Raw genomic sequence first — 576716 nt, 5'->3', positions numbered from 1 at the left:
TTTGATACAGTACGTAATACTTTGGTATAGGATAATAGGAATAATGTGGCTAGCACAGGTAAAGCTCTATTGGCTGTCAGCCTTAGTACTCTAATGGAGTGTCGGCTTGCTATAATAAAAAATATTGCTATGACAATGAGGTACAAAGGAAATGCTAATTGTAACCACATCTTAGCATAGTCGCCCATACCATCATAAAAACATGTTGTGATACCTAAATCGAGATTAGTAAGAGAAATAAAGGCATATTCAACTATCTTTTGATTTGGTAGAAAAATTGCAGTGTTAATGCTAATTATGTTGACGTAAAACAAGATGACATTGACATCTCCATCTGTAACCGTAAGGTTGAACAGAAATAGCATCCACACCAACAGGATACCAGCTATTCCAATTGGTATAACAATCAACAGGTATACATTAGAGCAGTGCTTACACTGAGATGAACCAAATACGGTACTGAGACCATGTTGACAATGTCCACATAGCACGCCAGCTCTGTTAAACTGACACTGTGAGTCAGGACTGAGGAGATTAAGGTGAGAAGCATATGGCAAGCAATAGTCAAATGGACATTGTTGGGATGCATAATAACTGTGTGAATTATTGATAGTGTATCCATTAATCCAGCTGTTTGGATGGCGTAATATAGTTTGATGATTAATATCACAAGCAGTGATCAATGCAATATTTGAAAGTAAGATGGGATCACATTGACACAAACCATCTGGCAGTAACAGTGTGAATCCCATTGGACATGGAGATAGCTTGACATAGTACAACTCTGTTAGTGCTATTTTGGGTGAAACAGAGTGGCCAAGTTTATGCAAAGGAACTGCCTTAAGGTACAGATCACATTCCTGGCCACTTTTGTGCTTAATTGTGTATTTAACTTCTGTGCACTTATTTCTGTGTAATTCAGTAAGAAGTGATTTGTTACTAGTGCTGCAGGCTGACTCTGGTCCATCTTCAATCTTGAATAATATGTGCTCAAATAAAGTGGGAATAAAACTAATTATAAAGTAAAATTCAACAGTTTGACCAGGATAAAATGGACCTAATTCCTCACGGTAGCAGTCATCGCGTACTTGTTCATCACAAAAACAAATGTCTTTTGATATTGTTTGGTTTTCTAGAGAATCATTAATGTAATGCATTATTCTTGGATTAACTAAACGAGGACTAGATCTTGAAAATGCTGTATATTTATTCCAACCACAATGGACAATACTGTATTTATAGTATGACAGTACTTCAATGTTGTTGTTTCTAAATAAAATTGTGTAATTGAGGTTTTTTCCAGGTTGGAACTCATCGTCTAAATTTCCTCGTTTGCTGATGTACTGGAATATACATGGCATAAGCATCATGGGTGTTAAAATTGAAGCAGGATCGTTAGAGGAAGATATTTCATTATACATCAATCCGTAAAAATTATTAGCAGTAAAATTAACTACTGAATTTTCATTTATATACACTTGGTCAACATAAAATGCTGTATCTGCTTTGCATTCTAAAAATTCTACATAATTATCTAATTGAACATAATTAGTTGCTTTGATTATAGCTGATGTTTTCTCTGCATACGAGCTCCCTACTTCTAATTCTGCATCAATGATGATATGATGCAGGACAACAGGTCCAGTGAAATACAGCTGAACATTGTCAACTACTATTGCATAAGAGTTAATCATAGTTTTCAAATAAGTAATTTTGGTATGCTTTATTACAACTTGTGGATTAGCTGCTCTCCCAACTTTAGTATCTGAGTATATTACTGAAATTAATTGAAGATTTTTATTATTATGAAATGTACAGTTAATGATGGAGATCCTCAAGTTATCATACAGTTTAAGCCATGAATTATTTGAATGTATGTTAATATAAATATTCAATAGTCTTCCTTCTTCTAAAAAGTTATTACATGAAAAGTTGCAGTTTTTGAAACTTAATTTGTTGGGTTGTGAGTTAAATTCATTAAAACAATTTCTGTAAGCAAAAAAATTCACCTCTTCGACTTCATCATGATAAATTCCAAATATTTCTGTGAAATTACAGTCAGCTATTTCAATAAAACTATGACCTTGAAAACCAGAGCAGTGCAAATTAAACGCATTTGCTTGCAAGTCAGTAAAACTTGTTTTCTGCAAAAATATTTTTAAGTCATAAAAGGCAGTAAACAGTAGAACTGTTATTGCATCAATCCGCATAGTTGCAATATCACTTTGGTAATTCTCAATGTACAGTTCATTTTTTGAATGAGTCGTATTGTTTTGTAGGTCATCATAATATAGTTCCAAGCAATTTGTTTTTGTATTGTTTATTACAGACTTTCCGAGAATATTTAAAGCTCGAATACCACATTCATCTGCTTCTTGGCCCTGCAATAAATGTATATCTACGATTGACACAAACCAGGAATTCATAACAAACAAGCCAGCATCCTGGAAATAACCAATATGCTGTACAGAATATCTATCAAATAAAATAGTAAAATTAGTTGCACAACTTGACATTACAAAATTTTCCAGAAACACCTGCTTACAATTAACTATGGCAATACCAGCTGATGAAGTGCAACTGATGGTAGAATTTATCACTCCATCAGTCTTAATCCCAGTAATCCACAAATTGTAAACATTTTGGATAATGATTTCACTACTCAAATGATGCTCTCCAGCCAACATGTAAAATTGTGTGTTAGAGGTGAAGTACTCATCAGCATGATCCACAAAATGTTGCAGAGTGTAAACACTGTTATTGCCCACGGCCGAGTAGTCATCATCGTTGTCATCATATGGAGTCACATAGTTTATGATGCTGGTTGTTGAGTGTAGTAACAACAGTTGTATTATGACTGTAGTTAAAGGAATCATTCTTCAAAATATTATTGATATTTGGCAAGTAAGTCTACATATTTGCATATAGAACCTCACAATAGTCCTAACTCCTTTGAATTTTATATTTCGATCACTGTATTTATATACTAAGAATGTATTCTAGTGTGTTATGTTTCAGTGTAATCACATGCATCATTGCTATTGTTCAGTAATACTTGGTTTTCTTATAATATCGCTTGGTGAAAGAATAACTAGATGCTCAATTTGCATTACAAGAAACAATCATTAGCAATAAGGCCTTTTCACTTTCTGTTTCATGAAATCTCCAGTACACCCTTTTGGTTGAACAATTAACTTTTTGACTCATAATTAACCTTCCCATACTGCATATTATACAGTACCTTGCCATATATTAAACTAATACTTATATAGCCTCCTTTTCACTATTGCTTGTCAATAAAATATGTGACCAGGCCTGCAAAAATAGGACATGTGGGTACAAACTGAGCAATCATTTGTCAGATGCTACTGGTGTTTACCATGATGCTTCACCTTATCTTATCCTGAGACATAAATCAATAATTTCATAATCTCATAGGTTATATGCACAGAAACATTAGGGTATATCTGGCACTCTTAAACAAACATTAATGCTCTATTATTATAAGCATGTTATTGAAGTCACTGGAGCTGTACTTGCAATAGAGTGCTTCTGTCCAGCAGATAGATGTATAATTTGATTATTTCATAGCAAAGGAATGTATTCAAATGATAATTAAACTACCAGCACTATTGACAGTGCATTTGTGCTACTGTATCAGCTACCATATTTACTTGGTTAAATGCTACGGCATTTATACCTTACTGTAGTTTTAAAAATCAATGCAGTGGCTATTTAAACTCAAACACTACTTGAAGCTCAAAATCATTGTTCAAGCCATTGTTTTCAAAATCAATTGTGGCACTAGTCACTATTTAAGGTGCAAAATTTAACTAAGGTAATAAAATTTATTACAACAACAGGGTTTAAACACCAAGCTACAGTGATTTAAGTGATCATAAAGTGCAACTTGACTAACCAGGCAACTTGTATATAGCTGCTCAGTTGACACCATCAATAGTTGGTGAATTTAGCGACTCCATGGTTGTTCTAATAGCGTACTGAATGTTCTATTGGAGTATTAGTTTGTGATATATAGCCATTTACAGTAACTTATGATTAGACTAATTTTTAAAATCTCATTCCCCTGATTTAAGTTCCTAGGAAGAAAGTTTGTAGCAGTATAAAGAAGACAACCAACCAAAATCTCTTGGAGGTCCTTACACTGATCTGCCAGCCAGCCAGATGATTAACATAGGTATATAGTGTAATGACATAAAAAGTTATGAGTCATGAAAGTTTGAAAAATAAGCAAAATTAATTTTGTGTGCCCACGTGTACTGTTTTCACAGGCCCAGTCACACAAATCTAAAGTCAAATTTTTATCATAGTATGTTACCTTTAGTGTTCTACTATCCTTGGATTGGAACTTCACTCCCTTGTTGGAGAAGCACGTGGATTTTAATATATTATTATTATAGTCATGAAATTTTCATGTTGCAGACCACATCTTATCGACTCAACTGTGCTAATTTCCTAACACAACTGCTAGGTCAGCCGATCTGATATTCATATCTAGTGAATGTAGTGATACATATCTAGTACGGATACAAGTTTTCTGATTAATATGGAAAAAAGCAAAATACCTAACCTAAAATTACCATTTCCATTCAACTGAAGGAATGAAATTTATATTATTAATTATAATGCCAGTGAGTGGATCTAACAGTAATTCAGACCGAGTTAAACAGTATATACTATGCATGCTTGAAGAGCTAAATTTAGCGTATAACTCATCCAATACAAAGCAGCATAATGTAGTACAACAATGTGCGTAAACACTCACAATAAGTAGGTGTGGTTCCACGTAGGTATACAGACAGCCTCAGCAACCCACAACTCCCATAACTGGGAATAGTACCCCTGCATAAAAATGTTAGACTAATTATAACTGAAGTCATACTCAACAGAAGAGCTACCCTCCAGTTTTCTTTAACTCCTCCAGGTCAAGATACTCTAATAGAGCAGTCAGCTACATCATGTGTTCAAATAAAATGTGACCCGATTTTGGAAAACCAGTCTTAATGTCACTTTTGACAGCTCAAATATTTATGACCAAAATTAAATATTCTAAGCAATTAATCAGCTTTACAATGATTACAATTGTTAGTCAGTACCTTGAATTATTACAAATGCAGAGAAATAATTTAACAGGTGCTAAATTGACGTAACAGTAACACACTGAATTGTAAATTTTTAATTATTTCATGCATGACATTAACACTGTTTGTCCAAAATCAGGTTACAAATAACTCTGTTTCCAAATTAGTTTCAGAAGGGTAATTCTTGTAAAAAGGTTCTGTGGAGCACACTCCTAGACCCCTAGATACTGATACTTCAAACACTTGCTGTCCTTCAGTCCTTCACAGACTGCTGTACTGCATTTCAAGTTTTATTGCTATGCCTGTGCACTAAAAGAAGAATCTAAATATTTGGATTTTTCCTTTGAAATAATTTTTTTTGCATTCATGGTTATTCATTTTTTCCACAATATGAATCATGTAGCTATAACATAATTATGAAAGTCACTGATTGTAGCACTCTATATAACCCGACTACTACATATTGTTTATATTTAAATAGCATCTGAGCATGCCAATTGATGAAGAAGTCAAGTATCAGTTTGCTACTATGACACAGAAACTTAATGGTAATAACTCCCATGCAGTTTGGATTGCCATCTACCACTATGTCTATTTCTTTCAAGTCCTTGCTACTTAGTGCTCCACCTGAAGCCCATATTTTAGATATACAGCTGTACAGTTATGTAAAAGTGTAATAATATTACTACAAGAGGCACAATTCAAGTTATCTGATGATACGCGTTCATGAGTGCCCATGGTATAACAAATACTGTATGTGTCACATGGGCTAATTGCCTACATGTGTGGAAGATTTCTAAAATGCTCCGCGAGAGCATTTATATTGGGCTGTGTGACTTTCAACAAAGATCACTTGAAACTACTAAAGATTAATTGCAAGGTGTTACTGAACTGAGGGTTGAAACATAATTTATGTGCACCGATGCAAGCATCCAAAAAAAAACATGGATTTTTACAGTGAATTATACATAGGCACAAACAAAGCATTGGAGCGAAAATTGATAATGATGTTTAATAATCATAAAGAAACTATAGCCATGAGTAAAGTATAGCCATGTATGAATATGCTTTCACTGCTGATGGCTCAATCTATTAAGCTTAATTACATCTAACAGAGCTGTCCTGTTAATGTTCTATACTGAAAGGCTCCATTTAGACAAAGGACTTCATCTAAATACTTTCGCATGTATATACAACACTGTCGAGAACTTAATCCTGCAATCCATCTCAAGTTGTGTGACTATATTATATCAGAGAGATATAGCAATAAGGACTTCAAGAAGATTTTCTTGGAATCAGTTAACATAATAATACACACACCTAACTGTGGAAACTGTATTATTATCACATCCACAAAGGATTTACCTGCTATATATGCCTAGCCCAAGGGCTGTAGGCCTGAGAGTGCAGGAATAAGTGTATATAAAGTACTTTAGCACTATATTATGTTAACGGAACAAGCTCTGTCAGACCACCCAGCTACTGTAAAATAAGTTGTTGATACAGCTAACATTATTCATGCTTTAAAATAATATCTTGTCACAACTCACTGGCAAATGACACCAGCTGCCATCGTGTGATTACTGTTATACAGAGCACGCCATGACTAGCAACATGGTCTCCTTTCTCACTGAAAATTATTATTATTTTTATTTATTTATTAAGGCTTTACAGCACAAGTGCTGAAGGTCTGTAGGACACCTGGTCCTACAGCCTGTTTAAAGTTGTTACAGAAAGTATGTTTGAAAAGGTGGAGAAAGGAGAAAAAAATCCATGACTGGACCTAGCCTTGAACCTGCAGCCATCCAATTAATGCTCAAATGCTTACAGGAGTCTACCAGGTGGTCAGGATGTTTTCCCTTGTCTATGCACCATGGACCATCTAAATTTGGTATAGGCATTGGGCAAGCATTACTCTACAATGGCATGCTTTGAATTTTTGCAATTCATCCTTGATGGAGTTGTAGGTCAATGTTGTTATCTCACAAAACTTCGCATGCTACACTAAAGCATCACAGGGTATTACAACAACTTTTAGATGTACATAAAGTTATACACTAGCGAAGTTTTGGGCCACCCTAAAATAGCTTATTAAGTGCATGGGTTGCTAACAAATTATTTTGTGTGGCTGGACTTAATCAGTTCAGCACCACCTTAGCTGAATGTTCTACTAACTAACTGATGAAAGCTATGGGCTTGGTTTTTTACTGTTTCATGTCACCTTGTCTTGAGACATGCTTTTTGCCAACCACAGCAGCTGCAATGCACACACAATAACTGTACCCTTATCAGGGGTGGATCCAGGAGCTTGCAAGGAGAGGGGCACAAGCAAGGCTAAGTTGTAGGTGATTGGGGAGAGCAGATACATGTTTATGCACTGATACACATTGAATTTTAAATCCACTAGTTCCTCTATGATCTTGACATTGATATCAGTAGTATGTATCCCCCCACAACACCTTTGCTGTAAAAAAGGCGCATCCAAGAAACTACAAGTAACTGAAAAAAACAGCTCAGCTATAGAAAAAGACTAACTGGCAACTGAAAGAGCTGATATCTGGAGCGGCCAAGAATCAATGTTACTACAACTACCAAAGTACCAAATTCATGCAAGAATACCTTGGCTGAAAAGCAGATAAATGAAAGTAACCGGCAACCAAAACAGCTGATATCTGAAGCGGCCAAGAATAAAATTTATGTTGATATAACTAACTACAGTTATTAATGAAGTTGTAACATTGAATCTTAATCATTCAGCTGTGTTCTATACATTCATCCCTGCTACGTCGTAAATTAATTCTTTGTAACTCTAATTGGCTGGTAATTTGGCCGCCTTTTTCAATAGTCAGTATAAAGAAAAAAAGGCGGCAAAATTACCAGCCAATTAGAGTTACAAAGAATTAATTTACGATGTAGCAGGGATGAATGTATAGAACACAGCTGAATGCTTAAGATTCAATGTTACAACTTCATTAATAACTGTAATTAGTTGTATCAACATAAATTTTATTCTTGGCCGCTTCAGATATCAGCTGTTTTGGTTGCAGGTTACTTTCATTTATCTGTTTTTCAGTCAAGGTATTCTTGCATGAATTTGGTACTTTGGTAGTTGTAGTAACATTGATTCTTGGCTGCTCCAGATATCAGCTCTTTCAGTTGCCAATTAGTCTTTTTCTATAGCTGAGCTGTTTTTTTTTCAGTTACTTGTAGTTTCTTGGACGCACCTTTTTTTACAGCAAAGGTGTTTTTGGGGATATCACTAATTTTTATCAGTTATATAATTTACAGACTCAACTTGATTGATCAAGCCATGGGGATGTATGATGAATTCTGCATTGTAGAGGTATAGTTTGAAATATCCACCTAATGTGCTAGCATTATACTGGCACAGCACTCCAGCCTATTATACTTTTTATTACTGTTACTGTATGCTGGCATATTTGATGCAGTCCTACACATGTGTACACTACACCAGCCAAATTATCCAGGATGATCTTTGACATGTTTCCCATGAAAGACTGGCGGCATAGTAGTTCAGTCACACAGTGATGTACATCAAGTACTAGCTATCTGATCTGGTTTGGCACACATAACATGAAAGCAATCACTGGCCGGGTACAGGTTTAGAGTACATGGTGTTCTTACACCAAACCATGCAGCATTGTTTGATACGCTTGAGATGAGATACTGTAATGTCCACTTTACACTATTCATACAAGGTGTAACTACTTGTTTCCTAGAAACCTGTTGATCAGTCAGTCAATAGAACATTTGAAAATCTCACATCACTATTCTTTGGAAGTTGATTTTGCAATGAGTTTCAGACCACATTGTACAGCTGTATGCCAGTGTCACTTTCATCTGACAAACATGATATGAAATATGATATGAAATCTCCACTGTCAAATTTCTATTATACTATCAGGTTTGGCACTGGTGTAAAATTGTTATAGCTTGAAAAATGATAGCTGTTCACAATGTCTAATTTGTTTTTACATTTATTTTTCCAAAAATAATGTGCACTCTCAGTGTGAATATTCTGTAACAGTAACACACTTAGGGTATGAATGTCATAAAGCTATTAGTAGTGGCTACTAGTTAATTACATACAGCTGCAGTGAAACAGGTCACAATTGGCCAAAGGATATTTACAATATTCGGCTGCATCAGACAATTCCACTGCACTATCATGAATCATCCTCAATATTAATTAATTTCTTAAAAAATCCAAATTACACAGTTGTGACTCAATTTGACAAAAGCAGGCTTCCACACACATCCAATCTTTTGACTTTAACCACATGTAACTTGACCACACAGTAAGCTATTGGCCTAAAATTTTTAAACAATCATTATGCAATAACAGGTCAAAACTTGAAAGTGATAGCATACTTCCACATTGAGTTTATTAAAGTCACAAAACTGGATAATATAATTATGTGTGGAAGCATGGTTTTGTCAAATCCAGTCACATTTACTGCTATGCTGTACAGTGTGTCCTCTATTGCAATATTATTTTCTGGTGCCCTGATTTTATGAAATAGACATACAGTATGCATGTTTGTAATTTACAATTGCTTTTGCTACCATAAGTATGTGCATAATATTATATAGGATGACTGAATTGGTCTTTCATTCTCCACTATAATAATTATAGATACTGTATAATACACATTAACAAGTTTGTGCTTGTACATGATATATAGTGGACAGGTTTGGAATGTCACATGTGTATCACTGTAATTAGATATCTAATCCAAAACAGCCAAGCTGTAAAAAAAGTGTGCGGCCCTCAGAAAGGCTATGGTGAAAAAAGATGTGAAATCCAAGGTGGCGGCCAAGAAATGGCTGTGATGGTAGGTTAATGGTAAAAATTTAATAATGACAATTCAAGTAAATTTTGTAAAGTGGCACAAAAATTCACCTGAATTGTCGTTATTAAAATTTTTACCATTAACCTACCATCACAGCCATTTCTTGGCTGCCACCTTGGATTTCACATCTTTTTTCACCATAGCCTTTCTGAGGGCCGCACACTTTTTTTACAGCTTGGCTGTTTTGGATTAGATTTCATTTCTTTTTGTATTTGTATACCCCAAAGCTGGCCTATGGCCAGCTTTGGGACTTTTTTAACCTATGTTTTTTTTCTTTACTACAGGAAGAAGAAAAGATGAAGTAGATGTACTTTAAATATTTTATCAGTAAATGTACAAATTATATATATGTGACCAGATTTGCGAAAAGGGGTCTTCCACACACATCCAATTTACAAACTTTGGCAGTTCATAATGTCAGATAGGAAAATAGTATTGCCTTGACATTTGGACAGTGATATAGGTTAATACATGAATAAAATTTCAGGTTAGTATCTTCTTTGAGCACAAAGGTATGGTCATTCAAGTTCATAGAATTGGATGTGTGTGGAAGACACTTTTTCGTAAATCCAGTCACATATAATACATACGTGACCGGATTTGCGAAAAGGGGCCTTCCACACATCCAATTTGCCAACTTTGACAATTGATAACTTCAGATTGGAAAGAGCTATTGCCTTGAAATTTGGGCAGTGGTTATTTCTTTGCAGCCTAACTCTCTACATGATGGTTTCTTTGTAGCTGAACTCTCTACAAGGTAATTTCTTCTAGCTGATCTCTCTACAGGGTGATTTGTTTGTAGCTGAATTCTGTGCAGGTGATTTGTTTGCAGCTGAGCTCTTTACGGTTTCTTTGTAGCTGAACTCTCTACAAAGTAACTTCTTCTAACTGATCTTTCTACAGGGTGATTTTTTTATAGCTGAACTATCTACAACGTAATTTCTTCTAGCTGATTTCTCTACAGGGTGATTTGTTTGTAGCTGAATTCTGTACAGGTGATGTGTTTACAGCTGAGCTCTTTACAGAATGGTTTCTTTGTAGCTGAACTCTCTACAAGGTAACTTTTCTAGCTGATGTCTCTACAAGGTGACTAGTTTGTAGCTGAACTCTCTACATGGTGGTTTCTTTTTGTAACTGAACTTTCTACAAGGTGACTTCTTCTAGCTGATCTTTCAATAGGGTGATTTGTTTGTAGATTCACTCTCTACAAGGTAACTTCTTCTAGCTGATCTCTCTACAGGGAGATTTGTTTGTAGCTGAACTCTCTACAGGTGATTTGTTTGTAGCTGAATTCTGTACAGGTGATTTGTTTGCAGCTGAGCTCTTTACAGAATGGTTTCTTTGTAGCTGAACTCTCTAAAAGGTAACTTCTTCTAACTGATCTTTCTACAGGGTGATTTGTTTGTAGCTGAACTATCTACAGGGTAATATCTTCTAGCTGATCTCTCTACAGGGTGATTTGTTTGAAGCTGAATTCTGTACAGGTGATTTGTTTGCAGCTGAGCTCTTTACAGAATGGTTTCTTTGTAGCTGAACTCTCTACAAGGTAATTTCTTCTAGCTGATCTCTCTACAGGGAGATTTGTTTGTAGCTGAACTCTCTACAAGGTAACTTTTCTAGCTGATGTCTCTACAAGGTGGCTAGTTTGTAGCTGAACTCTCTACATGGTGGTTTCTTTGTAATTGAACTTTCTACAAGGTGACTTCTTCTAGCTGGTCTTTCAATAGGATGATTTGTTTGTAGCTTCACTCTCTACAAGGTAACTTCTTCTAGCTGATCTCTCTACATGGTGATTTGTTTATAGCTGAATTCTGTATAGGTGATTTGTTTGCAGCTGAGCTCTTTAAATAATGGTTTCTTTGTAGCTGAACTCTCTCAAGGTAACTTCTTCTAGCTGATGTCTCTACAAGGTGGCTAGTTTGTAGCTGAACTCTCTACATGATGGTTTCTTTGTAACTGAACTTTCTACAAGTTGACTTCTTCTAGCTGGTCTTTCAATAGGATGATTTGTTTGTAGCTTCACTCTCTACAAGGTAACTTCTTCTAGCTGATCTCTCTACATGGTGATTTGTTTATAGCTGAATTCTGTATAGGTGATTTGTTTGCAGCTGAGCTCTTTAAATAATGGTTTCTTTGTAGCTGAACTCTCTCAAGGTAACATCTGCTAGCTGGTGTCTTTACAGGGTCACTAGTTTGTAGCTGAATTTTCTACATGGCAGTTTCTTTGTAACTGAACTCTCTACAAGGTAACTTTTTCTAGCTCATCTTTCTACAGGGTAATTTGTTTGTAGCTGAATTCTGTACAGGTGATTTGTTTGCAGCTGAGCTCTTTAAAGAATGGTTTCTTTGTAGCTGAACTCTCTACAAGGTAACTTCTTCTAGCTGCTGTCTCTACAAGGTCACTAGTTTGCAGCTGAGCTCTCTACATGGTGGTTTCTTTGTAACTGAACTCTCTATAAGGTGACTTCTTCTAGCTGATCTTTCTACAGGGTGATTTGTTTAAAGCTGAACTCATTACAAGGTAACTTCTTCTACCTGATCTCTCTACAGGGAGATTTGTTTGTAGCTGAACTCTCTACATGATGGTTTCTTTGTAGCTGAACTCTCTACAAGGTAACTTCTTCTAGCTAATCTCTCTACAGGGAGATTTGTTTGTAGCTGAACTCTCTACATGATGGTTTCTTTGTAGCTGAACTCTCTGCAAGATAACTTCTTCTATTGATCTCTCTACAGGGCGATTTGTTTGTAGCTGAACTCTCTACATGGTGGTTTCTTTGTAGCTGAACTCTACAAGGTGATTTCTTCTAGCTGAACTATCTCTTTCCATAGTTGCATGAACTCCCTACATGGTAACTTCTTCTAGCTGATCTCTCTACAGGGTGACTTGTGTGTAGCTCATCTCTATACAGGTTTCTTGTTTTAGCTGATCTCTTGAATTCTCTTCAGGGTGACTGCTCTATTAGGATGACTGCTCTATTAGAGTATCTCGATCTCGCACTTGCTGCACCAAGTTGGATTTCGTGTTATAACTCCTTGGCTTTAAGTCTGATTCTTCTACACCATTGATGATCCTTTCTAAGATGATTACTCCATCTGTACAACGATTTTCAAAGCATTACCCCAAGCGGTTTATCTGGTAGGCGTGGCAAGCAGTCGTTTTTTTTATTAGCTAATCTCGATTGCGTAATTGTTACACATTGTTGGTTTTTTCGTTGTATCTTCCTGGTTATTAGCTCGATTTCTTTCAAACCACAAAAGGTTTGAGGTTCAATAGTTAACCTATTCACCAACCGATTTTCAGCTTCTTCCCATACTCGGTTTACCATGTAGGCGTGACAACATATTGGTGTTATTTTTCGTGAATAATCGCGCATAACTCTTTGCCTGTTTATCGTATTCCAGCCAAAGTTGGTACCGTGATGCGCCTTTTTATCCCCCTTCTGTGTGCCAAATTTCAAGGCAATCGGATGTGGCGTTCGCGTTTTATAGCAGTTTTTGTAAGTGTGCGACAAGAAAAAGAAAAATAAGAAGAAAAAACGAAGAAACTGAGCCAATTTTTGAAGTCGCATATCTCGGGAACGCGTGAAGCGATTTCGCTCAAATTTGGAATGTGGAGTGCTGCAGTTGAGGGGCATGTCCACAGCAAAAATCGTCTTGTTTCATAAAGAAAGCACAGAGCTACGGAGGTGCGAAAATTGCGTTTTCTTTCTTCCTGTCAATATACTCACGGGTGTTACGCGCCGGCTTCTTGGGCCGCACGACACACTACCGTGTGTCTTGATGTTTATACACAACTAGTCTGAGTTTTTAACAAACATTCTACATCTATAGGTATTAAGTGGATGGAGGGCAATATCAAGACACACGGTAGTGTGTCGTGCGGCCCAAGTAGCCGGCGCGCCACACCGTGAGTATATTTACAGGAAAAAAGTAAACGCGATTGTCACACCTTTGTAGCTCCGTGAGTCCTTATCCGATTGAAACCAAAGTTGCTACAGAAGTGCCGGCTAGGTCAGGGAGTCCACATTCCAAATTTGAAGAAAATCGCTGCAGCCATTTCCAAGATACGAGCGGCCAAACGTTGGGTTTATTTTCTTCGTTTTTTCTTCTTTTCGCCCACTTCGCAAAATCCGCCATAAAACGCGAATTCGTGCTCCAATCGGGCTGAAATTTGGTACACTTAAAGGGCTCATTAAAGCGAATCACAGTACCAAGTTTGGTAGGAATCCGATGAACATTCAAGGAGTTATGACCAATTATTTTTGTAAAATAAGGTCGAATGTCTGTCACGCCCACAGGGTAAACCGCTTGAAGGAATGAGCTGAAAATTGCTATGTAGATGGAGTAACTATCGTAGGAGTGCCTTTTTGTAGTTTGAAAGGAATCCAGTTAAAGGCCATCGAGATATGACACAAAACCCAACCTGTGTCACAATTACGCGATCGATTTTTATGAAAAAAAAACTATTAGTTTTCACGCCTACCAGCTAGGCAAACCGCTTAGAGCAGTGAGCTGAAAAGCGGTGTGTAGCTGGAATAATTATCATAGAAATTCCTTGCAGTAGTACAGAAGAATCGGATTATGAACCACTGAGTTATGATTCCAAAGCCAACTACGTGTAGCATATGCGAGATAGAGATACTCTAATAGAACAGTCACTCTAATAGAGCATTCAGCTACGTATATAACTTACTCCATTACAGAATTATATGACATTGCAAGATATTCTGTAGGGAGTTCAGCTACAAACAGTTAATCTTATAGACAATTCAGCTACAAGCAAGTCACCCTGTAGAGAGTTCAGCTACAAATATGTTGCTGTAGAGATTCAGAACATTATAAGTCACACTGAAGAGAATTCAGCTATAAACAAGTCACCTTGTAGAGACAACAAGTCACTCTGTAGAAAATTCAGCTACAAACAAGTCACTTCGTAAAGGGTTCAGCTACAAAATAGCTACCCAGTAGAGAGTTCATCTAGATCAGCTACAAACAAGTTACTTTATGCAATGTTCAGTTACAAATAAGTCACTCTGTAGAGACTTCAGCTACAAACAAGTCACTCTTTAGTACAAACAAGTCACCGTGTAGCTGGAGAGTTCAACAACCAATCAAAAAAACCACTCTGTAAAGAGTTCAGCTATACAAACATGTTATAACTCTATAGAGAAAGTTATAACTCTATAGAGAGATCAGCTAGAAACAATTAGTCATCCAGTAGAGAGATCAGCTACAAGTTATCACCTTATAGAGAGTTTAGTTACAAAGGAACCACCATGTAGAGAGTTCAGCTGCAAATATATCACCCTGTAGAGAGTGCAGCTATGAACAGATCACCCTGTAGAGAGTTCAGCTAGAAAAAGTCATCCTGTAGAGAGATCAGCTAGAAGGATCACCTTGCAGAGAGTTCAACTACAAACAAATCACTCTGCAGATAGTTCAGCTACAAACAAGTCACCCTATATAGAGAGATCAGCTAGAAGAAGTTACCTTGTACAGAGCTCAGCTACAAAGAAACCATCATATTGGATATTATCACTAATGTTACATAAGCAACTGCACTTCCTTATTACTTCCTGTACACTATTACTTCCAAGTTAAACATGTATAAAGGAATTGTAGTATTTTGTAAATCATGTGTCTAACCTGATTGTCAATCGAATGCACGAAATAGTGCATGATGTCAGGTAATGTTAAAGCAGCAACACTATCTTTACAATAGTGCTGTATTTTGATTTTCTTTTGATTACATGAATCAGTATAATTACATGCAATTTCCTGTCTTTTCTAGCCACACAAATGTATTTTTAATTTGCATTATAATAACTGTACGCACTTGGTATACATGTGTATTTAAGCTTTAAAAAAAGCCACAAAAAGTTAATTATATGTTTCTGGTTCCCTTCCTGGTCATTGTTTCTGAATGAATTGCACAATCATCATGTAATATTTTACACCTGTTAAAAGGTTTTTATGCCTAGTAAACACTATTTTCTTATAAAGATGCAGTAACTTTGTACATTAACTTTGTTTTCTAAGTATTGTAATGTCAAAAGTATTGTATCACATCAAAGAGTTGCAAAAAAAAAGCCTGGTCACCTGGTCAATTGACCACAAACATATAATTAACTTTGCATGTCCTCAGCACTACTATAGTACAGTCCGACTGAATTACATAGAGAAAACCATGCATAAGTGCTGTATGTACATAGTTTGATCTGAAATGTATAATATTATTTGGTGCAAACTGCACATGATAATTCCTTTGTGCTATCATACGGTGGACAAGGTAATGTTCCACATCTTCCTTCTGTGAAATAGAACAAGAAATCATCTTGGTTAGCTGATGTTCCAGGCACATATTTAAATGCAGTATCCACACAAGTAAACTGAGTACGATGATGATTATAGTGTTCAGCCATAAGATATCCGTAATATTCTCTGGTCCATCCTGTTGGGCAGGTGTACTTAGCTGGGAGCATGTAGACTGTAGAACGTTGAGTGACATAGCAAACTGCACAAGGTACATCAAGACTGTGCACTCCATGTACATGACTGTTACTATCAGTTAGTGTTTCATACTCAGCTCCATACATCAGTGATCTATAATGCTGATATCCACTAATTGGAGTGAGAAAATTTGGATCCAGTGGAAGACATTGTGGATTACTACCACCACCACTTTGTGTATAATCAGATCCTCCTACTCTTCCACTATACACTAGTTCAGCAATTGATGGACACTGGTCATGTCCCCATCTTACATACACAGCTCCTCCATTCCTCTCTGGTTTGTCACCTTTTACGCTCTTTTGTCCTTTAACTCCTATTTCTCCTTTTAGTCCTCTTGGTCCAGAATCACCTATTCCTCCAGTTTGTCCTATGTATATAATACTCCTCATGGTGAATTAACATTGCGTAATACTTGTACTTGTATGTAACAGAATTAATTGTGTGAATGATTTTGTATACCAGCAACCAACAGTTGACTCCTTTTGTTGATCAATTTTTTAAATGTAACCAAACACAGTAGCTTTCCTTATGAAAAACTTGAGACAACTTGAAGCAATTGCAATACAAAATTGTGAAACTTAAACATGAGTAAAATGTGTGGATGAAAAAGATACCTCTCACAAATCTGGACACATTTAAATACAGTATCTAAGTATGCAGAATGTACACAATATGATTGCATCATAATAAATGTTTATTATGTTATTTTATAAAAATAGTCAGGGTATACTTAGTACACACTGTCAATGTGTGAAATTCATGCAATAGTGCTGATAGCTATATGCACATTGCAGACTCGGTGCAAACTGGGGAAACAAATCACCTGGCATAGCTTACTTGGCGACTGACAAATATTATACTAGTTACAATTAGCATAATACCTTGCTCTCCTTTAGCTCCTTTCTTACCAGATTCACCAATTTCTCCAGCAGGTCCTCATAATCCAGTGTCACCTTTATCATTGAAAATGTACATAGACTTAATAACTAAGTGATTATTGTCTTTGTTACACACACACACACGCACACACTACACTACAAAGTATGTGTGTGTGTGGTGTGTATGTGTGGTGTGTGTGTGAGGTGTGTGTGTGTGTGTGTGTGTGTGTGTGTGTGTGTGTGTGTGTGTGTGTGTGTGTGTGTGTGTGTGTGTGTGTGTGTGTGTGTGTGTGTGTGTGTGTGTGTGTGTGTGAGAGAGAGAGAGAGAGAGAGAGAGCATGCAAGACAAGACTTAGTGTGTGAATATGAACACTGCACTATACCATGCACTCACACTATACACACAAAGCCTCCAGCAGCCATGCAAATCACTACTATTACTGTCCAGTGAACCAGTACTGGGATGCCTGCACACCACTCAGCTGGCACTCAGCAAGTCTGTGCAGGCAAATTCTCACGGACAATAATAACTTGCAGGAAGACTGTCCAAGCCTCCTAGAGAGAGTGCATGTCACCTGAAGTACACCCACACCACTAAGTGAGAGAGGACAGTTGGGAATTTGCTTTCTGTGAACAGGCCGAGAGTATGAAGTCAGGTTGAAGTACGTATATTGCAGGTGTAGTGTGTAGATGGTATTCCAAGGTTTCTGGGGCCATGCCCTTAACAAATTAATTTTGAGACTTTAAAACCTCAGAGACTGAATTTTAGACAGTATGTTTTATGGGTATACGTTTACTTATTGTTCTGTTAGAGTAGTTGACTGCTTTATTAGAGTAAAAGTAGGGTCCATGTATATAATATGTGATCGGGCCTGCGATAATAGGTCATGTGGGCACATGATTTTTGCCTACTGTTTCACACTTTCATCACTCATAACTTTTTGTACCATTATGCTATGGTATTGCAATTTTCAGCTCCTAGTCAGTATTTACTTGGCAAGTTACAGAATGCAAAAAATACTATTTCAGCACTGCGATATGACCTGAAGAGTGATGGGGTGTAGTTTGTGCCCACATGCCCGGTTTTCACAGGCCCGGTCACATATGCTCCCCCTTTCCACTGATATAGGAAAGTATGAGAGGAGAAAGTACAGGAAAGATGTGTAGAAAATGTTAATAGTTAAAAACTGATATACGCAATAATTCATATGCACACACTGTACCTATTAATCCTCTCGGTCCCCTATCACCAGTGTCTCCTCTTGGTCCAGTATCTCCTTTTTGCCCACTATCACCTTTAGTACCTTTTGTCCCATCCATACCAGCTGCACCTTTATTTCCTTTTTCTCCAGTGTTCCCTTTGAGTCAGTTTTATAATGCTGCAATGCATGCGCAATTGTGTCAACAAACCTTGAATACCACTTTCCCCTCTTTCTCCTCTGTATCCTGGATCACCTGTCACACAATAAAGACTGAAATGAAATCTTGTATGTGCTATCACTACCTCATTATAACGCTAAGGAGATCACTGCTTGTTTATAATTTCAAGCAGTAGCTACATAGCTATTATAGTGAAGATTATTGGTCAAGTATATACTATCTAATCAAAAACAGCCAAGCTGTAAAAAAAGGTGTGGCCCCCATAAAGGCCATGGTGAAAAAAGATGTGAAATCCAAGGTGGCGGCCAAGAAATGGCTGTGATGGTAGGTTAATGGTTACATTTTAATAACAACAATTCAGGTGAATTTGGTGCCAAGACCAAGCGGCACAAAATTCACCTGAATTGCCGTTATTAAAATGTAACCATTAACCTACCATCACAGCCATTTCTTGGCCGCCACCTTGGATTTCACATCTTTTTTCACCATGGCCTTTATGGGGGCCGCACCTTTTTTTACAGCTTGGCTGTTTTTGATTAGATATCACTTCTTTTTGTATTTGCATACTGCAAAGCCGGCCTATGGCTGGCTTTGGGGCTTTTTTAACCCATGTGTTTTTTTCTTTACCACAGGAAGAAGAAAAGAACCTAAAGAAGAATTTTAGTACTTCAATTATTTTTGATTTTATTAATAATTATGCAAATTATATACATATATTTATTACATGCTCATTATTCCCCACAGGATTTTTTTTGCAGCTGATCTCTCTACTGGGTGACTTGAAATGTAGCTGAACTATATACAGGATGGTTTCTTTGTAGCTGAACTCTCTACAGGTGATTTGTTTGCAGCTAAACTCTCTACATGGTGGTGTCTTTATAGCCGAACTCTCTACATGATGGTTTCTTTGTAGCTGAACTCTCTATAAGGTGACTTCGTCTAGCTGAACTCTCTACAGGGTGATTTTTTTGTAGCTGAACTCTCTGCAGGGTGATTTGTTTGCAGCTGAACTCTCTACATGATGGTTTCTTTGTAGCTAAACTCTTTACAAGATGACTTCTTCTAGCTGAACTCTCTACGGGGTAATTTTTTTGTAGCTGAACTCTCTATATGATGGTTTCTTTGTAAATGAACTCTCTACAAGGTAACTTCTTCTAGCTGATCTTTCTACTGGGTGATTTGTTTGCAGCTGAACTCTCTACATGGTGGTTTCTTTGTTGCTGAACTCTCTACAAGGTGAATTCTTCTACCTGATCTCTCTACAGGGTGATTTGTTTGTAACTGAACTCTGTACAAGTGCGTTTTTGTGGGTGATCTCACTGCAGGTTGATTTGTTTGTAGCTGAACTCACTAAAGGGTGATTTTGCTTGTAGCTGAACTCCTTGCATTGTATCTAGTTTCTAGCTGATCTCTCTACAGGGTGATTTGTTTGTAGCTGATCTCTCTACAAGTTAATTTGTGTGTAGCTGATCTCTCTGCAGGTTAATTAATTTGCAGCCGATCTCTCTACAAGGTAATTTGTTTGTAGCTGAACTGTCTATAAAGTGATTTATTTGTAGCTGATCTCTCTGCAGGTTGATTTGTTTTAGCTGAACTCTCTACAGGGTGATTTACTTGTAGCTGAACTCCTTACATTGTGACTAGTTTCTAGCTGATCTCTCTACAGGGTGATTTGTTTGTAGCTGATCTCTCTACAAGTTGATTTGTGTGTAGCTGATCTTTCTACTGGTTGATTTGTTAGTAGTCGATCTCTCTACAGGGTAATTTGTTTGTAGCTGAACTCTGTACAAGGTGCTTTTTTGTAGGTGATCTCACTGCAGGTTGATTTGTTTGTAGCTGAACTCACTAAAGGGTGATTTGCTTGTAGCTGAACTCCTTACATTGTGTCCAGTTTCTAGCTGATCTCTCTACAGAGTGATTTGTTTGTAGCTGAACTCTCTATAAGGTGATTTATTTGTAGCTGAACTCCTTACATTGTGTGTAGTTTCTAGCTGATCTCTCTACAGGGTGATTTGTTTGTAATTGATCTCTCTACAAGTTGATTTGTGTGTAGCTGATCTCTCTGCAGGTTGATTTGTTTGTAGCCGATCTCTCTATAGAGTAATTTGTTTGTAGCTGAACTCTCCATAAGGTGATTTGTTTGTAGTTGATCTCTCTGCAGGTTGATTTGTTTTAGCTGATCTCTCTACAGGCTGATTTGTTTGTAGCCGATCTCTCTACAGGGTAATTTGTTTGTAGCTGAATTCTCTACAAGTCGATTTGTGTGTAGCTGATCTCTCTGCAGGTTGATTTGTTTGTAGCCGATCTCTCTACAGGGCAATTTGTTTGTAGCTGATCTCTCTACAGGGTGATTTTTTTGTAGCTGACCTCTCTTCAGGGTGATTTGTTTCTAGCTGATCTCTCTACAGGGTGATTTTTTGTAGCTGAACTCTCTTCAGGGTGATTTGTTTCTAGCTGATTGCTCTACAGGTTGATTTGTTTGTAGATGAACTCTCTACAGGGTAATTTGCTTGTAGCTGAACTCCTTACTTTGTGTCTAGTTTGTAGCTGAACTCTCTACAGGGTGATTTGTTTGTAGCTGAACTCCTTACATTGTGTGTAGTTTCTAGCTGATCTCTCTACAGGGTGATTTGTTTGTAGCTGATCTCTCTACAAGTTGATTTGTGTATATATAGCTGATCTCTCTGCAGGTTGATTTGTTTGTAGCCGATCTCTCTACAGGTAATCTGTTTGTAGCTGAACTCTCTATAAGGTGATTTGTTTGTAGCTGATCTCTCTGCAGGTTGATTTGTTTTAGCTGAACTCTCTACAGGGTGATTGCTTGTAGCTGAACTCCTTACATTGTGTCTAGTTTCTAGCTGATGTCTCTACAGGGTGATTGTTTGTAGCTGAACTCTCTTCAGGGTGATTTGTTTCTAGCTGATCTCTCTACAGGTAGATTTGTGGTGATTTGTTCATTGCTGATCGCTCTAAAGGTAATTGATTTGTTGCAGTTGAACACCCTGCAAAGTGTTTTGTTTGTAGCTGATCACTCTAAAGGGTAATTTGTTTGTAGCAGAACTCTCTCCACAGTGACTTGTGTGTAGCTGAATTCTGTGTAACTGAATTCTCTAGAGAGTGACTTAATTGTAGCTGAATTCTCTACACAGTGCATGACTTGTTTATAGCTGAACTTTCTTCAGTGTGACTTGTAATGTTCTGAATCTCTATAGTGGTATGTTTGCTTAACTCTCCACATGGTGACTGTCTTCTTGCTGAACTGTCTATAAGATTAACTGTTTGCAGCTGAACTCCCTACAGAATAACTTGTGATGTAATAAAATTCTATAATGGAGTAAATAAATTAGCCGAATGCTCTATTAGGGTGACTGTTCTATTAGAGTATCTCGATCTCGCATTTGCTACACGGAGTTGGCTTTCGAATCATAACTCAGTGGTTTGTAATCCGATTCTTCTGTACTACTGCAAGGACTTTCTATGAAGATTATTCCAGCTATACACCGATTTTCAGCTCATTGCTCTAAGCGGTTTGCCTAGTAGGCGTGAAAACTAATACTTTTTTATTCATAAAAATCGATCGCGTAATTGTGACACAGGTTGGATTTTGTGTCATATCTCCGTGGTCTTTATCTCGATTCCTTTCAAACCACCAAAAGGCACTCCTACGATGGTTAATCCATCTACATAGCAATTTTCAACTCATTCCATGAAGCGGTTTACCCTGTAGGCGTGACAACAAATCGATCTTGTTTTACGCGAATAATCGGTCATAACTCCTGAACCATTCATCGGATTTGTACCAAATTTGATGCTACGATTCGCCTTTGGACTCCCTTTCTGTGTGCCAAATTTCAAGGCGATCGGAGTACGCGTTTGCTTGTTATAGCAATTTTTGCAAGTGTGCGAAAAGACGAAGAAGAAGAAAAAAACGAAGAAAAAAAAACGAAACTTTGGCAGCTCGTATCTCGGAAATGGCTGGAGCGATTTCCTTCAAAGTTGGAATGTAGACTCCCTTGGCTGGCGGGCAACTGTGTAGCAAATTTGGTTTCAATCAGATAAGTGATCACCGAGATACAAAGGTGTGAAAATGACGTTTTCGTTCTTCCTGTCAATATACTCACGGTGTGGCGCGCCGGCTTCTTGGGCCGCACGACACACTACCGTGTGTCTTGATATTAAACAAAAATATTTCTATTAAGTCTAGATATCTATGGCAATATACTAAGTAACCTACCTAAAATAAAGCAATTAGTGTGCTGAGAAATTTGGTTAACTTTCCTATTGCCTATGCTGTGATTAAAAGGCACTATTTCCATCTCAAGATGCTATGTATTACAGCCATATGATTTTGCTCTAGATCTGTTCATAATTATGTATATGTTTAAGTATCGCCGTGAGTACCATATGATAAATACAGCATGAGGCGCATGGCCGAGATGCTAATAGTGCATAAAGTGAAGCCGAGTGCTTTATTAGCAAAGAGGCCATACTTTATGAAATTTAAAGTACACTTTTTCCTTTGATCTTGCCCACGCAAAGTTCTATAAATCCAAAAATGTTAGCTAATAACTAAAAATACACATATTAGTTTGTGCGAACATACAGTACATTGAAAATAATAATGTGACTATGTTGTATCATTATGACAGATACTCAATGAAGTTGCCTATTGGAACTCCTAATTCAAGCTATAACTTGAAACATACAGTGTACCTGTTTGGATATAGTTGACATTTTCATAATATAAATGAAATTTTAAAGAAAATGGAACAACTATATATGCCTGCATCAAATATTCCAGCATAATACTAAATGCATAATAGGCTACAGTGCTACGCCGATAATCTTATAGCATCATAATTCAAATCTAAATATGGAGCTTAATTTCTTGAAAATAGATTAATTTCCCTAATAGAGCTAAAATAGAAACTGCAGCAAAGCACTCAAATGTATTGTAAATAGTTCCTTGTATCAATACTCTCTAATAGCACAGTCACTTTGTAGTGAAACACTCTGATAGAGCATTCACTGATAAAAATATTCAAAAAATGTTGCTAATCTAGAGACATAATGCAAGCATAAAGGGATTAAGGGAACACTGAAGAACATAATACATGTAGGTGAAAAATTTGGGAAATTCCCGAAAGCATTTTGGACTCAGGCTAGGGACAATAATTATGTATCTACTATATATAACTAGGGTAGAAAGATCCTTTTAAGAACCGGATGATACACTTAAATTAATTGGGATACCACCAAATGACTAGAGATTGCTTAGGGTACTGGTATGGAAAAGGTGCTCTGCAACAAGCTATACAGTTTTCAAATCTTTGATTCTGAGTAATGTTTCTATACAGTGGAACGCCTGAATTTATGAGAATACTGAACTCTACACAGTGAAGTATATAATACTCAAAATAATTTAACAATGTACATGCGTATATCCAAATATTTTGTAACCGATCTGGATTTAAGAAAAGGGGTCTATCACAATCTTCAATTTGCCACATGTGATGACTCAATACATATAACTCCAGATTGGAAACGGTTATTGACTTGAAATATGGTCAGTAGTGAGCACCAACATAGCTTAATGGATGAAAATTTTTTCAGGATAATATATTTCTTGAGGTATGGTCTTCTGACTTCATACTGTAGAATTGGATGCATGTGGAAGACCAGTTTTTGCAAATCCAGTCACATATAAGACACAAGTGTTCAGCGAATGGAGGTTCCTGATTATGACAAGAAAAGTTAGGGGACTCAGTACAATGAACGCACAAACATATTTTGCTGAAGTGCATCAGTAAAGCAGTATAGTAGGGGACATGTGTCCTTAAGAAAATAATGTTTAAGATTCAATAATTCATAGCAGTTTCTAAAACATAATTATCTTTATAGATGCTTTATTAGAATGCGTGACTGCGTGCTTTATTGCAGTATGTATCTCAATCATTGTACATGTGAGAATACCAGTTGGTAGGGCTCAATACCTGCCACCTCTCAAAATTCTACCACTTGGCTGAAAGAATTTGTGTCCACAAAACTAAAAGCAGTTGGAGCTAGGAATAAACGTTAATACTATAAAATATCATTGGTATCAAATCTTTATCATTTAATTGATCTCTATATACATTCAGTATTGTTGCATTCCTAATTAGTGCCTTTTAACTCTAAAAAGCTAATAATATCACTTCATCCAAACTAACTGTTGAACAAGGTGGCCACATTACTTCACAATTGTGACTGAGTCTTCACAATTGTGATTGTGACCTTTTCCAAGCACAGTGGCGATCCGTACAAGCGGTCTGAGACCCCAATGGAGGGAGCTCTGGCCAGCTAAGGAATAGCTGTGTGTGAGTGTACAGCTCTCTTGAGTCGAATAAAGACATGTGCTATGTAAATTGCTTTTCATTGTAGCCAGTTTTGACACATTAATGACTCATAACTTGACCTAATTTATCCCCATATGCCTTCCTCTTCAGTTTTTAAGTCTACAGTGGAATATTTAGCTACATTACAGGTGTACCTATTATTCCCCTTGGTCCACGATAGCCAGTGTCACCTCTTGGTCCTGGAGGACCAACATCTCCTTTACGTCCTTGTTTCCCTTCATCTCCTATTGGACCAGGAGGACCCCTGGGACCTGGTGCACCATCTTTACATTTATGATCATCCCCTGATTGTCTCTTCGTGATGTCATGAGTGGAAACAGTGTTGTCAAAACTATTAGTTTTCAGGGACTAATAAAAGTGAGATTATGTTATGTATATAATTATATACACATACACATAATAATAATAATGCCATGTAGTTAGGAAGCAGTGCATCTGGCTGTGCATATTTAACCAATTCAGCTTTTAAATTAGATAGCCATTTTAAAACGACTACAGTAACTCAAATGTGACATCTACTACCTTATGTATAGCTATTCCTCTTCCAATATTATCTGAGCAGTCAATACATGAGTATATTTGTCCTAGTGGTGTACCACATTGATAAAGGCACACGACATATTATATGTAAGGACTGAACTATACATATATATATTTGTTTGAGATTATTGATGGGGATACAAGCACACACAATATTTACAGGGTAAACTATCCACTGTTGAGATTATCGATGTTCTATAAACTGGTGCTCTGTTATGGTAATTCATTAATATAGTTAGCACACTGTCAATTAGCAATGCTGAATTTAACCTCAACTAGCTGGATAGACTGTCATCATCATAAACTGCCGATAGCCTTCATGTGGTATGGTTGAGAGTGTGCATATCAGTATTTTAGTCAAAAATGCAGCAAGTTATACTTACTCTCACATAAAAAAATATAATATATATATTGGCCACCTGCTTACAACACATTGCACACGATTACATGGATTTCTTGTCTTCATCCCCCCCCCCCCCCCCCCCCCCCCCCACCCCTCCATCAAACTTATTTACCCACCCCCTCATATATGATGTAGTAGAGGATTCAAGAACCTGAGTCCCAGATAGTGAATACCCATTCCTCACTAGGCCACTGAGAGTAGGCAATGAAGTATCAAGGGGGCATGATGAACTAGCTAGGCCCAGGACAGAAAAAAAGCCACAAGCAGAAAACAGCAGACGAGAGTGTTGCAACTATTCATGTACTGTGTCATGTACAATACTTCATTCTTATAGGCTATGTCTCATCTCTGTTTAGTTATCAATGCAGGGATCAGTGTTCTGGTTATTGGGTACAGTGGTACAGTGTGGGGTTCCTATGTATGTGTGGTTTGGTGGGAAAGGCTGTAGCCTTCCTATGGCCTTAGAAGTTCGTGTGGCTTCAAAATTGGGAACCCCAAGTATTTCGCCCCCAAGCCTCATGCAATTGGGAGCCACAATTTGTGGCTTATCATATCAATGCAAAAATTGCATAGGAGAACCATGGAACCCTGCACAACTACCAAGACAAAACCACCATTATTGGACGGCGATGGACAAGTGAACAATATCAGCTTGAAATAAATGGCTGATTGTTCAGGGTTCTTTATTTAATGACCAACATTAATAAATTTTAACAAGGCTTTACCTTCGTGCGCAACATAATACATGAAAGTCTGTTCAGTTGACAATGCTACTTGGGTAACTTGCAGTGCTTGCTTCATGAAGCTATTTCCATGGAATACTTGTTTGCATCATATAACTATTAGTAACTAGGAAGCATAATAGACTAGTGTGCTCACTGTGCAGTATGTGTGGCTAGCTGAAGACCCATTTTCAGAGGTGCTTATAATCTCTAATTGGTAAATACTTCATAAGAGGTGTCATGATGATGAAAAGTGGATTGGCCATGCATGGCTTCAACCTGTGTTTGCAGAGGCCTTTAGTACAAGTATAGAATGTATAAACATTGAGAGAAGTGCATAAAATTTCAAAGTCCAGACAGGTTCCTTGAGTCCAAGGTCTACTGTTTATACACACAGTCTGCAGCATGATCATACACTATTTAGTTCAGTTATCCACGAAACCATACACTATGCCACCACAGCAACTCACACTATGAATTTACCAATATTAGATGAAAACTAGTCCATCACTACATTACTCAGCAATGAATAATCTATGCTCTGAATGGAAAGCAGTACAATGGCTGGGCTGAATCAGCATTGATACACCACACACTTCACCACCAGATTGTTCATGCAATACTGCTATGTATGACACAGCTTTCAGTTGCCAAATTTTTATATCCTTAACCTTAGTGTTTCTTTTCCAGTATTATACACAAAATGGACACCTTTTGATGAACCTCAAATCAGTTCATATCATACACATTTGGTTATATGTGACCTGATCTTGGAAAACCTACCTTTTTGGCACATTGGTCAATTTTTTGTTTTATAGCTTAAATGAGGTACTAGGTGCTCATCTATCTTGTGTTAAAATTTCAGCTAAATATTTTTAAGCATTCCTGAGATATGGCCGATTTTCTGTCCTGTACATTACAAACTAACTTTTATGGTAATGTATTGAGTTCTGTGGGTGATTAAGGGTGACAAATGGTGACAAATCACTTTGTTTACTAATAATTCCATTCTCACCATCTAAAATACTTTAAAAGACATTTCTGATAGATTAATGAAGTATTCTTAGTACTTTTCTACAATTAAAAGCCATGTATCATTGTCTAAGACTAAGTTTTAGCCATTCCAGCACCTGAACAAATCACCCAATTTGTAAGTTACTTGTTGTCCCATGCATGTGAAATTACTACATGGTCTGATATAATCATCCATATCTCCTAGGAAAAAGAAGCTATGGGTGTGAAACTTCACAGCAAGAAGGTTTAATAGTTGCTTTATCCAAATGTGAAAAAAATTAATCTTAAAAATATTGTTGAAATTTTCATGTGAGTTTTCCCAAAAAGTTAGCTTGTGCCCAAAAGGTAGGTTTTCAAAGATCCAGTCACATATTTGATTTGATTCCACCCTTGAGCCTTGGGAATTGCATTTGTGGAATCTAGAGATTTCCACTTGGGAATTGCATTTGCAAATCAAAATATACATGTATACAAACCTCATGATTGTGTTATTAATATTGTGTATTAACTAGGCATGTGTAAATATTGGATAGTTTGTTAAACTTTGCTATTTCAGCATGTTTACTAATACAGCATGTTTACTAATACAGCATGTTCAGGTTACTATTTCAGCATGTTCAGCTTTTTATATACACATATTAATATCCTCACATTAACTTGTTCCTGCAACTTCAACAACAACTCCCTGTCATACTCTACTTGTTGTTGTAATAGATCCAGTGATGACTGGAAGTACCAAGTCACACCAAACAGTAGAACTAGACTAACTAGTGATAGTACTAAACTAACTACCAGCACAACATCCTTGTTGGTAGCAACAGCCATTGTATATTAACTAACACTACATATGTAGTTGTGAGTAGTATTTTAAATACTGAGCTGTTCAGTAGTGGTATGTGTAGGAGTACAACAGTTATGTCTTCAAGTTGCTCTATCGTTTAATGACTTTCATACTGTGTTACTAAGGATTCTATCTGAAATGAAATAGAAAAGGCTGAACAAGTAAACATTATGATCACTGTACTACCTTAAGAAGAATCATGGACCTGTATTACTAGACTGGATCACATTCTATTCAACCAAAGGCAAGCAAGTAGTCTGATTACGCAAGAATATGAGAAGTTGTATTCTTATTTTAGCTGAAATATGTATAAATTCTTCAGTCAAACATTTAGACAATGGTATTTGTCTGGGACAACTTCATTTCATGCTGTTATACATGGGTATTTGTATAATGTAATAGGATGGATGGCTGTGGTATTCGAGATTAATAGTGCGAGCATTGTAAACAGGAAGGAGTAAAATAGTGTGAGGCGAAGCCAAGCACTATTTCCTTTCTGTTTACAATGCGAGAACTATTAATCCCGAATACCACAGCCATCCGTCCTATTGCAAATTAATCCGACAACCATAGTAACTGTTGCTAGGCAACAAAAATTCAAAAATAACAAATGCAAAAGACCAATCACACTTAGCAAATGTTACCTAGCAACCGTTGCTATGGTCTCAAAATGACTTTTACCTTAACAATGGCTACCTAGCAACCGTTGCTAAGCAACCATATTGTTGCTATGTCATGGACATCTATCACTATGGTAACAATGGTTGTCAAGTCGGACATTTACTTATAATATAAACACACCACACTATTTTAGCCAATCAAACTATACGTTGCGCTGAACCCTCAAAAACATTTAATAACTCATGGATGCAATTACACACTATCTTGAAATTTGGCTCATTTGTAGTACTGCTTGACCCGCTAAAAATATTTCAAAATCTTGTTGTTCAAATGTTAGACATAATATTTACGGTCAATCAAATTTTCACAATACATTTCCTATGGGGAAGCCATATAAGTACAGTGCCCAATACAGCCCTTTCCCAAACTTGTAATGGAACCAAACCGTACGTGTCTGTTGTTGACACCTTTGCTGTTACCAATAATCATCTGGTTGGCTGAAATGTTAACTCTGTTGAGAAAAAATCCACTTTAAATTTTTAGCCGTTTTTCAGGATTCAGCTCAATGTGAACATACTATAGTATTACAGATTTTTGTCAAGGGACCTTGGCAAACAAGTGTAATTCTAATTCTATTGGCTAATCGCTTGTTTCAAAGTAATATGTCAAGCTGCTATTGAGAGTATTATATTGTAACACATTCAGTTGTTGGATTAGAACCTGAAATCCAAAGCTATGTACACTGTACTTACTTAATTCAACACTGTGTTATGTAGTAGGTATGAAAATTCTGATGAGCTTTTAAATTTTAAACTTCTGTACTGTTTGTACTTATATTGTACTGTATGTGTGCAGGGCCGCCCAGAGAAATTAAGGGGCCCAGGGCAAAGAGATAAAGTGGGGCCGTTGACCCAAGTTGTAAGGTGAAGACCAAAAAAAAAAAAAAAAAAAGGTCACAACCTGCTGGCAATGACAATAACTACCCATCACCAACCATATCTCCTTATCTATAAGCTTGCTACACTGCTCCTCTGAAGAATACTGTGACTGCTCTATTAGAGTATTTAGATCTGACTGCTCTATTAGAGTATATCGATCTTTTAAACAGGTATTCAGGGGGCCCTTCATGGGGCCTCCTGGGGCCCCTTTCAGGCTGGGGCCCGGGGCAAAATGCCCCAGTTGCCCCCCCCCCCCCTGTGGGCGGCCCTGTATGTGTGTATAGTACACCTGTACAATTTCATGAAGAAGAAATCATCCCTGTATGTAATGTAACTGTTGTTTGTTGACGTACTTCACTCAATTGTAGCTACACAGCAGACAAATTGTCCTATCTTCTTGCTTCAGCACTATGAAGTGCCTGATTGTTTGATTGTGGTTGAGTTGGTGCAGTAGTTTTGCAAAAGCACTGTCTCTGTGATGGTGCATTTAATATATAACTTTCTGGGGAACAGTCAGCCATACCAGTGTAAAACATGTTATTTAAAGTGTAATGAGGATATATAGATCAGCAGCAAGCCTTCTTTCTGTCCCACAGGATAGACATAGAAATTAAATCAATACTTCTGGTTGACTCTTATCAGCAGGACACGTACTTCACACATTTTTCTACAACCAGAAGGAATGTGTGTGCAGACCACTGAAGACTTGGTGAAGCCTTCATTGCTTCTGCCACTTGTGATTTCTGATGAAAACATTGCCATCAACATTTCAATTGACATCATGATCTTATACATACACTATAGCTATCATATTAAGCTGTTGGTACCAACAATTTGTGGACTTTTTACTATTTGAAAAATCTGCTATACACCTTTACTGAACATGTTAAGTAAAGGTGTATAGCAGATTTGAAGGTTGTATTATATCTTATCTATGTATGTTCTTTTGCTATGTTATCCTTTCTGCAGAAAGAATAACATAGCAAAAGAACATGGATAAGATATACAACCTTCAGATTGACTACACACATCTATACACCTGGCCTACACTGTATCAGTGCTAAACCCACTAGCTATAATGTGGTCGGGCCTGTGAAAATGGGTCAGTATGTACGCTAAAATTATCAATTATGAACAAAAAGTTACAATATATACTGCAACTTTTTGTTCACAATTAGTAATTGTAGAATTGTAGTGTACATACTCTTATTGATTGCAACATACACACTAGCACACATACATATGTGCTACACAAAAAGCTAGCTACAATGTGTATCACTGCACAAAAAATTATGTTTCGTGGAGTTTCATGCATTACGAATTATGACAATTCCTTGAGTCAGAAATACCCGAATGTGCGTAATTCCTGAATTAAAGGAAATATATATATATGGAATTGTGTAAGGAATTGTCACAAATAATTTATCTTTTTATCTTTTGGTAATTATATACATGAATGTGCCTAATTCCTTTCAGGAAATGTGCATGAATTATGACAATTTTGTGATATACTTATACATTTCCTAAAATGTTTCTATAAGTTTCATTACAGGAACATTATGGAAACATATCTTTTTGCGCAGCGTATGTTACAATTACTAATTAGTTACAGTACACATATACAACTACTAATTACAAACAGTCATAAGTTACAGTGCGTACTTACTTTACTAGCTATAACTATAAATAGCTAAAGTTGATAGTGAATATGTCTACAGCGGTAGATCAATCAGGCACCATGCCATGTCTAAACTGATAATATAGCATCTCTTAGCATACTATTTCAGCTTACAAGCTAGCTATTCTCAAGACTGGTTCATTTTTGGATAGGTATTGTTTCTTCAAATAAATTAACTGTGTTTTGTACAGTAGCTAGCTACAGATATACTCTCGTGTAGCCAGACCAAGCTAACTTGGTCCTCACATATTTCAAAGATTTGTGGGAGCATGTCATATTATCTGATGTTAAACAACCCTCATGTTAAGTATTTACCTTCCACCATAGTGAAGATGTTGATAGAATCTAATCCAAAACAGCCAAGCTGTAAAAAAAAGAGTACAGCCCTCAGAAAGGCTATGGTGAAAAAAGATGTGAAATCCAAGGTGGCAGCCAAGAAATGGCTGTGATGGTAGGTTAATGGTAAAAATTTTAATAACAACAATTCAGGTGAATTTGGTGCCGCTTGGTCTATTCACCTGAATTGTCGTTATTAAAATTTTTACCATTAACCTACCATCACAGCCATTTCTTGGCCGCCAGCTTGGATTTCACATCTTTTTTCACCATAGCCTTTCTGAGGGCCGCATTCTTTTTTTACAGCTTGGCTGTTTTGGATTAGATTTCACTTCATTTTGTATTTGTATACCCCAAAATTGGCCTATGGCCGGATTTAGAGCTTTTTAACCTACCATTTTTTCCTTTACCACAGGAGGAAGAAAAGATGAAGCAGAGTGATTTCTTTGTAGCTGAACTCTCTACAAGATGATCCTTCTAGCTGATCTCTCTACCAGATGACTTGTTTGTAGCTGAACTCCCTACAGGGTGATTTGTTGTAGCTGAACTCTCTACAAGGTAACTTCTTCTAGCTGATCTTTCTACAGGGTAATTTGTTTGTAGCTGAATTCTCTACAGGGCGATTTGTTTGCAGCTGAACTCTCTACATGGTAGTTTCTTTGCATCTGAACTCCCTACAATGTAACTTCTTCTAGCTGAACTTTCTACAGGGTGACTTGTTTCTAGCTGATCTCTCTACAGGGTGACTTGTTTCTAGCTGAACTCTCTACAGGTGATTTATTTGCAGCTGAACTATCTTACATGGTAGTTTCTTTGTAGCTGAACTCTCTACAAGGTGACTTCTTCTAGCTGATCTCTCTACAGGAAGACTTGTTTCTAACTGAACTCTCTACAGGGTGATCTGTTCATAGCGGAACTTTCTACTGGGTGATTTGTTTGCAGCTGAACTCTCTACAAGCTTCTTCTAGCTGATCTGGCTTCAGGGTGACTTGTTTATAGCTGAATTCCCTATAGAATAACTTACAATGTAATATAATTGAGTAAATTATAAACGCAGCTGAATGCTTTATTAGGGAGACTGTTCTATTAGAGTATCTCGATCTCGCATTTGCTACACGTAGTTGCCTTTCGAATCATAACTCAGTGGTTTGTAATCCGATTCTTCTGTACTACTGCAAGGACTTTCTATGATGATTATTCCAGCTACATACTGATTTTAGCTCGTTGCTCTAAGCGGTTTGCCTGGTAGACACGAAAACTAATAGTTTTTTATTCCTAAAAATCGATCGCGTAATTTTGACACAGGTTGGGTTTTGTGTCATATCTCCATAGTCTTTATCCCGATTCCTTTCAAACCACAAAAAGGCATTCCTACGATGGTTGCTCCATCTACATATCAACTTTCAACTGATTCCTCCAAGGGGTTTATCCTGTGGGCGTGACAGGCCTACGAACTTATTTTACGCAAATAATCGCTCATACTTCCGTGAATTTTCATCGGATTCCTACCAATGTTGGTACGGAGATCCGCCTTAATGAGCACTTTAATTGTGCCAAATGTCAGCCCGATCCGAGTACGAATTCTTGTTTTATGGCGGATTTTTGCGAAGTGTGCGAAATGAAGATGAAGAAAAAAGCGAAGAAATTCAAACGATATGTTGTTCGCTCGTATCTTGGAAATGGCTGGAGCGAGTTACTTCAAATTTGGTATGTAGACTCCCCTAACTGGCCGGCACTTCTCTAGCAAATTTGGTTCCAATCGGATTAGGGATCACAGAGCTACATAGGTGTGCAAATTACGTTTTCTTTCTTGTTAATATATTCACGGTGTGGCGAGTCGGATTCTTGGGCCGCACGACACACTACCGCGTGTCTTGATCCTTAGTCTTTTCATAATACACTTATGCCTTACCTGTGTGGGGACCTGCTATTAACAAGGACTCTATGTCTCGGTTGCAACGTATGCAAAATAGAGCTGAGCGTATGACTTGTGGTTTGCGGAAGTATGACCATGTGTCACAGTATAGAGCAAACCTTGGATTACTTCCCATGTCTGAGTTTGTAAGTACCAAACTATTCTCACCAAGTTTGGTCAACACTATCTTGGTGAAGGTATCTTACTTCAGCCACCAATAAACTTTGGCTGTAAACATTCCTACAGAACTAGATGTTCACCTTGGTTTGCATACATTTTTCGATTCAAAAAGAACTTTAGTCAGCACTTCTTTTGGCATCAGGCTACAGTGTGGTGGAATTCACTGCCACCTAATTTATTTGATGACATTGCTAATTTTCATGATGGTCTGCTCAGAGTTCAGGCAATAAAAACCACCATGTAGAGAGTTCAGCTGCAAACAAATCACCCTGTAGAGAGCTCAGCTATGGATCGCCCTGTAGAGAGTTCGGTTAGAAACAATTCACCCTGTAGAGAGATCAGCTAGAAAAAGTCATCCAGTAGAGAGATCAGCTAGAAGAAATTACCTTGTAGAGAGTTCATCTGCAAAGAAACCACCATGTAAATAGTTCAATCACCCAGTGGAGAGTTCAGCTACGAAAAGATCACCCTACAGAGAGTTCAGCTACGAACAGATCACCCTGTAGAGAGTTCAACTACAAACAATTCACCCTTTAGAGGGATCAGCTAGAAGAAGTCACCTTGTTGAGAGTTGAGAAACAAAGAAACCATCATGTTTATTTATTCATTTAATTTTTTTACAATAACATCTACAATGACATTTCACACACATACTTCTGTAAAAGTTTCATTACAATTGACCACCCTTGATTAGCTCCCCTCAGTCTAAGCTCCATGGGAGAAGCAGCCCAAATATCAGGAATCGCACCAATAAAACTTCTCCTGAATAAATCCAAAGAGTTAAATTTTATTGATGAGGAAAATAGCAACAAGTCATTAGTCAGACTTCTCAGACTGTATGTATGAGTAGCAAGATTGACAAAAGCTGGACAAAAAAGTTGCAGCTGCCCACGACCATGATAATCTAATAATTTACAGAGGAGTCCGATAGCACTAGCGGCACAACAAGACTGAAGTGCAGGAAACACACAACCACTGAATCTTTCTGCCAACTTCTGCACCTTATCAAACTTTGACAAGTGGGTAGCCGAAGCACCCATAAAAGCAACACCACTGTACTCACACACGGGTCGTACAAAAGACCTAAAAGCAATAGCAAGGCCCTTTGGACCTAAGTAGTCTCTCACACGATATAAGGCTCCCATCCGCTGGCAGCAACAAGTAGATAATTGATGAATCATGGTGCCCAAGTTAACTTCCGATCAAAGTGGAAACCCAGTATTTTCAAACTCTCAATCTCCTCAATTGGAAGAGAAGCCATAAACAAAGGGGGATGACAATCAGTATCACACTTAAGTGATACACACAATGAGAAACATTTAGCAGGTTCAAAGTTTATGTTCCATGGTCTACCCAATAAATACACATAATTCAGATCAGCATTCATTTCTTCAGCAGCCTTAATCCGTTCCTCCTTTGTTGCAATCGCCTTCATTAGAAATGCATCGTCAGCATATCGAAATAAATCACAGTGCAAAACCTGATTGCCGAGGAAACGAATGAACAAGTTAAACAACATAGGGGACCAAACACCTCCTTGGGGAACACCACAAGTAAATTCTCAACAAGAAGATGTATTACAATTAGCCACCACAAATAAACTCCTATTAGATAGATAAGAACACAATAAACGGTAAGCCTTACTTCTCATTTCAATACTCTTAAAATGGCTCAACAAGCCACTCCACCACACACTATCAAATTCCCCGCATATATCTAAGGATACAATTCAACACTCCTCACGATCCTCCAATACCTGAGTGGCAGTAAGTGCAATTGTGGTGCCACAATCCTGAGTTTTAGTGCCCTTAATAAAGCCAAACTGAGAGGATGGAATAAAAGGAAGAATGTGATGATACAATTGTGAATGGATGACCCGCTAAAACACCATTACTATAGTAGGAAGTACAGCATTTGGGCGATAAGAGCGAGGATCAGCAGAACCTTTTTGCTTGTACACTGGGGTAATGTGTGACACTTTCCATGATGATAGAATCTCACCAGATCTGCATACACTTGTAAATAATATAGTCAATGGAAGACAAAGCTTTTACAACAACATCTCAACATATGAGGGCTAACGCCATCTGGTCCAACTGCTTTATTGACATCCAGACCAGTGAGCCCAGCAAAGAGAGAGTTGATCTATGAAAAGATCACCCTGTAGAAATTTCAGCTAGAAGACGTTACCTTGTAGAGAGTTCAGCTGCAAACAAATCGCCCTGTAGAGAATTCAGCTACAAACAAATCGCCCTGTAGAGAGATCAGCTAGAAACAAATCATCCTGTAGACAGATCAGCTAGAAAAAGTTACCTTGTAGAGGGTTTAGCTATAAAGAAACCATCGTGTAGAGAGTTCAGCTGCAAACAAAACACCCTGTAGAGAGTTCAGCTAGAAACAAGTCATCCTGTAGAGAGATCAGCTACAAGAAGTCACCTTGTAGAGTGTTCAACTATAAAGAAACCATCGCGCAGAGAGTTCAGCTGCAAACAAATCACCCTGTAGAGAGTTCAGCTACGAACATATCACCCTGTAGAGAGTTCATCTAGAAATATATCACCCTGTAGAGAGATCAGCTAGTAAAAGAGAAGTTACCTTGTAGAGAGTTCAGCTACAAAGAAATCACCCTGTGGGAAAGTTCAGCTGCAAACAAATTACCTTGTAGAGAGTTCAGCTATGGACAGATCACCCTGCAGAGAGATCAGCATCATCAGCTAGAAACAAGTCATCCTGTAGAGAGACCAGCTAGAAGAAGTCACTTTGTATGCAGAAAGTTCAGCTACAAAAAACCACCCTGTACAGAGTTCAGCTGCAAACAAATCACCCTGTAGAGAGATTAGCTTGAAGAAGTCACCTTGTAGGGAGTTCAGCTACAAAGAAACCAGAGTTAAGCTGCAAACAAACCACCTGCAGTTAGTTCAGTTAAATCAAGTGATCCTGTAGAGACAAAGAAACCATCCTGTAGAGAGTCAAGCTACACACGAGTTATCCTATAGAGAGATCGTACAGCTAGAAACAAATCTTCTTGTAGAGAGTTCAACTACAGGAATAGCCGTGCAGAGAGAACACCCTATAGAGAGTTCAGCTAGAAACAAGTCACCTTGTAGAGAATCAGCTAGAAACAAGTCATCAGAGATTAGCTAAAAACAAGTCACCCTGTAGAGAAATCAGCTAGAAGAAATTACCTTGTAAAGAGTTCAGCTCCAAAGAAACAATCATGTAGAAAGTTCAACTGCTAACAAATCACCCTGTAGAAAGTTCAGCCATGAACAGATCACCCTGTAGAGAGCTCAGCTAGAAACAAATCATCCAGTAGAGAGATCAGCTAGAAGGATCACCTTGTAGAGAGTTCAGCTACAAACAAATCATTCTGCAGAAAGTTCAGCTTGAAACAGGTCACCCTGTAGAGAGATCAGCTAGAAAAAGTTACATTGTATAGAGTTCAGCTACAAAGAAACCATCATGTAAAGAGTTCAGCTGCAAACAAATCACCTGTAGAGTGTTCAGCTATGAACAGATCACCCTGTAGAGAGTTCAGCTAGGAACAGATCACCCTGTAGAGAGTTCAACTAGGAACAGATCACCCTGTAGAGAGTTCAGCTACAAACAGATCACCCTGTAGAGAGTACAGCTACAAACAATTCATCCAATAGAGAGATCAGCTAGAAAACATCACCTTGTAGAGAGTTCAGATACAAACAAGTCACGCTGCAGATAGTTCAGCTACAAACAAATCGCCCTGTAGAGAGATCATTTAGAAGAAGTCACCTTGTAGAGAGTTCAGTTACAAAGAAACCACCATGTAGAGAGTTCAGCTAGAAACAATTCACCCTGTAGAGAGATCAGCTAGAAACAAGTCATCCTTTAGAGAGATCAGCTAGAAGAAGTTACCTTGTAGAGAGTTCAGCTACAAAGAAACCATCATGTAGATAGTTCATCTGCAAACAAATCACCGTGTAGAGAGTTCAGCTACGAACAAGTTACCCTATAGAGAGTTCAACTACAAATAGATAACCCTATAGAGAGTTCAACTACAAATAGATAACCCTATAGAGAGTTCAGCTAGAAACAAGTCACCGAGAATCCTGTATATGTGACCCGGTCTGCGAAAAGGGCTCTTATAGCCTTTCCAATTATCCATGTTTGGCTAATTATAACTCCTAATCTACTAAAGCTATCATCATGTAATTACACCCACAGCTACTGCCAGGTTAGGGTTGTTGAGTGACCAAATTGTAGGCCTGTACCATATTCACCAGTCAAGTTATGGGTTACCATATATATGCAATTGGAAAGGCTATAAGAGCCCTTTTCGCAGACCGGGTCACATATAGAGATTTCAGCTACATGCAAATTACCCTGTAGAGAGTTCAGCTACATTTCAAGTCATCTAGCAGAGAGATCAGCTGCAATCAAGTTATTCTGTAGGAAATAATTGGCATTTAATAAATAAAATATATGTATAATTTGTATAAATGTGACCAGGACTGTGAAAACAGGGCATGTGGGCACAAACTACATCCTGTCACACTAAAGGTCATATCTACAGTGTAGAACAGAATATTTGACTTTCACCATAAAGCCAACTAAATGCTTACTAAGTGTTTTCCATAGAATATTGGTATAAAAAGTTATGAGTCAAGGAAGTTTGAAAAAGTAGGCAAAAATCATCCGCCCACATGCCCTATTTTTGCAGGCCCAGTCACAAATACTGATGAAATCAAAAGTAGTTTAAGTATTAAAAATCTGTTTTAAATCTTGATTATGATTAAAGTTTCCTGTGGTAAAGAAAAAAAAGATAGGTTGAAAATCCTCAAAGCCGGCCATAGGCCGCTTTGGGGTATACAAATACATACAAAAAGAAGTGATATCTAAACCAAAACAGCCAAGCTCTATAAAAAGAGTGCGATCCCCAAAAAGGCTATGGTGAAAAAAGATGTGAAATCCAAGGTGGCGGTCAAGAAATGGCTGTGATGGTAGGTTAATGGTAAAAATTTTAATAACGACAATTCAGATGAATTTTGTGCCAAGACCAAACTCACTTGAATTGTCATTATTAAAATTTTTACCATTTATAACCTACCATCACAGCCATTTCTTGGCCGCCACCTTGGATTTTACATCTTTTTTCACCACACTCTTTATTTACAGCTTGGCTATTTTGGTTTAGATAGCCTTACTTTCAGCAACATGCTTCTCGTTACAATGACCACACTGCTCGCCACACTGTGACACATCAATTTTCTTACTTTGTTGGATAATAAATGATTCGGTGGGTGATTCATAACCTCTCAAGTTAGCCTCTTGGCATCAGATGACATGGGTATACCTTCTCAGTCCTGCGGTGTATCTCCCGTTTGGGTCTCCATCTTATGCAAAGAAGCAGCAAATGATTTGTCAGTGCCCGCTACGCTAAACAAGCAACAAAACGAGAAAAATAACCCAGTAAACTGTAAGTCTTGTCTTTTAGGGTACCATTTATAAGATGGTTTGCCACTGTACCACAGCTTCTTCAAGTAAACCCGATAGTGTAGGTTGTAAAGAAAAGTAGAAGTAGCGCAACCCACAATGCATGACTTCACTTAATGACTTATAGCAGATAAGGTGTAATAAAAAAGGGGCCAAAGTAACAAAACACCACTCACAAGAAGTCACTGTGATGCAATTTAGCTTTTAGAAAATTACTTATTTAACTAATCACTAGCTTTATATAGATTGGCTTGATGCAGAGAGTAATACTGTAGCTAGGTGTGCTGCAATGATGACCTGCGAAGAACGGGAAGCTGCACTTCAACTACAACAAAGAAGTGGCAGGCCTCTATTTGAGACTAGGTATGCACAAACAGACAGACAGATACAGGGGCGGATCTAGGATTTATAAAAGGGGGGGGCTAACTCAAGGTACTAATCTCTTGGGTAGAGATGTGTGAAACACACTTCCCAGCATGCGAAGCATGCTGGAACTAGGGGGGTCTGGGGGCATGCCCCCCAGGAAATTTTTGAAAAATGAATGCTAAAATACTGCAATTTGGAGACATTTCCACATAAAATTCATATTTTCTGCCTGTAGATATTTCATATACTACCTTTAGATTATAGGTATGGCTCTCTGAAGCATTTTGTTAATGGAAAAGTTTGGGTAGGTACAGACAACCAAGTACATGATGCACCCCTCTCACAATTGCACAACACTGAATAGGTGCATGTTAGAATAATAAAGTTGAAAGTGGAAAATTTTGAAATTTGAACAATACAAGATTGAATCTGAGAGCATTTTCAATGGAAATTGTGTGCCTGAATCAAGTATTGCCATACATATTAACTACAAATGTAGATGAATGAAGCACTTTAAACAGACCAATGCACTTCATTGTATGTATAGGTGCAGGCATATTTGGAAAAATTCCTTAACAGAACCAACTATATGTTCCAGTGAATGTTTTATTAGAGTAGTTAGGTGACTGCTCTATTAGAGTATCTCGATCTTGTACACTTTCAATGCTGATCCGGGTCCTTGTTGCATAAACTTTAGCATAAATCCACTGATAATACCTTGGAAAGATGTTTATAAGGTGGTTTTATGAGTATTTGTATGACTAGTGATCATATAATTATGCTAAGACAAAATTTCATTATAATACTCAGCATATTGATCAAGTAAAGCCTAAAAGTGAAGGGGGGGCTTCAGCCCCCAAAGCCCCCCCCCCCTGGATCCGCCCCTGAGATACACTACAAAAATATACACATTGTTGTTCCTGTACTTGCATGTTTATATGTACCATATACACTCTGATATACTCAATTCTGAGTCCTGTACATTACAAATAAATAAATAAATACATAAATAAATAGCTGAAGAGGGTTTTAGGTTTACCTCACACCTAACTCAGAACTCGTATAGCTGACGCTAACGGAACTGTTCAAACGGAACTGAAATCAACAGTAAGTTATTCATGTCCGTTGAAAAATCCTGTACTACGTAACGAAAATATTTACCTGGAATTTATTCCTTACGCAATACGCGATCGAAGTACGGAATTTCTCAACGGACATGAAATGCACAGTATTTGAAAGTCACGTGACGCGGACGCACACGTGAACGCGTGTCGGTGTTACAAAAATTCGGAAAGCTCGTGTCTTAGAAGCCATTCAAGTTTGCAATTGTACAATTACTTCTGCTAACAACAAGGATGTTGTGTTGGTAGCTAGTTTAGTACTATCACTAGTTAGTCTAGTTCTACTGTTTGGTGTGACTTGGTACTTCCAGTCATCACTGGATCTATTACAACAACAAGTAGAGTATGACAGGGAACTGTTGATGAAGTTACAGGAACAAGTTAATGTGAGTAGCTATATTATAGTATTAAGTACCAAGGTATCACATTGGTGTGTGAATGGGAGAAATAATTTAGGTCAATAGATGGCTTCAGTTGAAATTACTAATAAGCATGATTAGTCACTTGAATGGAAAGAAGACACATAGCCCCTGGGTAATATTTTAGGTTACATGTAGGTTAGAAGAGAATTCTGATAACCAGGCTACCATACTTTAAACTAAGACAAAAAAGTGCTAACTACAATGTATAGATACGTATGTGGAGTGCCAATCACTGTTAACTTCTGTGTATAGTAATTTGTAGAATTATGTAGGTGTCATTCAACTCTACGGTTTTAAAATTCAGATAGATAATGACTACTCTTAATGTGCTTATGAGCAAAATAACTCATATTCCAAATAGCTAAAATTTCCTTCAACTTCCATTCAATTGAATCATAGTTATGTCACAATTGCAGATTAAATGACTAGCCAAAACCATTTATCTGCCTGCATGAATTGAAGGAATGGCTGTATTATTTCAGAGTAGGTGTACCTGTGGTCTGTGGTTTTCAATATCATTAGATTTATAGGTTTCAATATAATATCGTGGTTTCTATACAAAACTGTGCGGGTTTCTATATGTGACTGGGCCTTCACAGCATAAAAGGTTATGAGTCAAGAAAGTTTGAAAAAGTAGGCAAATTTTGTGTGCCTAGTTTCACAGGCCTGCATGAATTGAGGGAATGGCTGTATTATTTCAGAGTAGGTGTACCTGTGGTCTGTGGTTTTCAGTATCATTAGATTTATAGGTTTCAATATAATATCGTGGTTTCTATATAAAACTGTGTGGGTTTCTATATGTGACTGGGCCTTCACAGCATAAAAGGTTATGAGTCAAGAAAGTTTGAAAAAGTAGGCAAATTTTGTGTGCCTGGTTTCACAGGCCTGCATGAATTGAGGGAATGGCTGTATTATTTCAGAATAGGTGTACCTGTGGTCTGTGGTTTTCAGTATCGTTAGATTTATAGGTTTCAATATAATATCGTGGTTTCTATATAAAACTGTGTGGGTTTCTATATGTGACTGGGCCTTCACAGCATAAAAGGTTATGAGTCAAGAAAGTTTGAAAAAGTAGGCAAATTTTGTATGCCTGGATTCACAGGCCTAGTCACATTATGGTCTTCTACAATTGTAAGTATACTATACTGGCTCTCTGTAACTGCATAATAATGCTTGCTCATCGAGGATTTCTAATTTACAAACAAATTATATACTGTAACATCCTTGCATCCATTATTTTTTATGATAATTATTTTGTTAAAACAGGAGGGTTGAAATGATAATGTATTATCACAAGTTTCACAACTAAATTGGCAGCATAATCCAGGGGTAGAAAATAAGGAGAAAGGGAGATAGAGGGGGAAATAATTTCCCCATCCTCACTCCCTTCCACTTCAGAGTGGAGATGTAGTGCCCCCCTCAATTCCCAGTAGTAGGTAACGTCTGTATTTTACCTCTTTTCTACCAACTTACTTTGCCTTGATATCTTGCAGATCAGTCACAGATTATAGGAATATCTTATTCAAGTAGCTATACACATGTGCCACTGACAATGCTTTCAGATTCAGCAGAAAAGAATTTAAATTAAAAAAATTTCCTGGGAAGTTATGCCCCCAGCCCACCTCTTTGCATGCTAGTGCTTGCATACTAGTTATAGGTAATGATTTTTTAAATGCTTCATAAATAAAGGCCATCCAACTCAATTTCACCCTCCCACTTTGGGGTACTGTTCTCCGACCCTGGAATAAACTAAAGTAATTTAGCTTTGTTGAAAGGTTGTGGGACTTGACAAGTAAAATAAAATCCCTCCAAACCCATCTAGAAGCCAAAGCGTTCAAAGTTACAGCACTACAAATCAAAAACAACAGAAAAATCAATTTGTACTACTCAGAAATAATTAGAGGTGCTTACTAAATGGTCATAACTTATGAATGCAGTTCTCTATTAAGATGCAATGTGCACCATCAAGTTCTCCACTAAGTAGTTAGAGATAATGTTCAGTCTTATCATCTTGACAACTTCAGACAGATATCACGGATGGTGTTATGGCAACACAGGGTGCTGAGTGTTTCTGCACAAAGTGTATAGAGCCAAGAGCAGCACCAAGGTAAGGGCAACCAGTTGAAGTAACCTATATGCCAGTGCAGCAAAAACACCTTCTTTTAATAACTAACCAAGTCCTTTGCATTTAATGATGACTAGTGGATTTGAGACAATTTTACCATTGTCATGGTTGCAAAATACTGCCAACCACTGCAGTATCATCAGCATACCATACCTGGTTAGAAAGGCCAAGCAACTGTCTTATAAGAGGGACAAGACTAATGGCATAGCCAAAGGATCTCCTTGAGTATATAGTATCCTCATGTAACCGAAGTGTATAGGATGGTAGCATTATGATTAGTGAGGGCAGTTGCAAGTTGTGGACACAAATGGAACATGATTAAAAGAGCAGCATGTCTATTGAGTGAGTTAAATGCACTGATTGCATAACCTGCATGAAAAGCATGCTATCTATTTCTGCTGAATGTTCTATTAGAGTAGTTTGGTGACAGCTCTATTAGAGCATCTCGATCTCCTACAATCCCAGTATCCATGCAGTGTATTCCATTCTCACATCCTTTGGCACAATCCCATATGTTAGTGCATTTTTCAAATTTTATTTTAATTATCTATATAGCCAAAGGAATGGTTGACTGAAGTTTTCACTGTATAGTAATGAGAGGAGGTATGCAACTACACCTTTACCATGAATGATCCACATGCACTAATCTAATGAATCTAATGGTGGTATCAGGACTAATAGTCCTTAGATATAACCCCCATCCTAGGATGATGGTTGCATGGTTTGGTAAATGTACAGGTTCCCACAGTCCCACTGCAGGGCTTCCAGTATTCTCTAAGGCCTTTCTACCTTTCTACTGGTGTAATACTGTAAACCTAATTACCACTCTGGTTTGATGTACCAACTAACCTAATGGACTGTGCCCATATTTACTAGCGCCCATACAATGCATGCAAAATTTGGTAACATGTACTCTATTTTGTTAAAATTACGCTTCATTCCAGCAAGACATACTCATCTACAAAAATGTATACATGGATTGCTGAAGTTAAGCTTAGTTTATTTTAAAGATTATTATATATTATTATATTGTTATTGTTATTTACTGTATAGAACTCAGAAAGAGTATAAAACAGGTTGGCTTTTTAATCAACTTAATTATTTCTAGCTAAGCTAATAATAAAAATATCTATTAGATTTGTGAGTAATATTGTTTTTATTACACATGTTTTTTTCTGTATAGGTAGGAGAACAGAATTATAGAAGCACCATTGACACTAATGATGCTGCAAAGAGACAGTTAGCAGATGTAACAGATGTGTGTAAATGTAGCCCAGGTCCCAGGGGTCCTCCTGGTGCAAAAGGTGACCCAGGCCCAAGAGGAGATACTGGAGATAGAGGACCAAGAGGAGATATAGGTAAATGATGATAGATCATTTCCTGTATATTTTTCTAGTACTTACACGTACACTACATGCGGGTTCACCTATAGTGTGTATTAGGATTGTAGCGATTATATCGACATAGTTTTTCAAGTAATAGGTATGTGTTGGAATGGAAAATTTTTAGATTTTTTAAAATGATTATAAAAAGCTTTAACAGAGTAATCTGTGCAATTCTGTTAACCAAGATCAATGTTCCCTAATAGAGCAGTCAGAAATCTAATAAAGCAGTCACACAAATAAAAAATCTGTCAAATATGTGAATATAGTAACCAGCTAAAAGAGTATAGAGGTACCATTTAAAGCTGAAACATCTAGGTAAATAATGTAATATATAAATTGTTCGTCAAATATCATGACATAATTTGGGTACATGTACTTCTCAAAAAACAGCATAATATCATGCCTAGTGTTCAGCATACTTGATACCTACTCATTTTCAAACATGTAAAATGCTGTCAGATAATGAAATTGCTGCTGATAATGAAATCGGCAAAAGTATAAAAGTGTGCAGACAAGATGTAAAGGAATGTAGACAGATAGACAGATAGTTGCCAACTTTGTAATTATTGTAATGTTTGTATCAGTAATTACACATTCTTGTTTCTGTGCTTTGTAGAATAATAAATAGAATTGCTGTTTTATTAGGTGATCCAGGTTATCCAGGACCTAAAGGACATGATGGACCAAAAGGAGACAAGGGAGATGCTGGGCAAAGAGGGGATACTGGTGATAGGGGACCAAGAGGACTGATTGGTGTGTTGTATGTATGTGCAACATAGTTATATAATATGTTCAACCTGGACGATTGCAAAAGTGAGGAATTGGTTATGCCCCAGGTGTCAAAGACAAATACTGAATTTATGCTAATGCCTGTAATAGAAGAGCTGACAATGGCTCATGGTCTGGCAGCAGTGTGATTGCATGGCCATAGTACTGAATATGCATGTAGCTTTGTGAAATGGTTGTGTAGATTCAGAGAGTCAGAAATATAATGTAATCTTGCAAATCAGATATTAGACCATAATTACTGTATTATAAAAGTAATTCTCCTTCAGTCAATTCCCTGGATATAATCATTCCAAAGACTGTGTTATAGGCATTCATTCTTTGAAACAGTAAAACTGAGACAATTTCAAATCAAACCAGCAATGTTTCTCATTTGAAGGTTGTGACTCGATCACATCAAATATCAATACACTAAAACCAGCAATGTTTCTCATTTGAAGGTTGTGACTCGATCACATCAAATATCAATACACTAGACTAGCAAAGTACGTACTTCCATGCCAAGAACTGCTGCCACCTAAATCAGCAGCATCTAATCTAAAAACTTCACTATTTAATTTAAATTTACTTGTTCTGGTCAGCATATCCATTAAGTTTTGCTTAATCGATATCAGTAGCATCAATACCTAAGATATAATCACACCTTGTATATAGCAAAACTCTCAATTAAAAAAACTTGCATAGAATGGATAGTAATGTGCATAGGTGCATCCCACTATATAGCTTTAGGAAACTAAACTGCTGCTATTAGAAGGAAATACATACAGTACATTTAATTTAGTATGTTATTAATATAATATGTGTATGACAATACACAAACAGCACAATTAGGGAAAACTGAGCAAAAAATAGTACTATTTACTGGTAAACAGATATATTGTGTAGAGTGTATACATATATATTTAGGTGATACCGGATTACATGGACCAATAGGAGAAGATGGAAAATCTGGAATGAAAGGTGCAAAAGGAGATAATGGTATGTGGACACATTTATGTAGTACACATAAGTATGAGTTTTAATTTAACAAAGGAGAGAAGGGTGACAAAGGAGATACAAGTGTGAATATTGGAGGAACTGTTTATGTAAGATGGGGACATGATGAGTGTCCATCAACTGCAGAACTAGTATATGCTGGAAGAGTTGGTGGAGAATGGCACGGTCATCATGGTGGTGGTAGTAATCCGCAGTGTCTACCACTGGATCCTAGTTTCCTAAAGTCCATTAGTGGGCCTCAGTACAGAGCATATATGTATGGTACTGAATACCAAACTCATACTGACAGTAGAAGTTATCTTCATGGTGTACATGATCATGATGTCCCATGTGCAGTGTGCTATGTTACTCAACGTTCTGCAGTCTACATGCTACCGGCCAAGTACACTTGCCCTAGTGGATGGACTAGAGAATACTATGGATATCTTATGGCCAGTTATCATGCTCATGCCAACAATAATGAGTATACATGTGTAGATATTGCAATGAAGCCAGCACTTGGTTCTGTGAGTAATAAAGACGGTATGCTGTTCTATTTTGTGGAGGGAAGGTGTGGCTCACTTCCTTGTCCTCCATATGACAACAACAGGGAATTGTCATGTGCTGTGTGCAGCAAGTAACTGAAGCTGAAACTAAACTGTGCTATTACTGTAGTATAAGTAAAGCCAACTGAAGTTATAATAGATAGATAAAATTGCTGTGCGGTAGAATATAATATTATTAATTGAAAATTGTGTTACTATACATGTATGTTCACTAAACATCATATTTTTCCCAAAATATATGTAGGCAAAATCAACTCAAAATATACAATAACACAAGTAGTGCTAATGTACATGCCAATATGTAGCTATGCATTAGTGGGGTGCATCATTTTAATTATTGATAATAGCTAGTATAACAATCATTATGTCCTACTAATTGGATGTTGCCAAAACTGCACTTATGCTTATAATATAATGTACAAAAAGTATTTTCTTAGCCTTGAAATAGAAAAATATGCTAAGGATGGGAAGTATGAAATGTTCATACAAAAAGTACTTTCAACATTAATTATTTAAGTTAACTATACAGTTTATAAATTCTCAGCATTACACAGTGGTGTGGGTGTTGATGTTAAGGATACTGCAGTACCATTGTCTTTGCATGTAGATTTATCACAATAAAAAGTACTTGTTTCAGTGTAATTATTGTTGCTATCTGTATTTTTTAGATTGACAAAACAGTTTTGAGATTTTATTCTTTCAATTTTCTTTTGCACTGTACACTAGCTATATGCTACATGAAAAATAGCAATAACTTTTACTTTCTGATTACAAATTCTAAGATGTACACACCCTAGACCTACCATACTGTAGTGTGTCTACAGTATATAATATGCTATCCATTGCATACATGTAGGTAATGTGCATAGCACTTTGTTCACAAAAGTACTCTATTATAAAGTTTATATATATACTCATACATACAAAAATCAATACTTTTATGACCTTGGAACTGGCTAAATGTGTCGACAATTAATTATCGTCATCAGGATGGAAGCTGTAAGTACATGTACAGTGCAAACTCATTAAGTGCTCTAAAGAAGACTGAATTACATAGCTTACCCTTGCACTACATTGCTCATACTAGCTATAAGCTAGTGATATAATTTTTATAAACTACTTTTGAGATGATTATTGAAATGTCATAAAATTCAGTGTAATTAATAATAATCATTTGCAACTACCAAAAGTTACTGATATTTTACTATCAGTATAGCTGGGTATAACTACAGTAAAACAGCTTAACAAATTGGTAAACTAAGAACCTTTAAGCAGTGAGTCCTACAGTACATTATTACCAGTTTTCTATAGTTAGATTGTGGAATAAACTATACAGTATATTGGACTATTATCTACTGCTAGATTGCAACAATCGGTGATTTGGAATACTTTATATAAAACTTTTACTTAGCTGGCATTTTAAATTTTTTTACCACCTCTGGTGCTCCTAGACAGTATTGTGACTCACTTTATTGATGCTCTTAGACAGTATTAATTGTTACTCGCCTTTTTATGCTTTTAGACAGTATTATTATTGAATCTGACAGATGCTCTTAGACAGTATTGTGACTCACTTTATTGATTGTATGTGTGTGTGTGTAGTCTTTTTGTTATTTTTATAATTGCATAGTCTTTTGTTTTGTATTTGTGTTGATATGTCTTGGTCATTTTTGTATTGTTTTGGTATTTACTTGTGTTGTGTTGCAAAGAAGAGTGGCTGTAGCTGATTGTCTGGAGGTTAAATATATAAATCAAATAAAATAAAATCAAACCAGTGATTATAGCAAAACTCTTAAGGTGAGCCACCCTCAACCAGGAAGTCAAATAGTAGCTACTTCATTGACTCCAATCAACAAGTTTGGTGATGGTTTACAGTATTTCAAAAAAAAAACAATCATATACATAAATACGTACCTTCAGATAAGACTTAATTGCTTAAATGGAAGACTATTACTCTGTATTAAAATTATCATAGTATAAATTTTCACACATTATATACATGCGCATGTGTTATCTATTTACACCTAATGGAATGTGTGTCTGTGCTTGTGCTAAGTAAATCGTATTCAGTTGTACAGCATCTAGCTACGTATAAGTGCTTTATGGCACAATTATTCATTAATTGTCTTGTACAACAAGAGGTTCTCGAAACTCTTTATAATTGTAAGTCACATCTGGAACTAACTGTATTGTACAACATGAACCATTATCATTAGTTCCAATATTTTGCTAAAAATTCCTGTACTTTTTCCATTACCACATTCTCCAAATGAGTGCACAACCTTTTGAAAGTGTATTTTCTGAAGTGCTTCAAAATAATAAAAACATTTGAAGTGATGATAGTGTGATGAGTACTGTTACAGCCATGCCATTTGAATCAGTGTATAATGATGTGACAAACGTTGTCAGTGTTCAAATTTAAAAGCAAGATAAGCTCTTGAACATTTTGCACCTTATATTTAATGGATAAATTGTTCCTTGGATGCATGCATAAGTTCCTATTAGCAAGCTGCCGATCATCAAGTTGGTGTTCCACTCCAAAGCTGTTAGGCCAAAGAAAACAGCCCTTAATACTAACTGCAAACCTGTCCAATAATAATACATGTCTTTGTAAGGGCCTTGATAGGCATCCAGCAGTGGTTTAAAACGGTTTACAAATTTGAAGTATGATAAAATCCTTGTAAACAACAATACACTATTGAATAGTGCAATGATCAAGAACAAAATTAGGTATAAGCAAAAAAAGACAGAAAATTTTACATCAAAAATTTGAACATTTGTACCAGACTAGTGAAGAGCGTCCAGATGGCAGATGAGTAACTTTTGAATACAAGAATAAAACAATTGATACAGTATGTAATACTTTGGTATAGGATAATAGGAACAATGTGGCTAGCACAGGTAAAGCTCTATTAGCTGTCAGCCTTAGTACTCTAATGGAGTGTCGGCTTGCTATTATAAACAATATTGCTATGACAATGAGGTACAAAGGAAATGCTAATTGTAACCACATCTTAGCATAGTCACCCATACCATCATAAAAACATGTTGTGATACCTAAATCGAGATTAGTAAGAGAAATAAAGGCATATTCGACTGTCTTTTGATTTGGTAGAGAAATTGGAGTGTTTATGTTGACATAAAATAAGATGACATTGACATCTCCATCTGTAACTGTAAGGTTGAATAGAAATAACATCCAAACCAACAGGATACCAGTTATTCCAATTGGTAAAACAATCAGCAGATATACATTAGAGCAGTGCTTATACTGAGATCAACCAAATACAGTACTGAGACCATGTTGACAATGTCCACATAGCACACCAGCTCTGTTAAACTGACACTGTGAGTCAGGACTGAGAGATTAACGTGAGAAGCATAAGGCAAGCAATAGTCAAATGGACATTGTTGGGATGAATAATAATTGTGTGAATTATTGACAATAAATCCATTTATCCAGCTGATTGGATGGTGTAATATAATTTGATCATTAATACCACAAGCAGTGATCAATGCAATATTTGAAAGTAAAATGAGATCACACTGACGCAAACCATCTGGCAATAAAAGTGTGAATCCCATTGGACATGGAGATAGCTTGACGTAGTACAACTCTGTTAGTGCTATTTCGGGTGAAACAGAGTGGCCAAGTTTATGCAAAGGAACTGCCTTAAGGTACAGATCACATTCCTGGTCACTTTTGTGCTTAATCGTGTATTTAACTTCTGTGCACTTATTTCTGCATAATTCAGGAAGAAGTGATTTGTTACTAGTGCTGCATGAAAGCTGACTCTGGTCCATCTTCAATCTTGAATAAATAAAGTGGGAATAAAACTAATTATAAAGTAAAATTCAACAGTTTGACCAGGATAAAATGGACCTAATTCCTCATGGTAGCAGTAATCACACACTTGTTCATCACAACAACAAGTGTCTTTTGATATTGTTTGGTTTTCTAGAGAATCGTTAATGTAATGCATCATTCTTGGATTAACTAAATGAGGACTATATAGATCTTTAAAATGCTGTATATTTATTCCAACCACAATGGGCAATGCTGTAGTTATAGTATGACAGAACTTCAATGTTATTGCTAAATAAAATTGTGTAATTGAGGTTTTTTCCAGCCTAGAACTCATGGTCTAAATTTCCTCGTTTGCTGATGTACTTGGATATACATGGCATAACTATCATGGGTGTTAAAATTGAAGCAGGATTATTTGAGGAAGATATTTCATTATACATCAATCCAAAAAAATATTAGCAGTAAATTAACTACTTGATTTTCATTTATATACACTTGGTCAACATAAAATGCTGTATCTGCTTTGCATTCTAAAGATTCTACATAATTATCTATTTGAACATGATTAGTTGCTTTGATTATAGCTGATGTTTTCTCTACATACGAGTTCCCTACTTCTAATTCTGCATCAATGATGATATGATGCAGGTCAACAGGTCCAGTGAAATACTATTGCATAAGAGATAATCATACTGTAGTTTTCAAATAAGTGATTTTGGTATGCTTTATTACAACTTGTGGATTAGCTGCTCTCCCAACTTTAGTATCTGAGTATATTACTGAAATTAATTGAAGATTTAGATTATTATGAAATGTACAGTTAATGATGGAGATCCTCAAGTTATCATACGGTTTAAGCCATGAATTATTTGAATGTACGCTAATATAAATATCAAATAGTCTTCTTTCTTCTAAAAAGTTATTACTTGAAAAGTTGCAGTTTTTGAAATTTAATTTGTTGGGTTGTGAGTTAAATTCATTAAAACAATTTCTGTAAGCAATAAAATTCACCTCTTCAACTTCATCATGGTAAATTCCAAATATCTCTGTGAAATTACAGTCGGCTATTTTAGTACAACTATGACCTTGAAAACCAGAGCAGCGCAAGTTAAATGCATTTGCTTGCAAGTCAAAACTTTTTTTCAGCAAAATTATTTTCAAGTCATAAAAAGCAGTAAATCACAGGACTGTTATTGCACCAATGCACATAATTGCAATATCACTTTGGTAATTTTCAATGTACAGTTCATTTTTTGAATGAGTCATGTTGCTTTGTAGGTCATCATAATATGTGACCGGATTTCACATAACAAGGCTTCCACACACGCAAAATCAAACTTACGATTTTACCAGAAATGGATTGCTGGTCTAATACACTATCATATTTCACACTGTACTTCCTTCAGCACTGACAAGTCTGGTTTCTGTAGCAGCTTTCTTCCGACCCTGTCAAAGCCACGAGTGTGAGATTGGCACCATTAAATGGCCATGGCTTTGTGATAATGGTGTGTAGTGAGCTGGGACTTCGCAGAGAGCTCGCCAATAGTGTTCTCAGTCAATTTGGAGTAATTTGAGGGCCATGGAGGGCCATGGATAGGGTCCGCAATCCGAAAAATCAACTTTTACAAATCGATCCCCCTACCATTGTGGGTTGTTCATTGTAGTATCCCATTGCTAGATCCACCATGAAACCGGAGGCACGATTGTTGTCTTCACAGAAATATCGATTTTAGTATTTCGTGAGATGCAAAAATTATTTTTAAAATTTCGTGCTCCACACAAAGAACACCATAGAACTTGCTACTTAGCTAGGCATTATCTAGAGTTAATGTAGTTAAAAAGTACGCACAGTAATAAGCAAATGGTTCACTGGGTTCTGTCATGCTACAACCGGTCCCCCCAAAATCGGTCCCCCCGGACCAGTTGCAGCAACCATACTTGGTCCCCCCGGACTACTTGCAGCACTGCAACTTGTCCCCCCCGGACAACTTACGCCGCCACAGTTGGTCCCCCTCTGCCATAAGTGGTCCCCCACTGGCTTTATCATAGACTCGATCATAGATCTTTGAGAAGGGGTATAGGGCTAGGCACAAAGTGCCCCACTGTGCCGACCTAGTTTCCCGTTCCACTGTGGCCTTCGAGGTGGCTTTATAGTTACTATAGTATGCGTACGTGTTATAAAAGATCGAGATACTCTAATAGAGCAGTCAGTCAATACTCTAATAGAACAGTCACCTAACATCTACAGTTTCATTGCCTGCTAAGGATATATTGCAAATGAAATGCATGCGATGCCATTCTTCAGATCTATCTGCTAACATGATTATCACTTTAATGTCCCTATACAACTCTTGATCTATGTGGTCCACAATAAAAGCCGTATGATCTAAACCATTCAAGATATTTTGTCCTGCAAAAAAGCTTTAGCTTCTGGGGGCACAGATCCCTACTCCATATACTGGTGCACCCCCTTTGATAAACCCTGCTGGGATCAGCTGCTGTAAACATTAGGGGTAAAAGCATTATAGGTAGCTAGCACATACAGTGGAACCTCTCTTAACAAACTCCCCGAATTAAGGACACAATAGAAAAACCTCCATAATAAGGACAAATTCTTTGGTCCCAACTGGTCTAGGAAATACATTTTTACACCTTTAAAAAGGAAAACCTCTATATTACAGCAAAAAGTGGCCAAAAATTCTGGGTCCCACAATATCCGTAATAGAGAGGTTGCACTGTACAATTAAACTTGCAACTTAATGCTGACAAGATAAATTACATATAAATGATATAATAACAAAACTTTAGCTGATACTATTATTACTATTATTAGTAGCTAACTATTATAGTGTTCACAGTATTGAAGACTGGCATAATCCACTGGCACAGTAATTGGCTACTAGAGGTTTATTGGCTGTGATGCCTGAGCATAATGTACCCACATCCATGCATTACAGCTGCAGTGCTATCTAAATGACGATGAACAGTATAATGGCTTATTACACATCACATAAACGCAATTATAAGAGGTTCTTGGAAGGTAATCTTATGTTGTTGACATGAAGCATGATTAAATAAGGAGCCGGATTTTCATGCAAGTACAGTAACACCACTGATCTCATGTACAACACTATTATGCAGTCCTCAATGAGCTGATATTGTAGTCATTAAGTCACTAGGAAGGTCAGTGCCATCTGAAGCAATAGCTATACTAGATGCAAATTTTGCCAATGCCGGTATGAATCTCAAGGATTCAAGAAATGGAAAGCGTGAAACTACACAGCACTGACTCATTATCACAATAGTTTGAAATAAAATAAAATTCCACCTTTTCATCCCAAAACATTCTTGTACAACTCATTCAGCTTGTCTTTATCAGTGACCTCTACTGACTCCACACACACACACACACACAAGTCTGCTGACAACTGCTAAGTAACATTACTGAGTATACAGTATTTGCTGTACTAATTGTTCCTGATTTTCTACATAAGTAAGTCCTAAAATGTTAATCCTTGCCGGTTGTCACAATCAGTTGCTCCAAGTGACTGAAAAGCACATCAAGTTAAATTAAAGTGAATAACATGCAGGTTTTAAAATGGAGAATCACATAACTGAACAAATGATCTCTTATTTTCAACTAGTCAAGTTGCATTTATACATGCATGCTGATTATATTAGGCTCATTGCCAGGAAGACAGCCTTTTTGCATTAGCTTTGGTATTCTCTGCTATAGGCTTGAGCTAATTATGCTTTGAAAAATTTAATAGCCTATTATGCTGTTGAGCTGTGCTCAAAAGTCCAGCCAATTATGCTCAAAATTCAAAATTTAAACATTGTTTGTGAACATCGAGAGGTGGTCAAGTTTGAATAGCCACCACATCGATTTTTGAAATTTAGGTAATAAATGCTGCAGTGTTTAGCCAAGTAAATAAGGTATAAGATATGGCTGGTATAGAACAATAAAACCCAATGGCGGATCCAGGATGGGGCATTTGGGGCAAATGCCTGCCTCCCCCCCTTCAAGAAATTGCATACAAGATCGAGATACTCTAATAGAGCAGTCAATTACTCTAATAAAGCAGTCACAATGTTCATGAGGCAGTGTAGCTTACCTATGAAGCTATAAATAGGATTTTATTTTATAACAGACGTGATATAGTTGGTAAGGATAACTAGCTATTATTATTGTGACCTTTTTTTTTTGGTCTTCAACTGGTTTTCAGCAAGTATTTTTGGTCTTCAACTGTTTTTCAGAAAGGTGCCCCCCCTCTTTCCAAACTCTGGATCCGCCCCTGAAACCATTGTGTGTGGTGATTCAATTAAACTATTACATGTCACACTTTAGTTTACTAACTTATTGGCCTGTAAGAACCACTTAATGTCACCATACTGCAGTAGTTCTAGTATCATTAATTGGGAGATTAAAGTTTACACGCTAAGACTAGAATAGAACCCTTCAGCTATAGCCTGCCTGTATAATATACCATTTTCGACGAAACTGACATTTTAGTGTGGAGGGAGATGGTAAATTGAGCATTGCAAGTTACACCAAAGTGATGGAGGTTCCCAGGAGCTTTATTTGTAGCCTCTTCTGGAGATGCATCTTAGTGTTATCCTGTCACATACTTCTGGAAACTGATTGTGGATGACTACATGACACTAAGACATGTCATAGTGGTGACTGTTCTATTTGACTGACTGCTCTATTAGAGTATGTTTTGTTAGTATTGATTTTTGAAAGGGAGAATCGAAAGGGACACCAGTGCCCACAACGCGTTACACGAATAAGAACCACGTGCAAATGCAAAACGATGCAATGTTCAGAATTATATGTTTAAGAATAGGTCATGCATTGCTCAAATTTCGCTTCACTGCTGCAGGACTCGTATTTCGTGAGGGCAGTGCGTTTTGATCAAGACGTTGAGCTAGTACTGACTGGGAAGCTGATAGTGGAGATTTCATTGGTGGGACCAGTTGCAGCAGGGCGGACCATCTGCAGCAACTTTACATGGTCCGGCCGGACTACTTGAGGCGCGGTAGTTGGTCCGGCCGGACTACTTGAGGCGCGGTAGTTGGTCCGGCCGGACCACTTGCGCCGGGGGACCACCTGCAGCGTGACAGTTCCCGGCACAGGGTTGCTTTCTCTCAAAAAGCAGAAAACGAAACACAAATTTTCGAATTCAAACTGTCCTACCAGCCAAGACAATTAAGAAAAGCCAACTCTTCCTCATAGTGATGTGATAAGGTTGGATGCATAGTCTGTCTATGCTGTTAGTCTGGAAAGGATCTGAGACTTCTCACCATCTGGGTGAAGAACGTCAAAAATTTCGTGCGTCATTTCAGGGATTCTCTCAATGGTACTAAAGTGCTTTCCAGTAGTTCTGAGGTGGGGTCTATTCTACGGAACGGAACGGAACAGAACGGAACGGAATGATGGACTAAACTGCGGAACGGAATGCTTTCTCAGATTGAAGCTTGCAGCTTACCATTGCTGTACAAGTTATCAGTGGCACTTCCAGCAGGTAATCAAACGTACCCCAAGAAAGATAAAACGAATTTAAGGATCGATTGTGGGTTCTTGTTGGTTGTCATTAGAAACGAAGTACTAATTGTGGGAATAGCTGACTCAGTGTGTTCATCTTCGGATATATCAAGTAGGGAACTTAATGCATGACTTGTTTTTACTAGTATGTGAGTTATTTTTACTTACTTGACTTTAGAATGTACAGTCTGAGGCCCAGCCTTTCTAATCGGCATAAATCAGTATGTGTATAGCTACACTACAAAGGAAACAAGTATGGTGACAAGCTGAATCAACTCAGTCTAAGTAGAATCTAAAGGAATTTTGTGCAGTGTGTGAGGAGCAAACATTCAGATACCTCAAGGAGGCTATATTGTGTGAACATCAATGATTCATTAACAGAGTAGTGGACTATTGTCAGATATCTCAGCCTGAGTACTGAGTTGAATTCTGGATGGGGTCTATTTTACAGAATGGAATGCTTTCTGAATCAACTTGCAGCTTGGCTAGCTGCTATCATTGCTGAAATTGCATTTTATCTGTGGAACCTCCAGGAAAATGGAATAGGATAATTATAAAACATTAATTAAGTGATTGTTTAGGTAATCATGACTTTATTCAGTCTAATAAACAGAATATATGGTTGATTGAGTGAGGTATCACTTTCAGAATGTTCAGACGACCAGTGATGAGATGCATGGATTCATCGAATTTTTGTTGTGGTTGGAGACATTAAATATCCAAAAGCAAACTGACTGTATAATATTAATTCACTTTCTTTATATTTTCTCAATTTTGAGCCTGTATAGCTACAAATAATTGAATTTTCCTTGTCAATAGAAATCCTAGAATAAGATGGGAGAGAAACTTATCTTTGTTTACCTATACTGTACAACCAAGAGTTCGTAATACTGATTTGTATGGGGGAGAGTGTCTAACTCTCAGTATGGCCTGTACAAACACCCTGCGTAAAGTTCACCTTTCATCAACACCTTTACTGGGGGATAGAAAACTGTTGATTAGTGTTGCTGAAGAAGGTAAAGCCTTTGTTCTGAAATAAGGCCAAGGTGTTACTTTAAGCAGGGTGTTTGGTGAATGCATTCAAGTTAGACACTCTCCACCTTATTATGAACTCTTGGTACAACTTCAAAGGAAAATGAAGAAAACATACAGATGAATCAATAAAATCACTACAGTAAGGTGAATTACAGACTAGTGAGATCTTGGTTAATTAATGACAGTGGTTGGAGATTAAGTGTGGTAGCTTCTTGTTCTTGAATATGTTGCAAAGTGGAAGTACAAATCAAAATGGAATATCAATTTCATTATGAAAAATTTGTATACATAAATAATCTAGCATTACTATTTCATTTGTCCTCCGCTTAAACATGCTACAACAGTACTAGTGTCAGTACATTGGCAGTGAGTCTACCTTGAAATCTCAACTCTAGAGTAGATCCAACACAGGACAGCCCGCACTGTAACAAATACATATGATCCCATTGTAATTTCATGGACCAGCTGGACTGGGAATCACTTGAAAATAGACGAACAAATTTAACCTGTTTTGTTTGAAGTGAAGCATGTGAAATGTTACACTTAAGAAATCCTAGGATTCTTAGGTGGCATGTAATTAATGTGAGTGTTCCATTTCAGGTCTGACTAGATACATTGAAATTACACACACATCCTGGTCCAAATCACGTTTGCCTGGTGGCTACGGGCATGCTTTCACATGCGGCTTATAATAGAGATTTGGCTTATCTTGGAGTTTTGGCATTTAGCCTGATTCAAGGCTAGCAGTCAGACACATCCTTGAATTGTGCAACAGATAAAATCAGCTCACTATTGAATACGGCATTAGTCCATTGCACCAGCTGTTAATATATAAATAACTCCATGCATACACTTCAGTGATGTTTGCAGAATATACCCTCCTTGCGGTCTGCCAAAATATTTGCTCCTCACACACTGCACAAAATTCTTCAAGTTTTAATTCAGCTGGCTCTTTCCTGTTACCAGTGTCTTCCTGCTTGCTTTATTTATACACTGACTTATGACTTGAAAGACCGGCCCAGACTGTTTTCTAAAGTATAAATAAGAAAAACAGCTCACATAAAGTTCCCTTCCGTATGGATGAACATCACTGATACAGCTCATCCCACAATAATACTTCGTTACTAATGACAACCAACAAAAACCCACAATCGATCCGTTAATTCTTTTTATCTTATGTTTAACCACCCACTGGAGATGCCACTGCTAACTTATAAGGGAAGTTTCAGCAATGGTAAGTTGCAAGCTTCAATTTGAGAAAGCGTTCCGTTCCGTGGTTTAGTCCATCATTCCGTTCCGTTCCGTTCCGTTCCGTAGAATAGTCCCCACCTACTTCTGATGACACACTGGCTTAATTTTGTATAGAATGATGATAAATGATGGATCAAAACGTTTGGTAGCAGTAGTAGTTGGTGTTTCTGTGATTTCATATGGTGCAGTATACCAGCAGCTCACCAGGAGCTCCACCAAGCTCGAATCAAAAATGAAAGATTTTGTGATTTTTTTCGGTTTGTTTTTGGATGTTTTGCAGCATAATGGTGATGTAGGGTGATCTAGTGAAAACCTGAAGCTGCTGTGGAGCGTGAGGGGCGAAGTCTGAATTTGGACGATTTTGCTGCCTCCCTGGATGCATAGCTTAGAGCGAGGCGTGGAAGCCGTGGATGAAATAATAATTGACAACCGCTGCTACCAAACGTTCAGGGACATCTTTTGCCATAGTTTTAGTTTATAATTGATGATTTTTGTGGCTGCACAAGCGCTGGAAATGGCTAGAAAGCGCGACACAATTCTTTGATGCTGCAGAAAAATTTGACGCTCGTCACCCAGATGGTGAGAAGTCTCAGATCTTTTCCAAACTAACAGCATAGACAGACTATGCACCCAACCGTATCGAAACACTATGAGGAAGAGTTGGCTTCTCTTACCCTGAGTGGTACGGCAGTTTGAATTCGAAACTTCGTATCTCTTTGTCTGTTTTTTCAAAGAAAACAACCCTGTGCCGGGCACCCAGCAGATCATTTACTTATTTCTGTGCGTACTTTTCAACTAAAACAACTCTGGATACGATTTGGCTAAGTAGCAAGTTTCATCCGGTCCTTTGTGTGGAGAACGAAATTTAAAAAATAAATTTTGCATCTTGCGAGATACTGAAAACGATATTTCTGTGAAGATAACAATCGTCCCTCCGGTTTCATGGTGGATCAAGCAATATATATATATATATATTTGTTAATGTACAAACTCAATCATGAGTATATTCGTACATATGTAGTTAGCTACTTATTTACAAATTTATATAATTGTTAAATAAATCAAGAGATGGAGCTTGGATAATATGATCATCTAGTTGGTTCCATAATTTTATTGTAGAAGGAAAGAAGGAGTTCATATAAGCATCTACCCTTGTTGGCAACTTCAGAAATCTTTGATGGTGACCTCTAGTTGTGGTGTTGCTTGGTCTAAACTGTTGGTGCACATTAATATCTACCATGTCATTAATTATTTTATACATTAGTGAGGCTCTCAAATTATTTCTTCGCTTCTCCAATGTGTGCCATTGTAAACTGTTCAACATTTCTGTCACACTAGCTGTTCTATTATAGTTATTCATCACAAACCTTGCTGCTCTTCTCTGTACCATTTCTAATTTATAGATGTTATGTTCATGGTATGGGGACCACACTGTACTGGAATATTCTAGAATGGGGCGAACAAATGTATTATAGCAGTAGCATTTAACTGTTGCAGGACACTTTGCTAGATTCCGTTGTAAAAGACTTCTTACTGAGTTTGCTTTTGCAGTGATCATGTTAACATGTTGTGTCCATTTAAGATTTTTGTCGATAATGACACCCAGATACTTTGTATGACTTACTGATGGTATTAAGGTATTAGATAGGTAATAGGATGATTGAACATAATTCATTTTATTGGTAATTCTCAAAAATTCAGTCTTTGAAGGATTAAATGACATCTGCCCAACATCAGCCCATTGTGATAAAGTATCCAAATCATTCTGAAGGGCTACCACATCTTGTTCAGAATGAATACTTCTGTAGAGTAAAGTATCATCTGCATACAACCGAATTTTTGATGAAATATTGAGTGCAATATCGTTAATGTAACATAGAAACAAGAGTGGTCCCAACACTGACCCCTGTGGCACTCCTGAAGTTACTTTACACAGTTGGCTATATTCACCATTCACAACAACTTGTTGGGATCTGTCTGTCAGGAAGCTTTTAATCCATCTTAATATATTTCCACAAATACCATAGTGACTAAGTTTGCTGCAGAGTCTGTTTATAGGTACGGTATCAAAGGCTTTGGACATATCTAAGAAAATTGCATCAATTTGTCCTGATAGGTTGAGAGTAGTGGCAAAGTCATCAATTGTTTCAATTAACTGGGTTTCACAAGATCTTCTGGATCTAAAGCCATGTTGTTGGTCAGCAAGAACATTGTGTTTATTTAAATAAGAGTAGATATTTGAAGATATTATATGTTCTAGGGTTTTGCACACAACACTGGTAAGAGCAATTGGCCTATAATTTGCTGGTAAACAGCGATCCCCTCTCTTAAAAACAGGTACCACAAAAGCTTTCCTCCAATCATCAGGGATAATTCCTTGTTCTAAGGATCCTTGGAATAACATTGTAAGGCAAGGTGCTAGTTCTGAAGAGAATTCAATGGCATACTACAATGAACATTCCACAATGGTAGGGGGATTGATTTGTAGAAGTTGATTTTTCGGATTGCGGACCCTACCATGGAGAGCCCAAACTTGGCCTCTGGATTCCAATCGTCTTCTTACTTCATTTTATACCCGTATATTAAGACCACCGTCCACCCCCACCCTCCCACCCTATTACTACCACCACCCTCCCACCCTATTACTACCCCACCCTCCCACCCTATTACTACCCCCACCCTCCCACCCTATTACTACCACCTGTGATATTATTACCCGCTCGAAAAAAGCTGCTCAAAACAGGGCAAATTTTGGGTATCAGAAATGTATACACCCACTCAGTGATAGCTAGTGAACAGATGAACAATTGGTGCAAATTTTGTTTGCACAGCTGTAGGCACTGGGAAGTTATTACACAATGATTCCTTAAAATCGCCATATCTCCTAACAAAGCTTTGTGCGTCGAAGCCTTGTTTTGTCAAATTCAGTCACATATAGTTCCAAGCAGTTTGTTTTTGTATTGTTTATTACAGACTTTCTGAGAATATTTAAAGCTTGAATACCACATTCAACTGCTTCTTGGCCCTGTGATAAGTGTATATCTATGATTGACACAAACCACAAATTCATGACAAACAAGCCAGCATCCTGGAAAAAACCAATATATGACCGAAGTTTGGAAAATCACCTATATGGGCACATTTGACACCTAAAATATTTAATGATAAAATCACAAACTTTTAAATGCAAATCTACTTGTTGATGGTATCAAGCCATTCTCCAAGCCTTAAATTACAAGAAAAAATCTTGAAATAGTTTTAAAACTGCTCCCTGGTTTTATTAGCAACCCACTAAACACGAAAATTCTAATTATTTCACACGCACCCATATGGGTGATTTTCCAAAATTCAGTCACATATGCTGTACAGAATATCTATCAAATAATATTGTAAAATTAGTTTCACAACTTGACTTTACAATATTTACCAGAAACACTTGCTTACAAATAACTATGACAATACCAAATGATGAAGATTTATCACTTCATCAGTTTTAATCCCAATAATCCACAAAAATAAGGCTTCCACACACATCCACTTCTATAACTTTGAAGCACCATAACTCATTGTAGGAGTATGCCATTAGTTTCACATTTTGACCTGATATTTTACCATGCTATGGACGAATTGTATGAAAAGTTTAGGTCAATAGCTTGCTAACTATTCAAGTTACAGTTGGTTAAAGTCAGAGAATTGGATGTTTGTGGAAGCCTTGTTTTGTCAAATTCGGTCACAAAATTTAATTGTAAACATCTTGGATAATGATGTTACTACTCAAATGATGCTCTCCAGCCAACATGTAAATTGTGTTCTAGAGGTGAAGTACTCACCAGCATGATCCACATAATGCTGCAGAGTGTAAACACTCAGCAATGAATAACCTATGCTCTGAATGGAAAGCTGTACAATGGCTGGGCTGAATCAGCATTGATATACCACAAACCTCACCACCAGATTGTTCATGCAATATTCCTATGTTTGACACAGCCTTCAGTTGCCAATGTTTAATGTGTATAATACTGGAGAAGGTTAAGGATATACGTAAAAGTTTTATATCCTTAACCTTAGTGTTTCGTCTCCAGTATTGTACACAAATAGACACCTTTTGATGCAAACACAACACATACCACAAGTCAGTTCATAACATACACATTCGATTTATATCTGATTTGTAAACATTCCACACTTGAGCTTGCAGTTCTCAGGAATTGCATTTGCAAATCAGATATACGTATACCTCATGATTGTGTTATAAATATTGTGTATAACTAGGCATGTGTAAAAATTGTATATTTCATTAAATTTAGCTGTTTAAGCATGTTAACTCATATTAATATCCTCACATTAACTTGTTCCTGTGACTTCAACAGCAACTCCCTGTCATACTCTACTTGTTGTTGTAATAGATCCAGTGATGACTGGAAGTACCAAGTCACACCAAACAGTAGAAGTAGACTAACTAGTGACAGTACTAAACTAACTACCTACACGGCATCCTTGTTTGTAGCAACAGCCATTGTATATTAACTAACACTACATAGTTGTGAGTAGTGTTTTATATACTCAGCTGTTCAGTAGTGGTATGAGTAGGAGTACAACAGTTAATATGTCTTCAAGTTGCTCTATTGGCTAAGGACTTTCATACTGTGTTACTAAAGATTCTATCTGAAATGAAACAGCAGAAGCTGAACAACTAAAACATATGATCACTATACTACCTTAAGAAGCTGAAATATGTATAAATTCTTCAGTCAAACACAAGTCCTCATTTAGACAATGGTATTTGTCTCAGACGTTTCTAATAATAGTACTTCATTTCGTGCTGTTATACATGAGTATTTGCATCTTGTAAACCTGAAATCCGAAGCTACACTGTACTTACTTAATTCAACACTGTGTTATGTAGTGGCTATGAAACTTCTGATGAGCTTTTAAATATTAAACTTTGCTGTACTGTTTCTACATATATTGTACTGTATTTGTGTTCAGTGTAATTTCATGAAGCAGAAATCACCCCTGTATGTAAATGTAACTGTTGTTTGTTGATGTAATTCATTCAATTGTATAGCTACACAGCAGACAAATTATCCATCTTCTTGCTTCATCACTATGAAGTGCGTAATTGTTTGATTGTGGTTGAGTTGGTGAAGTATAATAGTAGTTGTGCAACTGTCTCTGTTAGGGTGCATTTAATATATAACATTGTAGTGAACAGTCAGCCATTAAACATGTTATTTACAGTGTAATGAGTGTATGCAGGATATATAGTTCAAACGTTAATCAGTGGCAGAGCCCTCTTTCTGCAGTGCTCGAATTGTAAATTTATATGAGGGTATACTATCAAAGGCAGACCAGGATTTTGCTAAGAGAGGGGGGGGGGCACACAGGTAGAAGTAATTTTTGTGAAATGCAAAGTATTAGCTTTGTAGAGGGGTCTGGGGGCATGCTCCCCCAGGAAAATTTGAAAAATTAACATTCTGAGATTGAATTTGGTGGCAATATTGACTGAACTTTGCTGATAGTTCAACACTGGAAGTATGAATACTAACAGTATAGCTACTGAACTAGAAAGCAAAATTATAGCTATAGTGTAAAGGCCTAGGCTGCCCCCATAGAAATTTTGAAAAATTAGCTTTCTCCGACTATATTTCAGGAGTAGTTTTAGGGAGGTTTCTGGGGTTTCCAGAAACCCCTCTGAAATAGCACGTGTCACTATGATTCGTCTGGGTGATAAAAATTACAAAGAGCTTTGCATACTGTATTATATTATGGCTTTTTCTATTAGCAAACTGCTTATACTTTTACCTTTGAAATCACCTTCACAACATTCAAAACTACATAGTAACCTTTTTTTGGCCTTCAACTTACAGCCAGACTGAAGTTGCAATTCCAGAGAACCTGAAACCCCCTCTGAAAATTTCTAGATCTGTCCCGGTATTTGGTGGCAATCTTGGCAAATTTTCTGAGTTCAGCACTGGAAGAAGTATGAGTGCTAATAGTAGCTAGCTATATACTGAGCTACATAACAGAATTAGTTAGTATAGTATAAGATTTCCTCAATAAAATTTTGAATAATCAACTTTTTGAGGCTGAAATTGGTAGTGATTTTGAATAAATGTTTATGAAAATTCAATGCAGGAAGCATGAATATAGCTACTATAATAAAGTTTATAAAGAAATTTTGAAAAATTTACTTTTAGAGAATGATATTGATAGTAATTTTGACAGCCATTCACGAGAAACATGAATACTCTTTGCAGCATCTAGCTACACCTAAAGATAGTAATTACCTCTTTACAACCCAATTTATGATTTAGACAAATAAGTCAAGGTGGGAACATTTTTTTATCCAGCCACATTTCCAGTTCCAACTAGGTAGCTAAATGTGTCACTGTACATGTTAGTTGGTACTTGCTCTGTATATACACTACCATCAATATATGACTCTTCTTCTTCACTGCTTTAATTTGCTGCCTTTCATCATCATCAGCTGATTTATCACCAGCTGGTTCATCACCAATTACTTCCTTGGTAGACACATGCAGTCTACAGTAGGGGTAGATAATATAGTTTTACATATAAATCTGGCTAATGTAGATTGCATACTTGCAAAATTAACTATCACTTGCTTAATTCTAATTAATGCACACCTCACGAAAGGAATTTTGAGGATAGTGGGATTAGCTTCCTCTGGGGGATCAATTGGCTCGAGAATCACGTTTCACCAAGTAAGAATATGTATTACTATGTAGTAACTAATGTTTCATGGATGTTCTTTGCTGAGGAGTACTATAGCTACACTGTAGCTACAGTACCTTATACTTAGCTAGGCTATCAAGGTATGCTAATTTACAAAATTTGTTATCAAGGTATACTTCGTATACCCCCGTATACCCTCAATTCGAGCACTGTCTTTCTGTCCCACAGGATACACATAGAAATTAAGTCAATATTTCTGGTTGACTTTTATCAGCAGGATATGCACTTCACACATTTTTCTACAACCAGAAGGAATGTGTGTGCAGAGTACTGATGGCTTGGTGAAGCCTTCATTGCTTCTGCCACTTGTGATCTCTGATGAAAACATTACCATCAACATTTCAACTGACATCTTGTACATGCACTACAGCTATCATAAAGTAGGTACCAATAATTTGTGAACCTTTTACTCTTTGAAAAATCTCACTGCTATACACCTTTACTGAACAGAAAGAATAACATAGCAAAAGAACATGGATATTGATAACCTTCAGATTAACTGCACACATCTATACACCCATCCTACACTGTATCAGTGCTACACCATATATTTGGTTTGGCCTGTGAAAATGGGGAATGTGCATGGGCACATAAAATTGATTTAGCTACTTTTTCAAACTTAGTACAGTATTTTGCCTTTAGTATTTGTTGTATCATGCTATAACCTTAAGATTTTTGACATGCATGCATTTATCATTACTGTAATTGGCATTACAATATATTTAAAGAATACAAATGTTCTATTTCACTACTGAAATATGAACTGTCAAGTGACAGAGTGTAGTTGGTGCCCTTATACCCTATTTTCACAGGCCTGGACATCCATTTGTCTATTGTGTACAAATAATGCTTGTGTATACATTGAAAACAACTTTGTCACATGCTGCTGGAGATCAACAACATTATCCTGTTTAAAGTGAAATCTATCTTATGTTTGCATTGAATAGTATGCATGTTTAGTTTCAATGCCTTTTATGACTACGACCATTACCTCATCTCTACATATTAGCTAACCTAGTTTAAATTATATCAATGTAGGCTTATCTGATAGCATGAATGAATATCCCGTGTTTGGATGCTTGATGGTTGAATGCCACAAAGGTGTGGATTGACATTTCATCAAAAAGTTTGAATCTGAATACAAATCATTTAGAGAGATGAAACCACAAACACACACACAATAACAACAAATTTGAAAAATAACAATATGCAGATTGCAATGTTTGTTTACACTGAAAATATAAAACAACACAATTGTATCAAGGCAAACCAATAAACATTATTTATGAGATGATTCCATAGTAACCAACAGTATAATAATTATATCAGCATTCTATAGTAAATTGTACTGTATTTACCCTAATATTCTAACTAATGAACAGGTTCACATTCACTATGTATTTTTCTTTAAGCCACAGAACTGGTTCGTATATATCACACATGATATCAGTTGACAAACTGCTAATCAGTTATTGATACTCTGAATGTATGTGGCCTTTTTCATCATTCATGCTTAAGGCGCCTGCTTATAAATATTAAAATTACAAAAGGAAAATCGTTGCATACGCAGTAGGACTAACAAGAGACTCTACTGGGGTGCCCAGGTACCAACTGCAAAAACAAGTGGACTGTTTGCCTCTCTGTGGGTTGTTCTGTTAGCATGCAAAATCATGAAACAGCAAAATAATTATCTTGTACTGATAGAGACGTATTCTACACAGATTTGAACCCGAGTCACTGTCTAGTTCACTACATCATAATACACATGTAAAATACAGCAGTGAACACAGAATTAAAAACAATATTAATGATAGTTAATTGTAGTACGCAGTTGGTACACTATGTGTATAGTGTATAGCTGTTTTACAAATGAGCCTAATAATCTTTTGCGACCGAATTTTGGAAAATCGACCATATGGGCACATTTGACACTTAAAATATTTAATGACCAAATAACAAGCTTTATATAGTACAAATCTACTTGTTAATAAATGTAAGCAATGGCGGATCCAGGATGGGGCATTTGGGGCAAATGCCCCCCCCCCCCCCCCTTCAAGAATTGCATACAAGATTTCATAACATGCTGGACATGGATAGCTCATCTTTATTTACCCTTCGATCATCTTCTATAACAAGAGGTCATGATTTAAAGATCTACAAACCACACGCTACCTGCTTGCCACGCCGTCACTTTTATTCAGTAAGAATTATAAATGATTGGAATGGACTCCCATATGATTCAGTTAATGTTCATTCAACCAATTTGTTTAAGACACACCTCGATAGATTTTATTATGATTACCAGTATGATATTGTATAGTTATTTTTGTAGTAGTTTGATTGTTTAGATCAGGTTTTTACAGGCTTTGCCTCCTTACCTGTACCCCCAATAACAATAATAATAAGATCGAGATACTCTAATAAAGCAGTCACAATGTTCATGAGGCAGTGTAGCTTACTTATGAAGCTATGAATAGGATTTTATTTTACATAACATACGTGATATAATATATTTGGTAAAAGGATAACTAGCTATTATTGTTGTGACCTTTTTTTTTTTTTTTTTTTTGCTCTTCAACTTTTTTTTCAGCAAGGTGCCCCCCCTCTTTCCAGACCCTGGATCCGTCCCTGGTAAGTGGTAACCCATTCTCAATACCTTAAATTACTAGAAAATTCTAGAAAACTGTGCTCTGTTCCAAATAGTAACTCACTAAACATATAATTCTAATTATTTCACGCACTCCCGTATATGGACTTTTCAGTTATCTGAGCACTAGATGTTCCCCAGGAGTTCAGATAGCTGGGGCTCCACTGTAGTAACCTATAGTGCATGTGTTAAATAGGACATAAACATTCACAACACCAAAGGAACACAGGTGCTAACATCATCTCACACAGAAGCACATACTACCACCATCACTTCTACCACCATTAGTTTGCATAGCTGCTGCAGTATTTAATGTAAGTTATTGTAATTACTGTAAATGTGCATATGTACAGCAAGGGCATAGCCAGGATTTTTTGAAGGGGGGTTCCAGCACCAGCATTGAGTTACTAGAAACAGGGGTCTGGGGCCCAGCCGCTGAGAGACTTTCAATATTTTAATAAATCAAAACTCAGCAAATTGCTATATTTTATACAAAAAGTACATTAATTATGATGCATTAAGTACCCCTGGGATGAAGGTAGTATACTAGATAAAGCCACCTAGTAGAAACAGACAGCATAACACATAGAGACACATATAGTAATCTGTAAGTGATGGTTATATCTCACTGTGGTATAGGAGCCATGAATCCACTGATACAAATGACAATCAAAACAATATAACTATACAAATATGCATAGCATGAATTCATTTTGCATAACACAAATGATAAATTACTGGTCAGGAGCTCTATATCTTTAAACACTGTACGCCAAAGTTATAGCAGTATAAGGTCATGCTAAGTTTTGCATTTAATGTTGGAATGTCTGAAAAACTTCATATGGACATGGATATTTACATGCATGTTCTATTAGAGTATACCTGACTGCTCTATTAGAGTATATACCTGACTGCTCTATTAGAGTATATCGATCTTTTAACAAGTTTTGAAGAGGGCTCATGTTACCTCTGTAAATCCTTCCCTGAGAGATGAATGTAAGTTTTATCAATTGTTGTGCTGTGCCATTACACTATATTTCTCACTCAGTTTGTCCTGCCACACTAAATAGTGTGTTAGGATCCTGCTTGCAGAAGTATATATTTTACAGGGGGGTTCCTGAACCCCCCGGAACCCCCCTTCCTAAGCCCCTGGTACAGAGTAAGGAATGAGTTGTACTTCCTGCATTTGCTTCAGAAAATTAACATTATACTTATTACAATATAATATTATTCTCAGATAGGTATATATTTGAAACACGGTGCACTAAAAAGTTTCTTTTAGTGTCCTTTGCTACCAGTTCTATATACCGTACAGCTGGTAATTTTCGAAAGGTTTTTATTTTCGGATATTTCGAAGAGGCCCTTCTCTTCGAAAATAAATTCCCACTTCCGGTTCTTCTTCGAAAATAAATTCCTACAAGTGAAAGCAACGATCCAACTTTTGGTGATTCGCTTGTGTAGATAAGTCTTGTGTATTCCTAGAGTTTTAGCTCATGATAACGGGTAAACTGTATCATTACTATAGTAACCAGAAAACAGATGATCCAGAATGGGATTTGATACTGTCTGCTCTAGTATCTAGATAGCCAGCTAGCTGATGTACAATGTCTTTTACAAACTTTTATGATGCCACCAATACTTATTTTTTCTTTTGAATGATTTTTGTAATTGTTGTATATAATTTACGTAGCTACATGTGTGTTGTATTGTTTTTTGTATGTGTATTATTGTTCGGTTATTATGTATATGTTTGGATTTTACTGTGTGTATTTTGCTTGTATGTATATGTTTATGTATGTGCTTGTATGTATGTCCCTTCAATGAGGAAGAGCAGCTGTGCCGATCATTGAGAGGTTACACTTATCAATGGGAATATATATAACAAAACAAAATATTATAGCAAATAGTTTAGTTTAAAGGAGATTTGTAAGGGTGGAATCATTGCAAAAAACAAACGTTTTATTTAAGGCATACACATACAGTGGAATCATGGCGAAACAAAAACGTTTAATTGAAAGCCCTTACACATAATATAATCATACATACTTACCATTGCTTTAAACAAAACAAACGCTTTTTGCTATGACACTCACAACCGAAATTCTTTAAATGAAAGGTTGGTTACAACTGAGGAATCATGTGTAGCCCTAAGTTAAATGTATTCCAGAGTGATGATTATATATGCAAAGCTGAGAGCAGACTTGAATACTTTATTATATACAGTAACTATAGAAGTGGCTAATAGCATAACTACATGCTTTTTAGCTATATATATATATAATTTATAGTGCTATAGCTATAGGCTGAAAACATATAATCATGCATGGCATCATGAGAAATTCATATAGGTTGTGTCTGCATGCATCATGGTATGTGAATGATGGGATACAATCAGCTATAGCTATATAGCTAGCTATAAATGCAGGTCGCCATGATCTCAGCGAATGCTCTACCTTTTGGGTTAAAGAAATGCAGGTCGCCATGATCTCAGCAAATGCTCTATCTTTTGGGTTAAAGAAATGCAGGTCGCCATGATCTCAGCGATTCGCCTATCCGCATATTATAGTATATTAAAAGAAATGAAGGTCGCTATGATTTCAGCGAATAGCATTTCCTTTGAATAAAAGAAATGCAGGTCGCCATGATCTCAGCGAATAGCATTTCCTTTGAATAAAAGAAATGCAGGTCGCCAAGATCTCAGCGAATGACAGGCATTTAAGTAGCAAAATACTTAGTAGCTGCAGCAACTGCTGGGATCTCTGCAATTGAAATGCCTTTTGTTTAAACGTGTTGCGAATTCCTGTTATCTTAGCCAAATATATGGGTTTGAATGAAACGTTCTAACTCGACATGTATTCTCCGAGTAGCATTTTTGCTTTTTAAAAAAGGACTTTTAGGCGAATTGTAATCGTTTAACCGAAACGCCTTAACTATGAAAGTTTTGATATAGTCTAGAATCCGGCTAGAAGATACTGAGAAAAGGCATAATACGCATATGATACGTACCATACGCGTATGTCTATACCGTACGCGTATGGTACGGAAAATCGTACCATATGTACCATACGCGTACGGTACAAAATACGCATATGGTATAGAACATCTCGATCTTGCATTTGCTACACGGAGTTGGCTTTCAAAGCATAATTCAGTGGTTTGTATTCCGATTCCTCTGTACTACTGCAAGGACTTTCTGTGGTGAGTATTCCAGCTACATACCGATTTTCAGCTCACTGCTCTAAGCTGCTTGCCAGGTAGACGTGAAAATTGTCAGTATTTACAGTGTATATTCACAAATCTCGCGATTGCGCAATTGTTACACACCTTCGATTTCGTGTCATATCTCCATGATCTTTATTTCGATTGCTTTTAAACCACCAAAAGCCACTCCTACAATGGTTGAACTATCCACAAACCGATTTTCAACTCATTCCAGAATCGGTTTACCCTGTAGGCGTGACAACAAATCGATATTGTTTTACGCGAATGATTGGTTATCAATCCTGAACCATTCATCACATTTGCACCAAATCTGATGCTAGGATTCGCCTTTGGGCTCCCTTTATGTGTGAAAAATTTCAAGACGATCGAGTAACGCGTTTATAGCAATTTTAGACTCCCTAGCTTGCACATGCATGCAGTTGAGTATCATGATCACATGAAAGAGATAATCTCTGACTTAAAGATCATATCAGATCAATAAAAAGTATAGTGTGCATGACTATATGACCTCTGTTGCAGTCCATGGATGGCCTGACCAATCAAAATATCTCTGGAGTAAGTCAGTTTTTTTGTGTTGAGTACAATTAAACTAGTCTAATGATTGAAGCATGGTATACTGTAGCATTAACTAAGCTGGAACATTACTTATGACATGTAGAAACCGCTCAGAGTCTTTTTAAACAGTTTCTTCCATCCAACCAGAGAGTCAACCTAAACATTCTGTACCACCCATGCATGAAAGTGTTTGTGATTCAGTTGAGTCAGAAGCAGACCCTCTCAATTAGGTCAATGTATAAACTTTGCCTCGATAATTTTTTTTCCTGGCTATGCCGCTGCTGAGAATGCTTCTGTATAAATGTTTATCTGAGTCCAAATAGAGATCTCTGTGTGTTTAACATGCTGGCTTGTTTGACTCTTGTTTCTTTACTTTTTCAGTGATCTCTATTCCCATGTTTTAATTTTTTAAAATAATTTTTACACTAGTTTGCTTAGTTTTTATAAATATGGATACCTAACATGATATTATATTAGGGGTGCTGGTGGTACTTGATATTACTGTGCATTAGTAGTTAGCTAATACTATCAGTGTTATCAAACACCAGTGTATTGTTTCCTTACTATTGAATGTATACTTTGTACTACACAACTTTGATGTATCCAACATACAGTACTTAAAGTTACTGACATTTTACTATGAGTAAAACTGGGTGCAACTACAGTAAAGCAGCTTAACAAATTAGTAAACTAGCTGCAATAGCTTATACACATATACATCAAGGCACACGGTAGTGTGTCGTGCGGCCCAAGAAGCCGGCGCGTAACACCCGTGAGTATATTGGGTCTGCATTATTCCACGGAACGGCACGGAACGGAATGGCATATTCCGTGGCATTATTCTCCGGAACGGAACAGAGCAGACACACGTGTCCCCCAACGCATCAACTATAGTATTAGCTACTTAGTGGCCATGGGCGTCCTGGAACGGCTAGATCTATAAGGGAAGTTCTATAGACTACATTCAGCTCTAAATCTATATAGCTATCAGGTCTGCAAAGCTATAGCTAACATAAAAACTAGTAGCCGCAGTATTTGACAGCAATGTCTAGGTACTAATATTGTAATAAACTTAGTTGTCCCTCAGTCTCCACTATATATATATATATATATTTGTTAATGTACAAACTCAATCACTATGTACGTAGCTATACAGCAATCGATGTCTAAGTTAACCTTGCTACATAGATTGATGCCACAGTGAAAAAAAATTCTTAAGAATACACAGTTGAGCAAAAATTGGAATACAACTATGTTGATAACAACAACATTATCGAGTAAAATAAGTGACAAAGTAATAGTATATACAGTAAATTAACACAATTAAATTAAAAGCAGTACAGCAAATAAATGGTACAACAATAGACTACAAGGTAACAATTACTAAACACTAACTAGTTTCAACACAGCTTTGACAACTCCAGTGTACATTCTTGCCTAAGGTGCTTCAACCGAAACTGGAGAAATGTATACATCTCCATGGTACCATTCTGAACACTCCAAACAGCATGTCATTGGAGGTTGACGTGGCATTATATAAGCCTTCGCTTATTCAGTTTATATAACTTTCAGATTTTTCTTCTTTTGCCTCTGATTGGTAACAGAGAAAAACATTGTTGTTCAATATTATACAAGATGAGAGATGGCTACACATCTTAGGGTAGTCAAATACTAATGTGCCTGTGCCAGGGTTTTCACCTAAACACAGGAGCACTGCATATGCAATGCTGAACAAACCACAATCATTACTTCCAGTCTGTTTATGAACATCTACAAAGTTCAGGGTAAATTCTGATTTGCTGGTGCGCAGTAAACAGGCCATTTGCATTAGTTGTCACAAGAAAACATACTATCAAAAACCAACACATCTTTCTGGTTGAGTTACTAATTGTCACCCGGTGATTTCTGTTACTGTCATGTATAACTTGAGTGAAAGCACTTTCAACAATCAAATAACTCGTTAGCCAACATCTTGAAATTTTGGTTGAACTACTTGTTCATTATTATATTGGTTAGCATTGATAATTGCAACATTAATCTAATCACCCGACAATACCACAGCTTTATCCCTATCCATGAAGTGTAATTCATCAATCCAGGGATGGGTGTCTTCATCTTTGGACGATTCTCTGTATGTATCAGCAGTCTTTTATTTTGCAGGAGGATGCTGCTTCTTTTCACTGAGTCGTATACTTTTGAACAAGTTTTTAGAAGCTTCATTGACAGGTTGACTCGATGGAGAGCTGTCCAAAAGGAGTGATCCACTGTGTGATGAGCCTTCCTCACTGCACACTAGATGATCTGCATGTTGGAGCAAACATAACAACTGTTAACATAATGATATTAACTACAAAACAAGTAAGGAAATATTAATCTTTTTTTCCCGCTAAAACATAAAAATGTACAGTTAATTGTTAGTAGCAGAGCCCATATTAAAATGAGCTCTAAATAGAGTAGAAACCTGGTCAGCATGTTCTATATAATTTCATTGGTGTGAACCAAGTAGTCAAAGAAAAGTATTGAGAGAAAGTGGCAAAAAATGGGTACTACCATTAAATGTTTGTGTATCACCATCACAATGTGATACTGCAGTGCATCAAAAAGCTACTATCAATGCTATTCTTGTCCAGAAAGTAAGCAATGACATTTTTTATTGGCCTTGCCATTGTTTTCCTATCTAGTAAACAACTACAGGCTACCAACACTTCAGTAACTCCACCACAGGCTTAGCAAACCCATGCAGCACAAAAGAGATTTGATAAAATTTTAACTTAACTTTCAGCCACTAAAATTATCACCACTATAGTGTTCATTTTGCTCAATTGATGGTAAATCCATTCTAAAGTTAGTATTAGTATTAGGTTTACAAGTAAGGAGGCTCAAGGAGCCTGTAATGCCAGATCTTTACAAAGTTGTTGCATTTAAGAAGATTCAGTATAAAATTGTAGCTAGGTTTGGAGCAGTCAGGCTGTTCCGTTGAGAGACAACATGTCAAACAAACACACACTCACCACTTTTACTGATACCCAAAAGATTCTTGTCCACTCACTTAAGTTTTCAAATTCTGTGTTAGGGCCCATACTTATTGCAACATAGCTACAACAGTACTAAATTTCTCTTTCATAAATCAAGCCAAAAGTTCAGTTTTCAACTGAGTGGCCTTTGTTTATAAAACTCTGAATCTCTCATCAAAATCACGGAGATCTGCTATAGTACCTAAAATGTAATTCTCAGTCCTTCTTAGCTCTGGTCTACCACACTGGTTCTGCCGTCCAGGTTGTTTTCCACTCTGGTTCTGCCGTCGGAATTGCCTTCCATTCTGGTTCTTCCTGCTATAAGCACCGTTTCTATAACTACAGCAAAGACTGAATTCACCACAAAAGGACTTCTTTGCATTCGTCACCAACTCATCTGTTCCCTCGTGTTGTAACCTGATGACAGCTGCAGGTCACGTGATAAAATCCCACATTAGCATAATTCGAGGCATAATTATAGCCGAAAGGCTAGTTATCGGCTACAAGAAACAGCCGGCTCGTTTTTTTTTGTCACAAAAGTAACATAGTACAGTGTTTGAAAGTGATTTAGAGGATATATCTAGGCACTTTAGGCGTTCCGTTCCGGAGAATAATGCCACGGAATGTGCCATTCCGTTCCGTGCCGTTCCGTGGAATAATGGTAACCAGTATATTGACAGGAAGAAAGAAAACGCAATTTTCGCACCTCCGTAGCTCTGTGCTGCCTTCATGAAATAAGACGAGTTTTTCTGTGCACACTCCCTCCACCTACAGGACTCCACATTCCAACATTGAGCGAAATCGCTTCACGCGTTCCCGAGATATACGACTTCAAAAATTGGCTTAGTTTCTTCGTTTTTTTTTCTTCTTATTTTTCTTCCTCTTTTCGCACACTTACAAAAACTGCTATAAAACGCGAACGCCTTATCCGATTGCCTTGAAACTTGGCACACTGAAGGGGGTATAAAGGCGCATCTCGGTACCAACTTTGGCTGGAATACGATAAACAGGCAAAGAGTTATGAGCGATTATTCACGAAAAATAACACCAATATGTTGTCACGCCTACAGGGTAAACCACGCATGGGAAGAAGCTGAAAGTCGGTGGGTGCGTAGGTTAACTATTGAACCTCAAACATTTTGTGGTTTGAAAGAAATCGAGCTTAAAACCAGGAAGATACATCGAAAAAACCAACAGTGTGTAACAATTACGCAATCGAGATTAGCTAATAAAGAAACGACTGCTTGCCACGTCTACCAGATAAACCGCTTGGGGTAATCCTTTGAAAATCGTTGTACAGATGGAGTAATCATCTTAGAAAGGCTCATCAATGGTGTAGAAGAATCAGACTTAAAGTCACGGAGTTATAACACTAAATCCAACTTGGTGCAGCAAGTGCGAGATCGAGATACTCTAATAGAGCAGTCATCCTGAAGAGAATTCAAGAGATCAGCTAGAAACAAGAAACCTGTATAGAGATCAGCTACAAACAAGTCACCCTGTAGAGAAATCAGCTACAAACAATTCACCTTGTAGAGAGATCAGCTAGAAGAAGTTACCTTGTAGGGAGTTCATGCAACTATGGAAAGAGATAGTTCAGCTAGAAGAAATCACCTTGTAGAGTTCAGCTACAAAGAAACCACCGTGTAGAACTAGAGTTCAGCTACAAATAAATCGCCTTGTAGAGAGATCAATAGAAGAAGTTACCTTGTAGAGCGTTCAGCTACAAAGAAACCATCATGTAGAGATTTCAGCTACAAACAAATCTCCCTGTAGAGAGATCAGCTAGAAGAAGTTACCTTGTAGAGAGTTCAGCTACAAAGAAACCATCATGTAGAGAGTTCAGCTGCAAACAAATCACCTGTAGAGAGTTCAGTTACAAACAAATCTCCATGTAGAGAGATCAGCTAGAAGAAGTTTCCTTGTAGAGAGTTCAGTTACAAAGAAACCACCATGTAGAGAATTCAGCTACAAACTAGTGACCCTGTAGTGACATCAACTAGAAGAAGTTACCTTGTAGAGAGTTTAGCTACAAAGAAACCATTCTGTAAAGAATTTAGCTGCAAACAAATCACCTGTACAGAATTCAGCTACAAACAAATCTCCCTGTGGAGAGATCAGCTAGAAGAAGTTATCTTGTAGAGAGTTCAGCTACAAAGAAACCATCATTTAGAGAGTTCAGCTTCAAGCAAACCACCTTTAGATAGTTCAGCTACAAACAAATCACCCTGTAGAGAGATCAGCTAGAAAACGTTAACTTGTAGAGAGTTCAGCTACAAAGAAACCATCATTTAGAGAGTTCAGCTTCAAGCAAACCACCTTTAGATAGTTCAGCTACAAACAAATCACCCTGTAGAGAGATCAGCTAGAAAACGTTAACTTGTAGAGAGTTCAGCTACAAAGAAACCATCATTTAGAGAGTTCAGCTTCAAGCAAATCACCTTTAGATAGTTCAGCTACAAACAAATCTCCATGTAGAGAGATCAGCTAGAAGAAGTTACCTTGTAGAGAGTTCAGCTACAAACAAATCACCCTGTAGAAATATCAACTAGAAGAAGATACCTTATAGAGAGTTCAGCTACAAACAAATCTCCCTGTAGAGAGATCAGCTAGAAGAAGTTATCTTGTAGAGAGTTCAGCTATAAAGAAACTATCATGTAGAGAGTTCAGCTGCAAACAAATCAGCTGTAGAGAGTTCAGCTACAAACAAATCTTCCTGTAGAGAGATCAGCTAAAAGAAATTACCTTGTAGAGAGTACAGCTATGAAGAAACCACTATGTAGAGAGTTAGGCTGCAAAGAAATCACCATGTAGAAAATTCAGCCACAAACAAATTGCCCTGTAGAAAGGTCAGTTAGAAAAAGTTACCTTGTAGAGAGTTCAGCTACAAAGAAACCATTCTGTAAAGACCTCAGCTGTAAACAAATCACCTGTACAGAATTCAGCTACTAACAAATCACCCTGTAGAGAGATCAGCTAGAAGAAGTTACCTTGTAGATAGTTCAGCTACAAACAATTCACCCTGTAGAGAGAGCAGCAAGAAGAAGTTATCCTGTAGAGAGTTCAGCTACAAAGAAACCATCATGTAGAGAGTTCAGCTGCAAACAAATCACCTGTAGAGAGTTCAGCTACTAACAAATCTCACTGTAGAGAGATCAGCTAGAAGAAGTTACCTTGTAGATAGTTCAGCTACAAACAAATCACCCTGTAAAGAGATCAGCTAGAAGAAGTTACCTTGTAGATTGTTCAGCTACAAACAATTCACCCTGTAGAGAGAGCAGCAAGAAGAAGTTACCCTCTAGAGAGTTCAGCTACAAAGAAACCATCATGTAGAGAGTTCAGCTGCAAACAAATCACCTGTAGAGAGTTCAGCTACTAACAAATCTCACTGTAGAAAGATCAGCTAGAAGAAGTTTCCTTGTAGTGAGTTCAGCTACAAACAAATCACCCTGTAGAAAGATCAGCTAGAAGAAGTCACCTTGTAGAGAGTTCAGTTACAAAGAAACCATCTAATCCAAAACAGCCAAGTTGTAAAAAAAGAGTGCGGCCCTCAAAAAGGCTATGGTGAAAAAAGATGTGAAATCCAAGGTGGTGGCCAAGAAATGGCTGCGATGGTAGGTTAATGGTAAAAATTTTAATAACTACAATTCAGGTGAATTTTGGTGCCGCTTGGTCAATTGGCACAAAATTCACCTGAATTGTCGTTATTAAAATTTTTACCATTAACCTACCATCGCAGCCATTTCTTGGCCGCCACCTTGGATTTCACATCTTTTTTCATCATAGCCTTTTTGAGGGCCGCACTCTTTTTTTACAGCTTGGCTGTTTTGGATTAGATAATATTATATTATAAGATTTCCTAAAATATTCATGTATATACAGTACATATGTTTATTACATTCTCAAGCAAGTGCATGATGATGTTTACTAAAGAAGGAGTGTATCCTTATACTGTCACAAACACTTCATGTAGTATTACTTTTCACAAGCCACATGAGTTACAACAACACCTGTTAGCATTGGACATTTTTGCTGTATATCATGCATTGTGTTTTCTAGTGAAATGTGTGTACACACATGGGTACAGTAGAATATATTCTGTTCGGCCATTGTTTAGCTGAAACGGTATATGTGACTGGATCTACGAAAACCGTTCTTATCGCCCAAGACAGGAAGTTTGATTTTTTCACACAAACACAAAGCTTAATGAATGCACTATCAAGTTTCACTGCCACAGTCCACCAGAGTAAAGTGGTCTGCTTTTGCTGGCTGCTTTTCTAGAGCACAGTGGCGAGCCGTACGAGTGGTCTGGGGTCTTGATGGAGCCCTGGCCAACCAGGAGATGGCTGTGTGTGGCTGTACAGCTCTGTGGTGTTGGACAATGACCTGTGCTGTAAATTTCCTTTCATTTTAGCCAGTTCTGAGCCCTGAATGGCCTATAACTTGGCCTAATTCATCCCAGCACGGCTCTTTTCAATTTTTGAACACCATCTTGCCCGCCTTCCAGGGCCCTAAAATGGCGGGAAACTTAGCTGTTGACTACTTCTTCAGTGGATGATCAGGAAGGTAAGAAATTGTTGTGAAACGTGTGAAAATTTGGTATGCGTAGCTACCACCATTGGCCAGCTACAACACACAGAATATTTAAAACCGACGTTTCTCGATACTTTTAAATGGGCGATAAGACCGCGGTTTTCCCAGAGACAGTCACATATCATATTATCAGTTTGCTGCATGGGGCAACTGGGGGGGGGGGGGGGGGGGGGGGGACTATAGGAATCTTTAAGCAGGCTGAAAAAGGACCAGGTGTCCTACAGACATTCAACTTTTGTGCTATAAAGCCTTAATAAATTGATAAAGAGGGCCCTTTGCCTCAGAATAAAATGAAAGAAATTTATACCCTAATAGAGCAGTAAAAGCTAAATGTATTGCTAATGTAGTTTTAATATATATATGTACAGAAAAGAATTTGTTGTCCTTCAAAGCTGGGATTGAACCACTTATATTCCTTTCAATTGTAGCTAGAGTTGTGTATCTTCTCTTTGTGCTCCAAAAGTCTAATAATCCTTTCTACAGTTAACGAATTCAGTTGCTAGCCCTATAGAGATGAAGTAGCACAATTTTTTTTGTCAGAATAGCATTTTTTTGGACTGCAAATAGTCAAAAAGCTATCTTTTAAATATTTCTGGCTTATGTTATTGTTGAAATACTTCAAATTATACCTTGGAAATGATTTTGGTGAATGTTGAGAATCATGCATGAAAGCTAAAACTGCTAAGTACGGCTTATTTTGGGGCACAGTCCCAAAAAACCTTGCTATATATACCCGAGATTCTACACGTACTCTGGTCAATCTACCCACACATAATCACAACTTTCTATGATCATCATAAATGCATACAGATCTGAGAAGGCTATAAAGTTTGTCAGTACAGCTGCCTTATACAGGATCAGAATACTACTATACTCCAGCATTTGTGCAGTGTTTTAATGCCCATCCATCCAAAAATTATTTGCCATTCAGGAAAAAGTTAAACAAAGGCAAAATTGACGATATGTTTGCAATTTGTCAAACTTTCCCCCTTAAAATTACAGCAAGTACATGTATACTGTAATATAGTTACACCATAAACCATTTCATCAAAATTCTATTTGTCGAAATACTTGAACATCTGAATTATCCTGTGCTGCACTTTTTTGCTACATGAACTTGTAGCTTTCACATTGGAGCATTACAACTCTAACAAACATATGGACAATGTATAACATGAATATATACAAGAATCATAAATATGAGGAAATGAGAGGTTTTGTCGTTTCAAATATTTTGGAAAGGGATTTTAAATTATTGATATTATGTCAATGTATATGCATATGGTTACTATGGTACCGGTTTGTGTATTTTAAAAAACCCATACAAAATGTAATGAATCTCCATACAGGATGAGCAGCTTGTTATGTAAGGCATACTGTTGTCGTGTTCTTATTAAATACATACAAGACAAGCTACCTGTAATAATACTATCACAAAATAGAAATCATTGCAAACAACTGTATACAGTTCCATAGATTATTTAGTCCCCAAATTTAATATTACTTTGATACAACTACCTTATCATTTGTATTATTGCCACCATCTTTTTGGATACATGCATCAAATAATATAATATAAGTTAACAAGGCATGTGTTTCACAAAGATTCTTTATGGCCAAAACTATTAGTTGTTATGCGTACCTCTGCAAATACTATTATAACTTGAGGCAGCCACATGCACTGTGTAATGTTTATTATATAACTGTTTACAGTTTTCTTTAAGCATCATTAATCACTAAGGAGTGGCTTGTAATGCATAAATAAATATCTTAAAGATGATATCACAACAGCTTAAGAGTGGGTGGTTGCAAAGTTGTGATAGTCGGTACTACACAAAGTGTATATCACAGTTTGAGGAAACAATCATTATAGCTTACATGTGCTGCTAATAATTTATGCATGTGTACATATATAAGATTTTACATGTACAGTTGTATAGAGTTCAAACAATTGCATTACTGAAGAAGGAGTGTTTCCTCATTCTCGCAGTCACAAACACTTTTTGTGTGTTACTGGTATAATTATAATTATACAGACCGCATGATTAACTGCTATTGTTGAACGTAATTGTAATTTATAGCTAGTGTTGATGCCACAGCTTGTGGACATTTACATAGCTGATGTTTGACGCTGGTGGAAATCATCTTGTTTATACTGGCCCCAACTATGGTTATTTTCCTAAAACTTTCTTGATTGTGGGTCCTTCTCATGCACTATCTCAATTTTTCATGGTTCAGGTGTCTTAATCACTACAGAAGGAAAGTGCCACTTAGGAGCTGCTTTGGGCACAGCTTCTTTTGTTTCATCATTTGTTAATCAAAAATTTCTGTTTGGAAGCATGAATTAAGAGTTTTGGCTGATATATCTGTGATGCAACCACATGCAGCTTATGCTGCTTATACACATGGTATTATTAGTAGGTGGAACTATCTGGTCAGATGCATTCCTGATATATATATAGGTGATTTATCCTTTAGAGGAGGTGATTCGTACCAAGTTTGGGGGCATGCTTCCAGGCTCCCAGATTGGCAACCATTTCTGTTGAATGCTTCAAACATTACATAACTCCACCACCTCTTAAATCTTTAGTGTGCTCCTGATTCTGTGCCAGCAAAAGCAGCCCCTATATCAATCAATTCCAAACATATGCTTAAACTGTTTTTTGGTGAAATTATTTCAATTACATAATTTTTGGGGATCATTCCCCCAGCCCACCCTAGATTTACTCAATGTGCATGCAATGAAAATTTTGGAACCCTGTCACCAAAATTCTTCCCAGTTTGTTTAGCTACTAGTACACTATATTTTGCTCCATTCTTCTGCTTCTTGGATGAATTCAATTGTTTAAACCAATATGAGCTTTCAGAAATTTCTGCTGTGACAGTTACTCCTGCAAATAATCAACATTAATCTTGTACATCTGCCAGTAAACCATAGTAATCCACACATTGCATGGGATCATATCAGAAGGTATCTGGTACAGATTTTTACATTAGTAGATGTACAGTGGCTGAGTATGCTATAGCTACATTATCAGACTGTCGACTACCCAAATGCAAACTACAAGTTTTACTAGATGGCTGAATTGGTATATAAACTGTCATAAGTTGCTACTTCAACTAGGCTATCACCGCTCTAGTAAATTAAGCTAACTAATTAACATATTAAAACACCCTTATGAATAGTTGAAAATAGAGCTATAGCTATTAGGATCATAGCCATAGTGGAGAACATTGCTATTCAATAAAGTAAACAACTTTTGTAACTATGGAGATGCAACCAACAATCGAACTATTTCTTGAGGATTCTTGAGGAGAAAGGAGCAGCCCTCATCTGGAACAGTGTTAAGTGATAGGTACAGTGGCATAGCCAGGATAAAAAATTTACCGAGGCAAAGTTTATACATTAACCTAATTGAGAGGGTCTGCTTCTGACTCAACTGATTCACAAACACTTTCAAGCATGGGTGGTACAGCATTTGCAGGTTGACTCTCAGGTTGGATGGAAGAAACTGTTTCAGAAGACTACATGTTATAAGTAATGCTACAGCTTAGTTAATGCTACCATACTTCAATTATTAGACTAGTTTAATTGTACTCAACACAAAAAACTGACTAGATATTTCGAGTGGTTAGATACTTTTATTGAGCTGATGTGATATTTAAGTCAGAGATTACCTCTTTCACTGAACTGCATGTGCTAAGCATGTCAAGCTAAAGGAGTCTGGGCGCATGTTCCCTCAAGGAAAATTTTGAAATAATATGCTTTGACTTGCTATTTTTTTTAATTGTAACTGCTAATGCATGATATGCATGATCAATTAGCTCAATGTAATGACTGATTGGAACTTTTGAAAAGTAATTTAAGACATTTAACATAAATGTAGATGATATAGCCCAAGCAGTTAATGAGAACAGTGGCTATAATCTGTATTGAATGTTCTATACTGAATGCTCTATTAGAGTATATTACGATGACTGCTCTATTAGAGTATCTCGATCTTTTCATACAAATTCAAGTAGCTGAAAAGTGGTCCAACCAATGCCAGGCCTTGTCACTGTGGGCTCCGGCCCTGCTTAGTACTACAACCATAGATTCTATTATGTGTGGTACAATTGTGTTGTTTAGTAATGTTTGAGTAGAAAATTCAGGGTGCCAAAACTCAGGCCTGCTCAGCCCGGCTGAATTATTGAGCATTTTTAGCTGCCTCGGTTGCCTCAATGGTAGCTACGCCACTATAGGTATGGTATAGACATAATTTGCATTGCTAGTAATGTACAATTTAGGTAGATATGAGGCTATTATGCTCCAAAAATTGAGCATTATGCTTTTGAGCAGTGCTCAAAAAGCCACCTATTATGCTTTTGAGAATTGCACATTATTTTCAAACTTATGCCACCATAATCAGCTAGTAATGCCGCTGTATCAAACCATTTTCATCGATGTTTAAGCTTTAAATAGTCTTGAATTCTTTAGCTGGTTGCTGTATTAGAGTATTACATTTTAATGTGACTGCTTTATTAGAGTAAATAATATTCAGTGACTGCTCTATTAGAGTTTCTGACTTCTCTATTAGAGTATCTCGGCCTTTTAAAACAGAATTGTGCATTCTGCAGATTTCCTACTGTTAAAGCTTTATAATCACTTCAAAATGCTAGCATAATTCCTGATTCCCACACATACCTATATAAATTATTTTGCCCGAAATTATGCCGGCATAATCGCCGCATTCCTAAATTCAGGTACGCTTTTTGATATAGAAGATTTTGGGTTATTAAAGGAAGTGGGAGCAGGAATGGTGGCAGGCGTGGCAGCTGCAGTCTTCCCAGCCCCCTCCACAAACTCACCCCTGTATTATTTGGACTGATCGTTTATTGTAATTGTAATTTTAAACCCAATGATATTGATCAGTTCAAGCAAAAACTAGCAATTATTTAATTTGTATACTTGTATATATGTATGTTGTGACCTGTGCACTATACTCTAATAGAGGTCTGCACAGTATTACCAATAATAATAATAAACAGGGCGCTATTATCTGGGTTGTAACTATAGCAGTTGTGTTATTGTTTATATCTAATCAAAAACAGCCAAGCTGTAAAAAAAGGTGCGGCCCCCATAAAGGCCATGGTGAAAAAAGATGTGAAATCCAAGATGGCGGCCAAGAAATGGCTGTGATGGTAGGTTAATGGTTACATTTTAATAACAACAATTCAGGTGAATTTGGTGCCAAGACCAAGCGGCACAAAATTCACCTGAATTGCCGTTATTAAAATGTAACCATTAACCTACCATCACAGCCATTTCTTGGCCGCCACCTTGGATTTCACATCTTTTTTCACCATGGCCTTTATGGGGGCCACACCTTTTTTTACAGCTTGGCTATTTTTGATTAGATATCACTTCTTTTTGTATTTGTATACTGCAAAGCCGGCCTATGGCTGGCTTTGGGGCTTTTTTAACCCATGTGTTTTTTTCTTTACTACAGGAAGAAGAAAAGAACTTAAAGAAGAATTTTAGTACTTCAATTATTTTTGATTTTATTAGTAATTATACAAATTATATACATATATTTATTACATGCTCATTATTCCCCACAGGATTTTTTTTGCAGCTGATCTCTCTACTGGGTGACTTGAAATGTAGCTGAACTATATAGAGGATGGTTTCTTTGTAGCTGAACTCTCTACAAGGTAACCTCTTCTAGCTGGTCTCTCTACAGGATATTTTGTTTCTAGCTGAACTCTCTACAGGTGATTTGTTTTCAGCTAATCTCTCTACATGGTGGTGTCTTTATAGCCGAACTCTCTACATGATGGTTTCTTTGTAGCTGAACTCTCTATAAGGTGACTTCGTCTAGCTGAACTCTCTACAGGGTGATTTTTTTGTAGCTGAACTCTCTGCAGGGTGATTTGTTTGCAGCTGAACTCTCTACATGATGGTTTCTTTGTAGCTGAACTCTCTACAAGGTGACTTCGTCCAGCTGATCTCTCTACGGGGTGATTTGTTTCTAGCTGAACTCTCTACAGGTGAATTGTTTGCAGCTAAACTCTCTACATGGTGGTTTCTTTGTAGCCGAACTCTCTACAAGGTAACTTATTCTCTACAGGGTGATTTGTTGTAGTTGAATTCTCTACAAGGTGGTTTGTATGAGGCTGAACTCTCTACATGGCGGTTTCTTTGTAGCTGAACTCTCTACAGAGTGATTTGTTTGCAGCTGAACTCTCTACATGATGGTTTCTTTGTAACTGAACACTCTACAAGGTGACTTCTTCTAGCTGATCTTAAGCTTTCTACAGGGTGAATTGTTTTAGCTGAACTATCTACAAGGTAACTTCTTCTAGCTGATCTCTATACAGGGTGAATTGTTTGTAGTTGAATTCTGTACAGGTGGTTTCTTTGTAGCTGAACTCTGTACATGATGGTTTCTTTGTATAGTACAGTCATTATGTGAGTCAACCTCACACTAATTGCAACAAAAGCAAACTCAACAGATTTAGTTTCCTTATTATGTCCTCAATGACAGAAAAAAAGTCCTAAGGAATCCTCATGGGGGAACAGTGTGAAAATCATTGAAGTAAAAACCAACTTTTTTTTGTTCCTTAATGGTTTGATGTTTTTAAAGTGTTTATTGTCATATCTCAGCTAGGGTACTACTTATATCAAAACTTATTATACCATTAAAAAGCTCTCGCAAAGACAAATCTTTTGGTGCTGAAATTATCACCTTAGGACAATGTGTTAATGAGTTACAATCAAATACAATTAATAATATACAGTGCTGTCAAAGAGACTGTAACAAATTCCCTTGTATGACTACTCAAGTGTGTCAATACCATTGTCATGAGATATGTTTGTGCAGCCAGTTCCCTTGTAGTTACCACAAGCAGGACTGCACTCATTATTGTGCTTCTTGCACGAGCATCTTAGTGTACTGCAGTCAGGCTGGCAGTTGCATCTGATCACCCGTAGCAGATGTTCAGGACCAGGAGGTAGTGATGTTTGAAGTGGCACACTCTTGCTATCCCCAGTCTCTAGGGTGAAGTTCTACAGCTGATCCTTTTCATTCTTGAACTTGAAGGTACATGTGAAGGATGTTGTTCTTTGCTGCTGCTGAAGTTGGTGATAAGGATTGTGGGTTTATGTGGGATGTTTTTGAAGCCACCTTTTCACAGAACCATTTTTGTCAGAGGGAATCTAGTGTGTTAGTTAACATTCCGTTGTAGACTAGTGCTAGAGCTTTCTCTCCTGCATCTATCACATCATGTGTAGAGGCTGAATGAGAATGGAACACCTTTGCATGTTCACACAACATATTGCTTGCTTTGAACTTGCTAAGGGATGTCTTTTTTTCCAATCCCATAGAGACATGATGTTCCCAAGAATAGCATGGATGAAGAGGATGTTGTTACAGATGTCTTGACCAAGTTTTTCTTTTGCAGCTCTGATGTTTCAGACGTGAAGCTTTTTTGTGTTTTTCTTTGGCTCAGGATGAAAGAAGATGTCATGGTAGTCGAGACTTGTGTGGTAGCAGAGCAGAACAATGAGGTCAGTGTCTTTACCAACTAGCATAGTGGTACTGGTGGTAGCAGATTGAACACCCTTCTGAACAATCAAAAGATCAACATCTCCTGGTGCACCATCCAGGGTATACTGAATGCCATCATCTGGGATATCTGCTAGGACACTACTTTCACAAATCTTCTATATTGCATCAGCAAGTGCTGACTAACTACTACACAGCTCATGTTTGGAGGCTAACTCCAGATCACCTGATGATTAAATGACAGTAGTAAGTCTCTGATCTGAAAGAGGAACAGTGGATCAACCTTAATCCCTCTGAAGATGACCAAAGATGACCAAAAATCTCTCCTTAGATGAAAAAAGTACAAGCCTGCCATTGCTTGATGTGCTTGGCATTGGATCCTCTTGGTTGGTGTCTTTTGCTATTTGATGTGGGTTGCAGTATTTGCGGTAACATATATTGCTGACGTACTACTTCCCCGGGCATAGTACAAATGCTGTCATTCCTGGAAATACTGACCTGGTTGATGGTTGAACTACCCTTTGCTGTTAGAGTAGACAATGGAACACCTGTATCTGCAAAAGTCTTGTGGATGGTGCACAATACAGGTTGTATATCCATTGCTGGAAGAAGAATTGAGAATATTTGAGTGAGCTGGAATACTGAATGATCAACTTACCTTTATCTAAAGGTCCCTAGTTCATTCCCAGGTTTCAGCACCCAATGTCAAGATTGACGAAGTTTGCCCTGGCTTGTTCAGTTAGTTAATTACTCTTCTCATGCTATCACCAGTATTAAAAAACCACTACAACTACTTTGCCTTATATACCATACAAGGTTGGGCCTGATCATTCTCATTGGTAGATCCGATATTTTGCGCATCCACAACATATTAACCTTTCTCCTGCTGGTTGAAAACTCTCAAGCTCACTATAGTACTCTGTAGCATGCAAAAACATGCATAAAGGCATTACTACAGTAGTTACAGTTGCAAAACATGTAAGTGCAAAGAGTCGAGTAAGCAAATCCAGGATATATTTAATTATAACTCCCTAAGGTGATAATTTTAGTACCAAAAGATTCATCTTTGCGAGAACTTTTTAATGGTATAATAAGTTGTGATATAAGTAGCACCCTAGCTGAGATATGACACTAAACACTATAAAAACATCAAACTGTTAAAGGAGCAAAAAAGTGGGTTTTTATTTCAATGATTTTCACACTGTTCCCCCATGAGGATTCCTTAGGACTTTTTTCTGTCATTGAGGACATAATAAGGAAACTAAATCTGTTGAGTTTGCTTTTGTTGCAATTAGTGTGAGGTTGACCCAATATTCTTGGTAAAATTCCTGTACTATGTAGCTAAACTCTTTACAAGGTGACTTCTTCTAGCTGAACTCTCTACGGGGTAATTTCTTTGTAGCTGAACTCTCTATATGATGGTTTCTTTGTAACTGAACTCTGTACATGGTAACTTCTTCTAGCTGATCTTTCTACTGGGTGATTTGTTTGCAGCTGAACTCACTAAAGGGTGATTCTGCTTGTAGCTGAACTCCTTGCATTGTATCTAGTTTCTAGCTGATCTCTCTACAGGGTGATTTGTTTGTAGCTGATCTCTCTACAAGTTGATTTGTGTGTAGCTGATCTCTCTGCAGGTTGATTAATTTGCAGCCGATCTCTCTACAAGGTAATTTGTTTGTAGCTGAACTGTCTATAAAGTGATTTATTTGTAGCTGATCTCTCTGCAGGTTGATTTGTTATAGCTGAACTCTCTACAGGGTGATTTACTTGTAGCTGAACTCCTTACATTGTGACTAGTTTCTAGCTGATCTCTCTACAGGGTGATTTGTTTGTAGCTGATCTCTCTACAAGTTGATTTGTGTGTAGCTGATCTTTCTACTGGTTGATTTGTTTGTAGCCGATCTCTCTACAGGGTAATTTGTTTGTAGCTGAACTCTGTACAAGGTGCTTTTTTGTAGGTGATCTCACTGCAGGTTGATTTATTTGTAGCTGAACTCACTAAAGGGTGATTTGCTTGTAGCTGAACTCCTTACATTGTGTCCAGTTTCTAGCTGATCTCTCTACAGAGTGATTTGTTTGTAGCTGAACTCTCTATAAGGTGATTTATTTGTAGCTGAACTCCTTACATTGTGTGTAGTTTCTAGCTGATCTCTCTACAGGGTGATTTGTTTGTAAATGATCTCTCTACAAGTTGATTTGTGTGTAGTTGATCTCTCTGCAGGTTGATTTGTTTGTAGCCGATCTCTCCATAGGGTAATTTGTTTGTAGCTGAACTCTCTATAAGGTGATTTGTTTGTAGTTGATCTCTCTGCAGGTTGATTTGTTTGTAGCCGATCTCTCTATAGGGTAATTTGTTTGTAGTTGAACTCTCTATAAGGTGATTTGTTTGTAGTTGATCTCTCTGCAGGTTGATTTGTTTTAGCTGAACTCTCTACAAGTTGATTTGTGTGTAGCTGATCTCTCTGCAGGTTGATTTGTTTGTAGCCGATCTCTCTACAGGGCAATTTGTTTGTAGCTGATCTCTCTAGAGAGTGATTTTTTTGTAGCTGACATCTCTTCAGGGTGATTTGTTTCTAGCTGATCTCTCTACAGGGTGATTTGCTTGTAGCTGAACTCCTTACTTTGTGTCTAGTTTGTAGCTGATCTCTCTACAGGGTGATTTGTTTGTAGCTGAACTCCTTACATTGTGTGTAGTTTGTAGCTGATCTCTCTACATGGTGATTTGTTTGTAGCTGATCTCTCTACAAGTTGATTTGTGTGTATATAGCTGATCTCTCTGCAGGTTGATTTGTTTGTAGCCGATCTCTCTACAGGTAATCTGTTTGTAGCTGAACTCTCTATAAGGTGATTTGTTTGTAGCTGATCTCTCTGCAGGTTGATTTGTTTTAGCTGAACTCTCTACAGGGTGATTGCTTGTAGCTGAACTCCTTACATTGTGTCTAGTTTCTAGCTGATGTCTCTACAGGGTGATTTTTTGTAGCTGAACTCTCTTCAGGGTGATTTGTTTCTAGCTGATCTCTCTACAGGTAGATTTGTGTTGATTTGTTCATTGCTGATCGCTCTAAAGGTAATTGATTTGTTGCAGTTGAACACCCTGCAAAGTGTTTTGTTTGAAACTGATCACTCTAAAGGGTAATTTGTTTGTAGCTGAACTCTCTCCACAGTGACTTGTGTGCAGCTGAATTCTGTGTAACTGAATTCTCTAGAGAGTGACTTAATTGTAGCTGAATTCTCTACACAGTGCATGACTTGTTTATAGCTGAACTTTCTTCAGTGTGACTTGTAATGTTCTGAATCTCTATAGTGGTATATTTGCTTAACTCTCCACATGGTGACTGTCTTCTTGCTGAACTGTCTATAAGATTAACTGTTTGCAGCTGAACTCCCTACGGAATAACTTGTGATGTAATAAAATTCTATAATGGAGTAAATAAATTAGCCGAATGCTCTATTAGGGTGACTGTTCTATTAGAGTATCTCGATCTCGCATTTGCTACACGGAGTTGGCTTTCGAATCATAACTCTGTGGTTTGTAATCCTATTCTTCTGTACTACTGCAAGGACTTTCTATGAAGATTATTCCAGCTATACACCGATTTTCAGCTCATTGCTCTAAGCGGTTTGCCTAGTAGGCGTGAAAACTAATACTTTTTTATTCATAAAAATCGATCGCGTAATTGTGACACAGGTTGGGTTTTGTGTCATATCTCCGTGGTCTTTATCTCGATTCCTTTCAAACCACCAAAAGGCACTCCTACGATGGTTAATCCATCTACATAGCAATTTTCAACTCATTCTATGCAGCAGTTTACCCTGTAGGCGTGACAACAAATCGATCTTGTTTTACGCGAATAATCGGTCATAACTCCTGAACCATTCATCGGATTTGTACCAAATGTGATGCTAGGATTTGCCTTTGGACTCCCGTTCTGTGTGCCAAATTTCAAGGCGATCGGAGCACGCGTTTGCTTGTTATAGCAATTTTTGCAAGTGTGCGAAAAGACGAAGAAGAAGAAAAAAAAAACGAAGAAAAAAAAACGAAACTTTGGCAGCTCGTATCTCGGAAATGGCTGGAGCGATTTCCTTCAAATTTTGAATGTAGACTCCCGTGGCTGGCGGACAACTGTGTAGCAAATTTGGCTCCAATCAGATAAGTGATCACCGAGATACAAAGGTGTGAAAATGACGTTTTCGTTCTTCCTGTCAATATACTCACAGTGTGGCGCGCCGGCTTCTTGGGCCGCACGACACACTACCGTGTGTCTTGATCTAATCCAAAACAGCCAAGCTGTAAAAAAAGTGTGCGGCCCTCAGAAAGGTTATGGTGAAAAAAGATGTGAAATCCAAGGTGGCGGCCAAGAAATGGCTGTGATGGTAGGTTAATGGTAAAAATTTTAATAATGACAATTCAGGTAAATTTTGTGAAGCGGCACAAAAATTCACCTGAATTGTCGTTATTAAATTTTTTACCATTAACCTACCATCACAGCCATTTCTTGGCCGCCACCTTGGATTTCACATCTTTTTTCACCATAGCCTTTCTGAGGGCCGCACACTTTTTTTTACAGCTTGGCTGTTTTGGATTAGATTTCATTTCTTTTTGTATTTGTATACCCCAAAGCCAGCTTTGGGACTTTTTTAACCTATGTTTTTTTTCTTTACTACAGGAAGAAGAAAAGATGAAGTAGATGTACTTTAAATATTTTATCAGTAAATGTACAAATTATATATATTATGTGACCGGATTTGCGAAAAGGGGTCTTCCACACACATCCAATTTACGAACTTTGGCAGTTCATAATGTCAGATAGGAAAATAGTATTGCCTTGAAATTAGGACAGTGATGAGTAACAACATAGGTTAATAGATGAACAAAATTTCAGGTTAGTATCTTCTTTGAGCACAAAGGTATGATCATTCAAGTTCATAGAATTGGATGTGTGTGGACGACCCTTTTTCATAAATCCGGTCACATATAATACATATGTGACCGGATTTGCGAAAAGGGGCCTTCTACACATCCAATTTGCCAACTTTGACAATTGATAACTTCAGATTGGAAAGAGCTATTGCCTTGAAATTTGGGCAGTGGTGATTTCTTTGCAGCTGAACTCTCTACATGATGGTTTCTTTGTAGCTGAACTCTCTACAAGGTAATTTCTTCTAGCTGATCTCTCTACAGGGAGATTTGTTTGTAGCTGAACTATCTACAAGGTAACTTCTTCTAGCTGATCTCTCTACAGGGTGATTTGTTTGTAGCTGAATTCTGTACAGGTGATTTGTTTGCAGCTGAGCTCTTTACGGTTTCTTTGTAGCTGAACTCTCTACAAAGTAACTTCTTCTAACTGATCTTTCTACAGGGTGATTTGTTTGTAGCTGAACTATCTACAAGGTAATTTCTTCTAGCTGATCTCTCTACAGGGTGATTTGTTTGTAGTTGAATTCTGTACAGGTGATTTGTTTGCAGCTGAGCTCTTTACAGAATGGTTTCTTTGTAGCTGAACTCTCTACAAGGTAACTTTTCTAGCTGATGTCTCTACAAGGTGACTAGTTTGTAGCTGAACTCTCTACATGGTGGTTTCTTTTTGTAACTGAACTTTCTACAAGGTGACTTCTTTTAGCTGATCTTTCAATAGGGTGATTTGTTTGTAGCTTCACTCTCTACAAGGTAACTCCTTCTAGCTGATCTCTCTACAGGGAGATTTGTTTGTAGCTGAACTCTCTACAGGTGATTTGTTTGTAGCTGAATTCTGTACAGGTGATTTGTTTGCAGCTGAGCTCTTTACAGAATGGTTTCTTTGTAGCTGAACTCTCTAAATGGTAACTTCTTCTAACTGATCTTTCTACAGGGTGATTTGTTTGTAGCTGAACTATCTACAAGGTAACTTCTTCTAGCTGATCTCTCTACAGGGTGATTTGTTCGTAGCTGAATTCTGTACAGGTGATTTGTTTGCAGCTGAGCTCTTTACAAAATGGTTTCTTTGTAGCTGAACTCTCTACAAGATAACTTCTTCTAACTGATGTTTCTACAGGGCAATTTGTTTGTGGCAGAATTTTATGCAGGGTGATTTCTTTGAAGCTGAACTCTCTACAAGGTAACTTCTTCTAGCTGATCTCTCTACAGGGTGATTTGTTTGTAGGTGAATGATCTACAAGGTAACTTCTTCTAGCTGATCTCTCTACAGGGTGGTTTCTTTGTAGCTGAACTCTCTAAAAGGTAACTTCTTCTAACTGATCTTTCTACAGGGCAATTTGTTTGTGGCTGCATTTTCTACAGGGTGATTTCTTTGCAGCTGAACTCTCTACATGGTGGTTTCTTTATAGCTGAACTCTCTACAAGGTAACTTCTTCTAGCTGACCTCTCTACAGGGTGATTTGTTTGTAGCTGAATTCTGTACAGGTGATTTGTTTGCAACTGAGCTCTAAACAGAATGGTTTCTTTGTAGCTGAACTGTCTACAAGGTAACTTCTTCTAGCTGATGTCTCTACAAGGTGACTAGTTTGTAGCTGAGCTCTCTACATGGTGGTTTCTTTGTAACTGAACTTTCTACAAGGTGACTTCTTCTAGCTGATCTTTCTATAGGGTGATTTGTTTGTAGCTGAACTCTCTACAAGGTAACTTCTTCTAGCTGATCTCTCTACAGGGAGATTTGTTTGTCGCTGAACTCTCTACAGGTGATTTGTTTGAAGCTGAACTTTCTAAATGATGGTTTCTTTGTAGCTGAACTCTCTACAAGTAAACTTCTTCTAGCTGATCTCTCTACAAGATGATTTGCTTGTAGCTGAACTATCTACAAGATAACTTCTTCTAGCTGATCTCTCTACATGGTGATCTGAATTCTGTATAGGTGATTTGTTTGCAGCTGAGCTCTTTAAATAATGGTTTCTTTGTAGCTGAACTCTCTCAAGGTAACTTCTTCTAGCTGATGTCTTTACAGGGTCACTAGTTTGTAGCGGAATTTTCTATATGGTGGTTTCTTTGTAACTGAACTCTCTACAAGGTAATTTTTCTAGCTCATCTTTCTACAGGGTGATTTATTTGTAGCTGAATTCTGTACAGGTGATTTGTTTGCAGCTGAGCTCTTTAAAGAATGGTTTCTTTGTAGCTGAACTCTCTACAAGGTAACTTCTTCTAGCTGATGTCTCTACAAAGTCACTAGTTTGTAGCTGAACTCTCTACATGGTGGTTTCTTTGTAACTGAACTCTCTACAAGGTGACCTCTTCTAGCTGATCTTTCTACAGGGTGATTTGTTTGAAGCTGAACTCTCTACAAGGTAACTTCTTCTATTGATCTCTCCACAGAGCGATTTGTATGTAGCTGAACTCTCTACATGGTGGTTTCTTCGTAGCTGAACTCTCTGCAAGGTAACTTCTTCTATTGATCTCTCCACAGGGCGATTTGTTTGTAGCTGAACTCTCTACATGGTGGTTTCTTTGTAGCTGAACTCTACAAGGTGATTTTTTCTAGCTGAACTATCCCTTTCCATAGTTGCATGAACTCCCTACAAGGTAACTTCTTCTAGCTGATCTCTCTACAGGGTGACTTGTTTGTAGCTGATCTCTATACAGGTTTCTTGTTTCTAGCTGATCTCTTGAATTCTCTTCAGGGTGACTGCTCTATTAGAGTATCTCGATCTCGCACTTGCTGCACCAAGTTGGATTTCGTGTTATAACTCCGTGGCTTTAAGTCTGATTCTTCTACACTATTGATGAACCTTTCTAAGATGATTACTCCATCTGTACAACGATTTTCAAAGCATTACCCCAAGCGGTTTATCTGGTAGGCGTGGCAAGCAGTCGTTTTTTTTTATTAGCTAATCTCGATTGCGTAATTGTTACACACTGTTGGTTTTTTCGTTGTATCTTCCTGTTTTTTAGTTCGATTTCTTTCAAACCACAAAAGGTTTGAGGTTCAACAGTTAACCTATTCACCCACCGATTTTCAGCTTCTTCCCATACGCGGTTTACCCTGTAGGCGTGACAACATATTGGTGTTATTTTTCGTGAATAATCGCTCATAACTCTTTGCCTGTTTATCGTATTCCAGCCAAAGTTTGTACCGAGATGCGCCTTTATATCCCCCTTCTGTGTGCCAAATTTCAAGGCAATCGGATTTGGCGTTCGAGTTTTATAGCAGTTTTTGTAAGTGTGCGACAAGAAAAAGAAAAATAAGAAGAAAAAAAACGAAGAAACTGAGCCAATTGTTTGGAAGTCGCATATCTCGGGAACGCGTGAAGCGATTTCGCTCAAATTTGGAATGTGGAGTGCTGCAGTTGGAGGGAATGTCCACAGCAAAAAATCGTCTTGTTTCATCAAGGAAGCACAGAGCTACGGAGGTGCGAAAATTGCGTTTTCTTTCTTCCTGTCAATATACTCACGGGTGTTACGCGCCAGCTTCTTGGGTCGCACGACACACTACCGTGTGTTTTGATACTTTTATTGTACATGTATTGTGTTTATGCTTAGTTTATTGTGTAACATTGCTGTAGATGTGTATTTTGTATAATGTACGTATGTATCTCTGATCAGGTTATGATAACTGCGAGGAGCTTTATTTTATAGATTAAATCAATCAATCAACAGAATAGACTATTACTCTGTAATATTGTGTGAATGCAGCACAGTTGCTTTAATAGGAAAGCCGCTGAGCTGAAGGAAAAGCTTGGAATAGTCTTCTGGAGTAATTTCATGTCACTTGTAAATGACCTTCTATGTCAGCGCTACCATTCTTCCATGCCATTCAAATTCGTTTCCATAGCTTTGCTTCATTACTTACTGGTAACGTGACGTATTTGAGCATACATGTTGGTATAATGTCCTAATAAAGAATTTTACAAGTTGCTTATTACAGTACACGGCAGCCATGTTTGAATTTTACTGTTTTCCAAGTTACATGCTCCCTTGTCCATAGGATTCCATGCGATCCTGCTTACATATGGTCAGTAAGAATTACACATATGGATAAAGAAAAGAAATGAAACTCGCTACATAAAAGGGTTGTAGTTGATAACAGAGTGACAAACAAACTACTCCAATCCAGGGGTGTAGGAGACACCTTTATTTAGGGGGGTTGGGGTGTAGCTAGGCTTATCTAGGGAATGACATGTCCTAGTGTGCAAACTGATCCAAGGGGGCCTGGGGGCAAGCCCCACCCAGGAAATTTTGAAAATTAGGCCCTCTGAGATTGAATCTGGGAAGGATTTTATCAGAATACTAGTTTGACTGTTGTATTAGGGTGACTGCTCTATTAGAGTATATCGATTTTGAGGCATTTATCATGAGTTTTTGCCACTACACTATGGGAAATAGAATCTTTTTGTACATAAATGGTAACTACCATACCAAAATTCAGACAAATTGGAGCAGGGGCGGCGGAGAAGAGGGGGGGGGGGGGGGGAGAGGAGGCTGTAGCCCCTGTCACAAAGATTATGGAGGGTAGCCCCCCTAAAGTTATCTATGCTGTCATTGAATAGTTGTGCTGATTGTAATACACCAAACAGCTAACTAGACAAATTCTTAGCTACCTGCAATTCCAGCGAATCAATCAATATACTCTAATAGAGCAGTCACCCTAATACAACAGTTAACAAATAAAACATCAGTGGTGACTGCCGGCTAAAATCACTCTCAGATTCAATTTTTTGAGTCTAAATCTCAAAAATTTCCTGGAGTGAGGGCGGCATGCCCCCAGGCTCCTTTATAGGTCCACTGGATGCTAAGATTTTGAAGGATCCTTACTTCATCATAAGGAAAAGTAGGAATTTTAACAAGCTTGTAGGGATCAATTAAAGTGTTTAAACAAAGGTAACGATCACCTGAAAAGCAAATTTAATTCCCATGTAGTTGGCAATCAACCAGCATGGCTAAAGTAGTGGGCACTTCAGGTGATCTTCCTTGTTTAAGCACCTTTTATTGCAATGATTCCTACTATGTACAGTTGCTTCCTAATTTTTCCTTACTTTTTATTTTTATTTATATTATTTTTTTCCCCGGGGTATCCAGCACCCCTTGCCACCACCCATAGCATTAGATGTTGAAATGCTAGCCAAAAGAAAGACTAAATTTTATTGGATTAAGGGAAAGGCACCTGACTTTCTATCAGAGAAAGGTCAAGAGCCCTACGGCTGGCTGGGCAGCCACTGTGGGAAAATGCTCCCCTGAGACAAGCAATTGCTGAACGCAGCAGCGAAAAACTAAGGCGACAGTGTAGCCAGGCCATAACACTACTACAAGGAACACCAAGACAGCAAATAGGACAGACGTTTGTAAACAACATTAGTACACCCACTCATTCCACCAAATGTGGAAAACACTAAAAGAGCCCATCTCAACTTCTCTGATCCTTTGCTCATATTTTCTGCGTTTCTCCTTCTCAAATCGCCGATACAGTGAAGATACTGGAGTGGTGCGGTACGATGAAGCAGTTGGGTTGAAAACCTTGACATCAAAAAAGTCCTCTGGTGTTGGCCACCCCAGAACCCATCAGTTGAGACGTCCAAACGAGCCCCATCCTCAGCAATTGCCGTTGAGTATGTGAGTGTTTCACCTGAAAGAGTCTGTAATGAAGGTTCCACACACACACACCAGAACACACTTCTGATAGGGCATCAGCAGTAAAGTCCCTTAATTCATTATGCCTAAGGGTGGGATAACCACCAGTGGGACAATTCATAGCATGATCCACAGAGAATCCCTTGCCACAAATGTACTGTGTAGGCAAACCAGATGGAAGCCACCCATAGCGCAAGCAAAGTGCATCACGAAAAGCGCCCTTATGCAAAGCAAAGCCGTGCTCATGAACAGGCAAAGCTGAAAGCCAGGATGAAGCCCCCTTCTCACTAGACAGTGCCATGATTCTCTGTAGATCAGCAGACAATGATTGGTGCAAACAGGCAGCAAAATCTGCTTGTGCTTGATGTGTCGCACATACAACTTCGGATTTAGCCAAACATTTTGAGCCTCCAAAGTGTCGATGCTAAAATGAGATTCTTGTTGAACAATCAGAGCAACAAGCGCAGAGGCTATCTTCACAGATGAATCAAATTGGGAATCAGACAAATAGTTTTGGATTACCAATGCCAAGACCACCAAGCCTAATGGGTAACGAGAAAAGAGATCTCTCAGCATCACTAATTGATCTCCCTGTCAATGCAGGAAGGAACTTTTCTTTACTGCCATGTGGAATTTTGAAAGGTTATATAATTTTTGTGAAACTATTCCATCATGTAAATAACTTATAGTGGTCACTTTTTTATTGTTTTCGGCATGCACCTTGTGTTTTATTTCGGCTTTCTTGACTCATTACCAAATCTTGATTATTAATTGTTCCTTAGATTTTTTGATATATACATTAACAGTGGGGGGGGGGGGGGGGGGGGGTACATAAAATATGTGTAGCTAGCTACTGTAGTTACCTATGCACTATGCAGGAATACATGATACATAGTCCCAGTTTAATGTAGCTGTCAGTTTTTCCTTTCAAGAAAATGCTCTCCACACAAGCAATGCACCTTCTTCATAAACAGGAAGATAGTCATGATAATGCTTTGCTGTAGGAGGAAAAGGGCTAATATTGCTGGAGTAAATTCCCTGAACTCAAGCTTCATTATGTTCTGCACTGTATACAAGAAGTAATTTAAGTCTATCATTGTCCCAAACAAACAACGGTCCTGTGCAAAATATACTGAAGGTCACTCGACACTCTGGTATCGCTGATGTACTTGTTTAGCTTGTATGTGTAGTAGAGGTAAATGACAAACTGCACAAGTTGAATGATCTTAATAATGGTATTGAAAGTCACTGGTACTATTGAAGTGGCATAAACATCTATTTCAGTCATTGCACACTCAGCATTTGAAGGATAACTTTGTAATTTCCCGTAGCCACATTAAAGTAGATGGCAAGGAGAAAGACAAGCAACATTGTGCTGATCGTGTAAATCATGTAATGCATGAAGTAACGCCTTAAGGTCTTCTTTGACATCAGTGATCGCAGCTTGTAAGTACGATGCATAGTGAGGGCAATATGATGGAGAATGACAGGCACAGATCTAGGATTTATAAAGGGGGGGAGAGGCTAACTCAATTTACCAATCTCTTGGGTGGAGGTGTGTGAAGTACACCTCCCAGTATGTGAAGCATGCTAGAACTATGGGGTCTGGGACATGCCCCCACTCCAGGAAAATTTTGAAAAGTAGATGCTAAAATACTGCAATTCGGAGACATTTCCACATAAAATGCATAGTTTCTGCCTGTAGATATTTTATGTACCGCCTTTAGATTATAGGTATGGCACTCTGCAGCATTTGTTAATGGAAAGGTTTAGGTAGGTTCAGACAACCAAGCACATGATACACCCTCTCACAATTGCATAACAATAGGTGCATGTTAGAATAATAATGTTGAAAGTGAAATTTGAATGATACGAGATTGAATCTGAGAGCATTTTCAATGGAAATTGTGTAAGTATTGCCATAAATAATAACTACACAAGTAGATGAATTAAACCTTTTAATCTGATCAATGCACTTCATTGTATGTATAGGTGCAGACAGATATGCAAAATAGAACCAACTATTATGTATCTGCTGAATGCTCTATTAAAGTAGTTAGGTGACTGCTCTATTAGAGTATTTCAATCTTGTACACCTCCAATGCTGATCCAGGTCCTTATTGCATAACCTTTAGCATAAATCCAGTGACAATGTCTTGGAAAGATATTTATAAGGTGGGTTTATGAGTATTTGTATTATTAGTGATCATATAATTATGCTAAGACAAAATTTCATTATTATCTTCAGCATATTGATCAAGTAAAATCTAAAAGTGGAAGGGGGGACTTCAGCCCCCAAAGCCCCCCCTCCCCCCTTGATCCGCCCCTGAATGGATGCACTGAGTGCTTCAAGATCGACTACTGATAATGTTAAGCCAGACATGGAGATGTAACAGAATGGCAGTGAACCAGTTGCCAGATGGAGCAGTGTTAGAAGCATACCACCATAGCAACACTATATAGCACTACCAACTTTCCAAATACATTCCGGAGCTCTTTAAACATTACGTGTACAGCAATTATGTACCCACTTACCGTGTAATTGCCACTTCAATTGTAATTAACAATAGGTAGTCATCAAGCGTAACATGTGGTTCAAGACAAAGTAGCTCCTTTTCTTGTTTAGCGATCACCTCAGAAGTGTGGCCATCTATTGGGGTAGTAACAAAGAGACTATCGGTAGTGTAGGCAATGTCCAGTATCTCTCTGGTGTCAAACTTCATGATAGTGCAATCATCAACCAGACAATATTGTAGGGCTGTGACTTGTTGGAGGTCACCATCACCACTAGCTGGTAGTTGTTTGTCAGAGCAGTGAAGTGAATTTACCTTACTGACAGTAAGGACAGCACTGAAGAGTAGAAGCCATCACCGTTTGTCATGTGTTTGTGTAGAGAAATGTGTTTGTGTAGAGAAATCACAATCACACAGTGACCTTTCATGGAATGCGTTTGTAGTACTTTGTGTGTTCCAATGTACTAAAAGAATCTGTGAAGAAATTTTCACATTTGTCTGCTAAGAAATGATAGTGATACTTCCCACCTCCTGTTTCCATATTAAAACAGCCACCAATGGACCACCTGTAAACAACATACGATAGTCTAAATGCATAAAAGTGTGTTTGATGCAGAAGCAAAACAATCAGCAGCCATACCAGAAGCCCAGTTTCCATTCCTTCCTTCCTATTCAAAGTATAGTTTTCTGAAAAGAGTTTAAATACTTCTCTATAGGTGTAAAGTTTCTAAATACATAAGTGTAGTTTTGTGCACTGTACAAGTGATATCTGATTTTCAATATAATCATAGGGATGGTGTTACCTGACCATCCCTGCAACTAGAGAGAAGCTATTTGAAGCTGGCTCAGAAGTGATATTATTTGCATACTTTACAATACACTGAATCATCATACTCATATTACGTATGTGAATCCAGGATAGTGGTTCTCGGTTGTTACATCCTTTGTATCACACAGTCAACTGCATGATAACATGCCTACAGTGTGTTTACTTCCTGAGTCTCTTATAGATTTCTGAAATACAACTAACTGAATAAAAAATTGCTGTTAAAGAAAAATATTTAGTAGAAGCTTTTCCTTAACTGTCTACCAATCAATCATTGAGCAGATGACAAGACAACATCAGGGCAGTTAGTGGTATGAGGCTGTATCACTTGCCTTTTCATTTCATGATGGTTGAGAAGATCCTAGTACCTTCTAAAGAGATTGCTACAATCTTGAGACTCTTTGTCATGTTCCTGCCATAAAATGTAGAAGAAGACATTGCAAGTCAGGGTGTGCTGTGAAGGTGATTACCACACCATCAGGGCTTTGATTGCAGTTTCAGTGGATTGATAGTCTACTGTCATTATCCTCACTTGCCCTGTTGCATTGTGGTTAGGTGTGATTGTTGTGGCAAGGATATCATACGCTATTGTTACAGTAGTACTGTCATATGGTGTGGTAGTACTGTAAAGTAGGGACCACAAAGGTTTAGGCTTTCTTTCCAAAAAATACCACCCAAAAAGTTTCCTTCATGACAGCTTGGCAGTATTGGGTAAACATAGCCAAGCCCATAAAAGTCCTCAGACAACCCTTCCAACAAGTTTTTATGATTTGCAATACTGAATTTTCTACTAACTGACTGCTGACTGATGCATCCAGCCAGGTATAGTTCAACTGCTGTTAAGCTGCCGACTTGGTTTTCAACACTGCTTCAACCCAAGACATACCTTTTCACCAACCATAGCAGCTTCAATGCATGCATCATGGACTAACCTTTGTCCTTTTTGTGTCCCATGTCTTTCTCCACTGTACCAGTACTGTATTGGTAGTGTGTGATGGATTCAGTGCTTTGATTTTGTTGTGCTCCTGGGAGGTGCTTCTTGTACTGTTCTTCACTATAATGGGTGGAGCGTAGCTGAAAACAAAGCAGAATAGCCACTTCATATTTCAGTAATATGATACTTGTGGCATGCGTATAGTTGCACAATTAATTATTTATTATAAGGGATCTGGCACCATTCTTTCCTTTGATACAGCTTGCAAAGACCCATGCACAGATAACATTAATGAATTATGTTAAAAAGTAAATAAACAAAATAATTTGAAATTTGACACTTGAATAGGGATCAAAGAAATAAAAGGCAATGAAACCAGAGAAGTCATTTACACGTTCACTTGCAGTGGACATTTAATCCCTACTTTAGTCAGTCATGTAAACAGGCTGTATACGAAGTAGAAATTAAAAGTGCCCTATATACGTAATATACAGTAGCTGCTGGTATTGATGATTTTCCTTCATTGCTTTCTGTGTATATCTACAACTGTAGAAATTTCATATTTGAGTAGGGATCACAGAAAAAAGCAATGGGACAAGGGAGGTCATCAACACCTGCAGCTAACACTTTATCTTGTCAATAGAATACAGTAGTTACGTATGACTGAAGAACTAGTATATCTGCAGGTGTAGATGACCCCCCTTGTTTCATAACTTTTTTATCTGTGATCCAGGTTCTATAAATCCTTACAGTAGTGTTGAAGCCTGATACATGTCTGGATGATCAGCTGGACCCGTTGATACACGATGCTACCAAATCCGCCCTATCCATGCTCAATTGTTATTTTTGTTACACTTATTTATTTTAATGTGATTCATTATTATACCATCAATGAACAGAATTTTGCCAGTCACATTAATTGCACAACTGAACAAGTACTCCAATTGTCAATGACTGCAATGTGCAGTCACCATTCTGCTTCTTTTTCAGCTATGTTCCACCCATTATACAGCAATACAAATAGCAGGATAAGAAGTACCTCTGCAATCAATCTAATCACTACGGAAATTATAGTTAAATGTGTGCCCCAACTATGAATTTCGAAGTGGCCATTACACTTCAGTTCCACCCATTAAACAGCATTACAAATGAAGAACAGTATGAGAAGTTCCTCTGCAATTAATGCAGGTGCACTACAGAAAGTAAAGTACTGAAGCCATGCCACGAGTTACCACCAATAAACACTTGTGCGGTAGTGGTGGGACACAAAGGGGGACAAAGGTAGGTCCATGATGTGTGTTGTAGCTGCTATGGTTGATGAAAAGGTATAATATGTTTCAGGGCGAAGTGATGTCAAACAGTAGCTGACATGCATATTAAATGATGTGTAAATGTTGACAGCAAAGCAGAAAAATAGTTTTTTTGAAATAATACATGTACAAAATAATACTGAAAGTTAAGATGTACAAAACTGTGTGTGTAAAAAGTGAAATAATACATGTACAAAATAATACTAAGTTAAGATGTACAAAACTGTCTGTGTAAAAAGTGGCTGTATATACAGTGTGTGTGTATAGTCCATAATGAGGTCCAGCAAAAGAGGCCATAGGGAATGTTTACTGCACAAACATCTGTACCATCTCGACCATAATGTCCTCATCACCAACACCTTGGTCGTGACATATCCTGATCTCAATATCATCTTGCTGAACTTTAGGGAACTGTCAGACAAACCATGACAAATAAGGATCAACACAGCAATTGTTATTGTCAACGCATCCACTACCATCCCAAAGTGGATCGTTGGTAAAGTACAAGCTCTTGTGAATTCCAATATTCCCTGACTCGCAATAATAATGATTCTTCACAAAAGCAGGAGGAGGTGTACCTGGTAGATCAGAACAGGGGCAGTTGTGTGCTGGGTATGGGTGATCTCTTCCATTGCTGACACCTGCTGCATAAGTCCACACATGCTTACAATCTTCACCAAGTGTAATGGATAAACCATCAACGTAGACATCATTTATACTTTTGTCACCTCCTGCTGAAGGAGCAAATGCATCTGGGGTAAAACGTTGGTATCCTCGCACTTTTCCACAAATTTTGTGATAACTTGCACCATTAACCGTAAAACTGGTAGGAAAACAACCAGAATTTCCATTTAGTGACTGACAAGCAACCTTTGATGGATAGGTAGAGCTATCAGGAGTTGTAATCTTTCTCCATCCAGTAGGACAGTCATCTCCCCTGCTGGTATCAAGGTCAGCTATCCTCATCCAACCTCCCTTGTGTCCACCACACTCCAGTTCCATATCACAGTAGACTTGGTGTACACCAGTAGAAGTTTGGATCCAGTAGTGAGTAGACACTCTTCTGCTGGCCTTGTTGGTCTGGTAGATGTAATCACAAGATTTTCCAGGGTTAGATTCCAGCATTCCCAGACTGTTGCAGAAACTGGAGCACGCATTCTCCTGAGACACTGCAGTGTTGCAGTAGCAGAGACACCACACAATGAACAATGCAACACTACTCTGCTGGATAACTAGCGACATCGTTAACAACTTTTCAATGACCGAATTACAAACAATCAACATTTATATACACTGTACCCATAGGGAATGATGTAATAGAAATGAGCAGACATCATTGACGCTCCATATAAACACTTGTGTGGTATACAGTACTGTAGGTTTTGAGAAGGAATCACAGTGTAATGAAAATCTCAATGCATTATCCAGTGTTTGTATCTTCATATTCCTATCAGTTTGTATGACATGTAGCCATGTATTGTGTCCTTAACTTTATCATATAGCTATGCACTTGTATGTAGTGACAGTTTTACACACCTGTACAAGCTCAATGTCTTATAAACTTTGCAGTCTTCTTTTTGTACATATTTGGGTGCTCATTCTCACTAATTTGAGCTAAACCACCCTGGCCTAGAGACAAAGGATTTTGTGGTACATGTGACTTTTCTGCTGGTAGAATCAGTTTATTGCTGAAACATTCTTTTCCTTAAAATGAAGCACTGCTACCATTGAACCAATATTTCCCCATACACACTACATACTAGAAGTGAAATGAACTCAGCAGTAAAAACATTTAATAAACTTTATACTCAAGCCAAAATACTGCCATTCTGCATGCAAGTAGTAACACATAGATTACAAGTACCCACCCAAGAACAATCAACAAATCAGCCAGCTGCTGAACCAAGGTCAGAACAAGAAAGGCGACATCTAGATTTCTATGGAGTGACAGCAAACACTAGTATTCAAAATGAAAAGGACGTAAAGCTATTCAGGAAGCAATTGCCATTCCTAATAAGTCAAAGTGTATGACAGCTCCTGCAGCTATGGATGCTGAGATGAAGTCATTGCATCATGACAAAGTGTGGGACCTGGTTGAACTATCCAAATACAGAAAAACTGTGTTAAGCAAATGGGTATACAAAGTCAAAACTAGACCAGAAGGGTTGAATGAATGATACAGAGCAAGACTAGTTGCTCAAGATTTCTCAGAATTAAAATATGGTACTGATTATGATGAGACATTCTGCCTAGTTGTCAAACTAGAATCTGTCTTCTTGTGGCTTCTTGAAGGTGAAAAATTGCTGCACATATGACAGGTAGCCCCAGAGCAGTGTTGGGGCAATTACGTTTTAAAAGTAACTTGTTACATAATACATATTAGCTACTTGCAACTGAACTATTTATAGTTACAGTTACATATTACCCATATAATAAAGTAACTATATTATACTAGTGAATTTAAAAATTGTTAATTTAGAAATGGAAGTAGGGATCAAGCGATAAAAACTACTGAAACAAGTGATTTGAATGATGGCAACTATTACAACATAGCTTTGTGGGGAAACCCTTACATTGGCATCTCACCACGTCACCATATATGTTCAATGCCAAAGTAGGGATTTCCCCACAAAGCTATGTTGTAATAGTTGCCATCATTCAAATCACTTGTTTCAGTAGTTTTTATCGTTTGATCCCTACTTCCATTTCTAAATTAACAATTTTTTTTAAATTCACTAGTTTGTTAACTTTTTTTGGTATAGGTATATAGCTATTATTGATCTTTGGCACTGACTGCTCTATTAGAGTATCTCGATCTTGCTGCCTGCTTTATGCAAGCTGCTCAATTACTAAATTGAAAGGCATGCAGGGTTTCTATCTCCTGTTTTCTACAATTAGTTACAGCTGGACCATTAATAATGGGCGTGGTCCACTGATCGTTAAGTACGAGCGCGCGCTCTGATTGATAAGGGCGTGGCAGTGTGTTCTTACTTCCCTAGGCTGTTTGATCGCTTTGCAAGTGTTGCTATACAGGCATCTACTTGCCCTTACAGTACGGAATCCGTTATTAGTTTTGTGGCGTCCGAATACGGCTGCTCTAAGGAAAGTGTCGATACGAATTATTAACGCCTCCGTGACTGGAAAAGAAGAAGACAATCCGTAATTGAAGATAAAATGAAAGGCAAAGCGCAGAAGGCAGACACTCGTCGGAACCCGAAAAGGCACATCCCAGCAGCGAGTTAAATATTGTAGCAAAGAATGGTGATCCTTCGCTGCTTCGTTTGGCCTGTAGCCTTGCGAATGTGGTCAGGCAGGCAGGCAGGCTGGCAGGCAGACGAAAATTTCTGTTTTAGCGATTTTTTAGAAATAAAATTCCAGCACTTTTCTAGTCGTTTCCTGATATATAACGCTAGAAATAAAGTTAGAAACTTGAAGACTCTTTAGTAAAAGGTTTATTTGCTGTGTGAGATATTTCTAGGATGATTTTTGAGGGATCGAAATTTGAGGCGCGCGCCAAATCCACCCGGATCCCTACTTAAACAGTACTATCGTACTGTTTGATTACTTTGTGTCCACAACCTTAAGCTCACATGTGCAACTGCCACCTTATCATGTGACATGGTTGCGTTGTTGAACAATGTGCAAATCTTGGTTATTGTTAAGTAATAAGCTGGTGAATAAGCTTCATTCAGTTGGCTTCATTACTTTGTTGTGGCTAGGTGTTACTCAGTGGATTACCAACGAGGTTAGTAACTTTGTTACTTGTAGTAATAATATTATGTAATATTAGACTTGTTACAGTAACTTCATTACTTAGGTAACGTGTTACATTTGTAAGTAAAGTAACTTGAGTTATATCATTGGTTTTTACAGCATATTTCGTTATATATGCCACAAAAGTAATAATTATTTTGTAACATGTTACATACAACACTGCCCCAGAGTCAACGATCCAACTGCTCTTTACAATTGACTCTGAAGAAGCTAACCTTAATAGCATTGTTAGCACTACTTCCTTGTTCCAGAGTCACTTTGTTTACATTGTGTCTCTCTTGCTTCTTTGTCTTGACATCAAGTTTTTCATTCTCCTTTTGATCAAGAGCCAATTTGTGACAGTTGTGCTTACGGCTTTCCACAATAATGACACTTGAATGAACTCTGACTACTTCTAGCTTGAGATTCCAGTGCCCTGGTGTACCCACCTTCTTTCTCTTTTTGTCTTGCTTATCACTCTTCATTTAATAACCACTCTGTGACTGTTTCCAGTTTTGGTACCTTTTCATTTGTCCCTAGAACAGTAACCAACATGTCAAAAGAATCAGGTAGGTTAGCTAGTAAATGTACCACACGGTCTTCTTCAGACACAGGATCACCAACAATGGGAAGGGCATCAAACACTTCAGTCATTGCTTTCACGTGCCCTTGTACTGATTCCCATTCCTTTAATCAAAATGCATAAAGCTTATGTCAGAGTTCCAATTTATTAGCCCAAGTCTTTTTCTGAAATTGGTCAGACAATTTCTTCCACACTATAACTGCATCTTCTGGCTCCCCAATAAGGTACAAGAGAGAAGGCTCAACTGATAAAACAACAAGTACCAAAGCACAGTCACTTCTTGCCACAAGCTTTGCATACTTGTCAGCATCACCCTACTCAATGTTCTGCTCCATTTGCAATGCCCCATAGGTTGTCTTTCATGAGTGCATGCCATTCGACATTGTACTCTCCAAGTGGGAGTGTTAGTCCCATTCAATGGAACAATTGATACAGATTTTACCTCTGCCTATGATGCTTCAATCACAAAAACAATTTCAAGCAATTCACACAAGTTCAATAGATAAAGAGCCTGGGCATCCTGGGCCCATCACCTGTTAGAAATTCTACTATAGCAACAACTCTTAACTTTTATTATTAGTGGCTCTGAAAAGCAAAGCTTATAATTACTTATGGTAAATCTACGATTAGACCAATAAACATCTAGCAAAGTTTTAAATGAATTAGTGTCAGTGGCCATAACAATTAAATATCTGATGGTAAACCATTCCAGTCATTTATCACTCTTGCTGCAAAACTATACTTCTTCACATTTGTTTTATTTTTGTAAAAAGAACAACAATAAAAATAATTTTAAAAAATTAAAGCATGGGAATAGAGATTGTTGAAAAAGTAAAGAAACAAGAGACAAACATGCCAGCATGTTAAACACACAGAGATCTCTATTTGGACTCAATGGATATGGTAGAAACTAAGTAGTTTCTCCATAAATTAGGGGCAGTTAAGTACTGAGAATGCTTCTGTATAAATGATTATTTTAGTCCAAATAGAGATCTCTGTGTGTTTAACATGCTGGCTTGTTTGACCCTTGTTTCTTTACTTTTTTCAGCAATCTCTATTCCCATGTTTTAATTTTTTTTAAATTATTTTTACACTAGTTTACTTTTCATAAATGTGACCGGGCCTGCGAAAATAGGGCATGTGGGCACAAACTACACCCTGCCACTAAACATCTCATATCTATGAACTGTATTGTAATGCTACCTAAGTATTTAATAAATTTCATGGCCAAGCAATAATGGTATATAAAGTTATGATGCATCATTAGTAGTAACACTTCACAGTTTGAATAAATGGATTTCTTTACAATATTTAATATGAAAATTTTATTTAAAAAATAACAAGATTTTAAATAATATTTTAAAATAATAACAACAGGGAAAAACCTCTGGTGCATTGCAACTAAATAATGACCAAAGTAAAAAACCCCAAAAATAAATTGTACAACTTATAAACTTATGTGTGCACACCTATAGTATGTATGTGCTTGAACTCTAATCCAAAAACTACTAATACATATCTACATGTAAAATGTGCTACTAAATTACAGAAAATAACAGCAATCTTTTCTATGTTTCTTGCATGTGCTACGGAGAGCATTGGGTTGTTTCTTTTGAAGCCCCTGTAAAAATAAGGTTATATATACCCGCACAACACACAATACTACATGTATGTATGGCAAAACCAATTATAAGTGGTCACAGTGACATACTCATGTATGTATACATACTAGTGATGTGTCATTTTACAAAAAAATTTACATACAAGTCATTCCATTTCAAATCAATCAGAAATTTAGGGTCACCTCTTGGATTTTGACAAAACTTGGCTTGTATGTAGTACCTGTGATGCTTATCGCTTATGCAAATTTTTAGCTCCATACACCCCATAGTTTCTGATATATTTCATGAAAAATTGGTCCATCTCTAGTTACATTGACCGTAACTTTGCACTGTGTAAATATTAAAAAAAAATTTTTTTCACTGATGGAAGACTGTTGATTGACCCCTTTCCAGTGATCTCTAAATTATGGGATATCTACTTAATTATGGTTCAAAAGTACTGTAATGAAAACCTTAATCTTTTATATTTTGGAAAACGCTGCTTGAAATTCTTTGAATTTTTTTTGTTAATAATGAATGGGTCATGGTCTATGTTTGATAAATTTTTTGTGGTGGGATTCAAGAGATATAATGAATTATGTTGTAGTATGCAGTGGAATTTTGTAGCCTATTATTGCTGTATGGGAGTGTACACCTCCAATAACCACTCACAACAAGGTCATGCCAAGTTTGTCTTACAGAGTGAAGGTGTCTAGGTACAATGCAACCTGTATTAGTGACCACCTGTATTGAAAGACCAATTATGTGATACGGTAAATTTATACTTTTCTAATTGAATATTAATGGATATAGTACCAAAGCATAAACTCTTTCTAGCAAATCCAAAAAATGGTCCTTATTAGACAGGTGGAAACATGTGGATGTTGAACCATCATACTTTATTAAGTCATATCCCACCATAGTGCACTTACATACGTACATAGCCCCACTCCACACTATTCAAGTTACATACATGGCTACATAGGTACAACAGATCTCCTCAAAAAGGATACCCGGACACCTTGATAGCAGGATATCTTTTCTTGATCTCACTTTATAATTGTACATACATTTGGATCCAAGACAAGCCTGTGGTTTCTCACTTTATCGATGGTGCAGGGAATAGAAGAATTACACCGTATATGTACAGTAGATACATTACTTGTACCAAGAGTTTTTTATATTATGAACACTTGCTTGTATCTCAATGTTTGATTTATAGTACTGTAATTAATAAATGGTTTTCAAAGTATTTTGCTGCATTCATCCTTTGAAGATCAGTACAGGCAAATGCACATGAAAACGTGGTCAACATCCTGTAATTCGATACCTAGGCATTATAGTTGACACAAAGCTGAACTGGAATGAACACTGTAAATATGTTTCAGCTAAAGCTACTAAAGCACTCAATTTTCTTCGCCACTGCCTGTTCAATGCTCCTTCATCCATTAAATCTACTGCTTACAAATGCATTGTCCGCCCCGTTATGGAATATGCCAGTCCAGTTTGGCATCCTCATACTGCTAAAAACATCAATGCTCTGGAATCTGTTCAGCGTAGAGCTGCCCGTTGGGCTTTCAATAGTAGGTGGATTCCTTCATCTTACTGTTGGAGTAAGTCTTCTGACGAATGCATCCAAGCATTAAAGTGGCCTACCATTCAACAGCGTCACAACTACTTTACTATTTGTTGCATTCATGATAGTCTCTACCACAGGAATTCCTTACCATTTAGTGAACATTTTCAGTTGTCCCAAGCTCCCACAAGGTGTCACCCTCTATCTCTCCGGCCTGTGACATCGTCTATCAATTCGTTTCGTTACTCTTTCTTTGTGAACAGCCCATTTCTGTGGAATACCATACCCCATACCATCCTGCGAATTAAACAGCCACCCTTGTTCCGTTTAGCCCTCCGTCATTTTCTTTTTTGAATCTTCTGTGTACTTAATGTTCTTGTTTTGTTAGTATTTATTTTTGTTCTTGTAGTAGTTTTGTTTTACAGGTGTATTTGCTTATGTCATTGTTTTTGTAATTTCTGGTGTGTATGTGCTTTTTGTGGGAAGTACGCCTACAGGCTTGTCCTTTTGTACAACCCGGTCTTTTGACAAAATTGATAATAATAATCGAGACTCACGGTAGTGAGTCGCGCGGCCAAGAAACTACAAAGCGCACGCCCAATTAAAAGATGCGCGGCCACTACTGTGAGTTATTTACGTGTAGGGCCGGTTTCGCAATATTAGTCCTAGATTACGCAACATCTCTCAATAGATTTGTATTGCGTTACGTGATAAAAAAATCTTTAGGAGTCGTCATCATCATCATCATAGTTTTCTTGCGACCTCGCTAAAATAAAAAAGTAACCATCGCAAAATAAAAAATAGGCATATTTCACTTTATTTCTCTACCTTATGTTACAACTACTGTCACGTTATACCAGTCAACATAGTCGTGTTTGTATAGTCCATCTAACACTGACATTATCCAATCCTGGTTTGCCTATACGCGTATTTTCTTCAATCAAACCTCTAATCCCTACAATAACTTTTAAAGGCACGACGTGGACACAAACTCTAATGCCTGATAAACAAGTTGTGACAACGTGCTGAACCGTAAGTTCCCTAGCGATGGCGTTTTAAGCAGAAATCTTTTAAATTCCATTTAGTGCCACACCCCAATGCGAGCGTTTATAAATCACCAGTTGTCTTATGGTGTGAAGAACAAAATCACTAGCGAAGGTGCTTTAAGCATACTCTTCAATTCTCTATTTACATGTAATTTTTAATAGATTAACCACAAAGGCCGATAAGGTGAATACAAAAGGTAACAAGCCTTTAGGGGTTACCACCTCTATGTAGTGTTTACCATGTAGCTTGTGTTGTAGCTTTCATTAAGTATTATGCACACACAAATGGTGCAACAAAATTTTGTAATGGATTGCTCGAATGCGGTTGGTGGTGTTGTGGCTCGAATGTGGTTCACGGTTTGCCAGTGACCATGTATGAGTTGGGGTTGTTCCACACAACTTACACAATATTCAAATTTCATGATGGCCATGAAAATTTCTTGCCATATGGTAAACATACAACAATGTGTAACAACGCGAACGTTAATCAACATCACATCAAGACTTGACTAAAAATAGTTCCAACAATAGTGATGATTTCTTCTATGTCAGCATGACGATACTGAGACCTGTAAAAGAATAAGCAGGCACTGAAGTTAACCTTAAATTAAACACTCATGCAACTGACCTGGAACATTGGTCGCAACACCAAAAACACTTGTTTCGATATCTGATGACACAATCCAGCAGGCACTGAATTAAAAGAGAATGTACAAAAAATCAATATGCCGGGCTGTATCAATAATAGCATGGATAATAAAAATGAACAAAAATTATATCCCAGGCTAAGTGAATGAATAACATAACTGTTGGGTAAGTAAGGCAAACCTGAACATTAGGACATTAGTCAAACAAAAGTACGCTATCACAACTTGGTCATAATACAATGTTTGTACCACTGGACTTCACACTGGTTGCCCAAAAATTGTGCCATTCCAGTATGGGGTGCCGTTTGTATCAAAATTATAACAATATAATAAGTATAAAAAACTAGGTTATATATGCTTGCTGTACATGGTTTATACATATGTACATTTTCATAAATAAATATTGACTCTTTTTTAATAAATAATTTACATTATTTAATATATAATGCTCAAATGGCAAGACAATGACAAGTATCTTCTCTATTATGTGCCATTTGTTGTCCTGTTGCACATTTTGGCACAAAACCTGAACTTTGAAATGCCATTTGTATCAAAATTTAGGTTTTTGATTACATTGCCAAAAATAGAAATGGAAATAATTTTCCTTGATATTGTTTACCCAAAAATGTGCAAGATTTCTATAGTACTTTTCATTATTTATTAAATCATGAACATTAATTGTTAAACCATGAACATTATTTGTTAAACCATTAAATTCTTTACTTAATGTACCGTTAATCTTAACAAACCTTGCAATCAACATCTACAACAGGCTACACAAGATTACATGAGGCTACACAGAGTTACATAAGGCTACACTGGGTTACATTAAAGCTACAAAGAGTTACATGATGCTACACATGGTTACATGTGGCTACACTGGGTTACATGATACTGCACAAGGTTGCATGAGGCTACGATACATGAGGCTTTACAGGGTTACATGAAGCTACAATGGGTTACATGAGGATTACATGAGGCTACACAAGCTTACATGAAGCTACACAGAGTTACCTGAGGCTACTCAGAGTTACCTGAGGCTACATAAGGTTACATGAGGTTATACGCAGGGTTACATGACGATACATTGGGTTACATGGAGCTACACAAATTTATATTGGGATAATTATATGAGGCTACACAGTTTTGCATGATGCTACACTGGATTGTTATATAATGAGGGTACACAGGGTTACATGAGGCTACACAAGGTTACATGAGGCTGTATATAGGGATATTATTATTATTTATTATTAGCGCTTTACAGTGACCAGCACTGAAGGTCTGACAGCAACATGTGCTACAGCCTTAGGATTACCTAACCTACAAGGACTTAAACCTAATGACTTGACTTACTGACTGGATACATGAGGATACATTGGGTTACATGGGGTAACACTAGGTTACATGAGGCTAGACAAGGTTACATGAGGAGACATTGGGTTACACGAGGCTACACAGATTTACATGAGGCTACATTGGGTTACATGAGGAAACACTAGGTTACATGAGGCTAGACAAATTTTACATGAGGAGACATTGGGTTACATGAGGCTACACAGGGTTAAAAGAGGCTACAAAGGGTTACATGAGGCTGTACACAAGTACATGATGCTACATTCGGTTTACAAAAGGTTACATGAGGCTCCAATGTAGTATCATGCAACTCTGTGCAGCTCATGTAACTTGGTGTAGCCTTATGTAACCTAGTGTAGCCTCATGTAATCCATTTAACTTTGTGTAGCCTCATGTAATCTAGTGTAGCCTCATATAATTATCCCTTTGTAGCCTTATGTAACTGTACATGTCAGTCTCATGCAACCTTGTGTAGCCTCATGTTACCAATTGTAGACTCAAGTAACCCAATGTATAGCCTCATGTAACTCTGTGTAGCCTCATGTAACTCTTTGTAGCTCTATGTAACATCGTGTAAGCCTGTGTAGCTTCATGTAACCCTATGTATAACTTCTGTGTAGTCTCATGTAACCCTATGTAAATTTGTGCAGCCTCATGTAGTACAGTTTAGCCTCATGTGACCCATTGTAGCCTCATGTAACCCTGTGTAGCCTCATGTAATCCAGTGTAGTCTCATGTAACCCTGTGTAGCCTCATATATGTCATCCAGTGTAGCCTCATGTAACATTGTGTAGCCTCATATAATTATCTCAATGTAACTTTGTGTAGCTTCATGCAAACCAATGTATCTTTATGTAACACTGCGTATAACCTCATGTAATCCTGTGTAGCCTCAGGTAACTCTGTGTAGCTTCATTTAAGCTTGTGTATAGCCTCATGTAACCCAGTGTAGCCTCTGTAATGCCTCAGTGTAGCCTCATTCAACCTTGTGCAGTATCCTGTAACCCAGTGTAGCTTAATGTAACCCAGCGTAGTCGCATGTAACCATGTGTAGTATCATAAATCTTTGTAGCTTTAATGTAACCCAATGTAGCCTTATGTAACTCTGTGTAGCCTCATGTAACCCTGTATAGCCTGTTGTAGATGTTGATTGCAAGGTTTGTTAAGATTAACGGTACATTAAGTAAAGAATTTAATGGTTTAACAAATAATGTTCATGGTTTAATAAATAATGAAAAGTACTATAGAAATCTTGCCATTTTTGGGTAAACAATATCAAGGAAAATTATTTCCATTTCTTTTTTGGCAATGTAATCAAAAACCTAAATTTTGATACAAATGGCATTTCAAAGTTCAGGTTTTGTGCCAAAATGTGTAGCAGGACAACAAATGGCACATAACAGAGAAGATGCTAGTAATTATCTTGTCATTTGAGCATTATATATTAAATAATGTAAATTATTTATTAAAAAAGAATCATTATTTATTTATGAAAATGTACATATCAAGACACACGGTAGTGTGTCGTGCGGCCCAAGAAGCCGGCGCGCCACACCGTGAGTATATTGACAGGAAGAACGAAAACGTCATTTTCACACCTTTGTATCTCGGTGATCACTTATCTGATTGGAACCAAATTTGCTACACAGTTGCCCGCCAGCCAAGGGAGTCTACATTCCAAATTTGAAGGAAATCGCTCCAGCTATTTCCGAGATACGAGCTGCCAAAGTTTCGTTTTTTTTTCTTCGTTTTTTTCTTCTTCTTCTTCTTCGTCTTTTCGCACACTTGCAAAAATTGCTATAACAAGCAAACGCGTACTCCGATCGCCTTGAAATTTGGCACACAGAAAGGGAGTCCAAAGGCGAATCCTAGCATCAAATTTGGTACAAATCCGATGAATGGTTCAGGAGTTATGACCGATTATTCGCGTAAAACAAGATCGATTTGTTGTCACGCCTACAGGGTAAACCGCTTCATGGAATGAGTTGAAAATTGCTATGTAGATGGAGTAATCATCGTAGGAGTGCCTTTTGGTGGTTTGAAAGGAATCGAGATAAAGACCACGGAGATATGACACAAAACCCAACCTGTGTCACAATTACGCGATCGATTTTTATGAAAAAAAAAGTATTAGTTTTCACGCCTACTAGGCAAACCGCTTAGAGCAATGAGCTAAAAATCAGTGTATAGCTGGAATAATCTTCATAGAAAGTCCTTGCAGTAGTACAGAAGAATCGGATTACAAACCACTGAGTTATGATTCGAAAGCCAACTCCGTGTAGCAAATGCGAGATCGAGATACTCTAATAGAACAGTCACCTTAATAGAGCATTCGGCTAATTTATTTACTCCATTATAGAATTTTATTACATCACAAGTTATTCTGTAGGGAGTTCAGCTGCAAACAGTTAATCTTATAGACAGTTCAGCAAGAAGACAGTCACCATGTGGAGAGTTAAGCAAATATACCACTATAGAGATCCAGAACATTACAAGTCACACTGAAGAAAGTTCAGCTATAAACAAGTCATGCACTGTTAAGAGAATTCAGCTACAATTAAGTCACTCTCTAGAGAATTCAGTTACACAGAATTCTGCTACACACAAGTCACTGTGGAGAGAGTTCAGCTACAAACAAATTACCCTTTAGAGTGATCAGCTACAAACAAAACACTTTGCAGGGTGTTCAACTGCAACAAATCAATTACCTTTAGAGCGATCAGCAATGAACAAATGAATACAAATCTACCTGTAGAAGAGATCAGCTAGAAACAAATCACCCTGAAGAGAGTTCAGCTACAAAAAATCACCCTGTAGAGACATCAGCTAGAAACTAGACACAATGTAAGGAGTTCAGCTACAAGCAATCACCCTGTAGAGAGTTCAGCTAAAACAAATCAACCTGCAGAGAGATCAGCTACAAACAAATCACCTTATAGAGAGTTCAGCTACAAACAGATTACCTGTAGAGAGATCGGCTACAAACAAATCAACCTGCAGAGAGATCAGCTATATACACACAAATCAACTTGTAGAGAGATCAGCTACAAACAAATCACCCTGTAGAGAGATCAGCTAGAAACTACACACAATGTAAGGAGTTCAGCTACAAACAAATCACCCTGTAGAGAGATCAGCTACAAACTAGACACAAAGTAAGGAGTTCAGCTACAAGCAAATTACCCTGTAGAGAGTTCATCTACAAACAAATCAACCTGTAGAGCAATCAGCTAGAAACAAATCACCCTGAAGAGAGGTCAGCTACAAAAAATCACCCTGTAGAGAGATCAGCTAGAAACAAATCACCCTGAAGAGAGGTCAGCTACAAAAAAATCACACTGTAGATCGTTCAGCTACAAACAAATCACCCTGTAGAGAGATCAGCTAGAAGAAGTTACCTTGTAGAGAGTTCAGCAACAAAGAAACCACCATGTAGAGAGTTCAGCTGCAAAGAAATCACCCTGTATAAAATTATGCCACGAACAAATTGCCCTGTAGAAAGATCAGTTAGAAGAAGTTACCTTGTAGATAGTTCAACTACAAACAAATCACCATGTAGAGAGATCAGCTAGAAGAAGTTAACTTGTAGAGAGTTCAGCTACAAAGAAACCATCATTTAGAGAGTTCAGCTTCAAACAAATCACCTGTAGAGAGTTCAGCTACAAACAAATCTCCCTGTAGAGAGATCAGCTAGAAGAAGTTACCTGGTAGATCGTTCAGCTAAGAACAAATCACCCTGTAGGGAGATCAGCTACCTTGTAGAGAGTTCAGCTACAAAGAAAACACCATGTAGAGAGTTCAGCTGCAAAGAAATCACCCTGTAGAGAATTCTGCCAGAAACAAATTGCCCCATAGAAAGATTAGTTAGAAGAAGTTACCTTGTAGAGAGTTCAGCTACAAAGAACCATTCTGTAAAGAGCTCAGCTGCAAACAAATCACCTGTACAGAATTCAGCTACAAACAAATCATCCTGCAGAGAGATCAACTAGAAGAAGTTAACTTGTAGAGAGTTCAGCTACAAAGAAACCATCATTTAGAAAGTTCAGTTACAAACAAATCTCCCTGTAGAGAGATCAGCTAGAAGAAGTTACCTTGTAGAGAGTGAAGCTACAAACAAATCACCCTATTGAAAGATCAGCTAGAAGAAGTCACCTTGTAGAAAGTTCTGTTACAAAGAAACCACCATGTAGAGAGTTCAGCTACAAACTAGCTACCTTGTAGAGACATCAGCTAGAAAAGTTACCTTGTAGAGAGTTCAGCTACAAAGAAACCATTCTGTAAAGAGCTCAGCTGCAAACAAATCACCTGTACAGAATTCAGCTACGAACAAATCATCCTGTAGAGAGATCAGCTAGAAGAAGTTACCTTGTAGATAGTTCAGCTACAAACAAATCACCCTGTAGAGAGATCAGTTAGAAGAAATTACCTTGTAGAGTGTTCAGCTACAAAGAAACCATCATGTAAAGAGTTCAGCTGCAAAGAAATCACCCTGTAGAAAATTCTGCCAGAAACAAATTGCCCTGTAGAAAGATCAGTTAGAAGAAGTTACCTTTTAGAGAGTTCAGCTACAAAGAAACCATCTGTACAGAATTCAGCTACGAACAAATCACCTGTACAGAATTCAGCTACAAACAAATCACCTGTAGAGAGTTCAGCTACAAACAAATCTCCCTGTAGAGAGATCAGCTAGAAGAAGTTACTTTGTAGATAGTTCAGCTACAAACAAATCACCCTGTAGAAAGATCAGTTAGAAGAAGTTACTTTGTAGAGAGTTCAGCTACAAAGAAACCATTCTGTAAAGAGCTCAGCTGCAAACAAATCACCTGTAAAGAATTCAGCTACAAACAAATCACCCTGTAGAGAGATCAGCTAGAAGAAGTTACCTTGTAGATAGTTCAGCTACAAAAAATCTCCCTGTAAAGAGTTTAGCTAGAAGAAATTACCTTGTAGAGAGTTCAGCTACAAAGAAACTATCATGTAGAGAGTTCAGCTGCAAAGAAATCACTACTGTCCAAATTTCAAGGCAATAGCTCTTTCCAATCTGAAGTTATCAATTGTCAAAGTTGGCAAATTGGATGTGTGTGGAAGACCCCTTTTCGCAAATCCGATCACATATGTATTATATATATAATTTGTACATTTACTGATAAAATATTTAAAGTACATCTACTTCATCTTTTTGTCTTCCTGTAGTAAAGAAAAAAAACATAGGTTAAAAAAGTCCCAAAGCTGGCCATAGGCCGGCTTTGGGGTATACAAATACAAAAAGAAATGAAATCTAATCCAAAACAGCCAAGCTGTAAAAAAAGTGTGCGGCCCTCAGAAAGGCTATGGTGAAAAAAGATGTGAAATCCAAGGTGGCGGCTAAGAAATGGCTGTGATGGTAGGTTAATGGTAAAAATTTTAATAACGACAATTCAGGTGAATTTTTGTGCCGCTTCACAAAATTTACCTGAATTGTCATTATTAAAATTTTTACCATTAACCTACCATCACAGCCATTTCTTAGCCGCCACCTTGGATTTCACATCTTTTTTCACCATAGCCTTTCTGAGGGCCGCACACTTTTTTTACAGCTTGGCTGTTTTGGATTAGATGTATAAACCATGTACAGCAAGCATATATAACCTAGTTTTTTATACTTATTATATTGTTATAATTTTGATACAAACGGCACCCCATATTCCAGGACAACAGCATAATTATGAAACAAATAGTTACTACAACACAGAAGGCTTACTGTTGTACTGTCTACAGTGATATACCATAATTTAAAAACATAACAGGTAGGCATTAAATACAATACACTTAAGATCTGGGTACTAGGAAAAAATCACTAACATCACAACATGTAAACTGACCTAGAAATTAACACCCTTGATGCCACTACAGTCTACACTGGGTATTTGTTTGAACCCATCAACACTATACCCGATACATCTGAGTAGACTGACCTGCAAATTCACATCACTAGTATACAGTGATAATTGATAACTACAAAAACAACAATTGCAATAATACAATTCTTCTGTACGTCAACTGACCTGAAATTCATGACACTTGATACCAAGACCTGTAAAAGAATAAGCAGGCACTGAAGTCAACCTTAAATTAAACACACATGCAAACTGACCTGGAACATCGGTCGCAACACCAAAGACACCTGTTTCGATATCTGACGAAACAATCCAGCAGGCACTGAATTAAAAAGAGAATGTGCAAAAAATCAATATGCCAGGCTGTACCAATAAAGGATGGATAATCAAAATGAACTAAAAATATATATATATATCCCATATGCAGGTTAAGTGAGTAACATAACTGTTGGGTAAGCATGTAAACCAGAACATTAGGTCATTGGTCAAACAAAAGTACGCTGTAACAAACTGGTCACTGATAATTGATAACTACAAAAAGAACAATTGCAATAATACAAATCCTCTGAACGTTAACTGACCTGAAATTCATGACACCTGTATCTTTGTTCTTGCATGGTCTCAACTTACATATGTACCATGATCACATTCAACTGCTAGTGGATAAACCAGTATGACCAGATGGCCTGCAAAAACCAACAAGCAGGTGTTAAATACAATACACCTAAAGCCTGGAATATGAAAAATATTATATAAGCATTATTCCACACTGATATAGTAATAGATTATAGGACGTTGTGGAACTTGCCTAAACGTGTAAACTTGAACATGAGGACAACTGCATAATCTGGACACTTGGAATTGTCCAATACCTGATGAACAAGTTAGTACTAATGACATTCACTTCAACATTTTATCCCAGCTGGGTGAATCTCTTGTAACTGAGTAAAAAGGTGTTTATTTTCCACCTGCAACCAAAGTTTTACATTTCGATCTGTGGTTGAGTGTACATAAACTGACCAGGAAAATCAGTATGCCATAGCCGGGGTATGGAAATGGTTCCTTTCCTTCTGTTGTGACATTACTTACAGCTGACTGGTAAATGATCATCGATGTCCCCGTGGACCCCAACAATGAGTATATCAATAACTTCACAAGTTGGAATGAATTTCCTTTCAACATGTGGTGGAATGAATTTCCTTTCAGCATCTGGTGGACAGGTCCATAAACCCTACTGATCGCACAAACACGGTGAATCAGTGTGTGGCGATGTGACACGTTACACAAACTTCACTCCTCGTTTCGTTAGCATTCAAGACCGGAATATATCATAGAGTAGCTCGATCAGTATTCTTGACTCTTACTTCTTCAAACGTTGCTCAAGCGATGTAGTTTCTCACGAGGGGCTCGAGTTTCTCATTAAAGTCGAGCCGATTAAAGTACACCTCACCATCTAGTTACATTCTTAAACCATTCAATTTAAAACCACGTATCACGAGTGTCCGCTTAAGGTAATTAGGGACTTTCCACGAGATTTCCCCTAAATAGATCACGTGTTAGTTGTCAATCCAGTGGATTCTGGTGGTATACATGGTTCAACAATGCGGTAAGGGTACATAAGCTGTCAATAATTGTTTGTGCACTGCTAAACTAAGTTATTTTTGTGTGATAAGCATGCTTGAGGAAGGGTCTGGGGGATGACACTAATGTTTTGACAGCAGTTGATGATGGCCAGGCAAAGAACTGCGAGAAAAACTACTGTGATAGTAGGGAAAAATTCCCACCCCTATAGCTCTGCTTAGGGGCATTATCTACAGCTACTGTATTATGTTGCCGATATGTACATCCGGGCCAAGAATAAAGGTGAAAGTGGTAGTAAGGCTCAATCCTATTATTCTGCTGAACAGGCAAGGGAGTCTGGGCTCTGGGGGCATGCTCCCTCAGGAAAGTATAAGTACTACAACTTTTTTGTTTTAATTGCTTCATCAAGTATAAAAATTTCAGTCAAAAGGTGATGATCGAGGCTCTGGTCTTATGCACTGGTTGGAGTGGTTGTATCGATACTGCACTGTGGCAACCTTGAGGGGTTAGTGCTGGAATTATCCTTGGCAATACTATTCCATCTCCCCAAGTCTTGATGATTGAGTCCTCCATTCCTTTCTCTGCTGCTAAGTTGTGACCACAGTCAAAAGGTGACGATCGAGGCTCTGGTCTTGCATCTATACTGTACTGCAACACCCTTGAGGGGTTAGTACCGGCATTGTCCATTGCAATACTGTTCCATCTCCCATATACAAGTCTTGATGGTTGAGTCCTCTATTCCTTTCTCTGCTGCTATAATCCTGAAGTTGTGACCAAAATAATAAAAAAATGGTTATAACATGATAAATGATTATGGTGATAACAATTACAAATGTATTTATAGCTGTGTAGCAACTGTAAACTAATTAGTCACTTGCAAGTTTAATTAGGTGTCTGAAGCATTTAACATGCACAGATATGAGATATATTCGTCACATGCAGGCAGTAAAGATAGATTTACTCTAATAGAACAGTCATACTACACCGTAAATTCATACTTCCGAATTTACGGTGTTATGAAACAATCATTATTATGTATGGATTTTACTGACTCTCCAAGATAATATTATATTCTGCATTAATGTTAATTGCTCATTTCCAAAAAATTACCTTTTAAACCAAATGTAGAGTCTATCACTGACAAAAATGAGTGATATCCACCCCAAAAACACCTTCGCTGTAAAAAAGGTGCGCCCAAGAAACTGCAAGTACCTGGAACCCAATGTAAAAAAAAAAACAAAAAGAAAACAGCTCAGCTGAAGTGAAAAGTAACTGGTAACTTAAAGAGCTGATATCTGAAGCGGCCAAGAATACAATTACTAAAGTTTAATCCATACAAGAACACCTTGGCTATAAAACAGGTGTGTACATGAAAGTAACTGGCAACTGAAATGGCTGATATCTGAAGCGGCCAAGAATGAATGGTCATATACAACTAATTCAAAAATTTAACACTGAACCTTTATAATTCAGCTGTGTTCTATATTCACTCTTGCTGCATCGTAAAGTAATTTCTTTTAACTGTAATTGGCTGGTAATTTGGCCACCTTTTTTGCTCTATTATACTGACTATTAAAAAGGCGGCCAAATTACCAGCCAATTAGAGTTAAAAGAAATTACTTTACGATGCAGCAAGAGTGAATATAGAACACAGCTGAATTATAAAGGTCCAGTGTTAAATTTTTGAATTAGTTGTATATGACCATTCATTCTTGGCCGCTTCAGATATCAGCCATTTCAGTTGCCAGTTACTTTCATGTACACACCTGTTTTATAGCCAAGGTGTTCTTGCATGGATTAAACTTCAGTAATTGTATTCTTGGCCGCTTCAGATATCAGCTCTTTAAGTTACCAGTTACTTTTCACTTCAGCTGAGCTGTTTTCTTTTCTTTTTTTTTTTTACATTGGGTTCCAGGTACTTGTAGTTTCTTGGGCGCGCCTTTTTTACTGCGAAGGTGTTTTTGGGGTGGTAATAATAACATGTTTACATCCTGTGTGAGTATGTGCTTGAATTTATGATTTTGATCTTCAAAGTGGTCATGAGTGTAAAATAATTTAGTAATTAATTTCACACATTGAGGGGCAAGTAATGCTTGTATACCAGCGTTGAAACCGGGTCACTACTGCTGACCCGGATGACCCACTGACCCAGATAGCAATCCGGGTCAGACCCAGATTTGACCCGGATTAAAGTCGAGGCGTGCGATAAGAGCTATGTTTCGGCTAGTCTCGAGCGAGCGAGACTGTGTTTTGAGCGTTCGATTCGTGTTGAGTAAACAGGGGCGGATCCAGACTTTTAGAATTGCAACTTCAGCCTAGCTATAGGTTGAAGACCAAAAAAACAACAACAAAAAAAAGGTCGTCATCTACTGACAATAGCTACCCCCTCACCATAGATACCCTCAGTTTCGTGCTACATACTGCACTTACTAATAAATGGGCGTGGCTGAGCGTAAGCTTGTAACGAGATAAATGGGAGTGGCTCACGAATGAGCTACGCGATAGCGTTATAACTGAGTTTCCACGTCGTCAAATGAACAATTTCGTTTCTCACGTGATCCAACCCTGGTCAGACCCGGATAATTTGTAAACCGCCGGATGACCCGGAGAAAATGTGACCCAGTTGACCCGGATGACCCGACCCGGTTTCAACCCTGTTGTATACAGTAAAATCCCTCCATTCCTAGGACCATAATACAGTGCTCATACAGAAACCACAGGAGCATCTTGGTCCAAATGTATGTGCACCATTAGTAGGGACGGATCCAGGGTTTGGGAAGAGGGGTGCACCATGACCAGCACAGTAGGTAGTTATATAAAACAGAAGCACAGAACCCTGGAAGCTACAGGTATCTTATGACTGAAAATTTTGATGTAGGGTATAGTTTTAAGCATAAATATCTAATAAATCATGCTTTTTAAGTAGTCTGCATTGATCAAGAGCTGTAGGGATCATGCAGTGACATGCAGTCACTAGTTCAGTTACAAACCCAAAGTAAGTTGTCGTATAGAATGACATGCAAAGGACCAAATACATTCAAATTCCTAGCAGGCTATATAGCTAAGTCTTCATATGTCCATGGATTAGTGCTACAGATGCAAATTGCAATTACCATGGAGGTTAGAGTAATTGACTGACTGCTCTTATGGAGTACCTTAATCTTTTGTATGATTTTTTTTGGAGAGGAAGAGGGGCAGGTGCCCCCTGTGCCTCCCCTCTGGATCTGCCACTGACTAGAGTGGGAATATAAACAGGGATCCTGCTTATCATGGTGTCCAGGTATCCCTTTGAGGAGTTTTGTTGTGTGTATCTATGCAACCACATACACAACTTAAATAGGGCTAAGTCCAGTACAGTGAGATTCAATTTAATAAAGAAGGTATTTCTGGAGAGATGGTATAACATTCATGTTTATGGACACATGGTTGTCAGGTCAGATAATTTAAAGTCAACTTGAATGTCCAATAAGGACCATTTTTGGATTTACTAGAAAGGGTTGATGCTTTCTTTGGTGCTATACATAAATATCCAATTAAAGTAACTGCAGCACATAGATAGTCTTTCAATACAGGTGGTCACTAATACAGGTTGCACTGTACCTAGACACCTTCACTCTGTAAGACAAACTTGGCATGGCCTTGTTGCGTGTGGTTATTGGAGGTGTACACTCCCATACAGCAATAATAGACTACAAAATTCCATTGCATACCACACATAATTCATTATTTCTCTTGAGCCCATTGTGGTCCCACCACAAAAATGTTATCAAACATAGACCATGATCTAATCATTATTCACAAAAAATTCAAAGAATTTCAAACAGCAATTTTCAAAATATAAAGGATTAGAAGTTTTCAATACAGTACTTTTGAACTATAATTATGTAGATATCCCATAATTTAGGGATCACTGGAAAGGTCAATCAACAGTCTTCTATCAGTGAAAATGTTGTTTAAAAATATTTACACAGTGCAAAGTTACAGTTGATTTTGTAACTAGAGATGGAACAAATTTTCATGAAATATTCAAAATATTTGTGGTCATAAATCAGAAACTATGTGGCATATGGAGCTAAAAATTTGCATGAGTGATAAGCACCATAGGTACTACAAATACACCAAATTTCTTACAAATAATCTTTTCAGGTCCAGTAAAACTAAATCTGTCAGGATATCACTGCTGATATTTTCTATAGTTTGGCCATGCAATAAACCAACTTCTGATTATTTACTGATAAATCGTTGCACCATTGAGACATTACAATACCTCTTACTTCATTGCTTCAACAATTCAATATCATTTAGGGTAGCTTTGAGAGCCTTGCTCTATGGGAGTACTTTAGATATGCTGGCCATATGAGTAATACTGTAATTGAATAACCAGAATTTATTTTGCCAAAGGACATATTTAATCTAATGAATTTTGCAGCTAAATATGCTTTATCCATAATAGTAAGACTTAAAATACAAGGATCTGCATTACCATAACTGAAAAAAGCAAGATAACAGTACTATTACAGGGTTAACATAAGCAAACTAAATGAAGTGCAGGACAGTTTCAACTTGCCAAACACACAATAATGTAGCAAAAGGCATCAACTCATTGTCATCCTCTATTAATTGTGGTGTTATTTAGTTACAGGTACTGTGCATAATGGAGTTTTATAAGTTGTGCTGTCCACTCTTCTAGGCATAAGTGCTAATATAAGCCCTGTGAAGAGTGCATATCAATACTAGTGTTGGGCAATATATTTCAATAATATGATTGAGGTTATAATGCACATCGAATTGTTAAATTTCAACTTTTTAAATCGTTTTTTTTTTCCTTCTTAAGCTGTAGGGGGTCTACAGAGCTTTGATTTCTTTTCACGCACTTTTCAAAAACTGTTATGTAACGTAAAAGTGTGAGCTTGGTTACTGCAAACTTTAGCGCGAATGAAGAGTGTATATAGGTGAAATGACGTTCTAACTTTGCTACGAATCTGATAAATATCCATGGTGTTATGAACACTTATGAAAAGATCAAACTTTGCTCACGGCCACTGGATAAACCAAACATGGGAATAACTTGAAAATCAGTGTATACATAGGCTAATCATCGTAGGAGTGCCGTTTGGTGGTTTGAAAAACAATGAAGTTACAGAGTACTACAGTGTTATAAAGCAAAGTGTAAATTGTGGGATTGAGATAGTCTAATAATGGAGAACATACTGTGGGGTAAAAAAGGTTCACAAAAATGTCGAAAAAAAATTACCAGGGTTCAAACCAGATATCTCTATACCAACACCCACATCCTTAACCACTGAACCACTGCTATCTTGGCTGTTTATCTCATTTAATTTATAAATGAATATTCTAGCTTATTTGTAAACATTTATAATTTTATAGTGCAAAAACAAAAAGAGCTGGATGGGCAGCGGTGGTGCAGTGGTAGGGTGTGATACTCCAAACCTAGAGGTTGAGCTAAAGATTGGCAGTTTCACCACCTTTTTGCTCTTTGTTTTCTTATACCTTTTCATGCATAAAAAAATTTCAATTTTTTTAAAAAACTGCAATGACTGGCTAAATATCAACAGCCTTTGTACAAGACACACTTAGCATGTGTATATAGCTATTGTAGAAATAGAATAGACTAATACTACATTACCATAGTCTCACTGGCCAGACTGCCTTTTCTCTTTGTTATAGGGTCAGGAGAAAAAAAGGATCTGGTCTCACATTCGTCTTGACACTACCTGGATAATTAAGTAGTGTTAACTAAGCGTTCTCAAAAAGTAGTCACTTACGTCTATGAATCATAAGTGCACATTTAAAAATTAATCAATGTCTAAAGTTACTTTGGCATCTACCAATGATTGAATCAGTTATAAGTGTTTATTGATTCACAGGTAAGCAAAGTTTTTGGTTATTGTTGTACTACGGTAGTTTTATCACAGTGGAGTTTAAGTGCATGGGGCATTACGATGTGATTTGTCAAGATGATTGTGGGATTCAAACCAGACCAGACCCTTTTTTCTCCCTACCCAATGACAAAGAGAAAAAAAGTGGTTTGGCCATGTGAGATTATGGGTTTTGCTCCATTAAAGTAGTCACAAAAGACAGCACTGTTTATAAATTGCACTGTGTATATTGATTTGTGTAGCAATTTATAAATTGTAGCACAATTTGTCAACTACTGTAAAAGCCACACATTTTATGAACTCCTGGGTTCTGGTCCATTGTACTGGTGGAAAATTCTGGGTTCAGTTTGTATCATAGCAAAATCACAAATTGTGCCTAACACTAGTATATTAAATTTGTGTCTGAATGTACCCCAGTATTTAATTATTACTGAAAAGTGAAGTGCCACTATTATGCTTCATTTTCAGCTATGTTCAGCCTATTACACAGTATTTTAAACAATGGACGGATCTCTACAATTAATCCAGTCACAATGGAAAACTCGGATGATTCCCATTACAAATGTAGCTAGCTGTGATATATAGAGAAGCCATCACAAAGTGCTACTACAAATTGACACCTTGCGCTGTCAGCAAAGATAAATGAAACACAAAGGAGGACACAGGTAAGTCCTCTCTAAAAGCTAAAGTGTAGGAGATCCTCTGCTATACACTACTCTCAAATGCATCTGCATGACTTTTATTAGAGTTCATGAGCTGACTGCTGTATTAGACTTTGAAAAGTGGAGCCATAGTAACTCAAAGTGGCATTAACTAGTATGTAGTAGCAACATATACCACATCGGTTATACTATCACTCAGGCACTTTTCTACTAGCGGCACATAATATTGCCCACCTGTCCCATGGTCTCAGATGCATTGTATCCACCACTTAGATATCGTGACCATATATATGACATTCTTTGTAATATTCTCACACGATGACTACAAGCACTGTGAAAAAGGTGGGATATAAGATGGTATTTCTAGTGGCTTATTGAATACAAATAAGCCTTAATATAAACCCTGTATTATACTCATGTTATACTTTAGTATAATGCATACTATACTATTACAGATATGGTTTCAGTTTATTTACCACATTACCTAAAATAGCTTATATCAAATATAATGCTCACACTATACCATCACATATATGATTTCAGTATGTTTAACACATTAACTAAAGCCTTACATGTGATTGTTAGTATACTACAGGTTATATCAAGCTTTTTTGTATTCAATAAGCCACTGGAAATACCATCTTATATCCCTCTTTTTTCACAGTGAAGTGCATACATAATCAAACTCCAGTAGCATCATGTTGCGGCTGCAGTATATGGATGCCCTGTGATGAATTCCAAGCAGTAGTGTGTCATTTGAGCATGAAAGGCTATTGTCTAAGCAACGCTAAGATTTCACATGCACACAACTTTGGCAAAAACTCACTTTTCATGACTTAAATTTATCACAATATCACAACATGGTTAGATCCCAGCTGTATAAAGTTACATAGGTTTTTATAAAAACCCATTTTGTATAGGCGACAGCCCAGTAAATTTGATGGAAACCACACTTGCAAAATTGCAGCAGTACTGTCCCCTACCACTCGCTGTACATGACTATGGATGCATTGGTGAAGAAGTGGGGCTACTCTATGATTTGGCTGATCCAAGCTTGTGCCAGTAATACTCTAGCAACACATGGCTAGTTACATAAATATGCAACACTGAATGTTGTTGGTGCAATTTATCTGTTTGTACTATCATTAGAGTCTACATAATTTGTGAACCCACAGGTACTTTTGTATAGTGCCCTCAAATTTCTCTGCTACCACAACACAGGGATTTAAGTATGTGGCTTGAAGTCCAAATTTAATATACACATAGCCAATGGTGGATTGCTCACCTTGCTATGTTTCAACACTGCTTTCCATAGATTTAGCCAAATCTTGAGTAGGTTTTGTTCCATGCTCCTTCATGATCTTTAGCATATCATAAAATACTTCCTTATACCCAGCTTTCAGAGGTCCTGAAATATTAGTAAGAAGCACTCTAACTTTTTCTGAGTTTGTTGCACAGGTTTTAATCTTTTCTTCTTCGTTTGTGGTAATATAGTTCTCGGTCACAAAATACTTTACAAGGTTATCAACATCTATCATTGTGTCCTGCAATTTTCCATGATTATTTTCAAGTACTTTCATCTCAGCATTAATGTCACTGATGTAACCTACAGTATAAAATATCTTCATTATACACAATGCATAAGATCAATTAGGTGATTTTTTTTCAATGTGCTTAAGGATAAGCATTTACACAGCTGTCAAAAAGTTGCACATTACTTTAAGATTACTTGTGGCCTGATTTTAGAAAACTTACTATTTGGTCATGTAAACAAACACCAACATGAGACTAATTATTATATATCTGGTTAACAATTTTTACCTTGAATTTGTCTTAATCTTGTCAGGTTTGCTTTTAGTGATGGACTTTTATAGGCATGTTAAAGCCCACACATAACTCTAGTGACCTTGGGAAGGCACTGCAGTGACTGCAGACATTATTATTGGCTTGACTTGGTTGGCCAAAATATGCACAGATAAAATTAATATACTTATGCATTTTGTACCATCGCATGCAGTGTGGAGCATACAGTGTGAAACTTGCCATTGCAACACATCCACTTTTGACCCAATGTAGTGTCTACCCAACCATCCCCATTTTCCACCCCTTTGTGAGGACTTGCAACACAGCAATACTTGTGAAAATATATCTAAAATGACAGAAAATTTTAGAAGCTGCTTTTTGTAATGTATGTATATAGGTAATGATTTTAAATTCCATGAATATCTACTGATTTACTACTGTTTTATAATATAAAAACACAATATATCTACAAATGTGACCGGATTTGCGAAAAGGGGTCTTCCACACACATCCAATTCTATAAATTTGGAGGACCATAACGTAGCAAACAAGCAACACATTAACCTGAAATTTTCTCCATCCACTAAGCTATGTTGGTGCTCACTACTGACTAAATTTTAAGTCAAAAGCCTTTTCCCATTTGAAGTTATGAGTTGTTAAAGTTGGTAAATTGGATGTGTGTGGAAGACCCCTTTTCGTAAATCCGGTCACAAATGTACATGTACATTATAACATTATGCTAAAAGGTAGGCTTTCCATCCCAAAATCTGGTAACATTTGGAAGTGTGATTATTGAATATCATAGATTCTGGTTAATAGGAGCATGGACTTATAATTTTGGAGGAATTATTTGTGACATTTACTATTCTTGTGAAGTGCATGTATTTGTGACAGCATTCACATACTGTAATTCACTATATTATTGTGCAAAAAATTTCATGATAAAAATTTTCATATAAAAATATTATTGTATGATTTATGTGAATGACTGCTCTATTAGAGTAGTTCAATCTTATGTAAAAATGTTCGTGTAAGAAATTTTTGTACAAGTTTTGCATCTACACCTGCAGCTATACTAGCAGACATTTAATTCTCCTACAGTACTTCAGTCTAGAGCCATGACTACAGTAACAATTAAAATATTATGTCCATAAATATAGCTGCAGGTGCAGATGACCTCCTTTGTTTCATAACTTTATATTTCTATTCCTGTTCAAAAAAGTTTTTTTTACAACTGCTTGTTTACTTGTTATGTAACATAATTTGTGATCCGATCTGACAATACCAGTCTTATAGCCTGTCAGATTTTAACTACTATTTTAAAGTTTGGAAGTTTACTAACTTTCTTATTGAACATAATAACTAAGTAACATTTTCATCACATATGTAAAATCCCTCTGAATTTAAAGAATTGCTATAGCTTACTAGTATTTTTAAAAAGTGCTAATTTAAAAATGAAGTAGTGATCTATGCAATAAAAAGTAGTGAAGCAAGAGATGAATGATGATATTATAGCATAGCTCGTTGGGAAGTTCCTACTTTGGCATTGAACAAAATAATTTTACAGCTAATGTACAAAAGTAGGGACTTCCCACCAAACTATACTGTAACACCATTCACTCAATTTTATCGCATAGATCCCTACTTCATTTTTAAATTAACAATATGCTAGTTTGTTTAGTTTTTTTGTTTAATACCATACCTGTTTCATTGCCAATATAAAGTCCCAATACCAGCAGTAAAATTAATCCCATCCAAAAACAGCTTATAGCTGTAAAAAAGTGCGCGTCCAAGTAAAGCAGAGTTAACTGCGACAAAAAGTAATGATATCATAATGCGGCCCTGTGCGAGGTGTGCAAGTTGTAAAATTAATATTAGCTAATCAGATAATACAATGTTATTGTTAAAGTGTTAATGAGAACTATGTGATGCTGCTAGTTTTTAAGTGTGTGAGCATCTTCATAAATGCCACATAAATTTAATTCTCAATAAAGCAATGTGTATAGATTCTCTGATAGTAATAAATAGTTTGAGTTTGGCCACCTTTCCTTTGTTCGTAGCATTGCTGTATACAGGAAAGGCGGCCAAACTCAAACTATTTATTACTATCAGAGAATCTATACACATTGCTTTATTGAGAATTAAATTTATGTGGCATTTATGAAGATGCTCACACACTTAAAAACTAGCAGCATCACATAGTTCTCATTAACACTTTAACAATAACATTGTATTATCTGATTAGCTAATATTAATTTTACAACTTGCACACCTCGCACATGACCACATTATGATATCATTACTTTTTGTCGCAGTTAACTCTGCTTTACTTGGACACACACTTTTTTTACAGCTATAAGCTGTTTTTGGATGGGATTTCAATACTTTTTGTTAGAATAAGCAATGTACTGTTGATAACAGTAGGTGAGTTTCCATGGTTTTGACAGAAACCCCAGATTACAGTGACAGAATATTAAAATATAACTGTAATTTTAGTGGCCAGGGCCACCCACATTGGGGGTAACTGGGGTATTTTACCCCCTACCACAGCCCGAAAGGGGCCACTTGAATACCTGTTTAAAGAAAGATCGATATACTCTAATAGAGCAGTCAGGATCTAGACCCTTCCTTGCCCCTGGGCCCCTCTTTAACTCTTTTCCCTGAGCCCTCTAATTTCTCTGGACGGCCCTGTTAGTGGCATGCAACTGCAGTCAACTAACACCCATTTTAACTAGTAAACCCTTAACAACACTTTACCTTTCATCTTGTACTGCATTGAAACGATCAAAATACTCTATTAGAGCAGTCACAAAACAGTTGTAACACAGCAATCAATATTTAGCATAGTTACAACTTCTGCTTAGCATCGGATTGTATAGTTTAAATTACTAGCTACTTACAGACTTTACAATATAAAAATATGGCACTTGTAGAAATGTGAAGCATTGTTGACTGGTACGTGTATAATGTGGTGACTTGAAATGCTAAAACAGTACGTAGCATGTCTTGTATGTACATGTAATTGTGTCCACACATCCACACATCTTAGAAATAAATATAATTGTATTCTCTATAAATAGTCAATTCCATTGTGCCACTGGGTCATAAGTTGGTTGAGTATGGATCATCCAGGGCACTTGAGTCACATTTTGTCCTGGCCAAGTGGATCTCATCCACTGACAGAATATACAGGATCAGATCACATGTATAAATTACGGTGGAACTTGTTTATTGCCACCTTCACTCATTCAGCAGGTAACAGTGTATAAATTCACAATTAGAATTGGCTTTTCAAGAGTGGTTGTCTTTCTATACTAGTGGCCATTAAGACAGGTTGTACTGATAGAGTGTACATACTGGAGATGCAACAATATTCTCCACTTAGTGTCGTTTGATAGTGATGCAATGGAGACTATGTATTATTGCATTTAAATACTATACTATTATATTGCAACTCTAGCACGTATTTATAACAGGAATGTTTGTTAACTGTTTAGACATACTGGAGCCACACCCACTCATCTGGATTCTACAAATGAAGTCATACCAACTTGTTGTCATCATACTTAATCGTTATTCCCATTGTGTTTGGATGAATATACATGCCGTCATGTGAGACTTGCTACCATGGCGGGCCACTGGAAAACATTTGCATAGCAGTTATATTACAGTCATTATTGTACAATTCTTACATTATTGTTGTGAAAAGTGTTTGGTATTCATGTGTCTCCTCTGTATGTTGTAATTACATGTGTAATTTTGTGTGGGGGTGCTATAAAATGCAATAATGCATGGTGACAATTGTATTATGTGATTTTGCACACTTCCTTTTAAGCTAGCTACATATGCACAGCTTGTGTCAACAACTGGTAACCGCAGCTGTACTCTTGTGTCATTTTTTAAGCCGTGCCCTTAGAGGACAAATTACGTGGGGGCAACTAATTTCAAAACGAAGGATGGTATGCAGCACCATAGATTATATCTATGGACTATAATCTATGGCAGCACACTTCTTGGTGGCTATATGTACTGATTAACTACATAGAGCGCCAGTTCATCAATACCCAGTGACCGCAGTTGTGCTCTGCGTCATTCTTTAAATTCCGAGTAAAATTCTTAGAGAGCAAATGACGTGGGGGCGACTAAATTCAAATTTCAAACTAGCCATTCTCGAAAACAAATGTTTCAATCTGAACGAAACTTTCAGACCAGTTTAAAGACACATTGCCCTACATGCCAAGCGAGTATTGCGGAAAACAACAATCTGGGATTTGTATTTGGCCTGTAGGTCGACTGAGGATGACTGAAACTTTGTTTGGTGCTGAAATCATGACCGTAGGGTAATCATGTATGGTAGCCAATGAAACTGCAATTACAACTTTTCACTGCTACCATTGGGACTTTTGTATGGGCAGTGAAACAGGTATGGTATTATAACTTGGAATAGCATGGGCAGCAGTGAAATTAGGTATAAATACCACTCTTGTTGCATTGAAAGTTGACATTTCAATACAACACTTGTAGTATTTATCCCAAATTTCACTGTTACCCATGCTATTACTAGTATGTATAGCACACCTAACTACAGTGCAACTTGTGACTGTTCTATTAGAATCTCATACATGCATGACTGTTGTATTAGTGTGACTGTTGTATTAGAGTATCTCGAGTCAGCCAATGGGTGTGCAGCTAGCCAGACCAATAAGGGGTGAGGTCATCTTGTTTACTGTTAAGTAAATAGCTAGGTGTGGTCTCTGAACTCTATCGCTTAGTCCACCTAGATCTTTATTTGATGGGTGTGGTCACAAACCTATCACAAACGGGATCCCAATTGCGAAGTTGCAGATAGGTCTGTCTAGCTAGTATACCTCTTATAGTAACTCCAGGATTGAAACACTTCTGAAATCCAACTCTGAAATATTTCTGTTGCATCTAAATATGTGACTGGATCTTGGAAAACCTACCTTTGGGCACAAGCAAACTTTTGGGAAAACTTAAATGAAAATTCTAAAAATTATGTTTTTTGTGCATTTGGATAAAGCAACTATTAAACCTTCTTGCTGTAAAGCTTCACACCCATAGCGTCTTTTTCCTAGGAGATATGGATGATTATATCAGGCCATGCAGTAATTTCACATGCGTGGGATAACAATTAACTAACAAATTGGGTGATTTGTTATGCCACTGGAATGGCTGAAACTTAGTCTTAGACAATGATACTTGGCATTTAATTGCAGAAAAGTACCAAGAATACTTCATTAATCTATCAGAAATGTCTTTTAAAGTATTTTAGATGGTAAGAATAGAATTATTGGTAAACAAAGTGATTTGTCACCATTTGTCACCCTTAATCACTCACAGAACTCAATACATTACCATAAAAGTTAGTTTGTATGTACAGGACAGAAAATTGGCCATATCTCAGGAATGCTTAAAGATAATTTTAACACAAGGCAGATGAGCACCCAGTACCTTATTTAGTTATAAAGCAGAAAATTGACCAATGTGCCAAAAAGGTAGGTTTTCCAAGATCAGGTCACATAATTACACTGTTGAAAGAAAGTGCTGATACGGAAAATTAATGCCTTGATATGGTTTTGTTGGATGAAGAAGACAAGCAGCCTGATAGAAGATAAAAGAATAGACTAGGCGCAGAGGACCGGACTTTGTAAAATGTGGTATACGGAATAGCGGGATAACGGAATAAGCAAACTTATCTTATGCAGATTATGCAAATAGTTATATACCTACACTGTAGTAATTATTTACCTTGTAACAGCTTTACATGGCATGCCACAGCAACGGATAAACAGCAGCTGGGAAAGCATTAAATAGGATGACAACGAATCATCCTAGAGGAATTTACCTTCACTAAACTTACTTACTTACACTCTTTGGTTCAAACATGAAGCATCTTGAAATCCATTTTAAGGACAAACGCAGCCACTTACTTAATTGTGTGACTCTAATAAATTTGAATGTTAAAGCCAGTTAGTTCATCTTAAGAATAGAACTAGGTCTTAGTTTTGTAGCAATATCAATTTAGGAGTGTAGGTAAGTACGTTTAGTTAAGGTAGATCTTTTAAGGAGGATTGGTTGTGTGTTTGTCTTATTGTAATGCTTGTCCAGCTGCTGTTTATCCATAGATTAATGACCCCCAGGTACCTGGGGTTTATAAATCTATGGTTTATCCATCACCATGGCATGCCATGCAGAGCTGTTGCAAGGTAACAAAAGTATAATTACTTTTCATAGAAACTTGTTGGAAGGGTTTCAGATGAAGAAATTTTGAACTTCCATCAATTAATACTGCAAAGCTAGCATGGAGGAAAAGCAAAGCTGGTTTTTGGGTGATATTTTTTTTAGGCAGGAAGCTTAAACATCCACAATTCCTACACTATGCAGTACTTACCATGTAATTAGGGGAGAGACTATTATGCTTTTAAAATTTCCAATTATTCTCTCTGGAAATTCTTTTTTATTCACCTATTATTCCCAAAACTATTCCTGAAAGTTTGTTCTAAACATAAGCATATTAGTGAGGGTTTTATATATATGGCCGCACTGTATGCACTGTAGATTGCACTGTATGCAAACTGTTTAGAATAGTTCTTTTGAATGTGTAAGACACCTTTGTAAATAGTTAGTTGGAATTCTGTTGTTTTTTTCATGCTGGTTTTTACCTACAGTAAGTTTTGACTTTGTTGTTTGAGAAGTCTCAGATCTTTTCCAGACTTATTGTGTGTAAACAAAAATTCACCCCAAAAACACCTTTGTTGTAAAAAAGGCGCATCCAAGAAACTACAAGTACCCATATCCCATGATCCCTAATATACAGTACTACCATACTGTATGATTAAAGAATGAATGTTGGTATATATACGACTAAATGCAATTAACAAAAGTTTAACATTGAATCTTTATCTTTCAGCTGCGTTCTACATTCACTTTTGCTGCATCCTAAATTGATTTCTTTTAACTCTAAGTGGCTGATAATTTGGCCAAAAAGGACCTAGTTAAGGCAGCCAAAACTTGGATAATTATCTAGTTAGTTGTATTAAGATTGATTGGGGCCACTCCAGATATCACCTCTTTAAGTTGCCAGTTATTTTTACTTTCATGAGGTCTTTCTCTATAACTGAGCTGTTTTTATATTGGAGATTTGGGTTTTTCTGGCCAAAATACTCATCCAAAACCAGCTTCACAATACCATCCTGACACGTTGGCAGTATTGATTAGGTATAGCCAAGCCCAAAAGCGCCTTCAGTACGACCCTAAAGGCTCCCAATAAATTGTTATGAAATTAAATTAAAAAAAATATTCAATGGAATTTTCTACTAACTGTTGCCTGCCTGCCTGCCTGCCTGCCTGCCTGCCTGCCTGCCTGCCTGCCTGCCTGCCTGCCTGCCTGCCTGCCTGCCTGCCTGCCTGCCTGCCTGCCTGCCTGCCTGCCTGCCTGCCTGCCTGCCTGCCTGCCTGCCTGCCTGCCTGCCTGCCTGCCTGCCTGCCTGCCTGCCTGCCTGCCTGCCTGCCTGCCTGCCTGCCTGCCTGCCTGCCTGCCTGCCTGCCTGCCTGCCTGCCTGCCTGCCTGCCTGCCTGCCTGCCTGCCTGCCTGCCTGCCTGCCTGCCTGCCTGCCTGCCTGCCTGCCTGCCTGCCTGCCTGCCTGCCTGCCTGCCTGCCTGCCTGCCTGCCTGCCTGCCTGCCTGCCTGCCTGCCTGCCTGCCTGCCTGCCTGCCTGCCTGCCTGCCTGCCTGCCTGCCTGCCTGCCTGCCTGCCTGCCTGCCTGCCTGCCTGCCTGCCTGCCTGCCTGCCTGCCTGCCTGCCTGCCTGCCTGCCTGCCTGCCTGCCTGCCTGCCTGCCTGCCTGATGCCTTCAGGCAAGCGTAACTCGATAACGGCTAAGGCTATGGGCTTGATTTTTTCACTGTTCAACATTGCTTTGTCCTGAGACGTCCCTTTTGGCATACCACAGTACGTACAATGCATGCATCATGGACTTGCCTTTGTCCTCCTTTGTGTCCCATTCCTTTTTGCTGACAGCCCAAGGTGTCAATTCATGGTAGCGTGATCCATGGCATCTCTACAGTATGTTTATAAATGGGAATCGTCTGTATTATTTTTCCGTGGTGACTAGATTGATTGCAGCTTTGATTTTAGCACTGTTCTTTGTTTGTAACGCTGTGTAACAGGCTGAACATGGCTGAAAGCGAAGCATAGTGACCGCTGCACTTTTGAGGTTGGGGTGCGTGAATTGTCATATTTTCGTGGTGACTGGATTGGACTGGATTGATTACAGAGACACTTCTGCTGTTTTTTTTGGGTGTAACGGGCTGAACATAGTTGAAAGCGAAGCATAATGGCCACTGCACTTTCGAAGCAGCTGTGTTTAATTCCCCTGATGCTGAAGCAGTTATACAAGTTGATGCCACTAATGCTTTTAATTCCTTGGTCATCAGTGTCTTTCCAATCTCTTGATGATGTTCTTAATTAGTACTTGTTTTCTGCCTGCTGCTACTGGTAATCCAGCCTTTGGTCCCTTAGAAAGAGAGTTGTTATCTTTACTCGCTCGTTTGGGTGGTTTGGGTATCATAGTCCCTTCTACCCTTTTTTCCTCATCGTTTTCTACTTCCCAGAATATTACAACCCCTCTTGTTGACCAGCTGCTGAAGCAATGTTCATCTTGTTCCCTCGATATTTATGATCATATGTTTCAGTGCAAGCGTGATGCAAGGTCTTCTCGCCATGATGCCTTGAATGCTCTAGCTAAGTCTTCTCTTGATTGCCTCTCACCTTCTTTATGATGTGTTTTTGAGGCTGCTTCTGAATGCGGTACGTCGGGTTGCTTAACTACTCTCCCCATTGATGATCATGGATTCGCTATGTTCAAGGGTGAGTTTAGGGATGCTCTTTGTCTACGTTTTGGTTGACAGGTTCCCAACCTGCCTCAGACTTGTGTGTGTGACAAATCTTTTACTGTTCAACATGCATTCAGCTGCTCTTGTGGTGGTTTTCCATCTATTCGCCAAATGAATTACATAATCTAACAGCTGAACTTCTTAGTGAGGTATGCACTGATGATGGCATTGAGCCTGCTCTCCAGCCTTTGGACAGCAAGCCTCTATGGTATGCCACTGCTAATTGGGAGGATGGTGCACGACTTGATGTTGTAGCCCGGGACTTTTGGGGTCTGAATAGGTGGCATGCGTTTTTTGACATTAGGGTGTTTAACCCATTTGCAAGCTCCTATTCACATTCTCCATTGTCCCGGTGCTTTGTAACTAATGAGCAAGAGAAGAGATGTGCTTATGATGAGAGGGTGAGAGAGATTGAGAGGGCTTGCTTTTCTCCTCTGGTTTTTCTGCTTGTGGAGGTATGGGACCGACTGCAACCACAGTATAAGAAACTTGCTTCCATGTTGACTGACAAGTTTATAGTCGGTGTTTGTACTGGATGAGATGCAGACTTTGCTTCTCTTTATTAAGATCAACCATTATGTGTTTGAGGGGTCATCGCTCTACTGTATGTCATCCAACATCTGCCAGTATTGATCTGGCCTATTCTGAGGGCAGGCTTGATGCCGATGCCCTTGCATAGCTTTGTTTCTTAATAGTGGCTGGTGTTATCCAGCTGTACAGCACAGCACTTGACAGCCAGTGCTGGGGGTGGTGGTAAGGGAATTCCATCTAGCCCAGGAGAAAAAAACAAACAAAAAAACAAACTTACCGCCCACAAGGTGATCGAGTGTTAAATGTAACTTATGAAGTTTATTTTCTTGAGTCGATCACACTGAATCTTCATATGGCAGTACAGTGGCATGCCTGTCTATACTTTTTTCTTTGTCAGTCAAGTAGATCCGCTGTCACATGCTTAAAGTTTTGCTAGCAAGATAAGTTATGAAATGGAATTTCATGCAATACGTGGCATTTGAATTTTGTCGGCTGAAGTGAGTAACACGCCATACTATCAGTGTGCTAGGACCGCAGCATAGGCTGTGGCAAACGTGATTATCTGTGATAGTTTACACTAAAATATTCACAATATAGTTCTACCAGATTGTGGATAAATTTGTTGGAGTACAGTTGTGGCACGTACAATTATGCTCGATGAATATACCTCCATTGATAAGTCCTAACTGATAGCAATCAGTAATGAAATAGTTACACAGCTAGTTATGTAAGCTGTAATAATACAACACCGTATGTTGACTAGCCCATCATAGGATCATTAGCCTTTTTTGCAAGTATGAACGATTTTGAGTGTTTTGTCGGGGGCATGCCTGCCCCTCCATCACCTTCTGGATAGTTATGCCCAACTCTTGTTTCATTAATTTTTATTGCTTGAATCCCTACTTCATATACTAGTAATAACTAACATACACTTTACCTTAAATAAGACTTATCATACTTGCTTGAATCCTGTAAATTAAGTTACACTGATGATTATGTATTTCATACTTGTAATACTCTAACAACACATGGCCAGTAACATAATTATGTCAGCACTGGAGCAATTAATTTGTTTGTACCTACAGTATAATTGTACATCTGTTGTTGTTTCTTACAGCTACAATGGTATAAATACTGGGCCTTAATAAGTTAGGTTTCCAATCCCCAGGGTCTAGGTAATTTAATCCTCAGGTCCTTTAGTAGTGCCACTGTAGAACTACAACACTGGTCCTTGACATCGCAACTTTGATAGACCCAATTTAGAGTCCATCATAAAATTGTTTGTTTACCTTGTTTTGTTTCAATATTGCTAGCAATTGATGTAGTAGAAAATTCCATTTGTTTAGCTAATTCTCGAGTAGGTTTTGTTCCATGCTCCTTCATGATCTTCAGCATCACACAAAATCCATCTTTATTCCTGGCTTGCAAAGGACAAGAGATATAAGAGAGGAGCGTTCTAACTTTTTCTGATTTTGTATCACATTTTGTAATCTTTTCTTCCTCTTCAGTTGTAATAGTCTTCTCTGTCACAAAATACTTTAGAAGGACATCAATGTCTGTCATTGTGTTACACAAGTTTCCATAATTTTTTTCAAATACTGTCAATTCAGTGGCACTAATGTCACTGGTGTCAACTGCAATACAAAAAAGTCAGTATTACACACAATATCATAATGGTAGCCCAAAAATGCCTTCAAATTGACCCAAAATATTTCTGTCAAGTCGCTACAGAATTTTATTATTTTTATTCCACAGAATTTTCTACTACCTTCCTGGTGTGTTTAGCCAAGCACAGCAGAAACCTGGGTACAGTAACAGCCCTACTTTATTTGCAAAACATTTCAATTTTACTTAAGAAGAAATTTTTGGCATATTGATAAACATACAATGCATGTACTACTGTCTACACGTTACACAACATTATGCAATAATAGTATTGCATAACATGTATGCCCAGACACATGTTGAAGTGCTGAGTGAGCTGTCCATTATCATCAGAGACAAGTGTTTGTTTCAGCAAAGTTAACTTAACTACTTGTGTTTCTGAACGTTTGCTGTGACCAACACTGTTCACTACAGGTAAAGATATAGACTTAGAAGTTCCACTCTTAATGGTAGACTCCCCAGCAATGTTTCACTGTTAAATCTTACCGTTTCTTTAGAAATGCAATTGATTCAGAAGCCTTTAACAGCTGCTGTAATAGCTTTAGAAGACAAAGACAATAACTATTTTTATAGGCACCTATCACAGAAAAACCCTTTTCAGGGTGATTTGCTTTTAGCTGAACTCTCTACAGGATGACTTGAAATGTATTATAGTTGAACTCTCTATAGGGTGCCTTGTTTCTAGCTGATCTTTCTGTAGGGTGACTTTTTCTAGCTGAACTCTCTACTGAGTGATTTGTTTCTAGCTGAACTCTCTACTGGGTGACTACTTTCTAGCTGAACTCTCTACAGGGTGATTTGTTTCTAACTGATCTCTCTATAGGGTGACTTGTTTCTAACTGAACTCTCTACAGGGTGACTCATTTCTAGCTGGTCTCTCTATTGAGTGACCTGTTTTTAGCTGAGCTCTGCAGGGTGACTTGAAATGTAGTTGAACTCTCTACAGCCAGTTTTCGCTCAGCGGGTCACATACATATGACAATATTCACCCAATGCTAGAGCCTTTTCCAAAACATCACTTGATCAAAATTTTAGGTGGGTCCGAAGGAAATTATGAGAGAGGCATGCTTTAAGATCAATCAATTTCCACAGAATATTGAGCTGTGAGTAACAGCATGGATTATTTTGTTGGCAGCTGAATGGCCTAAAATGCTATATGAAACTTGGCACCAGTCAGGTTGATGAATTCAGTGAAAGATGAATTGGCAGCTGAATTCAGTGAAAGATGAATTGGCAGCTGAATTAAGTCTCAAGAGTCTGGCTGTATTATAAAGAGTTGTGTTCAAACACAGATGAGTTAAAACAAAACAAGACACATGGGAAATGTAATTATATAGTCAGCTGTCATGTAATGCTGTTTCTAGCTTCTATATCATTTATGCAGATTAAGAAGTAGTTGGCATAGTATCAACTTGTTAGATATACACAGGAGTAGATCTAGGATATTTTGAAATGTGGGGGGAGGCTAAGCTGTTCAGGGACATAGGCAACTAGCCAGACATTAGAAGATACCAAGCCTTCTCACAAGGCACTAGTGGAAAGATTCATGTAGTATTCATGGTCAAATTAGCTATTTGGAACAATGACCATACTACCATGCAAAACACGCCAACCTACCATCTAAAGGTGAATCTGAGAGTGTTTTTAGCAGTTTTTCAGTTGAAAATAATGGAATTTCAATTTATATCATTAAATTTTACTTTTCCATTAAATCAAGACTGATCGCAATATGTGTTGAGTAGCTATCTTGCATGCATGATAATCTTTTCATTTGTAGCTACCAAGCATTTAGGTATAGCTAGCTATATACCATAATGCATCAGCTCCTCTTAGCCATGCTCTAATCAGCTAAATCTGTGAGGCAGAAACATGTACTGTATAGCTAAGTAGTAGTGGTGTTGAATGTCAGAATTATTAGTATGCATGCTCCTTAGCTTAGTGATACTTTGTTAGCCTAACACCAATACAGTGCACTAAAAATCAGAATGCAGTGAAGGGTACTTGTAACTATTAGCTAGTACACTGGCAGTCCTTAGCAAAATGCAATTTATGGGCTTTCTGGATTTGCTGTCGTGATAGTTAACTTATTTCAGGTTATGAAGACTGATCTCTAGCTACAGTAGCTACAAATGTCAGCACCATAACCCACAGCATGTGGTCATATCAGAAGGTAACTGATACAGATTTTACATTCATAGACAAAACTGGATGAATATGATATAGCTGCCTTATGAGACTATAAATTACCAGTTTGCTAAATGGCTAAGTTGGTGGCTACATAATATCTAATCCAAAACAGCCAAGCTGTAAAAAAAGAGTGCGGCCCTCAAAAAGGCTATGGTGAAAAAAGATGTGAAATCCAAGGTGGCGGCCAAGAAATGGCTGTGATGGTAGGTTAATGGTAAAAATTTTAATAACAACAATTCAGGTGAATTTTGTGCCAAGACCAAGCGGCACCAAATTCATCTGAATTGTCGTTATTAAAATTTTTACCATTAACCTACCATCACAGCCATTTCTTGGCCGCCACCTTGGATTTCACATCTTTTTTCACCATAGCCTTTTTGAGGGCCGCACTCTTTTTTTACAGCTTGGCTGTTTTGGATTAGATATCACTTCTATTTGTATTTGTATCTTTGGGACTTTTTTAACCTATCTTTTTTTCTTTACCACAGGAAGAAGAAAAGATGAAGCAGATGTACTTTAAATATTTGTGATTTTATCAGTAAATGTACAAATTATGTATATAATACATATATTTATTACAGAACTCTCCATGGTGGTTTCTTTGTAACTGAACACTCTACAAGGTGACATCTTCTAGCTGCTCTCTCTACAGGGTGATTTGCTTGTAGCTAAATTCTGTACAGGTGATTTGTTTGCAGCTGAGCTCTTTACAGAATGGTTTCTTTGTAGCTGAACTCTCTACAAGGTAACTTCTTCTAGCTGAACTCAGTCTCTACATGGTGGTTTGTTTGTAGCTGAACTCTCTACAAGGTGACTTCTTCTAGCTGATCTTTCTACAGGGTGATTTGTTTGTAGCTGAACTATCTACAAGGTAACTTCTTCTAGCTGATCTCTCTACAGGGTGATTTATTTGTAGCTGAACTCTCTACAAGGTAATTTCTTCTAGCTAATCTCTCTACAGGGTGATTTGTTTGTAGCTGAATTCTGTACAGGTGATTTGTTTGCAGCTGAGCTCTTTACAGAATGGTTTCTTTGTAGCTGAACTCTCTACAAGGTAACTTCTTCTAGCTGAACTCTCTACATGGTGGTTTGTTTGTAGCTGAATTCTCTACAAGGTGACTTCTTCTAGCTGATCTTTCTACAGGGTGATTTGTTTGTAGCTAAACTATCTACATGATAACTTCTTCTAGCTGATCTCTCTACAGGGATATTTGTTTGTAGCTGAATTCTGTACAGGTGATTTGTTTGCAGCTGAACTCTTTACAGAATAGTTTCTTTGTAGCTGAACTCTCTACAAGGTAATTTCTTCTAGCTGATCTCTCTACAGGGTGATTTGTTTGTAGCTGAACTCTCTACAAGGTAACTTCTTCTAGCTGATCTCTCTACAGGGAGATTTGTTTGTAGCTGAATTCTGTACAGGTGATTTGTTTGCAGCTGAACTCTTTACAGAATGGTTTCTTTGTAGCTGAACTCTCTACAAGGTAACTTCTTCTAGCTGAATCTCTACATGGTGGTTTGTTTGTAGCTGAACTCTCTACAAGGTAACTTCTTCTAGCTGATCTCTCTACAGGGAGATTTGTTTGTAGCTGAATTCTGTACAGGTGATTTGTTTGCAGCTGAGCTCTTTACAGAATGGTTTCTTTGTAGCTGAACTCTCTACAAGGTAACTTCTTCTAGCTGAATTCTCTACATGGTGGTTTCTTTGTAACGGAACTCTCTACAAGGTAACTCCTTCTAGCTACAGGGAGATTTGCTTGTAGCTGAATTCTGTACAGGTGATTTGTTTGCAGCTGAACTCTTTACAGAATAGTTTCTTTGTAGCTGAACTCTCTACAAGGTAACTTCTTCTAACTGATCTTTCTACAGGGCAATCTGTTTGTGGCTGAATTTTCTACAGGGTGATTTCTTTGCAGCTGAACTCTCTACATGGTGGTTTCTTTGTAGCTGAACTCTCTACAAGGTAGTTTCCTCTAGCTCATCTCTCTACATGGTGATTTGTTTGTAGCTGAATTCTCTACATGGTGTTTTCTTTGTAACTGAACTCTCTACAAGGTAACTTCTTCTTTCTACAGGGTTATTTGTACAGGTGATTTGTTTGCAGCTGAGTTCTTTACAGAATGGTTTCTTTGTAGCTGAACTCCCTAATACAAGGTAACTTCTTCTAGCTGAACTCTCTACATGGTGGTTTGTGTGTAGCTGAACTCTCTACAAGGTGACTTCTTCTAGCTGATCTTTCTACAGGGTGATTTGTTTGTAGATGAACTATCTACAAGGTAACATCTTCTAGCTAATCTCTCTCAGGGCCGCCCAGAGAAATTAAGGGGTCCAGGGCAAAGAGTTAAAGTGGGGCCCTTCACCCAAGTTGTAAGGTGAAGACCAAAAAAAAAAAAAAAAAGATCACAACCTGCTGGCAATGACAATAACTACCCATCACCAACCATATCTCCTTATCTATAAGCTTGCTACACTGCTCCTCTGAAGAATACTTTGACTGCTCTATTAGAGTATTTAGATCTGACTGCTCTATTAGAGTATATGGATCTTTTAAACAGGTATTCAGGGGGCCCTTCATGGGGCCTCCTGGGGCCCCTTTCATGCTGGGGCCCGTGGAAAAATGTCCCAGTTGCCACCCCCCCCCCCCCCCCCCTGTGGTCGGCCCTGATCTCTCTACAGGGAGATTTATTTGTAGCTGAACTATCTACAAGATAACTTCTTCTAGCTGATCTCTCTACAGGGTGATTTGTTTGTAGCTGAATTCTGTATATAGGTGATTTGTTTGCAGCTGAGCTCTTTAAAGAATGGTTGTTTGGTAGCTGAACTCTCTACAAGGTAACTTCATCTGGTTGAACTCTGTACGTGGTGGTTTGTTTGTGGCTGAATTCTCTACATGGTGGTTTCTTTGTAACGGAACTCTCTACAAGGTAACTCCTTCTAGCTACAGGGTGATTTGATTGTAGCTGAATTCTGTACAGGTGATTTGTTTGCAGCTGAGCTCTTTACAGAATGGTTTCTTTGTAGCTGAACTCTCTACAAGGTAACTTCTTCTAGCTGAACTCTCTACGTGGCGGTTTGTTTGTAACTTAACTCTCTACAAGGTGACTTCTTCTAGCTGATCTTTCTACAGGGTGGTTTGTTGTTTGTAGCTGAACTATCTACAAGGTAACATCTTCTAGGAGCTCTCTCTACAGGATGAATTGTTTGTAGCTGAACTGGTTATCTGTGTGTAATAGAACTCTCTACAGGATGGTGTCTTTGTAGCTGCTCTCTCTATGGGGTGACTTGTTTCTAGCTGACCTCTCTGCAGGGTGATCTGTTCGTAGCTGAACTTTCTACAGGATGATTTGTTTGTAGCTGAACTCTTTATATATATATGATGGTTTCTTTGTAGCTGAGCTCTGTACAAGGTAACTTCTTCTAGCTGATCTCTCTATATAGGGTGACTTGTTTGTAGCTGAACTATCTGCAGAGTGATTTGTTTGTAGTTGAACTCTCTACAAGGTGATCCTTCTAGCTGATCTCTCTACAGGATGACTTTTTCTAGCTGAACTCTCTACAGGGTGATCTATTCATAGCTGCACTCTCTACAGGGTGATATGTTTGCAGCTGAACTCTCTACATGGTGGTTCCTTTGTAACTAAACTCTCTATAAGGTGATGACTTGTAGCTGATCTCTCTACTGCATGGATGACTAATTGTTTCTAGCTGATCTCTCTATAGAGTTATAACTTTCTCTATAGAGTTATAACATGTTTGTATAGCTAAACTCTTACAGAGTGGTTTTTTTGATTGGTTGCTGAACTCTCCAGCTACACGGTGACTTGTTTGTACTACAGAGTGACTTGTTTGTAGCTGAAGTCTCTACAGAGTGACTTACTTGTAACTGAACATTGCATAAAGTAACTTGTTTGTAGCTGATCTAGATGAACTCTCTGCTGGGTAGCTATTTTGTAGCTGAACCCTTTACACAGTGACTTGCTTGTAGCTGAATTCTCTACAGAGTGACTTGTTGTCTCTACAAGGTGACTTGTTTATAGCTGAATTCTCTCCAGTGTGACTTAAAATGTTCTGAATCTCTACAGCAACATATTTGTAGCTGAACTCTCTACAGGGTGACTTGCTTGTAGCTGAATTGTCTATAAGATTAACTGTTTGTAGCTGAACTCCCTACAGAATAACTTGCAATGTCATATAATTTTGTAATGGAGTAAGTTATATACGAAGCTGAATGCTCTATTAGAGTGACTGTTCTATTAGAGTATCTCGATCTCGCATATGCTACACGTAGTTGGCTTTGGAATCATAACTCAGTGGTTTATAATCCGATTCTTCTGTACTACTGAAAGAAATTTCTATGATAATTATTCCAGCTACACACCGATTTTCAGCTCACTGCTCTAAGCGGTTTGCCTGGTAGGCGTGAAAACTAATAGTTTTTTTTCTTCATAAAAATCTATCGCGTAATTGTGACACAGGATGGGTTTTGTGTCATATCTCGATGGCCTTTAACTGGATTCCTTTCAAACCACAAAAAGGCACTCCTACGATAGTTACTCCATCTACATAACAATTTTCAGCTCATTCCTTCAAGCGGTTTACCCTGTGGGCGTGACAGACTTTCGACCTTATTTTACGCAAATAATTGGTCATAACTCCATGAATGTTCATCGGATTCCTACCAAACTTGGTACTGAGATTCGCTTTAATGAGCCCTTTAAGTGTACCAAATATCACCCCGATTGGAGCACGAATTCACGTTTTATGGCGGATTTTGCAAAGTGTGCGAAAAGAAGAAGTAGAAGAAGAAAAAAACGAAGAAAAAAAACCCAAACTTTGGCCACTCGTATCTCGGAAACGGCTGGAGCGATTTTCTTCAAATTTGGAATGTAGACTCCCCGACCTAGCCGGCACTTCTGTAGCAACTTTGGTTTCAATCGGATAAGGAATCACGGAGCTACAAAGGTGTGAAAATCGCGTTTACTTTCTTCCTGTAAATATACTCACGGTGTGGCGCGCTGGCTACTTGGGCCGCACGATACACTACCGTGTGTCTTGATTACACTGAAGCTGATAACTCTAACCAATTAAACCAACTAACACTTTTTGAATCATGTAATTTATAAAAACCACACTAATCACCTCTTATGGCCATAGTGGAAAGTACTGCAAATTATCTGAATAAAACCCACAATTAAAACATTTGTAACTGGAGATGCAACCCACAATCAAAACCTGTTTTGAAAAACTCCTGAGGAAAAGGAAGCTATACTCTCCTGGAACAGGGTTGAACAATAGGTATAGTTACATAGACATTATTTGTGTTGTTCATGATGCATATTTCCTGAAATACAGTAAGTCTGCTTTTGATACACATAGAAGATTTATGATTTTATTGGCCAAGTACTAACTTAGAAAGGAAAGGGGTAGGGGGGCTACAGTCTCCTTAGCCCACCCACCTCCTAAATCTTCTGTGATACAGACACAAACTACGCATATACAAATGCATTTACAAAATTCAATACCTTAACAACATATAAAAACACTGTAAAGGAGAAAAGTTGGAGTGACTAAGGTTTGGTGAATTTGGCAAGTCAAAGAGATTTGCCAACCTTAATTATATTATTGGCTGCATGGTACAGTAAGTTTGCAAACTTTCATCCACCAAACTTTTTGTGTGCTGATTCGCCAAACTTAAGTCATGCCAAACATTTGTTAATGCTTTAGTAGCCATTGCAGTATAGGATGCATACAGTATATATGAATGAATCACTATGTACAGGCGTACCTTGTGGTTGTATATTATCATCTGGTTGAGACAGTTTCTACAATAAAGGTAGTGTTAACATGCTGATTGGTGTGGTAACACCCCGGGGCGGTGTGCACTCAGCATATTCAAGCTGTGCACACCCCCAGGGTGCAATCACCACTTATCATGTATTTAGTACTGTATGTATACATACAAAATAGACATGACTATATAATGTTTTCCTAGCTATACACACCACCCATCCACCGCACCTAACTCTATTGCCTACTTTTTCCTAGTTCTAACCACAATAACATTTTCCACAAAGCCATAAAATGTACGCAACAACACCAAACAAACAAACACTCATGCAAATATCTACCGCATAACATAATTATTGCACAATTGCCATAAAATATACATAACAGAACAAAACATAAATAACATTCATACAGATATCTATACATAAGTACTTTGGGGAAAGGGCAACTGAGGAAATTGTTGGAGTAGGGTGTAATATAACTTTTGCACAAGCCACGCAGACAAGCATTGTGGATATGGCACTATACATAACTGGATTTACAGTTGACCATGAAGCAAATATGTCTTCCAATTAGTACAAGATTGCAGCAATGCACCATATATGCATAGCAACACAACGTGATAGCAGCAACCAATGAATAATCATACTAGTTAAATTTAGCATAATTGATTTGGTTTGGCTGTGCACAGATAATTAGCATTCATCCACCCCAAATTCTCCCCAAACTTCCTCAGTTCCCTATCACCCCATTGTAGCAACACTATACCATATTAGTTGGTATTATGCACACATGAAGGGAAACAATTCATATATCCAATGGGCAAATACCGAGGGTACATGCATGGTGAAATTATGCGCATTAGGAATATGTAACAGCCATAAATGATGTCTGTCCGCGAACACACCATGCACTATGGCATGATCTCAAACCTGTCAAGCCAGTTTATTACAATGAATCATTATGATGTCATTACGTCTCATGTATCCTATAAGATTGGTTCAAGTTTCACCTGAAACAAATGCATTTATTTCAATTTGTGGTGCTAGCACTGGGCTACTTTGCTAATGTACAATGTTGGTCTAATGGACCTTACAGTCATTTTCTGGATTCAGTTTTGCTGAATTTAATTACTTTACCTGAAAAACTAGTTTATCACTAAAGGATGCTGGTTTCATTTACTATGGTATGGGTACGTAGGTTTACACTGTATCCATTCTACGCCCACACCAAGGCATGTTAACTTCAATTTATTGCATTGCAACAAATTACATTAAATACAAACATCTAGTAGTAATTAGTGAATAAAGTATATGCTTATGTGTATATACAATAATTTTACAGGTAATATTTTAATTAATAATCAATAAAATTGTAAAGTTGTATTGCATATAATGTGCATTATATATGCATGTATCATTAAGCGACCTAACTTTAAAGTTGAAAATTTGGGTTAATGAATACTCACTGACATGTGAGTGTGAAATTTTATCACAAAAAAAGCACACAGGTAGAAGTATTTTGTTGTCTATTATAGTGAGTTTAAGGTGAGAACTAGTGTCATTACTCCAGTTACAGATACGCTACAGGTACACTACACCCACACTACTACAGATAACTTGAGCTTAGCTACCCTCTTTATAGACCATACTAAACTCTTTAAATGATGCAAAAGCCTTAAAACACTTGTATATAAAGTAACTTTAATGAACTTTTCCCATGGAATCCCTATGTCTTATCAACTACACATTTGGTACCTGCTGACAACACATAACTTAAGTTTTCAGACATGTAGTTATATATATGAAATGAATCTGTGATTGCACTTGTGTTGGGTGATTGGTCACCTACAGTACCTGCAATAGGCATGGTATGTACATATCAGTGATATCATGTGTCCACTTAGTTTGCGTGATACACCCTCACCCATGGACCTGTAGCTCTTGGGCTGTACATATCAGCCAACTATTACACATGCATGTGTGAAGACTAAATAATAGGGATGGGCAATACTAGAATTTTGGTTCCATTCAATATTGATGTTTTCTTGAAGGTATAATATTATACCAATACAGGACAAAATCTTGTGCAATAAGAGTATCTTAGCATACAACACATGATTTTTACAAACAGTATTTTAATCAAGTGCCTGCTTATGATGTTCACAATAGCAGCGTTCATTTCAATGATCTGCCAAATATTCAGGCGGCTTAATGCCAAAGCTTAGCCAAATATGGACATTATGGACGAAAGCACCAATTTTTTCCATATAATTACCTACAACCTTAACTTCAAATTAAACTTTTGGTAGGAGCCGCCTCATATAACCTTAGCTCCCCCCTCAAAACCCTCTCTCTAAAATGGTCTAAGTTATTTTTTACAGAATCTGCACAATGTACATAATAATGTGTCACCAGAAAACATGTGTTTTAATGTACATAATTATGTGTTATAAGAAACATGTGTTATATCATGTTATGTGAAACTGAACAATACAATACAACTGGTATTTGGTACATAATTAAATAGTTGAAATTTTACAATCATGGGTTTGAGTTTCTTGAGCACATGGCAAGGTGAGTATCTGTTTTTACAGCTAATTTAGCATGTCAGTTTTATCAGTGAAGGTGAATTTATGAAAATGGACTTGAGGATGTGCTTGATCTGTCAGTAAGACACCACAGAACCTTCGAAATTCCCACTAAATAAAGAGGGAGCTTTGGCCAAGGCAGCACCTTATAGCTCCTTCTTGGATAGCATTAATTCTTCCAGAGCTCTAGGTATGTTGCCTGTAGCACTTAATCTGAAGTAGACATAACTGTAGATTAATTGGTTGAGAATCAGGCTGTGTAGCATACATCATGTTATTTGAAAATAAAGAAAAGCTGAAAAGAGCCAGTGAAAAGAGAAGCAAGTGTAATACAAAATATGGTAATGATGAAATGAAACGATATATACATTGTTCTATGGAAAAAATGTTTTTGTCAGAGAAAAGATGGACATCTTCATGAATTTAGAACATTTGACGTAGATGAAACCATGAGACATATGGCTATTGAGCTACAAGAAGCAGAATTGATAGCAAGAATGGAGGGTTGTGATTTAGTAGCAATTGATGCTAAATACCATCTGCAGTGTCTAATAGATATAAGAAATCGCTATTGATCGTTGGTACATCAACATGAATTGGAAACTGAAAGTTCATCTGAAGAAAAGAAAATAAAAGAAAGAGTTTCTGTGGAATTGTGTACATACATAGAGAACTGTGTTGAAGAAGGGATGCATGCATTATTTTAGTTTTCAGATTTTCACCAGTTGTATATGAAAAGCGGTTAAACTGTTTTAGTTTCACAAAGGAGGTCAAAGAAGTTAACTTAACGAAAAGCTTTTAGTGCGATTTCCACAAGCTCAAGAACAAAGCGATGGTAAGAATGATTCTGGTGTTTGAACAAGGCATGCAGCAGATGTTGAAGCAGGTGATGATGGAATTTAATTATGACAATGCAACATTGATATTGGCCAAGGCAGTTAAAATAGTACGTATAAAGATTATTGGCTACAAAAGCTCCACCTTTGATGGTAATTTTCTTATTGGTTGCCATCAAGCATCAGTACCATCATCTCTAAAAACATTTGTGTCTTTGCTCTTAAATGGTACTGACTTAAAAGATCAAGATACTACTGACTCACAAGCTAGTTTCACAATCTCACAAATGATTCTGTTCAACTTCCATTCATGTACATCCTCTACTGCTAAATCAAGGCATTATGACAGGGTACTACCATTGCCACTGTATGTTGGAATGAAGATACACACAGAAACCAGATCTAAAAAGATTGTCACACAGTTGTAACTTGGGTCTCTGTTTAAGTTGTGATAGAATTATTCAGCTTGAGAATCAGCTAGCAACTGCTGTCTTGTAAGGGCTTTTATGATAAAAAGGCAGTGGTTCCTGCTCAGTTGCAAAATGGGCTATTTACTGTTGGTGCACTTGGTAATCTGGATCATAATCCTTCAAGTACAACCTCCAAGGGTTCATTTTATGGCACAGGAATCAGTCTGTTTCAAGTTTCTATGTACTTCTGTAAAATTTGGAAATATGCAGAATAACCTAACTTTACAATTACCTGATGTTATAAAGAGTCACCAGTTGCCACAACTGTATACCAGCTGTTGCCTTGCAAACAACAAAATTGTCTATTCACACCAATTAACAGTACCAGAATATATCACAAGAAGATCAACTGGTGAATGCACGGTTAAAGGAAAACATCTAGTTGGCTCATGCGAGTAAGTTGTTGGAGAAAAATCATATTGAAAGTGGAGATGCTCTTTCCTGGTCAGCATTTCATGCTTCTTTGCAAGATGAATCAGAAAACCTGCCTGCCAGCCTTATACAGCTCTTACCATTGTTCTATGAAAAAGTAGCAGCTACAGCTGCAATGATTAAGCATTGGATTAATATGCTACAACATGCTACAGAATTTCTTAATCTAGGTCAAATTCATTCCAGTAATGGCCTTTGATGCACCACTTTTTGCTCTTGCTAAGTTCGTTCAGTGGAAATGGCCTGAAACACATGGAGAGAACAAGTTTATAGCTATGTTAGGAGGCCTGCACTAGTGTTGAAACCGGGTCACTACTGCTGACCCGGATGATCCACTGACCGGGATTAATTAAAGCCGAAGCGTGCGCTAAGTCTAAGAGCTATGTTTTGGCTAGTCTTGAGTGAGCGAGACTACACTGTACATTTTTAACGTTCGATTAATGTATTGAGTAAACAAGTAGTTTTGTGATAACTAAACCGGTTAGTCTATAATTTAAAATCAGTCAGTGGGTTTGGTTCCACGTAGCTACAGATAGCAATTGGGTATGGTTTCGTGTATATCTAGTATTACACTTTCCCGATATATTAAAGTGGGTGTGGTTCACAAAATACTTATCCCGTTGCAAGACTAGACTATATACAACTCGTACAACAGCAATCGATTAGTGGGCATGGCTCCATGTAAGCTTGCAGACAGCCATGGACACGGTTTCGTGCTACAGACTGCTGCTACTATCCGGACAAAATGTGACCCGTGTCGCGGACAGCGAGAGTTATGAGACAAGATGACATCACTGATGACATAAACTAACAGAACACATGGTAAAAACTAGTTAGACAAGTTTTTTGGGTTCTAATTAATGTTACATGAGTGTGTGCGTGGCTTTTTATTGTTGTATTAAAATAAGAAATTGGTGAAACAGTTCGAGTCTATCGATTGTTCGATACATGGTGCCGAAACCCGGGAAGGTGATTTCTTGAGATTTCAAACCGATCCGCCGCCTTCGTTTTGTTTACTTTGAACCCCAAACCTAGAAGTCGTGGTACCGTGGCATATTAGATAACGATACCACAGAAGGCGAGTAAAGTTTATTGTTTGAATACTTTGTTTGTTGGTTGAAACATAGGGCGAAGAATGCCGGTCATAAGTTCACTGAAGAGTTCATGAACACGGGAGAAGAAGGCATTACTTAAAGAAGAAACGGAAGCCCAAAAATTGTTACAAGAAAAGTACCGCCACAATGTGGAAGATGTTTCGCGCCTCCATATGGCAGTAGGGAGAGTGTTATTAAGCCTGGAGGTGAAATTAACAAGGCTAGAGTCAGCAAATAATAAACTGGTCAAAGCTTATGATCAGAGTAATGACAAAGATGGTGCAGAATAGTTTCAAGGGGTACTGGACGAAGATGCTGACCTAATTGAAAGTGTGGTTACGAAGACCTCAGAGTTGAAGGTACTGAAAGAGGAACTAGAGAGAGTACGAAGGGGATTAGAAGCACAAGGTAGAGTCACTAACACAACACAAGCAACTTCATTAAGCACGTCAACTAGTATTAACATTGCTAGTATTTGGTCACAACCAGCACATGGTCCTATTAGGCCACCTCAATTAGAGATTACTCCATTTGATGGAGACGTCCTGAAATGGCAGGAGTTTTGGGACCAATTTGAGGCTTCCATTCATAAAGCAAGCTATTCATCTGTCGACAAGTTTAATTACTTAAAATCAAAGTTGAGGGGGGATGCTTTGGGTGCTATTTCAGGATACCAATTGTCCAACAGCAATTATGAAGTTGTAGTGGATGTTTTGAAACGCAGATTTGAAGCCCCCAACAAATAATCGATGCTCACTACCATAGTCTTTCTCACCTTCCTGCTGCCATTAACCAGACAAGTAGTCTGAGACAATGTTTTGATACCACTGAACAGCATTTGAGGAGCTTAGAGGCTATTGGGGAAGATGTTAATCATAGACATTTGTCGCACTGATAACTGAGAAATTGCCACAGAAAGTTATATATATATATCGATTGTTTATGTTGAAGGAAGATGGGGAAGAGTGGACCGTGTCAAAGCTACGCAAATTACTTGGAAAGCATATTGAGGCACTAGAGATGGCAGGAGGTGAACCCCGTAGTACACAAAACCCAGTAAAGTTTCCAGGCAAAATTTCACAAAGAGAAGGGACTGGTCACTCTTATCTGAAATCAACCGCAGGAGGCTTACTAGCAGGCAGTGGCAGAAGTGTTACAGCAACCAGGCAGCATTCTATACCAATGAAGTGCATTTACTGTAGTGAGAATCATTGGTCAGACGAATGTTTTAAGTTCACCACCTTGCAGGCCAGAAGAGATAAATTGAAGGACATGTTCTAAAGGATTGCAAGAGAGACTGACCTTGTGCCCACTGTAACAAGCCAAGTCATCATCGGAGCCTTTGCCACAGGCTGTTTGATCAGCCCCATGCAGTTACTGAATCTCAAAATATTAGTGTCAGCGATGGTATTGATAGTACCCTGGTAGCTTCTAACAGTCAAGTCCAAATGCAAACAGCTACCTGTATGGTAAGAAACCTATCAGGTGATTCTTCAACCTCCACTCGTATGGTACTGGATTCCGGAAGTCAGAGGACTTATGTTACAGAGAAAGTAGCCAAAGATCTTAACTTACAATTGAGCACACCGGAAAGGCTTGCCATGGTTATATTTGGGACAGAGAGACCAAAGTATCTTCAGTACATGCCCAGTAAGCTGCAGCTTCTTCTAGAGGATGGTAGAGCAATGACTCTAGACTTTAGCGTCGTTCTGAACATAACTGGAAGGATAACTAGATCACAACTGTGACCAGAAGATACCACCTTCCTCAAGTCAGAAGGGTTGGAAAGCAAACTGGCTGATGTACTTCCAGTCAAGCCAGATTCCTGTCCTGTTGAGATGCTTGTGGGAAATGACTATTACTTTGACTTGTTGCTACCAAGAAAGATTGATTTATGACCAGGTTTGTGCTTGTTTCAGTCCAGATTGGGTTGGATCATAGGTGGACGTTGTCAAACAGAGAACAAATCTCCAGGAGACCCAGCTTTGTTAGTTAGTACCATAGGAATACCACCCACAGGTGTTAATTCGACTGCCCACATGCTAACCAGTGTTGACCCACCACTATTGAGCGAGCCAAACTTAGAACAGTTCTGGAACTTGGAATCTTTAGGAATAACAGAGTCACCCATAACGTCTGATGACGATCAAGCTTTAGAGCAATATAATAAAACCGTTGTGTTCACGGAAGGAAGATACATGGTAACCTGGCCTTGGAAAGATAAGGAACCAGATTTACCCCAGAACTACCAGCTAGCGGTTGGCCGTCTTAGATCAATGTCACAGAAGTTGTTGAAATCACCTGAACTTCTCAAGCAATATTTATGATGAAATCATCCAAGAACAACTCAGACGAGGAGTGATTGAAAGAGTATCCAGAAAATCAGATGAAGGTCCAATATACCACACCATCCAGTGATCACCCCAATCCAAGAGTACAACTAAGGTACGTATAGTATACGATGCATCTGCTAAGGTGAGAAAGGGTGACAAAAGTTTGAATGATTGTTTATACAGAGGTCCCGTGATGCTCCCAAATTTGTATGGTTTGTTGCTTAGATTTAGAATGTCCCCTATCAGCATAGTAGCAGATGTTGAGAAAGCTTTCCTGAATGTGGGACTGCAGGCTCATGATAGAGACTTCACACGCTTTCTCTGGCTGAAGGATATAACAAACACCAACTTGGACAACAACTTGCAGATCTACAGGTTTTGTTGAGTACCCTTTGGGGTGATATCAAGCCCCTTTCTGTTGGGAGCAACGATCACCTACCATTTACAGAGTAGCAGTGACCCCATCGCAAAGGGTTTACATAGAGATATATACGTCGACAATTTGATCACTGGGGTTGACCCTGTTGATGGAGCCAAGTCATTGTTTGTTGGAGCTAAAGGTTTATTTGAAGCTGCTTCAATGAACCTACGAGAGTGGGCATACAACTCGAAGGAATTTATAGAACACATTCCAGAATCAGACAAGGCAGTTAAGCCACACCAGAAAGTACTGGGAGTTAGTTGGAACGTGCTTCATGACACACTGTCTATTCCTGTGAGCTACAAGAGTGATTCCCATGAATCTAAGGTCGCAACAACCAAGAGGGAGATTCTCCAACAAGTTTCTTCGATTTTTGATCCGCTAGGTTTTTTTTCACCAATTACGCTGAAGGCCAAATTGTTTATGAAGAAATAGTGGATAAACAAGTGCAAGTGGGATGAGAAAGTGAACAATGAATGTTTGGAAGAATGGGAGGCTGTTAGCAAGCAACTTGAAGTTATTTCAACATATCACCTACCTAGACACGATGGGATCTGTGAGAAGTCTGACCTGATTGAATACCGTTTGGTATGTTTTTGTGATGCCTCAGGGATGGCATATGCTACTACTGTCTATCTACACCAGTCGTTTGGGGATGTCTACAAAGCAGATTGGTTTTCTCCAAGACTCATTTAGCCCCACAAGGAACAACTATCCTGTGACTAGAGCTGTTGGGTGTGCTCATTGGTGTAAGAGCCCTGAAGTTTGTGTTGAAGGAGCTACATCTGAAGGTAGCGTGCCATCTATTTACTGATTCTTTGTGTGTGTTGTATTAGTTGGAGACTACCAAACCCCTATCAATATTTGTTGCTAATAGAGTAAGAGAAATCAAGTAATTAGAAGCAGTAACCTTTTCTCACGTTTCATCTAAGGATAACCCAGCTGACATGGCTACCAGAGGAAATTCTCTAGAAGAATTATTTTCTTCCATTTGGTGGAATGGACCACTTTGGTTGACAAACCCAATTAAACAATGGCCACACCCAGAGTTGATGATTGATGAAACTGTCAAAAGAGAATCAGAGAGGGAAGTCAAAGGTACTAGAATTCTATATGAAGCTAAACTTTTTTCAGAGGAGGGTCCCTCAGATGATCGAGTGAAGAGACCAGACCTCTCAGATATTGATGAAAAAAGATTCCATTTGCAATGCCTGAGATGCCGCCTTTGCCTCGAGAACGGGTTGCCAAGTCGATTCCATTTGAGTTCATGGGAGTTGACTACTTCGGGCCACTTTACATCAAGCAGTTTGTACAGACATCAGAAACAAATACTGAGATCATTTCCAAGAAAGTATGGGTATGCTTGTTCACGTGTCTTGCTGTCCGAGCTATTCATCATCTTGAGCTTGTTGAAGGCATGACAGCAGAAGAATTTGTCTTATGTTTACGAAGATTTATGGCACGACGAGGAGTACTACGTCAGATTATATCTGACAATGCTCAACAGTTTAAGGTGGCTAAGGCAACCCTTAACAAAGCCTGGAGTACAATGGGAGGTTCGTGATTATTCTGTTAGACAAGGGATCCAGTGGAAATTTATAGTTGAATTAGCCCGATGGATGGGGGGATTTTATGAGAGGTTAGTGGGGATAACTAAGAGATCCCTCAGAAAGACACTGGGTAATGAACGTTTAACTGAGAAGCAACTATCAACAGTTTTAATTGAAGTTGAAGCCATAGTGAACTCGCGTCCTCTTGTGTATGTTGATGATGACATAAACTCTAGTACAGTACTCACACCATCAGATTTCCTGTCATTACATTCCCAGCATATTATCCCTAATATAGGTGGAGATGATGAGTCTGACCCAGATTATGAGGTGGAGAAACCGACCACTGCACAACAATTATTGGAAACTTGGAAACGAGGTCAGAAACGCTTAAGTCAATTTTGGAGTTTGTGGGATAATGAGTATATGCTAAGCTTAAGGGAAAGAGTACAAAGGAAGCTGGGTCACCCCGAGTTGGAGAAGTGGTACTTATAAAAGACAACTTACCTCGTGGTCGATGGAAAGTGGGCAAGATATCAGAATTAATTGTGGGAAGAGATCAAAGAGTAAGAGCAGCTAAAGTGTTTGTGTCACCACGTAGTTATCGACCTTTGAATAGTCTGTATCCTATAGAGTGCCTAGCAAGGAAGATGAAGGTCATTAGAGTCATGCTATAGGAACAGATCAATCACCTGTCCAGAATACATAGAGCAGTGATAGGACTGAGGAAGCTGTCACTACAGTACCCATTGAGGATAGCAGTTGTGAATCAGAAATGATTGGTGAAAATATTACCCGTGCTGATGATTCGACAATTTCACCAACTAGTACCCGTCCCAAGAGAAAGGCAACAATAGCTGCCAGAAAGAAGATCAAGGGTTGGCTCAACCCTGAAGATACTATGTTTGTTTGGGGAGCGTCGCGGACAGCGAGAGTTATGAGACAAGATGACATCACTGATGACATAAACTAACAGAACACATGGTAAAAACTAGTTAGACAAGTTTTTTGGGTTCTAATTAATGTTACATGAGTGTGTGCGTGGCTTTTTATTGTTGTATTAAAATAAGAAATTGGTGAACCAGTTCGAGTATATCGATTGTTCGATACAACCCGGTTGACCCGGATGACCTGACCTGGTTTCAACGCTGGCCTGCACATAAAAATGGCAATGTGGAAGACATAATTACGGTGACTACTTAGAAGGATCTGGATGAACTAATGCACTCACACTAGATGAAATTGCATAAACGGGTACTACAGACTCACTTCTTAAGGCCTCTCATCTGACTAAAACAAGGCTTGCTCACCAAGTAACTGCACTGGCTCTATAGCTAGCAAAGTTGCAAACAGAAGCTTTCCTACAAAGTGAAGGATTTACACAGTGATGAAGCCAAGAATGCATGCCGGATACAGAAAATGTCACTGATAAGCCCAACATTCCAGTATTGGAATACAATTCTCGACATTGAACTTTTGGGCCTTATTTTCAGTACAGCAAACTGTGAAAGAAACTTTTCACTTTATATTGAAAGTCTGAAAGCATTGGCTCCATGATTCACTGCTCTTGACCACCATAACCACACATGATGGATCCCGATACACATCCATGATATGGAAAGCCTACCAACATCCATCCTTAATGATTTTAAGGAGCTTGGGAATCGGGTTATCAACAAAACTATCAACAGATTCTCAGCCATCCCAATCTATCAAGCCCATGAACAGAACAATGCAGTAGCAAAAAGATCTGGGGTGAAATTGGATTAACTGAGAATCCTGTGGCTTTCAGAAAATGGATGGTATCAGGGTTTCAGGGTTTGAACAAGCAAGGTTATTGAAGGAGTCTTAAACTGATTGTTTTGAACCAAAAAAGCTGGAATGTGGCTGTCACCATAAAGAAGGGTTTTCCATGTAAAAAGTTTCAAAGAACAAGTTGTGAGCCTAACTGAAGTGATCAATGAAATGGGAAATCCCTTCCTTGAGGACACTAATGAATTACTTGCTCTGGACACTTGAAATGATTTAGATGAGTCTGTGGTTAACACAGTGCAAGAAATTTGTGATCTAGGAAAACTTCAGTATTCCAGGTACTACAAAAAGTGATAACTGATCTTGCAAGGTCTATTCATGATCCTATTAAGAAAAACTATTTTCCTCCTTTTAACTGTCCAAGGCCCAAGGCAAAGGCAAGAAAGATCTCATTGAAGAAGTATGTAGCCTTGCAATTGTTCTCTCACTTGTGTATTGTTATGCATAACAGATATAACTGCATTCTTCAGTCACAAAAATCACCCTTTTCCCCTTCACTTGCCAATGAAGGAAAATTGCATTTGTGACCCAGTCTGGGAAAACCGGTCTTATCGCCTATTTAAAAGTATCGAGAAACACTGGTTTATGTATTTAGTGTGTTGTAGCTCACCAATGGTTGAAGTTATGTGTACCAAATTTTCACACAGTTTACACCAATTCCTTACCTTCCAGAGCATCCACTGTGCAAGTAGCCAACAATTAAATTTCCCGCCATGTTTGATAGTTTTTACACCATGGTTGACTGTATCAGGCAAGCTCCAAAAGGGGAGGGAGGCAGGGGCTCAGAAGGAGGGAAAGAGGCTGTTCAAAAAATTGAAAAAGGAAGGCGTAGGGATGAATTAGGCCAAGTTATGGGCCATTTGGGTCTCAAAATTGGCTAAAATGAAAGGAAATACACAGCAGAGGTACTTATTCAACACCACGGAGCTGTACAGTCACATACAGCCATCCCCAGGCTGACCACAGCTCCACTAAGGCCCCACACTGCATGTATGGATTGCCACTGGGCTTGGGAAAAGCAGCCAGCAAAACCAGACCACTCAAATCTAGCTGATTTTGATAGTGAAATTAGATAGTTTATTCATGTAGCTTGTGTTCTGGGTGGAAAATTGAATCTGCTGACATGGGTGATAAGACCGGTATTCCAAGATTGGGTCACATGTAGGGAAGAAATCTGATTTACTGACCATTTTGATGCAGGATGCACATATTGATCCACCTGAGTCCATTGATGTGAAACTTCTTGATAAAGCTGCTTTTGTGCACTTCCTTCCTGTCACAAACATTGTAACTTTTGATGAGTATGCTGCCAATCAAATCTTTGTTCCTCACATCATAAAGTAGTTTGAAAATTGTAAACATGTTGATATTGTTTGGGACAAATATATTTCCAGCAGTATTAAAGAGTTGACTTTGAGAAAAGCGTAGTAAAGACATTAGGAGAAAGGTTGTTGGTAAGACCAAGCTACAGTACCAGGAAAGTGGACTGATTTCTTGCATGACTCAAACAAAAAACAAGAGTTATTTACATTTCTATCAGACAAGGTTGCTGCTATGAATAGAAGTCATTGTAACAACTGGAGTTACAGCTGTTGTTTGAGGAGCCAATAGACCCATGTTGCACTGTGATCATGAAGAGGTAGACACCAGGCTACTGAGGCTAGTAATACACCTACAAGATTCACTGAAAAAATGGTTGCACCAACTGTCTGGTGCGTACAATCGACACAGATATGGTGATAATCCTTGTTGGCATGTTTAATCATTTGTTGCTTTGTTGCTTTGTGTCAAGATGTAAGCATACGGGTAGCTTTGGTTCTGGGAAGAATTATGAGAGTCTAGGCATAGAGAAATCCTTGATCCTTCCATTGCTTTATGGGATGTGACACTACATCACCATTTTTGGACGAGGCAAAAAGGCATCATGGGAAGCATGGAAGTGTTATGGTGATGTAACAAGTAACATGTGCCTTCAGTTACATACATGGCACTGCATCCTTTTGCTGATATGGTCCTGTTATGCCAGAAGGAAAAAAAATTGAAAAATTGCCCCCAATGCAGGATGCCTTGATGCAACACAACAAGCGAGTAGCTTATCAAGCTGGAATATAGTGCAGCAGTATTCAAAGCATGGTTAATGCACCTCCTCCTAAAAGATGGGGATGGACAATGACTGAAGGAAAGACATGAACCCCTGTATGGAAAACTTTACCTGTGGCTTCTATATACATAATTATATAGCCATTGACCCTCATTGTAGTATAATATAGTTATACTTTACAGTAAATAATTATGTGTTACATATATATGGAACTGTTGTAAAGTTACAACAAACACTATACAAACTCTAGCTAGTTTTAAATATTGTTATGAGTTGAAAAACTAACAGGTAACAAGCCTCATATATACAATGGTTTATAAAGCATGTGTTGGTTCAGGGCCGGCTTGAATGGTGGTCAGGCCATCTGAGTAGACTATAATCAGCTGTTGCCAAAGTAAACACAGCTGTGGAGCAGCTAAATGTAGAGGAGTCTGGCGGCATTTCCCCCAGGAAATTTTTGAAAATTTAGTGCTCTCAAATGGATCTGGAGCACTTTCAGCATCAAATTTTATGTTTAAAATTACTAGTGATTTTGTGAGAATAATGTGAAAACAGTCAAACACAAAATCATATTTGTACACATTGTTGGCTACATTGTAGAAAATATGGTATGCCTTGCAGGCCAATCACCAGTAAACCTATTGATAACACTCTTTAAAATCTAATGAGCCTGTATACTCCTTGTGGACATGAAGTAGCATAAGGTTGTTTAACCTATTGAAACCATGACGGCTGCTGAAATAATCGATATACCACCTTGGTTTGGCCAAAGCATCTCTTTGTAAAAGCAAAATTAGTTGGTTGGTGTGGCTTCAAGGGAATATCTTGCAAATTAAAATGCAAGTCCACTGATGAAGCAGAATTTTGAACTGACATGAGGCTTGCCATAATCACACGTGCACATTTTGTTAATCATACATGCATGCTTTGTAAAATAGCTGTCCTAAGCTGGTATGGCCAAAACCATACCAGCCGTACTGCTAGATCTGGCCTTGTGGTTGCTAGGATATGCTGGCTCCTACCAAAAATTGGAAGTTAAGGTCATAAGTAAAATATTGGAGCTTTGTCCGGAATGTCCGCATAAACTTGTTTAGATGCCTGACTAAATTTTTTATTAAGTATATTGTGATCTCCCAGTATCAGTATTAACTCTTTTGACATCGAGTAATGATATACACTGTTAACTGTACAGTGGTATCAATACTTTGTATTTATACCACTTTGAAATGTATTATATCGGTACTTTTGATATCATATCACCCAACCCTTATACTTTCAACATTTGCATATAACACAAGTAGGTACCTTGGAAGCATCTTCAAACCAAATGGTATGTGACCTGGTGAGTTTAGTTCGTTTGCTATAATAACAACAACAGTATTCATCTTCATTAGGAGTAAACTTTGTTAAGTGTGTCTCTTTTTGATTACAATCCTTACACATGCACAGAAATCCATAGCTAAGGCTAAAGTTAAACAAACCGAGCTGCTTCCCAACTTGATTCAATGCATCTTTAATGTCACTATATATCTGATAGCAGGAAGAGTTAAGTATTTTTTCTTTTCTTCTGATGTGTACCTCCAAATAGAATATTTTGTCTACCAAGGTAATATAGCAGTTATCACTTTTGTAAAAAGTAATTAAATTTTGAAAAACTCCCAAATTGCTCATGTCTTTTCTCCACTGAACGTTCTCCTTAAATTTATCTTGAAGGAGTTCAACAGCTAAGCAACAAAACACTCCTCTTGGAAGCGTACCACTTTTGTCATCAATGTCATCTAATGTAAACTGGATCAGTAGAGGTTCTATGGTGAAACCATCATCTGTCATAGACATTCCATAACTCTCAAGTATATTTTGCTGCTTTGAATTTAAATCACAGCTAGGAAGGAGAGATGGCATGAAGTATTGAACAAAGCCTTTGTGACTTCTTATAGGAGTAAGTATTTTCAAGTGTTCTAAAAGGTTTAAAAATGATTTTTTGATATTAAGTGCTTCCATGTGATTATTAACAAATTCAGATGACAAATCAAGTTTATCGAGTAATTTTTCATCCAGTATTCCTCTGTACATAAAATTATTTTTCGTTGCTGTATCTTTGTTAGCTTCATAGGAGTGAGCAACTATTGCAGTCAACCTATCTAGTAACCATTGGTGATCAGTGATAATCACATTTTTCATCCCTTCTACATTTTCATAATATAACAGTACCCCAAACAAATGGTGAAATCTTAGTCCATTCTTGATGAACGTTTGATCAGTGCTTAAATCCTTTTGTTTACATATTTCCAATACTTCGTTGTATGATATAATACTACAATTTCTCTTCTGACAAAGTTTACGAATTTCAAGTTCAATTAGTATCCAAACAATTGGTACATCATAGATATCTTGTTCTTGAAGAATCTCATGAAGTCTTTCACGAATTTTTCCAGCATTTCTATCTTCATAGTCCTGTCCTGCAGTTGTGTTATCAATTGGAATTAAACATTCAGTATCTGGATTCACTTGTGCCCACACATGCTGTAGTTCAGCATCAGCAACCGTTGAATCCAAAACCCTGTCCATTTCTTTGATGGCTGATTTATCGGTTTTATCAGCATGGGTCCCAATAAGGGCCAAAGCAGATACACAGTTGCCTTTTTTAAAGCAAACTTTTTCTAAGAATTGCATTTTGCGTAAGAACATATTATTGGTAAATGCTATTAAGTTTTTTATTAGCTCAAGATTATTGTAACTGAGAGGGTATGGCTTAAATACATTTTGGCCATTTCTGTCTCTACAAGCCACAGTAACTGGATTATCAAGACTTTTAATGCCACCTTCCATGTTGTATACTATGAATGTGATCATTGCAGAGCTGTTAATTGTAGGTAACATGTTGATGTATGATGGCTGACCACCTGAGTCAATAAAAGTTAAAATTTCCCATACTTCTGATAAATCCTTTTGGTTATCTTCTTCTGAAGATACATTAGCAGCTAAATATGTTTCTACACCAGTGAGTATTTGGGTATCAATTGTTTGAGGACTGCTGGAATCCAGTTGAGGAGAAGACTGGTTGGATACTTTTTCCTGTAGACGTGATCTTAACTGAAGCATTTCTTTGTCTAAATCCAATTCTACAAATTCTATTTCCTTTCCAGTAGTCTTAGAAATTTCCCTAGCTGTAGTTTTCATTGCAACAGTAACATGATGTGAGTCAGCTAACCCTGTACTCATATTGTTTTGTTTATGTTTCTTCTTCATTAGTAAATGGAAAAAACTTGATTTTCCAGCTCCACAAGATCCAATTAATAAAGCTTTGCCATACCTTACTTTTATTGTAATGCCAGTCTTCCTGGCTTCTAGCATATACTTCACCATTTCATCATTTAGTTGACTCTCTATTAAGGTGCATAAAGTATGTGAAAATGGTTAAGCATTGTATATAGTACTACAGAGTATGTTGCAATACAATTTATGTAATAACAGGGATCACAAATACAAAAGTTCATGGTTTTTTGTTAAAAGTATCAACTGTTCAGAAAGTCACATAGATGATTTGGTGGTAGTATTAGTTGCAGGGCCGTAGCCAGACTTTTATCTGGGTAGGTTCTTTTAGAAGAAAAGTGGACCTTTTTATATGACATGTTTCAGATTAGGCCACTCCAAATAAATTCTCTGTTTCCCGTCCACCGCCCGCATCTAGTTACTGTCAGCTCTAACTATTCCATTATTCCGTATTCTTCCATTATTTTCCGGTTATTGTTGCATACCTCATGTCAGCTCATGCAGTGCTATCAAGTCAGCGCAAACTTCACATTTGTGCTATTTTTGCAACTTAAAAAGGAAGGAACAAGCGTAAGCATGCTTTTATGCAATTTTTTTATGGTTGTGCCAGGCAAATAATGGTTTGAAAAGCTGTCAATCTTATAATGAAATAATGGAAATGGACCGCTTGCCCGCATGCAAATATGCTTGAGTCCAGGACGGGAAGCAGAGAATTTATTTGGAGTGGCCTTATATTATGGTGTGCGCACCCAGCATGCTGAAACTATGGGGTCTAGGGGCATGCCCCCCCAAGAAATTTTTTGAAAATAGGTACTAAGAGGTTGAATTTAGTGGCATTTCAGTCAATAAATAACAATTTTTTAGGTAAGCTGAAGACCAGATGATATCTGGAAAAATATCTCTATACTGCTACTGTAATTATACCATCTGCACATGCATGTATCTAAATATAATATATTGGAATGTCACAGTGAATAAGAATGGGAAAGATTGAGCACTCTGCCATGATCAACAGGGGCAGTGGAGCAGAACAAAGGGTGTCTTAAACAATGAAATTTACACATTGCATGGAGTTGAAGTATGGGTGCTATTCGTGGGCTCTGTATGGAGAGGCTTGTCTTATATTTTAATGAAAGCTCGGTTTAGACAATCTACATGTAAATTAAGTAGCTTTTAAAAGAAAATGTAATCGTGATTGTTCTATTAGAGTGATTGTTCTATTAGAGTGGTTGACTGCTCTATTAGAGTATCTCGATCTTGCATTGCATTTAATACAAGCACTGAATAAGTTACTTGGAGCACTTAATTTAGCTTCTTATTAGTGCTATCTAGTAAACTGTAGCTAATGGACTTTTGCTCCTGAAAATTTGGACTTGTAGCTATACTAAAATTGTGGATCTTTTTGGTTAAATTATGGACCTTTATGCTAAAATTGTGGACCTTTTTACTGAAATTGTGGACCTTTTTTCCAAGAGGGCGGTTCTTCAGAACCCCCCGAACCCCCCCTGGCTACGGGCCTGTAGTTGTGAGCTTAAGCGGCCACTTGTCAAACAGCTGACACCACATGCTACTGCGCATACGCTAGTACTCTTATTAAAGCGCTGTTATTCCTATTATTGTCTCGTGTCTATGAATGATTATTTGGGGTCACTGTCATCTTCAACCTTAACTTTGTTTAAAAGTATTTTAAACTACATTTAAAATTTGATGCATAACTAGTGTCTTTATAACTGTAGTCATACAATGCTGTAAAGCTAAAGCTAGAATCTCTTCCCAGACAGATTTATCTGTACCTATATGTGCTTGCAAATAATGCTGTTAAGAGATTCATTTACACTGGAGTATGTGTACAACTCATTCATGATCACAGTCCACAATCAACTACATACTGTTGGTGTAATTGAAGATCAGTATTATTTTAAAACGATGTGTGCTTAAATAAAGCAAAGCTATTTTGCATACATGGGATAATTAAATTTTGCTAACTTATAGTGTAGTTTGATAATTAATTAATGAAATTAACTGTAAGAGTGTGACTGTTTCCTTCCAGTTTGAAATACCGGCTGTAAAATGGATGTGCCCATGTAATTGATCTTGAATTACAACTGAACATAGTATATTAATGACCCAAAAGTGATGCTTGACTGAGTTAAATACAAGTCTACAAGTAACTAATGTATAGTCACTTAGTAAATGACACAGTCCTACACATGTACAGTACAGTGGTCTAGCCCCAAAATTGGTCATGTAGTGCACTTGTTTATAAACGTTCCACATAAATAAGTAATTATAGTGCTGTTTAGAGGTGCACTGATATGGAATTTTACCAATATACCGATAACCGACATAATTAACTTCAAAACTACCGATTCCAATATTCTTTAGCGTTGGGTTGCATCTGTATATAAAAGGTTTTTAGTATGGACACATACATACTACAATAAATGTTAGAATATTATGACAAAATGCTATAAAGGTGGTTGCCAAAAAAAAGGAAAAAACGACACGTGAAAAAGGTGCTATGAAAAGGTCTGAGCAAAGACAAAAACAAAAACAACCTGACTTGGAATTGAACCTTGGTCAGTGTAAAACAGTTCACATCTTTAGCCTAATGTTTACCAACAGTGCTACAAGATCACGTATACAGAAATTTGAGCAACTATAGTACTTAACTGTATTATCTGCTTAAAAAGTCAACTTTTTACCGATACCAATATTTATATCGGTGTACTTCAAGTGCTGATGTATATTTGACCTTTGGTAACATTTTCATTTCTGCACAGGAAATCGACCCCTTCTATGTTTATTTCCCATTAGTTCATATTTTAACAAACAAACAATATGGTACTAAAAATGAAGATCTTGCTGAAAGAAACAATTTTATTCTTAATTTGAAGTCAATAGGTGACTTCCTTCCAAAGTGACAAACTTTTATATCAGCCGTGATATACCGTACCTACCCATAGGTAATGTTCTTAGGGCAGGTACATTTATAGAATTCTGCGGCTACTATAAAGTTTCATAGCTTTGGAATGAAGTCACTCATTGATTTCATATAAAAACTTAATTGGTACCATTTTTTGACAAGTTAATTAATGATTCAGGGAGTTATATTAAAAAGACAGAATTGATCAGTTTTCTGTGCAAAAACAATCAAAATAGGTCACCAGAAACAGTGCACAATTGTTTGTTGTGCTGCTATATTATGTACGAGATGCTTGTAGGCATGGCAAAAAAAATTATGGAAGATTTCTGTTCTAATTTATATGATAGGTAACACATAAAGTTATTGAAATGCTATCACACATTGAAGGCAGGCAGGCAGGCAGGCAGGCAGGCAGACAGGCAGGCAGGCAGGCAGGCAGGCAGGCAGGCAGGCAGGCGGGCAGGCGGGCAGGCAGGCACTTAGTTATTACAGGCACTCAGTTATTTTGCAAGTCACTGGAAAATTTTGCCATCATAATAGACACAGGCCTAATGCTACATTTATTTTTGATGAGAAAAGCATTGGTTTGCCTGCATGCATGCAAGCAGCACAACATAACTGCATGGAAAGAACTCACCGGGCACTGAGGTGATCAATCTGTTGACCATCGTATTATGCAGACTCATAATTCTTTCTAATTAATGCCTACTGTTTAGTCTGTTCTATACTCTGTGATGCAGGTGTCCTACATACATGGTACATAGCCTTTAATACCATGCATGTTGTAATTTCCGAGGGACTCAAATTTTCGTGGATTTCTTGGGCCCATGTACCCATGAAAATATTAATTTTACTTACATTTTTGTCACATACAGATACCATATATCCACTTTTATTTCTTTAGGACTGAATCTCCATCTATTTGTGAAAATAATGCCACTGCTACTCTTTTTACGTCCTGCTAAAGAAGGTACGAAGCCTGCTACAGCATCGCGAGGATCACCGTCCATCATTAATGAAGTTTACAAAGAAGTTAGTGGTGCTTTGTGTAACAGCAAAGCAACCAGCAAAGGGAAAAGACCAGATACTTTCGGATACTGAAAAGGCAGTCATTGGTGAATATGCTAGTGAGCACGGAGTAGCCAGTGTTGTAAGGATATTTGATGACAAGACTCAGTGAAACTCAAATACAGTACAGTGAGAGATTGACGCAATTACTATAACTGTGAAGTGTGCTTATATAAAAGGAGACCAAAGTAGGAGAAGCTGTAACAATTGATTCTTTGCCAAGTAAAAAGTGGGAAAAGCCTCCTCTTCTCGGTGCAGATCTAGATATGCACTTGCAGCAATTGTTTGGCAACATGAGGTCACGAGGGACAGCGATAGGCACAAGTGTTGTTATTGGTGTAGGGACTGGTCCAGGAGTGGTAATGAAGCATACCGGGAAGAAGCCAGCTATGAAACTAATAAAGGAGTGGGCCATGCGTATGTTGCATAGGATGGGGTATACTACAAGAAAGGCAAACAGCAAATGTAAGATTTTGCCAGATAATTTTGAGGAGATCAAAAGTAATTTCTTGGCTGATGTACGTGCAGTTGTGGAGATGGAGGGATGTCCCTCTGAGTTTTGTCATCAACTGGGATCACACTGCTACAAAGATTGTTCCCTCGAGTCAGTGGACAATGGAAAAAAGGAGGAAAGAGGATAGAGATCGCTGCGGTTGATGACAAACGACAGATAACTGCTATATTTACGTACACCTTATCTGGAAAGTTTCTACCAATACAGCTGATTTACAAAGGCACCGCATCTAAATGCCATCCAAAAGGTGTTCCATTCCCTGCTGACTGGCACATTACCCATACGGAGAACCACTCAGCCAATGAGACAACAGCAATTGCTCACATTGAAAATATTATAATTCCTTATGTTAAAAAGGAGAGAGAATCACTTGGTCTTAGAGATGACCACACTGCATTGGTCCTCTTTGGTGTATTCAAAGGACAATGTACAGCTCAGGTGCTAAAACTGCTAGAGGACAACCATATTCTCTATGTCACCATACCCAATAACTGTACAGATCATCTGCAGCCATTGGACTTGTCAGTAAACAAGCCAGCCAAGGATTTCTTGAGAACGAAATTTCAAGAACACAGATTTACCAACAATTGGAAAAGGGAATGACAGAAGAAGTGGACCTTCGTTTGAGTAGCATGAAGCCAATTTTTGCAAATTGGATGATCGATTTGCATGCGCACATTTCTTCTTGTCCAAGTATTATCATTAATGGATTTCAACATGCAGGTATCAAGGGTTGTATTGAACAGTTAACATTATAATATTGATTGTAATTATTTACTAAACCTGTACATGTGATTAATATTGATTTATAATCTGTCGTGGTCCACTGAAATTTACATTAATGAATTCACAATGTGGTCATAAGTCCTATAATATCAAGACACACGGTAGTGTGTTGTGCGGCCCAAGAATCCGGCACGCAACACTCGTGAGTATATTGACAGGAAGAACGAAAATGCAATTTTCGCATCTCTGTAGCTCTGTGCTGCCTTGATGAAACAAGACAATTTTTACTGTGGACAGGCCCTCCAACTTCAGTACTCCACATTCCAAATTTGAGCGAAATCGCTCTGGCGTTCCCGAGATATGCGACTTCAAAAATTGGCTTAGTTTCTTCATTTTTTTTCTTATTTTTCTTCCTCTTTTCGCACACTTACAAAAACTTCTATAAAACGCGAACGCCTTGTCCGATTGCCTTGAAATTTGGCACAGACAAGGGGGGTATAAAGGCGCATCTCGCTAACAACTTTGGCTGGAATACGATAAACAGGCAAAGAGTTATGAGCGATTATTCACGAAAAATAACACCAATATGTTGTCACGCCTACAGGGTAAACCGCGTATGGGAAGAAGCTGAAAATCGGTGGGTGAATAGGTTAACTATTGAACCTCAAACCTTTTGTAGTTTGAAAGAAATCGAGCTAAAAACCAGGAAGATACAACGAAAAAACCAATAGTGTGTAACAATTATGCAATCGAGATTAGCTATTAAAAAATGACAACTTGCCACGCCTACCAGATAAACCGCTTGGGGTAATGCTATGAAAATCACTGTACACATGGAGTAATCATCTTAGAAAGGCTTTTCAATGGTGTAGAAGAATCAGACGTAAAGCCACGGAGTTATAACACGAAATCCAACTTGGTGTAGCAAGTGCAAGATCGAGATACTCTAATAGAGCAGTCATCCTAATAGAGCAGTCACCCTGAAGAGAATTCAAGAGATCAGCTAGAAACAAGTAACCTGTATAGAGATCAGCTACAAACAATTCACCCTGTAGAGAGATCAGCTTGAAGACGTTACCTTGTAGGGAGTTCAACTACGGAAAGAGATAGTTCAGCTAGAAGAAATCACCTTGTAGAGTTCAGCTACAAAGAAACCACCATGTAGAGAGTTCAGCTATAACCAAATCGCCCTGTAGAGAGATCAGCTAGAAGAGGTTATCTTGTAGAGAGTTCAGCTACAAAGAAACCATCATGTAGAGAATTCAGCCACAAACAAATCACCTGTAGAGAGTTCAGTTACAAACAAATCTCCCTGTAGAGAGATCAGCTAGAAGAAGTTTCCTTGTAGAGAGTTCAGCTACAAAGAAACCATCATCTAGAGAATTCAGCCACAAACAAATCACCTGTAGAGAGTTCAGCTACAAACAAATCTCCCTGTAGAGAGATCAGCTACAAGAAGTTTCCTTGTAGAGAGTTCAACTACAAAGAGACCATCATGTGAGAGTTCAGCTACAAACAAATCGCCCTGTAGAGAGATCAGCTAGAAGAAGTTACCTTGTAGAGAGTTCAGTTTCAAAGAAACCATCATGTAGAGAATTCAGCTGCAAACAAATCACCTATAGAGAGTTCAGCTACAAACAAATCTCCCTGTAGAGAGATCAGCTAGAAGAAGTTTCCTTGTAGACAGTTCAACTACAAACAAATCACCCTGTAGAAAGATCAGCTAGAAGAAGCCACCTTGTAGAGAGTTCAGTTACAAAGAAACCACCATGTAGAGAGTTCAGCTACAAACTAGTGACCTTGTAGAGAGTTCAGCTACAAACAATTCACCCTGTTCAGAGATCAGTTTGAAGAAGTTTTCTTGTAGAGAGTTCAGCTACAAACAAATCACCCTGTAGAAAGATCAGCTAGAAGAAGCCACCTTGTAGATAGTTCAGCTACAAAGAAACCACCATGTAGAGAATTCAGCTACAAACTAGTGACACTGTAGATACATCAACTAGAAGAAGTTATCTTGTAGAGAGTTCAGCTACAAAGAAACCATTCTGTAAAGAGCTAAGCTGCAAACAAATCACCTATACAGAATTCAGCTACAAACAAATCACCCTGTAGAGAGATCAGCTAGATCAAGTTACCTTGTAGAGAGTTCAGCTACAAAGAAACCGTCATGTAGAGAGTTCAGCTACAAACAAATCACCCTGTAGAAAGATCAACTATAGAAGAAATCACCTTGTAGAGAGTTCAGCTACAAAGAAACCAATGTAGAGAGTTCAGCTACAAACAAATCGCCCTGTAGAGAGATCAGCTAGAAGAAGTTACCTTGTAGAGAGTTCAGCTACAAAGAAACCATCATGTAGAGAGTTCAGCTGCAAACAAATCACCTGTAGAGAGTTCAGCTACAAATAAATCTCCCTGTAGAGAGATCAGCTAGAAGAAGTCACCTCGTAGAGAGTTCAGTGTAGAGAATTCAGCTACAAACTAGTGACCTTGTAGAGATATCAGCTGGAAGAAGTTACCTAGTAGAGAGTTCAGCTACAAACAATTCACCCTGTTTGGAGATCAGTTAGAAGAAGATTTCTTGTAGAGAGTTCAACTACAAAGAAACCATTCTGTAAAGAGCTCAGCTGCAAACAAATCACCTATACAGAATTCAGCTACAAACAAATCACCCTGTAGAGAGATCAGCTAGAAGAAGTTACCTTGTAGATAGTTCAGCTACAAACAAATCACCTTTAGAGAGTTCAGTTACAAACAAATCTCCTTGTAGAGAGATCAGCTAGAAGAAGTTTCCCTGTAGAGAGTTCAGCTACAAAGAAACCATCATGTAGAGAATTCAGCCGCAAACAAATCACCTGTAGAGAGTTCAGCTACAAACAAATCTCCCTGTAGAGAAATCAGCTACAAGAAGTTTCCTTGTAGAGAGTTCAGCTACAAACAAATCACCCTGTAGAAAGATCAGCTAGAAGAAGTTACCTTGTAGAGAGTTCAGCTACAAAGAAACCATCATGAAGAGAATTCAGCTGTAAAAAAATCACCTATAGAGAGTTCAGCTACAAAAATCACCCTGTAGAGAGATCAGCTAGAAGAAGTTACCTTGTAGAGAGTTCAGCTACAAAGAAACCATCATGAAGAGAATTCAGCTGTAAAAAAATCACCTATAGAGAGTTCAGCTACAAAAATCACCCTGTAGTGTATTCAGCTACAAACAAATCACCTTGTAGAGTGTACAACTAGACACAAGTCACCCAGTAGAGAGATCAGCTAGAAGAAGTTACATTGTAGAGAGATCAGCCACAAACGAAACCACCACGTAGAGAGTTCAGCTGCAAAGAAATCACCCTGTAGAAAATTCAGCCACAAACAAATTGTCCTGTAGAAAGATCAGTTAGAAGAAGTTACCTTGTAGAGAGTTCAGCTACAAAGAAACCATTCTGTAAAGAGCTCAGCTGCAAACAAATCACTTGTACGGAATTCAGCTACAAACAAATCGCCCTGTAGAAAGATCAGCTAGAAGAAGTTACCTTGTAGATAGTTCAGCTACAAACAAATCACCCTGTAGACAGATCAGCTAGAAGAAGTTACCTTGTAGATCATTCAGCTACAAACAATTCACCCTGTAGAGAGAGCAGCTAGAAGAAGTCACCTTGTAGAGTGTTCAGTTACAAAGAAACCACCATGGAGAGTTCTGTAATAAATATATGCATTATATATATAATTTGTACATTTACTGATAAAATCAGAAATATTTAAAGTACATCTGCTTCATCTTTTCTTCTTCCTGTGGTAAAGAAAAAAAGATAGGTTAAAAAGTCCCAAAGCCAGCCATAGGCCGGCTTTGGGGTATACAAATAAATCTAATCCAAAACAGCCAAGCTGTAAAAATAGAGTGCGGCCCTCAAAAAGGCTATGGTGAAAAAAGATGTGAAATCCAAGGTGGCGGCCAAGAAATGGTTGTGATGGTAGGTTAATGGTAAAAATTTTAATAATGACAATTCAGGTGAATTTGGTGCACAATTCACCTGAATTGTCGTTACGAAAATTTTTACCATTAACCTACCATCACAGCCATTTCTTGGCCGCCACCTTGGATTTAACATCTTTTTTCACCATAGCCTTTTTGAGGGCCGCACTCTTTTTTTACAGCTTGGCTGTTTTGGATTAGACAACTGTTACTAAGGTAAACAGTAATTTCCATTGCTTCAAAACAAGCACAAAGGTGACAACACATCTGGCTTTGGTCAAACTTAAAATCATTTCTTCCATGAGCTAAATTAGTAGCAAAAGCTACTGCAAACAGACCACAATCTTTTACTCCTAGTTGCTTCTGTAATCTAGGTATGATGTAGTGGAGTTTGCAAGTAAAGGTCTTCTCTAGCTTATTATTGGTGGTGATATCAACATCATCATACAGTGAGTCATACACTTTTATCTCACCGGGCTGACAACCTATTGCGCTCACAGTTATCCAATGGTTTGAGCGACAATGAAATATTTGTACATAGTTGTTTACCCAAACTCCAATGTGGTCCTGAACTAGTGTAGACCGCAAGCCATTAAACGATGGAAACTTGCATAGGAGAAGCTTTTGGGCAGCACTGATAATTTTGTCATTGAGTTCACTGCTAAGTAACACTGCCTTGTTGGACATTCTCAGTATTACTTTGTGAATTGTTACTCACACATCATCAACTTCAGAGTCATCAACTTTTCTCCTCTTATATATTGTTGTGCTTTCATCCATATCTTCAGCCTCCTCAACTATAACAGTGATACCGCAGCTATCATCAGTATCTGCAGCTACTGGTATTGGTGTGGCCTCAGTCACAGCAATCAACTCACTTAGCTTATTTGTATCGAGATTAGTCAGCTTCATGAGCTTCTTGACCTTCTCAATGAACTTTTCGTCACCTTCAAACGTCAGAGTGCAAGGAATCTCTAGCCCGCTTTGAGGAAGATCTCTTGAGTATTGATGACTGCCTGTGACTTTGCACTTAATAGAGCTGCTGTGTCACAAAAACAGCGAACAAGCAACTGATATTAACTTTGGCACATGGCCGATTATTTCACCATCTCTTACAACAGCGACCGCAAATGGGTCAAAAATATTTCCCGTTTCCCCATACAGTTGAATGTTTCTTCATAGCTTGCCACCCAGATTGCTTGGTAAATATGGTATCCACGAATCACTGACTCACATTCAAAGACGCCATGCTTCATGCGCAACCACGAAAATATAAACCCTCGAAACTATCATGCCTTCTGGAACCACGAAAATTTAAACCCTTGAAATTAAATACACTTACTGTACTCTTATAGCTGCGATGTTATTTCACAAGCACATACAAATTATCTCCCTCCATTAACTTTGTTTAACAAGTTAAACTCCATTTTACACCTGCCATGTGCTGTGGTGACCAAAACTACAGAGATGTTCCATGAGGCTACACCTCTGCTCAAAATGAAGTTATTGACCACTACCAGAGCAATATTACTGCAGTATATACAGTAATACTACAGCTTATCTGAGATACAGGACAGTTACTACCGTATATGTACAAATTTTCAGGGTATGTAATTTTTGTGGATTGACAAATTTCAGGATTTTTGTAGTTGCATTTTTGAGGATCACTCATTTTTCTCAGATGATGCCTATTAGAAAGCATAGAGCTAACTCTATTAATCGTTAATTTTTGAGGATGAAAATTCCAAGCAACCACGAAATCCGTAAAAATTATGTCTCTTGAAAGTCTGTACATATACGTTAGATCCTTGAAAAAGGTGTCTAACATTCTAATAAAATGGTGTGAATGAAAGCTCGGCTTAGAGAATTTGGTTACACCTGTATGGCTTATGCTAATGTTTCTGATAACAAACAAAGCTGATATGATACAGCCTTCATACAAAGGGGTACAACTGATTGATGCGAGTTTTAACTGATATGCTCAATTTGTTTTGACAAAGAGTTTGTATCACTGGTATGTATATGTTAATTATCCTCTTTCTTAGTCCTTGAAAAGAGTGCGTACATAAGTGTATATACATAAACATGCATACATACCTTCATAGTTTTCCAATACATGGTGAATTTTATCTTGTAGTTCCTATAGAAGAATGAATAATAATAATCATACAGTATGATTAGAAATCATGAAGGTTTGGGCTTTCTTTCCAAAAATATCATCCTAAAACCAGCCTCACAACACCTTTGTGACACCTTAGTTAGGTATAACCAGGACCTTATGAGCTGCCAAAGGCAGCGAAGGAGCATGAAACTGAGTTCCATGACAATCCAAATTACGTCACTGTGTTTGCTTTATGTCACATGCAAATGGCACTCCAGCCGCACTAATTGAAGCCAAAGTAGAGACAAGTTTGCCACCATCGAAAAAGAGAAAGACCTCAAGGAAGACTCAATCAACTTCACCATCACCATGTGTCACTGGTCACGCACAATTTCGTATACGGCTTCAACTAATGAGGTTTTACTTTTATTATGGAAAGTAATCTGCAATTAATTTGGATTGTGATGGTACAGTACCTGGCAGGCAGTGTAAATTTCATGCTCCTTCACTGCCCTGAAGGCGGCTCATAAGCCCCTGGTATAACTAAGCCCAAAAATTCCTTCAGTGTGCTTCCAATAACTTGCTATGAAAATCAATTTTAAAAATATTCTGCTGACTGACAGCCCGACTGACTGCCTGACTGATGCTTTCAGTCAAGGGTAACTTGATGACAGCAAAAGCTCTGAGCTTGATTTTTCACTGTTTGATGTTGTTTCAGCCAAACAGGTGCTTTTTGCATACAACAGTACATGCAATGCATGCTTCATAGACTTACCTTTGTTCTCCTTTGTGTCCCAATACCTTTGCTGACAGAGCAAGGTGTTGATTTGCTGTAGTGCTGTGTGATGGCTTCCCTACGTTTGTGATGGGAATCATCCGAGTTTCTGGACTACTTCTCATGATATTCTTCATTTGTAATGCTGTGTAATGGGCTGATCATAACTGAAAATGAAGCTTAATGGCCACTTTGTTATTTCAGTAATTGATAGTTGGGGACTGTGTTCAGACAAAAACAATAGGCCTGGTGCCATTCTTTCTTCTAATGGGATATGCTTGGGTTCACCAGTCATAATCATGTTACAAAAAGTAAACAAACAAGTAGAAGGAAAAACATTAGGAATTTAAAGCTTGATTATATAGGAATCAAAGAAATAAAAAGTAGAAGGTGCCTACACCTGAACATATACTGTACTAGACATTAATTGTAATCCCTAATTCAGTCTTGAGTACAAACTGAAGTAGGAATTAAATACCCACTAGTATATCTTCAGGTGTCCCTTGTTTCATTACACTTTTCATTTCTTTGATCCCTAGTCGAACATAATTCCTAATTTTTTCTTCTATTTGTCTATATAACAGTATGTAACTGGAATAGACCCCACCACATGCATAATGTGGTGTTTATAATGATCCACACTGGGGTTGATATAAAGAGCAGTCAGCCAGTCACCTATGCTTTTATCATACGGTATGGTAATACTGTGTATTATGGATCGTAAAAAACTGGGCTTTTCCAGCCAAAATATATATCACCCAAATAACCAGCGTTAATTTTCCTTCATGACAGCGTGGCAGAAATGGTTAGGTACAGCCAACCTAAAAAATTCCCTCAGACCAACCCAAACCCTTCCAAAAAGTTTCTAAAATTTCTATTCAACAGACTTTTATGCTGACTGACTAACTAACTAACTAACTAACCAAATGACACTTCCAGCCAAGCACATCTTAACAATGGATAAGGCTTAGGCCTGAGCCGATTATGCTTTTAAAATTGCCTATTACGCTTGCATTGCTCCAAATTTTCCCCTATTATGCTGCAATTATGCCCAGTTGTGTCCCATTATGCTCCAAATATGCTCACATAAATTGTGCCTAGACTGCTCTATTAGAGTATTTAACACATCCGTGATTGTTCTATTAGGATATTTCAATATGCAATGACTGTCCTCTTAGAGTATATCAATCTTTAACTAATCTTTTCTTCACAACGTAGCTGTAAATCTGATTTTTACCATGTTTGCACACTATCTCGTTCTGAATCATGCAAAATAAGCAGAGTTTCAGCCTAATGATAACCAATTCAAAAAAATTGTGCCTATTATGCTGGCATTATGCCAATGCTTTTGGCTATCTATTATCCCCAAATTATGCTGGCATAATCGGCGCAGGCCTAATAAGGCTATAGGTTTCATTTCTAATGTTGCTTCATCCAAAGATGCTCCTCTTCACCAACTGAAGTATGTACAACACATGCATCATGGACTTGCCTTTGTCCTCCTTTGTGTTCTTGTTCTTTTCGCTGACAACACAAGGTGTCGATTTGCAATAGCATGATGCAGCTTCCCTGTGGTTGTGTTGGCTATAAGCTCCATATTTTCCTTAGCAACTAGATTTATTGCAGAGATGCTTCTCATACTGTTTCTTATTTGTAATACCATGTAATGGACTGAACAAAGGTGAAAGCTAAGTGTAGTGGCCACTTCACTATTGAGTATTTGGGCTCATGAATCATCCGTATTTTTCGTGGTGACTAGATTGATTGCAGAGACACTTCTCCTACATGATGGTTTCTTTGTAGCTGGAGAGCCACAAGGTAACTTCTTCTAGCTGATCTTTCTACAGGGTGATTTGTTGTAGCTGAACCCTCTACAAGGAAACTTCTTCTAGCTGATCTCTCTACAGGGAGATTTGTTTGTAGCTGAACTCTATACAGGTGATTTGTTTGCAGCTGAACTCTCTACATGATGGTTCTTTGTAGCTGAACTCTCTACAAGGTGACTTCTTCTAGCTGACCTTTCTACAGGGAGATTTGTTTGTAGCTGAACTCTCTACAGGTGATTTGTTTGCAGCTGAACTCTCTACATGATTATTTCTTTGTAGCTGAACTCTCTACAAGGCAACTGATGTCTCTACAAGGTCACTAGTTTGTAGCTGAACTCTCTACATGGTGGTTTCTTTGTAACTGAACTCTCTACAGGGTGACTTCTTTTAGCTGATCTTTCTAGAGGGTGATTTGTTTGTAGCTGAACTCTCTACAGGTGATTTGTTTGCAGCTGAACTCTCTACATGATGGTTTCTTTGTAGCTGAACTCTCTACAAGGTAACTTCTTCTAGCTGATCTCTATACAGGGAGATTTGTTTGTAGCTGAACTTTCTACATACAAAGTGACTTGTTCTAGCTGGTCTCTCTACAGGATGACTTGTTTCTAGCTGATCTCTCTGCAGGGGGATTTGTTTCTAGCTGAACTTTACCAGGTGATCTGTTCGTAGCTGAACTCTCTACAGGATGATTTGTTTACAGCTGAACTATCTACATGGTGGTTTCTTTGCAGCTGAATTCTCTACAAGGTGACTTCTTCTAGCTGAACTCTCTATAGGGTGATCTTCTCGTAGCTGAACTCTCTGCAGGGTGATTCGTTTGCAGCTGAACTTTGTACATGATGGTTTGTTCATAACTGAACACTCTACAAGGTAACCTCTTCTATAGCTTATCTCTTTACAGGATAACTTCTTTCTAGCTGAACTCTCTACATGGTGATTTGTTGGTAGCTAAACTCTCTACAATTCGATTTGTTTGCAGCTGAACTCTCTACAGGGTGATTTGAACTCTCTACAAGGTGATGTTTTCTAGTTGATCTCTCTACTTAGTCTGGATGACTTGTTTCTAGCTGAACTCTCTACAGTGTGATCTGTTAAGTTTCTACCTGATCTCTCTATAGAGTTATATCTTGTTTGTATAGCTGAACTCTTTTACATGGTGGTTTTTTGATTGGTTGCTGAACTCTCTCTCCACGGTGACTTGTTTGTACTATAGAGTGACTTGTTTGTAGCTGAACTCTCTACAGAGTGACTTACTTGTAGCTGAACATTGCATAAAGTAACTTGTTTGTAGCTGATCTAGATGAACTCTCTACTAGGTAGCTTTTTTTGTAGCTGAACCCTTTACGCAGTGACTTGTTTGTAGCTGAATTCTCTACAGAGTGACTTGTTGTAGCTGAACTCTCTACAAGGTGACTTGTTTATAGTTGAATTCTCTTCAGTGTGACTTATAATGTTCTGAATCTCTACAGCAACATATTTGTAGCTGAACTCTCTACAGGATGACTTGCTTGTAGCTGAATTGTCTATAAGATTAACTGTTTGTAGCTGAACTCCCTACAGAATAACTTGCAATGCCAAAGAAATTCTATAATGGAGTAAGTTATAAACGTAGCTGAATGCTTTATTAGGGTGACTGTTCTATTAGAGTATCTCGATCTCGCATATGCTACACGTAGTTGGCTTTGGAATCATAACTCAGTGGTTTGTAATCCGATTCTTCTGTACTACTGCAAGGACTTTCTATGATAATTATTCCAGCTACACACCAATTTTCAGCTCACTGTTCTGCCTGGTAGGCGTGAAAACTAATAGTTTTTTATTCATAAAAGTCGATCGCGTAATTGTGACATAGGTTGGGTTTTGTGTCATATCTCGATAGCCTTTAACTGGATTCCTTTCAAACCACAAAAAGGCACTCCTACGATAGTTATTCCATCTACATGCATTTTTTAGCTCATTCCTTCAAGCGGTTTACCCTGTGGGCGTGACAGACCTTCGACCTTATTTTACGCAGATAATCGGTCATAACTCCGTGAATGTTCATCGGATTCCTACCAAACTTGGTACTGAGATTCGCCTTAATGAGCCCTTTAAGTGTGCCAAATTTCAGCCCGATCCAAGCACGCATTCGTGTTTTATTGCGGATTTTGCAAAGTGTGCGAAAAGAAGAAGTAAAAGAAAAAAAACGAAGAAAAAAAAACCAAACTTTGGCCGCTCGTATCTCGGAAATGGCTTGAGCGATTTTCTTCAAATTTGGTATGTGGACTCCCCTACCTCGTCGGCATTTCTGTAGCAACTTTGGTTTTAATAGGATAAGGAATCACGGAGCTACAAAGGTGTGAAAATCGCGTTTACTTTCTTCCTGTAAATATACTCACGGTGTGGCGCGCCGGCTACTTGGGCCGCACGACACACTACCGTGTGTCTTGATTTTGATCCTAGCTTACCTAATCTTGGTAGTTCGGGCTCTCGTAGTATTGCAATATCTGTCTCCAGCAGCATTACTGCTTACAAAATACATTATTGAGAACCATTTCATGAACAATTGTGGCTCTCAATCCCTCTCATAGGAAATTACTCACTTACAGTGGGTTGCATTTATCGTAGCCCATCGTCTGATATGTCAACTAACTCCAGTCAACTAAATGAGCTACTTTAATCAGCTGCCTCTTCATGTACGCATTTTTTTGGTTGTGGTGATTTCAATTACCCAAGCATTGATTGGACTACTGGTTATGGGTGCACCTCTGAGTCTTGTGATCAGCAGTTTCTTGACATCCTCCAAGATCTGTTCTTGTATCAACACATCAATCAGATACAGACGTGGTCAAGTATCTAATACTCTCAATCCAGTCATAACTAATGAGGAACGTATGATTGACCATTCATCACTCTCACCTGGGCTTGCTCTTAGTGACCACACTTGAATCCAGTTCACCTACACTTGTTATACTAGTGTGTCCAACAACCATATCTCCACATATCTCTCCATATCTCCATATCTCTCCATATGAGCACCATAACTTTTAAATATTCATCACGTGAGTACCATTTCTGGTGTTGCGCGCCGGCTTCTTGGGCCGCACGACAGTGTCTTGATATGTATTATATATATATAATTTGTACATTTACTGATAAAGTCAGAAATATTTAAAATATTTAACATCTGCTTCATCTTTCTTCCTGTGGTAAAGAAAAAAAGATAGGTTAAAAAATCCCCAAAGCCGGCCTATGTTTGGGGTATACAAATACAAAAAGAAGTGAAATTTAATCAAAAACAGTTAAGCTGTAAAAAAAGGTGCGGCCCCCAAAAAGGCCATGGTGAAAAAAGATGTGAAATCCAAGGTGGCGGCCAAGAAATGGCTGTGATGGTAGGAGTTCAGCTGCAAACAAATCACCCTGTAGAGAGTTCAGCTAGAAACAAGTCATAATGTAGAGAGTTCAGCTATAAACAAATCACCCTGTAGAGAGTTCAGCTGCAAACAAATTACCCTAGAGTTCTGCTATATACAAGTCACCCTGTAGAGAGATCAGCTAGAAGAAGTTGCCTTGTAGAGAGTTCAGCTACAATGAAACCATCACGTAGAGAGTTCAACTGCAAACAAATCACCCTGTAGAGAGTTCAGCTACAAACAAATCACCCTGTAGAGAGTTCAAGTACAAATACGTAGATAACCCTATAGAGAATTCAGCTAGAAACGAGTCACCCTTTAGAGAGAATCCTGTAGAGAGTTCAGCTACACACAAATCACCCTGTAGAGCGTTCAGCTACATTTCAAGTCACCCAGCAGTGAGACCAACTGCAAACAAGTTATCCAGTAGGAAATAATTTGTATTTAATAAATATGACAGAACCGACCCAAATCGCACATCAGGAAAAATCAAACTAACACCACCAGTGGATAGCTACACTATCGTACTAGTAGTTTTGACACTCAGTACCACTCAAACTACTTGAGGCTGGTTTCAACAGACGTCTTTTCTAGGGGGGGGTGTAAAGCTCAAATGGCGGTTTTAGATCTTGTGAAGGACTAGGCTTGGCAAGAATCCGTGGTTTACTGGTGGAGAGCCTAATAATGTTGGCCAGATGTTTTTTTTGTGGATTTTGCTACATATCAACCACTAAGGAGCCAGCACAACCCTGTAATCTCGTCTCTGGACTCTAATTACGGTCTGCCTCCATTTTGAGGATTAACTTTTGCCCACCCTGCCACCTCCCACCCTCCATCCCTTTGTGAGCACTCGTGATACTACTTCACTCATCCAACAATTCAGATTTTCTATCTTATTTGGCAGGAAACTCTACGAGCAGCTACAAGTACTGTGAAATGGTCTGAAGGTAACAGATTGATGCATCTTTAGTGTAAAGTTCATACGCGTGCTTGCTATCCTTAGCTTGAATTCTTTAAAACTGTTTATCTCGAAACTTCTGTTGTGCGATTCGGATCATTTTTCCAAAATCCAGTCACAAATATATAAGTGTTTGTATAATTTCTGATAAAATCAAAAATAGTCTAAGTATTAAAAATCTGCTATACATCTTGATTATGATTAAATCTTTTTTTCTTCCTGTGGTAAAGAAAAAGGATGGGTTTAAAAAGCCCCAAAGCTGGCCTATTGCTTTGGGGTATACAAATACATACAAAAATAAGTGATATCTAATCAAAAAAAAACAGCCAAGCTGTAAAAATAAAGAGTGATGCCCCCAAAAAGGCTATGGTGAAAAAAGATGTACCATGTGGCACAAAATTCACCTGAATTGTCGTTATTAAAATTTTTACCATTAATCTACCATCACAGCCATTTCTTGGCCACCACCTTGGATTTCACATCTTTTTTCACCATGGCCTTTTTAGGGGCCGCACCTTTTTTACAGCTTGGCTGTTTTTGATTAGATATCAAATTGCAATAATGATAATCGAGATACACTGTAACAAGCAAAATGTATTGTAGTTGCTGTTAGGTAAACAATTAAAAATTCCTTGTTTCCCATCCTACTCAGACAAAAAATACCATGCAGACAGGCGGTTTATATTTTATTATTTAATATCAAGGATATTAAAAGGAACAGCCCATTAACTCCAAATAGTATTTTTCTCTCAGATTGAGGAGAGCTAGATTCCTGGTTAGCTGTGATTTACTAAGAGCTGTGATTCACCAAGATTCAAAACTCTAGAAGGTTAGATTTGAAATGTTGCAGCGTTTCCTGAGCAGTTAGAAAGGAATTTATGTATAGAGCTGCTGGGTTTGCCATGCTTATGGTGACACATGCAGTGTTGGGCAAGTTACTTTGTAAAAGTGACTAGTTAAATATTACATATTACTTGCAACTGAACTATTTAGTTACAGTTACATATTACCCATAAAATAAAGTAACTGTAATAATATTACATATTATATTACTTTGTGTCCACAGCCTTAAGCTGTCACGTGTGAAACTACCACTTATCACGTGACATGATTGCGTTGTTGGACAATGTGCAAATCTTGGTTATAAGTAAGAAGCTAGTGAATAAGCTTCATTCAGTAGGCCTCGTTACTTCGTTGTGGTTAGGCGTTACTCAGTGGATTACTAATGAGATTAGTAACTTCGTTACTTTTAGTAATAATATTACATAATATTAGATTCGTTACAGTAACTATATTACTTAGGTAACGCGTTACATTTGTAAGTAAAGTATCTTGCGTTATATTACCTATTTTCATAGTGTATTTCGTTATATTACTTTGTTACCACAAAAGTAATAATATTACGTAACGCGTTACATAAGTAACGCGTTACATAAGTAATGCGTTACTCCCAACACTGGACACATGCTTGCTAGTACTGTACTGTACTTTAAGTGCTATATGATGCTACATCTTACACAAAAAAAACCATGGGTAAATCTCAGGCATACAATACTAGATATTGACAACCAGCTACTATGCAATAAAATAACACTCTTGGAATTTGAAAACAAACTAAATTGGACAGGAAGGTCAGTTGGTATGGACTAGTTATGAGTTATTCAAGAGATATATTGTAATATTAGTAGGTATCAAGATAATGTGCCAAAAAATTATCGATATTTGTTTTGAAGATCACCCACACCTAGCTCAGGTGAATTTAAACAGATTATATAATACATTAGGCTAAAACTGGAATAAAAATACAGCAGGAGAAAATTCTGGAGTCTATATGGTTTGGGGCATTAATCCTTTCAGTAAATCAGTTTGAATGGTGGTATGTACTTATTATAATGCAACTTATCTGCTGAGTTACTAAACTAGCTCACCTCTGCATCCTTCAAGTTGGCATCTGCCCCATTATCTATTAGTAGGGCTACAATATCAGTATATCCATTGCGTGCAGCAATCTGTAGTGGTGTTACCTTGCTTATCTATGGTACAATATAACAATGCACATAATTATTATAAAGTATGGACAGACAAACATGCATGCTCTAACATGATACAGATACACACACAAACTAACAAGAGATTTCTAAATCTAGAAAGCAGTACATGAGTGCATTATAATTATGTTATTCTTTCCTGTGACTACTCTTTATGTCTTCTGATAAGCTACATGTAGTATGTTGTTGGTTATTCCACAATACCATTGCAGAGGATTAAGCAAACATTATGGAAACAGTCTGTGTCTATTTTCAGTCATTCCAGCCATCAGTTCCCGCAGTGTATATTGAAGAATTAACTTCTTTCAATAACCTCTGGCTCCATCGCTCTATCTTTGGGGTAATCATTGTCACCTTTTTAGCCCTATAGTGCATCACATGATGCCACTCCACCGACCCCAAACAATGACAAATCATAACTCTTGAAACTGCTGCTTTGTCAAAATGTCCATCCCCCACAATTTATAGCCTGTAAATTGTGTCTATCTAGAGCTACAAAGTTAAATTTGGACTAAACCATTATATACTAACAGGAATTAAATCTTACTACAGAGAAATTTAAACAGGAAATTCCTTTAATATCCTTAAACTGTTGTGTACTCTTGTGCAATATACAAATATACTTGGATGATATCATTGTTATTACATTTGTCTCTCATCTTTGCCTTGGGCTTGTATAATAGTAGTGATATCACCCTTGTAATGGAATATCACTATAACATGTGTGTTTATACCCTGTAGCTTTATTATCCTTAAAGCATAGTTTTATTATCTATAAGTATTTATAATAAATTTAATAAGTTAACTCACCCCTCCAGAAACATTCACCTTTGTCCCCCAGTTCAGGAGGACCGAGGCTACATCATAGTGACCACGTAGTGCTGCCCAGTGCAGACCAGTAAACTCATTCTATATAATAGGGACATAGTTAAAATGCAGCCATGGCTTACTCAAGAACTTTGGGCACTCATTCACTCTACAAAATAGTACTGTACTATATACTTTTACAGTACCTCAGTACTATACACATACAGAACATGTACATATGCACAACTGCAGTGGCAAATTTAGTGGAAATTAAGCACAGTACAACATGCATGTATATTTATTACAAATAGAAGTAAAATATACAAATTTTATGGGTGAAAGGAAAAAAGCAATGAAACAAGGAAATTGCTAAAATGTGGTGAAACAAGAAGGTTGCCAATACCTGCAAATATACTAGAGGACATTAAATCCCTAAACTTCATTCTATAATCATGACTAATAAATTAGGGATTAAATGTTCCAATAGTATTATAGCAGTATATCTGCAGCTGCAGGCATTTCCTCCTTTCACCACTTTTAGCCATTCCTTTATTTCGCTACTTTTTCTTTGATCCATAGTCCAACTTAAAATTCCTAATTTTTTCCTTCTACTTGTTTGTTACTTTTTTAAAACAGAACAAATAAACCCCCACATACCACATTAAAAAGAATGAATAGTGCCAGGCATGCCATAAAAGTAATATTTGCATTAGAATGGTTGCCTCAACAATCATTTATGTGATGGAAAGGGAGGTGGCCATTACACTTGTTTCCAGCTCTGCTCAACCAATTACAAAGCATTACAAATGAAGAACAGTACGAAAAGCATCTTGGCAATTAATCCAGTTGCTACGAATATGGGTGATAAGCATAATTGCCATCACAGCCACATAGAAGCCATATCGTGTTATTGTAAATCAACACCTTGCATTGCCAGTGAGAAGAACTCGAGGACAAAGGTGTACAAAGGCAAGTCCACAATGCGTGTATTGTAAGCACTGCAATTGGCAAAAAGGCACTTTTCAACATTAAGCAGTTAATTAATCAAGCCTGTAACTATATCCATTGTTAAAATTCCATAGAAGCCTTTTGGAATGGTTTACGTAGGTTGGTCTGAACACAATAAACTTTTCTTTGGACTTGGCTGTGCCTAACCAATGCTGCCAGTCTGTCATGAAGGGAAATTGAGGGTGGTTTTAGGCAGGGTCGTATCTGGCCTAAATGTGATGCCTGGGCAAGTAACTTACTGTGTGACCCAGTGAACAACCTGTGAGAGATCTATACGTGCATTTATGAAATAAAACTGCTTTTTAAAGTGCTTGACATGGCTAGCCTTAGAGGATGCAGTCATTCACACTATCTGTATGCATATAAGCATTAGTTTAACTGACTAGCAAATCGTCACTACATGAATGCCATATAATTGATTGTGGGATGTACTGTATATGCAGTAGCTATCACGTGCATTGCTACAACTCAGTGAACACACCCAGGGAAAGTTATCCTTGATCCTCCTATATATCGTTCAATGAAGACCTAGACTTGCACAATTAAAAATAATATTATAAACATCACAACAATCCAGCCAGCACAAACTCTGTGATATCATACAGGGTTGTAGAATGACTATGAGTAAATTCAAATAGCTTGCTAGCATAGGGTCTACAAGCCATCAAAATCATCAAATGTGCATCACAACTTCCAAGCGATACACTTCTAATCATTAACAAAATACAAACCAGAGAGTACCAAGATGCATAATATCTGGCTCGCCAATGCTTGTTTGAAATTTTAAAATATACAGTAGTAACATTGACCTTATAGATGCCTCTCAATTGTTTCAACAGCAGTCACTTCAACAGTCATAAATGTACTTGTAATAGAGACTAATACAATTATGCAAATAATATAGCTAGCACAAATCAACTTGAAAAGACTCACAGTTTACTAGTACTGTCTAAGTAGACAGCTAATTATGGTGTAGCTAAATTACCCTATCTAGCTACAGTTCACACCAATTCTATTCTACCATTATTATGTTCAAGGCAAATGTGTCAGTCACCTCATTCAGAGGAAGATTCTGTGGTAACTCCTTTTCAATGGACAGAACAGCTAAATTTGTCAATCTTCTTCTGACATAGTGGACTTCAAATACAGTTTGGTATGCTCAAGAGTAGAGATTATTCACATTCAGTTGTGTTCACTACTACGGTAAGGAGAATTCGAATCATTCTAACCAAGACTGGAAAAGTTGCTTTCAGTGGTAGAAATTCTACAAAATTAATAGATCATTAATGCTCTCCATTCTTTGCCATCTAAAGCATGCAATGCAAGTTTGCATTCCATCAATAGTGACTCCTTGTCCAACCCACACATTTCAACAATTGTGGTCAAGTAATTGGAATCTAAAAAGTGAGGAGACTCTGGGTTACAACACTGCAGTTATCGCATCATATCCACGTTTTTACCTACAAATCAGCTGTTCATCTCCAAAATTACAGCATCAAACAAATTTTGTAGTCATTACTGGCCATCATTGTTTCCCTAAAACCTGTTGTTTGTAAAACAATGACATTAGCTTCAGCTGAATGCCTGCTAGGTAAGCGTCTTCGGCGACGAGACCTTGATGGAGCTTCATTAATAGCATGTAACTTAGCTACATCAGTAACATACTTGTAAAGCTAGTCCCATTCTTTGTCACTGAAAAATTCCTGTAGTTTTTCGATACTAGTGGTACATAACTTAAATCAGCTACTTTTGCCATAACTTGTAGTTGGTCTGACAAGCTTTTCATATTAGACAGCTTAAGTCAAAATAGAAATAGTGTTGTCAGATATTTAAAGATTGCACTTGCAGTAAAATACCTGTTGCCTCAGTAGCCTTTCTGCTACCATCCCTATCTGCAATAACCTGTAAGGTTTCCAAAATTGACCATATGTGGTGTATACAGCATCTACAGCAAAAAATCTGCATTCCCACTGAGTCTCTCAGAGGCATTGCAGCTGACGTACTGGTTTATTGGGGTAGAGCATGGACTAATGTTCAACATAATAATTGTAGGTGCCTTGGTTGTGGAATAGTGAAAAACACTATGATGCCTCATGTACATTTCTTGTGGAGTCTAAGTTTAGGCAGTGCCCATAGTAGTGGTTGATAATACCTGAGCTCCTCTACAGGTTGGTGGTTGATATTGCTGTATATTTGTTAATACAATCTAATCAAAAACAGCCAAGCTGTAAAAAAAGGTGCGGCCCCCATAAAGGCCATGGTGAAAAAAGATGTGAAATCCAAGGTGGCGGCCAAGAAATGGCTGTGATGGTAGGTTAATGGTTACATTTTAATAACAACAATTCAGGTGAATTTGGTGCCAAGACCAAGCGGCACAAAATTCACCTGAATTGCCATTATTAAAATGTAACCATTAACCTACGTACCATCACAGCCATTTCTTGGCCGCCACCTTGGATTTCACATCTTTTTTCACCATGGCCTTTATGGGGGCCGCACCTTTTTTTACAGCTTGGCTGTTTTTGATTAGATATCACTTCTTTTTGTATTTGTATACTGCAAAGCCAGCCTATGGCTGGCTTTGGGGCTTTTTTAACCCATGTGTTTTTTTCTTTACTACAGGAAGAAGAAAAGAACTTAAAGAAGAATTTTAGTACTTCAATTATTTTTGATTTTATTAGTAATTATACAAATTATATACATATATTTATTACATGCTCATTATTCCCCACAGGATTTTTTTTGCAGCTGATCTCTCTACTGGGTGACTTGAAATGTAGCTGAACTCTCTACATGATGGTTTCTTTGTAGCTGAACTCTCTACAAGGTGACTTTGTCCAGCTGATCTCTCTACGGGGTGATTTGTTTCTAGCTGAACTCTCTACAGGTGAATTGTTTGCAGCTAAACTCTCTACATGGTGGTTTCTTTGTAGCCGAACTCTCTACAAGGTAACTTATTCTCTGCAGGGTGATTTGTTGTAGTTGAATTCTCTACAAGGTGGTTTGTATGAGGCTGAACTCTCCACATGGCGGTTTCTTTGTAGCTGAACACTCTACAGAGTGATTTATTTGCAGCTGAACTCTCTACATGATGGTTTCTTTGTAACTGAACACTCTACAAGGTGACTTCTTCTAGCTGATCTTTCTACAGGGTGAATTGTTGTAGCTGAACTATCTACAAGGTAACTTCTTCTAGCTGATCTCTATACAGGGTGATTTGTTTGTAGTTGAATTCTGTACAGGTGGTTTCTTTGTAGCTGAACTCTGTACATGATGGTTTCTTTGTAGCTAAACTCTTTACAAGGTGACTTCTTCTATATAGCTGAACTCTCTACGGGGTAATTTCTTTGTAGCTGAACTCTCTATTATGATGGTTTCTTTGTAACTGAACTCTGTACATGGTGACTTCTTCTAGCTGATCTTTCTACTGGGTGATTTGTTTGCAGCTGAACTCTCTACATGGTGGTTTCTTTGTTGCTGAACTCTCTACAAGGTGAATTCTTCTACCTGATCTCTCTACAGGGTGATTTGTTTGTAACTGAACTCTGTACAAGTGCGTTTTTGTGGGTGATCTCACTGCAGGTTGATTTGTTTGTAGCTGAACTCACTAAAGGGTGATTCTGCTTGTAGCTGAACTCCTTGCATTGTATCTAGTTTCTAGCTGATCTCTCTACAGGGTGATTTGTTTGTAGCTGATCTCTCTACAAGTTGATTTGTGTGTAGCTGATCTCTCTGCAGGTTGATTAATTTGCAGCCGATCTCTCTACAAGGTAATTTGTTTGTAGCTGAACTGTCTATAAAGTGATTTATTTGTAGCTGATCTCTCTGCAGGTTGATTTGTTTTAGCTGAACTCTCTACAGGGTGATTTACTTGTAGCTGAACTCCTTACATTGTGACTAGTTTCTAGCTGATCTCTCTACAGGGTGATTTGTTTGTAGCTGATCTCTCTACAAGTTGATTTGTGTGTAGCTGATCTTTCTACAGGGTAATGTTTTTGTAGCTGAACTATGTACAAGGTGAACTCACTAAAGGGTGATTTGCTTGTAGCTGAACTCCTTACATTGTGTCCAGTTTCTAGCTGATCTCTCTACAGAGTGATTTGTTTGTAGCTGAACTCTCTATAAGGTGATTTATTTGTAGCTGAACTCCTTACATTGTGTGTAGTTTCTAGCTGATCTCTCTACAGGGTGATTTGTTTGTAAATGATCTCTCTACAAGTTGATTTGTGTGTAGTTGATCTCTCTGCAGGTTGATTTGTTTGTAGCCGATCTCTCTATAGGGTAATTTGTTTGTAGCTGAACTCTCTATAAGGTGATTTGTTTGTAGTTGATCTCTCTGCAGGTTGATTTGTTTTAGCTGAACTCTCTACAGGCTGATTTGTTTGTAGCCGATCTCTCAACAGGGTAATTTGTTTGTAGCTGAACTCTCTACAAGTTGATTTGTGTGTAGCTGATCTCTCTGCAGGTTGATTTGTTTGTAGCCGATCTCTCTACAGGGCAATTTGTTTGTAGCTGATCTCTCTACAGGGTGATTTTTTTGTAGCTGACCTCTCTTCAGGGTGATTTGTTTCTAGCTGATCTCTCTACAGGGTGATTTGTTTCTAGCTGATCTCTCTTCAGGGTGATTTGTTTCTAGCTGATCTCTCTACAGGGTGATTTTTTTGTAGCTGACCTCTCTTCAGGGTGATTTGTTTCTAGCTGATTGCTCTACAGGTTGGTTTGTTTGTAGATGAACTCTCTACAGGGTAATTTGCTTGTAGCTGAACTCCTTACTTTGTGTCTAGTTTGTAGCTGATCTCTCTACAGGGTGATTTGTTTGTAGCTGAACTCCTTACATTGTGTGTAGTTTGTAGCTGATCTCTCTACAGGGTGATTTGTTTGTAGTTGATCTCTGTAAAAGTTGATTTGTGTGTATATAGCTGATCTCTCTGCAGGTTGATTTGTTTGTAGCCGATCTCTCTACAGGTAATCTGTTTGTAGCTGAACTCTCTATAAGGTGATTTGTTTGTAGCTGATCTCTCTGCAGGTTGGTTTGTTTTAGCTGAACTCTCTACAGGGTGATTGCTTGTAGCTGAACTCCTTACATTGTGTCTAGTTTCTAGCTGATGTCTCTACAGGGTGATTTTTTGTAGCTGAACTCTCTTCAGGGTGATTTGTTTCTAGCTTATCTCTCTACAGGTAGATTTGTGTTGATTTGTTCATTGCTGATCGCTCTAAAGGTAATTGATTTGTTGCAGTTGAACACCCTGCAAAGTGTTTTGTTTGTAACTGATCACTCTAAAGGGTAATTTGTTTGTAGCTGAACTCTCTCCACAGTGACTTGTGTGTAGCTGAATTCTGTGTAACTGAATTCTCTAGAGAGTGACTTAATTGTAGCTGAATTCTCTACACAGTGCATGACTTGTTTATAGCTGAACTTTCTTCAGTGTGACTTGTAATGTTCTGAATCTCTATAGTGGTATATTTGCTTAACTCTCCACATGGTGACTGTGTTCTTGCTGAACTGTCTATAAGATTAACTGTTTGCAGCTGAACTCCCTACAGAATAACTTGTGATGTAATAAAATTCTATAATGGAGTAAATAAATTAGCCGAATGCTCTATTAGGGTGACTGTTCTATTAGAGTATCTCGATCTCGCATTTGCTACACGGAGTTGGCTTTCGAATCATAACTCAGTGGTTTGTAATCCGATTCTACTGTACTACTGCAAGGACTTTCTATGAAGATTATTCCAGCTATACACCGATTTTCAGCTCATTGCTCTAAGCGGTTTGCCTAGTAGGCGTGAAAACTAATACTTTTTTATTCATAAAAATCGATCGCGTAATTGTGACACAGGTTGGGTTTTGTGTCATATCTCCGTGGTCTTTATCTCGATTCCTTTCAAACCACCAAAAGGCACTCCTACGATGGTTAATCCATCTACATAGCAATTTTCAACTCATTCCATGAAGCGGTTTACCCTGTAGGCGTGACAACAAATCGATCTTGTTTTACGCGAATAATCGGTCATAACTCCTGAACCATTCATCAGATTTGTACCAAATTTGATGCTAGGATTCGCCTTTGGACTCCCTTTCTGTGTGCCAAATTTCAAGGCGATCGGAGCACGCGTTTGCTTGTTATAGCAATTTTTTGCAAGTGTGCGAAAAGACGAAGAAGAAGAAAAAAACGAAGAAAAAAAAAAACGAAACTTCGGCAGCTCGTATCTCGGAAATGGCTGGAGCGATTTCCTTCAAATTTGGAATGTAGACTCCCTTGGCTGGCGGGCAACTGTGTAGCAAATTTGGTTCCAATCAGATAAGTGATCACCGAGATACAAAGGTGTGAAAATGACGTTTTCGTTCTTCCTGTCAATATACTCACGGTGTGGCGCGCCGGCTTCTTGGGCCGCACGACACACTACCGTGTGTCTTGATACTTTTATGCGTGGGTGAGTGACTGACATTTTCTGATGCCTAGGCAAAGTAAAATCCCCTTTTGAAGCTTGCCTGATACAATCAACCACCATTTAAAAACTATCTAAATAGGAGGAAATTTAGCTGTTGGCTACCTGCACAGTGGATGCTCTGGAAGGTATGGAATTTGTGTAAAATATGTGAAAATTTGGTACACATAGCGTCAACCATTGGCGAGCTACAACACACTAAATACTTAAAACCGGCATTTTTTTGATACTTTTAAATAGGTGATAAGACTGGTTTTTCCAGACTGGGTCACATATAGATTTTTGGCTTTGCAAAAATACTTCAATAAAGTTATTGTACACTATAATTTTTAGATTTAGTACCTCGTGAATTTTTTGTAATTCTTCAATTACATTGCCACATACTGCTAAGGAAGCACTAAATTGTTGCTTTTAACAACATAATAATGCACAGAAATATCTTCTAAACTTTAATATAGTTGGACTATATATCATGTATTTTTCCGCAAATCCTCTTGACAAAGCCTCAAAACTGTTTTTCATTTTTGTTCGTACAGCTACATAGGGAACATGCCCCTATCAATAGGCTATTCCTGGTAGTCAACAAGGTATGCACCATTGTTTCTCAGTTGTTAAAACATGGAAGGTAATTAACGAAGTCTGAGAAGAGTTGCCACACCTGTATTTCAAACTATTGGAAAGAACCACCTCTGAGCAAAGTTCACCAGTTCAAAAGTTTTTTTTACAGATTTCAGGGGCGGATCCAGAGTTTGGAAAGAGGGTGCTGAAAAAAGTTGAAGAGCAAAAAAAAAAAAAAAAAGGTCGCAACAATAATAGCTAGTTATCCTTTACCAAATATATTATACCACGTATGTTATGTAAAATAAAATCCTATTTATAACTTCATAAGTAAGCTGCACTGCCTCATAAACGTTGTGACTGCTTTATTAGAGTAATTGACTGCTCTATTAGAGTATCTCGATCTTGTATGCAATTTCTTGAGGGGGGGGGGGGGGGGGGGCATTTGCCCCAAATGCTCCATCCTGGATCCGCCATTGGATTTTATTTCACGTTATAGTTTTACATGAAAGATGATCGTACCATCAATGATTTTTCTCACATGGGTGCACACATACAAACCAGGTGTGCACCGACAACCGGACTTTGGCTACTCGCCTGGTTTTAAAATAAAGTAGGGATCCAAGCAATAAAAAATAGTGAAACAAGAGTTAAACGATGGTATTATAGCATAGCTCAGTGGGAAAATCCTACATTGGAATGTTATAACAATATAATTTTATTCAATGCCAAAGTAGGACTTTTCCACTGAGCTATGCTGTAATGCTATCATTCATCTCTTGTTTCACTACTTTTTATTGCATAGATTCCTACTTCAATTTTAATTTTAATTAATATATATATATATGTTTTTTTTTTGTTATAACATACAGCTATACACATGTGACTGCATGTTCTATTAGGGTGACTGCTGTATTAGCGTACCTCGAGTCAGCCTTTCACCTACCAGGGGGTGTATCACCTACCAGGGGGTATATCACTGTTTCACATTTTAAATGTGTTAGCATTATGAATACAGTAATAATGAGGTGTGCATTCCATTGGTGACTCTGCACCTCTTCATTTGGCCTCCAGCCTTGTGACCATGGCCAGGCAGGCAAGTAGGCTGGCAGCAGATGAAAATTTGAGTTTCGGTGATTTTTTTAAATTCTATATAATATTATACCTGGCTGCCTGTAGAGTTTTCTTGCTTTTAATGCTGTATTTGGTGTTAGATTGTCTATAATTATTTCCATATAGGTGATTTTCATCATGTAAGATGTCTTGAGGATGATTTTTGGAGGACTCCTACTTAAACAGTACTTTAGATAAATGTAACTACGTATATTGCATGGTAAATATATGTGTGAATATTACGATGTCACTAACTTGATCACTAACTACATCAGTCACATCAACACCATTGGAGTATAACTCTTGAAGTTTTGTCACATCACCAGTACGAGCTGCTGTCTCTATCTTCATCATATCCTCCTACAGTGGCACCACCATTATGTAGTGAGAGGTAAGTAGCCATGTGACTGCCCAAAATAAATAACTTACACATAATAACATGTATGCATTGATATTCTGCACTGGAACAAAAAGCCATATAGCCTATCATAGACATAGCCTTTTAGAATCTGAAGTTATGAGTCATCTAAGTTAGTAAATTGGATGTGTGTGGAAGACCCCTTTTCACCAATCCAGTAATATTTGGCCAAACATATCACCTTAAAAACAGCCTCACAATAATTTCATGGTGCCTTGGCATTATTGGTTAGATCTAACCAAGTTTAAAAGTGCCTTCAGATCAACTTGGAATGCTTCCAACAGATTGCTACAATTTTTTTTTTAATTATTCAGTGGAATTTTCTGCCTAACTGGGTGTCTGATGCCTTCAAACAAGCATAACTTGATAACAGCTAAAGCTACAGAATTGATTTATTCTCTGTTTAATGTCACTTCAGCCGAACAGGTATCTTTGGCAAATGGCAGTATGTAAAGATACATGTTTCATGGACTTACTGTACCTGTGTCATATTACTAACAGTGCAAGGTGCTGATTTGCAGTAGCACCACACGATGGCTTCCCTAGCATTTGTAATGCATTGGAATGAGTTTTGCACATTGAGAATGGATTAATTGCAGAGGTCTTTCTCATAGTGTGCTTCATTTGTATCAGTGATAACGGGATGAATATATGCATAATGGCCACTTAGCTATTTCAGTAGCTGATAGTTGGGGTGCACTCGGATGAAAACAATAAGCCTGGCCCACCATTCTTTCTTCTAATGCATTTGGAATGCACAGGTTTGCCAGTCATAATAGCATTGTAAGAAAAGTAAGCAAACAGGTTTAAAAATTAGAATTTTAGATTTGATCAGAGATCGAGGAAATAAAAGTAATGAAATAAGGGAGATCACCTACACCTGAAGATATACGGACATTTAATTTCTAGTTCAGTCATGGATTTAGACTTAAGTAGGGTTAATGTTCACTAGCGACTTCTGTTGTTTCACTACTTTGTATTTTCTCTGATCAAACTTAAAAATTTCTAATTTCCTTGTAGCTACTTGTACCATAATATATGACTTAATGGTCATAAACACGGAATATTATGCACGCCTATCTACATGCTGCCATTATAAATATAAGCATGTCTACTGAACCATGTGGACAGTACACCGGTATTATGTGTCAACAGCAAGGAAATATTATGTGGGTATATCAATAACAATACTAGGCAGCATACATGTCACTAGCAGCAAATACAGTATCTCTCTGAGAATAAGGTGTTGTGGCGGTGTTATTGTTATGGTGGAGTGCAAATATGATACTAGGAGATGGGAGAGGATTGTAACACATGATGGTAACTCATCAAACAGCTGCAGCTTTCACCTTGTGCTACTGTGGATACACTAGTATTCTTATTAATGCACTGCTATTTCTATTATTGTCTCAGTTCTATGGATAATTACAGTAACTTGAGGCCACTGTCATTTTTAGCCTTAACTTTGTTTAAAGGTATTTGACTGTTGCATAGCTGAACTCTCCGAAGAGTGACCTGTTATGAACTCACTGGCAAACTCTCTCCAAGAAGACTTGTAATGTGGTATATCTCTCTTACAAGGAGGGAGACTTGTACATACTGTAGCTGAGCTAACATTCTCATGGCTGAATGCACTACACTAACTCTTTGCAAATGAACTCTCTACAGGGTAATCTGAAATAATATACCTTAACTCACTAAAAATGTTATTTGTTTGTGGTTGAATACTCTCCAGGATGACTTGTTAGTACCTGAACTCTCTACCCAGTGACTTTACTTGTATGTACTAACTTAGCTGAAATCTCAACAGAGTGAGTGGCCTGTTTGTAGCTAAACCTTTAGCAGGTTGACAACTTGACATAATTATATATGTGGGTGAACTTTCTACTGGGTGACTTACATATGTGTAGTTGACCTCTCTATAGGATGATTTGTTGTCTCTACTGGGTGACTTAAATGTTGCTGAGTTCTATAGAGTTAATTGTTGTAGCTGAACGTTCTAAAGAGTGACTCAATACTTGCTTAACTCTTTACAGGATGACTGGTAATGTAGCTGAATTCTCACCAAGGTGCACATGACTTGTAATGTAGCTGAACACTCTACAAGGAGACTACATAGTAATGTGTGTAGCTAAACCCTTCAGACTACTGACTTATAGCAGCTGAATTCTTAACAAGGTGAATTGTTTGCATTTGAATGCTCGACACTACAGTATGTTATGGAATTAACCTGTAGAGAATTTTTTAGCTACAAACTAGTTACTCTATCACAGCGATAGCTAAACTCTCTACAGAGTGACTTGTTATGTAGCCCAAGTGACTTATTATGTAATCTAATAGAGTGACTTGATGATACATTGACTACATGTACTATAATATCCACCTACTGTATCAATGCATTGTCCCATTACCTCTCTTGGGAATATGGAGTTATGGTGGGGACTTGACTCACCTGAATATTAAATGCCTCACAGTATACTGTACATGTAGTATACTATAGCACAAACCTAGCCAACTATCAGCCCCCGTTGCAACACACGTTCAGAGATTTAATATTGTATAGAAAATATGCATAATAGTAACACAAAGCACTTGGATGCTTAACAAATAGTTGCCAATTGCCCCCACCTATGCCAAAGAAAATGGGGGTAGTGAGGCAACATATTGATTAACTCATTAGAGTACATATTTTAATTCTGCTCCTGCAACAACATTGTTGATTTTCACATTGTAAACTCAGTTGCTATTACTTCAATTCTTCTGTATCACACTACTATCACCAGTGGCCTTTCTATGATGATAAATCCATCAAGGTACGTACATACCCATTTTTAGCTTATTTCTCTATGTGGTTTGCCTGGTAGGTGCATGTGATAATTAAATGCCTTATTTTGCATGAAGGCTGACTGCTCAATTATTATGTACAATTTGTTTCACACCTCATGGTCTTTATCTTGATTCCTTTCAAACTATATACCAAAGGTACAAGTATTCCTACAATTTTTAATGTATCTACGAACCAATTTTCAACTGATTGGAAACAAATTGAATCTTTTCTTCCATGAATAATTGGTCATACCCCCTATAGTTTTAGTCAGATTTGCACCAAACTTGGCACTGCCTTTTGGCCCTTTAATTTCAGCTTGAGTGGATAATACATCTGTGTCTAATGAATTTATATATTTTAGGCTTTATGGTGTGAAAACACCAAGGTCTGTTGGCAGCAACCAACAAACATAATGTAGTATTATTTTCAAAACATGCAAAAGATGTTGATGAGCATATAAAATCAATGTATATAATTAGTTATTACTATTACTATGACCAAACCTTACAAACATACATTACTGTATCTACTCTTTAAACCTGATTTTCATAGCATAAAGAATGCATTCCATCTAATGGCAACATACACAAAATAGGGTTATTTATACTCCTTGCAGTTACTCAATCTCTAGAAAAGGTGTTAAAATTGGAGACCTATAATTTTGATATTAAGCCAGCATTTTAGGCACAGGCCTATGAGCTGTTCTAACATGTGGGAAAAACCATTGAAAATTTTGTGTTTCATTTGGATAGGAATCACTGGGCTATATACATATGTGTGAAATAGTATTTTCTTCATGTCAATACTGTACCCATGGTGTGGCATGACTGGCTTCTTGGGTCACACAACACACTTTCATGTGTCTTATATTACACTTATAGCTAGCTACTAGCCAAACTTTACAAGCATTGTCTTTGTGGCTTTCTATCTTTAGTACTGTAGCTATTGGTTTTAAAGTGCATGCAAGACACATCAGGCATCATTGAGGAATTAAATGTAACAGCATTACAACAGCATTACAGTGCAAAAGATTGAGCTAATCTAATAGAGCAGTCACCTAAAATAAATGTCATTAATCACATTATAGGGATGTTACAGTAGTTACAAAGCAAACCATTAAATGTATAACAGTTTTGGCTGTATACAGCTGTACCTTGCAAAGGCGACGTTTCTTAGGTGGCGGCAGCTCTTCATGCTCTTCTTCTTTACCCTGAAATTTATGCAATTAAATGTATTTATAATGATATAATTATTATATATATATGTAAATTACAGTGTATGAATAACCATAATAGTAAACCTGATCGAAGTCTCTTTGAAGTACCTTCGCATGCACATAATTCTAACATATTTGTAAAGAAGCTGCATTACATATCTCTGCACCTTAACCACTTTACTACTGCCATTTATAAACATTGCATTATAAAGGATCTATTTATCCCCCAATCTCAGGGATGTAATCTTTGTCACATATCCATAACACTATAAAGTCGGGAGTTATCGGCTTACATAAACATATGGTTAAGTGTTTATTGAAATAAATTATGCTGATTAATATTTCAGTGAAACATAATTGTGACTGTCTCTGGGAAAACCGGTCTTATCGCCCATTTAAAAGTATCGAGAAACGTCGGTTTTAAATATTCTGTGTGTTGTAGCCGGTTGTAGCTGGCCAATGGTGGTAGCTACGCATACCAAATTTTCACACGTTTCACAACAATTTCTTACCTTCCTGATCATCCACTGAAGAAGTAGTCAACAGCTAAGTTTCCCACCATTTTAGATAGTTTTTAAACCGAGGTTGTCTGTATCAGGCGAGCTCCAGAAGGGGTGAGAGGCGGGGGCCCTGGAAGGCGGGCAAGATGGTGTTCAAAAATTGAAACGAGACGTGCTAGGATGAATTAGGCCATGTTATAGGCCATTCAGGGCTCAGAACTGGCTAAAATGAAAGGAAATTTACAGCACAGGTCATTGTCCAACACCACAGAGCTGTACAGCCACACACAGCCATCTCCTGGTCGGCCAGGGCTCCATCAAGACCCCAGACCACTCGTACGGCTCGCCACTGTGCTCTAGAAAAGCAGCCAGCAAAAGCAGACCACTTTACTCTGGTCGACTGTGGCAGTGAAACTTGATAGTGCATTCATTAAGCTTTGTGTTTGTGTGAAAAAATCAAACTTCCTGTCTTGGGCGATAAGAACGGTTTTCGTAGATCCAGTCACAATTTAGCATGTATATACTTATTGAGTTGCATTTACAATCTTGCAATCTTTGTTAACTTTTCGTGGTAGTGTGATCTTGTACAGAGTTTAGACCCTTTGGCGAGTTTGCAGTATTCCTTTGGGAGAAAAAACACAAAGCAATGTATGCGTAATCACATCTTGTTTCTCCGTGTCAATTATTCCAATGGTGTGGTGTGCTGGTTTTCTTGGCTGCATAACATGCTATGTGTGTCTTGATGAATGGTTTGCATTGGATTAAATATATTATGTATATAGAATGTCTCCTTTCAGAATAACTGTGTGAACCTGAAACAAATAAAATGATTCTTCCTACATGTAAGTATTATTTTCAAAGCTCGTATATCTAAATTGGGGGTGGTAAGACAAGCAAAACGAAAAAGTTATCATTATTGGTTGTCTTTTGCAACTATACCTGCATGGAATTCACTTTCTGCTTCTTGTAATTTTCAGCCATTACCAGAGGAGTCTTCCCATTCTACATGTACAGTAATTTAATACATACTGTATCTATGTAAACAAATAAAATGATGATGTAATACACATTTTATCACATGATTCACGAAACGTTAGTATGATATATACACATTGGGAAATGATTTTGCATGTATGTATATAATATCACTTTAAAATCAAAGGATATATATGGACATATAGTACTATCAAATACAAGTTCAGTTTCAAATGCAAGTGCTCTGCGGTGATGCTCTACCTACGTACCTCTTTTGTCCACTTTGCTATGTGACTTATATTTTTACCAGTGACAGAGGAAGTATTTTAGGTGAGGGGCTAACTGAAGTATAGAATTTCTGGCAGAAGGGGGGATTAGGGGCTGTCCTGGGGGCACAGCCCCCAAAGGCTGTAGTCATTATTATTGGTTTTAGTGGTGTCTCAAATTTCACCAGAATCAATTTATGGAGATGCAACTTGAAACATTTTACAAACCCATTTAGTTGTAAGTGTTTGAAACAGGCTATTTGAACTGAATAAAAAGTAGTTCTGGAAAAGTTTATTAGCAGGAAAACGTTCTTGCTTTTAGATTACTTTTTAAGTAAATGTTCCTATTTATAAAGTGTCTGACTGCTCTATTAGGGTATTTAATGTTCTATTGCAATATATCAAACTTTTCTCACAGTTTTCAGCCACAATCAAACAAGGAGAATTTTGACAATCTTATTCTGAGGGGGCTTATGACTGATGGAGCCTTAGGATTGACTTCAGCACCCCTCCTTTCTGCTGCCTACGTTTGTGACAGTTCTTACTGTACTTGAACAGTAGTACAGTATCTGAATGTACAATGTTGCTTTATAAGCGCACACAAAACAATGAATTCATTCTGCCATTTAATGTGCTAACAGATATTTACTTGAATACAGACAGAGGTGTCAGGCTACAAAGACTTATACCATTCAAAAAATCTAAATGAAAATGATCTTGATTTGTGGAATAATGAGAACTTGTATATTGTCTTGGTAGTCATATTGTAACTGCACTGGCTCACCTTATCCTCCTTGTTAACATCTCCACCACTAGCTACCAGTAGATCAAAAATATCACTGTGTCCATATCTAGCAGCATAGTGCAGTGGGGTCCTCTTATTGTACTGTATAACATATTAACATTATGTATAATGAATGCTATAATTTATTATGGCATAACCATGCAGTATATAAAATAAATTATACAAAATGTCAATGGTGTTGTATGTATTAAGTCCAATTAACCAGCGCTCCTACTATTAGTGGGATTTACTGTACATGATCATTAAACTACCGTATAATGTTCAAAGTCACAAATATTTCCACCACAACAGAATGGTAACAAGCAATAGTGTCCCATAACAGTGCAGGTGATCATCAAAACACATGGTAGTGCATTATGCAGCCAAGAAAGTTGGCACAGCACACTGTGGTTATATTGACAGAAAAAAAATGTTGATTTTTACAGTTTCATGCATGCATAGCTTTTTGACCCCACCTTTAAAGTACACCATTTTTACAATATAGCTGTCCACCAAGTAAAATAGCTAGGCCAAACAGCAAATTAACTCCAGCCATTCACAAGATGAGTATGGTGAAAGTTATTTTTCTTCATTTTTTTAAAAAATTCTCAAGACTCTTTATGCAAAGGCCAAGATTTTTCTTATTCTTTCGGCACATTTCACATTATTGTTATAAAATATAAGTGTGTATCTTGAATTGATTGCCTTGAAATCTGGCACATAAAGATAGACAGTGCATAAAGATGATTATGCATGTATTATGAACTTAATAAATAAAGATTTACCAGGCTTCAAAGCAGGGGTCTGAGTCAAATATGCTCAAAATTTTGCCCAAAATACTTTCAGGAATTACCTAAATTTTCACTTATTATCCTCTTCAGTGTTCCCATTAAGTTGCATTATGCTCCTAGGTTAGCAACATTAATTTTCTTGCAATTATTTTGAAACATTCTAATCAGTGAATGAATGCTCTATTTCACTACAAAGTGACTGCTCTATTAGAGATATTCAGTCCTAGGAGCTATGTAAAATGTATTTTGAATGCTCTGTTGCACTTTTCAGTTTCCACTGATTGTCCTAGCCACCTATTTTCATGGAATTAAGCTCCATAATTTAAAATATCCAACTAATATTATGCTAGCATTATGCTGGGATAGTGGTCCAACCGATTATTATGCGGGCATATTTGATGCAGGCCTAGCAGGGACCTGTACTCTGAACATGCAAATCCTTAACCACTGGTCCACTGTTACCAGCTTATCGCAACTGTTCACTTCACTAATTTGCACTTAATTGATCACAAATCTAGCTTAAATCAACTTACAGATCATCCATTATTATTTTCAACATTTTATATGCACTGAGAGTGTTCTATTTACTTACCCCCTCCCTCCTATCCAAAGGTGTACCATAAAAATGTGATCCGATTTTGGAAAATCAGTTTTAATGTCACATTTGAAATACATAGAAATCTACACTTAGTCACCACTAAAGCACTTATGCACCTGATAAAATATTATTTCACATAATTTCTTGTAATTCAGGGTACTGACTACTGATTTATTCAAGTAGAAGTTTGTAATACCTTATTTTAATCATAATGAAATATTCCAGCTGTACAAAGTGACATTAAGGCTGATTTTTCAAAATCCAGTCACACATGTTGATGCTATACCATATACTGTAATCAGTGTTACTTTTTTTGCTTTCCTCCTTGCATCTGGTTGCTTCATCTACTGATTTATCAGAACATAGGTATTGACAGAATATTTATTTTATACTCCCGTGTGCACTGATTTGTTGTGTAGCCTGCTCCTGAAGTACTGTTACAGTAGTTTTTCAGAGTCCAAAATCCAGTAAAATGTTAGCTTGTACCACCTTTAAAATTTTCTAGCCAAATACTGGTGCCTAATTATTAAGAATTATTTTTTATGTGGTGCTACAAAGACCAACATTTTTAAAAATTATACATGTAAATTTCTCCTTCCCCTTAGCATCTATCTGCACTCTTGTAAAAAAATGCTGCCCTTTGTAGTGAAATTTCAGACCCACCAATGGCAAAAATTCTAGAACATTCTATCTATGCAAAAGCAAATAAGCTGTTAAAAAGACATAGCCTTCAAAAGCCTAGGAGAAAGAGCTGTAAAATCAAAGATGGCAGCCAAGAAACATTGCAATGATATACTAATGCCAATCAATTTTAATAACGCACACGCACTTGATTGGTAGGCCTGCGCCTATTATGCCAGCATAATCTTGAGAATAATAGGCCACCAATTTCGTGAGAATAATTCCGGAATAATAGGATGGTTACAGGCATAATTTTAGAATCTAATCAAAAACAGCCAAGCTGTAAAAAATGGTGCGGCCCCCAAAAAGGCCATGGTGAAAAAAGATGTGAAATCCAAGGTGGCGGCCAAGAAATGGCTGTGATGGTAGGTTAATGGTAAAACTTTTAATAATGACAATTCAGGTGAATTTGATGCCAAGACCAAGTGGCACAAAATTCACCTGAATTGTCGTTATTAAAATTTTTACCATTAACCTACCATCACAGCCATTTCTTGGCCGCCACCTTGGATTTCACATCTTTTTTCACCATGGCCTTTTTGGGGGCCGCACCATTTTTTACAGCTTGGCTGTTTTTGATTAGATATCACTTCTTTTTGTATTTGTATACTGCAAAGCCAGCCATATTGGGGCTTTTTTAACCCATGTGTTTTTTTATTTACCACAGGAAGAAGAAAAGAACTTATAGAAGATTTTTAATACTTCAATTATTTTTGATTTTATTAGTAAATATACAAATTATATACATATATTTATTACATGCCCATTATTCTCCACAGGATATTTTTTAGCAGCTGATCTCTCTACTGGGTGACTTAAAATATAGCTGAACTATATACAGGATGGTTTCTTTGTAGCTGAACTCTCTACAAGATAAATTCTTCTAGCTGATTTCTCTACAGGGTGATTTGTTTCTAGCTGAACTCTCTACAGGTTATTTGTTTGCAGCTAAACTCTCTACATCCATGGTGGTTTCTTTGTATCTGAACTCTCTACAAGGTGACTTCTTCTAGCTGAACTCTCTACAGGGTGATTTCTTTGTAGCTGAACTCTCCACATGATGGTTTCTTTGCAGCTGAACTCTCTACAAGGTGACCTCTTCTAGCTGATCTCTCTACAGGGTGATTTGTTTCTAGCTGAACTCTCTACAGGTGATTTGTTTGCAGCTAAACTCTCTACATGGTGCTTTCTTTGTAGCTGAACTATCTACATGATGGTTTCTTTGTAGCTGAACTCTCTACAAAGTGACTTCTTCTAGCTGAACTCTCTACAGGGTGATTTCTTTGTAGCTGAACTCTCCACATGATGATTTCTTTGTAGCTGAACTCTCTACAAGGTGACCTCTTCTAGCTGATCTCTCTACAGGGTGATTTGTTTCTAGCTGAACTATCTACAGGTGATTTATTTGCTGCTAGACTCTCTGCATGGTGCTTTCATTGTAGCTGAACTCTCTACATGACGGTTTCTTTGTAGCTGAACTCTCTACAAGGTGACTTCTTCTAGCTGAACTCTCTACAGGTGATTTGTTTGTAGCTAAACTCTCTACATGGTGCTTTCTTTGTAGCTGAACTCTCTACATAACGGTTTCTTTGTAGCTGAACTCTCTACAAGGTGACCTCTTCTAGCTGATCTCTCTACAGGGTGATTTGTTTCTAGCTGAACTCTCTACAGGTGATTTGTTTGCAGCTAAACTCTCTACATGGTGCTTTCTTTGTAGCTGAACTCTCTACATGATGGTTTCTTTGTAGCTGAACTCTCTACAAAGTGACTTCTTCTAGCTGAACTCTCTACAGGTGATTTGTTTGCAGCTAAACTCTCTACATCCATGGTGGTTTCTTTGTAGCTGAACTCTCTACATGATGGTTTCTTTGTAGCTGAACTCTCTACAAGGTGACTTCTTCTAGCTGAACTCTCTACAGGGTGATTTCTTTGTAGCTGAACTCTCCACATGATGATTTCTTTGTAGCTGAACTCTCTACAAGGTGACCTCTTCTAGCTGATCTCTCTACAGGGTGATTTGTTTCTAGCTGAACTATCTACAGGTGATTTGTTTTCTGCTAAACTCTCTGCATGGTGCTTTCATTGTAGCTGAACTCTCTACATGACGGTTTCTTTGTAGCTGAACTCTCTACAAGGTGACTTCTTCTAGCTGAACTCTCTACAGGTGATTTGTTTGTAGCTAAACTCTCTACATGGTGCTTTCTTTGTAGCTGAACTCTCTACATAACGGTTTCTTTGTAGCTGAACTCTCTACAAGGTGACCTCTTCTAGCTGATTTCTCTACAGGGTGATTTGTTTCTAGCTAAACTCTCTACAGGTTATTTGTTTGCAGCTAAACTCTCTACATCCATGGTGGATTCTTTGTAACTTAACTCTCTACATGATGGTTTCTTTGTAGCTGAACTCTCTACAACGTGACTTCTTTTAGCTGATCCCTCTACAGGGCGATTTGTTTGTTGTTGAATTCTCTACATGGTGGTTTCTTTGTAGCTGAACTCTCTACATGATGGTTTCTTTGTAGCTGAACTCTCTACAAGGTAACTTCTTCTGGCTGAGCTCTATACAGAGTGATTTGTTTGCAGCTGAATTCTCTACATGATGGTTTCTTTGTAGCTGAACTCTCTACAAGGTGACTTCTTCTAGCTGAACTCTCTACAGGGTGATTTCTTTGTAGCTGAACTATTTAGGTGGTGATTTCTTTGTAGCTGAACTCTCTCCGAGGTGACCTCTTCTAGCTGATCTCTCTACAGGGTGATTTGTTTCTAGCTGAACTCTCTACAGGTGATTTGTTTGCAGCTAAACTCTCTACATGGTGCTTTCTTTGTAGCTGAACTCTCTACATGACGGTTTCTTTGTAGCTGAACTCTCTACAAGGTAACTTCTTCTAGCTGATCCCTCTACAGGGCGATTTGTTTGTTGTTGAATTCTCTACACGGTAATTTGTTTGAGGCTGAACTCTCTACATGGCAGTTTCTTTGTAGCTGAACTCTCTACAAGGTGACTTTTTCTAGCTGAACTCTATACAGAGTGATTTTTTTGCAGCTGAAATCTCTACATGATGGTTTCTTTGTAGCTAAATTCTCTATAAGGTGACCTCTTCTATAGCTGAACTCTTTACATAGTGTCTAGTTTCTAGCTGATCTCTCTACAGGGTGATTTGTGTGCAGCTGAAATCTCTACAGGGTGATTTGCTTGTAGCTGAACTCCTTACATTGTGTCTAGTTTCTAGCTGATCTCCACAGTGTGATTTGTTTGTAGCTGATCTCTCTACAAGTTGATTTGTGTGTAGCTGATCTCTCTGCAGGTTGATTTGTTTGTAACTGATCTCTCTACAGGGCAATTTGTTTGTAGCTGAACTCTCTATAAGGTGATATGATCTCTCTGCAGGTTGATTTGTTTGTAGCTGAACTCTCTAAAGGGTGATTTGTTTGTAGCTGAACTCCTTACATTGTGTCTAGTCTCTAGCTGGTCTCTCTACAGGGTGATTTGTTTGTAGCTGATCTCTCTGCAGGTTGATTTATTTGTAGCTGAAGTCTCTACAGGGTGATTTGTTTCTAGCTGATCTCTCTACAGGGTGATTTTTTGTAGCTGATCTCTCTGCAAGTTGATTTGTTTGTAGTCAATCTCTCTACAGGGTAATCTGTTTGTAGCTGAACTGTCTATAAGGTGATTTGTTTGTAGCTGATCTCTCTGCAGGTTGATTTGTTTTAGCTGAACTCTCTACAGGGTGATTTGTTTGTAGCTGATCTCTCTGCAGGTTGATTTGTTTGTAGCTGAAGTCTCTACAGGGTGATTTGTTTCTAGCTGATCTCTCTACAGGGTGATGTTTTGTAGCAGACCTTTCTTCAGGGTGATTTGTTTCTAGCTGATCGATCTACAGGTTGATTTGTTTGTAGCTGAAATCTCAACAGGGTGTATTGCTAGTAGCTGAACTCCTTACATTGTGTCTAGTTCCTAGATGATCTCTCTACAGGGTGATTTGTTTGTAGTTGATCTCTCTGCACATTTCTTTGTTTGTAGCTGAACTCTCTACAGGGTGATTTGTTTCTAGCTGATCTCTCTACAAGTTGATTTGTGTGTAGCTGATCTCTCTGCAAGTTGATTTGTTTGTAGTCGATCTCGCTACAGGGTAATTTGTTTGTAGCTGAACTGTCTATAAGGTGATATGTTTGTAGCTGATCTCTCTGCAGGTTGATTTGTTTTAGCTGAACTCTCTACAGGGTGATTTGTTTCTAGCTTATCTCTCTACAGGTTGATTTGTGTGTAACTGATCTCTACAAGCTGATTTGTTTGTAGCTGATCTCTCTACAGGGTGATTTGTTTCTAGCTGATCTCTCTACAAGTTAATTTGTGTGTAGCTGATCTCTCTGTAAGTTGATTTGTTTGTAGTCGATCTCTCTACAGGTTAATTTGTTTGTAGCTGAACTGTCATAAGGTGATATGTTTGCAGCTGATCTCTCTGCAGGTTGATTTGTTTTAGCTGAACTCTCTACAGGGTGATTTGTTTCTAGCTTATCTCTCTACAGGTTGATTTGTGTGTAACTGATCTCTCTACAAGCTGATTTGTTTGTAGCTGATCTCTCTACAAGATAATTTGTTTGTAGCTGAACTCTCTGCACAGTGATTTGTGTGTAGCTGAATTCTCTAGAGAGTAATTTAATTGTAGGTGAACTCTCTACAGGGTGCATGACTTGTTTATAGCTGAACTTCAGTGCTGGTCACTGTAAAGTGTTAATAATAATAAAAAAATAAAATAAAAACTCTCTTCAGTGTGACTTGTAATGTTCTGAATCTCTACAGTGATATAATTGTAGCTTAATTCTCCACAGTGTGACTTGCTTCTTGCTGAACTGTCTATAAGATTAACTGTTTGCAGCTGAACTCCCTACAGAATAAGTTGTAATGTAATAGAATTCTATAATGGAGTAAATAAATTAGCTGAATGCTCTATTAGGGTGACTTTTTTTTTTTTTTATTTATTTATTTATTTTTTTTTTTTATTCATTTATTTTTTTTTAACCATCAGAATAATGATGAAATGACAAAATTACATACAGAGCCTCGGACACATGCGACTACAAAGATAAGATCCGCGTAGGCATGGCAAGGATACATACAAAAATAATTAACTACAAAACTTAACTTAAAGTGTCCAGGTTGGATTACTACGTGCATAAAAGATTCTCTGAGAGGAAGTTATAGCCACAGCAGCTGCTCTATCAAGCAATGCTTTCGTCTTGGAAAAACTCAGATTTGAAACTCTTTTCATAGATGTTACTGTCTCTGTAAGGTAATGGCCAAGGCAACCAATTTCAACTGTGTGGTAATGACTAACAAAACCCAAGCGGTCAAGCTCAGCAATAATTTGCAGATATTCTGGCTTCTCCTGCTTACGTTCTCGTGCAGCAGAAAGGTCAGCACGAGAATTAAATGGGCAGGTAAGTTCCAGAAGTACAACAGATTTCATTTCTGCATTATATATAACAATGTCAAGTCGGTGAGAACACACTAGTACAGCAGGGGGAATGGTGGCAGGAGGAGAGTCAGACGCACGTTTGCCATCCAAATCAGCAAATATTTCTACATTATCCAAACAAGCTTGCAACTCAGACATCAAACATAATAAAACAGCATCATGACGAAAAGTAAACCTGCCTTGCTGCAAAGCCACAGGACACCCATTTAGCACATGGTGACAAGTTGGACGAGGTGACAAACAAAGTGAACAAGTTGCACCAGTTTGTATATGCCAGCGACGTAAATTTAACGGAGTTGGTAATGTATCTGATGAAGCTCGCAGCACAAACGAAAGCTGGCCTGGATGAAAACCCAACAGGAGTTGATTCCACAGCTTAGAGTCAGCTTCCAGAACAGCACTTGATTCAAAATTAATTTACATTGAACAGAGAGAGTGTCCAGCTTCTCTTTGCATAGTGTCAGTTCTCTAGAAATGGCAAGGTGTTTGCTAGCTGTGTAGAGCTTGCGAGCCGTAGGAATAGAGTCCAGTTGAACTCTGGCTTCATTGAGTAACTCCTGATGAGAACTGTTAATCTGGAGGAAATTGGAGGAAAGATCCACTTGTAAGGCCAACTCCTTAATCATCGGATCTGATGAGGAGGAGATGTTGGCAAGTAAACTAAGTTTACACTGCTTTGAAATTGAACGCACACTAGGACAGTAAACACTTGGATAGTTCAAGATCACACGAGTGGCACTGCGAGGTAAACAGAGCCAACGTTTCAGGTATTTAGTAGCTAGATTTTCCATTTTATTGATAGTGGATGGTCCAACACTATCAACAGTGAGATGGAATCTGATGATTGAGAGAACATAATTCCTATAAATCCATACTTGGTACTCAGGTATTAATGGCAAACTATCAACTTTATGTATAAAGTCAGAGAACCTAGCAAACATAGCTTTGCCAGAAGCACTTTTGGTAGCATGAGCAGAAACTCCAATCAACTTCCCCAAAAATTTGGTCGGGCCATCTAAGATAGTTTTGGTAGTACCACCAGATAGAGTTATTCCACAAGAACAAAATTTTGTGCCATCAAACAATAAGGAAACACATTTAGATGGCTTCAGTTTTAAGCCAACATCACCAGCTTTCGAGTCTATTTCAGTTAGCACTTTAGTGTGAACTTCTTTAGATGTAGAGATTAAAGTTGCATCATCGGCATATGCCTTGGTAGAATGTTCTGAAGATGTAGCGATCTTAAGCTCTGATTTCCATCGAGGCTTCAACTGTTTAGGTCCTGTTGACAGTGAAACAAACCGAGCTGAACGCTTGTTACAGGGTAGCCATTCAACTTCTTCAAGCAAGACAATTTCAGAAACAATCACTGAAGAAGTATCATCATAGACTACTTTACATGAACCATCCAGGTTGTATTCACTAACTTTTCTATTAGAGTATCTCGATCTCGCATTTGCTACACAGAGTTGGCTTTCGAATCATAACTCAGTGGTTTGTAATCCAATTCTTCTATACTACAGCAAGGACTTTCTATGAAGATTACTCCAGCTATACACCGATTTTCAGCTCATTGCTCTTAGCGGTTTGCCTAGTAGGCGTAAAAACTAATACTTTTTTATTACTAAAAATCGATCGCGTAATTGTGACACAGGTTGGGTTTTGTGTCATATCTCCGTGGTCTTAATCTCGATTCCTTTCAAACCACCAAAAGGCACTCCTACGATGGTTATTCCATCTACATAGCAATTTTCAGCTCATTCCATGAAGCGGTTTACCCTGTAGGCGTGACAACAAATCGATCTTGTTTTACGCGAATAATCGGTAATAACGCCTGAACCATTCATCGGATTTACACCAAATTTGATGCTAGGATGCGCCTTTGGACTCCCTTTCTGTGTGCCAAATTTCAAGGCGATCGGAGCACGCGTTTGCGTTTTATAGCAATTTGTGCAAGTGTGCGAAAAGACGAAGAAGAAGAAGAAAAAAATAATAAAACGAAGAAAAAAAAACGAAACTTTGGCCGCTCATATCTCGGAAATGGCTTGAGTGATTTCCTTCAAATTTGGAATGTAGACTCCCCTAGCTGGCGGGCAACTCTGCAACAAATTTGGTTTCAATCGGATAAGCTATCACCGAGATACAAAAGTGTGAAAATGACGTTTTCTTTCTTCCTGTCAATATACTCACGGTGTGGCGCGCCGGCTTCTTGGGCCGCACGAAACAATATCGTGTGTCTTGATAATCGGATGACAACGGGAATAATCGGTGGGATTAGGGGGCGTCTCTTTTTGATTACCTAGAAGAAAGACTTAAGCTACTACAAATGATATAAAGCTGACAGGAGGGCTGGCTGAAAGGAGCTAAAAGATCGATATACTCTAATAGAATGCTCAAATACTCTAATAGAGCAGTCAGATCGTTTCATGTTACCAATCTGCAGCCAGCATCAGGGATTTAACTGCATGATTATCTGCAATTCTGAAACTTGTACATCTTATACCAGTGTATCTTCTTCAAGTCTTTGAGTATTATTATCTACCTAACTTAGTAGCTATACAGTAGTTACAGCATATTATTATAATACACTAATAATTAAATACACTTGAATTATTACTGTAGATATAGTTATTCTAAGTCTGCTGTAACTATTATGGATAGAAAAAATGATGTGTAAGGGGAATGCTCCATATATGGTTATTAATAATTCGGACAAAACTACTTATGAAAACTAAGCAACTAACCACAGATATAATTATACTGAATGAGAATAATTATGGAATAATAGGCTGGATACAAGAATAACAAAAAGAATAATAGGGGAATTTTTTGGGAAATTCTGGAAAGAATAATAGGTAAAATTTTGAGCATAATAGGCTCAGGCCTATTGATTGGCATTACATCATTGCAGCCATTCTTTGGCTGCCATTTTATTTCTTTCACCTAGGTTATTGAAGGGAACATCTTTTTACAGTTTAGCTATTTTTGCATGGATTCAGTTCATTTTGTATTTTACTCCAATTGAAAGATAGCCAATGACTTGCAATTTCTGCATATCTAATGATGATCGTGGAAGACAGAAGTACTACATTATAGTGCAGATTTTATTCCATTGGCTACTTGTTCCGCATTTGTGACCAAATTTTGGAAAATTACCCATTTGGGCACATTTGAGTCTGACACATAAAATATTTAACAATTAAGTAATAAGCTTCTTGGTGTAAATCCACTTACTAATGATTTTAATTAATTTTCAATTCCTTGAATGACAAGAAAGTTTTTGAAATATTTTAAAACTGGATCCTACACTAAACAGCATCACCTTTAACATTAAAACACGCATGACAATAAGGATGATTTTCCTAACTTTGGTCACATTTGATGATACTTTACTTCTTAGATACCCAAACCCAGCCATATGGCTTGAATATTTTATCTTAAACTAACATGTCTTGATGCATTTTACACTTCCATGCTTTGCTACAAGTGTTGTTTTGGCTTCTATGGCTTTGCAAGCCTATGACATCTCAAAACTGTACTTCTTGCTCTACAAATTATACTGTATTGTAAGCTCTTTAGAAAATAAAGATCTTAATACTGTACAATGCAGACCTAGGTATATAGAAATAGTTTAAAACATGCATTTAATTTTTATTGCATTCATTTCATACAAATTACATGCCTGCTCTCAAAAAACATTTAAAACTACTTTTCTGGTGTATAATATTATTGTTCTATATACCTTAATAACACTTCAGAAAGCTTTGGAAACATACTTGAAATCAATGAAGGCTGCTTTGGCATGCATTCATTTGGAGAGTTTAGATTTTCTGGCATATGAATTTAAATATTTTCAAATCAAATAATAAAACTCTGAACCAATTAAATCTTGCAAAATGGATCCTTTAAACTTAATCAATTCAATGAAATTTAATTGAACATCATAACTTTGCTCATAAGAAACATAATGCGATTCTAAAATCTCCTCAATAGAGATTGGTTATTTTGTAGGAATAACACGTGACAGTAGTTTTCACGCACCTCTTCAGCAGCATTCACATTAGCCCCCCACTTGATCAAAGCTGAGGCCACATTGTAATGGCCTTTTTCTGCTGCAGAATGTAAAGCCGTCCATTCACCCTGTAGGGAGACAACATGCTAATGTGGCTTTCAATATTACCTTTAGTAAAAGTACATCCTCAGCCCTCAAGCCTGTGGCCCAAGGGCTGTGAGGCATACATACTAGTTAAAGCCCTTATGCCCTTGTTACAACTATGACATGTACAGTATTACATTACAGGAAAGAATGCAATAGCTACTTTTACTTACAACATCAACAACACATGTCACATCTATTCCACTGGAGTGTAGGCTTTGAATTGTAGTAAGATCACCATGACTAACTGCCTTGAATACACTTTCCTGTTCCTCCTGTGGTGTAATAGTGTGATACAATAGGCATGATGCCTAACATTTACCTGCACACACTTGTAACACTTATGGTGTAAAGTAGGGATCAAAATGACGTATGCTTACATATGTAAGTAGAGTTTGTGCTGACTAAGTTAGTTCTTGTACTGCAAGCCTGTGTGTGTTGCATCTAAAAGAGGACTTGGTTGTATAACAATAATATCAGTAGCTATCAAGCATAAGGAAAATTAAGTTCGAATAGGTATCATAGAAAAAGTAGGGAAGCAAGGAAGGTAACAGCAGATATACTAGTGGACATTTTATCCCTACTTCAATTATGAACTAGGGATTAAATGTCTACTAGTATATCTGTTTCCCTACTTTTTCCATAATCCCTAATCAACTTAAAAAATTCCTAATATTATTTTCTTATACTTGTTTATTTACTTTTTTGGTAACATTATTATGAGTGATGAACCCACATATACCACATCAAAAAAAATTGAGCACCAGAGTTAATTTTTTTGTCTGAACATGTGCCCCAGCTATCAATTACTGACTACTGACTTGAAAGTGAATGGCCATTATACTTCATCGTCAGCTACGTATAGATTCGCATGTCCCAACTCTCAATTACTGACTCATAATTGGCCATCATGCTTCATTTCAGGCTATGTTTCACAGTGTAACAAATGAAGAATGGTAGAAGCGCCTCTGTAGTTACCATGGAAAATACGAATGATTGCCATAGGGAATCCATCATGCTAGCTATCACAAATCAACACCATGAGCTGTCAGCAAAAAGAAATGGGACACAAAGTAGAGGATAAATTTAGGTAAGCCCATGATGTGTGCATTGTATATACTGTGGTATGCCAAAAGGCACATCTCTGGATGAGTGATATTGAACAGTGAAAGAATCTGGCCTTAGCCATTATCAAGTTACACTTGTCTGAATGCATTAGTCAGTTAGTCAGTCAGTCAATCAGTCAGTCAGTCAGTCAGTCAGTCAGTCAATCAGTCAGTCAGTCAGTCGTCAGTCAGTCAGTCAGTCAGTCAGTAAGTCAGTCAGTCAGTCAGTCAGTCAGCCAGTAGAAAATTCCACTAAATAGTATTACTGTATTAATTCTTGTAGCAACTTTTTGGAAGCATTTCATGTTGTACTGAAGGTACTTTTGGGCTTGGTTATACTAACCAATACTGCCAAGGAACCACAAAGGTACGGTTTTTGGGTAATAATATTATTTTCTGCCAGAAAATCCCAAACCTTCATGATTCCTACTACTGATACACATGCATGTACATACACAAGCAGACATACATGCACACATGTATACATGTATGCGTGTATAATAATTTAGGCAGTTGCATTTATAATAGTACAAGTATAACACTCAGTTTGTATTGTCTGAAAATAATTACAGATAATAATAATACTCTAAAGCAACCTGGAGTATTTGAACTATATTGATTCTAATAGAGTAGTCATGCATGTTTTGCTTATGTACTAAGACATTTTTACAATTCAATAAGTACAGTATGCTTAGTGCTTTACTACTGTCTTTCTTGATGTTAATTTTGAAGGATTGGTCTTAAGAAACTCAAAATCAGGATGGCAGTCTTTGAAAAAGGTGTGGCCCTCAAAATACCAGGATAAAAAAAGTTGTGAAAGTAAAGGTGGTGGAAATGGAATGGCCGCAATGATGTTAATGCCAATCATTTATTATCATGGGGTGCAATCATCAAAATTATTGGCATGCTTACCCCCGTTAAAAAAACTTTTCACTCTAGTATTTTGGATATGTTGCAATCCGGGTTTTGGGCACTTAATTTGCTTTTTCTCTATGCTGCATAGAATGACTCTGAATGAGGAAGATTTCCTATTAATTTTGTAGTTTATACTGATGTTTGTATGACTTGTGTGTAGCTCACCTCTCTACAAGGTGACTCATTTACGGTATAGCTGAGCTTTCCACAGAGTGACTTACAACATAGCTAAACTTCCTACTGGGTGGCTAGATTGTAATCGAATGCTCTACAAAGAGACTTTGACTTTTAATATCGATGAAATCTCTACAGGATCTATTTGTAACTGATCACCATACAGGGTGGCTTGTCATGTACAGGTAGCTCTTTACAGAGAGACTAGTACTATATACAGGGTGACTAGCAATGAGTAATGCACTGAGCTCCCAACAGGGTAACTTGTATTGAAGCTGTCAGTGGATTCTTCACAGGGTGACTCTAAAGTAGCTAAGCTCTTCACAGGGTAACTTTCAATGAATTCTCTACAGGGATAATTGTTTGTAACTAAAGTTTCTACACGGCAATGTAGTAGAACTCTCTCTAGCCACATGGTGATTACCTGTTCATAGCTGAACTGTGTAGCTACAGGGTGGCATAACTGGCATTTGTTTGAGCTGGACTCTGTACAAGGTAACTGAAATTTCTGCATGTTGACTTGTGGTATCTTGATCGTGTACTTGCCAGTTAATATCTCGATTATGCATTTGCTAGCTACATGTATAGTAGTTAATTTTTCATTGTACATGTAACTCAATGGTTGTAAATCGTAGCAATAGCTAATCGATCACAGCAACTTTTCACAATACAAGGTGTGGGCTATTTTAGAAGTTTAGTGTTCTATTAGGTGCGTAGGTATACAGTGTAAGTGTCAATAAATGTACAGGTTAAATAATAGATTGCATAGTTACTAGTTCTATAAAGGCTTTTCTACAAGTATTAATCTACCTACTGTATTATTTGTTTTTCTCTCATTCCACTAAGCAGTTCACCTGGAAGGCATTGTAAGCAATCGTTAATTAGCAAAACCTAATCATGTGATTGTTAGCTACACAGTTGCTTTCTGTGACGTATATTTATGGTCCTTGGCTCAATTTCTTCCAAACTGATGGTTAACCTATCCACATACAGATTTTCAGAGCCTTCCCATATCAAAGTGATTTACCATTTAGGTGCGACAACATGTTAGCATTACAGTATGTTATTATTAGCACTGTAACTGGTTATCATATTCAAACTAATTAAAAAGTTGTTTTATAGCCATTTCAAGTCTATTGGACACTGCATTGTATTTTTGTGGCAGCTTTTCTAAGAGTGTATGAAAATAAAGAGAAACAAATGAAAAAGCAGGTTGATTTTTATAGGTATCTCTGGAATGCCAGCTGAACTAAATGGCTTAAATGACACAGAATGCAAACTTTGCAGTCTTTCTAGCTATACATGTAGTTATCAATTAATTAGACCACCAATGGCATACGGTATATAAATGCTTTGATATTTAAAAGTACACCATACACTCGAATAGCATTAGGCTATATTCTGGTACTACACCTGTACACACACCTACGTGTAGTCATACAGATCCTTACTTTAAAACTTGATCCTTAAGTTTTGCTGTAAGGAAGTGATGGTATCAGATAGCTGATGAATATTGGTGAGTATGATTCATGTGTTATGCCTTATGGGATGGTTTGGGTGTAGCTAATGAATCAGTATAATACTAGCTAATAGCTAGCTACAGTTGGCAGCCTAATGGCTGGACAGCTGTTCTGAAGTAAGCCAAACCCAAAGGGGTATCCGGAAACCTCAAAAAACCCACCTAAAACTGCCCCTGATAATTAAAAGTCTTTGTAATGGATTTACTCATTATTAACCCTGTACATGCATGCACATGCTGTGTTTTGTAGATATTGTATATAGCTGCTGTAGTGTGCTTACATTTGCATTTACAGTATGTACATAATAGTTAGGCTTCGAAACACAGGGTTCTATGGAATATTAGACATCAAAACACAGGGTTCTGCAGAATTTAGAAACCCTCAGGCCCTGTAGTAGCACCCTTGCTTCACTTATGTGCCACAACACAAGGCCTTTCGGTTTACTAAATTCCATAGAACCCTGTGTTTCGAAGTCTAACTATTATGTACATACTGCATGTAAATGCAAATGTAAGCACACTACAGCAGCTCTATACAGTATCTACAAAACACAGCATGTGCATGTAACTAATTTAGACCACAACTCGTTATTGTACCCTTCACTGCTAATTGTTGTACCTTCTCAGCTGCTTGAAATGTAGCGTTCATTGTAGAAACACCAAGTTACAGAAACTTGTAAATTCACATGCATTGCCAATGTTAAGGGCACGTGATTGCCATGTTTGTATTGCCCCAGAAACAGGGATCTATTGCGACATAAACAAGGGATCTACAAGATTTAGTACCTATAAGTAACCAATGAAATTTGAGTATTTAATCTTACTGTAGACTAAACCTGCATGATTATGATTTTTTGGCTTCAAATTAATTGTTACACGCTTATTTACAATAAGACAGATGAAACCACTATATATTATTATACTGTATCAACAAATGTGAAAAACAACACTCAATTGCAAGCTGAAACCACATTATATACATTACAATACTTGTTTATGTTGATTAAGTTTAACAACATACACTATCATTGCTGTAAACTACACTAAATCTTAAAAACAGCAGCTCTGTTATTTGATCAGATCATATATAATACTTACATGAGCGTGACCATTAACTGTTATTATGAAGCTTGCACCAAAATCACTTTTATGTTTGTTTGCATACAAGGCAATGGTTACTATAGTTAATAATGGCTCAATTGATAAAAATATAATTGATATTATGTGATTCAACCACTGTCACATCCTCAATTAACCTCTTACCACATTACTTCAGTAAATTAAGTTAAATTCTTTGGCAATACAATGGAATCTGTCAATTGGGACATTTGAAAACAAGAACACCTGCATAATCTGGACTTTTGGTAAAAATCTTAGCAACAAACTGTTTATAGACAAATTCCATGATGCATGTGCTATGTCAACTTTGACGCCTTTTATATATGTGACCAAATTTTGGAAAATCACCCATATGGGTGTGCCTGAAATAATTAGAATTTTTATGTTTAGTGGGTTGTTATTAACAGCAAAACACTATTTTAAAAATATTTCAACAATTTTCTGGTAATTCAAGGTATTGATAATGGCTTACAATCATTGAAAAGTAGATTGCACTATAAAGCGTGTTATTTGAGCATTAAATATTTTAGATGTCAAATGCGCCCATATGGTTGATTTTCCTAAATACGGTCACATATAATGTATCTATTAGGCTACAGTGTTCTCTCAAAGGAGGTAGCATTTTGTTATTCGGAATATTAATCTATCAGTATTGTAGGAAATAACTATGTAGCCATTTGACCCTCAACACTACACCTTACTTTTATACACAGCAATTTTGTAATAGTAACCCTCCCAACAACTCAACTTTCATCGCCTGTGTTAATTTCTGCTTTAGAGAATAATAGTATGACAGGTGACTTCTCTTATCATATTTCATTACTCTCATTTAAATAATAATGAAAATAATAATTACTTACTTGTAAGTATTATTAAAACAAGGATAATGAACTGTCAGTATTAATCTCTAATGCAGAAATTAAAACAAGCAGTGAAGGTTGAGTTTTATTTTGTAGAGGATACTTTTCTCTGTCAACACTCACAATGTTCACACCTTTCAGGCAGATGCAAGATGCGAAGCACCTTGCTATTGTGGAGAAGGCAGGAGGTAATTTCATTCCACTAGTTGGGAATATGGACACCTTTTGCTTTTAGGTTATTCATTCTATTGCTGATCATAGCACCACCCATAGTGGTATTAGCCAGAAGAAATTTACTTCTCAACAATTTTTTGTTTGTTTATGGGATGAATAATACTAGAACGATTTTAAAGTATTGGGCTCTACAAGGTGGTGATGATGACTTTCCCCTTTTCCTGTAGTCATTATTTCTTTGTTGTTCCGCTTTCCCTGTAGTTGTATTTTCTTCATTTTAGTTATACAATTTGATTGAAAACCATCACATTATTAAAATAAGAGAATATAATACATCAAGTATTTATTTAATTAATGGACAAGAAAAGAAAAATAACAACATTAATCAAGTTAATAGGCCATTGTCCTGTCATTATTTCCATATCAGATTTCTGTCCAAAACATTTCCAATTTGTTCTTAAAATCATTAACTGATTGGGCATTAATCACATTACAGGATAAAGAGTTCCATTGATTAATTATACGATCAGTAAAATACTTTGATCTTACTAGGAGCTTGGATCTGGGTTTAGAAAGTTTGAAATCATGTCCTCTTGTAAAATTGATTGGTGACAGGGTAAACAATTTTATAGAATCCATGAGTAGGTGTTGCTTTAGAATCTTAAAAGTCTCAATCAAGTCTCCATGCTCTTGTCTACAGTATAGTGAATAAAAAATTTAGATTCTGGATATGTTCTTGATAAGATAGATTTGCTAATTGGAGTATATATCAGTTTAGTAGCACGGTGCTGAAGTTTCTCCAACATATCTATATCCTTAACATATGGCCTCTAAGCCTGGACACAGTACTCAATATGTGATCGGATGTCTGTTTATAAAGGATGTTAAATGAATCTATTGCATACTTAATAAATGATTGTTTGATACTGTAGTAGCAAGACTTTGCATTGCTTTAGCATATGCCTTCTACTTTACTAGTGAAATTAAGTCAGCCTGTAGCTAGTCGTTTGGAATCTGCAATGTCTTGAACTGTAGTGCGCATCTTAGTGTCATCAGCAAACATGCTGATATTACACTACATTCTACTTGCTCGGGTAAGTCATTAACGTACAGTAGAAATAACACAGGTCTATAACTGAGCCCTAAGGAACCCCACTAGACATTGTCAAGGATTGAGAAGCTAAACCATTTAAAACTACCTGTTGTGAACATTCACTGAGGAAATCTTTAATCCACAATAACAGTTTTCTTTTAATAGCTACCATAAGCATCTAATCTTATATACATGATAATCCTTGGTCACATGCGACCACAAAGACTGGCTCAAAAAAAGAGAGAAAAAAAGAAACCAGTGTGGGGCATGGCAAGGGTGAAAGTACAAAAATATAATGCTACAGTTACTTCTAATTGTAAGTTACAAGATTCAGAGTTTAAATAGGGAACAGCCACTCCCTGCAGTCTTGTGCCATAAAATTAGTGTAAGAAAAAGTTACCAGAAATTTCTGTTTACCTACGTAGCTAGTCTCGTGACCTGACCCCGCAAGAGAAAAGAAGTCTGACTGGTAAAAAATAACCTGTGTATTTTTTACGATTTTGCCAGAGAGAGGAAGCATTGCCCAGTTGGTAATAATTACTTAATCTTGGTAAGATTTTACGTAATCTGTATAGCTATGTTTGATTGCACTTACCTCCAACTAGACTAGCTATATGATAACTTTTCATAGCTATTATTATACTGGCATGTGTAGGCATAGCTACCATGTCACTTTGCAATAGTGAGGTCCCTCTGCACTACACACTAGGCTCTGCAGCATTTGCAAGATGCAGTACAATAACCAGGGTGGAATCAGGTGAGAAGTACTAGCTACCTAGTCTCACAAGGCCATGCCACTATATTAGAGGCTTATCGCCAACTTGAGATTATAAGTTGGCTTCAGAGTCTACTGGTCTGACACGAGAGATTAAGGTATTTCGCTTCAAAGTAACTAGTACAGTCTCGCATTACTAGGCTACTATTTCTGCGCATGGGTATATCAATTGCGGACGATTGTAGTATTAGAATTATACTAATACTATAAGCGCCCGCAATTGATAAACCCACAGGAGGTCGGAAACGCTTCATAAGCACTACTTAAAACTATTTTGTTAATTGGATAGTTTGTCTAGAGTTTCATGTGAGCCTCAAAAGTTGCAATACAAAACTGCTAGGGTTGGCAATGAAAAAATCAGCTACTATAGTTTCTCCTCCAACTCTGGGTACTCGATCCTACTCAAGTCTACATCAAAACCGTAGGGTAACAATACGGTGATTCCCCTTGCTGTTTCCGTAGCGCGCATTTAATTTCTTCGCCAGGTTTTTTAATAGGCTGTTGATATTTAGCCGGTCATTGCTATTTAAAAAAAACAACTTAGAAAAACTCGTGACACAAAAAGGTATAAGAAACAAAGAAAAAAAGTGCGTGATCTGACCAAGGCCTGAACCCACACATCCAGGTTTGGAATGCCCATGCTCTACCACTGCACCAACTGTGCTTGCTGGCTAATCCTCTTATTTTTGTACTATATAAATGTCACAAATATAAAATACTATAATTATAGTCTAACCCATACTAGTGAAGAAGAAACCAAAGCTGAACTCGACCCTAACCATAAGCTAACCTGACATTTGCCTGTTAAACATAATGATGACTTGCACTGTCTGTATAAAGGTAAGTTTTTGGGTGAGTTCAATGGGCCAACCCTAGCTCGCCTCAAACTCACCCAAAAACTTACCTTCATACAACTAGTGTGTTTGAATCTTTGATACTTGAGTTATAGGTGACACTTCTAATGTTTATACAACAAAATGTTTCCATGAATGGTACATTACATGGTGGTCATTATACTATTGAAATCAGATGTGTCTTCTTGGGGAAATGAATGCTGTGAGTTTCTAAGTCATAGCGTGAGCGAGAACATCAGCTGGCGTTGGCACGTGAACACTATAAAGCTCCATTTAATAAGGTCCGAAGAGGTGCCTGGGAGTTTGTAAACCAACCTCGAACTTCATTACGTGAGTTCAGTAGGTTGGTTTTTTTTATTGCAGACCCGTCAAGCGCCGTTTTAGCAAAATTGTAGTACAGCGACTGAACGAATCACCTTTTCAGCAAGTGCCAGTATTCTGTAAGAGCACCTCACCCAATAATCCAAAAATCACTGGACAACATTCTAGATGTCCCTGCCCATTTTCATGAATATGAGCCGAAATCAGTCAAAATTTATGACACGGCTATATCCCAAAGGGAAGGCATATGGTGCCTACCGAACCCACCATTTAAAACTATACCATTGGTAGGCTCCATCTTCTGAGTTACAAGATAATCCACAGGGGATCGATTTTTTCATTGCCGACCCCACAAAACTAGCAAACTGTTGGGATGGGGAGGGTTGTTAGATATTCAAGTCAGATTGTGCTTCGTGTCAGCATATATTACGGTGATGCATTTTGTTTCATAAAAGCACTTGGTCTTCTAGGTGAAATCTATAAAACAAATTTTCACGCATAACTTACTAACATTTTCCTGGTACCTCTATTTTGAGGTCTTGCACAGTAATAAAATATATAATAATAATAACTATTCTTTAACCTAGTGATGATGCCATGCACACTTTATATCAGTAGTGAATGTTATGATAATGACAACATACTAGAATAGGTACAAGGTATGATATAAGGTAAGGGTGGCCTAGACTCAGGGGTACACAACTACCTGAACACAGATAGTGGGATCAGTGGCAAGACAAAATCATAAATTACAACACAAATATAATTACAACATTAGCTTAAAAGTTCCGTAATATCCCACAATTCTGACATTTTTTGTACATGGCAGGAAGTGACCTAGAAACCCAACTTCAATTGTGACTACTTCAACAAGTAAGCCAGTACGCTCAAGGTCTGAAAGTAAAGGGCCAAAAGCCTTCCTGGAGCTGGCAGCTGCAAAGTGTTGTTCTTTATGGTAACAACTGACAGTTCCAGTATGATAAAGTGATCGTTCGAAATCAAACTATATCAGGCCTACTTGATGATGATTAGAAGCTTGGTGGAACAGTGCTTGGCAGGCTATATAGTGCTAGCCAAGTAACCAGAGAGATCAGTATAAACTTTATAGCAAAGCGGTACATTCTTCTGTAGGCCATGAACAAAAACCTATAGGACTGAGTCATGGAGCCAGGTGTATCTTCCCTGATCATGAGTAGTAGAGCAACCAGTAAAATATGGTTGGTTGTAGGCTGGTTTGAGTAACAAAGAGGACATACTGGACTTACAATTATGTTCCATTGAGCCAAGTTCATAGGGGTAGGGAGAGTATCACACCCAGCACGCAAGAGAAAAGACAGTTGTTTTTCAGGCAAACCACACATCAACCTCCTCCATAGAGGACATCGTTGCTCCAAAGTAATTTTGTCCAAAGATTTATTTTGAACAGTTGGTGACTCAAGCTGGTTCTCCCAGTGGTTGGCATGACAGGTCCACAAGTGTTTGTGGGTGTTGTTCTTAAAGTGGCAGAGCCGATATTGGATACAGAAGCTTTGGCATCTGGCAAGGCATCAAAATCAGCTACTGGAACATCCTGACAATCAGGAGTCAAAAGAGGCTGCAGCAATCCAGTAATCACAGGGTCAACAAAATGTTCACTTGCTAGAATGAATGATAATTTAGCCGACTCCTTAAAATGTGGCAGAAAAGAAAGGTCCAAAAAATCTGGGTGAAAAACCGTTGCTGTTGTACAGTTATGAGGAATTAATGTTTAACCATCACTTCACAAGTTTTAACATTGATGACTGAGAGGCCTGAATAAATGTCATAGACAATCGTTCCATAGCAGTGTAAAAATGAAGGATAGATGTCACAAAATTCTTTAGGATCCACACTTTGTACTCCCCCCTGATAGAGCAATCATCGACACGCTGTAGATACATCAAATTGTGCTGCTTCATTTTATCAGAGGCCAGTTTACATGTAGCTGACAGAGAAACACCGATGATTTTGTCTAGTACAGTCTATGTTACAGATGTTAACAGTGTTTCCAGTATTCATTGAAAACAGTGTGGAGGGCACAACACGACGACCATTGAAATGAAGAGACTCACATTTAACAGGTTGAAATTCAAAACAGATATCTTCTGCTTTCAACACTAGAGATTTGAGAACTACTTGATGTGAGTCCACATTACTGGAGATAACCGTTAAATCTTCAGCAAAACCTTTCACTTTTTGTAATGAGGAAGACCAAGTCTTTGGTTCTGCAGCAGCAGCAGCAGCAGCCCTAATGAGAGCTGAAAGTTGAGCATCACTTGGTTTATCAGTTCAGTAAGGTTTCCGGAAACAGCCGGCATAGCATCATTCCACTGTATGCAGGTCTACTGACTGCTCCACATCACCATTATCATAGTGTAAACAACATGATCCATCACAGTAATAAGAATTACACTAGCTCTATACCAACCAGTTGGTGAGTCATCTGAAGGATCAGAACAAAACACATAGATTGGGACATCAGTTGGGGGCAAACTTGCTGGCTGAGCAGAGTATCCACAATCTCCAGACTTTAAGAGGTAAGCTAGCAATGGATTAATAGCTAAATTAAACAAAAGAGGAGATAAGGAGTCACCTTGAAATACTCCTCTGTGAATGTGAAGTAATGTAGCGTTCCAATCATTTGTAGAAACATGGGCAGAAAGTTCAGAGTAGCAGCTAACAATGTATGAAACTATGGCATTTGGTAAATTCAAGTACCATAAAACAATGAATAGATATTGATGACAAACTGAACCAAAAGCATTCTTCAGATTTATCAAAGACATAACAATAGTCTTCTTGGAGGATCTAGCGTTGGCTAATCGCTAAAGATGTGCTCCATCATACCATTAATCCCATAAAGAAATCCCTTCTGAACTAAAGAATCAATCAACTTCTTTGATAAAGCAAACTTCTCTAAACAGAGTGATAAGATTCGGTAAAAAAGTTTTCCAACAACAGATGTCAAAGCAATTAGACGAAAATTCTTAGGAAGACTAGCATCCCCTTTTTTGTAAAGTAATATGGTTTTGCTCTGGCACCAGGAGTGGGGAGCAGAGTGAGATTGTAACCAAATCTTGAAATTCAGGGTTGCCAAGAAGTTGTGACAACTTGGAAGTTTCTTTAAATGAAAATAGGTGATTCCATCATCACCACGGACAGAAGTTGACGAGCACCTCTTAAGAACTCACTTGACTTCACTTGGACGAATAGCAGACATATCAAACTCAGATGTAGATTCTGGTAAATGCCAAACCTCTGAGATCCAATCAGGAAACCCACTGTATGACGTTGATGGCGACACTACAGACTCAAAATATCGAAGGCATTGGTCATCTGAAAACTTGGGAGCAACTTTTTCAGATGGTCGATAGCTAGGCAGCCTGAGCAAACTTCCATGAGTATCTAGGGAATGACTGTTCCTGCCTGACAGAAGAACGGTGTGATATGTCTCTCTTTGCAGCATGCAATGCTTTATTGTGTAAGTGGAGGTTAAATATATAAATCGATCAATCAATCGTGAACCAAGGTAATAAAATCAGAGCCACTACGTTGCGAATCATACTTCATTCTTCGAAGACGTTTGGTCAAATGAATAATGGCCTTATCACGGTGTGGGCCACGACTGGTTTCCTATGGTATGACACCAGATTCTTGAAGGTGCACTCCAAATTAAATTCTCAAAAGTCAAAGCCTCTTCATCGGTAGAAATAACATCACAATTCAGAGCTTCACATACAGTGGACATTAAAGAAAACAGTTTTTCATCAATCACTGACCAGTTAAATGCAGGTCTTGCCACAAGTCACGAGAAGAGATTTCTACAAGCTACGGACATCATGTGTCAGTCAGCAAAAAACTTGTTTTATACTGTGTTTTTTCAGATTACTCGCAAAAAATTAAAGCATAAACATGATCTCAGGGTGTGAGCATGTGCATAATTGCGTGCTAGAGAATGGATCCCAAGTTGGAGAACGTCTTTAAATAAAAGTCTCTTTCTGGTGGAGAAGAAGTTATTTAGAAGCTTTGTATGGTGTTCCCTTCACTGAATTCCCTTCACAAAATTCAAATAATTGCACATGAATGTGTGCATGTGATGTTCTCCAATTTGAGTTTCAAAAGAAACCTGAAAAACATGGTATCTCATCCCACAAAAAACACGACAATTTGCTTAATGAAATAGTGGCCTGGTAATGAGAGACTATACTAGGTACTTTCACACCACTTGTTTTTTCTGTTGCTGGTGACATGGGGCCAATCACCACAACTTTCTATAAACATTTAACTTCTCTACTGTCAAATAAGTTGAACCAGTCATACGGTTAAACAATGTATTGGCTTTGTTGCAGTTTTTAAAGTTTTTCACTCCTACGATCCTTGATCATGTGCTTGAGAGTAAGGGGTGCACATTCTTCATCTGGCAAACCACAGCTGGCTGCTAGTGATATTTCCCTGGCAGTTAGCAAGGCCAGGCTTTAAATAACTGACTGACTGTATGTGTTTTTCAACTTTGTATTGCCAACATTGAATTAAAAGACCTATAAGAAAAGAATACACTAGTTACCCTGAAGCTTAATACCTTAATCTCTCATGTCACCTTAAAGGCAATTTCATCAAGAAACTCTTGAAGATCAATAATATTGTTTACGTAATTAGGCAACTTCATCAGGAAAGCCAAGATCAATTGCTTCCCCACAGTGTCCATTCTTTGCTAGCTAGAGTCTTGTCTACCAAGTTCAAAATGCAATTTCTTCAGTCTGGGGCTTTATGTGTCTTTTTCTGTTTGCTAAACTGGCACTACATATGCCACCACTTCATCAGTGCCACCAACGTTTTATTTTAGCTTTTGTCTTGCTAGGCCGCCTTCATCTCTGGTCTCAGCCCGATGGTTTGTATAATCTTCGGAAAGTTCTAAAAGATGATTTACAGAATGTACATGTCTCTTGTTCCAATCGGCATGGTATTCAGCCCAGGAAAACATCTTTCAAGACTTGCAAGATTTGCAGTGCAAGATCCTTGCACTGTTCTTGCAAGAAACGTGCACTAATCTTGCACGCTTTCAAGAATCTTACACTGAAAATGTCCCTTTTCTTACAAGAATCTTGGAAACCTTGCAAGATATATTTCCCTGGGAGTCTTCAAAGCAGAGTATTTCTCGAACTTTGTTCTAGGCACATGAAGGTAGGCACAGTAATGCTGTGCAGTCCCTTACTTAAACCAGTGTGGCTGATAAGAATGATGATTTGGCATTTCAAGAGCTACTTCAGCAACATCCTGTCTCTGATCCACCTTCTTGTTCGGCCCCCAAGACTGCTTCTTTAGTTGTAAATGAATCTGCTGTACTAAAATGTTTGTAGGGCTTTCCTTGCGGTACCAGCCCCGGTGCCTCTGGTTTACGGGCACAACACCTTCTTGATGTAGTCAGTGGCCACACTGCACCTTCTGCCGAGCTTTGCCTTAACACACTCACTCATCTGATGAACTTTTTGTTTTCTGGAAAAGCTTCTCCATTGCTTGCCCCTAAGTTGTGCGATGCCCCTTTAACAGCTCTTCTGAAAAAGAATGGGGGTGTTCCTGTTGATCCTATTGCAGTTGATGAAATTCTCTGTCACCTTGCCAGTGGTCTGTGTTGTCAATTTGCTCATCCCTTTCTCTCTGACTTCTCCTACCATATGCAAATGGGTGTTGGTATCCCAGGTGGTGTTGAGGCAGCTATCCATGCTGTCCATCATTCTCTTTCCCAATTTGATGAATCTCTGGCCCTACTCAAAATAGACATGAAGAATGCATTTAATGAACGTAATCGCTTAGCTTTTCTTGATGGTGTATGTAATAAGTTTCCAGAGATTCCCCCTGGGTGTATTGGTGCCACAATCATCCTGCTGAGCTGCAGTTTGGCAATGGGCGTATTCTTGCTTCGACCATAGATAATAATTATATACTACGTGTACGTAGTGTATTATCTATGCACTATGCTTCGACAGGTGTCCAACAGGGAGATCCTCTTGGTCCCATACTTTTTTCTTTGGTGTTGGTGCAATTTCTTCATTCCATCTCTTATAGTTAAACATGTCTCCTTAATCTGTGGTATTTAGATGATGGCACTTTTATAGGTACTAGATCTTGTCTTCACACATTACTGTACTTCAGATTTTACCGAGTCAGGTCCCAGTTTTGGTCTTTACATCAATCTATCCAAGTGTGAACTATACTGGCCTTCTGGTGACAGTCCTTTTACTAACTTTCATCCTGCAATCAAGCGTATTAACCCCAAAAACAGTGATTTGGAGCTCCTTGGATCCCGTATTTGAGGACCTCCACAGTTTTGATGCCTTTTTGAGTGTTCAATTTGATAAAATAGTTGCAATTCATGATCAAGATAAATTGGTTGATCTCGAGGACCCTCAAGTAGAGTTGCATCTGCTTAGGAGCTGTCCTAAGGTTTGCAAGGTCACTCACCTTTAACATTGTGTGCCATTTTCCTCTTTGGGCTCCTTTCCCTCACGTTTTGACCTTACTTTACGGGAATACCTTAGTAGAATTTTGTGTTGTCGCATTTCTGATAGTAGTTCGACAAAAGCCACTTTGCCATTTAGGTTAGGAGGCTTGGACCTACGTGAATCTGAGCATTCTGCTTGTGGGATCCTGTAATTCTGCCCATATTTTAGTGTCACGTTTAGTGGAAACTTTTGATGTTTTATGCCATTTCCTGGAGAGGAATGTTCCCTCGCGCTTTCTTTGAAGATACTGTATGTTTCTGTGTTGCATAACTCATCTCAAAATGACCTTCAAACTGATTTAGATGATTCACTTTTCAAACAGCTTGTAAGCAGTTCTACTATTTGTGATGAAGCATATCTGCATGCTTTATCACATTCTTCTGGCACCAGCAGTGGTTGGCTTAAAGCACTGCCACGGCCTGCTTTGGGTCTAGCTATTCCTCCTCATGATTTTACTATTAGCTTTACTGATGTGGCTTGGCATTCCTTTGTTCCCTTCTTTACCTCTCTGTACTTGTGATTGACCAGTTTGGTGATCATCTGCTGGGGTGCTCTCATGGCCCCTTGAGGATCCAGCATCATAATGCTTTAGTGTCTATTGTGCACCATGCCTTGCTCCAAGATTACCCTGGTGTTCTTAGGGAACAAGGCATTTCATCTGACCAATCTCGTCCTGGTGACATATACCACCCTGATTTCCATCTTGGTTGTCCTGCCTATTCATCTCTCCGTCAGGAATACCACTCAGTAAACTGTCATATATTCTGTTTCTTCTCAGGCTGGGGTGGCTGCTTCTGTTGGAGAGATAGTTAAAGACACTCAATTGTGACTGATAACGGAGGATATTTTATCCCTCTTGTATGTGAGACCTTTGGTGTTTGGTCACCATATGCCCTATCAACGGTTTGCCTCGAAAGTTTGCTAGGTGCCAACTTCTCCAGCAACTGTCTGTGGCTTTGTGGAGGTACAATGCGAAAATGATACTCTGCCAGTAATTGCTTACTGCTGAGGACGAATTTCCTGCTTTGACACTGGTTAAGTAAAGTATGTAGCTAGCTATTAATAAGTATATAGGTAGTAGTTAGGTAATAAATAGTAGTATATTACCAGTGCTTATACCGGTTCATTTTGTACATTGTATATAACTTTACTTTCATTAAAAAAAGAATAATCAATAATAATTATTGTTTACGCAATAAATTTTTTTTTCACGTGAGTGTTATATAAAGGGAAAAAGCACAAAATACAGCTACAATACAAACTACTCTACAACTAATTGATTGATGTGGCTTGATGATGAAATCATTACTAACCACATCCTATAAAGTAAGCATCTCTTTCGATTGCATCATGCTTTCACTGCGGCTACAGTGATTACGAAGTGCACTAAGCGGGTATAATCTGTGCTATAGTAGACTACTGGTGCACAACTTTATCGATATACTTTTACGTTTAACCAGGCATAGCTATTATTACGCAAATGAAGATATCGGCAAGTTTCATTAGTGGCTTACAATTTCAATCTTGAATGTCTCAGTTCCGATAAATTTATCGCTGTACTGAGTGAAACTCCTTTACGCGTCATAGTGCAAAACTATAATATAGTTATACAGACTTTCATTTTGCTTCCGTTTGAATTGAGTATTGAGTGAACCACGTGACACAATACGTTTAATATCGCAATACGCAAGTGTTCAAACAGAAGCAAAAAAGTCTGTATAGACTCTATATGCAATAATACAGCACGTGAAATTCTTAGCCTAAAGCTTAATTTAGCTACCTGTACATAGATCGCTGATTGGTCCAGCTGTTGCTTTGTACACTAAGTACAGTAGCTACGTTACCCATAGCTATACTGTATAAGTCAATTCCACTTCTTTGTGATATTCTCAAGCTGGAAGTTAGATGTCAGTGATGATTAGATAGTCATGAATAACCTGGGCCTACAGTTAAGTATAGCGATGTCTAATTCATCCTCTAGAGCATCCATTGCGCAGCAACAGGTACGGTTCCTCAGTAATGAGGATTACTAAGTAACAATAAAATTAATAGACAACTACATTGCTCACTTTATTAAGGTTTCTTTTAGGGAAAGATTCTGAGTGTGCTTCGGAGTCCATCATTTTAAATTATAAATCATATTATAGTATCTAAGTCTAAGATAGCATCTAAGATAGCTATCACATGATTGTAAACATTGAAACAGAAACCCTACCCACATGCATATTTTGTCAGAAATAATGGGTGTGACAGGAAATACTTTACCGCACCTCCTTTTACCAAAACGCTGACTCATACACAACATGTGGTTTTATTTTTATTGAGCAGTCAGTTAAGTCAGCAGGAAGAATAATGAAATCATAGGGTCTATATTATACTAAGAGACATTTCAATATCTGAGTGTTAAAAGAAAGAGTTTAATAGCTTAATAAAAGAGATTTGGAACAAGGGATCCACAACTCCGAAAAATCCTGTACAAGATTGCAAGATTTCAAGCATTTATAGAAAGATTTCAAGATTTCAGAGCATTTGAAATCTCTTAGATATCCTAATTAATAGCATCACGTGATACGAAGTATACGGAAATACGCGGAATTCCTTTTCAAGTTCTCTGTAAACTTGTAGGGATGCTGGACGGCATACGTGACGCTGCAAATACCGAAGTATACAAGAAATATACGGAACTTTACATCAATTTTCAGAGATTTCAAGTAACTGTCTATATAGTGTCCCAAGTTTATTTTGTCATAGATTCACAGCCTAGCTACTGCATAATATTATACCCTTGTCCTTATAGTTAATGGAGTATCACAGACAAGCAACTTGGGATTACTCAAGTGAAGTTTCACAATCACATGTGTAGTTGTATATTTTATATATCCATGCATTTTGCAGTCAAACTATTTTACCGATATCAAAAGTTCTAACTAAAACAGCATAATACAACCCCACTGACTACACAATACTTAGCTAAAAGCTACATTGAACTCTGAAGGTGTAAAGATCTGGTAAAGAGATTACCTATACCACAAGTTGAAGTTTACAAAATGGTAAAGTATGAGGAAATTGTTTCAGAAAAGGCAGTAAGAGTTTGCACAAATACCCGAATAGAGCAGTAACAAGATAATTCAGACTACTGACACTAGTAAGTATTATAGCATTATCTGCAGCTGTTCTATACCATATGCGTATTTTGTACCATACGCGTATGGTACATACCATATGCGTATACGCGTACGGTACAACCATACGCGTATGGTACGGAAAATCGTACCATCTGAGTATAGGCTATAGCTAACCTGCTTTGTATATATATCAAGCAGAAGGTTTTTACACTGTCGTACCTATTGACTATGCCGGATGGCACTCTGCTTTCATTTCTTTTTGGGGAAGAGGGAGTGGGAAGGGGTCCGGCTAGTCTCTTAGCAGTTTCTGTAATTCAGTCAAGATCGAGCTAGCTAGGTATATATACCTCTATAGAGCAATCATATTTTGGTCTGATTAGCTATTCTATTCTCTAGAACTGAGATGTATTTTGTAATTAAGATATAATTTGCTTTACTGCATGATGCAAACCCATACACTGTTAAAACTGAGGTGGTCATAGCACACTTAACCAGCAGTACACCCTTTGGGTGCAGGCACACTTTCAGGATATAGTGTGTGAAGCACACAAGACAAGCAGTGTGACTGTATATTAGTGTACATGGCATCCTTTATCATTTAGAGGTAGTAGGATGTATAGAAAAGCATCAATTTTTATGTGCTATAAATAAACTTATTTTGTGCTAAGCCATTACACAGACACACTACAATAAAATGTGTATTCGTGTATAATTATGTGGTATGCCCTAAATGTGCTGTACATAGCATGTACTCTTGTGGTGTATGTGATATGTAGGAGATGATTGTCCACATTTGTCCATTAGTTAGCAAATATGAACCCATTTGTCCATTAGTTAGCAAATGTGAACCATCATCTCCTACACATCACATACTTCAGTGAAGTATGTGATGTGTGTGTGTGCGTGATTTGCACAAAAACACATTTATTGTAGTGACAGTTCAAGTCGATGAACAAAGCCAGTATGTTTGTATCAATGAAGTAACCAATTTGCATCAACCAAGAGAAAAACTCTTGATTAACATTAACTCATAGAATTTCCATTAGATTAATCCAGTGAACAGTAGAGAGATGAAAAAGATAATCAGTGGGGGCCCATACATATCTTAAGGTAGCTTCAGCTGAGTGAAATTAAACCCACAATCAAACTCCAGGCTTGGTGATATAGGTTTATTATACATTTTGAAACAATGTTTCGGATTGGAAAGCAGTAAGTTGCTGACTGACTAATAGTGTTGTGTACTGTTTGTAGATTGTTGACATTCCAGGAATGTTACACCAATTGTGAAACTGCAGATGATGTAATATTTCACAATAATACTATGATGAGTGGTTGACTTTGATAATAAGCTGTCACATTCTACCCTTCTACTCCTGAATGCACAAGTGCTTTTTTTTCTCCACAGTAGAAATGCTATATATTAGTTTGAAAGTACACAAGCTGGTATACTATAGTAATGTATGTTCTTTAGAATAGTCAAGTTAATTATCTAGCTGTTGCATAGCAACCATATACACTGAAAACGCATTGTAAATTTTTATTTTTATTTCTTCTTCCACGCAGTACATTGTGGCTGCAATTGCTACACATATATTACTTCCTATTGGATTCATGATCCATTGTTTAATTGATATAATGAAAATTCAAAATCAGGCCATTATTACATAATGCTACTCCTCCTTCATACCTGTAATAGAGTTTATGATGTAATGTAATGATGTGACATGATGTAAATACTTGTAATATTAATATTGTGTGCTGTAGTTGTAAGAGTTATAGTTGTTATTGTGTGCTTTCAATTATTGATGAATAATATTATATACAGTGGTCTGTTCTGCTTATAAAAGATTTGCCCAAGAGCCTACACTTCCCTACAATTATAGAACAATACCCACAATATGTGATAGCAGCCATATTAATTAATTTGCATCCATTGGAAAATATAGCCAATTTTTTACGGTCACATTATAATATTATATGTATATTATTTCATTAAATATTTTATTCTATTGTTGTTACATAATCTATTGTTTAGCTTTAATTTGTTAGTACACTATAGCTTCCACTTAAAAATGGATATTTATGCCTGATGGCACGCACTAAAGGAGTGTTGAGCAGACAATTTTAATCAGATGAGCTTGAGAAGTACAATGTAATGATTGCTCAAACAGAGGAAGATCTGGAGAATTCTGATACAATAACATCGAGGGAGGTAGCAAAGAGATTTTACTGTAGAGAAAGCAATATTCCAGTTTGCAAATTAATGTAAATCTAGCTGTAGCGTAGCATTATTAGCATAATTAATTGCATGTGCAAAAAATTCTTTTTAAACTGAATCTTTGCTATTGAATGAGGCATGCACATTGCCTACTGCACTGTTAAAAATAAAGAGTAACCACCACTCTGAAGAGTTCCCAGTGTAGGGAGGATTTAACACCCCATGGAGAGTAACCAACACTCTGAAGAGAATAACCATTACTGTGAAGAGTAAGTGACACCACTATCAGAGCATGTGTTACTCCCCAGTTACTCCTTCAGAGTAATGGTTATTCTCCAGGGGTGTTAAATCCTCCCTACACTGGGAACTCCTTTAGAGTTGTGGTTACTCTTCATTTTAACAGTGTGAGGAAAACATAACATGGCAGAGATTTTATGGTGAGTTTATGAGTTCTAATGAATATTTCAGTAACGAATTTATGTATATATATATATTATCTGGCATTGTTTAATTGTTAAGTGTGTTGTAACCACTCACTACTTATTGTGGATGGGACAATGTGTTTAGCTACTCTAATTATCTGAATGTATAGCTATACTCTTTAAAGTTAACAATATCCACGTTAATTTGTGCTGTAGGTCCAGTGTGATGAATGTGAGTGGTGGTACTACTTACAGTATGTACAAACAAGAAAAGTACGCAAACATAAATTGGATCATCAAAAGAAGAAGAGTGTATATAATAGATAAAGATGCAAAGACAGTGAGGGGCCATGTTGCACAACTGATAACACTTACAAAGTTCATTTGTCAAGTTGTTAGCTTTGCACAAGCAGTGCAAAGCTAGAAATGCTTGTAAAGATAGCCCATTGTAGCTAGGTGATGGCAAGGCTAGAAGACACTGAGAAAAGGCATAATACGCATATGGTACGTACCATACGCGTATGCCTATACCGTACGCGTATGGTACGGAAAATCGTACCGTACTCGTATGGTACATACCATACGCGTACGGTACAAAATACGCATATTATGGTATTGAACATCTGCATTATAATTACACAATAATTGTGCAAATAGAAAGGCAGTAGATATGTAATACAGCCCAGATAAAAAACTTACAAAATCATGCAATATCTTGCAAGGTCGCATTAAATCTTGCAAGAATTGTGAAAGTAAAGGACCATTTTACTTGCACAAGTCAAATAATTAGTAATATTTATGCAATAATTTGATGCAAGATTAGCAAGATTCTTGCAATTTTTTTTACCTGGGAGTATTCGTGACTTAAAGATCATGGTACTTCATATACTAAACAATAATATGTGGTATAGACACATTCCTGCCTGCCATAGGAATAGAATCTGCAATCCATGAAGATTTATAACAGCGCTGTGATTATGACCAGTTGATCACTTTATTCACAAATTCTTGTGTGTAGCAGGACAGAGATTATACTATCAATCACCATCACTATGTTGGAATGATCAGAAGAGATTGTGATGTGTACATTATGACAAATATTTAATGTGGTAACATGTAATATCCTTCATAAGATTTGCATAGCATTATAAAGATGTCACTAGCAGTGACTAGTGAAGAAAGAATCTTATCACTACTTTTCGGACCTATGACAGGATGTGATATCAATTATATCATTCAGGTTAGCCTATTTTCACTGAACCTTCAATAATGATACGTAGAAGTATATACTACAAAATATTTTTTCATACTATGGACTACCGAGAATCATCACCTTTGTCAAGCAAATTAGGATACTTACATCCCTCTATGCAGGAGATTTTTAGGGTCATTTTATGACAAAGTATCAGACTTTCCTAGTAACCAAAATATTAACTATTAACCAAATTGCTAATAGCTTCATCTCCACATGTGCTGGTGTAAGTGGATGGTGAAAAACAATGATGTCAGTACAGGGGGAAGTTGTCCTAGTGGAAGGCAAGAAGAGATAAACTACAGTGATGCCAGTAACGCTTGCACTTCTGCCAATTTCTCCAATAATGAAATGAGCTACAAGAGGGTGTGTTGTAGAGCAACAGGATATCAGAAGGGATAAACAAATTCATTCTATGCATATTACAAGTTCAATCTAACGATTGATGGATACTATGCTGATAGACTACTGGTCACTTATGGTAGTTTGGACTTTCACTTTTGGAGGATTTGATAATCGTACAAGCTTCACTAATTGTCCATTATGTTGTTGGTGGAGGATCGGTTCCTCCCTCCTTTTGTGAGTACTAACTATTAAAGTGAATCAGGAGCTGCTGGAATTTTTACTTCAATGACCCATTGTGGGACGGATCTGGTTGCATCACTCGTAACTATTGTGATACCCCTACTCAACCACGGTTTTATTTGAAACAACTACAAGTGATATAGAAGCTAGACTTTTTAATCAAGGCACATTTGCTTTCAGATCTGTTGTGATTGACCAAATGGAATTATATATTCAGTAAACATGGTAGAGACAGTTGGTAGGTATTTACGTAGACATCCACATGTTCTTTTTGCTGTATGCTATGTACGTATGTGTTACAAATTTACATATACTAGAAAGTTGCTATGGATATACTTATGTACAAAGTTTTCTGTCTCTTACTCACCAGCTCCTTGCATGTAGACCAGGTACTTACTTGCTGTTTCTGGTGATTATTATAAATTAGCAAAACTGGTGCATTTTATTAGTCAATTTATGCTACGTATATTGTCAGCCCATTTCACAGCTAAATATAGCTATGTTACATACATAGCTAACTTATAGTGTTTATTGATTTGAATAAATCTGACAGGATGTTGAGAAGAAACCATGCACACCACCAATAACATGACAGTTTATATACCTAAACTTGCATTTTAAAGGAAGGTGGAAGATAGTGTGGGGATGTTCTACACTGTGAAGAAAGAGGAATATAAGATGGTATATCTAATAGCTTATACAAATAATCTCAGTATAGTCTTGCATTATACTAACTATCTTATACTTTAGTATCAACCCCATCTTATGTTATGGGAAACAGATTATACTTTAGTTTAATACACATTCTTTGTATGGCTTTGTTTACTTAACTATAAATGTGATAACTTTTTAGCTTCGCCATCTCATTATTCATGGACTTTTGTTTATACAGACAGTACGTGACTTAAGAATATCAAACAAAGTCATGATGATTTTATAATAAGTACACTTCTGTTAATCACTATAGCTAGCTTTGTTGTCATAATTTCATATGCACATATTTTCATACGCAAAGCATATAATACCAGAAAAATTAATTATTCAATCAATTCTTTCTAAGGGTCATACAAATCCAGATTTTCTTGCACAGTTAGCACACCTGCAAAAGTTCGTAGCAATGCTTGTTTAAAATTGAAGGGGTCAGTGGTGTGCGCATGCGTAGCATATACAATTAAGTCGCCATATTTGTTGCTATTGTTGTATCAAAGGTTGTAAATGTGAGTGGTCATCACGGTGTATCTCGCGGCCAGAGAGAGAGTATGCGCGATCGGCGCCATCGTCCAATGAGCCATGCTCCGCACGATGATAGTTATGGACCACAACTGTACATCCCTGCTGGCTGTAGTGGTGAAGTGCAGGGGCGGATCCAGGGGCGTTCAAAGGGTTCCATGGAACCCCCCTTTTGAAAGAGTCTCTCTCACTCGAGATACTCTAATAGAGCAGTCAAGATCAAAATACTCTAATAAAGCAGTCACAGTATTCTTTAAGAGGAGTAATGTAGCAAGCTATGAATGTAGTTATGAATCAGTAAGGAAATATAGTTGGTGAGGGCGTCTATGGTGAGGGGCAGCTATTGTCAGGAAATGGTGAACTTTTTTTTTGGTCTTTCACTTACAGCTAGGATGAAGTTGCAATTCTAGAGTGGAACCCCCCTTTTAAAAAGTCTGGATCCGCCCCTGAAGTGAAGGCATGGTGCACAATTCCTACGGTGGCAGTGATCAAAAACAGTTCTACTGAGATGAGTAAGTATTAGACAAAAATGATAGCTTGTACGATAGGATTAGTCGTATTAAATTGTTTATTGTGTATGTATGACAATGGCCTGTAAATGATTCAACTTTGGTGTTGCTGTGTACGTATTACATATTTTATACATGTTATCTCAGCTTATGGCGGATGACGAGAGGATACAGTTCATCAGCCATCAACAGTAAGAGTATGCATGATCTGGTCTTATGATTTTGTATTATCACCTAATCTTCAGAGGTGCAGTTTCTTGTCGGACCTCTTAGTTCTACAGGTTGTCAGTGTACAACATTTGCAGTGTTAGTTTCCTTCAATGGCAGCTGCTTCCTTTAAAGACTCTAACCACAACTAGAGGTCACCATCAAAGATTTCTGCAGTTGCCAACAAGGGTAGATGCTTATATGAACTCCTTCTTTCCTTTTACAATAAAATTATGGAACCAACTAGATGATCATATTATCCAAGCTCCATCTCTTGATTTATTTAACAATTATATAAATTTGTAAATAAGTAGCTAACTACATATATATGTACGAATATATACTCATGATTGAGTTTGTACATTAACAAATATATATATATATAACCATATAAGTGACCGGATCTGTGGAAACAGGACATAATCGCATATTCTTCGAACTGCTGGTTATTAAATATTTATAATCTACTTAGCCAAGTGTACCTACTGGCATAGTTTCAGCTTCATGTGCCAATAGCTTTGGGAGTTACAGCCCTCCAAAGCAGTGGCGGATCGGGATGCATGGGTTTCTGGGGTTTCGACAGAAACCCCCTTTTAAATTTAGCTCAGTGGCATGCAGTCTAAATACATATAAACATTGTTGCACTGACAATTTGTCATAGCAAACAATTATATCACTGTATTTCAGTAGCATGTATGCAGTTGCACTTCATTAACACCATTTATAGCTATTAAACCCTCAGCAACACTTCAGTTTTCATCTCCCACTGCATGCATTAAAAACGATCGAGATACTCCAATAGAGCAGTCAAGTAACTACTCTAATAGTAGTCTCGCGTGGCCAGACCGCTTTTTCTCCGTCTCGGCGCTTATCGATTAGAGATTATTAACGCCTACTCCGAAAAAGGGTCTGGTTCAGGAACTCATTTTCACACCCCAAGCAAGAGCTAGGGGTGTTTAATCAACTTTCGTCATAAAACGTATATTTCCTATTAAATGTCAAGCCACGTACGCACCAGAAATGCTGTGAACGATAGCCGGTAGAGTTGATGAGAGACACTGAGGCTGTTTTTCTATGGTTAAAAGGGTCACGGATCGATTCCTTGTGAAAACAAAAAGGCTAAAGGCGAACTGAGCAAGGAATCAACCCGTGTCCTTTTTAGCCTTAGAAAACCAGCTTCAGTGTCTCTCATCAACTCTACCGGCAATCGTTCATGGCATTTCCAGTGCGTACGTGGCTTGAACTGTAAAAGGAAGTATACGTTTTATGACGAAAGTTGATTAAACACCCCGAGCTCTTGCTTGGGGTGTGAAAACGAGTTTACGTATTGATTCTGGACCAGACCCTTTTTCGGAGTAGGCGCTTATAATCTCTAATCGATAAGCGCCGTGACGGAGAAAAAGCGGTCTGGCCACGCGAGACTACTCTAATAGAGCAATCAAAGCTACAGCTTGTGGTCACCATATTTGCTCTATAGTTAGCTATAGTGTTCACAGTTTAAAGCCTTTAAACTGTAAACACTATAGCTAATTATAGGGCATTGGATTTATTGCAATTGGTAGCTAACTGACTAAAAATAGTCTGAAATCCGATCTCAGAACTTCTAAAATCTCAAACTTTTCGGGAGAAATGTCATCAGATGCCTTAATTATTCAGCTACATCAACTTTCAGAAACCCCTTTGAAAAATCCTAGATCCGCCACTGCAAAGTAGCAACAACAGAAAAATCGATATGCACTGCAAAAAATAAATTACAGACGCTTACTGTAACTTTCCAACGGATTGAGGTACGGAGCTACACTTTTCACCATCGTGTTCGCCATGAACAGGGGAATCGATTATTGGGAACGTTTGTCGTTTACTCGCCCTTCTTCACTGCATACAAAGGCGAAATTCGTGAGGAAAATCGATCGCTTCGACACCAACGATGTACTTCTTTCACTGTAGAGCAGCTCATGTATTTTCGACCCCCATGAGTTTTCGGACGCGATATTTCCTAGAAGAGCAATGAGATCCGATCATTTATGGTACTATTATGAAGACCTATGACTATAACCTCCATGTATAAAATTTGAAAGGATTTGGTTATATCGTGTGGCTGCAGTGATCTTCGAAATCCACTGTCCAAAAAAATGGATGCTCGGACAAAGTAACGTTCGTTCGGACTCCTCCATCTCTACCCTTCCCATGCAACTTATATACTATTGTGTGGTAGTGATTGGTAGAGCTATCCTTGAGCTATCCCGTGATATAAGCAGATTAGATTTTTATCAGCTACAGTTGAAGCTATCGCCTTTTTCCCAGACGTGGTAACTTGACGAATCGTCGGACACAAAATTGCAATTATAATTCCGGACACAGCAAGTTATTTCGATTATTTAGGCATTTTTTGAGTTTAAGTATAGTACAAACTAAGAAACATTTGAAAACAGCTATTTAGGCACCTGTGTAGAGTGATTTTTTAATCAATTCGAGATGGAAATAGTAGCTACCTCATATAGCTACAATACATTAGGTCTAGGATAGCTACATAAAATTGCTCAAACTTAAAATAAGTTATACATTTGAACTTACTTGAGACAAAGGAGGTAAGAAATAAACCACAACAATGCACAGGAGGTCGCCACTGCTTTATCGCCTTAGTGACTGTTCTATTAGAGTATATTAATTTAACGCAGTTTTTAAACTGGTTTTCGCACTAATGCACCCTTAGATAGTCTGCATATGCATAAAATTATACTTTGGATGCAAATTATGAAGTTTAATTAATATAGCATTTAATATACTCTAATAGAACAGTCACTAAGGCTATAAAGCAGTGGCGACCTCCTGTGTATTGTTGTGGTTTATTTCTTACCTCCTTTGTCTCAAGTAAGTTCAAATATATAAAATTATTAAGTTTGAGCAATTTTATGTAGCTATTCTATATGGGGTGCCGTTTGTACCAAAATTGTGCAAAAATGCCTTATTTATAAACTATAACCATACTTTATAAATCAACGCACTACTTTATAAACCATGGACATATACTTTATAAATCATATGCATGATTTATAAACCATATACCTGATTTATAAATCATTGACTTACTTTATAAACTATAACATTGATTTATATAAATTATACATGTGATTTGTAAACTCTAACACTTATTTGTAAAGTATAAACACTGATTTATAAATTATAATATTAATTTATATATCAATGCACTACTTTATAAATCATGTGTATAGTTTATAAATCATGTGTATAGTTTATAAATCATACACATGATTTATAAATCAATAACATACTTTATGAAACGTACATGCATAATTTATAAATCATCATTATGATTTATAAATTGCACACGCCAGATTAATAAATCATAAGTATAGTTTACAAACCATCATCATGAGCGACTTAGTTTGGTTATTGTTGTATTTTATAAATCATTGTCGTACTTTATAAATTCAAAACATGCTTTACAAATCACATGTACAATATACTTTTGTAAACTAGCACTATGATATATAAATGAATAGTGTAATTTAGTAGCCAAACATTGTTGTCTAGTATCGATAGTCAGAATTCATATCAATATTACTTAGATATGCATCAAATGGAAAGCATTTGTGACATGTGATCCAGCTAGCACAGGATTTAGTACAAGCTTTGGCAGCTATTGTGAGCACTTGCACTAATGAGAGCAACCCGGCAAAGTGGAGTATCACCATTACCAATGCCTTTGCCAGTGGTTCCACCAATTATGCCACTATTGTCACTGGCTGGCTTGAGCCCAAATCCTATACCGTGTTAGAGTAGCCAGCAAGAGTGGCATAATTATTGGAATTACTGGCAGGGGAGTTACCCAAAATGATGACAGGGGCATTGGTAATGGTGATACTCCACTTTGCCGGGTTGCTCTCATTAGTGCAAGTGCTCACAATAGCTGCCAAAGCTTGTACTAAATCCTGTGCTAGCTGGATCACATGCCACAAATGCTTTCCATTTGATGCACATCTAAGTAATATTGATATGAATTCTGACTATCGATACTAAACAACAATGTATGGCTACTAAATTACACTATTCATTTATATATCACAGTGCAAGTTTGCAAAAGTAAATTGTACATGTGATTTGTAAAGTATGTTTTGAATTTATAAAGTACGACATTGATTTATAAAATACAACAATAACCAAACTAAGTCGCTCATGATGATGGTTTGTAAACTATACTTATGATTTATTAATCTGACGTGTGCAATTTATAAATCATAATGATGATTTATAAATTATGCATGTACGGTTCATAAAGTATGTTATTGATTTATAAATCATGTGTATGATTTATAAGCTATACACATGATTTATAAAGTAGTGCATTGATATATAAATTAATATTATAATTTATTAATCAGTGTTTATACTTTACAAATAAGTGTTAGAGTTTACAAATCACATGTATAATTTATATAAATCAATGTTATAGCTTATAAAGTACGTCAATGATTTACAAATCAGGTATATGGTTTATAAATCAGGTATATGGTTTATAAATCATGCATATGATTTATAAAGTATATGTCCATGATTTATAAAGTAGTGCATTGATTTATAAAGTATGGTTATAGTTTATAAATAAGGCATTTTTGCACAATTTCGGTACAAACGGCACCCCATAATTCTAGACCTGATGTATTGTAGCTATATGAGGTAGCTACTATTTCCATCTCGAATTGATAAAAAATCACTCTACACAGGTGCCTAAGTAGCTGTTTTCAAATGTTTCTTAGTTAGTACTATACTTAAACTCAAAAAATGCCAAAATAATCGAAATAACTTGCTGTGTCCGGAATTATAATTGCAATTTTGTGTCCGACGATTCGTCAAGTTACCACGTCTGGGAAAAAGGCGATAGCTGCAACTGTAGCTGATAAAAATCTAATCTGCTTATATCACGGGATAGCTCAAGGATAGCTCTACCAATCACTACCACACAATAGCATATAAGTTGCATGGAAAGGGTAGAGATGGAGGAGTCCGAACGAACGTTACTTTGTCCGAGCATCCATTTTTTTGGACAGTGGCTTTCGAAGGTCACTGCAGCCACACGATATAGCCAAATCCTTTCAAATTTTATACATAGAGGTTATAGTCATAGGTCTTCATAATAGTGCCATAAATGATCGGATCTCATTGCTCTTCTAGGAAATATCGCGTCCGAAGACTCATGGGGGTCGAAAATACATGAGCTGCTCTACGTGCCATCAATGACTGGAACAGTTTATCCAATCACATAGTTAATGCACCCACACTTGATGATTTTAAAAATTTTCTCGACAGTGGCTGGTCTACTTTTTTTCACAGGCAACAATGTATAAGTTGTTGCTTTTGATCACAAGCTAAAATTTTATAGTACTTACAGTTATTGAAGGTGTACTGACATAAGTGACATTACAGTTGTATTGCTATAAATCCAGGATAGGCATTATTGATTTTTTTTTATTCCTTATTACACTGTGAAAAAAAGAGGGATATAAGATGGTATTTCCAGTGGCTTATTGAATACAAAAAAGCTTGATATAACCTGTATTATACTAACAATCTCATGTAAGACTTTAGTTAATGTGTTAAACATACTGAAACCATATATGTGATGGTATAGTGTGGGCGTTATACTAGATATAAGCTATTTCAGGTAATGTGGTAAATAAACTGAAACCATATATGTAATAGTATAGTATGCATTATACTATCCTGAATGAGCTTAAATGGTGTAGCTTGGAGGTTAGAAGACAAGTAAGTAGACTGATGATGTTTTATAAGATATTGCAAGGTTCTGTCGCGCTAGAACTACCCTATGAGATATCTCTCATCGACACTGTTACTAGAGGGCACAATAGAAGATATCAAACACCTTTTTCAAGAATTGATATACACAAATTCAGTTTCTTCCCAGCTACTGTCAGATTGTGGAATAGTTCACCTGACTCAGTTGTTAATTTGGATTCCTTTGAGGCATTCCGTAGATCTGCTACTGATTTTTTAAACAAATTATAATTTATAATTCTTTTTATACTTAATAAGCCTTATCCGCAATTACGTCACAACGCGAAAATAACGCAAAAATGGCGAAAAGTGTGGGGGCCAAGTGGGATACTTTGTATGGAAGGGATAACGTTTCGAGATGTTCCACGTGAAGAAAGCATGAGAAAACTCTGGTGAGGCTTATTAACTATCTTACTATGTAGGGGCACGCATTTTCGTACTTCTCGAGTAGTCCTACGGTCTGCTTTTGGTTTCTTCCCAATGGCTCTCTGTATAAAAAGCCCCCACACTTTTCGCCATTTTTGCGTTGTGACGTAATTGCGGATAAGGCTCATTAACTACTTAACTTAACTACATACTATATTGCATGTATACTCTTTCAGAGTCCTGCAATTATTATAATAATAATAATAGGCATTCCAGCCCAATTTTTAAATTTTGGAAAAATGGACTTTTTATATGCTCAATAGATAGAGTAATGATTGCCGATCTCAGAAATATATAGTTTGTTGGGTTGGTATTAACTACTTTGGCATGCACAGTGCTTTAAAACTGAAAAAAGGTACATTTTTTCTCCGGGGCTCCCCATACATTTTAAAGGGAAAAATGGCACAATTGAATCAGGAAGCCATCTAGCAATCTGGACTGTCTTGAAACTGCAGTTGCTTCTAGCTGCAAGTTTGTACATGTAATGAGAGTAACTTCAGATGTTATCGGATCTCAACAATCTTTGTATGCTTTGTGGTGAGCAAACATGTTTCACCTACTGCACACTTCTCAATACAATGGTGTATACCCATAGGTAAGTGCCATATCTCAAGCAAGTAAAAACATCAAATTAACAACTTATAAAGGTAAACAACTAAAGTGGAGGTGCCACAATGATGCAACAATACCTAAGGTGGAGTTGTGGTTTCAATTACGGCGTTGTTATGCTGACTTTGAAGTGGTTTGTATTTTTGAGCTGATGACACAGCCACCAGAAAATTGCTCTGGAGCTGACAATCGCTAACCCGAGCGAAGTAACTACGCACTTTAAAGTAAGCACCAGTGACTACCCTCCACCCGACCCTATGTTTTTTAAAGTTTTAAAGTATTCTACATACATTACAAGGCTTGAAAAGATTACAAAACAACACAAAACTTACTTATATGTAACGCGCACGACAAAACTAAGATTTTCATGATGATCAGCGTGTTGACAAACCCCATAGCGATTTTCATCCTCATTGGAGCTCGGACTACGGAGCAATCCCAAGTTAAACGCGAGTTGTTGTTTTGTGCCAGGGTTCTATTGGGGAATATACGGAGAATTTTTTTATTTAAAAATCTCGGATACTGGAATGCCTAATAATAATACTAAAGTATAACATGAGTATAATACAGGGTTTATATTAAAGCTTATTTGTATTCAATAAGCCACTGGAAATACCATCGTATATCCTACCTTTCTCACAGTGTTGTTTTGTTCTGTTATGGATGTCTGTGACTGTTCAGTGTAACAGTTTTGATGACCTATTAGCATACAAATATACACAATGAAAAAGACAAAAACAATTGCAGTGCAGTCTAACCAACACAAACAACAAAATTGATTTCATTCAGTCCTAAGTAAGAAGAATAAGTGTATGCATGGAAGGAATCTAGAGATATTGCAATACTCTGATAGAGGTGTACCGATAATCGGATCGGCTATAATATCGGCCACCGATATGGCGTTAGTTTTTACCACCAATATCGGTATCGGTACAGAACAGCTGGAGGACCGATATCGCTACCGATATCGCTACCGATATTTATACAGTAACAATAGTTTGTATATAAACGGATTGTGCATTGGTTGTTCATGTGGCTCTTTAGTGCCAGTGGCTTTTGTTTACTGTGAAACAAGCGCTACGCTACGAGAAGCCATATAAATACACGTGATTCTAGTGTTTGTTGTTGCAAAGCTTATTACAGTCTTTACAAATGAAGCAGTTATAGAGTACCTTGTAATAAAAAGAAAGGTCACAGGATAACCAAGGAAACCTGCTATACCAGCTTTTTCACAAGCCATTAGAATGCGGAGTAATGCAGAAATATCCGTTTAAGGCTTCATGGGAGTATACATAAAAATGTTTGTGGGTGCCTAATTGTCTGGATTGCACAATAGAAACCCAAACTGTATACCACCACAGGCAGAGTATAGCAATGAATACATGCACATGTTGTTGTAGGGTAGGTAAATGTACACTTTTAACTATAATGCAAATATCGGATCGACTATCGGTTATCGGCTTCTTTTGGTGGCATCAATATCGGATATCGGTACATGCCAAAAACCGAGCCAAAAACCCATATCGGTACACCTCTATACTCTGATAGTGAGGCCAAAACTACTCTAATAGAACATTCATAGTGATCTATAACAATTATTTATTTGATGTAGGCATTAAAGAAAATGTAACACAGAACAAAGAAATTAAAGAATCATCAAGAACTCTTCAAATTTAATTTTTTTTTTAATCTTGAGATGAAAATGCATTTTTAATATGGTACAGATCAGATGCATGGCAGTGTCACCAAAATCAGAGGGACCCTGTTTAATATGATGTACATGTTTGTTCAATATTCTAAAATAATTATGGGCCAAAGATGTTGGATTATTGCAAGTATGTTTTTGTTTTACTTAATTACTCTTCTATTCTCTTGTTGCTGGCTGATCTGATATTTATATTAAAAAGGGTTTATTTCATAATTTATTTGTTATATTTGACTGCTTTATTTCACTGTAATTCATTTTATTATTGTGCAAAAAAAATTTCATGAGAAAAAGATCATGTAAAAATATATTCATATGATTTACATGAATGACTGCTCTATTAGAGTACTTTTGATCTTGTGTAATAATTTTCAAGAAAGAACTTTTTGTACAAGTTTTGGCATACGAAAATTATTTTACAATGAAAAAAAATTACGATAGATGATATTTAACACTACTCAAAAACATAGTGGTCATGCATATTAAGTCTTGACTTCAACTGTGTGTTTGAATACCCACAAAGAGGAGTGTAATGGTAACCTATGCCTCATCTTGTGACTTATAACTTACAATACAATACATTTAAGGTAAATACACATGTAGGGGGTACAATATTATAAATCAGTTACACAGAATTATCCTATAATGCACTAAATACACACACAGCTAAAAGAGAGTATCCACAGTATCATCGGCATTAGCTTTCTCCAGCATTTTTAGTATTTTATTAAAATCACCATCTCCACCTACAAAATGTAATTCATACATTCATGTCAGATAAACAATTATTTGTATACAAATACACTACACACTTGCACATTTACAATTTGTTATCAGAATGGTAATAAATATATGCTTATGTAAGAAGCAAAAAAGTGCAATAAATGATGACAAGAGTTAATATTATAAGTACACAGAAAAATTTAGAAATTTTCAACTAGAGTAGGGACCATAGCACATCGATAAAAAGTACTGAAACAAGTTGGAGTAGGCATGATATTAAATCACAGTAAAACAATAAGAAGTGTTATGTCCCTACTGTGCATTTCTATTATGGTATCTTGAGCATAGTAGGGATATTACACTTCTTATTGTTTTAATGTGACTTAATATCATGCCTACTCCAATTTGTTTCAGTACTTTTTATCGATGTGCTATGGTCCCTACTCTAATTGAAAATTCCAAATTTTTCTGTGTACTTGTTTGTTAACTTTTTTGTAAATAATCATTATGATTGGTGAACCCACGCATACCACATCTGAAATGGAGCCATGCGCCCCAGCAATATCAATTATAGTCCAAAAGGTGAAGTATCCATAACGCTTCGTTGTCTGCTATGCTCAACCCATTACACAGCATTCCCGTCCAAGAACTGTCCGAAAAGCACCTCTGCAATCCACGCATATACTAAAAAAAAGAAATGGTGCCGCGTGCCCCAGTTATATTAATAATAATTATTATCCTCTGAAAAGTGAAGTGTCCAGTACGTTTCGTTGTCTGCTATGTTCAACCCGTTACACAGCAGTACAAATCAAGAACTGTTCAAAAAGCACCTCTGCAATCAAAATAGCCACTACAAAAAATACGGACGGTTTTTGATACGAAGGGAAGCCATCACGTGCTACCACCAAATTGACACTTTTCGCTGTCAGCAAAGATGAATGGGACACAAAGGAGGACACTGGTAAGTCCAAAGAATGCATTGTATGTACTACAGTATGTCAAAAGGCACCAGTCGGGCCGAAGCGACGTCGAACAGTGAAAAAATTAAGCCTGTAGCCTTAGCCGTTATCAAGTTACGCTTGTCTGAAGAAATCAAGCAGTCAGCCAGTCAGTAGAAAATTCCGTTAAATAAATTATTTTTAAAATTCCATAGCAACTTATTGAAAGCATTTCGGGTCGATCTGAAGGCTGTTTTGGGCTTAGTTTTACCCAACCAATACTGCCTCATCATCATCAGGGAAAATTGAAGCTGTTTTGGGTGATATTTTTCTGTGGGCCATGCCTACTCCTTTGTGGTTCCTACTATACAGTTACTATCGTACTGTATGATACTATCGTACTGTATGATACTATCGTACTGTATGAATATGATACAGAAATCTGTCCTTCACAGTAATAATATATATAACCAAACTGGTGTTTTCAAACATACCGCATAGTAAAAAATTATACTGTATTATGTTGATATATTGTGTTCCAGTTTACTCATAGCAAAAATTGCAGTACATAATTATACATGCACAGCTTACATTGATGTTCATTGTATACATAATATTATAGTGTTTGTTAAACAGGAGCTGCATACAATTCAAAGTAAAAATAGTGCATAGCACAGGGTACATTAATAGGAGTCTACATTAGTGCTGGGCAGTATTGAAAAATAGCAAACGGTATACCTTCCATAAAAAGTATAATGCTATTACTAAATATCACGGTATTAATGTAAAAGCCATTGGTAATAAAGTAACTGCCATTTACAACAACAAAAGCACCGAATACCCACAGTAGCTCAGCAAACCTCAGGTACAAATTGCCACAAACAAACTTGTTTACATATAGTTTGGTTAGTTGACTACATCAGCACCTGCCTACAAACATTGCCACATGTCTGGTTACCTTTTAAATACGGGATGAAAGAAGCCCACAGGGAGACCATAGTTCACAGACAGTATGGCAGTATTAAAAAAAGGAAAACAGGCGGTATCAAAACCGGTATGACTTAAATATCACACATTACTAACAATACTGGTATATCTCCCAGCTCTAGTCTACATATGTGACTGGGCCTGCAAAAATAGGGTAGAGGGCACATGATTTTTTGTCTATTTTTTCAAACTTTCATCACTCATAACCTTTTTACCATTATGCTACTGTATGGCGATGCCATTTTCAGCTCTTAGTAAGCATTTAATTTACTTTATGATGCAAGTTACAGAATGCAAATAATTATTCTGTTCCAGTACTGAGATATGACCTGTAGAGTGACGGGGTGTAGTTTATACCCACATGCCCTATTTTCACAGGCCTGGTAACATATTTGTGTACAAAAAAGGTATACGGGATTCTACTTTTACTATCCATCACTTGTATTGACATAAGAAGTGCAAGTTTCCATTAATTTTATCTGCAGTATGTACAAGTCACATGTTCACACATACTGTACAGCAGCTAAACAATAGTGACGCACCGATACCGATACTAGTATCGGTATTGGCCCTATTTTGGCGGTATCGGACTTGTATCAGTAAAGCTATAAATGCCCGATACCAACCAATACTTTAAATGACATCATTTAATTACTTATCAAGATGGAATCTTACATAGCGCATTCACCCGAGTTGAACAAAAGCTGTATAAGCCATGAATTCCTTAAAAGAAACCAACTACTAGCATTATTAGTACAGTGGAAACTGAAGTAAGCCACGAAATAAGAATCACTGAAGCCATAAACTATTACCTTTGCATAATTGATAGCCACAAAACCAGCAAACTACAGTTGATGGGATTAGCAAATGAGTTTAGCAAGTTAAATCACTAGCCCTTTTTTTGTGAGAAATGCTTTCGGAGCAAAGTATCGGATCGGTATCGACCATTTCCAGCCTCAAATGTATCAGTATCGGATCGGTAGTGAAAAAGTGGTATCGGTGCATCACTATAAACAAACTCAGTAAGAGAAAATTGCATAGTATCTCACATGGGTGTGTAATATACTGTATGAAAAATTGTAAAAATCTAAACAAAATAATATTTTGATCTTCAAAAGTTAACTACGTGTATCTTTATGATAAAGATTAAGGCACATTTTGATGCTATAGGCTGTAGATAAGAAGCAATACACATGTATGTTGTACCTGTAAATTTACCTTCTGCAGTTGTAAATAATGGATTTTCAGTGGATTTTGCACCTTCAACATACATCCAATCAGCATGCTGCAATTCAGTATTCATCGGATCAGGGAAGTCCTTTTCCCACTCAGAATATGTCCAATCTAATCCAAAACACTCTCAGTAAATTCCTTTATACATAGCTAGTACTGTTTGTGCTAGTCTATTTTGCAATACTGTATCTCAGGGATATCATACAATAATATGATAGTGCTGTATAGTAGGAACCACAATGGTTTGGGTGTGGCCTATGAAAAACACCCAAAACTAGGCCTACACCTAATATGCCAGCATAATGCCAGCATAATTTTGAGAATAATAGGTCACCAATTTCATGAGAATAATTCCAGAATAATAGGATGGTTACAGGAATAATTTTAGAATTATCAGACATCCACGGGAATAATCAGTGGAATTAAGAGGCATACCTCTTCTTGATTAGCTAGATGAACAAACTAAGCTACTAAGAATGATAGATAGCTGGCGTTATTATACGAGATAGCTGGCATTATTATATGAGTGCTGGCTGAAAGGGGCTGCCTCTAAAAGATCGCTAAACTCTATATAATAAATGCTCAAATACTCTAATAGAGCAGTCAGATCGTTTCATGTTAACAATCTGCAGACAGCATCAGGGATTTAATTGCAGGATTATCTGCAATTCTGAAACTTGTACATCTTATACCAGTGAATTTCTTCAAGTCTTTCAAAAGACATATTGATATCATTATCCACTAAACTTAGCATGTAGTAATAGCTCTAGCTTTAATACACTGATAATTGAAAACTCTATAATTATTACTCCCAATAGCCATTTTAAGCCTGTCGTAATGGCTATAACAATTATGTGTAAAGTTGAATGCTTCGTTTATGGCTAGCTATTGATTAATTCTACTTCTTGTATCAGCATCTTGAGCACTAAGCGACTATAGCTACAGAAACTAAATGAGCATTATTATGGAATAATAGGTTAGATACAAGAATAAAAAAAGAATAATAGGAGAAATTTTTGGAAAGAATAATGGGTAAAATTTTGAGCATATTAGGCTCAGCCCTACCAAAAACCAGCCTCAATTTTGCCCTGACAACAATGAGGCAGTATTGGTTGGGTAAAACTAGGCCTAAAAAGCCTTCAGGTTTGACCCAAATTGCTTTCAACAAGTTGCTATGTAATTTTTAACAAAATAATGGTAAATGGAAGTTTCTAGTGATTGACTGATGGCTTCAGACAAGCATAACTCGATATTGGCTAAGGCTATGGGCTTGATTTTTTCACTGTTTGGTGTTACGTTGCTTCAGCTAGACACGCATGTGCCTTTTGGCATACCACAGTATGCACAATGCATTTTCCATGGACTTACCGTGTCCTCTTTGGTGTCCAATTCATCATTGTTGACAACGAAAGGTGGCAATTCTATGTTAGTGCTACTAGTGCATGATGGCTTCTCTTCGTAATGGTATTGTTCATATTATTCATAGTGGCTACTTTGATTGCAAAGATGCTTTTCAAACAGTTCTTGATTCGTAATGCTGTGCAACACGTTTAACATACCTGTAATTGACAACAAAGCACAATGAATACTTCTTTTTCAGACGATAATTGATAACTGGAGTGCACAGTGCCATTTCTCTCTTTTGATGCAGTATATGTGGGTTCACCAGTCATAATAACAGGGGTGTAGGAAGATGTTTAATTTATGGGTGCCCTACTACACCTAGTCGACTGAACAACCTGTGGGGGTTCTATTATTATTATTATTATTATTATCAAGTCTACCAGTTGGGCACTGGAGGGTTTGCACAGAAGCAGAGCCTGTACGAGGTGCTTCACCACTAGCCCAGGGAACCCAAACGAAAATCGTTGCACATTCATCAAATTGCTGTTTTCAAGTGCATGGTATGGGTAGATACAGTTGTTAACTCTATCTGTATACATAGAATATCGTATCAGTGATTTTAGCCTACAATCACTCCAATAGCTATGATGCATGTATTGATTGTGAGACTTCAGTATCACGTGCCATACAACCCACACATAAGGATGCTTCAACCATAGATTCTTCAACTTATAATGAACAACACTACTGAACCAATAGATTTCTTGTACTGACTGGTACTTGTGCTGAAATGTGCCTTGACCACTCTGTCATCACAAAATCGTCATGACACCAGTTCATCCACTCAGACTGTGACACAGTAGAGGCACCATTTCCTGTAACCAGTTAGTAACTCTACCACAACATGCTGAGTGGTGTTTACTTGATTCCTTCGTCATAGTTTTAGTGTAGACTATCCCAATAAATTCGAGCAATGATTATTCAGCCTTACCTACTGAAATCAAGTACTCAAACAGCTAGTCATATTGAGTATTGGCCACTTTGCGAAGGTCTGTATACAGGTCAACTCCAAACTATCATCACTTTGATATGAAAACAAATTGGCATTATTCATTTTGGGTGGGAACATCTCCATTTTCAGATTTAAATATGGTAACTCGTAATCTAAGGAACTATTTTAAGAAGTCATACGTAATTAAATGCTAGCACTAATTTTCCATGCAAGAATTCACTGCAAGCATTTGCTACAGTGAAGCTGTGGCACCATAGTGAAGCTGTGGCACCACAGTGCATAGAATCATAATGTTTTCAGCAGATTGAATCACTGACAAGTTAGAAAAGGAGTAAATAATTATACAACACCATTGCTTTGCTTAGATGCCAGAACTTAAATTTTATAATTCCTACCTTTTTACAAATAATTTACTAGGTTTATATTTGTACACAAATTTTCAGCTAGAGTAGGGACCATAGCACATTGATAAAAGTATTGAAGTAAGCTGGAGTAGATCACATAAAAACTATAAAACATGCTACATCCCTAAAAGTGGTGAAACAAGCTGGAGTAGTGCACAATACTAAATCAAAGTAAAACAATAAGAAGTGTTATATCCCTAGTGACCTCAAGACACCATAACAGAAATGTACAGTAGGGATATCATATAACACTTCTTATTGTTTTACAGTGATTTAATATCATGTACTACTCCAGCTTGTTTCACTACTTTTATTGATGTGCTATGATCCCTACTCTAGTTGAAAATTCCAATTTTTTGTGAGGATGTTTATTAACCTTTTTGTAAAACAAAAATTATTATTCAGGGGCGTAGGAAGTAGGGGTGCCATGGGTGCTTGAGCACCCATATAATATGTACAGACATGCTGTACACAGTACTTGGCAAGAAAAAGTTGGCTTGCATGCAGTATGCCAAGTATATCCACACAAAAACAAAACTGTGAAAAAGGATGTGGCCATCAAGGGCCTGTCTGAAAAAATTGTGAAATCAAAAATAGTGGTCAAGAAATGGCTGCAATGATGTTGATGCTAATATTATAAATACAAGGAATACTAGGGATCAAACAAATAAGAAGTAGTGAAACAAGGAAGGTTGCCTAATGTATGCCTAGCCTTCTTTCACTAAATTTTGTGTCTTTGATCCCTATTTGAATCAATTTTACCTTGTATTTATTTGTTTACTTTTCCATAACATTATGACTGGTGAACCCGTGTGTACCTTTCTGAACATGTGCCCCAACTATCATACAAAAGCAGCCATTATGATATTATATAATTTGTTTTCAGCAATGTTCAGCCCATTACAAAGTGTTACAAATGAACTACACTAGAAGAAGTACCTTTGCAATCAATATAGTCACAAATAAAAATTCTTATAAAAATGTAGGAAAGCCAACACATGTCACTACCATAAATTGACACCTTCCACTGTCAGCAAAGATAAATGGGACACAAAAGAGGACACATGCATGATACATGCATTGTATATACATGTATGTACTATGGTTAGGGCTGCACCAATTCCACTTCTTATATACCGATACTTCAAATGTCATGTACTCAGCTGGGAAGTATCTGCAAGTACAAGCACCGATACCAAGTACCTTAAAGTAGCTACTTCATAGTGCACACATTTATTATATAGTGTATTTCATGGTATTCTTGTACACGTTTTCAGTATGGTTCATGTTTATAATGAAGTAGCCAATCAAGATTCACAAGGAAGGAAGCCACTGAAATGTAAACCAGTGGATATTCCAGTATTCTTCTGGAGAAGTGTAGATAATATCATAATGTGCTTACTAACACACGACATATTCTAATACTGAAACAGTCACTCCTAACTGATTGCTCTATTAGAATCATTGACGGTTCTATTAGAGTATATCGATCTTTTTCTCAGTAAAGCATTTTCACATGTAGGTTTCAGCATAGATCAGTAATTTTGCTGGTAGTTATTAGTGTTATACTTAATGCTTTTAGGCATCCACTGTGCTAGTAAAATAAGTGAGTACAAACGAACGTCATTCTATTCTCGCACGCAATAAGAATCGGTATCTGCAACAATATAATGGCTGATTCCGATACTTCATGAAAACAGCAGTATCAGCCTGATACTGATATCGATACTAGAATCGGTGCAGCCCTAACTGTGGTATGCCAAAAATCACCTGTTGAGCTGAAGCAACATTAAAGATCAAGCCTGTAGCCTTAGCCGTTATCCTGATCGAAGGCATCATCAGGCAGCAGTAGAAAATTTAATTGAATTATTATTGAAAACAATTTTGTAGCAACCTATTGGAAATGTTTCAGTCATACTGAAGGCACTTTTGGACTTGGTTATACTGTACCTAACCAATACTGCAAGGCACCATAAGGTATTGCATTGTGATCCCTACTGTATAATTAATTTTTGTTAGCATTAACATCGTTGCAGCCATTTCTTGGCTGCCACCTTTTATTTTACAACTTTTTCACCCAAGTTTTAGAAGGCCACACCCTTATTACAGCCTGGCTGTTTCTGTGTAGAATTTAATTCTCTATGTGACAAATTTCAAGCTAATTAAATTGCACATTTGCATTTTAATGATTTTAAAACAAGGTGCAAAAAGAATAATTTAGGTCTTCATAGACCCCTTAATTGAAGAAAAAAATAATGAAGAAAGAAAAGAGATTGAAATATTAGCCGAACATATCCCACAAATGGCTAGAGTTAAATTTGTTATGTGGCCTACCCTATCTGGTGGATAGATATAATAATACAAATTGGTGTTCACCCTTACTTACCCATTTCATCAAGTTCTCTAGTTGAAAATGCCAAGTCAAGGATGTCATCTATACAAAATTAACAATAAAAATCTCTGTAAAGTATTGTCTGCATACACATACGTACTGTACATCATGTAAAGTATTATTCTTTACATGTCCTTACCTGATTTACCACCAGTTGATTGTGATTTTGATGTTGATTTCATAATAATATTACTTCTCAAGGTATCCTATAAAAATATTATATTGAAATTCATTAGCAATAATTTAAAAAGGTAATAAGTGTTCAAACACATGTATGTCAGTACAGTAGTTTATACAGTAGTAAAATATTATAAAACCACATAAACTTAATTATTAGTTTCTCATCTCCTCCCGTGCGGCCATTTGTCTTACCTCATCAAGGACTTTTTACAACACTGGTGGCTGAGTGCAGCTATCCAGCACCTTCTTAAGTTGGTACCTGCTAGAACAGTCTAAGATGAGTCATTTTAGCTAGCTAATTCAGCTAACTAATCAGTAAAAAAATAAAATACAAATCCACGCTTCTGCACTGCTATTTTGAGCACTGAAGTATGAGAAACTAATAATTAAGTTTATGTGGCCTAACTGTGCTTTAATTTGTTCCCAATGTAAGATAATATATTTCCTTACACACCTTATATGTCTTATCTGATTTCTTTGCTGTCATACGTTTCCAGATGTGCTGCAAATACTTCACCACCTGAAAATGTAGGAAAGCAGATAACAGAATTAATGTTGTAAGAACTGCAACTGCTTATGTATTTTGCTGGATAGGTGAACAAATGCAGTATATAAATCAAGACACTATATATCTATACAAAACAGCCAAGCTGAAGTGTGCTTCCTTCAAAAAAAAAGGTTACAATAAATAGTGCTACCAGGGATTTTGTTTAAATGTGTACTGATTGTCTGATTACTTAGCAACAATATTATTATACTAAAAGAATTTGGTGTGATTTGACAAACAAATTAAACGGTTACTATGTTTTGGCTAATCAGATTGCACCATTTTCTGTAATTAGTAGAGTATGTGCACATTTTTAAAAAGCTACTATCCTACAGTGTTCTCTCTATTATGCTATTATCCAAACTCTTTAGGACCTAAGTGTACTCAGATAATGGGAAGCCCATTCATTTATACAGCTCCTTTGAATTACTCTAATAGATCATACAAACTAGACATAATGCTCTAGTAAATTCCATGGTTCAGATAATACAAACACAACAAAGGGAGTACTGTACAAATATAGGACCACACCCACTTGTTATTTGTTTGTATTATGAATATGCACAAATTCTTGCTCTTTATTTTAGGTTTTTAGCGCAATTTTAGCCACAAATATTTAAAATATTTTAGTGCAGTTTTAGCCACAACTATTTTAAATAGGTTTCAATGGTAACGTTCAAAATGTGTGTTAAAACACAGTAAATTCAAATGGGTCAATTCAACCTCCACAGATAAATTTAAACTACAGAAATTTTGGTTAAAATGACCATCTAAAGGTGTTTGTTTTGTAACCAGGGTAGGCATTTGAACTAAATCAGTCAAAATAACCTGGAAAGGTCAATATAACTGTTCACTTATGATGTTGAATTGACACATTTTGATAATTTCAGCAAGTCCACTATGGTAAGGATGAGATGATCAGCTATTGTACATGGTTAAAATTACGTGTTTTACCCTGACACCAAATCCTTTCATCTATTTTACTAATTAAAATTCACCAAATGTGTTTTCCAGGTGAAATCCTAACCATCTACATTTCCCCATATCACACTTTTCACTATTATTCAGAAATTCTACAGTACATACATGCAGTCAGTAACTGAACAACATACAGTGCTATATAGCATACATACGAACCTCTCTGTTTCTTAAAATGTGAAAAAAGAATATTGTAACACCCTACAGGAAAAACAACACATAATTATGTATTGTATAACTAACTGATGATATTGCATGATGGAGACAGCTATACACCAAAACATACAGTACTTACAAACCATACAATACTGTATAGTTGGAATCATGTACTTTCCGAAAGTAAATGTTGACCAGAAACCAACTTCACTAAACCAACATGGCACCTTGGCAGGCATACAGTGCATATAATCAAACCTCAATATGTTTCAGTGTAACCTGAAATGCGTCTGATAGAAAATTTTAAGATTGAGTGATTGACTATACAAACTGTTTGATTGACTGACTGACTGACTGATTGACCGACCGACCGACCGACCGACCGACCGACCGACCGACCGACCGACCGACCGACCGACCGACCGACCGACCGACCGACCAACCGACTGACTGACTGATTTAAGTTAAGTGTCTGATGCATGCAGACAAGTGCACTCCAATATGCTACTGGATTGATACTATTTTGTATGCAAATAATTATTGATAAAAATAATAATATTATAATGATAGATCTTCTTGGTATTCAAAGGACAGCAACTGCTCAGTATAATATTATGCAACTTGTATTTGCACCACTATGCCAAGAACATATTAGCCTCCTGGGGTAAACACTTAATGGTTCTCATTCTCCGATGACTGTTCTATTAGAGTGTTTTACTGTTCTATTAGAGAATCTCGATCTTTTTGAAATATTTTCCTGGTTTGATATTAACCTCAGCCTCACTGCAGACCTGCAGATACTTCACTATTGTCAATTTCCAGACATCCACTAGCTATACTGATAACCTTATTATCATCAGAGCTTCTCTTGTAGCTATTGTTTTCCAATCAAACTTTCAATAATCATAATCATCATATCACATTTTATTCAAAATCAGATGATGAGACACATTAGATATAGCTATAAACTGCTTTTCCATGCCTTGGTACTAGTTGGCACATGACTGCATGTGTCCTATAAAACTCAAACCCACAATGAAAAGCACTACTGGTTCCATCGAATGTAAACTTGTAGGTGAGAAGACTGTAGTGCATTTTACTACTCGTTTTCAGGAATCATTTCACCATTCAAAACAGGTTAGCCCTTGACTTTGTGACTGTTAAGCAGAAGTTATACTTATGGTGGCAGAAATTTACCCATTATGCTCCTGATTATGCTCCATTATGCCAGCATTATGCTTTATGCTTTTCATCCCCTATTATGCCAAAAATTATGTCGGCATAATCGACGCAAGCCTAATCACTTCAACTTCTACTGATGAACTTTAGCTAGCCTAGCCTTTGGACTCCCTCTATGTGTGCCAAATTTCAAGGTGATCGCATAACGTGTTTGTGTTTTATAGCAATTTTTGTCAAGTGTGCAAAAAGACCAAGAAGAAATAAAGCAAAGACAAAAAAAATTGAAATTTTGGCTGCTCATATCTTGGAAATGGCTAGGTGATTTCCTTTGAATTTGGTATGTGGGCTCCCCTAACTTGTAAACAACTGTAGTGAAATTTTGATTCCAATCGGATAAGGGATCACCGACATAAAAGGGTGTGAAAATAAAGTTTTCTTTCCTCCTGTCAATATACCCATGGTGTGGCGTGCCAGCTTCTTAGGCAGCATGACACACTATCGTGTCTCCTGATTTTGTAGTTACTGAATTACATTGTAATTTGGTAATTACATTGCTAAGAAAGTGTGACCTTAACAAACCGCAAAATTTTAACAAAAGTACCTTTTTAACTGTCTGTGATGTTTCCTCATGCGAATTTTTTTTAGGAAAAACCTCGAGGCTGCCCTCATTTTTGTTTGCATAAGTATAGGACATCCCCCTTTCTCTATGAATGAATATGTGACTGGATCTACGAAAACCGTTCTTATCGCCCAAGACAGGAAGTTTGATTTTTTCACACAAACACAAAGCTTAATGAATGTACTATCAAGTTTCACTGCCACAGTCGACCAGAGTAAAGTGGTCTGCTTTTGCTGGCTGCTTTTCTAGAGCACAGTGGCGAGCCGTACGAGTGGTCTGGGGTCTTGATGGAGCCCTGGCCGACCAGGAGATGGCTGTGTGTGGCTGTACAGCTCTGTGGTGTTGGACAATGACCTGTGCTGTAAATTTCCTTTCATTTTAGCCAGTTCTGAGCCCTGAATGGCCTATAACTTGGCCTAATTCATCCTAGCACGTCTCTTTTCAATTTTTGAACACCATCTTGCCCGCCTTCCAGGGCCCCCGCCTTCCACCCCTTCTGGAGCTCGCCTGATACAGACAACCTCGGTTTAAAAACTATCTAAAATGGCGGGAAACTTAGCTGTTGACTACTTCTTCAGTGGATGATTAGGAAGGTAAGAAATTGTTGTGAAACGTGTGAAAATTTGGTATGCGTAGCTACCACCATTGGCCAGCTACAACACACAGAATATTTAAAACCGACGTTTCTCGATACTTTTAAATGGGCGATAAGACCGATTTTCCCAGAGACAGTCACATATGTTATTAATTTTCTTGTAGCCTACGAAGCCAGATATGCTGTTTTTTGGTTGTATTATGCACATATAGCTCATTGTGAAAGGCATTTATAATGACTTCAGGAGCTCACTTCACCTGTTTTCAAGCCGGTCCAAAAAAACTGCCTCAAAGCAAAAGCTTACCTACTGGGAAGGCTTATACTGGTTCTGTGTAGCCTTCATTTCTCACATATAGGCTGCTTTTAGCATAAACCACTTTACTCAGGTGAGAGAGGAAAGACAAAGAAATATATACATACTGTACAAACACAAACATTTTTCAGACAACAATTTCAGTAAACCAGGTGCATGCCCATGGCCGGCTGTGGATGTGTGCCTGGTTTAGGCATGAGGCTATTATGGTCCAAAAATTGAGCATTATGCTTTTGAGCAGAGCTCACCTATTATGCTTTTGATAATTGCCCATTATTCCCAAAATTATGCCACCATAGTTGGCTAATAATACCAGTTTATTGCTGTACCAGGCCATTTTCATTGATGCTTAAGCTTCAAACAGTCTTGAATTCTTTAGCTGGTTACTGTATTAGAGTATGTCATTTAAATGTGACTGCTTTATTAGAGTAAATAATATTCAGTGACTGCTCTATTAGAGTTTCTTACAGAGCATCTCGATCTTCTTTAATGTAATTGTGTAATTTGCAGATTTTCCTACTGTTAAAGTTTATAATCACCTCAAAATGCTAGCATAATTCCTGATTCCCACACATACCTATTATTCCCGAAAATATGCCAGCATAATTGCCGCATCCCTAGCCTGGCTTAATATGTATTATTAGCAAATCTGCTCACATACGTATACATATACATGTATACTCAATATAAATACATACTGTGATACGGTATGTAGAGTACCAATAGTAGAACTTACAATACCTGTAGTGTGTTCAACAAGGTGAATATCCATTGCAATACATCTGACTCACTGTCAATCACAAAGAACAACCCCAATATCCAGGTACCACCCAGTAGGGGCATCAATGTCAGAATGCTTATCAGAACAGTACTAAGGAAAAAATGTTACTTACCAATGCATGCATACAAGTGTAAAAGACACAGTGGACTATGTGTGATAGGCTGTTCTAGTATAAGTATATCATGATGAATTGTCAGTGCGTGTTTGTGTTTGTCAATGAGAGGGTAAGAAGACCAACTGAGTGAAAGTATGACTAGCTTGCCTTTTTCTTGAACTTCATTTTATGACTTCTTATTATCTAAAACTCAAGAGGGAAAAAACAATGGGCTATCAAAGTTCAGCCTTATCTGGTGAATACTTTTGGAGTTAAAACAATAGACAGCAGGAAGTGTAAAACAATTGATTTGTACAGTGACTATAGACCATGTGTGATCTAGGGCATGGCACTCACATGTGCACGCATGTGTGCACAATAAGATATAATACCATTTTTGATGGAAACATATGCAGTCTATGGTAAGAGGTCACAATAGAATTAATAACAACAGCGTACAGAATGTTGCCACTGCTTATCTGTCTCAGTGACTGCTCTATTTGAGTATATTAATTTTAAATGTAATTTTTTACTGGTTTTTGCACTGAGGCATTATTGGATAAACCGTAGGTGGAAAAATGTCAAAAATTATACTATGGCTACAATTTATAAAGTGAAATATTAAAACGTAATATACTCTAATAGAGATTATTGACCTTCTGTACATTGTTGTGTTTTACTGTTGACCTCATACATCTCAAATATTATTATCAATTTCAGTAACTATTTCAAGTCTGCTGTATTGTAGCTACCTGTATATGAAGTAACTACTATAAATAATGTTTTTATTTAACCATACCAGGGTGGATCTAGGATTTTTTGAAAGGGGGGGGGGGGCTAAGGTGGACAGGGACATAGGTAACTATCCAGACATTAGAAGATACCAAGCCTTCTCACAAGGCCTTATAGTAGTAAGATTCATGTAGTATTCATGGTCAAATTAGCCATTTGAAATAATGACTACATTAGTGTACACAGCACACTAGCATGTGAAGCATGCTAATGTACGGGGATCTGGGGGTATTCCCTCCCCCCAGGAAATTTTTGAAAATTAGGCCCTCTTAAGATGAATCTGAGAGTGTTTTAGCAGTTTTTCAGTGGAAAAAATTTCAGTTTATATCAATAAATTTTACTTTTCTATTAAATCAGTACTGATTGAAATATGTATTCAGTAGCTAGCTATCATGCATACATGATGATCTTTTCATTTGTAGCTACCAAGTATTTAAATATAGTATATATACCACAATGCATCAGCTCGCCGAGGATTGATTTTTTGGACAGTGGGTTTTGAAGGTCACTGCAGTCACACGATATTGTAGCCAAATTCTTCCACATTTTATACATGGAGTTCACTGCCAAAAAATGATCTGGTCTCTTTTCTCTTCTAAACAGCTTCTTCATAAACAATTGGCTTCTGTATATCAAGTTTATAGACAAAACAATCCATTGGATTCACTGCAGTTTAATTACAATCCTTGATCATGTGCTTGATGGTGCAAGTTCTTATTTAATCTGGCAAGTCACAGTAGGCTGTTTGTGATATTTCCCTGGCAGTTAGCAAGGCAAGGCTTTATTAATCAAAAACAGAAATTATGCAAACTTGTTGGGTTTTTGCTTAGCAGATCACATACTGTATTGTTGCTACTGTATGTGATGCTGACTTGAGATTAATGTGTACTGTGTAGCGTGGCATCAGTTGTTATCATATTCAATAAATTTATAGTGGAACCTCAGCTATCTGGACCCCAGTTATCTGGATTCTCGGTTGACTGAACTATGGAAATGAATGCTTTATTAGAGTAGTGACTGTTCTATTAGGGTACTGATATTTTTACCAATGTTTTTTATGGCTATTTACACACAGTTTCAGAGATCCAGACTATTCAGGTTTATGGACCATCTCTGGTGGGGTTTGGATTGAGGTTCCACTGTATACTCACAAGCACAGCAAGTTAATATTGCTTTTAAAGGATAAAATCAGGGAAAGATCCAGACATTTTTAAGGGTATAGTTTTAACCCCAGGATCCCAGGGCCGCCCACAGGGGGGGGCAACTGGGGCATTTTGCCCCGGGCCCCAGCCTGAAAGGGGCCCCAGGAGGCCCCATGAAGGGCCCCCTGAATACCTGTTTAAAAGATCGATATACTCTAATAGAGCAGTCAGATCTAAATACTCTAATAGAGCAGTCACAGTATTCTTCAGAGGAGCAGTGTAGCAAGATTATAGATAAGGAGATATGGTTGGTGATGGGTAGTTATTGTCATTGCCAGCAGGTTGTGACCTTTTTTTTTTTTTTTTTTTTTTTTTTTTTGGTCTTCACCTTACAACTTGGGTCAAGGGCCCTACTTTAACTCTTTGCCCTGGGCCCCATAATTTCTCTGGGCGGCCCTGCAGGATCCACCCCTGAAAATCAACACATTTACATTAAAAGCCATTATTTATGACATGGACATCAAGTTTGGACATTATTTATGCTGAACAATAATGTACAGTAGTTGACAAGTGTGCATAATAATTTATATTATGTAATACTACATACCGTGCTAGCTCAAAGTTAGACTGCTGTGCACCAGTCATTTGCTGTCCATATTTTTTGACTTTGTAGATGTTATACACTGACACAGCAAGAAAAAAACAGTTGACCTGAATTATACACATTCAATAATGGTTTCCATATTATGTTAATGTTGCCGGCTCACCAATATTATGAGAACCATAGGAGCAATAAATGCCCATAATGCACCATCCTTGTTTGATATCCAACACCTAAAACACATTATTAATGAAAATAACACCAATATGTTGCTGTGCCTACAGGGTAAACTGCTCGTTGAAAGAAGCTGAAATAAATACATGGATAGATTAACTATTAAACTTCAAACCTTTTGTGAAATCAAGTTAAAGACAATGAAGATACAGCATCAAGTTTTGACAAATAAAAATAATTGTTTGCTATGCCTACCAGGCAAACTGCTTAGAACCAGTGGATTAATCATCATAGAAAAGTCTTTCAGTGAGAATCAAGTTTAAAACCATTGAACTTCAAAACAAAAACCTAACTACATGAGGCAAATATGTGATCAAGATACGCTATACTCTAATAGTGCAGTTATCTTATTAGAGCAGTCAGCTACACAATAAGTCACTCTCTTAAAAACATTTAACTACATTACAGGTAATCAAATAGAGAGTTCAGCTACATTACAAGTCAAAATGTAGAGAGTCCAATTGCATTATAAGTCACCCTGTAAAGGATTCAGCCACATTACAAGTTTTCTTGCAGCTGTGTTACATGTCACCCTGTATACAAGTCACCTTTACAAATCACTCTGTAAAGAGTTCAGCATCACACTTTAGATAATTCAACCACAAACAAATCACTCTTTAGAAAGTTCTAGCTATAATACAAGTCACCCTGTAGATAGATCAACTACCTTACAATGAGGGTGCTTACTATCTTTAGTCAAATCTTTAGTTTACAAGTACTCCATCTAACCGATGTTAGAGTATGTAAAACATTGTCAAGTGTGGAGCCCCCGTATCAGTGGTGGGTGTGTGTAGGGGGGAGGGGGACAGGAGTATGAGCCCTCTCCCACTGCACCAAAAATAAAGATTCATACAAGATTAAGATGCTCTAATAGAACAGTCAGTCAAATACTCTTATAAAACAATCACCAGATACAACAATCTCCACAGTTGCTGAGTATGAAAAAACCTGCAACTGCAACATCATTACATGAAAGCTCATGAGATAAATGAGCCTTCATGGGTTTATTTACTGTAAGTCCAGCTCACCATCCCATGAGCTAAATGAGCCTTCCCATGAGCCTTCTAGGATTTACAAAAGATTGTACACATGGTCCTTTGTATGACAATTGACAATTTACAATGACAATTTATTTTAGGCTTACAACTGAACTACTAGTGACTGTCACTGATCCCTACAACTTTTGATCAATGCAGACCACTTAGCATAATTTTTTTACTATGATTATAGTACGTACAAGTTGAGCTGTATCCTGAAAAACAACTACAAAATTATAAGTGAATTTTGTTGTAATCAAGTGAGTTAACATTTCAGCCAAACAGGTGATTAGTAGTGACAGCTAGGGTGTCAACAACAGACATGTATGATTTGGCTCCATTACAAGTTTGGGAAAGAGCTGTAATGGGCACTGTACTTTTACGGCTTCCCTATAGGAAATGCATGGTGAAAATTGTGATCGGCCATAAATATTGTGTCATGTGTTTGAATGAAAAGATATTGAAACGTTTTTAGCAGATCAAGCAGTGCCGCAATTGAGCCACATTTCAAGGTCATGTGTAATTGCATCTGTGAGGTATTAAATGTTTTTGAGGATCCAGCTCAGTGTGTACATACTATATAGTGCATAAAGCTGCTCTACATCAAAACCTTTAGTGCAGCCACCCAGACCCCTACTCCACATATCTACTATTTACCTTTCCCCTATATACAACTAAAGATATCAATGTTATCAAGTCTGTTCAGCAAAGCGCTGCTTGCTGGACTGCAAGCAGCTGATGCTCACAATGCGAGGAGTCAATTCATGATATATAGCACGATATGAATTCTGTATAGCTATGCTGGCTAGCTGTATCATGCTGAATGCCAATATATTTTCCATAGCAACTGATCATGACTTAATTGCAGAAACAATAATTGTTATTGTACTGCTCTTCATTTGTAACACTGTGTAATGGGTGAACATACCAAATTCTTGAGGGACATAATTTTAATGGATTGAAAAATTTCAGGATTTTAGTGGTTTTATTTTTGAAGACCACTCGTTTTTCACTGTTAAAAAGCAAAGAGTTAACTCTGACAATAATTAATTTTTAAGGATAGAAATTTTGTGGACAGCCAAGCAACTGCAAAATCTGTGAAAATACTTCCCTTACAATTTTTTACTGATATGGTAGCTTAAAACGAGACGTAATGGTCATTTCACTTTTCAGTAATTAATCGATGGGGCACACTCCTAGATGCAAAATTAATTCTAATGTATGCCTGGTGCCATTCTTTATTTTGATGCAATGCGAGGGTTCACTATGTTATAAAATGTAAACAAACAAAATTTAAGTTGAGTTAGGGATCATAGAAAGAAAAAAGTAATGAAACAAAGGAATACTATATAAATCAGGAAATTTTCGGTCAAAATAATTTAGTTATAAAATAAATTCAACGTGTTATATTTCACAGACTGCCTAAGCCATGTAAATATTTTACCGGTGGATTTTTCTGTACAGCAAATAATTAAATCTGGAACAACTCACCTTGATGCTGTATTTGCAGTCAACACACTGTTGGGTTGAACAAGCACCATAGCAGTCGCTATGCATTTTGTGCCGCCAGAAATGAGCGTGCAAAATATGATAAAAGTTGATATACTGGTACCTGTTGTACGGTGAAATTGTGAGAGATGCCCAGCTGTGACAGACCAATAGGTCAGTCTTGACCACTAGACACTACAATTACGTATAATAAATATTAAATTAGTAGCTACAGTGGCATGCAAACTTATTCTGGTGGATATTGGAACCCTGACAGTAGGTCATCAGTCTTTCTTCTCCAACAGTGTACTCATTCCTCAAGTGTTTAGACGGTTCAAACTACAAGAAATATTTTGCAAGTAGAAAGTATTCAAGAGCAAAAATATTTCATGTAATTTATTTTCATTGATTGAGGCTACTGCAATATTTTTACTGTCAAAATTTCCCGATCTACAGTACATACTGTAGCTAAAAAGTAGTGAAACAAGGAAGGTTGCCATTACCTGCAGATATACTAATGGCCAGTAATTTTAATCCCTAATTCAGTCATGGTTTAAGAGAGATTAATGTCTATTAGTATATATGCAAGTATAGACACTTCTCATTTCACAACTCTTTAGCTATTCTGATCCCTTTAATTTTTACATAACTTTTATTTTTCTTTGATCTCAATCCAACTTAAAATATTTTTCCTTTTACAAATATAAATACGAGTCACCCTGTAGAAAGTTCAGCTAAAATCTAACTATCCTGTAGAAAGATCAACTACATTAAATGTCACCCTGTATGCAAATCACACTGTAGAGAGTTCATTTATTACATAGGAAATTTTGATGTAAGAAAAAGTTGATGAATTTGATGGATCAGTTTATTTGTCAAATTTCATTTCATCAATCGTACGTACATAAGTGCTTTTAAACATTGTGTTTAGATCTATGATTTTTTTTGTTTTCACCAACAGTTCAATTTTGATTTTCATCTCTTGAAAGCTGATGAGTGTGGTTATGTCAAACATTTCTTCTGTCGAAATTCTATCAAATGTTTCTGCTTTTAATTTTTTCTGTCAAAATATCCTGTCATAAACTTTTTCTTCTGTAAAAAATTTCCTGTCATACAGTAATTTAAAAGTCACTCTGGAAGGAGTTCAGCATGTCACACTGTATAGAGTTCAGCATTGCTATGTACAAACCACCATGAGGGCTTAGCTACAAACAAGTTTCTCTGTAGAAAGATCAGCTACAAACACGTCACCCTGAAGAGAGATCAGCTACAAACAAGTTATATACCTTTCTGCTACAAGCCAGCCAACCTGTAGGAGAGAGTTCATGTAATTTTCAAACAGTATTAAAATTGCACCATTATAAGCAAAAATGGAAATATGCACAGAATTGAGCTCTTGATTCCTTCCTCCTTTCTACAGTAAAAAAGGAAGCTCCACAGCTACCACAGGCTGGCTTTAGGGCATCGGCAATTATCAGGGGGGCCGTGACCCTGCTGAAAGCAAAGTTTTATCAAATGTTGGGGAAAAGTTGCATTATAGATTGGCATGTTATTCTTAGCATCTTTTATGCTTTTATATTTTAGGCTGTTTTCAAGTCTTCAAATTGCAAAAATCCTGCAGCGCCTGGAGAAAGCACCCCAAACCCCCTAAAATTCTACTTTGTGTATTACAGCCATAGAACAAAAGACATGCTGCACTCTACTTGCCCCCCCCCCCCCCCCGTAGGTCACTTCTAGAATTGCCACTAGTTTGGAATGTACAAAAGCAGTGATATCTACACCAAAACAGCCAAACTGTGAAAAAAGGATGCAGTCCCCAAAATCCAGGGTGAATTAATGCGTGAAATCCAAGTAGGCAGCCAACAATAGCTGTGATGATAGGTTAATGACAATTTTTTTAATGGTTTTTAACCCATTGCTAGCTGGCCAGGAAACAATACAAGTGCATTAAATCTGTTTTGGCTTAAAGAGTATTAATGTGTTTCACATTTACAAGGTGACCTCCCTTGTTTCATCACTTTTTACTTCTATGATTCCTAAACAAACATAAATTCTTTATTACCTGTTCCTTATATTTGTTATAATACGTTTTAATAATCACTGCATTATTAACACAAATTTTATTAGTATTAACATCATCGCAGCCATTTCTTGGCCACCATATTTAATTTTTTTTACTCAAGATCCTTTGGGCTACATCATTTTTTCACAGCTTGCCTGTTTTTGTGTGGATCAAGACATACAGTAGTGTGTTATGCGGCCAAGAATGACAGTGTGCCACACTGTGTGTGTATTTACAGGAAGAAACAAAATATAATTTTCCATACATAGCTCCATGCTCCCTTCTAAAATTGGAATTATTTTTATACAGCTACAACTGTATAGAGAAACAAGGCAAAATCAAAAACAACTGTAAATTACGGGTAGAAATACTCTAATAGAACAGTCTCTGTAGGGTAAAAAGTTGAAGGAAAAATTTACCTGCATTCAAACCAGGGACCTCCATACTGAACACCCAAATCCTTAACCACTGAGCCACTGCTATCATGGCTGATCACCTCACTTAATTTCTACTTTATAAATGAAAATTCTAGCTAAAATCTACTCACTAGTGAAAGTATAGATCTACCAATGGAAATATAAATTGTTCTAGAACATTCTATGTGACTGTGTTCTTTCAGAAATCCTTAAAGAAAAATCTTTGGTGCGCTCTACTAGAGCATTACAACAGTAATCAAATGAACTCTGTAATACAATACTATTACAACTTCTCTAGTATTGCATCAAATCAAAGTCTATATTATGACCATTTTGGTACAGATCGGTGGATAGTACACTACTATTAAGACCTACTTGTGCCAATCGCGGGATAATCATCATGAGTCACTATCATCATCATCATAATAAGTGCTACTTGTGACAACAGGCTGTAAAATTAATTGTATTCTAGCATAGAAGGTGCACGATTTGCTTTCTAAAAATTGAGCAGTTGCATCTTATCGCATGAAAGTTGAGATACTCTAATAGGACAGTCACCGCAAAATCTTAATAGACAAAATAACTTATATCTAACTTGGAAGCAATTTCTTTCCTTACTATAAAACACCATTGCAAATAAATACAGGCGCTCTAATGATTATTACAACTTAATACAAGTAAGCACAAAAGTATAATAAATTGGCTTTGGCAGATTTCATTTTGTATGGGTAGAGTACTAGTTTTTCTTATATCATCTTCATTGCATCTGTAGATAAGAAGAACTTAAAAATCCAGGAAGTTGTGAAATCAAAGGTGGCAGCCATGAAATGGATGTCGATGATGAAAATTTTTATTAATGTACAAAATTTAGCTGATCAGCCATTATCAAAATTTATTATCATCAACATCATTGCAGCCAATTTCATGGACACCACCTTTGAATTCAGCCATTAATACCATACCTGTTTCACTGCTCATACAAAAGTCCCAATAGTAGCAGTGAAATTTATCCCGTATTTCACTGGTAGCAGTGAAAAAGTTGTAATTGCAATTTCATTGGCTAGAGTTTATGTTAACAATGTAATGCCAATTAGTGTTGACATGTGTTTAGTACATAGTGACAAATTGTGTACATAGCAATGCCAATGCACAGCATGCGTATAGCGAGTATGGTATTAACTGGGAATAGCATGGGTATAGCAGTGAAATTTGGGATAAATACCACTCTTGTTGTATTGGAAATGGTAAATTTCACTCGGCTTCGCCTCGTGAAATTTATCCCCATTTCCAATACAACAAGAGTGGTATTTATCCCAACTTTCACTGCTACCCATGCTATTACTAGTACTAATAAAATTAACATCATTGTACCTTTGATATCACAAATATTTTTACCCAGAATGTTTGAAGGCCACAACCTTTATATGTGACTGAATTTGACAAAACAAGGCTTCAACGCACAAAGCTTTGTTAGGAGATATGGCGATTTTAAGGAATCATTGTGTAATAACTTCCCAGTGCCTACAGCTGTGCAAACAAAATTTGCACCAATTGTTCATCTGTTCACTAGCTATCACTGAGTGGGTGTATACATTTCTGATACCCAAAATTTGCCCTGTTTTGAGCAGCTTTTTTCGAGCGGGTAATAATATCAGAGGTGGAAGTAATAGGGTGGGAGGGTGGGGGTGGACGGTGGTCTTAATATACGGGTATAAAATGAAGTAAGAAGGCGATTGGAGTCCAGAGGCCAAGTTTGGGCTCTCCATGGCCCTCCATGGCCCTCAAATTACTCCACATTGACTGAGAACACTATTGGCGAGCTCTCTGTGAAGTCCCAGCTCACTACACACCATTATCACAAAGCCATGGCCATTAAATGGTGCCAATCTCACACTCGTGGCTTTGACAGGGTCGGAAGAAAGCTGCTACAGAAACCAGACTTGTCAGTGCTGAAGGAAGTACAGTGTGAAATATGATAGTGTATTAGACCAGCAATCCATTTCTGGTAAAATCGTAAGTTTGATTTTGTGTGTGTGGAAGCCTTGTTATGTGAAATCCGGTCACATATGTAGCTTGGTTGTTTTTGTGTGGTATACATTACATGTTAATTATTAACTATGCAACATACGCGATTGTTTCATCACATTGATTTTTTAATCCATAATGTTTATTAGACACTGCAGCTGATACTACTACTACTGGGGCTGGCAGTACTGTAGAAAAATAAAATATAACTTTGTACATATACACTGTGTGTACATAATAAACTTTACCCCAACCAACTAGTAGATAGAATGACATTCTCTGAAATATTCCCTTGTAGAATGGTGCTGCAAACATTGTATAGACCATTATTCCCTCACATAGTGCCCAAGAGAATACAGCAAGGAAAAAGTAATGAAGTAGTAGTGTAACAAATACGCAGCTAACCTATGAGAGCAAAAAATACAGGTATTGCTGTTATATTGATAGGATATTAATTTATGACCCAGTCTGGGAAAACCGGACTAATAAGTATCGAGAAATGCTGCTTTTAAGTATTTAGTGTGTTGTAGCTCACCAATGGTTGAAGCTATGTGTGCCAAATTTTCACACATTTTACACCAATTCCTTACCTTCCAGAGTATCCACTGTGCAAGTAGCAAACAGCCAACTTTCCTGCCATTTTAGATAGTTTTTAAAATGAGGTTGACTATATGATGTGAGCTCCAAAAGGGGAGGGAGGTGGGGGCCCAGAAGGAGGGTAAGGGGATGCTTAAATTTGAAATGGAAGGTGTCTGGATGAATTAAGCTAAGTATGGGCCATTCAAGCCTGAAAACTGAAAGGATATTCACAGCAAAATTCTTTATTCAACACCACGGAGCTGTACTGCCACATACAGCCATCTCCAGGCTGACCAGAGCTCCATTAACACCACACAACACAAGTACAGATCACCACTGGGCTTGAGAAAAGCAGCCAGCAAAAGCAAGTCTAGCTAATTGTGATTGTGAAATTAGAAGTTTATTCATGTAGCTTTGTGTTCTTGGTGGAAAATCGACTCTGCTGACATAGGCGATAAGACTGGTTTTCCCAGATCCAGTCACATTTATGTAGTGCATTTTTGATATAAATTCTTTGAAACTGTTTCCATACCCGAGTGAGGTGTGCATGCATGTACAACAACATGACATGTACAGCATTTATATATGTGACCCGGTCTGCGAAAAGGGCTCTTATAGCCTTTCCAATTGTCCAAGTTTGGCAAATCATAACTCCTGATCAGCTAAATCTATCATCTTGTAATTACACCCTCAGCTAGTGCTATGTTAGGAGTGTACAGTGACCAAATTGTAGGCTTGTATCTTATTCACAAGCTAAGTTATTGGTTACCATGTTTACATATTTGAAAAGGCTATAAGAGCCCTTTTCGCAGACCAGGTCACATATACAAAAATTAAGGGATTTGTGTTTTCCTAGCCAAAAAATGTTACCCAAAAACCAGCTTTACAACTCCATCCTGGCACTTTAACAGTATTGGTTAAGTATAACCAAGCCCAAAACTGCCTTCAGTATGATCCTAAAAGCTTCCAATAAATTGTTACGAAATTTAAAAAAAAATATTCAATGGAATTTTATACTGACTAACTGCCTGCTTGCCTACCTGCCCGCCTGCCTGCCTGCCTGCCTGCCTGCCTGCCCGCCTGCCTGCCTGATTCCTTCAGGCAAGCATAACTCGATAACAGCTAATGCTATGGGCTTGATTTTTTCACTGCTCAATGTTGCTTCGTCCCGAGATGTGCCTTTTGGCATACCGCAGTACGTACAGTGCACGCATCATTGACTTACCGTTGTTCTCCTTTGTGTTCCATTTCTTTTTGCTGACAACCCAAGGTGTTGATTCGCAGTAGTGCGATGCATGGCTTCCCTACCAGTACGTTTATAAATGGGAATCGTTAGTATTTTCTGTGGTGACTGGATTGATTGCAGAGATGATTTTAACACTGTTCTTCATTTGTAACACTGTGTAATGGGCTGAACATAGCTGAAAGTAAGGCGTAATGGCCGCCGCACTTTCGAGGCAGTAATTGATAGTCGGGGGTGCATGAATCATCATATTGTTGTGGTGACTGGATTGTTGCAGAGACACTTCTTCTACTGTTTTTTTTGTCTGTAGCGCTGTGTAACGGGCTGAACATAGCTGAAAGCGAAAAGCGTAATGGCCACTGCACTTGCAAGCAGTATTTGCAAAGGGTAGTTACCTCCATACCACCAATTGATGCACTTGCGACTGGGATCAAGATTTAATCAAGTGATCAAGGGATATTTTTGCAGTAAATCAAGTGATCAAGGCATCTGCAAAAGTGGCAATCAAGCACCTTTGAAGGCTAACTTTGGGAAACACGAGAATTTACTAAGCTTTTACAGTTGACGATCCAGAATCAAGGTGCTTGGAAAGATGAAATCAAGTGATCAAGGCAATATTTTGGCAATCAGACTACTTGATCCTGGTCACAAGTGCATCAATTGGCGGTATGGAAGTGACCACTCCTTTATTTAATAGCTGGGGCGCACGTTCAGGCGAAAACATTAATTCTGGTGCCATCCTTTCTTTTGATGCGGTATTCATGGGTTCACCAGTCATAATTGTGTTACAAAAATAAACAAATTTAAGGAAAAATTAATTAGAAATTTTTAAGTTCGATTAGGGATCATAGAAAAAAGTAGGGAAACAAGGAAGGTCGCCTACACCTACAGATATACTAGTGAACATTTTAATTCCTAATTCAGTCTTGGTCTTGGGTATAGGCTGGATTAGAGATTAAAATTTTCACTAGTATATCTGCAGGTGTAGGCGACCTCCCTTGTTTCCCTACTTTTTTTCTTCTATGATCCATAATCAAAGTTAAAATTCTTAATTTTTCCTTAAACTTGAGTGTATTGTATTGATCCCTACTTCTTTTTACATTTTTTTATATTTTATTATAGTTGGCTTATTTCCTTGTGTACCCAAAATTTGGTGGTATGCATGTAATATATGAACGCACTTACTGTGTTTGCTGTAGCAGTCTCAACTCCACCAACAAATAAAAGTAATGCCATGAGGAGGGCAATGCTGAGGTTTAAATGTACTTTGTACACTTTTCCTTTGAATATCTTTTTTCTAAAGGAACAAGAAACAGTGATGATAAATACAGTACTACATTGTAGAAAGTTGCTATACACCATTCTTACAGTAAGTGACCTGATACTGAGGTGACCTGCTTTCATGGAGCCTAGACCCAATTTTCATAGTATACAGGTGTTCTTTACAGTTTCCACTAAACATGATGGTCCAGGAGAAGGTCAAATTTTGGCAATAAAAGTTGCATGGTGGAGTTTAATGTCTACAAACACAAATACTGTAAATTCCAATTTGGAAGAACATGTCCTCTTCAATTTAAGACACTTTTCACTGTTGTAGATTAAGTGACTATTTATAGTTTAAAGGAAAAGGGCATGGTGTCCATGCTCCACCACTTATGTTGTGCACTTTTAAGGTTCTTCTGTGAATAAAATTACATAAACACGTGAGTGCTGTACAGAATATTATCTATTACCAGTGGTTGGAAAAAAGCTTGTGTGGTGCATACAAGATAAGTTGTAATTTAAAATTTAACATACATACATACAGTATATGTATGTATACACCATATTTTCTGTATTGCACACTATTTTTCACAGCAGTATTACCTTTGATATATGATAGTAGTGATGGTTATAAAAAGACAAACCATAGATATACAACAACCAACATTGCTGACAATACGAAGTGGGAGTGATGCCTAAAAGTGTGAAACAAATGAATATACTGCTGACATTTATGATTATCCAATAAGCTCACATGCAGTACATACAGTATAGAGCATGATACACATTAAGTTGGTACAATGACAATTTAGCAATTTTCAAAGTATGATATTTATGTATATTAGAACATGTAAAACAACAGCTCTAATTATGACAATCATTGTGATACAGCAAATGAAATATCATGATCACACCTCAAACTACTGGTACATTCAGGACTTTGTGATACAGATACTAATAATAAAGTAGACATCCTGATGGATTTTCCATAGAGCGTAACAGTTGCATCTTTTGATATTCTACACAAGCAGGCATTATAGAAGTAGTGATCATAGCAAAAATGTAGTAAAGTTAGGCTTTGTGAGAATTATGCTCAAAATTTTCATCATTATTCTATTTCAAGAAAACTTAATGTTATTCCATCAGTTTTGTACTTGAAATGTACAGCAAGACCTTGAAACAGTAGATGTAATATGTACATGTTGAGCTGAACTCTTGAGAAAACAGCTAAAAAAGGAAAAGCAGATTTTTTTTCTTGAGAAAATTAACATTTCTAACCAGATTATTAGTGGTTATAGTCAAGGTGCCAAGAGTGGGCATGTGTGGGTTTGGCTTCATTAAAGGTTAGAGAAAGGGTCGCAACAGAATACATACTTTTATGACTGTTGCTTGGTCATAAATAATGTGTCAGACATTTAAATATTAAGATATAAAAATATTCAGTGGGTCAAACATAACTACAATTAGGTAAATGCTTAAAGGACTCAACTCAACGTGTACATATCACAGTTGTACCAATTAAGCTAATTTTGCTGGCAAGATACTTAGTGATTAATTATTGCAATGGTGCAATAAACAATCTTTTGTTAATTATTCTATTACTGCTTTATTAGAGTATCTCAATCTCAAATTTAATGTACTTCAGCTAACTATGTCCTAAAAAATATACCATGCTGGAACAGGTTTCCTTTCTTTTACCCCACTTTAGATAATTCTAGGCCTGCACCTATTATTCCGGCATAATTTTGAGAATAATAGGTCACCAATGTTGTGAGAATTAATTCCGGAATTATATGATGGTTACAAGAATAATTATAGAATTATTGCAAGTCCACGGAAATAATTGGTGGAATTACGAAAGAGTTAAGCTACTAGGAATGACTTTATTATAAGAGTGCTGGAACTGAAAGATCGATATGCTCTAATAGAATGCTCAAATACTCTAATAGAGCAGTCAGATCGTTTCATGTTAACAATCTGCAGCCAGCATCAGGGATTTAATTGCATGATTATCTGAAACTTGTACATCTTGTACCAGTGTATCTTCTTCAAGTCTTTGAAATCATTATCTACCACCTAATAATTAAATTGAATTATTACTGCAGATGGCTGTTCTAAATCTGTTGTAACTACATATGGCTAGAAATATGGTGTGTAAAATGGAATGCTTCATGTATGGCTATTAATTAATTCTAGCAAAACTATTTATAGCAGCATCTTGAAAACTAAACGACTAGCTAGAATGAGAATTATCATGGAATAATAGGCTAGATACAAGAATTTAAAAAAATGAATAATGGGGGAAATTCTGGAAGGAAAAATGGGTAAAATTTTGAGCATAATAGGCTCAGGCCTAGATAATTCCCAGACCCTAAGTAGAGCATGCAAATGACACTACACTTTATTTCACCAAGGTTGACAAACCAATTGTTGAACACACTGAAAGGACCAAAAGTTTTAATGACAGTACTTGCATGTACATCCCTTTATATGCGCAATTACATCTATTACAAGTGAGTTACCGGTTCTTGAGCTCCAACAAGAACAGCAAAGCTGGTTAGATGAGTAGCATTACACTCTACAGGAAGCCCTGGTGTGGTGTCTTGCTTGATTCCATCAGATGCCCACCCTCCAATAGTTTTATTGCTATATTGCACAAACAATGTTCATATCTAGTAGAATATAACATCCTGCATTAATTAATGTCCTGTATTTATTTAAGCAAACTGCTGGCTATGTTTAGCTGCATCACCTGAAATTTTACCTTAATTATAATATAATGTGGGGCAATTGTGGTATACATACATAATAAATATTGTAACATACTGTACTGTATAATATACTGCATATAATACCACTTAATCAAGGACATTCAAAAGTGTTACTTGTGTTTTACTCACACAGGTACACAGAAAAAAGTGGAATTTTCATCTAGATTAGGGACCATAACACATCGATAAAAGTCCTTTTTATCAATATATTATGGTCCCTACTGTAGTTGAAAATTCCAAATTTTCTGTGTACTTGTTTGTTAACTTTTTTTGTAAATACTTATTATGACTGGTGAATCCATGCATACTGCATCTGAAATGGAACCGCACCCCCTAATTATCATCCGAAAAGTGAAGTATCCATTACGCTCCATTGTCAGCTATGTTCAACCTGTTACGCAGTATTTCGGATCTAGAGCTGTTTGAAAAGCACCTCTGCAATCCACACATACCGAAAAAAAGGAATGGTGCTGCATGCCCCAGTTACGTATATCAATTATCATCTGAAAAGTGAAGTATCCATTACACTTTGTTGTCGGCTATGTTCAACCTGTTACACAGCAGTACAAATCAAGAACTGTTTGAAACGTACCTCTGCTATCAAATAGCCACTATGAAAAAATAATATAGACGATTTCCATTATAAAGGGAAACCATCATGTGCTATTGCCTAATCAATACTTTTCGCTGTCAGCAAAGATGAATGGGACACAAAGGAGGACACTGGTAAATCCATGAAGAAGGCATTGTATGCACTGCAGTATGCCAAAAGGCACCTGTCTGGCCGAAATGACGTCGAACAGTGAAAAAATCAAGTCTGTAGCCTTAGTCGTTATCGAGTTACGCTTGTCTGAAGGCATCAGTCAGTCAGTCATTCAGGCAGTCAGCAGAAAAAATTCTGTTAAATAAATTATTTTAAAAATTCCATAGCAACTTGTTGAAAGCATTTCGGGTTGATCTGAAAGCTTTTTAGGGCTTAGTTTTACCTAACCAATACTGCTGCCTCATCATTGCCAGGGAAAATCGAGGCTGTTTTTTGGGTGATGTTATTTTGTGGGCCATGCCTACTCCTTTGTGATCCCTACTATACAGTACCACCGTACTGTATGATATTACCTGGGCAATATCATGTTTGCTCATTGCTTTAGTTCCCAACCAGTTCAAAATAAATGATACACTTTGACTGGTGACACAGAGTGTTTAATTGTGGGTTTGGGTCTACAGGTTCGGCTAGACTCAGTGTAGTTGTCCAGTTTTGACTATTTAATAAATATATACTTAATAATGATGAACGATCAGTACAATAATCATTTGGATGTTCATTTCTACCCACAACATGTCAGCAATTGAGCAGACCACGGAGCAACACAAAGAGAACAACTAGATTAAGTAGGTGAGCAACTTATACATAATCCTAAATGCTTAACATTATTTGTGACTTGGGCCTGCAAAATACGGCATGTGGCACAAACTACACCTAGTCATAAAACTGATCATATCTCAGTATTGGAATAGAATATTTGCATTCTGTAACTTGTATCATATAGCCACTTAAATGTTCAATAAGAGCTGAAAATTGTGTGACCATAACATAATTCTATAAAACGTTACGAGTATTGGTGATAAAGTAGTCAAATTTTATGTACCCACATGCCCTATTTTCGCAGGCCCAGTCACATTTACTTACTTACTGTCCCAAAAGCTAAGTTAGTAGGTTTAATCATACAGTACGGTAGTATCATACAGTATGGTAGTACTGTATACTAGGAATCATGGAGATTTTGGTTTTCCTAGCCAAAAAATTCACCCAAAAACCTGCTTCACAACTCCATCCTGGCACCTTGGCAGTATTGGTTAGGTATAACCAAGCCCAAAAGTTCTTTCAGTACAATCCTAAAGACTTCCAATAAATTGTTACAAAATTTTAAAAAGATATATTCAATGGAATTTTCTACTAACTGCCTGCCTGCCTGCCTGCCTGTCTGCCTGATGCTTTCAAGCAAGCATAACTCAATAACAGCTAAGGATATGGGCTTGATTTTCTCACTGTTTGATGTCGCTTCATCCCAAAACATGCCTTTTGGCATACCACAATACATACAATGCACACATCATGGATTTACCTTTGTCCTCATTTGTGTCCCATTTCTTTTTGCTGACAGCCCAAGGTGTCGATTTGCAGTAGCGCGATGCATGGCTTCCCTACAGTACATTTGTAACTGGAGATTTTCCATGGTAACTGGATTGATTGCAGGTACGATTCTAACACTGTTCTTCATTTTTGATGCTTTGTAATGGGCTGAACATAGCTGAAAGCAAAGTGTAATGGCCGCTGCACTCTTAAGGCAGTAATTGATAGTTGGGGGCATGCAAATCGTCATATTTCGTGGTCACTGGATTGTTGCAAAGGCTCTTCTTGAAGTCTTTTTCTACTGTTTTTCATCTGTAGCACTGTGCAATGGGCTGAACATAGCTGAGAGCGAAGCATAGTGACCACTGCACTTTTGAAGCAGTATTTGATAGCTGGGGTGTGCTCAGACAAAACATTATTCTGGCACCATGCTTTCTTTTGATGTGGTAGATGTGTGTCATAATAATGTTTCAAAAAAATAAACAAACAAGGTTAAGGAAAAATTAGGAATTTTAAGTTTGATTAGGGATCATAGCAAGACTGAATAAGGGATTAAATGTTCACTAGTATATCTGCAGGTGTAGGTGACCTCCTTTGTTTCCCTACTTTTTTTCTATGATCCTAATTTTTTCTTTAACTTGTGTAAGTAAAATTAAACATTTAGATCCACAATTATATTTTTCTGGCATCGTGTGTACAGCGATGTACGAATAATGTTCTTAAAGCTATTAGCCCACTCTATTAGAACCACTACCAATCATGATATTATTGATGCATAAAGAAACAAGGTGAGTGTTTTGTAATTCTCTCACCTACTGTATAAGGTGAGTGTGCCTAGATATACAGGGGTGTATGTTATAGTTAAACCCCACCATGAGTAGGATATTGTAGTTCAAGGCTGAAATGAAGCCGAAGCCAAGGTGTTGATAACTAGATATCCTACAAGTGCAGGTTGGATTTTAACTAACTTCTATCCCACACTTTGAAGCAGTTGAGTTCACAAACAACGTGTCAATAAGGCTAGATAAGCATGGTAGTTGTGTATGGCTTCAATTTTTGGTAAACTGTGAACTTGTAGTTTTATAGTGTGTATGGCCTCATTTTTTTGCTAAATATGTGACCTTCAATTTTTGGTGAATATGTGACCGGATCTGCAAAAAGGGTTCTTACAATCTTTTCAATTGCATATACTTGGCAATCCATAACTTGACTTGTGTGTATGGTACCAACCTGAAATTTGGTCAACTTACACCCTTAACATAGCACTATTCCTGAATGACAGTGGATTAAACACATGAAGAGTTATGACTCATCAAACCTGGAAATTCGGAAAGGCTATAAACCCCCTTTTTACAGAACTGGTCACGTATGTAGTTCATATTGTGTAAGGCTTTGAATTGCTTTGGTTGCACTTCTTTCAATTGGATGCGTAAATATATAATACTTATTGTCTTCCATATATGTGCTAGGGTTTAACTACCTTTCCCTACCATATACTCCCAGTTTTTTTACCTTAATGTAGGGCTTCAGTGGGATAGAAATATCACTTACTGTGTACCACAACTGTGTCATGTTTAGCTGATCCCTAGCCCTCATGCCTGTGGCCCTCACACTTCGGGAATATACATATATGTGCACCACTTCCACACATTTCAGATCAAAGGAAAGCCAGTGCATATTACATCACATATTGCACTGGTTCAGGAAAGTTAATGAGATATACGCACTGAAAATAGTGCAAATATAAATCTTTCTAAGGCAGTACGTATATTTCGTTAACTCTGTGCATATATCACTTCAACCCATTTCAAAAATCCTCATATTTCTTTGATGTCCTTTGTTATCTCTTTGTGCCATTATATAGTCATACATCTTGAGATTGATTGTGGGATTAAGTTTCTTAGTCCTATTCTCAACGCATGCTAAGGAGTTCCTTTAACTGAAATGGAGCTGAATACAGGTGAGTTCTATAGTATTGTTTTCATAAGTTCTAGACACCTATCTCCATGCTAGGTAATGCGTGAAAAGTATATTGAGCCATTAGATGTAAAGTGGTATTCATGCGTGACTGTAATTTTATTCATGGTGACAACTTGCTACTCATATTATAGTGAATATATACCTAGCAGTATAACAGCAGTAAACTATCATTATCAAGTTGCATTTCAATGTATCACTGTATCTCACTGTATCAACCCACAATCAAAATTTTCATATGCACGTGTTGCTGTGCCTATGTTTGAATTCATAGCACAGCAATGGCTTGTCATTATTCTTACGTTATTTCTAATGCTACTATCAATATAAATGAAGCATGCCAGCAGTTTCCCACATTTGTAGGTGATTAACACATGTGGCACATATTATGTGACCAGATATGCAAAAAGGGGTCTTATAGTCTTTCCAAAGTTTCAAGTTGGATTAGTCATAACTCATCATATGTTTAACACATGTCTTAAAATCATATCCAGCAATTGTGCTATGTTAGGAGTGTAAGGTGACCAAATTTCAGGATGGTACCATACACACAAGTCAAGTTATGGATTGCCAAGTACATGCAATTGGAAAGGCTATAAGACGCCTTTTCACAGATCCGGTCAATATTAGTTATACCACAGGCACCAGTCCTTTGGCAGATATATACACATGAGCAATCGGGCCACATTTGTGCCTGTAGTATATATAACTATTAAATATTAACATGATATACTACTGTACTTCAATAGTAACATTACTTAAATATACGTGCAGTATAATAATGATGTGAGTACAGGTGCATAGTTGTGGAGTAAAAATAATTGGTGAAATATAAGTACACCATCAATCATACTACTAATTCACGGGTTCTACCAGCTTTCTATACATTTATAGATCGAGTACCTGTCACAGAATATAGATGCTTTGTACAAGGGCAAGTGTAATTCATGTTTACTTGAAGTTGCTAGAATTACGGACTATCTGATTAGAGCGCATTCATCTAAATACAGTATACTGTATAATGTTAATATGTATGTTGTCCTAATTTAAGTCTTTAGAGGAGTGTATTCTCTTGTATCAAAACAATCTACGCCTAACAGTATGATAAACATTACAATTGCATGTAAACTTTTAACATTCAAAGACAAAACTTAATTTTTCTATATACAATAAATGTGACCTACTTTGGGAAAACCATCGATCTGTGCACACCAATAGATTGGGAGATACACAATTTTAAACCAGTATAGCTTGGGAAGGACAAAAGCTAAGAGTTTGAAACTTTCACCGTGAATGCAGCCAACCATGGTGTTTATTACAATTCAATCCATAGAAAGCAACTTGTTGATGTTACCACGTTTTTGAGCACCTTTTTCACGATGGTATCTGTAACACGAACACATCACCATGGGTGGTGGTGGATGGGTAATTGATATATGAACAGAAAATGGCCAAGTGGGTAATATGGTATCTCCAGCCTTAATATCAAGACACACGGTAGTGTGTCGTGCGGCCAAGAAAACTGGCGACCACACCGTGAGTATATTTACAGGAAGAAAGAAAACAGCTTTTTCATGCGTGCATAGCTCCATGGCCCCTTCTCCAAAGCACACCATTTTTTGCATTATAGCTGTCCCCCAAGTAGGGTACGCCACACAGCAAATTTGATAAAATTCGCAACAGCCATTTGCAAGATATGGGCGTTCAAAATTTCATTTTAATTTCTTTGTTTTTTCTTTTTCTTATGCCGTACGGGGCCTTCGATTTCTTTTCGCACACTTTGCAAAAATGCTATAAAACGCAAATGTGTAACTCGATTGCCTCAATCTTTGGCACAAATGAAGAGCGTGTAATGGTGGATTTACGTATCAAGTTTGTTGTGAATCTGAGTAATATTCAAGGAGTTATGGACGTTTATTCACGTAAAAAAAGATCACATTTCTGTCACGGCTACAGGGTAAACCAAGTACAGAAATAACTTGAAAATTGGTGTGTAGATAGGCTAATCATCGTAGCAGTGTCTTTTGATAGTTTGAATAACAATAGAGTTACAGCGACAAAGTTATAAAGCAAAAACTACGCAAGTGTAAAATCACAGAATCGAGATACTCTAATAGAGCAGTCACCACGGGGTAATAAAGGTGTGCAAAAATGTCGAAAGAAAACTTACCACAGTTTGAACCAGGGACCTCCATACCTATTAAATACCTGCATCCTTAACCACTGAACCACTGCTACCTTGACTGATCACTCACTTAATTTCTGCTTTATAAATGAAATTTCTAGTTGAAATCTGCTTATAATCAAACGTTTGTAATTTCATAGATCTACCAATAGAAGTACTAGATTGTATTAGAACATTCTATGTATGTTCTATTAGAAGTCCTCAAAAAAATGTGCACTCTATTAGAGTATTACAATAATATTATTAAATATTCAATTAAATCATGCATGAAATACATTTATAAGTCTGTCTTCAATAATTATCATTGTATCTACATAGAAACGAAGAAATGTGAGTAAAAAGACCTCAAAGTCAGCCATAGGCTGGTTTTGGGGCCTTATAAAGTACAAAAAGAAGTGAAATCCTCACAAAAACAGCCAAGCTGTGAAAAAATGGTGCGGCCTTAAAAAGCCTGGGTGAAAAAGTTGTGAAATCAAAGGTGGCGGCCAAGAAATGGTTGCAATGATTTGAATGCTAAAAAAGTTTAATAATGGCTGTGTACATTGTCAAAATTTATTAGCATTAACATCATTGCAGCCATTTCTTGGCCGCCACCTTTGATTTCACAACTTTTTTCACCTAGGCTTTTTAAGGCCGCACCATTTTTCACAGCTTGGCTGTTTTTGTGTGGATTGGGCTCTGAAGACCACCTGTGTCACTGAGAAACAAAGAAATGTATGTAGAAAATATCTGGACAACTGTCCAAGGCTGTTCATGTCTCTAGTCTCATGCTTCGGCTTGCCAGTGACACTACAAGGTGCCAGAGCATTCCCAGTGGCTTACACAGGTCTCTAGAGATCCACTAATGAAAAGTAGCCTGATCAAACCAAAGGCATGGCTGTGGTACAATTGTGTAGAGTATCGGTGTGGCTATCCACTCATGGTGAAAACTGAACTTCACTGGTGTGTGTGTAGATCGATGATGTCCCAAAATTTGGTTACAAATACCATATGTTTCATATACCGCTTTCCCAACAATTCATATCCTTCAAGTGGGCCATGGCACTACTGTCAACTTAATAAGGCTACATATCTCTATAATGTATACATGTATTAATGTACCATGTCCCTCATATGGTTCCAGTACCAATAAATATGTTAGTGCTAACTTACTACATGCCTCCATAATGTTGAGTATAACACACTTACTTTTTGTTAGTAAGACTGAAATTCCAGTATGCACATTTCAAATTTATACACTTGCTGCCACTGTTTACGAACTGTAATTAAAAGACTGATCATTAATATTCCACAGTACATTATTAGTATGTTTTCCATTTTGCCTCAAACAAACTAGGGATGCTAATAGATTATTATTATCTACTAGGACAACACACTAAATAGTGTGTGTATGTCTTGGGAGTTAAAAAATATTGTTATACATAGTAACAAATACATATTATTAGTAATCATGAATAACAAATCAATAGTTTGTTTACTTTGTCAAATTTTAGCTTCACAGTACCATTGTCTGGCAGTTCTATGTAACCATTTGAGATCTGACTAGAAATGATCAAACTTCTATTAGAGCTGCTGTCTCCACTATAGTGCAAAATAAAATTTTACAGTATGTATACAGGGTATCATACAGTACGATAGCACTGCATAGTAGGGACCACAAAGGAGTAGGCATGGGCCATGAAATAACATCACACAAAAACAAAGCCTCATTTTCTCAGACGACGATGGGGCAGTATTATTTAGGTAAAACTAAGCCCAAACAAGCTTTCAGATCAACCCGAAATACTTTCAACAAGTTGCTATTGAATTTATATATATATATTTAATGAAATTTTCTATTGACTGACTAACTGACTGACTGACTGCCCGACTGCCTGACTGATGCCTTCAGACAAGCGTAACTCGACAACAGCTTAGGTTACGGGCTTGATGTTTTCACTGTTTGATGTCGCTTTGGCCTGAGAGGTGCCTTTGGCATACCGCATTACATACAATGTATTCCTTATGGACTTACCAATGCCCTCCTCCTTTGTGTCCCATTCATCTTTGCTGACAGCAAAAAGTGTCAATTTAGTGGTAGCACATGATGGCTTCCCATCAAAACGGAAATCACCCAAATTTTTCATAGTGGCTATTTTGATTACAGAGGTGATTTTCGAACAGTCCTTCATTTGTACTACTGTGTAACAGGTTAAACATAGCCGACAATGAGGCATAATGGATACTTAACTTTTCAAAATGATAATTGATATAAAACATCAAGAAGTGTTATTAGGGACCCACTGATTGTGCTGGTATAATAATGAGCATTATAGGTACCTGAAAGCATTGAGCATAATGCATAATAGGAAGAACACTAGTGCATTGCCATAAATTTATGCTTATCTAAATACATATCATGAAAAGATTGATATACTGTAATAGAACAGTCAGAGAATAATCAGACAGCTGACTGTTCTATTAAAATACATTGATCTTTTTTGTGACTTGCATTTTGACAAGCAAGGATGTAGAGTCTGTGCTTCAGCAACTTACTGTTTCACCATAAAGTGCAAATTTACTAGAAAAACATGGGAGCTGAGGTATAAATATTGAGCATAATTTGAGCATAATACTGTAGGTAAATATTGGGCATTAATTTAAGCATAATAGGCAAAATTGTGAGCAGTGCTGCATAGCATAATAAGTAAAATAATGAGCAAAATTGGCGGGTCCTTAAGTGTTATATTCCTACCGTGCATTTTTATTATGGTACCTGGAGCACAGTAGGAATATAACACTTCTTATTGTTTTACTGTGATTTAATATTGTGCAATACTCCAGCTTGTTTCAGTACTTCTTATTGATGTGGTATTGTCCCTACTCTAGCTTAAAATTCCAAAAAAGTTTTGTGTACTTATAATTAGTTCATTTAAATATATAATTTCCATCACTACATTATATTATGGGTTTAGCTACATATAATATGGTATTTTAAATATTGTAAATTTAAAAATGAAGTAGGGATCTATGCAATAAAAGTAGTGAAACAAGACATGAATGATGGTATTACAGCATAGCTCAGTGGGAAAGTCCCAACTTTGGCATTGAACAAAATAATTGTCGTAGCTATTGTGCCAAAGTAGGGACTTTCCCACTGAGCTATGCTGTAATACCATCATTTATTTCTTGTTTCACTACTTTTATTGCATAGATCCCTACTTCTCTCCTTTTTAAATTAACAATTAACAAATTTTAAAACACTAGCTTGCTTAGTTTTTTTACTGTAGCTCAGCTAGCTGCAATGTAACTTGTGACTGTCCTAATAGAATATCATACATGACTGTTGTATTTGAGTGACCGTTGTATTAGAGTATATCTCAAATCAACTAAGAGGTGTGCAGCTAGCTAGACCAATAAGGGGTGAGGTCATCTTGCTTACTGTTAAGTAAACAGCTAGATTGTTAAGAGGTGTGGTTCCAGCACTCTATTGCTATTAGTCCACCTATATATTTAATTGATGGGTGTGGTCACAAACCTATAGTGAATGGGATCTCAATCGCAAACTTTATAGTATATCGCCGGGACTGAAGTGTTTCTGAAATCCAGGTCTGAAATAATTCTGTGGCATCTATTATGTTGCAGAAAGAAAGTGTTGATACGAAACCTTGATATGGTTTTGTTGGATGAAGAAGACAAGCAGTCTGAAAGAAAAGACAAGGAATGGAAGTTCTACACTTGTTGGAACCCCAAAAGGTACATCCCACTGGTGAATTTGTTGTTGCAGCATCAAATGGTGGTCATGCACTGCTTTGTTTGGCCTCTAGCATTGTGACTGTGGTCAGTGAGGCAGTGATTTAGTGAGGCAGTGATTTAGTGAGGCAGTGAGTTAGTGAGGCAGTGAGTTAGTGAGGCAGTAAAACTAAAACTTGAGTTTTGCCGATTTTTTAAAAATTCTATATCCGGGCACCTGTAAGTGTTTTGTTATTTTTAATGCTGTTGTATATATTACATGGACTAGTACTATTCCATAAAGATGATTTCTGTAGCATAAAATGTTTGCAGCCTAGGGACATTTTACACTACAAAAAAATCCCCTTTACAAAATAGTACTAGTCCATATAATATATAAAACAGCACATAATATATTAGGGTGATTTTTGAAGGCGGAATTTTGGGCGGTGTGTAAAATTTTCACTGCGATTCCTACTTAAACGGTACTACCATACCGTTTGATACCAGTCTATGTACATAAGTGCTCTTGCTATGACATGCCATAATTGGTGAAAACACTTATACCTACTCTAATACAACCTGTACTATATTCTGTATGGTTTATGAATTACATACTGTACATGTATGTAAAAATAATGTTACTGCACAGTAATGTATATGAAGTAAATATCCTTATGCTTAGAATCCATTCATTGCCATTAATACAATGTACACAACATAATACAAAAATATAATTATACAGCAATAAATTTACCTCTGAGGACCATCATCAAGATATCGTTGCAGATTATTGGCTATGAAATTTACAACTGGCACGTTGATGCCTATAACAGTCACCATTTAATGTACAGTAATTTTATAGTGTCTTATCCCATGTAAACACAGTATAATGCATAAAATCAATAGCTGCTATTTGTATGACTGTACAATTTAACATTTAAAAATTACGTTGAATGCTTCTCTGATAAATTATAGCAATGGCTGGTATTGTAACTTGAGTATCACCAACTTCTGGAAACACGATATCTCTTATAAGTTCTTCTTCATCTGGAGGAAACTGAGCACTGATATCTGGATAAAATACAATATATTGAAGGTTAGAACATGTTTATTGTTGCTAACTTATGTTTTCTCTCTCTATTGTTATTGTTCTGTTCTCAACAAACTGATTGGTTGAATTTGTTGATATGGATGTATTCAATAAATTACCAACAGCTATGGCAAAATTTTCTGTATTTTCCAGTAAGTCTTCTCCCACTGACAACTCCTCCTATAGTTTGTAACAAACGTTTCATACTGAAAAGTAGTATACATGTATAAAACATTTTAATACATATTGTAGTACTTTTGCACCAGGGAAAGAGATGCCATATGTGAACATATTCATTGCTTTCGTTTATACATGGCTAGTAAAGTACATTCTTTTGCACTTAAAACATTGTTATCAGCTTGAGTTAAAAAACATTTTCTGTGCTTATTCACAATCAAAGCTTACTGCAGGCTCACATTTATTCACTTACATTTGGCCTCATTAACGCCTTGCCATTATTCTTATGTAAGTTATCAATGATTGAATTCATGTGGTCTAATATAAACACAATCGCAAAGCAGATGTTTATACTACTATTGCAGGTGATTTATGCAAGTAGTTGTAACATGGGCACTTGTGATTTGCCTGATATATGAACACTTGCACTTGCGCCTGCAGCTCAAGTGCAGTAATATAATGTCAGACAATTCACTAATGCCCATGTTACTACTCTTGCATTTTAAAATGTGACCAGGTTTTACAAAAAACAGCTCCAAATTGCACATCAGACAAAATCAAACCAACTCCACCAGTGGATAGATACACTATAGTTTTGGTCCTCAGTACTACTCAATCTACTCGAGACTGGTTTTAACAGATGTTGTGGAGAGCTCAAATGGCAGTTTAAGGACTTGTGAAGGGCCTGGCTTCAGTGGTAGACTGATGGATGGCCTGATAATGTTGAGAAGTGATTTTTCTGTTGATTTTGCTGTATCAGCCCTGTAATGTCATGTCTGGACTTCAATCATGGTCTGCCTCCATTTTGAAGTCTATTTCTTGCTCACCTCACCACCCTTCTCCCCTTCCTGAGCACTTGTGATACCACTGTACTTCGCTCATCAAATTGCAACTGCTCAGATTTTCTGTCATATTTGGCAGGAAACTCTATAAACAGCTACAAGTACTGGAAGTGGTCTGAAAGGTAATAGATTGATGCATCGTTTGTGAAAAGTTCATACACGTACTTGCTATCCTTGGTGAGTTAGGCTGACTTAATTTTTTAAACCGTTTATCTCAAAACTTCCAGTGTGCAATTTGGAATGTTTTTCCAAAATCAGTCACAAAATTAACATGGTTAATGAGTAATTATAGTTACTACAAGATCCATGAGGTTTACAGAACACTCCAAGAGTTGGCTGAATTGCAGGCACAGTGTTGGGTAATTACAGTAGGCTTTTATTGAATAATCTATCAAATGCAGGCAGGCGTATATATTATAGTATTTATGCTGATTTGGGAACTCTACTGTAGTTTAATAAAATTAAGGCGACTATGTATTGTTATATTATGTGTCCAGATTCACAAAACAACAATACACAAAAGTTATGGCTTAATTGTAAAGTAAGTTGTCTTAGATATAGAACAACACATTGGTACACTGTAAATTCAACAGATTTTTGTGATGTCTGTGGTAATGCAACAGCCAGGAGGTAATCAAACATTTATTGGAATAATTTAATAATAGTTATGTTGGCCAAATCCACGATTCTTGATTTTCTATGCATTCGAGAAAGTTCTACAACATTAGACTCATGTTATTAATAGTATGTTTGCTCATGTGAATCCCATAGCAACACAATGATTATACAAGTAACTGTATTACAACTGCTGTTTATTTTGTAACTTGTCTTACTTACTTCTCTTGCAGCTTCAAAAGAGTGCTCATTAGAACTGCTCAGTAAATTATCAATAGTTGTAGTAATGTTCTAAAAGCAAAAAAATACAATAATTAGCAAACACTTTAGTAATAGTGTAGTCAGATTGTACTGATTGTTGTATACATGCAGTGAAGCTAAAAGAGTCCTAGGATATGTATATTAATGCCACTATTTTATCAAAGTGAAGATACTAATGCAAAGGGCTAGCCCTATAGCTGGTATACACAAAAAATTGTCACAAAATATGGTATAATACTCTTCATGCTATTAAAGAATTCCAGCAAAGTTTTAAAACATTAAAAATTTAATTCTTGAAGTTATGACCAACACAAACCAATACATTTCAATAACTATTAACTACCTGTATTACTGGCTCAAGATCTTCAACAGTATCATTTTCTGCATTCTCACTACTACTTGTAATAGATGTGATGCTGTATAAAATTGATATACTGTAATAAATCAAAGTGTTGAACCAAACTTTCCAGGAAACACACTGAGTTAATTAACACTACAGAATTTATCAACATTAACTTAATTTAAGTGATCTTGACATTCAGTGTGTTTGTATGTTGGTGGTAGTCCCTCGTAAACATCTCATTGATACCGACCTTATTAATGTACTAAGAGCTTCATTGGTTGTGTTAATGTCATTTGGTACAAGACGTCCCTCTGATGTGGAAGTCAACATTGTTAACTCTTCACTAACTTGCTGTACTTCATCAATTTCAAAAGATACAGTGAGGTCCATTGTGTCAGAACTGGTGGTGCTCCTTAAGATATCTTGCAGTTGACCAGCTCGATCATTCAACATTACTAGTTCCACATTGCTGCAGTTGCTAGTATTGATATATTCACTCCACACAGAACCTTCCAAGCATTGTCTCGATGCTAATCCTGCAGTATATACCATATGCAAGTTTCAAATTCACATTTACTAAAGATTGATGATTATAATGTGGAAGAATTTCACAGAAAGTGTTTAATTCACTAGGAGCTACTTACTACAATTATGATTTAGTAGTATCAAGATATTTGCCATGACTTTCACTCAGATTACACAATGCAAAATGTCACATGCATGTAGTACAACAATAATATAACAATAAAGAGCTACATATCCATAGGTAAAAATCACACAATGTTAAAAGAGTAGATGCCAGCTTGGGAGCAAATCAAAGGAGGGTAGAGATGGCAAGCTTCAGGGTGAAATACGTAAACGTCAATGGGTGCTCTAGAATGGAAGAAGAAGGTATTGCCACAAATATTAGACAGTATGAAGCTGCCCAAGCTAATTACATCATTTCCATTCACTTCAGTTCCCATGAAAGCAAATTACATCATTTCCATTCACTTCAGTTCCCTCAGAGGAACACAGATGGACAGTGGTGGCTTTTAAATGTATGCAATATTGTTGCAGCTTCAAACACTAATCTGATAAATTTGACAACTTTAAGACTTTTAAACTACAGTCCACCTTTATAGTGCTCGGTATATCAAACCAAAGCATACCAGATGTTATTTAGTAATGGCGTAATCCCACATAGGCCTTTGAAGGCTCACTTAAAGGGGGTATTGTATGCATTTACTTGATCAAATACTGTGCCATAAAATGTCTACCACATTAATGAATATTACCCAAATTGTGTTTTTAACAGAGCATAAACACCTTCTAAATGCTACAGCTATACATGGCAGCAGTTCCATATACTAAAGAAGTAGTATAACAATAAAGTTACAGGATAAAAAGTAGCAAGGCTTGCTGAATGGATCATTGTGCATGTCCATGGCCTATTTTTAATTTCATTTTTGGATGGAAACAGCCCAAACCTGGCCGTTTCTTCTTGCCGAAATGTATGCATGAGAAGCCATACAAGACCATGCTTAGAGGTTGGTTTTTTGGTGTGCGCTGCTTGTGGCTAATAGAATCTATCTTTATTAAACTCACTATAGGCCAGGAAGCATAATCTTTGCTGAAGACTTTGTTACAAGGTGGTTTTTTCGCTACGTGATTATTGTACATGGGTGGGTTATCAAGATTAAAGTAGAGCAGTCACGTAAAATAATGCAGTCAAGTGTATAACAACAATCCTTGCACTGAATTTGACAGCTATTAAAGGCTTCAGTGATGTAAATTGTAGCTCATATTAGGAGACTCTTGGTCTATATGCACATTGCGATATGATCAGTTTCATGTGTGTACTAAAATGTTGATGGCATTACTGTGCAGAATGCAAAATTATTGTATTCACCACAGTCTTCATTATCAATCAAAGAAATCCATAATCCATTACTGGATTAATAAAAAGTACATAAGCTAGATGAATTAAAAATTGAAAATTTTAAGAGGGAGAATGGGCCTAGGGATCACTGAAAAAAGCCACGAAATAAGAAGGGATCGCTGGGATGGTAATGTAAACCACAAATCCCTATTTTGATTCTGTCATAAATCTTTAATTACATGCTCTGTCATTTTGAAATGAGTCAAAATGAGTCAAAATAGGGATTTGACTCATTTCGACTCATTTACCATCCCAGCAATGCCTTCTTGTTTCGTGGCTTTTTTCAGTGATCCCTATTCTCCCTCTTAACATTTTCAATTTTTTATTCATCTATATATCAGGCAAATCCCTTGTGGCCATCATGGTATAACCAAGAGTCCCTACTATTGTTAACTCTTGATATAACTATTAAATAAAGCAGCAAACAGCAGTATTTTCTGACACAAAACCCTGTCTCAGAATAACTATTCTGTTTGTGGTCTTCTGGATTCAATGATTTGTAGTTGACAGCAATGCTGACTGCTGTATTAGAATAGATATTACCATGTCTAGATGTAAATCAAGTTGCTTCTTGACATTCACCCACATACCAGTATGTCTACCACATTGGCAACTATTACTGTACATGTAATTAAGATTTATTGAGTTAAATTGAAATATGTCTGCGACTCTGCGTTAAAGATTGAGACACTCTAAGAGCAGTCAGCCACTCTAACATTACCGTCAGTTTTTCTACTACAGCAATCATAATCATAACCATGTAACCAACAGTAAACATATAACCATTATTATGTTACTGGTAGACATTTTTATAAATTCAAACTTTCAAACTCTGCTAAAAAAGATTACATTATTTCAAAATTTTGTAGAAACTGCTTTGTTGTCATCTGCTATACTTATGAAAGATTTCAATCCTTTGAAAATTTCATTCTTTGAAACAAGTTAGCTGGTGGACAGTGCATTGTCAAATTGAAGGCTAACCAAAATAATGTTAATATTCAAAAATTATAACTGCCTGCAATACTATCCGATTGCTCTCAAGGTGATGGGAAAAAAATCTTATGTTGGTTGCCTAAATTTTGACAGTATTCCCCTCTGCAGTCCAGAAGCCACCAATTTCCACTTCAAATGCAGTTCAGTCAGACTGCTCTATTAGAACATCTCATCTAAAGGATTTAAAAAAGTTTCCAGCATACAGAAATATTCAGAATTTTTTATTGATATGATGAGGTTTTAACTCTCTAGAGGTCTGCTTAGCTACAGATTACCTTTGCACACTAGGGATGATTGACATCACAATATCTCTCAGTCCTATCCCAGTCCCACTTTTTTTTACTAGCTGATTATGCTATAAACACAGCTCTAAATAATGGCCAACCTGGATTCGTAACCTTACCAATTTTAATTTAACACAAAAATAATAGTAGCTGCAGCATTTAATAAATTATAATGTGCATGTATAACCACCACAACTACCTTTCATTACCTGTATTGATATATTGTGAGTCCCTGTGTAAAACTACATTGTCTATAGTTACATATACTGTAGTCTACTATTTTCAAGTACTTACCGGCTGATTCAGATAGTCCAGGACACTTTTGAAAAGCGGTATCACCAACAGGTGTAGATGGCCATTCTATATTCCACGTTGAATCATTGTTTGTACTACATTCGTTACCTGTATACCACATAAAGGTACATACATTTTAATCTCTACAGTACAGGTACACATATAAACTCCAGAATATGCATACAGTATAGCTATCACAGTGATATTAATAGTATAGATTTACCGATCTACCTATCTAGTATCGGATCAGTACCGATCTCGACAATTTGAGCAAAATTGGTAGAATCAATTTTCTGTTAAAGCCACCAATTCATGATACCGATCTTTCTCATCACCATTTTTTCAAACATACCAGACTTCTATCATTTCTCTGCTCCATTTACGAAATAAGCTAAAGTATAATGCCATTTCATTGCCTGATGCTCACTGAAACTACGAGAAGCCATATAAATACATGTGAGTTAGTTGTGTTTTAGTGTTGTGGTTTTCTGATGCCAGTTTAACTCCCTTGCCTGTGTACATATGCATATGTAGCATTTCCACCGGTACACATAGCTGTTTAAATTACTGAAACTTACTCTTGAACTTACCAGAGGTCCTTGGCAGAAAACAATGAATAGTGCTACACCATATCAAATAGACTAAACTATTAGAATCTCTACTACAACAGCGTACAAACCATTCCAGGCAGGCATGCATTAAAATATTTGTGGGTGCTGTCATTGTTGATCGTCTGGGTGGTGTGATTGAGACCACACCACCATTGGTATTGACTCTAGTAACAATAATGTGATCATCATTCAGCTAACAATGGACCAATCAGTTTAGTCTGAGATTACAAAATGCTATAAGAACTACCTGTACAAGATCAGTCATGATAACTGATGTCAGATCGGCACAATATCAGTAGAATCAGTAATAAATTTCCTAGATCTGATTGGTATTGGTAAAGTTCAGAAAAGTTGAATCGGTACATCTCTAATTAATAGTTATGTCTTTGCCATCTTCAGATCCATAAAAAAATGTTGGTATACAGTAGTAATGAATCATGGCACTTACTCACACAAAAAGTGACCAGAAACTAGCTTCAAATACCTTCGTGGCTCCTTGGCAACTAAGTACAAAAGTGCTTTCAGAGTATACACAAATGCTTCTGATAAGTTGCCTTGACTAACTGCCTGCCTGCCTGATGCATTCAGACAAGCAAAACTAAATATAATGGGCTTGGAATTTTTTACTGTTAGATGTTACTTCAGCCCAACAGGTGACAATTGGCATGTAAAATTATGCATCTCAGGCTAACATTTGGTCCTTCTTTATGTACTATATATTTCTTTTTGCTAACTGTGCAAGGTGTCCATTCATGATAATGCACTTTGGCTTTCCTCTACTAACTAATACATTTATAAATTCAAGTCATGGCTATAAACTAAAGTAGTGAATCAAGACACACAGTAGTGTGTCGTGCGGTCCAAGAAGCCGGCACGTAACACCTGTGAGTATATTGACAGGAAGAAAGAAAATGAAATTTTTGCACCCCCGTAGCTCTGTGCTGCCTTGATGAAACACGATGATTTTTGCTGTGGACACTCCCTCCACCTTCAGCACTCCACATTCCAAATTTGAAAGAAATCGCTTCAAGCGTTCCCGAGATATGCGACTTCAAAAATTGGCTTAGTTTCTTGGTTTTTTTTCTTCTTATTTTTCTTCCTCTTTTCGCACACTTACAAAAACTGCTATAAAACGTGAACGGAATATCTGATTGCCTTGCAATTTGTCAAACTGAAGAGGGGTATAAAGGCACATCTCTGTACCAACTTTAGCTAGAATACGATAAACAGGAAAAGAGTTATGAGCGATTATTAACGAAAAATAACACCAATATGTTGTCACGCCTACAGGGTAAACCGCGTATGGGAAGAAGCTGAAAATCAGTGGGTGAATAGGTTAACTATTGAACCTCAAACCTTTTGTGGTTTGAAAGAAATCGAGCTAAAAACCAGGAAGATACAACCAAAAAACCAACTATGTGTAAAAATTATGCAATCGAGATTAGCTAGTAAAAAACTACTACTTGCCATGCCTACCAGATAAACCGCTTGGGGTAATGCTTTGAAAATCGCTGTATAGATGGAGTAATCATCTTAGAAAGGCTCTTCAATGGTGTAGAAGAATCAGACTTAAAGCCACGGAGTTATAACACGAAATCCAACTTGGTGCAGCAAGTGCGAGATCGAGATACTCTAATAGAGCAGTCATCCTAATAGAGCAGTCACCCTGAAGAGAATTCAAGAGATCAGCTAGAAACAAGAAACCTGTATAGAGATCAGCTACACACAAGTCACCCTGTATAGAGATCAGCTAGAAGAAGTCACTTCATGTAACTATGGAAAGAGATAGTTCAGCTAGAAGAAATCACCTTGTAGAATTCAGCTACAAAGAAACCACCACGTAGAGAGTTCAGCTACAAACAAATCGCCCTGTAGAGAGATCAATAGAAGAAGTTACCTTGCAGAGAGTTCAGCTACAAAGAAACCATCATGTAGAGAGTTCAGCTACAAACAAATCTCCCTATAGAGAGATCAGCTAGAAGAAGTTTCCTTGTAGAGAGTTCAGCTTCAAACAAATCACCCTGTAGAAAGATCAGCTAGAAGAAGTCACCTTGTAGAGAGTTCAGTTACAAAGAAACCACCATGTAGAGAATTCAGCTACAAACTAGTGACCCTGTAGAGACATCAGCTAGAAGAAGTTACCTTGTAGAGAGTTCAGCTAAAAACAAATCTCCCTGTAGAGAGATCAGCTAGAAGAAGTTTCCTTGTAGAGAGTTCAGCTTCAAATAAATCACCCTGTAGAAAGATCAGCTAGAAGAAGTTACCTTGTAGAGAGTTCAGTTACAAAGAAACCACCATGTAGAGAATTCAGCTACAAACTAGTGACCCGGTAGAGACATCAGCTAGAATAAGTTACCTTGTAGAGAGTTCAGCTACAAAGAAACCATTCTGTAAAGAGCTCAGCTGCAAACAAATCACCTATACAGAATTCAGCTACAAACAAATCACCCTGTAGAGAGATCAGCTAGAAGAAGTTATCTTGTAGATAGTTCAGCTACAAACAAATTATCCTGTAGAGAGATCAGCTAGAAGAAGTTACTTTGTAGAGAGTTTAGTTACAAAGAAACCACCATGTAGAGAGTTCAGCTGCAAACTAGTGACCTTGTAGAGACATCAGCTAGAGAAGTTACCTTGTAGAGAGTTCAGCTACAAACAAATCTCCCTGTAGAGAGATCAGCTAGAAGAAGTTACCTTGTAGAGAGTTCAGCTACAAAAAAACCATCATGTAGAGAGTTCAGCTGCAAACAAATCTCCCTGTAGAGAGATCAGCTAGAAGAAGTTACCTTGTAGAGAGTTCAGCTACAAACAAATCTCCCTGTAGAGAGATCAGCTAGAAGAAGTTACCTTGTAGAGAGTTCAGCTACAAAAAAACCATCATGTAGAGAGTTCAGCTGCAAACAAATCTCCCTGTAGAGAGATCAGCTAGAAGAAGTTACCTTGTAGAGAGTTCAGCTACAAACAAATCTCCCTGTAGAGAGATCAGCTAGAAGAAGTTTCCTCATGGAGAGTTCAGCTTCAAACAAATCACCCTGTAGAAAGATCAGCTAGAAGAAGTCACCTTGTAGAAAGTTCAGTTACAAAGAAACCACCATGTAGAGAGCTCAGCTACAAACTAGTGACCTTGTAGAGACATCAGCTAGAAGAAGTTACCTTGTAGAGAATTCAGCTATAAAGAAACCATTCTTTAAAGAGCTCAGCTGCAAACAAATCACCTGTACAGAATTCAGCTACAGACAAATCACCCTGTAGAAAGATCAGCTAGAAGAAGTTACCTTGTAGAGAGTTCAGTTACAAAGAAACCACCATGTAGAGAATTCAGCTACAAACTAGTGACCCTGTAGAGACATCAGCTAGAAGAAGTTACCTTGTAGAGAGTTCAGCTACAAAGAAACCATTCTGTAAAGAGCTCAGCTGCAAACAAATCACCTATACAGAATTCAGCTACAAACAAATCACCCTGTAGAGAGATCAGCTAGAAGAAGTTACTTTGTAGAGAGTTCAGACCATGTAGAGAGTTCAGCTACAAACTAGTGACCTTGTAGAGACATCAGCTAGAAAAGTTACCTTGTAGAGAGTTCAGCTACAAACAAATCTCCCTGTAGAGAGATCAGCTAGAAGAAGTTATCTTGTAGAGAGTTCAGCTACAAAGAAACCATCATGTAGAGAGTTCAGCTGCAAACAAATCTCCCTGTAGAGAGATCAGCTAGAAGAAGTTACCTTGTAGAGAGTTCAGCTACAAAAAAATCACCCTGTAGAAAGATCAGCTAGAAGAAGTCACCTTGTAGAAAGTTCAGTTACAAAGAAACCACCATGTAGAGAGTTCAGCTACAAACTAGTGACCTTGTAGAGACATCAGCTAGAAAAGTTACTTTGTAGAGAATTCAGCTACAAAGAAACCATTCTATAAAGAGTTCAGCTGCAAACAATTCACCTGCACAGAATTCAGCTACAAACATATCACCCTGTAAAGAGATCAGCTAGAAGAAATTACCTTGTAGATAGTTCAGCTACAAACAAATCACCCTGTAGAAAGATCAGTTAGAATAAGTTACCTTGTAGAGAGTTCAGCTACAAAGAAACCATTTTGTAAAGAGCTCAGCAGCAAACAAATCACCTGTACAGAATTCAGCTACAAACAAATCACCCTGTAGAGAGATCAGCTAGAAGAAGTTACCTTGTAGATAGTTCATTTACAAACAAATCTCCCTGTAGAGAGATCAGCTAGAAGAAATTACCTTGTAGAGAGTTCAGTTACAAAGAAACAACCATGTACAGAGTTCAGCTGCAAAGAAATCACCCTGTAGAAAATTCAGCCACAAACAAATTGCCCTGTAGAAATATCGGTTAGAACAAGTTACCTTGTAGATCGTTCAGCTACAAACAATTCACCCAGTAGAGAGAGCATCTAAAAGAAGTCACCTTGTAGAGTGTTCAGTTACAAAGAAACTACCATGGAGATTTCTGTAATCATGTGACCAAATTTTGGAAAATCACCCATATGGCCATGGGTGCATTTGATACCTAAAATATTTAATGTTCAATTAACTAACATTATAGTGCAAATCTACTTGTTAATGGTTGTAACCCACTCTCAATACCTTAAATTACAGGAAAATTCTTGAAATAGTTTTAAAACCGTGCCCTGCTCTTATTAGTAACCCATTAAACATGAAAATTCTAATTATTTCGCACGCATCCATCAGGGTGATTTTCCAAAATTCAGTCACATATGTATTATATATATAATTTGTACATTTACTGATAAAATATTTAAAGTACATCTACTTCATCTTTTCTTCTTCCTGTGGTAAAGAAAAAAAGATAGGTTAAAAAAGTCCCAAAGCCGGCCATAGGCCGGCTTTGGGGTATACAAATACAAAAAGAAATGAAATCTAATCCAAAACAGCCAAGCTGTAAAAAAGTGTGCGGCCCTCAAAAAGGCTATGGTGAAAAAAGATGTGAAATCCAAGGTGGTGGCCAAGAAATGGCTGTGATGGTAGGTTAATGGTAAAAATTCTAATAACGACAATTCAGGTGAATTTTGTGCCAAGACCAAGCGGCACAAAAATTCACCTGAATTTTCGTTATTAAAATTTTTACCATTAACCTACCATCACAGCCATTTCTTGGCCGCCACCTTGGATTTCACATCTTTTTTCACCATAGCCTTTTTTAGGGCCGCACACTTTTTTTAAAGCTTGGCTGTTTTGGATTAGATAAACATTGACTAGTATATCTGTAAGTGTAGGTGACCCCCTTGTTTCACTACTTTTTATTTCTATGATCCCTTATAAAGCCAAAATTCATTTTTTCCATGTACGCGCACCATTTCCACCCAATCAAATCAAGAATAAAAAGTGAAACCAAAAGGCTTTTATTCTCATAATAATTATTATAAAAGGTGCTTCTCCACTATAGTATACATTAAATACTGTTATTATACAAAACAGAAGCTATGGAATAGACAAAAGAGTTACTGTAGGTAGAGAACAACTTTGGTAATAAAACATACACAGCCGGTTTGTGGCACACAAAGTTATTGTGGCTGGAACCCGCAAAAATGTCTAGATTGAGAGAATATTTTGACTACTTTCATGTGGTTGTTACAAGGACTACACACAGTTATTTAGAGATAAAAATACATTAAAACTGTTCTGTATTACAGAGATTCTTATTGACAAACAAAAGGAAGGTGAAGGCATGGCTTCCCAGGTACCACATATAATGAAACTACATAATAATTACATTGAATTATATGTAATAACTGCATTATGGGAACGAACAACACATTATGTATGTACAAACTGTATGTGGACACACCACAAAATCCATAATGGTATTATAACGTGCATATCAGGCACATAATGAACTTGCAAATTTTATGCTTACCTAACTCCTCATGTGCAGTACAAAGTTCATCAGTGTTATTATTCCCAGGACTGTAGATAAATGTGCAAGCATCCTGTAATATACATGTAAATGAATGCAACTAATTTTAGGAAATATATACCATATGCTTGATAACAGAACAAGTATGGTTTGAGATGCAAACACCAGCTGCTTATAGTACACTCAAATTAGTTGCCTCTTATATACGTATACATGGTTCTTTGCAGATTGTATATAATATAGACAACAAGGTGGATTATGGGATTCATATACCACTTTAGCGTAGATGTTCAAAGCCGCCGCTCAATATCTAGATATTACCTGGGCAATATCATGGGAATGCAGTTTACTCATGGCTTTACTGCCCAACCAGTTCAAATATGCAATACACTTTGACTCATTATAGTGGAGCATTTAATTATGGGTTTGGGTTTACAAGTTAGGCTAAGCTCAGTGTAGTTACTAGATTTAGATTATTAACAGTAATTAAACTAAGACGAATGATCTGTGAAACAAGCACTTAACAGTTCACTTAGGATGTGTCAAATTAACATATTAGGTGATTTCAATTTGCATTGTCAAGTCTACTATAGTGAAGTTTAGATGACCAGATACATGGTTAAATTTATAGTGGTTAATATGCAATCAAAAGTGAACATGGAGAACATAGGTTTTATAATTATGCAATTCGAAAACTGTATAAGGTTAGAAGATTATGTTTAAAGTATTAGGATGCAGTATGTATGTAACAATTATCATGAATATGTGTCAACCCATTGACACCCAAATTCTCCAAGACCACTGGCTGAATTGCCGAATTGCATCATACCAACCATCCAATACACATAACTACTTAGTAACCATATGTCTAACAACTAAGGAGGTCAACTGTGTCGTTTTTGTTTAGTACATAACAGTAACTGCAATGAAGTTATCAAACAACAAAGTCTAAATTTCAGTAAAAACCAGCCCGAACAAAAAACGGAACCCCAACTTACTATTCACCTATGTGTATTACACTCCAAAGAACTATTCTATATAGTTTACTTACAGTGTAATCTATTCCATGGCTGGTTTCTTCGTGTTTGTCCTATCTTTGCTGTTATGCATGCGCATCTGCACTCATGACCACCATATAGCGTCTGGGATAAAGCAGTTGACTGCCTGTCTCCATTGATGTATAACACTTTTTTGTTATTAGCTACTTGTTTTCAACTCAAGGAACAATTTAATATGGCAATGGTTACACTTTACGCTATTACATAACAAACGCGCACTAGTCTGGGAAGGATCCAATTATTCCAAAAACGGGACCTCTATGGGCATGTCCATTTCAGTACTAGCACATCTTGCTATGAAACGTTAACATGTTTTACAAGTTATTACAAGGCTAAAGTTTATTCTAAGAGTGAGTTATGATGCCAAGCCACTATATGGCGGCAGTGGCGGTTAATGGGTTAATATATGTTATTACTAGTGATGACTGACTCATTATTTAATGTAAACAAACAAACAAATAAACAAATATTTTGTGACGATAGTTAATTTTACCACAGATGGTTAAAATGACCATGATGGTAAGGGTATTTCAAACACTGAGCTAGAGATTGATGAGACCATGGGACATTTGGGTAATTATGGTGAAATATTCTAATAAATCATTCACTGACTAAAATGTTCCAAGATAATTGTAGTAAATGTTGCTAACTTAGGAGCATAATGCAAGCATAATAGGAATACTGCAAGAGCATAATGGGTGAAAAATTTGGGAAATCCCCGAAAGCATTTTGGGAAAAATTTTGAGTGTATTTGACTCAGGCCTATATACTCTTAGTGCAAGACTCGAGGATTCATGGCTAACCACACTTGTACCATGGTGTGTGGACAGTAGGGACCCGCCGATTATGCTGGCATAATAATGAGCATAATAGGTGCCTGAAAGCATTGAGCATAATGCTAGCATAATAGGCAGAAAACTTGTGCAATGCTATAAATTCTTGCTTATCAAAATACATAACCAACAAAAAGATCAATATACTCTAATAGAACAGTCAGTAACTCTAATAAAATTATCAGGTAGCTGACTGTTCTATTAGAGTATATCGATCTTTTCTGTGACATGCATTTTGACAAGCAAGGATTTAAAGTCTGTGCTTCAACCACTTACTGCTTTTCCATAAAATGCAAAGTTATTAGAAATACATGGGAACTGAGGTAAAAATATTGAGCATAATTTGAGCATAATAGGTAAATATTGAGCATTAATTTAGGTAAATTTTTGAGCAGTGCAGCATAGCATAATAGGTAAAATAATGAGCATAATCGGCGGGTCCCTAGTGGACAGATCAAAGTGTGCCGCCATGGTATAACTAAGATACACCACTGGTTGTTAGTTGGGCCATGCTTAGCTAGCAGTTTGAACATGAGTCAAAGTGAGGTGTCAATGACACAGCGCCAGGTAAGCAAAGATAGTTGGCTTCGTGCTAAGTACTGCAGGAGCAAGGAATGAATCTATGCTTCAACCATAGGTTTAACTAACTTCTATTGCTACAGCACATTACTAGTACCAGGTAGACTAGTACACATGGATACACATGTTTATGTAACTTTATTCTAATAAATTAGTGCATGCATGACTTGTGACTTGTAAGGAAGAGGAGTAGCAGCAGTAATACAAGAGATAATGGGTTTAAGAAGCTATTTCAGCACAACCCGTGAGTCCAGTCTGCCAGTGTGGTGAGTCATGGTACAAGCCAGTTATATCACGTTTACTCGTATGATATCCATAGTTATTAACACTCGTCATCGACTTCGCCTCAAACTCGTGTAATAACTATGATATCATACTCATACCATGATATAACTAGAACATACTGTACATACATAAGTTAACTAGTTATCACTATGCACATGGATCGAAATATGTGTACCACTATCTTGTTTACTTTTTAATACTTTATAATATCACACAGTATATTATCAGAATCCTTATCTCATATGAACTCCTGACCAGTGATTCCAATATCTTTGCTTTAAGAGATAGAGAATGAGATACATCTGTAATAGTTACACCATGCCTGTAAGGGATTTTGCTGATATATACACCCAAACTCTTAGGGCCACAGGCCTGAGAGGTAAGGGTGTATATCAGTAAAATTCCCGACATAGTCATTGTATCGGTGATATATGTGACTATATCTGGGAAAACCAGTCTTATCGCCCATGCAAGCTTTGATTTTTCACCAAGAACACAAACCTGCATGAATAAACTATCATATTTCACAATCAGAATCAGCTAGATTTGAGTGGCCTGCTTTTGCTGGCTGCTTTTCCCAAGCCCAGTGGTGATCCATACATCCATATGTGTGGTGTGGGGCCTCTATGGAGCTATGGTAAGACTGGGGATGGCTGTATGTGGCTGTACAGCTCTGCATGTGGTGTTAAAGAGCTGTGCTGTGAATTTCCTTTCATTTTTGAGACATGAATGGCCCATAACGTGGCCTAATTCATCCCTATGTGTTCCTCTTCAATTTTTAGATCGATCCCTTGCCCTCCTTCTGGGCCCCTGCCTCCCACTCCATTTGGAGCTTACCTGATACAGCCAACCTACAGTGTGTTCAAAAACTATGTAAAATGACATGAAACTTAGCTGCTGGCTACTTGTACAGTGGATGCTCTGGACGGTAAGGAATTGGTGTAAAACATGAGAAAATTTGGTATACATAGCTTCAACCATTGGCAAGCTAAAACACACTAAATACTTAACACTGGCATTTCTCAATACTTTAAAATAGGCAATAAGTCCGGTTTTCCCAGACCGGACCACATATATCACTCATGGCACACTCACCTGACAGGTGAAAGAATTACAGAGCACTCACCCCATTTGTTTTATACACTAAAATCTGATGATGATTGATTGCTGTTTCAATTGCGTGGGCAAATAGCTCTCAGAACGTTAGTCATTATGTTTCAATGTATGCCAGGAACTTTCAATTGTGGGATTGATTTTAAAGTATATAAGTTTTTAACACTACATTAAACCTTTGCTATTGTGGCAGTAAATAAGTTAATACATAAAGTTTAAGTACTTAGGACTATAAGCTACTCACCTAATTGTCATACTCTTCTTGTTTCGAGGTCTGCTCAAAGGCTGACACACAGTGGGTAGAAATACGCATCCACGCATCACCCAAGTGATCATTTTACAGATCATTTGTTTTAGAATGTAGTCTAGTTACTGTCAAATCATTTAAACTTAGAAACAACACTGAGCCTTGCCTAATGTGTGAACTAAAATCCACAATAAAATGCTCCAGGTCACTTACTCAATAAAACAACTGAAAACTTTTCGAATCTTTGAACTAGTTGGGCATCAACAAACTGCGTTCCCATGATATTGCCTGGTTGTATAATATCTAGATATTGCCCAGTGAATATGCGAGTTAAACTCTGAGCGGTGCCTTTGAACGCCCATGTTAAAGTGGTGTATGAACTTTTTAAATAAAATATGATTGCATTTTTGTGTATTAACTTAGAGTTGTATGTTACCCAATTTTCTTATTGCTTCAAACTGAATATTTCAAGCCCACTGAATGAAAGATAGTGGTTTCAGCTTCATAGCTTTCAGGATGAGGGCAGTATGGGTCTATTTCATTTTTGCCAGTTTGTATAAAGTATAGCTTTTGGGTAATAAGTGATACACAAATGATCTATACAGTAAGTGTATAACACACATGGTGTACTTTGCTATCTATGAGTACTGTGCTTACTCTTTCACAGCTTGTGTTTGGAATTGTATATGTACAGTCCAACTGAACATCAGGGTATCCATCACTGTCAGAATCTAATCCGCATCTTTCTCCATTACCAGCATATGTAGGTTCATTACACTACATTAATGTGAAATATGAAATGCTGTGTATGGTAGGTGAAATTCTGCATCTTGCCTTGCAAAGTGCATTTACAAAGTATGGTAGTACTGTATAATTAAGGAGGTTTACATTTTCTCATGGAAAACAGCCTTGCAATACCTTCATTGCACCTTGGCAGTATTGGTAAGCCCAAAAGTTCCTTCAGTATGACCCAAAACACTTACAATAGGTTGCTATGAAATTTTAAAAAAGCAACAACAATTCAGTGGAACTTTCTACTGACTAACTACCTGATGTCTTCAGATAAGTGTAATTCCATAATGGCTAAGGCTACAGGCTTAATTTTTTTTACTGATAGTTAAACATCATGTCATCTTGACAGGTACCTTTGATATACTGTAGTACGCACAATGCATGTAACCCATTGTCCTCCTTTGTACGTATATATCCCATTTCTTTTAGTTGGTATATCACAAGATGTCAATTTGTTGTAGCGCATGATGGCTTTCCCACATTTGTAATGGCAATTGTTCATATTTTCCGTAGTGACTGGATTGATTGTGTATATTATTCTGTTCTTTTGTACCACTGTGTAACTGAACATAACTGAAAATGAAGTACAATAGCCACTTCAGCAATGTACAGTTTAGGGCATGTGTCCAAATGAAAACGTTTAGTCTGGCACCATTTTTGGGTTCACCATCATAATTATGTACACCATCATAATTATGTACACCAGTAGCTATACTAGTGGACATTTAATCCCTAATACAGAAATGGGTGTAGGGATTAAATGTCCACTAGTATATCTACATACACATCTAGGTGACCTACCTACCTTGTTTCACTACTTTTACCCTGATCAAATTTGAAATTCCTTGTGCTTGTATTGAAGAAGCTATAAACTGTAAAAAAGTCAAAAGTCGGAGTTCAAATTGTTGTCCATGTAAACAAATTTACATTTCAATTTGTATCATAACGCATCATCTGTATTCAACAGCATTAATTATTTTTATTATCATGATTCAGACTTCCCACTTTAGCCTTCTCATGTGTATGTCCTTAGATTTTTTTGCTGCAGTAATCTGAACTGCAGTTCTCTGTTAACCAGTTACATACTGTATAAGCTGTATATACACACGTACCATATGATTCTATACATGTACCAGATATACAGTAACTATATAACACAACACAAATTCTACCTGGAAGCCTTCGCCATTTATGATACAAGGTCTAACACTTGGTCCAATACAGATGTGGTTCACTGAGTTGTTTACTGGAATTGACTCATTACAGCTACATTGATCTACAGTAATGATATAACACACAATGTATGATATTCGTGTGTATGTGTGACCAGATCTGCCAAAAACTGACAAAGAAGCGCAGGTTTTGACTTGTTTATTATAAAATCTTTAGTCAAAGGGACAATCTGGTGAAGTTTCAGGTTCTGAGAACTGTTGGAGTTACAGAATGCTACTAGTAGTAACATTGAAAACATTATCTGGTACACTGATTATAAGAATGTAATATCTTGCTAAATAAAAATAATGCTTATACGATTGCAATGATATCCTATATAAAGTTGACAGTTGTGCCACCACATTTGCTATGCACAAGCAAATTCATTGTTGGGTGAGGATTCCTTACCTCTCTACATATACGTAATATGAGTGAAAGCAGATCAAGGAGATGCTACATAATTGTCCTTCAAACAAAGCATAAATAAATAGTCTTATCTTATGTTTCTTTGATATACTACAAAGAACCGAAAATATTGACAATATCTCGAGTAGGCAGATATCCAGGTTTTATTTTAATAGCTTGTCTTCACCAGTTTATGGAATATTTTGATAATTTACATGCAGTGCACGCATTATGGTTTTTCCCCATCAAAGTTAAGCTTGCACTATCAAGTCACATATACATGTATGCTGGCTTGCTGCTGATCCAGTCACAAAGCTATGCTAGAGATGTATTTATAAATAAATCCATGAAGTGGTTATATGTATAGCTTTTAATACTTCCCTGTGTGTATGACAACTCAACTTACATGATGGTAGAAATACTGTAATATGTGACACTTGATAGGCGAGATTCTCCAGAATAACATCTCTGATGTTACCAGCAATTGTATTATCACTGATGGTCACCAAAACCTCCAAAATGTTGGATGGTTGGGGGATCCGAGGATCGGCAGTTACTATATTGTAGTTGTTATCTTCTAGTATGTTAGTGATCTAAAAGTAATCACATCCATTGATTATTACTTGGTTATAAGTAGCTTATTATAACTAGTACTTTAAAAATTGTGAATTTTAAAAATGAAGTAGGGATCTGTGCAATAAAAAGGAGTGAAACAAGAGATGAATGATGGTATTACAGCATAGCTCAGTGGGAAAGTCCTGCTTTGATATTGAACTAGTTAATGTACCAAAGTAGGGATTTTCCCACCCAGCTATGCTGTAATACTATCATTCATCTCTTGCTTCACTACTTTTATTACAAGATCTCTACATCATTTTCAAATTCACAATTTAAAAAAATATATACTAGTTTTTTTGTTGTTGTAGCACAGCTAGTTAAAGTTTAACTCGTGACTGTTCTATTAGAACATCATACATGACTGTTTTATTAGAGTGACTATTCTATTAAAGTATCTCGAATCAACTTAGGGGTGTGCAACTACAGTAGCTAGACCAATAAGGGGTGAGGTCATCTTGTTTACTGTTAAGTAAATAGCTAGATTTGTTAACAGGTGTGGTATTCACACTTTATCATTAGTCCACCTAAATGTTTTATCTATGGGTGTGGTCTCAAACTTATATCGAATGGGATTCCAATTACACAAAGTTGCAAATATCTTCAGTAGCTAGTATGCCACTTATAGTAGCACCGGGACTGAAGCGCTACTGAAGTCCAGCTCTGAAGTAATTCTATGGAGACTAAATATGCTCCCAAAAGAAAGTGTTGATATGAAAAATCAATGCCTCGATAATGGTTTTGATGGATAAAGAAGACAAGCAACCTGATTGAAGTTAAAAGAAACGACAAGGCACAGAGCACCTACACTCATTGGAACCCCAAAAGGTACATCCCACTGGTGTGTTTATTATTGTAGCACCTCTATGCTTGCGACTGTGGTCAGTGAGTGAGTGGGTGAAGCAGACCAAATTTCAAGTTTTGACGATTTTTTCTAAAATTTATATCCGGTTACCGGTAATTGTTTTCTTGTTTTAAACATTGCATTTCATGTTAGATGAATTGCTATTATTCTGTAAAGGTGATTTTCGTGGTGAAAGATGTCTCTAGGATGATTTTTGAAGACAGCATTTTACCCAATACTCATCATTTTTGGGGAATCCCTACTAAAACATTACTACCATACTGTTTGATATTAAAGTGTATGTTCTATTACAGTCTTAGTAACAGCCACCATGGCAGTGGAGAAAAGTACAGATCATTAAAAGTCAACCAATTGTTATTATTAAACATTTTCCCCTAAAATATTGTAAATTTAAAAATTCATTCTAGAAATACATGTATCAAACAGTACGGTAGTGCCAAACAGTACGGTAGTACTGTTTAAGTAGGGTTTGCATCAAAAGTGACGTGCGGCACCCAAAATACTGCCCTTAAAAACCAGCTTAGAAACTTCTTACACGATGAAATCACCTTTACGGAATAATATTAGTCCATCTAACATCAAATGTAGCGTTAAAAACAAGAAAACACTTACTGGCGGCCGGATATAGGATTCTAAAAAAATCGTCAAAACTCAAAATTTCGTCTCACTCACTCACTCACTCACTCACTCACTCACTCACTCACTCACTCACTCACTCACTCACCACAGCCGCAAGCCTAGAGCCCAAACGAAGCAGCGCAAAGTCACCATTTTACGCCACAACAACAAACTCACAGGTGGGATGTGCCTTTTGGGGTTCCGACAAGTGTACGCCCTGTGTGCCATGTCTTCTCTTTTATCTTCAATCAGACTGCTTGTCTTCTTCTTCATCCAACGAAACCATACCGAGGTGTTAATTTTCCATATCAACACTTTCTTTAAGCAGTGTAATAGACGCTACAAAATTATTTAAGGCGCTTAGACTATGCTACTGTATTTCCCCTGACTGTACGGAGGTACCAGTGCTCCACGATAGGTCACGCCCATTCTTTATTCTATGTATTATCGATCTATCGATCGAGACCTGGATGACCATGCCCCTTTTATGCTAGCTGTGTGACCACACACCTTCAAGTTGGCAGGCTGATTCGAGATACTCTAGTCTAATAATCGATCGAAACCACGATGACCACACTCCTTTTTGGGGCAAGCACACATCTTCGCAGGCCAACTAGAGATACTCTAATACAGCAGTCACCCTAATAAAACAGTCGCATGTTTATAGCTAGCTGTATGCTTCAACAAAAAAAACTAAACAAACTAGTATATTAAATTTAAAAATGAAGTAGGGTTTCAAGCTATAAAAAGTACTGAAACAAGATATGAACAATGGTAGCTATTACAGCATAGCTCAGTGTCAAATCCCTACTTTGGCATCGTATAACAATTATTTTGTGTTCAATGTCAAAGTAGGGATTTCCCACTGAGCTATGCTGTAATAGCTACCATTGTTCATATCTTGTTTTACTACTTTTTATAGCTTGAAACCCTACTTCATTTTTAAATTTATAATTTTTAATATACTAGTGATATACACTTCACAGAATATTCTTAGTCCATCTAACAACATTAAACAAGAAAACACTAATGGCCAGATGTGTCCATAATCTGATTTTTTGCCTGCCTGCCTGCCTGCCTGCCTGCCTGCCTGCCTGCCTGCCTGCCTGCCTGCCTGCCTGCCTGCCTGCCTGCCTGCCTGCCTGCCTGCCTGCCTGCCTGCCTGCCTGCCTGCCTGCCTGCCTGCCTGCCTGCCTGCCTGCCTGCCTGCCTGCCTGCCTGCCTGCCTGCCTGCCTGCCTGCCTGCCTGCCTGCCTGCCTGCCTGCCTGCCTCCCTGCCTGCCTGCCTGCCTGACTACACTTGCAAGGCTAGAGGCCCACACAGTAACCATTTCACACCACAATAACAAGCATGTACCTTTTCTGGTCTTTGCCTTCTGTGCTTAGCCTTTCCTTTTATCTTCAATTTCATGGTTGTCTTCTCCTTCATACAAGGAAACCATACCAAGCATTACTACCACACGTGTAGAGCATAGCTATGCTATAACAAAAAGTCTGCAAACTAGTATAATTATATTAATCTATAAAGTTGAAAATCCATCTGTCTGTCTACCTTCCTTTGACGTCAGACAATTATCTCGCTAACCGATGCATGTGTCGAAGCAGTTGCTGTGCCAAGCAAAATGCTCATCATTTGTGATGAAAGGTTAATGGCAAAAAATTTAATAACGACAATTAAGGTGAATTTGTTTGGCACTAATTCAGCTTACAAGAGATTAATATCCTTATTTCTATTTTCTGTACTTATGTGTTTTGTAATGACAATTTTCATTGCTTGCATATGTTATATTTACACTACTTATGTACCTGATTAGTTAACATTGTTGCATCTACTTCACTATTTGTCTCAACCAGTACAAGCGGATTTGCATCTAATCTCATAGTACAAGCTGACATATTCACACCACCCCATTCTCCATTGGAATAACACATGCGAGTAATGTAAACTCCTGATCTGAAACTTGAATGCAATGCTGAACACCTAATCCTGACCAAATTATTAGCTTGTCTTCTAGGCCACACTATTCCACCACTATATTCTGAATCACATGCTGTGGACAAATAGACAAAATTAGATAACAATGAACTTAAGTTACCCTCATGTACGTCACAACAAAATTTCTAGAAGGTGAGTGTGTGGAAATATATACTGTATGGGTTGTATAAAGCAACAACACTGACAGTTAAGACAAGTAAGTTTTTATAATGTTCTTGTTGCACTGATAGGTATCAAATTCATGATACAATTCACTTTAAATCTACTTTAATAGGAGGCTTGATGGTTATATGTAGTATTAACAAAACTTGAAACATGCACATGCATAAATGCCAAAATCCTAGGCAAAGTAAAAAACTGGGTGAGGTAGCCAATAATAATTGACTATATAATTAGGTATTATATTAATTTTGCAACTAATAATTATTGTCTCAGTAATGCATGGAGTTTGGGATATATGAAACTTTTTATTCATAGTGACTCTATATACACAGAAAAAAATGTTTCCAAGCTAGAATCTCAACACATACATGCAATAAGTGTTACATTTAATGCATGTACATGCACAGTATATCAGGTTGTAATATGCTGTATGGAACCTACTGTACCTTCATTAACAGTTAAATTTATTTCCCTACTGATGATAAGTTGGAACACAGTAGTAACAAACTGACACTTGTACACTCCATTATCAGAAACAGTAGAACTACTGATTGTCATCATGTGATTTAGGTTAGGTGGGGATAAACTGATCCTTCCATCTGAGATTATTACTCCATTAAATAACCAAGTTATTGATATATCAGGTGATGATGGAGTACATCTCAAGTTAACTTCATCTCCATCCAATACCAGAATTTGTCGAGCATTTGCTTCTATACTAGGAACTAAGAAAAGGTACAGTCAATTGCAAGTATAGCGTCTGTATTCTCAGTTACACATACATACGTATGTACGTACATGTAAAGTATGTGGCACAAAAGTATGTGTAATGTGATAATCTAATGATAAGCACTCAACAAACAATGTACTGTATTTACAACTGGTCTAACGTATAATCATAATGTATCCCTTGCAATGTTATAAATGACATGATAAAGTGAAGAATCATACAAAAAAAACAAAGCTTAAACCCGTTAGGTCTTTAGTACATGTTGTGATTAGTCTTTAAACAATGCAAAAGCATTAAAACACTTGTAAATTTCCCAAAATTTTTGATGAAGAGTAGTTTATGTAAATAAAAGTAATAAATTATGCTAAGTGATCTCCATTGATCAAGAGTGGTAGGTATTAGTGACAGTCATCAGTAGTTCAGTAATGAGCCAGTTGTCATACAGAATGACATACAAAGGAGCATGCATTTTATCTGCAAAATTCCTAGCAGACAATTAGTGGCAAAATGTTCCCAAGGATAAGCCTGTGCCAATTACATGTATGTCAGCATAATTTGGGGCATATTAGGTAGCTAAAAGCATTGAGCATAATGCCAGTAGAATAGATACAACTTTTGTGCATTGGTTATCAGAGAAGCTGAAACTCTGCATATTTTGCAAGATGCAGAATGGGATAGTATGCAAACACGGTAAAAATCAGATTGACAGCTATGTTGTAAGAAAAGATTAGTTAAAGATCAATAAACTCTAATAGAACAGTCTTCATAGATACCGTATAACGGGTTTTTCTTGTGGACAAATTTGCCTGCAAAAATAAATCATGCAACACTTAATCTCATGAGGTGACAAATTTGCAACATTAAATTCCTAACTCGTAATAAGTGTTCGCATAAGACATGGGAAGTAGTGAAATTTGTTTTCTTTGTTTCTATGCTTGTATCCACGATGAATTGATGCAGTTGCCTGAAGTTCGCCAGGAAACAGGTAGGGCAGTCGCATTCAGCGATGTTTGGTGAAGAACCACGTGTTGTGTAGGGGACCATTACAAAACAATCAGCAAGCTGTTGTGTACACAAACAAGCACCTGGTTTGCTGAACACGATAGTTCTACAGGCGCTAAAAACCTAGTGATAAACAAAACTCCACATGATAAAATATGTCGCAAATTTTAATGCACCCAAAGTGCGACATTAAAGTCCTCGCGATAAAAACCTGTACATTAGATACTCTAATAGAGCAGTCAAGCCAAAAACTTAATTATATATGAACATATTATTTGGATCATAATGGGACACAACTGGGCATAATTGGTGCATAATAGGGGGAGTGTATAAACAGTGGAATGGACTACTGGAATGGTGGAATGGAATTTTTTAAAGTTCAATGTCATTTTTTACATCTAAATAAGTACAACTCCTCCCCTTATGTAAGCAAATAAATAGTATTCCCCTTGTAGCATACTTTTCATCACCATAACACTTGTATGACTTATAACTCGATACTTTATTACTTCTAACTGTGGTTCAGTTCAGTGTGCAATGTGGCACTGCCACAATGAACTTTGGCTTAAATTTTGATTTCTGACATAATTGTGGAAAAGGCTCATTGTAAATGCTTACAAGATAGTCGCATTTCACTTTTCCAAAAGATTTTCGCTTAGGCTCCTAGGTTAGTTGAAAACACCTCGTACAGGCTCTGCCTTGAAGTTCTGTGTTTGCCCTTCAGTGCCTAACTGATAAAGTTGATAATAAATAAATGAATACTTCATTATACAGTAAATGTACTTTTACAGTGCATTTGTGCAATCAGCTAGCTAACTTTTATCATTTGGGAACAAGGGTTAAGTCAGGAGTCTTCTTGGTATTCTCAATAAACTGCTATTGTGCATGTTCATAACTGACTTTACACTGCTATATTGGTAAACTTTGGCTATGGTGAGGTGAATTATGCTAAAAGAGCTGACTTCAAGGGAAATCCTATTTATTTCCTTACATAAGGGGAGGATTTGTACTTATTTGGATGTAAAAAATGATATGGAACTTTAAAAAATTTCATTCCACCATTCCAGTATTCCATTCCACTGTTTATACACTCTCCATAATAGAGGAAACTTTGGAGCATTGCTCAAAAGCATAACAGGCAATTTGTAAAGCATAATAGGCTCAGGCCTACCCATGGAATAATGCCAGTTTTTGAAACTGTGGTGGTCCATACAATTCTTAAATATTATTGTGGTGATTGTTCTATTAGAGAATTTAACTGACTGCTCTATAGGAGTATCTTGATCTTGTATTTTTATTGGGGGGGCACGTGCCCCTATGCCTCTCCTTGGATCTGCCACTGAACCAATAGGACTCCTAATATTATTACACTATTGTCAATCCACAAAAATCAAAAGAAAGCAAAGCAATTAAGAGTTGGATATCACTTATAGTATTTTTACCTCCACATTGATGTCATGATCATTAAAATGAAAAAAAACAATCAAACATCATTTATTTGCAAATCCCACTTAATAAAGGTGATGTCATGTGCAGTTACGGTATACATGATATGTACTGGGTTTTGTGGAGCTGTGATACGCTTATACACAAGTGTTCTGTTTAATAGCAAGATTCTATTTTATTACTTCAATAAACTACATACTGTCATTATAAAATTCATGGGAAATTTGAGGTGTTAAGTATACTAACCCACTGTACAATACCTTGCAGAGGAGCTTGCAAAAAAGCTTAAGTATGGTAGCTGCATTTTGCAGCAACTAGAATTAATGTACACTTACATTAATTTTGTGCATACAGAGACAAGTATTACAGATTGCTGTAGTGTATTTAATTCACATTATAAATGAAATCTTACTTACAGACTACCTCTTTAATAAAACCATCTCATTATAGTGGCAACTTTTACTAGGTCCAAGACATACGATGTGACCTTGTCAATCAGGGAGCCAAATATTTTTGTCCATTATTGTAAGTGGCCCTATTAATGAGGTTTCACTGTACACACCATGTATATGCTTACTAGTAGTAGATGTCCAATTTCTTCCCTGTTGACAAGTCCGCAATTCACTATAGTTATAATGCCTAATAATACATTGATCTCCTTCACGGCCAAATCCCAATAAACCAGATGTGCAGTTTGATATTACAGAGTCTTCTGGTACAGTGATGTTATTGCACACCACACCTATAGGTATAAATATTTGAATAATCAAACTTAAACACTGCATAATTATAAAAATGCATACTACTGTGCATATACCATATTTACACAATTTGTTTGAAACAATGTAGATGAAGGGTTTCAGCATATTAATTACAAAAGTATGCCTAAAGGTTGTGCTCTTATTATCTAGATACAGTGCAGTTGTTAATAAATTATAGTGTATACGTTTTGCTAGAGGGAAGTTTGCATACAGTTTATATAATAATATATTAAATGCTGTAGGTGATTACTAATGTACTGCAACCTCAAGTACATTATGCTGCCTAATCGTATACAGTGTCATGGCTCAACCTAAATGTGCAAAACCTTGGCCTAATACACAGTAGCTGCATACATCTTAGCTTAGAAATGGCATCATATATTGTAAAGTTATATTTACCCTACAATGTAAACAAACACACACGACTTGTGTTTACTTCACGGTACAGATATTCATACTCTTTATGAAGAGATGAATCAGATGGCATATTAGTAATATCAATCCAAATCCTGTTTATTAAGCAATCATTAAAAATGTGCATAAATCTTATTCTTGCAGCATGCTTTCTTTAAAAGTCTACTAAGACAGCACCCTTGGCTTGAGGAGACAATAATGGCTTACTTAATATTTGTGAACCAAACACTACTGGGTGAAAAACAAAGGAGAGGGAAGTTTGAAAGTGACTTGGACATTAGTGACATGGCACTGGAAAGTACCTGGAAGTCAGGTACAAGCACTGGCTCTAGCTGGACACTTTTCTCAAGACTGTCCAAAACAGAAGCAGAAGTTCGCATAGAGAGCTGAGGAGCAACAGGATACTGCCTGTTTGCTATTACATTGCCACTCAACAGACTCACAAAGTGGTGACTGGGTTAATGACACTGGTGACATGGCATTCAAAATCAGTGTATATTGAGACTACAAGGGGGTAGAGACTCCAGAACTAGCTGGATGTGGAGATGACCATACACTATCAGTTGATGGGTCAAGATCATTATACAACTACTGTATGTACACAATGGTAAGAGAGTTGTTAGTTGGATGTGATGGATGTGTTGCAGATCTTTGTGTTCACCCACATGCACTTATCAACCATAATTAAGTACAAGAACCAAGTGAGTACTTTACAAATAATATGTGCTTAATATATATAATAATTATATATATATATATATATATGTATACATTGTGTGTGTGTGTGTGTGTGTGTGAGTGTGTGCGTGTGCGTGTGCGTGTGCGTGTGCGTGTGTGTGTGTGTGTACTTAACAACCAGACTTTATGGTAAACAAATTACTGCATGTGCTTCATGGTCATGACAATGAGTGTGTACTACTTTACTACTATAGGTATTGTCTAAGATACTGAAAGCTGGTGCACTAAGGGCAATAATAACAGGGGCGGATCTAGGATTTATAAAAGGGGGGGGGCTAACTCAAGGTACTAATCTCTTGGGTATAGGTGTGTAAAGCAGCATGCTGGAACTAGGGGGGTCTGGGGGCATGCCCCCCAGGAAAAATTTGAAAAATAGATGCTAAAATACTGCAATTTGGAGACATTTCCACATAAAATTCATACCTGTAGATATTTTATATACTGCCTTTAGATTATAGGTGTGGCTCTCTGAAGCATTTTGTTAATAGAAAAGTTTAGGTAGGTACAGACAACCAAGTACATGATGTACTCCTCTCACAATTGCACAACACTAAATAGGTGCATGTTAGAATAAGAATGTTGAAAGTGGAAAATTTTGAAATTTGAACAATACAAGATTGAATCTGAGAGCAAATTAAGTATTGCCATACATATTAACTACACAAGTAGATGAATGAAGCCCTTTAAACAGACCAATGCACTACATTGTATGCATAGGTGCAGGCAGATTTGGAAAAATTCCATAACAGAACCAACTACACGTTTCTAGTGAATGTTCTATTAGAGTAGTTAGCTGACTGCTCTATTAGAGTATCTCGATCTTGTACACCTCCAATGCTGATCCGGGTCCTTGTTGCATAAACTTTAGCATAAATCCACTGATAATACCTTGGAAAGATGTTTATAAGGTGGTTTTATGAGTATTTGTATTATTAGTGATCATATAATTATGCTAAGACAAAATTTCATTATAATACTCAGTATATTGATCAAGTAAAGCCTAAATATAAAGGGGGGGGGTGGGGGGGGGGGGGGGGGGGGGCTTCAGCCCCCAAAGCCCCCCCACCCCCCCCCCCCCCCCCTGGATCCGCCCCAGAATAATAATCAACTAGTATACAGATTATGTGCCTGAAATTGCAAAAATGATCATCACACATATGAAACTTGACTTGCTGTTAACTAAGATATCAATCTGAAAATTCTCTCTTCTTAAAAGCTATGTTACTGGACACTGATGACTAAATTTCAAGTTGATAATTTATTTCAACCTATGTAAAGTCAACAGTTGGTAAAATTGATGTGTGTGAAAATCCTCTGTGTGTTATTACAAAAGTAAATGTGGTCACATTATGCATCCACAATGTTTAGCTAACATACCATGTACAGAAAGTGTAAAGAATCTGGAAGTGCTGGCAACACTGTTATTAGCTGTACACTCATATTCTCCCATGTCATTTATATCAGCACGTGTTATTGTCAATGTTCTTCTGACACTAGTCACATTTCCATATCCAATCGGAACACTAACACTATCACTCATTGATACTCTATCACTTAAAGCTCCATCAGTCTTACTCCATTCTATTGTTGGTGGAGGATAACCTAATGCTTCACATGGAAAGGTTCTGGATTCTAATTCATCAATAATTGTTGAATAATCCTCAGACGGATCAGTGATGTTTGGTGAAACTAAATTAAAATAGCATGAAGCAAAATGCTGAAGTAATACTATAATATTATGTATTTTTATTATCACACCTATTACTTACTTGGACAATACTGGGGATGTATACAGAATCCACCATCCAGGACTCTGTCATCGGTACAGAAACACCCACTAACACAAGTTGAATTCCTACAACTCATGACACTTCTCAGAGTATCACAACTAGTGTGCCAACCACACAGCCGATATTCCATACCAGCCAAACAAACTGTGAAAAATAATTGACTTATTACATAATACTAGAAAATTTTATTGAGTGAGATCACCTCTTCAAAAATGTGTAGCTAAGACTTCTATATCTCAATACATTATTGTGGGAGCAACAGAATTTGTATAAGAAAGGTTTAAGAATATCAATTTTTAAAAATATCAATGGAGACGGTGAAACAAAATTACTAATAATGTATTCCTTAACACAGCTACATAATTGTATACAAATGCATGATGTTAGCACTTGGCAGCATATCTCTAGTATAAACCTCACTTACGTACTTACCATGACTGGTATCACTACCTAGTGTATTGGTAGCATTACAAGTGTAAGTTCCCACATCAGATGATGTTAGATTATACACTGTTAGTGTGTTATCAGTAGTAGTTGTGTTAATTGATGTTGGCATTATTATGTACTTGCTTGTATCTGACACATTTATTATAGCATCATTAAAGTACCAACTGATGGTTGGAACTGGTTCACTAGTGGCTTGACATGTGAAAGTTACTAAGTCTCTTCCCTCATCAGTTGAATCAATAATGGCTATCAAAATTTCTGGAGAAACTATAAAATAAAACAGCAAATCCTAAGCAAAATATTTTGAAATAAATACTGTATGCAACTTCAGGATCCTGTCAGTAGTTTGGAGACAGATGATAATATTATTGTGATTTTATATATTAAAAGTCTTCATAACTCATCAAGAGCACTAACTATTGCTGACTAGCTGTACAAACTAAAGAGGTAGATATGTACATGTAAATATCAGCAAAGGAAAGTGACGACTGTTATTTAACAGTTTCCTATTAAGCCAACTTCTATCCAAGGTCTGTTTCACATCCCAGAAAATAGGAACCTTACAATAATTTCAGGATGTAGTGTGAAGAATAATAGCTAATGTTTAAAACCAATAATATAGTTACACGGTGTGCTTACATACAGTGTACTCAATTACTTAGTTTTTTCACCAATATTATGCAATGCAGAAGAGTATGTAAATGTGATGAAATATATGCGTCTACTTTGCCAGTAAAGTACTTTGGCAATGGACAATATCCAGGGGCGGTTTCTGAGATTTCCGGAAACTGGTCATGTTTAGATCAAAATACTCTAATAGAGTAGTCAGTCATTCTAATATAACAGTCACAGTATTAAGAGAAGTAGTGTGGCAAGCTATGATGTTGTGAATAAAGATTTTTATGTGCTTTATCAGTGATACAAATTTTATTTAGTGAAGAATAGCCATTCTTAAGAGGTGTGTCAACCTTTTTTTTTGGTCTTCACCTAAAATTTAACTGTGCTTTTGAACAGAAACCAGTCACTATAAATCCAGGAGCCGCCTGTGATATCCGCAATGACTTTTTCTGACATCTCAAAACAAAATGGTCATGCTAGTGTGGGGACTTTGTACAGGGAGGTATTGGACAAGATAGTGTTTATAAATAAATTCAAAAGGATGAAGGTGATGCATATAGTACAATACAAATAAGTCCATTTGTGTTTGCATTCAAAATTTTTGGTCTTTTTCATGTTAGAGTAATCTTTGCATTGTCACAGTACATGTACTACTTGTTATCCTTTTTTATATGCTGGTTCATGTGTAAAAACTACTGACAACGTGTTAACATTCAGTTTGAATAGTGTGTGCCAAAGTTGCTGCAGCCCCTGCACTAACATGGCCATTTTGTCAATTATGATATCAGATTTTGTCATACGGATATCGTCCATAGCACATAAACATACGGGTGGATCATACTGTAATAGTTCTAGAGATAATTGTTGCAAATGTAATGTAAATTATCTAATGCAAAATCTTTTCAATACGGAATGCAAATGAAAAATCATCTGAAAAGATCGAGAGACTCTGACAGAACAGTCCCTAAATCTAATAAAGTATCACACAGTACAATAGTACTGTATAGTAGGGACCACAAAGGAGTAGGCATGGCCCATGAAAAAACATCATCCTCAAAAACTAGTGTTACTTTTCCCAGACAATGATGAGGCAGTATTGGTTAGGCAAAACTTAGACCAAACAAACCTTCAGATCAACCAGAAATGCTTTTAACAAGTTGTTACAGAATTAAATATATATATATATATTATATGTATTTAACGGAATTTTTTACTCATTGACTAAGTGACTGACTGACTGACTGACTGACTGACTGACTGACTGACTGACTGACTGACTGACTGACTGACTGACTGACTGGCTGACTGACTGACTGACTGACTGACTGACTGACTGACTGACTGACTGACTGACTGACTGACTGACTGACTGACTGGGTAACCAATTGATGCCTTCAGACCATCGTAACTGGACAATAGCTAAAGCTACAGATTGATTTTTTCACTGTTCAATATCACCTTGGCCCGAGAAGTGCCTTTTGGCATACCATAATACATACAATGCATTCTTCATGGACTTACCAGTTTCCTCCTTTATATCCCATTCATCTTTGCTGGCAGCGTAAAGTGTTAGTTTGGCGGTAGCACATTGTGACTTCCTTTTGTAACAAAAATCATCCGTATTTTTCAAGTGGCTACTTTGATTGCAGAGGTGCTTTTCAAACATGTACAGTTCTTGATCCATAATGCTGTGTAACTGGTTGAACATAAGTGACAAGGAAGAACAATGGATACTTCACTTTTCAAACGATAATTGATATAACTGGGATGTGTGATGCCATTTCTTTCTTTTGATGTGGTATATGTATTAAATAATAAATTTTAACAATACAATAAATAATAACCACCCTATCTTGTTTACGAATGGCTACCCATGCAATGCTTGCAATCCGGCCTGAGGTTGGAATAGATTCAAACTATGCAGTTATCCGTGCATGCTTTTTGGCACTAAACAACATCAGAAACTCACTACCTTTCCAATAATACATCAAGGATATTAAAGAAGCCCATTAACTCTAAATTGCCTTTTCTCTCAGATTTAGCAGAGATGTGATTTCACTGGGATTCATCATGATCCAAATTTCATGGTTAGATTCGAAGTGCTGTAGACCCCTCATTTTCTAATGAGCATGCATGCAGTCACCAAATCGTAAGGCTTTCAGTATAGAGTTTTGTGGCTGGGAGTAGTTATCACCATTGCTCACACTAGTACTCCGTACTTACAGTATAAACAAAAATAATTAGATCATGTGACTATCAAATGTAATAATAAAGGCTCTAAAATTACCATGTGGGCGGATGACAGGAAACAAGGAATCTACAGTTGGTGGCCTTATGGGTGCATTGTTGATTCAGTATTTAAATAATTTAAAGCATTGTTACTCACTCACCCACCTTTGCAGCTACACATATGGATGTTTCACCAAAGATGCCTGGAGCAACTTACAACCTTTAAGGTGCGCAATAATGCCCATTCTTGACAACAATCTGCTCTGTCTTATCATTCACTCAATTTTAAGGCCTATAGAAAGCTAGTACTTAATTTTGCATGCAAATAAACTACACATACAGGATTTTATCATTCGTAGAGAGTAAAAGTGTAGAACTGCTCTCAAAGCAAGAATTCGGTGGTACTTAGTCGACCACAGAAGACGCGTTATCTCTCAATAACCTCAAGTTTTAGCTCCAATACTTCACATGATGAAAGCATACTATTACAAGAATCACTCTTAGACTACTTATCAATAAGTGGAAGCAATTTACAAGTCGAAAATATGGCATTTACAAGCAGATGAGAGCCTTGTTCCATCATTCACACCAACCAAACAAGCCATAAAATGGATATATGATAGTACTGATACGTAGAATTATTCAGACACTATTGCTTACCATTCCTACAAAGTTTCGTTGCTGTTCAACCCATACCTACAAAGAAAAGACCATGTTTGTAACAGGCTCTGTAATGAGACAAAACAGTGGCACTTGTTTTCACATTGTCAAGGTTGTTATTAATTTGTTGTTAAGGTGAGTTACATTCCATCTGAACTGTGTAACACCAGCTGCTTGTTGTTTTCACTAACAACTCACCTGTTACCCATGGCTGCTTTTAAGTTTGGTAACTTTATTATGCTGTAGCGCCTAATTAGCCCCGCCTGATTTACAACAAATTGCGTAGTAAATGGTATGTTACGTCATTTGTATTTGCTATGACTTCTTGTGCGCATCATTGCTTTGCCATCTTAAGAGCACCCGGTGGTCAAGGCAATCCTTGTAGAGTTTCCCACCACTTTGGATAGGTTTTTGTCACCAGTGTTGCTGTATCACAAGTCCTCAATAAGGGGTGGAGGGTGGTGGAGTGGGCAAGAGATAGACTGAAAATGGATGATGAAGGCATCAGATCACAAAACAGCCCGTCAGAGGCAGGGAATAGACTGAAATCTCAAAAAACAGACATATATTACAAATTCAGCTCCCTACTCGTCTGTCCAGAGTGTATGAACCCCTAACCACTTCCCTGTTGTTCACAGACCTGTACAGACATTTGGCATGGTTAAACAGGTCACCAGAAAATAGTCTACCAAAAGAGGAACCAACAAGTTGAACGCAAGTTTGATGTCAAAATTGTTGGCCTGATAGAGCAGCAACTTCATGCTGGAGTTACCTTATTTTTTATTCTGGCAGTTGTTGTTTTGATAGTTGTTTTCGCTAAATCCGGTCACATTTAGTCAACTCTTTAAGTCACAAGTTATACATATAAAAACTTCTGCTTATTCTCCAATATTCAGTACAAACTTAGGAGGCTATTTGAGACTAATAGAAAAATAAATGATAGGAACATAACAGACTTGAAAATTCTGCTTACTATTTAACCCTTAAATGTGCATAAGCCTATATATAGCAGAGTACAATATAACGGTCAGCCATCAGCCATTTTCCGACCAAGTGATGCTGTTAACTGATCAATGTAGCCATTGGTCGGCCTTTTGTGCCAATCAAATTTTTCACAACTGTAATTCTTTATTATTAGTCTTTATAACATGTATTATTATAGTTATTATTATTATTGTCGTATCGTTACCTTTCCTTACCGAAGCTATATAATCGCTGCATGAAGTCTCAATCCCGTCGAAGCATCAACTCAATGCGCAAGCATAATCTAGAGCACTGCACCTCGTGTTTACCCCAATTATTGATTGTGGGTTACAGTCGATGTTGTGAAGAAGCTATCACTAAGCTGAGTATGCAAGTGGTGCTTTCCAGGAGAAGAAAGTAATGTTTGCCAAGTGAAGGTACAATATTAAGTATAAGATGGCCATTTCATGGTTAGAATGTGTAGAGAATGCACTGGCTGGAGAGAGTAGAATGAAAGTCAGGTGATAAAGCGTTCTGCACACAGCAAGCTTGAGAGTAACTTTTGATCTATTGCTATACACAAGATAAACTTTAACAATAGCTAGTTGGACAGTTATAATTCAATCTGTGCTGACTCAACACCACTTGTAACAAAGCATTTATGCACCTATTAATGTAATGCCCGACTACCACTAATATGGGCTGAGGGTGGGGAAAGGTCGGGGATGGTGGGGGGATTGATTGCTAAATTTCCCCGAAGTAGTGAGGATTTGTCTTCACTAAAGAAATTCACTCAGACAGCAAAGGTGTGTGCTTCCAGTTTAGGAAGGAGTGTCTCGGGTGCTAGCTATTACTAGAATCCACTCGAACTAACTCATCACTAGACCAATGCCACACGACCGTACAAATCCCCTCCTAGCCCCAGTATTCCCGGGGTTTGCAGGTCGAGACTTGGTCAGGGGTTTGTATCGCCAGTATTCCCCAGTAGGTGGGAAATTGTAATTTTGCAGTTTTGCAAATCCCCACCTTCCCCCACCTCAGCCCGTATTAGTGGTAGTCGGGGATTACATTGATAGGTACATTAAGTCTACAAACTGGCTGTACAATACATTGATTCATCATTTTTTTATAAAGTATTTATGCAGCAATACAAATTTTGTACATGTATTACTATAATTCTCTGTAAAATGTATTGTGTATAAAGTTTAGTGATAAGTAGCTGAAGGTGGTCTCAGATTCAATCTCAGAGTGATCCTTTTTCAAAAATTTCCTGGGGGGCATGTCCCCAGACCCCCCTAGAAGGCTTGTGCTTCACACTGCGGGGTGTGCTTCACACACCAGAATAATACACCTCTATTTTATGACCATGCAATTTCAGAAATGATCAGTCAAATTTACTTTTGATTGGCCATTTTGTCAAAGCAATAATTTTCCCTTATATTGTACACTGTATAGGCAAATATGCATGGCTGTAAACAAAGTGCTATAACTTTTGAAGCATACCTACTATGGCTAAGCAATTTACTTCATAATCCAACAACTGAATGTGTTACTGTATAATACTCTCAATAGCAGCTTGACGTATTATATTGAAATACATCAAGCAATTAGCCAATAGAATTAGTATTATACTTGTTTGTCAAGTTCCCTTGACAAAAATCTATATTACTAATTTGATTGGCTAAAATAGTGTGGTGTGTTTATATTAGAAGTAAATGTCTGACTTGACAACTATTGTTACCATAGTGATAGATGCCCCAAGATATAACACAATATGGTTGCTTAGCAATGGTTGCTAAGTAACCATTGCTAAGGTAAAAGTCATTTTGAGGCCATAGCAACGGTTGCTTGGCAATGTTTGCTAAGTGTGATTGGTCTTTTGCAATGGTTATTTTTCTGTTTCCGTTGCCTAGCAACCATTGCTATGGTTGTCGGATTAATTTTCAATAGGATGGATGGCCGTGGTATTCGTTCTCGCATTGTAAACAGGAAGGAAATAGTGCTCGGCTTCGCTTTGCACTATTTTACTCCTTCCTGTTCACAATGCTCGCACTATTAATCCTGAATACCACAGCCATCCATCCTATTACATATACTTATACTCATAATGTAATAAGCATTACAGTGATACCTAGGGCTTTCCCTTTTTCCATCTGCACTAAAGCATGATGCCAGAACTCACCATATAATCAAATTTTCATTAAATAAACAAGCATTATATTTAAATACCTTTATAAAACTACCCATATCTTGCAACTTACAATAATGTTTGTTCACTTCAGCATTAAATTTTGCATTACGCCATACAAAGCTCACATGATTAAACCTACAATCAAGGTTAAACATGTAACAAGAAGATCGGTCGATGGATAACACTGATTTCTGCTGTTCTATGCTTCATAACAAGTAAGTCTCCACTGTTACAGTGTTTATTTAACTTTAGGCCAATGAATAAAATTTATATCAATGTGTAGTTTTAGGCTAAAGGAGTTCAGCTACCCCACTATAATGTTGCCATCAATGCTTGGAATGTGCAAACACGCATTCCCCAAACATTTCATGCATGTTTAAGGGATAAATGTACCATAAGTACATACGGTGCATTTCCTGATCATAATCTTTCTTCTGATGCCATCATAATGAAGCACATGGTAGTCATAATTAATTTTATTTCATATGTACATACTCTAACAAACTACCTCTAAGGGCTTGAGAAACTACTTACAGTACATGGCCTGTAGGTAAAAAATATTTAATGGAGCAATATGTGACTGAATTTACACAATGTATCTTCCATTTCCACACACATCCACTTCTATGAACTTGGAATACTACAACTTAGTTGTCAAGGATATAAGCCTGAATTTTACTCCACCCATTACTTAAGCTATGTTGGTGCTCAATACTGACCCAATTTCAAGTCAATAGCTTCTTCAATCGATCGTCAAAGTATACATGTAGGTAAATTGCATGTGTATAGAAAACACCTTTCATAAATTTCGCTGCATAATTATAATGTATGTGTGATGTTTGCACTTACACTGAACTGTAATGCTGATATTCCGTGCATCAGTACCAATAAAATTATTAGTAATGCACTGATACAATCCTGTGTCTTTTCTGCGAGCATTTGTCAATGTCAAGGTTACACTCACAGTTGCATTTCCAAAAGAAATATCAGCACTATCATTCATTGATGCTCTGTAACTTAATAATCCATCAGTTCTGTTCCATTCAGTTGTTGGTGGAGGATAACCAACAGCTTCACAAGTAATAGTAATGGTGTTCCCTTCAACAGTCACTGCTGGAGTGTTCTCTGGTGGTGCTCTAATACTTGGTATATCTGCAATAAATAATCATATTAAAAGGAAGATTGACACTGAAACCATAGGAATGCAATATACATTTTCAGACCATCATGGACTTATCTTTGTCCTCCTTTGTGTTCCATTTCTTTCTGCTGATAGCCCAAGATGTCAATTCCACAATAAAATTTAATTTGGATGATTCATGCGCCCCACCTATCATTTACTGACTTAAAGGGAAGTGACCAATTACACTTTGCTTTCACCTATTTTCAGCTTGTTACACAGCATTACAAACAAAAAACAGTATCAGAAGTGCCTCTGCAATCAATCTAGTCACCACAAAAAATAAGAACAATTTCCATTTAAAAATGTAGGGAAGCCTGCATCACGCTACCGTGAATTGACACCTTGGGAAGTCTACAAAGAGAAATGGGACACAAAGGAGGACAAAATGATGGGTGCATTTTACATACTGCAGTATGCCAAAAGACACATCTCGGGATGATGTAACGTCAAACAGTGAAAAATCAAGCCTGTAGCCTTAACCATTATCAAGTTATGCATGCCTGAAGGCATCAGGAAGTTATTGAATAGAAAATTCCATTGAATAAATTATTTGAAATTTTGTAACAATCTATTAGAAGCATTTGTGGTCATACTGAAGGTACTTTTGGGCTTGGTTATACCTAACCAATATTGCCGAGGTGCCAAGATGGTATTGTGAAGCTGGTTTTTAGGGTGATGTTGTGGCCACCAAGACCCAAACGTCCATTATCCCTAATATACAGTACTACTGCATGGTATGATAAATGGTAGTTACAATACATGGTAACAAGCAGTATCCACATTCTAAACTTACACTGAACAATAATGCCCACATCCCTTTCATTGGTATCAACAATATTACTTGCAGTACACTTGTATGATCCTGTGTCTTCTCTATTAGCATTTGTCATTGTAAAGTTTGCACTGACACTTGTCACATTTCCATTTCCAGTAGGAACACTAACACTACCACTCATTGGAACTGGTTCATTTAAAGCTCCATTAGTCTTACTCCATACTATTGTTGGTGGAGGATAACCTAATGCTTCACATGTGATCGTGATAGTGTCTTCTTCAGTGGTGTTTATAATGGTGTTCTCCAATGGACCAGTAATAATTGGTGGCACTGATGAAACAATAAAAGAACAACCCATAATCACACAAGTGTAAGAAAATAAATACAAGCTAGATATTATTATTTTATTAGAATTTTACAGTGATCAGCACTGAAGGTCTGACAGCAACTTTTGCTGCAATCTTTGGGTTACCTAATCTGGAAGCTAGAACCTTAACCCCAGCTCCTGGATTAATCCAGCCCCTACAACCCAATGCAGGATTCGAACTACAGGCCACCCAATGTTTAGTCAAACACCACACTCAGTCTCCTCCAGTTGGGATCAGTACAAAGATTAATAAGTGCAAATTAAATTCCTCTAGTATAAGTAATTAGCAGTCAACCATCATGGGGGTTAAATTTAAACTTCAGGCAATGTCTAAGTACATTCTATTGTTACTGTTGATTCTTACTGGCCATGCAGCTTGACTGTACTGAAAACCAGTTGGCTTTTTTTCATTGGTTGCAGATCATAAAACAGTGGCTATTGGAGTGACGTGGTGTAGTTGGAAAAGGCAGACATGATCAAACACAGATACAGACATAAACATTTTCAAAATGCACTTTTACACTTATTTAATTCTTATTCCTAATGTTGTTCATACAGTGGCAAGTGCCTGCTACTTACAGTGCTTAAATTACATTAGTACTTACCTGGACATATGGCAGGATGTATGCAGTATCCACCATCAAGGACATTTCCATTAGCACAAAAGCACCCATTTGTACAGTTAATACTGGTACAATTGTCAACACTGGTGAGGTGATGACAAGTGACATGTACACCACATGAGTGATACTCCATACCAGTTATGCAACCTGAAATGCACAAGCACAACAAACAAAAGCAATGTTAACCAATTTACAATATTAGACCGTGCTCTCATTATAGTTTTGAGCAGTTCTCAAAAATCAAATCTGTTATGCTCAAGATTATGCTTACAAACTGGTGGTTTTGAAGTATCAGCATTTTCTGGCTGTTGTGTTAGAGTAAGTGACTGCTCTATTAGAGTATCTTGATGTTATTATTAAGTTATCAGCAAATAAACAGATGATTTAATAAACAACATGAAGTTCAGTAATAAAATATGTATTCTGTCATTGGTTGCTTTCTTTTCGGCATATGCATATTATTCTTTTTAAACATCCATATTATGCTGATAATGCTTTATGCTTTTGGTCACCTATTATTCTGGCATAACTGGACAGGGCCTGCAGTCATAAACATATAATTATTTGAGTACTTTATCTATAATCATACAGTATGGTAGCATTGGATATGTGACCCAGTCTGGGAAAAGGGATCTTATTTCCTATTTAAAAGTATTGAGAAATGCTGGTTTTAAGTATTTAGTGTGTTGTAGCTCACCAATGGTTGAAGCTATGTGTACCAAATTTTCACACATATTACACCAATGACTGGATTGAATGCAGAGGTGTCTTTGTTTGCAGCATAGTGTAATAGGCTGAAAATAGGTGAAAGTGAAGCTTAATAGCTAATTGACTAGCTTTCAAGTCAGTAATAGTTTGGGCACACTATTTTTCGTGGTTGCTGGATTGATTGCAGAAGCACTTCTCCTGCTGTTCTTCTTTTTTAGTACTGTGTAATGGGCTGAACATAGCTGAAAGCAAAGCGTAACAGCCATTTCACTTCATTTTCGAGTCAATAATAGATAGATGGGGCACACGTTCAGACGAAAACATTAACTCTGGCATCATCCTTTCTTTTGATGCAGTATGCATGGGTTCACCAGTCATAATTATGTTACAAAAAAACAAAAACAAGGGATTAAACGTTCACTACAATACCTGCAGGTGTAGGCAACTTCCTTTATTTCCCAACTTTTTTCCTATGGTCCCTAATAAAACTTCAAATTCCTAATGTTTCCTTATACTTGTAATTAGAAGTACAGTGGCTTTGGACAAAATACCAACCTACATCAAAGGAATTTTGAACCACATCAAAGGCTTTTAAGACATAATTACTACGTTCAATGATTTTAAAAGTCTCACATAATAGTTGTAACATGTGCACTTGTGGTCTACCTGATATATATGTCTACCCTCAGCCCTCCGTCCGCATGATATGTCTACCCTCAACCCTTGGGCCTGTGGCCCTCAAAAGCAGACCATCTATGCCCATGTTACCACTATTAAATGTAACACCCTCACACCTCAGAGCTGCCCGGGCTACATTTTGTATTCACATGATTAGTATGCAGGACTTGGATTTCATCATGATAACTACTCAGACAGAGAGCTTTTGTTTTTGTTATCCTTGTTATCCTATGAGAAAAACATTGGTCTAAGGTGAGATCTAGTGCAATAGCTTATTCACCAATTGTTTCTGCACATTTCTGAATAATTATGTACCACACCCCATCATTAAGTTACCACTCTGCACAAACTAACCACTCTAAAAGCAAGCTTACATATCTAGGCCTTTAGTAAACTCTAATTCTTCATGATAACTCTAGGATTTGTCTGTTCATCGTAACCAGACAAAGCCAGAATGTACTAGCTGTTGATCCATAATCAAAATTTTTTGGCATGCATATACAATAATTTTATATCAAGTGGTTGCACTTGTATTGCTTGGGTGATTAATAGGCAGAGATGGGGTTAGTTACTTTTCACAAGTAATTAATTACATATTCCTTATTACTTCATACAATGTAACTTATTTTAGTTACATATTACTTTTGTAATTCAATATAACTAGTAATATATTACATATTACTTTTAGATAATCATCAAATTTCATACAAAAATCAATAAAACTGCAGATCAAGTAATATAAATCCAGTTATAATCAGCATGTTAATCTCTAAATGTCCAGAAAGTCTTTATTATATCGCATTAGCAACAGCTTTTCAAATCTTGAATCAGTCAGCCTGTTTCGCTTTGGTGTAAGCACTGCACCTCCTAGACTGAAAAGTCTTTCAACCGGAGCACTTGAAGGTAACACAGTATTGTACATAAGAAACAGTTTCTTTATGGCTGGGTACTTGTGAAGGCATTCAATGCTTTTGGCACTCTTCAAATAGTCATTTGCCTCTTCTCCAATGCAATTGGCTTGTGAACTCCCTTCATCATCATTAAAATCATAAAACGAATCCTCTTTCTTGCTCCTTGATTTTTGCAATCTTTCTTGACTTTGTGGTGTAACCTCTACTTCATCATCAGTCTGCTCTTCCATTGCATGTAAAAGCATTTGCTTGTATTCATCTTTCATCTTTTGAGATTCTACCCACTTCAGTTTAAATTTGGGCTAAACTACTGCAGCTAAAATAGGATCTTCAGTTTCAAAAAATACTTGGAAGCGACGTTTAATTGCATTTTCTATGCAATCAACAAGCCCCATGGTCGTAGATGATAGGTTAGGTTTTACTGCTTTAATCTTCTTGATTATGGCTTTCAAAGTTGGTAGCAGTGTGCCAAAGTAACAGTTGTCCTCACCCTGTAATATATCTAGGCCCTTATAGCAAGTGGTTTGAGCACATCACAGTATTCCTTCAAAAAAGTTATTTCTTTGTCATTGAAGCAACGTAGTCCCATTCCAGTACATAATTCATTAAGCTCAGTAGTAGAATTTTTGGTGATCTGTACCACAGCATCATAACATGAATTCCATCTTGTAGGAGTGGGCACTATTAGCTTTCTTTTAGCTACCTCCTCTACTTTGTCAGCAGCAACTGTAGATCTACTTGCTTTGTTCCATAATGCCATACTTTTGCCAAAGGAACTTCGGTATACACTTCTTGATAATGAAGACGATGACAAATATTTATCGACATCTGTGCTAGCAACCAGGTTTAGTGTGTGGGCAGCACATCTCTGATGTGGTGGAAGCTCATAATGCACCTGTGTGAGGTCCTCTGTGCTTCCATCATCAACTTGCAAAATTCCAGTCACATCTTCAAAAACAAATTCATCCTCTTCTACATCTTCTGAATGTTCTGGTATGGCAACCTCAGTAGACTCTGGTGATGAGGTTGAATACAATGAGAAGGCTTTTACAAAATTAGAGCCATTGTCGGTAATTGTACCAACCACTTTTCCACTCAACCCATAGCTTGCATGAATGTTCTCTATTTTTGAAGCTATAACATCGTAGGTGTGGCGCCCGGTTATTCTAACACAAGCAATTGCAGCTTTGCATCGCTTCAAGGTATCTTTGTCAATCCAGTGAACAGTCATTCCCAAGTAACTGCGATGGTGGGCTGTCCACACATCAGCTGTTGTTGAAACTCCATCAACTGCTTCCAGTACCTCTTTCACCTTCTTGACCATCATATCATAAATCTTTTCCAAATGTTGGGTAAATGACTTTCGATCTGGCAACTGATAAGGGCAGATGCTGCCAATCAGTTTACGAAATGCAGGGGACTCAACTGTAGTCAGTGGCTGCATGTCTTCAATAACATATTCAGCAAGTGCATTACATAATTTTGTGGAAGAAATATCTTTCAACATTGATGGTAATGTGCACTGCCTCTTCAGTGGCTGATTATCACTGTCATCATCATTATCAGCCCTTGGTCGTTTATCTTTTCTCTTTGCTCCTTCAACTTGCCTAGACTCTAGCTTTACATTCTTATGAACATTCTCCAAATGCTTTTTTAAGTTGGAGGTAGTGTTCCGAGCAAATGAGAGGGTCTTGTTTCCAACACATAACTTACAACGAGCTCTGATATTCTTTTCACTTTCCTCCACTATCACGAAATAGTGTTTATACTTCCAACTATAAAAGGAGGCACTGGCTTGTGCTTCTTGCTCTATGTCACTACAAGAATCCATGGCTTCTCAATTGATCTTGCCTCCGGCACAGGCTGGCTTCTTTCACGTCACAGACTGGCTATTTTCACATCACAGACTGGCTTCTTTCACATCACAGAATGGCTTCTTTAGTACCACAAGTTGGTTCTTGAATGCAAATATGGACCGACTCTTTCACCATATAAGAAATTCACACATTACCATGAGGCAAACACACATGCACAAAGCGGTAAGTCTCACAATTTACATCCTGCAGTCTCACGTGCAGTATACGTTGTGGTTGAACGTCAGATACACCCTATAGTAAATCTTGATGGTTTATGAACTTGTTAGATAGCTACTTTTTGCAAGGTAACGCATTAGCTACCTATACTCCGTTACCACTTTTGCGAAGTAATGTGTCACTTTTGCAAAGTAGCTAAGTTTCGCATTACTTCGAAAGTAATATTATTACAGTAAGGCGTTTCTTACGTAACGCGTTACTTTAGCAAAGATAACTTGCGCTACATATTACTTCTTAATTGGCATGTAATAGATTATATTACTTTATTACGTGAAAAGTAATATTATTACGTAAAGCGTTACTTTTGTAACACGTTACCCTCATCTCTGTTAATAGGCTGTCAGCCTGATACAGATGGGAAGTAGTACAAAGTAGCTGTAACACAGGGCATTTGAGCTTTTGCCTAATAGCCAGAGGGCTACACTCATGCCCGTGTTACAACTATTACATAGCCAAGACTCTCATCACAGTTTCAATAAACTCACACATCATCAAATGTGACCATATTTTGGAAAAACATACATTTGGGCACATGCAAAATTTGTGGGAATGCTCAATTGAAAATTTCTGCAATTTTTTTTAAATTGATTTTTTTTGCATATTCTGATAAAGCAACTATTAAGCCTTTTTCCTGTGAAAGTTCACACCCATAGCTCTTTTATTCTAGGAGATATACTCAATTATATCAGACCATGTAGTAGTTTCACAGTGTGTGGGACTGCAATTAACTTACAAATTAGATGATTTGTTCATTCCCAAAACCAAACATTTTCTTGTCTTTAAACAATAATACAAGTGATTTAATGGAGGAAAAAGCACAAAGAACACATGATTAAACTCTCAAGGGTCTCCTTTCCTCCATTTAGATTGTAAGAATGTAGATCTTTGTCAACAAAGTAATTTGTCATCAATTTGTCACACCTAATCACTATACAGTTCTATAAACTGATAATGAAAAGTTAGTTTGTTATGTATTAGACAGTAAATTGGCCATATCTTTGGAATGCTTCACTGTATCATCACAAAATTTTCACACAAGGTAGATAATCACTCAGTGCTTCATTGTAGCTATAAAATAGAAATTTGGCCAATGTGCCCAAATGTATGGTTTTCCAAAATAGGGTCACAAATTCTACCTTTCAATGAATACTGTATAATCTGTCTGGTTGTGATTCTTTAAGCATTCAATGCAAGTTTACCCTGCTATTTCTGTACTAACAACAATAATATTGCTAACAAAGTGAAATATTATGTAATTACCCATTTATTATAGCAACGTAAATGCTGCTAACCACCTTATGCAGGTTTTCTGTATAACAGTCACCTGTATATAAAGGCCAAAACTTCTGGTGGAAAGGAGACCATTATAAACAGGTTCCACTGTAATCGGTAATTGGAAGTAACTTCACATAAGTGAATAGACAGCAAAAAACACATGAACATGAGTTTCTTGTGCATATCCACAAGCATTTCCATAAGATAAAATGAAGATGTGAGTGCAAGGAAACATGAGTTTTGTGTGCATGAAAATCACCACATCTAGGGTCCACTTAATTCCTGTAATTTGCTTTTTTTCGTTGTAAAATAATTTTTGTGTGCAACAACTTGTATGAAAAAAGAGCAGTCATTCACGTAAATCATATGAAAATATTTTTACATGAAAATGTTTATCACAATTTTTTTTTCACTAAAATAGAGCAAATTACCACACACACTATTCTGTTTAATTGGCTATATACTAGGACTGCATGACACGCGATCATGTTTGTGTTGATTTTACCATGGTTGATATCTCTGCCTCTATCTTGCTGCGACCATTTTAATTGCTATACTGCTTTGTTTCTTTTTTTCAATTGTAGCTATGAAGGCTATGTAAATATTGTTACTTATTGCTACATGCAGCTACATCACTAACAGTAGTACATACATATACACAACACTTTCTCAGGATGCTTGTTATATAGATTAGATTATACATGTATTTGAACCTTACCATGACTTAAGTCAATACCAATCATACTAGCAGCATCACAAGTATAAGCGTCCATATCAGCTATTGTTACATTGTACACTGTTAGTGTGCTCTCAGTAGTAGTTGTGTTTATTAATTGTGACATTATCATGTACTTGCTTGTATCCAATTCATCTATTATAGTTCCTTTAAAGTGCCAAGAGATTTCTGGAACTGGTTCACCAGTAGCTCGACAGGTGAAATTTGCTACGTCTCTTCTTTCACCACTCAAATCAACAATCTCTGACAAAATTTCTGGTACAACTGTAAAAACCAAATGACATTCGGCAAAGTAGCACTTTTAGTAGTAACAGCTAGCACATTGGCTCTAAGTAAGATTCACATTGATATTAATAAAAATTCATCCGTACAGACACAGTGTTAACTCATGATCACAGTTATATTTTTTAATTGTGAGTAGTATCAAGCAGTACTTTATAGTAGAGTCCTCCCTAAAATAAATGGTTTTCTGCCTAAATGCTGCCAATAAAAACCATAACGAAAACCACCATTATGGAATAGTCTTACATCAAGTCCAGTGTTAATAAAAGAAACACTTACAGAAGGTAGAGTATTCAATTTTTGATTTGACTGCCTGCCTGCCAGTTTGTCAGCCTGACCACAGTTGCAAGGGATGAGCAGTGCACAGCCGCCACAATAACAAATCACCTGTGACTTGTGCCTTTTCTAGTGCTGATGAGTATCTGACTTTTGTGCTTTGCCTTTCCTTTCATCTTCAATTACAGTCATCTTCTTTTTTTGTAAGGAAGACATTAATTTTCCATATCAACATTATTTAGATGCCGCAAACTATTTGAAGTATTTGTAGCATATATATGTTCTTGAAGACAAAGTGGACATCTAAAGCTGGCACTCATAAAGCATTATTACATAGTAACAGGAGCTTATGAGCCGCCAAAGGTGGCAAAGAAGCATGAAACTTACACTGCCTGCCAGGTGCCATCACAATCCAAATCAATTGCCAATTAGTTTCCATATAAGGAAAGTAAAATCTCATTATTTGAAGCCATGTACAAAATTGTGCGTGACCAGTGACACAATGTGATGGTAAAGCTGGCTAAGTCTTCCTCAGGGTCTTTCTCTTCTTCATTGATGTTGAACTCGTCTCTACTTTGTACAGCTGGAGCGCCATTTGTGTGTGACATAAAACAAGCACGGTGACATAATTTGGATTGTCATGGAACTCAGTTTCATGCTCCTTCACTGCCTTCGGTGACTCATAAGCTCCTGATAGTAACCATACACTTAAATGATAAGAGCATGACCAACAAGCCTCTTAACTATCTAGTCTCAATTAATTGCTAGAAAACAAGATATAGCAAAACCACACATTGTAATTTATTGTGTAGCTCATTCATGATGACAGCGGAATCAAGATACTCTAATAAAGTAGTCAGCCATGTACATGCACAGCTATGCTATAACAAGTGAACAAGCTAGTGCTGAGACTGTTGTATTAGAGTACGTATCTTGATCTCACTACTCAGCTATAAAGGTCCAGCAACAAAAAGTAGTGTAACATAATAACGATAGTTCTTCATAGCTATTACAACATAGTTATGTGGGAAATGGCATAGAACAGATGATGGTAACATGCCAATGTAGGGATTTTCCTACATAGCTCCAGATTAATGTTGTAATACAATAGCTATCATCATTATAATTATTACAGTCTTGTTTCACTAGGGATTCCAACATAACCGTTGTAATAGCTACCATCATTCATATATTATCTTGCTTCACTACAGTACTGTACTTTTTATTGCTGGAACCCTACTTCCAAAATGATTAGAAACCAATTGTACATGCACTTACACTGGACAGTAATGCTGATATTTCCAGTATCATTACCGACACTATTATTAGCAGTACACTGATATAATCCTGTATCTTCTCTGTAAGCATTTGTTAATGTCAAGTTTACACTGACACTCGACACATTGCCATATCCAGTAGGAACAATGACACTGTCATTCACTGTCATTCTATCACTTAAAACTCCATTAGCCTTGCTCCATATTATTGTTGGTGGAGGATATCCTATGGCACCACAGGTAAGTACAATATAGCCTCCTTCAATGGTCGCTATTGTGCTGGTAATATTGTCCAATGAGTTAGTAAATGTAGGTGGCACTACAGAACAAAATACATGCATTTACAAAATAAATATGCTACCTGCTGAGTAAAAATCTGACATATTTGCATTTTATTACATGGCACATATGGAAGTTATCAGTACATGTATGTGGCTTGTATTACAGTATATAATGTAATGTAAACTATACCTACACTTCTGTAAGTGCTATATATACTGTATACTGTGCATGTACAAGAAAAAATTATACATTAAAGTAGGAATTAAAAACCCATGAAACACCTACACCTATATCAATGGACATTAATTCTTACTTCGGTCATAAGCAGCCTGCCATGACTGAAGTGGGTTGCAAGTATAGATGATGTCACTTGTTTTTATACTATGATCCAACATTACTTAATCACAAAAATTCCTTATGTTGTATATGTACATGTATTATTTACTTTCTTACTAAAATATTACTGGTGAATTAGCACATACCACAACAAGGGAAGAATGGTACCAGATACAAAATAAGAATTAATTGTGACTGAATGTGCACCCTGATTATCATTGGACATTATGGACTATCTTCCACCCATATACAGTGTTACCAATGAAGAACAGTATGAGAAGCACCTCTGCAAACAATCCAGTCATACAAAGAAATACAGTACAACTGAACATATTCAAGTCCTGAAAATGAAGGGGCTATTCTGCTTTAGTTCCAGATATATTCCACTAGTTATATAGCATTTCAATTTTTCAAACAAAGAACAACATGAGAAGTGCCTCTGCAATCAATCTAGTTACTTAGGGAACTTATAGTCATGGCATCACACTATGAATCAACACCTACGCAGTAGTGCCGAAAGAATGAGACACAAAGGAGGACACAGGTAAATCCATGATGCATGTATTATAGCTGTAGCATTTGCCAGAAAATGGCATGTCTCTGGCTAAAGAAATGTCAAGCAGTAAAGAAATCAAGCCTGTAACTTTAACCCATAGCAAAGTATGAAGGCATCAGTCAGTCAGTCAGCCAATCAGTCAGTCAGTTAATTAATCAGTTACCCAGCAGAAATTCAGTCAAATGAATAATTCCATAGAAACTTGTTTGAAGGGTTTAGGATTGCTCTTCGGGCAGAGGCGGCGGAGACACCTATAATTAGGGGAGGCTAGAGGTCTAGCTTGGTGATGCCATGGCCTAGTTGTAAGTCGAAGACCACAAAAAAAGGTCAATACCTGCTGGAAATACAGTAGTTGCCCTCTACCAACTAGATTATATTATCTCCATATTTATAACTACATACGTAGCTTGCTACACTGTTCCTCAAATAATACTGTGACTGCTCTATTAGAGTATCTTGAATGATACTATTAAGCTAGGTTGTCCATCATAGCTGCAGATAATTTTTTTCACAGGGGCTGCAGCCCCCTTTTCCCCACCTTCTCCGCAGCCCCTGTCTTCAGGTATTTTTGGACTACACTGCCAAGCTTTCAAGAAATGAGGCTGATTTTAGGGTGGAATATTATACTTATGGTCATAAAATCCCAAAGATTCATGATCCCTACTATACAGTACTAGTGTACTATATAATGCTGACTATATAGGCTTAGATTAAACATGAACAAAGACATGCTACTGTGTGTCCTATTAGAAATGATTAGGAGTTGTGTTTGCACTAAATGGCTCTTTTTGCATGGAGGTAGTTATGACACAGTAAGTAATAATGAAGGCTATAGGTATAATAGCACAAACTTGCAATGTCACAGTGGCGGATGTAGAAGGATTTCGATAGTTTTTACAGAAACCCCCTTTCAGAATGTCTCTTTTAAAAGTGATGCTGGCTGAGTAAGCCATTCTTCTGTTGTAAATACAAGGGCGTAGACATGGGGAGTTCGGATGGTTCAGACGAACCCCCCTTTCAGAGGCTAAAATTAAAAATCACACCAGCCCTTGAGCTCACCGATAGCTACTTTCCCATTGGCGCTCCTCTGTACTACTCTTGAGGGTCACAATACATTAATGCTGAACCACTGCAAATTTTATGTATTGCATCATGTGATCAATTGCACACGTGATGCATGGTTGAAATGGTGCGAGTGAAATAGCAAAGGACTGTTCAATGGTTGGTTGAAACATGCTACAAGGAAGGAGCTGCTAAACTTGAGTGGTCGTGGTACACATGTGTCAGGTTAGCACAAACTGTAAATTGTTGATGGATATTTACCTGAAGAATGGTTTGTTTATTTGTTACACGTTGTGGGCACATGATGTCTCAAACATATTGGAGTACAAGCCAAGTCTGAAGTTATTGATCATCAACAGGAACGTGATTAATGTATACCTAGAAAGAAGTATTGCCAACTAGGGGACTTCCATGTGGAGGGCTTCCATGAAAATTGAAGCTGGCTGTCAGTATGCTGTCTGAAAGTGAAGATTAGTTAGTTTTACAATAGGGTTATAGTTTCTATAAGCTGCATAAACAGCAGTGTGTAGGTTTTAGCTAGTTAGATGCAATTTAACTTACAAATGTCTTCCTTATCATCTCTGAGACCAACTAGATTAAATGCACATTAGTTCATCTGATCACTCGATAATTACTTTATTAGGTGCTTGTTTCTAATTGATTATGAAATGAGAAAATGAAAGAGAAGAGACCATGATGAGAACAAATGGTAGCACAATATTGTAGCTACATAGCTACAGTACATATACTAATATTATACTAATGCAATGGCTTTATGGAGAAATATAATACATCTCCCAGAAATCCCCTTTCAAAAATCCTAGATCCACACATTGTGTAATCTAGTAAAAATAGTGATTTGCAATGGTGGCATCATTTCCGTAGGAACTTATAGTTTTATGTACGGGCAATCCTTGTTAAGGCAATCCTCATTACAGGTTTGACTTGGTCTTGGTTACAGGATCAGAATCAGCCTCACTTCACAAAATATAACCTTCATAAAAGTCCTCAGTCATTGGGGACTTAGCTGATGCTTAAAAATGCTTATACCTTGTCACAATCCTTAGTAATAGCACCACAAAAATTATTGGTGCCACGTCTGAGCAACTATAGTGAAGAAGTTCCGAGACAAACTGGCTGCAAACTGCCATGATTTTATAACACTCACTTATTCTAAATAATAGTTAGACGTCAAGAACCAGGGTTCTACGGGATTTAGAAAACTCGAAGGCCCTGGGCTGTAGCGCCCGAGCGCAGCGAGGGCGCTACTAAGGGCCTGAGGGTTTTCTAAATCCCGTAGAACCCAGTGGTTCTTGACGTCTAACTTATTTAGACTACAACTCGTTATTGTACCTTGAGTTGACAGTTGCTTGTAAATGGGAAATGTATGGCTAATTACTAGAAACAAGCCCTCTACACCTCCCTACATGGCGGGACCTCAGCGTGGCTGTTGCTACCCGTTTAAACGCCCATGCGTTGCCAATGTTACAGGCGCGTGCTATGTATCGAAGTACTGGACTCAGCGACTGGACTACAACTCATTGTTGCTGTTGTTGTGCCCCGACAGCTGCTTGTAAGCAAGTAATGTAGTGTTGATTAGTACAAACAAGCCCATTACACCTCCCTCTAATTCAGTACGGCTGTTACTAGCCATTTAAACGCCCATGCGTTGCCAATGTTACAGGCGCGTAATTATCGTGTTTCGTATCGCCTCAGAGCGTGGTCTCTATTGGACATGACCGTGGCTCTACGAGATTTAGAGACCACGTTTTCAGCCAATCAAATTTCAGTATCAAACTTGTTGTAGTCTAATAGTGAATAGGAAACTGTCAAGATAATTTCAAGAAGAAACAAAGTAGAGTAAGTGAGATATGGCCACTCAAAGTCCCTACCTGTAACGAGGATTGTCCAGTGATGTCACCATTGCGAATCCCTACTTGTACTATAATATGTGACTGGACTTTGAAAAATCACCCTTATGTGCACATTGTTGATTCAGAGAAAAATGTATTTTAATAATTTAAAGCTTTGTTACTCGCCAGCCTTGGCATCTACACATTTGGATTTTTCAGCAAAGATGGAGCAATTTACAACCTTTAAGAGCAGATAGTGGTCAAGGTAATCCCTGTAGAGTTTCCTGCCATTTTAGATAGGTTTATTTCACCAGTGTTGCTGTATCATGAGTCCTCAAAAAGGGGTGGAGGGTGGGGGGTGGCGGGGCAGGCAAGAGATAGACTACAAAATGGACGAGAATGGTAACTGAAAGCACCAGACCACAAAACAGCCCACCAGAGGCAGGAAATAGACTGAAATCTCACAAAACAGACATGCATCACACATTCAGCTCCCTGCTCGTTTGTCCAAAGTGTATAAACCTCCCAAAGCACTCCCTGCTATTCACAGACCTGTACAGACATCTGGGGTGGTTATACAGGCCGCCAGATAACAGTCCACCAAAAGCAGACCCAACAAGTTGAAGGCGAGTTTGATATGGAAATTGTTAGCCTGATAGCGCAGCAACTTCATGCTGGTGTTATCTCACTTTAGGCTTTTGCGCCCATATGGTTGATTTTGCTAAATCCAGTCACATATCATCTATGGCAAAATTCTACTACGTAACCAGACCTGCAAAACAGAACATGTGGGCGCATAAAATTTAAGCACTTTTCAAAGTTTCATGACTCATAATTTTTTTGTGCCATCAAGACATCACCACTGCAATTTTGAGCTCTTATAAATAATTAAGTGGCTATATACAATTATAAAATGCAAATATTCTATTCCAGTATAATTTTATGACTTATGCTGTGTGATGGGATGTAGTTTATATCTATTTTTGAAGGCTCAGTCACGTGTCATCAAAACACATTGATTTGTTTACTATAGTCTGTTTCACCCCATCACCATGCAGCCATGCCAAGTAACAAACATATCACTAGAAGCTCGTATACATATTCTAAAGGTGGAAAACTGAGTATATGGATGACAAGAAAACTGCAGAAGCACTGCATGAATTTATTTCCCATTTCTTACTGGTATTCCAGTTTAAATATATATAAACTACTGTATGTATTATCCAGTTACATGATAACAATAAACTACAATATATATGCAATTAATACATCACATTTGTTCCTTACTTGGGCATGTCCCAGGATGAATACAAACTGAATCCTCTAGTACATTTCCATTACTACAGAAACATCCACTCTCACAAGTTACATTGGTACAATTGTTAGCACTGCTGAGGTCATCACAACTTACTTGATAACCGCATGTACGATAATCCATACCAGCCAAGCAACCTGAATTGCACATAAAAATTAGTGAATTTAATATATTGAACAGACTTTCACCCTTACCATGACTGATATCACTACCTAGTGTATTGGTAGCATTACAAGTGTAAGTTCCCACATCAGATGATGTTACATTGTACACTGTTAGTGTGTTCTCAGTAGTAGTTGTGTTTATTGATGTTGACATTATCATGTACTTGCTTGTATCTGACACATTTATCATAATGTCATTAAAGTACCAACTGATGGTTGGGACTGGTTCACCAGTAGCTTGACATGCGAAAGTTGCTAGGTCTCTTCCCTCATCAGTTGAATCAACGATGTCTGATAAAATTTCTGGAACAACTGTAACAAAAACATATTGAATCAATAATGATGTTCTGTATGTATGTTGAGGCGTGAATCCAGATATATAGGTAATCCTCTAAAGCATGCTAATAATATTAAAGCTACACTGTAATGGATAGATATGTAGATAGTTGTAGAGAAGTCAGTTTTTAAAGATATGTACTGTAGAAAGAGTAACAACATTGGATAACAAGGATTATTATGGTACACTGTAATGTCTTGACTTTTGGTTGCAAGTACGTATTATGAAACTTGCAACAAGTGCTGTAGAAGTGTAAAAGTCATAACATTATATGTGTGAGGTGTTTACTAGCTAGTCATGTCTTAACAATGAGCAGCATAATTGGTTTATAAGAAAACATGTAGCTTTGTGTCTTGAGTGATACAGCCCAAATTTTGACTACAGTTACTGTACATCAGTATGGTCAAGTTTGTAATGTACAATATCAACAAGTGATCAATTATGTATACCTGTAGAAATTGGCAAAACCTATGGATTACTCTTACTACAATGGGTGAACAAATTTTGGAATGAAGCTAAATTTTGCGGTCTCTACTTCAATTCAGTATGTATTGTAACTAAGTATAATGATACACTAACATGTATGACCTGAAATTGAACAGGATTTAAGCAATGGCCATAACCATGTACAAGGGCAACTCTAGGATTTTTGGTGACTGTTTTCTCATCAAGATCTTGAGTATCTCGATCTGAATGTGACTAGTTTTCAGAAACCTCAGAAACCACCCCAGAGCCACCCCTATATGTACACAATAAATGCACTCTAGTCATACAACATACAGTAGAACCACCAGTATAATAGCACGGGTTATGGTAAACACTTTAGCAGTCTATATTTAACAATGTTCACTCCTACGTAATATGACATGGGTAACCGAATACTCTGTTTAAAAGGTATCTTTCTGAGTAAATATGAACTATACAGTACAACACATGAAGATATTAAGATAACAATCTACACTATGCATGTATATTATATGTTGCAACGTACACTGAACAGTGATAATGAAACTCCTTGTATCAATACCAGCACTGTTATTGGCTCTACACTGGTACGATCCTGCGTCTTCTCTATAAGAATTCGTGAATGTTAGGTTTCTTCTCACATATGGCAACCTACTACTCCCAACAAAAGTAGTGGTACTAATACTCATTGAAGCTCTGTTACTTATAGCTCCATTAGTTTTACTCCATATTATTGTTGGTGGAGGATAACCTAACACTCCACATGTGATTGTCATAGCGTCTCCTTCAGCAATAACTGTCGTAGAACTGTCCAATGGATCAGTGATGTTTGGTAAATATACTAAATAAAAGTAACATTGTGCTCAATTATCTATTGATGTACATGTACAGTACTAATATAATAACAGGTTAGGCTTTATATATTTATGTACGTATGTATGCCTGTAAATGGTCTGTAAAGTGATTTTGTTGTAATAATTATGTTGTTGTCACATGCTGTAATGTTATAAAGCTCGAAGGATGGTTTGTGTAGGACAGCACATTGTAATGTGTTGTAGTATGTTTGTATTTTCTTGAGTTAGTATGTAACATCATGCCACCTTTGATTTCACATCTTCTTCACTCTGGTTTATATAAAACTAATTGCATACAACAAAGTTGGCCAGAGTACCTTCTTTTTACTTGTCTTTTCCTTTATTAGATGAGAAGATAAAGAATTATTAATTTTGATATGTTCATTTGACTATGTGTAGATTTCTAAACAGTTTATTTTGTACGTATATATGTACATGTGATACCAGATTTTACAAAACCGATCCAAATTGCACATCAGGAAAAATCAAACTAACACCACCAGTGGATAGCTACATTCAAACTACTCAATGCTGGTTTAACAAAAGTCTTTTCTGGGAGGAGTGGAGAACTCGAATGGCAGTTTCCAGCCTTGTTAAGGACTTGGTTTGGCAATAATCAGTGGTTTACTCATGGATAGCCTGATAATGTTGGTCAAATGTTATTTCTGTTGATTTTGTTACATATCAGCCACTAATGAGGCAGCACAGCCCTGTAATCTCATGTCTGGACCCATAACTCATGTATCCTCGAAACAAAGAGTTTCGAACTCTTGAGTAGGCAAATATGTGACTGGATCTGCGAAAACCATTCTTATCACCCAAGACAGGAAGTTTGATTTTTTCACACAAACACAAAGCTTAATGAATGCACTATCAAGTTTCACTGCCACAGTCGACTAGAGTAAAGTGGTCTGCTTTTGCTGGCTGCTTTTTTAGAGCACAGTGGCGAGCCGTACGAGTGGTCTGGGGTCTTGATGGAGCCCTGGCCAACCAGGAGATGGCTGTGTGTGGCTGTACAGTTCCATGGTGTTGGACAATGACCTGTGCTGTAAATTTCCTTTCATTTTAGCCAGTTCTGAGCCCTGAATGGCCTATAACTTGGCCTAATTCATCCCAGCACGTTTCCTTTCAATTTTTGAACACCATCTTGCCCGCCTTCCAGGCCCCCCCGCCTCCCACCCTTCTGGAGCTCGCCTGATACAGACAACCTCGGTTTAAAAGCTATCTAAAATGGCGGGAAACTTAGCTGTTGACTACTTCTTCAGTGGATGATCAGGAAGGTAAGAAATTATTGTGAAACGTGTGAAAATTTGGTATGCGTAGCTACCACCATTGGCCAGCTCAACACATTGAATATTTAAAACCGACGTTTCTCGATACTTTTAAATGGGCGATAAGACCGGTTTTCCCAGAGACAGTCACATATGATGGTACCGAGGTTTTTATCATTGCTCTCTTTCTTCATAGAGAACAAAGCGTTTAAAAATTTAAAGATATTGTTTTTCATTACGCATGTATATATTTTACGCATTGCAATGAATAACATAATTGTACTGAAAATTTAGGCCTGCACCATTAGCTTCGCAGATCCGGTCAGATTAATTTTGTTAATTTGCTTGTTTGTTTACGTTATTATTAATGAGTCAGTCACAATTAATCTATGACATATATTTCACAATAATTGTTACATACTGCAACTTAATGCTTTAAACATGCCTGATCTTATAGTGTTTCAAATTGTATATAAACCTATGTTCTCCATGTTCACTTTTGATTGTGGGATGTAACACAAATGCTATAACAGCCAGTGTACTGTAAATTTAACCATGTAGCTGGTCATCCGAACTTTACTATAGTTTACTTGACTGTCACACGAAAATTACCATAATATCTTATTTCAACATCACAACTGAACAGTTACATTTACTTTCTCTGGTTATTTTGACTGATTTAGTTCAAATGTCTACTGTAGTTACTCCTGTACAATCACCTTTAGATTGTCATTTTAACCAAAATTTCTGTGGTTTAAAATTACCCATGGAGGTCAAATTGATCCATTTGAATTTACTGTGAAACATTATCATACTCGAGATATGTGCCTGGGCCTGTGGAATCAGGGCTTGTGGTCACAAAAATAAATTTTGTCTACTTTTTTCACATTTTCATTGCCCGTAACTCATTATGACACTGTGCTGTAGTCATGCAATTTTAGCCTATATTAAACATTGTATTGACACAGTATACTAAAAGTTATAAAATATTCTTTTCTAACCCTGAGATATGACCTGTGATGTGACAGGGTGTAGTGTATGCCCACATGCCCTGTTTTCGCAGGTCCGGTCACATATGTTGATCACACTAATGCATCTTTGTTCAGCGACATAGAGAGGTTTATAGTACATTGTGTATAGAATTTTAGTGCAACATGTTCATTATGCCACAAATTAAAAGCTGAATACACACATATGTTTTGTACCTGAACAGAGACTTGCATTTGAGCACACTCCATTTATCAACACAGTATGTCCACTGCAAAAGCAGCCACTTGAACACGCAGGCATTTGATCACACACCCCACGAACTGTTAAATTGCTACAAGTCAATTGCCAATTACATGTATGATATCGTAGTCCTGAAGGACAATCTAAAATGTAAGAGATAAGATTAGTGCTTCACCTTAAATACAATGTCAGACTACAGTACTTTTTAAATTTGTACATACCCTATACTGTACATATGGTATGTATGCACAAGCATTATAAGCAAGCACATACACAATTACTTCTATTACTGTATATATATGGTAACTGTGTGGAGGAATTATTTTGAATGCATGTGCATACATTATGTAATAATAGAACTTTTTATACAACAGTACCAGACTAGCAGGCCCATGTATGTGCATGTGTGTGTGTGTGTGTGTTTGTGTGTGTTCCAGGTGAAACTTCAGGTGCCTACACCTTCATCTGTGAGACATGGCACAGCCTCCTTTGGTTTTACTAGTCCTTCCCAGTAGGATTTTCCTGTGCTAATTATAACTTACAGCACCGGAGCAGTGCACAGGTGTCCCAGAGCTAGTTCGCTTAGTAGGCATCACCATGCCAGAACAGCAGTTGAAGGATTTGTTTTTGTGTGTGTATGTGCATGTGGTCAAGCATGCATGGGTGTGTGTGTGCAATGGATAAACACATTTGCTTATGTGAAAGTAATGCAATTATCAATATTGTATGATATTCTCCTACACCTGTACTTCTGCATACTATTATATACACAATGTATCTATTTCATAATCATGTTATTACCCACTACTATATAGAACTAAAGGAAACATGTAGCTTTGCATCTTGAGTGATACAGCCCAAATTTTCTTTACAGTTGCTGTACATCAGTATGATCAGTTTGTAGTGGGCATCTGTATTTAGTGGATCACGGATCACGGATCGGCGGATCACGTGATATGCATGCTCAACTCGATTTTGAGCACTGGGAAATATTTATACCCTAGTGTAACATACAGCATACTGTAGAATTTATATTTATCCACAGGTAGGAAGCCTGAAGAGATTTCAATCGATACTATATAGCTATAATAATTAGAGCGCACGCGTATTAAAAATTTAACACACGTACGGAGTAAGATTATTTTAATTCACCTTAAAACTGAATCACTGATGTATTCTTTACACCAACACAATATTCAATAGACTAGTTCTGTATTGCAAAAACAAACGACAAAGGATACACGCCAACATATTAGAAGCCTATTCACACGTGAGTGTGCTAGCGTATCCTTTGTCGTTTGTTTTTGCAATACAGAACTAGTCTATTGAATATTGTGTTGGTGTAAAGAATACATCAGTGATTCAGTTTTAAGGTGAATTAAAATAATCTTACTCTGTACGTGTGTTAAATTTTTAATACGCACGCGCTCTAATTATTATAGTTATATAGTATCGATTGAAATCTCTTCAGGCTTCCTACCTGTGGATAAATATAAATTCTATAGTATGCTGTATGTTACATTAGGGTATAAATATTTCCCAGTGCTCAAAATCAAGTTGAGCATGCATATCACGTGATCCGCCGATCCGTGATCTGTTGATCCGTGATCCGCTAAATACAGACACCCGTTTGTAGTGCACAATATCAACAAGTGATCAATTACGTATTCCTGTAGAATTTGGCAAAACCTATGGGTTACACTTATTACAATGGGTGGAAAATTTTGGAATGAAGCTAAATCTGGTAGTCTCTACTCTACTTCAATTCAGCATGTATTGTAACTAAGTATAAATGATACACTGACACGTATGACATGAAATTAAACAGGTTTTAAACACAATGGTCATAACCATATATACAAGGGTGGCTCTAAGATCTTTAGTGACTGGTTTCTGATCAAGAGTATCTCAATCTGGTTTCCAGAAACCTCAGAACCCCCCCTCCCCCCAGAGCCGCTCCTACATGTACTCCATAAATGCACTCTAGTCATGCAACACAATAATACAGCCACCAGTACATAGCACAGGTAATGGGCAACACTTTTGCAGTCTATATTTAACAACATCCATTCTATGTAATAATATGAATTTTGGTAACTTGAATACTCTGTTTATAAAGGTATCTTCCTGGGTAAATTTGAACTATAAAGTACAACACATGAAATATTAAGATAACAACTATACTATGCATGTATATATATATATATATATATTAATACAACATCAATATCGTGTCCTGTACAAAAGCTCCAATAGCAGCTTGTGGTATATTTTTGAAATACTACAGCAAACTAGCCAATAGAATCAGTATATCACTTGTACATTTGATATACGCATCTGATTAGCTAAAAAATTTTGATAGTGTTTAGTTGTTTTACCATTTAGGTATGTCCGACTTGACAACTACTGTTACCATAGTAACCAATACATGTCACATAGCAACAACATTGTTACCTAGCAACCGTTGCTAGGTGACCACTACTGATATTAGATATGATTTTGGCACCATAACAACGGTTGCTAAGCAACTAAGCAACCGTCAAAAAGCATGTAACTAGGTCAGGTTTACATTTTGTTGCCTAGCTACAGTTGCTATGGATTGTTGAACCGGTTTTCAAGAAGATTGCAGGCTGCAACACATGTGCATACTCCTTGAGCACGCTAATCACAAGGAATTACTTACCAGTACTAATAATGGTATAAAAACATTAGAAATTGCTGTTACTGCTTCCAAGTGGGAGACGAGATGTTGTATTAACATATTATACTACAGATATCATGGTATTTGAAATATATACCAAAAGATATACACAGGGTGCCATAGTGCGAGGCTTCGCCTCGCACTATAACATCTTTTCTAAGTTTATATATCTTTTGGTATATATTTCGAATACCATGATATCTGTAGTATAACATATACATATACATCTATGTTGCAACGTACATGGAACAGTGATATTGAAACTCCTGGTATCAATACCAGCACTGTTATTGGCTCTACACTGGTACATTCCTGTGTCTTCTCTATAAGAATTTGTGAATGTTAGGTTTCTTCTCACATATGGCAACCTACTACTCCCAACAAAAGTAGTGGTGCTAATACTCATTGAAGCTCTGTTGCTTAAAGTTCCATTAGTCTTACTCCATATTATTGTTGGTGGAGGATAACCTAATACTCCACATGTGATTGTCATAGTGTCTCCTTCAGCAATAACTGTTGTAGTATTCTCCAATGGATCAGTGATGTTTGGTAAATACACTATATAACAATAACATTGTGCTCATTGGTATACATGTACAGTACTAAAATAGTAACAGGTCAGGCTTTATGTATGTATGTATGTATGTATGTATGTATGTATGTATGTATGTATGTATGTATGTATGTATGTATGTATGTATGTATGTATGTATGTCTGTAAAGTGATGTTGTACTAATGTGCTGTGGTATGTTTGTATTTGCTTGAGATAGCATGTTAACATCATACCACCATTGATTTCACATCTTTTTTCACTCTGGTTTATATATCACTAACTGCATACAACAATGTTGGCCAGAGGACCACATTTTTACTTGTTTTATTCTTTATTACAGAAGAAGATAAAGAATTATTAATTTTTTTATGTACATTTGACTATGTGTAGAATCTTAAACAGTTTATTTTTATGTATATATGTACATATGCGACCAGATTTTACAAAACTGATCCAAATCGCACATCAGGCAAAATCAAACTAACACCACCAGTGGATAGCTACATTCAAACTATTCAAGGCAGGTTTTAACAGAAGTCTTTTCTGGGTGGTGTGGAGAGCTTGAGTGGTAGTTTCCAGCCTTGTGAAGGACTTGGTTGGCAATAGGCTTGAGTACATTATGCTTTTTAAATTACTTTTATTTTTTCTGGTAATTCTTTTTTATTCACCTACAATTCTCAAAATTATTCCTGGAGTAATTCCTGGAATTGTAAAAGTAAAATGGATATTTATCTGCAGCTGATAATATCACCACTTGCAAGCATAGAAATTGTACCCAAAGATCGAGATACTCTAATAGAGCAGTCACAACTAAACTTGTCTGACTGTTCTATTAGGGTAAGTGACTGCTCTATTAGAGTACCTCGATCTTTTTTCCCGATTTTGTGCTAGCCATGATTGTGGATGCTCCTTTCCGAATTTTTCTGCAATACTACACAAAAATATGTGAATTCTACTTGAAGATCACCTTATCATTCCGGAATTATTCCTGATTCTTTTTACCACGGATTATTCCAAAAGTTGTTTCGGTATAATGTACGCATGCCTATTTTGCAATAAACAGTGGTTTGCTCATGGATAGCCTGATAATGTTGGTCAAACGTTATTTCTGTTGATTTTGTTACTAATCACATAGTGATTTAATTTGCCATACATTAGTCTCAATAGTAGGAGTGCAATTAATCCCAAATCGCATGGCCTTGTTTCTGTAATTGCACTGTAAAGTAGCCAATAAAATAGCGGAATAACAGAAGCCTTTTAAGTGCAACAAGAAAGTGATATAATGAACAGCCAATCAAAGAAGCTGACAATTGAAGCCTTTTAAGTGCAACATATGTAGACATTTTGAGTAGCCAATCAGAATTGCTGACACGTGAAGCCTTTTAAGTGCAACAACAAATGATGCAATCACCTAGTAGAAGTTAATGGCCACATAGAACTGGATAGATGTGTACTACAAACCACGAAGGGTGGTCACTATGTGATTAGTAGGCAATCACACGCATTTTCGTGCAATTATGGAATAATTGTACTCGTACAATTATTCCCTAATTGCACTCAAATGTGTGTGATTACCTATACATATCAGCCACTAATGAGGCAGCATGGCCCTGTAATCTTGTGTCTGGACTCCAATCATGGTCTGCTTCCATTTTGAAGTCTACCTTTCACTCACCCCGCCACCCCCCACCCCACCACTCCACCACCCACTGCCTTTTTCTTTGTTCATAGCATTGCCCAAATTCAAAACTATTTGTTGCTATTAAAGAATCTATACACTTTGCTTAATTGAGAATCAAATTTGAGTGGCATTTATGAAGATGTTCACAGGGCTTAAAACTAGCATCATCACTTCATTCTGATTAATACCTTTAAAATTTTACTATCTGATTAGCATTCAAACTTTGCATACCTCACACATGGCCACACTATTTTGGTGTATATCACTACTTTTTGTTGCAGTTAACTCTGCTTTACTTGGACGTGCACCTTTTTCAACTATTAGCTGTTTCAAATGGGATATCAAACCTTTTGGTTAGAATAAGCATACTCTCAATATTGTAAACAGTAGCAGATCTAGCTGGGTTTCCATGGTTTTGACAGAAACTCTTTTTAAATTTAGATTACAGTGACAGAATATTGCTGTAGACAAAATTTATTATAGTGCAACACTTTTTAAAATATAACTGTACTTTTAGTGGCATGTAACTGCAATCAACTTACATCCATTTTTAGCTTTTAAACCCTTAGCAACACTTTACATCTTGTACTGCATTAAAACAATCAAGATACTCTAATAAAGCAGTCACAAAACAGCTATAACAAAGCAATCAAAGTTACAGCTTAGACACAACTTCTGCCTAGCATTGTTTTGTGTTGCTACAGGAAGTTAAGTTGCTAGCTACTTATGGACTTTAGAATATAAAAACACAGCATTGTTGTAGAAGAGTGACAGTTCTAGTATTAGGCCAGGCAAACTTGATTAATTGTTTCTCATCCCCACCCACATCCCTTTTTACCCCCACCATCATTATTACTGTTATCAATCATGTGCCTATGTATTTTGATGCTAAGAAGGCTGGTTATCACAGCAATTGTCACTTGCACCTCAGAAACAGTGGTAAAACATAAGTACTAGTTCTTATACCGTAGAGTCGGGTTGTCAAGCGCATATATCTGTTAAGCGCATATTATTTGTTAAGCGCATACACATTTCTTGTAATTAACCATGGATGATAAGCACACACGGCAAAATGCGACAATAGAGCTACACACAGCAAGAAATGGCAAGAAAAGCTGAAAGTACTGAAAAATTAATGTCTCCTCAAGTGCTTACGTCTCCCTTGAGGTCTCTCTTCGCTATGCATACATCAAATCAGCCATCTGTATAGTGATAATTTTATTCATTACAAAGGAATACACCCGAAAATGGAGTCAAATATCCTTACATACTGGTGTGGTGACCGGTACAAACTATTAACTACTCTATTACAATGTAGTGATTCCGTATTACACTCACCATACTTATTTATTAGGCATATGCGCCTAACAGATAGTATGATTTTTACAAAATGTTTTCTCTAAAAATTATAAGCGCATGCACTTAACAACCCGACTTTACGGTAGGTAAGGCTTTAGCTAATCTGTAATACTAACACACAGCTTGATTTTGAGTGTTTTCTTCTATAATGAAAAATGAAAAATCGTCTTCCGCCTGCATGGAAATCAAATTTTTGTGGATGAGAAACAAGTAATCAAGTTTTCCTGGCCTTAGAATGTGGATTGACTGCTCTATTAGAGTGTCATAATCTATTAGACTAATTGAAATGGAGGAGCCAAGCCATTGCCCATACTACAGTACAGGGGCGGTGGAGCAGGCCAAAGAGTGAGGGGGCCAGGCCAGCTGTGAGTTGAAGACCAAAAACAAAGAAAAAAAGGTCACAGCCTGCTAACAATAGCTGCTCTCCACCAATTATATCTCCTTATTTATAATTACACATACGTAGCTAAGTAATTTGCTAAACTGCTTCTCTGAATACTGTGACTGCTCTATTAGAGTATTCAGATCCTGACTGTTCTATTAGAGTATCTCGATCTTTTCTTGCAAACAGTGTCCCAAAAAAGTGGGGGGCAATTGGCCTCCCTGGCCCCCCTGTCTCCACCGCCTATACTACACTATGAACTCTTGTGAAGAATTGAAGGATAGAGAAAATAGCTAGTAAGTCCAGAGATAATAGAGGGACACGTAAATATCTGTCTTAAATACTAATGCTTTTAAAATTCATATTACTTATAAATAAGCTCACTTGAATATGCTATGGTTTTTCAGACATGTTTAGAGGATCTTTGGTTGTTGTAAAGTTTGTTGTTTCGTATTGCAGAGATTGAGATGCAACAGAGTATATGTACTGCTGAAAACATTCTAAAAACATGTTATATTTTGACAAGTTTTAATATGTCACGATGGTGAAAACTGCGATAAATCTACGTAGAAAATGGGGAAGTCAGAAAAAAGATAATTTTTTCAGTACTTCCTCCAGACTGATACATTCCTTTACCTGTATAGAATAGTACAGGAAAGAAGAGCCGAGTTCATAGTGTTAGTGGTAATTTATAACTCAAGCTGGATTAGCTACCTGTACTTTAGTATGAGGTTGATATAGTCATCACCATCAAAAATCTGTCACACCGCAAAATGATCACTTTTCGTTGAATAAATAGACCACGCATATAGTCTATTGGTGATTTGCTGTGCATGTATTTCTGTTGTAAAAAATAATTGTAAAATGTAGGCAAGGCTCATTTAATTAGTGCATACCATGACAGGCATTGTGTACAGTTGAGTCTCTATCATGATAGCATAGAATTATTGCACCAGGGTGAAAATTGTACTCCTATATTTGGAGGATGTCTGGAGATGACACTGTAGTATCCCAGTGTTGTCTTGATAATCCTTCACTAGTACAGTGAAAACATGTCATTGTAGGGACAAAACTTCTTCTGCCCTTATTAATCCTTAATACCACAAAGAACTTTTAGGGAAGGCGTGTTTACACAACATGTGCCGATTATGCTGGTTTGTGCCGATTATGCCGGCATAATTTCGAACATAATAAGCTAGCAAAAGCATCAAGGATTATGCCAGCATAATAGCAACATTTTCTAGATTTATAATTAAAATGTGCAATGCGAGCACCTAAATACTGCACAACATGAATACACCGCACATTATCATACCAAAAAACCATGTAGTTTACTATTTCTTGACTTATTATTCACACTTTATGGAAATAAAGCGAGATACTCTAATAGAGCAGTCAGGAAATGCAGATATACTGTAATAAAATCAGCTCTCAAGCATAATCTTGATTTTGAGAGCATAATTTTGAGCATAATAGGATGGATTTTTGAGCACTGCTCAAAAGCACAATAGGAATTTTCCAAAGCATAATTGGCTCAAGCCTAATGTGCATGCATGGCAACACTAGGTGGGGTAACTTACTTCTTATAGCCTACAACTACACATTGGTTGAAAGTCTGTTAACTGGGCTACTTGGAGAAGGTTAAATGAATACTGTAACTGCAGTGGCTTACTTTTTCTGAAACAATGAACAACAGTGTGGTGTGTTCCAAAATTCGTGCCCGTGTTTAATTTTCATTGTGGGTTTACTCATGTGAGTCATATATGGCCTGATAGAAAAGTTAATGGTGAATCAAATGGAAGTTTTTGCAAGGTGATAGGAGTAAATACCATTGAATTATGGACAATTTCATAAAGAGTTTGCATGTTTCCTTACCTAAAAGTTATTTATACTGCTGTTTTTGGCCTCACCTTTTAGTTTTAGGGTAAAACACTGAATATCATTTCAGTCCTAGTCCTTGTTACATCACGAGTAAAATGACATAAATTGCATAGCCATAGGACAGATACTACAAAAGTTACAGCACTTTGTGCAAAGCACACATATTTATTAAGCTTAAAATCCACTTTTCTTGCTTATGTGGGTTTAAGGGTTATGGAGGTGGCTGCATTATGCAGCCACTTTGTACAATAAGGGGATTTTTACAATGGCCAGTTTAAACAGGTGACCTCATTATACAGGTTTTTCACTGTGTTTAAAGCCGTACTTAAAGGATATACATGTATGAAGCCAGAAGCATATAAGCACAGAAGATTTAACTATGCAATATTTATAGAGTGCAACATCGCCTTACTTGGAACACCACAAATCCACAGACCAATCAGTAAGAAGCATCTACAATGTAGCTGTTCTTGTATTGGATTTAGTGATAGATTTTTAGTGTGTGGCAGTGTGTAAGATTGGCAGCAAGAGGGCAAGTGTTGCTAACCAACCTGTTAAAACATGTTGGTTAGCAACACTTGCCGTAAATACTAAAAATGTTGATTCACATAGGCTATGTCATCACAGATGGAACATTTCAAGTTGGATGCAATGGCTGGCAGCCCAAAGCGTAAGAATATAATTTTCACCTTAGCAGTGCTTATAAGCTCCTGACGAAGTAACTTATGATGGTGTTATCAATAGGGTATCTGGAAAGATATTTATAAGGATACAGTATCCGTTTCAGCCCTACTATATACAGTAGTAGCCAAGGCATAAAACAAAAAAGTAACACCATTCACTCCAGCATTCCATTGGTTTGGTGGTGACCACAAGTCAACATTGTCTGAGTATAATTTGGTGGGTTTTCAGACTACAGAAGTGCTGGAATGCATTCAACACATGAAATGTCACATATCTAATGTCCTAAATCTTACACAATGTAAACTTCTTGGTGGTTTCTTGTATAGAAGTCGCCTCTCCAACTTTTATTATTACTGTTAATATATTGTTCGCCATTGTTAACAGTACATACGTATGCACTTTTACTTCTGTGTGACTTTTCCTCTCAAGTTTACTGATAGACACTATGCAGTTTTGTGTTGACTGGTCCATGCATAATGTTGTGATTTGGAATACTAAAGAGATGCATCGCAATTCTTGTATACACATGTTGTAATATGTCCACACATCTTAGAAATTATTGTCTCCTATAAATACTCAGTTCCATTTTGCCACTGGGTTGTAAGTGTGTTGAGTCAGGATTGACATTTGGATCACATTTTGTCCTGGCAAAGTTAGTCTCATTCACTCACAGAATGTACAGGATCAGATCATGTGTAAAACTAAATTACAGTGGAACCTGTTAATCTCAGCTATTGATTATTGCTTATCAGTGTTTGGAGAAGTACATTGAATATGCCGTCATATGAAACCTGCTAATGTGGTAACGTCTGCTGAGCCAAACTGGAGAAGTGGAGACATCACAGACAGTCATATAATTCTTACATTGTTATTGTGTACCTTAAGTCTGTTGAGTATTCATGTGTTCTGTGTATGTTGTAACTGCATGTGCGTACGTACATGCTTGAACCAATATCATTTGTGTGGAATTGCCTTTACAAGCTACAAATGATTTGCATTGTACATACTTGGTGTACGATGGAATAGCTTTTTGCAAACTTGTTTTATGGCTACATGCACTGCATGATCAACTACACTTACTATTCACACGCACAGCACATTTCAATAACCAGTGACCACAGTTGTGCTCTGTGTCATTCTTTAAGCCGTACTCTTAGAAAGCAAATTATGTAGGGGCGACTAAATTCAAATTTCAAACTAGCCATTCTCAAATGATGGCATAGATTTTGTGCACTTTTTTAAGGCTACATGCACTGATTAACTACACTGATTATTTATGTAACTGGTAACCACAGTTGTGCTTTGCGTCATTCTTTAAATTCTTAAGCCACATCTTTAGAGAGCAAATTATGTGGGGGCGACTAGGCTCATATTTCAACTAGCCATTCTGGAAACATATCTAACAATCTCAATGAAACTTTTAGGACAGTTTAAAGGCACATTTCCCTCCATGCCAAGCAAGTAAAAAAAGGATGGCAGAAAACAACAATATAAGTTTTGCATTTGACCTCTAGGTTGACTGAGGATGACTGAAACTTTGTTTGGTGCTGAATTTATGACTGTAGGGTAATGATATATGGCAAAATTGATTATGTGAATCTTGAGGTGATTGAGAGAATATGGAAGCAATAAAAGGGTAATCAATAGTCGGAGTGCACAAAGGAATGCAAGGCTAACAGTAACTCACCAAATATCGGATGGGCTCTAAAATCGGCCTGGATTGCTCAAGCTACACCAGGGATTTTGAACAACTTAGTATGTCTTTAGATAGTTAAAGGCTGTGATACTTTGCACACTTAGTATCAGCTTTCTTGGCTTCTTTGTGTGATGGCAGCAGCCTTACAAAATCATTTTTGATTAATATATATAATCCAGAAAAAGTTCACTCACAGACACCCACAGTTTACAAATCACACTTACGTACGTCCAATCAATAGTTTTATATCTTCACTGTGTAGAACAACTCATCTACTTTCTTCTGTTGTGTAATTTTCTAACACCGTTTTGACGAAAAACAAACTTTCTAAATATCCCAGTTTATTTAATGAAATTCTTAGAATCATGAATTACAAATCAAATAAAATGAGATGTCACTGGATTATTAATCACACCATGAATTTAAGTTACAGAAGTATATGGTGTTTGTAAAGTCTGTGGTACACATTTCCCATAACCTTATCTCAAACAACATATAGTTAATCAAGTTTCCGTATACTTAAATTTATGGTGTGATTATTACTCTAGTGACATCTCATTTTATTTCATTTGTAATTTGTGATTTAAAAGATTGATTAAAGAAACTGGGGATATTTAGAAAGTAGATGAGTTGCTCTACAAAGTGAAGATATAAAACTGTAAATTGAATGTAGTGTGATTATAAACTGTGGGTGTCCGTGAATCGACTTTTCTGGATTATAATTATGTATTAATTGGAAATGACTTTGCCAGGCTGCTGCCACCAGACAAAGAAGCCGAGAAAGCTTATGCTTGCTGTTCAAAATCCCACAACCTTGAACTATCTCAAGACATATAAGTTTTTCAAAAAATTCCTGCTGTAGATTGAGTAATTGCATCCGATTTTGGAGCCTGCCTGATATTAGGTGACCTATTCTACACCTGCAGTTCCATCTAACCACATACAATAAAAAATAAGATAAAAATATAAATAAAACAAAACCTTCCATTTGATGATGACAATGTCAATCTTGAAACAGTCGACATGGATTTGCCTCACTGTTTGTGTGGTAGTTACTAATGACATGATGAGTTTAACTCTAGAGCTTCAGAGGGATGGTGCAAACGATGGGTGAATTACAGGCAGGCTGAATTTGACAACATTTGTTGCTGTAAAATCCTCACATATAGTGGTCACGTCATTTATTGTCTGTGATGCATATTTCTGCTTTGCTGGCCGCGCAAATCACTACTGTGAGTCTTGATGGAGCCAGACCTGTTAGGACTAGCACCTTTAATTGTTCTTACTATGGAGATATTTTCTGATGTTTTGTTAAAATAAACAATTTATACAAATTTGTGGATGTATGATGCTACAGATGCATGTAGCTATGCAGTGTAAATTCAAATGGGTACAAATGACCCAAACTTTTAGGTTGTTTTACCTGGAATTCAAACGACTGATTTTTTGGTAGTAATGACCCAAGAATGTACTTGTTTATTTTGAAATAAATGTCATTAGATTTTCCATGAGATTCTGCATAAAATGGTTCTTAGTTTTTGATTATGGGAGCTACCATCACCGAGATATGGACGCTTACTGAATTGATGTCAAAAATCGTGATGTAGCATCATGAAGAAAGGCTAAGGCGTGTTCCACTCCTATGATTCGCCTGATAATCGCTGTAGGGGTGAACCATTGTATATAGATCGACTTCCTAAAGTTTCCTCATGTCTGGGAAGAAGAGTTTAGATCATATAGCGAATAATCTATTAATACCACAAAACCGCAAATTATTTTAAACACACTTTTCAGGTCTCTTAATTTGTAAGATATAGTTATTTTATCCAGATGTCTCTTCAACCTCTAGCCAAGTGTTTAAAAAGCCTTGCAATCATGGTCATTTTAATTATGCATTGGTAAAATTAACTCATGTCACAAAATATTAATAATTTTGTTTATTTTTTTGTTTGCATTATTTAATGAGTCAGTCACCATTAGTAATAAGATACATTAATCTATCTTGAACATAATATATTTCACAATAATTGTTACATACTGCATCTTGATACTTCAAACATACCTGATATGTAAACCTATGTTCTCCATGTTCACTTTTGATTGTGGGATGTAACACAAATGTTATAATGGTCAGTGTACTGTAAATTTAACCACGTAGCTGGTCATCCGAACTGTACTATACCATACACACCGAAATTACCATATTATTATGTTGCTTCAACATCCTAAGTGAACAGTCATATTGACCTTCCCTAGCTACCCCTGTACAACCACCTTTAGATTATCATTTTAACTAAAATTTCTGTAATTTAAATTTACCCATGGAGGTCAAATTGATCTCACTGTTTAACATTACCATAAGAGATATGTTGATCAGGCTATTGCATCCTTAATTCAGGAACTTAGAGGGGTTTATAGCATAGCATGTATAGAATTGTAGTGCAATATGTTCATGATACCATAAATTAAAAGCTGAATACACACACACACATGTTTTGTACCTGAACAAAGACTTGCATTTGAGCACACTCCATTTATCAACACAGTATGTCCACTGCAAAAGCAGCCACTTGAACACGAAGGAATTTGATCACACACGTCAAGAACTGTTACATTGCTACAAGTCAATTGCCAACTACATGTATGATATTGTTGTCCTGAAGGACAATCTAAAAATGTAAGAAATATGATTAGTGCTTCACCTTAAATACTACAGTACTTTTTAATTTTGTACATACCCTATACTGTACATATGGTATGTATGCACAAGCATTATAAGCAAGCACATACACAATTACTTCTATTACTGTATATATATGGTAACTGTGTGGAGGAAGTATTTTGAATGCATGTGCATACATTATGTAATAATAGAACTTGTTATACAACAGTATCAGACTAGAAAGCCCATGTATGTGCATGTGTGTGTGTGTGTGTTTGTGTGTGTTCCAGGTGAAACTTCAGGTGCCTACACCTTCATCTGTGAGACATGGCACAGCCTCCTTTGGTTTTACTAGTCCTTCCCAGTAGGATTTTCCTGTGCTAATTATAACTTAAAGCACCGGAGCAGTGCACAGGTGTCCCAGAGCTAGTTCACTTAGTAGGCATCACCATGCCAGAACAGCAGTTGAAGGATTTGTTTTCAAGCATGCATGGGTGTGTGTGTGCAATGGATAAACACATTTGCTTATGTGAAAGCAATGCAATTATCAATTTTGTGTGATATTCTCCTACACCTGTACTTCTGCATACTATTATATGCACAATGTATCTATTTCATAATCATGTTATTACCCACTACTATATAGAACTAAAGGAAACATGTAGCTTTGCATCTTGAGTGATACAGCCCAAATTTTCTTTACAGTTGCTGTACATCAGTATGATCAGTTTGTAGTGCACAATATCACCAAGTGATCAATTATGTATTCCTGTAGAAATTGGCAAAACCTATGGGTTACACTTATTACAATGGGTGGAAAATTTTGGTAAATTTGGTAGTCTCTACTTCAATTCAGCATGTACTGTAACTAAGTATAAATGATACACTGACATGTATGACATGAAATTAAACAGGTTTTAAACACAATGGCCATAAACTTATATACAAGGGTGGCTCTAAGATCTTTAGTGACTGGTTTCTGATCAAGAGTATATATCTCAATCTGATTGTGACTGGTTTCCAGAAGCCTCAGAACCCCCCCAGAGCCTCTCCTACATGTACTCAATAAATGCACTCTAGTCATGCAACATAATAACACAGCCACCAGTACAATAGCACAGGTAATGGGCAACACTTTTGCAGTCTATATTTAACAACATCCATTCTATGTACTAATATGAATTTTGGTAATTTGAATATTCTATATCTTTCTGAGTAAATTTGAACTATAAAGTACAACACATGAAATATGAAGATAACAACTATACTATGTATGTATATATATAATATGTTGCAACGTACACGGAACAGTGATATTGAAACTCCTGGTATCAATACCAGCACTGTTATTGGCTCTACACTGGTACAATCCTGTGTCTTCTCTATAAGAATTTGTGAATGTTAGGTTTCTTCTCACATATGGCAACCTACTACTCCCAACAAAAGTAGTGGTGCTAATACTCATTGAAGCTCTGTTGCTTAAAGTTCCATTAGTCTTACTCCATATTATTGTTGGTGGAGGATAACCTAATACTCCACATGTGATTGTCATAGTGTCTCCTTCAGCAATAACTGTTGTAGTACTCTCCAATGGATCAGTGATGTTTGGTAAATTCACTAAACAACAATAACGTTGTGCTCAATTTATTGGTATACATGTACAGTACTAAAATAGTAACAGGTCAGGCTTTATGTATGTATGTATGTATGTATGTATGTATGTATGTATGTATGTATATATAGATGGTCTGTTGTGGTGTTGTAATATGTTGTTGTCACATCCTGTAATGTTATAAAGCTCAGTGCAGTAGAAGGATGGTTTGTGTAGGACAGCATACCATAATGTGTAATGGTATGTTTGTATTTGCTCAAGTTAGCAAGTGAACATCATGCCACTTTTGATTTCGCATCTTCTTCACTCTGGTTTAGATAACACTAATTGCATACAACAAAGTTGGAGAGAGGACCACCTTTTTACTTGTCTTTTTCTTTATTACAGGAGTAATATTGTTATGTGTATTTGACTATTTGTATATTTTTTAAGAATATATTTTTGTATGTATGATTATGTATATATGTGACCAGATTTTACAAAACCGATCCAAATCACATATCAAGAAAAATCAAACTAATACCACCAGTAGATAGTTATGCTATTGTACTACTAGTTTTGACCCTCAGTACTACTAAAACTAGCTACTCAAGGCTGGTTTTCACAGACGTATTTTCTGGGTCGTGTGGAGAGCTTAAATGGCAGTTTCCGGCCTTGTGAAGGACCTGGTTTGGCAAGAATCAGTGGTATACTGGTGGACAACCTGATAATTCTGGTCGGACATTTTTTCTGTTGATTTTGCTACATACCAGCCACTAAGGATCCATCACAGCCCTGTAATTTCTTGTCTGGACTACAATTGTGGTCTGCCACGATTTTGAAATCTATTTATTGCTCAAGTCCCACCCTGCCACCCCCTACCCTGCCACCTCACCATTCTTTTGTGAGCACTCATGATACTACTTCACTTGTCCAGCTGCTCAGATTTTCTATCTTACTTGGTTGGAAACCCTACAATCAGCTACAAGTACTGAAAGTGGTCTGAAAGACAATAGATTGATGCATCATTTGTAAATTTTGTACGCATGCTTGTATCCTTGGCAAGTTGTGCTGATTTAAATTGTTTAAACCATTTATCTCGATACTTCTAATGTGTGATTTGGATCATTTTTCCAAAATCCAGCCACGTATTGCTTTGCAACTCTCTACAGGGCAACTTGTAATGTAGTTGAAATTATTACAGGGTGATGACTTTTGTAGCTAGACTCAGGTGACTTGATCATAGGTGATCTCAATACAAACATAGATGAACTATATGTGGCAATTTTTTGTAGTTGAACTCTCTACAGGGGGACTTATTGCTAGAAGAGCTCTCTAAGTTGACTTGTTTGAAGCAAAACTCACTACAGGGTGCCTTGTTTTGTAGTTGAACACTTTTTACAGCGTTACTTATTAATTTTGTAACCAAACTCTCTACATGGTGACTTGCTTGAAGCTAAACTGTCTACACTACTGTACCTACTGAATGTTCTAATAGGGTGATTACACTATTAACTATCTTTATCAAGCATCTGCTACACATACACTGGTTGGTTTTTGTAGTATGCAAAGTTGTGGATATACGATGCTACAGATGCATGTAGTTATACACTATAAATTTAAAATGATCCAAATTTCTTGGTTTTTATACCTGCAATTCAAATGGCTGATTTTTTGGTAGAAATCAGCCAATGATGTACGTACTTTTTATTTTAACTTTCTAAGATATAGTCATATTACCCATGGCCAGATGTCCCATAGTCTCTTCAACCTCTAGCTTGCCATCATGGTCATTTTAACACTCTGTTGCTAAAATTAACTCATGTCACAAAAACCTGACATAACTATGATTGTGCATTTTTCAATTGAACATTTATAATCTACTTAGCTGAGTGCATGTTCTGGCCACGTTTCTGCCTTGTATGCCAACAACTTTTGGAGTTAGCTACAGCCCTACAATGTAGCAGCAACAGAAAGATCGATTTGCACAGCAAGTACTGGGAAAATAAATTACAGATGCTTACAAAAACGACTGTAACTTACAAACGCAATGCAGTACAGAGTTGCAACTTACACAATCATGTTCACCATGAATAGGGGAGTCAATTACATGGTGAGTGTTTTCTCCTACCACCTTTCTACACTACATACAGAGACAAAATCAGTGAAGAAAAATCGATCGCAACACTTTCACTGATGCAATGTTCCATGTAATTTTCTTTACTCTGGTCTGCCATCTTGGCTATCTGGGGCAGTAGGACTGTGAGACTTGTGGAGTGCCCCACTACCTCTGCTGAACTGGGCTTGGCAGAGGTTTAGCTTTTATCATCTGTTTAATGTGTGTTCGTTTTGTATTTTTTTAAGTAAAAAAATAAAATCTGTAAGAAAAAAACATGACATAAACAAATGCCCATAACTCACGTATCCTCGAAACAAAGATTTTGAACTCCTCTTGAGTAGGCGAATATGATGGTATCGATGTTTTTATCATTGCACTCTTTTTTCACAAGTACACGAAAAAAATTGGAACTTTCAACTAGAGTAGAGACCATGGCACATCGATAAAAGGTACTGAAACAAGTTGGAGTGGTCCATGATATTAAATCACTGTAAAACAATAAGAAGTGTTATATCCCTACTGTGCTCAAGATACCATAACGGAAATGCACAGTAGGGATATAACACTTCTTATTATTTTACAGTGATTTAATATCGTGGACTACTCCAACTTGTTTGAGTACTTTTTATCGATGTGCTATGGTCCCTACTCTAGTTGAAAATTCCAAATTTATTTTCTGAACTTGTTTGTTAACTTTTTTTTGTAAATAGACTGGTGAACCCACACATACTGCATCTGAAAAGGCACTGCGCACCCCAGCTATATCAATTATCATCTGAAAAGTGAAGTATCCATTATGCTTCGTTGTCAGCTATGTTCAACCCGTTACACAGCATTTCGAATCAAGAACTGTTCGAGAAGCATCTCTGCAATCCACGCATACTAAAAGAAAGAAATCGTGCTGCACGCCCCAACCACATTAATTATCGTCTGAAAAGTGAAGTATCCATCACGCTTCACTGTTGGCTATGTTCAACCTGTTACACAACAGTATGAATCAATAACTCTTTGAAAAGCACCTCTGCAATCAAAATAGCCACGATGAAAAATACGGACGATTTCCATTTTGAAGGGAAGCCATCACATGCTCATGCCAAATCGACAACTTTTCCTGTCAGCAAAGATGAATGGGACACAAAAGAGGACACTGGTAAGTCCATGAAGAATGCATTGTACATACTGCAGTATGCCAAAAGGCACATGTCGGGCCAAAGCAATGTCGAACAGTGAAAAAAATCAAGCCCGTAGCCTTAGCCGTTATCGAGTTATGCTTGAATAAAAAAAAAATTAAATTCCGTAGCAACTTGTTGAAAGCGTTTCAGGTCAATCTGAAAGCTTGCTTGGGCTTAATTTTACCTCACCAATACTGCCTCATCATCGTAAGGGAAAATTGAGGCTGGTTTTTGGGTGATATTATTTTGTAGGCCACGCCTACTCCTTTGTGGTCCCTACTATCGTACTGTATGATAGAGAACAAAGTGTTTAAAATTTTGAAGATTTTTTTCATTTACACATGTATATATTTTACGCATTGCAATCAATAGCATAATTATACTGAAAATTTAGGCCTGCGCCATTAGCTTCGCAGATCCAGTCGCATTAATTTTGTTAATTTGCTTGTTTGTTTATGTTAATTAATGAGTCAGTCACCACTAATGATGTGTAATCTATCTATGACATATATTTCACAATAATTGTTACATACTGCGTCTTCTTATTGCTTTAAACATACCTGATCTTATAGTGTTCCAAATTGTATATAAAACCTATGTTCTCCATGTTCACTTTTGATTGTGGGATGCAAGGCCGGAGGAAACGGTCCGGTTGGTCAGGCCTGAGCCGGACCAATAATCTTGAGTTGAACCAACTAGCTGACCAGCTCGAACTATATTACTCTCATGCAATCTTTGGACGATCACATCTACATGTAGCTACGTACATTTTACAGATGTTAGTGAAAATGCATGACACGAGTAGTTACCTAGTTTCTCAGCCTAACTAAAGCACAAACTACACGTATAGTACTTCCAATTACCTTACAGTACAGCATAGCATTCCTATCGTTTTGTACAGAAATGATTGTGGGTTCTACGTACAGTATCACGTGTGCTGACAGTTGGCATTTATCACGTGTAAAGCAGGTGCCTTCTTTGATTCTAAACCAGCACACTTATATCACAATTCAATCTTCATAAAATAATCATTAGAATTCCTTGGCTTGTCTCTCTTGGCTTCTTTTACTGGGCGAAGGGCTGGCAGTGACAAACCGCCAGATGACTCATTCCACGGCAAGAAGCTGTAGACCCATACATTACATGGCGGCCATCTGGATGAGATGTTGAGTAGAAATCACTCCTCTTCAACTACCCACTCGTCCTGTCGAAATACTGAGCAAACTCTCAGTCTTACCCACATCGCGCCATTTTCGAATACTGATTGGTCTCGTTACTGTCCACCAGTATATTTACGTGATGATCCGTTCACTTCATACAAACCAGTATAGTAGTATACTGTATTTTTGTAGCTGTGTAGCTTTTTATTGTAGCTGTGTAAATTCACTGTATAGCTACAGCTAACTGCCTAGTCGATTAATTATATCCTAGCTAAAGGGGGCCATGCAGCATGGGTTCCTTGTGAAATTTGGGAGGAAAGTTGCAAGTTGCTAGCTAATTTATTTTACTTTAAAATTTAGCATCAATTTTAAATTTTAGGCATTTTCAAGCCTTTAAATTGCAAAAAGTTCTGCAGCTCCTGGAGGTTGCACCCCCAGGTCCCCCTTGAACTTCTAATTGCTAGTTACAACTAAATGAACCATACAGCAAGTTTCATGCTGTGTCCCCTGTATGTCAGGTCTACAATTATACATAGTATAGAAAGTCTGAATAACAACAGATAGACTTGGGCATATTTATATAGCTAGCTACAGAGTAGCAGTGAAATATCCCTAAAATTGCATATCTGAGTGTCTAATTTTCAAAAATTTCCTGTGGGGGCATGCCTCCAGACCCCCCTAGAATGCTCGTGCTTCGCGCTTCGCAGAGTGTGCTTCGCACACTGTGCAACAGCTCCTCTCTCATTGGCATGTATATAATAGCAATTTTAACATTATAGTCAATGGCCTGACCAACTCAATTTTCCCTCCTCCGGCCCTGGGGATGTAACACAAATATTATAACAGCCAGTGTACTGTAAATTTAACCATGTAGCTGGTCATCCAAACTTTACTATAGTTTACTTGACCATACACACTGAAATTAGCATAATATGTTATTTCAACATTGCAACTGAACAGTTACATTGACTTTCCCTGGTTATTTTGACTGATTTAGTTCACATGCCTAATGTAGTTACTCCTGTACAACCACCTTTAGATCATCATTTTAGCCAAAATTTCTGTGGTTTAAATTTACCCATGGAGGTCAAATTGATTTGTTTGAATTTACTGTGCAACATATACCTGAGATATGTGCCTGGATCAGTAAAAACAGGGCCTGTGGCCACAAAAAAAAATGCCTACTATTTTCATCACCAGTAACTCATTATGCCACTGTGCTGTAGTCATGCAATTTTAGCCTATATTAAACATTTTATTGACTTTATAAAAGTTATAAAATTAAAATATTCTTTTCCAGCCCTGAGATATGACTTGATATGTGACAGGGTGTAGTTTATGCCTACATGCCCTGTTTTCGCAGGCCGGGTCATGTTGATCACACTAATGCACCTTCAATTCAGCGACATAGAGAGGTTTATAGCACACCGTGTATAGAATTTTAGTGCAATATGTTCATGATTCCACAAATTACAAGCTGAATACACACACATGTTTTGTACCTGAACAAAGACTTGCATTTGAGCACACTCCATTTATCAACACAGTAGGTCCACTACAAAAGCAGCCACTTGAACACGCAGGCATTTGATCACACACCCCATAAACTGTTAAATTGCTACAAGTCAATTGCCAACTACATGTATGATATTGTTCTCCTGAGGGACAACCTAAAAAATATAAGAAATAAGATTAGTTCTTCACCTTAAATACAGTGTCAGCCTACAGTACTTGTTAACTATCAGTATGTACATATCCTATGTTGTAGATTTGGTATGTATGCACAAGCATTAAAAGCACACAAATAATTGCATGGAGGAAGTGTTTTGAATGCATGTGTAAATAATGGAACTTGTTATACAACAGTACTAAACTATCAAGCCCCTATATGTGCATGTGCATGTGTGCGCGTTCCAGATGAGACTTCGGGTGCCCACACCTTCATCTGTAAGACATGGTACAGATTCCGGCCTTAATCTTTCCCCAGTAGAATTTTCCAGTGGTAACTCATAGCACCTGAGCAGTGCACAAGTGTCCCAGAGCTAGTTCGCTAGATGGGCATAACCATGCTAGAACAGCAGTTGAAGGCTTTGCTTTTGTGTGTGTGCGTGCATGCGTGCGTGCGAGCATGCATGCATTCGTGTGTGTGCATTGGATAAACACATTTGCTTATGTAATAGCAATTATCAATTTGGTATGATATTCTTCTGTAATTCTGCATACTATTACAATAATAGTACAATGTATCTATTTCACAATCATGTTATTACCCACTACTACAACTAAACGAAAAGTATGATACTGCTTATACGATTACACATGCAACAGCATGCACACTATTGTACAATATTACATCTATCAGTAACAAAAGCAGCTATTTTGTAATGGAACATTCATCCTGTACAAGAACAATAGCTTTTTCTGTTGTTTTCAAATCTGTGGTCATTTCCCTTGTCTGCCGGAATCAAATGTATTTATATGTGGTATGAACAAAAGAAATTCACACCTTGGTGATAGTGTTCATTGCAGTAAGCATAAAAGGCAGGAGGTTGCAGCCACAACAGTTTACATAGTATTCCACGTATTGTCATTCAGGGTGTTATTGTGTTTTATAATGTGGTATAATTAAAAGCTTACATCACCAAAATTAATGAAAATGTCACAAGCTGTGTGATAAATACTATTAATATGTTCCACCTTCCAACGGGTATAGTTCTGTCTTTGTTTCGTTACACATGTCTTTCCCTGTGTTACTAAAACAAGTGCTTGGATCATAATTGTTCAATATAAACATATAAGCACTACCTATCTACAGTTTAATAATATCAATGTGTCATAGTACACTATCTAATTACAAAAGGTAACTGAATATGTAACAACCCTGCAAAATGAACTTTGGTAGTACGTAGTAAGGAACAGGACACTACATATGCAATATTAAAGTATCCACCTGTACAATATAATTACTATTGTGAACAACTTAATTTTATGGTTTATTATGGTTATACAGTATACAATATCATTATGCACAACTAACTCTGGCCTTCAGCATAGTGTATTGTCACAAGTAAACTCCCACACAGTAGCAACTGCCACAGCTTCACCTACATGTAGAGCAGATAGAGAGTACACTGCTGCTGGGCTGCATATGAGACTTTTAACTCTATATACTACATGTAGCATTGTGCCAAAGCATGTTTTCATCCCAAAATACTGTACGTATGGATTTGCTACTCACCATTTCCCCATAACTGCACAGTAAAAAATAAGTAGTGAATACTGTGGCAAGTAGTGAATGTCACTGGAAATTTTTAGTGATGGTCACTAAAATGTACAGTGACACTCACTATTTGCCACAGTAGTTTTTACTGTGTGAGCTGTTTGTAGATAGCTATCAAGTGTAAACTTTCAATTCATCAAGACTAACCCATAAATGAAACATTAGAACCACTTGCCGGTCATCTGAAGAATACCACAATCTCTGGAGATCACAATGTTAAAACAGAATAGTGATTTAAAATTTAATACGTTTGCAACTTAGATCATTGTTCAATAATGGATAATGGTAATGACCTACTTGCCCACATCATATTTTAGAAAATCTAATAAACACTTTTTATTAAACAGCGGTCTTAGATTATAGAAATCCATACATCTGTGTAACTATAGAACAGTTGTGTCATGGTGAGTTGCAGCTAGCTAAGAATGTACTAGCTACAAGCTATAGCTACCGATCTTTTTGTCAGTGTAATTGTCAGTGTATTTTTACTAGTCTATAGAGTTAGATGGTAAGGATTATACGATACAAAGCTTAATTAGATCATTAAATTCACACAATTGTTTAGTCAGAATTTTAGTAGCAATAGCTAACTACTAAATCCTAGCATTATATTAGTTATAAAGATTATAATTAGTATTAGTAAATTTTTTCATCAACAAATTAAATAATATGTGACCTTGGTTACTAGTACATACAAATGAGAACAAGTTTACAATACATGCATTTCAAATAAAAAAATAAAAGCCTGAACGCTCAAACTATGGCAGACAGGAAAACTCTGTGTCGATGGAATTGTTGCCATTACAGATGCAGTATTGCCACGTAGAATATCTATAGCAACCTTCTATCAAAAATTGGATGGCCCTATTACCACCATTACCCAGGAATCTATCCGCCTCACTAATGAATGTGCACATGGTCCACAATCAACACATAGAGGGGAGATGTAAAAGATGGAATTAGAGAAGAATACTTCCTGATCTTAGCTGACTCTGCAAAGTTAACCAGCCGGCTGGCATCACTTGCGGAAGTAGACAAATTAGATGCGGCTAGGATGTCTGAACAGATAAAGTCCCAAAGCAAGGATTCCCACCTCATTATTTGAAATGAAGTCATTAAAATTAATAGCTTTAAACCAAGCTATATTTAATATTGCTATTGTTGTAATAATTGTATGCATGTACCTTTGTTAATGTATGTTTGTCCAGGGCACAGCTGAAAACAGCTTTTGTCGATGCAGTCCCCTTGTAAAATAACAAGAAAACAGAGAAACAAAAAAAAGGGTAAACCCTGCGACCAAGGAATCAATGCCATGCCATCCGGCCTCTTTATCATCACGACACACACCGACAGGCTCCAAAACAGCAGGTACATGCACCTCGATCCAGACAACAGAGCCTGGCGAATACAAGGGCGTAGGCAGGGGGGTTCAGATGGTTCGGATGAACCCCCCTTTCAGAGGAAGAATTTTTTAAAAATTAAAAATCACACCAAATCTTACAGCCCTCAGTAGCTACTTGCCCACTGGTGCTCCTCTGTACCACTCTTGAGGGTCACATCACATTAATGCTGAACCATTGCAAATCATATCTATTGCATCACGTGATCAATTGCACACGTGATCAATCTCGCAAATGATGTATGGTTGAAATGGCACGAGTGAAATGGTGAAGGACTGTTCAATGGTTGGTTGAGAGTTGAGACATGCTATAAGGGAGGAGCTGCTAAACTCGAGTGGTCGTGTTATACATGTGTCAGGTTAGCACAAACTGTGAATTGTTGATAGTTACCTGATGAATGGTTTGTTCATTTATTACATGTTGTGGGCACGTGATGTCTCGAACATATTGGAGTACAAGCCAAGCCTGACCATCAACAAGAGGACCGGCTGAGAATCATGTATGCCTGGAAAGAAGTATTGCCAACTAAGGGACTCGAGTGTGGAGGGCTTCTGTGTGCTAGAAAATTGAAGTTGGCTGTCAGTATGCTGTCTGAAAGTGAAGATTAGTAGGTTTTACAATATAGGTTTATAGTTTCTATAAGCTGTATAAACAGCAGTGTGTAGGTTTTAGTTAGTCAGATGCACAAACAGCACCTTTTTATATTACTGCCTAAGGGCACATTTTGTGTATGCATCATTTTAGTTCAAACTTGCATGGTTTAGGGAGGCACCCAGGCCTTCCCCTTAAGACATTCCACTTTAAATCCGAACCCCCTTCAAAAAAATCCTGGCTACGCCCCTGGAATATAGTTTCATTGACTGCAGCGTAGGAATACAGCCTCCGCTACGCCACTGAACCGTGACTGAGTAGCCACCAAGCGTCAACTTTACTGCCACAGACACACGTACATTCAACAACGATAGGGGTAGCTAGACCAAGAGCAATCCTCAAAGACTCATTCACTCATGATCCAGCTTAGTGCCCAAGGAATGTACAGAGAGTGCACCAAGCCACGCACCAGATCTGCCGGAGGAGGAAACTGACAACAGGCGAGCCTTTGTTTTAACAACAGAGGCAGAGTTCAAAAGAGATGAAAAATAGTGTTCGTAAAGCAGTTAATAAATTACCCATTCAATGCAAAAATGAAAAATTGGGCGAAATTTGAAAGTATGTAGGAGTAGCTAACTGTACTACAATGACATATATACGTAGCTAATACCTATTCAGATTTTACCGCACGAGGCAGGCTTAAAACGTCGGAGCCGCGGGGCTACTGATATGCAGTATTATGCACATACATTTAAAACTTACGAGCATGATTCCACTGGTTATTGCTCCGCCACCACTGCTGCAATGCGGAAATTTGTAGAAGCGGTTGCTATATTATGGGCTTGTGTGAATCCTCCCACCCTTTTTATTTGGGGCTTGCATGCATGCGTATATACGTAGTAGTTACTTGTTTATTACTGATTTGTGATAACACCAGATGCAAGATCAGTTACAGAACTATTAGTTATTATTAAAAAATTACACCATACAAATATGGGACAGTAATTATTGACTCTTGTTCAACCGGCAAACTTGGAAGTCCCCAATGTTTTCTTAAAATTGTAGCAGTCTTCACTAACTGGCGGATACTATGTCATTTAAACCAAGACACTGGAAACTTTTGATTGTATTTTCATGGTCAGTGCCCAATGACCCAAGTACTAATGGTACAACTTCAATCCTACTGTTCCACAAACTTAGCCAAATCCAAGTGTTATATATTTTTTAATGTTTTCTCTGTGCTTGTCAATCACATGTCTGTCCATTACACAAGCTACATGTTTTGTGCAACTTGAGTGCTTATCCATAAATACCAAATCAGGTCTAGCTATAATCCTACTATCATTAAGAAAATCATACAAAAGTTTGTATTGATCATTATCTAAAACTGGCTGTGGTTGGCCATGGTGTTGCCACCACTGACTATAGAACAAGGAAATCCACAAAGAGCACAAATACTCCAATAAACATCTGATATCACAGCATCGTGGCGATCCAAATAGACAGTTTGTGCTATGGAAGGGCAACCAGCAACAACATGCTTAATAGTTTCAGGGTACATCTGACATCTTCTACAGAGATCACTACTAACAGTATGATGGATGTGAAAACTTAACCAATGTGTATTTAGTGCTTGGTCTTGTGCTGCCACAAGTGAAAATTCTTTCACTGGTTTAAGGTGAGAATTATGTAACCAATGAGACAAATCAGCACCGAGACCTTCCATTATTATTATTTCATTATAATGTGGCAAAAACATTGTACAAAATAGCACAAGTCTCTAATGCACCTATCAATATTATGCCCCACCACCCCCCTCTCGGGCAAGGGTTGGGGAAAGGTGGGGATTAGACTTTTTCAAAAATCAAATTCCCCACCCATGGGGCATGACGAGTAGTCAAATTCCCACGTAGTGTACTTTGGGAAAGTAGGTTATTCTTGCAGGAGGTGCATAGCTTATAAAGTCAAGCAAGTGCTAAAATTTTTGAACTGTAAAATGCCCCACTAGTGGGGTGATTTTTAAGGTCAAGTTGGATCAAATCCCCCATGTATGCCCGGGAAGGGGATAGTGGGGTTTAATATTGATAGGTGCATAATGCATGCAAATAACAAACATTCTATAAGGTGCTGAACTATAACATTAATGTTTATCAATGTTTAAGATTTTTCTTAAAATGGCTATAGATCCAAGCAACACTGTCTTCTGAATTTCAAACAGAGAACAGTTACCAGGAAAACTCTCCACAATGTCAGCCTGGCCATGTTTCACTATTCCTAAAGCACCAACTATGACAGGCACAATAGTCACAGTAGTACCCCACATTATATGTACTTCGTCTTCGGACAGGAAACATCAATCAGCAATGTACATTTATTTCTCTTATCATTGAAAACAATATCAGGTCTATTAGCAGCAACAGTTTAATCTACCTTATCCCACATAATCATGTGTTGCTCAGAATCTATAGCTAGAACTGATGGTGGTTGATGGTTCCACCATACACTGGAAGACTCTAAATTAGAAGCACGCCAAACACACAAATGGATATACCTGGCAACATTATTACGTCTAGTAATGTATTTCAGGTTCCGCTAACACCTCACATAATGTCTGTATGAAGTTGAGTAGAAAGTTCATCTTCATCCCTTGCATAGCATTTCAAATCATCCATGTAAAAACTGTGGTTAAACTGTACACTTGCACTAGAGAGCTAGTAATAGTAATAGTAATAATAGCTTTACAGTGTAAAGAGTATGTACAATTTCAAGGATTATTACAATTAAGTTATTTATGTTGTACTGAGGGTCTGCTAGCAACCTGTTCTAGCAGCCGAAGTAAGGAAAAAATACAATTACAGTAACTATTAAAATTGGGGGTAGGAACAAAATTACAACAGTTATAGCAAAGGTAAACAAAATGACATGTACATGAATTATTGCAGTTGAAGTATTCCATAAATGATTCCAAAAAGTGTTTGTAAATCACTGACTTGATAGTGCTCAGGTGTAATTACAATGCAGATCGTTATAGCCTGTAAAGGCAACCCCACACAAATAATATGGGTACAAGCAAGTACATATACACATGCAGTTATAACATACACAGGACACATGAATACCCAACATATTAAGGTACACAATAATAATGTACGAATTGTATGACTCTCTGTGATATAACTGCTATGAAAACAATGTCTCCACTTCTTGAGTTTGGCCCAGCAGATTCTACCACGGTAGCAGATCACATATGAAGGCATATTCACGTTGTTTCTCCATAACACAGATAAGCAATAATCAATAGCTGGGAGTAAGTTTACTGACAACAATGTGTAACTCCATTTGCAGAATCCAAATGTAGGCATGAGGCTATTATGCTCCAAAAATTGAGCATTATGCTTTTGGGTAGTGCTCAAAAAATTACTCATTATGCATATGCTTTTGAGAATTGCCCATTACTCCCACAATTATGCCACCATAGTTGGCTAATAATTCCAGTGTATTGCTGTATCAGACTATTTTCATTGATGTTTAAGCTTCAAATAGTCTTGCATTCTTTAGCTGGTTGCTGTATTAGAGTATTTCATTTCAATGTGACTGTTTTAATAGAGTAAATAATATTCAGTGACTGTTCTATTAGAGTTTCTGACTGCTCTATTAGAGTATCTCAATCTTTTTAACGGAATTGTGCAATCTGCAGATTTTCCTACTATTAAAGCTTTGTAATCACCTCAAAATGCTAGCATAATTCCTGATTCCCACACAAATGCCTATTATGCCCAAAATTATACTGGCATAATCACTGCATCCCTATCCAGATGAGTGAATGTGGCTCCAGTATGTCTAGAAAGTTAACACACATTCTTGATAACTGAGAATGGTACACATAAGTATGCACTAGAGTCGCAACAGTATTGTCTCCATTCAGGCATTGCATCACGGTACAGCAATATATCAAACGACACAAAGAGCAACACATTATTGCATCTTTAGTATGTTCATTCCATCAGTACAACCAGCAGTGAAACCTGTCTTAATGGCCACCAGTATAGAAAGACAACCTCTCTAGAAAGGCCAATTCCAAATCCGTTTAGTGAGAATTTATACACTGCCACCTACATATATATTCACAGGCTTTAAGCCTCCTCACAGGTCCTTAGTGAGAGAGCATTCACAGAACAGAATGGAATATTAAGCAAAGGTGGCAATGGACACGTTCCACTGTAATTTATTTTTACACGTGATCTGATCCTGTAAATTCTGTGAGCAAATGAGATCCACTTGGCCAGGACAAAATGTGATCAAAAATAATGCACATCCTGACTCAACCTACTTACAACCTAGTGCCTGTGGCAAAATGGAACTTTATAAGAGACAATATGTCAAAGATGCGTGGACACATCACAACATGTGCATACAAGAAAATAATGCTGTGTACCTTTTTAGTATCCCAAATCACCACATTAATTATGCACGGACCAGTCAACACAAAACTACATAGTGTCTATCAGTAAACCTGAAGAAGAAAAGTCACGAAGAAGTAAAAGTGCATACGTACAGTTAACAATGGTGAACAATATTAATCGTAACAATATATGCACTGAAACATTACTCTGGTCTGAATTACTTAGACCCCTGTGGTCTGAAGTCTAATATTTTTAGACCCTGTATGTAGATGTTGTACCTTAGCACTGTTGAAATTTTTTTCCTGTATGTAGTTGTACCTTAACACTGCTGTACACTTTTTCTTGGTCTTCAACTTGCAGTTAGGCTGCAGTGAAAAGTGCAGTTGCAATTTCAGATTGAGAACCTGAAACCCCCTCTCAAAATTTCTAGATCCGCCCCTGACAACAGTTACTGGTTTAAAATTAATTGATGTATTACCAGCGTTACCAGTGCAGGTGTGTGTAATAAGCATTAAAAGGGTCTAAGTAAACATGAAAAGGGTATAAGTAACTTAGACATGTCCAAAATCCACCACAAAAAGGGTATAACTAGATGATAAATGTGAGAAAGTGTAGTGTAAATGGAAAGTAGTTATTTACTTTCACAATGTGCTGTTCCATTAGGAGAGGAGTATCAATGTGGACACTCATCAAAAAACCTATAAATGATGGCCTGTGTACATGTGTATAATGCACAGCAAGAACGGAGTCAGTGTGCAGATTGGAAACTGCTTTGTGCATGTACATGAACACAATGGTTTACACATTTGCACACTGCCAGTTTCAGTTTGCAAACTGGTTGAAAATGAACTCAATTTCCAAAAAAACGTTTCCTATTTTGCACACTGAGCATTTTCAATTTGTCCACTACTTTGGAACCCTTTTAGTCACAGCTACAAACCACACATGAAGTGAAGCCTTTTTATGCATCTACATGTGTTCACAGTCCCTCTAATGAAATTCCACTCTAGCTAATTAAATTCTTGCCATTATAGTTCAATGAATATTAATTTCTGAATCATAACACACATAAACATATTAAAAATATTATTATTATTATGGCCAAGAATTAATAGTAGTAGGATGTCACTTTAGCTTTCACTACACAGTTGAGAATTGTCTATAGTGATCACCTGCAAGAGAACGTAGTAACACACTAAATCAAACATCTAGCTTGAAAACACTAACCCCATATTCCTTGCAGATAACAGTGGTAGATGTTAGAAACTAAAAATCTGCTTGTCATAGTATCACAGACTAAACAAGCACACTGCACACACCATCATAATTTATGTGCATCATCTTGTTATAGGTTTCTACCAAAGGATGCTCCCTACATGTATAAACAACATTCCATACTTGAAAATACAATTATATGTCACATACCAGTTCAGAGGTGCTGCCATCCAATAACTTGAACATCCATCTACAATAAACAGCAAGCAATGACAGTCTTTAGAATTTGTATGCTCACTGTTTTTTATTAGCTATTGATTCTCAATCATCAACTTCACTCACGGACAGAATGTGACTTTACTACTGTTACTTTAATAATCATCTGTGGATATAATTGTTTTGTGATCACATGCATGTACAACCATTAACCTTACTATGAAATCTGAACGCCCATTTGATACTGCAATATCTTCAAATTTATCAACCAAGCAACCAATCCAAGTGCCTTGTCACTGATCACTACAAAAACAAACAAATGGTTACAAGGCCGTTACAGCACATTATCAAAGCACACACAAGCTAGCTAGCTATCTACCTACCTTAGTTGACGTGCGAAGGTAGTCAGAGCCTAGAACATTAAAATATGTCAGGGTTGGCAATGAAAAAATCAACCCACTTTGGATTAACGTGTTACCTACGGGATGGAGCCTACCAATGGTCTAGTTTTAAGTGGTGGGTGCGGTTGAGACCAAATGCCCTTGCGTTTGGGATATAACCATGTTGTAAATTTTGATGGGTTTCAGCTCACATTCATAAAAATGGGCAGGAACATCTAGAATGTTGTCCAGTACTCTTTTGGGTTATTGGGTGACATGCTCTACAAAATACACTTACTTAAAAGGTGATTTGCTGTATTTTAATTTTTGCTAAAATGCACTTTACGGGTCTGCAATGAAAAATCTGCTCACATAACGAAGTCCAAGATTGTTTTACTAACTCCCAGACACCTTTTTGGACCTTGTTAAGTGGAGTTTTACAATGTTTATGTGCCAAAGCAAGCTGATGCTCTCACTCACCCTATCGTATACAAACTCGTAGCTTCCATATTCCCAAGACTACGTGTCCATTTTCGATAGTATGATGACCACCACATAACGTACCATTCATGGAAAAATTGAAGCGTACTAAAAAGCATCGTTGATGCTGCTGCCCATTTTCATTTAAAAAACCTGAAAAATCACATAACATTAAAATGCGTGCTACAGAAACAGCAAGGGAAATCACCGTATTATTTGTACTACCATAGCATTGTGAGGTAAAATGGGAGTCATGAATGTATTTTAATAGTAGGCACATGTTACGTAGCTATGTCCTGTATTAGCAGGCCTGACTACATACATACCTGTATAGAATGCACATACTGTACCTTATCTAACTGATCAAACAGTTCCTCCTCAGATGAACTTTCTTCCATCTACTACTTTCTTCCATCTACAAAACAAAACAACAGTCACAAAAGAAAAATAGACACAATACAAAAAGAACTTGTACAATACTGTAGCTCAACTCCTATACAGAAATCGACACAAACCTCAAGGATAATCTTATACATGTCATGGCCACTCCTGTTGTACAGTATATCAAACTGTTATAACTGTCAATTCCAGTACATGTGCTGCATAAGATGTACAATGGTCAAGATAATTCAGTTACTATATCATTGGAATTAACCACATTTATAGAAAGTTTCATGCTCCAAATTAAAGTTTATAATATAGACTATAGAGCTGGGGAAAAATATTGAGTATCAAGGTATTAATTTTCAAATCATATCGTGATATTTAGCCTCTACACTACGTGATGGATGTAACACTTCTAAATAAATTACCACTAAGTAGTTCTATTAGTGAACCGTGTTCTTGTCTTTTCACAAAAAAGGAGCCATGATTAGGTGTAAACAATATATAAATTAGTAAAAAATTCTCTCAATTGTACAGCAGCTTACTACTGATCTGTCATTTAGATACTTTCATGATTCGTACCATTATCGTGATAATTTTCATTACTATTGATTGTCTTGTGAAAATTTTCCTATCGCCCAGTGCTAATAGACTGTCACCTTTGCTATATCATAACTATTACACCCTGTGGAAACTATAGAATGTACAGCTAGTTTAAATACAGTAATAAAGTTCAACCACACAATTTGATCTTACCAGTCCTTTAGATTTTTGTTTGGTTTGTGGCTCCTCTTCATCTGTTGAGTTTTCTTTATCTTCTTCCTCTGAAGATGATAAAAGACATCACATAAACTTTGTGTTGTTAAAAGAACATACCGACATTAAGGTGTAGTGTGTGTACATGCTACACTGTACCTGCATACCACACACATTACAATCCCCTGTATGTACATTACACACACCAAACCCAAACACACATGCACACATACAAACACACACGCACACGCGCACACACATACACACACATACACCTTCAGAGTCAGTGGGTAATTCCCCAATACCAACATCCTCTGCTGAGAAGAACTCCGAAGTACCAATTAAAAAAGGCATCGGCCTCAGGGCATAAGGATCCTTAGCCTCCAGCAATGGCTCATGATATCCAGACACAGCTTCATCATCATCTGAATCAGAACCTAAACAATGAGATGATGTAATATATACTGCAATGTGTACAATTACCAGGTGTATGCCTGGCTTTCTGAAATTATCATGTGTAAATATGTGATTGTAACTGTTATTGTAAGATGTTGATAGTCACTTTGGTACCACCCTAAACCTTCCAACAGGGTTGTTGAGTACTATTATGTCTGCCAACATCACTTTACTATACACACAACCAATTAACCAGTTATTGCCAATTATTGGTAGGCAATTAACCAGTGACAAATATTTTGTAGGTGTACTGCACTAAATTATACCTTTGAGGAAGGTAATTTAAGGCAGTTTAATCATACCAGTATACAAGTGCAAAGAATTATAAAGACTATCATGAATGTCTTTCCATAACAACGCGTTTTTTTGTAATTTATCAGAAATAGCTAGCTAGATACAATGATTAATATTACATCTTAGAATTGATAACCAAGGAAAGTATAAACAAAGTACACAAGGGATAGGCTAGCGGAAACTCCCAGTTTATTGGACCTTGTTTTTACGAATGAACAGGGTATGATTAATAATCTAGCATACTGTTATATAGTGTTTGTTTTATACTATGATATATCAGTTAGCTGTATAGCAGCCCCTGCTGGTGAAAGGCACACAACATGGTTCAATTTCACGAGTGACACCATGTGTCTTAAAGCCTAAGAGAAATATGTTGTCCTAATCTGAGTTAAAACAGCTGGAAGGGCAAAGAAAGCCAACTAGTTGTGACTCAATCTGCAGGCCGTTTGGATTAACAATCAAACAACATGATTTAAGCTATGAAGGATGGAGGAGTAACTAGACACAATTCTACCAAATCCAGATATCAGTAGGTGTTTATTTTATGTTTAACTGAACAACCAAAGCACCATATGTGATCAATGCAACCATTGTTAGCTTTCTCCAATTGTGACCGGATCTGTGAAAACCAGCTGGCATAACAGTTCGGTTTTGGAATTCTTGATTATTGAATATTTAGTCTACATAGCCAAATGTAAGCTCTGGTAAAATTTCAGCCTTGTATGCCAACAACTTATCCAAGATTTTACCGTTAGACCCTTTCTTCACAAACAAAAAAGGGTTTAAATTTTTAAAAAAGTATAAAATTTAGACCTACAACATTACGCCGGGTTTTCGCAGATCCAGTCACAATTAGCTACTGTAGTGTGCAGAGTTCACAAACCATTCTATGTAAGGTGCTGCGTGGTAAAGAGGATCCGTTTTGCAGCCAACTATTAATTACTAGGATAGCAAAACGGCCACTACGTTTCGTTTTCAGCTATGTTCAGCCCGTTACACAGCATACAAATGAAGAACACTAGAAGGACCTCTACAATCAACAACAGAAACTCAGATGGTTCCTGTCAAACGTAGGAACTGTAAACCTATACGAAGCGCTACCATGAATCTACACCTTGGCTGTCAGCAGAGATAAATGTGACACAAACTTAGGGAGGACACAGGTAAGTCCATGACGCATGCATTGTACATGCCAAAACACAAGTAGTGCTGAAGCAATGTCAAACAGTGAAAAAAGCAAGCCCGTAACCCTAGTTGTTATCAAGTTACGCTTGTCTGATGGTATCAGTCAGTCAGTCAGTAGAAATTCTACTAAATATATACATTTTTAATTTCATAAGAACTTTTAGGAAATATAATATTAATTTCTGGTCATACTGAAGGGACTTTGGGCTGGTTATACCTAATCAATATTTCCAGGGCACCATGATGGTATTGCAAGGCTACTTGTAAGGTGATAACTTTGGTCAGAAAAGCCCAAATCTTCATGATCCCTAATATACAGTACTATTGTACTGTATGATACAGTAAATACCTGTATAACTGCAGCCACAGCAGTTGGCTTTTTAGAGGTGTGCACCTTCATCGTCACCTTCAAATCCTCAAACTAAGCTACTCTCGCTACTGTTACTGCTAAAAGAACTCTCCTCTGCTAATCCTTTGGGCTTTGTCAGCTCTTCATCATCAGATTCCTGGAGAGATAGAAATCAGATATATTCTTTCTTTTAGCTGAAAAGTAAATTATACTGATTCTAACATTCTTTCATGCATGCAAGTGTGTATAGTGTCCGTGAATCTGTGTGATCACTTTTTATTATGCAAATATCCGAGGATGTGTGTGTGTGTATGTGTGTGTGTGTGTGTGTGTGTGTGTGTGTGTGTGTGTGTGTGTGTGTGTGTGTGTGTGTGTGTGTGTGTGTGTGTGTGTGTGTGTGTGTGTGTGTGTGTGTGTGTGTGTGTGTGTCCGAGGATGTGAGTGTGTGTGTGTGTGTGTGTTCAATGTTACAATTCACAATATGTATTTGAATTCTACAACTTTCATATTGTCTAGCTAGTACACACTTCCCATAAATATTATCTTATACGTAGTAACACTACATGATGGTCCACAATCAAAGTTAGATCAACAGTATACTTGACTAGTGTGTATGTAAAAGTATGCACATTCATAAACTATACTATGGTGGCTGATTGAACATACTATACTATACTATGTTCAATCACTGGGTGTGGATACAGCTAAATACTAGTACGTATATTTCTTGATGATAAATGCTTTAAAAGGATTAAGAACTAAATTAGCATTACCATATCATTGTGAGATAAAATGGGAGTCATGAAAGTTTGAAAAAGTAGGCGAATGATACGCTTGTGTACTGTTAACATCACCTACACCTGAAGATATACAGTACAGTACTAGCAGACATTTATTCCCTACTTCAGTCTATAGACAATACTGAATTAGGAATTAAATGTCCACTAGTATACAGTACCTTCAGGTGTAGGCAACCTCTTGTTTTCAGTGACTTTTCTATGATCCATTAATTTAACTTAAAATTTTCAGGAAAGTGTCCACAGCCAACATTCAGCTGTTTACGGGTGCACACCTGGTTTCCAGAAATTAAATTGGCAAAACTGTGTATTTGTGTGTTTGCCCCAATACCCACATACTTTGAGCTAGAGAAAATTCAATGAATACAGGCTAGTGATCCATCTGTTGATGGAACATTGCATTTACTTGATGGGTGTGTGGCTGATCTAATAATCTTTATCGTGGACAAAAGGCTTTCTGGAACTGGATTAACAAGTTTAGGTGTTGTCGATTTCCAATTCCTTCACTTCATCATGATGGTGAGGTTATTACGGATGACTACACTAAAGCTGATTTGTTCAATAAGTATTTTGTTTCAGTTTTTACTAAGGAGAATCTTTCAAATTTACCAAGTACTTCCTACTGTTCAGATTTTTACTTGGATAATATGCAGGTCACCGCATCTGAAGTGTTTTCTGAACTATCTGCTTTGAATACCAACAAGGCTTGTGGACCTGATGGGATCTGTCCTCGTCTCCTGAAGGAAGGTGCTGAACAACTGGCCAATCCTTTGGCTGCTCTTTTCAATTAATCGCTGGCAGATGGCTTACTTCCAAATGATTGGGTTAGTGCTAATATAACACCTGTTTTCAAGAAGGGTAACAAGCACCATGTCTGTAATTATCGTCCCATTAGCTTAACCTGTATTTTGGTTAAAGTTTTGGAGAGAATCATTTTTAACAAACTTTATTCTTTGCTGGAGTCTCACCAGGTTCTATGTAATGCTCAATTCGGCTTCAGGAAAAACGTTCTACTACATCCTTGCTTTTGTCAGCCGTAAATGACTGGGCTTTTAATCGTAACGCCAAGCTCAGCATTCATTGTGTTTTCTTGGATTTTGCGAAAGCCTTCGATTCAGTACCCCACCAACGTTTACTATTGAAGTTAAAGGCTTATGGTATTAATGGTTCCATGCTTAAATGGTTTTCTTCATTTCTCACTACCAGGAGGCAGCGAGTTGTCATAAATGGTTGTGCTTCTGATTGGTCTCCAGTCTCATCTGGGGTCCCTCAAGGCTCCATCCTGGGACCATTACTTTTTACTTTGTACATTAATGATTTACCATCTGCTGTTAGCTCCACAATGAAAATATTTGCTGATGATGTAGCTATGTATTGCTCAGTTGATTCTCCATCTGATTGTATTGCCTTTCAACGTGACCTAGATCTGATAAATGATTGGTGTTCCAAATGGCAGATGCGATTGAATCTTTCCAAGTGTGAACTTTTGTGCATTTCAAATAAACGTATACCAACGAAGCCGCTCTATTATATAAATAATCATCATCTCCATTGGGCCAAGTCTGTTAGGTATTTGGGAGTTATTGTGGACACCAAACTTTCATGGAATAACAATGTTTCACATGTTTCCAAAAAAGCTACTAGAGTACTAAATCTCCTACGCCGTCATATGTTTACCTGCAAAGCTTCTTCAAAACAAAAGGCCTTTAGGGCACTTGTGATTCCTATTCTGGATTATGCAAGTACTGTGTGGAATCCACACACTCATAAGAACTCCAGTGCCCTTGAACGAGTACAAAACCGTGGTGCTCGCTGGATTTGTGGCAGCAGATTTTGTCCTAGGACCTATAAATGGTCTAAATCATCTGAGGAATGCTGTGCAGAGCTATCATGGCCATCTCTTTCCACCCGACGAAAATATCTGTCATTGACTATTATCTATGATATTCTTCACCATCATATATCTCTAAAGTTTAATGATTACTTCACTTTTTCTTCTGCTGCCTCTACCAGATCACACTCACTGTCTATTCTATGTAAGCAGTCATCCATAAACTCTTACCGTTACTCCTTTTTTGTGAACAGTGTTTTCTGGTGGAACTCCATCCCATTTGACATTCTGTCTACTACACGCCGCACTACTTTTAGGCGAATGCTTTACAATTTTGTTTCTGGTTAAGTCATGTATGTTTTTAATGTAAACTTTTTATTTCACTGTACTGTAATTGTCTTTGTAATGTATCCTTAGTTCTTTGGTTTTGTATTGTATCGTTTTTGTAGGTGGTACTCATATAGGCATGTTTGCCTTTTGTATTCACCTTACCTTTTGGTTAAACAAATAAAAATAAAAAAATCACTGAAACCATGTGAAACAGTTTAGTAGGGACTAGGCCATATCATGACTGAAAAACAACATAACAAGCCTTGTAAGCTACGTACCTGGAATGGCGTATCCTCGGGGTGTGTCCCATTTGTATGTGAGAGAAAATTAAGAGCAGCCATAAGCCTTTACCTAGACAAACTTGCATATGAAAACACAATAGACAAACAGTTGAGAAGATACTAGTTCTGTACATAATTTGTGGTTTAAAGTGTTCTGCTTGAGTTACACTTCCTTAGTGATGCATAGCAACTTAATTGATAAATTAAAAAATAACTGATGACATGCTTTGCCACTATTTCCAGTCCTCCATACTTACTCCAGTCGCTCCTTCTTCAGGTGTGCAATAACCTTCACACTATTAGTAGTGATATCTGCACTTCTTTTGGAGTCCAGGTTGGCACTCCATTGGCATTGTTATTTAAAGAACACCACAAACAATCCACCAGTTTTAAACAAGGATCGATTTGGGCTCGACCGACAAAATTTCAATCAGTTACAAAAGTCTATTAGAACTCACAAATGAAGGGATCACCCAAAAGCATTGCTCTCGCAAAATATACCACAAATACAACTTCCACAAAACATTACATAATGTACATTATGTCAACACATGATCCTGTCCAACCCCCCAGATTAAACATTTTCTATAGTAAACAGTGAATTTAGATTTGGTATTACAGCAGATACTAAAGACTGCAAACGTGACTTTCTTCATGTGATATTTCTACATTGTTTTTTTTTTTAATGGCAGCATTATGGCAGGCGCTGTTCATCTGGCTACAAAACAAAACTGTTTGATTTGGAAATTTACTAAATCCCAAGGTGAAATATTTCAATGACGAGACTTGTAGTGCAATATAAATAGGAACATGCGGCCACACAACACCTTGAATTAAAATAGTGTCATTTCTCTGGACTGACATGTACAGTATTATATTTAACAGCTACATATTTAGTATAGTGTATGAGATAACATGAAGAAATGTATTTGTACTACATGTATGTGCTTTATGTACCTGTACAGGTGCAGCCATAGCAGTTGGTGTTTTAGATATACAGTCTACCCTCATCAGTATCAGATTCACCAGCTGAGCTAATCTCTCCAACACTGCTGCTACCAAACGTTTCCTCTGCTAATCCTTTGGCCCATCAACCTCAGATTCCTGGAGCAGGTGGTTATATACTTATTCTTGTTGGTAGAATATTAGGCCACTCCAAATAAATTTCCTGTTTCCCGTCCACCGCCTGCATCTGGTTACTGTCAGCTCTAAATATTTCATTATTCCAAATTCTTCCATTATTTTTTGGTTATTCTTGCATACTGACAGGCTTAGCAAAAGCCATCTTGAAACAGTGTCGGCTTACGTGTCAGCAGTGCTATCAAATTGGCACAAACTTCATATTTTCACGTTTGTATTATTTTTGTAACTTGAAAAGGAAGGATGCAGCTATTTATAGCTGTGCCAGGCAAATAATGGCTTGAAAAGCTGCCAATCCCATAATGAAATAATGGAAATGGACTACCCGCCTGCATGCAAATATGCCTGAGGTCAGGATGGGAAACTGGAAATTTATTTTGACTGGCCTTATACACATCCTTACATTCTTTCATGTGAAGTCAATGAGTCTGTGTGACTCTCACCCTGTGCAAATATATGTGTGTATGCTAATGTTATTCAAGTACACAAAGAATCATAGGTGGGATAGTGGGTGGTACCCCTATAGGCAGTCACCTTCTTTACTCTCCTTAACTAAAATTTCAATTCTAATATTTTCATATTGGCTTTCCATAAATATTATCTCAAAGTACAACTGCATAATTAGGTTCCATGATGGAAGTTAGAGCTACAGGTCCACAACATACTTAACTAGTAAGATACAGTGTGTATGGACGGGTGGAATCTCTCACCTCCTTGTTACGCCCTTGCGCTACCTGCTGACCTGAGTTGACTCGTCACTTCAGCGCAATGGCAACAAAAGGCTAGGCTGCACATGCAAAGGTGTTCCCCAAACTGAATACTGATACACACATTTGTACTAGGCCGCTGCTACGAAAGGCACAAGCAAAAAGCACTTCGCTATATAAAAGCTGTTTCACAAAGTGGCCATGCTGGTACACTAGCTGCACTATTATATTAGTTCATATCATAAAGAATGGTTTCTACTCACAGTTGTCTTGTCATCTGTACTCCATAGCTTAGCCCATAGCCTCACTACGTAATTCTAATAAAAGCTCACCACAAGATCTACACCCGCCGAGGGGAAAGGAAGCCACTTCAAGTGTTGGAATCATCCTGGTCAAGAATCCGGTATCCTTCCAAGTCCTATTATTTCCGTATACTTCTTGTAAATTATACTGCATCTCGTGAGCAGTGCACAAGTGTCTTGAGGCTCCAGTTTGGAATCTGGGATTTTGTATGGAATCCAGAATCTTTGCAATTGGCTCTTTGCAAAAACAAAAAGTGGTGAGATTCGAAATAAAAATTATATACTGGCATTGCAGTACAGCTAATCAGTGTTGCTAACTCAGTTGTTGATCTCCAGTCAGCTTATGGCCTCTACTCAGTTTCTGGGTCATCTTAATTGTCATCCTAGCTTACAATTATTGCTGAGGTTCCCCAGCAGTACCCCTAGTAGTAAGATCTGAAAAATGCTAGACAAATATACCCAAATCAATATTTACAATTAAATAGCTGGAGCCATCTGTCCCTCAGTTAGTGCAGTCAAGTGCTCTTAGTGGAAGTGGACAGCCCTGATGTGATCTAGCTCCCTCTCAAGCACATAATAGTGGAGAGTAACAGAGAATAACTGATCTGGCAAAACATGACATCACTGAACTATGATAGCTCCTAGACAATTTGTGGCATCAAGAGTTAGTATTATTATTAACTCTGGATGGCATGACCAACAGTAAAACCACAACACAATTCAATTGACAATCTGAGAAGCCAGCCATAACACAAAACACCAACAACCCAAGATTATTGCATCAATAATTTTCCAAATCCCCACCCTTCAAATGCGATGCAATATTTACCCTCAAAGGTAACATGAATTATTTTTGTATGTTGTCATAATAAATTATCAAAACGCATCAATTACATTACACTATTGATCAGCATTTAAAGGGTCATCAAAGATACTGGGAGCATCAACATCAAACATTGAATAGTCTTTTGGAGTTGTCGATTTCTTCTTTACTTTCTTAACTGTTTTAGTTTTCTTTGGCTTTGGTGAAACATCACCAAACAGTGAATCTAAAAGGAAAGTATAAAAAAGCAACAAAAAGTTGCTAGATATTACCTTCTACATCGTTGCTTTTCTTCTCTGTTGATGCAGGTGTCTCTGATGTAGGAGCAAGTGTCTCTGTAGTGGCTCCAAGTTTAGAAGCCTCTGTTACATCTGGTACAACTGGAGTTGGCTCATCTGCTGTAGTAGTATCAGTCACTGTTGTAGCTTTAGATGATTTCTTCTTTTTCTTTCCTTTACCAGACTTGGTCGTGGTTGATTTGCCAGTAGCTGACTTGCTGGTAGCTTTAGGTACATCACCAAAAATGTCCTCTGTGTTGCCAAATAAGTCTTCATCTGTGACAATTGACTTCTTTTTCTTGTTCGCCTTCTTTGGTTTCTTCTTAGCTTCAGTAGGAAATAATTCATCATCGTCATCATCATCATCAGGCTAAAGAACACATACACATTTAAAAATCAATTTTACAACAGTTTATCTCAGACCTTCTGGGGATGAACATCAGTCACATCTTTAGCTGCTGTTTGTGATGGGGTAACATTGGGAGTACCAAACAGATCATCGCTGACTGTAGTAGTTGGTTTACTTAATACTTTTGAACTAAACAGATCGTCTTCCTCCTGTAACTCTTTCTGTAACTGCTTCTCGATTTCAGTTGCTCTCTTATGGTCCACCGCAACTGGTGGGACACTTACGACACTGGCAGTTTCTTTAGGTGGAGACTCTGCCAACAGATCATCATTACCAAACAAAATGTCTTTAGTAGAATCAGCTGGTTCTTTAGTAGTAGTTGGTAAGGCAACTGGTTTTTTCACTTTCTTCTTAATAGTAGGAGTAAGTACCTTAGAACTAGCAGCAAACAGATCATCAGTGTCCTCCTTTGCTCCACCTCCACCTAGTGACAACAGATCAGTATCTAGTGGTTTATTGGGTGATTGTGGTGATGTCATGCCAGATGTGAAACCAGCTATTGAATCTTCTGATTGGCTGGATTGAGTTTTGACAGCATGTCGAGATGGTGGCCGACGACCTCCCTTACGATTTACTCTATTCTAGTGTGATAAAATATGTAGTGAAATAATACACTGTACAAGCATACAGAAATGTGCAGTGCATTTACAAATGAACAACCTGCCATCAGGCCAACATTTATTGATTCCTTGTCTTTCATTATCTTAGGAGCTAGCAAGGGTAGACAGTCATTATTACTTATGTAATAACTAAAATTTCATTTTCTGGCAAGCTTTCAAAATGATTTAACTTTAAAATACATGTAAGCTCTCTATACAGGCAGCAAAACACCGGATACAAAACAACACATTTTAAATTTGAATTCATAACAATGCATCTCAATTAATGATTGCTGTAATAGAATACCTGAGTGTTGTATTAGAGTGGTTGGCTGCTCTAAATTATAGTATCTTGATCTTTAAACACGGAAATATTCTTGCATTTCTAGTTAATTTTAAATCTTAATTATAGTAATCATTACAATATGTGACCAGGACTGTGAAAACAGGGCATGTGGGCACAAACTATACCTCGTCACAGTACAGGTCATATCTCAGTACTGGTATGGAATATTTGCATTCTGTAAAAGCCAATTAAATGCTTACTAAGAGTGCAAATTTGCATTGCCATAGCAAAAAGTTATGAGTTTTGAAAGTTATGAGTTTTGAAAGTTTGAAAAAGTAGGCAAAAATCATATGCCCACATGCCCTATTTTCGCAGGCTCAGTCATATATAGTGTTTTGTGGACAGGTCATGGGAGACAAGGTATCAATAAATGTTGACCTAATCTGCTCTGTACCTTAGTCAAACAAGTTAGAGTGTCTGCTGTCTTTGGATCATCAAACGACACAGATTTCTCTAATACTGGAGCTTTGGTGGAAGTTGGGAACTTCACAGTAGCTGGATCAAATAATACTGAAGTCTACAAAATCAACAAGAATGATATTAGTCTAGGTTATATATTGGGTCCTGTACCTTCAACTTGCTGGGTTTAACTGTAGAAAACAGATCATCATCATCATTTTGTGGTTTAGGTTGAGGTACTGCAACTGGTGGCTATATCATGATATAAATGAATTACACTATCCTACAGTTCACACACACAAGTACATGAATGAATGAATGAATGCTGTACAATACACTAGTGCTGCACTGGTACACATGTTTTCACATTTACTGATACCAAATATTTTCCCAAGTCTGTATAATATTATAACCAATACGCTGATATTATGACCGATATTGTGGGGGAAGAGGGATACAAAATCACCTAAAGTTTGTATACCTTAATTTTGTTTGTACATTTGTAATGAAAATGTCATTAATCGCATGGGCAGCCAAGTTTACAAGGCCTGCTACGACTTTACCACTAACTCCTTCATGGAAAACAACGCAAAGTAGTTATAAACATTTAAGCCAGCTTATCAAAAAGCCATGCAACCATACTTTTCACAAACAAACAATTAAGTCAAAACAGTTACCACTGACAGATGCTTATTACTTACTGTCTTGGATTGTGGGTTTAAGTTATTTGGCTAATTATTTCCACTTTGATACCGATATTTGCAAATGTAGCAAAAATCAGTGTTACTGAGTATTCAACCGATTATCGGTGCAACACTATACGGTGGAACCTCAATTATCCAGACCCCATTTATCCAGATTCTTGGTTTACTGAATTACGGAAATGACTGCTCTATTAGGGTGGTTGAAATACTGATACATTTGCTATGTTGAGAGGTTATCTATACACATTTGCAGAAATACGGACTTTTCAGATTCATGAATTACCCATTGTCTCAAGGGATTCGGGCAACGGAGGTTCCTCTGTACTACAATGCACCAAGAAAATATTGCAAAGAAGCAATTTAGCTACAGTGTATACCATATAAAGGGAAACTTGGTAAGGAGATGGGAGGTGGACTTTGGTAGTGAATTTGATGAATCAACACAAATAGGTCAAAGTTTAACACACCAATTAACTCGTAGTACCAAACATTATCCATTTTCATAGTTGACGGATAAACTCTAAAGTATATTTATATATGCACTTTAGCTTGCTATTTGCCAAATTTATCCTCACCAGTTTTCCTTTATATGGTATTTTGTAAAATCACTTGGAGTTTTATATTAAAAATTTGACAAACAGAACTATGTAGTTAACTCACTTTAACTGGTGCCTTCTTAGGTTTAAAGGAGAATATTTCATCATCTTCAGAAGTAGGGCTGCCAAATAGTCCTAAAATGTTACACAATATTTAGTTGGAATAATAGAGACAGTTGATAAGTACCTCCGACTGTGACAGGTTTCTTAGTCTTCTCCTCAGGAACTGTAACAGGAGCTGTTTCTTGTGGCTTCTCTTCAATAACAGAAGAAGCTATAGAAGGGGACTTAGAGCCACCCCCAACCTTTCCTCCAAACAAGTCAACACCTCCAAACATTGAAACTGCACCGGCAGGTTTTTTCTTAGCAGGTTTGGCAGGTTCAACAACATCAGTGTCCCCTTGTGATGGCTGTTCACCAACAACACTGCTACCTTCAGTTGATGCAGTGAATAGCTCATCTTTCTGTTTTGTTTTGGGCATCGTGGAAGGAGGAGACGTGACCTTGGGCTGTTTAACAGCCTTCGGCTTAGTTGTAAACACATCAAAATCTTCTTCAGAGTGGCTATCAGATAGAAGGTCCAGTGTAGGCTTCGATGACTAATGAATACAATAAACTTTACATTAAAACAATCACAACATGTGTACAGTTTGTATGATGTAATGTCCTACGATGCACTTTGTAATATTGAATTAGAGATATGATAGTACATCTTCAATGTCCTATAGAACATCCTCATTTATCTGAACACTTGATTATTCAAACACCAAAAGTGACTGTTCTATTAGAGTATTAACTGAAGTGTGTTCTATTAGAGTAATTGAGCTCTATATATAACCCAATCAGCTTCAATCCAAACAAATTAACTTATTCGAACTCATTTGTCTGACTCTAGGAGCAAAGGTGTTTACTAGGAGCAAAGGTGTTCAGATAACTGAGGAATTAAACTTATATCAATTGGCTATACATGTACTACTTCATAAAATTTTTAAAAATATATAAGAAAATGTTAGCACACCTTAGCTGGTTGTTCAGTAGTCTTGGTGGTGGATGGTTTGGAGAAGCCAAGACCAAAGTTAGAAGTACCAAACAGATCATCATCATCATCATCACCTTGATCAAACAGACCGCCAAGTCTTGCCACTGGCTTCTTCTTTCCTGAGGCAGTGGTAGCAGTTTTGGAAGTGGTTGGTGCCTTCTATGAATTAAATATATGTGGATATTATATGCAATACCAACACACTAGTAGGTATTATATGTAGCTGCACACGTATACATAAAAAAATACAGCATGAGGGATGTATCGAGAGGCTAATACACCACGAGGCGAAACCAAGTGCTGTATTTGCCTCGAGACACCCCAGAGTGCTGTATTTTTCATACACACAAGTGCTTCAAGTGTTATATTTCACTTCCTGCTCGTCTGGCTCGGAGTGATTCCCTCTAGTACTCAAACCGCTGCGATTTTCGGTGATCAGGATATCAGTAAGTGTTTATATAATCTATTTCTAGTCATAGAACAAACTAATAGGATTGGTTAGGCTACTTATAGTAATTTACAATGTCCCACACGCGATCAATCATGCTGTCTTAGTGGAGTCGTGTTTAAATAGCTTTGGGATCAGATGATCAGTAAGTATTCATACAATCTATTTTTAGCCACAAAATGAACTGGTAGGATTAGTTTTGGCTGGTTTTAGCGATTTACAGTGTTACGCATGTGGAGTTGTTTTCGTAACATTCCTTTAACACATAACTGCACTTATTTTCCCAACTGTACTGTATTTGCCCAATTAAGCACATAACTGTTCTGTATGACTCATACAGTATAGTTATGCGGCTAATTACTACTGTATGGACAATACAGTATTCAGCATTGCTTTGATCCTCCCACACAAAGTACTATATAACTTCGCATAGCACACAACATTATAACCACATGATGTGAGAGTACTTGTATTGCTGTATAACCTCATAATCTACACACAACACTTAAACCAAGAGTTCACTATTTTTTATTATGAACTCTTGCTAAAACCAATCAGTTAAAATGATGCAACAGTAGTTTACAGATAATAACACTCTAATAGAACATTAAACTACACTAACATGGTAATAAAATGATGCTGAGAAAGTTATTGCATTGTTATTCTAAACAACATGGCAGCTAGATATTTGGAATTCCATTGTACTAGGAGCAAAAAGTGTCTCAATGAGCCCTGTGGCACTTATGGGCTCCCAATTGTATGTATAAAGATCTTGACACAAATCAAAACAAATAGACACAGACCTCTTCTGGTTTAGCTTGTTTCTTCTCTGTTGGTTTACTGGTGAGAGCACTTGCAAACAAGTTATCCCCATCATCATCACTATCCATTGACAGTCCAAACGGATCCTTCTGAGTACTAGCAGCTTTGGGTTTAGTAGTAGTAGTTGGTTGTGATGGTGGTGGCTACACACATAAACATTATTGTAACAAATGCTCTACTGTCAAATATATTTGATACAAGTGGGTAAGGATGGAGGGGTGTACATGGGTTACAGGGGACTACTGTATATACAATGAATGATGGAATCTCAGTTCTTCTTACTCACGGATCAATGGAATGGAACTCTATCCCAAGTCTATGGCTAAGGAATGATTTCTTGCTACAACACAATAATGTAAGGTGAGAAATTTTACACAGCAATTATATCTGTAGTAAGGCCACCTCATTGTAGTGACCATTGATCTGATTAGAGATTTCACCATACTCAAAGTCTAAACAAACCATACTCATTATACGTATCTAGTTACAAAATAATTCTTAGACTTATACCTAGAGAGCCAGGTAAAAAAAGTATAAACACGTTCACTTTGGGTGCATGTACTGTATTGTGCTGAAAGTGTGTTGGTGTTTACATGTCAACAAAAATCTATTAGACTACGTTGTACACACCTCCTCTGTCTTGACTGTTTGTGTCTTTGTTGTACTAGAAGGTTTAACGGTAGCAAACAAGTCATCACCTTCGTCTTCACTATCCAACATGGAAGAGAAAGGATCTTTACTGGTTGTGGTAGCTGGTTTGGTTGTTTCTGTTGACTATTGAGCACACGTGATAATTAACATTAATATAGTCCACTGTAAAAACAACACATCACACAAACTAAATGTGTACATCTGTATAAGTAAGACTTTTCTACGTAGCAAAGAAAAACAAACTCTATACAATTCAAGTAGAGTTACATATTTACGTGCATATGCATATGAATAAAAGATAAGCCAAATTCTACATCATGTGCACACGCACACACACACACACACACACACACACACACACACACACACACACACACACACACACACACACACACACACACACACACACACACACACACACACACACACACACACACACACACACACACACACACACACGTATGCATAGCAGCAAAGCCTTCAGCTTAATGCTAGCCCCTTTCCAGCTGGGACACCTGTACCCTATACTCAGGTGCTAGGAGTCAGCGCAGGAAAATCCTCCTGGAACAGGACTACTGACCTACATTGGGGGGGACTGTACCATGTCCCACAGGTGAAGGTGTGGACACCCAAAGTCCCACCTGGACCTTCACTCGCTGTGTGAGAGGCAGGCATGGACAGTTGGCATTTGCTTACGTATATCAGCTGCCCATTGATGTTAGACTACAGCTGGGTGGGATGCTTCCCCAGTTGATACCAAGCTATCTGGTCCCCATTTTAAACAGCTGGGTAGACCGGAAGAATATGAATAGAAGTTTCTTGCTCAAGGAAACAACAACACCAATTTGGCGTAACCGAGCATTTAACCAAGCATTTAACCGAGCATTTAACCAAGCATTTAACCGAGCATTTAACCGTGAACCTTTCAATTACCAGGCTAATTCTCTAGCCACTTTATGATGCCTCGCACATGTGCATGCACACACTCACACACTGCAGGTGTGATATAAATTTTCAGCATTGATCTGACAAATGTCAGACCAGCTTTTTATGGGTGATCTGACATCCCTGCCAGCCAATCAGCTAATAATGCTTTTTACACTGTGGTGTACAGTGGCCCCCACCTGGTTTGTAAATCTCCTAGCAACAGAACCACAGCCTACATCCAACCTTACCTGACCAAACAAGGAAATGGGTGGCTAACTTGCTAATTGATTGAAAAACAGCAGTTGCTAATGGGTTGGTAAATATCAATGGGTGATTGTAATAATCACCCCCTGCCAACACACAAATACAGGGAGACACACATACAGGGAGACACACATACAGGGAGACACACATACAGGGAGACACACATGCACACCACAGTTATTTCCTGATAAAGGCAAAGTACATGAACTTCAGTGTCTGGTTACAGATGATTGATGTAAATTACAATATCTGGAGCTACATGACTTACTGTTGTCTTGGGAACAGAGGTGGTAATGGGTTTAGAAATAAACAACCCACCATCATCATCTGATTCTGTACTGTCAGAAAATAGACCACCAGATTTGGTTGGTGGTACCTGTATGAAATAGCAACAACAATTACTGAAAGACCAAACAAAATTAAACTAATATAAATGAACATACATACCATCAATGAATTTGCAAAAACAACCACCTGATACCTAATCTAGCTGACTTGAAGTGTTCTGTGTTTTATTTAGACTATGGTATGGCTCATTTATAGGTTTACTAAATTACTTAGTGACCTGACGTGCTCACTTAGTCACCTACACATGTTCACTTACTCACGCCCTCAAGCAATTTTGTACATGATAAATAATTATAACACGAAAGGCACACTGCAGTATAACACTCTAATACAATTCTTCTCCGTGTTCTGCAAATAATTCTGGACAAATAGTAGACTAAGCGGTGTATCTACTGTAGCTCTAGCCGTTACTCTGGTTACCAGTGAATAATTATTTTTGTGGGCGCTATAAGGACTTCAGGAAGAAACCATTCCACTATTCTGCATTGCTCTTTCACCCCACCCTAATGCTCTGGCTATACAGGTATGCCATAGTCTAAATAAGTTAGACACCGCGACCAACGGGAACTAAGCGATTTAGTATCCCCTCTGGCCCTTAGTAGCACCCTCACTACGCTCGAAACGCTACAGCCTCAGGCCATTGGGGTTACTAAATCACTTAGTTCACTTGATCTTGGTGTCTAACTATTATATAGCAGTGCATAAACAAATGCTACAATTGAGGATTTGTAAGTTTGATCAAATATTTCTTAAAATTTTTTAGATTCTAAGTTATTACTGTAAGTGTAAACAATAACAAAGTACAAGTTTCATCGACTTTACATCTGGTGCCTCTGACATCACATACACTAGTTTGTACACAAAATCCTACCTCACGTATGTACATATGTATGCAGTTGTGTGTTGTCAAACGCTGTCCAGAGCTTACAGGAAATATGTGTGACACTTACTGTTGAAGTAACTGATGGTTTGCTAGGTGCAGGAGGTGCTGAAGTGACAGTGGATGCCTCCGGTTCTGTACTGGCTGCTCCTATTAGCTCATCAGTGACACCACCAAATACGGAAACACCACCAAATACGGAAACACCACCAACAGGGGGTTTCCCTTTAGCCCTGTAACAAATGAATTATGCATAAGCAAAGGAGATATACTACAACTCAACTCATGGACTATGTCTACTATTTTACTATGAGGCCTCTACAATACAAACCCATACAGTGTATCACTAAAACTTCCATACGCATAAACAATCTAGTTATGGCTTTACAGTTTTATAACATACTTTGGTGTAGTAGCAGCAAGTGTAGAGAACAAGTCTTCTTCTCCTTCACTCTCATCAAACAATCCTCCTCCTCCACTGATGTCCTTACTAGTTGTTGTTGTGGTCTTAACTGTTGACATTGTCTCAGATGGTATGGGCTCCACACTGTACTCAGGAGTACCAGCGTCATCTTCTGTTACTGATGATGATGACTACAGTTAATAGTACAATACACTATAATGTTACATACTCATTTGTTGTTTGTATATACCATAATAAAAATACAGTGAATTCTCATTTAGTGGTCACCTATTTAATAAGACCACTCATACTATAGTGGCACTTTAAAAGTAGGTCTTTAAAAGGTATCTAACCATCTAACATGTACTTCATGCCAAAAAGGCCACCTCATTATCTATTAGTACTAAAACACAGTCCATTCATAAGGTTTCACTGCAATAAATTTTTTTCAGTTACAAATAAAGGTGTTAATTTTAATTGTATGCATTTCTTCAAGTTGCATGGTATATAAACCATTACCACACTTCAATGTTACTAATACTTTCATAGAACTTTGTGTAGGCGACATCAAAGGAAAGTGTACTTTAACTTTCATAAAGTACACTTCTACTCTGGCGAACAGTGCTTTATTGCACCGCAAAGAGTACTTTAATCATACAATAAAGCGTGCAATAAAGGACTCTTTGTGGGCAGTAAAGCACAATTGCCCACGTGCTTTAGTGCAGGCAAATAATAGCCGGTGAAGGCTGATAGCCTTCGTCACGCTGAGTGGTCAATCACCCCAACCAATACGAGTTCTACCACTGGATTGCTTTTATAGACATACCTAAATGTTTCGATGATGGGTGGGACAAAGCAACGTTGCTATTACGTTTGCTAATGCAAACGGACAAGTCCTGGAGATATCACGGAAATACTTCATCATGTGTCACAATAGAATCGATTGTGGGTTGTGACCAAAACCTGTCAAATTACGCGATGAACATCTAATATGCCAAACTATGGTGAACTATGCATGAGTTACTTTGGTAAACTAGTTTGTGTGCATTCAGGCGGCTAATAATTCGTGCAATGCATGTTAATTACGAGTCCTTGGTGAAGCTACACAACTAGAAGTACCACAACTCATTTAAACCATTGCCTTGCTCGTGTTATATGAAAAATAAAGCATGAGACGCACAGCCGAGATGCTAATAAACCAAGTAGAGAAGCCAAGTGCTTTATTAGCATTGAGGCCAAGAGCCCACGTGCTTTATTTTTCATATAGCACGAGCAAGAAAATGCTATAACATATACGTAACATACAGTATACACAGGTAAATTACATAACACCAACCTTGGATTTCAAAGATCCTTTGAGCAAAGAAGGTTGAGCTCCAAATATTGCCACACCTCCAACTGGTTTCTAAACAACAAAATAAACATTCAATTATAAACAGAAGGTGTTCTGTAGCACTTAAAGGTTTCCTGGTAACAATATGGCAAATAATATACTACACTTTTACATGCTACTCTGTTAAAACTATGGAATGATACACATGAACATAATATTATTACACTAGTTCAGTTTACAGTATCCACACAACTTGCCTTTTTCCTTGAAGGAGAAGGAGCTACATCTTGTGATGATCCATCAAACAACCCGCCATCTTTATCATCAAACACATCACTAGAATTTGATGATGATTTCTGACGTCTTGGTTTAGGGGCAATGGTGGGTGATGGCTTGGAACCTGTACAAGTAATGAAGAATAACTGATACTGTGTAGGGGATGTGTAGGGGACTCGTCTCCTTTTCAACTTGAAGTGATACACTATTCCTGGTAGCTTACAAGGTCTACCATGTTGTTTTAGGTTGTTTTTTTATCTGTTACAACATGTACAGGCAAGTTGACTGTCCCATGGCCACCCCTTGTGACAAAAACGATTTTTAAGAAAGTTAACCTTCAAAACAGTTTGCAAACAATCTTAGAATGAAGGTTTATTTTATGCCTTGAAGCTTATTTGCTCACTTTTTCCCAAAACAATTTCAGGAAGCCACGCATGCACCAACAGCTAACCTTTGGCGGGCTATGGTGCACACACCTGGTTTAAAAATTGCAACTGTTAATAGACCTAGTGGAGCAAAGGGAAGCCACCCACAACATTTTGCAACAATTTAATAAAACGATCACTAAAGGTGCAGGACTGCGTATGACAAGGCACACCTGAAGATGTTGTCTTCTTTGCTGTACTAAAGATTCCTCCTTCTTCATCATCTTCCTCATCAAATAAACTACTAACTTCTTTCTTCTTTATTGACGGTGAACCCTGCACAAGACAATAGTTTCAAAGATGAAACCAATAATAAGCCCTGATTATCAAGGTATGATAATTTCTAGATCAGTTTGTGTACTAAAGGTTACAGTACTAAGAATCATTCTGTATTTTTAATGTAATAGTAGTAAAATTTGATAAGCACATGAACATGTTAACTGACAACTACTACACAATTCTCTGTAACTACAAATCTTTGGAAAATCTACTGAATGCTCACTTCTGATTTGACAGTACTTTGGTCAGCAAATGTAACTGATTTCTCTTCTTCTGGTGAAAACAGTCCGGCAGATCCAAACATGGGGACAGCTCCAGCAGGAAGCTTCTTCTTGCTAGCCTTAGAAGATGCTGCACAATAACATTATATGACTATTAACTGACAGTGTATACATCACTAATGATGTTACAGATATCAGGTACAGTAGTGGACTGGACATACTGTACCATTGACCATTATTCATAAGGTTAGCAACAGCCACAGCAATATGAGTCACATTTTAAACTATAGGTCCACCAGACAGCAGAACATGCCCTATGACATGTTGTTACATGTGATGACACAATCAAACATAAAACTGGTATCATTATTACAAAACCTTGTCACCTTCACAAGAGGTGTGTGTCACATATATACAGTGTATTATCTATGGTATTAGTTTATGTGAATACTGAGGTACTGAAGTGGAATGGGTTGAACTTTTCTTTGATGTCATGAGGCTTTGATGACTGTGACCATGCAAGTTTCTCTGGGTACACCACACTCATGTTACAACATCCATTTTAACCTTTGATTAAGCAATCAGTTTTTCACCACCGCTCTTCCATGGTACTGCACGTACACATAACCTTCACCTTTTCAAACACACTTTCTGTAACAACTTTCAAGAGGCTGTAGGACCAGGTGTCCTACCAGGTCTTCAGCACTTGTGCTGCAAAGCCTTAATAAACCATGAACAAAATATCCTTCAATTACTCCTTGTTGAAAAGGACTAATTGGATCATTTTCTTTACTAACTACAGTAATTTCTCAGGAGTTGGGTGTATAAGTTAGGATTCATTTTTATTGCTTTATTTTGGAATCAGATTACAAGATTTAAACCAGACATCCACTGCAGCTTTACAGTAACTCCAGTTACCGCATACATACCTAGGCTAGCTAGATATTCACTGTTTCGCTGTATATTTCCACTGTTTCGACAAAACTTCAAAAAAACAGGTGCTGTGTGTGTGTGTGTGTGTGTGTGTGTGTGTGTGTGTGTGTGTGTGTGTGTGTGTGTGTGTGTGTATGTGTGTGTGTGTGTGTGTGTGTGTGTGTGTGTGTGTGTGTGTGTGTGTGTGTGTGTGTGTGTGTGTGTGTGTGTGTGTGTGTGGTGTGTGTAGTGTGTTGTATGTGTGCAGTGTGTCTGTGTGAGTGTGTGTCTGTGTGCATGTGCACATGTGCATGATTTTTCACTTACTGACAGAGGGTGTACTAGCTTCCTCAACATCTTCTGTTGGTTCTTCCTTACTCTTCTCACCACTGAACAATCCTGATGGCGCCTTCTCCTCATCTTCTGACTCATCAAACAGTCCTTTAGCAGCTTTGCTGGAACCAAAGATGTTGTCACCTTGTCCAAATGGTGTACCCTCGTCTTCATCCTCCTCAGGCATAAACATACCAGCTTCTACAAGTGAAGATAATTGCACAGTTTAATTAATTATACAATATTAGCTCATCACCATGGAGATATTCTCTAAAACAGACAATTGGGATCCAGTCTGTTTTTGCTGAAATAATAGATTTTAACTTTCAGAGGCATGAAACGTATGAAGCAGACCAGTTGGGACCTTTGTCCTTTTATTATGGAGGTTTTCTATTGTGCCCTTAATTCAAAGAGTTGGTAATCATGCGAATTGTTTGGAGAAAGCCTCAAAGCTGCCCTTTATTTCGTTCGTGTAAGCACAGAATATGCCCGTCCACCATGTACACAACAATACACCCACCACACACACCCACCACACACCCACACCCACCACACACACCCACACCCACACCCACACACACATTACAGACAACACTCTTAACTATGATATCAAATACAAACCATATGTACGTACACATAGAGTACCTTTTGGTTTGGATGAGCTCTTCTCTATGTCCTCATCATCTTCTTCAGCTAAACCTTTATCCTTGTGTTTCTTCTTCTTTTTCTTCTTCTTCCTACCTCCAGCAGCACTGACACTCTCTGATGGTGCCACTGAACTCTCCAGGTCATGATCACTACCTTCAGCTATAGGGACAGCTGGTACAACACCAAGCTTAGCTGCTAACTCTGCTTGAAGATCCATCTGTTTGAGGAAAAGAAAATTAACATAACCTCCCTCCCTCCACAAGCTTTTTTCTCAACATTTTATTATTTTATTATTTACTAGCATATTGAAAATTATAATTCAAATATGAAGTAGGGATTCAAGTGATAAAAAGTAGTGAAACAAGATAGTACTAGATGAATTAAAAATTGGAAATTTTAAAATGGTAATAGGGATCGCTGAAAAAAGCCACAAAACAAGAAGGGATCGCTGGGGTGGTAATGTAAACCACAAATCCCTATTTTGACTCTGTCATAAATCTTTAGTTACATGCTCTGTCATTTTGAAGTGAGTAGGGATTTACGGTTTACATTACCACCGACAGAGAGTCAAAATAGGGATTTGTGGTTTACATTACCACCCCAGCGATCCCTTCTTGCTTTGTGGCTTTTTTCAGCGATCCCTATTCCCATTTTAAAATTTCCAATTTTTAATTCATCTAGTTTGTGTACTTTTTATTTAATCCAGTAATGGATTATGAGATTTCTTTTATTGATAATAAAGACTGTTGTGAATAGTGTAATTTTGCATTCTGCATAGTAACGCTGTCAACATTTCAGTACACACATGAAACTGATCAAATTGCAATGTGCATACAGACTGAGAGTCTCCTAATATGAGCTACGATTTACATTACTGGTGCCTTTAATAGCTGTCAAATTCAGTGTAAGGATTGTAGTTATACACTTGACTGCATTACTAGAGTATTTAAGTGACTGCTCTATTAGAGTATTTAATCTGGATAACCCGCCCACATACAATAATCACGGAGTGAAAAAACCACTTTGCAACAAAGTCATCAGCCCAGATTAAGCTTCCTGACCTATACTGAGTTTAATAAAGACGGATTCTATTAGCCACAAGTAGCGCACACCAAAAAACTTAACTCTGAGCGTGATCTTGTATGGCTTCTCGAACGTAATGGCGTTTTGGTAAGAAGAAACGGCCCAGTTTGGGCTGTTTCCATCCAAAAACGAAATCAAAAAATAGGTCATGGACACGCACAATGATCCATTCAGTAAGCCTTGCTACTTTTTATCCCAGGATTCTCCTTGTAAACTTTGCTATGCCTGTGAAAGAATAATTATACAACCAAGTAGTAAGAATAATACGAAATGCGGTTAAAATTACATCAATAATAATGAATGAATAAATAAATAAATAAATAATGTTTGAGAAAACTACGAGGCCTAGAGACATGAACTAAGCGGGGATAGATTCGCCTGTGAATGAACACAACCATATAATAAGTACGCCTGTTCGTGCTGATGACCTTACCGTACGTGTAATTCTATATAACGCCCGACACCACGCCCTTGTTTAATTACAGATTGCTGAAGGAGAAGATTAGTAAACGTCATTACAAGTATGTTTAAATGTTTGTAACTGTGTATTTTGTGTGCAGGATATGCGCTCCAGGCGTCATGCAGTGAAGGACCAGTTGGGATACCAGCTGATGCGCTCATAAACAACCAGCTGGAACAGCAAGGTAATGAGTAATGTAATACTTGTACCGGTAGTTGTATTATAAGGTCTACATATTCATCCTTCATCTGGATTGCTAGCGGCTGGAATTATTTTCATTATACCGGCACCTTCATCTGGCTTGCTGGCGCCTGGAATTATTTTCCACTCGGCTTAACTACTAGTCTACTGTGAGTCTGTAATAGCTAAACAAGAAGCCGATGCAGTGCTGCATATACAACAATGTGTAACTATCTCCTGTATGTTGTGCTTGGCTGTATGCATATTGTTATAGACTGTGATCACTGTGCCAATGCCACACTGCTGATATACAGGTACATCACCAGTGGCCTCTAGTTACAACAGAGTCTGTTGTGCCATATTGGCTTGATTGGGATCAATCGCTAATTGTGCCTTCACCATATCCCTTGTTCTGTATAGCCTCACTTCACTGCTGAGTCATCTTCAGAGACACGTCACACCTACAATATATAGTTACTTTCAATATAGCTAACTTAACTTGTTTTTTTGTGTAGGTTGTGTTTTAGTATTGTGGTTTTCTGATGCCAGTTAAACTCCCTTGCCTGTGTACGTATGCATATGTATCATTTCCACAGGTACACGCACACTGCTCTGAGTGTTTCCTATGGCACTGTTTATACTTGCCCAATGGGTAGGTTGCAACATTGGTGTATGTACTTGGTTGTATGTGACGCGGTCCCAGTAATAATATTATGAATAATAAGAATAATAATTAGATGAACAAAAAATTGGAAATTTTAAATTAGGAATAGGGATCGCTGAAAAAAGCCACAAAACAAGAAGGGATCGCTGGGGTGGTAATGTAAACCACAAATCCCTATTTTGACTCTGTCATAAATCTTTACTTACATGCTCTGTCATTTTGAGGTGAGTCAATATAGGGATTTGTGGTTTGCATTAGGGTTGGGAGGTATTTAGGTATTAGTTGTCAAAAAGGTATTTTTCAGATACTGTTGTGGCTTTCTAAAAATACCGAATACCGAATTTAATGTATTAATTAAAGTTTTGGTGGTTTAGTGGTGGCTACACATGAAGTCAAGCCCCACACAACCATGTGTTTATGCTGTGGACAAGACAAACACAATAATTTACCTTTTGAGATATCCAAACCTTACTTTGTGGTACAATTGTCATTTCATTTGTTCCTTTAAAAGATAACTTTCACTACTAGCACAATGTGGGTATAAGTGTAAATCATAGCTTACCCAGGTTTATAAAAAGTGTACAATATACAAGGTATTTAGTGATACCGAGGTATTTTTCCTAATACCGTACCGTTCTTCAAAAAAAAGCAATACCGCCCATCCCTAGTTTGCATTACCACCGACAGAGTCAAAATAGGGATTTGTGGTTTACATTACCACCCCAGCGATCCCTTCTTGTTTTGTGGCTTTTTTCAGCAATCCCTATTCCCATTTTAAAATTTCCAATTTTTTTTTCATCTAGTTTGTGTACTTTTTATTAATTCAGTAATGGATTATGAGGAAGACTGTTGTGAATTGTGTAATTTTACATTCTGCATAGTAACACCGTCAACATTTCAGTACACACATGAAACTGATCGAATTGCAATGTGCATACAGACTGGGAGTCTCCTAATATGAGCTACAATTTACATTACTAGTGCCTTTAATAGCTGTCAAATTCATTGTAAGGATTGTTGTTATACACTTGACTACATTATTCATCAGGGTAAACTCCCTTCAGACTGGAAGAGGGCATTTGTAACACCAGTATACAAGAAAGGCCCGTGTACTAATCCATCGAACTATAGACCTATGTCATTGACTAGTATTTGCTGCAAGTTGTTGGAACACATCATCTCCTCAGCAATATCTTCTCACTCTATTGACTACAATATCATATGTACAAATTAACATGGATTCTTTGAATGATAATGAAGACTATGGTGAATAGTGTAATTTTGCATTCTGCATAGTAACACCGTCAATGTTTCAGTACAAACATGAAACTGATCAAATTGCAGTGTGAATACAGTCTGAGAGTCTCCCAATATGAGCTACAATTTACAATACTGGTGCCTTTAATAGCTGTCAAATTCAGTGCAAGGATTGTTGTTATACACTTGACTGCATTATTAGAGTATTTAAGTGACTGCTCTATTAGAGTATTTAATCTGGATAAACCGCCCACGTACAATAATCACGGAGCGAAAAAACCACCTTGCAACAAAGTCATCAGCCCAGATTAAGCTTCCTGAACTATACTGAGTTTAATAAAGACAGATTCTATTAACCACAAGCAGCGCACATAAAAAAAACCTAACTTTGAGCGTGATCTTGTATGGCTTCTCGAGCGTAATGGCATTTTCGCAAGAACAAACGGCCCAGTTTGGGCTGTTTCCATCCGAAAACGAAATCAAAAATAGGTCATGGACACGCACAGTGATCCATTCAGCAAGCCTTGCTACTTTTTATCCCAGGATTCTCCTTGTAAACCTCGCTATGCCTGTGAAAGAATAATAATAATAATATGAACAAACGGGCATATTTCAGTTTTGTCTGAAATACACATACTGTTTCCTTTTCACTTGATACTTACTAGTGGACCTATACTCATTGCAAAGAACCACCAGAAGGTTGTTTTGAGTTGGAGGATACTTTCCAAGGTGGTTTTTAGGCGTGCGTTCTATTAGAGTTTTTGCAAAAAACATGGGCGATCCTTATTATGAACCCACTATCATGGTTCATGATTACAGCATAGCTCGGAGAGAAAAATCCCTACATTGGCATAGTGTTATAACATGCCAACAAAAGGAGTTTCCCACCGAGCTATGCTGAAATACCATCATTCATCTCTTGTTAGACTAAATTAGGATTCTTTAAATTGACTATTTTGATATACTAGTTTGTTTGATTTTTTGCTAGATAGCATACAGCTATACACGTGTGACTACTGTTCTATTAGGGTGACTGCTGTATTACAGTATCTCAAGTCAGCCTTGCGCTTACCAGGAGGTGTGGCACTATTCAACACAGCTATACCAATAATAGCAGGGTGTGTCATCATGATCAAGTAAATAGATTGTGGTTTTGGTGGAAAAATTTGAGTTTCAGTGATTTTTTATTCTATATCCGGCTGCCTGTGTTTTCTTGTTTTAAGGCTGTATTTGACTAATATTATTCTGTAAAGGTGATTTTTGTCACATAAGATGTCTCTAGGATGACTTTAAAGGCAGCATGTGTCACTTTTGGGGGCCCCTACTTAAACAATACTCCTGTACCATTTGATACAATTGCCCAGGCTCTGGCGTTAGATGAAGTGCAGAAGTGATATCAAACAGTAAAGATATCAAGCCCATAGCTTTACACTTAGTTGAGTTATGCTTGGAAGCATCAGTCAGTTAGTCAGTCAGTCAGACAGATAGACAATCATTCAGTGAGTCAGTGAGTCAGTCTCAGTCAATTCAGTTGGCTTGGTAATGCCAGATCATAAGCAATGCAAGGCACAAAGGAGTGTAACACTGGCGAGATATCGCTGTGTTTTATCTCTGCCTTTACAGCCACAAGTCCTTATAGAGAGAGCAGTAATTGCCTAGTCTGGCGTGGCCGCCCTTTCGCAAACAGGAAGGGTCTGGAGACTCTAGCATTGTGTACTTGTGCAAATGGATGTAATTACTGGGAGAGACTTGGTTTTCCATAATTAGATTGCACCATTATCGTTAGTCAATGCGATATTCATATCCAGTGGAACGTTAAAAACTCACCGCTTCTAACTTACAAGACTACTCTTTGTACTTTTTAAATATGCCATCCTTATTCCTTCACGATAAGTCATTCTAACTGGACAATACTCGAGGCAAGCAAAACAGAAGCCATAGTTTGCCACCTATCAAGTTAGCCAAAACGGATATCCATGTCACTAAATGAGCAGGCAAGTGATTTGATTGGACACACCAGTTTTCGGTAAGTTCGCACAAGTACACAATGCTAGAGTCCCCAGACCCTTCCTGTTTGCGAAGGGGCGGCCGTGTCAGACTAGTAATTCCTGCTGGTTATGTTAACAGGTTCTAGCAGTTAATATGCAGCCATAGAGTGTCAGTAATACTGGTAGGGTAATTAAAAGAATGATGTCAACATACAGTAGTTCTGTTTCTGGTCCTCTGCAGAACAGAGAGCTTACAAAAATAATTACTTAATCCATTGTTAAGAGTTGTTCAGGCTCTTTTTTTAGTTTACAAATAACACACAAGTACTTAGACTTCCTTTGAAAAGTCAGCATCATAAAAACTCCTGGTCATGCCTAACCAGCTGATATGAAGGAAGGTGAGACTACTACAACCTCCATGATCTCTACTACCGTACTGTATGTTACTAGCCGATAAAATATATTTCATTCAATTTGTTAACTTTGTACTACACAGGACATGTCACCTATAAGTTTGATGTCATACGTACTTACAGCATAATCTTGACTGCAATATTCAGGTGTATATACATAGCTGTACATATAGTTATCCATGGTATGATTATTTCAACAAGATTTGTAGCACCACAAAAGCAGGCATGGCCACAAAAGTCTTTATGTTAAAATTCATGTAACACCATTGGGCCATTACCCTGAACTGGTATGCATAGTACTGTACTAACAGCTACATTTCCTCAAGGCTGCATAGTGTATGAGATGACATGAAGAAACATATTGTGTACGGTAAATACCTTCATTGGTACAGCCATAGCAGGTGGCTTTTTAGAGGTACCTTCATCGTCACTTTCAAATTCTCCGGCTGAGCTACTCTCTCCACTACTGCTGCTACCAGAACTCTCTTCTGCTAGTCCTTTGGGCTTTGGCAGTCCTTCATCATCAGTTTCCTAGAGAGATAGAAATCACTTATATACGTTCTTTTTGCTGAAATGTTAATTATACACATACTAACATTCTTTCATGAGTGCAAGCAAGTATGCAAGTCCGTGAGTCTGTGTGATTCTTTTTGTGCAAATATTAGAGGATGGTGTGTGTGTGTGTGTGTGTGCGTGTGTGTGTGTGTGTGTGTGTGTGTGTGTGTGTGTGTGTGTGTGTTATGTGTGTGTGTGTAGCATGTTTGTGTGCGTGTTTGTGTGTGTGTGTAGTATGTTTGCGTACGTGCGTGTGTGTGAGTGTGTTTACTTGTGTTCAATGTTGCACTTCACAATAAGCCTTTCAATTGAATCAATTCTACAACTTTCGTACTGGTACACATTTTCCTCTCATAGTAACAAACTGCTTGTGGTCCACAGCGTACAGGCTATAGCCACAGAACTACTACGATGACTGTTCACTTACTGGGTGTGTATACAGCATATTAAAAGGATTAAGGTCTAAATTTGTACTACCATAGCATTGTGAGGTAAAATGGAAGTCATGAGCGTATTTTAATAGTAAGCACATGTTACGTACCTATGCTCTGTTCTAGCAGGCCTGACCACATACACACCTGTATAGAATACACATACTGTACCTTATCTGACTGATCAAACAGTTCCTCCTCAGATGAACTTTCTTCCATCTACAAAACAAAACAAAACAACAGTCACAAAAGAAAAATAGACACAATACAAAAAGAACTTGTACAATACTGTAGCTCAACTCCTATACAGAAATCAACACAAACTTCAAGGATAATCTTATACATGTCATGGCCACTCCTGTTGTACACAGTATATCAAACTGTTATAACTGTCAATACCAGTACATGTGCTACATAAGATGTACAATGGTCAAGATAACTCAGTTACTATAATATCATTGGAATTAATTGTATACACCAGTTATATAACAATTTCATGCTCCAAACTGGTTTATAATATAGACTGTAGAGCTGGGCAATAATCAAAACAAGTTGATGTTGTGCTACTTCTAAAAACCAGGCGCCATGCTCATCTGCAATTAAAGATAGTATATGCTACTATGAATTAACCAACTATGTATTACTATTTTACAATAGGGTAGTTTTGGGTTGTGCAATAATACTAGGAGCTAATTCTCGTATTTCGTAATTCATGAATTTTTTGTATTTCGTTCAATTACGTTGCTATGCACTACTAAGGAAGCGCTTGTTAAACAAACCGCTTTAACCAACATATTACGCACAGAAGTATCTTCTAAACTGTTTTATAGTTTGATTATCATGTTTTTTTCCACAGATTCTCTTGGCAAAGCCTCAAAGCTGCTCTTTATTTTCATTCACGTACATAAGGGATACGCCCCCTTTCAACTCAAAGTGACAGGCTATTCCTGGTAATGTACGAGGCCTGCTCCGTGGTTTTTCAGTTGTTAAATGCCTGAAAACCTCAAAGGGAAGGTAGTTTACAAAGTCTGGGGAAAGTCGCCACACCTGTATTTCAGTCTGCCAAAAAGAAACCACCTCAGAGCAAAGTTCACCTGTGCAGAAGTTTAATACAGACTTCATTTCGCTTTTACTTCTTACGTAAAAGCTGCTATTACCATTATTTAACAATTTTGCTCACGTGGGTGCGTACAGACAAACATAGGTATAGATAGGCACACACACACACACACATTTATGAAAACAATTTCAGTAAACCAAGCACGCACCCACAGCCGGCGTTCGGCTGGCTGTGGGCACGCACCTGGTTTAAAAATATTGAGTATCAGATACAGTATTAAAGTTCAACAACACAATTTGATCTTACCAGTCCTTTAGATTTTTGTTTGGGTTGTGGCTCCTCTTCATCTGTTGAGTATTCTTCGTCTTCTTCATCTGAAGATAATAAAAGACATCACATAAACTTTGTGCTGTTGGTAGAAAGTACCGAGATTAGAGTGCAGTGTGTGTACATGCTACACTGTACATGCTACACTGTACATGCTACACTGTACATGCATACCACACACATTACAACCCTCTGTATGTACATTACACGCACCAAACCCAAACACATGCACGCACGCACGCACACACACACACACCTTCAGAGTCAGTGGGTAATTCCCCAATACCAACATCCTCTGCTGAGAAGAACCCTGAAGTACCAATTAAATAAGGCATCGGCCTCAGGGCATAAGGATCCTTAGCCTCCAGCAATGGTTCATGATAACCAGACACAGCTTCATCATCATCTGAATCAGAACCTGAACAATGAGATGGTGTAATTTGCACACTTACCAGGTGCGTGCCTAGCTTTCTGAAATTATCATCATCACTTTACCACATACAACCAATTAACCAGTTATTGCTAATTGTTGGTAGGCAATTAACCAGAGACAAATATTTTGTAGGTGTACAGCACTAAAGTATACCTTTGAGGAAGGTAATTTAAGGCAATTTAATCATGCCAGTAGCATACAAGTGCAAAGAATTATACAGACTATCGTGAATGTCTTTCCAATGGGCTATACAGCCATAATACTGTGCCAGCAAAACACAAATTTACACTAACGCAGCTATCCACAAAAATAAAATCCACAGATTTTTATTTCGATTACTAGAAATGCATTGAAAGAGGAGATGGAAGCATTGTTAAGTAGTTATATACATGGATACCATGTAAGACATTTTGGATTCCTGTCATTGGCGAGGAACTTACTTGCATTATATATAAAAGTGGGGATGTGTGCCGCTGCGTGACAACCCAACAGTAGCAGGGCACTTACTGCACGCCCTCTCAAGGATATGCAGTTTGTTTAGTTTCATGGTGGCACAATAATACGTATAGAGTTACAGGACAAGAAGACATGAAAATTTGAAAACATGCGAGATAAAATAAGCGCAAATTTAATTACTGTGGCTAAGCACTGTTCGCAAAAATAAAGTCTTCGTGGTAAAAACCTGCTATACAGTATTAGATAACCTTTTTACTAGTGTGGCTTCTAACTTGCAGACTTGGGTTCAAATACATGAGTATTTACAATTAAATACAAATTATGAGTAATTGTATTTGTAGTTTAGAAACTGGATGTACTTGTATTTTGTAATTAAATACTTATACCTAATGTATTTAAATACTTACAATTACTTCAAATACTTTTACCAAAATAAGATCATAAAATTAACTGAATCTTTGATCATAAGTAATGATCAGGAGTCAGAGCCCCCAACCAAGAAAATGACATTTTCAATGATTTGTTAGATAAGACAGTATCTTCTAATACTATCATTGCTCCCAAAATGACATCAGGGTTCAATGGTTGAAGAATATTTACTGTGGAAAAGATGTCAGCCACAGATCTACCAAGCATAAACACTACTACAGCAATACATGTAATATGTAGCGTAGTATTGCCATCTCCAAGCAGTAAATTTAAATGTATGATAAACCCTGAGGCTAGTACATACTTGCTTCTTCTTGCACTTCCAGTTTGGTGAAGGCTTCCTCTAGTACCTTCAGGCCACAGGAAACAGCTTCTCGTATTTTACCAAACACCTCCCTCTGTTTCTCTTCTGGAGGGCGCTCCTCAGATTGTCCTTGTTGGGCTTCTTCTTTCTCCTTCCCCTCATCTTCGTTGCTTTCTTCATACACCCTCTATGTGTGACAAATAATAGGATGATGAGGAGGTACTTCACTACAGTACTACACAAGTACATATTAGTACATATACTAGAACCTCCTTCAATATGGACACACACTGAAAAGCGGACACCATTGTACTATGCTCCCTCGATTATCCAACCCTCTTGGGACCACAACATGTTCAATTCAGATAATCAAAGCCCATTCAATACAAAGTCCTGTTCAAATACTCTAATAGAACATATATCTTACACAAATACTCTAATAGAGCAGTCATCTCTACAGTTCAGATAACCAAGCGTTCGGATAATTGAGGGAGCACTATAATCAGGTAAAGTAGGATATCTCTCTCATAGACTATTTACATATAGTACACACGTACATTTACATGAGGCAAACTCTTAGGGTTAGGTGTGTAAAAATATACGTATCATTTTATACAAGCACAACAGCATCAAAATGTGCAGCATTTCAAGTGTAAAATAAAGCAATTATAGTATGCATGTTTAAATGCTCAAACCATATTTAAGCAGAACAAATACTGTATTATAGTGTATAAGTTTGCAATATGACTGTTTGAATGAAGGAAAGCCACAAAAAGGCTTGTACAAGAAATAAAAGAAGAAAACGTAAATGTTTGACAGCACCTTCAAGCTGTTTGAAATCACGAACGAACGAACGCATGCACACACAAAATCAAAGCCTTCAGCTACCATGGTAGCACAGTCCCACTTACCCACTGGGACACTAGTGTGCTACTCAGGTGTTGGGAGTCAGCACAGACAAATCCTCCAGGGGCAGGACTAGTAACCCACAGTGGCTGTACCACGTCTCACAGGTGAAAGTGCAGGCACTTGAAGTCCCACCTGGATCTTCACACGTTGTATGAGTCATGGACAATTAGCATTTGCTTTCCCAGGTACAAGCTGCTGGGTGGGCTGCTTCCCAGGCCAACAGGTCCTCATTTAAACAGCTGGGTATGAGTAAAGTTTCTTGCTCATGAAACAACAGCACTAACCATCAATTTGACGCAACTGAGCATCAAACCGGGAACCTTTTAGTTACTAGGCTGATGTTCTTGCCACTTGGCTATGCTGCCTCACACCACAGACACATGCATGCACACGCACGCACGCACGCACGCACGCATGTAAACATGTACACACTACTCACATTTTCCACAAACTGGATATTGGACAACATCATGAAGTCATTAAAGATGTTACCAGCTCTAGTATCAGTGTTCTGTGACAAGGAGACAAGGATAATAAACAGTACAAGTATAAATATAATTTAGGAATTTTAAACTAGAGTTGGGACAATGTATCACCCCACTAGTAAATCTTCAGGTGCAGGTGATATCCCTTGTTTCCATACTTTCTTATGATCCCTAATCGAACTTAAAATTCTTTGTGGGTTTGTTTACTTTTTGTAACATTATTATGACTGGAGTGAAAAAAATCTGACCTGTAATCTTAGCCATTACCAAGTTACGTTTGTCCGAAGGAATTAGGCAGGCAGGCAGGCAGTTAGTCAGTCCGTAGACAATTCCATTGAATAAAAAAATTTGGCAATCTATAGGAAGCATTTAGGCTTTTCCGGTGATATTTTTACCAGTTTTGACCAGAAAAGCCCAAATCCCGTAATATACAGTGCTAGCATAGGTACTGACTGTATATGATAATAATTCTAGTTTTAATCATATTCATTAGTGAGGTACAAATATGAATCTAGTAATACAGTTATATTCATAGAAACACAAGGGGCTGTACACTTACATTCTAATATTGATATACACCAGGGCCTGGTATATGAAAATAAGATAATAGCACAAGTGTTTCTGCGAAAAAGTAGTGCCATAGCTGTAGCCACTTTCTGCTATGCTTGACTGAACGCATCAGTTTGGCAGGCAGTAGAAAACTCCATTGAATACTTTGTATAAAAAATATTTAGCAACTTGACAAAAACATTTCAGGTTAATCTGAATTTTACCAACCAATACTGTCACGTCATTGTGGGGAAAATCAAGGCAGGTCTTTGGGTGATATTTTATCACGGTCCACACTCAAGTCATCTCTGATAGTACTATATTTTTTTATAAGATTACGGTACTACAGTATGATGAGGTACTATTGCAGTAGTTTGTGAGAAATTGAGCTACCAGGACATGGTCCCAAGGTGTTCATTACTTATTTTCCAAATCTTGCATTCCAGAAACTTGATTTTAGCAGTAAACACATATGATATACTAAAATAAAGTTACACTGACCTTTGCTTCATGAATAAGTGAGTCAACTTGTTTCTCAATTTCCGTTGTCTTGGATACCACCTTCTGTGAGAACTCCTTCATGTAGAGCAGCAACTACAAGTGACAGACAAGCAAGTCAACATGTACAGAATTAAAAAAATGTTGTGACCACTGACCAGGGGGCTCTAAGCACTCACTACAAGCTAACCCTAGTGGTGAAGCCCAACCAAACATCATTCCTTCTTTACCATTAATTTGTAATCATGAAAATTACTTGAAACGTCATCAAACCAGTGACTGTCGTATGTTCCCCAGCACAGCTCATAAATTAGCAGTGCTAAAAATTACAGCCCCTACTGGCTCTAAATACTGTATCATAAACCCTTCTCTGTACAGAGTCTGTATGCTTGCTTTGAAAACACCACTAGCTGAAGTAAACATGGTTGCATTGCTTAGTACTAGAGGTACCCATAGGAGACAGATACAGACACTTTTCATAAAGTTTAAATAGCAGGTTTATTACTTGCACTAGGGAGTTTTCATAAGTTTCTTTGTTCCAGTCACAAACACATACAACATGACTTCATTATCAGAATACACATGTACAGTATATGTACACTGGTAGTATCACACATGTAAGAAACATTAAGTAATGCAAAATATATCTGGGCTGGACAGTAGTGTGCAATGTCCAAACAATAGTACTGTAAGATATGTATACTGTTCATGATTGATGATAGTAAAACGATAATGAAAGATACACTAATTCTGTTTCCTAAATCCAAGAGTAAGTTATAAATGAGAGGTAATATAAATTGTGATACTATCCTAATATTCTGTACTATCCCCCTAAACTATGTACAATTCATTTGGCAGAGATGTACGCACAAATATCAGCTCACCCCAGCATCAGCTGCCAGTGTCCAGCTTTCTGTGGCACCTCTTAGCTCTTTCAAACTCCAAGGACGTTCCCACAATTTCCTATCATCCTTGACAGGAGGTTCTGTCTCGTCTGTCACTACATCAGCACCAGTAACTGGCACACTTGGGGGTGCAGGTGGTGGAGGTGGAACTGGAACAGAAGTTGGCACTGGAGTAGCATCGGAATCCGATTCTGAGTATGATGATGCACTACTACTGGAGTCTCTGTCATCATCAGATTCCGGAGATGGGCTGCTGATTGGTGGGAGTGGCGGAGGAGGGGGTGGGGCTGCCATTTAGTGCAACAATACCTGTTGGTTTTCTACGAGAACAGTATACTCACACTCAACACACATGGTTGTACACATTAATGTCACGTGCATCTAGTAACAGTACCAAGACAATTCATTAGGGAGTAAAATGGTCTACGCTAAGGGCACCAGTTTGAACAACACGCGGCATTTAAATGGCAAAATAACAGATTAAATGTCAACTAAGGTATGTACAAGTGGTCAAAACATTAAGAAGTGTTTAGATTGATTTCAGAAGTCCTTAGCGAAGTGCTACGAAGACTTACATGAAAAATTCTAATAAATGCCCAACATACAATCTATTTAATCTTACATGATTCAACAAGTCAGAACCCAAATCATGTCATTCCCAAACATACCTTAAGTGCAACAAGAAGCGATATTATTTTACACACATACAACGAAAAAGCGCTACATCGGTAGAAAAATCCTAGTCACGTGAATCTTGTGAGTTCATACGCGTGCGCTTTTCATAGAACACTCCTACCAGTCCTGCCAAATCAAGATGTCATCCACAGAGGATCCAGCAACTCCAGACCAGCCTCCTACCAAGGTATGAGTTGGTTTAATCCCTGTAGAAAACTTTGTGAAACCCACTTATGGGCGTGGCTTTCAGGCGGTAACTCCACATGTACATCGAACCGGGAATTTGTGTAGAGCATTTGCCTAAGAGCAAGGAAGTACTGGGACCCCTCTTTCAGTAGATCAGTCTATTTAGGTTCACTTTGTCACCAATTCTGTTAGAAATCTAAAAGTGATGATATTGATGAGAAGACCATGTACAAGAATGAAGCTAGAAAGAAGGGAGTGGTTGATCTTAACTTGCCTGAAGGGTTCAAGGATCTCTCAACAGTTCATGTACCAATTGGAGGACTCTTTGATCAACCTCAGGTACTGTGTCTGACAGTTCTTATGCTACTGATATGTGTTTTATAGTTCCTACTTGCATTAGAAATGTGAGAAAACTCATGTTTTAGCTATGGGATCTTGTAGACCTCATAAACTGCTGTAGTTTGATACAATAGGTTTTCTACGTTTTGTTTCATAACAGCTAGGAACTGTTCAGTAAACAATGAACAGTTTTCCAGACATCTCAGTTGAGCACCATTGGTATCTATGGCATTAACAAAAACAAGTGACGTATGGGTAATTACATCATGTATCACCAAGAATATAAAGCAAGCGTTTAAGTTGAATCTTACAATGAGTGATTACTACCCGTAGAGATAGTGCCACATGGTGGTGGATGTTCAACTTTTGCTTTTTATTTATTAATGCTTTACAGCACAAGTGCTGAAGGTCTGTAGGACACCTGGTCCTACAGCCTGCTCAAAGACTTTAGCTTCTTGTAGATATCTTAGTTCTTTCTCTGCCTAATAGTCAGCAGAGTTTGCAATAAGATGACACCTCAAATAGCACATACATACGTAGGACAAATGGACAATATTTTAGGCAACCTCATTCTTAATCATCTTGTACTTTTCCCTATTTCCTATGCATTGCTCACAATTTATAGTTCTGGTATGTGTGCTTTGAGAGGTACGTACTTATATAATGTACTGTATGTTATATTGATGTATATTCCTGGAACATCAATCCTTGTATGGTTACTCACAGACTGGTAAGGAGTGGCACAAGTACAAGTTAACACAGGAGCAAGTTGATTCATATTGGACTAATGGATACTTGCCAAACATCAGAGTGTTATCTGAGGATCAGTGTGATAAGTTACTGGAAGATTATAAAGTGTTTCTTGTGAGTGGTGTGTTTGTGTGTAGTATGTATGTGTGTAGCGTGTGTGTGTGTGCATCCGTGGTCATACGTGCATACATGCATCCTATCATATACACATAGTATGTACATATCACTATTTCAGTTGCAATGTAAATACTAAACTCTTGTGATGGTGCCATTATTATCTGACTTCTTTCTGCTTGTTACATATGCTGTTTTGTGTTTTCTTATATTCTTTATTCTGTATTATGTATTCTAGTTTGTCTACTAAAACACTCTAATAGAACAGTCTACAATCAAAGGCATATCACAATTAGAAATGCAGATCTATCTACACGATGAAAATAATGCACAAAACTATATCTAAAAGTGGAAGTAGTCGTAATATTAATCCACTTCTTTTTGGATTTCCCTGTGGTACATAAGGAATATGCATGTACACAAACAACGAAATGATTAAGGACAAGATTTTCTGGAATTTGTGTATCAAAGAATTTGTAACTTACAGGATCCTGACAAACTCCATCCAGGCCATGGTCTATTCTTTGAGTTTCACAGGAATCAAGGGGGAGACCCCAATAATGTGTTACTACATGCTCTGGGTCACTGGAGGATCACCGCTGCCTTCCATGATGTCTGCTTCCTTCCCGCCATAGCAGTAAGTGAAACATCAGATGTTCTCTTTTTTTGTTATTTTAATAATTGTATACAGACTACTTAATCTGTCTTAACTACATAGAAATTTTTTTGAAAGAATTTATGAAATTTGGGATATTTCTGTTGACATCTATCAGTGGCTTTTATATTGAATGTATGCTGAGCTAAGCCAATTTTAGTTAATACTAGAATATTTTCAATAGCTAAACTTTTATTTCTATATAGTGATGCAGCCATCAGTCTACCATTTTCATTGTTACATATGTTATAGGTACCTAGTTCTCAGCTAATAGATCCCAGTCGAGAAGAGGTGGATGTCAGATTGTGGCATGATCAGTTGTTTGCCAAACCAGCAAAGCATGGTGGAGTGGTTGCATGGTACGTACGTATTATAGTGTTTGCAATACACACTACAACTTTGTGTGAATCAATCTCAAACCTTTCTGTCCAACCAATGTTATGATCAGGCAGTCAGAAATGCTGCTTTATGCTGACACAGCTACATAATTATTATATTGTATGCATGTGTCACATATGAAACATCTTTCATTGAATTATGTAGAATTATAGCTAAAACAATTCAATCTGGCTATCATCCACTATTTTACATACTATGCATATGTATGTACACAATGAATGCATTAGAACGTCAGTTATCCATACACCTAGAGACCACCTGTTGGATATCTGAAGATCCTATGTTTCTAAATTTCTATGTAAATCACCATAGTTGAGTGTCAACTATTATACGATAAAACACTCTAATAGAGTAATGATTTTGACAATGGTGCAGTATGTATGTATGTACAATATGTGTGTGTAATGACAGTGTATTTACATGCATTCCTAGGCATCAAGATTATTCATATTGGACCAGAACAAAACCAATGAAGCATCTCACTGTGAGTACCTGTCAATAAAACATACAGTGAACATACTTACCTTTTCACTAATCACTCAATCATCTAATATAGCCTCTTACACAATTGTACACTTATATGTGTGCATCTGTTAATACGCTGACTGTTCTATTAGAGTGTTTTATACGGTATGCATTTACAAATAGATACACATTGCATTGGATGACCAGACTGTTGAAAATGGTGGTCTTCATTTTATACCAGGATCTCACAGGTACATAATATTATTGTAAGACCTCAATTTAGTGTCTTCCTTGTTTAGGTGGACAAGAAATGGCATGCCCCTTCCCATAACAGATGACAACTTTGCTGATATGGAGTCTATTAAAGTATGCATACTGTATGTAGATTGTATCAGCTCGATTTTTCATGCAATATGTGATAAAGTTTCAGTTGCTCAGTTTTTACAAAGAAAATCCTGCACTTTTATGCTGGAATACAGCCTGTTGTAACAAATTTTATTAGCATAGCATTTATTATGATAATTATATATGATGATGACGGTTGGCCTGCGATTGGTCTTAAGAGTAGTGTACTACCCCACTGATCCGTACCAAAATGGATATAGATCTGCTTTGATTCAATGGAATACTTGTAATAGTATTGTATTACAGTGATTGTAATGCTCTAATAGAGTACACATTTTTTTGAGGACTTCTAATAAAACACACATAGAATGTTCTAGCTAGATTTTCCATTGGTAGATCTATGAAATTATGAGCATTTGGCTACTATCGAGTACGTTTTAGCTAGAATTTTTATTTATAAGGTAGAAATTAAGCAAGGGGATCAGCCATGATAACAGTGGCTCAGTAGTTAAGGATTTGGGTGTTTAGTATGGAGGTCTCTGGTTCGAACGCTGGTAACCTTTTTTCGACATTTTTCATGCACTTTTTTCAGCCCACATTGACTGTTCTATTAGAGTATTTTGACCCTGCGATTTACAGTTGTTTGATTTTTGCCTTGTAACTCTACTGCTGTCAATGCGATTTCTTTAAACCACAAAAGGTGTGAGCTATGATGGTTTACCTACATGCATCCCGATTTTAAGTTATTCCCATAAGCGGTTTACCCTGTAGGAGTGACAACAATATGGTGCTAATAATCGTCCAAAGCTCTATGACTATTAATCCCAAACTTGGTACGTGATTGTGCCATAATACGCTCCTAAAGTGTATCAAAGCTCAAGAAAATCGAGCTACGCATTTGAATTTCATAATGCTTTTGTGAAGTGTGCGAAAAGAATAATTTTAAGTCCCCTAAGCAAAGAAAAAATAAAGAAAACAAGCCAGCCTATATTTCACAATTGCGTTAGGCAATCTGGTCAAATTTGGTGTGTGGGTTGCTGAAGGTGGAGGGCAGTTGTGGTATTAAAAGGATCCCAGTTCAAGAAGGGAGTACAGAACTATGTACAGTATATGTGAAAATTGTGTTTTGTTTCTTCCTGTAAATACACTCGGCTGGCTTTCTTGGTCGCATGATACACTATCATGCCATCAGGGCTACTGAGTTGCAACGTTATAAAATATTAATACAATATGTTTACTTTGAAACAGCAGTATGGGTGATTTTCAAATGTTCAGTCATATATGAATGTAGCAATTTATCAATGAAAGGAGACCAGTAAGAACTTTAACATGTTAAAGTGGCGTTAACATGTTAAAGTGGCGCTGGTTGCACACATTATAATTAAGCTTTAGTTAGAAGTTTCTATCCATCATTCAACCTCAAGATTATGTGGTGTACACATATTTTCAGGGTATACTGACCGAAGAGGAAAAGGCAGACTTTAAACCAACCCCATCATTACTAAAGAAAGGAGAAGCTAGTTTTCACCATCCATTGATGGTACATGGGTCATATTCCAACAGGTATAACATCACATTCAGTTATTGTATACATGTATATCAATTATGATCCTCTCTTGAATTTATTTACACTGTATTGACATGTTTGCGTATTATACTAATGACATACTGTACATATTACACAATAATAATTATTGTTTGAAGGACTGATAAGCCTCGTAGAGCTTGTGTTGTGAATTATTTTGCGGATGGTGTGATATCAGATACTGATGATCCGTTATTGAGCCAAAAAGAACCAGTCATACCTAAAGTTAGTAAGGCTTGTAACTATGTGTGTGTGTGTGTGTGTGTGTGTGTGTGTGTGTGTGTGTGTGTGTGTGTGTGTGTGTGTGTGTGTGTTATGTACTAATGTGTGTGTGCATAACTTTATATCTATTAATGTTCATTAATTATCAAAGTACTATGCAGTAAATTTGTACCTGGGCATTCCTAATTGTGTGTTTGGTTGTAGTTTCTGCTAAATGCATAATATGTTTAAACATGTTGTAGTCTCTCTTTATAAATCAACTTGTTTATATTATCCAGGGATGCAAGATGGAAGGCCAGTTTTTCCCAATAGTCTACAAGCCACAGTGGGAATCAGTCTCTACTTGACTGTTTAAGCATGTATTGGTGATAACAAATATTTTTAATTGATTGCTATATTTTGTATATTTGTATGTATCACAGTTTGCAGGTGAAGTAATCATGTACGTGCATGTACTTACAGTATGTTGTATCTAGAGGGTGTTGAAAGATTACTGCTCTGTTGTGGTGTTAGGGTAGAGTAGCGAGTGAAGTCTTAAAAGCAACATTCTTACAATTCCTTTGAAGTTGGTGAATTATTTATTCATAACTTTTATGTGTATACTTGTTAATTTTCAAGCCCTAGGGTCACCTGGAGTTGTTCTTGAGTCTGGCCTTCTTTACTATGCTTCAATCCAACAAAATAGTCATCATTTTAAATTGCTGGGTCACATCTGTTTTTACTTGCAGTTGGAAGGTGTAGTGAACCACATTGAATTGGACTCCCATCCCTAGCAGGTCCACTTTAGAGTGATTTGGTGCAGTTGAACTTGATAAAGCATGCATTTGTCTACCATCACTCTAGCTTCAAGTAGAGGGTTAGTGATAATGGCTATTATACAGTAGCTTGGTGCTATGCATTTTAGTGAGTAGATGAGGAAACCAGTACAGATCATTCATGGTTACTAATAACACCTGGACTGTAAAAACGTATTATCAAGCAACCAATGGTAGTTATTTGAATTAAAAATCCACCTAAACAGATAAACGGGAATTAAGGTATAGGTTAGAATGGACCAATTATAGTGCGAAGCTTCTACACTATATGTGACCCAGTCTGAGAAAACCGGTCTTATCGCCCATGTCAGCAGATTTAATTTTTCACCCAGGACACACAGCTACATGAATAAGCTATCTAATTCCACACTTAGAATCAGCTAGACTTGAGTGGTCTGGTTTTGCTGGCTGCTTTTCCTGAGCCCAGTGGCGATCCGTACGTGTGGTTTGGGGCCTTAATGGAGCTCTGGTCAGCCTGGGAATGACTGTATGTGGCTGTACAGCTCTGTGGTGTTGAATAAGTACCTCTGCTGTAAATTTCCTTTCATTTTAGCCAGTTTTGAGACTTCAATGGCTCAAACCTTGGCCTTCCTATTCAATTTTTGAACACCATTTTGTCCGCCTTCCAGGGCCCCTGCCTCCCACCCAATTTGCAGCACGCCTGATACAGTCAACCTTGGTTTAAAAACTATCTAAAATGGCGGGAAACTTAGTTGTTGGCTTCTTGTACAGTGGATGCTCTGGAAGGTAAGGAATTGGTGTAAAATGTGTGAACATTTGGTACACATAGCTTCAACCATTGGTGAGCTACAACACACTAAATACTTAAAACCGGCATTTCTCGATACTTTGGCAATAAGCCCGGTTTTGTCAGACTGGGTCACATATATTAGATCATTCATTGTGTCGAAAGACATGTGTACAAGGCAATCAGGGAAGGCAATAGCCTATTAACAAGGTCCGCACACAAAGTACATACACATATACACATGAGAACAAGTTAATATTTATTGCAATGGATAAGACACATAGCTAGCTACAAAAATAACAGTTAGAAAATGGTATGCATATAAAACCTTTTGATCTTTAGAAGATAATGAGGTTCTCTAAAATGAGATCCCATGTCTCCAGTTTAGGGAGCCAACACACAGCACACCTCACTGATGCGCTGAGTAGCATTGCAAATCTCACAATTGATCACTGGAGGCATAGCAGATCAGTGAGCTTCCTTAACAATGTATTGTGGGTTTGCATTTTGTGCAATATTGTCCAAGATATGATGACATGATGATATTTTATTCAACCCTACCTATCTATTATACCCACACCATTTTCTAAGTCAGTTAGAGACCACCCACTCAGATATTCATAGCTTTTTTGGTTTTCGTGGTCAGGTCTCTAACTAATACTTAACACAAGAAGAAAATAACAAAGTGCAGAATGAAATGCAAGACAATTGGAGAAAATAATAAAGAATAGAGTTCCATAATAGAAAGGGAGCGTTAACAAAAAAAAAAGAATGACAGTAAGGATTGGTAGCTAGTTGTAGTATAATAGAGTGCGTTAGTGCCTAGTGGATAGGATTGTGCATGTGTTGGTATATAGCAGAAAATCGAAAATGCCTGTTAAATAGCTAGGATGGAAATTTGTTCATCATTAGCTAGGTTATTATGGACCGCTAAACTATATGGAGAGAAGGCCACTAGAGTTCTTACAGGAATCTGAACATTTAGACCATCTGAGGGTATCAGGGTTTCACTGCCACACACCTAGATTATGCCAGCAAATTAGTGCAAGCCTACTAGCAGCGCATTGCTGAATTGATTCCAGTTGTGATGTATATCTTTAGAACCGTACATGTGTGTAGGCAGTGAACAAGTGGAGCATATTCGAGGATTGGCCTAATCAAGACTTATATACAACTGTTTTCATATCATGAGAAGAGGGTGTGTCATAGATAGTTAGGAGAACGGATTGCCTAGCTGCCAAATGCTCAACTTGCATTTTGGTAAGACAGTAAGAGTTGAATTCCTAGATACTGTGTAGTTGGAAGACGTTTATAGGAATGCAAAGGTGCTTACATTTCAGTGGATTTGTATTCAGCTGGAGCAATTGGAAACAGTGGAAATGAAAACGGAAATGGTCAAATTGTCATATAAATGTATCCTATAGTAAAACCTTTGTTTAGTGGCCACCTCTTAAGACCACCTTCTTATAAAGACCACCCCTGTACAAATACCACATTAGCTATAATTAGATCTCAAAGATAGCTAAGGCACCTTCTATAAAGATCAATTCTTTACAAAGACCACCTTTTCACATTGCAATAATAGCTAGGTTCCAAACATCTTACATCAGACCACTTTATCAAAACAGCTAGAAAGACTAGGCTGCTCGTTGATACAGAAGGTTTGTACTGTAGCTACTAGCTACGTGTTACTTGCGTGGAATTCAGTTTTTTGTATGACACATTCTGGTACCATCATTTATGCTGGTACAAACTATAGCTAAGTGCATGATGATGGTATATGACTTGAGTGAAGTATGGACAAAGAGCTCGACATGGGTATGAGTCATGAAATACATGTTTAAAGCTTACCAAATATTACCATGTAAAGAGGTGGCCTTTATCAAAGGTGACCACAGAGCGGTCTTTAGCCACCAATTACAATGTGGTCTTTATAAGAAGGTGGTCTTTAAGAGATGGCCACTAAACAAGGGCTTTACTCTAGGGTACAGTTATATGATTTGTCCATTTCCGTTTCCGGTTTTTTCCATTTCCACTGTTTCCGATTGCCTATTCAGCTGCCACACTCTAGCTGACCACTTATAAAGTTGAGGCCCGGACAGATTTCCTTGGAGGAGTAGCTAGCTGATCATGCAGAGAAACAATTTCTTTTTTAGGAGTAATGTCATCGATGATGCTATGATGGATTACTTTATCAACATAAAGTAAAAATAAGGAGGCCAAGAACCTGAGAGCTTAGCCGGGAACCCCACATCACAGCCACATCTAACACTACGGAAGCCAATCAGAGAAACGGCCAACTCTTTGGTAGCGTTGAATTAAAAAATACTATCCCCAACCATTGCAATTAGGTAAAATTTACCCTGGACTTGCCTGCAGCCACATCATAGACTGATAGTTCGAAACTCTTATAGACAAATTTCTATTTAATGCCCAGATTGCCCAGTAGAATTCTATTGAACGCGCACTACTCTACATGCTTCTTTGGTGAATCCTTCCATTGATGGACAATCACGCGGTTGAATTACTTCTTAGTTGCTCTAGCAGGTAAAATACTGTAATATTTTTGTGTTGTAAGGTAAACGGGTGTAACTTCGTGACTGGAGTAACTTCGTGAATTTTTTGATGGGCTGTAGAGTAGAGGCTGGTATTGTGGGACAGGGGGTAATATGGGTCGCATAGCTTAAAACCAGTTGAGCAGGTTAAATCCTGCAGATTTAGGAGTAAAGAGATAGTACCTATTCAGATTATCGCAGATAGTGATTAGAAGTCAACCACAAAGCTAATTATGGGATGATATAGTTCCTTAAATTTACTACATCATATTGGCATACTGTCGATGATTCTCTTTGTGCCACTCACTATGTAGTTAAGAGTACAAAGATGTAAAGTAGACATATGAAGTCAACTAATCTTTTTCGACTGTCTACAGTGTCCCTGCTACCCTTTACATATGAAATCTACCGTAATTAAATATGAAATAGTCAACTTTCAAGCACAGCGTCTCATAATACCCCCATATGTCTCATAATACACACATCTACAGTGTTCCAGAAAAATTATCATACAGACCACCACAAAGCAGGAAATTTTTTGAATTTTTAGGTTAATGTAATTTATGGGTACACTTTTCCATAGTATTAGTGTGAAATGCCAGGGTTACAGTTTTAGGTAACTTCAATGCTTTGAAGTTAAGTGTCTCATAACTACCACCACTACTCTATAAACTCCGAAACCATGCGCAGTTTATTCGTATTTGTGTAGAAAATGCACCAGGCTATGGAGATTACCTGTGCCAAAGTGGTAGTTTCTAGCTACTCTGGCTTTTACGTTAACCAAATTGATTAAAGTAGTGCAACTTGGAAGACTTTGTGAATTTCTACTTCGATGGGCCGTAACTCCTAAACCGTTTAACGAAATAGTTTAATATCTGTGTTGAAGATATGGGTTATGGTGATTACCTGTATCAAAGTGGCGTAGTTTCTTGCTACTCCGGTTTTTACGCCATCTCAGTTGGAATTATAGTGTAGCGCGCATTGAAATCTCCTTGAAGCTTGAAACTGCCTGAGGTAGTGCTACAAGGTAGTTGCAGCTTAGTTAAGGATTGATTTACTTTAATTCACATTGTTGCCACTTTTTTTTTCTGAAGGTAGAATATGTTTTCAGATTCCGGACACCATAGCTATGTTGCAGGCCTTAACGTGTGGCAATGGACAAAATCTACACAAATAGCACAATGTCTACACATAATTAGTTTTGGGCAGACACACATGTCCTTGCAAAACGAATAGTGGTACCATAAAAGCTGATGTGTACATGTTTGTTTGCAGTGCTAACAATAGCTGTCACTTGGTTGCTAGGAGATACTACATTTTCCCAACCCAAGGATTTACCAATGCCACCTCCCCTTTGTGTACCGCTATCACCAACAGCTGTTATGACCACAGTCTGGTGACATGTTGCAGCTATGTGGTTGTATTTAAAGGGACAATGCTGTTTACAACATCTGATTATTTTGGGGCCCAATAAAATCATGTGATGCTTGTACTTTACCACCTGCAACATGAACTTGACAAGATACACAATGCAACCAGCTGGTCTTGGACAAGGGTTAAGTGGCTTCCATACATCAAAACATAACACAGCATGTAAACAGTGCATTGCCCCTTTAACCTCAAAACTTTCAATGAAAACTCTCTATTCCAATTCCAGCAGTGTAAAGTGTTCCTCTAGCTCATGTCTGTACAATTTTGACTCTGTCTGTACATTTGTGAATATGTAAGGCCTCAGCACCTTAAAAATTAAATTAAGGCCTGTGTTGGGTATCTATATTTGCAGTGTGGGTGGGAGGTGACACCTAATTGTCTAGCTAATAATCGCACATGATGCAGCACTATAGTGTCGACAAGCGAACTCACTGTAAAAATGGTATGTTTAATCAGCTAAGGCAATGGTCATTGTACAGTTTGGAGTGAGCTGGCAGACCTAGGAAGATTGATTTAGCCATTTGAAGCAAAGAAAACAGTAGGTGTGACATTTAACTTCACAGAATTGCAGTCAACCCCGCATGTGATTAGCTAGTTAATGCAGCTATGATTGATTTGATTTTTTGTATACTACTAATACATTATGAAACTTTCTTATTAAAATGTGTTATTGATGACTTCAAATGCCATAACAAACCATTTACCAAAACTGTGCACTGGAATTTGTGCATTTTGCTGGCTATAGTCTCGGTTAGCTACTTTGCACCTTTATGGGTGCATTAGGGAAGGGCTGACTACTTGCCAACTACAGGGGGTGACTACATAGTATGATGTGCATGGACTGACATGTAGTTAGCTAAAAGGATAACGTTTTTTTGCAATGTGTCAAGTAATTCCTATGTTGTCCAGCATATGCATCACTGCTCCATTAGTCGATGGTCCAGAAGGCCTCGAAAAGTGCAGCTCTCTATTCCACAGTGGCTGTGCTTATATGCTCATTTAATTTTTATGCAAGTACAAGTAATGCAACTACAAAGTAGTGCAATTTCAGTTGTAGTTAGTAGCCTGGTCCGGCTGATATAACAATGTCCATGCAATGGTATCTGTTGAATGACCACTTGCTCTACCCAACACATTCTTCTTCTTTTGTGACAAAGCCAGATACTTTGTACCATGTCTCCATAATGGCTATGTCAAATCACTCATAATTTGGTATGCATAGAATACATAATGTATGTTGCTTGTGTCCAAATTTAGTTGCCATCGGTATCGTCGGGCTTACAAGTAGCCATTACCAACCTGCTGATTTTCACACATAGTTTTGCTGATCAAAGGCATTCAGTAAATGTTTTACAAGCTGCTGTTCTAGTACGTGATAGCCAATGCTTCGTACTTCGTAATGCACTTTACCTTTCATCCAGTTTTTATTGAAATACGGGAAACCAAAAGTATCAAAATTTGAGAAATAAAATTCCCCATAGGAAGCCCATAATAAATTTCTGTACAACTTAATTAAATACAGTACTGCTTATTGTTAAAGGTTATAAGTTTTATGCAAGTTTCTGTGGCTGGTGAGGCTGAAAGAAGTCATCCTTGGCAAAGTGTACATGAATTTACCATCCATTTTTTAGATGTTTTCCAGTGAGAATCTTTGGAAGATGCCCTCGAAGACCACTGCTGCATCTAGAATAAATTTGTTGTAACTCCCACCCCTGCAGCAATAGAGCATGATGGCCCTCTTATGGAGTGTGCCTTAAACATTGAGATGTCTATACCAGCTTCTGCCATGAAACTCTTGAACCATCTAGCGGATAGTACTGCTAGATTTTGTTCTATCCATGACAGAAAAAGTTGAAATCTAGAATCACTTGGTATGTCAGCCCAAAACCTCTCTGTTCTCTCCACATACACCCTTAGCATTGTAACAGAGCATATATTAATATCTTCAGCTAAACCTGGAAAGAAGAAGTCTACTATAGGCTTGATGACCTACTCAGTTTGGCCAGTTGGGTTGGTTGGAAGGCCACTCCTTTTGATTTAAAGGATCTAGTCTGTAAGTTTAGCTGGGATAGGCCAGCTGAACGTGATTGTCTAGGCAGTGCAAACAACATCACTGTTTTCAATGTTAGTTGTTTAAGGCTTGGGTCCTTGTTAGCACCTAGAGTTTTGATGTGTTCCCAACATCCCAGAAGGAAGCGTATCTTGGTTGTGGTGGTCTAGCGTTAAATGCACCTTGAAGGAGCCATGTCACTGTAGGATGACTTCCCACACTGACTCCATCCACATAGTTATGGGTAGATGATATTGCTGAACGATAAGCATTCAGTGATTGGTACTTATAGCCTTTTCTGTAAGACCCCTCTGCTGACACCAGCTAGCCCATTAATGAGGTACCATAATTGGAGTTGGGTTTGTCTCTCCATGATGCAAGCATGAGGTCTGAACCCTGCGAAGAAATTCCTCATGATGTGTAAGATTGCCTGAGATAGGCTGGGCGATCAACTGGGATACTGTAGCATCAGAAATTCCTGTGTCCCGGTGGCATGGGTACCAGGTCTGGTTGTTGGGGAATCCTCCAAGGATAGTCCTCCAGAAGTTCCAGTACTAGTGGGAACCATGATTGGGTTTCCATAGAGGTGTTATTAATGCTGACCTCACTGCTTGGTAAGGCTGCAATATATCAGGCTCGGTTGGCAATCCCTCGAATGGTTACCCAATTCTGCCATCGCTTCTGTGTCTGGTCTCCAACTGTAAAAGTGAGGGAACTGTCTTGTCAGGGCATGATGCAAACAGGTCCACTTCAGTGGACCCATTACTGCTTCTGTCTGTTGGAACACTTGATTGGTTCAGCATCCAGTCACAGCGATTCCTCACTTTTCTGGACTCCTCGTCAGCTTGTGAGTTCAAGTGACCTGGAAGGTGTTCTGCTTGGAGGGTGATATTCCTCTCTGTGCACCACTTTCAGCTTGTTATTGCCAGAGCTCTGGACACTGCCCCCTTTTGGTTTATATAGCTTACTGCTGTAATGTTTCCCATTCATAGTAAGACTGTGATATTCTGCGAACTCTTCCCAAATGCTTTGATTGCTAGGAAGCAAGTAAACAACTTCAGATAATTGATATGGTGAGTTGCCTCCTTAGGAGACCATGAGCCCTCTGTGTTGGACTGTCTGTTCAGTGCCACTCCCTAGCTCTGGTTAGATGCATCTGAATGCAGTATTATTGATAGGTCTGGTAGACATGTACACCAGTGCTCCCATTGGAGTTGTAAGAACTACCCACCATTCCAGGTCTACCCTGCTGGCTGAGTTCAGTGCAGCAAATGTGTTGTACTTGTCCAAAATTTCCTCCTCATTGTGAAGTACAGAATTTATTTGCATTTGGAGAGCTCGGTGATGCAGTGGGGCTAGTGGGATAGCTCTCATGATGGCTGTTGTCTTTCCCACAAACCGTGCTGTTTCCCTCACTGAGACAGATGCTTGGTGCAGGATTCGCCAAGCATTTTGCTGAATTTTCCATAACTTTTCGGTAGGGAATGACATTCTCATTATTGTGGAGCTTAAGAGAAGCCCAGAAATTCTATCTCTTGGGTAGGAGTTAGTCTGGATTTCTTCTGGTTCACGATTAGCTCCAGGCTCTCAAACAGTTCACAGGTCAGTTGTGTAATTTTTTCGAACTGAGTTCTGTCCTGATGCATCATGAGTGTGTTGTCCAGTTATATGATCAGATGGAACCAGTCTTTCTCAGGGGAAACCCACCACTGGCTTCAACAATTTGGTGAACACTCTGGGAGCTACTGATAGACCAGAGGGTAGGCAGTGTTTGTTATACCTAACCAATGCTGCCAAGGTACCATGATGAAGGTGCGTATTGTGAGATCAGTTTAAGGGCAATATTTTTTGTCCTTAAAAACCCAAGACAGTGGGATTTGTAGAAGTTTAGGAGATGCTAATAGTCTCGGTGGATAGAAAGCTGGGGGTAGGCTTCTTTCAGATCCATCTTAACCATCCAGTCATGTGGCTGCAAAAGGTCTAGTAGCTTCCATGTTAAAGTGTTCTGTCTTCACAAACTTGTTGAGATCCTTTAAGTTTATTACTGGTCTCTGTCCCTTATCCTTTTTTCCACAAGAAACATCTGGGACACAAAGTTCTGTGGTGTAAGATTTGTCTCCACAACTGCCACTGGTAGGTGTGAATATCATTTGTGGAGCAGAAAATAGAAATGGCTAGTACCTACAGTTAAATGCAATTATTTTGTTTTGTGCATTAGAATTAGTCTTTGTGTTTTGCATCAACCTCTAACAATGTTGGTAGTTCATTGCATTGTAACAGTGATCCTCACTAAGGAAGTAGTGATGGCTACTGATCGGTATGAATATTATCAGTTTCCATGTCCTTGGACGTTATGATAACCGTTGTTGTAACTGTCCAACATTTCATACGTAAAACAAAACATCTGATTTTGTTGGTTGAGTTGAATATTGACTGGGATGTTGCAGTACCATATATTGCATAATCATTTCTTCAAACATTAGAAAACCACATTGCTAATTATGGACATATGTAACAACCCACCATATGTGACCACTATGATATGGACATTGTGTGGTTAGAGCTACAACTCTTGTACCCATCATGTTTATCAAAGGTCAAACAGTTGATGGCTACTATATATTGATCATCTGTCTTTGTCAACACATCTGACTTGCTGATTAAAGATATGATAACCATTGACATGTATCGTACAACTGTCCATGTGCTGGTAGTAAACCTCCCACCTTTGTGGGTACTAACTTGTTGCTGTGAATTAGGAGCTATTGATACAATTTAAATAGTAAATCAGCAAGGTAGTTAAACTTTAAATGTCATTGATTTTAACTTTTGGTCCAGGTGTAACGTTTTGTTCCCTGATTGTAGATAATGATGTTATCAAATACCGTATATTATCCGGCAAATTATGAGGCATGCTAAGGGCTTTGCTGTAGTGATGCTGTTCTTGAACCCTAAGAGAGAAAAATCCATAGACTTCTCTTATAAACTTCTTTGTACAGAAGTTTGCAATCTTGTTTTGCTTCTACGTATGACAAATTCACTTCCTTTGAACTTGCACAATAATTCATTTGCAGTATATAATACTTTTATAGTTTCTGTTCAACCTGTCCAATTTCTTGATCACCGATAGTCCTGAACATGTCAGTGAAATTGAGTTTATAATTGGTACTGATGTTTGAGGTGCTTTTCTCTCAATTAATAGATTCTCTGGTAGACCTCTGCAGTTTAAGTTTCCTTTGTAGACATCCAGCTGTTTTTGCAAACTTATTTGCTTTTCGTGCCTTCCCATTTGCATCATGTATCTTCTCACTGCTCTTGCTTGTTTCTGCATTCGATTCCTTTAGCAAGAAAATCATTTTGTCCGTTGAGGTCTTCAGCTCATCAAACCTGACACCGCTAACCCACAGACATTGTATCAGTGCGAGTACTCCTGGTGATCTGACATTCTATTTATTATTCATATGGCATCCAACTCAGTTTTAATGCTAACGTATAGCTAAGTTATAATTATATATATAGTGGGAACTGTTAACTGTTTAAATGTTTCAAGAGCTGTATTAGGTTGATGAGAAATACTGCATATACTCTTCCATTCCGGTATAGTTTGATCTTGGTAGGAATGAGTGGAAGTACAAATGTTCTGCCTGAGAATTTATCTAATCCACATTCATAAAACATTAACTTTTTGATCAGGCTTGTCCCTCATGCTTTTTTTAGCATTTGTCTGGTAGGTGTGGATATCATTATGGGTGGAGCAGACAATAGAAATGGTACCTACAGTTAAATTGTTTTGTGTAATAGAATTAGTCTTTGTGATTTGCGTTGACCTCTAACAATGTTGGTAGTTTATTACATTGTAACAGTGATCCTCACTAAGGAACTGGTGATGGCTACTGATCGGTATGAATATTGTCAGAGTCCATCTCCCTTCTTTCTTGGTCTTGTGAGCAGATCTACAATATGAATCCTGCGGGTCAGGACAAGTCAGGATATTATTTGGTCCCACCAGGGTATATTGTGGGATGACTTATACTGGATCATCTTGTGAGGACATCTATAACAATATAATCCTGAAACTGGTAACAAGTCAGGTTACTATTGTATCAGTAATACACAATGAACATGATATGGTAACAATTTCTATTTGTTTTTTGCTGGTGTGGGTGGAGGATGGAGAATTTCCCCTATCAATATCAGTGCAGGAGGTTATTGTCCAGTGGATGACATAGACACTTACTCTGGTAGTAGTTTTGTCGTGTGGTCAGTGATTACGCTCTTGCTTTTGTTCTGCCAACCTGTATGGTAACTAACTATTGCTGTGTATTGGGAGCTAGTGGTAAATTTATTTAAGTAGTTAAACATTAAATATCATTTATCTTAACTTTTGCTATAGGTGTAATGCTTAGTTTTCTTATTGCAGATAATGATGCCATCAAAAACCATGTATCATCCAGCAAATTATGAGGTATGCTAATGGCTTTGCCATAGTGAAACTGTTCATGAATTCCTTAAGAGAGATAATCTATAAGCTTCTCTTATCAGCAGAGAAACTTACAATCCTGTTTTGCTTCTGTCACAAATTCACTTCCTTCAAATTTTGAGAACATTTCTTTTGCAGTATATATCATCTTCTGTTCAACCAGTCCAAATTCTTGATCACGTATAATCCTGCATATGTCTATCCGTATGATTGAGTTAATAATTGGTACTGATGTTTGAGGTGCTCTTCTTGTGAAGGTAAATCTCAATTAGTAGATTAAGTTTTCTAGCAGATAATTGAGGTTTTCTTTAGAGACATCCAGCTCTTTCTGCAAACTTGCAACACATTTGCTTTTCATGCCTTTCCATTTACCTTTAGTACCTTCCCATTTGTATCATGTTATCTTCCCACTGCTCTTGCTTGTTTCTGCATTCAATTCCTTTAGCAAGGAAGTCATTTCATCCGTTGAGATATTATAACACAATATTTAGTTAAATAGTTGAACAATAAATATCATTAATCGTACCTGTTGGTCCAGATTTAATGTTGAATTTCCTTATTGCAGCTAATGATGTCAATCTATAAGCTTCTCTTGTAAGCTTTGTAGAGAAGCTTGTGATCCTGTTTTGCTTCTGTCACAAATTCACTTCCTTTGAAATTGCACAATAATTCATTTGCAGCATGTAATGCTATTATAGTTTCTGTTCAACCTGTCCAATTTCTTGATCACCGATAGTCCTGCATATGTCAGCGAAATTCAGGTACTGATGCTTGAGGTGCTTTTTTATGAAGTTAAATCTAAATTAGTAGATTGTCTAGTAGACCTCGGCAATTGGGATTTCCTTTATGGACATCCAGCTCTTTCTGCAAAGTTAGAATTACATCCCATTTGCTCTTCTTGCCTCCTCATTTACCTTTAGTACCTTCATATATCTTCCCACTGCTCTTACTTGTTTCTGCATTTGATTCCTGGAAATCGTTTCGTCCGTTGAGGTCTTTAATAAGGCTCAAACGAATAGTGGTAATTGCTGACCGAATAATTACTTCCTGTTGTACCGAATATCCGAGTATTCGTCTGTTCTTACTGTGTGTTAGTTTATAAAGCTAATTGAGTAATGTAGTGGTTAATTATAGCCAGACCAGGTATTAAATTTTTTGGTCACTTGTAATGCTGTACCATGTGTACACACACTTATTATGCTTATTCAGCAGCTGACATGGCAAGGACCAATAGCCACCAGTCTCCACCCATGAAGACATTTAGGAGTTAGAGAAGATGAAACTTGTACATTTACTGTATATTTGCTACATGAATATTTAGCAATGTATTACATAGAAAAATAGTATAATATTTATTACTGTCTACAACATTAACATGTACTACAAGTACAAGTAGCCAACTACTATCACAGTTTGCTAACTGTCTAACTGTTCTTGTTTAAGAAAACCAACATGTTTACATGTTCAGGTGTTAGTGAAGAGCGTAATCGAGTAACAGTTAACCCTGCGGCAGAAAAAACTCGTTCTGAAGGAGTGGAAGTAATAGGTATGGTAAGAAACCTTCTTGCTACTTTGGAAATCATAGGGAACCTGTGCTGATTCTCTCTCCACCACACCAAAGGTGGTTCTTCCCGATCAATAGGCCTTTCCTTGAAAAACAGGTCTACCTCATTTAATATTGGATCAGAATCCGATTCATTATCTTCACTACCATTGGTGTAGTCATCCCCTAACAGTATGTCAAGGCCAGAACATTTCTTCTTTGGAACAGGTCCATTGGATTTTTCTGCAATTGTAAAATGTCTACAAACCTCTGTACTTATCATTATACTATTAAAGTAATTAGCTACACTTGTGTGAAATGTGGTTACACATCACTGAGTGTTGGTAATTACAAAGAAAGGTTCACCATCGTAAGCAATAGTGACCATCATTGCAATAGCAAATATACCACAGTCATTAAGTGTTGGCTGTGTTTCTGTGTCCATGATTGATACTTTTAGTGGTTTCTCATGTACTCTACCTAAAGCTTTTATAATTGACAAAAGAACTTCCTGGAAAGCTGAATCATAGACTGTCTTCGGAGTGCTGCATTGTGGATTAAAATATGTAGTGGTTACCACAAACCAGTATATTTTGTACTCTGCTTGAAGGCTTACCATGTTCTCTGCAACAAGAACTGATTTGAGCCCGTTAATAGATGGGAGCTGTTTCTACAAAAGTGCCTGTGCACATGACATGTGCTTGTCTGTTAAACAATGTCCACCAAGTAAAATGGTTTTATTATTTACATTCATGGTAACTCTGTCAAGGCAAACCCATTTTTCAGTCTGTCAGAATTAGAAACATCAGAGTCTCCAACAACAATAGTTGGTGCAGTTGTAGAATTTAGTGCACCTTCATCACTGAGGTGAACATCTCCATCTATATCGTATATGTCTTCTCCAACTGATTGAGACCCTTTAAGTTTATTACTGGTCTCTGTCCCCTATCCTTTTTTCCACAAGAAATATCTGGGACTAATTATTATGCGTGGAGCGGAAAATTGAAATGGGTGGTACCCGCTATTAAATGCAATTGTTTTGTGCATTGCATTGCAATTAGTCTGTGTTTTGCATCAACCTCTAGCATTGTTGGTAGTTTATTACATTGTATAGTAAGGCCACTTCAACTAAATCTTATGTTTCTCGGGCAAAAATCAGCAAATTTAGGGTCGGTAGGTAGATTTAAAAAAATAAAAAATAAAAACCCACAACAAATCAAGCACACAGTATCATTGCATGTATGCAAAAAGATTCAAGCAAACACAGTGTACTATGCCACAAAATAAAAATAATAAAAAATGTATAATCATCTAACATAGCTAAGATATCTTTTTCCGTTTTGGGGCATTCAAAGGATGTCTGGTAAATGGCTCCTTTCCATCATGCTTGCAAAGCATACAAATAGCATGAACTATTTGAAAATTCTTTTCTAGTTCCTTATACTCAGCATCTCGAACAAGTGACTCTTCGGGCATCCCACACCAATAACACACTAACGGAAAGCGTACCAATGCAGCAGAATAGTATGACAGTTCAATTGGGTCTCCGCAGTTTAAACTTTCTTTGACACAGACACTGTCATAGTAAGGAGAATCGGGTATGAAAATTGATGATCCACACAAGTACAAATTGCTCTCCCGTACTTCCTTTAAAGCTACTTGTTCTGCCTTGGTGAGTTTGCTTTTCGAGTAGACGCAGCGTGGCTTAAAACACTCATTGCATGTCATAATACATCTAACTTTACTACTAACCAAGATGGCTTTTCTTCTTTTATCAACTTCCTCATTGCGTGAAGCAGGTTTGGTAGATGGGCAATCACTTTCATCTACAGCCTTGCCATACATATCTGCAAATCTAGCATATTTTTCACCACTTCTAAGAGGCAATGGAACAAAAGATAGTAGTTTAAAATGTTGCATTGGTAGTCTGACAGGATGGTTTGTACAGTAAAGGCAATCTGGGTTTAGACACTTTTTAAGTTGAAATAAATATTTTGTCGTACTACAGTGTGCAGCCATAAACTGTCGTATGTGTTCATTGACAGGCTCTGAGAGAACCTTCTTATTGATTTTTTCATAGGACAAACTTGGCTGGATCTCAAAAATTTGTTCCCAAAATTGCTTCATATCAACCCCAGTACAAGCTTGAGTAACTTTCACAGGTTCTCCTTTTACTTCCATTGAGCTAAATCGTTGGGATAAGGTACACAATACCTGCTGCAATGAATCTAAAAGAGCTTCACTGAAACCTGGATGACGAGCAACAACTTCTCTAACTTCAGCCAAAGTATTTTTGTTACGGAGTAGTCTCTCAAACTCTTCTGGTACTTCTTTCCTAGCAAGAGCAATGTTCATCAAAGCCAAGTTCAAAGTAGACATAACACGCTCAGCAATATTCTGCCATGATTGATATGGGCAGGTACGTGAAACCACAAGCATGTCAAGATCTAGTGGTTGGAACAGACAAATCATAGATAACTGAACTGAGACATAACTAATACGGTGATCTGGCCCACCATCACTTACAATGACAAGTATGGGCTTGTTTGCCACAGATTCATTGTCAAAAACAGGCGATTTAAGGAGAAATGACAATTCTGTGGCATGTCTTACAGGTGAAGAAGGTTGTGTGACCTTGTCCTTTAGACCAACGAATGTTCTTCCAGAATAGAAGGAATCCTGAGCTGACTCAGGAATGGTGACTGCAAACGTAACAGATGGAACAATCCCATGAATGTGGAAGTCATGATCCAAAGCACTAGGACTAGGTCCATCTGCCAGCACAATTGACTGGTTATGCCCTCTCACGCCACTGGAAACAGGGAGACCTGGTTCACCAATCGGGATGATTGCTTTGTCATCTATAGATAAGTAGGTTGCAAATTCTCTCTCTTGCATGCAGAATTCTTTCAAGTATCGCAGTACAACACTAACATAGTGCGAATCAACATGGTCATGACGCAGCTGCTGAACCTGGACCCCGAATTTCAAATCTAGTTGTCCAGTGTGGCGTAGCGAAGATGATGAGTATGGATTACGTGGCCAAAATTGAAGGCGTAACCACTCCAATGAAGGTACCTGAAGCTTACTTTCATCACCAGGATGTTTCTGTTCTATCCTAGACCTCACAATATCCAGCAAATGACGTAATGAGATAGCAACAGGCATATGAGGTATTTCAGAATGCCGTCTGTCATCCACAGCTGGAGTCAATTCCTCAATATACAAGCCAAGCTCCTCCCAAAACGCATTAAACTTGCTGGAACCAGGGTTGCCATTTAGTTTCCTAAGATCATAGAAAAACTCTGGGTCGTCAAGCCAAAGTAATGCTTCTGCCACCCGTTCATCAATACCACTTTCAGCTACTGCAGCTGCAGCAGAACAATCACCAACTAGTGATTTGTAAATATTCCTCAACACACTCTTGTTCACTTTTGTCAATGAATAGTACAAATCAAGAAATTCCTTTCTCGTTTCTCGTGAAGCATACAGATTGTGACTTGTGTTCAGACTGGAAACTAGTCTCGAAGCCTTTGTTTCATCCACTGGGTCACCGACTTTCCATAAATAGGTAACTACACCCAAATGGTTACCATAAGGGTAACGGTATCTCATGGTTTGGAATGGTAGCTTTATATTTTCAAGCCAGTGTCTCCGCTGATAACGATCAGTAGGTGCAAGCTCATTAAGACAAATTGCTTCATAATTTTCTTTGTCCCTCAAGGCATTTGCAATACACCTATATGATTTATCAATAGTGGCAAGCCTAGCAGCAGGAATAGTGCAAAGCTCTAGAACATCTGAAGCAACTCTAATGGCACTTTGCTTATGGACTTCCTTCATTTCTTCATTCTTTTTGTCGAGGTAAGACTTGTACTGGTACATTGCATCCACAAGCTTTTCCACATAAGATTTTATATTGGAATATTCACTTCTAGTTATCCACGGCTGAGACAATGTAGTGCTCAAACATTGAATGTGATAATCTAGATCCATGCTACTTATGCTGGGTTGCTTGATTTTTTTCTTCTTCCAGTCATTGAACCCCTGAAACTCGCTTAGCTCACTTGGGAGGTAAATACTTCTAGAAGAAAACTTTTCATGATGAGGGTCTAAATACCAAAGAACATTTTGACAACTGTTTCACAAATCTTTCCCCAATAGTTTCTACTGAGTCTGGAGCCCATCCAACTTTCATGTTCTCAAGCAAATCTATCAATTTGTTCCTCACTTGCTGGTCACCACGAAGAACGGCTACAAATGTACACACAATTTTTATCAGCAAACATACAACACTTTATTAAATAATTAATAAACTTTTAAACTGGTGTGTACCTGAAGTTTCTGCCTTCCCTGGACGTTTCCTTTCTTTGCTACTGCTCATTAAAACTTCAAAGGCATTTTTGCGATGTTTACTGCTTTCTTCAACGGTATTCTGGGGTGCCAGGTAGTAACAGATATTGTTTCCATACTGCTGACATAACTGAACCGGAGAATCCAGCGGTAGATCATGAACAGGATCAACAAACTGCTCGTTCTTCGAAACCGCAACACGTGTAACGCTCGCATTCAACCAAGAACTGTTTATTACTGTAAGCAAGTGACCAAATGTCCAGTCATACTCCGCTCTGACCACCTTTCTCGCAACAATAAGATTAGCCCCTCGCTTGATGGACACAGACGGCCAAAAATACATCGACGCCATTTTTACTAACTCACGTGATATATAAAATTTACATAATTTTTACATTTTAGGGTCGGTCGGGCCCGAGAAACATAAGATTTAGTTGAAGTGGCCTAACAGTGATCCTCACTAAGGATAACTTTGTCAAGGCAAACCCATTTTTCAGTCTGTTCGTCAGAATTGGAAACATCTGAGTCTCCAACAACAATAATTGGTGCAGTTGTAGAAATTAGTGCACCTTCATAACTGAGGTCCATTTTTATCATATACGACACATGTATTGGTAGGTTTGACTGCACTCCCAATAGCTGGTGTGTCAGATTCTTGCTTAAATGCACTGACTTCAGCTTCAGATGCCACATGCACGATTCAATAGCTATTCAGCTGGAGGAAAAATTATTTTAAACCATAAAATTCTATTCTGTACCGTTGAGCCGCTATTCACCTCCAAAGTTGCAAACTAATAGCTAACATCATGTCCATGCAATGATTCTATGCGAATATTTGCATCGTTTACTCAGGGTTCTGCTCAGAAGCTCTTGAGTGGTGGTCTAAAGTTAGCATGAACTGATAACTGTGTGTTGTATTAGAGTATCTGTGTGTTATATTAGAGTATATTGCATGTGTATCAGTGATATATGTAATAATTGTACTGGTCAGATATAAGAGGGTACTGGTCAGATTTAAAAGGGTACTGGTCGGATTTTAGAGGTACTGGTCTCTTTGAACCACCGCCAACCAGTGTGTGCAGAACCCTGATTACTGTAGTAGTCACTGATGACTCTTGGAGACTTGAAGTGTGATTGTATGTTCTCATACAGTTCTATGCATAAATTGGTAGGAATAAATCTATTAAAACTCAATTATGGTATGGATTCCTTCTGACTTCGTTTCTGAGCTCACAGCACTATATACTTAGTTAAACTCCGTGAACTATCCTCTCCTTTCTGACAATGGACGAAGATTGAGGGAACTCTTTACTGCAGAAACGACACAGAGCTATACGACATGTAGTGCAAAATCAGCATAATCTAACCAGTGGGTGTCATCAAACAGGTTGAAAATGGTAATACGTGATTGAAACTATACGCTATACGTTCACACAGACACTCAATTACCTGAGATATTGGATTGTGCTAGGTGAGTTTTACAAACCTTGAAAGTATTTTGAGGAAGTGGTGTTTGGTTGTGAAGTTATGGTTCTTTACCTTAAGTCTTGGTCTGTAGGACACCTGGTCCTACAGCCTGTTTAAAGTTGTTACCTTTTATAATTCCCAACATGCTTCTTCACTGAATACCGAAGCCACACATATACATTGTTGTGATTAAAGCTTGTTGATTTATAGTGAAACCACATACTTACAGTGTGTATTGTTCTCTATATGTGACCGGATTTGTGAGAAGGGGGTCTTCCACACACATCCAATTTACCAAATTTGGCAACTCATAACTTCAGATTGAAAATGGCTATTGACTTGAAATTTGGTCATTAGTGAGCACCAACATAGCTGAGTAGATGGAGAATTTTTTGGGTTAATAATGCTCCTTGAACAGTGAGTTCCGGTCTTCTGAGTTCATACAGCTGGGTGTATGTAGAAGACCCTCTTTTCACAAATCCAGTCACGTATGCATTTGATATGATTCAGTTTGCAGTCTGAAGAGGAGCAAAATTTACACAAATGACTATACTTGTCATCACTGATAGTATTATTCAACCTAGTTGTGCTTTGCCTGCTCCAGTTCTTCAGATCCTAAACCCTGCCATTAGGTTTTAACATGCAGGCAGAGTAGGTGTGTGCATGCATGTGTGTGGCATGAGTTTGTAAATTCTTTGTGTCTAACGTGTGAGAAGAATATCAAAGATGCTGAATTTGTTTTATTTGTTACAGTAAAGATGAGTGTACACCATTTGGACAAGGTGACAACATCTTTGGTTCCAGCAAAGTTGCTATGACTGTTTGATGAGTCAGCAGATGAGGAGAAGGAGCTATCAGAATTGTTTGTTCAGTGGTGAGAAGAGCAAGGAAGAAACAACAGAAGATGTTGAAGAAGCCAGTACACCTTCCGTCAGTAAGTGAAGCTAACACACGCACGCACGCGCGCGCACACACACACACACACACACACACACACACACTAGTGCTGGGTGGTATTAAAAATTTACAGACAGTATCCGGTATATGGATAATACCATGGTGTGGCGGTATATAGTGCATTTTCCAATAACATTAATAGTTCACATTAAACATAAAATTAATGTTATGTGCAGATTTTGCCCAAAACAACTTAAACGATTCCAATTAAGACGTTCTTTAGTGGCACAAACTATATTACTTCCATTGTCTGTTTTAAGCACACTTGATTACACCCCGATCGTCAAGGGTTTCCGCCATAACATCAGCAAGGTTGTCAGCATCATGATTCTGTGGAACAAAGGAGTTTGCAGACACCAACTTTGAAGATTCCATTCCTGTTCTATAAAATGCACGGTGTATGACATGTAAGGGGCAGTTGTTACACTGGACCACAGATTTGCAGTGGCAGCATAATGCTTAGTAACTGATATACTATCAGACACTTTCTCTCTAGTTGAAGCATAAAGAGCAGGTGTGGCAGTGTTGGAAAAATATTTTCGACTTTGTAATTGGTATTGTACATCAAATGTCCTTAAGAGGGTTTGAAAACCTTTCTTTTCAACTGTATACTTGGGAAGCATATCTTTTGCAAGACAGTATGTTGCTGAGTCAGTTAGTTGTGTCTACTTCTTTGATGAATGATCATATTTCTTGAGTTTCTCCAATGCACTGGTGATAGTTGGTTGCCCTTCATCAGTACATTTGCTTGCCTTAATTTCTTACTCTTTTCATCTTGAACTGTCTTGTAGTTCAGCGTAACGTAGTGGGTCATGCACACGAAGGTGAGATTTCAAGTTACTTGTATTGCCTCCTTTTGCTATCACTTCATTATTACAAAATCGACTAATGACGGTACCATTGCTCTTACAATGTCCTTGCTCATCACACTCAAGTCAAAATATTTCCACACCGGTGAGGTGGTATTAGGCTTCGACACCAGTTGTAAATCGCTTGGCGTCAACACCAGTTGTAACTTGCTAGGCTGTACTGATCGAGATGTTGTGTCAGATGGTGATGAATCCATTGTGTTGACAGCTGCTGTTATAAGGCTTTTGCCACCTGGTATGGTGGCACCCTGGAAGCCACACAATAAATAAGTTAAAACAGCCCCTCCACATAACAATCAAACTTTCGCCACCTTAGTTACTGAGAAACGCTTCCTTTTACAAAGATAAGACATTTCTACGCATGCTGCAACCATGTTATTTCACCTGTTTAAACTGGATGAACTGGATTAACAAGTTAACTTAGAATCCGGGCATATCCTGCCATATCTGGTGTACCAGTGTTAGGGATGCACCAATTTTGCCAGAAATTTTTTTGGGAAAATACGTTTGTAAAAGCAAAGAGCAAAATGCTGGAAAATTGGGAAAAATGGGCACAGCACATTTTGTATGAAAAGCATCGAGATACTCTAATAGAACAGTCACACATAGTATTAGGACAACATGTAATATAGGAAATGGTGACTATACTCTAATAGAGCAGTCACACATAGTATTAGGACAACCTGTAATCAAGATACTCTAATAGAGCAGTCACTATGTACAAATTATTCTAATAGAGCAGTCACACATGCTTGTATCGTAAGCTCGAGATACTGCAATATATTTTTACTGATGCTTAGCAAAATAGAAAATATATTCGAATAAAATATTGAGCAAAATAGGTTAAAAAATAAAAGAATTACTGGAAAGAAAATAGGTGGAAAAAAAGCAAAATAAGCTCATCCCTAACCAGTGTGGTCAAACTTTGAATATCGTTGCACCGGTTTAATAAGCATACCGTGGTATATTACATTACTGGTATACCGCTCATCACACACACACACATACACACACACACACTAGTGATCGAATCAATAGTAGATTACAAGTACGACCATAGCACATCGATAGAAAGTACTGAAACAAGCTGGAGTAATGCACGATATTCAATCACAGTAAAATAACAAGAAGTATTATATCCCTACTGCAGTGTGCAAAATAACTTTTCAGACATGTCCTGTCATACTGTCAGGGCATTGTGAAATTTGAGTGGACATCAAGCAATTTGACCGGACATGTTAACTTTTATTGTATCTCCTTTCCTGTGTTTCTACCATGGCCACCAATATATGTACTGTAGAGCTGATTACTTATCAACCATTCACTGATAGTGCAGCATTTTAAAGGGTAGCTGCTGGCCACATGAAAGGGTTTCTTTGGAATCAATCAGGCCTTTGTAGGAAAGGACTTCAGTCAATGCTTTTTATTTGCCTTAGAATGATAGCTATATGGTCATAAACTTCGCTTATACTACCTGGCTTAGAATATAAAGTGGCTCTATCCCTAATACGAACAGATGCACTGATGCCTTGTTCATTAAAAACTGGTTGTGCAGGTGATCATGGATACCACAAGTAAAAGCTACTAATTGTAATCAGGCTATAAATACATTTTACTACTGCAGTACAGGTGACTGATACAAGTAGGCTGGCACAACACAGCAAACTGTTACAGAAAATTGCATTGTCTTTGCAACTACCAGCCATGCGCGGTTTGAGCATGCGCGTGTTTTGAACAATAAAATGCGTGCAATACAGGGTTTTGGTATTTGCTAACTAGTGATGATCCTACCATTCTTGGCATACTTGCCGTAAAAGTGTGTATAATTCTGGTTATACAATGATTAAACTGACGCAGAATTGAACGGCTTCAATACCTGCGTACTGCGTTTTATTATTCAAAACACACGCATGCTCAAACCGCGCATGGCCGGTTGTTGCAAAGACAATGCAATTTTCTGTAACCTCAGAGGTTAACTTGGGTATGCCTTTGTGGTCAGTACAAACCAAAAATACATAACTTAATTACATGTCACTACCATCATGTCTGGCCTCCCTCCTAGCCCAATTGTAACACTATCAACTTTGAAAAGGCAGTATTTCCGGACAAATTCATTTATGGCCTGACACCTGGTGTAATTGACTGGAAATTGTCCGGTGTCTGGACGTAATTTTGCACACTGCACTGTGCATTTCCATTATCCTGAGCACAGTAGGGATATAACACTTCTTATTGTTTTACTGTGATTTAATATCGTGCAGTATTCCAGCTTGTTTCAGTACTTTTTTTGATGTGCTATGGTCCCTACTCTAGTTTGAAATTCCAATTTTTTGTGTACTTATGTATATAAATAACTGTTAGATATTGTGCCAGTCTATATAGACCATTAGTGGTGTAGGTTCAGATTCGTCCATCAGTTTTACAAAGTGATTTCATTTACTGTAGCCATTGTACTATTGTCGTTACTACACTCAACAACTGGCACCTTCTACTATGTGACTCCTATGGATGATGACTACTCCACCATGGACAACAACAGTGTTTACATTCTCCAACATTTTGTAGATAATATCAATGAGTACTTCACCTCTAACACACAATTGTACCTGTTGCCTGGAGAACATAATTTGAATAGTGACATCATTATCCAAGATGTTTATAATGTCTCAATTATTAGAGCCGGAACTGATACAGTTATTTATTCTACTATCAACTGTGCTTTACCAGCTGGTATTGCCATATTTAACAGCAGAAAAGTGTTTCTAGAAAAATTTTTGATGTTAAAAGTGTGCAAATAATTTTATATGTCTATTTGACATATGCTGTACAGCACATTGGCTATGTCTGAGATGCAGGCTTGTTTATTCTGAATTCATGGTTTGTGTCAGTTGTAGATATACAGTATACAGTCACAAAGCCAAGAAGCAGTTGAATGTGGCATTCTAGCTTTAAATATTCTTGGAAAGTCTGTACAGTGGACCCTCAGTTATCCGAGCCCCTTTGTTCTCAGGAAATGATATAGAAGTGTTTAGATAAGTGAATTGTTCGGATAACTGAAGCCCATACATTTATATACAAAGCTTTGTTGAAATACTCTAATAGAACATACACTTATACTCAAAATGCTCTAATAGAACAGTCATTTCCAAGTTTGGATAAACGAGAGTACGGATAAATGAGGGTCGGATAACTGAGGGTCAGCTGTACTATAACAACCCAAAAACAAATTCCTTGGAGCTATACTACAATGACCTACAGGACAATGTGACTGGTACATAAAATGAACTGTACATTGAGAATTACCAACATGATATTGCAACTAGTAAATACATCGATGCAATAACAGTCCAATTATTTGATGCCTTATATAATTTATAAATAACTTTGCAGAAAACCAGCTTTGTTGTCATACAAGCAAATGCAGTTCCCTTGTATTGCTTTGACTTTTAAGGTCATAGTATAGTTGAAATATATAGCTGACTGTAGCTTCACAGAAATATTTGACATTAAAAAGTTACTAGAAAGGATTACATGAACATGAGCTCCACAGTGAGGTAAGACACGTGTTGTATTCTAATGATAGGTCATCTAGATGCCAGTTGAAGCATTTCTCTACTATTTGCATATCATAACTTCCACAGCAAAACAGCTTTCTTTCAGAAAACTTTTTCTTCAATGTCACTTCAAATAGTTTCAAGCTAAATGTGGTACCTACATATGGCACATAACCTGTATACACATGGAAAACTGTCAACTTTTGGGAATTTGCTATCAGAGTAGCAACGCCTTCACCAGTCACTGACTTCACACAGAGTACCACATGTACCAGTCCACTATGGGCTGAAACTGAGCTCATGAATAGATCCGTAATGTAAGTTTTTGATGATTCGATGCACAACTCTTCTAAATTGCAGTTATATGCATGGAAAAGAGATAAACAGTTGTTATTTGAATACACTTCAGTGTCTTGCAGCTAATAATTAGTTCTCTTAAAGCAGATTGGCTGTAATGATTACTGGTTACTATGAGACGTACAAGTGATGGGAAGAATGGTAGCAATAGTTCTCCTTCAAAAACATCATCATATTCAATACAAGACCATTCGTCAGCATGAAATAGCTCCAATGCTCTTAGACCTGAAAATTTTTGATACACAGCAATAATTCCCTGTGCAGTTTGAAAGTCTTCTTTGCAAGGTAAAACACATGCTTCAATGACCAGATAGGTCAGTCTCAGACCTGTCAATATTTTCCATAACTGAACACGATTCTCCACCGCTATCACTGGTATACCCAACAGATTTAGTCTTTGTAGATTACTACAATAACTAACTAACACACGTAACCCTTGTAAGCTCTTCAAACATTTGGAGTTAATTGCTATACAAATTCAGCTCCTTCAAATTTGGACACATAATGCCTACTAGCTCCAAATGATCAGAATAAAGGGACTGGCAATATGAAGCATCAAAATGAGTTACAAAGCTGAGATCAGTAACATTACTGTTCAAATTACTGTCTATGGTAGCATCATAGAGCTTAACCATCGTTGCCTTGTGTAGTACATTTCCATTATATGTACAACTTGACAAAGACAAAAGATCTTGGTCCAATGCTAAAAAGCCATAATTGCTAGATTTTACTAATGGTAGAGTACATGACTTGCCAAACTCCAACTGAAACATCGGCAATGCTAGGGGACAATCCATAAGACCTTTGCAACTAGTGTAGAACTTAAGACAACTAGTGTGATCATGATCATCTGGTGAAGTAGGATTAAAATTCAACCACTGCTCTATTGCCTCCTTTACAAATATGCCAACATTTGTAACAATATTCAACTTTTGTGGCAGAAAATCTTGGTATTCCCACTCTCTTAACCAAGCTGATGGTGATACTTCACAAACGGTATGTATACATTGTTGGTGTGACGATGTCCTGATGGTGAGCTCTTTTAAACTTGAACTAACCCTAATCAGGGATGCAATATCACGGCCACCTGTCCACAGAATATCATGATCCTTGACTGTCCACAGAATATCCAGATGCTGCAAACTTCATATGTTCTACAACCTTTCCCAATTGATCAGGATGCAGTCTGGTACTTGCCAACAATCTAAGGTGCACAGTTTGTACGCAGTGACGAAGCATTATTACTAGTTCAAAGGGTGTCATGTGACCAGCTAAAGTTAGCCGATTAATGTGCCCTCCACAGCGCTCTAATAGGCTCTTTGTTGCATGATTCTCGTGAACATCAAGATGTGGCTAGACAAACTCCCTCCATAGGGATGGTGCTTCGCTATCATAAATGCTGCTGCACATCCGCGAAACACACCTCAAGTTCAGTCTGTCACGTGCACTCGTTACAAAAGAGAATATATAAACTAATAACTCAGGAGGAAACGTCAATAAGTTGTTTGGAGGCTTGGTATCAGCTTCTTGATCCATGTTACTTGTCTCAACTACCGTCGGGTTGCTATAACTATTGCGGTTAGGTATGAAATATCGTGCAGTATACACATCAAAGAGCGGTACTTGTGATTAAGTGTGAGCTTTAATAATATAGTAATAAAGTGCTGACTGAGCAAGCTAGCTAGATAGCTATTATTAAACACCATCATGATTATCATGAACAAAATTAAGTACAAGTAGTTATATGGATCCTCGGTCAGCTGTAGTCTCGCGTGGCCAGACCGCTTTTTCTCCGCTACGGCGCTTATCGATAAGCGCCGTGGCGGAGAAAAAGCGGTCTGGCCACGCGAGACTAGGTCAGCTGTGGGCATGGCAAAGGAAACAAACACCAGCGCTAATATAAACTAAAATTATAAAATTAAAACCAGTCTGGGTTGATCGTCCATTCTTTGGAGTTTCTGCATTACTCTGTGAAACAGAGATTGAGGCACCGTGCCATTTCATTCAAAAGTCCTTGCTTAAATCTATTTGTTTTAGTCCGTTCTTGCATGTTTGTTCTCAGACAAACATGCATGGTAGCTACAAAGCAAAAATTGAAACAGGCATCAGCTCAGAATAACTGTCTGTGCAGGGGAAGGCTCCAGGGAGAGGAAGTTTCCAACACTGTGTATAATCAAGATCCAGTTATACCCTAATAGAGCAATTACCCCTAAATAGAGCTGTAGAGCATATAAAGTGACTTTTATCTGTTGTAGTATACCCACAGACTCTTCAAGATTGGAATGTTTTGCATACTAGTGTGCTACTCACTACAAGGTATGTAGCCAATTTCTAACTATGTAGCTACCATGCTATGAAAAAAATCCTGGAGTCACACATATACTCTAACCTGAACCACCACTTACAATTTGAGCTATATGCATTCTTGGTAACATTTCTGGTGTGCACTGAAGGGGTATCTGCATGGGTATGGGCCATCTCACAGAACTGACCTTTGTACCAATATTGCTCTTCGTATACAGTAGCCAAATTCATTCACACTTCTTTTTATGCAGCCATATACTGTGTGTTATGGTTAGGCACCAGCCTATTATGCCAGCATAATTTTGAGCATAATAGGCTGGTGCCTAGTTATGGTAGACATTTGCAGACCACAGTAACGTATGAAAAGCTTTTAACCAGTTACCAGTACTAGCTATACACATAAGTAGGATTCTACCCAGCGATGTCACTGCTTAATAAACACTCGAATTAACACATAGCATGGTTGCTTGAGGGGGTCCTTAAATTTAGCTTACCTAGGGCCTCATTAAAGATACTTAAAATAGCATGTGACACATCTTCTGTTTTTGCCTGCAGTTTGCTCTTTGCAAGTTAACATCATAAACAAATTTAAAGGTTACACCCACTTATATCATAGTTAATTGTAATATGATCTTAGTTGAACTAAATGGGCCACTTCAATACTACTATATAACAGCTACATGATTAAAATGAATAATGCATGCAGCTACGTATTGCTATACCTGCATGGTAAACACATATTGCTGTTATCTCAGTGTTGAAGTGCACATTGCAAAGCATGCATGCAACATAGGGGCTGGGTATTTTTGCAGGTGTTTCAGACCATTTTTTTAAATATAACACCGTTTGTTACTACAAAATTGTGGAGCCTAACTGAAAGATGCGACATAACCAGTTACTGAAGGAATTAGAGAATAATAGCTATATATTTATCTGTTTAGCAGGAGTGAGTATTAGAATCATAAAATTCATGTATAGCCACTATACACCATGCATGCATGATCTACATAGATAGCAGGATTGTTTTGCATTAGAAATTGATGAAAATTTCATATCAAGCCAATTTTGTGCTGAGCCTTTTTGTTGGTTTATGCATAGTATGATGACATACGAAGATGAGTGCTGCCTTGCTTGTTCAATGTGTGAAGTGTTTGTCAACTAAAGTGTTGTGAAGTGTGTATTGTGTATCAGCGGTGGAGGAAGTAGTTGATATGAGGGGGGGGCTCCGCTGGGCTGACCCAGACTTATTTCTATAGTTTGGTAAGGTGAGACCAAAAAAAAAAAAAAAAAAAAAAAGGTCACAACCAACTGACAAGAGTTTTCCACCTCACCAGCTACCATTTCTAGCTGATAAACTACATTAAAATCCTTACATAGCTCGCTACACACTGACTACTTTATTAGAGTGACTGCTCTATTAGAGTATCTCGATCTTTATCACGGTCTTCAAGAAAGATAATTTCGGTGTGATATCATTCTGAGGGGGGGCTAAGCCCCCCTCAGCAGACCGAAGGGGGGCTTTAGCCCCCTAGCCCCCCCCCCCTTTCCGCCGCCTATGTTGTGTATTATTGTCTATAGCTACATAAAGAGCTTGAGTTTACTGTTCTACCAATTACCTAAGAAAACCATACAGATGAGAGAATCTGATAGTTGAAGGTGAGGAAACGTGTGTAAGTTGGACACTGATTGTCACAAAGTACCCCTTAGCATGCAAACTGACCTGAAAAATGAAAAATTGGGAAACTTTGATATTCAGTACACTATATTGGATGACTCTGAGGCCACAGGTTTCACTGTACACAGTAAATAGTATGATGTATAAAGCTATGCAGCACTATAGCAGTGGATACTGAAACCTCAACAGTGCTATTGTGCACTGTATAATAATAACAACCTCGACTCTAGTTGGATATCTTGAGAAAAAAAATTAGGTCTATATAGAGCTATAGGTTTGAATTTGGAAACATTTTATAGCTAGCTATTTAGCTAACAAGATCATGATGCATCCTTTGCAAAGCATATAAAATTGGTTAGCTAAGCCTGTTTGATGGTAAAGTATACTAGACATAAGGTAGTATTGTAATAAAAAAATTTTTCATTAGAATTGTGATTATTCTATTAGAGTACTGCTCTATTAGAGCATCTCAATCTTTAGTACCAAAATTCAAACTTATTGTCTCATTTTCTTCACAGTGTACAGTTTATAACTGTATTGAAAACTGTCATCTTCTATTTGACTGTTGGCTTTCTGTACTTCTGAACACAGTGTGAATGGATGAATCCAGTTCCCATGTTAGTCCAAGGGGGACAAGAGAGGGGCCAGAGAGTGGGGGATAAAGCATCCTTAGGACTCCCCTGAGATCTGCCTATGCTAACCAACAGTATGTGAACATTTATGATTATAAAATATAGTGTGTATGTACATGTGTGTCCTCAAGGTCTAACTGACACTACAACAGCATGTTACACATACTGTACATCATTTTCTGCATTCTTCACATTTTGCAATTGGTTACATATTTCTGACTCACTGTATTCACAGGTGTTAAGCCTTCTCATAGGTCCCTAGTGGGATAGCATTGATTCATACAATCTTGTGCAACTCGACTGTCCTTGTGGAAGAACCTTTCACAAATAGCAAGATCATATTAGTCACATTTCTGCTATATACTTGACCATGATTCTCTGCAGAGACATTATATCCAAGGCTTATCCCAGGGATACTTACTGCTTTATCTCAGGATTGGTAGCTACAATACTACATAATGCTTCAAGCAGAATTGAAATATTCAAAAACTTGCTCACATGTGTAAAAGTGTGATAGAACATACATTGCTACAGCTGTACAAGGCATATTTAGGGGGTGCCTGGAGTGCTGAATGCCTCCTCTATACTTTTTCCCATATGCTACATATGTTAGCTTGTAGAAGTGCAATTGCGTGTGGCTGAAATATGAAATACTCTATCAGATACCCAAATTGAGATGTTGCAAAGCATTTGAATGATGTTATGAGTTACAATGTTTGTGTGACATCTTACTTCTAGGTCTCTCTGAAGTTCCTCCAGTGAAATAGCCAGCTCTTCATTCAAAATTATTTCATTTAACTCTTAAACTCTTCTAAACTATATACAATTAGAAACAAGAGTAGCCAATTATGTGAGCATAAATTGAACCACTTGATCTGTGCACTAGTACTGCTAGCTGTCTAGCTCACCATTGTGCCAAACATCCTATACCATACCAATAGCCAGAACTTCTATACCTTTTATGTATTGACCTGCATAATAAAATATTTTTCCTTCTGTTTTCTACGGTGAAAAATGTTTCCTGAAACTATAGGTTATATGGCTCACATTGTATTTGTACGACCATAAATCCATATACGTATATATGTACTTCTAAAACCTGGAAGTTTATAGTGGACCTACAATATTTTCATTCATTTTTGAAACTATCTGTACTCTCATTTTCTCTTATAGTGACCAAAATGAACAGGTTCTAAAATTAGATGGTTTTTGTCATCTGATTTTGGTATGATCTGAGCTACGTATATGTAAATTAATGGCTATATATTTTCTCATCCAATTTTGGATAAGTTTACTCTGTTCTGTGGGAAATATGAACTTGATTGTTGTTTGCAAAGTATTTTAAATTCATTTGCAACTAGTCATTTTCTAATTAAATGTTTTACAGAGTTATCATTAAGAAATTATACATGTAACTGAAGGTATTGTATAATGAATTAGTCACTGCATTCAACTACAAAGATATATGCTATCGGTCTATCATGTCATCCATTTGTGTTTAGTAGAAAAGTTGGTGGATGGGCAAACATTAATAGTGTATACATATTGAAAATAACATCAGAGTGTATATGTCATCATCCTCTGGGACAGTAATGATTCCAGCACTATGTGCACATAATAAAAAGAGAAGGTTCAATTCCAGCTCAAACCTTAAATTGTGCATTATCTTTATGCAGTATTAATATGCAGTTTCCTTTTAGGATACATGTATTTTGATTTAAGCACTGATCTTCATATCTTGTTGATTCCTAGAAACTTAGCCTTTCCCCATAACCTTTATTGATGAGTTATTTTATAACACCTCTACTATCTTTACTGTATTTTGCAACTGGCAATAAAAACTCTAGCACAACAAATCCAACCCTGAAGCACAAAAGTGACAGTGAATAAACATCCTTGTGGTCACAAAGTGAAAAGTCTGAATAATGTTTGTTAGAGAAGTATTATGTTCTTTGTTATTCTTTCACAATGCAGTATTATGTAACAAACTGTGCTTTACTGACCAATAGAACAATATAGTGCAAATGATTACACTGAAATACATATACACAGCAATAGTACATGTATATATAATAACTCAAATGTTAGATTTCGCTAGTTTGGACAACATGTTTGCAACATGCAGATAGACTCAGTTATCTGCTTTAAGTTTTGCAGAGTGATTTATTTTATTGCAGCCATCACACTATTGCTGTTGCTGCTACACTCAACAACTGGCACCATCTACTATGTGACTCCTAATGATGATAAAAATGATAACTACTCTACCTTGGACAATAACAGTGTTTACATTCTCCAACATTTTGTGGATAATGTGGATGAGTACTTCACTTCTAACACACAATTGTATCTGTTGCCTGGAAAACATAATTTGAATAGTGACATCATTATCCAAGACGTTTACAATGTCTCCATTATTGGGACCAATACCAATGGAGTTATTGATTCCATAATCAATTGTACTTCACTGGCTGGGATTGCAGTAGTTAACTGTAGCTATGTTCTCCTGGCTAACATAAGAATGATAGGGTGTAGTAGTGATTTGGATAGATGGCTGACAGATGCACTAGGATCTGATGAGATGGTCAGCTTGTTTGTGTTAAATTCATGGTTTGTCTCAGTTACAAATATGCACCTGACACATGTACAGGACCACAAAATGTCACCAGCTTGTAGTATTTGGGCTTTAAATCTTCTTGGAGAATCTACACTGAGCAACATTAAAGTAAATTGCCTAGAAATAATATATGATGACCTTGATAATATAAGTGACTTGACCAATAAGCTGCATATTGAGAATAACCAGTTTGATAAATATGATTCTTATCAAATAACAATATATCTGTTCAATGCTTTATTCAATGTAACTGTATTCTTGATCAATAGCAGTTTCAGCAATATCCAAGCACTTGCAATGATATGTGATGGCTACCTTGGTCGTAGTTTGATTATTGTCCACAACTGCAGTTTTGCAATGATGAATACTGATAAAATAATTGATGGAATGGTGTGGCTAAGTTATGACAGTTGCATTAATCGATTTAGTAATATTTCCAGTGAGGTAAAGTTTAACAAATGTCATTTTACAAATATCGCATCTAAAGAACAAGGAAAATTAATGGATATTTCTCTAACTTTTTCACACCAACTACCTGGCTTAGCCTTTGGACAAACCAGATTATTACTTTTGTTGAGTGTATATTTGAAAACATTCACAACTTGCAGATTATGTCAGTGAGATACTCAACTAATAAAACTATCGGAATTCCTATTCCAAAGGTAGTATTAAAGAAAACCAACATTACTAACTTGTATATAGAAGAATCCACTGCAATTTTCTTAGATCAGGTTGAGCTATATTTGAAAGGGCCAACTATCTTCAGTGATGTTTACTGTCATAGTGACAACGTAGATACATGTGCAATATTGTTCATGTTGACAGGTGATTATCTGCAGTTTTCGAATTATATTGAGTTTTTGCAGTGTGTAGCGACTTATGCAATTGTAGCAAGTGAAATCCACATTACAGAATATTCCACTATAAACTTCACTGCTAACAACATTACAGTAGTACACACGGATATGTCAGATAGTGACACTACATCTATGCTAACATCCATGATGCTTAAGCCATGTGTTTTCCAGTATACCAGCAACAGAGGAAACTTAGACAATGAGTTTTTAATGGGAAAACATCTAAACTATCTAATCTTATTTAAAAGCAACAATATTGAGTATATTGAATTGAACAAGTACAGCATCCTGCATTGTGGTTGGAACCAGTATGCAGCCTTTATAAAATCCAATCCTCGTTTTGTAAATCAAAAAGTTATAACGTATGTGAATGATTCCTTGGAAAATCAGAAAATAGTGAAAGATATTTGTTTATGTGACAACAAAGACTCTCATCAAGACTGCTATCGAGATGAACTAGGGCCATTCTATCCTGGTCAAATGATTGACTTTTATTTTCTTATTACAATAGTCCCATTTTTATTTGAGGATTTACTAATCAAGATTGAAGATGGACCAGAGTCAGCTTGTAGCAGCCGCAACAAATCAGTTCTCACTGAATTACACAGAAACAAATGTACTATAGTAAAGTATACAATACTGCACAAAACTAGTCAAGAATGTGATCTCTATTTGAAGGCTGTCCCCATGTACAAACTAGGATACTCTGTTTCTCTTGACTTAGTAATGATAGAAATGTACTATATTAAACTATCTGCTTGTCCATTGGGTTTTATACTTAAGGATAAATTTTGTCAATGCGATCCCATTTTACGCTCCACTGTTACCACTTGTGATATCAATGATCAAACTGTTATGCGTCATGCCAACAGCTGGATTAGTGGACTTACTGTAAATAATTCACACAATTATAATGTATCAATGCAATGCCCCTTTGACTATTGCTTACCTTATGCTTCTCATCTTAATCTCTTCAATCCTAACTCACAGTGTCAGTTTAAAAGGACTGGTGTGTTATGTGGACAATGTCAACATGGTCTCAGTGTTGTGTTTGGCTCATCAGAGTGTCAACATTGTTCCAATGTATACCTGTTGATTATCATACCAATTGGAATAGCTGGTATCCTGTTAGTCTTGCTACTCTTTACTTTAAACCTCACTGTTACGGGTGGAGATATCAATGCCATTTTGTTATACGTCAATATAATCAGCATAAATACTCCCATTTTTCTTCCAGATCACAAGAGATATGAGTGCACTTACATTTCTCTAGCAAATCTTGATTTAGGTATTACAACATGTTTTTACAATGGTATGGATGACTATGCTAAAATGTGGTTACAGTTAGTATTTCCTTTGTACCTCATTGTCATAGCTATAATATTCATTTTTGCGAGCCGACACTCCACTAGAGTACTAAGGCTGACAGCTAATAAAGCTTTACCTGTGCTAGCCACATTGTTCCTATTATCTTATACCAAAGTATTACGTACTGTATCAAACACTTTATTCTTGTATCCGAAAATCACGCAACTGCCATCTGGACACTCTACACTGGTCTGGGGAGTGGACACAAACATTCCCGTTTTTGGAGCAAAATTTTTGGTTCTTTTTTGTGTGTGTTTATTGCTATTCATGGTGCTTGCACTTTTCAACAGTGTCTTGTTATTTACCAGACCTTTATCATGTTTCAAACTTGTCAGTCACTTCAAACCATTATTGGATGCTTATCATGGCCCATATAAAGATACGTTTTATTACTGGACTGGTCTACAGCTAGTATTGAGGGCAGTGTTCTTTAGTCTAACAGCTTTAGAGAGGAAAACCAACTTGATGATAAGTGCATTGTTAATAGGAATGGTTGCGTGCATTCAAGGAACATTATGTCCACTTAAAAACAAGACACAAAATGTGCAAGAATTATTTTTGTTGCTGAATCTGCATGCACTGTTTGTTCTGACGCTGTATTCTGATTCCAACAGAATTGCCATTACAATACTGATCTCATTATCCACACTACAGCTATTCATTATTGTTTTGAAGAGTACAACTCTTGGCAGAAAATGCTACACTCAATTGAATTTCATACTCACTACAATAACAGAAAAGATATTGAAATATTTCAAAAAATCAGCCACTGTTGCTAATGTGCGTTTAAATATCCCACTTGTTCCAGATGTCACCTACAATTATAAAGAGTTTAGAGAACCTTTGATAGGTAAAGATAATTAATATAACAGCAATAAAATTGAACAGTTGGAATTATGCATTTGGGACAGCAGAATATTTAAAACTGTTAAAATGTTCCATTACCAGAATATAATATGTAATTAAGCATGAGTAGTTAATATGTAGTCATTATTATCATAAAATTAATAAAGAATAATTGCTACATTGTGATGTAAAAACTTGAGCAGTGAATAAACTTCATGATATAACCAAATATGCCATTGTAAGCATACATGTAGGATGTGTCCTTATGCAATTTGATCCTACTGGTCACAGATTGCGCTTTATTCTTTTTTGCTACAGTGAAATTGAGTGCAGGATTTTATAAATAGCTTTACTAGCCAGTTCTGTAGTTTCACAGACTTTTTTGACTCACAGATTGCATGTTACATAATGTGTGCAAACAAGTTAGTGTAATAGTCAATATATAAACCTTCTTTAATGATGTAAATCATTTATACACAACATCCCATAGGATTTGCAAGCAGAGACTTTTTGCTGGAGAGTCCACAGTGGAATATTAATACATAGGTCCTATAGTATCAGAAGCACAAAGCAAGAGAACACTGGATATATACTGTATATACGTCACCAACAGGGATTAATCCAGGACAAATTACTACAATTGCTTCCCTCAGTGGGTGACCGCTTACAAGTCTGCAAATATCTATAAACCTATTGTTAAACCCATTGTTTGTATATGTGACACAAGCTGATAATTTTGTTTTCAACACTTTGTACTTGTATGTATGATGCTAGAAATCAACACCAAACCATACATGCTTGATAGGAGATTACAAAGTTTTGCTTCTTCTTGTGAATTGTGTTACTTTGAGCAATGCAGGAAAAATTACTGGCAAGTATAAGTTTAGTAGTCTAGTCATCTTAGCTTGCTGCTTTATGTAGTAGGAGTAGGTGTGTGCACAAACTATACATGTTATTATACATAGCTATACATAGTTATTTTTCACTATGATATTGTGTACTGCAAACTAAAAAGGAGTAATAATAAACAGTAAAACAGTACAAACACATATGTGCATCTGTACAAAATTTCTTCACTGTAAAGAAGAGCACATCCACAAGTAATTGTATATAATAACTGCAACTAAAATATCTGATATCTGGTGCAGCCAAGAAAGAATGAAAGTGGTGTTAAGTAATATGATTGAAGGTTGCATTGACTTATGCTCTGCATTCAGTCTTGCTGCTTTCCCTTTAACTATAATTGACAAGTCATTTGGCCACATTTTTAAAAATAAAGTTAAGAAAATTCAGAAGCTGTACACTCTACTTCTATTTTAGAGAGGCTTAGCCCCTCTACCTTTAAAGGTCAAGATACTCCTATGGCGCAGTCATCAAGACAGTCATGCACTAAAATGAAATTCACTCACAAATTCCATTTCAGACTAATTCAAAAGGCATGCCTCCAGACCCCATACAATGTTTCACATGCTGTGTGCTTTGCATACTGCACAATTTGTATGAACTACTTCTAAATTCTAATTAGTAGCTACCCTCCTATCCTAGGCCTCTTTACTTAAAATTTTGTTGCTATGCCTTGCCCTGGCTATGGTATGCATGAAGTAGAACTAGTCAGTACGTTTTTACCTCACGTGCATGCCAATAATTATTCTAATAGAGCAATCACTAACATCCTGATTTTTTTTAAGGATCTCAAGTGATAATATTCATTAATAATCCAAATAAAATTGGACCATCAGGAACATTTCTTGTAGTATTTTGGAATAGCTCATTAGCTACCACCAAAGTTTGCTAGTTACCACAGCTGCAACAAATTAAATGTCATTTCCATTATTTCCCATTAGGATTTTCAGTAGAGTATTTTTTCAGAGAATAGTGGAGTTTTCTTGAAATAGGTATCCACAGCAAGCAAATGAAAGCTAAAGGGTCTAGGGGCATGCTTCTTCAAAAATACATGCCAAAATATTGCAGTTCAGTGATATATATTTCAACACCTTTTGTTGAATTGCTGTAAAAGTGTATAGAACTTAAGATTAGCTGACTGTTATATTAGTGTATTTGACTGCTCTATTAGAATATATTCAATCTTTCTATTGAGTGTGGTGCACAAGTGAATTGTGGACCTTTTCAAAATATCAAAACCTATCAAACACTCTGGATATGGATCTGCTGTAATAATGTAGAATTTCATATAGTAAACCGTATTAATGCATTCCATATAATCTACCGTATTTTTAAGTTGTGATGTATATAGCACAAAGTTGTCATCAACATAATAAATTTGAAAGTATCATACCGCATTTCCATAAGGTGCTTATTTGGAGAACTCCAATGAGAGTTCATGTTTAGACAATACAACAGTGTTGATATTTTTGACCAATAAAGAGAAACAGTACAATGATATTGAAATTGCTGTGACTCAAGTGTAACTTTGCCTGACAAATTAGCTAGCTGTTTGGTGTGTACACAAACTATACATGTTATTATACATGACTACGTAGTTATTTTTCACTATGGAATCTTGTACTGCAAACTAAAAAGAGTAATAAATAATAAACAGTAAAACACAGCACAAACACCTGTGTACGTAGATAGTATAAAAGAAACAACTTAGTGTATAGCTGTTTACACTCAACTCTAGCTTGGAATGGATACCTTCATGTTTTTCTGCTATCGATTTTGCAGAGTAACTGGGACAGTATTAGTTCTAGTATCACTGTTTCATGTAGTCACCTATGAGGTTTACTATGTGACACCTGATGTTGATTATTATGCTGATGATGAACAGCAATTCCAACATAGTGTTGAAGAAGGTAATGACGTTTACCTTCTTCAACACTATGTTGAACAATCTGAAAAATATTTTACCACTGATACTCATCTACACCTACTACCAGGAGAACATTACTTAAACAGTGATGTTGTTATCCAAGATGTTGAAAGACTTACAATTACTGGAACAAAAATTGATGGAATTGTAACATCTACTATTCACTGTACCTCACCAGCTGGTATTGCAGTAGTAAACAGCAGCTATATTATTCTGTTTAATTTAAAGATGACAGACTGTGCCAATAACTTTACCAGGTTGTTTGATAGATACACTTTGCAATATCTTGGTGTGTTTGAGAATGTTGGATTATTTGTACTAAATTCCTGGTTTGTTTCAATTACAGATTTGCAATTATCACAAGGAACCAGAAGCAATGTATCAGAATGCGGAATCCAGGCATTAAATATTCTTGGAAAGTCTGTACTAAACAACACAAAAGCAAATTGCTTGAAACTATACTATGACTCAATAGAAAACACAACTAGACTAAGTGGAGCCAACCAGTTATACATCGAAAACTATATATCAAACTGCAAATACAAATCAAAATGCTGTAGCAATTAAAATTTATCTGTTTGACGCTTTGTATGATATCAAAATTGTCTTGTCTAAAACTAACTTTACGGATTTGAAGGCAGAATCATTTAGTTTATACTGTTCTGACTTTGAGGGTCAAATTATAATTAGCATAAACTACTGTAGTTTTACAGGCGAATACAGAAATATGCAATACAAACCGAAAATAGTACGTTTTAGGCTAAAAGAGTGTTACAATAGATTGGGTAATAAGGAAAATGAGATAAACTTAAACCACTGCATGTTTTCAAATAATAGACTACAAAATAAAAAGGGAACACTACTGGATTTCTACATTAGTGTGTTAACAGTTGACCCCTGGATCAACATTGAAAGAAACCTGATGATCTCCATCCTTGATTGTGTATTTCACAACAATCACAACTTACAAACTGTAAAAGTATTTTATTCAAGAAGTGACTATGGATTTGTTGTTACTCCAGTGGTGTTGATAGAGCGTATTGAGATCAGCAATTTAAAACTTGCAAAAAATTCCTATTCAATGTATTTTAATAACATCGAAGTGTATTTGAAAGGACCAGCTGTTCTGAAATACATTAAATCTTCTGATGACAAGTCTGTTATTATTAAGGCAAGTGGATTACTGCAATTTGAAAATTATGTTGAAATTTCATTTTGTGTGGTACCATTTGCTGTTCAAATTAGTCGCATATACATTGCAGAATATTCTACTATTAATTTTACTGCTAACAAATTTGACACTTTGATATTTAACAAACAATTTCAATCATACCCCGAATTGCTGATAGCATCCCCAAGACTCCTTAAGTCATGTATTTTTCAATACAGTAGTAACAGGGGGAATTTAGATAAAGAATTTGAAAGTGGAGAAAATTTGACATACTTTATTTTATTTAATAGCAATGACATTGAACGTCTGTCACGTTATAAATATGGCGTAGTGCACTGTGGATGGAGTGAAGACTCAGCGTATATTGCATCAAATCCACGTTTTGTAAATCAAAAAGTTATACACTATATGAATGACTCTCTAGAACATAAAAAGATAAGAAAAGACATTGTTTATGTGATCATAAATTTGAACATGGTAGTTGCTTTGAGGATAAGTTAGGTCTATTTTATCCAGGACGAACAGTTAATTTTCATTTTATAATTAGCGTTGTTCCAACATTATTTGAAGATATTTTGGTCAAAATTGAAGATGGGCCAGAGTCATCTTGTAGCACCAGTAATAAATCAGTTCTTGCTGAATTACACAGAAATGTGTGCACACCCATAAACTATGCCGTTCAACACAAGAGTGGTAAAGAATGTGATCTCTATTTAAAAGCAATCCCCTTGTATAAACATGGATACTCTATCACCCCAAAATTAGCAATGATGGAAATGTACTACATTAAACTATCTGCTTGTCCAACAGGTTTTACACTTAAGAATGGATTCTGTCAATGTGACCCAATTTTACATTCAACTGTTACCACTTGTGATATCAATGATCAAACTGTTATGCGTCATGCCAACAGCTGGATTAGTGGACTTACTGTAAACAATTCACACGATTATAATATGTCAATACTATGCCCCTTTGACTATTGCTTACCTTATGCTTCTCATCTTAATCTCTTTAATCCTAACTCACAGTGTCAGTTTAAAAGGACTGGTGTGTTATGTGGGAAATGTCAACATGGTCTCAGTGTTGTACTTGGTTCATCTCAGTGTAAGTATTGTACCAACATGTACCTGTTAATTATCATACCAATCGGAATAGCTGGTATTGCGTTAGTCTTGTCTCTCTTTGTTTTAAACCTTACAGTTAAAGATGGAGATATCAATGCTATTTTGTTATATGTTAACATAATCAGCATAAATACTCCTATTTTTCTGCCAAATCGCAAGAAATACGAGTATATCTTCATTTCTCTAGCAAATCTTGGTTTAGGTGTTACAACATGTTTTTATAATGGTATGGATGACTATGCTAAAGTGTGGCTACAGTTAGCATTTCCTTTGCATCTTGTTGTTGTTGCTGTAGTGTTCATTATAGCAAGCCAGTATTCCCTTAGAGTATTAAGGCTGACAGCTAACAGAGGTCTACCTGTGATTGCTACATTGTTCCTATTATCCTATACCAAACTTTTGAGCATTGTTTCAAATGTTTTATTCTTGTACCCAAAAGTCACTCATCTGCCATCTGGACACTCTACACTGGTCTGGGGAGTGGATACAAATGTTCCAATTTTTGGAGTAAAATTTTTAATTCTTTTTTGTGTATGTTTGCTACTGTTTTTGGTACTTATACTTTTCAACATTGTTGTGTTATTTACCAGACCTTTATCACATTTCAAACATATACAGTGTTTCAAACCATTATTGGATGCTTATAAAGGCCCTTATAAGGATACCTTTTATTCCTGGACTGGTCTACAGTTAATATTAAGGGCAGTGTTCTTTAGTCTAACAGCTTTACCAAGGAATACCAACTTGATCTGTGCCCTGATAATTGGACTGGTTGCATGTATCCAAGCAACATTATATCCATTGAAAAATAAGACACAAAATATACAAGAATTGTTTTTGTTTTTGAATCTCCATGCTCTGTTTATTGTTTCATTGTACACTGAATCAAATGATACTGCTGTTACAGTACTGATTTCACTATCCATATTGCAATTCCTCATCATTGTTTCAAGACATGTGAGAGAATACATGTGCAAGAGGTTTTGTTCTCGCACAGAAGAAAAAATCATAGTTAAAGCAAAAGGACTTTTACGGAAGTACTTGGAGAATAGGATATTTCCTTTAAACTGAAGCTAAAGTCAGTCATGATCACTGTATTTAAATATTTATAAATGCACAAATAGAGTGTAGTAATAAAAGAACTTATATTGACCATGCATTATTGTTGGTTACAGTACATAACAGTTATATGCACTGTCACACTTTATGTAAAATCAAATGTAATGATAATTATGATAATTAGTTTATAATTACATACTTAAACTTTTTTTGGCAATCATCATCATCAGAAAAATTCATAATTCTAGTGCGTATCTATGTATGCATACCGGGCCAACAAGTGAATGTATTATTTTTACTAGACATATCTATAGCCCTCCCCCCCCTCAGAATGATATCACGTGAGATTATCCTTCTTGGAGTGGGGCCAAGATTGAGATACTTGCCTTACAAATTACCTATTATTATTTATTTATTATCTAATAAATAGAGCAGTCACTCTAATAAAGCAATCACAGTATTAGAGCAGTGTGTAGCGAGCTATGTAAGGATTTTTATGTAGTTTATCGGCTATGAATGTGTAGCTGGTGAGGTGGGCAGCTATTGTCAGCTGGTTGTGACCTTTTTTGTGGTCTTACCTTACCAAAAACCAGAGACAATGTAGTGCCTCAGTTCATTTCCGCCCCTGGTCAGCCCCCCTCATACCGTATAACCTAAATATTTCGAGGGGAAAATTTTTCGAGGTTGAGCAATGTTGCTAAAAATAAAAATTTCGCAGATTTGCAAACACTCCCAAATTGTATTAGACTATATTTGGAGGTCTAAATATTTCAAGGGTAAAATTTTCGCTGATAACACCCAAAACCGTGAAATCAGCCCCTCGAAATATTTAGGCTATACAGTATCAACTACTTCCTCCGCCACTGTCTATAGATGGGGCTTAATATGCTTCTACCTCAATGTTTAAATAGCTCAGTTCTTAAACAAACAACAAGACTAATAAACACTGTGTGCTCAATTACATTAACTAGAATTGACTACTAGTTTTATAAACCTTCTTTGGTGCAAGACTTTATTTAAATCACTAGTATATTAGTGAACTGGGGAGACTTGATCATAACATTGGTTTGAAAACCAGCAGAGACAGATGTTCACAGTTGTTCACTATACACAATAGAAAGTGCAGTATTTGAATTTGTTTATTTTATTTATTAAGGTTTTACAGTGGAAGTGCTGAAGGTCTATGGGACACAGCCGGTTTAAGTTGTTACAGAAAAATTCCATGACTGAATGGACCTGGGCAGCATATGCATGTGCAGCAATAAGATGGTGCTGTGTATAATTATAGCAACACATTCTGTGCATTGTTACAGTACCTAAACAAGGAATTTAAGCTATAATGAAGCTTTATCAGTGGTGTACACCACTTTGGCAGTGATGCAGTTTGTATCACCATGCATGTGTATATACGTAATATAGTACGTAGGTCCTATTTGGGATTCTATACTCTTCACCTACATGATTGATACATTTTCAGGGTTCATGCATCAGTGAGGTCAGTAGTGCAGCTATGAACACCATAGAGCTGAATAGACCCATCTGTACATTATTGTTTGCATCTCTTTCATTCTTCTTGTTGGCAAAATGCACCAATACGCACTTGAAAATCACTAAGAATGCAACAATGAACACACCAAAGTAAAACATCAACACTGCATGATCATGTCAGTGTTATACACTTTTCTGAGAGTGCCCGGACATTTAAGATTTTGTTGAATGGGAGTGTGGCTTTACGTACACATGTATAAGACTGGCATACCCAGTGGGTTTCCAGGGGTTTCAGTAAATTCCTTTAGATTTTACACATTAAAGTACATTATACTGTTGGCCTCATACTTCCAGTCAGCAATTGCTATGTTGCTATATGGCTAAGAGAAATCCACACATTCTCTGCATTGTTCAGGATAAGTTAGCTACTAGAATTCTCCAGTTGGCACACAGCAAGTTTACGGAGAGGATACTACGTAAAATATTTGTATATACCACAAGGGTACAGTGACGTCACAAGCACGTGAGTCTAAAAATATTTCGGTGGTTGTCTGCGCCTTTCATCTATGAAGCTTTTGATCGTACTCGCTACCGTTATTGGCGTGACCATCGCCACCCTGGACGATGACTGGGATTTGTGGAAGTCACAATACACTAAATCGTATAAGGACGCAGCCACTGAGTCCGTACGCCGTCTAGTGTGGGAAGACAACTGGCGGTTCGTGCAGCAACACAACAGCGAGGGACATAGCTTTGAAGTGGAGATGAACAAGTATGCTGACCTAGTGAGTGATGGTTGTTATTGTGCTTAGCTACGGTGGTACCGTAGCATGCGTAGCAAGTCCTATACATCGCACGCTGGGGCTTATATTGATTAGAGACTATATAAGCGCCCGTTGGCGCTTATAATCTCTATTTTTTTATTAAGACTTACAGCATACATTTTTGGTGGAAAACTGGCTGATACCGATATCTTGCCATAGAGGCATCATTTACAAGAAACAGCCAGTATCTCCACTGCTGTTTAATAAACCAACTTACACACATGTAAAAAGACATTAATTTTGTCAATGTTGTATAGCTAGCTGGTAAAAAGTGGTATCGGTACATCCATAATAGTTGGCTTATAATCAGTGTTGGGCAAGTTACTTTGTAAAAGTAAAAGTAACTAGTTACATATTACATATTACTTGCAACTGAACTATTTAGTTGCAGTTACTATTACCCATAAAATAAAGTAACTATAATAATATTACATATTATATTACTTTGTGTCCCTGTCACGTGTGAAACTACCACCTTATCACGTGACATGATTTCGTTGTTGGACAATGTGCAAATCTTGGTTATAAGTAAGAAGCTAGTGAATAAGCTTCATTCAGTAGGCTTCAATACTTCGTTGTGGCTAGGCATTACTCAGTGGATTACTAACAAGATTAATAACTTCATTACTTGTAGTAATAATATTACATAATATTAGACTCGTTACAGTAACTATATTACTTAGGTAACGCGTTACATTTGTAAGTAAAGTAACTCAGTTGAGTTATATTACCTGTTTTTATAGCATATTTCATTATATTACTTAGGTACCACAAAAGTAATAATATTACGTAACTCGTTACATAAGTAATGCGTTACTCCCAACACTGCTTATAATGTTGTATAGTTTTAATTGTCATATAATATTATAGAGTTTATCAATGCTTTAATACTCATTGTTACCATTTTTGCTACTACATTCTACAACATTATTGGTAACCATGACATGACTGACATTCAAGGACATCAAATTCATGGGTAAGTAGAATTCTAGGAAAACGGGAACGGAACGGAAACGGAAAGCGGGAACGGAAACGACCAACGGAAAATGCCTGATGAAGGTTATCATCTCAATATACGGGTTAGATTTTACAGCATGATGCTTCTTTGTAACATTGTTGGACCCTCCGTACTGTTCCGCTAAAATGATCGAAACTCTCTAATAGAGCAGTCACCGTCCATTAAAATACTCTAATAGAGCAATCACAGAATGTTTTGCAAACCATGTATCTCACCAGGGGCCTTTTAGTATTGAAAGCTTGTGAATCATTGTACTATAGCTGGCAACCCTCAGCCTCTTCATTGGAGTCACCTCAGCCTGACACATACTGTATCTACCACCTACCTAACTTTTATCTTGACAAGGAACATCTTTATGTAGCTAAACACTGTCAATTGAAATCACTTCATTCTTAATTGTTGAATCTTTTGTATGGTTTCAAGGAGTATAGTTATTTCAGTTTTTTTTTTCTCCTTTCTGCAACTTTTCAAACACACCTTAAGTAGCTAATGTCTTAGTATCTAATGTCTTTGAGCAGGCTGTAGGACCAGGTGTCTTACAGACCTTCAGCACTTGTGCTGTAAAGCTTTAATGAAAAAAAAAATTAAATAGAGTGTTGATGATATAGCTAGTGTGTGTCATATGAGACCAGCCATGCACGTCTTGGAGCTGACAAGCAAGCTACCAGCATACCTTATCATACATAACTCTTATCAGGAAGTTGCATGTAAGTGCATAGCCTATATAGACACTGTCTTCAGTCTATATAATTAGAATACTTCACAAACTTCTTCAAGCATGTTTCGGTGTTGAATCTTTTTAAATGTTTATAGTTTTAAAGGAACAGTTAACAGTCAGTGTTGATGACTTAGCTAGTCTACATACCTAATCTTTGCCAGCCATATCATTCACAGGTTTAAAGCAGGTCCGCATAGTTTACAAACTAAAACATTCTTGACTGTTCTAGTAGAGTATTTTAATGCACGGTGACTGCTCTATTAGAGAGTTTCGATCGCTTTAGCGGAACAGTACGAAAGGGTCCAACAATGTTACAAAGAAGCATCATGCTGTAAAATCTAACCCGTATATTGACATGATAACGTTCATCAGGCATTTTCCGTTGGTCGTTTCCGTTCCCGCTTTCCGTTTCTGTTCCGTTCCCGTTTTCCTAGAATTCTACTTACCCCAAATTCATGGCTCTGCTCTACTAGCTACTCACAGTTTCATCACCTCTGTGGATGACAATCACTGTCTCCTAGCAGTTATGTTCTCAATAACAGCGCAACACATCCTGCAAGCACACACTGACACTCTTCCATGCCTCTCAACCACCATTGCTGTCTGGCATTTCTCACCCCCACTTCTCCTTACTGGCTGTTATTTATCACAGTTCTCCACCCTTCAACATCATCATTGTTGCAAATCATCAACACCAAGCACAGAGATCACCACCCAGCTACATTATCACCACCTCTGCAACACCGATATGTTGTCAACTCAGCAGGTCATGAACTACAACATCTTCAAAAATTTCATTTCATCAACACCATCATCTCAACCATTATGTTAAGCTGTTACCTCCCACACTAATCTTCCTAATCACAGACTGTAGAAGTGTCCTCTGAAGAACTACCACCACCGACATCGTGCATTCCCAGCATGCAAACCAACGTCGGACATCACAGCAAAAATTCCAGCTTTCTCAACCCCGCCCCATTAAACTATCTACCAGCAAATGTCAAGAGCTAATCCACAACATGCAAGCTATATACTGTACACCGCAACATGCATTGTGCTACAAGGAATTCATTGTTCACCAAGCTGTTCACTGGGAGAGAAGAGCTATAGCAGCTGGCTACGAAGCCATTACCACCACCCTCAACAAAACCACAAACCACAAGATCTGGATGCCATATTCGTTGGCCAAATCATCTTTTATTACTGTTTTTACTGAGAGGATGTACTGTAGTGACTGACATCTTTATGTATGTATATATGCACGTATGTATCACAGTCATGGTCTGTACTTACTAAGCAGAGTCAATTATTACTACCTGACATAGGCCATTTGTCAGGCAAATATCATGCATGGCTGACCACAATGGAACCTGCCTGACAAAATGTCAGATCAAAATACAAGGAAGTAGTCCAAGGTTGTATAGTTTTTTTAGTGCATAAGTAAATAATGAACACAATAATGATTGTACCATTATACATACTAAATCTATTGATGTATTCCCTGAATACCAAATTGTGTAAAGCAGCAGCAGTGTATCAATGTCAGGTAAAGCTTTAGTTCGCCTAACATTTTCACTGGGGTTTTTAAAAAATTATAATTGTCTCTGGTATTTATGTACAGCATAAATACTTATGCTCGCCTTTGTATAGTTAGTTGACCTTTACAGTGTTAATTGTCATATGTAGAGTAGTTTATTAAAGATTATTCATTGTCACTGTCATTGCTACTATACTGTACAGATTTACTGAAAACAGTATTATATTTACATCCTGGCATTGATTACTTGCCTTCCATAACTGGCTTCTGGGACTAGACAGGATGTAACATGGAAATAGGGTTTCATACTATTTATCAGTTCTGAATATTGCACTCCGTGATCCTTTAGTTGAACAAACAAACTAGCTAGCTAATTGATTATGGATAACAACCTCCAAGTTATAGATTTGCATGTAGTTAGGTATAATATTTGCATGGCAATAAAGCAGCATTTCTTGCTTTAGGCCTTGTGTGCATACATACACTGTTAATAATGTCTCACATGTACGTGATCGTATTTCTTACATATGTATTATGTTCATCGTATGCAAAATTGGCTGGCTATGTCACTGCTTGTCCTATACATGAGAGTTAAGTTTGTAATGTCAATAAAATTGTTGGTCACATGTTTAACTTCCGGGTTGGGATGGCAAGTGGTGTGACACGGAAATGACCTTGGAGGAACGACCACAATATTATGTAATTTTTTTCAATTTTTGCCACACAGACTTCAAAAGAGTTTGCCAAGCTCTACCTTTCCAAGATTAACATGGCCAACTCAACTCGCATTAGAGAGGAATCATCTATCATCAGTAAAGAAACTCTCCCAAGTGAGGTAGACTGGCGCGATAAAGGAGTTGTTACTGCTGTGAAAGACCAGGCATAGCTACATACCACCAATGTAATGTGTACTTCACACTTCTTTTTATAGGGTGAATGTGGTAGCTGTTGGGCTTTTAGTGCTACTGGTTCTCTGGAAGGTCAACATGCTCTGAATACAGGAAACCTTGTGTCCCTTAGTGAACAGAACTTGATGGACTGCTCTGATAAACAGGGCAACCGTGCTTGTGAGGGTGGGCTCATGGACTATGCCTTTAAGTACGTCGTCAACAATGGTGGCATTGACACAGAAGAGTGCTATCCTTATACTGCTGATGTAAGTAACTTTTTAACTATTGTGTGTATAGTGTTTTTATGTTAGGATGAGAGTGAATGTGTGTACAAAGAATCATGCAAGGGTGCTACTTGCAGCCGATATGTTGATATTAGTAGTGGTGATGAGGGTGCCCTTCAAACTGCTGTGGCTAACATTGGTCCCATCTCAGTTGCTATCGATGCCAGCCATTTCTCATTCCAAGTACTGTATGCATTATAATACTTTACATGATCTAGTTGCTGTCACAATTGTGCAGCTCTACAGGAATGGAATATATGATGAAGAGGACTGCAGCTCTGAGGATTTGGATCATGGTGTATTAGTAGTTGGATATGGTGAGGATGATGATGAAGCTTACTGGCTGGTTAAAAACAGGTAAGAAAAGAGTGATGTGTACTTGTGTATATTAATTCAATGAAGTTTGTGTTTATATTTGTCACAGCTGGGGTGAGACTTGGGGTAATGAAGGCTACATTAAGATGTCGCGAAACAAGGACAACCAATGTGGTATTGCCACTGAGGCCAGCTACCCCAGGGGTGTAGGCAACTAACTATCACTGGAAAATAGAAGGAAACTTCAGTAGTGTACATATTTTTCATTAATTATTTATTATAACAATGAAAATGGTAGTATACATGATATCATAATTATAATACAAGTAGGAACCACGAAGGTTTGGATTTTCAGTATCACCCAAAGACTAACCTTACTTCTCTTTCACAACATTGGTTTCAATTTTCCATGTGATGATAAACTGATACCACTGCTTCAAAACTCGGACTGTTTTATTAGGGACTTGAGCTACTTGAGTGTTGTAATCAAGACACACGGTAGTGTGACGTGCGGCCCAAGAAGCCGGCGCGTAACACCCGTGAGTATATTGACAGGAAGAAAGAAAACGCAATTTTCGCACCTCCGTAGCTCTGTACTTCCTTGATGAAACAAGACGATTTTTGCTGTGGACACTCCCTCCACTTTCAGCACTCCACATTCCAAATTTGAGCGAAATCGCTTCAAGCGTTCCCGAGATATTCGACTTCAAAAATTGGCTTAGTTTCTTCGCTTTTTTTTCTTCTTATTTTCTTCCTCTTTTCGCACACTTACAAAAACTGCTATAAAACGCGAACGCAATATCCGATTGCCTTGAAATTTGGCACACAGAAGGGGGGTATAAAGGCGCATCTCTGTACCAACTTTGACTGGAATACGATAAACAGGATAAGAGTTATGAGCAATTATTCACGAAAAATAACACCAATATGTTGTCACGCCTACAGGGTAAACCGCGTATGGGAAGAAGCTGAAAATCGGTGGGTGAATAGGTTAACTATTGAACCTCAAACCTTTTGTGGTTTGAAAGAAATCGAGGTAAAAACCAGGAAGATACAACGAAAAAACCAACAGTGTGTAACAATTACGCAATCGAGATTAGCTAATAAAAAACGACTGCTTGCCACGCCTACCAGGTAAACCGCTTGGGGTAATGCTTTGAAAATCGCTGTACAGATGGAGTTATCATCTTAGAAAGGCTCTTCAATGGTGTAGAAGAATCAGACTTAAAGCCACGGAGTTATAACACGAAATCCAACTTGGTGTAGCAAGTGCGAGATCGAGATACTCTAATAGAGCAGTCATCCTATAATAGAGCAGTCATCCTAATAGAGCAGTCATCCTAATAGAGCAGTCACCCGAAGAGAATTCAAGAGATCAGTTAGAAACAAGTAACCTGTATAGAGATCAGCTACAAACAAGTCACCCTGTAGAGAGATCAGCCACAAACAATTCACCCTGTAGAGAGATCAGCTAGAAGAAGTTACCTTGTAGAGAGTTCAGCTTCAAACAAATCACCCTGTAGAAAGATCAGCTAGAAGAGGTCACCTTGTAGAGAGTTCAGTTACAAAGAAACCACCATGTAGAGAGCTCAGCTACAAACTAGTGACCTTGTAGAGACATCAGCTAGAAGAAGTTACCTTGTAGAGAGTTCAGCTACAAAGAAACCATTCTTTAAAGAGCTCAGCTGCAAACAAATCACCTGTACAGAATTCAGCTACAAATAAATCACCCTGTAGAAAGATGAGCTAGAAAAAGTTACCTTGTAGAGAGTTCAGTTACAAAGAAACCACCATGTAGAGAATTCAGTTACAAACTAGTGACCCTGTAAATACATCAGCTAGAAGAAGTTACCTTGAGAGAGTTCAGCTACAAAGAAACCATTATTTAAAGAGCTCAGCTGCAAACAAATCACCTATACAGAATTCAGCTACAAACAAATCACCATGTAGAAAGATCAGCTAGAAGAAGTTATCTTGTAGATAATTCAGCTACAAGCAAATCACCCTGTAGAGAGATCAGCTAGAAGAAGTTAACTTGTAGAGAGTTCAGCTACAAAGAAACCATCATTTAGAGAGTTCAGCTTCAAACAAATCACCTGTAGAGAATTCAGCTACAAACAAATCTCCCTGTAGAGAGATCAGCTAGAAGAAGTTACCTTGTAGAGAGTTCAGCTACAAAGAAACCATTCTGTTTAGAGCTCAGCTGCAAACAAATCACCTGTACAGAATTCAGTTACAAACAAATCACCCTGTAGAGAGGTCAGCTAGAAGAAATTACCTTCTACATAGTTCAGCTACAAAGAAACCACCAAGTAGAGAGTTCATCTGCAATGAAATCACCCTGTAGAAAATTCAGCCACAAACAAATTGCCCAGTAGAAAAATCAGTTAGAAGAAGTTACCTTTTAGAGAGTTCAGCTACAAAGAAACCATTCTGTAAAGAGCTCAGCTGCAAACAAATCATCTGTACAGAATTCAGCTACAAACAAATCACCCTGTAGAGAGATCAGCTAGAAGAAGTTAACTTGTAGAGAGTTCAGCTACAAAGAAACCATCATTTAGAAAGTTCAGCTTCAAACAAATCACCTGTAGAGAGTTCAGCTACAAACAAATCTCCCTGTAGAGAGATCAGTTAGAAGAAGTTACATTATAGAGAGTGAAGCTACAAACAAATCACCCTATTGAAAGATCAGTTAGAAGAAGTCACCTTGTAGAAAGTTCAGTTACAAAGAAACCACCGTGTAGAGAGTTCAGCTACAAACTAGTCACCTTGTAGAGACATCAGCTAGAAAAGTTATCTTGTAGAGAGTTCAGCCACAAAGAAACCATTCTGTAAAGAGCTCAGCTGCAAACAAATCACCTGTACAGAATTCAGCTACAAACAAATCACCCTGTAGAGAGATCAGCTAGAAGAAATTACCTTGTAGATAGTTCAGCTATACAAACAAATCACCCTGTAGAAAGATCAGTTAGAAGAAGTTATTTTGTAGAGAGTTCAGCTACAAAGAAACCATTATGTAAAGAGCTCAGCTGCAAACAAATCACCTGAACAGAATTCAGCTACAAACAAATCACCCTGTAGAGAGATCAGCTAGAAGAAATTACCTTTTAGGTAGTTCAGCTACAAACAAATCACCCTGTAGAAAGATCAGTTACTTTGTAGAGAGTTCAGCTACAAAGAAACCATTTTGTAAAGAGCTCAGCTGCAAACAAATCACCTGTACAGAATTCAGCTATGAACAAATCACCCTGTAGAGAGATCAGCTAGAAGAAGTTACCTTGTAGACAGGGCCGGAGCCCAGAGATTTTGAGTGGTCAGGCCATTCATGGACTACAATGGAGGTCATAGTCATGCACACTACATTTTATTGATTTGAAATTTAAATCACATTATCTACTGTAATGTATTTTGTGTGTGCTAGCTACAGCATGTATTAACATTCTAAGCTAAGGAAGTCTGGGGACATGCTCCCTGGGAAAATTTTTGAAAATACATGTTCTGAAATGGCATCTGGAAGCTCACGGTCTCTTTCTGTTTTTTACACCAAGAATATATCCAGGTAATTTTGTGCTACTGTATACCAATTAATTCAATTTAATATATAGCTAGTAGCTAATTTTGCTTTCATGATACAAAGTGAGTTTAGTTCTATTGAGATACAGAAGCAATTTTGATTGTAATTGTTAATACATAACATGCATTATCAATTAGCCTATTGTGCAATTCTATGCAGATGGTTCATTAGAAAGTAATTTGAAAACAATTAAAATGGATATAATGGCTTAGATCAACCAGTGTAATAAGAGTATTGATATTGTATACCGAATGCTCTAACTATCACCATGACTGTTCTATTAGAGTATAATGCGATGACTGCTCTATTAGAGTATCTCGATCTTTTTGCAAATTCAAGTGGCTGAAAAGTGGTCCTGATTACTTGTAGATAGTTCAGCTACAAACAAATCTTCCTGTAGAGAGATCAGCTAGAAGAAATTACCTTGTAGAGAGTTCAGCTACAAAGAAACCATCATGTAGAGAGTTCAGCTGCAAACTGCCCAAATTTCAAGGCAATAGCTCTTTCCAATCTGAAGTTATCAATTGTCAAAGTTGGCAAATTGGATGTGTGTGGAAGGCCCCTTTTCGCAAATCCGGTCACATATGTATTATATATATATAATTTGTACATTTACTGATAAAATATTTAAAGTACATCTACTTCATCGTTTCTTCTTCCTGTAGTAAAGAAAAAAAACATAGGTTAAAAAAGTCCCAAAGCTGGCCTATGGGCCGGCTTTGGGGTATACAAATACAAAAAGAAATGAAATCTAATCCAAAACAGCCAAGCTGTAAAAAAAGTGTGCGGCCCTCAGAAAGGCTATGGTGAAAAAAGATGTGAAATCCAAGGTGGTGGCCAAGAAATGGCTGTGATGGTAGGTTAATGGTAAAAATTTTAATAACGACAATTCAGGTGAATTTTTGTGCCGCTTCACAAAATTTACCTGAATTGTCATTATTAAAATTTTTACCATTAACCTACCATCACAGCCATTTCTTGGCCGCCACCTTGGATTTCACATCTTTTTTCACCATAGCCTTTCTGAGGGCCGCACACTTTTTTTACAGCTTGGCTGTTTTGGATTAGATTATTTTAACATCCCACTTCTTTCAAAATCCAATACCTTTAACCATTAATAATTTTCGAAAGGTCAAGAGGAACAGAGCCCAATGCACCAATGACCAAGGGAACTACAGAAATCAAGATATTCTATGACTGTTGAACAACAATATGGTAGCTATTTATCAAGCTTTTCAGTAGTTTTCATCTTCATGCGGGAATCACCTGCAGGTTTGGTAAAATCAATAAAGTAGCCTCTGTTACTCTGTTTAACTACAACTATACGATATCTGGGTGATTGTAGCAGATGGGCCGATCAGCAATGCCCGGCGTGGATAGAAAATCCCACTGATATTATTATTATCACTACTGGACAGTATTCTATGCTATTACCATGGAATTCCCATTATCCTGTGAAATACCCATGAAAGCTTCAGTTGATAAGTTTTTCATGGGTACTGAAATACCCATGAAATGCTGGGGTAAAATATTGTACCCATGGATGACCCATGAATGAGTGAGTTTTCATGGGTTTGTATGCATGTACAACTCATGAAAAACCTGTGAAATCACACCAATGAAAATCCTGTGGAAAACCTATGGTTGTATTTCATAGGCTTTCCACACATATTTCATGCATTGGTGTGATTTCACAGGTTTTTTATGGGTTGTACATAGTCTACATAGCTACATACCAACCCATGAAAACTCACTCGTTCATGGGTTTTTCATTGGTACATTATTTTGCTCCATGTATTTCATGGGTATTTCATTACCCGTGAAAAATATCAACTGTAACTTTCATGGGTATTTCATGAGGATCATGGGAATTCCATGGTAATAGCTAGTCTGGCGCGGCCGCCACTTCGATTAGAGATTAATCTCTAATTGAAGGGGCGGCCGCGCCAGATTAGGTAATAGCATGGATATATTGTCCAGTAGTGTATATTTAATAATTGCAAGATCTCATTTAGTACATGCGTGTTGTGCAATGTCATAACTATTTAGAAAACGATTCAACAGTCCCTGCTCCTACGACTTCAGCTACATGATGTACAAACACCGCATTAGCGCGGGCCCGGGTGGGCGTACTTCCCTAAAGCATAGATACAGTATACCAACAGGGATTAGAAACGGAAGTAACTCACGTGATATCTCTGTACAAATTCCCAATATGACGCAACAGACGTGAAATACCATCCGTGTCTCGAGCGCGAGTGACCGTCACCATAGATACCAGTGCAGCGCGAATTCGTTAGAAGCCACCTTTGTGCACGTTGTAGAAGAATTACAGCCTAAGCGTTGCGATAATTGGGCTAATTACTGTTCTACTCGAGGGCGAAATTGCCTGTGCGTGTTCTAGTACACGAGTGATTTGAAATGACCATTGACGCTAACTTCTGTGGTAAGCTTGTTGTAACCCAGCAGCGCTTCTAGCAGTTGTGTTATTTTGTAAGCCTGCCAGTAAGAGCAGTTAGAAAAGGATTATGTTTTCTGGTGTTTACATCGTCAGTGCCGTGTAAATAGCTTATTGAAATTACTATTCGTGTTACCATACTGGACATTTTAATAATTTTACAGTTTAATTACATTTGTGTTATTTTGGAGGACATGTACACATCAGTAACTTTGTGTATCAATATACCATGTCATTAGTTACTAGTACATTAGTAGAGTGTACCGTAAATATTAGATTGTTCTGAAACCAATCCTACAGGAAATGGGAGGTGCAATGATGGAATCCATACCTACACACAATATTGCTGAATAACCACTGTTAACACTGAAGAATCTGAGAGTTGTTTACCATAAGGATGAAGAACACACATTCAGTACTGATTCCAGTATATGTATGTGCAGAACAATCCAAGTGTTCAGATAGTGAACTTGAAGCCATGTTGTCAATACATTAACACGGAAGTATCATTTACCAGAAGATATTGATAGTGAATCTTGAGCTGTGCTTCTCACATCAGTGCACACTTGGTGGTAACTGGTTATATTTGTTTTTTTACCTTCCTTTACGTTTTGCTTGTGTAGTGTTGCAAAATTAATGTTAGCTATTGTGTTGTACTATTATAGCAATGAGCATGTGCGTTATCAGTTGGTCATTAATATACTGAGCTTTAAATTGTGTTGTATATAGAAGGTACTAGCTCTGTTGAATGTGTAGTGTAGACAAGCTGGCATGAAGGGTGCATGTGGGTTGTATGAAACCGGAGTTGTGCTTGCTAGTCACATGAAATCATGGTCTTGTGTCTATCAGTTACACTGCCAGGCATTAACCAGCTCATACCAGTCCCACCACCACATGGTCTGACAGAGTAAACATGTATACTCATTAATGACTGCCACCCAGCAATGGCTGGAAAGGAAGAACAATAGTTTCCGATTGCCAGAGGGTAAGTGACTAACTCATAAATCAACCTATAATCCAACTGATGGCAAGGCTAGGCCACTGACGCGAGAGTACCCATATCCAGATTGCTTCCAGTACTCATCTAAATCGCTGCTTGAATGTTTCTGACTACGGTGGGTGGAGGCGGTTGGCTTCCATCGGACCCCCTGCCAGTCTGGTCAGTCTTGAAAGTCGGCAGTGCGTGAGCGACCGTCACTATAGGAACTTTCACACCGAGATACTTCTCGTGCTGTACGTTGACAATGACTAGCTAGTTATCTAATTATAAACATACATAAAGTGGAAACTCTATTTAATGGACACTTTGTGGGGGCAGATCTAGGATTTCAGAAGGGGGGTGCTAACATAATGGTTGGTTGGATAAGAAAAGTGATAGCTGGTTAATGTAACTAGCTATAGTGTGCGAAGCACACTCAGCATGCAGAGCATGCTCTATCCAGAGGGGTCTGGGGGTATGCCCCCACAGAAAATTTTTGCAAATTTAGCTTATTCATGATCAGTACTAAAATTTGGCAATAATTTTGACTGAAAAATGATGCCACTTTGTTTAAGTGATTCACAATGTTTTCACAATGCTTTACAAGCATTGTAAGTCACCTAAGTGTAATAATGATGAAATGACACCATTATTCCAGAACAGTTGTAATACTAGCTGTCATATAAGGGCTCAGTCAGTAACTAAAAATATATTCTTTACATAAAGAACAGGAAGGAGAAGGATGCAGCTATACATAATCAATACTTGCCATTAATTTTGTGTTTGAAATACCTTAATTTAGCAGTACATTAAATTTAGCAATCTTAGAGTTTGGTTTTTTGCTAATTGATTACATCAATTCACGAAATTTATATGCTAAACTCATCAATATACAAGATGGCTAAATTTAGTGTCACGTATTACTTGGCTTAAGGTGTAACTAGTGAGCTTTACAGTCTCATGGCTCACACTATAACATCCAAACAGTAACAATGAATCGAAGAGAGGGCTTGAGAGGGCAAGTATACTCTCACCATGCAGTGTGTAGAGTACACATACGTAGAATTTTCCAACTAGGGGAGTCTGGGGGTGATGCTTCTTCTGGAAATTTTTGGAGTATAGTTATCACAAGATTGAATCTGGAAGCTATTTTTAACCAAATACTCTATTGTACTGAAAGATTGTGGGGGTACAAGATGGATGAGTTCAGTTGCATGTAAGTAATTTTAGAAAAACAAAACTACACCTTTAAATGCTATTGGATTATAAGGCAATACATAATAGTGGATTGTCAAAGACATACACAGGATTGGATCTTAAGGTCACTGTAAAATGCACACAAGAATAACTTCAACTTTGTAGTATATATAGCTAAAGGCTGTTCTGTTACTATTTCAATCTGATTTTTTCAACTATATGGCTTTATCACCATATTATTTTTTTACAACCAGAGTCGAAAGTCACTTATATACAACTGGTTTTTGGCCACAACTAACCCCTTATAACGTGATTGCGTAAATGCTGTATATGGTATCATTTGAGCTTATAAAGTTGAGCTTCAAGGGATTTGGAAGTGCAAACCCTGTATGACATTAAATTTTATTAGCCTCAATTGATGCTAGATTCAGATAAATACAGCATGAAACTTTGGTACTGATAAAGCAAAAATAAATAGTTTTCAGATACTATACAACCTTGTTAACTGTATACATGCTAAGAAATTAACTGTTTTACTCAAACATGTTAACTCAAGCATCAATGTAGCAACAACTGAAAATACCCACTATAATATTAAACTATTTCACAGAAGTTGTTCTCAGAAAGTGATTAGTATATGGCAGGATGTTTGGAGCAATGGTAAGATAGCTGTGCACAGGTCAAGAAAACACACTGGCAACTTCTTGAAAAAACATTATGATGGATGTTCTTTTAGAGTAGTTGACTGTTCTATTAGAGTATTTAGTATTTCGATTTTTAGCAGCTTTTAGGTTAAGTCTCATACCAAAAGTATAATTTGAACCCCTCTTAGTAATTCTAAGTAAAGATTAGCCATTCTCTCTTCTCTTTCCATCTTTTCATTGCCCATACATATGTATAGGATGCAATTGCATCTATACTGCAACTTCTAAAAGCTTCCTAGCTTAAAATTTTGGAGGGGGGTGCTTCAGCACCCCAAGCACCCCCCCTTAATCCGCCCTTGTTTTGGGACCATCTGATCTTGATGGAATTAATTTTACTGTTATAAAAGATTTCAGAGGTTATTGGTAGGGCTGGGAGATCATATTGATTTTGGGATAAATCTTGATTGTCTTTGAACATTGTGATGTTGATATGTGTTATAAATAATCATGATGTTGTGACATCACATGTAAGTGTGCATTAGTACATTCAAAATGGTGGTGCATTCTGTTGTGGAAGAACTTGATCCAGAAAACAAGCCTACATTTCCGATACAGTTCACTGTGTGAATAAATCTTACTACACAGTTTAAAGCTTACCTGTTAGAAACCATTGAATTCTAAGGATAATATTATTATTTATTATACTGTTTATCTTTAGTACTTGGTTGTATAATAAAAATAACTGCCTACGGTCTTAACACAAGCTATACACGATTTCACCTTGTATTAAATAATTCATACAAAGTTGTGCATGCATGATGCTGATATAACATCATGATATTTATCATAATCGTGATAATTTTATGATGTTGCATTCTACAATTGTGAAAATAGCAAAATGCCACAATCGCTCAGCCCTAGTTATTGATAAAGGCCTATAGGGACCTCAGAAATGGTCCTTTATAGGAGGTTAAATGTACAGCATACTTTACTGGGATACATGGTCCTTCATAAGAAAGGTTCCACTGTACAGTATTTAGGGTAGCGTATGTCCAATTGTTACAATCTTGAGTTCATCATGACATTCCAGTAGTGACTAGTTGAATTGTAGATTAAAATAACAACAATATCATAAAATTTGTTAACTGTTACCTGTAGGTAGCTTTCAGTGGGTTCTTGTGGTAGGTGAATGTCTCAAACAATATCAGTGCCTTCTAGGTCCTATGAATACAGATGAAGCAGGCATATCTTGTACATATGGAGGAACAACAACATGATGCACTAACACATACACACCCTATGCTTAGTTGGGTCATACCTTTAGTCTCATGAAGCCATTAGCATCTAGACATGGTGCTGAATCCTTGGAGACATACCACAAACTTCTCATAGATAGCAGAGTGTTGTATGTAAACAGCTTCAACCTGTGGCAGTACCAGTGTAACACATACAGACAAAGAAAAAAAGACAACTCAAAATTGTCATGGAGACACTATTCTCTCAAAAAGTTGAAGCAGCAAACTACAAACAAGTAACATCCTTTGAACAGACAGTTTACCTTTAGATGTATAGTAGTTGTCCTGGCAATGGGAAATAATAGAAAGTGTCCTTAGATAAAAAATTCTGGAACCTTTCTATTATGGACATTTTGGGACCCAGAATTTTTGGCCACTTTTTGCTGTAATAGAGTTTTTTCTACTTCAGAGGTAAAAATGTATTTACCAGATCTGTTGGGACCAAAAAATTTTTGTTTATCCTTATTGTGGAGGTGTTTTCAATTGTGTCTGTAATTCAGGGAGTTTGTTAAGAGAGGTTCCACTGTATTCAGTAACTGTTAGGCTTGAGTCAAATATTATGCTCTAAATTTTGCTTCAGGAATTTCCCTAACGTTTTGCCTATTGTGCTTTTCAGTGTTTCCCATTGGGCTTGCAATATGCTCCTACGTAGGTTAGTAACCTTTCTTAGAATATTTTAATCAGTGAATGATTAGAGTATTCACCACAAAGTGATTGTTCTATTAGAGAGTATTGATATAATGAACTCGTACGATGCATTTTAGTGCTCTATTGCAGTTTGCAGCTTCCACTGACTGCTCTATTAGGGAGTATTGATGGAATTAAGCTGCATAGTTTGAAATATCCACCTAATGTGTTAGCATTATGCTGGCATAACACTCCAGCCTATTATGCTTTTTATTGTGCTAACATAATATTTGATGCAGGCCTAGTAATGAAGTACTATGATGGGTGTTCTTTTATAGTGAAGGAAGGAACTAACAATAAAACCTGGACAGAATCTTATTCACCTGCTCAAGAGGAGTTGGAAAATCATTGTTTCATTGCAGTAGATGTAAGTTATGAGCATTTGTTTACGTCATGTCAAAGTGATTGTATGTGATCAATTTCTCATCACGAATTTTGCCTTTTTATGCAGTGAAGAAGGGGAGTAAAGGATAAACTTGCCCAGTAATTGATTCCCCTGTTCATGGCAAACACGATGGTGAAAATTTTACCTCCCTATGTCAATCCGTTGGTAAGTTACAACTGTTTTTGTAAGCACCTGTAATTTATTTTCCCTATACTTGCTGTACAAAATTAATAGATTTTTCTGTTATTGTTATTTTGTAGGACTGTAACTGCTAAAGTTACTGGCATATGAGGCTAAAACTTTGACAGTGAGCACACTTGGCTAAAGTAGATTATAAATAGGTAATAAACAGGAATTTGAAAAAAATATGTCTGGTTTTCGTAGATCCGGTCACATATGTAGTAGTAGTAGTAATCTAACCCAAACAGCCAAGCTGTAAAAAGAGTGCGGCCCTCAGAAAAACTATGGTGAAAAAAGATGTGAAATCTGAAGTGGCGGCCAAGAAATGGCTGTGATGGTAGGTTAATGGTAAAAAATTTAATATCAACAATTTGATGCCACTTGGTCTTGGCACAAAATTCACCTGAATTGTCGTTATTAAAATTTTTACCATTAACCTACCATCACAGCCATTTCTTGGCCGCCACCTTGGATTTCACATCTTTTTTCACTATAGCCTTTCTGAGGGCCACACTTTTTTTACAGCTTGGCTGTTTTGGATTAGATTTCACTTCTTTTTGTATTTGTACACCCCAAAGCCGGCCTTTGGCCGGCTATAAGGCTTTTTAAACTATAATTTTTTCCTTTACCACAGGAAGAAGAAAAGGTGATTTCTTTGTAGCTGAACTCTCTACAAGGTGATCCTTCTAGCTGATCTTTCTACCAGATGACTTGTTTGTAGCTGAATTCTCTACAGGGTGATTTATTTGTAACTGAACTCTCTACACGGTAACTTCTTGTAGCTGATCTTTCTACAGGGCGATTTGTTTGCAGCTGAACTCTCTACATGGTAGTTTCTTTGTAGCTGAACTCTCTACTGTGTAACTTCTTCTAGCTGAACTCTCTACAGGGTGACTTGTTTGTAGCTGAATTCCCTACAGAATAACTTACAATGTAATATAATTGAGTAAATTATAAACACAGCTGAATGCTTTATCAGGGTGACTGTTCTATTAGAGTATCTCGATCTCGCATTTGCTACACGTAGTTGTCTTTCGAATCATACCTCAGTGGTTTGTACTCCGATTCTTCTGTACAACTGCAAGGACTTTCTATGATGATTATTCCAGCTACATACTGATTTTCAGCTCGTTGCTCTGAGTGGTTTGCCTGGTAGACACGAAACCTAATAGCTTTTTTATTCATAAAAATCGATCGCATAATTTTGACACAGGTTGGGTTTTGTGTCATATCTCCATGGTCTTTATCCGGATGCCTTTCAAACCATAAAAAGGCACTCCTACGATGGTTGCTCCATCTACATATCAATTTTCAACTGATTCCTCCAAGAGGTTTACCCTGTAGGCTTGACAGACCTTCAACCTTATTTTACGCAAATAATCAGTCATAACTGCGTGAATTTTCATCGGATTCCTACTAAAGTTGGTACGGAGATCCGCCTTAAAGAGCCCTTTCAGTGTGCCAAATTTCAGCCATATCCGAGCACGCATTCATGTTTTATGGCGCATTTTGCGAAGTGTGCGAAATGAAGATGAAGAAAAAAACGAAGAAATTAAAACGAAATTTTGTTCGCTCGTAGATCTATCTCGGAAATGGCTAGAGCGATTTTCTTCAAATTTGGAATGTAGACTCCCCAAACTAGCCGGCACTTCCCTAAAAAATTTGGTTCCAATTGGAGTAAGGATCACAGAGTTACATAGGTGTGAAAATTGTGTTTTCTTTCCTGTTATATACTCATGGTGTGGCGCGGCGGCTTCTTGGGCCGCACAACACACTACCGTGTCTTGATAGGGATATTGTAGATCTCTAAAGGTCCCTCTCTATTTCCATGGCCCAATTCTATCAACATACTCCATAAACACACAAAAGCACAATTTTAACCTGAAGATCACACAAATACCATATTTCTATAAATATAAGCTGCGAGAAATTTTCACGAGACAAATTTTCGTGTTAAAAAATTTTCACCGGTGTCCTCAAGCGACGAAAATTTTTTAACAGTGAATTAGCTACATAACTTTATTAATTCTATACGGCCATTTTTTGAGAAGCAGAACGACAAGCAGCGAAACTGAAGTGTGGCATCTCCGTTCCATGGAGGCTGTGCCTCAGATTTAGAAGCTGCCCGTCACAAATCAAGCAATGGACTGGAGTGGTAGAAGCTCATTCCATGCAACTTGCATATTTGTACATATATACTTTATTTAATGTGTCCTGTAGTAGCTGTCTATCACGGAATGGCATCATTACCAACGTGCAGCGAAATCGACGAAGCGAGACGAACCCCTCTCAGGGAGAACTTTGTTTTTAAAAGACTGCAGCAGGCATATGTTTGACACGCCAATGGCCAAGCCTCGATCCAGGTGGCCAGAAAGTAGTTTGCCGAATTCGTTCAACCTCTCGAATATTACGATGGTAAAAAATTTTCGTGTAATTAATTTTCGTCGGATGCTACCTTCGACGAAATATTTTTAACGGTTTATAATTATAGAAATACGGTAGACGAATCAAGACACACGGTAGTGTGTCGTGCGGCCCAAGAAGCCGGCGCGCCACACCCGTGAGTATATTGACAGGAAGAACGAAAACGTCATTTTCACACCTTTGCATCTCGGTGATCACTTATCTGATTGGAACCAAATTTGCTACACAGTTGCCCGCCAGCCAAGGGAGTCTACATTCCAAATTTGAAGGAAATCGCTCCAGCCATTTCCGAGATACGAACTGCCAAAGTTTCGTTTTTTTTCTTGGTTTTTTTCTTCTTTTTCTTCTTCGTCTTTTCGCACACTTGCAAAAATTGCTATAACAAGCAAACGCGTACTCCGATCGCCTTGAAATTTGGCACACAGAAAGGGAGTCCAAAGGCGAATCCTAGCATCAAATTTGGTACAAATCCGATGAATGGTTCAGGAGTTATTACCGATTATTCGCGTAAAACAAGATTGATTTGTTGTCACGCCTACAGGGTAAACCGCTTCATGGAATGAGTTGAAAATTGCTATGTAGATGGAGTAACCATCGTAGGAGTGCCTTTTGGTGGTTTGAAAGGAATCGAGATACAGACCACGGAGATATGACACAAAACCCAACCTGTGTCACAATTACGCGATCGATTTTTACGAATAAAAAATAATAGTTTTCACGCCTACTAGGCAAACCGCTTAGAGCAATGAGCTGAAAATCGGTGTATAGCTGGAATAATATTCATAGAAAGGCCTTGCAGTAGTACAGAAGAATCGGATCACAAACCACTGAGTTATGATTCTAAAGCCAACTACGTGTAGCAAATGCGAGATCGAGATACTCTAATAGAACAGTCACCCTAATAGAGCATTCGGCTAATTTATTTACTCCATTATAGAATTTTATTACATCACAAGTTATTTATTACATCACAAGTTATTCTGTAGGGAGTTCAGCTGCAAACAGTTAATCTTATAGACAGTGCAGCAAGAAGCAAGTCACCATGTGGAGAGTTAAGCAAATATATCACTATAGAGATTCAGAACATTACAAGTCACACTGAAGAAAGTTCAGCTATAAACAAGTCATGCACCCTGTAGAGAATTCAACTACAATTAAGTCACTCTCTAGAGAATTGATCAGCTACAAACAAAACACTTTGCAGGGTGTTCAGCTGCAACAAAGTCACTGTGGAGAGAGATCAGCTACAAACAAATTACCCTTTAGAGTGATCAGCTACAAACAAAACACTTTGCAGGGTGTTCAGCTGCAACAAATCAACCTTTAGAGCGATCAGCAATGAACAAATCAATACAAATCTACCTGTAGAGAGATAAGCTAGAAATAAATCACCCTGTAGAGAGTTCAGCTACAAACAATCACCCTGTAGAGACATCAGCTAGAAACTAGACACAATGTAAGGAGTTCAGCTACTAGCAATCTCCCTGTAGAGAGTTCAGCTAAAACAAATCAACCTGCAGAGAGATCAACTACAAAAAAATCACCTTATAGAGAGTTCAGCTACAAATAGATTACCTGTAGAGAGATCGGCTACAAACAAATCAACCTGCAGAGAGATCAGCTACACACAAATCAACTTGTAGAGAGATCAGCTACAAACAAATCACCCTGTAGGGAGATCAGCTAGAAACTACACACAATGTAAGGAGTTCAGCTACAAACAAATCACCCTGTAGAGAGTTCAGCTAAATCAAATCAACCTGCAGAGAGATCAGCTACAAACAAATCACCTTACAGACAGTTCAGCTACAAACAAATTACCTTGTAGAGAGATCGGCTACAAACAAATCAACCTGCAGAGAGATCAGCTACACACAATTCAACTTGTAGAGAGATCAGCTACAAACAAATCACCCTGTAGAGAGATCAGCTAGAAACTAGACACAATATAAGGAGTTCAGCTACAAGCAAATCACCCTGTAGAGAGTTCAGCTACAAACAAACCAACCTGTAGAGCGATCAGCTAGAAACAAATTACCCTGAAGAGAGGTCAGCTACAAAAAATCACCCTGTAGAGATATCAGCTAGAAACAAATTACCCTGAAGAGAGGTCAGCTACAAAAAATCACCCTGTAGAGATATCAGCTAGAAACAAATCACCCTGAAGAGAGGTCAGCTACAAAAAATCACCTTGTAGAGAAATCAACTACAAACAAAACACTTTGCAGAGAGTTCAGCTACAAACAAATCAACCTTTAGAGCGATTAGCAACAAACAAATCAACCTGTAGAGAGATAAGCTAGAAACAAATCACCCTGTAGAGAGTTCAGCTAAAACAAATCAATCTGCAGAGAGATCAGCTACGTACAAATCACCTTATAGATAGTTCAGCTACAAACAAATTACCTTGTAGAGAGATCGGCTACAAACAAATCACCCTGCAGATAGAACAGCTACACACATATCAACTTGTATAGAGATCAGCTACAAACAAATCACCCTGTAGAGAGATCAGCTACAAACTAGACACAAAGTAAGGAGTTCAGCTACAAGCAAATTACACTGTAGAGAGTTCATCTACAAACAAATCAACCTGTAGAGCAATCAGCTAGAAACAAATCACCCTGAAGAGAGGTCAGCTACAAAAAATCACCTTGTAGAGAAATCAACTACAAACAAAACACTTTGCAGAGAGTTCAGCTACAAACAAATCAACCTTTAGAGCGATTAGCAACAAACAAATCAACCTGTAGAGAGATAAGCTAGAAACAAATCACCCTGTAGAGAGTTCAGCTAAAACAAATCAATCTGCAGAGAGATCAGCTACGTACAAATCACCTTATAGATAGTTCAGCTACAAACAAATTACCTTGTAGAGAGATCGGCTACAAACAAATCACCCTGCAGATAGAACAGCTACACACATATCAACTTGTATAGAGATCAGCTACAAACAAATCACCCTGTAGAGAGATCAGCTACAAACTAGACACAAAGTAAGGAGTTCAGCTACAAGCAAATTACACTGTAGAGAGTTCATCTACAAACAAATCAACCTGTAGAGCAATCAGCTAGAAACAAATCACCCTGAAGAGAGGTCAGCTACAAACAAAACACTTTGCTGAGAATTCAGCTACAAACAAATCAGCTTGTAGAGAGATCAGTTACACACAAATCAACCTGTAGAGAGATAAGCTAGAAACAAATCACCCGGTAGAGAGTTCAGCTACAAGCAAAACACCATGTAGAGAGTTCAGCAACAAAGAAACCACCATGTAGAGAGTTCAGCTGCAAACAAATCACCTTATAGAGAGTTCAGCTGCAAACAAATCACCCTGTAGAGAGATCAGCTAGAAACTAGACACAATGTAAGGAGTTCAGCTACAAGCAAATCACCCTTTAGTGAGTTCAGCTACAAACAAATCAACCTGCAGTGAGATCACCTACAAAAAAGCACCTTGTACAGAGTTCAGCTACAAACAAATTACCCTGTAGAGAGATCGGCTACAAACAAATCAACCTGTAGAAAGATCAGCTACACACAAATCAACTTGTAGAGAGATCAGCTACAAACAAATCACCCTGTAGAGAGATCAGCTAGAAACTAGACACAATGTAAGGAGTTCAGCTACCAGTAAATCACCCTGTAGAGAGTTCAGCTAAAACAAATCAACCTGCAGAGAGATCAGCTACAAATAAATCACTTTACAGACAGTTCAGCTACAAACAAATTACCTTGTAGAGAGATCGGCTGCAAATTAATCAACCTGCAGAGAGATCAGCTACACAAATCAACTTGTAGAGAGATCAGCTACAAACAAATCACCCTGTAGAGAGATCAGCTAGAAACTAGATACAATGCAAGGAGTTCAGCTACAAGCAAAATCACCCTTTAGTGAGTTCAGCTACAAACAAATCAACCTGCAGTGAGATCACCCACAAAAACGCACTTGTACAGAGTTCAGTTACAAACAAATTACCCTGTAGAGAGATCAGGTAGAAGAATTCACCTTGTAGAGAGTTCAGCAACAAAGAAACCACCATGTAGAGAGTTCAGCTGCAAACAAATCACCCAGTAGAAAGATCAGCTAGAAGAAGTTACCTTGTAGAGAGTTCAGTTACAAAGAAACCATCATATAGAGAGTTCTGCTACAAAGAAATTACCCCGTAGAGAGTTCAGCTAGAAGAAGTCACCTTGTAAAGAGTTCAGCTACAAAGAAACCATCATGTACAGAGTTCAGCTACAAAGAAACCACCTGTACAGAATTCAACTACAAACAAATCACCCTGTATAGAGATTAGCTAGAAGAAGTTACCTTGTAGATAGTTCAGCTACAACAATTCACCCTGTAGAAAGATCAGCTAGAAGAAGTCACCTTGTAGAGTGTTCAGTTACAAAGAAACCATCATGTAGAGAGTTCAGCTGCAAACAAATCACTCTGTAGAGAGTTCAGCTACAAAGAAACCGCCATGTAGAGAGTTCAGCCTCATACAAACCACCTTGTAGAGAATTCAACTACAACAAATCACCCTGTAGAGAAGAAGTTACCTTGTAGAGAGTTCAGCTACAAAGAAACCATCATGTAGGGAGTTCAGCTACAAAGAAACCACCATGTAGAGAGTTTAGCTGCAAACAAATCACCTGTAGAGAGTTCAGCTAGAAACAAATCACCCCGTAGAGAGATCAGCTGGACGAAGTCACCTTGTAGAGAGTTCAGCTACAAAGAAACCATCATGTAGACAGTTCAGCTGCAAACAAATCACCCTGGAGAGAGTTCAGTTACAAAAAAATCACCCTGTAGAGAGTTCAACTAGACGAAGTCACCTTATAGAGAGTTCAGCTACAATGAAACCATCATGTAGAGAGTTCGGCTACAAAGACACCACCATGTAGAGAGTTTAGCTGCAAACAAATCACCTGTAGAGAGTTCAGCTAGAAACAAAATACCCTGTAGAGAGACCAGCTAGAAGAGGTTACCTTGTAGAGAGTTCAGCTACAAAGAAACCATCCTGTATATAGTTCAGCTACATTTCAAGTCACCCAGTAGAGAGATCAGCTGCAAAAAAATATCCTGTGGGGCATAATGGGCATGTAATAAATATATGTATATAATTTGTATAATTACTAACAAAATCAAAAATAATTGAAGTACTAAAATTCTTCTTTAAGTTCTTTTCTTCTTCCTGTAGAAAAGAAAAAAACACATGGGTTAAAAAAGCCCCAAAGCCAGCCATAGGCCGGCTTTGCAGTATACAAATACAAAAATAAGTGATATCTAATCAAAAACAGCCAAGCTGTTAAAAAAGGTGCGGCCCTCAAAAAGGCCATGGTGAAAAAAGATGTGAAATCCAAGGTGGCGGCCAAGAAATGGCTGTGATGGTAGGTTAATGGTTACATTTTAATAATGACATTTCAGGTGAATTTTGTGCCGCTTGGTCTTGGCACCAAATTCACCTGAATTGTTGTTATTAAAATGTAACCATTAACCTACCATCACAGCCATTTCTTGGCCGCCACCTTGGATTTCACATCTTTTTTCCCCATTGCCTTTTTGGGGACCGCACCTTTTTTTACAGCTTGGCTGTTTTTAATTAGATAGTAACTTACAGTGGTATTTATCTTAATCATCTCACTGACTGTCTTCTCCACTGTGGTCTTCTGGATAGACTCCGGCCTATTATGCAGAAAATTTTACCAATTATGCTTTTGAGCATTGCTAAAAAATTAAGCCTATTATGCTCAAAATTATGCTTTCAAAATCAAGGTTATGCTCTAGAACTGACTGTTTTATTAGAGTATATCAGCCTTTCCTGACTACTGTATTAGAGTAAGTGACTGCTCTATTAGAGTATCTCGATCTTATTTCTGCAAAGTGTGAACAACCAACAAAGAAACAGTTTAATACAGTATGTTACGTGTTTTTAAATATTAAATGCACTAATAATACTATTGGCAGTGAATATTTGCTTTCTTTCAATTAAATCTTCAAACATCGTCCCTATTATGCTGGCATTATGCTTGATGCTTTTGGCCACCTATTATGCTTTAAATTATGCCGGCATAATCGGCCAGTGCCTACTTCTGGATAAAGGCTGTGCCAACTCTGCAGACATTTGCAACAACATAATAACAGTTTTGCGGTATGTAGTGTGCATGTGTGTGTGCATGTGTGTGTGTGTACATTGTGTGTATGTGTGCAAGCATGTGCGCTCCACCTGCGAGACTTTAGTGTCTAAACCTTCACTTTTAAAATGATAATTATTATGGTACAGCCTCCTATGAGGTACTACCCTTCTAGTCCACAGAAGAACATTCCAGCAGTAATAAAGTTGATCATGAACCCTGAAAACATTTAATAACTAATGAAAAGGTGATGAATTGTTGCACACACACACACACACGTGCGCGCAATAAACACAGTCCATGGTTGCCACATACACTGAACTACTACTAGCACACTACTGAGATGGTATGTACTGTACATGTCAGCTCTAGAGAAAACAGTGATAACAGAAAAGTTAATTATTCACCAGGTAGTCATAAATAATGTGCAAGACGGTAAACAAAAGAAAGTTGAAATAATTCTATATAGTCAAGCAGTGCAGCCAAACCTCTCTAATCCGATGCTCAATGAGAGCCATGAATTTTGCTGGATTAAGGAGGTTGTTGGATTATCAAGTCACCTCTGTAATCCAACATTCCACAATATCTAGAATTATGTTGGATTATGCAGTAAATTACAGATAAATGGATCACACAAGGTTTTAAACATGAATTAATTTTAGATTTTGCAAGTATTACATTTTTCTATTAATGTCAACTAGTTAAATGCTTCGGTTGCTTACAAATTATTTTCTGTGGTTGCTTTTAATGCTGCTACTATTCTCTGTCAGATTACAGAGCTCAAAAACAATATCTAGGGAATGTTGTGTTGGATTACGGAATACAGAGATGTCAGATTATAGAGCTTGTTTTCTACACAAAAGTGTTGATAATTAAATGACATTTTGGTTGGATAAGAGATAGGGACCCGCCGATTATGCTGGCATAATGAAAGCATTGAGCATAATGCTAGCATAATAGGCAGAAAACTTGTGCAATGCTATAAATTCTTGCTTATCAAAATACATATCCGACAAAAAGATCGATATACTCTAATAGAACAGTCAGTAACTCTAATAAAATTATCAGGTAGCTGACTGTTCTATTAGAGTATATCAATCTTTTCTGTGACATGCATTTTGACAAGCAAGGATTTACAGTCTGGGCTTCAACCACTTACTGTTTTTCCATAAAGTGCAAAGTTATTAGAAAAATATGGGAACTGAGGTAAAAATATTGAGCATAATTTGAGCATAATAGGTAAATATTGAGCATTAATCTAAGCATAATAGGTAAATTTTTGAGCAGTGCAGCATAGCATAATAGGTAAAATAATGAGCATAATCGGCGGGTCCCTAATAAGAGAGGATTCTGGATTAAGCAGGTGCTGGATTTGAGAGGTTCTACTGTACTAAAAATAGATTAAATTTCAAGAACTTGTGTACGTCTTTTCTGGAATGCCTAATACCTGAAGCATTCAATCAAGTGCAAATACACTTGTGGCAAGTGAAGGATAGTCACACAAGAACGACTTGATATAACACATGGTATATAAAGGACTTCACTTGTATGCAAACTTAATACTTGAGGGCCAATTGTCTCATCACTTTGTGTACTTCTGGGTAGTGTGTATTTTTGGGCACATTTTGACAGCACCGAAATGCGAAAAAAGAAAAAAAAGGGTTCTGAGCTCAATCTTGTGAGTCCTACCAACTGCGCTACTGCTGCTAGCTGCCAGCTCCAGAATTTGTGACCACTTTAAATGCAAAAACAATGATATAGCCTATGTTGAAGAAGATAAGCTGAACCCAAACCCTAACTTTAGACTACTAGAATTGTGAGAATTCATTCGATAGACAGTAGAGGGCTGTCAGGGAAATATTGGTCCGGGTAAAACTGGTCCGGCCGGACCATTTTTGGCATCCAAAATTGGTCCGGCCTGACTAAAATTGGTCTGGCCCAAACTTGGTTGGCCACATGTACCCCCTGACCACTTGGACCAATTTTGGTTGGTCCGTGGGTGTACCTGGCTTTTTGTAGACAGGTCGGTCCATGCAAAGTTGTTTTGTGATGGATCACTGCAGCCGACTTAGCTATATAAATGAGTAGCGTAGTTTTATTTCACGGCTCTATTGATTTACAGAAAATGCATATATATTAGTAGTTAGAAACTAATTTCCATGTCATAGCTATATGTAATGATGAACAGTCGCAAAATTAATGTTTTAATTTAAAGATAAAAGTCCTGCATTCTTCTTCTCCATGTCATTGAGCTAGCTGTCTGGAAAGGAAGTAGAGGTTTTCTTCCGGCATACAAAAACTCAAATACATGGTCAATGCTGGACTCATGGTATGCAATGTTGCATGCAAAAACACAGGTATCAAGATATTCTTCTCCAGTGGTGGATCGGGGGGACACGTGCCCCCCACCCCCTCAAAAAAGTGCATACAAGATCGAGATACTCTAATAGGGCAGTCAATTACTCTGATAAAGCAGTCACAGTGCTTATGAGGCAGTGTATTGAGTGTAGCTTACCTATGAAGCTATAATAAGGATTTTATTTTACATACGTGATATAATATATATTTGGTAAAAGATAACTAGCTATTATTGCTGTAACCTTTTTTTTTTGCTCTTCAACTTTTTTCAGCAAGATGCCCTCCTCTCTTTCTAAACTCTTGATCCGCCCCCCTGCTTCCCAAGTACGTTTTTATATGCTCCATAAACTTCACAAGCATCATCAGCTCTGCAGTGTTTGGTGAATCTTTCATCCAGCCTGTTTGTGTTGATTATGAAGAACAACTATAGCAACATGATGGAAATCACCAGCTATGTTGCATCAATTATACTTGAGGATGGTAGATAATATATAAAATCCATTATTAAAACATGTCTTATCTTCAACTTCTGCATATAGCTCAGAATTTAATTTTGACCCTTCGTCAGTTCTTTGTTAATCTGGGAATATCCATGCACACATTGACATAAACAGCTACAAATATCATCTCAGGGACTAATCCATAGGGGGTGGATGAGATGGCTAGCCACCGACCATGCATGCATGGCCTTACAGCCACTCAGACATGCATTATTTAATAATGCTGAATATTACTGATCATGAACACATCGATATGAACTAAATCCCTGTATTGCATCAGATTCCAATGCTAGCTGGCTATAACCTTATACAGTAGATGGTAGTAGTATACAAGAATTTATCTATGATCATGGGCAGTATTAACTATCAACAGGCAGAGGACTTCTTGCAAAGAAAATATGGGGTCTGCTTTAGGATTGAGTCAATTCTACTTTTATGTCTAGAGCAATTCACCCTAAGGCTGTGGAATAAAGTGACTGCCTCAAACTTTTAAGTTGGCTAAGTAAACATATTGAGAATATTATAGCTATAACCTTTAAGGCGATGTTTCTTCCTGTAGGGCATGTCAATAGTAGGAGATGATAGTTCACATTTAGTTATTCAATGGAGTAAAACTAAACTATCATCTCCTACATATCACATATGACAGAGAGGAATGTGCAGCACAGGTGTTACAGGTGTATTACAGTTTGTTTTAACCACTGGTGTTAACTCATGCACAACCTGTACTGGGATCACAAAATACATTATAGCTATAACTTTTAAGGCAATGTTTATACCAGTATAGGAACATGTGATCAGTAGGAGATGATAGTTCACATTTAGTTATTCAATGGAGTAAAACTAAGCTATCATCTCCTACATATCACATATGACAGAGAGGAATGTGCAGTATGTGCACAGGTGTTACAGGTGTATTACAGTTTGTTTTAACCACTGGTGTTAACTCATGCACAACCTGTACTGGGATTACAAAATACATTATAGCTATAACTTTTAAGGCAATGTTTATACCAGTATAGGAACATGTGATCAGTAGGAGATGATAGTTCACATTTAGTTATTCAATGGAGTAAAACTAAACTATCATCTCCTACATATCACATATGACAGAGAGGAATGTGCAGTATGTGCACAGGTGTTACAGGTGTATTACAGTTTGTTTTAACCACTGGTGTTAACTCATGCACAACCTGTACTGGGATTACAAAATACATTATAGCTATAACTTTTAAGGTAATGTTTATACCAGTATAGGAACATGTGATCAGTAGGAGATGATAGTTCACATTTAGTTATTCAATGGAGTAAAACTAAGCTATCATCTCCTACATATCACATATGACAGAGAGGAATGTGCAGTATGTGCACAGGTGTTACAGGTGTATTACAGTTTGTTTTAACCACTGGTGTTAACTCATGCACAACCTGTACTGGGATTACAAAATACATTATAGCTATAACTTTTAAGGCAATGTTTATACCAGTATAGGAACATGTGATCAATAGGAGATGATAGTTCACTTTAGTTATTCAATGGAGTAAAACTAAGCTATCATCTCCTACATATCACATATGACAGAGAGGAATGTGCAGTATGTGCACAGGTGTCAGGGGCGGATCCAGGATCTGGCAAGGGGAGGGGCACAAACAGGCCAAGTTGTAGGTGGTTGGGGAGAGCCAGCTGCAGATCCTCTTGTTAGCTAGTTGTGCAATTTTGAAGCAGCAAATAATCTCGCAAATAATACACCTCTTAGTAGTATCTCACTATTGATTTTTACCATTTTGGCCTTTTTTTCAGGTGGTTGTGAAGTCTTTAAAGGCTCTGAATGTCTCAAACAACACGATAATTATTTTAGAGGCGCTTAATACATACGAAGGTGCTGGGTAACAATTTTACAGCTACTTCGACTTTGGTTTCAGGTGAATTTGTAATAAATTGCTACTAAAAGCATATTTTCATGAGTTTCTTGGCATGACATAAAGTTTGGTAGCTATGTTAATCAGAGGTGTGGCTGGCTCCTCCACAAGGTGAAAGGTGGGGGGGGGGCATTTGCCCCAAATGCCCCATCCTGAATCCGCCATTGGGTGTTACAGGTGTAGTACAGTTTGTTTTTAACCACTGGTGTTAACTCATGCACAACCTGTACTGGGATTACAAAATACATTATAGCTATAACTTTTAAGGCAATGTTTATACCAGTATAGGAACAATCATGTGATCAGTAGGAGATGATAGTTCACATTTAGTTATTCAATGGAGTAAAACTAAACTATCATCTCCTACATATCACATATGACAGAGAGGAATGTGCAGTATGTGCACAGGTGTTACAGGTGTATTACAGTTTGTTTTAACCACTGGTGTTAACTCATGCACAACCTGTACTGGGATTACAAAATACATTATAGCTATAACTTTTAAGGCAATGTTTATACCAGTATAGGAACATGTGATCAGTAGGAGATGATAGTTCACATTTAGTTATTCAATGGAGTAAAACTAAACTATCATCTCCTACATATCACATACAAAAGAGAGGAATGTGCAGTATGTATACATTCAGGTGTTACAATGTATTGTTCTAACCATTAGTGTTCATGATCAGACATTATGTGTGCATAAGAGCACAATGCACATGCTACTGTGCATGCGCTTCACTGTACCAGCCAAACAATAAGAGTGTCAGCTCTTCCTGATGTAAATATTAAGAAATTCAGGACTCTAAACTTAAAATCTGGGCTAGGCTGGGTAGCCACCCACCTTCATTTATTTCTGGATCAGTGCCTGGTGATGAATGTTATAGATGACTGCTCTATAAGAGTATCTCGATCTTAAGCACCTCCAATACAGCTAGCTGATCCCATGCATGCAATGATCCGTGCCCTAATTGGATAACCATACAGTGATAATGCCTGTAATGCTCATTATTCGAGATTGACAAATGAGAATGGCTATAGCTACGGTCGGCTGCAGTGTTCCATCACAAACAACTTATAGCTATGCATCATTGGCTGCATACGTTAGTGGTCCACCAGGACCCATTTTGGTCAACCAATATTGGTCTGAGTGGTCAGGAGTGCATGTGGCCAACTAGGTTTGGGCCAGACCAATTTTAGTCAACTGATCATGGTCTGGCCGGACCGATTTTTGCCCCGGACCAAAATCTTCGTCACAGGCCATAGAACAGCTGCAGGTGCCTCAGTTTCTACACCTTGATACTAAAATTGGAACTAGTTCGTCATTTTAGACCCGATAGGCATAAAAATTTAAGATGGGCAAGCATGATATTAATGCATTAAAAGAGCATTTGTTGCTTTTTTGATAGCTCCTTCTGGCGAGGAATGGCATGGAGGTAAAGAAGACTGATTAGTGCCAGCTAGTGATGGGTGATACCAGGAGTTTCAGAATGATATGATATCAATACGATATTGACTAAAATTAACTGATGTTGATACTTTTCGATACGATATTGTAACATTAATTTGCAGCTAGTTTTCTCACATAATTTGACAGTAGGTAAATATGGCTATACACAATGAGGATTTCCCGCCCACGTACACAAGAGTAATAGTGATTAAAATTATTGGAAAGCTACAATTAACTATTAAATAAGCTGATTCAGATCAAGTGATGTATCGTATTGAATCCTGAAAATAATCACATCGATACTTTTCGATATCAGCAAAAAATGTAATGATACGATATAATATATCGATATATCGCCCAACACTAGTGCCAGCACAAACGCGGAAGAAGAGTATCTGATAACCGACAAGCCAGAGAACAAAAATAGAAAAGCACGTTTGTTTGTACAGTTTTTCAATAATGTATTTTAAAAGAATCAAGTCTCTAGGGTGTAAACTATGGGACTAGCTCTAGTTTGCAATCAAGCTATGCATTGATTGTTCATTAATAATTTTTTTGAAGCAAAAAGCAATGGCTACAATTGAAAAAATGTGTTGTGATTGTGCACAACTAAAGAAAGACTGGGAAAAATTGTTTTGCTGAGTGAGCTACTTACAATAATAGAGTGGGAATATTGAAGGGAATAAAGTTAACTCTGCTCTGTAAATGCGGTAGTGGTCACAACACACTAACACAGGTGTGATATTGTTGTCCAAACTGGCACATCCTTACAAGAGTAGTATGCACACCATGTTAGTCACACTAACAATAGTGTGACCATACATGTACAGCTGAAAAAAAACTCTTGTGTATTCAGGAGTGGAAGGGTAGAATGTGACGGTTTTATTATCAAGTCAACCACTCATCATAGTATTATTGTGACATATTACAACATCTGCAGTTTCACAATTGGTGAAACATTCCTGGAATGTGAACAATCTACAAACAGTACACAACACTATTAGTCAGTCAGCTTTCAAATCTCTACTTAAACATTGTTTTAAAATGTATATAAAACCTATATCACTAAGCCTGGACTTTGATTGTGGGTTTAATTTCACTCAACTGAGGCTACCTTAAGATATGTACGGGCCCCCACTGATCATCATGATACAGATTTTTCATCTCTCTACTTGACTGGATTAATCTATAGGAAATTCTAAGAGTTAATGTTAATCAAGAGTAAATTTACTCTTGGTTAATGCAAATTGGTTACTTTATGGATAGAAACATATACCAGCTTTGTTCATCGACTTGAACTGTCGATCTACAATAACATGTGTATTTGATCACATACATTGGTGGAGTAAGTGATGGAGTAAGTGATGCTTCGGTGGAGTATGTGACGTGTAGGAGATGATGGTCCACATTTGCTAACTAATGGACAAATGTGAACAATCATCTCCTACACATCACATACACCACAGGAGTGCATGCTATGTATAACACATTTAGAGCATACCACATATGTACAAATGCACATTTTATTGTAGTGTGTGGCTTAGCACAAAATTAGTTTATTTATAGCACATAAATTCAACAAAATTGATGCTTTTCTATACATCCTTAATAGCAGAAAATAATTTTTTATTTACAAATCTTAGTGTCATGTACACCAATATACAGTCACACTGTTTGTCTTGTGTGCTTTACACACCATATCCTAAAAGTGTGCCTGCATCCTAAGGGTGTGTTGCTGGTTAAGTGTGCTATGACCACCTCAGTTTTAACAGTGGCGTGCACATGTGGTACAAACCCAGCTGGTAGTGGAATAGCTGTTTGCTTCCCAGTAATTGATATCCAGGGAACGCATTTAATCATAATTTCCATAGTAACTAGATTGATTGCAGAAACACTTATACTTTTCTTCATTTACACTTTCACACCTCAGATCAAAGGAGCTGCCAGGGCTACATTTCGTGTGTAGCCCAGCTAGCTGAGCTACACACGAAATGTAGCCATCTACAATTGGGCAGTAATTATATAGACGTTGATGGTGAAATCGATTGTGGGAATTGATCAGCACTCACGCGATTAGAATGCACGACTTGGATTTTGCTATGAAAACCACTCAGACGGAGAGTGTTCTTATCCTTGCCATCCTACTAGTTGAAAAATGTTGGACTAAGGTGAAAACTAGTGTTACAGCTTATTCATAGATCGTTTCTGCACATTTTCGAAAATATGGACACGCCACCATCATGAAGCTATCACTCTGCATGGAGTAACCACTCTACAAGCAAGCTTACCTACCTAGGCCTTTAGTGAACTGCATATTATTTTTCCATAAACGATTCATAGCACTGATTAAAACATTAAACTCGCGTAATGGAAATTCTCATTGACATCTCTAGGATGTCTGTTTGTCATAACCGAACGTAACCAGAACATACTAGCTACTGACCCATAATCAAAAATTTTAAGTATGCATAATACATCCAGTGGCTGCACTCGTATTGGCTTGGGTGATTGATTGCCCTGTACAGGCTATTAGCCTAATAAGTGTTACATATTAGCTGTAACATGGGCATTCAGATTTTGCCTGATATGTATGGCCTCTGACCTCGGGCAGTCGGATATACATACCAGGCAAAGCCCTCATTCCCGTGTTACAACTATTACATGTAACAGGTGGAACAAAGCTGAAAATGAAGTGAAATGGCAACAATACATTCCAGTAAGGGTGTACGTTACGCCTGTCCAGCACCATTTTTCCTTTGATGCAGTATGAGCTAGCCCACCAGTCACATGAGTGAGTTCTTTCTCATATGAGTAATTTTGCCCTGTGGGTCCTACTTTATTAATGTATACTTTCCCAAAAGAATTACTGTACATGTACAAGTAGTTGGATAGGGAAACCTTCTAAAACCAGGAGAAAAGCTACCAGACACATTCTTGTTCATGTGGTGATGTTGCCTTGTGAGTCCTACTACTTTTCAAACGAGAAATATGGTAGGGAAGCCTTTTAAAACCAGAAAGAAAACCAGTAGGGGAATCTTCTAAAATCAGGAATATAATGTAATAATTGTGTACCAGCAACATTCTTGTCATGTTAACAGATCCTCAGATTCTGTTTTATTTGATTGCAAACTCCTATATATGTACAACACTTTCCACCTGTGAGCTATTATTGTGGCATGAAATGGCTATGTACTGCTTTGTTTAGCCTCTAGCCTTGTGACTGCTGTCAATTTTGGTCAGGTTGGTCTGTGGTCAATTAGTTAGACATTCTTTTTTAAAATTAAATTCTATTTCTAGTTGTCTGCAATGCTTTCGTAAAAGTAATTTTCATAGCAAATTAAATTTCTATGATGGTATTTAATCATGGCATTTTGGCAGGTATCATTCAGTTTAGGGAGGACCCTACTAAACAGTGCTACTGTACTGTTTGATATGAACATCAAATAAATTAACAACCCAATGGTAACTTCATACAAGATACCATGCAAGCTCACATGTATACTAACAGTCATTATATGGAATGAATTAAAGCTTTGTAAAAAATACATTTCAGATAGCAATGGTAAGAGAAGGCTTTTATAGTGGAGAATCTAATTCACATAGCCACACATTACATGCAACAAAAATTAATAATCTTAGAGTACTAGTTCTTCATCATTGGTAACTGGACTCTCATCACTGTAGCCAACTAAGATACCATGAAGTGTGATTATATTTACCTGCAATATGTAAGACTTCTGTATACCCAGGCGTTGCCTTATGAATACTGTTTAGAATTCATCCATATAAGGTTGTGTTATATTATGATATCTGTACCTTCTAACATTCAATAGTAACAAGTTTTATATTATTACCATAAGAGATGAGACAGTGTTTTCAAAAGGGACAAAGTCAATTCAGTGAGTGGACAGGAGGGTGGAGGGTGAGGGACAAAATGAAACATCCAGTAGATGTTCTAAATTTCCTTATCAGTATATGTGATGACATAGAATAAAAATGGGAGCTTACGCACACCATACATTATCCAGAAAAAAGCGTTTAAAAGTAGCGAAAAACAAGCATGGATACTTACGCTATATCTCATAAACGAAGCATGGTAATAAAACAAAACTTTAGACCATTATTAAGCGACCCTAATCTAGTTCGAGCCCAAAGTTGGCATTATTTGGAAACACTAAAGTAAAATGGTGGACGTTTGTAGAAAGCGAGGTAGAAAGCGTGTACAACAAAGTGTTGTGCTACAAAAAGAACAGGAAAATGACTGCACTAGTTCTAGCGAAGATTTGTCTGATAAAGATGAGGATTACGATATCTGTCAAAAGCGTATAAGACGAAGTGCCAGTGTTGAGGAAGAAGATATGTTGCAAGAAGAAGAGCAAGACGATTGTTTTAGTTCTAGCGAAGATTTGTGTGATGAAGATGACGATGAAGATGACGATGAAGATGCTTTGTGTAGTGATGATTTTAGTACTTCTATCAGTGAAATGCCCGACAGTTCATCTTCCACAAGGATAGGTAGAAAATCCAATAAGAAGCACCGATATGTTACAGGAAACTGTAGAAATCCATACAGACTGTCACGCGATTTGCAAAAGGCACTCGGTGATAATGAACCCAGTACGTCAAGCAGCCAGGCTATGGCATGCCACGTTGAACAGAGTACATGGAATAAAAACGTTTGTAAAAGCTGTGCTCCAGTACTGGAGAAATATGCTACTACATTTCGAGAGATGAAAAGGTAGGGAAGTGAACTGAAACGAAGGAAACTGATAAATTCCCACCCTAAAAAGCAAGATAAAGAACACTACAGAGATCTGGTGAAACAAAATGATTGGATAAGGAATAACATATTTGATGCCACAGGTAACTATTTGTTTTGCTGTCGGTGTGTTCATCACGGTTTGGGAATTTCCTTTCAACGGTTAGCTAGACAGAGAAAAATCGAAAAGAAGCAGTTCAGTGAACCGCTTCGGTCATTTACCAAATCAGAAGTTATCTCAAAAAATTTAGGTCAGAATGTGGTAATGCCAGAGGGTTGTGACATATCTTTCATGGCATAATGGAAACAGCTTGATAATTCAAGTACTGTAATGGATTTTTGGGGTTGTGGATCATCGAGAGGACCACTCGATGCTATACATTTTTGATGAAACAATTGGTCCAAAAAAATATGGATCATACTATATCACTTTTAATGGACTACATCAGGAGCAATGCTACTTTCCCATCATGGATTAAACGGGTACATATATTTCTAGACAATACAGGGAGCACAAATAAAAATGCCTATTTTATGGGATGGGGAATGGAAACAATACAGCAAAAATACTTGGATTATTTGCGTTTCTCGTTTCTTGTGGCTGGCCATACAAAGTTTGATGTAGATCGAGTGTTTTCAATTACATCAAAGGCATTTAACACTTCTGATGTATTCAACACCAGTGAGCTTGTAAACGTAATGTCCCAACCTAATCATATTACAGCTAAACTAGTGAAAGGTGACTTGATTTACAATTGGCGAGAAAAAAATTAGTGCTAAATACAGCAAGTTACCTGGTATTCGTGAACTTCATGACTTTGTGATAGTTACATCTCCAAACACTGGAAATGCCACTATGTTAGTACGTGAAGGGTGTTATGGCGGGAGATCTAAGAAGTCACCTTTAACACTGAACTCGGGGTATACAGCAGATATTAATGTTTTCCCCTTAGAAAGTGATACATATGACCAACTGAAGAAAACACGTGAAATAACTGCTACCAAACTGACGCATTTAACTCAGATGTGCTAAAATTTTATCCCTGAAGAACGATGGGTTGATTATATTACAAGAAACAACAGTTGTAATTGATTTTCTTTTATTATTGTACTTTCATATGATGCATTGGTCATGCTTCCAATTTTATTCTATGCAAAATAGCTTATGCTCATTGGGGGTATTTTAAGGGTAAAACTGGGACAGTGATGCTCAAAATTGGTGAACTGCTTCATTTAAGGCCAAATATTTAAATGTACTAAAAAAAAGTAATTGGCCAGGGTGTGCATAAGCTCCCATTTTTATTCTATGCCATCACATATAGCAATTATCAACTCCTACATGTTATGACTGCATCTTCTACATACCTCACCAAGCACCTCTCACACAATGTTTATCATTTACATTATTATAAATTGTACTGTATAATAGAGTAATGCTCACTAGTTCAGTTAGTTTGCTATACTATTGAAAATGTTAGCTGCTTACTACTTTGTTATTGTGATCCTCACTAAGGAACTAGTGATGGCTACTGACCAGTGCAACAAGTATCGTTTTAAATCACCTTTCTACCCTGGACAGTCTTGTGAGGACATTTACAATATGAATCCTGAGAGTCAGGACAAGTCAGGGTATTATTGGATACTAGATGGGCCCACCAAGGTATATTGTGGGATGAGTTATACTGGATCATCCTGTGAGGACATCTACAACAATAATCCTGAGACTGGTGACAAGTCAGGTTACTACCGTATTAATGACAATCAATGGACATATTGTAACATGACAGAAATTACAACCACTACTGGAGACTTGATCCCCACATGTGCTGGTGTGGGAGGAGGATGGAGAAGAATTGCCCATATCATTATCAATGCAGGAGGTGACTGTCCCAATGGATGGCGTGAAGACACTTACTCTGGTATTAGTTTCTGTCGTGTGGTCAGTGATAACTTGTATACTTGCTCTTCTGCCTACTTCTCCACTAATGGAACAAATTACCAGAGGGTGTGTGGTAGAGCAAGAGGATATCAGAAGGGAGTACCACTTGGTTTCTATTCTTATCACACTAATGGTCAAACAATTGATGGCTACTATGGTGATGGTCTACTGATCACCTATGGTAGTCCTCGTCAACACATTTGGAGTTATACCATTGGAAGATTTGATAATCGTACTAGTAGTGGTAACTGTCCATGTGCTGTAAATGGAGGATTATCCCCTCCTCCTTTTGTGGGTACTAACTATTACTGTGAATCAGGAGCTGCTGATATATGGAATTACTCTGCCTATTACTTCAATGACCCATTGTGGGACAGATCTGGTTGCATCACTAGTAATTGTTGTGATACCCCTACCCAACCATGGTTTTATCGTGAGTTGTCCGGAACAACTACAAATGATATAGAAGCTAGATTATGTACATATTATGACTTTGTTAATGGATCTCCTTTGATTGATCAACTGGAGCTCTACATTCAGTAAAACTAACAGTTGTTGTAGTATTAGCTAACTTTTATTTTTATACTTACTGGAGTGATTCTAGTCATCTTGCTAACCACACACATCCACACTTGTAACCTTTGTTAGATGTATCATTCAATTTCATTATTGTTTATAATAATTTGATAAAATGTACATCTGAAACTTTCAGACCTTACTTATGATAAGGAAATTTGTGGGAAAATTGGTAGAGCAAGAGGTTATCAGAAGGGAGACACAGAAGGGAGTCTTTTCACATGTTGCTGAATTGTATGCACATCTATAAAATGCTATTTATACAGCCAATTGCATTCACACTTCCTTTATGCAACCATATACTACAGGGCAGTTCTAGGTATTACAGCCTTCCCACATCACAAGTATTACTTGCTAACCACTAAGGCTATGATCTTGATGTTTTCACTGTTTGCCATCACTTTAGTCCATAAAATGCTTTTAGCACACTCCATACGTACAGTCTACTTATAACCTGTGCTAGAAGATGTTAGGTGTATCATTCAATTTCACTATTGTTTTACACATTAACGTAAATCTGAAACTTTCAGGCTTCATTTATGATACAGAAATTTTTGGGAAAATAGGTTAAGCAAGTGCTAGGATATCAGAAGGGAGACACTCTGACTCTGCACATGTTGCTGAATTGTATGCACATCTATAACATGCTATTCGTACAGCCAATTATATTCACACTTCCTTTATGACTACAGGGCAGTTCTATGTAGGTATTGTGGCCTTCCCACATCACAAGTGTAACTCAATAGCCACTAAGGCTACAATCTTGATTTTTCACTGTTTGTCATCACTTTAGTTCATAAGATGTTGTATAGCATACTCCATACCTACAGTGCATGCTTCATGGACTTGTGGTCCATTTATCTTTGCTGACAGTGCAAGGTATTGATTCATTATGGTCACAATTTAGCTAAGGGGCATGTTTACAGTGTGCTCTGATCATTAAGACCATGTTCTGATAATTTATGGCACATGATTGGTCCATGTGATCATTATACTATGTGAATAAAAAAATTGGAAATTTTAAAATGGGAATAGGGATCGCTGAAAAAAGCCACAAAACAAGAAGGGATTGCTGGGGTGGTAGTGTAAACCACAAATCCCTATTTTGACTCTCTGTCATAAATCTTTAGTTACATGCTCTGTCATTTTGAAGTGAGTCAAAATAGGGATTTGTGGTTTACATTACCAAACCAACAATCCCTTCTTGTTTCGTGGCTTTTTTCAGTGATCCTATTACCATTTTAAAATTTCCAATATTTTATTCATCTAGTTTGTGTACTTTTTATTAATCCATATATGGATTATGAAGAAGATTATTGTGAATAGTGTAATTTTGCATTCTGCATAGTAACACCATCAACATTTCAGTACAAACATGAAACTGATCAAATTGCAATGTGCATACAGACTGAGAGTCTCCCAATATGAGTTACAATTTACATTACTGGTGCCTTTAATAGCTGTCAAATTCAGTGCAAGGATTGTTGTTATACACTTGACTGCATTATTAGAGTATTTACATGACTGCTCTATTAAACTGGATAACTCGCCCACGTACAATAATCACAGAGCGAAATAAACCACCTTGCAACAAAGTCATCAACCCAGATTAAGCTTCCTGGCCTATACTGAGTTTAATAAAGACAGATTCTATTAGCCACAAGCAGCACACACCAGAAAAATTAATTTTGAGCGTGATCTTGTATGGCTTCTCGAATGTAATGGCATTTTGGCAAGAAGAAACGGCCCGGTTTGGGCTGTTTCCATCCGAAAATGCAATCAAAAATAGGTCATGGACACGCACAATGATCCATTCAGTAAGCCTTGCTACTTTTTATCCCAGGATTTTCCTTGTAAACTTCGCTATGCCTGTGAAAGAATAATAATTATACAACCAAGTACTAAGAATAATACGAAATGCGGTTATAATTACGTAATTAATAATAAATGAATAAATAAAATTTAATAATGTTTGAGAAAACTACGAGGCCTAGAGACATGAACTAAGTGGGGATAGATTCGCCTGTGAATTAAGGCACAACCGTATAATAAGTACGCCTGTTCGTGCTGATGACTTTACCGTACGTGTAATCAAGACACACGATAGTCTGTCGTGCGGCCCAAGAAGCCGGCGCGCCACACCCGTGAGTATATTGACAGGAAGAACGAAAACGTCATTTTCACACCTTTGTATCTCGGTGATCACTTATCTGATTGGAACCAAATTTGCTACACAGTTGCCCGCCTGCCAAGGGAGTCTATATTCCAAATTTGAAGGAAATCGCTACAGCCATTTCCGAGATACGAGCTGCCAACGTTTGGTTTTTTTTCTTCGTTTTTTCTTCTTCTTCGTCTTTTCGCACACTTGGAAAAATTGCTATAACAAGCAAACGCGTACTCCCATCGCCTTGAAATTTGGCACACAGAAAGGGAGTCCAAAGGCGAATCCTAGCATCAAATTTGGTACAAATCCGATGAATGGTTCAGGAGTTATGACCAATTATTCGCGTAAAACAAGATCGATTTGTTGTCACGCCTACAGGGTAAATCGCTTCATGGAATGAGTTGAAAATTGCTATGTAGATGGAGTAACCATCGTAGGAGTGCCTTTTGGTGGTTTGAAAGGAATCGAGATAAAGACCACGGAGATATGACACAAAACCCAACCTGTGTCACAATTACGCGATCGATTTTTATGAATAAAAAAGTATTAGTTTTCACGCCTACTAGGCAAACCGCTTAGAGCAATGAGCTGAAAATCGGTGTATAGCTGGAATAATATTCATAGAAAGTCCTTGCAGTAGTACAGAAGAATCGGATTACAAACCACTGAGTTATGATTCGAAAGCCAACTCCGTGTAGCAAATGCGAGATCGAGATACTCTAATAGAACAGTCACCCTAATAGAGCATTCGGCTAATTTTTTTATTCCATTATAGAATTTTATTATATCACAAGTTATTCTGTAGGGAGTTCAGCTGCAAACAGTTAATCTTATAGACAGTTCAGCAAGAAGACAGTCACCATGTGTAGAGTTAAGCAAATATATCACTATAGAGATTCAGAACATTACAAGTCACACTGAAGAAAGTTCAGCTATAAACAAGTCATGCACTGTGTAGAGAATTCAGCTACAATTAAGTCACTCTCTAGAGAATTCAGTTACACAGAATTCAGCTACACACAAGTCACTGTGGAGAGAGTTCCGCTACAAACAAATTACCATTTAGAGTGATCAGCTATACAAACAAAACACTTTGCAGGGTGTTCAGCTGCAACAAATCAACCTTTAGAGCGATCAGCAATGAACAAATCAACACAAATCTACCTGTAGAGAGATCAGCTAGAAACAAATCACCCTGAAGAGAGTTCAGCTACAAAAAAAAATCACCCTGTAGAGACATCAGCTAGAAACTAGACACAATGTAAGGAGTTCAGCTACAAGCAATCAACCTGTAGAGAGTTCAGCTAAAACAAATCAACCTGCAGAGAGATCAGCTACAAACAAATCACCTTATAGAGAGTTCAGCTACAAACAGATTACCTGTAGATAGATCGGCTACAAACAAATCAACCTGCAGAGAGATCAGCTACACACAAATCACCCTGTAGAGAGATCAGCTAGAAACTACACACAATGTAAGGAGTTCAGCTACAGGTCAATTACCCTGTAGAGAGTTCATCTACAAACAAATCAGCCTGTAGAGCAATCAGCTAGAAACAAATCACCCTGAAGAGAGGTCAGCTACAAAAAATCACCCTGTAGAGAGATCAGCTAGAAACAAATCACCCTGAAGAGAGGTCAGCTACAAAAAAATCACCCTGTAGAGAGATCAGCTACAAACAAATTGCCCTGTAGAGAGATCAGCTACAAGCAAAACACCCTGTAGAGAGTTCAGCAACAAAGAAACCACCATGTAGAGAGTTCAGCTACCAACAAATTACCCTGTAGAGAGATCGGCTACAAACAAATCAGCCTGTAGAGAGTTCAGCTAAAACAAATCAACCTGCAGAGAGATCAGCTACACACAAATCAACTTATAGAGAGATCAACTACAAACAAATCACCCTGTAGAGAGATCAGCTAGAAACTACACACAATGTAAGGAGTTCAGCTACAAATAAATCACCCTGTAGAGAGTTCAGCTAAAACAAATCAACCTGCAGAGAGATCAGCTACAAACAAATCACCTTTTAGACAGTTCAGCTACAAATAAATTACCTTGTGGAGAGATCGGCTACAAACAAATCAACCTGCAGAGAGATTAGCTACACACAATTCAACTTGTAGAGAGATCAGCTACAAACAAATCACCCTGTAGAGAGATCAGCTAGAAACTAAAAACAATGTAAGGAGTTCAGCTACAAGCAAATCACCGTGCAGAGAGTTCAGCTACAAACAAACCAACCTGTAGAGCGATCAGCTAGAAACAAATTACCCTGAAGAGAGGTCAGCTACAAAAAAATCACCCTGTAGAGAGATCAGCTAGAAACAAATCACCCTGAAGAGAGGTCAGCTACAAACAAAACACTTTGCAGAGAATTCAGCTACAAACAAATCAGCTTGTAGAGAGATCATTTACACACAAATCAACCTGTAGAGAGATAAGCTAGAAACAAATCACCCTGTAGAGAGTAGCTACAAGCAAAACACCCTGTAGACAGTTCAGCAACAAAGAAACCACCATGTAGAAAGTTCAGCTGCAAACAAATCACCTTATAGAGAGTTCAGCTACAAACAAATCACCCTGTAGAGAGATCAGCTAGAAACTAGACACAATGTAAGGAGTTCAGCTACAAGCAAATCACCCTTTAGTGAGTTCAGCTACAAACAAATCAACCTGCAGTGAGATCACCTACAAAAAAGCACCTTGTACAGAGTTCAGCTACAAACAAATTACTCTGTAGAGAGATCGGCTACAAACAAATCAACCAGTAGAAAGATCAGCTACACACAAATCAGCTTGTAGAGAGATCAGCTACAAACAAATCACCCTGTAGAAAGATCAGCTAGAAACCAGACACAATGTAAGGAGTTCAGCTACAAGTAAATCACCCTGTAGAGAGTTCAGCTAAAACAAATCAACCTGCAGAGAGATCAGCTACAAATAAATCACTTTACAGATAGTTCAGCTACAAACAAATTACCTTGTAGAGAGATCGGCTGCAAATTAATCAACCTGCAGAGAGATCAGCTACACACAAATCAACTTGTAGAGAGATCAGCTACAAACAAATCACCCTGTAGAGAGATCAGCTAGAAACTAGATACAATGCAAGGAGTTCAGCTACAAGCAAAATCACCCTTTAGTGAGTTCAGCTACAAACAAATCAACCTGCAGTGAGATCACCCACAAAAACGCACTTGTACAGAGTTCAGCTACAAACAAATCACCCTGTAGAGAGATCAGCAACAAAGAAACCACCATGTAGAGAGTTCAGCTGCAAACAAATCACCCAGTAGAAAGATCAGCTAGAAGAAGTTACCTTGTAGAGAGTTAAGTTACAAAGAAACCATCATATAGAGAGTTCAGCTACAAAGAAATTACCCCGTAGAGAGTTCAGCTAGAAGAAGTCACCTTGTAAAGAGTTCAGCTACAAAGAAACCATCATGTACAGAGTTCAGCTACAAAGAAACCACCTGTACAGAATTCAACTACAAACAAATTACCTGTATAGAGATCAGCTAGAAGAAGTTACCTTGTAGAGAATTCAACTACAACAAATCACCCTGTAGAGAAGAAGTTACCTTGTAGAGAGTTCAGCTACAAAGAAACCATCATGTAGAGAGTTCAGCTACAAAGAAATCACCTAGTAGAGAGTTTAGCTGCAAACAAATCACCTGTAGAGAGTTCAGCTAGAAACAAATCACCCCGTAGAGTGATCAGCTGGACGAAGTCACCTTGTAGAGAGTTCAGCTACAAAGAAACCATCATGTAGATAGTTCAGCTGCAAACAAATCACCCTACAGAGAGTTCAGCTACAAAAAATCACCCTGTAGAGAGTTCAGCTAGACGAAGTCACCTTATAGAGAGTTCAGCTACAAAGAAACCATCATGTAGAGAGTTCGGCTACAAAGACACCACCATGTAGAGAGTTTAGCTGCAAACAAATCACCTGTAGAGAGTTCAGCTAGAAACAAAATACCCTGTAGAGAGACCAGCTAGAAGAGGTTACCTTGTAGAGAGTTCAGCTACAAAGAAACCATCCTGTATATAGTTCAGCTATATTTCAAGTCACCCAGTAGAGAGATCAGCTGCAAAAAAATATCCTGTGGGGAATAATGGGCATTTAATAAATATATGTATATAATTTGTATAATTACTAATAAAATCAAAGTACTAAAATTCTTCTTTAAGTTCTTTTCTTCTTCCTGTAGTAAAGAAAAAACACATGGGTTAAAAAAGCCCCCAAAGCCAGCCATAGGTCGGCTTTGCAGTATACAAATACAAAAAGAAGTGATATCTAATCAAAAACAGCCAAGCTGTAAAAAAGGTGCGGCCCCCAAAAAGGCTATGGTGAAAAAAGATGTGAAATCCAAGGTGGCGGCCAAGAAATGGCTGTGATGGTAGGTTAATGGTTACATTTTAATAACGACAATTCAGGTGAATTTTGTGCTGCTTGGTCTTGGCACCAAATTCACCTGAATTGTTGTTATTAAAATGTAACCATTAACCTACCATCACAGCCATTTCTTGGCCGCCACCTTGGATTTCACATCTTTTTTCACCATGGCTTTTTTGGAGGCCGCACCTTTTTTTACAGCTTGGCTGTTTTTGATTAGATTCTATATAACACCCAGCACCACACCGTTGTTTAATTACAGATTGCTCGAAGGAGAAGATTAGTAAACATCAGCAGAGTGACTACAACAGAGCCAGAGGCCACCTTACACGTAAACAACAACATTACAAGTATGTTTAAATGTTTTAACTGTGTATTTTGTATGCAGGATATGCGCTCCAGGCGTCATGCAGTGAATAACCAACTGATGACCAGTTGGGATACCAGCTGATACACTCGTAAACAAACAGGAACAACAAGGTAATGAGTAATGTATACATCTTCATCCTTCATCTGGCTTACTAGTGGCTGGAATTCCACTCGGCTTAACTACTACTCTACTGTGAGTCTATAATAGCTAAAAAAGAAGCCGATGCAGTGCTGCATATACAACAATGTGTAACTATCTCCTGTATGTTGTGCATGGCTGTATGCATAATATTATAGACTGTGATCACTGTGCCAATGCCACACCGCTGATATACTGGCACATCACCAGTGGCCTCTAGTTACGACAGAGTCTGTTGTGCCATATTAGCTTGATTGGGATCAATTGCTAATTGTGCCTTCACCATATCCCTTGTTCTGCATAGCCTCACTTCACTGCTGAGTCATCTTCAGAGATATGTCACACCTACAATATATAGTTACTTTCAATATAGCTAACTTAACTTGGTTTTTGTGTAGGTTGTGTTTAGTATTGTGGTTTTCTGATGCTCCCTTGCCTGTGTACGTATGCATATGTATCATTTCCACTGGTACACACACACTGCTCTGAGTGCTGCCTATGGCACTGTTTACACTTGCCCAATGGGTAGGTTGCAACGTTGGTGTATGTACTTGGTTGTATGTGACACGGTCTTAGTAATAATAATATTATGAATAATAATAATATGAACAAATGGGCATATTTCAGTTTTGTCTGAAATACACATACTGTTTCCTTTTCACTTGGTACTTACTAGTGGGCCTATACTCATTGCAAAGAACCACCAGAGGGTTGTTTTGAGTTGAAGGATGCTTTTCAAGGTGGTTTTTAGGTGTGTGTTCTATTAGGATTTTTGCAAAAAAACATAGGCGATCACTATTATGAACCCACTATCGTGGTTCATGATATGTGCATCTACACATATCCACTCCATTTACAGTTGCTAAAGTATTTGAAGATTTTGCTCAAATGTACTATATGAATAATAAACCAATAAACCATGTATGTGATCATGTCAGTTCCAATTAGCTATATACATATCATTGTAGAGCTTTAACAATAAACAAGTTATCAAACACAATGTTTGGAATGTTGACTACCATCTTATAAGATGTGAATCTTGTTACACAAATAGAACCAGGTGTCTACTGTATGTGTGTTAACTAATCCCAGGAGTGTTACAAGGTATACAAGAAATGGAAGTATAAAACTTTCATACACAATGAGAGCTAATTATTACAATGATTAAAAATGTATCTGTAAGGTTGTTGGCCATCCACCATTTGTGTTGAATCAAAACATACACCATATGGAAGGCCAAATGCACATGATTGATATACTATGTGATTACATGTGATTACAGAAACATGGTAGCATGTTCAACACACACTCGTACATCTACAATCATGTGCATACACACACATACTTGTCTGTCATACATACAAATGAACACACATTACACATGTATATAAAAAACACACACACACAAACACACAAAAGCAAAAGCAAAGCCTTCAGCTACTGCTAAGTGGTCACACTGCCCAGTGGCCAGCGTGGGGCACCTGTGTGCTACTCAGGTGCTATGAGTCAGTGCAGGCATGCCCTCCTGGGGCAGGACTAGTAACCCGCAGGAGGTTGTACCATGTCTCACAGTTGAAGGTGTGGGCCACCTGGACCTTCACTGCTATATGAGACATGGACAGTTGAGCATTTGCTTCCCCAGTTTACACCAGGTACCCATTGATGTTACAGCTGGGTGGGCTGCTTCCCCAGTTGGTACCAGGCCACCAGGTCCCCACACAGCAAAAAGCTATCGCAAAAACGGCGTTGAACTGAGCGAAACGCATACACAGTCTTCTCCACCTAAACTGTGAAACAACATCAGGAACACTGATTACCTGTGATACTGCAGCAGTTCTAGTTCGTTCTACCGCAGTGAACAGGCACTGGAAAAACACGTTCCTCAGTTTTACTGGACACACCCATTAATTGATGAATCGCGTGATACCGCAGCTGGTGGTGCCAATCTACAAAGTCAACATGTGTGGCTCACTATATTAGTTTTAGGAGGCAAGGAAAGACTTAATCCGTTGCAGCAGATGTAAGGAATGGTCTTCTCTGCGTATAACTCACTAGCAGACGGCGAAAGGTCTAAAGGTTAGTTTATTTTCTATTTAACGCCCTTGGTTAAAGTAAAGTACAGTTATTGACACTATTTTCGTTACCCATTTTATGCAGTACAATTGTTAAATAGTGCTATATTATCTTTTAGGCTACCTGCTGTAAGTAATGGCTGATAAAACACTAGTCTAATGGATAAAAAGGAAGTATCTTCTTGCATGTTCAAATAGTTGTTTGCATTGGTATGCAATGTGTGTGCATATATTTGCCTATGTTGCTAGATGCACCTATCTTGGGCGACATATTGTTGAGATGCACCCATCTTGACAAATCAGTCACCACATTTTACTAACTGTTTACATGTGTGTGTGTGTGTGTGTGTGTGTGTGTGTGTGTGTGTGTGTGTGTGTGTGTGTGTGTGTGTGTGTGTGTGTGTGTGTGTGTGTGTGTGTGTGTGTGTGTGTGTGTGTGTGTGTGTGTGTGTGTGTGTGTGTGTGTGTGTGTGTGTGTGTGTGTTCATATCCTTTTGACCTATGTTGCTAGATGCACCCATCTTGGGCGACATATTGTTGAGATGCACCCATCTTGACAAATCAGTCACCACATTTTACTAACTGTTTACATGTTTGTGTGTGTGTGTGTGTGTGCGTGTGTGTGTGTTCATATCCTTTTTGACCTATGTTGCTAGATGCACCCATCTTGGGCAACATATTGTTGAGATGCACCCATCTTGACAAATCGGTCACCACATTTTACTAACTGTTTACATGTTTGTGTGTGTGTGTGTGTGTGTGTATGTGTGTGTTCATATCCTTTTGACCTATGTTGCTAGATGCACCCATCTTGGGAGACATATTGTTGAGATGCACCCATCTTGACAAATCGGTCACCACATTTTACTAACTGTTTACATGTTTGTGTGTGTGTGTGTGTGCGTGTGTGTGTGTGTGTGTGTGTTCATATCTTTTTTGACCTATGTTGCTAGATGCACCCATCTTGGGCAACATATTGTTAAGATGCACCCATCTTGACAAATCGGTCACCACATTTTACTAACTGTTTACATGTTTGTGTGTGTGTGTGTGTGTGTGTGTGTGTGTGTGTGTGTGTGTGTGTGTGTGTGTGTGTGTGTGTGTGTGTGTGTGTGTGTGTGTTCGTTCGTTCGTTCGTTCATATCCTTTTTGACCTATGTTGCTAGATGCACCTATCTTGGGCAACATATTGTTGAGATGCACCCATCTTGACAAATCGGTCACCACATTTTACTAACCGTTTACGTGGTTGTGTGTGTGTGTGTGTGTGTGTGTGTGTGTGTGTGTGTGTGTGTGTTCATATCCTTTTTGACCTATGTTGCTAGATGCACCCATCTTGTGCGACATATTGTTGAGATGCACCCATCTTGACAAATCGGTTGTCACATTTTACTAACTGTTTACATGTTTGTTTGTGTGTGTGTGTGTGTGTTCAGCTCCTTTTTGACCTATGTTGCTAGATGCTTCCATCTTGGGCGACATATTGTTGAGATGCACCCATCTTGACAAATTGGTCACCACATTTTACTAACTGTTTACATGTTTGTGTGTTTGTGTGTGTGTGTGTGTGTGTTCATATCCTTTTGACCTATGTTGCTAGATGCACCCATCTTGGGCAACATGTTGTTGAGATACACCCATCTTGACAAATCGGTCACCACATTTTACTAACTGTTTACATGTTTGTGTGTGTGTGTGTGTGTATGTGTGTGTGTGTGTGTGTGTGTGTGTGTGTGTGTGTGTGTGTGTGTGTGTGTGTGTGTGTGTGTGTGTGTGTGTGTGTGTGTGTGTGTGTGTGTGTGTGTGTGTGTGTGTGTGTGTTCACATCCTTTTGACCTATGTTGCTAGATGCACCCATCTTGGGCAACATATTGTTGAGATGCACCCATCTTGACAAATCGGTCACCACATTTTACTAACTGTTTACATGTTTGTTTATGTGTGTGTGTGTGTGTGTGTGTGTGTGTGTGAGTGAGTCACGCGGAGTGTGGGTGTGAGTCACGCGGAGTGTGTGTTTTTGAATATTCATAGTATTGACTTATGCTGCTAGATGCACCCATCTTGGGCAGCATATTGTTGAGATGAACCCATCTTGACATGTAGTCAAATTATGTTACGTAAATACCTTTGTGTGTGGTCTGTGTGTGTATGGGTTTGAGTCACACCGAGTGTGTGTGTTGTTTGTGTGTGTGCTGTTTGTGTGTGTGCATTGTGTGTGCTTGAATATTCACAGTATTGACTTATGCTGCTAGATGCACCTATCTTGGGCAGCATACTGTTGAGATGCACCCATCTTGACATGTAGTCAAATTATGTTATAAATACATAAATCTTTGTGTAGTGTGTGCATGTTTGTGTGCGTGCGTGTTTGTGTATGTGGTGCATACTATCTATTGTGTAAATAAATACTCATGGTATAGTAGAATTTGGCTGTATTGATAACTATTTCCTAGCTGCAGTACACCGCTATTATGAGTCCAGGAGAAGAACATACAATGACTCCCTACCTCATAGAGTGGCAAAGGTTGCTGAGAATAAGAAGAAGGCAAAAAAGAGGATACCAGGACAGGGGTAAACATTATACACGCTGTACCTGACTACCTCGCACGGTGTTGTGTATATGATTTGTAAATCAAAATTCATTCCTGTATAGTATTTTTGTAGTGCCGACTCTACCGAGCAATTATGATGACAGAATGTTCATAAGAGTATTTTGAGAAGAGTATCCTTAAAAACAAAACAGTCTTTGGTGTTGGAGACTCTAAATCTTATCACTAATAACTCTATTAGAATGGTCTTAGCTTTGTTCTTTGATTTTATCTTTGATTAGATAACTAACAGTTGAGGAATCCAGTGTAGAAGTGAATTTCAAAGTTTAAATGTAAACTTTAGATTAAACCATCACATTCTTACAACTAGTTTTTAAACCAGTCACGCGCCCGCATTGTGCCTGGTTCGCTGAAATTGTTTTACGAAAAGTGTGTGTATGCTTGTCTTTCCACACCTGCACCTGTGCGCCAAAACAACTTTCTGGCTAAATAAACTGTATATTAAACTGCAGCTAAGCTTTAGCTCAAGATAACTTTCTTCTTTGCTCAAACTGAGTGTAGTGACAAATCTAAGTAGAGTGGCTGCATGGCATGTGGTTTTTAGAAGTAGCACAACATCAACTTGTTCCTTTAGATGCTCACTGCAATCTACGAGATAATGTTAGTGAGCTTTCAACACAATGTCACGGTCGATAACAAAAGATTTTCAATACGATAAACAAGCAATGGTTCTGCTGTTTAGTGCTTAGTTTGTTAAAGCCAAAGAGAATTTGTGATTTCAATAAAATCTCATATCTAATATATTATTACAATGGCCTGTATTTTATTAGATAGTCAAGACTTGTGCAAACATTTGGCTAATGTTTTAGAATTTTGTTTCACCAGCTAAATATGATAAATCTGTTTGTTTATGTTAATTGCTTATATACAACTGTACAGGAGAAGAGAAAAGGTTATCAGGTCAGATGAAGAGCGAAATTTATGGGAGCAAATTGATCCACTGTACATGACAGAGGAGAGCAGTGACGAAGAGAGTGGATCAATGAAGCTTCACCATCTTGAATGGCAATCCAATGGTAATGTATGTGTGGTTAAATTGCTGTATTATACAATGATTTTGGCAGAGTTAGAAGAACTGAAGCAAGTTTTAGACAACCGCATCAAAGAAAAGGAAGTGTGTGCTGGTCACTTCTCCGCCAAGCCTAGGATAGAAGGCGTTCCATCTTCACTGCCCATTCCAAGGAACGCAGTTCAGTGGGCAGTGAAAAGGTGATCATGAGATTGAAGTTTTTATTATTAAAGTTGTTGTTTGCAGTACTTTACGTCAAGAGCCAGACAGAACAGAACATGCTGTGGTAGCTGTATATTTTGGTTCAATTTGATAATAATACAGTCACCCAACACCAACTTCTAATGGAAATAGAGGCAATCATTCCACCATGTAAGCTAAATTAGGGTAGCCGTGTATTTTAGTTCAATTTGACATTAATACAGTCAGCCAACACCAACACCTAGAAGCAATCATTCCACCATGTAAGCTAAATTAGGATATACCGTACTTGTGTTATGTTTCTTACAAATCCACTGACAGCGATCAGCAGTAGTCCTAGTGCAATCCATCAGCCACCTTTACAAAGGTAGTTTTGTTTCTTTAGAATAATTAGGTTTATTTGTCAATATTTGTAGTTCATCATTGGCATCTGTGCAGAAACTTTTACAGCAACAATCGTAAGTATACAAACAAACACTCTACATTGTATTATGAAGTTTGTTTTGCATAGGCCACATACTAGCAGAAACCCTAGGCATAGCAGTGTTACACCTAGGTGACCCAGCAGGTACAGTATGTGACTATATATTTACTAAACATTATTTCAAAGTCTGGTCTTTTAATACTTGGTCCAGGGGAGGAAGCATACAACATGGCATGGTGTCCTCAAATGACTGGTATGTATGTAATGAGAATCAAGGGCTGTGTGTGTGTGTGTTCAGTGTTGTTGTGTCTGATTATTTTGTGTGTGCATACGTGCATGTGTGTTTAGTGTATAGTGTACATGTACCGTGTGCATACAATTTTCAAGGGATATCATTTTTACGGTTGGTTGGCTAGCTGTCTACGAATTTTTTCATCCTCAAAAATTAGCAATTGTAACAGTTTTAGGATCGACAGTTAACCTCAGTGAAGTACGAGTGATTCTCAAAAATAAACCTGCAAAGTATCCTGAAAAGTTAATCTGCAGAAAATTACGTCCCTTGGAAAATTTGTACATACGTATACAACAATTTGTACATACGTATACAACAATTTGTACAGGGGTGTACATGTACAAAAATTCGTGCATGTGTGTCACTTTGGTAGTATTTTGAGTAAGAATTTGATTACTGTATGATTGAGCTATATTCACAATTACATCACAATTGACAAAATGGTGGTGTGATCGGCGATACTTTGTAGCGTGTTCATCAAAATAGACTTTGTTTACAATAGTGATGCACCAATATGAGATTTTTCTGATTATCCAATTGCTGATATTATAATTCACATGATGACCAATATCTATAACCGATCCAATGTTTATAATTCCCAAGATTTCACACGAATTTGATGAAATTGTCAATTTAAAAACACTATTTTGATCTACTTTCTATGAAAGCAATATCATCTGGGTCAGCAAAAACATATTGGCAAAATAATTACTGATACCAATATTGAAAATATTGCCGATTAAGCCAATTTCTGATTATCCACCAATTATCGGTGCATCGCTAGTTTACAACTTTCTGGACATGGAGCCATGGGATAATGAAGGTAAAAGACTAATTAGCATGAATTTGCGGTGTGAAATAATCCAACCAGACAACTAATTTGTCTTTTAGGTAAGTATGTATGCCTCACCTAGCCCCTGCTGAACTGCATAAACATTATCAACTTATCAGAGCAAAACGCCATCTCTCCCAATGGCTTACTGTACAAACTACCACACTCTGTCGGCCATTTTTCTGTTTTGATGTAGTTGCGGATAAAGTTCATTGGGGAACTTCTAGCTGGTGTTAACTGGGGAAGCAGCCCACCCAGCTATTTCATCAATGTCCAACTGACCTTGCCTACTTAGGTGTTGACATCTGGTTTTGCTTTTGCCATCTCATTCTATACAGCATGTCAGCTTGTTTCCTTTGTTACTTATGTCTGACTAAAGAGCACCTATAAATTTTTTTGCTGTACAGTCAATTGTTCTGTGTTCCTGATGCCTACCACTTAAACTTCATAACTACTTTATTCACATTGATCATTTGTGTGTGTGAGTGTGCATGCATGCATATGGTTGAGGCCAGATGGATTATACTGTGATAATTGTGAGTTTACTGAAATAGAGCCCCAACTTCTCTTTATAAGGCAGCAACCACTCTGTGAGAGTTGAAAATATGTGTACAGCAATTTGTAAGTGTTAGACAGGTGACCGCTTAACCCTTTAAGGACTGCTGCCGTAATATTACATCCAAAGTAAGTATTGCTCAAAAGCCCAACGCCGTAATATTACGTCCAAGATTATTGGCAGTAAACAAAGAGCTATAACTCCGCAACAAACGTAGCTATTAGATCGAAACAGGGGCTATTGTATTCGCCATTCATTGGCGATTCTTTTGATATATAAGGCCAACTTATCACGCAAAACTAAACCTGTGTAAAATTCCTAACAAAGTACAAACATTAAATATTTACACAACAATAAAACTAACCTTGTAGAAATCGCTCCATAACTTTGGCTGTGGTCATTGTATTAACTTCAAATAAGCTCAAAGTGCTCGCTATTTAGAGGCGAATAATTTGATATACAAGATCACGTGATGCGGCTTTTAAAAACTAAAATGGCGGACTGTTTTTATTGATTGTGTCACGAAGAAATCGATCGCGTGCAGGTATTTGAAACTCACTTTAGTGCTTCTAAGACATTGGTTCTACACTTTGGTAAGTTAGATAATGTTGTTTATTATTGTCAGGCGAGTCTTTTAGTATAATTTATTATATAATTGAGCACTTGCAGGGGCTATGTCAATGCTACAAACTTATTATATTTTTTTAAAACACTAAATGCACAATAATCATAAAACTTGTGGGCTTTCAAGTTAGACTATGCGCACAATTCTTGGTCCTTAAAGGGTTTTAACACAGCCTACAATGCATTGGAAATACCTTGTGATAGTGGCCATTGCAATATACAAAGTTGACCACTTGATTCAGTACTGTTAACACGGTTCCACTGTAGGAAGCATTATTTTCACCTGTGATTGTATTCTATTGGGTAGTCTCAATGGCCAGATGCTACTCTGTGCGCAGGATAATGCCCTGTGCAGAATAGTGTCTGGCCAGCAAGACTCTGTAGGGATCATACGTAGCTATGCACTGATTTAAAACTCTGTATGTGAATATTACAAAACAAAAGCCCAAAGTACAATGTATGTAATATTTATGTATTGGCGATTAAGTCCAAGTAGAGCTGCACAGCACCTGGTTTTTAGAAGTAGACATCAAATATAACACTCCTTACTTTATGACCTGGAATCAATTAAAAATCTAGAGACAGAAGGACGTGATGTACTCAGTCAAACTGCAAACTGACTGAACAGCTAGAGTATGCAATCATTGTACGCACAATTGTATGCAGCAGAGTAACTGTATAACAGAAATTCATATTTCACTAAATAGAAATTTGCCAACTAAGTTTAACTCTGCTAAAGTTTCTCACTCTCTATATGATAGTTAAATTATTGTGTGCTAGTTACGCCTTAAGTAGTTCATTAGACTGTTACCTTTTGTTTTTTGTTCTTTAGTGATTTGCCTGCAAGATCAAATGACGACAGGGAGACACTACAACGGTAAGTATTGTGTTTGTTGTAATAAACTGCTGTTCAAGCTTTTTCACATTGTAGTGAATTGTTGTTGCATGAGTCCCGCAGCAGGAGAGACCCAGCTACTAATAGGAATCAGGTATTTTGCTGTTCAGCTGTAGTATTTACACATTATATGTACTCTTATTTTTTAGTCAGATCAGCTCATCTCAGCTTTTGCAAGGGATTGATAATGATGACAATGATAGTGATTATTAATCGACCACATCAGCTACTGCTAATAGTGTGATTTTCGTTAAATACAATTTAAATGAATTATGATCAGTATTTTAAAATTTAACTGAATTACGATCGCTATTTCAAAATACGGAAGAGCACATTGCTAGATACGGAGGCTTAGTGGAGCCGGATACTATCGATCAATCGACGAGAAAACTGAGTAATGTGTCCGGTGAAACTGAGGATGAACTTCAAGAAGGCGGGAAAAGACTGCCGGCAAAACTGCTGGTCAGTGTAACTTCTGTCCCACTACTGGAGATAAACGGTGATAGTTTTGTCGATGAAACTGATGGCAGTCAGACTCAGGATCAGCGAGGTGAGCGGTTGATACACTGTCGACAAAACCGTCCGTGTTTTTGATTCGCTTTCGCTGTGAGCTGGGTAGACTGGAGCAAGTTTCTTGATCAAGGAAACAACAACACCAAAGTGGCCCAGCTGGGAATCGAGGCAAAAGTGAGATAACCTGATCCAACGTTGAAACCGGGTCACTACTGCTGACCCGGATGACCCACTGACCCGGATTTGACCTGGATTAATTAAAGCCGAGACGTGTTTCGGCTAGTCTCGGGCGAGCGAACGACTCTACATTTTGAGCGTTCGATTCGTGTTGAGTAAATATTGCAACTTCAGCCTAGCTGTAGGTTGAAGACCAAAAAAAAAAAAAAAAAGGTCTCCACCTACTGACAATAGCTACCCCTCACCATAGATACCCTCAGTTTCGTGCTACATACTGCACTTACTAACAAATAGGCGTGGCTGAGCATATGTTGGTAATGCAATAAGTGGGCGTGGCTCACGAAAGAGCTACGCGATAGCGTTTATAAGTTCCACGTCGTCAAACTAACAATTTCGTTTCTCACATGATCCAACCCGGATAAATTGTAAACCGGGTCAGACCCGGATAAATTGTAAACCGGGTCAGACCCGGATGACCCGTAGAAAATGTGACCCGGATGACCCGACCCGGTTTCAACGCTGACCTAATCCAACAACACAACTACCCTGAGTGGTGACTGCTACATCATTTAGTTCCCTATGTGAGTTACAATGAGAACATATGAACTATACTATATCACAATCCATAACTGACTAGAGACCAGAAGAGGTTGGTTATGTGTCATCAAACATCTCAAATAAATATTGTTCTGACAAGTATTCTTGTGACCCGGTCTGACAAAACCGGGCTTATCGCCAAACAATAAGTTTTCGCTACGATTAAAACAAATTTTGGGGCAAGCTGAGATTATTACATAGACATAAAGACGTACCTTTCCTCCGTTGTCTTAAAAAGTTTCAGCACGATCCGCCATTCTTTAATCGAGTTATTAAGCTTTCTTTCAACCTCTGTAGCTTCTTGCTGTATATGAAACGCGGAGCTCAACAAATGGTCCGATTTATCACAACACCTGCCTTTTTCAGCGGGCTATTAGATCTAGAAACGCGCGATTACGTCTAACACTGCGAGAGTTCTCTCTGCTCTTAATTTCCTAACCGAAGAAGGGTGAACTATTACCCTGACGGCTGTTATGGAAGCGCCATTGAGGCGCTTATTACAGACTACTTCAATGAAGCGGCACTTAGTGATGACGAAGGCGATGAGGAATGTGACCGCAGGAATGAAGGTAAATACATGGTTTAATCAGAAATACAATTAAGCAATGTGATATTACAGTACGTTAATATACAGTATTATTGTAGGTCCACAAGAGACAACAACAGATTGTGGGATTACAAATGAAGGTACAAATGAAGGTACAATACTGGTAATTTATTCAATGAAATGATTTTTTTTTTTATGATAGACAATATGCTCCATCAGTTCTTGGTGATTTCAATGACAATGGTGACGTTCCTGATGAAGGTATACTGTTTCTCTGTGTGTGTTGACACAAAATGTCATAACAAATTTTTACAGCTCTTGTAGAAGTACCATCATTGCCGGATCCATTTAATGACATTGAGTTAACACTCCAGGCACCCACTATTGCTTCCTTGGACACTGTGCATACTCCACAAACATCTACCGCATGCTCATCCACTGAGCCTACGCCAAGGTAGTCAGCCATCCACAAGGCATTTCTTGCTAGACAGAAGAAATGGGAAAATGAACAGGCATCAGAGTCATCCAAGTGTGAACAATTCATACTTAAAACTTATGGGTGTAAGATAGTCGATGGAAAACCATGTAGTAGCTTGTTTTCAGAGGACTACATAATCGATACCAGAGCAAAGTGCTTCTTCTTGTATATATACAGGGATCAGCTAGACATGGTATTGTTGGGGTCTGTGGCTAGTAATATCTGCGTTGATGATGATGTTGGAATCCGGAGTGGGCACTATTGCAAGCCTGCAAAACGGCAAAGGACCAGCATTGATTATGCACACAAAGGATACAATGTATGCAGGAACATGTTTACCTTTTTACATGGGGTCAGCCATCACAAACTCCATGCCATCAAGGATCATTTTCTTGAAGATGGAATAACCCCAAGAGAGCATGGCAACACTGGCAAGCAGCCAAAGCATTCCCTTAGTTTTACAAGGATTCTGGGGATCCTTCAATTCATTCAGAATTATGCTGAGCAGCATGCTATTCTTCTCCCTGGGTGGATCCCTGGATTTAAGTGGGATGATGTGAAGGTACTGCTATCCTCCGACACCAAGTAGGTATTCCTATATAAAATAGTTTAAGTAAAATTTCTTCTGTTACAATACTAGCTTGCTGAACAATTTTCTTTCTCTGAGCATACCTCACAAAATTTTAGCCAGTTATACTAGTGCCACACCGTGTACTTTGTTAAACAGGTTGTACAATTTGTATCTTCTCTCTCTCTCTCTCACTCACACACATATGCACGCATGCGTGCACGCACACACACACACACCATATAGCATATAGGCTCCTTAGTCTTGATCTTACATTCTATTGTTTTCAGAAAACTTGGGACTGTTACATCAACTGCTGTGAGACTACCAGAGCTTCAGATATTATGCAACCAGTATCCTATAGAACATTCTGTAGGTATTGGAAGTCCCAACTCTCACACATTGTAATTGGGAAGCCACGCAGTGATCTCTGTTGGACCTGCCAGCAAAACAGCATGGAAATAATGAAGATTTGCAAACAGTTCAGGCCGTCAAAAAGAGAAGGTACATATGCACATCACACACACAAAGATCAATTTCCTACTTTTGATAATTCTATTCTTTTGATATTAATGATATTCTGTTCACAGATCATTGATGAAGCCAAGGTCCACCTGGAGACAGTAACAATGGAGAGGTCTTTGTATTGGAATGCCTGCAAATCTAGCAGAGACACACTGAAGGCAGTCTTCACTGCACAAGACTTGCTCCAGCCTCCATCACCGTCCTCATATTCACCACCTAAGAGCCATGAGATGACAGTGTATTATAGTTTTGACATGGCACAACAGGTGAAATATGTGATAATTATACATACATTACACTTTACTACTAATAGGTTCACTATCGCAGTGATCCACTCCAGCCGGGACTGATTACTTTTTGACACCACATAAATGTGGCATCTTTGGTGTATACTGTGAGGCTATACCCCGACAGTCAAGCAGAAGTGAAGTTGTCAACACATTACACACTTTACCTTTCAGGTGACATACTTGATTGATGAGGCAGTTAACGTGGGGAAGGGTGCTAACTATTATTTCTATGCTTCATCACTTCTTAGAAACACATGGGCTAGGGGAGACTTCTGTACATCTGCACACACAGATAACTGTACAGGACAGAACAACAATAGGTACATGATGTACTACTTAATGTGGAGAGTTCTTACCGGATTGCATGAGGAGGTCAAGATATCATTTTTGCCAGTTGGCCACAATAAATTTGCACCTGATTGGTGTTTTGGCTTTATGAAACAGCGTTCTTGTAGAACAAAGATTGTGGACCTTGATGACATTGCCAACTGTGTCACTCTTTCTTCATCAGTGAATGTGCCTCAGCTAGTTGGCTCGCTAGATGGCTCCACATTTGTCTCCACCTACAATTGGAGTGAGCATTTTGCACAACACACTATTAAAACAGCATTGAAGGGCATCACTTAGATGCACCATTTTCGATTCACTTTAGCTCACCTGGTGCAGTATTTGTTAAGTCAGCAGGGTCAGCAGCAGAAAGAAAAATCAATTTGCTCAAGGATGATTCCTGGGCACCGTCTGCTGACCAGTTTCCTCCTGTCATAGTACTAGTGGGACTTTCCGCAGAGCACAAGCAGTATTTATTTGACAAAATTAGAGAATTTTAGTGTATGCTCACAACCTATATAAAAATGTGTACACATTATATATCAGCATGGCATTTCAAAATAACAGTTAATTGTATTACATGTATCTATTTACTTTACCAGTTGAACATACAAGGAGTACAAGATATTTATCTACTACTAGCATGACAGAACAATGGGCATTATTATGAAGTTGTTATAAGATTTCAGCAAAGTTTGCCCTCTGTACTATTCACTACTTTCAATAGTAACAATGATTATTAGTGGCTTTAGATACATTGGGTCTCCTACCGCCAGAGCAAACACGTAAATGGTACAAAATGTACGGGTTTTGTTCATACACAGCTAATCATCCATGAAGGAAGCTAAATAACATTTCTTACCAAGGGTTTTGTCAGACCAGTATGAATTGTTTCAGAAACCTTACAATTGTTCTAACAGCTACTCCTACACAATGTGATTGCTTTCTAAACTAACACATATATGAGCTTTAACACCTGGTAAGGTACAATCACACAACACAAGTGATTATGACCAACTCCTGAAGAGACATAAAATATGACAAGTTACAAAATATGCTCCTACACAGTAGAGAGTTATTTGTAGATTTCACAGGTTCACTAATAGGGCCACTATTATAGATGAATAAACAATATGGTGTCAATGAAGAGTGACTTTAACATCACAAGTTGGCATTACAATTATTTTTAATAGATAATATCAACTTGGTAACCATGACCACTATTATTGTGGGTAATATCAATAGCTCTCCCAATCATGAAGCATACAGCAATTATTCTTAAACATCACTTAGAGAAAAACAAAAAAAAACATGCAAAGTTAAAATGTAAGGGAGGAAATTCCTTACTGGTTTGATCATCATCCACTACAGGATGTTTATATACAATGCAATACAGGGTTGTGTGATAAAAATATCACCTATCACAATTATTGCACACTGTTTTATCATGATAATATGTGACCGGGCCTGCGATAATAGGGCATGTGGGCACATGATTTTTGCCTACATTTTCAAACCTTCATCACTCATAACTTTTTGTACCATTATGCTATGGCATTGCAATTTTCAGCACTTAGTAAGCATTTCATTGGCATCATGATGCAGGTTACAGAGTGGAAATATGCTTTTCCAATACTGAGGTATGACCTGTAGAGTGATGGGGTGTAGTTTGTGCCCACATGCCCTGTATTCGCAGGCCCAGTCACATATGTGACCTGATCTTGGAAAACCTACCTTTTCGGCACATGGGTCAATTTTCTATTTTATAGCTTAGATGAGGTACTAGGTGCTCATCTATCTTGTGTTAAAATTTCAGCGTAATATCTTTAAGCATTCCTGAGATATGGCCAATTTTCTGTCCTGTACATTACAAACTAACTTTTATGGTAATGTATTGAGTTCTGTGGGTGATTAAGGGTGACAAATGGTGACAAATCACTTTGTTTACTAATAATTCCATTCTTACCATCTAAAATACTTTAAAAGACATTTCTGATAGTATAATGAAGTATTCTTGGTACTTTTCTGCTATTAAATTCCATGTATCATTGTCCAAGACTAAGTTTTAGCCATTCCAGCACCTGAACAAATTACCCAATTTGTAAGTTACTTGTTGTCCCACGCATGTGAAATTACTACATGGTCTGATATAATCATCCATATCTCCTAGGAAAAAGAAGCTATGGGTGTGAAACTTCACAGCAAGAAGGTTTAATAGTTGCTTTATCCAAATGTGCAAAAAAATTAATTTATAAAAGAGTGTTGAAATTTTCATTTGAGTTTTCCCAAAAAGTTAGCTTGTGCCCAAAAGGTAGGTTTTCCAAGATCCGGTCACATTATGATACATTATCTGGCAATAGTAATAAATTACTGACATATGTAACACTTAAATATGAAAGTAGCAACACAACACAGTAACATCCCACCTGAATGTCTCACTAATAAAGGAAATAAGTATTGTAGTAATGTCTTATGGATAGCTGAAACAAGCTGGAGTACTATTTGATGTTGAATCACAATAAAATAATAAGTATTATATCCCTACTGTACTCAAAATACCATAATGGAAATGCACAGTAGGGATATAACACTTCTTATTGTTTTATTGTAATTTAATACCGTGTACTACTCCAGCTTGTTTCAACACTTTCTGTCGATGTGTTATAGTCCCTATTATAGTTGAAAATTTCAATTTTTTGTGTACTTGGTAGTTAACTTTTTGTATGACTGGTAAATCCACACATACTGCATCACAAGAAATAGTGCCACATTCCCCATCTAGCAATTATCATCTGAAAAGTGAAGTATCCATTATGCTTCATTGTAAGCTATTATCAACCCGTTACACAGCATTACAAATCAAGAACTGTTTGAAAAGCACAAAGTAGCCACCATGAAAAATATGGTCGATTTCCATTATGAAGGGAAGCCATCACATGATACTACCAAACTGACACCATTCGTTGTCAGCAAAGATGAATGGGACACAAAGGAACACACTGGTAAGTTCATGAAGAATGCATTGTACATACTGCGGTATGTCAAAAGACACATGTCCGCTTGAAGTGACGTCAAACAGTGAAAAGATCGGTATGTCAAAAGACACATGTCCGCTTGAAGTGATGTCAAACAGTGAAAAGATCATAGCCTTAGCTAGCTGTTATCATCTGAAGGCATCAGTCAGTCAGTCAGTTACTCAGCATTTTTTAAAATTCCATAGTAACTTGTTGAACACATTTTGGGCCAATCTGAAGGCTTGTTTGGGCTTAGTTTTACCTAACCAATACTGCTTGATCGTCATCAGGGCTGGTTCTTGAGTGATGTTTTGTGGGCCATGTCCAAACCTTTGTGGTCCCTACTATACAGTACTATCATACTATATGATAGATATATATTGCATAAAGTATAAAATCTATTGTTTGAAGGTGACTGTTTAATTAGAGTATCTTATCCATTCTATCACAGATAGCGTATGTTCTATTAGAGTAATTGAACAGTGTTAATGGATGAGCTTCAAAATGAAATTAATTTTTTGAGAACTTTAGTAATTGATTTGAAGTACACATGTTTACATGACAGAAATCTCATTGTCTATCAAATGATCACTAACAAAGATACTGACTATAAATGCTTCGTGGACAGCCAAGTCATTTGAGTTACACAAAGTTTGCTTATCTTGAAAATTTGCATGACATGTACAATACACAGCATATTCAATTTACTGACACGAACTAATATATTTAGTTTGTACCATTTGATTGTGGGTCAAGGTATTTCAGTTGCTGTATATGATGTCACTGTATCCTCCTCCACTGTAGTGCCACTGTCAACTGTAGCTTGAACACTAGGTGACACTAGCAAAGGAACAGACACACAGGTAAAACAGCTGATAAAGCTGGACACCAGAACTAAAGTTGTAGATTTGGACACATCTGACTTCTCTCCGATAGTATGGATACTATAATGAGGTGGTCTTATTAATGATACATCTTAGCTGTGTTTGGGACCTACTTGACATGGTCACTATAATGAGGTGGTCTATATTTATAAGGTCATGAAGTAAACCTTAGCTATGCTTGGGACCTAGTTTACTTGGTCACTATAATGAGGTGGTCTTATTAAAGAGGTGAATGCTGTGAGGTTTCATTTTCTGATGTACTAACATTTTTGTAGCTACTGAAATACATAGTGTTAGCTATGGTTGCAACATACATTAATTTATGAAGGATGAATATGCCAATACAACAATGCCACTTTCAAACATTTGTTGAAAAATGGGAGGGCCTTATCACATCAGATCAAAATTTATTTCACATAAAGGTTTCTGAATTTGACATATGAGATGAGTTGTTTCCGATTAGTGCTCTGCGATATATCGGTAATACCGTTTATCGTGATAAATTATCATAACCGATTATCATACCGTGACAGTGTTTGATAACCGATATATCGAAATACCGGTATATTGATGAATATCGGTATAGGATTGCTTTTAACCCAGCCTTTGATGTTTAATTATCCAATTTGTTGTTGGTTTAACAGACACGCCTTAAACAAACTCTTGAGGTTGTCACATTACAACACATGCCTACTTGTACTGAACTATATATTTTGGTTTTTGGGGATGATACCACTTCATACTAGGCCCAAGAAATGATGCAATAGTTACAATAACAAGCTAACTATATACCGATATACCGTGATATTTTCCTGATACTAATACCGTGTATTCAAATTTCAATACCGCCGAGCTCTATTTCCGATTTAGCCTTCAGAAACACTAGAAAAGGAGAGTAATTAATAAAAACAAGCTTGCATACAGAATGTCAATGGACTGATTCAATCACAGATATGTGATTATTTGTATGAGGTGCCTAAATGACACAGGAGTACCCCAAGTTCCCAACATTGGTTTGATTAATGGATGAAGGACAATTTTGGAGATTGTGCTGTAGAAAACTTTTGACTCTATTAGCTTTGTTAGAAATCTCTTTAATATGCTGTGACCAAGAGAGTTTTGAGTCAATAACCACTCCAAGGTACTTGGTGTGGGTTACGTCTAGGATGACTTGGTGGCGTAAAAAGTGCTGAGTGTATAATAGGATTTGTTTTATTGGTAATTCTTTATAATTCCTAAGAACTATGGAGTAAAATTCAGTGTTGTGTAAAATTTTGTTTTATGGTTTCATTTGAAAAATCCCAATAACATGTTTTGACATGTCACTCTAGCTGGTTCATTGTGTTCATCATTAATTATCACTTGTCTGAATGTATACCCAAACAGAAGGTGATAACTATGTTCTGTTGACAGTGTTTGTGTTACATTTTATAGACAACAGATAACTATTCTTACCACATATTATCATATTCACTACTCCCATATCAGAGCCAGCAGCAATGGTAGCTGGTGGCTGTGAGAGTTTCAGTAAAGATCACAATTGATGTGGCACCTTCAATGGATATTGCTCCCCAGATGTGCACCTTAGCCGGATTCTTGGGCTTTGGTCACAGAGGCTTTGGCTGGCCAACATGCCAGCTACATTTACGACTTGTATCAATTTGAACACTGCACTCATCTGACCGTATACTTGTGATCTTAACTACATGACAACAATATTCATATGTAACTTTTTGCACTGCAGCACTTACTAACCTCAAAGAACTGACCCTTAATGGAGTCATCACCTTCAAGACCAACTTCCTACAACACAAAACAAAATATAATTATTGTCTATAATGCACTTGTATGTATCATACAGTACAATAGTAACTGTATAGTAGGGACCACAAAAAGGAGTAGGCGGTGCTCACAAAATAATGTCACCCAAAAATCAGCCTCAATTTTCCCTTACGACGATGAGGCAGTATTGGTGAGGTAAAATAAACCCAAACAAGCTTTCAGATCAACCCGAAACGCTTTCAACAAGTTGCTATGAAATTTCAGACATTTTTATTCAATGGAATTTTCTACTGACTGAGTAACTGACTGACTGACTGATGCCTTCAGACAAGCGTTACTCGATAACGGCTAAGGCTACGGGCTTGATTTTTTCACTGTTCGACGTCACTTCAGCCCGACAGGTGCCTTTGGCATACCACAGTACGTACAATGCATTCTTCATGGACTTACCAGTGTCCTTCTTTGTGTCCCATTCATCTTTGCTGACAGGGAAAGGTGTCGATTTGGCGCGAGCACGTGATGGCTTCCCTTCGAAACGGAAACTGTCTGTATTTTTCATCGTGGCTATTTTGATATGCAGAGGTGCTTTTCAAACAGTTCTTGATTCGTACTGCTGTGTAATGGGTTGAACATAGCCGACAGCGAGCGTAATGGATGCTTCACTTTTCAGATGATAATTATAATATGATTGGGACGCGTGTCATGATTTCTTTCTTTTAATTGGTATGCGTGGATTGTGGAGGTGCTTTTCAAACAGTTCTTAATTCGAAATGCTGTGTAACGGGTTGAACATAGCTGATAACGAAGCGTAATGGATACTTCACTTTTCACATGATAATTGACATAGCTGGGGCACGCGTTGCCTTTTCAGATGTGGTATGCGTGGGTTCACCAGTCATAATAAAATTATTTACAAAAAAAGTTAACAAACAAGTACACGAAAAAATTTGGAATTTTCAACTAGAGTAGGGACCATAGCACATCGATAAAAAGTACTGAAACAAGTTGGAGTAGTCCATGACATTAAATCACCGTAAAACAATAAAAAGTGTTATATCCCTACTGTGCTCAAGATACCATAACGGAAATGCACAGTAGGGATATAACACTTCTTATTGTTTTACAGTGATTTAATATCATGGACTACTCCAGCTTGTTTCAGTACTTTTTATCGATGTGCTATGGTCCCTACTCTAGTTGAAAATTCCAATTTTTTTCGTGTACTTGTACAGTGTATATATAATGATGTATAGGGTACACACATTTTTAACATATTCCAGTACAAAATTGCTGACCTCTTGCCGAGATTTGCCACTGGGTGAACCCATGCAGTTCTAAGGTGAAATTGTCATCTGAGTTACTAGCTAGTTTCTACAGTAAAAACAAGGAAAATATGCAGTTAGAAGAAATTACACAACACATTTAAATATGTTTTACCAGCTTGCCTCACATCCTTAACAAATAAATATATCCATTATGGGATGTGCACCCTAAATTTCTGACAGGCTAATAAGTTGGCAACAAGCAAAACTAAATGAGTTAGTGAAGTTTTAGTCTTGTTATTGTAGTCACAAAGGTTGTATACAATCACTCGACTGGACTGGAAACTTTCCACACATTTGCTTGTTATACATGGTGAGACCACCATTTTCTATCGCACTTAAAAGAAAGCAGTCAGTCTAGTCACATGAGACCATGATGGATCTGTCAACATTGCTCAGCTGCTGCTATGTACTGGCTACCAATGGAGGGAGGAATATAATAGGAGACAATTAAACTTCAGGTGCTAAATTTTGCTGACTTGGAAGCTTACATGTATAACCCATGTTAGAAATTTATTCAGAATTTTCTTTGATGTTTGAGGCTTAATAAAATATGCTTACTGTTAGTTTACTGTCCTGGACAAGACAGGTACTGAAACATTAATGTCACAGTATAACACAGGCACTATTATTAGTGAAGGGAGAATCTCAATACTAGCAGCTAGGGCTGGGCGGTATTGGAGTTTCGCTTCACGATATATCGTGCAGAAATATATCACGATATTACTATTAATCGCGGTTATTAAAGATGACTGCTATATTAGAGTAGCTGACTGCTTTATTAGGGTATCTCGATCCTAGCTGACTGTTCTATTAGAGTATCTCGATCTTTGTAAAAAAAAATTGACTAGCTAGTACTAGGTCCTTGTTTGCAGTAGTATCACGTGATTATTTGAGGTGCATTATAACAACCTTAAGGGCTTAATAAGCTGTCACAAACACTAAAAATCGTAATAATATCGATATCGTGATATTATCGTTTCACCGAAATCTACGCGATACAGATATCGTTTCATTGCAATACCGCGGTATTACTATAATACCGAGAAACCGCCCAGCCCTACTAGCAGCTACTCTTTGCTACTTCTTTTGCTGTATCTTCACTTGCTACTGCTAGAAGGACCCAACAAATTTTTTCTCAAGCCAGTTGGAGAGTACACAAATATTGCTTGGTAATGATATACAAGGTTTTGTATTTCTTGTAGCTACTATTTAATGTCCAAGCTTGTTTATTACAATTATATACCACTTTATCGTGGGCGTTCAAAGGCGCCGCTCGGTGTTTAACTCGCATATTGCCCGGGCAATATCATGGGAAAGCGGTTTGCCAATGACTTTGATACCCAGCCAGTTCAAAGAATCGATGCGCTTTGACTCGTTATATTGAGCGACATAGAGCTTTGTATTGTGGGACTCGGTTTTGTAGAGGTTGCTAACTTGGTTGTTACTAAAGGATAATGAAGGCACAAGATAATTGTTTGGGCGATTGTGGATGCGTATTTCTACCCACCGCGTATCAGCCTTTGAACAGACCATGGAACAGCAAAGCTACTACTGCTACGTTGAAATAGGTTAGTAACTTACAGTTCTAAGTACTTAAATTAATATAATAACTTACTTACTGTCCCAATAGCGAAGTTAGTTGGCTTAACTTAGTACAAAAATGATAACAATATAAACTCCATCTCACAATCACAAATTTTCTAACATTGCGTGTTGAAGCATAGTAACGTATTAATGACGTTTTAACGGCTATTAAAACCACAATCGATCTTCAGATGCTACTGTATAAACAAATGGGATGAGTTCTCATTAGTTCTTTCACCTATTAGGTGAGTGCGCCCCAAGTGATATATATCACTTGTACCATGGCTGCTTGGGATTTTGCTGACATACACCCGCAGCCCTTGGCCTGCGGCCCTCGCGCTTTGGGTGTATATATCAGCAAAATCCCTCGCAGCCATGGTATAACTATTACATAAATACACTCTGTAGAAAAATGACAAGTAACTTAATTTCATTTGTCACATGGTAGACACAGGCCACACAGGTGAAGTATTGATTGAACTGGGAAGCCATGAGAAACATGAAACCACAAACTTTTACAGCCATGAATTGAAGTGACAAAGTTTGTTATAGTAATGCTGAAGTTCTAGCGGTTTAATGGAACACTGCAAACTAATGTGAGCCATAACATACTACCCATAAAACTTAACAGATTATTATAGGCAAGTTACCTATAGACTCTGTTTAGGTCTTTTTCTGTAGTGTTTAGGTAAAATAACTTTTATATACAACAGTGTTTAGGTAGCTTAATTACAACACATCAAGGATCTGGTTCATTCAGTTTGACAGTTTGTTATATCAGCACAGCTACAATTGAGCTTGCAAGTACACAGCTAGGCACATAGAATTGCTTGTTATGTAGCTGGAGTAACTCAACTTAACTTACACATCACAAACAACTACTAATCATAAATGACACAGCTACATCACTTTAAAGTAGTAACATTTATCACAGCTTGAGACAGCAGGTCACTAAGTGATCAAGTCTCTAAATGAAATTTACATCAGGTTAGTGTTGCCACGATATATCAATACATCGATAGTATCGATATAACAAGGTGGTGATATGATATGATATACCAATCAGTTATATCGATGATTGTGCAATAGTGGCACTGCTTAGTGTAATGATGTGGGGGAGGCCAGACATATGGTATTTGGCATTTAATTAAGTGTGTAGTGTAGTGTGGTGTAATGACCTGCATACATGTCCAGGTTTGCCAATAAAAGTCCTTTAGTTATACAAAGGTCCAAAAGTTCAACTATAGGACTGTGTGATTATCCCTACCTTATCCCAAGGTCCTCCAGAGGTCGCTGTCATTAAGTCTTCAGGCTTCAAGGTTATCCAGAAGTCCAATGGTTCAAGTACACAACTGATGTATTATCTTTAAGCTATTCAAAGGTCCAGAAGTTCAACCATAAAACTGAGGTGTTTTCCCAAAGTTATCCGGATGTCCAATGCATCCCAGGTATTATCCCATGGTTATCCCAAGGTCCACAGGTCTAATGGTTCAACTATAGGACTGAGGTAGTTATCCCTTAGTTATCCCAAGGTCCACAGGTATAATGGTTCAACTATAGGACTGAGGTAGTTATCCCTTAGTTATCCCAAGGTTCAATGGTTCAACTATAGGACTGAGGTAGTTATCCCTTAGTTATCCCAAGGTCCACAGGTCCAATGGTTCAACTATAGGACTGAGGTACTATCCCTTAGTTATCCCAAGGTCCACAGGTCTAATGGTTCAACTATAGGACTGAGGTAGTTATCCCAAGGTCCACAGGTCCAAATGTTTAACTATACAACAGAAGTGTTATCCCTAAGTTATCGCAAGGTCCAGAGGTTCAAATATATAACTGAGGTACTATTCCTTAGTGGTCCAGAGGTCCTAAGGTTCACTAATATATTATCCCAAAGTTATCCCAAGGTCCAGAGGTAGCTGCCATTAAATCCCAAGGTCCAGAGGTTCAAAGGTTTAACTACGTATACAACTGAGGTACTATTCCTTAGTTATCCCAAGGTCCAGAGGTCCAAAGGTTCACTAATATATTATCCCAAAGATATCCCAAGGTCCAGAGATAGCTGCCATTAAATCCCAAGGTCTAGAGGTTCAAAGGTTTAATTATACAACTGAGGTACTATTCCTTAGTTATCCAGAGGTCCTAAGGTTTAACTATACAACTGAGGTGTTATCCTTTAAGTCCAGAGGTCCAAATATACAACTGAGGTTTTATCCCTAAGCTATCCCAAGGTCCATAAGTAGCTGCCATCAAATCCCAATGTCCTGATGTCCAAAAATGTTTTGTAAGAAAATGCAAACCTCCATGATTCCTAATATACAATATTACTGTATTATGAGTGTATTTGTATTGACTAGTATATTATTTGTGTATGATACATAGTATGTTTACTTTTCTATTTGTTATAAAATTGCACGTCATTAATGTTTATTAAGCGTGCAGGTTGATTGAAGATAGATGCAAGAAGTGTACTCAATGAGGTGATGAAATGATAACGTGACTTACACCATAAAGAAGATTTCTAACTGACTTGTTTATAGTTTTTGTGAAAGCAACTATGCGTTTAAGCCATTAAGGAAAATTAAGACTTATTTGTATGTGACAATTAAATATTGTAATACAGTGCAAATAGTGACAAAAAGTGACCAAGTTTGCTAGTGCTGCATGCATTACTGTTACTTATCCATTATTATTATGGTAGTGCGATATACGGCAGTGTTAGTGCATGCTTGTACTCATTCAGTTCTCATCTGACTCTGCAACCTCCTTGGACTTTTTGGTTTTGCTTTGTTCACCAGGCTCTATAATTGCCCTCTTCTTCTTTGATGGCCTGAAAACATATGTATCAAAGTAATAAATTATAAATCTTATGTTTTACAATTATGATTGACAGTAAAATTGTCTACTGTATACAAATTATATGACTGGATAAATGCTTAGCATCTGTAGCTTTACTTGTAATACTATACGTATGATTGATAGAGTGATAGTAGGACAATGATGTAGCTTTTTACCTGTAATTAGATACTAAGGTGTTTATTGGGCAATAAGCAGAAATCTCAGTTTAAGTTTTAGTGTTGTATGCTGTAAACTAAGGTGTGTTTGCTGCTAACAATTGGATAACTACTTTGGCAAGTATGGGTAGAACATTGATCGAGAACACTTCACGATTATAACAATATCATTGGTAAGTATTGTTTGTAGTATTGTCAACTTGGAACACAAATCATCTATATAATAAATTGCTTACGGTGCATGTACGAAGTTTGGCTTTTGAAATGCCTCTACATATTCCTCCAGTGAAACCCCGCGCTTCATCAAGGCAGCAGCAAACTTTTCTTTACCTTCTGGTGAATCTGGCACTTTAGCCTTAGTGAATTGATATGCCTATCAGATAATTTGTACATGTATGATTTACATTATATAGTATATGTAGTTAAGCATACTGCATTATTTGTACATCCTATAATAATAAACAATTAAAATGAGAGCAAATTTGAATTTATGCAACATAAACTTGATTAGAATGTGAGAAGGTGGGTTTAGCTACATAGATAGCAATTAGAAAGTTCATAATTATGATATGAAATGTAAATTTTTAGACTTTTCTAGCAAGTAACCAACTTACGTATACAGTTCTATCTGCAATCAACCATGAGCGGTACCAAAATTATTTTGATGTAGTCAGACCCAGGAAAGGACGAGAAAGTGTACATGACCTAAAGTACACTTTTACATAAACATCTATTAACTCCATGCACTGCTGTATATATTTAATGTTTCTGGAGTTATATAATGCATAGTCTCGTGTAGCCAGACAGCTTTTTTACTTGTGTGGGTGTCAGAGATTTTCCCCAATGCCCACACAAAAGCAAAAAGCAGTCTGGCTACGCGAGTCTATATAATGCACGGGTCCCAAATTCTCAAGATGTTGCAATTTTGCTGAGATTGCTATTCACACATTCTGTGAGTTAGACCACTATAAGTGTGCAAATCAAACTTATATATCATACAATAACTAGGACATGAATTTAATGGTAAATTTCTCATCATAGTTAATAATAGGAGAGCTCCTACATCATTATTCGTACACTATTCTGTTGTAGTGCAATAAGTGATTTTTGTATCAACACCATAATACTACTACACATGACACTCACAGTGTGTGCAGAATGCTTGGATGATGGTAAGTTACTCAGTGTTCCCAAGCCATCATTTTGCAGTGCTGTTAAAGCAGTTACAGCCTCATCCTTTTTCTCCCTACTCTTAAACCTTCTTGCATTTATGATATCACTTAAAATTAATACACTGCCAGGAAATACAAGGAAAAATTCTCATCGCTTGTTTTAAGTTCTTGCATTTTTGATAATGAGGTTGACCTCCCAGCCATGAATGCTGTGTGAATACAGCATATGTCCACAAAATCACACGCGGCTTTTATGGCATCACGAATAATCTTGTCTTCTGGATTGTTTTCTGGCCATGGCTCAGTTGATTCACGGATCCTGAACAACACATTGAAGCATGCTGCCACTCTTAGTATTTGACCAGTTGATTTGCTGAGCATGCCTAATAAAGTAAAAGTAGTAACATTAAGCATTACAATACGATTGTTGGTACTACATGCTGATTTCCAACAGTTTAGTCACAGTCCCTGATGCGAGGAGTACATAAAATTTGACTACATTGCATTATGTTTGGAAATGGTTCAAGCCAGCAACTGCAATGAACGAGAGATCAACCTGTTGAAAGACGTATCTTGGCGACCATCCTCTCAGCAGCTGCCTTCACTATAGATTCCACATTGATTGTCACAAGAACGACAGCAATATCTTTATGATAATATCTGGGAGTTTGGTCCTGAGCAAAAGAAGGATATTGTATACCCTAGGCCTTTGAGCATTTAAACACAAAACTGGTTATATAATATTTAACATTCTATTTTACACCTTATCACTGTAATTAGCTAACACAATGTATAAATAAATTGTGATTCCCAGTTGCAGTATGTGTTCGTGTGTGTGTTACTCTGTGTAGTGTGTGTATGTACATGTGTGTGTGCTACTCTGTGTGTGTTTGTGTGCATGTAGTGTGCGCATGTGTGTAGTATGTACATGTGTGCGTGTGTAGTGTGTTTGTGTGTAGTGTGTGTTTGTGTGTAGTGTGTGTTTGTGTGTAGTGAGTGTTTAGTGTATGTGTGAGTGTGCAGGAGTGATTGATTATAACAGTTATTTGCTGACCAATTAACAAGATTGCTGCCCATTTCCTTTTATGGTTTGACATTTGTCAGGCCAGGTAAGGTTGGGTGAAGGCTGTGCTTTTCACTTCACATAATGACAAAGTTTTGTTTCTAGGACATTACCTAACCAGGTGAAGTGACTGTACAACATAGTGTAAACAAGTGTGTTGAGTGCTGTTGGGTGGGCTGGCATGTCAGATCTAGTATAAAAATTGGTATTGTCATTTTTGAAAATTTATAATCACTCCTAAGTGTGTGTGTGTGTGTGTGTGTGTGTGTGTGTGTGTGTGTATGTGTGTGTGTGTGTGTGTGTGTGTGTGTGTGTGTGTGTGTGTGTGTATGTGTGTGTGTGTGTGTGTGTGTGTGTGTGTGTGTGTGTGCATGACCATTATTATACTAATATAGGTCACTGGGATAATCAAGGTAACACATGCAGACTATCAGGTACATGTATAAAGGCTAACAGTGTCTAATTTAAAACAATAGAATTGTGTAAGATAGGTGCATGTGTAAGTATGAGGCAAAAAATTGTGGTGGAACACATGTGTGAGAAGACACAGGATTAGAGCAGCCACTCAGGAACTCTTGTGAGTCAATGACTACATGTGGTGAGTTAGGTCACATATAACAATACATGACTAGCATACATGTTCAAAAACTAGTGAGTCTACAATGGGCTACATGAGTGTCAACTGCTTGCAAGTGCAACGTCACGAAACATACAACACAGGTCACCAGCTAAGATATAGCTTATACAACATGGATAGACTTACGATAGTAGATTATCAGTTTCTGCTTTACTAATACTTGTACCCCACACTGATGCTATTGCTGCTGCATTCTGATTGGTGGGAACAGTAGCCCCCCCTCCTTACAAAAGTGTCATATTGGTCTTGCAGGTGAGGTGGAACAGAGAATGGAGCGTCATCATTCCATGGGTTGTCTGGATGAAAACAATTGAAAAAAATCTGTAACCATATTGGAAATGGTTTACATATTGACTTGGTGTTGAACAACCTGTCAGTTCCATTCCTGTGTGAGAAAAACATGTGATTCAATTTATGGTTTACATTGATGGTGTTACCATGATTACCAAAAAGGAACTATACATACAAAATTTACACACACTGATACCATCACAAAGCAAAAACAAAGCCTACAGCAAATACGCAAAAAACCAGCTATTGCAACCTAGTATATCAGCAATGAGATTCCTGTGCACCACTCAGGTACTTGAGCCTTATGTGTGCAAATCCTCCTGGGATATCCCACAGGAGAACTATCCAGGTATCATGGTGGGAGGTCGTGGAACCCAAAATTCCACAATGACCTACAAACAAGATAAGGACAGTTGGGCATTTGCTTCCCCAGATATCCAATAATGTTACAGCTGGGTGGGCTGCTTCCCAGTTGACTCCAGGCCCACAGGATCCCAATGTACAGCTGGGTAGACTGGAGAAATGTGAGTAAAGTTTCTTGCAACTGTCATCTGTATGTTGTCTCGCCGAGTTAGAGAACAATGCAAAATGGAAAATTCTATCAGAAATTACCAGTTGTCTGCAATCAAGCTATGCATTGATTGTTCATTAATAGTGTTTTTGAGGCAACAAACCAATTGCTACCATTGAAAACATGTGTTGCGATTGTGCACAACTAAAGAAAGACTGGGGAAAGTTGCTTTGCTGAGTGAGCTACTTACAATAATAGAGCGGGAATATTGAAGGGAATAGTGCTAACTCTGTGGTACAAACCCAGCTGGTGTTTAAATGAAGTGGAATAGCTGTTTGCTTCCCAGTAATTGATATTCAGGGAAAACATTTAATCATAATTTCCATAGTCACTAGATTGATTGCAGAGATACTTCTTATACTTTTCTCCATTTATATATGTAACAGGTGGAACAAAGCTGAAAACGAAGTGAAATGGCAACAAAACTTTCTAGTAATGGTGTACATTATGCCTGTCTGGCACCATTTTTCCTTTGATGCAGTAAGAGCTAGCCCACCAGTCACATGAGTTAGTTCTTTCTCATATGAATAATTTTGCCCTGTGGGTCCTACTTTATTAATGTATACTTTCCCAAAAGAATTACTGTACATGTACAAGTAGTTGGATAGGGAAACCTTCTAAAACCAGGAGAAAAGCTACCAGACACATTCTTGTTCATGTGGGTGGTGTTGCCTTGTGAGTCCTACTACTTTTCAAACCAGAAATATGGTAGGGAAGCCTTTCAAAACCAGGAAGTAAACCAGTAGGGGAATCTTCTAAAATCAGGAATATAATGTAATAATTGTGTACCAGCAACTATAGCCACACAATACATGCAACAAAAATTAATAATCTTATAGTACTAGTTCTTCATCATTGTTAACTGGACTCTCATCACTGTAGCCAACTAAGATACTATGAAGTGTGATTATATTTACCTGCAATATGTAAGACTTCTGTATACCCAGGTGTTACCATATGAATACTGTTTAGAATTCATCCATATAAGGTAGTGTTATTAATATGATATGTGTACCTTCTAACATTTAATAGTAACAAGTTTTATATTATTACCATAAGAGGAGATGAGACAGTGTTATCAGAAGGGGCAAAGTCAATTCAGTGAGTGGACAGGAGGGTGGAGGGTGAGGGACAAAATGAAACATCCAATAGATGTTCTAAATTTCCTTATCAGTATATAGCAATTATCAACTCCTACATGTTATGACTGCATCTTCTACATACCTCACCAAGCACCTCTCACACAAGAGCAATGTTTATCATTTACACTATTATAAATTGTACTGTATAATACAGTAATGCTCACTAGTTCAGTTAGTTTGCTATACTATTGAAAATGTTAGCTGCTTACTACTTTGTTATTATGATCCTCACTAAGGAACTGGTGATGGCTACTGACCAGTGCAACAAGTATCGTTTTAAATCACCTTTCTACCCTGGACAGTCTTGTGAGGACATTTACAATATGAATCCTGAGAGTCAGGACAAGTCAGGGTATTATTGGATACTAGATGGGCCCACCAAGGTATATTGTGGGATGAGTTATACTGGATCATCCTGTGAGGACATCTATAACAATAGTCCTGAAACTGGTGACAAGTCAGGTTACTACCGTATTAATGACAATCAATGGACATATTGTAACATGACAGAAATTACAACCACTACTGGAGACTTGATCCCCACATGTGCTGGTGTGGAAGGAGGATGGAGAAGAATTGCCCATATCAATATCAATGCAGGAGGTGACTGTCCCAATGGATGGCGTGAAGACACTTACTCTGGTATTAGTTTCTGTCGTGTGGTCAGCGATGACTATGGTACTTGCTCTTCTGCCTACTTCTCCACTAATGGAACAAATTACCAGAGGGTGTGTGGTAGAGCAAGAGGATATCAGAAGGGAGTACCAAATGGTTTTTATCTTTATCACAGAGGTGGTCAAACAATTGATGGCTACTATGGTGATGGTCTACTGATCACCTATGGTAGTCCTCGTCAACACATTTGGAGTTATAGCAATGGAAGATATGATAATCGTACTGATAGTAATGTTAACTGTCCATGTGCTGTTGGTGGAGGATTATCCCCTCCTCCTTTTGTGGGTACCAACTATTACTGTGAATCAGGAGCTGCTGATGTTGTCAATATCTCTGCCTATTACTTCAATGACCCATTGTGGGACAGATCTGGTTGCATCACTAGTAATTGTTGTGATACCCCTACCCAACCATGGTTTTATCATGAGTTGTCCGGAACAACTACAAATGATATAGAAGCTAGATTATGTACAAGGCAAGGCTTTATTCATGGATCTCCTTTGATTGATCAACTGGAGCTCTACATTCAGTAAAACTAACAGTTGTTGTATTAGCTAACTTTTATTTTTATATTTACTGGAGTGATTCTAGTCATCTTGTAACCACACACATCCACACTTGTAACCTAGTCTCGCGTGGCCAGACCGCTATTTCAGCGCAGGGGCTTATCGATTAAAGATTATAAGCGCCCGCGCAGAAAAGGGTCTGGTCCAGTTCGCATAGGCAAGTCGTTCACAGAATCAACAACGTGGTGTTGGGTGTTGATTGGGGCCACGTCATCACAACGATCACTACGTCATTGGCCAACCCGTTTGAATGTCGCATATGAGCGTACATTCGGTAAGTTCTCTGAAGCGAAATGGCGGGAATGAGGAAAGCCAAGCCACGAGATCAGGAGATTAAGTGTTGTCTGTGCTTGAAGAAATTACAAACTGAAAGTGACAATAGTACTCGAAAGCGTTTTCATGGTGCCGCTTGTAAAAATGAGAAAGCTATCCTATTTCCCATTTTAAAGAAGAAGCATCCAAGACTTGACTACTCGTTTATTTCGGAACTGAATGATCCAGACGCTTCCCTTTGTGCTACTTGCAGCAGACTCCTGAAGAGAGCAAGAAGACTAGAGACAGATTTAAACGGATGCATCAGTAATGTACTACAATACCTCTCTGTACTCTGCCCAAGCCTTGAATCGAGGAAAAGGGTTCTATCAGAGTCTGAAGAGGTACCAACAGAGAGTGCACCAGTAGAGGCCCAGGTGGAGAGGGTAGAAGGCGGAGGCATTGCTGAGTCATCTGGTGATAATCATCAAACTCCACATCGCGATCCTTCTCAGAAGTCTCGTCGGATAGCTTGTCATGATCAGGATGAAAAACCTGACGTGTTTGTGAGTCGCAAATGTATGTTGTTGATCTCTTGTTTATACTGTTGTGTATCCTAAATTGATTTGGAGTGCAATTAATTTAGCCAGTCTGTTTGGTATTGTGTAGGTTACAATTGATTTCAAATCTGGTTTAAGGAATATGAAGATGACACCAAATAGAGGAGATGTTGTGAAGTCATGTGCAATGAAACGATTCAAATCTGCTGCTACGGGTGTTTTCAATCTATCAAATAGACATTCGTTAAATGCAGTCGCAGGGAAAGTGAAATATGAAATATTGAATATTTGTTCTACCAATCAACCATCAATACTAAGAAGCAAGCACGATGAATTAAACAACTTCAGCTGGAATGCATTATGGCTCGAATTTGTTGCAAGAATGCCATGGCTCATCGGATTTATGAGGCAGATATTACCTCAAGCTAGCAACATCTTCATTACTTTTGTCATATGCATGCTCCTTAAAAAGAATTGCAAGCACATGAGCCTAATGCAACGAATGATTTCAGTGCTATTTTATGGGAATGCTGCTAGCAAACACATATTCTGTGCTTATTGATTTACACTGTGTTTAAATTTTTACCGTAGATGTACCAGTACTTTCAGCCACTCATGATCTGCAGTCACAATCTTCCACTTATGAGATCATTGATCAACTCACTGGAAAGCATGATGTACCAGTAAAAGAATGGGCCAATGAGATGAAAGAAGTGTTTAAGGTTACTTAATTAAAAATTTGCATGATATGGTTACTGATCAATTTTTATAGGAAACAGAGAATGTTGGTATGCAATTTGATTGGATGGACGAAATTGCTGAGTTGTTTGATGATGGTGATGGTGGTGACAGTGACACAGAAAGCATTGGTGCCCCTAGTGATGTGTCTTTCTTTTCTGACGGTGAGGAGGAGGAAGAGGAGGTTGCAACTACTATGCCAACTAAGGGTGAAATACCCATGGTTCAAGTCCAGAACCCCTACCTAACATCAGCCAGCAATGTCGACACTACTGCGGAGAGTCCTTCCCTAGTGTCAGCCAGTGATGTTGATTGCATTGTAATGGACACTACCATGGTACAAGGTCAGAATCCTTCTCTAGTGTCAGCCAGTGATTCTAATTGCATTGTAATGGACACCGCCACATTGCAAGGTCAGAATCCTTCCCCAGTGTCAGCCAGCAATGTTGACATTACTGCAGAGAGTTCTTCCCTAGTGTCAGTCAGCAATGTTGAGTGTCTGCTAATGGACAATAGCAACACCCACTGCAACCGTACTGACTCAATTTGTCCAAATCAACCATTGAGAAGCAATGCATCAACAGATGACACCATGCTACAAAGACCATTAAATGTTGTCTCTTCACCATGTTCGACCTTGCAGCCATCCCATGATACTAACAGTGAAAGTGGTCCACTTGGCTTTACAATAATTGGTGATAATATAGATAAGAACTTTCGACCAAGTTACCAAAGGCAAGATCGACAGACCAAGTCATTGCATTATTTTCACTCATACGCAGCTAAGAACCGTGTTGATGTTTCTTCTTTATCTGATGCCAAGCCTTCAGCTGTTCTATCTGTTGAGAGTTTTTTACCAACCCAAGAAGATCTTGATAATTTGATGCGTGATTTTAAAATCCTTACGTCAAGGTACATATTATTAGCCCTTTGCAGAACATAAATGTTGCAAAGAATTTATACCACATAGCAAATTTTTTTTGGAGTGGGACATTTATCAGAAATTTTTCTTCATAAAATTTGAGTGGGAAGATCTTGCCATTTATCAGAAATTTTTCTTCATAAAAAATAAAAATACCCAAGAAATAACCCACTGTATAGTATCTAGAACTGTTGCATTAGTTGATAGTATAAATTTAGTGTGTACTTCTGATGTAGGTGATGTGTATTATATCTTTGCAGGATTCTTGTGAGACACATGCCAAAATACAAAGATCAGATTGACATGGTAACTTGGCATATACTCTCAGAGCACTCTGAAGAAATGTCTCGGCAGTCCAATGTGGTATGGTCACACACTGAACACAATAAAATAATTATTATTATTAAATTATTTAGGTTCCTCTTGGTGTCATTTTAAAGAATGAGGCAAACCTAGGAGACATGTGCCATATAGTGGGCAGCTTGAGTCAGTACGTTCCACAGGAAGGCAGCAATTCTTCCAATGAAAATTCAGGATACCCTAGACTAGTGCCATTGTAGTTTTATGGAGACCAGATGACAGTAGAGAGAACCAGGGGTGCTATGGTGTTGCGATCTTTTCATAATCTATCGATCGATAGATTAGAAGGTTTTGTTCCTGCAATAGCAGATTGGCATGCAAGAATGACCCTAGTTAAGGTTAGTAACTATTGCATATTTGTTGATATTACCTCATCGAATGCAGGTGATCTGGGACAGACTATACTCAACAAATTCATCTTGTGACAAAGGAACGTTGTACCAGCTAAGAAATTTGTTAAGTCAATCGTCAGTTGGAGCAGATCCTTCAAAGAGCATGAAGGCTTTTGAAGATTTTTTAGTAGTAGTACTCAGTGGATATGTCATTACTGCAGCCAAAACCATCAATTCCCAGAGTCAATCCTGTGTAGAAACGGCTAAGGCAATTGTGTCAAAGTGGGTCAAAATAACTTTATTAACAAGTAATGAAACAGCTCCTGGTCCTGCAACAGCTAATTCTCCCTCCACAGATGATGATTCCACAACAGTTCCTGGTTCCACAACCTCCACAGCATCCATTATGAATCTTGTTACCGTACCAGCTTCTGCTTCCATGTCTACAACAGTTACTAGTTCCACAACAGACCCTGGCTCTGTGACAGTTGGTGGGTCTGGTGACATACCTTCCCTGTCAACTACTAATTTGTATACTATCGACCTATTTACACTTGGATTGTTGTGGTATGGTTTTCACGATGCCGTTAAAGAAGGAGACAGTACTCGAATATTGTTATATTGGAAGTTTTTGTTGTTGGTTTTTAAATTAGAAAACCACCACAACTATGCCAAAGAAGCATTCAATTTGACTTTGCAGTCACTATTACTCTCAACCCATAAATTGTGTGAACTGAAGTGGAGTAGGACGATCAACACTCATGGCAAACCTGGTCACAACGTTCCATGTGATCTACATATGGAGCATTTAAATAAACAGCTAAAAGGATGTATAAGAAGTGCTGGCTCAAATATTTACCCAAGTGCTATTCAGAGGGTGGCCAAATCACTTGGTCCAGTGAGCCATGTTTGCTCCCAGTTTGAAAAGGAACTGTCTATATCAGTCAATAAGGAATATCACACATATCCATCGTTTAAAAAAGACTTGGATGCTATTGTACGTCTGTTAAAGAATGAAAGGACATGACAATGCACAGAACTACAGTAGCTACAAGCAACAGCCGTTGCTTCTGGATGTCAATCGGGATAAAATTACTGACTGGGTAAAAGAAAAAATCATCAATGCAAATACGTACATACACTAATACCAGGAGTGCCTCCTGCTAGTACATGCAAAGACTTTCTCTGCTATCTAAACTATGTACATACTGTGTAATTTTTTTTTCCATGAAATTTTGATTTTAATACTTTAAAGTAAAATTACATGATTGTGCAGTGCGCTACATAGTACAATTATGGCAATTACAAAGTGGAGCACAAAGATCACAACAACGGCAAGCAGTAATTGAGCAACTATTGTCTGAGCCAAAAAGGAAACCTTGAAATAATAATTTTCTCCGACAGACTGAAACATTCCCAACATAAGTTTTCATTGCTCTTGAAGTATGTTTACCGGACTTCTTGTATAAAATAGCTTCTGAATGAGACCCATCTCTACCAGCCCTCCCTGTTTGTTGTGCTAATTCTTCCAGTGTATTAGGTGATCCCCAGTGTATGATTCTGGTAATGTCGGCACAATCAAACCCTAGTCCAAATGCATTGGTTGCTATGATCAACCTGAGACTGGTATCCCTTTTACAAAATTCTTGCAGGATTACCTCTCTCGCCTCTGTCTTTGATCCTGATGTGAAATTATCAATGAGCCTGTAGTGAATATTTGTTACTGGCATGCCGGGTGGTTCAGTAATTTTGTCTTTCAAGAGTTTCTTCAATTCAACCAATAGTTTAACACACTGCAAGTGTGATCTACAAAACAGAACTGTTTTTGGTGTATTGGTTCGTAACTCAACAAGTTCAGCAGAAACTATGGCAGCCAGATCATTTAAGTCAATTGATGGTTTGACAATGAACTTAATGTTAGGCCTTCCTGAGTGTATCCCAATAAGTACTACATCCTTCAAGTCAAGACGATTTTCAACGCATTTCAAAATTTCTTGAGTTGCAGTAGCTGTCAAAGCCATCACATTGACACTAGTTGGTAAAATACTGCGTAGTGTTCCTAGCTTTGCAAAGGCTACACGGAAGTTATCACCCCTGGAAGTCACAGAATAGAATAGCATTCAATTAATAAGATGAAACTTACCACATCTTTACACAGTGTGCCTCATCCACTACAAATGCTATCATTTTATTTTGGTATGAGTCGCTTTGAAACATGTGCCAGTATCGCTTGGTATTCAACATACTTTCTGGGCTGATATATACTAGCTGCACCTCACCATTCACGACTTTGGTACATGCATCATTGTCTGTCTGAGCCTCTCCAACAAACTCAACTGATATCCCCGTAGGTGCGAATCTCTGTCTCTGGTCCATCATTAGTGAGGTTAAGGGGCTAACAACAACAGCAAGGCTACCAGATCTTCCTGTTGAACACAGAATAATGGTAAGTCAACTATAAAAATTTGCTGCATACATACCCAAAAAATAATCAAATGCAAGTGGAAGAATAGCATAGATAACAGATTTTCCGTAACCAGTTGGGAGCGACACAAACGTGTCTCTCCCAGACATAAAAGTACGGACTGCTTCCAACTGTTTAGGCTTCAGTGGATTAAGTGACATTGCTTCTAAAGCCCGCGTAATCGAATCATCGATAGATTTTTCCGCCGGTTCTGTTACTCGTTCCATCACAGGAGAATCTGTCATGGTCTCTTGCACACTACCCGCCTTTATTACACTTTCAAATACAAGCGCATGGGACAAGTTATTGGATAATTGTAAATGTCTGATGACGTGCCCATGATCAGCACTCCAAGTGTTGACGAAGGTGCTGAGGACGACTTGCCTATGCGAACTGGACCAGACCCTTTCCTGCGCGGGCACTTATAATCTTTAATCGATAAGCCCCTGCTCTGAAATAGCGGTCTGGCCAAGCGAGACTAACTTGTAACCTTTGTTAGATGTTAGGTGTATCATACAATTTCATTATTGTTTATAATAATTTAATATAATGTACATCTGAAACTTTCAGACCTTACTTATGATAAGGGAATTTGTGGGAAAATTGGTAGAGCAAGAGGTTATCAGAAGGGAGACACAGAAGAGAGCCTTTGCACATGTTGCTGAATTGTATGCACATCTATAAAATGCTATTCATACAGCCAATTGTATTCACACTTCCTTTATGCAACCATATACTACAGGGCAGTTTTAGGCATTACAGCCTTCCCACATCACAAGTGTTACTTGCTAACCACTAAGGCTATGATCTTGATGTTTTCACTGTTTGCCATCACTTTAGTCCATAAAATACTTCTATCACACTCCATACGTACAATCTACTTAATAACCTGTGCTAGAAGATGTTAGGTGCATCATTCAATTTCACTATTGTTTTACACATATAACGTAAATCTGAAACTTTCAGACTTCACTTATGATACAGAAATTATAGGTTAAGCAAGTGTTAGGATATCAGAAGGGAAACACTCTGACTCTCTGCACATGTTGCTAAATTGCATGCACATCTATAACATGCTATTCATACAGCCAATTATATTCACACTTCCTTTATGACTACAGGGCAGTTCTACATAATAGTTAGACGTCAAGAACCAGGGTTCTACGGGATTTAGAAAACTCGAAGGCCCTGGTCTGTAGCGCCTGAGCGCAGCGAGGGCGCTACTAAGGGCCTGAGGGTTTTCTAAATCCCGTAGAACCCAGTGGTTCTTGACGTCTAACTTATTTAGACTACAACTCGTTATTGTACCTTGAGTTGACAGCTGCTTGTAAATAGGAAATGTATGGCTAATTACTAGAAACAAGCCCTCTACACCTCCCGACATGGCGGGACCTCAGCATGGCTGTTGCTACCCGTTTAAACGCCCATGCGTTGCCAATGTTACAGGCGCGTGCTATGTATCAAAGTACTGGACTCAGCGAGTGGACTACAACTCATTGTTGCTGTTGTTGTGCCTCGACAGCTGCTTGTAAGCAAGTAATGTAGTGTTGATTAGTACAAACAAGCCCATTACACCTCCCTCTAATTCAGTACGGCTGTTACTAGCCATTTAAATGCCCATGCGTTGCCAATGTTACAGGCACGTAATTATCGTGTTTCGTATCGCCTCAGAGCGTGGTCTCTATTGGACATGACCGTGGCTCTACGAGATTTAGAGACCACGTTTTCAGCCAATCAAATTTCAGTATCAAACTTGTTGTAGTCTAAGTAGGTATTGTGGCCGTCCCACATCACAAGTGTAACTCTATAGCCACTAAGGCTACAATCTTGATTTTTCACTGTTCGTCACCACTTTAGTCCATAGATGTTGTATAGCATACTCCATACGTACAGTGCATGCTTCATGGACTTGTGGTCCATTTATCTTTGCTGACAGTGTAAGGTGTTGATTCATTATGGTATCACAATTTAGCTAAGGGGCATGTTTACAGTATGCTCTGATTATTAAGACCATGTTTTGATAATTTATGGCATGTAATCGGTCCGTGTGACCATTATACTAGATGAATAAAAAAAATTGGAAATTTTAAATGGGATCACTGAAAAAAGCCACGAAACAAGAAGGGATTGCTGGGGTGGTAGTGTAAATCACAAATCCCTATTTTGACTCTCTGTCATAAATCTTTAGTTACATGCTCTGTCATTTTGAAGTGAGTCAAAATAGGGATTTGTGGTTTACATTACCACCCCAGCGATCCCTTCTTGTTTCGTGGCTTTTTTCAGCGATCCCTATTCCCATTTTAAAATTTCCAACTTTTTATTCATCTAGTTTGTGTACTTTTTATTAATCCATATATGGATTATGAAGAAGATTATTGTGAATAGTGTACTTTTGCATTCTGCATAGTAACGCCATCAACGTTTCAGTACAAACATGAAACTGATCAAATTGCAATGTGCATACAGACTAAGAGTCTCCCAATTTGAGTTACAATTTACATTACTGGTGCCTTTAATAGTTGTCAAATTCAGTGCAAGGATTGTTGTTATACACTTGACTGCATTATTAGAGTATTTACATGACTGCTCTATTAAAGTATTTAATCTGGATAACTCGCCCACGTACAATAAACACAGAGCGAAAAAAACCACCTTGCAACAAAGTCATCAACCCAGATTAAGCTTCCTGGCCTATACTGAGTTTAATAAAGACAGATTCTATTAGCCACAAGCAGCACACACCAGAAAAATTAATTTTGAGCGTGATCTTGTACGGCTTCTTGAACGCAATGGCATTTTGGCAAGAAGAAACAGCCCAGTTTGGGCTGTTTCCATCTGAAAACGAAATCAAAAATAAGTCATGGACACGCACAATGATCCATTCAGTAAGCCTTGCTACTTTTTATCCCAGGATTCTCCTTGTAAACTTCGCTATGCCTGTGAAAGAATAATAATTATACAACCAAGTACTAAGAATAATACGAAATGCGGTTAAAATTACGTCATTAATAATGAATGAATAAATAATGTTTGAGAAAACTACGAGGCCTAGAGACATGAACTAAGTGGGGATAGATTCGCCTGTGAATGAAGGCACAACCGTATAATAAGTACGCCTGTTCGTGCTGATGACTTTACCGTACGTGTAATTCTATATAACGCCCAGCACCACACTGTTGTTTAATTACAAATTGCTCGAAGGAGAAGATTAGTACATCCAAAGAGTGACTACAACAGAGCCAGAGGCCACCTTACACGTAAACAACAACATTACAAGTATGTTTAAATGTTTGTAACTGTGTATTTTGTATGCAGGATATCAGTGTGCTCCAGGCGTCATGCAGTGAACAACCAAATGATGACCAGTTGGGATACCAGCTGATACGCTCGTAAACAAACAGGAACAACAAGGTAATGAGTAATGTATACATCCTCATCCTTCATCTGGCTTGCTAGTGGCTGGAATTCCACTCGGCTTAACTACTACTCTACTGTGAGTCTGTAATAGCTAAACAAGAAGCCAATGCAGTGCTGCATATACAACAATGTGTAACTATCTCCTGTATGTTGTGCATGGCTGTATGCATAATATTATAGACTGTGATCACTGTGCCAATGCCACACCGCTGATATACTGGCACATCACCAGTGGCCTCTAGTTACAACAGAGTCTGTTGTGCCATATATTGGCTTGATTGGGATCAATTGTTAATTGTGCCTTCACCATATCCCTTGTTCTGCATAGCCTCACTTCACTGCTGAGTCATCTTCAGAGATACGTCACACCTACAATATATAGTTACTTTCAATATAGCTTGGTTTTTGTGTAGGTTGTGTTTAGTATTGTGGTTCTCTGATGCTCCCTTGCCTGTGTACGTATGCATATGTATCATTTCCATTGGTACACACACACTGCTCTGAGTGTTGCCTATGGCACTGTTTATACTTGCCCAATGGGTAGGTTGCAACGTTGGTGTATGTACTTGGTTGTATGTGACGTGGTCCTAGTAATAATAATATTATGAATAATAATAATAATATGAACAAATGGGCATATTTCAATTTTGTCTGAAATACATATACTGTTTCCTTTTCACTTGATACTTACTAGTGGTCCTATACAGTGGCGTAGCTACCATTGAGGCAACCGAGGCAGCTAATTCTCAAAAACAGGCTGAGCAGGCTTGAGTTTTGGCACCCCGGATTTTCTACTCAGACGTTACTAGACAGCAGTACTGTACCCCAGTAGCTGAAAAGTGGTCCAGCACCATGAAAGGCACCATGTCACCATAGGCTCCAGCCCTGCTTAGCACTACAGCCATAGATTCTATTTTTCGTGGCTTGAATTTGTAAAAGATCGAGATACTCTAATAGAGCAGTCATCGTAATAAATTATACTCTAATAGAGCATTCAATACAGATTATAGCCACTGTTTTCATTACACTGCTTGATCATTTCTAGTTATGTAAATTGTCTTTACGTAACTTTTCAAAAGTTCCAATGAGTTAACTGCATGGCATTACATTGAGCTAATTGATCATGCATATCATGCATTAGCAGTTACGATAAAAAAGAATAGCCTGCTCCACATGCCTTTTCAAAGCACATAAAAAGTTTTCCTTGAGGGAGCATTCCCCCAGACAAGCTTGACATGCTTAGCACATGCAGTTGAGCATCACAAGAAAGAGATAATTATCTCAGACTTAAACATCACATCAGATCAATAAAAAGTAGCGTGCATGACTATGACAGCTCGTGGATGCAGTTCATGGATGGCCTGACTGCTCAAAATATCTCCAGAGTAAGTTGTGTTGCATGCAATTAAACTAGTCTAATAATTGAAGCACGGTATACTGTAGTATGCTGGAGCATTACTTATGGCAAGTAGAAAAATGCACAGAGTCTTCTGAAACGGTTCAGTTCCTTCATCCAACCTGCCAATGCTGTACCACCAATGCTTAAAAGTATTTGTGAATCATTTGAGTCAGAAATATACCCTCTCAATTTAGTCAATGTATAACTTTGCCTTGGTAAAAAATTTTTCCTGGCTACGCCATTGCTATACTCATTGCAAAGAACCACCAGAGGGTTGTTTTGAGTTGAAGGATGCTTTTCAAGGTGGTTTTTAGGTGTGTGTTCTATTAGGATTTTTGCAAAAAACATAGGCGATCACTATTATGAACCCACTATCGTGGTTCATGATATGTGCAGCTACACATATCCACTCCATTTACAGTTGCTAAAATATTTGAAGATTTTGCTCAAATGTACTATATGAATAATAAACTAATAAACCATGTATGTGATCATGTCAGTTCCAATTAGCTATATACATATCATTGTAGAGCTTTAACAATAAACAAGTTATCAAACACAATGTTTGGAATGTTGACTACCATCTTATAAGATGTGAATCTTGTTACACAAATAGAACCAGGTGTCTACTGTATGTGTGTTAACTAATCCCAGGAGTGTTGCAAGGTATGCAGAAAATGGAAGTATAAAACTTTCATACACAATGAGAGCTAATTATTACAATGATTAAATATGTATCTGTAAGGTTGTTGGCCATCCACCATTTGTGTTGAATCAAAACATACACCATATGGAAGGCCAAATGCACATGATTGATATACTATGTGATTACATGTGATTACAGAAACATGGTAGCATGTTCAACACACACTCGCACATCTACAAGCATGTGCATACACACACATACTTGTCTGTCATACATACAAATGAACACACATTGCACATGTATATAAAAAAACACAAACACACAAACACACATGCACACACAAAAGCAAAAGCAAAGCAAAGCCTTCAGCTACTGCTAAGTGGTCACGCTGCCCAGTGGCCAGCATGGGGCACCTGTGTGCTACTCAGGTGCTATGAGTCAGCGCCAGCATGCCCCCCTGGGGCAGGACTAGTAACCCGCAGGAGGCTGTACCATGTCTCACAGTTGAAGGTGTGGGCTACCTGGACCTTCAACTGCTATATGAGACATGGACAGTTCTGCATTTGTAGACTCCTTTAAAAACAATTAATTAAGCCTAAAATAGAATTAATTAAGCCTAGCGCGATGTTTCCAGCATAGACTCATATCAAAACTTGTGTAAGATATTCCGGATTTCCGAAAGGGTTACGTCCGTTTCATATAAAATAACATCATCTTTTAAACAAAGCGCCATAACTTCCGCGTACTCTGGTTGACAGACAAGAAGTTTGGTTTATCGGACTCCTTGATGAAAGGCGATTCGATTCATGTGTAAGTTTTTTATGTAGTAATGAAGGGGAAGCTAAAAAGGAGCCTTGTACCGCAAAATTTACGTGATCAGAATGCCCGTAAAAACACGTGTTTTTAAGCATATCTTTGTAAACTAACCTGTTTAACAATTTGTACGGTCGGAGTCTTATTAAGCATCCTTCGCTGCGTAGTATGATACCAAATTTAGCGAAGTTGGTTGAGGATAACAACTTGTAAATTGGGATTTTCCTGCCAAGATGATTAAATTTTCCAATAGGTTAATGTATGGAGCGCGTATTATGTCATCATCAACAGTAAATAACTGTCGCTATGGTGACATTTTCCCATTTGTACGGTCGGAATTGGATAGAAAAATTCAAGGGCTTTCTATTATTGTATGGTGTGCTGTAGAGATTCTGTGAGTTAAAGGTTGTAAATTAGTGCTTTTGTATGTAGTGTAAAATACATGTATTTTGCATTGGACAACGAATGACAGGGAATGACGAGATTTTATAATCAGCCTGTATTACCAAGTTGAGGTTTCAAAAAGCTATTAAACTGATATTAAATTTATTTAATGCATAATTCTTAATTTTTACGGGTTTAACCCAGTGTTTTGAAAACTTTTAATGTTGACCACCTGAAAATGCTTGATTTGACAAATCCCATACATATGTTTTGATATGTACTCAGGTTCTAACTCAAAATTATCGTATCGGATACCAAGTTGAGTACTGCCAGTGAGTGCTAATGGTGAATGAAGTGTATGTTGTGTAGATGTACGACTGCTGGTGCATGCAGACAGATTGCACGATATGTAGCTACTGAGGATTTCCAAATTCTTATATTGAACCAATGCATAGATACACTCTAAACACAACTTTCTGGAAAGTTTCAGCTCATTTAAACACACACAGAGCGAGTTACAACACAATACGCTGTACCTGACACGGAAGAATTCGGATGGCGAACAAATCGATCCATGTCTTCTACGTGGGAATATCGGCCATGGCTGCCAGAAACATTGCTTCTCTTCTTCATACACTCACTAGTGAAGAGTACGTTCGCTCCGAGAGTAGTGACAATGACGGGCTTGAGACGCTTATTACTGAATATTTCACCGGAAATGACGACTAGACAGATAATGAGAAGAGTAAGGCGGAAACCACAGAAGCGTTTGTTGATTATCGCATTCAGGTGAAGATAGCGAGTTAGAGTCTAATAAAGAGGTGGGAAGCCACAGAGATCTGGAGATACAGTCTTTACCAAGGTGTGAAGATACACTGTACACAGTGATATACAGGCATGTGATGATGATGAAAACTCTTACTCTGACCATAGATACAGTATACCAACAGGGATTGGAAACGGAGACTCTCGCACAAACATATCCGTGTCTCGCATGACGTAAACTTTCATCCGTAGCTAGTAATGGCGAGTGGAATTGTCCGTAGCTTTATGGGTGGGTTTTGTGATCTTCCCGGATGGAGAGTGGTAGAAAGTTTGTTGAAGCAATTTTGCACCATATTACGAACGGAGACGCTTCAATGGACGCTTTTGACGAACTCAGCGACTGAGCCGGAGCTAGTGATGTAACTTAAGGAAATATTCGAAAATTTAAGGGAGTACAAGTCCACCTCCACAAAGAAAGAGAAACTCTGGTGTGAATTCCACCGTAAAAGACTCCACAAGTTGCCTGATATTTGGAAACGCTTTTGCAGGGGTTTAGACATCCCATACAGCTGGTAGCTAGTCTCGCGTAGCCAGACCCTATTTCTCCGCACGGCGCTTATCGATTGGAAATTATAAGCGCCGTGCGGAGAAATAGGGTCTGGCTACGCGAGACTAGCTGGTAGCACGGTTAATCCAAAGGCTGCAGCACATGTTGCTGTCAGACCTTCAGTGCTGGCCACTGTAAAGCTTTAATAATAATAAAATAATAACGACTCCGGTTCCATACAACCGACATGCACCCTTCATGCCAGCTTGTCTACACTAGCTGGCAGCACATTCAACAGAGCTGGTACCATCTATATATAACACAATTTATATAGTGACCAACTGATAATGTGCATGCTCATTGCTATAATAGTACAACAAATACTGAATAGCTAACATTAATTTTGCAACACTACACAAGATAACAAAACGTAAAGGAAGAAAAGCAAACAAACAAATATAACCAGTTACCAAGTCACATTCAGCAACAATTATATTCCAGTATATGTATGTGCAGAACAATCCAAGTGTTCAGATAGTGAACTTGAGGCCATGTTGTCAATACATTAACATGGAAGTATCATTATTTACTAGAAGATATTGGTAGTGAATCTATTTATTTTTTATTTATTATTACTGAGTAGCCAGCACTGCTGATGTGCTCAGGAAAAAAAATCACACATGTACATTACTACAATAATTAGAAACGTTAACTGAGAAAGAGTCAGAGTCATTTAAATCAATTAGGAGTTGTGGCAACGAGTTCAGTCTTGAGCTGTTCTGGAGAAAAAACTTTTTGGTAAACTGTAGATGTTGTAGGGAGTATGAAATGGTACTGATGATATTGCCTGGTTTCTCTGGTCATTGGGAGATAATTGGATGGAATAGATAAGGGAATTTGGTTATGAAGTGCTTTGTAAAATGTCTGCAGTCTGGATATCTTGCGTCGAGTTTTAAGTTCAGGCCAGGAGAGATGTTGGAGCATGGAAGTAACTGAACTGGATCTACTGTAATCTTTCAATACCCATCTTGCTGCTCTTCTTTGAATATTTTCAAGTTTATGTACATCACTGTTATAAATAGGGTCCCATACTACTGAAGCATATTCCAGTTGTGGTCTTACCATTGCTAAATACGCTGCTGCTTTCGCTTGTGTAGAACAACTGCTTAGGTTTCTCTTAAGAAAGTTTAATGTTCTGGATGCTTTTCCTGTTATTTTGTATACATGAGGTGACCAAGATAAATGTTTGTCCAAGAGTACTCTGAGGTATGTATGTCTATCAGTAATTGGTTGTTCAGTTCATAGTTGTGAATTATAGGTGACTGAGATCTGATGCATCTTATTACAACACATTTGGATACATTAAACCTAAGTTGCCATATGTGTACCCATTCTAATAGTCTGTCAAGATCTTGCTGAAGGATGGAAGCATCATTCTGGGAATCAATTACTCTATATAACAAGCAGTCATCAGCAAACAGCCGTAGTGGGGATAAAATACTTCTGGTAATGTCATTAATATACAACAAGAACATCAGAGGACCAAGTACTGTTCCTTGTGGTACCCCTGATGTAACTGTTACTGGGGTTGAGGATTTGCCATTAAGAAGTACACATTGTGTCCGATCAGTTAACCATGTTTTGATCCAGTTATATGTATTGTTCCTAATGCCATATAGTATTGTAACTTCGTAAGTAATCGCTGGTGTGGAACTGTGTCAAAAGCTTTAGCAAAATCAAGCAATATGATGTCAACTTGTTTCTGATGGTCTTGAGCTGTGCTTCTCACATCGGTGCACTGTTCTTCTTTGTCCTTATGGTAAACAACTCTCAGATTCTTCAGTGCTAATGGTGGTTATTCAGCAATATTGTGTATAGGTATGGATTCCATCTTTGTACCTCCCATTTCCTGTAGGATTGGTTTCAGAACAATCTAATATTCACGTTACACTCTACTAATGTACTAGTAACTAATGACATGGTATATTGGTACACAAAGTTACTGATGTGTCCTCCAAAATAACACAAGTGTAAACTGTAAAATTATTTAAAATGTCCAGTATGGTAACACGAATAGTAATTTCAATAAGCTATTTACACGGCACTGACGATGTAAACACCAGAAAACATAACACTTTTCTAACTGCTCTTACTGGTAGGCTTGCAAAATAACACAACTGCTAGAAGCACTGCTGGGTTACATTTAAGCTTACCACAGAAGTGAGCGTCAATGGTCATTTCAAATCACTCGTGTACTAGAACACGCGCAGGTAATTTCGCCCTCGAGTAGAACAGTAATTAGCCCAATTGTCGCAACGCTTAGGCTGTAATTCTTCTACAACGTGCACAAAAGTGGCTTCTAACGAATTTGCGCTGCACTGGTATCTATGGTGACGGTCACTCGCGCTGGAGACACGGATGGTATTTCACGTCTGTTACGTCATATTGAGAGTTTGTACAGAGATATCACGTGAGTTACTTCCGTTTCCAATCCCTGTTGGTATACTGTATCTATGCTCTGATAGAGGTAAAACTATTCATAGTAAGTAAAATAAACAATACACATTATTTAAAATATTTGTACGTCTGATTAAATACTGTTTCCAACAGAACTGTTTGAAGATGAAGGCTGCTTTGCTCAAGTAGAGGATGCTGAACTTGCTGAACAACCACCTGCAGTACTTCTACCTCCTGTGGTGCCAACATCCAACGGAGAAACTGTAGCAGCAATAGCTGTTGATCATGAGCCAATCACACCTAGTGATATGACAGCATCACATGACGTGCAGAAATGCAAGAAGTTTGTTGAACGTACCTGTAAGTGCAATTTGGCATAGCCTGATGGCAGTCCATGTAGCAATCAGTTTCCTGTTGAGCACTATGTACAAACACGAGCACAGGCCAATTTTTTAACTCGTGATGAGCTCAACCTAGTCATCTTGGGGTACATCCAATCTGCAGCTCTACTGACTACAACAATCATCGATGATCGCCACGCCAATCCTGCAGCAAGAAACAGAGTAACAATGAAATACAAACACCGTGGAGTGTCTATCTGTAGGAAAACTTTTCTTTTCCTACATGGTGTCGGTAAAGATTGACTCCAAGCTCTAAAGCAGCACTACATCATGGATGGACTGGAAACACGTGTTCATGACAACACGAAACGGACCCCAAAGCATGCATTTCCATACTTCACTAAGAAACATGTGGTGAAGTTTTTACAAAACTACACAGAGGAAAATGCCCTGTTACTACCTGGAAGAATTCCAGGTTACAAAAGAGATGACATAAAGCTTCTTCCATCAAATCGAAGCAAGAGGGTATGTATACATGTTCTACAAAAGAATTTTGGTAACAATGTAACAGTAGATCAGAAGGTAGCCACATTAGGTGGGTGATAACTCAAACATGTATTTTCAGCAATTTGGTTGTAATTTGCAAATCGACTTGTATCTCAAAAAACTTTTCAATTTTCCAATGATCAAGGTCTACAATTTCTACTCGACAAACTGCACACACAATGAAATTCTTCATACCTGTATTCCAAAGTTTGATTCACTAGCACTTTAGATCCAGTTTTTCTATCAAGAATTCTCTTTAGGAACTTTCTCCACATGGTATAAGAATTTCAATGTACATCATTTTTGGCTTCTAATACTTTAACACATTGTAAATTTGTAATGTCACACAGACCATCTGGGAGTTTTACAGAGACTCATGTAAGGTAGCTGGAATCGAGGAAGTAGCATATACCACCTTTTGTGAGTACTGGCGTTCACTCCTTCCATTTATTGTTGTTGGAAAGCCTATGAGTGATTTATGTTGGACCTGCCAACAAAACAACACCATAATATTGAAGACCATCAATAGACCAACAAGTGAAAAAAGTGATGTGAGCAACTTACAAATACTAGTAATTAAATTTTATATTTTGCATCATACCTAACAGGCATTAAAGATTTGTGTGTGTGTGTGTGTGTGTGTGTGCGTTGTGTGTGTGTGTGTGTGTGTGTGTGTGTGTGTGTGTGTGTGTGTGTGTGTGTGTGTGTGCGTAGTGTGTGTGTGTGTGTGTGTGTGTGTGTGCATGTGTTTGGTGGCGTATGTAAGTACGCATAGTGTGTGTGTGTGTGTGTGTGTGTGTGTGTGCATGTGTTTGGTGGTGTATGTAAGTACGCATAGTGTGTGTGTGTGTGTGTGTGTGTGTGTGTGCATGTGTTTGGTGGTGTATGTAAGTACGCATAGTGTGTGTGTGTGTGTGTTGTGTGTGTGTGTGTGTGCATGTGTTTGGTGGTGTATGTAAGTACGCATAGTGTGTGTGTGTGTTGTGTGTGTGTACATGTGTTTGGTGGTGTATGTAAGTACGCATAGTGTGTGTGTGTGTTGTGTGTGTGTACATGTGTTTGGTGGTGTATGTAAGTACGCATAGTGTGTGTGTGTGCATTGTGTGTGTGCATGTGTTTGGTGGTGTATGAAAGTACGCATAGTGTGTGTGTGTGTGCATTGTGTGTGTGCATGTGTTTGGTGGCGTATGAAAGTACGCATAGTGTGTGTGTGTGTGCATTGTGTATGTGCATGTGTTTGGTGGTGTATGAAAGTACGCATAGTGTGTGTGTGTGTGCATTGTGTGTGTGCATGTGTTTGGTGGTGTATGTAAGTACGCATAGTGTGTGTGTGTGCATTGTGTGTGTGCATGTGTTTGGTGGCGTACGTAAGTACGCATAGTGTGTGTGTGTGTGCATGTGTTTGGTGGCGTATGTAAGTACGCATAGTGTGTGTGTGTGTGTTGTGTGTGTGCATGTGTTGTGTGTGTTGTGTGTGTGCATGTGTTGTGTGTGTGCATGTGTTTAGTGGCGTAAGTAAGTACGCGTAGTGTGTGTGTGTGTTGTGTGTGTGTGCATGTGTTTGGTGGCGTACGTAAGTACGCATAGTGTGTGTGTGTGTGTGTTGTGTGTGTGTTGTGTGTGTGCATGTGTTTGGTGGTGTATGTAAGTACGCATTGTGTGTGTGTGTGTGTTTGGTGGTGTATGTAAGTACGCATAGTGTGTGTGTGTTGTGTGTGTGCATGTGTTTGGTGGTGTATGTAAGTACGCATAGTGTGTGTGTGTGCATTGTGTGTGTGCATGTGTTTGGTGGTGTATGTAAGTACGCATAGTGTGTGTATGTGTTGTTTGTGTGTGCGTGCAGTGTGTGTGTAGTGTGCGTGTTTGTGCGCAGTGTGTGTGTGTATGTGTAGTGTGTGTGTGTGCGCAGTGTGTATGTGTAGTGTGTGGACATAGTGTGTGCGTATTGTGTGTGTGCACTTGTCTGTGTGTAGTGTGTGCGCAGTGTTATGTACAAACAATGCTCACTGTATCTCCAAACAGGTGCACTACCCTTGTGATCCTATGCAGCCTGGCCCGATATACTTTCTGACTCCTCGGAAATGTGCCATGTTTGGAATTTGCTGCGAGTCAATACCTAGACAAGTAACATAAAAAGTTGTTACCTTAAATTTTTTAATCTCACCAGGTGAACTATCTGATTGACGAGGCATATAACATAGGGAAAGGCTCCAATGCCATCATATCAATGCTTCACCATTTCCTTGAAAATCACAGCTTCGGAGAGACTCATTTACACCTGCATGCAGATAATTGTTGTGGCCAAAATAAAAACCGCTACATGATGGCCTATTTGCTGTGGAGGGTTATGGTTGGTTTGCATAAAGAAATAACAATATCATTCAAATTTTCCCCTGAGTGGTGCTTTGGTTTGTTTAAACGACTGTTCAAACGGACAAAAGTTAGTACCTTAGAGGAGATAGCTGCACAATCTGCTGACCAGTTTCCTCCTGTAATAGTACCAGTGGGACTTTCCGCAGAGCACAAGCAGTATTTATTTGACAAAATTAGAGAATTTTAGTGTATGCTCACAACCTATATAAAAATGTGTACACATTATATATCAGCATGGCATTTCAAAATAACAGTTAATTGTATTACATGTATCTATTTACTTTACCAGTTGAACATACAAGGAGTACAAGATATTTATCTACTACTAGCATGACAGAACAATGGGCATTATTATGAAGTTGTTACAAGATTTCAGCAAAGTTTGCCCTCTGTACTATTCACTACTTTCAATAGTAACAATGATTAATAGTGGCTTTAGATACATTGGGTCTCCTACCGCCAGAACAAACACGTAAACGGTACAAAATGTACGAGTTTTGTTCATACACAGTTAATCATCCATGAAGGAAGCTAAATAACATTTCTTACCATGTAATCTTTCTTGCTCGATCTTTCTGTTACGCATTTTACTGGCCATGCACATTTGGGATGATACTGTAGTACTTCACTACCACTTGTGCACGATCTCAATAAATTACTGGAGTTTAACTAATAGGCAGAACTTGAGAATTGTCTCGATTTGTCAACATGAGGTATTCGATAGTAAACGGAAATTAGTAATGATTAATGTTTTCAATGTTTGCAAGAAACGGCCGATTTCTTGTTTGGCGAATTACATGAGAATGAGATGCAGGATGATGCTGAAACTTTGCACGCAGGTACTATACATTTTATCAAGAGTAAATAATGTTTGTATTATTCATTATTTACTCTTGATTGTATTAAATAGTATTAAGTGAAAAAACTGGTTTGTGAAATTTGGGGGATAAGCCCGCTTTTGTCAGACCAGGTCACATTTGTGAATTGTCTCAGAAACCTTACAATTGTTCTAACAGCTACGCCTACACAATGTGATTGCTTTCTAAACTAACACAAAATGAGCTTTAACACCTGGTAAGATGGTTGGCTGTAAAGTCTCCTTGGAAAATAGGGTTCACATCAAATTAGCAGCAAAATTGGCCCTAGATGAGCTGTTGGCATGAACTTTTGTCAAATAAACTGGATTCAGTAGCTCAGAATATGAAACTAATGAACCATTGGTCTATACGGATGGGATCGTCCATTTCAGTAATGTCACTGCCATTTGCTTCACTCCATACGGGACTGTTATAAGGATAATTAAATTCCTGTGGTTGGTTCTGTTCAAATGTGACTCATCCAGATTAGGTGGCTGCTTGTAAAATTGAGACTAAAACCTGTTGTAATCAATTTCATTGGTGGCAGTCATAGATGACGGTTGGAAGGAAATTGGCTCTTCAGGGTGTAGCTGCTCATTGTATGATGGTTCAAATGTGGGAAATGGTGTCCTTCTAATTTTCATTGGAGGTTGGCTGTAGCTAGCACTCAAGTCTTTTTCACTATAATCAGAAGTAATTCCATGCCTGTAGTTGGTTCCACCATACATGCTGCTGGATGACATGAAGGAAGGATCTTTATAACCAGTACCTGTGGGTAGTTCGGTCCCTGTAAAGATACTGGCATCAATATCAGCATTACAAGGTGTCTGAACAGTATTACCGTGGCTTTGTGTATCAACTTCTGGCACGGTGGAGTTGGATGCACTTTTTACAACATCTAGTATCTTTTTCTCCAAATCATGAAAACCGGCTTTCATTATACTTCTCATTGTCTCTACTTGTGATCTTAACTAAACGACAACAAAAAGTAATATGTTTATACGTAAGTTTTTGCACTGCAACACTTACTAACCTCAAAGAACTGTTCCTTAATGGAGTCATCACCTTCAAGACCAACTTCCTACAACACAAAACAAAATATAATTATTGTCTACAATGTACTTGTATGTATATATATAATGATGTATAGGGTACACACATTTTTAACATATTTCAGTACAAAATTGCTGACCTCTTGCTGAGATTTGCCACTGGGTGAACCCATGCAGTTCTAAGGTGAAATTGTCATCTGAGTTACTAGCTAGTTTCTACAGTAAAAACAAGGAAAATATGCAGTTAGAAGAAATTACACAACACATTTAAATATGTTTTACCAGCTTGCCTCACATCCTTAACAAATAAATATATCCGTTATGGGATATGCACCCTAAATTTCTGACATGCTAATAAGTTGGCAACAAGCAAAACTAAATGAGTTAGTGAAGTTTTAGTCTTGTTATTGTAGTCGCAAAGGTTGTATACAATCACTCGACTGGACTGGAAACTGTCCACACATTTGCTTGTTATACATGGTGAGACCACCATTTTCTATCGCACATAAAAGAAAGCAGTCAGTCTAGTCATGTGAGGCTATTATGGATCTGTCAACATTGCTCAGCTGCTGCTATGTACTGGCTACCAATGGAGGGAGGAATATAATAGGAGACAATTAAACTTCAGGTGCTAAATTTTGCTGACTTGGAAGCTTACATGTATAACCCATGTTAGAAATTTATTCAGAATTTTCTTTGATATCTCTGAGGCTTAATAAAATATGCTTACTGTTAGCTTACTGTCCTGGACATAACAGATACTGAAACATTAATGTCACAGTGTAACACAGGCACTATTATTAGTGAAGGGAGAATCTCAATACTAGCAGCTACTGTTTGCTACTTCTTTTGCTGTATCTTCACTTGCTACTGCTAGAAGGATCCAACAAAAAATTTTTTCAAGCCAGTTGGAGAGTACACAAATATTGCTTGGTAATGATATACAAGGTTTTGTATTTCTTGTAGCTACTATTTAATATCCAAGCTTGTTTATTACAATTATAAATACACTCTGCAGAAAAATGACAAGCTACTTAATTTCATTTGTCATGAGGTAGACACAGGACACACAGGGTGAAGCATTGATTGAACGGGGAAGCCATGAGAAACATAAAACCACAAGCTTTTACAGCCATGAATTGAAGTGCCAAAGTTTGTTACAGTAAACCTGAAGCTGTTGCGGTTTAATGGAACACTGCAAACTAATGTGAGCCAAAACATACTACCCATAAAACTTAACAGATTATTGTAGGCTCTGTTTAGGTCTTTTTCTGTAGTGTTTAGGTAAAATAACTTTTATATGCAACAGTGTTTAGGTAGCTTAATTACAACACATCAAGGATCTGGTTCATTCAGTTTGACAGTTTGTTATATCAGCACAGCTACAATTGAGCTTGCAAGTACACAGCTAGACACATAGAATTGCTTGTTATGTAGCTGGAATAACTCAACTTAACTTACACATCACAAACAACTACTAATCATAAATGACACAGATACATCACTTTAAAGTAGTAACATTTATCACAGCTTGAGACAGCAGGTCACTAAGTGATCAAGTCTCTAAATGAAATTTACATCAGGTTAGTGTTGCCACAATATATCGACACATCGATAGTATTGATATAACAAGGTGGTGATATGATATCAGGGCTGGAGGAGGGAAAATTGAGTTGGTCAGGCCATTGACTATAATGTTGAAATTGCTACTATATACATGCCAATGAGAGAGGAGCTGTTGCACAGTGTACAAAGCACACTCTGCGAAGTGCGAAGCACGAGCATTCTAGGGGGGTCTGGGGGCATGCCCCCACAGGAAATTTTTGATAATTAGACACTCAGATATACAATTTTAGTGATATTTCACTGCTAGCTAGCTATATAAATATGCTCAAGCCTATCTGTTGTTCTGCAGACTTTCTGTACTATCTATAATTGTAGACTGTGACCTGACATAAAGGGGACACAGCATGAAACTTGCTGTATGGTTCATTTACTTATAGCTAGCTAGCAATTAGAAGTTCAAGGGGGGTCTGGGGGTGCAACCCCCAGGAGCTGCAGAATTTTTACAATTTAAAGGCTTGAAAATGCCTTAAAATTTAAAATTGATGCTAAATTTTAAAGTAAACTAGCTAGCAACTTGCAACTTTCCCCCCAAATTTCACAGCACTATTTTTCCATCATATTGATTACCACCAGACCAATTTACTGAGCAGTGGTTCTCCACATCCAAGTCACCTACAGGAACACTAAGCTGTTCGCAGTTTCGCTCAATAATAGATGTTGACTTGTCGTCAAACTCGACAAGCACATATTACTTTGCTACAGAAAGCGAAGGTACACCAACATGACACAGCACAAAGCTTTGATACTACGACATTCAGAACAGTTACATTGTAAAAAAATGCTAAAACTAATGTACATTGCAAATGAAAAGAAGCTAAACCTATATTGTAAATGAAGTGCTAAAGCTATTGCTAAAGCTATTCAATGGCTTTTAGGCTTAGAGATAATGTGTGAGGAACTTACGGCTTTTTAAACGCCCCTTTGTCCTTTCACATAGAGTGGCTAAGTACATCGCTGCATACGAGGCAGTGTAGACACTTGACTATGCCAGAGACACAAAGCTCAACTGAACCTTAACTTCAACTAATATTAAATTAACAGGGAGTTGTTTTCTGTAGACGCCTTTAAAAACAATTAATTAATTAAGCCTAGCGCGATGTTTCCAGTATAGACTACTCAGGTTCTAACTCAAAATTATCATATTGGATACCAAGTTGAGTACTGCCAGTGAGTGCTAATGGTGAACGAAGTGAATGTTGTGTAGATGTGCGACTGCCGGTGAATGTAGACAGATTGCATGATATGTACGTAGCTACTGAGTATTTACAAATCTTTGCAACACGTCTGAAACGTAAAGTGGAAAACGTGATCCCGTAGGTGGTCACTTCTTGCCTTTTACTCATGTAGACCGGAACAAAGGTTGTGATTCAGCTAAGTCGCTTGTTAATAGATTTTATACTCGTGTATTAGTGTTTCCCCATGACATGTCATAGGAATTTTAAATTTCATGTGATAGGTGTGCACGTGAACGCATTGTGCTTAAGCGTTGCAAAGATTTGGAAATCCTCAGTAGTAGCTAGCTAACAGTGGCTAGCAAACCATGCGAGGCACACGCAAGTGTACAAACCACGCGAGTGCCAGCTGAAAGGTACATGCATGTCACACGTGTGTGTGGTATACTTTTGGCTGGTTTGTACCGTACTGTGGTATGTCCGAAAGGCATGTGTCTGGCTAAATCAACGTCAAACAAAAGATCAAGCCCATAGACTTAGCTAGCCGTTATCGTCTGAAGATATCAGTCAGTCAGTCAGTTAATCTTCAAAAATTCAGTTGAAAAGTTTTTTTAAATTCCATAGTAACTTGTTGAAAGCATTTCAGGTTGATCTGAAGGCTTGTTTGGGCTTAGTTTTACCTAACCAATACTGCTTGATCATCATAAGAGAAAATTGTTGCTGGTTTTTTGGTGATGTTTTTGTGGGCCATGCCCAACCCTTTGTGGTCCCTACTATACAGTACTATCATACTATATGATAGATATATATTGCAAATCACTAATACACTATTAAGTATAAAATCTATTGTTTGAAGGTGACTGTTTAATTAGAGTATCTTTTCCATTCTATCACAGATAGTGTATGTTCTATTAGAGTAATTGAACAGTGTTAATGGATGAGCTTAAAAATGAAATTACTTCTTTGAGAACTTTAGTAATTGATTTGAAGTACACATATTTACATGACAGAAATCTCATTGTCTATCAAAATAATTACTAACAAAGATACTGACTATAAATGCTTCGTGGACAGCCAAGTCATTTAAGTTTGCTTATCTTGAAAATTTGTATGACATGTGTACAATACTCAGTATATTCAATTTACTGGCACAAACTAATATACTTAGTTTGTACCATTTGATTGTGGGTCAAGGTATTCCAATTGCTGTATATGATGTCACTGTATCCTCCTCCACTGTAGTGCCACTGTCAACTGTAGCTTGAACACTAGGTGACACTAGCAAAGGAACAGACACACAAGTGAAACAGCTGATAAAGCTGGAAACAAGCACTGTGCAAAAAGTGGGATATAATATGGTATTTCCAGTGGCTTATTGAATACAAATAAGCCTTAATATAAATCCTGTATTATACTAATTTTATACTTTAGTATAATCCATACTATACTATTGCATATATGGTTTCAGTTTACTTATCACATTACCTGAAATAGCTTATCTAATATAATGTCCACACTATACCATCACATATATGGTTTCAGTATATTTAACACATTAACTGAAGTCTTACAAGAGATTGTTAGTATAATACAGGTTATACCAAGCTTTTTTGTATTCAATAAGCCACCGGAAACACCATCTTATATCCCTCTTTTTTCACAGTGAAGAACAAAAGTTGCATATTTGGTCACATCCGACTTCTCTCCTGATAGTATGGAGGTGGTCTTATTATGAGGTTATGAAATCACCTTTGCTGTGTTTGGGACCTATTTGCCATGGTCACTATACTGAGGTGGTCTATTTTACTAAGGTCATGAAGTAAACCTTAGCTATACTTGGGACCTAGTTTACATGGTCACTATAATGAGGTGGTCTTATTAAGGAGGTGAATGCTGTGAGGTTTTAATTTCTGATGTACTAATATTTTTGATTCATGAAAAAGTTACAAAATCTATTTCTAGTCGTATCTCTACCTCACAATTTGGATTCATGAAAGGGCGCTCAACTTTGCAACAACTTCTTATCTTCCTCAAAGATATTTATGAGCACAAAACCCAAACAGACGTAATCTATTTAGATTTTTCCAAAGCTTTCGACCGAGTTCCTCACAATGAACTACTCTTAAAATTGTGGCAAATTGGCATTACTGGCTACCTGTGGTGGTGGTTCAAATCATATCTCTATAATAGATACCAATGTGTACGACTCAATGGTTCCTACTCAACTCTACTTCCAGTTTTATCAGGTGTGCCCCAGGGGAGCATCCTTGGCCCACTTTTGTTCTTAGTTTTCATCAACGATTTGTATCTATCCATTCATCACTCCAATGCTTTATCTTTTGCAGATGACACTAAATGCTACAAACTCATTTTTGAACTACTTGATTCCATCAAACTCCAGGATGACCTCAACTCCTTATTTGACTGGTCTCAAGACTCAAACCTATCTTTTAACACTAAGAAATTTATTCACCTCTCCTTTAATACAAAGTTCCCAACTTCTTACAACATTGACGATTCCTCAATAATATCTAGTAACACCCATCGTGACCTTGGTATCATTCTATCTACTGACCTGTCCTGGAGAAACCACTATCACCACATTTCATCCAAAGCTTATCAAACCCTAGGATTGCTTAGACGTACATTCAGCCATTCTATTAACACTACAACTAAAAGAACTCTGTACATAGCACTAGTAAGGTCTCAGCTCCTGTATTGTTCCCCATTGTGGCATCCCCACCTTATCCAAGATATCTCTGCTCTTGAAAGAATACAGCGCCGAGCTACCAAATACATCCTCAACGATTATGTTTCTGATTATAAAACTCGCCTTATAAAGCTCAACCTACTACCATTGATGTATATTTATGACCAGTGTGACATTCTGTTTTTCATAAAATCAATTCAAAATCCATCTGATCATTTCAACATCCAGACCTTCATCAAATTCTGTCATCATTCTACTAGGTCTTCTTCCAGTAACAAACTTGAACATGTTTTTACATCATCTAATCAACAAAGAAACTTCTACTTTAACAGACTTCCTCGAACCTTCAACAGCTTACCAGTAATTGACCTAACTCAACCCTTAGTTACCATTAAATTTCAACTAACTAAAATCCTATGGCAGCATTTTATAAGTAACTTCTATCCAGACAACCAGCATAGTTTCCATTTTACATGTCCTTGTAGCATCTGCTCCAAACACCCCAAGCCACCTAACTTTGATACATTTAGCAGCTAATTGTAATTATATAAGTAATGATAAGTACTTAATTTAAGTTATGGGATCTGGTACTTATCAGATTACCTTTAGTGCAATTGTATACAAACTCACTTTTATTGATGTACAACCATGTACACCTGTAACATTGCACTATAAAGCTAATAATTGAATTGAATTGAATTGAATTGTAGCTACTGAAATATAGTGTTACAGAGCTCAATATAACCGTCGGTCACCGGTCAATATCCGGACACACGCATCACATGACCGCTCGTAATAAAGTTTTACCGGTCAATAATGGCCGCTCAAAAACGTGCGGCAACAGCTAGCGGTTTAGTGGATAAAGGGAAGCGGAAGAAGCGACAAATCGCCCACGGAACTTTCGAAAAGTGGCAGAAGCAGTACAACGCTGATTACCAGACGCTTACTTGGCTTCGGTGCGATACGGAGAAGAATGATAAATCCACCGTGGCAGCTCTTTGGTGTGAAATCTGCCGACGATACGAAAGGAAGATCACAGGCCAGCGAAACTTTTCTCGGGTATGGATAGAAGGTTCCACGAACCATAGAACAAGTAACGTGGTCGATCATGCGACGTGTTGCCAGCATTCTGCCGCCATGAATTATTTGAAGATGGGCCAAGCGAAGGATAGTGGCGAGCCGCTGACGTCTGTTGCACCCATTGTACGATTGTTAATGAAGCTAGATGCCCAATCACGCGAGCGTCTAAGACGCAAGTTTGATTTGTCTTTCACCATGGCTAAAGAAGGAATTCCGTTTGCTAAGTACTCTCCTTTGTACCAACTAGAAAGTAGGCATGCAGTTGATATGGGTACTACTTATAATAATGATGTATCCTGCAAAAGCTTCACTCACTTCATTGCTGCATCACAACGATCATCGTTTATGGAGTTTTTGAAGGAGAAAGTCTCTTACTTTAGCTTTCTAATGGATGGTACCACCGATGTTGCAAAAGTTGAAGATGAAGCTGTAGTGTTATTGTACTGTCAGCAAGATGACCACCGTAGAGAGATCAAGTCTTGTGCCAGGTTCTTGTCAGTTGGTACAGTATGCAAGACAGATACTGATGGCTTGCTGAAGTGCCTGGGAGAAATACTTTCAAACACATTGGGGATCGAGAATATATGTGATCAAGCAAACGTCTTAGCATGTAACCCAATCTTAGTAGGAGGAGGAACTGATGGGGCATCAGTAAATATTGCCCAACATTCAAGCATCAAGGCAAATCTATGCTGTAGTTTACCATGGATTTACTGGAGCTGGTGTTTTGCACATCGTTTGGAACTAGCATCCAAGAATGGTTTTGTTAGCTCACTGTTTAAAAGAATTGAAGAAATGTTACTAAGGCTATATTATTTGTATGAGAAATCCCCTAAAAAGGTTTGGGGATTAAAATCTATTGTTGAAGATCTTAAAGAGGTATTTGATTTTAAGGAGAATGGCTGTCTACCAGTACGTGCACAAGGTTCTCGGTGGCTAAACCACAAACGAAAAGCTCTACAAAGGATCATTGATCAATTTGGTGCCTACCTTTCTCACCTAGTTACCCTATGTGAAGATGCTTCACTTAAATCTCAAGACAGGGCTCGCCTAAAGAGATACTTGCTGAAGTGGTCACGTGCCAAGTTTTTGCTTGGAAGTGCTATGTTTGTTGAGGTTCTTAAGGGGCCAGCAATACTTAGTTTATGCTTGCAGAAATTAGACTGTGATATTGTAGACGGCCTCAAGCAAATTCTTAAGACAGTGAACTCATTGAGATCATTAAGAAAAAAGGACCCATCAGAGTGGCCCACTGTCAAATTGGTACAAGACAGGGTTGTCAGTGACGGAAGTAGTGTCAGTTACCAAGGAGCAACTCTTAAAAATTACACAGTTGCCACATTAGAATATTGCAAGAAGCAAGCTCTGGGTGACCTAGACAGGTTGTACAAAGCCATTCAGGAAAGACTAGAGTGGTCAGACACTGGTGTGTTGAGGGCAACAATAGCCTTTTTAGACATACAGAGCTGGGTAAAGAGGCCAACTATTGACTCTACTGATGATGATGCTTCACTGCAGGATGTTAAAGATAGCATTGAGTTGTTATGTTCATGCTTTAGAGATCCACTGGAGGCAACAGATGTCAGCGTTCTGTCCACGCAAGATGAAATAGAGGATGCTTTGGTGTATGCCAGGTCTTACCTAGGAATAGAGACTAGAGAGTACTGACTATCGCAAGGTGTGGTACAATCTGTTTGTTTGTCCAGATTCAGCAAAGTGGCCAAATGTTTTGATGCTGTGCAAGCTACTTTTTAGCTTACCTTTCTCTAATGCAAGAGTCAAACAATCTTTTCAAGTTTGAAATACCTTAAAAGCACCAAAAGAAACAGTCTCCAAACATCCACACTGAATGACCTTTTGGAATTATACATTGAAGGGCCCACATTAGCAGAATTTTCAGCTGACAGTGCAATTGAATTGTGGCTAAGCGAGTGCAAATGAAGACCTCAACAGAGTGCCAGGAAGAAGTACAAGTCAAGAGAACAGACTACAAGGTCATCCTCCACTACTGTAGATGAACTAGAATCCGATGAAGATAGTGAAACACAAAAACTCACTCTTGATGAATGGGACCGGTGGTTTTGTTCCAGTGATGACTCGGACATATCATCTGATGGTGACTAACTGTACATCTACACTTCTTATACATTTTTAATAGTAATTCATTGCATTAAATTAATCAACAACGAAAGTGTTTTTAAGCATGGTTTATTACATAGTGTACATCAAATAAAAATGTTGTTTAAAAATTATTGAAAACAATTGGAAATAAATAGAACATGTTATCTATGTATGTGCATAAATTATTTACAGTTAAAATATACTAAAATAGCATATCTGTACAACCTATTCTTTAAACTTTTCTGGTGGGGGCATGTCCCCAGACTTCCCTACAAGGCTCATGGAGTGTGCTTAGCACACTGTAAGGTATCACAAGGCATTTCCTTCACATTCAAAATTATGGCCTATGCAATTCTAACTGATGACCTGTCAAATCTCATTTTAATCTGACAGATCAAAATAAAACCATTATATTGAGCTCTGGTGTTAGCTATGGCTGTAGTACATACATTAATTTATGAAGGATGAATATGCCACTACAACAATGCCACATTCAAATATTTGTTGAAAAATGGGAGGGCCTTATCACACAAAATTTATTTCACATAAAGATTTCTGAATTTGACATATGTATCATATTAGACGAGTCATTTCAAATTTAGTCTTTGTAATATTTCAGAAATACTAGAAAAGGGATAGTAAGTAATAAAAACAAGCTTGCATGCAACATGCTAATGGACTGATTCAACCAGAGATATGTGTTTATTTGTATGAGGTGCCTAAATGACACAAGTTCCCAACATTGGTTTGATTAATGGATTGAGGACAATTTTGGAGATTGCACTGTAGAAAACTTTTGACTCTATTAGCTTTGTTAGAAATCTCTTTAATATGCGGTTACCAAGAGAGTTTTGAGTCAATAACCACTCCAAGGTACTTGGTGTGGGTTACTTTATGGATGACTTGGTGGCGTAAAAAGTGCTGAGTGTATAATATGATTTGTTTTATTGGTAATTCTTTATGATTCCTAAGATCTATGGGGTGAAATTCAGTGTTGTGTAATTTCATTTGAAAAATCCCAATAACATGTTTTGACACGTCACTCTAGCTGGTTCATTGTGTTCATCATTAATTATCACTTATTCAAACAGAAGGTGATGACTTTGTTCTGTTGACAGCGTTTAGGTTACATGTGAAAAGGCAATATTAATTTTATACAGGGCAGGTGTAAGCACTATGGCCACTTCCGTAGCAGATTTTCACAGCCCAAGCCAGTCATGTGAGCGCATGCCTAGCTAAACTAATACACTAATAAGGTAGCTCTGCATAGCAGTTACGTCGTCATGGCATACACTAATTTATATTTTTCTAGACAGACACCAAACATTCTAACCTTTAATGCAGTAAAAGGATGTGCAACCGACTTCACGTTACCACTTGCTTATCCTCTATTATATTCATGCATCTAATGATCGAAGCACGTGATGACCAGTGCGGTGGACGTTCTTCCAGCTCTGCTGAAAGGTAGGTTATTATTATCATTGGGGGTACAGGTAAGAAGGCAAAGCCTGTAAAAACCTGATCAATTGTATAAACAAAGTTAGACTTTACAACATATAGAAAGGTTGTGTGACAGCTAGGGAAGTTACAAAAGTCAGTGCATGTATGAAGCAATATGATGCCAATATCTTAAAATCAACTCTTGTAAAGTGCTAAAATTGCTTCAGAATGTGGTTTACAAACACTAAAATTCGAAATTTTCCTTGGGGAGCATGCCCCCCAGATCCCCCTAGAGGGGCATGTTTCACATGCCAGAGTGCTTCGCGGAACAGTAACTCATCATGCTTTGCACACTCATCACAATCCCTGAATCAAAACCTGGCTTGTTGCCTGACCAGCCACTAAGAGCTTCCACCGGCCCTGTTATAATAGACAACAGATAACTACTCTTACCATATATGGTCATATTCACTACTCCCATATCAGAGCCAGTAGCAATGGTAGCAACAAACTGGTACAAGTAATCGTAATTGATGACATTGTTGATAATCACATTGCACTCAGATTAACTTGACGTGCCCCCAGGGATTATCTGACACGAATTAAATGGTGATTAGGGGAAATCCTGAGGTGGAACATTTCAGAATAAGGGACTACACTAAACCTGGTAAGTCTCAGAATAACAACAATAATTACTGTAAACAGAATGAAACAAATACAAACAAACAAAAGAAATCTATCATTAAAAATAAGGAGACCTGAATGACAGCCTGTTATTCTCAGTATAAAAATAACTCTCATTACGTACATCATAACGTGATAAGTTTAAGGTGTCCATATTAGTATACAGGATACATTTTGTTTGAGAAGTTTACTAAATGCCTATCCAAATTGAAGTAATTTCATTGTACAATATCATATAGAATGTTGTTGTTAATGTTGTATGGAAAGGCTACAACTTACATATCATAGATAATTAAGTTGCTGTAACTGTGTCATCTCCCACTTCATTAATTTCCAGACAACTGTAATCTCAAGTATCAGAATCTGCAATATTTCCGATCCACAGACTGCCATTATCTAGGATCATATACTTGGTCTGATTCAAGGGATGCCATTATGGCCTCAACTTCTTCAATAGACTTAAGAGTAGATGATTTAGCTGGTGGGGGTTTACTTGGTAGACCATCATTTAGTTGTTTCGACTACTTGCAAATTTCTACCATACCGGGTCATTTGGTGAAACTATTTTGCAGACAATCTAAAATGATTGGACGCAACACTTCAGCATCTCGTAGCTTGTTAAAGTACTCATCTCTCATTTAAGTACCACATGTCTTGAGACTCTGGGTCAATAACCATAAATTCTGTGGGTATAAACATTAGTACACCAAATGAGAACACATCCAAAGTTGTGGTATATTTAGGACTCTCGAGTGACCCTCTAGGTCAGTGACTTTAGCGGTCAGTGATCTGCTTAATAAAATATTATTGGCTGTCAAGTCACAGTGAATGATAGGAGGATTACGTGAGTGTAGATACCTCAAACCGAGCAACGAATCACGAAGAATTGCATATCAGACAATTCAATGTATTTTAATGTCATTCAGCTACAGTATGAAAATGTACTGTTTGTTCAATTAGAATTTTAAAAATAAAACTGATTCTACAAAAACCTGTTAATTTTAGCAACTTTTATATGCTCAGCTGTATAGCACGTATATCATATAGGGGGTGGGAGGGTGCGGAGGGGAGGGGTGGTGGGCCGCCCACGCGCAAGAAGTGGTTGACAGTGACAAAACAGTCTATAAGTATCATACAACTGTTTAAATATATACGTTCTTTGACATTGTATGTATATGCATTAGTTTGCAAGTGATAGTTATAAACGGCGAAAAGAATGTAATGAATTGCCCGCCCACGCCCAATTTGCGCCTTCGTTAAAATGGCCTTGCTCAAAGACGATTAAATGTCTATGACATAGTTTTCTGTATAAATACTTTGGTTTGTTTATCATGCTGTAATATTGTGCTGCTGTGTTATGCTATAATACTATTAATGCTTATATTATTTAATGATGTTTGTTTCTATTACTTTAGTGCACGGTGGGAGGTGGAAGCGTCCATGATGATGATTGGGCTATGTGCAAATAAGGTGAGTGTATGCTTTGTAAAAAGAAGCCCACGTAGCTGTGTAGGGCTCATCTTCTGTACAGATCAGCTTCTGTATAGTCTTTCATTATTTTATTTTTCCCGAGTGGTAGCTAACGCCCACGCAAAACACAGAAATGGTGTACCAGAGGGGTTGCCAACGCCCACACAAAGCACCCAACTGGCGTGTACGAGACTCCCAATCTTTATGTATTTTTAAAAGCATTTAGAGATATTGCTAACTAGTAACTATCTGTACAGTTGTTGATCTACATCTTGTTCTAGTTATTCATGATCGATCATTGTCTACTTTGTTAAACTCACTTTCTCCATTACTTTTACATGATTTTGGATTTAGGATTTGGTTTCTAATATATTTGTGTATTTCTGATTGGATTTCTCACATAGCATACAAGAGTCCCGAGGCATTGGCTACCCCTCCCTTTTTACCAAAAGCCAGTTCATCTCTAGTTGACAAAGATAGTGTGACCATCTAATTATGATATTACAAACTAAATTAAATTCTTGATCACAGATACACATTTCCCTAGTTGCTATATGTGGCACACCACAAAATTAGCCAATGTAAACAACCATTACCAAACCTTGTAGTGTTTAATTTTTATGTGAATATGTAGTGAAGTGTGTGTGTGTGTGTGTACGATTGTGTGTGTGTGTGTGTGTGTGTGTGCGTGTGTGTGTGTGTGTGTGTGTGTGTGTGTGTGTGTGTGTGTGGTGTGTGCGTGATAAAGATTTTTTTAAATTCACCAATTTAAATGTGACTGTTTTTTCCACAGGTTTATACGTTGGAGAACTGCAAACAAATAACTTGAAATTTTTATAATGACCATTTTTCAAAATATTTATTTGATTACATGTACAAAATACTAAGATGTATCACGTGATCAAAAAAAGTTATTAGCATGATGTACAAGGACTACTGACCATTGAAAAGTTGATGAATTAAACATTCAAGAACGGAATACTTCTCCATTGTAACTCGCCCACGCAATATAGCGCGCGCGTCATTAATAATCAGTGCTCAGCCAGGGTATGCGACTATTGGATTGAGATGGTGATTTTTATAAAATTATTTGTACCGTGTAAAAAGTTCGTCACGAACGGTATAGCTAGCTGAAGTATTCAAGAAAGGATAGATC

General features: G+C 37.5%; 15 protein-coding genes and 6 long non-coding RNA genes across 47 annotated transcripts in view; 12 read left to right on the top strand and 9 right to left on the bottom strand.

Moving 5' to 3' along the window:
- The window catches only part of LOC136251271 (short-chain collagen C4-like), a 54507-nt gene extending 25839 nt beyond the window's left edge, over positions 1-28668 (bottom strand). The window contains exons 1-4 of the mRNA XM_066043703.1: positions 28473-28668; positions 25277-25490; positions 18778-18822; positions 18591-18725 (exon numbers count right to left, since the gene is read on the bottom strand). Coding sequence (XP_065899775.1) covers positions 18591-18725; positions 18778-18822; positions 25277-25490; positions 28473-28646 — 568 coding nt within the window. The 5' untranslated portion in view covers positions 28647-28668. The remainder of the gene's footprint in view (positions 1-18590; positions 18726-18777; positions 18823-25276; positions 25491-28472) is intronic.
- Positions 16143-18317, bottom strand: LOC136242103 (short-chain collagen C4-like). Its single transcript, XM_066033495.1, has 3 exons — positions 18290-18317; positions 17371-17424; positions 16143-16856 (listed from the first exon to the last, which is right to left on the bottom strand). Exons 1-3 carry the CDS (start codon positions 18315-18317, stop codon positions 16210-16212), a joined length of 729 nt encoding a protein of 242 aa, XP_065889567.1. The 3' UTR covers positions 16143-16209.
- Positions 28669-41422: 12754 nt separating the features above from the next.
- Positions 41423-47769, top strand: LOC136251277 (short-chain collagen C4-like). Its single transcript, XM_066043715.1, has 5 exons — positions 41423-41672; positions 45017-45191; positions 45864-45971; positions 46911-46982; positions 47037-47769. The coding sequence occupies exons 1-5, from the start codon at positions 41649-41651 to the stop codon at positions 47618-47620; spliced, it is 963 nt and encodes a 320-aa protein (XP_065899787.1). The 5' UTR covers positions 41423-41648; the 3' UTR covers positions 47621-47769.
- Positions 47770-109053: 61284 nt separating this feature from the next.
- Positions 109054-232584, bottom strand: LOC136238102 (uncharacterized). 7 transcript variants are annotated; one of them, XM_066028434.1, is made up of 15 exons: positions 232451-232584; positions 215127-215228; positions 214839-214937; positions 203252-203353; positions 202166-202228; positions 200664-200720; positions 196521-196625; positions 187140-187238; positions 186210-186314; positions 177327-177369; positions 164067-166147; positions 149121-149157; positions 140776-141120; positions 129523-129843; positions 109054-109613 (listed from the first exon to the last, which is right to left on the bottom strand). In XM_066028434.1, the coding sequence occupies exons 1-14, from the start codon at positions 232502-232504 to the stop codon at positions 129527-129529; spliced, it is 3609 nt and encodes a 1202-aa protein (XP_065884506.1). In that variant the 5' UTR covers positions 232505-232584; the 3' UTR covers positions 109054-109613; positions 129523-129526. The 7 variants fall into 7 exon arrangements, 1 of the variants encoding a protein (XP_065884506.1); XR_010692761.1 differs by lacking the exons at positions 129523-129843; positions 140776-141120; positions 149121-149157; ... (9 more) ...; positions 215127-215228; positions 232451-232584 and adding exons at positions 112620-112784; positions 112844-112908; positions 120080-120212; ... (4 more) ...; positions 121115-121325; positions 121384-121754 and having other exon boundaries at positions 109069-109613; XR_010692753.1 differs by lacking the exons at positions 129523-129843; positions 140776-141120; positions 149121-149157; ... (9 more) ...; positions 215127-215228; positions 232451-232584 and adding exons at positions 112620-112784; positions 112844-112908; positions 120080-120212; ... (3 more) ...; positions 121115-121325; positions 121384-121757 and having other exon boundaries at positions 109070-109613.
- LOC136251265 (uncharacterized) lies at positions 132841-133768 on the top strand. Its single transcript, XR_010698992.1, has 2 exons — positions 132841-133032; positions 133538-133768. It is a non-coding gene; the product is annotated as an uncharacterized lncRNA (long non-coding RNA).
- Positions 232585-239582: 6998 nt separating the features above from the next.
- Positions 239583-240249, top strand: LOC136251257 (uncharacterized). Of its 2 annotated transcripts, none has more exons than XR_010698990.1 (3): positions 239583-239725; positions 239870-239913; positions 239968-240249. It is a non-coding gene; the product is annotated as an uncharacterized lncRNA (long non-coding RNA). The 2 variants fall into 2 exon arrangements; XR_010698988.1 differs by having other exon boundaries at positions 239870-239919.
- An 8786-nt stretch (positions 240250-249035) lies between these two features.
- Positions 249036-373380, bottom strand: LOC136238086 (uncharacterized). 2 transcript variants are annotated; one of them, XM_066028416.1, is made up of 48 exons: positions 373292-373380; positions 370296-370362; positions 368761-368928; positions 362519-362833; positions 361056-361223; positions 350561-350875; positions 347592-347759; positions 344788-345102; positions 343490-343771; positions 343268-343432; positions 337893-338210; positions 336039-336320; positions 329638-329802; positions 328684-328995; positions 327557-327859; positions 320032-320313; positions 319579-319743; positions 319187-319498; positions 316474-316638; positions 313165-313443; positions 312367-312611; positions 308869-309055; positions 308018-308121; positions 306711-306830; positions 301939-302011; positions 295439-295546; positions 292197-292482; positions 291947-292019; positions 291565-291633; positions 289741-289888; positions 289567-289689; positions 289373-289442; positions 286383-286485; positions 286093-286163; positions 278363-278486; positions 276444-276535; positions 275763-275874; positions 273004-273160; positions 272859-272943; positions 265660-265726; positions 265500-265603; positions 262825-262954; positions 259381-259422; positions 258151-258216; positions 257656-257722; positions 257511-257558; positions 252350-252475; positions 249036-249229 (listed from the first exon to the last, which is right to left on the bottom strand). In XM_066028416.1, the coding sequence occupies exons 1-48, from the start codon at positions 373295-373297 to the stop codon at positions 249150-249152; spliced, it is 7632 nt and encodes a 2543-aa protein (XP_065884488.1). In that variant the 5' UTR covers positions 373298-373380; the 3' UTR covers positions 249036-249149. The 2 variants fall into 2 exon arrangements, with proteins under 2 accessions (XP_065884488.1, XP_065884496.1); XM_066028424.1 differs by lacking the exons at positions 368761-368928; positions 370296-370362; positions 373292-373380 and having other exon boundaries at positions 362519-362598; positions 362648-362703.
- Positions 373381-388882: 15502 nt separating this feature from the next.
- LOC136238040 (WASH complex subunit 2-like) lies at positions 388883-416685 on the bottom strand. 3 transcript variants are annotated; one of them, XM_066028368.1, is made up of 28 exons: positions 416453-416685; positions 415764-416104; positions 414883-414975; positions 413787-413858; positions 412439-412625; positions 411073-411234; positions 410796-410863; positions 409601-409648; positions 408822-408974; positions 402396-402615; positions 401745-401951; positions 400508-400635; positions 400179-400281; positions 399562-399704; positions 399308-399376; positions 397972-398159; positions 397639-397801; positions 396609-396716; positions 395129-395272; positions 394480-394641; positions 393208-393387; positions 392377-392788; positions 392254-392324; positions 391061-391141; positions 390885-391007; positions 389560-390126; positions 389131-389506; positions 388883-389084 (listed from the first exon to the last, which is right to left on the bottom strand). In XM_066028368.1, the coding sequence occupies exons 2-28, from the start codon at positions 416076-416078 to the stop codon at positions 388936-388938; spliced, it is 4692 nt and encodes a 1563-aa protein (XP_065884440.1). In that variant the 5' UTR covers positions 416079-416104; positions 416453-416685; the 3' UTR covers positions 388883-388935. The 3 variants fall into 3 exon arrangements, with proteins under 3 accessions (XP_065884440.1, XP_065884423.1, XP_065884433.1); XM_066028351.1 differs by having other exon boundaries at positions 397972-398162; positions 416453-416684; XM_066028361.1 differs by having other exon boundaries at positions 397972-398162; positions 415764-416093; positions 416453-416684.
- On the top strand, positions 416490-421983 carry LOC136238053 (uncharacterized). The gene is made up of 11 exons (XM_066028380.1): positions 416490-416646; positions 416838-416984; positions 417711-417848; positions 418336-418485; positions 418756-418862; positions 419335-419386; positions 419551-419618; positions 419667-419733; positions 421163-421275; positions 421417-421522; positions 421798-421983. The coding sequence occupies exons 1-11, from the start codon at positions 416599-416601 to the stop codon at positions 421864-421866; spliced, it is 1065 nt and encodes a 354-aa protein (XP_065884452.1). The 5' UTR covers positions 416490-416598; the 3' UTR covers positions 421867-421983.
- A 3540-nt stretch (positions 421984-425523) lies between these two features.
- On the top strand, positions 425524-445433 carry LOC136238034 (uncharacterized). The gene is made up of 3 exons (XR_010692732.1): positions 425524-425629; positions 441715-441895; positions 445233-445433. It is a non-coding gene; the product is annotated as an uncharacterized lncRNA (long non-coding RNA).
- A 19753-nt stretch (positions 445434-465186) lies between these two features.
- On the top strand, positions 465187-470567 carry LOC136238027 (procathepsin L-like). Its single transcript, XM_066028335.1, has 6 exons — positions 465187-465457; positions 469497-469649; positions 469701-469925; positions 469971-470126; positions 470182-470300; positions 470368-470567. Exons 1-6 carry the CDS (start codon positions 465239-465241, stop codon positions 470474-470476), a joined length of 981 nt encoding a protein of 326 aa, XP_065884407.1. The 5' UTR covers positions 465187-465238; the 3' UTR covers positions 470477-470567.
- A 9269-nt stretch (positions 470568-479836) lies between these two features.
- LOC136238006 (uncharacterized) lies at positions 479837-512695 on the bottom strand. Of its 4 annotated transcripts, none has more exons than XR_010692713.1 (6): positions 512597-512676; positions 492806-492961; positions 489690-489756; positions 480429-480534; positions 480263-480331; positions 479837-480206 (listed from the first exon to the last, which is right to left on the bottom strand). It is a non-coding gene; the product is annotated as an uncharacterized lncRNA (long non-coding RNA). The 4 variants fall into 4 exon arrangements; XR_010692712.1 differs by having other exon boundaries at positions 492806-492987; positions 512597-512671; XR_010692709.1 differs by lacking the exon at positions 492806-492961 and having other exon boundaries at positions 512597-512695.
- LOC136237938 (uncharacterized) lies at positions 502604-503861 on the top strand. Its single transcript, XM_066028231.1, has one exon. It carries the CDS (start codon positions 502664-502666, stop codon positions 503672-503674), a length of 1011 nt encoding a protein of 336 aa, XP_065884303.1. The 5' UTR covers positions 502604-502663; the 3' UTR covers positions 503675-503861.
- On the top strand, positions 512676-520588 carry LOC136237972 (uncharacterized). Of its 8 annotated transcripts, none has more exons than XR_010692692.1 (15): positions 512676-512855; positions 512971-513025; positions 515305-515422; positions 516340-516360; positions 516414-516476; positions 516525-516669; positions 516716-516841; positions 516895-516933; positions 516999-517037; positions 517087-517128; positions 517182-517238; positions 517306-517347; positions 520231-520275; positions 520330-520387; positions 520443-520588. XR_010692692.1 is itself a non-coding variant. In XM_066028284.1 (14 exons), the coding sequence occupies exons 6-14, from the start codon at positions 516814-516816 to the stop codon at positions 520504-520506; spliced, it is 411 nt and encodes a 136-aa protein (XP_065884356.1). In that variant the 5' UTR covers positions 512676-512855; positions 512971-513061; positions 515305-515422; positions 516340-516476; positions 516525-516669; positions 516716-516813; the 3' UTR covers positions 520507-520588. The 8 variants fall into 8 exon arrangements, 3 of the variants coding, with proteins under 3 accessions (XP_065884356.1, XP_065884348.1, XP_065884367.1); XR_010692688.1 differs by having other exon boundaries at positions 512677-512855; positions 517002-517037; XR_010692684.1 differs by having other exon boundaries at positions 512677-512855; positions 516992-517037.
- LOC136248057 (uncharacterized) lies at positions 520559-525730 on the top strand. The gene is made up of 8 exons (XM_066039875.1): positions 520559-520572; positions 520635-520843; positions 522226-522267; positions 522330-522388; positions 522443-523190; positions 523464-523677; positions 523764-523964; positions 524012-525730. The coding sequence occupies exons 1-5, from the start codon at positions 520559-520561 to the stop codon at positions 522449-522451; spliced, it is 333 nt and encodes a 110-aa protein (XP_065895947.1). The 3' UTR covers positions 522452-523190; positions 523464-523677; positions 523764-523964; positions 524012-525730.
- Positions 525731-535436: 9706 nt separating this feature from the next.
- LOC136237866 (ATP-dependent DNA helicase RecQ-like) lies at positions 535437-555156 on the bottom strand. Of its 5 annotated transcripts, XR_010692621.1 has the most exons (6): positions 554856-555146; positions 539135-539172; positions 538914-539083; positions 537062-537761; positions 536152-536288; positions 535437-535731 (listed from the first exon to the last, which is right to left on the bottom strand). XR_010692621.1 is itself a non-coding variant. In XM_066028109.1 (3 exons), the coding sequence occupies exons 1-3, from the start codon at positions 554950-554952 to the stop codon at positions 546477-546479; spliced, it is 1194 nt and encodes a 397-aa protein (XP_065884181.1). In that variant the 5' UTR covers positions 554953-555156; the 3' UTR covers positions 546408-546476. The 5 variants fall into 5 exon arrangements, 2 of the variants coding, with proteins under 2 accessions (XP_065884181.1, XP_065884172.1); XR_010692626.1 differs by lacking the exon at positions 539135-539172; XR_010692617.1 differs by lacking the exon at positions 554856-555146 and having other exon boundaries at positions 537062-537470; positions 538914-539867.
- LOC136237890 (uncharacterized) lies at positions 540743-548258 on the top strand. The gene is made up of 2 exons (XM_066028144.1): positions 540743-542091; positions 548151-548258. The coding sequence occupies exon 1, from the start codon at positions 540986-540988 to the stop codon at positions 541997-541999; it is 1014 nt and encodes a 337-aa protein (XP_065884216.1). The 5' UTR covers positions 540743-540985; the 3' UTR covers positions 542000-542091; positions 548151-548258.
- Positions 542167-546445, top strand: LOC136237882 (uncharacterized). Of its 2 annotated transcripts, none has more exons than XM_066028128.1 (6): positions 542167-542850; positions 542954-543566; positions 543617-544494; positions 544765-544867; positions 544921-545202; positions 545249-546445. In XM_066028128.1, exons 2-5 carry the CDS (start codon positions 543549-543551, stop codon positions 545062-545064), a joined length of 1143 nt encoding a protein of 380 aa, XP_065884200.1. In that variant the 5' UTR covers positions 542167-542850; positions 542954-543548; the 3' UTR covers positions 545065-545202; positions 545249-546445. The 2 variants fall into 2 exon arrangements, with proteins under 2 accessions (XP_065884200.1, XP_065884209.1); XM_066028137.1 differs by having other exon boundaries at positions 542167-542863.
- Positions 555157-558150: 2994 nt separating the features above from the next.
- On the bottom strand, positions 558151-559063 carry LOC136238021 (uncharacterized). The gene is made up of 2 exons (XR_010692720.1): positions 558447-559063; positions 558151-558388 (listed from the first exon to the last, which is right to left on the bottom strand). It is a non-coding gene; the product is annotated as an uncharacterized lncRNA (long non-coding RNA).
- Positions 559064-559174: 111 nt separating this feature from the next.
- Positions 559175-567382, bottom strand: LOC136237957 (uncharacterized). Of its 2 annotated transcripts, none has more exons than XM_066028248.1 (9): positions 567231-567382; positions 563365-563473; positions 563239-563286; positions 563047-563176; positions 562725-562992; positions 561424-561549; positions 561140-561253; positions 560983-561091; positions 559175-559462 (listed from the first exon to the last, which is right to left on the bottom strand). In XM_066028248.1, the coding sequence occupies exons 2-6, from the start codon at positions 563428-563430 to the stop codon at positions 561543-561545; spliced, it is 519 nt and encodes a 172-aa protein (XP_065884320.1). In that variant the 5' UTR covers positions 563431-563473; positions 567231-567382; the 3' UTR covers positions 559175-559462; positions 560983-561091; positions 561140-561253; positions 561424-561542. The 2 variants fall into 2 exon arrangements, with proteins under 2 accessions (XP_065884320.1, XP_065884327.1); XM_066028255.1 differs by having other exon boundaries at positions 562420-562992; positions 563398-563473.
- A 7829-nt stretch (positions 567383-575211) lies between these two features.
- Positions 575212-576416, top strand: LOC136237853 (uncharacterized). The gene is made up of 2 exons (XR_010692612.1): positions 575212-575560; positions 576354-576416. It is a non-coding gene; the product is annotated as an uncharacterized lncRNA (long non-coding RNA).
- Positions 576417-576716: the final 300 nt, after the last annotated feature.

The sequence above is a fragment of the Dysidea avara genome, chromosome 1 (genome assembly GCF_963678975.1).
Source record: "Dysidea avara chromosome 1, odDysAvar1.4, whole genome shotgun sequence".
Classification (NCBI taxonomy): domain Eukaryota; kingdom Metazoa; phylum Porifera; class Demospongiae; order Dictyoceratida; family Dysideidae; genus Dysidea; species Dysidea avara.
This window is presented reverse-complemented; position numbering and strand designations above follow the sequence as displayed.

Excerpts from the sequence above, each read along its gene's own strand:
- LOC136251277 (XM_066043715.1), top strand. The coding sequence starts at position 41,649 with ATGAAGTTACAGGAACAAGTTAAT. Across the intron at positions 45,192-45,863 it reads AGGACCAAGAGGAGATATAG|GTGATCCAGGTTATCCAGGA; the intron begins GTAAATGATGAT and ends CTGTTTTATTAG. Across the intron at positions 46,983-47,036 it reads AGGTGCAAAAGGAGATAATG|GAGAGAAGGGTGACAAAGGA; the intron begins GTATGTGGACAC and ends AATTTAACAAAG.
- LOC136237957 (XM_066028248.1), bottom strand. The coding sequence starts at position 563,430 with ATGGGTTCACCCAGTGGCAAATCTCAGCAAGAGGTCAGCAATTTTGTA. Across the intron at positions 563,287-563,364 it reads TACTGAAATATGTTAAAAAT|GAAGTTGGTCTTGAAGGTGA; the intron begins GTGTGTACCCTA and ends TTTGTGTTGTAG. Across the intron at positions 562,993-563,046 it reads AGTTGATACACAAAGCCACG|GGACCGAACTACCCACAGGT; the intron begins GTAATACTGTTC and ends GTATCTTTACAG.
- LOC136237972 (XM_066028276.1), top strand. The coding sequence starts at position 516,814 with ATGGAAATAGAGGCAATCATTCCACCAT. Across the intron at positions 516,842-516,894 it reads AGAGGCAATCATTCCACCAT|TCAGCCAACACCAACACCTA; the intron begins GTAAGCTAAATT and ends ACATTAATACAG. Across the intron at positions 520,276-520,329 it reads GACAGGGAGACACTACAACG|TGAATTGTTGTTGCATGAGT; the intron begins GTAAGTATTGTG and ends TTCACATTGTAG.
- LOC136238053 (XM_066028380.1), top strand. The coding sequence starts at position 416,599 with ATGTCATCCACAGAGGATCCAGCAACTCCAGACCAGCCTCCTACCAAG. Across the intron at positions 417,849-418,335 it reads AAGATTATAAAGTGTTTCTT|GATCCTGACAAACTCCATCC; the intron begins GTGAGTGGTGTG and ends TGTAACTTACAG. Across the intron at positions 419,619-419,666 it reads TTTATACCAGGATCTCACAG|GTGGACAAGAAATGGCATGC; the intron begins GTACATAATATT and ends TTCCTTGTTTAG.
- LOC136237882 (XM_066028128.1), top strand. Across the intron at positions 544,495-544,764 it reads TTTAAAATCCTTACGTCAAG|GATTCTTGTGAGACACATGC; the intron begins GTACATATTATT and ends ATATCTTTGCAG. Across the intron at positions 544,868-544,920 it reads TGTCTCGGCAGTCCAATGTG|GTTCCTCTTGGTGTCATTTT; the intron begins GTATGGTCACAC and ends TAAATTATTTAG.
- LOC136238086 (XM_066028416.1), bottom strand. Across the intron at positions 361,224-362,518 it reads TTTCAATATCACTGTTCCGT|ATTGTCCTTCAGGACAACAA; the intron begins GTACGTTGCAAC and ends TTACATTTTTAG. Across the intron at positions 258,217-259,380 it reads ACATTTTAAGAAACAGAGAG|GTGGTGAAGTATTTGCAGCA; the intron begins GTTCGTATGTAT and ends CTACATTTTCAG.
- LOC136242103 (XM_066033495.1), bottom strand. The coding sequence starts at position 18,317 with ATGGTACAAAAAGTTATGAGTGATGAAA. Across the intron at positions 17,425-18,289 it reads AAAAGTTATGAGTGATGAAA|GACCTGCTGGAGAAATTGGT; the intron begins GTGTGAAACAGT and ends CTGGATTATGAG. Across the intron at positions 16,857-17,370 it reads AGGAGCTAAAGGAGAGCAAG|GACAAACTGGAGGAATAGGT; the intron begins GTATTATGCTAA and ends TTATATACATAG.
- LOC136238102 (XM_066028434.1), bottom strand. The coding sequence starts at position 232,504 with ATGATGGACTCCGAAGCACACTCAGAATCTTTCCCTAAAAGAAACCTT. Across the intron at positions 196,626-200,663 it reads AGAAACGTCGCCTTTGCAAG|GAGGATATGATGAAGATAGA; the intron begins GTACAGCTGTAT and ends GTGCCACTGTAG. Across the intron at positions 166,148-177,326 it reads TGTATTGGAAAACTATGAAG|AGAGTCAACTAAATGATGAA; the intron begins GTATGTATGCAT and ends GCACCTTAATAG.
- LOC136248057 (XM_066039875.1), top strand. Across the intron at positions 520,844-522,225 it reads TCAGACTCAGGATCAGCGAG|GTCCACAAGAGACAACAACA; the intron begins GTGAGCGGTTGA and ends GTATTATTGTAG. Across the intron at positions 522,268-522,329 it reads TTGTGGGATTACAAATGAAG|ACAATATGCTCCATCAGTTC; the intron begins GTACAAATGAAG and ends TTTTTATGATAG.
- LOC136237938 (XM_066028231.1), top strand. The coding sequence starts at position 502,664 with ATGTTAGCTGCTTACTACTTTGTTATTGTGATCCTCACTAAGGAACTA.
- LOC136237866 (XM_066028100.1), bottom strand. The coding sequence starts at position 547,905 with ATGACAGATTCTCCTGTGATGGAACGAGTAACAGAACCGGCGGAAAAA. Across the intron at positions 547,623-547,676 it reads TGCATTTGATTATTTTTTGG|GAAGATCTGGTAGCCTTGCT; the intron begins GTATGTATGCAG and ends TGTGTTCAACAG. Across the intron at positions 547,291-547,339 it reads GCACACTGTGTAAAGATGTG|GGGTGATAACTTCCGTGTAG; the intron begins GTAAGTTTCATC and ends TGTGACTTCCAG.
- LOC136238040 (XM_066028351.1), bottom strand. The coding sequence starts at position 416,078 with ATGGCAGCCCCACCCCCTCCTCCGCCACTCCCACCAATCAGCAGCCCA. Across the intron at positions 400,282-400,507 it reads AAAGTACTGTCAAATCAGAA|GGTTCACCGTCAATAAAGAA; the intron begins GTGAGCATTCAG and ends TGTCTTGTGCAG. Across the intron at positions 395,273-396,608 it reads CCTCTGTTCCCAAGACAACA|TCAACAGAAACAACCAAACC; the intron begins GTAAGTCATGTA and ends TGTGCTCAATAG.
- LOC136238027 (XM_066028335.1), top strand. The coding sequence starts at position 465,239 with ATGAAGCTTTTGATCGTACTCGCTACCGTTATTGGCGTGACCATCGCC. Across the intron at positions 465,458-469,496 it reads TGAACAAGTATGCTGACCTA|ACTTCAAAAGAGTTTGCCAA; the intron begins GTGAGTGATGGT and ends TTTGCCACACAG. Across the intron at positions 470,301-470,367 it reads TACTGGCTGGTTAAAAACAG|CTGGGGTGAGACTTGGGGTA; the intron begins GTAAGAAAAGAG and ends TATTTGTCACAG.
- LOC136237890 (XM_066028144.1), top strand. The coding sequence starts at position 540,986 with ATGTTAGCTGCTTACTACTTTGTTATTATGATCCTCACTAAGGAACTG.